This window comes from Oncorhynchus nerka, linkage group LG12 (assembly GCF_034236695.1).
Source record: "Oncorhynchus nerka isolate Pitt River linkage group LG12, Oner_Uvic_2.0, whole genome shotgun sequence".
Lineage (NCBI taxonomy): Eukaryota > Metazoa > Chordata > Actinopteri > Salmoniformes > Salmonidae > Oncorhynchus > Oncorhynchus nerka.
Window position 1 is genome coordinate 60,426,911 of NC_088407.1, and position 515,564 is coordinate 60,942,474.

At 43.5% G+C, this 515,564-nt stretch overlaps 13 protein-coding genes, 1 long non-coding RNA gene and 2 pseudogenes across 24 annotated transcripts; 8 read left to right on the plus strand and 8 right to left on the minus strand.

The window, feature by feature from the left end:
- The first annotated feature begins 10,994 nt into the window (after positions 1-10,994).
- Positions 10,995-43,329, plus strand: LOC115138490 (RAS guanyl-releasing protein 1-like). Of its 4 annotated transcripts, XM_029675372.2 has the most exons (18): positions 10,995-11,213; positions 12,005-12,171; positions 22,691-22,796; positions 24,411-24,473; positions 28,428-28,559; positions 28,700-28,853; positions 29,027-29,200; positions 37,735-37,851; positions 37,964-38,239; positions 38,332-38,412; positions 38,730-38,834; positions 39,091-39,200; positions 39,609-39,753; positions 40,019-40,055; positions 40,573-40,707; positions 41,869-42,224; positions 42,367-42,531; positions 42,616-43,329. In XM_029675372.2, exons 1-17 carry the CDS (start codon positions 11,071-11,073, stop codon positions 42,505-42,507), a joined length of 2,442 nt encoding a protein of 813 aa, XP_029531232.1. In that variant the 5' UTR covers positions 10,995-11,070; the 3' UTR covers positions 42,508-42,531; positions 42,616-43,329. The 4 variants fall into 4 exon arrangements, with proteins under 4 accessions (XP_029531232.1, XP_029531231.1, XP_029531235.1 ...); XM_029675371.2 differs by having other exon boundaries at positions 42,367-43,329; XM_029675375.2 differs by having other exon boundaries at positions 40,573-40,695; positions 42,367-43,329.
- LOC135574394 (uncharacterized) lies at positions 24,814-27,843 on the minus strand (annotated as a pseudogene).
- Positions 43,330-96,365: 53,036 nt separating the features above from the next.
- Positions 96,366-106,088, plus strand: LOC115138967 (synapse differentiation-inducing gene protein 1-like). The gene is made up of 4 exons (XM_029676146.2): positions 96,366-96,935; positions 98,760-99,255; positions 104,249-104,386; positions 105,238-106,088. Exons 2-4 carry the CDS (start codon positions 98,824-98,826, stop codon positions 105,397-105,399), a joined length of 732 nt encoding a protein of 243 aa, XP_029532006.1. The 5' UTR covers positions 96,366-96,935; positions 98,760-98,823; the 3' UTR covers positions 105,400-106,088.
- A 29,874-nt stretch (positions 106,089-135,962) lies between these two features.
- Positions 135,963-143,181, minus strand: LOC115138968 (visual system homeobox 2-like). The gene is made up of 5 exons (XM_029676147.2): positions 142,670-143,181; positions 142,181-142,265; positions 140,925-141,048; positions 138,162-138,342; positions 135,963-137,765 (listed from the first exon to the last, which is right to left on the minus strand). The coding sequence occupies exons 1-5, from the start codon at positions 143,082-143,084 to the stop codon at positions 137,452-137,454; spliced, it is 1,119 nt and encodes a 372-aa protein (XP_029532007.1). The 5' UTR covers positions 143,085-143,181; the 3' UTR covers positions 135,963-137,451.
- A 5,806-nt stretch (positions 143,182-148,987) lies between these two features.
- LOC115138493 (protein lin-52 homolog) lies at positions 148,988-172,928 on the minus strand. The gene is made up of 6 exons (XM_029675384.2): positions 172,836-172,928; positions 170,806-170,880; positions 170,663-170,700; positions 170,497-170,563; positions 170,324-170,407; positions 148,988-149,583 (listed from the first exon to the last, which is right to left on the minus strand). Exons 1-6 carry the CDS (start codon positions 172,852-172,854, stop codon positions 149,528-149,530), a joined length of 339 nt encoding a protein of 112 aa, XP_029531244.1. The 5' UTR covers positions 172,855-172,928; the 3' UTR covers positions 148,988-149,527.
- A 932-nt stretch (positions 172,929-173,860) lies between these two features.
- Positions 173,861-182,169, minus strand: pomt2 (protein-O-mannosyltransferase 2). Its single transcript, XM_029675382.2, is given in 22 exon segments — positions 173,861-174,706; positions 174,924-175,035; positions 177,399-177,539; positions 177,622-177,727; positions 177,806-177,865; positions 177,962-178,033; positions 178,119-178,195; positions 178,320-178,411; positions 178,522-178,673; positions 178,794-178,872; positions 179,008-179,068; positions 179,174-179,350; positions 179,535-179,617; positions 179,741-179,847; positions 179,951-180,110; positions 180,244-180,352; positions 180,574-180,648; positions 180,651-180,681; positions 180,780-180,884; positions 181,035-181,119; positions 181,215-181,473; positions 182,055-182,169. Coding segments are annotated over 21 exon segments (2,241 nt in total). The 5' UTR covers positions 181,466-181,473; positions 182,055-182,169; the 3' UTR covers positions 173,861-174,600.
- A 1,416-nt stretch (positions 182,170-183,585) lies between these two features.
- Positions 183,586-329,994, minus strand: LOC115138494 (latent-transforming growth factor beta-binding protein 2-like). The gene is made up of 41 exons (XM_029675385.2): positions 329,056-329,994; positions 321,645-321,718; positions 297,900-298,176; positions 253,906-254,120; positions 252,770-252,946; positions 246,914-247,117; positions 245,562-245,803; positions 244,001-244,103; positions 230,981-231,055; positions 222,456-222,578; positions 221,778-221,942; positions 219,091-219,540; positions 218,361-218,380; positions 218,119-218,155; positions 217,382-217,480; positions 216,314-216,439; positions 215,671-215,799; positions 215,189-215,308; positions 214,738-214,857; positions 211,002-211,124; positions 210,687-210,809; positions 210,453-210,575; positions 210,189-210,314; positions 209,867-209,992; positions 209,656-209,781; positions 208,906-209,031; positions 205,493-205,618; positions 204,872-204,991; positions 204,587-204,712; positions 201,384-201,506; positions 200,593-200,721; positions 192,487-192,621; positions 192,096-192,230; positions 190,793-190,984; positions 190,518-190,604; positions 189,815-189,943; positions 189,580-189,720; positions 189,224-189,397; positions 188,789-189,106; positions 188,524-188,673; positions 183,586-187,572 (listed from the first exon to the last, which is right to left on the minus strand). Exons 1-41 carry the CDS (start codon positions 329,517-329,519, stop codon positions 187,391-187,393), a joined length of 6,360 nt encoding a protein of 2,119 aa, XP_029531245.2. The 5' UTR covers positions 329,520-329,994; the 3' UTR covers positions 183,586-187,390.
- Positions 329,995-368,820: 38,826 nt separating this feature from the next.
- LOC115138497 (apoptosis-resistant E3 ubiquitin protein ligase 1) lies at positions 368,821-404,499 on the minus strand. Its single transcript, XM_065025698.1, has 22 exons — positions 404,430-404,499; positions 403,003-403,273; positions 402,298-402,466; positions 400,629-400,849; positions 381,664-381,735; positions 381,161-381,387; positions 380,601-380,838; positions 379,767-379,936; positions 379,467-379,647; positions 379,040-379,293; positions 378,846-378,923; positions 378,588-378,729; positions 375,424-375,545; positions 375,217-375,292; positions 375,016-375,125; positions 374,736-374,915; positions 373,313-373,438; positions 372,959-373,088; positions 372,190-372,248; positions 371,985-372,074; positions 371,680-371,855; positions 368,821-371,469 (listed from the first exon to the last, which is right to left on the minus strand). Exons 2-22 carry the CDS (start codon positions 403,148-403,150, stop codon positions 371,367-371,369), a joined length of 3,072 nt encoding a protein of 1,023 aa, XP_064881770.1. The 5' UTR covers positions 403,151-403,273; positions 404,430-404,499; the 3' UTR covers positions 368,821-371,366.
- On the plus strand, positions 404,499-411,796 carry LOC115138496 (rRNA-processing protein FCF1 homolog). The gene is made up of 8 exons (XM_029675387.2): positions 404,499-404,587; positions 404,857-404,921; positions 405,238-405,309; positions 405,444-405,592; positions 405,680-405,752; positions 406,062-406,149; positions 410,765-410,859; positions 411,505-411,796. Exons 1-8 carry the CDS (start codon positions 404,585-404,587, stop codon positions 411,551-411,553), a joined length of 594 nt encoding a protein of 197 aa, XP_029531247.1. The 5' UTR covers positions 404,499-404,584; the 3' UTR covers positions 411,554-411,796.
- Positions 411,797-411,948: 152 nt separating this feature from the next.
- LOC115138495 (tubulinyl-Tyr carboxypeptidase 1) lies at positions 411,949-420,855 on the plus strand. Its single transcript, XM_029675386.2, has 7 exons — positions 411,949-413,281; positions 415,556-415,644; positions 416,548-416,604; positions 417,243-417,317; positions 417,799-418,180; positions 420,002-420,111; positions 420,372-420,855. The coding sequence occupies exons 1-7, from the start codon at positions 413,054-413,056 to the stop codon at positions 420,442-420,444; spliced, it is 1,014 nt and encodes a 337-aa protein (XP_029531246.1). The 5' UTR covers positions 411,949-413,053; the 3' UTR covers positions 420,445-420,855.
- Positions 420,856-425,917: 5,062 nt separating this feature from the next.
- angel1 (angel homolog 1 (Drosophila)) lies at positions 425,918-433,473 on the minus strand. The gene is made up of 10 exons (XM_029675389.2): positions 432,222-433,473; positions 430,785-431,729; positions 430,424-430,659; positions 430,242-430,311; positions 429,660-430,102; positions 429,390-429,540; positions 429,123-429,233; positions 428,955-428,985; positions 426,773-426,939; positions 425,918-426,654 (listed from the first exon to the last, which is right to left on the minus strand). Exons 1-10 carry the CDS (start codon positions 432,316-432,318, stop codon positions 426,494-426,496), a joined length of 2,412 nt encoding a protein of 803 aa, XP_029531249.1. The 5' UTR covers positions 432,319-433,473; the 3' UTR covers positions 425,918-426,493.
- A 2,280-nt stretch (positions 433,474-435,753) lies between these two features.
- On the plus strand, positions 435,754-437,441 carry LOC115138969 (uncharacterized). The gene is made up of 3 exons (XR_003865041.2): positions 435,754-436,808; positions 436,918-436,992; positions 437,208-437,441. It is a non-coding gene; the product is annotated as an uncharacterized LOC115138969 (long non-coding RNA).
- A 1,456-nt stretch (positions 437,442-438,897) lies between these two features.
- Positions 438,898-441,297, plus strand: LOC115138970 (olfactomedin-4-like; annotated as a pseudogene).
- A 1,714-nt stretch (positions 441,298-443,011) lies between these two features.
- Positions 443,012-452,375, plus strand: LOC115138500 (ribosomal protein S6 kinase-like 1). 7 transcript variants are annotated; one of them, XM_029675392.2, is made up of 13 exons: positions 443,012-443,461; positions 443,621-443,784; positions 445,719-445,841; positions 446,365-446,567; positions 446,987-447,111; positions 447,679-447,771; positions 448,052-448,099; positions 449,067-449,199; positions 449,462-450,925; positions 451,036-451,125; positions 451,255-451,337; positions 451,542-451,637; positions 451,793-452,375. In XM_029675392.2, the coding sequence occupies exons 3-13, from the start codon at positions 445,807-445,809 to the stop codon at positions 451,901-451,903; spliced, it is 2,481 nt and encodes an 826-aa protein (XP_029531252.1). In that variant the 5' UTR covers positions 443,012-443,461; positions 443,621-443,784; positions 445,719-445,806; the 3' UTR covers positions 451,904-452,375. The 7 variants fall into 7 exon arrangements, with proteins under 7 accessions (XP_029531252.1, XP_029531251.1, XP_029531255.1 ...); XM_029675391.2 differs by lacking the exon at positions 443,621-443,784; XM_029675395.2 differs by lacking the exon at positions 443,621-443,784 and having other exon boundaries at positions 443,013-443,461; positions 446,394-446,494.
- Positions 447,866-462,604, minus strand: LOC115138501 (dihydrolipoyllysine-residue succinyltransferase component of 2-oxoglutarate dehydrogenase complex, mitochondrial-like). 2 transcript variants are annotated; one of them, XM_029675396.2, is made up of 15 exons: positions 462,522-462,604; positions 461,375-461,408; positions 459,603-459,642; positions 459,426-459,487; positions 459,230-459,304; positions 459,065-459,120; positions 458,802-458,910; positions 458,457-458,624; positions 458,183-458,268; positions 457,892-457,989; positions 456,743-456,873; positions 455,929-456,002; positions 455,262-455,345; positions 455,019-455,186; positions 447,866-453,474 (listed from the first exon to the last, which is right to left on the minus strand). In XM_029675396.2, the coding sequence occupies exons 1-15, from the start codon at positions 462,582-462,584 to the stop codon at positions 453,340-453,342; spliced, it is 1,383 nt and encodes a 460-aa protein (XP_029531256.1). In that variant the 5' UTR covers positions 462,585-462,604; the 3' UTR covers positions 447,866-453,339. The 2 variants fall into 2 exon arrangements, with proteins under 2 accessions (XP_029531256.1, XP_029531257.1); XM_029675397.2 differs by lacking the exon at positions 462,522-462,604 and adding an exon at positions 462,367-462,511.
- A 64-nt stretch (positions 462,605-462,668) lies between these two features.
- Positions 462,669-480,803, plus strand: LOC115138971 (prospero homeobox protein 1-like). Its single transcript, XM_029676148.2, has 5 exons — positions 462,669-462,757; positions 466,953-468,610; positions 470,294-470,401; positions 471,903-472,097; positions 479,903-480,803. The coding sequence occupies exons 2-5, from the start codon at positions 467,048-467,050 to the stop codon at positions 480,068-480,070; spliced, it is 2,034 nt and encodes a 677-aa protein (XP_029532008.1). The 5' UTR covers positions 462,669-462,757; positions 466,953-467,047; the 3' UTR covers positions 480,071-480,803.
- The last annotated feature ends 34,761 nt before the right edge of the window (positions 480,804-515,564 follow it).

Here is a 515,564-nt window from a genome sequence, read left to right on the forward strand (position 1 = left end):
ATTCTGCCGATAAGAATATGGTCATTGACAGAGTCGAAAGCCTTGGCCAGGTCGATGAAGACGGCTGCACAGTACTATCTTTTATCGATGGCGGTTATGATATCGTTTAGTACCTTGAGCGTGGCTGAGGTGCACCCGTGACCGGCTCGGAAACCAGATTGCACAGCGGAGAAGGTACGATGGGATTCGAGATGATCAGTGATCTGTTTGTTGACTTGGCTTTCGAAGACCTTAGATAGGCAGGATGGATATAGGTCTAACAGTTTGGGTCCAGGGTGTCTCCCCCTTTGAAGAGGGGGATGACCGCGGCAGCTTTCCAGTCCTTGGGGATCTCAGACGATATGAAAGAGAGGTTAATCAGGCTGGTAATAGGGGTTGCGACAATGGCGGCGGATAGTTTCAGAAATCGAGGGTCCAGATTGTCAAGCCCAGCTGATTTGTACGGGTCCTACAGGATGAGCTACAGGATGCAAATTTCTGCTTGAAAATGCTGACTGCGTGTATTGGTTCCTGACTTCCCTGAACAGTTGCATATCGCGGGGACTATTCGATGCTATTGCAGTCCGCCACAGGAAGTTTTTGTGCTGGTCGAGAGCAGTCAGGTCTGGAGTGAACCAGGGGCTATATCTGTTCTTAGTTCTGCATTTTTTTAACGGAGCATGCTTATCTAAGATGGTGAGGAAGTTACTTTTAAAGAATGACCAGGCATCCTCAACTGACGCGGGATGAGGTCAATGTCCTTCCAGGATATCCGGGCCAGGTCGATTAGAAAGGCCTGCTCGCAGAAGTGTTTTAGGGAGTGTTTGACAGTGATTAGGGGTGGTCATTTGACTGCGGACCCGTAGCGGATACAGGCAATGAGGCAGCGATCACTGAGATCCTGAATGAAGACACAGAGGTGTATTTGGAGGGCCAGTTGGTCAGGATAACGTCTGAGGGTGCCCTTGTTTACAGATTTAGGGTTGTACCTGGTGGGTTCCTTGATGATTTGTGCGAGATTGAGGACATCTAGCTTAGATTGTAGGACTGCCGGGGTGTTAAGCATATACCAGTTTAGGTTACCTAGCAGAACAAACTCTGAAGCTAGATGCGATCAATTCACAAATGGTGTCCAGGGCACAGCTGGGAGCTGAGGGGGGTCGGTAGCAGGCGGCAACAGTGAGAGACTTATTTCTGGAGAGATTAATTTTTAAAAATAGAAGTTCGAACTGTTTGGGTATGGACCTGGAAAGTATGACATTACTGCTATTACTGCTATCTCTGCAGTAGACTGCAACTCCTCCCCCTTTGGCAGTCCTATCTTGATGGAAAATGTTATAGTTGGGTATGGAAATCTCAGAATTTTTGGTGGCCTTCTTCCATAGGATCACCTATGTGAGAATGCTATTCATTGACTACAGCTCAGCGTTCAACACGATAGTGCCCACAAAGCTCATCAATAAGCTAAGGACCCTGGCACTAAACACCTCCCTCTGCAACTGAATCCTGGACTTCCTGACGGGCCGCCCCCAGGTGGTAAAGGTAGGTAACAACACATCCGCCACACTGATCCTCAACACAGGGGCCCCTCAGGGGTGCGTGCTCAGTCCCTTCCTGTACTCCCTGTTCACTCATGATTGCACGGCCAAGCACGACTCCAACACCATCATGAAGTTTTCCGATGACACAACAGTGGTAGGCCTAATCACCGACAATGACGAGACAGCCTGTAGGGAGGAGGTCAGAGACCTGGCCACGTGGTGCCAGGACAACAACCTCTCCCTAAACTTAATCAAGACAAAGGAGATGATTGTGGACTACAGGAAAAAGAGGACCAGGCACGCCCTCACCCTCATCGACGGGACTGCATTAGAGCAGGTTGAGAGCTTCAAGTTCCTTCAAGTCCACATCACCAACAAACTATCATGGTCCAAGCACACCAAGACTGTCGTGAAGAGGGCATGACAAAACCTATTCCTACTCAGGAGACTGAAAAGATTTGGCATTGGTCGTCAGATCCTCAAAAGGTTCTATAGCTGCACCATTGAGAGCATCCTGACTGGTTGCATCACTGCCTAGTATGGCAACTGCTCGGCCTCCGACCGCAAGGCACTGCAGAGGGTAGTGCGCTCGGCCCAGCACATCACTGGGGCCAAGCTTCCTGCCATCCAGGACCTCTATACCGGGCGGTGTCAGAGGAAGGCCCTAAAAATTGTCTGACTCCAGTCACACTAGTCAATGGCTGTTCTCTCCGCTACCGCATGGCAAGCGGTACCGGAGCACCAAGTCAAGGTCCAAGAGGCTTCTAAACAGCTAATACCCCCAAGCCATAAGACTCCTGAACACCTAATCAAATGGCTACCCAGACTATTTGCGTTGCCCCCCCCCCCTCTTTTACAGCGCTGCTACTCTCTGTTGTTATCATCTATGCATAGTCTCTTTAATAATACATGTACAAAATTCCTCAACTAACCGGTGTAAGGTCTACACCTGTTGTATTTGGCGCATGTGACTAATAAGATTTGATTTGAACCTTATAGTTCCAAGCTCTCGACATATCATAATAACCAAATATAGCCTATTAATAGCTGCATATGGAGAGAAAGCATGCCAACCTATAGGCCCTGCACAATGGCAGATTTGGGTATAGGCGACATGGGCAGCCGCCCAGGGCAGGCACAGGGCGTACACACAAAAAAATATGGAATGGTGACACTTGCACGATCGGTTATCTATCGCTCATTTGCACGTCACGTCAAGGATATCATGTCACCGTGTGGGACTGGGTCAATTAACCTTGTCGGAGTGGGTGCCCTGATTCTAGTTTGTGAGCTAGTCAGGCTACTGCCTGGGAAGGTGTCCCACTCAGAGGTACGGGATGGGGAGGGGGGCGGGGGTAGGTTGACCTCAGGTCTTCCCACTGGAAGCCTGAGGAAGGGTGAGCGGGGGAATCTTTAAAATAGCACACCTTTAACTTTGTACAGTACTAATGCAATTAGTAAAATCAGTCACACTACGAAATGCTACCAAATAAACCACAAGTCATTCATAATACTGTGAATGGTGGCATTTTTTTCAGCTTTGTGCTAAATCATTAAGAATAATATAAAACCAGTCTGCACACTTGGTTTAGTCTTGACTCTTGGTTGACAGTGTTGGAGGATAGGTAATGTATTGTTGCTTGAGTGCCAAATCAACACAAATGGATAACTAAAGGTCTAAGCCATCAAGTGTCCAGTTTAGGAAAAAGCGGAGAAACGCGCAAAATATAGTTTGCAGCTATGTCATCTCTTTATGAGTATAATATTATGCATGTAATGAAATAGGCTAGTATAACACTATATTTGTTAGCCTACAGTACGTTGCTATGTTGCTTGCTATACTATTACGTACATCGAATAGCCCCCGCGATATACAACTTTTCAGGGAAGTGTGAGCGGACCAAGTAATTGGGCTTCACTCTAAAGCGGGAAGGTGGAATAAACGAGTCAGGAGTAGGTTCTCTATTGAGGGCATTTGGTCAACACAAACACTCCAACATAATCAATGAAAATCTTCCAAGGAAAAACATACATCTTCTCCAGATGAAACAGGAACACAATAGGATTATCTTTAAACTACAACAAAAGTCACGGGATTGTCACCGTCTTAGTGGTTCTTCCTGGATAGCTCTTCTCTCTCGGTGGCCATCTTCCAGAGATAGTTTTCCCCTTCCCTCTCTGCTGGTTCCATTCTCTCTCTTATAGGGGAAGGAGAGTATGTCATTAGTACCGTCAGCTGTGCTTAATTGCCTCTGGTTACCTTGTCTCCCATGCCTTGTTGGGCTACTATCCGCCTGCCCTCTGGTGGTCCTTCCACAGAAGTTAAGAACCAATATACATAGGCAGTTAGGAAAGCAAAGGCTGGCTTTTTCAAACAGAAATTTGAATCCTGCAGCACAAACTCCAAAATCCTCTGGGACACTGTAAAGTCCATGGAGAATAAGAGCATCTCCTTCCAGCTGCCCACTGCACTGAGGCTAGGAAACACTGTCACCACTGATAAATCCACGATAATTGAGAATTTCAATAAGCATTCTTCTACGGCTGGCCACGCTTTCCACCTGGCCACCCCTACCCTAGTCAACAGCCTTGCACCCCCCACAGCAACTTGCCCAAGCTGCCCCCATTTCCCCTTCACCCAAATCCAGAGAGCTAATGTTCTGAAAGAGCTGCACAATCTGGACCCTCTCTTTCTAAAATAATCTGCCGAAATTTTTGCAACCCCTATCACTAGCCTGTTCTACCTCTCTTTCGTATCGTCTGAGATCCCTAAAGATTAGAATGCTGCTGCATTCAAGGGGGAGACACTCGAGACCCAAACTGCTACAGACCTATATCTATCCTACCCTGCCTTTCTAAGGTCTTCGAAAGCCAAGTTAACAAACAAATTACCGGCCATTTCGAATCCCACCGTACCTTCTCCACTATGCAATCTGGTTTTCGAGCTGGTCATGGGTGCACCTCAGCCATGCTCAAGGTCCTAAACGATATCATAACCTCCATCGATAAGAGACAATACTGTGCAGCTGTATTCATGGACCTGGCCAAGCCTTTCGACTCTGTCAATCACCACAATCTTAATGGCAGACTCAACAGCCTTGATTTCTCAAATGACAGCCTCGCCTGGTTCAACAACTACTTCTCAGACAGAGTTCAGTGTGTCAAATCGGAGGGCCTGTTGTCCGGACCTCTGGCAGTCTCTATGGGGGTGCCACAGGGTTTAATTATCGGGCTGACTCATTTCTCTCTATACATCAATGATATCGCTCTTGCTGCTGGTGACTCTCTGATCCACCTCTTTGCAGATGATACCATTCTGTATACTTCTGGCCCTTCTTTGGACACTGTGTTAATAACTAACTTCCAGACGAGCTTCAACGCCATACAACTCTCCTTCCGTGGACTCCAACTGCTCGTAAATGCAAGTAAAGCCAAATGCATGCTCTTCAACCGATCGCTAACAGCTCCTGCCCGCCCGTCTAGCATCACTACTCTGGACGGTTCTGACTTAGAATATGTGCACATCTACAAATACCTAGGTGTCTGGTTAGACTGCAAACTCTCCTTCCAGACTCACATTAAGCATCTCCAAAATCGGTTTCCTTCTTCGCAACAAAGCATCCTTCACTCATGCTGCCAAACATATCCTTGTAAAACTAACTATCCTACCGATATCTTGACTTCTGCGATGTCATTTACAAAATAGCCTCCAACACTCTACTCAGCAAATTGAATTCAGTCTATCACAGTGCCATCCGTTTTGTCACCAAAGCCTCATATACTATCCACCACTGCGACCCGTATGCTCTCGTTGGCTGGCCCTCGCTTCATATTTGTCGCCAAACCCACTGGCTCCAGGTCATCTATAAGTCTTTGCTAGGTAAAGCCCTGTCTTATCTCAGCTCACCATAGCAGCACCCACCCGTAGCATGTGCTCCAGCAGGTAAATTTCAACCTCAAAGCCAACACCTAATTTGACCGCCTTTCCTTCCAGTTCTCTGTTGCCAATGACTGGAACGAATTGCAAAAATCACTGAAGCTGGAGACTCATATCTCCCTCACAACTTTAAGCACCAGCTGTCAGAGCAGCTCACAGATCACTGCACCTGTACATAGCCCATCTTTAAATAGCCCATCCAACTACCTCATCCCCGTACTGTTATTTATTTATTTTTTGCTCCTTTGCACCCCAGTATCTCTACTTGCACGTTCATCTTCTGCACATCTCACTCCAGTGTTTCATTGCTGAATTGTAATTATTTTGCCACTGTGGCCTATTTATTGCCTTACCTCCCTTATCTTACCTAATTTGCACACACTGTATATAAACTTTTTTCCTGTTATGTTATTGACTGAATGTTTGTTTATTCCATGCGTAACTCCGTGTTGTTGTTTGTCGCACTGCTTTGCTTTATCTTGGCCAGGTCGCAGTTGTAAATGAGAACTTGTTCTCAACTAGCCTACCTGGTTAAATAAAAGGTGAATAAAAAAATAATTAAATAAAAATTACACAGAGTGACATTCCATGCCGGCAGCCAGAGTCCGAAAATCCATGGCGAACTCCTCGGCGCTCCTCGTCCCCTGCCTCAAATGGAAGAGACGTTCACCCGCCGCTCTACCCTTGGGTGGATGGTCGAAGACTGCCCGGAAGCGGCTGGTAAAATCTTTGAAATGGTCCAGCGCCGCATCTCCTTCTCCCCACACGGCATTGGCCCACTCCAAGTCTTTCCCAGAGAGGCACGAGATGAGGGAGGACACCTTCTCACGACCTGAAGGAGCCGGGTGGACGGTTGCCAGGTAGAGGTCGAGCTGCAACAGGAAACCCTGGCAGCGTGCAGCCGTCCCGTCATACTCCCGGGGAAGGGAGAGACTAATCCCACTGGGACCAGGTGAAGGGGGGGGGGGGGGGTGAGTAGTGGAGACCCTGGTTGTGCTGTTGGAGGCGCTGGAGGAACTCCCTGTCTCTCCAATCGGTCCATAGTTTGGACAACGCGGTCCATGGATACGCCAAGATGATGGAGCATCTTCGTGTGCTCCCGGACGTGCTCCTCCACCGCTATTCCAGGGGCACCTGCTTCTGCTGACTCCATATTCGCGGTGTGGGATTCTGTAGCGGAGTGCGTAATATGCAGCAGAGAAGTCAGGCGCAGGAGAGCAGAACTGGGTAATAACCAGAAATGTATTAAGCAAAACCAACGGCATCCAGAAAGAAACAAGATAAATGGGCTCAAAAATAACCCGCCGTGCGCTCACGGGAAACGTGCACAAGCACTACAATAAACAATCCCACACAAAGACATGGGGGGAACAGAGGATTAAATACACAACACGTAAATGAGGGAATAGAAACCATGTGTGTGGAAAAACAAGGCAAAACAAATGGAAAATGAAAAGTGGATCAACGATGGCTAGAAGACCGGCGATGCCGACCGCCGAGCCCCCCCGAACTAGGAGAGGATCCGACTTCGGCGGATGTCGTGACAAATATAAAATTTTCTGTCCAACTAGCTTACATAACATTGGATATAATTTCACACAGTTTAATCATGATAATGTGTGTAGCCTGCAGCAAAACGATTACAACCTAGCTAGCACATTATGAATTTGGTTAACTTTCATTGAGGTGACATCATAAAGGTTTTCTGTGATTGTATTGACTTGGTCCTGAGCTCGTTAAGGGGAATTACTAATGGGGAATTACTTCTGACTTAGACGTCTATATTATGCTGATATTTGGTATATTTTGTAATATATTGAGTCTTTTGGGGTGTATTATGCCTAGAATTAACTATGGAGGTTGTATGGTTAATTTGGTTCCTATTCTGAAAGTTTGATAAATTGTGCATAATGACATTTAATTGTGCAATAAATGTATTTAGTGTTTCAGACTCATATACTGTATTTTAATACAGATTCAGGGGCACTTCTGAAATATTTTGGAGCATCCTTTGGCACTGGCCAGGATGAGGAGCCATCTCCCTCAGCCACACAGGCCTCTTCAGAAATTATCTCGGAGCCTGGTCTGGCCCTCAAAATTTGAGGAACTTCAGTTATTCTTGGGACAGCAGGTAGCCTAGTGGTTAGAGTGTTGGACTAGTAACCAAAAGGTTGCTGGATCAAATCCCAGAACTGACGAGATAAAAATCTGCCGTCCTTCCCCTGAACAAGACAGTTAACACACTGTTCCCCGGTAGGCTGTCATTATAAATAAGAATTTGTTCTTAACTGACTTGCCTAGTTAAATTAAGATTTTTTTTAAATCTAGTAAGTTATCTGGTAAGCTTCCACAGCCGTATAAAATGAAATTATATTAATGTCAGGTACTCCTCCTATTTTCCTAAATGGATTGAGTCTTGAAAAGTATATTGTGGTTGTTCCATTTCATTTTTTTTTTCAGAGTAATGATTTTGTAAGTTTTAGACAGTGGATAGCTGAAAAAGTGCACTGCGGCATTGTGGTTTGCATAGAGTTGCTTTGGGTTATTCTCATGTGTTTTCTATTTCATAAAGCCTCGCCCACAGAAGGAAGTTACTGTGTTGCAACAGTAGTACAGATTCCCGAACAATGTATCACAAACTAAAAAACATGCGCTGGAACTTTGGCGACTAGTAAGTATTTTTAAACTCCCGCTTTGGGCTGGATGTGACGATGTGTAGTTCATACACACATAATCTATGAGCAGAATTAATGTTCTATCTCAGCCACGAAATCTCTAGTTTGAAAGCGACTGTTCTCTGGAAGCCGTGCGGCGCCATTTTCCCTAAATCTTTTCCCACGTGGGCCAGCCCCCTAGCAATTCGAGCTTCAGCCCCTCGCCGTTTGAGTGACAGCTAGCAAGATGCACACACATAGTAAAACAAAAGAGAGAGAGAGAGAGCAATGATGCGTTGCACATATGTGACGTAAGGGTCCCACGTGGGCACCACATTTGGCTCGTGAGCGCTACTTTCAGAACTACTGGTTAAAAAGTATACGAAAGTACCAGAGAATCGCTTTAAAGCACAGTCAAATCGAATCTACTTCAAACATCACAAAGCATTCTGGGGTGTGGGGTTAGACTGCACAGAGGGAACTATTATAGCTGTAAAGAGTTATTCACTTTCATAACCATGCAATGTGATGACTTCACCTCACATAAAATAGAACAGTTAACTCAGAAGATAAGAAAGTATCACATTCTCATGGGTGTTTTGTGTGTTTATTGAATCTTGATCTAGATAAGATATCAGATGTTGAGAACATGCACTTAGGTGTGATTAAGCTAACTGCTGAGTGCTGATAAGTTAATGATGCATTTTATAGATGGAATATACTCAGTACTATTTAGAATATATGACAAGCATGCTACCTCAAAGTTAAAATAATAGTGGGTTATTGAACTTTCAAACATTTTCCTATGAAGTTTCTGCTATGTAAATGTTTGTCTGTCCTGGTAAATAATTAAGTGAATGTTGACTTCAACCACATGGGGGCAGACTTAAGGCATTTTGGGCCTTAGTTCAATCACTCATTTAGATACCGTAGCCATGTGAGAAAAGTAAACAGTTAATAAAATCCATTGTTAAAAGTCAGAGAGCATATGGTTGAATGATGTTCATTCATGAACAAATAAGTGATTTCACGGAAGTGCAAGCAGCAGTGTTAGCAATTATACTAGATATCAACCCTTAGTCCATCTTGCCTCAGGCAGAAAGGGAAGTACAGTATCTCCATCCATATCAGGTCACTTATCACTCAGTTAAGGGTAGAAGGGGGAAATAAGTATCTGAGTGAGAGGAGTAGGACAGGGGAGTGCAGACAGAAAACAGGAGTTTCAGGAGTTTATTTTATTTTATCAGTCTATAACGACACTATACTATGACTAGTGCTTGTGTCAACATCAGGACCTTCTCCACAACCTACTCATTCAATGTCTCCATGAAGATAGAAATACACTTATTGGATAACTATATATTAAAACAAGCATAGATCCTAATTAACCTCTTAGCAGTTCTTTTTTTTGCTTATCTTTATCAGGGATGCCAATAATTATGAATGGACCTGACTGTATGTATTTAAATGTATAGTTCACCCAAATTACAAAATGACACATTGGTTTCTTTACCCTGTAAGCAGTCTATTGACAGTATTTGACAGCAATCCGTGCTTTGGTTTAGTTTACCTGGCACTGTTTTCAAATCCTGGTACCGATATTGTCAAAATCATTCTTAAACGTTAGCATTTGGAAACAGTACCCGGGAAATAAAACCAAACCACAGATTGCTTTCATCCCACTGGGCAAAAACTAGTTAAATCAACGTTGTTTTCCAATGTCATTTCAACAAAACAAAAAAAGTGATGTTGAATCAATGTGGAAACCTGATTTGGATTTGCAAAAAGTCGTCAACATAAGGGAATTTTGTATTTTTTTAAGCCAACTTTTAACCAAAACCCAATGACATGGTGACATTTTCTATTGATGTCATGTTGAATTCCCATTAGTTGACAACTCAACCAAATGTAAATCAAAACATTGAAATTTTGTCTGTGCCCAGTGGGATACCTTGACCATAGACTGCTTACAGTGTAAGGAAACCAATGCGTAATTTGGGTTAACTACCCCTTTAAGTCGTTCTGCCTCTGAACAGGCAGTTAACCCACTGTTCCTAGGCCGTCATTGAAAATAAGAATTTGTTCTTAACTGACTTGCCTAGTAAAATAAAGGTAATTTTTTTTTTTTTTTTAAGTCAGAAAGTGAGTGACATGTTGTCTACTCCATGGGAACATTTCTAACATACAGTTTATCTAGCTCCCTGTCTGGACATGTGTGATTAGTCCCAACACAGCAGGCTTACAGAAACATCCTCATAGGGGGCCAATGTCTAGTAGAGAGCTATGACTAAAAGGAAGGCCCCACCTTTCCTCTGCTGCAGGCACGGCAATGCAGCAATATATGAAGTTGTGGTGGCAAATTCCAGGGAGCCTGAAACTACTAGTCATGGGATGATGGACATAAAGGTTCGGGATACTGTGAATAAACCTGCCAACTCTGATTAACAAAATGACACACACCTATTGCTGGAATCCATGTAGTTATTGCACACTTAATTAAATCACTTTTATCACAATTAAGTTTTTTTTAATTCAAAATAATCAATGTAAGAACAGATATTGCACACAGCCTATTGCACACTTAACTTAATTGTGATGAAAGTGATATAAGATTTTAAATAATCAATGTAAAAACAGATATCTCATATCTAATTGGACATAGGCTTAATGTAAAAACAATATAATCATGACTCATGCTTTAATGACGACAAATCACTAAACAATGGCAATAGGTTCATAAAGAAATGGGTTAGGCGGCCTACTCATTCTACTAATTTGAGCTCTTGCGCATAAATTACTGAGGAGTGAGTCGCATCACCAAAACAACTTTTGTTCAAGTGCGTTTACGCCCACACAGACACAGCACGATGCATCTTTAATTTGTGCCATCCTCATTGACAAGTCAAAACAATGGTGAGCTTCCCACCGGCGCGCGGCCGCACACTGAACAAGGCACGCAATGAAAATGCTCTCATCAAAACCGACACAGATGGATAGTCTCGTTCAACCACTTGTTGCCCAGTATCTCGCTATGGGATGCCAATCCAAAGAAAATGGGCAAAATGAAAATGTGGGATCAAATGGAAAGGAAAAAGAACATCCGTAAGTTATTTTTTTAACGAACTCCTGTATTTGTGAATGAACTGAATAGGTTTATGAAGCGCATTACGCAGACATTTGAAATAGCCTACAGCAAATATCGTTTTGTCAATTTGAAACATACGCAATTATAAAACCTTTATTGACACCGAATAAACATTATGATCTTGTTGATTTAGAATGTAAATCCAACTTTTGGTGGCTCTTAGTCTTAACAAGAACTTTATGAGTGCAACAATTCCGTACCCTGCGATTTATAAAAGCATCGACCAGGACGTACAACGGATGCACTCTCAAAACATATTCTCTATAGACTGTCTTCTCTCTTTCGAATGTCATTCCATAGTTAGCCTATATATTGGAAAGAGTATAGAACAAATGGCATGCATGGCATCCTCTCCGTTTATCAGCCAACTGTTTATTCAGTGGTTCCTATAATAGAAGTCGGCAATCAACAATGGTTTCCCCAAAAGGAAGGAAATGAGAACAATGAAAAATAGCAAAGCTACCTTTACTCTAAAACACCAGGTATGAAACACTTTGGAGTGTAGTATAATGACCTGAAAAGTGTTGTGTTATATTTGCCTGTGTGATTTCTTTAGGATTAACATGTAGCATTTTCATTGTGTTGTCTACTTCAATATTGTATGCACTGCATGCTATAAATGGCTGCACACACACACACACACACACACACACACACACACACACACACACACACACACACACACACACAGCTGTGCCCTCTACACCTCCCTCCCCCTCATGCCCTCTCTCCTCCTCTGCCCCTCCAGAAGGCCCTCTCTCTCTAAGGTCTGCCCGCCTGTGCCTACTCGGCCCCAGCGGTTCAACAGGCCCAATCTGGCCCAGATGACCCAGGGCAAGGTCATGATGTCTCTGGGACACTATACCAAGGGGGCCAGCTGGGAAGAGCTGATCCAGGCCTGTATCCAGTCCTTCGGTGAGTCACTGTGTTCTGGGCTGCTCTTGTGTTTCTGCCAGTAATACTATTGGTAACTGAATGATAATACTGACTTTATATGATTTCACAATACTGAATATGCGCTGCATATTTTCCTTTTTTGTATGAAAAAAGTCTTGTTTTTTGTTGCATGAGTTTGTTGTTTAGCTGTACAACATGGTTGTGCAGGTCAAGATCATTGTCATTAGTTATGTTGTCAGTTTATAGCATCTGCTTAATTTCCCTTTTTAAGTGACGTTGAACGCTGAGCCTCAGTTGTTTTTAAATCAGTAGGGTGAATGTTTCCTGGAAGCACCTGTTTCTCTCGGCCTCTAGCTGTTTGATGTTAAGAGACCCTGTCTCCATGAAACTGTTACCATTTACAAGGTATCTCTAATTAGCCTATAGGGCTAGGTTGACAAAAACAGACCGCATTTAAAGACTTTTCCCTTCTATGAACTAGCCTCTATTTGTTGTCTAACAATATGGTTGTCAGTCTTTGCATTTGAGATGAGACAGGGATTTATTTATTTATGTTTATTTGACAGGGACAATGCACAACAAAATATACGTCTCAGAGCACTGAGATATGATGCGTTGCACCAGATTTAGTTTTATTCGAATATTACGATCACTTTCACAAAAATGTTAAGTATATATTTTCACCTACACACAGGGGAGGAACCAGAAAGACCAGACTACTAGAATTCTTTGCATTTTGGTTGTTATCAGTACCCCCCCCCCCCCCCCCCCCCCTTAAAAGACCTAGATGCACTATTGTAAAGTGGCTGTTCCACTGGATGTCATAAGGTGAAAGCACCAATTTGTAAGTCGCTCTGGATAAGAGCGTCTGCTAAATGACTTAAATGTAAATGTAAATGTAAAAAACAAATCATCTGCCCAATGGGGCAACCTCAGAGCAGGCTCAACTTGCGCGACTGCTCATGTCACTTGCCCAGGGCAATGGACTATTCAATTTCTCTAAGACTATATTTAAATGATAATGCCCGATAAACTGGTGTTTGGAGGATATATTGGCACTGGTGTTGTTAGGCTCGAGACGAAGTTGATATATCCTCAAAACACCGGCTTCGAAGGGCATTATCACTTTTATACAACGGGTTACCAACATATTCAAATAATGATTGACATATTTTCATTAGACACAACCTAGTCGTTCAGTCTTTGTTCTGTATCTATGGACGCAACCCAGTCCTTCGTTCTAAATGTTCCATTGCCATACTGGCTGGCAACGTTCTTATCCCTTGCTTGCTCGCTAGCCAACTACGGCTAACTTACAGTCACGTCAAAAAGTGCAGACAGAATGAGTAGCTGCCTTTGCATTTGTTTAAGCTGTTTTCTAGTGACATTTATTTGGATACATTCATAACAATGAGCTAATGGTGTAATTTCACCTGGCATAGAAAATGTGCTCACTTGTCAGGACACTTGTTCAGAGGAGCTAGCCAACAACACAGCTACTGTAACACAATCAATTCAAACAGAAGCTGGAAAGACTGAAAATTAGCTGTGTTGTTTGACCTTTTTTCAATTGACCTTTTTTTGTATACAGAGCCTTGACCTTTTCCGCAGTTTGTTACGTTACAGCCTTATTCTAAAATTGATTAATTTTTCCTTCATCAATCTACACACACAATACCCCATAAAACAAAGCAAAAACAGTTTTTTTTGAATTATTTGCAAATGTATAAAAAAACTTTTAAAAAACTGCAATATGATATTTACATAAGTGTTCAGACCCTTTACTCAGTACTTTGGTGAAGCATCTTTGCCAGTGATTACAGCATCAAGTCTTCTTGGGTATGCATCTACAAACTTGCCACACCTGTATTTGGGAAGTTTCTCCCAATCTTCTCTGCAGATCCTTTCAAGCTATGTCAGATTCAATGGGGAGCGTTGCTGTACAGCTATTTTCAGGTCTCTCCAGAGATGTTAGATTGGGTTCAAGTCCGGGCTCTGGCTAGGCCACTGAAGGACATTCAGAAAACACTCCTGAGTTGTCTTGGCTGTCTGCTTAGTGTCGTTGTCCTGTTGGAAGGTGAACATTTACCCCAGTCGGAGGTCCTGAGTGCTCTGGAGCAGGTTTTCATCAAGGATCTCTCTGTGCTCTGTACAGCAGGATATTGAATTTCAATTTTGAAACAATGTTGCAAATGTTGAAGAGAAAGACAGGAAGGTTTTTGCAAATCTCTGCTGTTGAAAACAAAATGTTAGTCTAAAAGGAAAAGTGAGATGTCTAGATGCATTTTATAGTGGAGATCAAGTTTATAAGTTGCCTCGCTGGGCTGATGAGACAGTGGATTGCGCAGTTAGATGGAACAGAGTAAATAGGCATTTTAACGTCATAGATTTAGCCGTTGGTAATTTATGGAATAGACACCGGCTGGATTGCGGTTTTACCCAATCAGCATTCAGGATTAGACCCACCCGTTGTATATTATTGTATGTGGATCTACTGCAACTCTGCCTGCTCTGAATATGATACAGTATAACAAAATCATTCACCAATTGTGAAGTATTGATTCAGTAGACGTGGAATGTGATTTAAGGATATCACATTAGTAATACATTGACTTTGTCTATTTACATGTATTTATATATTCTGTATATTGGCTGCAATATGGAAGCTGTCAAAACCCTATCAAGATACCCTGTTAAATGAGAATAATGTGCCCTACTAAGTTGTCTGGAGTGCTCTCAAAGTTATCGTGATTATCTATTGGAAGAGGCAAGCATTCTGATTGCTGTTGCTTGGAGACACAAATGGAGTGAAGAGTGAGTGATGAGGAGGTGGTACAGTGGACTGAATACAGAGAGTAACATCCTTTACTTACAGTTATCTGTCAAGGAAAAGAATGGCAGAATAATAGCTGGCTGTTCATTTAGGATTTATAAAAAATATATCAGCCATGTTAATCAAGTGTGTGCTCTTCTAAAGCTCCTTTTATGTCTTTTTAGGAGAATTCATCCATATGGTTTACTAACTATATGTGTTGAATGACTGAAATTGTCATTGAATTTCCAAATCAGACTTTACAGGTCATTGAGAGAAATTCCGATCCTTTCCAGGAAATCTAGTCTACAGTAAGGAGATTAACATGCAAGTGTTTTGAATCCAAGTTAATACGAGGGTACAAAATGGACCTACTGTAGTACAGAGAGGTCAAACAGGGCGGAGCGTGCCCCAGCGGCTGCTGTCTCACATCAGAGGCTGACCCCCCAGGTCCTGGGGCTCCTGGGGCTCCGGCACCTTTTCAAATGTGAGAGCACACGTAAGAGTCATTTGAAAGATTGGGCTAGCAGCAGTAAGGCAAAGGTCAGCTACCCAAAAGGCCCTTCTCAGATGCTGACCACTCTTTGAAATGCAGAGCACCAAGGGGTGGGGATCAATAATGTTTGACATCATCATTCACCCCCAAGTCCACGCCCCACAGTTCCACTCACCCACAGGGCCCGAAGTCTCTACACTAGCATAATGTTAATGGACAGCAATAAGCATTGCAGAGATTTGAAAGCTTCAATCATGGAACCCATTTGTAATTAAATTAATTTTCCAAGTAAATCATGTATGATGCAGGCACACAACCTGTGAATCTCACAAAGAGATATCCACTGCAGGCTCGGATGTACTGTAGACGCTAATGTGAAAAACCTTTGTGCCTATGGTGGTCAACATATGTTTAAACACTTATGGAGCATCATGGCTGTTTGTGGATATTAAATCAATTTCCTGTACTCCATTGTTCTACATGTACTGTAGGCCTACAGCATGTTGGGCCAACATTATAAGGTACATGCAGTAGAGAGTGTGCAACTAATAATGACATGGAAATCTCTGGGGCCTCTTAGACTGTTCCTTACCGATTCTTTCATGTGTACAGCAGAGATAAGTATTGGGCTGACTGAGGCGAAACAAAATGATCATCCATCCCATTAGACCACCAAAAATTCTGAAATATTCATCCCTAACTACAACATTTTCAGACAAGATAGAACGGCCAAAGGAGGCGGTGTTGCAATCTACTGCAAAGAGAGCCTGCAGAGTTCTGTCCTACTATCCAGGTCTGTACTTAAACAATTTGAACTTCTACTTTTAAAAATCCACCTCTCTAAAAACAAGTCTTTCACCATTGCCGCCTGCTATAGACCACCCTCTGCCCCCAGCTGTGCTCTGGACACCATATGTGAACTGATTGCCCCCCATGTATCTTCAGAGCTCGTCCTGCTAGGCGAACTAAACTGCAACATGCTTCAAACTCACACAAATTATCAATGAACCTACCAGGTACCACCCCAAAGGCGTAAACATGGGCACGTTCATAGATATCATCCTAACAAACTTGCCCTTTAAATACACCTCTGCTGTTTTCAACCAAGATCTCAGCAATCACTGCCTCATTGCCTGCATCCGTAATGGGTCAGCGGTCAAACGACCTCCGCTCATAACTGTCAAACGCTCCCTGAATCACTTCAGCGAGCAGGCCTTTCTAATCGACCTGGCCGGGGTATCCTGGTTATTTAAAAAAAAATAACCAGGCAAATTCACCATCTTAAATAAGCATGCCCCATTCAAGACATTTAGAACCAATAAACAGATATAGCCCTTGGTTCTCTCCAGACCTGACTGCCCCTAACCAACACAAAAACATCCTATGGCGTTCTGCACTTTTCAGGGACGCTAGAAACCAATATACACAGGCAGTTAGAAAAGCCAAGGCTAGCTGTTTCAAGCAGAAATTTGCTTCCTGCAACACAAACTCAAAAAAGTTCTGGGACATTGTAAAGTCCATGGAGAATAAGAACACCTCCTCCCAGCTGCCCACTGCCCTGAAGATAGGAAACACTGTCACCACCGATAAATCCACTATAATTGAGAATTTCAATAAACATTTTTCTACGGCTGGCCATGCCTTCCACCTGGCTACCCCTACCCCGATCAACAGCACTGCACCCCCCATAGCAATCTGGACACTTTCTAAAATTATCTGCTGAAATTGTTGCCACCCCTATTACTAGCCTGTTCAACCTCTCTTTCGTGTCGTCTGAGATTCCCAAAGATTGGAAAGCAGCTGCGGTCATCCCCCTCTTCAAAGGGGGGGACACTATTGACCCAAACTGCTACAGACCTATATCTATCCTACCCGGCCTTTCTAAGGTCTTCGAAAGCCAAGTCAACAAACAGATTACCCACCATTTCGAATCCCACCATACCTTCTCCGCTATGCAATCTGGTTTCAGAGCTGGTCATGGGTGCATCTCAGCCATGCTCAAGGTCCTAAACGATATCTTAACCACCATCGATAAGAAACAATACTGTGCAGCCGTATTCATTGACCAGGCCAAGGCTTTTGACTCTGTCAATCACCACATCCTCATCGGCAGACTCGACAGCCTTGGTTTCGCAAATGATTGCCTCGCCTGGTTCACCAACTACTTCTCTGATAGAGTTCAGTGTGTTAAATCGGAGGGCCTGTTGTCCGGGCCTCTGGCAGTCTCTATGGGGGTGCCACAGGGTTAAATTCTCTGACCGACTCTCTTCTCTGTATACATCAATGATGTCGCTCTTGCTGCTGGTGAGTCTCTGATCCACCTCTACGCAGATGACACCATTCTGTATACTTCTGGCCCTTCTTTGGACACTGGGTTAACAACCCTCCAGGCGAGCTTCAATGCCATACAACTCTCCTTCCGTGGCCTCCAATTGCTCTTAAATACAAGTAAAACTAAATGCATGCTCTTCAGCTGATCGCTGCCTGCACCTGCCCGCCTGTCCAACATCACTACTCTGGACGGCTCTGACTTAGAATATGTGGACAACTACAAATACTTAGGTGTCTGGTTATCCTGTAAACTCTCCTTCCAAACATCTCCAATCCAAAGTTAAATCTAGAATTGGCTTCCTATTTCGCAACAAAGCATCCTTCCAAACATACCCTTGTAAAACTGACCATCCTACCAATCCTCGACTTCGGCGATGTCATTTACAAAATAGCCTCCAATACCCTACTCAATAAATTGAATGCAGTCTATCACAGTGCCATCCGTTTTGTCACCAAAGCCCCATATACTACCCACCACTACGATCTGTACTCTCTCGTTGGCTGGCCCTCGCTTCATACTCGTCGCCAAACCCACTAGCTCCAGGTCATCTACAAGACCCTGCTTGGTAAAGTCCCCCCTTATCTCAGCTCGCTGGTCACCATTGCAGCACCCACCTGTAGCACGCGCTCCAGCAGGTATATTTCTCTGGTCACCCCCAAAACCAATTATTCCTTTGACCGCCTCTCCTTCCAGGTCTCTGCTGCCAATGACTGGAACGAACTACAAAAATCTCAAACTGGAAACACTTATCTCCTTCACTAGCTTTAAGCACCAGCTGTCAGAGAAACTCACAGATTACTGCACCTGTACATAGCCCATCTATAATTTAGCCCAAACAACTGCCTCTTTCCCTCCTGTATTTATTTATTTATTTTGCTCTTTTGCACCCCATTATTTCTCTCTACTTTGTACATTTTTACACTGCAAATCAACCATTCCAGTGTTTTACTTGCTACATTGTATTTACTTCCCCACCATGGCCTTTTTTTGCCTTTACCTCCCTTATCTCACCTCACTTGCTCACATATTATATGGACTTATTTTTTCTACTGTATTATTGACTGTATGTGTAACGTTCGTCGTCCTCGTCTGAGGAGGAGTAGGAGAGATCGGACCAATATGCAGCGTGGTACGTGTCCATGTTAATTTATTCAACAGAACACTAAACAAAATAACAACGGAGAATGAAAAGAAACAGTTCTGAAAGGTGACATACACTAAACAGAAAACATTCACCCACTAAACACAGGTGGGGAAAAGGCTACCTAAGTATGATTCTCAATCAGAGACAACGAACGACACCTGCCTCTGATTGAGAACCATACCAGGCCAAACACATACAGTGGGGCAAAAAAGTATTTAGTCAGCCACCAATTGTGCAAGTTCTCCCACTTAAAAAGATGAGAGGCCTGTAATTTCCATCATAGGTACACTTCAACTATGACAAAATTAGATTTTTTTTCCCAGAAAATCACATTGTAGGATTTTTAATTCATTAATTTGCAAATTATGGTGGAAAATAAGTATTTGGTCAATAACAAAAGTTTATCTCAATACTTTGTTATATACCCTTTGTTGGCAATAAGAGCTCAAACATTTTCTGTAAGTCTTCACAAGGTTTTCACACACTGTTGCTGGTATTTTGGCCCATTCCTCCATGCAGATCTCCTCTAGAGTAGTGATGTTTTGGGGCTGTTGCTGGGCAACACGGACTTTCAACTCCCTCCAAAGATTTCCTATGGGGTTGAGATCTGGAGACTGGCTAGGCCACTCCAGGACCTTGAAATGCTTCTTACGAAGCCACTCCTTCGTTGCCCTGGCGGTGTGTTTGAGATCATTGTCATGCTGAAAGACCCAGCCACGTTTCATCTTCAATGCCCTTGCTGATGGAAGTAGGTTTTCACTCAAAATCTCACGATACATGGCCCCATTCATTCTTTCCTTTACACGGATCAGTCGTCCTGGTCCCTTTGCAGAAAAACCGCCCCAAAGCATGATGTTTACACCCACATGCTTCACAGTAGGTATGGTGTTCTTTGGATGCAACTTTGCATTCTTTGGCCTCCAAACACGACGAGTTGAGTTTTTACCAAAAAGTTATATTTTAGTTTCATCTGACCATATGACATTCTCCCAGTCTTCTTCTGGATCATCCAAATGCTCTCTAGCAAACTTCAGACGGGCCTGGACATGTACTGGCTTAAGCAGGGGGACACGTCTGGCACTGCAGGATTTGAGTCCCTGGCGGCGTAGTGTGTTACTGATGGTAGGCTTTGTTACTTTGGTCCCAGCTCTCTGCAGGTCATTCACTAGGTCCCCCCGTGTGGTTCTGGGATTTTTGCTCAACGTTCTTGTGATCATTTTGACCCCATAGGGTGAGATCTTGCGTGGAGCCCCAGATCGAGGGAGATTATCAGTGGTCTTGTATGTCTTCCATTTCCTAATAATTGCTCCCACAGTTGATTTCTTCAAACCAAGCTGCTTACCTATTGCAGATTCAGTCTTCCCAGCCTGGTGCAGGTCTACAATTTTGTTTCTGGTGTCCTTTGACAGCTTTTTGGTCTTGGCCATAGTGGAGTTTGGAGTGTGACTGCTTGAGGTTGTGGACAGGTGTCTTTTATACTGATAACAAGTTCAAACAAGTGCCATTAATACAGGTAACGAGTGGAGGACAGAGGAGCCTCTTAAAGAAGAAGTTACAGGTCTGTGAGAGCCAGAAATCTTGCTTTTTTGTAGGTGACCAAATACTTATTTTCCACCATAATTTGCAAATAAATTCATAAAATACAATGAGATTTTCTGGATTTTTTTTCTAATTTTGTCTGTCATAGTTGAAGTGTACCTGTGATGAAAATTACAGGCCTCTCTCATGTTTTTAAGTGGGAGAACTTGCACAATTGGTGGCTGACTAAATACTTTTTTTGCCCCACTGTAAACACAACCTTGAAAAACGAACAGACTGCCCACCCCAACTCACACCCTGACCATACTAACACAAAGACAAAATAAAGGAACTAAGGTCAGAACGTGACAGTATGTTTGTTTTACTCCATGTGTAACACTGTGTTGCTGTATGTGTCAAACTGTTTTGCTTTATCTTGGCCAGGTAGCAATTGTAAATGAGAACTTGTTCTCAACTTGCCTACCTGGTTAAATAAAGGTGAAATAAAAACATTAAAACATTTGCCCAGTTACTTTAACTCTGTCAAAACAAGGAAAGACTCCTTTCACCATGGCTTTGCTGATGAATGCCTATGATAATAAAACACCTCAAAGTAAGGCAACGCTCCCTGAATTTTGCCTTGTTTGTCATCACATCCCTTGTCCTATCCTAGTGCAGCCTGCTGCTGCTTTCCTAACTTTCCAAAGTGAGTAAGACAGAGGGGATTTCCTCAGCAATTAGCCCCGTCTGGGTTGGTAGGGAGGTGTTGTAAAATGATGAAGTAATTGTTTACCTGGTAGTGAATCAAAAGCTCTTCCTTGTTATTTTAGATGATTTTAGAGCAGAACTTGATTGCAGCAATAAAAAAACATTAAGTTTGTATAAGTAGCGGAAGGATAGAGTTGAGTTGTTTTGCATCACAGTCCTTCAACATATAGTGACAGTATAAAGCGTCAAACCTATTACAACAGTTTCCCCTCAGAACAGTCTAATCATGTATATGATTTTCTAGATATTTATTTTCACTCATGACAATTTTTCATACAGTAAGATTATGTCTGTGTCATTGCTGGGAAGGCTACTTTTCATTGACATTGATCATTGGGGCGTTGTAGCCCTTGTTGGGAACGGGAAATGAAACACTGCCGTACCAGTGGTGCAGGATATGAGAGAAGGATTAGCTGCCTGCTGAAGTTGGCCCAGTGAGACAGTCCTTTCTAATGTTTGTTATCTATGTTGCCATCGTGTCTGAGGTATTTCAAGTCGATATGGGATATGTGGAGACCAATGGAAACTGTCATCCTTGTGTGGCATTAAGACAATACCAGCTGCTTAGGTTCAAAAGTTAAACACCATTTTCATGGATTCGTCAAGGTGCTTTCTTAGCTACGATTTCCAGAAAATCACTGGCAGATTGTTTACCTGCAATGGAAGAGATCAGAAGCATAGCAAAGAGGTTGTCATTTGCTATCCAATAGACAAACATGATAGTGAACCACTTGTTTATGAACAACATGTTACAGAGGACCAACAAAATGTCCACTTTTCTCAAGTCAGATCATTTGTAAGAGAGAGGCTAATGTAGTTAGAAATTTAATCTGCAATTGCTACTGTGTGGATACAGCTAACAATGTATTCCTTGAGATATTTTTCCACAACGTCATATCCTTTTATCTCCAGTGCCTCTAGGGACAAAGCTGTTTGAGTAGATGACAGAGATGGTGGCTGAAGGTTCCTGTGATGCCATAAGTGTTGGCAGAGATATAGGGAGGCGGTCACAAAGACAGGAAGTGAGATACGACAGAGAAAAGTAGACCACAGACAATTCACAATACCACCACAGGAAAAGACATTCAGAGATGGTGAATACACTTAGATTTGCAGTTTACACAAAACTGGCATGTTATTGTGTTCATGGTTGCGAAGCACACATTCAAATTAAAATAAATAAGGTATGCTCTTTTGAGGTTGATTTGTATCATAATTTGACTGCAGACTTGTGGCTGAATGGAATCAGGAAGTTTTAATGGTTAAACCAATTGTTTTGTTGACATTCTGTAGCATGACATGACTGCTGGATTTGGTTATCAGAGAGCTACGGTAGCATTGGACATTGATATGCAGAAATTATTTTCTTGTCCATATGAAATCTCAACCATCTACAGTACATTATTGGCATTGTGATAGGCAACAGCATGTCTGTTGACGTGCTCCATGTGTTGTGCTCTCTTTCAGATGCGGAGGGCTGTGTATGTGGGAGCAGCCACCTGATGAACATCACCCTGACCATGCACCGACTCCTCATGTCCTCCAGTGACCTCCTGGAGAAACTCATCTCCCTATATCCTTTACCAAGCAGACCCAATGCTCTACGGCTGTTCCACTACAGCAAAAACTATTATCGAGTTGGCACCAGGACCTGACCAATCTGTTGTGCCAAACATGGGATCTTTACCGCCTGTGCAGCGCTGTTTTGTGATCTGGTTGTCAGTAGCAACGGCCAATTAAGATCCAACTTGGCTGACAAGGTGCCATGCCATCGACTCCTCTCTCCTACCAGCAATGTGACTATCAATATGTGTGCACCCCAATTCTGTATTGCTGTACTATAGAGCCTCTAAATGTCTTTGTTAGCTCCAGTACACATCACCATGTTCTGTTTCCAATCCAGTGTCTTCCAGGTACTTTACAGTCTTTTTCTATTACCATCTTAGCTACACAAAAAGCACGATTCATCCCAATTTAATTCCCCCTCTTCAGGTCTGGTGTAAAAAGGCCACTGTAGTTGCCTATTTTCTGTTCTGAATGAGCAGTCTGTAATCTAGGGCTCCATTCAACAAAGAGCTCTGACGTCACAAAGCCCAGAGGAGCGGCAGTACTGGCACAGTGAGGAGGGTACTAAGGCTAGGGGCTTCAGGTGTTAATTACCTCTTCCCAGACTGAAGCCCTCTTCAGTTCTATTTAAACACAGCCTCTCAGCTGCCCAAGGAGGATCGCTCACCAAAACCCACGTCACACCTCAAGATGCACTGTGCGTCCTGCCCTCTATTTTCAACCCCTAAGCTCGTTCTGAGCTGAAGACCCAGAAGCATCAAATATGGTTAAGAGTGGCTTAGGAACAAGTGAAAGCACTGGAGCCATTAATGCCATTTATCGTAAAAACAATCTGGCTTTGCGATAGTGTGGGTGGCTCTTCATCTCCCATGACGCAATTAGCCTTTTTATGTGCATCACTTCAAGCTGATTTCTGCCAACAGAGTGCAGCAAGGCTCACAGTGTCAGGCAATTTTTTTTTTTTTACCCCGGTTTTATATAATAAGAAGAATGGAGATGTTTTTTGAGTTAGGTACTCTGTACCTACCGAGCATATGGCACAGCAGCTTAGCTAATAAACTCTTCTCACAGCCATTGAAATGTAAAAAGTAACCTTATGTTGGCTGTGTTTTTACCTGGTTGAGAGAACATATTTTTACTTACTAAAAGGGTCCTCTGCTAGCACATCTTCTACAGGAATAGGGATTGTCTGTTGTGCATGTTTTAACAGACACTTTTATCCAAAGCAACCAAGGAATCCAGCCCATAGCCCTGTAAACAACATGCTTCAACCAACTGAGCCATTGGAACCACACAACACCAGAATGATTCACTTGCTGATGCTCCTAACCAGTTCTCTTTTTTGTGGTCGCCTCCTCCCACACCACCAAATGTCACATCTGTTCGCCTTTCAGTTTTCCTATTGATGAGTTTCCTGCGCTAAATACATTAAACACCAGTTAGTAATTGTTTACTTGGATGAATAGACATTTGAATAGACACTTTGTCCTGCACAGTGATCCAGATCATTTATTCCCTGATAAATCCCACATACAGTTCCTGGTCTCTTCCCAGACTCTAAACAATGTGCACATTTTACTATACCAGTGAATCATAATGTATCCTTAACTTGAGGTGTTACATTTAAAAGCGCCCTGGAGAATAAGCAGTCCACAGAGTGTAAGAGGATCTGTTACTTTATTAGGTAAGTGTGTGTTCCCCCTGCAGTCGTCCTAATCATGCCACTACCACTGGGGTCCACTAAGGTCTCCACACAATAACTCACTATTCAATCATTCTTATGAAAGGACATTAAAGGGCTTATCCACATAACACCTAATAATACAATATTCTATAACTGGGTTGATGGTTTAGGCAATGCTATTAGTGCATTTGCAAGAGCCTATAGTGTTGATTTCATGTTAGACAATAAACAACTAGGGTTTAGTGTTTGAAGTATACTCCCAGTTGGTATTAGATAGAATGTCGCGGCTCCACCCGCCTTTGGGGAAAACAACCCGTAGTTACCTAGGTTACCCCATTGGCTCCCTGCAAAAACTGGACTTTTTTTCAAATGCAATTTCCTTGTCTGCTTGTTTTAGTCAATTATAAAACTGCATTTAACATTTACATTTACATTTAAGTCATTTAGCAGACGCTCTTATCCAGAGCGACTTACAAATTGGTGCTTTCACCTTATGACATCCAGTGGAACAGCCACTTTACAATAGTGCATCTAGGTCTTTTAAGGGGGGGGGGGAGAAGGATTACTTTATCCTATCCTAGGTATTCCTTAAAGAGGTGGGGTTTCAGGTGTCTCCGGAAGGTGGTGATTGACTCCGCTGTCCTGGCGTCGTGAGGGAGTTTGTTCCACCATTGGGGGGCCAGAGCAGCGAACAGTTTTGACTGGGCTGAGCGGGAACTGTACTTCCTCAGTGGTAGGGAGGCGAGCAGGCCAGAGGTGGATGAACGCAGTGCCCTTGTTTGGGTGTAGGGCCTGATCAGAGCCTGGAGGTAGTGAGGTGCCGTTCCCCTCACAGCTCCGTAGGCAAGCACCATGGTCTTGTAGCGGATGCGAGCTTCAACTGGAAGCCAGTGGAGAGAGCGGAGGAGCGGGGTGACGTGAGAGAACTTGGGAAGGTTGAACACCAGACGGGCTGCGGCGTTCTGGATGAGTTGTAGGGTTTAATGGCACAGGCAGGGAGCCCAGTCAACAGCGAGTTGCAGTAATCCAGACGGGAGATGACAAGTGCCTGGATTAGGACCTGCGCCGCTTCCTGTGTGAGGCAGGGTCGTACTCTGCGGATGTTGTAGAGCATGAACCTACAGGAACGGGCCACCGCCTTGATGTTATTTGAGAACGACAGGGTGTTGTCCAGGATCACGCCAAGGTTCTTAGCGCTCTGGGACGAGGACACAATGGAGTTGTCAACCGTGATGGCGAGATCATGGAACGGGCAGTCCTTCCCCGGGAGGAAGAGCAGCTCCGTCTTGCCGAGGTTCAGCTTGAGGTGATGATCCGTCATCCACACTGATATGTCTGCCAGACATGCAGAGATGCGATTCGCCACCTGGTCGTCAGAAGGGGGAAAGGAGAAGATTAATTGTGTGTCGTCTGCATAGCAATGATAGGAGAGACCATGTGAGGTTATGACAGAGCCAAGTGACTTGGTGTATAGCGAGAATAGGAGAGGGCCTAGAACAGAGCCCTGGGGGACACCAGTGGTGAGCACGTGGTGAGGAGACGGATTCTCACCACGCCACCTGGTAGGAGCGACCTGTCAGGTAGGACGCAATCCAAGCGTGGGCCGCGCCGGAGATGCCCAACTCGGAGAGGGTGGAGAGGAGGATCTGATGGTTCACAGTATCGAAGGCAGCCGATAGGTCTAGAAGGATGAGAGCAGAGGAGAGAGAGTTAGCTTTAGCAGTGCGGAGCGCCTCCGTGATACAGAGAAGAGCAGTCTCAGTTGAATGACTAGTCTTGAAACCTGACTGATTTGGATCAAGAAGGTCATTCTGAGAGAGATAGCGGGAGAGCTGGCCAAGGACGGCACGTTCAAGAGTTTTGGAGAGAAAAGAAAGAAGGGATACTGGTCTGTAGTTGTTGACATCGGAGGGATCGAGTGTAGGTTTTTTCAGAAGGGGTGCAACTCTCGCTCTCTTGAAGACGGGAGGGACGTAGCCAGCGGTCAGGGATGAGTTGATGAGCGAGGTGAGGTAAGGGAGAAGGTCACCGGAGATGGTCTGGAGAAGAGAGGAGGGGATAGGGTCAAGCGGGCAGGTTGTTGGGCGGCCGGCCGTCACAAGACGCGAGATGTCATCTGGAGAGAGAGGGGAGAAAGAGGTCAGAGCACAGGGTAGGGCAGTGTGAGCAGAACCAGCGGTGTCGTTTGACTTAGCAAACGAGGATCGGATGTCGTCGACCTTCTTTTCAAAATGGTTGACGAAGTCATCTGCAGAGAGGGAGGAGGGGGGAGGGGAGGAGGATTCAAGAGGGAGGAGAAGGTGGCAAAGAGCTTCCTAGGGTTAGAGGCAGATGCTTGGCATTTAGAGTGGTAGAAAGTGGCTTTAGCAGCAGAGACAGAGGAGGAAAATGTAGAGAGGAGGGAGTGAAAGGATGCCAGGTCCGCAGGGAGGCGAGTTTTCCTCCATTTCCGCTCGGCTGCCCGGAGCCCTGTTCTGTGAGCTCGCAATGAGTCGTCGAGCCACGGAGCGGGAGGGGGAGGACCGAGCCGGCCTGGAGGATAGGGGACATAGAGAGTCAAAGGATGCAGAAAGGGAGGAGAGGAGGGTTGAGGAGGCAGAATCAGGAGATAGGTTGGAGAAGGTTTGAGCAGAGGGAAGAGATGATAGGATGGAAGAGGAGAGAGTAGCGGGGGAAAGAGAGCGAAGGTTGGGACGGCGCGATACCATCCGAGTAGGGGCAGTGTGGGAAGTGTTGGATGAGAGCGAGAGGGAAAAGGATACAAGGTAGTGGTCGGAGACTTGGAGGGGAGTTGCAATGAGGTTAGTGGAGGAACAGCATCTAGTAAAGATGAGGTCGAGCGTATTGCCTGCCTTGTGAGTAGGGGGAAGGTGAGAGGGTGAGGTCAAAAGAGGAGAGGAGTGGAAAGAAGGAGGCAGAGAGGAATGAGTCAAAGGTAGACGTGGGGAGGTTAAAGTCGCCCAGAACTGTGAGAGGTGAGCCGTCCTCAGGAAAGGAGCTTATCAAGGCATCAAGCTCATTGATGAACTCTCAGAGGGAACCTGGAGGGCGATAAATGATAAGGATGTTAAGCTTGAAAGGGCTGGTAACTGTGACAGCATGGAATTCAAAGGAGGCGATAGACAGATGGGTAAGGGGAGAAAGAGAGAATGACCACTTGGGAGAGATGAGGATCCCGGTGCCACCACCCCGCTGACCAGAAGCTCTCGGGGTGTGCGAGAGCACGTGGGCGGACGAAGAGAGAGCAGTAGGAGTAGCGGTGTTGTCTGTGGTGATCCATGTTTCCGTCAGAGCCAAGAAGTCGAGGGACTGGAGGGAGGCATAGGCTGAGATGAACTCTGCCTTTTTTAAGAAAAGTACTTTTCAACATTTCCTGCTTCCGTGCATTCTCACTACTTAGAAAAACGCAATATTGTAGAGCTTCCCTCACTCCCCTTTTTATGCGGTGCTGGCAAACATGTGAGTGAGTTGCTACCGACCAGAACGTTAAGCCAGCCAAGACCCAACAACACAAACAAACACACTATGTAGCTACAAGTAGTGAGTGGAGTTACAAACGGACTATACTGAACAAGTGAAATGTCTTACCTGTGATGAAATGTTTTTCACACACATAGCTACATGGACACCAGGTTCCCACACTGTATAGCCTGAAGCTACATGGCTCTTCTCATGGGCTCTATTTCCCTATGTGGGAGCATTCCAAACCGTAGGTCAAGATTTTTGACCTGGTTACATGTACAACACAGCAGCTTTTCAGCATACTTTGTTATTTATGTATGACACAAAATCTACAACAAAGTTGGCTCTTTTACAATGGTGGTCAATGAGAAATAATGTTTGTTTTCCACAATTTGTGGGCGTGGTCAAGGGGAATTCCTTCTTATGTGATTATTGACTCGGGGTATAGTATTTAATTGTGGTAAACACAGTCTTATTGTCCATATATTTTAGGTATTGGATCCAGGAGTTCTGGACGATGTTCCGGTTACACAGCAGCCTGTCAGACTCCATGGAGCAGTTCCAAGATCTGGTCAGGGATCAGGGCCAGGAAAGGCTGTGCCCTCTTTTGCAGACTAAATGGATGTAAGTATTCCCGGTATATTACTGAACAGAGGAAAGCATCTAGAACGACCTGAAAATGGTTTCATGATAATGGTTTCAAATGATGCCTGTGTAACACCTGTGTGTTTCTGGTCTGTGTTGTTCACCATGTTGTGTCCCAGAAATGATAGACACTGGTCTCAGAAGCCCAGTCAGAGGATCAAGGCTAACAGCAGTAAGAAGAGGAAAGTGTCTCTGCTGTTTGATCATCTGGAGCCCATTGAGCTGGCTGAGCACCTCACCTACCTGGAGTTCAAGTCCTTCTGTAGAATATCAGTGAGTAGAGTCCCAATCTGCCTATATGTGATCGCTATAAACACTATGACATTCTGAAGACTGTCATAGCACATGCGTTCTACAGTAGGTATTTCAATGCATTCAAATGTGTTCTGCAAAACTTCTGTCCTTTTAGCAAAATGAGTCAGCATATGCTTTATTCTTTTTTCCAGTTTGCAGACTACCAGAACTATATCCGCAGCTGCTGCATGAAGGACAACCCCATGATGGAACGTTCCATTACATTGTGCAATGGTATCTCCCAGTGGGTGCAGCTCATGGTTCTGAGTCGGCCTACAGCTCAGCTGAGAGCAGAGGTCTTCACCAAGTTCATCCATGTGGCTCAGGTATGGCCCTAACTATTTCTCCTCCTCCTCCAGAACCATTGTAGACTAACTCTACAGTATATGTCTAGACAATAACAAAATGTCCACATACAAGGTGTTTAGCCCCCATGTTTTGTACCCTCATGAATTGTGTTTGTTCAATGTCTATATCTGGTACCTTTTCCTTGTATTAAACTACTGCATGTCTACCATATCGTACAGTGAGACCTTCAGTACCTACTACTGTACTGCAGAAGCACCATCATTTGTTGTTACATAATGCATATTAAAAGAGGGCTACTAATGACTCTCAAGAGCTCCATGATGGGCTTTTAGTGCATCAAAGATGCTGGCTAACAGTGAACGTGTGCTCTGAATATTAACAAAGTACAGGCCTTCAGCACTAATGGATTTATCAGTGCTAATACTGAGGATCTATCAGATGCTATGGGTTCCCTCCAAAAATGGAAAGGTACCGGGATTAGATGCGTTTCCTATAGAATTCTACTGGCTATTATCTGAGCGGTTGATGCCTCTTTTTCTCCCTATGATCAAGTCCTGTCTGGCGAAAACGCTTCCTCATACTTTACGTCTTGCAGCTATTACTTTACTGAAAAAGAAAGATAAAGATCACACGTTGTGCTCCTCCCATAGACCAGTGTCACTTTTAAATGTTAATTGTCAATTGATTGCTAAAATATTAACTCTGCGCCTAGAGTCGGTGCCCAATCTCATCCACACAGACCAAACTGGTTTTGTGCAGGGTCGTCTATCCTGTGATAATTGACGTCTATATTTTGTAACCACATTCCAGTTATTGAAAAAGGTTACTAATGACTTGAAAATAATGGACTTCCTTCCGATTTATCTTACAGCCAAGCCAGCGTTAATGTCATCCAAATGTCAATATTACCAAAATGTCTTTATTTGTTTCAGAATCTTCCAATTTCACCCTCTGCATTTTATCAAAACATGCAAAGCCTATTTTCCTCATTTATTTGGAATAACAAATCACCCAGAATTTGTCTGCAGGTCCTGTATCTTCCATATAAGGCGGGTGGTCTGAATTGACCAAACCTAAAAATGTACTATTGGGCAGCCCAACTCACCCAAGTTAAGCAATGGTTTTCTCCCACATTAAGTTATTGGGCAAGGGTAGAATCCTATGACATTTTACCATATGAGCTGAAATACCTTAACTATTTTGGCCTGCAAAATAAGGTTACAAATAACCCTGTCATTTTTAATAGTATACAATAATACACGTATGGAAAGCAACTCATAAATGGCTGGGTTACATTGCATCCCTCTCCACTTTTGCTCCCATATGGAGACATCCCTGCTTTTAATTATGAGACATTTACAACCTGTCACAACAAGGGTTTAAGGAAAATGTACCACCTCTTCCAGGATGGTACTACTATGAGAGACATTCTGTATTCCATCTGACCATTTGTTTCAATGTTTTCAAGTCTGACATATGGTTCAATTGAGGAATAAGGTTCTCTTGTGAAATCCAAATCATCTAAACGTCTTCCTGAATAATAGTAAAACAAATTGTCAACTGTATTTCCAAAGTTTGTGTTGTTAGATCATATGCTAGTAGACACAGATGTTACTAGATTAGGAACTATGACAACTACTGTCAGAGGAAGGCCCTGCAAATTGTCTAAGACTCCAGCCACCCTAGTCATGGACTGTTCTCTCTGGTACCGCATAGCAGACGATACCGGAGCGCCAAGCCATAAGTCTCCTGAACAGCTAATCAAAGGGCTACCGAGACCCCTCTTTTAACGATGCTGCTACTCTGTTTATAATCAATGCATGGTCACTAACTCTACCTACATGTACATATTACCTCGACTAACCGGTCCCCCCTCACATTGACTCTGTACCGGTACCCCCTGTATTTAGCCTCGCTTGTTATTTTACTGCTGCTCTTTAATTATTTGTAACCTTTATTTTCTATTTCTCACTTATCTATTTTTTTCTTAACTTCTTAAAGCGTTGTTGGTTAAGGGCTTGTAAGTAAGCATTTCACTGTAAGGTCTACACTACTTGTATTCGGCGCATGTGACAAATACGAATTGATTTGAAATGGGAACAAGATTGACAGTTTGAAATAAGCAGAGAGATAATATGTTCTACAGTTTGAAAGCACACACATTTTCCTACAACCTCAGACACAAACTCTCTCAGGTTCACAGAATTAACTATATACCAGAAAAACTTCACGAAATGAATGCTGAAATGTCTTTTCTTTGTTGGAGGCAAAAGGGTACTTTTTATTCACATGTTTTGGACATGCAATCTTATTTCAATGTTTTGGGAATCTGTAAACACAATTTCAGAAAGTTTTAACAGATGTCTATCTCTCTCACGCCTTGTGTCTGTTTGGGTCTAGTGAACTTGATCCATGGAACAATAATCATAAAAAAATATATTGATCTGTCTGTGCGCCAATGTTTTTATAACATTACGCTGGAAATCAGATAGTCCCTATACTTTAACACACTGGCTAAATGAAATATCTGGCTACATCCCTTTGAACAATATCTTCTATAATATCAAAGGCAGACCACATCATTTACAAAACATTTGGCATTCCCAAATCCAATTCATGGCAATAAGAGCCAATAAATAATGAGTGTTTATTATTATAATTTGTTGATGGGGTTTTTTGTGTCTAATTGTATGCATTGCTGTACCTTTTTTGGTACTGTATATGCAAGTACACGTGTGTATTTAATTAATTGTATTATGTGTTGAAATTGTATTTACACATGCTAAAATACACACACACACACACACAGTTGAAGTCGGAAGTTTACATACACCTTAGCAAATACATTTAAACTAAGTTTTTCACAATTCCTGACATTTAATCCTAGTAAAGATTCCCTGTTTTAGGTCAGTTAGGATCACCACTTTATTTTAAGAATATGAAATGTAGGAATAATAGTAGAGAGTGATTCATTTCAGCTTTTATTTCTTTCATCACATCCCCAGTGGGTCAGAAGTTTACATACACTCAATTAGTATTTGGCAGCATTGCCTTCCATAAGCTTCCCACGGTAAGTTGGGTGAATTTTGGCCCATTCCTCCTGACAGAGCTGGTGTAACTGTCAGGTTTGTATGCCTCCTTGCTTGCACACGCTTTATCAGTTCTGCCCACACATTTTCTATAGGATTGAGGACAGGGCTTTGTGATGGCCACTCCAATACCTTTACTTTGTTGTCCTTAAGCCATTTTGCCACAACTTTGGAAGTATGCTTGGGGTCATTGTCCATTTGGAAGACCCATTTGCGACCAAGCTTTAACTTCCTAACTGATGTCTTGAGATGTTGCTTCAATACATCTGTAATGCGTCCGTGTGTAGCTGGTGTAGATGAGTCAGGCGCAGGACAGCAGATAAGAGTAATGTACGCAATTTACTCAACAAATATACAATACGCGTCAATAAATCTAAGGCCACACATAACGGACAGCAATACAAGAAACAATCACTCACAAACAAACATGGGGGAACAGAGGGTTAAATAATGAACAAGTAATTGGAGGATTGAAATCAGGTGTGTAAGACAAAACAAATGGAAAATGAAAAGTGGATTGGTGATGGCTAGAAGGCCGGTGACGTCGACCGCCGAACGCCGCCCAAACAAGGAGAGGGACCGACTTCGGCGGAAGTTGTGACAGTACCCTCCCCCCTTGAGGCGAGGCTCCAGCGGTGCGCCGACAACGACCTCGGGGACGACCCGGAGGATGAGGTGCAGGGCGATCCGGATGGAGACGGTGGAACTCCCGCAGCAACGAAGGGGCCAAGATGTCCTCCACCGGCACCCAGCATCTCTCCTCCGGACCGTACCCCTCCTGCTCCACGAGGTACTGAAGGCCCCTCGCCCGACGCCTCGAGTCCAGGATGGCTCGAACAGGATACGCCGGGGCCCCTCGTTGTCCAGAGGGGGAGGAGGAACCTCCCGCACCTCAGACTCCTGGAGAGGTCCAGCCACCACCGGCCTGAGTAGAGATACATGGAACGAGGGATTAATATGGTAATCTGGGGGAAGCTGTAACCTGTATCATACCTTGTTCAGTCTCCTCAGGATTTTGAATGGCCCCACAAACCGCAGGCCCAGCTTCCCAGCAGGGCAGACAGAAGGGCAGGTTTCGGGTCGAGAGCCAGACCCGGTCCCCCAGTGCAAACACCGGGACCTCACTGCGGTGGCGGACGGCGCTCGCCTTCTGCCGCCTCACGGCCCGTTGCAGGTGCACATGGGCGGCGTCCCAGGTCTCCTCCGAGCGCTTAAACCATTCGTCCACCGCAGGAGCTTCGATCTGGCTCTGATGCCAAGGTGCCAGAGACTATGTCCTCAGGCACCCCGTAGTGCCAGAAGACGTGAGTGAACAGGGCCTCCGCAGTCTGTAGGGAGACTGCGCAAAGGGAGGAGACGGCAGGACTTAGAAAACCGATCCTCAACGACCAGGATCGTGGTGTTGCCCTGTGAGGGAAGAAGATCCATCAGGAAGTCCACCGATAGCTGCGACCACGGCCATTGTGGAAGGGGTAGGGGTTGTAACTTCCCTCTGGACATGTGCCTGGGAGCCTTGCACTGGGCACACACCGAGCAGGAGGAAACATAAACCCTCACGTCTTTGGCCAAGGTGGACCACCAGTACTTCCCACTAAGGCAACGCACTGTCCGACCGATGCCAGGATGACCAGAAGAGGGTGCCGTGTGGGCCCAATAGATCAAACGGTCGCGGACAGCAGACGGAACGTACAGATGCCCAGCTGGACATTGGGGGGGGAGTGGGCTCTGTGCGTAACGCCCGCTCGATGTCCACGTCCAGCTCCCACACTACCGGTGCCACCAGGCAAGAGGCCGGAAGTACCCCTCCTCTGCCCGGATGTACTCCAGATTGTGCTGGTCAGTCCAGGTGAGAAACGGGTGTTTAGCCCCCTCAAGCCAATGTCTCCACGCCTTCAGAACCTTGACAACAGCATGCTCGGCGTGTGTAGCGGAGTATATCAGAATGTCGTCGATATACACCACTACACCCTGCCCATGCAGGTGCCGGAAAATCTCGTCAACAATGGCCTGGAAGACTGATGGAGTATTCATCAACCCGTACGGCATGACGAGGTACTCATAGTGCCCTGAGGTGGTACTAAATTCCGTCTTCCACTCGTCTCCGCCCCCATACGAACCAGGTTGTAAGCGCTCCTGAGATCCAATTTTGTGAAGAGGCACGCCCCGTGCATTGACTCGATCGCACTGGCGATGAGGCAGCGGGTAGCTGTACCTCACAGTGATCTGATTGATACCCCGATAGTCAATACACGGGTGCAGACCTTCTTCACATAAAAGAAACTCGAGGAGGCAGGTGAAGTGGAGTGCCGAATGTATCCCTGCCCCAGGGATTCGGAGACATATGTTTCCATAGCTGCCGTCTCCTCCTGTGACAGAGGATACACGTGACTCCTGGGAAGTGCTGCGTCTACCAGGAGATTTATCCCCCTGTTGATGAGGTGTAATTGAGTCGAGAGCCAAATCGGCATTTTCTGAGGGGATGCGCACGGCGGAGACCTGGTCTGGACTCTCCACCGTAGTCGCACCCTACACACCTTCCTGAGCACATTTGTGACCACCCCTTGAGAGCCCTCTGTTGCCACGAAATAGTGGGGTCATGACAGGCCAACCAGGGTAGGCCCAGCACCACGGGAAATGCAGGAGAATCAATAAGGAAGAGACTGATTCTCTCCTTGTGACCCTCCTGCGTAACGATGTCTAGTGGAGCGGTGGCCTCCCTAATCAGCCCTGACCTAATGGTCGACTATCTAGGGCATGCACAGGGAAGGGCATATCCACAGGAACAAGAGGATCCCTAAATTATGGGCAAATGAATGGTCGATAAAATTCCCAGCTGCGCCTGAATCTACGAGCGCCTTATGCTGGAAATGCTCAGGAAATGTAATAAACGCATACATGTGAGCAACAGAGGGCTCTGGGTGAGCCTGGTGCCGACTCACCTGGGGTGACACGATAGTGCCCTGCCTGCTGCCTCAACTCCCTGAGGACCCCCCCCAGCACCGACCAGCAGTGTGCCCTCTGCGGCCACAGATGGTGTTGGGAATGGCACCTCCTCCAGTCGCCCTAAGAGCAGCACCTCCCAGCTCCATGGGCATCGGAGCGGAGGTGCTGTGGGATGGAACTGACCGGCCCCGATCCGGACGTCCGCGGGTAGCCAGCAGGTTGTCCAGCCGGATGGATAGGTCCACCAGCTGGTCCAACGTGAGGGTGGTGTCTCAGCAGGCCAATTCCCGACGGACGTCCTCGAGCAGACTGCACCGGTAGTGATCTTCTTATTATTATTCGACCATGCTGGTCATTTATGAACATTTGAACATCTTGGCCATGTTCTGTTATAATCTCCACCCGGCACAGCCAGAAGAGGACTGGCCACCCCACATAGCCTGGTTCCTCTCTAGGTTTCTTCCTAGGTTTTGGCCTTTCTATGGAGTTTTTCCTAGCCACCGTGCTTCTACACCTGCATTGCTTGCTGTTTGGGGTTTTAGGCTGGGTTTCTGTACAGCACTTTGAGATATCAGTTGATGTACGAAGGGCTATATAAATACATTTGATTTGATTTGATCGATCAGGGCCCTGTCGTTCCATCCCGCGCTGGGGGCCTAGGATCCGGAAGCCCAAAGCGAAATCCTGCGCGCTCTTCGTCCCCTGCCTCAGGTGGAACAGATGGCGTAATTGGCCCACTCCAGGGCTTTGCCTGGGAGGCAGGAGACGAGGGTGGACACGCTCTCACGTCCCGAAGGAGCCGGGTGGACGGTCTTCAGGTAGAGCTCCAGCTGGAGTAGGAACCCCTGATATCCGGCAGCCGTCCCATCATACTCCCTCGGGAGCACGAGCCGAATCCCGCTGGGACCGGGTGAAGGAGGGGTGGACAGTGGGGCCTGCTGTAGTGGGTCTGGTGGAGGTGCTGGAAGACCTCCTCTCTCCCAACGATCCATCGTCTGCAGCACACGATCCATGGCGGTGCCCAGACGTTGCAACATGGTCGCGTGCTGCTGACTCCATTTCGGGTGAGTGATTCTGTAATGCGTCTGTGTGTAGCTGGTGTAGATGAGTCAGGCGCAGGACAGCAGATAAGAGTAATGTACGCAATTTACTCAACAAATATACAATACACGTCAATAAATCCAAGGCCACACAACGGACCGTAATACAAAAAACAATCACTCAAACAAACAAACATGGGGGAACAGAGGGTTAAATAATGAACAAGTAATTGGGGGATTGAAATCAGGTGTATAAGACAGACAAAACAAATGGAAAATGAAAAGTGGATTGGCGATGGCTAGAAGGTCGGTGATGTCGACCGTCGAACGTCGCCCAAACAAGGAGAGGGACCGACTTCGGTGGGAGTCGTGATAATATCCACATAATTTTCCAACCTCATGATGCTATCTATTTTGTGAAGTGCACCAGTCCCTCCTGCAAGCAAAGAGGCACCGAGTTTGAAGGTAGACCTTGAGATACATCCACAGGTACACCTTCAATTGACTCAAATGATGTCAATTAGCCTATCAGAAGCTACTAAAGACATGACATCATTTTCTGGAATTTTCCAAGCTGTTTAAAAGCACAGTCAACTTAGTGTCTGTAAACTTCTGACCCACTGGAATTGTGATACAGTGAATTATAAGTGAAATAATCTGTCTGTAAACAATTGTTAGAAAAATGACTTGTGTCATGCAAAGTAATGTCCTAACTGACTTGCCAAGTCGGCTAGGACATCTACTTTGCATGGCACAAGTCATTTTTCCAAATTTGTGGAGTGGTTGAAAACACTTTTTAATGACTCAAACCTAATTGTATGTAAACTTCTGACTTCAACTGTATATGTGTATATATATAAAGTATTCCAAAAATAACTAGTGGCTCTACTTGATCAAATGCCTCTTCATCACTTCATTCACATGCAAAGCTGTGTTCTGAAGAGTAATGAGGAGCTGAGAGAGTTGGATGAAGAGGCAGCAGTCTGGAGAATCTCTCTGGGTTACATTAATGCACTAGTCAGCTGCCGCTCCTCTAACTCCTCTCAATGCATTCCACGCCAATGGGTTCCAGTGTCCCACAGCAGGGCCATATGATCAATTAGGGAACTGAGAAAAGTTGGTGAAACATTTACTGGGGCGACAGGTAGCCAAGTGGTTAGAGCATTGGGCCAATAACTGAAAGGTTGCAAGATTGAATCCCTGAGCGGACAACGTAAAGAATCTGTTGTTCTGCATCTGATCAAGGCAGTTAACCCACTGTTCTTAGGCTGTCATTGTAAATAAGAATTTGTTCTTAACTGACTTGCCTAGTTAAATAACGGTTAAAAAAAACAACTAGATTTGTACAACTGTATTATCTAAGATTGTAAGCAACAGTATTATGAATGCCTAATGCAACCAACATTAGAGTGCTGCTTGTGGAGAGTGCTGTGGGTTGACACTGATTTAAGGTTCAATTAGAATGTTTGTGTTTCCCAGAGCCTCCATCTTATGCACAACTTCAACACACTAATGGCTGTGGTGGGGGGCCTGTGCCACAGCTCCATCTCCAGACTTAAAGAGACCAGTTTGCATGTGTCCCACGAGGTCACCAAGGTACATTTATCTATAACATTATCATAACATGATCTATATTGATCAGTATGTCTAAAATACAATACAAGGTAATAATCTACAATATATTTTCCACTATCTCTTCTCTCCACAGGTGCTGAATGAGATGACAGACCTCCTGTCCTCCTGTAGGAACTATGACAACTACCGTCAGGCGTACAGCAGGTGTGCAGGCTTTAAGATCCCCATCCTGGGGGTCCACCTCAAGGACCTGATCTCAGTCAACGAGGCCATGTCAGACTACGTAGAGGACAACAAGGTGAATGTTCAGAAGCTCCAGGCTCTGTACAACCACATCAACGAGCTGATCCAGCTACAGCAGATCACCCCACAGCTCGATGCCAATAAAGACCTGGTCCACCTTCTCACGGTTAGTATACACCTAAGTACACAGTAATTCACACTACTGTGTCTGTTGGTAAATGACCCTGGTCTCTGACCCTGGTGTCCTCTACTGCTCAGCTGTCCCTAGACCTCTACTACACAGATGATGAGATATATGAGCTGTCTTACACCAGGGAGCCCAAGAACAGCAAAGCACCCGTGAGTAAAAAGGGGACATGAAAAACACTGTGGGAAATGAAACTATTTGCATAATGATTGAAATAGAAAATACTCCGAGCCATAGCAAGTTCACTGTGTTATGGCTAGGGGTGTTTTCAATTTCAAACATGTTTAATAATACTGACAAAAACCCAGTTAGCTCCAGTGAATCATGTCTGATGTTGCATATCCCATTAACAAACCTATTTAAAGAGAATGAGCACTGGAGCTCTTTTTTAATTGGCCCATTTAACATCAGCACAGTCTATTCTACATCTGCTGACAATGTTCTGATCATCTGTTTTGTTTTACATCAGCCAGCCACCCCATCTAGACCTCCAGTGGTTGTGGAGTGGGCATCAGGAGTGGCCCCAAAACCTGACCCCAAAACCATCAGCAAACATGTGCAAAGAATGGTGGATGTGAGTTGAAAATACCAAGGGAAGGAATATAGACATAAGCATTGTATTCTGTTTCATAAAAGCAGTAAATCATGTTTTAAATATTGTTTTGTCATGACCGTTATGTTATTTCCATTAATGTATACTACATACATTATTTCTCTGAAAGTTGTAGTTTTAATACTCTACCAGATCAAACTGAACAGAACTCTTTCCAGTTGATCTATTGTGCTTCGTGTATCTCATTACTATGTCTTGTGTCTCTTGTCCTCAACAGTCCGTGTTTAAAAACTATGACCATGATGAGAATGGCTACATCTCTCAAGGAGACTTTGAGAAAATCGCTGCTAGCTTCCCATTCTCCTTCTGTGTTATGGACAAAGAGAAGTATGTATATGGTTGCGTTGTGGCTGCATGGGCTCTCCTTTGGCACATTTGACAGTTCACACTAACAGCATGGGCTCATTTTTAACTGCAGAGAAACTAAAGTGGAATCTGGGCATGTAGCTACAGGAAACAGAAATATCAACATAAGTATCAGCTAGCCATATGTCTCAGCAGTCAACTCTCACTGTGGTCAACTGAGGTTAAATCACAAACTTCTTAACCAGTTAGCTGGTGGAGTGAAACTGTTGAAGTGAAGTAAGGAAGCCTGCTAGTTTTGGTTCCTCTTATTTCAATGTGACATATAGAAGTATGAAATTAGGCCCAATATAGTACATACAGTACATTGCAAACATAACATTTCTTATGAGTTTGTTTACATGAGATATGCTTTGTGTTGTCCTGCTCCAGGGAAGGCCTCATCAGTAGAGAGGAGATCACAGCCTATTTCATGCGCGCTAGTGTCATCTGCTCCAAGCTGGGTCTTGGCTTTGTCCACAACTTTCAGGAGACCACCTACATGAAGCCCACCTTCTGTGACAATTGCTCCGGATTCGTAAGTCAAGACAGTACATTACAGCACTATGTCCTGATCTGTCTTTAGCTTAGCTGTCGGTCTCATTAGTATGGGCAGGAGTTTTTCCTGAAGTTGTCGCCTGATCAGGAAAGACTCTGGGGCTTAGTTATAGCATACTCATCAACAATAGCAATGCTGTTACGGCTTTAAATGAATATTTAAACATGCACATTCCTCATTCTTAAATATGCATTACTTCTGTTATCTCCAAACAACCTTTTCAAATTCCTCTTTTCCATAACAGTTGTGGGGCGTCATAAAACAAGGCTACAGATGCAGAGGTGATTATTTTTATTTTTTAGACTGGAATATTCCATCATGTTTGCATAAATGTTATTCTGCACGTAGTTTACAGTTCAGTACATTGTTGATAGGATACAATGTTAGCAGAGGTTGCTGATAATGGGGAGACTGCAAGGAGCAGGTCATGTGTAGCTATCTTGAGAAGGTGCATTGTGTGGTTTCTATCATGCAGACTGCTAGCTGAACCCTGCAGCACATGAAAGTCACAACCACAAAACAACTTTTTACTCTCTTCCCCTTGAAACAGTCAGAAACACGCTGTTTGCATGGCAACATGCACACAAAGGTCTGAAAACTGTTCTGTTCCACAGGCACCATTAGGCAACCGAGGGGAACGGAAGTTACATTATCTAGTAGGGTGCTATTGACAACAAAACAAAAACATGCATTCTCTGTGCAACCCAACATGACCATACAAGAATCTATTTAAAAAAAACTCCTTTCCACCTCTGCCTGCTCTAACACGTTGTCTGCATTCTCTTGGCCTGTTCACAGATTGTGGGATGAACTGCCACAGGCTGTGTAAGGACCAGGTGGCGTTTGAGTGTAAGAAGAATGCCAAAGGCAGCAGCACCTCTGAAGGTCCACTAACACCCGGCTCCACACCCGGCACTACAGGTGGGCCGGAAGGTGAGGAGGGACATACACACATACACGCATAGTAAATATGCTTGGGCCGTGATCCCACTCTCTGAGGGTGTCTCAGGTGGACAACACATTTCCAATTTACACTGTATTCATGTGTGAAATAGCACAAATATAAGCAAGATATATTTTTTTAATCACACATACTAAATTATTTACCAAAATAGTGATGAACCACATGTAGTGTAACAGTAACCAACCAGAGTTGTGATTGCTAGTTGTGCTAGAAATCTAAGGCAACAGAAGGTCGCCATCTGCTGGTCTAGAAGTAATACATCACTCTAGGTCTAGAAGTAATACATCACTCTAGGTCTAGAAGTAATACATCACCCTAGGTCTAGAAGTAACACATCACCCTAGGTCTAGAAGTAACACATCACCCTAGGTCTAGAAGTAACACATCACTCTAGGTCTAGAAGTAATACATCACTCTAGGTCTAGAAGTAATACATCACTCTAGGTCTAGAAGTAATACATCACTCTAGGTCTAGAAGTAATATTTTACCTTTATTTAACTAGGCAGGTCAGTTAAGAACAAATTTTTATTTTCAATGACGGCCTAGGAACAGTGAGTTAACTGCCTTGTTCAGGGGCAGAACGACAGATTTTTACCTTGTCAGCTCAGGGATTTGATCTTCCAACCTTTTGGTTGCTAGTCCAACACTCTAACCTCTAGGCTACTCTGCCATCCCATATATCCCTCTACTTGTGCTTACTACCTGTATGCAAAGTAAAACCTAATCTTGCATAGTGCTAAACTATACCATTCCATGTGGTAACCATTATTGACAGGAGTCACATATATTGCAAATACACAGGAAATATAAAGTCCCAAATCATTATTTGAAAGGTATGTCTTTGCAGGTGAGAGAGCAGGTTTAATCTAGTTTATGGAAAAGTAGCACAGCATCTGGGTAGTTTCCATATGTGGTGAACTGTCATACTGCTCTCTAAAGTCAAGGACCTGCCTCACTTACTGTAACACTGGATGTGCGTTCTGTGGTCAGACAAACACTCAGTTGACTTTTCCTTAACCTTATGAGATTGACTGTTTGCAAACATATCACTTCAAAACCAGAGAACTGATTGAAATGGGTTGAACAGATCAGAGTTGACTGACTATCTTTATGGTGTTGTTTGTGCTAGGCTCAGAAGAGGGGCCTTTCCCCTACCCATCAGAGGAATGTAGGGACTGGAGCCCTGACTCTGCGCCCCCCTCCCATCTGAGGCTCCCCCCTAAGCTGTCCATGCCTGTGGGGGTCCACTGTAGCACCCAGACAGAGGGCCCTCCCGCCCCTGCCTCCCCGCCAGAGCCCAGTCGGCTACAGCCAGTACAGCCCTCTCTCTTGGCCCCCGTACCCCCCTCCCTCACCCCATGCCCCAGTCCGGTGCCCCAACGCAAACAACGGGCCTATGCCAAGTGGGAGAACAGAACCTCTACAGTGCTAAAGCCCAGGGAGCCGGATGAAGATATAAAACCCAACTATGATGCTCTGGAAACGGTGAGATTCAGACACCACTACCTCTGGGTTACTGATATGTGTTCAATTATGTACATTGAATGTACTATATTCTAATTTCTAGAGTTTTGAACACAAGGTTAAACATTGCAATAAATAAACAATGATGGTGAATGATTCTCAGGAGAACCAGAAGCTTCAGAAGAACAACGAAACGCTGCGTAAGAAGCTGAGGGAGACGCAGCGCGAGGTAGAGATCCTGCAGACACTTCTGAAGAGGCACGCCCTGCACCCTGTGGTGGAGGACTCGTCGTCCTCCTCCTAGCCAGGAACAAACACCCTTCAGCAGGTCAGACATACCCACTTTATGACATCACATGTGATGCTCAGCCCTCTTTCTCCAGAGCCACTGACAGTACTGTTTGTCTTAAAGGACCACAGCGCCACACAATCAAGATACACAGAGGGACCTAAACGTCCCTGTGAGGAGACACTGTTACTCACATTGTTTCATGCCATGGGTACCTCACAGTGCGGTACATACAGCCACTCTAATTACCAGTTGCAGCCAATATGGGGTTATGAGGCATAGCCAATGAAAGTACCGTCCTGAATAGGACACAGCCAGTCAAAGCACTGTACCAGCCATTATGGAACAAAGCCAATCAGTGTGACATTGGGTTGGGGACTCTGACAATTAGAATACCACACAGTATGGCCAGGACACTGGCCAAGTTCATTCAGGTGTACTGTGTAGTTATTATCCTGTCTTAAGTAATAACAAGGTTGCATATTGTAAATCCATGTGATTTCAATGTCACTGTCAATATTTATTGTTAAAACACTACAATACAGGTAGATATAGATATAGATAAATCATTGTTTTAGTCTTTATGTAGATAGGTGCAAGAAGACATTTTCTAAAAAGACTACATTCAACCACAGTGTTCTTATGTATATTTCATCAGCTCAGTGCGGTCCATAGTAGCAAATAACATACTTTTAGATGTTTCACCAATGACGTACCATGTAAATAACCTAAGCATATCATATATTGTGGTGCCATTGTACCAGTAGTTTCTCTCAAGATGTCCTCTCTCAGTATTGCTGTCATAATGAATGTTATAATAAAGACATTTTCTCTATTCATCATGTTCGGTGAGATTTGTAACTCGGTGGGTGTCCATTTTTTCTTCATTTGTATGGAACCTTCACAGTATGGAACTGACAGTAGCTGTGAAATAAGTTCCACTAGGGGTCACTAAACCCACTAGAATATCAGCATAGCCTACCACTCTGCCTGCTTTCATAATGATTTGATGGTTTAGTTTTATTTAGTTTTCGTCAACTTTGCTAAAATAGAAAGCACCACTCATAGTAACTATACTATTTGCTGTATAAATGCCATTCTCTATTCAACCTCATCAGAATAGCTGTGAACCAGTGCCATTACCTCCTCAGTTGGTGGTTAATGGGAAGTTTAACAGGAAAAGAAGAAAGTCCTTCCATAATGTTAGAGAACATGAGCAAGGTAGCCTGGGCAGGGGGTTCTGCTCTTAAAGGGGCAGACCCCCTCGCCTTCAGAGGTTTGGTATGAAAATGTATGCACTCACTACTATAAGTGGCTCTGGATAAGAGTGTCTGCTAAATGACAAAAATGTAAATGGAACAGTAAGGCTCCACCTTTACAGTCAACAGGTGAGATTGTGACCACCTATATGGCATTAATAATAATAATAATAAGTGAAAGAAAGAACTTTCGCAAGAGGATAGAGCAGTGTACATTTGGTGCCTATCTTTTGTGTCCCTTGTAGGTCAATAGCCTGCTGCTCATAATTAGTGCTGTGTTCGCATTTATATTTGACCTGAGGTCTCTGTAGGTAATTAGTCTTCTGTGGTGAAGCGTATAGTGTAGATAATCATTGTACTTGTTTTTCACATAAACTGATATTAGGAGAACTATTAGAATTTTAGCAACCAGGAAATGGCGGAGGGATTTCTGCATAGTGTACCTTTTAAGAATGCTGGTCCATTGGGTGTCAGTTCGAGTAGCCAATAGAGTACCACATTATGAGTCATAATACCCATAAAACCTAGCGGTCAAACAAGGAAATGGTTCCAATTGTTTTTCCATCATTCATTTCCCATGGTGTTTTTTAATTTTTTAGAAACACTTAAAATAAGGGCTGTATTTTGTGTAGGCTTACACTGGTGTGACGTTTGGATAACTGTAAATCTCTCGAAGACAAGGTGACTTATCAATATCTTTGCCTGTATTTACAGCCCAAAAATTAAGTGCTAATTAAGTGCTAATGTGACTATCATAAAGAACTACAAATGCCATGATCTGGACAAGACTGCCAAATCAAGACACAGGTAAGAATCTCTGGATTAATGTTAACAACTGTTTTTATATTTTCAAGGCAACAGATAAGCTGAATAAATTAGCAGCTACCTCTGTGCTTGTGTAGTCCAGTGGTTATAGCTGCTGACCCAATCTCACACATATGCCAGAGTTGTCATGGGTTTGAATCCAGCCCACTGCCCTTTGACTTTTTGCAGGAACTCGTACTTTATAGTTACTCTCAGTGGGCTGTATTTGTACTCTTACTCAAGTCATTTCTGAAGGAAGGAACTTACTTTCTACTGTTTTACATTTGACCAAATCCCTTACAGTTACATAGATATTAGATACATACAGTACCAGTCAAAAGTTTGGACACACCTACTCATTCAAGGTCTTTTATTTATTTTTGCTATTTTCTACATTATACATTTCTACTATAGTGAAGACATCAAAACTATAAAATAACACCTATGTATCATGTATACTATATACTGAGGTATAACATATATTTTGAGATTCTTCAAAGTAGCCATCCTTTGCCTTGATGACAGCTTTGCATACTCTTGGCATTTTCTCAACCAGCTTCATGAGGTAGTCACCTGGAATGCAAAGCAATTAACAGGTGTGCCTTGTTAAAAGTTATTTGTGGAATTTATTTCCTACTTAATGCGTTTGAGCCAATCGGTTGTGTTGTGACAAGGTAGCGTGGTATACAGAAGGTATCCCTATTTGGTAAAACACCAAGTCCATATTATGGCAAGAACAGCTCAAATAAGCAAAGAGAAACAACAGCCCATCATTACTTTAAGACATGACATACCTTCTCTGCTATGTAATCTGGTTTCAGAGCTGGTCATGGGTGCACCTCAGCCACGCTCAAGGTCCTAAACGATATCTTAACCGCCATCGATAAGAAACATTACTGTGCAGCCGTATTCATTGATCTGGCCAAGGCTTTCGACTCTGTCAACCACCACATCCTCATCGGCAGACTCGACAGCCTTGGTTTCTCAAATGATTGCCTCGCCTGGTTCACCAACTACTTCTCTGATAGAGTTCAGTGTGTCAAATCGGAGGGTCTGCTGTCCGGACCTCTGGCAGTCTCTATGGGGGTGCCACAGGGTTCAATTCTTGGACCGACTCTCTTCTCTGTATACATCAATGAGGTCGCTCTTGCTGCTGGTGAGTCTCTGATCCACCTCTACGCAGACGACACCATTCTGTATACTTCCGGCCCTTCTTTGGACACTGTGTTAACAACCCTCCAGGCAAGCTTCAATGCCATACAACTCTCCTTCCGTGGCCTCCAATTGCTCTTAAATACAAGTAAAACTAAATGCATGCTCTTCAACCGATCGCGACCTGCACCTACCCGCCTGTCCAACATCACTACTCTGGACGGCTCTGACTTAGAATACGTGGACAACTACAAATACTTAGGTGTCTGGTTAGACTGTAAACTCTCCTTCCAGACCCATATCAAACATCTCCAATCCAAAGTTAAATCTAGAATTGGCTTCCTATTTCGCAACAAAGCATCCTTCACTCATGCTGCCAAACATACCCTTGTAAAATTGACCATCCTACCAATCCTCGACTTTGGCGATGTCATTTACAAAATAGCCTCCAATACCCTACTCAACAAATTGGATGCAGTCTGTCACAGTGCAATCCGTTTTGTCACCAAAGCCCCATATACTACCCACCATCGCGACCTGTACGCTCTCGTTGGCTGGCCCTCGCTTCATACTCGTCGCCAAACCCACTGGCTCCATGTCATCTACAAGACCCTGCTAGGTAAAGTCCCCCCTTATCTCAGCTCGCTGGTCACCATAGCATCTCCCACCTGTAGCACACGCTCCAGCAGGTATATCTCTCTAGTCACCCCCAAAACCAATTCTTTCTTTGGCCGCCTCTCCTTCCAGTTCTCTGCTGCCAATGACTGGAACGAACTACAAAAATCTCTTAAATTGGAAACACTTATCTCCCTCACTAGCTTTAAGCACCAACTGTCAGAGCATCTTACAGATTACTGCACCTGTACATAGCCCACCTATAATTTAGCCCAAACAACTACCTCTTTCCCAACTGTATTTAATTTATTTATTTATTTAGCTCCTTTGCACCCCATTATTTTTATTTCTACTTTGCACATTCTTCCATTGCAAAACTACCATTCCAGTGTTTTACTTGCTATATTGTATTTACTTTGCCACCATGGCCTTTTTTGCCTTTATCTCCCTTCTCACCTAATTTGCTCACATTGTATATAGACTTGTTTTTTTACTGTATTATTGACTGTATGTTTGTTTTACTCCATGTGTAACTCTGTGTCGTTGTATGTGTCGAACTGCTTTGCTTTATCTTGGCCAGGTCGCAATTGTAAATGAGAACTTGTTCTCAACTTGCCTACCTGGTTAAATAAAGGTAAAATAAAAAAATGAAGGTCAGTCAATGTGGAACATTTCAAGACCTTTGGAAGTTTCTTCAAGTGCAGTCGCAAAAACCATCAAGTGCTGGCTCTCATGAGGACCACCACATGAAAGGAGGACCCAGAGTTAACTCTGCTGCAGAGGATAAATTCACTAGAGTTAGCTGTGCCTCAGATTGCAGCCCAAATAAATGCTTCAGAGTTCAAGTAACAGACATCTCAACATCAACTGCGTGAATTTTATTTAACTAGGTAAGTCAGTTAAGAACAAATGCTTATTTACAATGACTGCCTACTCTGGCCAAACTCGGACGACGCTGGGCCAATTGTGCGCAGCCCTATGGGACTCCCAATCACAGCCAATCGTGAATCAGGCCTCCATGGTCAAATTGCTGCAAAGAAACCACTACTAAAAGACACCAATAATAAGAAGAGACTGGCCAAGAAACACGAGCAATGGATATTAGACCGGTGGAAATCTGTCCTTTGGTCTGATGAGTCCAAATTTGAGATTTTTGATTCCAACTGCCGTGTCTTTGTGAGACGCAGAGTAGATGAACGGATGATCTCTGCATGTGTGGTTCTCACCGTGAAGCAGGTGTGGGGGTGCTTTGCTGGTTACACTAAGTGATTTATTTAGAATTCAAGGCACACTTAACCAGCATGGCTACCACAGCATTCTGCAGCGATACGCCATCCCATCTGGTTTGCACTTGGTGGAACTATAATTTATTTTTCAACAGGACAATGACCCAACACACCTCCAGGCTGTGTATGGGCTATTTGACCAAGAAGGAAAGTGATGGAGTGCTGCATCAGAGAGAATGCCAAGAGTGTGCAAAGCTGTCATCAAGGCAAAGGGTGACTACTTTGAAGAATCTCAAATATATTTTTTAAACACTTTTTTTGGTTACTACATGATTCCATTTGTGTTATTTTATAGTTTAAGTCTTCATTATTATTCTCCAATGTAGAAAATAGTAAAAATAAAGAAACCCTTGAATGAAATGGCGTGTCCAAACTTCTGACAGGTACTGCAGATAGTGGCGTCCGGTGCCGTTTATAAGATGGACATGTTTTGTTGTTGTTCATGAGCATGGCCTTATTTCTATTACAGCATATTGGATGACTGTCATTCATATTCCATTCACCCAGTATAATGTAACAGTGGCAGGATTCGACTACTACATAATACTCACATTTTCCCTAGACCATCATGAGTTTGCTACAACCTAATTGCTACAATCCTGAGGCGACAGAGAGTGACACATTCAATACCGCCTTGCACACTCTTGCCAGCATCTAGCTGATCTAGGGTATCATTAGTCCAACAGTTGGAAACGAGAGTTTCTATTGGATAAATTCAGGTACAGTTGAAGTGGGAAGTTTACATACACCATAGCCAAATACATTTAAACTTAGTTTCACAATTCCTGACATTTAATCAGAGTAAAACATTCCCTGTCTTAGATCAGTTAGGATCACCACTTTACTTTAAGAATGTGAAATGTCAGAATAAGTGATTTTACACCTTTTGTTTCTTTCATCACATTCCCAGTGGGTCAGAAGTTTACATACACTCAATTAGTATGTTGTAGCATTGCCTTTAAATTGTTTAATTTGGGTCAAACGTTTTAGGTAGCCTTACACAAGCTTCCCACAATAAGTTCAGTGAATTTTGGCCTATTCCTCCTTATAGAGCTGGTGTAACTGAGTCAGGTTTGTAGGCCTCCTTTCTCGCACATGCTTTTTCAGTTCTGCCCAAAAATGATCTATTGGATTGAGGTCAGGGTTTGTGATGGCCACTCCAATACCTTGACTTTGTTGTCCTTAAGCCATTTTGCCACAACTTTGGAAGTATGCTTGGGATCATTGTCTATTTGGAAGACCCATTTACGACCAAGCTTTAACTTCCTGACTGATGTCTTGAGATGTTGCTTCAATATATCCACAATTTTCCTACCTCATGATGCCATCTATTTTGTGAAGTGCACCAGTCCCTCCTGCAGCAAAGCACCCCCACAACATGATGCTGCTACCCTGTGCTTCACGGTTGGGATGGTGTTCTTTGGCGTGCAAGCATTCCCCTTTTTCCTCCAAACATAATGTTCGTTACGGCCAAACAGTTCTATTTTTGTTTTTTCAGACCAGACGACATTTCTCCAAAAATTATGATCTTTGTCCCCATGTGTAGTTGAAAGGGTAGTCTGCCTTTTTTTATGGCCGTTTTTGAGCAGTGGCTTCTTCCTTGCTGAACGGCCTGTCAGGTTATGTCGATATAGGACTCGTTTTTACTGTGGATATTGATACTTTTATACCTGTTTCCTCCAGCATCTTCACAAGGTCCTTTGCTGCTGTTCTGGGATTGATTTGCACTTTTCGCACAACAGTACATTCATCTCTAGGAGACAGAACGCGTCTCCATCCTGAGCGGTATGACGGCTTGGTGGTCCCATGGTGTCTATACTTGCCTACTATTGTTTGTACAGATGAACGTGGTACCTTCAGGCATTTGGAAATTGCTCCCAAGGATGAACCAGACTTGTGGAGGTCTACCATTTTTTTTCTGAGGTCTTGGCTGATTTATTTTGATTTTCCCCATGATGTCAAGCAAAGAGGCACAGAGTTTGAAGGTAGGCCTTGAAATACATCCACAGGTATACCTCCAATTGACTCAAATGATGTCAATTAGCCTATCAGAAGCTTCGAAAGCCATGACATCATCTTCTGGAATTTTCCAAGCTGTTTAAAGGCACAGTCAACTTAGTGTATGTCAACTTCTGACCCACTGGAATTGATACCGTGAAATAAATCTGTCTGTAAACAAGTGTTGGAAAAATTACTTGTGTCATGCTCAAAGTAGATGTCCTAACTGACTTGCCAAACTATATTGTTTGTTAACAAGAAATGTGTGGAGTGGTTGAAAAACTAGTTTTAATGACGACAACCTAAGTGTCTGTAAACTTCCGACTTCAACTGTATGTTTATCCCCGTTTTCGTTCCTTTTGCTTCCGTTTTTAAAATGTTAACAGAATCGGCGGAATGAATACACCCCTTATCATGCGTAAACACAGTTCACTTTCATATCAGCCACATTGTATTCATTCTCGCATCTTTGCGCCCTCCTCTCACCTTTCCACTTCACTTGTGGACTTCAATGCACAACACATCTGTCTCGCTCTTTAGGAAGAAAATAATTTGTTCAAAACTGTTCAACTATTGTCTTTCGCTCTTTTCTGCGTCAACTACTCACCACGTTATGCACTGCAGTGATAACTAGCTGTAGCTTATGCTTTCAGTCCTAGATTAATTCGCTGATCCTTTTATTGTGTGGACAACATGTCAGTTCATGCTGCAAGAGCTCTGATAGGTTGGAGGACGTCCTCTGGAAGTTGTAACAATTACTGTGTGTCTGTGGAAGGAGGTGAGAACCATGAGCCTCCTAGGTTTTGAATTGAAGTCAATGTACTCAGAGGACAGAAGCTAGCTGTCCTCCAGCTACACCATGGTGTTACACTACAGTGTTGTTGAGGATATTGTAGAACTTCATTGCAAAAAAATGTTTTCATCAATTATTTGGTTGGAGTGAATATTTAATGTAATTTAAAATGGATGACTTTTAAAAAGTTGATTCTTAAAAATTTAAAAATTCAATGAGGATTGTCCTCCCCTTCATCCTCTGAGGAGCCCCCACTGACAGGTAAAAACAATCCAAATTGTGATTTAAATGATCAAATCATGTAAAATATGTTATTTTATGTCTGTATGAACAATTCACGACCCCTTGACCAATTAAATATATTTTGAAATAGGGCTATTTGACCAAGAAGGAGAGTGAAGGAGTGCTACATCAGATGACCTGGCCTCCACAATCCCGACCTCAACCAAAATTGAGATGGTTTGGGATGAGTTGGACCGCAGTGAAGGAAAAGCAGCCAACAAGTGCTCAGCATATGTGGGAACTCCTTCAGGACTGTTGGAAAAGCATTCCAGATGAAACTGGTTGAGATAAAGCCAAGATTGTGCAAAGCTGTCAAGGCAAAGGGTGGCTATTGAAGAATCTCAAATATAACACATTGTTTGGTTACTACATGATTCCATGTGTACTATTTCATAGTTTTGAGGACTTTACAAGTATTATACAATTAAGAAAATAAAAAATAAAGAAACCCTAGAGTGAGTAGATGTTCTGAATATTTTGACCAGTAGTGTATGATCTCTGCTTGTTGGCTAACTAGCCACCTTGTCATTGGCATAAAGAGGGAACAGATGATGAATCAGATGTGTGTGGCAATAGCTATCGCGTTAGGTTGCCACTAGATAAGCTGGTTAAACTAGCTAGCTTTAGCTGTAGTGGTAACCATGTAGCTACTGTTAGCTAACATTCGCAAGATGATCAACTGGTCAGTCCAGCGCAGCATCCTCCCACTCTGTGTGCGTTTGTCTAAATGTTGCTGTTTTTATGACAAGTCATACAGTGTATCATCTCGGTAAGCTTTTTGTGCCATGTACTAGAAATACAAAATGATGTCTTTTATTTACAGTTTATAGCGCCACAACCGAGGGGGGGGGGGAGAATGGGCCAGCCAAGAAAAGAAAATACCCTTCAAAATGAAAAGGAGAGGTTGGAAGAGGAGGTTGGAGGGTAACTCCTACCTTAGAAGGAAAAAGATGAGTTAGTTGACCATGGCAACTGATATCAAATAAAAATGTATTTGTCACATGTGCCAAATACAACACCTTCCTGTAAAATGCTTACTTACAAGCCCCTAACCAACAATGCAGTTAAGAAAATAAGAGTTACAAAAATGTTTACTAAATAAACTAGAGTTAAAAAAAAGTTATGCAATAAAATAACGAGGCTATATACGGGGTACCGAGTCAATGTGAGCTGGTACAGTCGAGGTAATATGACTATGCCTAGATAATAAACATCCGAGTAGCAGCAGATTTGATGATTTGTAGCTTACATGATTCTTACCTGAATACCTACCTTGACGTCATATTCCATGCTGAAATATGTCTGATATGCACACTTACCTGATCCTCCTAGATATTTCATTATCTTGTGTAAAATTAAACATAACACTTGTTGTCCATCTTTTAAGTATGCATTCACCATCACGTGATGTACTTGGAATTATATTGTGAAATACATTTTCATGAATGCTATTGATATTGTAAAATTATTCCAATGTCCTGAGTACCATTTACCTTTTTATGAACTTGAGCACATGGATAGATATTAAGTCAACTTTGAATAAGACCATAATTGAAACTGTCCAGCCTGCGGACTTCGTTTGACGTCTGTATTTATTACGGAAAACGTTCACTGTTTAAGAACCAATCAGAGCAACAGAGCGAAACAGGGAGGGACCTACCTGAAGTTGTCCAATAGAAACTCTTGTTTGCGTTTTCAGTTTCCGGTTTCAGACGATTTGCAACAGAATCGGCGTAATGATTACACGCCTGTACTGGGTGACTTCTGCAGGATGGTGCTGACAGGCTTAAATAATAAATTAATGTCAAATTATTTGGACTAAGTTCTTTTTGTTTGCTGTCGCAGTTATATACAGATCTTTGACTAAGGTAACACCCACATCATCTTTTAGGGATTGGTTTAATTATGTGACTAATAATGGTTGCAATTAAGATCAGCTGTGCGGGTGAATTTAACGCTAGGCCCCTTGTTATTGGATTCTATTTCAATAGGCTACATGTTGTAAGCTACCCGTTAAGCCTATCCATTGTCACATAGTGAAAGGTGTGAAAACCGATAATAGGCTACTGTTTGTGTACTGTTGATTTGTGCCATCAGTTGATTGACAGATGTAGGCCTACTGTAGAACGAAAAACTTTCCCTCAGTGTGTATGCTCGCCCACTGTTACGAATCCCTTTTGTCCCGAGTCTAGGGGGGATGGTAATGAGACCCGTAACATAACTCATGCAATTTATAATAGTGACAAAGTAAAAGTGAGAACGAAATAACCACGACAACTGAAATCTACCGTCAAACTCAGGGTTTATTTGAAAACACACGGTAATATGGGGGGGGCAGGAAAAGGGGCTGAGCTGGACCCAAGGAAAGAAACAATAAGTATTAAAAAACACCCCTAAGCTAGACTAGCCTACTTTAACAACAGCTAACTAACCAAAAATACAGGGGTTTTAACTAGTGTATTTAACAAAGTCTACCTATGGGTAGTGTATGCCCATGGGCAACTTGTCTTGGTTTCCCCTTTTCCCACCAGTAAACAAACACCATAACCAAAAACAATACTCACAGGTGAAGACAAAGTGATATGGAGGTGCTCAAACAAAAGATAGCTCAATACATAAAGAGCGTGAACCACAGAGACCTACAGACATGGCATTTACAGAGAGATTGAGCTCTAGAGCAAACTACTGACAGGGTTTTTAAACCAAGGGAAAGGAACTGTGATAGGGTAGGAAACAGGAGGAGGTGTGTCTTCTGATTGATGATTGGATTGGTGACTGATTGGGGAGTGATGATTTTTACCTGTGAGGGGAGAAGGAGAGAAAAGAACACAGGATACACACACACACACAGGATACTGGTAACACCCACATTTTATAATTAGGCAATGTATAATTTTCAGAGCTGGGTAGAGTACTGAAAATCTGTATTCAAGTAAAAGAACTGTAATTTACTCAAGTAAATGTTAAAGTAGCCCTCTTTAGAAACTACTCAAGTAAGCATGAAAAAGAGATGCTCATGTCTCCAGCCTAACAATGAGAGTTGTTGTCCCAAAGGCAGGAAGGCAGGCGACAAGCTTAGGTCTGCATATTAAACCCATAGAAACGCATTGGGCTTATTCTGGACAGATTTAGCGGAGAATGAGCCCTCTCACTTTGCCTCTTCCTCTCATCCTTAGTCCTGCTTGTAACCAAAGCCTTTCAAGATATGTTCACCCATGGTTGGTATTGTCATCGGAATAACTTAGTCCTTTTTTAGCAGACTACGGGCAATTTATCTATTTGACAAGCATTCCGTACAATAGAAATACCATGGCAAATCTACTTGACAGTTTGTATGAAAAGAAACTAATGTTGGTGTAGCCTACAGTTATTTTATTTGTTTCCTACTATTGTTATCCAAAAGTGTCTGATATGGTCATTTCTTATCAAGGTAAGGGTAAAATATCCCTGCACTCTCCATATTTAAAATGTTAAACTATATCAAGTAAATCAGGGGGATTATGTTATTTATGCCAGAAGGGCATGGGCTGGAATTGAACCCACACCGACACAGTAGGTCTACATGTGCGCCCTGAAGGTAGCGGCCCTAACCTCTAGACCAACCCAGGCCACGACTGATTTCAATTTTGACAGTTCATTCGTAACCTTAGAATAAACTTCACAATTATATGTCATAGCCTAGTGGACACCACTATTTGTGTTATTAAGCTATATAAAACTATGGTTGTTGATGGGTATGGCTCCATTTCAGATACATTTGAATGTTGCGGTAATAGGACCTAGGCCTAATGTTTGAGCGAGCGAGAGATAATATTATTTTGATAGCAGGCCTGATCCCAATGACTTGACTGCCTCCAGATGGAGAGAAAGAGAACTGTACATGTTCAAGGAATCACAAGGCTCATTTGAATTTCCTGATGCAGCAGGAAAATTCTCCCTGACAAAAGAGTGATCAAGTTAAGTTCCGACATCTGTACCATGTACTCTATACTGTTACTGAACAGGAAAATAAGAACATATCTCCAATCAGTTCATAGCAAATAGGAGGTATATTTCTCGTGAGATGACATTGAACATCTTCACCCCCAGTCTCAGTGTCACTGTGGCCCAGTGGAAGCATAACATAGCCCATGCAAACACATGAAGAGGAGTACCAATCATGACCACAGCTGCTCTGAGCACTCTGAGACTGTGCAGCCTGCAGGCTTAATGTTGCTGACAGTTGATTTACTTCTATTTGGATGTGACACCTAGCTCAGGGAAAGTCACAGCCAGTCTCCCAGCCAGCCTCCTCGCAGGATCATTTCCAATAACATGGCTGAGTTGTAAAAAGAGGGACAGAGTGAACAGACAGTTCATTAAACTCAGGGGACAGCATGTGGGGAATGGGAGGTTTTTAATTAATGCAATCTGGACTCCGGGGTAGATGTAAGATAGTAAATGTAAACCTGGAACACTCCGATTGGTATGACATGTTACATTTCGTATTTGTGAATGTCCATCATCCAATTCATATGATATGTTGCCAATTGCAATTCGTACAATATGTTACAACATGATATAATAAGTCGACATGATATGTTAGGAATTCCAATTTGTTGTGGCTAACGTTAGCTAGGTTAGAGGTTAGGCTTGGGAGTTAGGTTAAAGGGTTACGGAAAGGGTTAGATAACATGCTAAGTATTTGCAAAGTAGTTAAAAAGTAGCAAGTAGTTGCTAATTAGCTAAACACGCAACCTTTGGGTTGCTTGACATTTGCGTTATACGCCTACCCATTCACCCCAACCAACCACCCTACTTTAGTTTTTCCCTTGAGTAACCTTCTAAGGAATCTATAATTACATTGAAATGTTGGAACCCAAAGACAGCCATATCCAGGCTGAATCACATCCGGCTATGATTTGGAGTCCCATATGGCGGCGCACAATTGGCCCAGCGTCGGTTTGGCCGGGGTAGGTCATTGAAAATAATTTGTTCTTAACTGACCTGCCTAGTTAAATATAGGTAAAAAATAACAACAGAATCTGCAAAAAAATAAATAAATGGGTAGTTGATTATTCTGGTGTCATCCACCTCCTTCAGACTGAAAATGAACTATAAATCATAATTCATACACATTAAGATCCATCCATCCATGAGATGGTATAGACAAAAAGCAGAGAAGGATGAGAGTTGAACTATATGTTGAGGCATGGCAGACAGGTCCAGGAATATCCCATTATGGTCCCTATAGAGGGCTTGCAGTTGTATCACAAATCACCAAGCAACCGCACCAAGCGCCATGTTGGAAGATCAAGTCAGTCTGGGGGAAGTCCTTCAATCATCCACATGGCTGGCTGCATTTTGCTATCACGGGAAACTTCGGGAAGATTGCCCATTATTTTGTTTTTCTAATGTCCCAGAAAACTGAGGCAGTGGGAGAACCTATTTTCAATTAAGTAAATATATTTTGAAAACGATAGCCTGCACACAAAGTTCCTATAGCTAACTCAAATGAGCTGCTAACGTAATTTTCGTTTTTTTTTTTTTTTTACAAATTGTATAGCTAGCCAAGTGAATTAAATATCACCAGCTAGCTAACTTAGGTAGCTAACTAGCTAATATTATATTAATGTTTTTATTGTTGTAAATTGAAATACATTTGTTGCTAGGTAGCTAGCTAGCTAACAGCCATGGAAGAGGGTGAAATAGCTAGAAGTTCCAACTGTCAAGAGAAGGGAGAATAGGCTACTGTGGATAGGGCAGGTAGCTTTGTGGGAGGACATAAAAATAAATACAAATCTCTAGTGAGAAAAATGACTGTATGAAGACAGAGATATATAGCAATATAATATTCAGGGCTGTCTAATAATGCAGCCTGTTTCTTTGTGATGTTTTCTTTCCTCGATTACATAGAGCCATGAAACCCTGTCTGCAGATAAGGAGTTCCCAATGAATGTCCCAAGAGAATAAGGGTAAATCCTTGTATACCATGGATGTGTACTGAACCTATGTTAGCAAATCTTCTAAACAAAAATACATTTTAAATGTCACACACAATGTATAAACTTATTACAACTGGAGCAGGCTAACCCTGCTGGGTGTGCAGTCTTCTGTTCCAGCTCAGCACTAACACACATGATTCACATTATCAAACCTAATTAGTTGATAATCAAGTGTACTCTTGTTGGGCTGGAACAGAAGTCTGCTCCCCCAGTAGATCTGTGATCAGTGGAACGAGGATGGTCACCTCTGGTATTGACTTTTTTTTGTTTAGCTGAAATGATGCTTTAGTGATAATAGCCTACTTGTTACTAATATGTCTAACCTCTACATATGAGTTAGCTTACTTGTACATTTTGAAATTATAAAAAATAAAGTGTTGATTCTATGAAGTAAAGTGTTTAAACTTGTTTTAATAACTTAAAAATATTATTCAAGATGAACTAGTGTCATTGTTGATTAATCACAGCTCACAATCCTGCAATAAAGAGGGTAAGGGAATATGTCATTTGTCTGTATTGTATTCTCAAATGAATATTACATTACCTACCTTTTTGTTCAGTTGTAAGCTATCCAATTAGTTTTATTTGATTGTCATGTGAACCCATTTTGCAGCTGATAATTGCACGCAACGCCAATGCGGCCATAGGCCTACAGTACCTACAGTATGATTACATTAGCCTTATGGGCATTCACAATGCACCCCTTGACATTGTGCATCTGAAGCAGAGAATAGCTACACTATGTATACAAAAGAATGTGGACACCCCTTCAAATTAGTGGATTCGGCTATTTCCGCGACACTTGTTAATGACAGGTGTATAAAATTGAGCACACAGCCATGCAATCTCCATAGACAAACAATGGCAGTAGAATGGTCTTACTGAAGAGCTCAGTGACTTTCAACGTGGCACCCTCAAATTAAATCAAATGTATTTATATAGCCCTTCTTACATCAGCTGATATATCAAAGTGCTGTACAGAAACCCTGCCTAAAACCCCAAACAGCAAGCAATGCAGGTGTAGAAGCACGGTGGCTAGGAAAAACTCCCTAGAAAGGCCAAAACCTAGAGAGGAACCAGGCTATGAGGGGTGGCCAGTCCTCTTCTGGCTGTGCTGGGTGGAGATTATAACAGAACATGGCCAAGATGTTCAAATGTTCATAAATGACCAGCATGGTCAAATAATAGTAATCACAATGAACAGGTCAGGGGTCCATAGCCGCAGGCAGAACAGTTGAAACTGGAGCAGCAGCACGACCAGGTGGACTGGGGACAACAAGGAGTAATCATGCCAGGCAGTCCTGAGGCATGGTCCTAGGGCTCAGGTCCTCCGAGAGAGAGAATGAAAGAAAGAAAGAATACTTGAAAGCATACTTAAATTCACACAGGACACCGGATAAGACAGTTATAACAGACTGACCCTAGCCCCCCGACACATAAACTACTGCAGCATAAATACTGGAGGCTGAGACAGGAAGGGTCAGGAGACCCTGTGGCCCTGTCCGATGATACCCCTGGACAGGGCCAAACAGGCAGGATATAACCCCACCCACTTTGCCAAGTGGATGCAAAGGATGCCACCTTTCCAACAAGTCTGTTCCTCAAATTTCCGCCCTTCTGGAGCTGCCCCGGTCAACTGTAAGCGCTGTTATCGTGAACGCGTAGGAACAACAACGGTTCAGCCGCAAAGTGGTAGGCTACAAAAGCTCACAGAACCGGATCGCCGAGTGCTGAAGCACTTAGCATGTAAAAATCATCTGTCCTCGGTTGTATTACATTTACATTTAAGTCATTTAGCAGACGCTCTTATCCAGAGCGACTTACAGATTGGTATCACTCACTATAATGTTCCAAACTGCCTCTGGAAGCAACATCAGAACAAAAACTGTTTGTCAGGAGCTTAATGAAATGGGTTTCCATGGCCAACCAGCCACACACAAGCCTAAGATCACCATGTACAATGCCAAGCGTCGGCTGGAGAGGTGTAAAGTTCACCACCATTGGACTCGGGGCAGTGGAAATGTGTTCTCTGGAATGATGAATCACACTTCATCATCTGGCAGTCCGACAGACTAATCTGGGTTGGAAGATGCTAGGAAAACGCTACTTGTCCCAATGCATAGTGCCAACTGTAAAGGAGAGACACAAATTGTACAATAAGGGGAGACATAAATTGTACAATAGGTTAGGCTCCAGGCTATATGGACCTATTGTACAATTTATCTCTCCCCTTTCCTAGTCATGGCTAGAAGGGATCCATCTTTTGTCAGATTAACATCATTTAACATTTTCGTAGCAGATTAGAAGAATTTACACTGCAGGCAATGAGAATTAACATAGCAGGTCAGGAGAATTAGGTTAAGGTAAGGAAAAGGGATAGGGTTAACTAAAATGCAAAAAAAGTGACTTGAAGTTAATTTGACAAAAACTGGATTATATCTAGCCATGACCCTTTTCATAGGCCTAGATTACATGGTTACATTCAAGACAATGTGATTTTTAATGGTCTGTTGTCAGTGTCAGCAGAGTAGGCCTAGGCTATCCTTGAATTAAAATAGATTTGGATAATGTCTCCAGTCATATAAAGTGTAGTAGAAGTATATACAATGTTTCTCAAATGCCACATTTTTCCCGTGCAATGGAAGTAAACATCTCTCCTACAGGCCGATGCCACTACGCGCTCAGTAATATGCTAAATTATGACTATCCAATCTACTCATCACATTAGGAATAGTAGGCTTACATTAGTCTGCAAATGGGATGATAGATGCATGCAATCCCTTGTTATCAAGGGGAACTTTAAAGGTGAAAAATTGCTTGCAAAAAACTTGAAACTCATGCGACACATGCTATAAACTAGACTACAAGCTATCTAGCTAGCTAATTTTGGCTAACTAAGTGTTGTTGTTAACACCTGGTTAGCATAACAGCTTGACTTAACAGTGATGAAATTATTGTAGCAGACCCTGTACTGACAGCTGTCTGGGTTCAGTTCTTGACGGGCAAAAAGGTTTCTTTGCTTTTCTGACATTTCAGAAGGTTGTCACCAATGGTGTTTCATGATGGATGCCGCAATGTCCTTAGGATATACCGTACTCAAACTGCTCTGATTTAGGGAAGTACATTCCCTAAATTATTCAAATTAGTTCATTAAGTTCTAATGATGGCCAAAGGAACCCTGTGCAGTAGCAGAGAGTTGAAGAAATACATTTTTCTTTTTTCTGGAGTGGTTTGAGAAGTAATCTGAAGCCCCCTAGGACTTTCTAATTAACATTGAAGAAGTTTAAGGGAAGATTGGGATGTGTGGGTGTTCGTGAGCAGAAACCTCATCACTCCCATGTTCTTTCTGACCTTTCCCTCTCATTTCCTAATGTCAGTACCAAGCCATTTTATACAATCTACTTTGATCTAGGGCTGGATTCAATCCGTATCGCTGAAGTATCGAGGAAGATCTGCTTAAAAATGTTAAGGTAATTTCCGATTGATCCGTCATATGCAGTGTTTACTGTGAATGCAGTCTCCGCGACCGCGGGAACATTACCTTTAATTGTCAATAGCTCTATAAAGCAGATCTTCAGCGCTACGGATTGAATAGAGCCCTTATAGACATTTTTTTCCTCAGTTGTTGTTAACCAGGGCAGTAATGCATTGTAAGTTTATCTTAATTGAATAGAAAATGATTGTCAAATGCCCATAATGTCCAGATCTAAAGTCAAGGTGTAAGAAAGTTGATAACATATAAGCACTACCTAAAGACCAACTGGTTCACTAGATTGAAAGTGTGGCTCTGTGGTACTGTATTTGCCTGCATGAAGCCATTGAGATTGGATGCATCCTCCCAGACCAGGGCTCTCCAACCTTGTTCCTGGAGAGCTACCGTCCTGTAGGTTTTCGATCAAACCCCAGTTGTAACCACACTGATTCAGCTTATCAATGAGCTAATTATTTGAATCAGCTGTGCTAAATTAGGGTTGGAGTGAAAATCTGCAGGACGGTAGCTCTTCAGGAACAGGTTTGAGAGCCCTGCCCCAGACCATGCTATAAACATCAGTTTGACATTTTCCTCACTGCTACACACATTCTTTCTGTCAATGTTCTATTTCACACTCTCATTTCTCCACTAGACACATGTCATGTCTATATGTTTGGGTTCGTGCTGCTGTTAGATAGAATATCAACATTTTTGTGTGACTGCGATAACAGCTAGATATTTTACTTGTATAGAAACCAAAGATCAGATGTTTGAGTGGGGTGTCATTGCCGGATTTCTCTGCCTGTCTTTCACACATTCCCTTGCATACAGACAGTCCCTAAGAGTGACTCCATACACCGAGGGCTTTGCTAGGAGCTGGGTGTTCTGACAGCAGAGCTCTACAGCACAGGCCTGTGCTTGAGTCTGTAAACTCAGCTCACGCAGTTCACATGAGGATTGAGGCTCAATAAGTCCATGTGAAATCACTGGATTGTTACACTCTGAGCTCTATCCCCAGAGTGTCAGAGGTTGTAAAGCCACACAATCAGTGTAGCTGTCAGAAGTACAGTAAGTGGCTGAATATACTATGGTCCCAGCAATCGATGGACTGGTTCAGCCAGCAATCACCTCTCCAGGAGCATTGTTATTGGTCTGTGTTAGTCTTGGCTTGGCGGCTTGTGTGTCATATCTGGATCAGTTTATCAAAACAGAGGTACGCCAGGTGTCATCCAATAATTCCATAACATTACATGCTTGAAAATGGGCTTGCTGTTGTGTATAAGTATCCAAACCTCAGTTTTCTCTTATAAAAACTGAGACTGTGGGCTTCAAATGGGTATTCTGCATGGATATATCATATCAGCACATTCACATGGTTTGTTCAGCTGCATAAGACCAATTGTGCTTGAGTAGCTGAACCACATTTACTTAAATAGCATACATCTCAAATATGAATATGGTGTATCTCAGTATGACTGTAATTTGGCCAAATCAATCAGCATGTTTCCCATAGCAAGAGAGCCCCCTCACACTCTTATTGCCTCCTGGTCCTTTGGAAGTGAATAAAAAGGAGAACTCAAAAGACTCATTGAATACCTGACTATGTGTTTATGTGGATATGTTATTTGAATGTACTCTCCACACAAAGTTGCAGTCTTCTTGGGTAAGTGTCATAATTGCTTTGCACACCTGTATTGTGCAATATTTGCCTATTATTATTTTTAAAATGCTAGAATTCTTCTCCCAGTGTCTGGTGTAAAGCAGACTGAAGAAAGTTTTACTTTAGGATTTTGCCTGTGTCTAGCTCCATCCTGTTTCTTTTCATCCTGAAAAACTCCTGTCTTTGCTGATGTCAAGCATACCCATACCATAATGCAGCCACCACCATGCTTGAAAATAAGTAGGCATTTACTCAGAGATGTGTTGTGTTGGATTTGCCCCAAACATAAGGCTTTGCATTTAGGCCAAAAACTGTATTATTTTGCTGTGTTTTTTGCTGTATTACTTTAGTGCCTTGATGCATGAATACGCAGGTTTTGGAATATTTTTTATGCTGTATATTTATATTATTTTTTTCACTTTGTCATTTATGTCATTATCTTGGAGTCACTACAATGTTGATGATACATCCTCAGTTTTCTTCCATCACAGCCATTGAACTCTGTAGCTGTTTTAAAATCACCAATAACCTCATGCTGACATCCCTAAGCAGTTTCTGTCCTGTCCTGCAGCTCAGTTCAGAAGGACAACTGCATATTTGATGTGTCTATGTGGTTTAATACATCATCCACAGCACAATTATTAAATTGACCGTGCTTAAAGATATATGCAATGTCTGATTTGTTATACAAAGGAAGGGATAGTCATTCAAAAATCATGTCAACCCCTATTATTTCATGCAGAGTCCATATAACTTATTTTGTGTTTTTGTAAGCCAAATTTTACTTCTGAGATCATTTGCGCTTGCTAAACAAAAGGGGTGATACTTATGCATTGACAATATTTGAGTTAATTCATTTGTATTAATTAGTAAAAATGTGTAGAATCTTCTTTTCACTTTGACATTTATGGTAGTATCTAGTCTAGATTGTCGTGGAAATTCAACACAGGGACACTCAAAGTCAATATTAAATGAATCACTCTTTATTGTCAGCAAGCTGGAGAGGTCACAGTGAAACTTAAACTTAAAGTATCGGTCTGAAGTGAGCTGTCTTGGGGCAGTCCCGTTTGATCTTTTATATACTGATTAGGCAGACAAGTTACAAAGGGTTGGTTCCTGAATGTGTCTGGCACCATCTCCAATCTTAATTTATAGAACATATTCTGGGCGTTCATGCGTCCCAAAAAAACACTAAACACTGCCGGTTAAATCAAAATAACAAAATTCAAGGAATAGTAAAATAGACTCGAGAAACGGTGTTCCTCATTCAGGGGCAGCTCTCTCTCTCTCTCTCTCTCTCTCTCTCTCTCTCTCTCTCCTTCTTGTGGTCCGAATCACACATAGGACTGTTGATCAATTATAAACTTCTACCTAATTATCAGTGTTTACATATTATATTTAAATCTCACCCAATGTATCTAGTTTTTCTAGTGATGAGGATCAGGCCTCACCAGAAAGTCAGAACAGAGTTCAGAGGTCATTCCACCCCATTAACCTCTCTGGTACAAGCGTCCCACCTCGACAACAGCCAGTGAAATTGCAGGGCGCCAAATTCAAAACAGAAATCCCATAATTAAAATTCCTCAAACATACAAGTATTATTCACCATTTTAAAGATAAACTTCTTGTAAATCCAACCACAGTGTCCGATTTCAAAAAGGCATTACTGCGAATGCACACCATGCGATTATGTTAGGTCAGTACCTAGTCACAGAAAACCATACAGACATTTTTCCAGCCAAAGAGAGGAGTCACAAAAAGCAGAAATAGAGATAAAATTAATCACTAACCTTTGATGATGTTCATCAGATGGCACTCATAGGACTTCATGTTACACAATTGTCATGACGATGACCTGGGGGTAGGTTTATGACAGTCATAAATACCTCTTCCCCTCTTTTTCCTCTCTCTACCCTACTGATGTTACATTTGCAAAACCCTTGGTTAACATAGAGATTCTGGGAACATCAGAAGGTGGGGGGAAATGAACTATACTCTGGTAATCCGACCAATTGAACATATGCGGTGGTACTTAATGAATATGATGTCAGTTCGGTTGTCATCTGAGACATTCTCATCAATGATAAGATGACATAAACTCTACAGTGGAAAGTCTACACATCAGAGTTATCGGATTCACATGGAATTGTTGTTCAATTTAAATGTTTGAATATTAAATTATTTGTGATGGTATGCAATGTGATTTTAGCTTCTAAAATGAGAGATTTGGGTTTTCATAAGGTAGGGCTCTGCTCAATCAGTGGCCCACCCCTGTCAAGGGGCATGGGCTATAAAACTGTTCAAACACACCCTCCTCTTCCTTCCTATAAAAAGCCTTGACGACAAAGTAAACTCCTGTTCCGAGGATGTGAGGACGACGGTCCGATGTCAGAATGGTTCAGATAATAACTACAGAACGAAGCCAACATCAGCGTGAGCTTTGTTTGCGAATGGTTTGAACTTTGAACTCTTATTCACTACAGAAGTGGTACCTCCTAGCCGTTGAGTTAGCAACAGCCACTGCAAATGAGGTTTAGGAAGGAACAGACAGAGTATCCCGTCTATCACACAACGACGTTACTACAACGTATCCGATTGACAACCAGAGACATTCTTCAAAGGACTCGGTTGGGCAACACGGTCTTCCATCTACCACCAACCTACCGAAGCACAGCTCAGAGTAAATATTTATTGCATTTTCCTTTTCCAAATGGGCGGTAATTTAGAATGCATAAGATACTGTATTTACGATAGCACAGCTTCGCCCTTTGTTCCTCAGTCTTCCCGCTCTTTCACTCAAACCCAGCCCCTTTTCTTTTGTGTAACAAGCTGTCATATCTGTTCCGCCCGCTAGGGACGTTTTCCTTTATGACGTAATTTGTAATCAAGTTATGATTTAATTATGTGTATGTGTAATTCTGTGTGATTAGTTAGGTATTTAGTAAATAAATAATTAAACCTAATTTTGTATTGCTGATTTAATTTATTAGCCAGGGTTCGTGCAGATAACCAAGAATTTACAACTTTCAGATGAGACTGAATTAAGATGACGATTAATATTGACTGCTATTGATGTAAAATATTACTAGGTCTTTAAGAGTTTATTCGGAAGATAACAGCTCTATAAATATTCTTTTGTGGTGCCCCGACTCTCTAGTTAATTACATTTACATGATTAGCTCAATCAGAAAATATTTATTACGGAGAAATTATTTTATGGAATAGCATATCATATCACTTAATCCGGCATAGCCAAAGACACGACACAATACATGTATGTTTTGTTCGATAAAGTTCATATTTATATCCAAAAATCTCAGTTTACATGGGCGCGTTATGGTCAGAAATGCGTTGTCTCAAACAAACATCCGGTGAAATTACAGAAATACTCATCATAAACATTGATAAACGATACAAGTGTTAAACATACGAATAAAGATAAACTTCTCCGAAATGCAACCACTGTGTCAGATTTCAAAAAGGCTTTACGGAGAAAGCACACTTTGCGATTATGTTAGGTCTGCACCTAGCCACAGAAGCCCATTTTCCAGCCAAGGAGATGTATTGTGTCACAAAAGTCAGAAATAGCATTACAATTAATCACTTACCTTTGATGATCTTCATCTGGTGGCACTCCCAGGTCTCCATGTTAGACAATAAATGTTTGTTTTGTTCGATAATGTCCCTCTTTATGACCAAATACTTCCTTTTTGTTCGCGCATTTTGTCCAGTAATCTGAATGCTCAGGAAGTCCAGGATCCAGTTGTAGAGGGAGGTGTTTAGTGCCAGGATCTGTATCTTATTGATGAGCTTTGAGGGCAGTATCGTGTTGAATGCTGAGCTGTAGTCAATGAATAGCATTCTCACATAGGTGTTCCTTTTGTCCAGGTGGGAAAGGGCGGTGTGGATCTGTTAGGATCTGTTAGGGCAGCATGCAAATTGGAGTGGGTCTAGGGTTTCTAGGATAATGGTGATGATATGAGCCGTGACCAGCTTTTCAAAGCACTTCATGGCTACAGACGTGAGTACTACGGGTCGGTAGTAATTTAAGCAGGTTACCTTAGTTTTCTTGGGCACAGGGATTATGGTGGTCTGCTTAAAACATGTTGGTATTACAGACTCGAATAGTTAGAGGTTCAAAATGTCAGTGAATACACTTGCCAGTTGGTTGGTGCATGCTCGCAGTACATGTCCTGGTAATCCGTCTGGCACGGCACCCTTGTGAATGTTGACCTGTTTAAAGGTCTTACTCACATCGGCTGCGGAGAGCATGATCACACAGTCTTCTGGATCAGCTGGTGCTCTCATTCATGTTTCAGTGTTATTTGCCTTGAAGTGAGAATATAAGTAGTTTCGCTCGTCTGGTAGGCTCGTGTCACTGGGCAGCTATTGACTGTGCTTCCCTTTGTAGTCTGTAATGGTTTGCCAGCCCTGCCACATCCGACAAGCGTCAGAGCCGGGGTAGTACGATTTGATCTTAATCCTGTATTGACGCTTTGCCTGTTTAATGGTTCGCCGGAGGCCATAGCGGGATTTCTTATATGCTTCCGGGTTAAAGTCCCGCTGCTTGAAAGCAGCAGCTCTAGCCTTTAGCTTAGTGCGGGTGTTGCCTGTAATCCATGGCTTCTGGTTGGGGTATGTACGTACGGTCACCGTGGGGACGATGTCATCGATGCACCTATTGATGAAGCCAATGACTGATGTGGTGTACTCCTCAATGCCATCGGAGGAATCCCGGAACATATTCCAATCTGTGCTAGCAAAACAGTCCTGTAGCTTAGCATCTGCTTCATCTGACCACTTTTTTTTATTGATCGAGTCACCGGTGCTTCCTGCTTTAATTTTTGTTGCAAGCAGGAATCAGGAGGATAGAATTATGGTCAAATTTGCCAAATGGGAGAGGGAGAGCTTCGTATGCATCTCTGTGTGTGGAGTAAATGTGGTCCAGAGTTTTTTCCCTCTGGTTGCACATTTAACATGCTGATAGAAATGTGCTAAGACGGATTTAAGTTTCCCAGCATTAAAGTCCCTGTCTACTAGGAGCGCCACCTATGGGTGAGCATTTTCCTGTTTGCTTATGGCGGAATACAGGTCATTCAGTGCAGTCTTAGTGCCAGCATCAGTCTGTGCTGGTATGTAGACAGCTACGAAAAATACAGATGAAAACTCTCTAGGTAGATAGTGTTGTCTACAGCTTATCATGAGATACTCTACCTCAGGCGAGCAAAACCTTGAGACTTCCTTAGTGCACCCGCTGTTATTTATGTAGTCCGCCCCTTGTCTTACCAGAAGCCGCTGTTCTGTCTTGCCAATACAGCGTATAACCAGCCAGCTGTATGTTTATAATGTTGTCGTTCAGCCACAACTCCGTGAAGCATAAGATATTACAGTTTTGAATGTCCCGTTGGTAGTTTAATCTTCCGCGTAGGTCATCAATTTTATTTTCCAAAGTTTTCATTTTTGCTAGCAGACTGGAAGGAGTGGGGGTTTATTCAATCGCCTACGAATTCTCAGAAGGCAGCCCGCCCTCTGGCCCCTTTTTCTCCGCCTTCTCTTCACGCAAATGGCGGGGATCTGGGCCTGTTTCCGGGGAAGCAGTATATCATTCACATCGGGCTCGTTAAAGGAAAAATATATAAAATAAATAAATACCATTTTAAAAAGTGACCAATTATACATTCATATATAGTCACTTTATCAAATCTAGTAACCAATTCTACTATTAATGTATCTTAATAGTCTATGTGTTGGTGTGTAAGTTGTATATTATTATTATTATTTTTATGTATCTTCAACGATTCCTAAATGCCTACAATAACACCTCATGCTATTATCAGTGGTTCTCAGACCACGTAAACTATCATTACATCCTATGCACCATATATATCTTCAATGGTTCTTGGCGCTACTTCCTATACAAATAAAACACCCCGTGCTCAATAACACCTCGTGCTAGTAGTCCCCGACTATGATGGGCGGTGGTGGACGCAACCCCTAGATAACGTTAAAGATCAGCTCACAGAACTGGTTTGGTTATTCATTCAGACACGCACCTCTTTTACACTCACACAACTCTCACATCCACATTCACTTAGTACTATTCCCCAAAACTCTCAGTAACTTCCCTTATTACTCTCGCTGTGCATCTTCAACAATTTTGTTGTCGTTACTTCCTATTCATATATAATAACACCACGTACTATTAGTAGTGACTGCAGACCACGTAGATACTTCTTTCAATAAATGCCTACAAACAGCTGTCAGCGGGGATTTCCATGGTACCGTTTACTCGCCCTCGCTCTAGTCTTCTCACATAAGACTAGTGAATAGCCTTCTCATAAGACTATGGGTACCTTTTTATTGTTCAGTTTTATTGGTTTTATGATTTATTTTTATACAGATGCATTTAAATTGACTTTCTGAAATTCGGTTTGTCGGGCAGCTCACATTAATAGTCTGGGCAGGTCCTCATCATCTTTTGGTCAGATGGCAATTTCCCTCACTCACACTTCATAAAATGTGCCACAGGTTTTCCTCGTAGTCCAACAGTGGAAAGCTCCGCAGGCAGAATAAATCATCCTGTTCGTTGACGTCAAATGGTAGTGGAAATTCAACACAGGGACACTCTAAGTCAATAAGTCAATATTAAATTAATCATTAAATTAATCACTCTTTATTGTCAGTAAGCTTGAGAGGTCACTGTCAAACTTAGATGCATAAAGTACCGGTCTGAAGTGAGCTCTCTCGGAGCAGTCCCGTTAGATCTCTTATTTATTGATTACACAGACAAGTTAAATAAGGTTGGTCCCTGTATGTGTCTGGCACCATCTCCTATCTAGAATAAAAAGAAACGCACACCTATTTAGGCGAGGTGCTGGCTAGCGGAGTAGAAAACTTGAAAATTAAAGAGAGCCGCACACTCTAGGAGCTCATATGCAAAAATGTAATTACCAACATTTCGACAGCCAAGCTGTCTTCATCAGGGTATAATCACAAACAGTGCGGGATGACTCGTTTATGTAGTGTCAAAAGACACAGGTGTCTGTCTCCTATCTTAACTGTCTCCTATCTTAACTTATAGAAGAAATTCTGGGCATTCTGCCAGATGGTCCTAAGGAGGGGGTCATGTCAGGCTATAAGGTACGGTGATTGTACACACCGTACACAGTAATAAGGTAAAGCACTCATATTCAGCATTGCTGCCCAGAGTTGTAGAATCAAGGATATGATATCTGGTCCTACAGAGGAGTGTTAATGGGCTTATGTGTTGTACTCTACCTTCACTTTCATTCCCCTCAGCATGTGTAATCCAGTGCTCTGTAGAGGCTCAAGCCCACAGTATCTTCTCTAGCAAACTGTATTTTGGGCTTATTTCCACTGAGGATATACCCTGGTGTTTTACACAAAAAGCTCAAACTTTTCTGTTATCTTCTACGCGGGTGGGCACCCATGTCTCACTGGGCCATGGCTCCGGCAGACCTCCGCTGAGCCAAGACAAGGCCCTGGGTACTTTTCAGCTGGAATTTACAGTACATAACAATGTCTAACTGGGAACTTTAACACCTTCTCACAATGCAACAGTCTTGGATGATGCAGAGGTTGTTCATTATGCTTCTCACAAGTCTTTAGTCCTGATGGAAAGACAATAACACTAGAGTGTATATTAACATAAAACACTGGCGTCACGCTGGTGTGGATGTAAGTCTAAGTGAAGCCTAGACTTATCAAATACAATTTTAAAAAATTGTCACATGCACCGAATACAACAGGTGTAGTAGACCTTACAGTGAAATGCTTACTTACAAGCCCTTAACAGTGCAGTTTAAAGAAAAATAAGTGTTAAGTAAAATATAGATAAATAAAATGACAAATAATTAAAGAGCAGCAGTAAAATAACAGTAGCAAGGCTAGATAAAGTGGGTACCGGTACAGAGTCAATGTGTAGGTAGAGTTAAAGTGACTATGCATAGGCTATTAAACAAGCTAAGCGTCAGTACAGAGACAAAGTGGAATCTCAATTCAATGGCTCAGACACAAGAGGCATGTGGCAGGGTCTACAGTCAATCACGGACTACAAGAAGAAACCCAGCCCAGTCACGGACCAGGATGTCTTGCTCCCAGGCAGACTAAATCACTTTTTTGCCCGCTTTGAGGACAATACAGTGCCACTGACACTGCCTGCAACGAAAACATGCAGTCTCTCCTTCACTGCAGCCGAGGTGAGTAAGACATTTAAACGTGTTAACCCTCGCAAGGCTGCAGGCCCAGACGGCATCCCCAGCCGCGCCCTCAGAGCATGCGCAGACCAGCTGGCCGGTGTGTTTACGGACATATTCAATCAATCCCTATACCAGTCTGCTGTTCCCACATGCTTCAAGAGGGCCACCATTGTTCCTGTTCCCAAGAAAGCTAAGGTAACTGAGCTAAACGACTACCGCCCCGTAGCACTCACTTCCGTCATCATGAAGTGCTTTGAGAGACTAGTCAAGGACCATATCACCTCCACCCTACCTGACACCCTAGACCCACTCCAATTTGCTTACCGCCCAAATAGGTCCACAGACGATGCAATCTCAACCACACTGCACACTGCCCTAACCCACCTGGACAAGAGGAATACCTATGTGAGAATGCTGTTCATCGACTACAGCTCGGCATTCAATACCATAGTACCCTCCAAGCTCGTCATCAAGCTCGAGACCCTGGGTCTCGACCCCGCCCTGTGCAACTGGGTACTGGACTTCCTGACGGGCCGCCCACAGGTGGTGAGGGTAGGCAACAACATCTCCTCCCCGCTGATCCTCAACACGGGGCCCCACAAGGTGCGTTCTGAGCCCTCTCCTGTACTCCCTGTTCACCCACGACTGCGTGGCCATGCACGCCTCCAACTCAATCATCAAGTTTGCGGACGACACAACAGTGGTAGGCTTGATTACCAACAACGACGAGACGGCCTACAGGGAGGAGGTGAGGGCCCTCGGAGTGTGGTGTCAGGAAAATAACCTCACACTCAACGTCAACAAAACTAAGGAGATGATTGTGGACTTCAGGAAACAGCAGAGGGAACACCCCCTATCCACATCGATGGATCAGTAGTGGAGAGGGTAGCAAGTTTTAAGTTCCTCGGCATACACATCACAGACAAACTGAATTGGTCCACTCACACTGACAGCGTCGTGAAGAAGGCGCAGCAGCGCCTCTTCAACCTCAGGAGGCTGAAGAAATTCGGCTTGTCACCAAAAGCACTCACAAACTTCTACAGATGCACAATCGAGAGCATCCTGGCGGGCTGTATCACCGCCTGGTACGGCAACTGCTCCGCCCTCAACCGTAAGGCTCTCCAGAGGGTAGTGAGGTCTGCACAACGCATCACCGGGGCAAACTACCTGCCCTCCAGGACACCTACACCACCCGATGTTACAGGAAGGCCATAAAGATCATCAAGGACATCAACCACCCAAACCACTGCCTGTTCACCCCGCTATCATCCAGAAGGCGAGGTCAGTACAGGTGCATCAAAGCTGGGACCGAGAGACTGAAAAACAGCTTCTATCTCAAGGCCATCAGACTGTTAAACAGCAATCACTAACATTGAGTGGCTGCTGCCAACACACTGTCATTGACACTGACCCAACTCCAGCCACTTTAATAATGGGAATTGATGGGAAATGATGTAAATATATCACTAGCCACTTTAAACAATGCTACCTTATATAATGTTACTTACCCTACACTATTCATCTCATATGCATATGTATATACTGTACTCTAGATCATCGACTGCATTCTTATGTCACTAGCCAGTTTAACTATGCCACTTTGTTTACTTTGTCTACATACTCATCTCATATGTATATACTGTACTCGATACCATCTACTGTATGCTGCTCTGTACCATCACTCATTCATATATCCTTATGTACATATTCCTTATCCCCTTACACTGTGTATAAGACAGTAGTTTTGGAATTGTTAGTTAGATTACTTGTTGGTTATCACTGCATTGTCGGAACTAGAAGCACAAGCATTTCGCTACACTCGCATTAACATCTGCTAACCATGTGTATGTGACAAATAAAATTTGATTTGATTTGATTTGATTTAATAAACAGAGAGTAACAGCAGCATAAAAGAGGGGGGGACAATGCAAATAGTCTGGGTAGCCATTTGACTAGCTGTTCAGGAGTCTTATGGCTTGGGTGTAGAAGTAAATAGACAGCTACTCTCTTGGTAAATAGTGTGGTCTACAGCTTATCATGAGATACTCCACCTCAGACTTACACCCAAAGCACCAAAATAGTATTTGAATATGGCCTTCTAGTCTCAGACAAATCCCAGCCAAATAAAGACCCCATTTTCTCCTTCAGTCCAACACAATTACTCATGGGGGATTTCAAAGGGCTGGATTTATAGGGAAGGCGATACACAGTGACAGCAGTAATACTGCAGCCCACAGTGGAACATAAGCCAAGCATTCCTCTGGGTTACTGTTAAACTGGGACTGGGCCATCACTGCTCAGGAGAGGACATTACCACACATTTGTACAGGCACAGGGAAAGCATGTCTTCGTCATTGAGGAATGTGGGGTTGAAGTTACATGAGTAGATGGACCCACCTAAAACATGGTATATCTGTTGGCATATCTTGAAAGGAGGGTGCTCTAGCCAACAAACAGCAGAGACCTGAGGACACCATTCCAACCTGGAACTGAGCCAGGTTGGGGCGGCAGGGTAGCCTAGTGGTTAGAGCGTTGGACTAGTAACTGGAAGGTTTATTTATTATTATTATTTTTTTTTAAAATTTTTATCACCTTTATTTAACCAGGTAGGCAAGTTGAGAACAAGTTCTCATTTACAATTGCGACCTGGCCAAGATAAAGCAAAGCAGTTCGACAGATACAACGACACAGAGTTACACATGGAGTAAAACAAACATACAGTCAATAATACAGTATAAACAAGTCTATATACAATGTGAGCAAATGAGGTGAGAAGGGAGGTAAAGACAAAAAAGGCCATGGTGGCAAAGTAAATACAATATAGCAAGTAAAACACTGGAATGGTAGTTTTGCAATGGAAGAATGTGCAAAGTAGAAATAAAAATAATGGGGTGCAAAGGAGCAAAATAAATTAATTAATTAAATACAGTTGGGAAAGAGGTAGTTGTTTGGGCTAAATTATAGGTGGGCTATGTACAGGTGCAGTAATCTGTAAGATGCTCTGACAGTTGGTGCTTAAAGCTAGTGAGGGAGATAAGGTTGCAAGTTCAAATCCCCGAGCTGACAAGGTACAAATCTGTCGTTCTGCCCCTGGACAGGCAGTTAACTCACTGTTCCTAGGCCGTCATTGAAAATAAGAATTTGTTCTTAACTGACTTGCCTCGTTAAATAAAGGTACAATAAAATAAAACAATTAGCACTAAGGTGTGAAGTAAAAGGCCTTTGGGCCCAACAAGTGTCAGGAGTCTTTGATGGTCCTCTGAAGCCCCCTCCTGCTGTTCAGACCATTCACTGGTGTTTTCTACAAGAAATCTAACTCCAGAAATAAAAGCTTCTCCTAAGTGGGTGTGGGTGTGACACCTACTCCCATTGCCTGCTGCACTGCTGCTTGGATTCTACCTGGCGATCTGTTCACCGTCTGCCCTGGCCTGTCTCCCCCTGTCTGCTTTCGCTCGCCTCCAGCACACACTGTTGGGGCTGAGTGACTCTGACCTTACAATGGCTAGCCCCACATCGTTATATATTTTATTTTTTCTTGTGCATTTTGCAATTTTGCCTCATGACGAGTGTGTTTGTTCCCACACTCGGGACTCTGACTCTCTATTGGTTATACAGACTTTTGGCCTAACATCCTATTCTAACCCCCTCTCGCCGGCTTAGTATTCATGTTACCTGATGAAATTGCTGTACAATATTATCTTGTTGCCATCTGATGCACATTCAGATGTCATAAATCAGCACTGCAGAGCTCTCCCTGTACCTTGATTGTATTACTGTTGATGATATCTGGAAATGTGCATGTACACCCTGGACCATCTACAGTTGCTAGCCCCAATTCTGACTTGTGCTTTGATATCTGCTTCACTGATTTCTGCTCTCATAAAAGCCTGGGTTTTCTGGACATTAACACTAGAAGCTTATTACCTAAAATGGATCAATTGAAAGTGTGAGTTCACAGCTCCAATCCACATGTGTTGGTCATTACTGAGACATGGTTAAGAAAGAGTGTTTTGAACACTGATATTAACCTTTGTGGTTATTACCTTTTTTGGCAAGACAGATCTTCCAATGGTGGGGGAGTGGCAATCTCTACCAAGGATCACCTTCAGTGCTCGGTTGTCTCCACCAAGTCGGTCCCCAAACAATTTGATTTGCAAGTGTTAAGAATTCAACTTTAAAATAACTCTTTAATGACTGTTGCTGGGTGCTATCATCCCCCATCAGCACCGGCCTGTAACCTAACTGCCCTAAGCTCTCTCCTGGCCCCTTACACACTTCTATCCATTTACATTTACATTACATTTAAGTCATTTAGCAGACGCTCTTATCCAGAGCGACTTACAAATTGGTGCGTTCACCTTAAGACATCCAGTGGAACAGCCACTTTACAATAGTGCATCTAAATCTTTTAAGGGGGGAGGGGGTGAGAAGGATTACTTTATCCTATCCTAGGTATTCCTGAAAGAGGTGGGGTTTCAGGTGTCTCCGGAAGGTGGTGATTGACTCCGCTGTCCTGGCGTTGTGAGGGAGTTTGTTCCACCATTGGGGGGCCAGAGCAGCGAACAGTTTTGACTGGGCTGCGCGGGAACTGTACTTCCTCAGTGGTAGGGAGGCGAGCAGGCCAGAGGTGGATGAACGCAGTGCCCTTGTTTGGGTGTAGGGCCTGATCAGAGCCTGGAGGTACTGAGGTGCCGTTCCCCTCACAGCTCCGTAGGCAAGCACCATGGTCTTGTAGCGGATGCGAGCTTCAACTGGAAGCCAGTGGAGAGAGCGGAGGAGCGGGGTGACGTGAGAGAACTTGGGAAGGTTGAACACCAGACGGGCTGCGGCGTTCTGGATGAGTTGTAGGGGTTTAATGGCACAGGCAGGGAGCCCAGCCAACAGCGAGTTGCAGTAATCCAGACGGGAGATGACAAGTGCCTGGATTAGGACCTGCGCTGCTTCCTGTGTGAGGCAGGGTCGTACTCTGCGGATGTTGTAGAGCATGAACCTACAAGAACGGGCCACCGCCTTGATGTTAGTTGAGAACGACAGGGTGTTGTCCAGGATCACGCCAAGGTTCTTAGCGCTCTGGGAGGAGGACACAATGGAGTTGTCAACCGTGATGGCGAGATCATGGAACGGGCAGTCCTTCCCGGGAGGAAGAGCAGCTCCGTCTTGCCGAGGTTCAGCTTGAGGTGGTGATCCGTCATCCACACTGATATGTCTGCCAGACATGCAGAGATGCGATTCGCCACCTGGTCATCAGAAGGGGGAAAGGAGAAGATTAATTGTGTGTCGTCTGCATAGCAATGATAGGAGAGACCATGTGAGGTTATGACAGAGCCAAGTGACTTGGTGTATAGCGAGAATAGGAGAGGGCCTAGAACAGAGCCCTGGGGACACCAGTGGTGAGAGCGTGTGGTGAGGAGACAGATTCTCGCCACGCCACCTGGTAGGAGCGACCTGTCAGGTAGGACGCAATCCAAGCGTGGGCCGCGCCGGAGATGCCCAACTCGGAGAGGGTGGAGAGGAGGATCTGATGGTTCACAGTATCGAAGGCAGCCGATAGGTCTAGAAGGATGAGAGCAGAGGAGAGAGAGTTAGCTTTAGCAGTGCGGAGGGCCTCCGTGATACAGAGAAGAGCAGTCTCAGTTGAATGACTAGTCTTGAAACCTGACTGATTTGGATCAAGAAGGTCATTCTGAGAGAGATAGCGGGAGAGCTGGCCAAGGACGGCACGTTCAAGAGTTTTGGAGAGAAAAGAAAGAAGGGATACTGGTCTGTAGTTGTTGACATCGGAGGGATCGAGTGTAGTTTTTTTTTATCCAAGATGGCGTAGCAGTCAGACGTCTTTGTCTTTGTCTTGTCTCGTCCCATGTGTATATATTTTTTTCTTCGCGTTCTTTTTAATATTTTTCCTAAACTTCAACTTCAAAATACCCTCCTGCAACCCGCCTCACCCAATGTGGTGTGGATCTCTTTTTTTTCCTAAAGTATTTCTATTTACCTCCGAACTGGAATACCTCAACTGAAGCTAGCTAGCTAACTAGCTACCAGCTACCAGTCAGCTAACCACTGCCTGCGGTCATCAGCTATCCTTTAGTGGGGGCTTTGGCGGATTTTCAGTTGACCGGGGTAGGGGTAGCCAGGTGCATGGTATTCAACCGATCACTGCCCGCACCTGCTCGCCCGTCCAGCATCACTACTCTGGACGGCTCTGACTTAGAATATGTGGACAACTACAAATAACTAGGTGTCTGGTTAGACTGTAAACTCTCCTTCCAGACTCACATTAAGCATCTCCAATCCAAAATTAAATCTTGAATCGGCTTCCTGTATCGCAACAAAGCATCCTTCACTCATGCTGCCAAATATACCCTTGTAAAACTGACTATCCTACCGATCCTCGACTTCGGTGATGTCATCTATAAAATAGCATCCAACACTCTACTCAACAAACTGGATGCAGTCTATCACAGTGCCATCCATTTTGTCACCAAAGCCCCATACACTACCCACCATTGCGACCTGTACGCTCTCGTTGGTTGGCCCTCGCTTCATACTCGTTGCCAAACCCACTGGCTACAGGTTATCTACAAGTCTCTGCTAGGTAAATCCCCGCCTTATCTCAGCTCACTGGTCACCATAGCATCACCCACTCGTAGCACGCGCTCCAGCAGGTATATCTCACTGGTCACCCCCAAAGCCTATTCCTCCTTTGGTCATCTTTCCTTCCAGTTCTCTGCTGCCAATGACTGGAACGAACTGCAAAAACCTCTGAAGCTGGAGACACATATCTCCCTCACTAGCTTTAAGCGCCAGCTGTCAGAGCAGGTCACAGATCACTGCACCTGTACATAGCCCATCTGTAAACAGCCCATCTATCTACCTACCTCATCCCCATACTGTATTTATTTATTTATTTTACTCCTTTGCACCCCAGTATCTCTACTTTCACATTCATCTTCTGCACATCTACCATTCCAGTGTTTAATTGCTATATTGTAATTACTTTGCCACTATGGCCTATTTATTGCCTTAACTCCCTTATCTTACCTCATTTGCACTCACTGTCTATAAACTTTTGTTTTCTTTTGTTCTACTGTATTATTGACTATGTTTTGTTTATTCCATCTGTGTTGTTGTATGTGTCGAATTACTATGCTTTATCTTGGCCAGGTCGCAGTTGCAAATGAGAACTTGTTCTCAACTAGCCTACCTGGTTAAATAAAGGTGAGAAAAAATCAAAACTCTTCTTCTTTTTTTAAAGTCTGAATTTGTCCTGCTAGGTGACCTAAACTGGGACATGCTTAAACAACCTGACCAAGTCCTAAAGCAATGGCACTCCCTAAATCTTTCTCAGATGATCACCAATCCCACAAGGTATGACTCCAAACACCCAGAAAAGGCTACTCTCCTCGATGTTATTCTCACAAATAATCCTGATAGGTATCAGTCTGGTGTTTTCTGTAATGACCTTAGTGATCACTGTTTTACAGCCTGTGTTTGTAATGGCTGCTCAGTGAAACAACCTGTCTTGATTTGTCATAGACTCTTGCTAAAAAACTTTAATGAACAAGCCTTCCTTAATGAACTGGTATAGAATCAGCTTGATCCCCTCTGTCGAAGACACTTGGACCTTCTTTTTGGGTATTTTCAGAAAATTTAAATTAAAAACGGGTTCAGCCCCTGGTTTGACCGTGATCCTGTAGAGTTACTCCATGTCAGGAATTGCATTTGGCGAAAGTTCACTCTCTGTGGGTCTAACCCCAAGAAGTTATGGAAAATGGTTAAAGACCTGGAGAATAAACCCTCCTTCTCACAGCTTCCTATGTCCCTTAATGTTGATGATGTGGTTGTTACTGAGAAGAAGCACATGGCTGACCTCATACAAGTACTTGGGAGTATGGCTAGATGGTGCACTATCTTTCTCTCAGCACATATCAAAGCTGCAGGCTAAAGTTAAATCTAGACTTGGTTTCCTCTATTGTAATCGCTCCTCTTTCACCCCAGCTGCCAAACTAACCCTGATCCAGATGACTATCCTACCCATGCTAGATTACGGAGACATAATATATAGATCGGCAGGTAAGGGTGCTCTCGATCGGCTAGATGTTCTTTACCATTCGGCCATTAGACTTATAGGACACATCACTGCACTCTATACTCCTCTGTAAACTGGTCATCTCTGTATACCTGTCGCAAGACCCACTGGTTGATTTATATTGATTTATAAAACCCTCACTCCCCCTCTCTGAGATATATACTGCAGCCCTCATCCTCCACATACAACACCCGTTCTGGCAGTCACATTCTGTTAAAGGTCCCCAAAGGACACACATCCCTGGGTCGCTCCTCTTTTCAGTTCACTGCAGCTAGCGACTGGAATGAGCTGCAACAAACACTCAAACTGGACAGTTTTATCTCAATCTCTTCATTCAAAGATTCAATCATGGACACTCTTACTGAGAGTCGTGGCTGCTTTGTGTAATGTATTGTTGTCTCTACCTTCTTGACCTTTGCGCTGTTGACTGTGTCCAATAATGTTTGTACCATGTTTTGTGCTGCTACCATGTTGTGTTGCTACCATGCTGTGTTGTCATGTGTTGCTGTCTTGCTATGTTGTTGTCTTAGGTCTCTCTTTATGTAGTGTTGTCTCTCTTGTTGTGATGTGTGTTTTGTCCTATATTTATATTGCGTTTATAATTATTTTTTAAATCCCAGCCCCAGTCCCCGCAGGAGGCCTTTTGCCTGTTGGTAGGCCATTATTGTAAATAAGAATTTGTTCTTAATTGACTTGCCTAGTTAAATAAAGGTTAAATATATATATATTTTTTAAATAACTCAGCGGGACATGCTGACATAAAAACAATCTTCCAGCTCTCACTTCTTTACCTTTATCTTTGAGGAATGTCAAAAATATCTCTGGAGTTACCAACTTGCTCGACTGAAGTTAATTTGGGGCAAGTAGTAAGGAGTTAAAACACAACACACAACTCTGCACCATATGTGAGCCACTAACCCATAGGGAGATGCCAACTGTTCTCCTTAATTTGGCATGATGCCTCCCTCTGCATAGATCTCATGATACCGGCAGCAGTAACATCATAGAGACATGGGGTAAGAGGCTGAATTTTCATGCTAATAAACCATTCCCATCATGCCCTTACTACACCATTTTCCCACTTTGAACAGTGGCAGTGGGTACATAAAACATGGAATCATTATTGGAAGAGTCTGAGTCACAGTCATAAATGTTACAATATGTTTATTAAGGTTGTCAGTTAAATGAATGCCTGAGCCAATCATGACCTTCCCCCTGCAAACTGAAGTGCTAAGAGCGTTTGAGGAGAAGGATAACTACAGGTGATGTGAGTTGACAGCTCTGGGTACATGTGACAATTAAAGACTGAATCTGAATCTCTGAGCAGTCACAGCTCTTCATTTATAGAGCACACTGCTGGAAACCTCTCACCTAGCATGTCACAAACTCTCCAATGCCCAAAATAGTCAGCATGAGGGGTATACAAAACACACAGAATGTGGCTCAACATTTTTTGGAAACAGAAAACTTATGCCATATTTGGATTAGTTGGTTTGTCTGGTTTATTGATAAAACTTGTGAGAATATTTTAACATCATGTATTAGTCTTAGCAGACAGAAACCTGGTCAACACAGCCAGAATAATTATGTCTCCTGCATTGTAGTTATGTCATAATAATTCAGATGGCCAGTCTCTACTGGTGAGGCTTGGTCTACTGTTGCTTCAGTTGCCTCTCCCACAGACTGGGTAACCATGGAAACCACAGGTGCCACTGTCATACTATTTTAAGAAACTATTTCATCCCATAAATGAGTGCACAGTTCACCACACAAATTTAGCTGCAGGAGGAAATGTGTTTTGGTGCTGCTCTATTACAGTGACTATGTAACTGATACTAACACCAGGAAAAGTGACCAGTCATTTAGTTTATTGCAAATGATTGGTTTGTACAATTTGTGCAGTAGGTCTATAATCCCAAATCAGATTTACATTAGATGAACAGAATGACTGAGAGGATCAAAACTGTTGACCTCAGTGCCCTGTAGCGATGTGTCTTTTTAATGTCATATGTTGACATTAAACACACTTGGGACTCCCGAGTGACACAGCCGTCTAAGGGCACTGCATCTCAGTGCTAGAGGCGTCACTACAGACACCCTGGTTTGAATCCAGGCTGTATCTTATAGTTTTTACCAAAAAGTTATATTTTGGTTTCATCTGACCATATGACATTCTCCCAAAGAAGAAGTTACAGGTCTGTGAGAGCCAGAAATCTTGCATGTTTGTAGGTGACCAAATACTTATTTTCCACCATAATTTGCAAATAAATTCATTAAAAATCCTACAATGTGATTTTCTGGATTTTCTTTTCTCATTTTGTCTGTCATAGTTGAAGTGTACCTATGATGAAAATTACAGGCCTCTCTCATCTTTTTAAGTGGGAGAACTTGCACAATTGGTGGCTGACTAAATACTTTTTTGCCACACTGTACATATGAGATCAGTAATGCAAGATATTTAAGAATTATTAAGTGAATAAGATACCGTAGAATAGTATAGAAAACAGTATATACATATGAGTAATGCAAGATATGTAAACATTATCAAGTGACTAAGATACAGGAGAATAGGATAGAATACAGTGTATATATATGACTAATGCGAGATATGTAAACATTATTAAAGTGACTAGTGATTCCTAGTCTATGACTATAGGCAGCAGCCTCTAATGTGGTAGTGACGGCTGTTTAACAGTCTGATGGCCTTGAGATAGAAGCTGTTTTTCAGTCTCTCGGTCCAAACTTTGATGCACCTGTACTGACCTCGTCTTCTGTATGATAGCGGGGTGAACAGACAGCGGATTGGGTGGTTAATGTCCTTGATGATCTTTTTGGCCTTCCTGTGACATCGGGTGCTGTAGGTGTCTGGAGGGCAGGTAGTTTGCCCCCGCTAATGCACTGGGCAGACCGCACCACCCTCTGGAGAGTATTGCGGTTGCGGGCGGTACAGTTGCTATACCATGTGGTGATACAGCCCAACAGGATGCTTTCAATTGTGCATCTGTAAAAAAAAATGTGAGGGTTTTAGGTGACAAGCCACATTTCTTTAGCCTCCTGAGATTGTAGAGACTGTTGTGCCTTCTTTCTCACACTGTCTGTGTGGGTGGTCCATTTCTGTTTGTCAGTGATGTGTACGCCAAGGAACTTGAAGCTATTGAAGAGATCGAGACATGGTCTAACATGTTGCGGGTAAAGCTGAACCCACAAAAGACTCAATGTGTCCTCTTACAAGAAGCACCATCAAAAAAACAAAGAAACCCATAGAACTCAAGCTTTACGGTGAAATAATAAAAGTAGAAAAATAAGCAAAATTCCTTGGAATCACCTTTCAGAAGAACATGCACTGGACTACACATATAGCGAACATAGAGAGAGGGGGATGAGAAGGAATCAAACACTTAAAAACACTGTGCAGAAGAAAATACGGAGCCTCACCCTCAGACAGTGTTGAAAGTCTATATCAGCTCTATATCATCCAATCTCTGTTTGAATACGCCCTACCAGCCTGGATAACAGCTTCACTACAGCAGATGAATCGGCTACAGATAATCCAAAACACAGCAATAAAAATGGCCTACAAACTACCAAGATATATCAGTAATCATTACAGCCACAGCATATCTGGACTCACATCAATCAACAATATACAGTCAAACATTGGTCAGAAGTTCATCGATAGGGCCATCCATAATCTATCATTGAAGGAAGCTCTGGGAGAGGCCAAATGGACCACAAACACATGTCCATAATGTTGAAACTGACCTAACATATCCCCCTATCCACAACATAAACATGCAAGACTGTCTTTAATCACACATCATTGATTATTTTTTATAAAAGTAACAAAAAAATAATACAACTGAAAGAACAAACAAAAATACAAATATAAAAAGAGAGGATGAGTTTGTGTGCGCGCATGTATGTGTGTATGTGTGTGTATATATATGTGGATACATCCCCCCCCCTCCCAGCAGGCTGACCACAGGCCCTGGACCTTTGCCTTTAAAAAAAATGTATTTAACCTTAATTTAACTAGGCAAGTCAGTTAAGAACAAATTCTCATTTACAATGACGGCCTACACCGGCCAAACCCTAACCCAGACGACGCTGGGCCAATAGTGCTCCGCCCTATGGGACTCCCAATCACGGCCGGATGTGATACAGCCTGGAATCGATCCAGGTTCTGTAGTGAAGCCTCTAGCACTGAGATGCAGTGCCTTAGACCGCTGTGCCACTCTGGAGCCTTTTAATGGCCAGAACTGGTCTTTGATAAATTAGTGGAAATTTACCTTTTAGGGAATAGTACCTGTAATTCACTACAGAAATTGGGACAGAAATGCCCATGTACTAAACAGGCTAAGAAGAAGACCTACTCTCAGAAGAAGGCATCAGACTTCAAAGAGCTAGTGTACCCTGAACGGTACACTTAAACTCACCTTCTTCAAGGAATGAAAGAGAAGACATATAGAGCACAGCCTCAAGCAACTCAAGCAAGGAGCCAACAGAGATGAGCAACAAGCATAAGGACACCAACTCAGGACCAAAGGAGCAACCTGAAGGAGGAACCACCCAAACCGACCAGAAAGGACACAGCCTTTGTTCTCCTCCATGTGGCCTAACAGACTTTGATCACAGACTGAGTATAAAGTCATTCAATGTTCAGGATCGCCAGGTCTGCACTTCTTGTCTTTCATTCTATTTCCTATTTAATTTCCATTTTCATTATGTTTGTTAATATTTTGATGAGCAATTAAATGTTGATTATATAAATGTTTGTCTTGTTATTCTGGTAAAGAATGCCATTTGATTCTCAAAATAATTCATACCTTCAGATAAGTTAATAATTACTATTGGTTTAATCTTATTACAAAAAGATCCCTCATAAGTCAGGTCTTCTTAGAGATAATTTTGTCCAATAACTGTTCTGGTGCCCCGTTAATAACTTCATAGTAATAAGTGTACACACTACCCTACAGTCCTATGGTGAGAGGTCTTGCCATAATGATACATAAATGTACTCTGGTACTACAGCAGTTTTTATTACCGGTGACAGGGTGCAAACTGCAGGGTCAATAGGGAGATTTTTTTTGAACTGTTCTTACATTTGTGAGGCCACAGTATAATAGGATTTCAATCTGCAGAAGTCAATGTCAAGGGGGAAATAGGGCGCCATTATGCAGTAAGTGAGAGATTTAAAAAAGAGCTGATTAAATCTGTAGCCGAGCCATCACTCAAGTTAATGAGCACTAAAATGAACACTTAAAATAAATATGTATTCGGCGAATAAAATATGCATACTTTCACCAGTTCATGTGTTACTGGACTGGACTTGACTGAAATGTCTTATATCTTTACAGATTAGCTGGGACTCCAAAGTTATTTACATTTTTAAACCCCGATCAGCCTAATGAAATTATTCCCTAGTGCAGGATTTCTCAAAATCAGTCCGCGGGACCCCAAGGGGTGCACGTTTCAAATAATAAACTAATGATCATGCGTTGATCATTTGAATGAGCTGTGTAGTGTTAGGAAAAAACAAAAGGTGCACCTCTTAGGGTCCCGAGGACAGAGTTTGGTAAACGCTGCCCTAGTGTTTCTGGTTACAGGTATTCATTTCACTTCTCTCTACTGAAATGAAAATCCATTCCATTTGTGATTGGGCAGTGATGTATTGCCTCTACCTTATGGCACCCTTTTCCCTTTATGGTGACCTACTTTTGACCAGGGACCTTGACCAGTGCCATATAGAACCTAAGGGTTCTTTGGCTCTCCCCATAGGAGAACCCTTTTTGGTTCCAGGTAGAACCTTTTTGGATTCCATGTAGAACCCCTTCCACAGAGGGTTCTAGATGGAACCCAAAATAGTTCTACCTGGATCCAAAAAGGGTCAACTTTTTTCTGAGTGTACATAAGGAATAGGGTGCCATTTGGGCTGCACAACAATGAAATTAAGTGGTGAGCTCATTAAAACACTCGCACAGGCAGACAACAGACAGTAGCTCTGCTCGTGTGGAAGATAAACAATCAATAGTGATGCTTTGCCAACTCAACCGTTAAACTCCAGAAAACAGAATGCCAAATGACCAGTCTCTTCTATAGAAGTGGTGTAAATTGGGGCTTGCAAAAACAATCACATTTGTATCTTATTTCTACCAAACTTTCAGCACACGTCTTCCAACATATGATAGGTAGACATTATGTATTTGGTATTTTATTAGGATCCCAGTAGCTGCTACAAAAACAGCAGAGAGGCGTTGTGCCGTGAGGTGTTGCTTTATCTATTTTTTTAAACCAGGTCTGCTGTTCTTTTGAGCAATATGAGATGAAACGGAGTTCCATGCAATAATGTCCCTATATAATACTATACGCTTCCTTAAATTTGTTCTGGATTTGGGGACTGTGAAAAAAACCTATGGTGGCATGTCTGGTGGGTTAAGTGTGTGTGTCAGAGCTGTGTGTAAGTTGACTATGCAAACAATTTGGGATTTTAAAAACATGAATGTTTCTTATAAAAAGAAGAAGTGATGCAGTCAGTCTCTCCTCAATCTTAGCCAAGAGAGACTGACATTTATATCAGCCCTCTGACTACAATGAAGATCAAGACATGCCACTCTGTTCTGGAACAGCTGCAGCTAAACTAGGTCTTTCCTTGCAGCACTCGACTGAACAATAATCAAGATAAGACAAAACTACAGCCTGCAGGACTTGCTTTTTGGAGTGTGGTGTCAACAAATCAGAGCATCTCTTTATGGACAGACCTTTCCCCATCTTTACAACCATTGAACCTATATCTATATGACAGTTTACAATCTAAGGTAACACCAAGTAATTTAGTCTCCTCAACTTGTTCAACAGCCACAACATTCATTACCAGATTCAGCAGAGGTTCTAGAACTTAGAGAATGATTTGTAGCCCAGGGTCCAAAAATGTGAAGCCAGACATCCTTTCCCACCTGTACAGTTCCGCTGCCACACCCTCTGAATCTGATACCATCCTGCCTGCCTAGAAGGCCAGCATCCTGGTGTCGCCTCTTCAATGTTAACGTTGAGACTGGTGTTTTGCGGGTAATATTTAATGAAGCTTCCAGTTGAGGACTTGTGAGGCGCCTGTTTCTCAAACTAGACACTCTAATGTACTTGTCCTCTTGCTCAGTTGTGCATCGGGGCCTCCCACTCCTCTTTCTATTCTGACTAGAGACAGTTTGCGCTGTTCTATGAAGGGAGTAGTACACAGCATTGTACAAGATCTTCAGTTTCTTGGCAATTTCCAACATGAAATAGCCTTCATTTCTCAGAAGAAGAATAGACTGACAAGTTTCAGAAGAAAGTTATTTGTTTCTGGCCATTTTGAGCCTGTAATCGAACCCACAAATGCTGATGCTCCAGATACTCAACTAGTCTAAATAAGGCCAGTTTTATTGCTTCTTTAATCAGAACAACATTTTTCAGCTGTGCTAACATAATTGCAAAAGGGTTTTCTAATAATCATAGTAGTCTTTTAAAATGATGCACTTGGATTAGCTAACACAACGTGCCATTGGAACACAGGAGTGATGGTTGCTGATAATGGGCCTCTGTACGCCTATGTAGATATTCCATAAATAAATCAGCCTTTTCCAGTTACAATAGTCATTTACAACATTAACAATGTCTACACTGTCTTTCTGATCAATTTGATGTTATTTTAATGGGCAAAAAAATGTGCTTATCTTTCAAAAACAAGGACATTTCTAAGTGACCCCAAACTTATGAACGGTAGTGTATTTATACAATTTTGTCGACAGACACTAAAATTATTTAGAGAAAGGGTTCATAATATAGGGATCAATGAAAGAAAGCCAACTAAATACTGTACATGCATATTCATCTCAGTTTCAGCACCAGGTAGTAGATGTAAAAATACTCTGATCTTGTAGACTGTTTGGGCACATTCTTGGGTTAGGAAAGTATGTATGATTCATAAAAAACACTAAATATATTGATGAATAAAAAATACAGTGGTTTGATTCATTCTAAAAGTTGTCATATTCAAGTTCAATCCATGAAATATTGGAATGTGAAGAGGAACCGGGATTCATCAGACCAGGCAATGTTTTTCCACTCCTCAATTGTCTAGTGTTGGTGATCGCGTGTCCACTGGAGCTGCTTCTTCTTGTATTTAATTGATAGAAGTAGAACCTGGTGTGGTTGTCTGCTGCATTATTCCATCCGTGGCAAGGACCGACGGGTTGTGCATTCCGAGATGCAGTTCTGCACATCGTGCACCACTGTTGTAATGCGCCGTTATTTGCCTGTTTGTGGCCCGCCTGTTAGCTTGCACGATTCTTGCCCTTCTGTTTTCGCACACAGAACTGCTGCTGACTGGATGTTTTTTGCTTGTCTAGAGCATGAATAGCCCAGTAGGTCGGCCCTTTCTGAGATCCTGGAACCGGCATGTCTAGCACCGACGATCATTTTCGTGAACAGGGTGGTGTACCTTATAAACTGGCAGATGAGTGTATAGCCATAAAACATTCATTTATAGGCAAACATTCCTTGGCTAATGAATTATGCATAGAAATAATGTATTATTCAGTCTGCCAGAAGGAATACAGCGCTAACATGTTGTCAAGCATCATCCCTGTTCAGACCATGTAGACGCTTCCAGTAATCAGTCTCTTGAGAACTGATACATGCACTGATACCTAACATTTTGCCAAATTACATTGATGTTTTCCCCTATTATGTTGGTCTTAGAGAGTCTCTGAAGCATTCAGCTGGCTATCTCCATTAAAGATTCTCCATCCAAGACTGTATATATACGTATTTTACACCCAGAAGACGGTAACCCTTGTATTATACCGACCGTAGTGTGAATGTCATTCTATTCTGAGTGTTTGCTGTCTGGAGACAGATGAGCATCTGACATGAGTTGTAATTTACAGGACCAGCCTGTTCAATTGGATGAGCAGTTAAGAATGTCATTCCTCTGTCTCCAGCTTTAACCAGGAACCCCAGGTAGCCTAGTAAAAAATCTGTCATTCTGCCCCTGAGCAAGGCAGTTAACCCACTGCTCCCCGGGCGTTGAAGACGTGGATGTTCATTATGGCAGCCACATGGACACATTTCAGTTGAATGCATTCAGTTGTACAACTGATTAGGTATCCCCCTTTCTCTGTGATTAGATCTCTCTCTGGGGGTCAATTTGATGCATATGAGGCCATCGATTTTCAAAAAAGCCTCAGGAAATAAACACAGGTCCTGTTTAGTGGTTGGCTGGGAGACGGAGCTGGTATTGACCCAGTTGATGGTCATGTGACAGGAAGCATGTTTTTTGCTGTGAACAATTATGGAGGGAATGGAGCATCTCCATGGAAACTGGGTAAACCTTCGATGGCCCGTTTTAGGTTTCTGGGACTAGTGGATCGTATCATGGGGCATGGAGAATGAGCAATATTGAGTAGTTGGTGAACCTTAATTGGTGAACCCCTCTTTATTAGTCACAGCACAATCTACAGTGGCAGTCTTGATCTAAAACAGCTGGTCAAGTAATGGCACTCTCTGCATGTCCTCCTGCAGGAGAGAGAGCAATATTCTCCAGTATAAGGCAACAGAGTAGAAGACACGGTGGAGGAACAGGAGGCAGCTAAGCATATTGATCAATAAAGGAGAGAAAAACAGACAAATGAAATGTTTCCACAATTGACTTTGCATTAGCTTCATAAATGTAAAGTTATTTGAAACTGTTTTCAAGTCAAAGCTGCTGATAAGAGTAAAGAATCTCAGGGCCAGGCCTGGAGCCACATCTGCAGAATTCACAAATGCATTAGACTGCCAAAAATAAACTGCAATCACTTTAAAGGCTCTTTATTAAGTGCTAAAACTGCAAGAGACTGGGGTACTATCTAACTAAACCTACAGCAAAGACTGAGCACTTTCCCTTTCAGCTGAAAAGGCTGTTTTCTCGTGGTTTACAACTTCACAGAAACCTATGGTGACTAAATTAAATTTCAGCAACTGTTGTGTGTGAAAAACCCAGCGGCGTTTCAGTTCTTTCTCTTGCCCATTCACCCTCTGAATGGCACACATACACAATACAAGGCTTAAAAATCCTTCTTTAACCTGCCTCCTCCCCTTCATATACACTGATTGAAGTGAATTTAACAAGTGACATCAATAAGGGATCATAGCTGGATTTACCTGGCCAGTCTATGTCATGGAAAGAGCAGGTGTTCTTTATGTTTTGTATACTCAGTGTATAGTATAGTAGGAAGATGGCACCAGGTCATGAATTCTGCTCCCGTCACATTAACACACAGTTTTACCAATCTCTACTCCCAGAGTCGAAAAATATTATCTTGAACATTTAGGAACTTGATCACCAAAAAGCCCTCTCTTTAATTTGTTTTTACTAGTAGCATAGCTTAACTACCAGCAGTGCTTATACTCTGAAAAACATGATGTGTCTTGGACTCAGTTCCCAGGAGAGTGAGTGGGTTAGAGGGTGTCTGAACAATATGCCCTAGACCCAGCACCAAGGTGGACAGGGACTGATGCAGACCCCACAGGCAGAGAGAGAGGGATGTGGTGGGCAGGTAGGCAGGTGAACACAGTGACAGCAGAGAACCAGATAGTTGACATGATTCAAACAGACAGGGTGATGAGTCACCCTTGCAGAGAGTTTCTCTATGTGCCTGATCCAGAGCGCCCCCCCCCCCCCCCCAAACGCTTACTTATTTATGACCCATCCCAGCTATTCTACGGCCACCAGTAATCCTTTCTGACGACAAGCCAGCCTTTTCAATGTACCTGGGCTCTTGTGCACCAATCTGATTAGAGAAAGCCATAACCCATTGGACCTCAAATAATACTCCACACTAAATTCAGCTTTCCCTAATCTTAAATGAATTCTATACAAGCTAACTGTGACCCTCTTTCAAAAGGTCAACCTTTTATACTAAAAATGTTTTCCAGTGCAATAAGTTTAGTCCATTGTCCAGTGTGTGACAAATATATTTTGAGAGCCATCTCACACAGAATTACGCATGACAATATGTTGCATCCATAAGTAATGTCTGCAAGCTTTTATATATGCAAGCTGGACCCATGACATATCAGGAAGAGCAGCTCTGACAAGGCTAAGCACCTTCAATTCCCCATTTTATTGAGGCTGATGAGTATGTGTGTGAATAAAACCAAGATCCAGTTGGCAGCGAAGGGGACATAGTTGGTCCCGTCTGTCTGTCTGACTCACCAGACCCAGTCAGGAGAATACACACTGTGGAAATATTCTATCAGGATTTAGTTTGGAGCACCCAGATGTTAAACCTGGACTGAGAGAGTGCACAGCCCTGTCAAACACCTGGCTTTAGTTGCTTTCATTAACATATTCACATACTCCAATAAGTGTTTTATTAGATGGAATAAAATGCTATAGTTACAAGTCAGATAGATAGATAGATTAATGATAATTAGTTTATGATTAATGATGAAGTGACAACATTTTACCTGAATTGGTGTTATTGTTATTCATATTTCCCAAGAGGTTTCCAGTGCATTGCTGGCAAGACATTAGCTACTGCAGTTGGAGGAATTTATCATGCTGATGATCCATAGGCCCTACAATTTTCATGCCGTAAAGCTCTGCCGTCTAAATAAATTCTCACTGGCACACCTTTAATTAAACTATTCAACTCTCACTACAGAGGATATAATTAATATCTGGCCATCCTATTCTCCAGGGCAGGACTTATACTGTACAACGGCATTATTACATTTACTGGACTAATAATTCCGCAAAGTCCATAAAAACCTAAATGAAGAGTGTTTCCTCGATGAACTCAGATTAGTTTCAGGCTGAGGATTTATTCCTTGATGCATACTTAGCGGTTTTTAGTCTGGACTCATCTTTCAATATGGATGTGCTTCAGGTACTGTATGAGAGGAGCTAGTGAACAGTCCTCCTCTCTGAAATCCAGGATAACAAACTTCAACATTCCTCCTCACATCTGAGTGCTTTCAACTTGCAGGACACTTAATAGATTTGTGTGGGGGATAATTATATTGCCAAAGGCCTCTGCTTCTCTGCACCCCATACATTATATCCCGTTTATACAACAGGTTGGTCTAATCCTGGATGCTGATTTGTTAAAACCGCATTTCAACCGGTGTCTATTCCATAAGTTACTTCCGGCTAAATCTATGCCGTTAAAATGCCTATTTACTCTGTTCCATCTCACTGCGCAATCCACTGTCTCATCAGCCCAGCCTGGCAATTTATAAATTTTGAACTCCACTAAAAAAAGCATCTATACATTATCTTCCATTTCTTTTAGACTAGCATTTGGTTTCAACAGTTGACATTTGTATAAACCTTGCTGTCTGTCTCTCCTACATTTGCAACATTGTTTCAATATTTAAATTCAATCTCCAGCTGTCTCATAGTATTGAACGTGTTGGGAGTCAGGATGAGACAGACAGGCATAAAGCTTTTCTCAGCCAGTCGAAATCATGAATCAGCTGCCATAATTTTTATGGATATATACATAGAAATATCAACAGAAAACAGGTCAAACTAAACAAAATGCAGCTAGTTTACGGTCTTTCCAGCTTCAGTTTGAAGTGATTGGGTTAGCTGTGAACAACAGTGTCCTGAGAGAGCACATTTTCTATGCCAGGTGAAATTACACCATTAGCTCATTGTTATGAATGTATCCAAATAAATGTCACTAGATAACAGCTTAAACAAATGCAAATGCAGCTACTTTTCTGTTATTCTGGCAGCACTGTTTGACGTGACTGTAAGTTAGCCGTAGTTGGCTAGCTAGCAAGCAAGGGATAAGAACATTGCCAGCCAGTATGGCAGTGGAACATTCAGAAAGAACGACTATCCATAGATACAGAACAAAAAGACTTAACAACCTGGTCGCATCTCTGGCAACTGAACCGATAGAACAAATGACCAACTGGCTTGGGTAGTGACCTCAGAATTGTGTCGAGACTATAACTCGTGCAAGGATGGAATAGTATGAATAAATTAATAATAAAAATATGAAAATATGTCAATCATTATTTGAATATGTTGGTAACCCGTTGCATAAAAGTGAAGCCGGTGTTTGGAGGATATATTGGATATATTAACCTCCAAACAACGGCTTCTCGAGCATTATCACTTAAAAGTGCTTTTCAAGTGCTTGCCTGGGCCCACATCCAAAGCTACCTTAAATGCTTCATTTAATTTTCAGAGAAGACCTTGAAGAGTGTGCAACTTTCAGACGCTAAATGAAATTGCTTCTCATAAATGTGGGCATTCTTTTTACTTGTACATTCATATTATGACAGCTGGAGAGTCACACTCATTTCCCTGCAATGGTCATAAGGCCCATAATCCATATATATAAATGCTTCATATAGCAGCTCCATCACAGACAGGTTGGCTTTACTATCACACCATAACAATTTACAAAAGGTTTATCCTTCATTTATAAATGCATCCAAATAAGAAACAGGGAGGAGTTTATTTTGATGATAAACAAACCAATTGTTTGTTAGTGAGGAGTTTGTCAGCTCCGACGGCCAAACAAGATTTCTTGCTCAATTACAAAAATTGCCACTGTCTGCGAGAGGAAGATTAAGTCTTTGGCCATAAAACAGCTAGATGTGTTATTTATTGGACAACCCATGATCCTTACTGATTCATCACCTCCTCTAATAACCATCTGCCCACTACCTCCACTGCTCATGTCTGGACAGAAAACAAAGAACACTTCCTGGTCCTCTATCTGAGGATGCACTTGGCCATGACATAGTCTACACCAGAAAGTGTTTTTTTAGGGGGCATGATTATATTTGTGCCTCCAGTTCTGGAAGGAGAGATCTAATTTGTTCCTGCCAAAAACGCCTTCTCATTTGTCAAACGTCTGCGGACTTGCAGCAGGGGCAGCTGGGGCATGAGTGTGATCACCACCTCCTCTCATGGCTGACTGACCTCTACTCCTGTGGATGAAATTCTCAGACGTTCTGATGTTCACAGTGCGCAGCAGAAGAAAAATATTTGAAGATGAGTTGAGGGTGTTTCTAGACTAGATCATGCAGTAGCAGATGTATTGTACCACTAATAAGCTATAAGCTAATATTGAGTATTTAGCAGAGGAATCAGCCCTCCCAATTGACGCTTCGCTAAGCCCCCCTTGGTTACTGTTCAAACCTTGGACAACATTTTCCTGGGAAGCCAAATTCCCTCTTCTAACCATTGGTGAAATCCTCTCACTATGATCTAAAACTGTGTTTTTAATACTCAATTAATTTAAACACAGACTAGCCCTTGCTAATCAGGAAACTTCATGGGAACCTGTTAAAATAATGTTTGTAATGTGGCTAGCCACTGAAAGGCTCTGATCATTGTCAGCATGCAGTCAAAGCTACAACCAGTTTTGGAGCAAACTAGTGCCCTCAAATCATATCCTGATGTCGACAGCAGATAGAAGTTACATTAATAACATGGCTAACTTAGCTACCTAACAGAAATTTTGAGAAAACAAGTTAAATTAAATGGCTAGCTATCTTGCATTAGCAACATTTGGTGGTCAATGAGACTGAGAGCTGGCTAACCAGCTGAGCTAGCAAAATGTAGCAAAAGTATCATTTCGGATTCTAAAAATACCGTCTCTGCATTCTGTGAATCACATTCACAAGTACCCCTGATGCACTGTTCAATTATTTAGCTATTTAAACAATTACTTTTTTGAAGAAAAGTATTTTCCCACTGTGCTCACTGCTTTCATGTGTTTCAAAGTTACAAATGGAATGCTACGATTGGTTGCCCAAAATTCTGGGGCGGGACTTAAAACCCAAATCTTGATTCCTGCCTTTAAACAGAACCTAGCAGCAGCTTTTCACTATTGTGGATTGTTTTATCCATCCCTGGGGTGGGTTCAGTGGTCAGAGGTGGTGTTGGTGTGCTTTGTCAGAGTGCTTAATCAGAGGAAATAATGCCTAGAATGATCCTTGGGGAAAGCAGCTTAAACTCCTTCTTTCTTGACAAAAGCAAGAACAGATCAAATTAAGTGGTTTCATACTTCCTCTGCAAAGAGGATTAAGCCGACTAATACCCAAAAGTGTTTAAATGATTAAAGCTGGTTAATGGGCATTAGGGAGGCCTTCCAGCCCAGGGTTTCAGTGTTGGCTGGTAAATCAAAGAGAGGTGGTCAAAAGCCTCAGTGAGAGAGGTGTAACACTATTAAACAAACACTACTTACTGTAGGTCCTAAGCCTCCCAACTTCAATGAAATATTCTTTACTTTTCTATGAAAGAAATGTGTAAAGCATGTAGGGCCTACACTAAAAGACTGTTCCACTGAAACTCCCTTTTTCTACCTTGAAGACTATGAAATAGAATAGGACCATAAACCTATGGTTGACAAATATTGTATCAGCCATTTGGTGACAGAGGACCTAAATATAGACTAGGCAATAGAACGGAGGCCATGGTAAACACTATACATATTCACAAATAAGACAGTGTCCAGCTATACCCAGATGGCAAAGATTGGACTAGTCAACAGTACATTATGGATAAGTGGATGAATGGACCAATATTGCCATGTGTGTTAAGTGTGTTTCAAAGTGTTACTGCAATGGGCTTTCTATTGTGAACTGATTAAATCGATCGAGAGAGAGGGAGAGCCTGTTCCCTCTGCCTCTGAGCTATAATATACTTTTTTCCAAAAGCATTTGTGTCCATCGTAGGTAGACATGTCCGGTTCTACCCCATCGCCTCGCTCATCTAAACACAAGGTGACTCTGTGACAGACGCAGCTCATCAGACAGCTCATGAGGCCACATGCTTCTAAACACAGCCTCATGTTTCCCTCATAAAGTCCCCTTCAGCAGGTTAATGCTTCCCCAATGCATCTGACAGAGGAGAGGCAGACATAGAGACACTGCACACAACAAAAAATGTGTCCGTTTTTCTATGGAAAATAAACTACTAAAGAGAGACTAAAGCCTTGACCTGGAAACAACCACGAGCTCCTACCTCCCCAGCCAATTTATGAGGTGGCTGGGGAGGTCTCTTTTATTGGCAGACTCAACAGCCTTGGTTTCTCAAATGATTGCCTCGCTTGTTTCACCAACTACTTCTCAGACAAAGTTCAGTGTGTCAAATCGGAGGGTCTGTTGTCCGGACCTCCGGCAGTCTCTATGGGGGTGCCACAGGGTTCAGTTCTCGGGCCGACTCTTTTCTCTGTATACAGAGCTCTTGCTGCTGGTGATTCTCTGATCCACCTCTACGCAGACGACACCATTCTGTATACTTCTGGCCCTTCTTTGGACACTGTGTTAACTAACCTCCAGATGAGCTTCAATGCCATACAACTCTCCTTCCATGGCCTCAAACTGCTCTTAAATGCAAGTAAAACTAAATGCCTGCTCTTCAACCGATTGCTGCCCGCACCTGCCTGCCCGTCCAGCATCACTACTCTGGATGCTTCTGACTTAGAATATGTGGACAATTACAAATACCTAGGTGTCTGGTTAGACTGTAAACTCTCCTTACAGACTCACATTAAGCATCTTCAATCCAAAATTAAATCTAGAATCGGCTTCCTATTTCGCAACAAAGCATCCTTCACTCATGCTGCCAAACATACCCTCGTAAAACTGACTATCCTACCGATCCTTGACTTTGGCGATGTCATTTATAAAATAGCCTCCAACACTCTACTCAGAAAATTGGATGCAGTCTATCACAGTGCCATCTGTTTTGTCACCAAAGCCCCATATACTACCCACCACATCGACCTGTATGCTCTCGTTGGCTGGCCCTCGCTTCATATTCGTCGCCTAACCCACTGGCCCCAGGTCATCTATAAATCTTTGCTAGGTAAAGCCCCGCCTTATCTCAGCTCACTGGTCACCATAGCAGCACCCACCCATTGCACGCACTCCAGCATGGAATATTTCACTGGTCACCCCCAAAGCCTATTCCTCCTTTGGCCACATTTCCTTCCAGTTCTCTGCTGCCAATGACTGGAACGAATTGCAAAAATCACTAAAGCTGGAGACTCATATCTCCCTCACCAACTTTAAGCATCAGCTGTCAGAGCAGCTCACAGATCACTGCACCTGTACATAGCCCATCTGTAAATAGCCCATCCAACTACCTCATCCCCATATTGTTATTTAATTTTGCTCCTTTGCACCCCGGTATCTCCACTTGCACATTCATCTTCTGCATATCTATCACTCCAGTGTTTAATTACTAAATTGTAATTACTTCGCCACTACGGCCTATTTATTGCCTTACCTCCCTAATCTTACCTCATTTGTACACACTGTATATAGATTTTTTCCTATTGTGTTATTGACTGTACGTTTGTTTATTCCATGTGTAACTCTGTGTTGTTGTTTGTGTCGCACTGCTTTGCTTTATCTCGGCCAGGTCGCAGTTGTAAATGAGAACTTGTTCTCAAATGGCCAACCTGGTTAAATGAAAGAGAAATAAAAAATTAAAAAATGAAGGTCTAAAAGAAACCCGTCAATATGTTGATAGCTCCACCTTGGCTTCTGTGTGGGGCCAATTATTACATGTCTGTGTCTAGTAACTTGAATGTTGTGTGATGACATTCAGAATTGTATTTACTGGCACTAAACAACTGTTGGTGCTGATGTGATTAGATTTAGCTATTTGCATCCTATAAATGGTTAAGTCAATGCCTAATAGATTCTCCTGGTGACATGTCAAAAGTATCAAAGCTTAATTCCAGTGTGTGGAATTTGTCACGGTCACTATTTTGCTGTGCTTGCATTAAAATCGCATCTATATTAATGTTATGTAAACACTATTTACAATGATAAATTGAAGGCATGAAATCTTAAGCAGCTTAGGAGGGCATTAAGGTCAACCAAACTGGCAGACTTATAATAAATTCATGAGCTTCATCTGAAATATTAACCAAATGTAAATGCAAGGATATTAACAATGTTAATTCGTTTCTGATGTGATGCGGCACCTGAATAGTAGGGTTGATTTATTCTAGGTTTGATCATGTCCTCGAGCTCAGACTCAGACATAGACCATTTTGAATAGTAGCTCATGAAAGTCACAGTAATAAAAACAGAGACAATTGAAAAGACTCCACAAATTCTATAATGAAAATGGTAAATAATAATGTCACGTCATTGTTAAGAACTAAAAAGGATATAGGGACGTTATACACAGAAGTAAAATGAGTACCCATCCTACAAACGTCATGCTCACCAGACCAGGGATAGGAACATGGAAGGCTGTGTCAGTCTGTAGGACATCAAGATCTATCTTCTTCAAGAGGAGTGTATGTCCATACGATGACGCTGGACCCCGACCGCATAGTCATCCGCACCTCGCCGTGTAACATAGATGAGCGGTGGTGATTCTACCATCAAGCACGCTCTGTAGACTAGGCTACAACCGACTTTGTGTCGCAAAGTGGATGGAAGACATATCTTCGATGTACTTTATATGAGCTATAGCTATTACTGATTGTCATTTAGAGAGTGATTGAGGAAGTGAACCCAAGCGGTGAGTGTGCGTAAAATCTACACCTTCTCTCCAGACTGGGTTCAATACGCAGCTGTCTGTCTTCTCAGCTAGCGGCACACAACATAGAGCGGGCCGTCAGTTCATGTTTCAACAGAGAGCGAAAGTGACCTGCAAATTGGTCCTCGTTTTGTTTTATCAATTTTTCAAATTTTATGATGTGAACTTATATGAGGTACAGGGGTATGATTGTGAGCCCAATTCGCTTTCCATCGACTCTTGGACAACTGTAAAGGGAATGCTATTGAGGCAGTCTGTGGCAGGATCTTATACAAAGGTAAGATCGATGGACTCAATTGATTACCTTGAATTGTTTTGATTTGCATTGCATACTGTCATGTATTTTCACTTTGTATGTCATTGATTGTTCATCTAAGTTTCCCTATAATTCATGATTTGTAAATGTAATATCTTGAGATTCTGATTAAACATTAAGTGTAAATGCCAATTAGATATAAATAATGAATGTAAAATGTATAGAGACAGACTGCCATTGATATATATGTGGAATAAGAATGTGACATTTCCGAATTGGCCATTCAATTAGCCATAGTTTTATTCCAAAATGGACTAAGCACTGTAAAATATTGTTAGAAGTGATTTATCATTTCAGATAGTTGTCACCTCTCAAAAATGTATTATATCATATTAATCAGAGAGAGAGCAAGAGAGAGACAGAGACAGAGAGAGAACAGCTCATGAGCCCTCCTCATACACACACCAAACTGTGCTCTCTAGCCACAGACTCATACAAACATAAGTGCATGTCACTGTCTGTCTGATAAATTATTAGTGGAGATGAAATGTGCTTTTTGTTGTGTAATGTACTGTGAAATGGAATTTCCTCTATTCTGAAAAGCAGCAAAGATGCATCCTCAAAGGCATATGAGAATCACTTTGTAATTCCATTTAAATATCCTCTGGAGATACTGTGGGAATCTTCCCAAATGGACATGATTTTTCATAGAGTTAAAGGTCCACGCTGAATTAACAAGTATTGCTACAGCCCTTAGATAAGCTTCTTACTGTACATATTCTGTGATATTGCTCCTGGGTGAATCCCCAAAAACATATTCCTAGAAGGAAGGATAAACTATTACTCAGAATTCCGTCCCACTATGCCTTCTTCCACACATAAACCTCTACATGACGACTAATCTGACATAGCCACCTTAATGCCATCATTTCATAGTAGACCTATAGAATGCTATGACTATGCTATAGGAATGCAGGATATAGGCAACTCACTGGGTTTTTCCATTGCATGCCATGCGAGACAGAAAATATCCCATCACGTACCAGGATTAAGCTGATAGGTTCTCCTTTCATCAGAACCTCAGTGAGTAGGCTTGGGTGGAAAGATTAAGAAGGTCTTTTCATAAACTTCCTCTGGGACTGACCTGGTCCGCTTCCATTGGCTACGAGTTTTATTTATGCTAATTTCCCTGTCTGATAGTGATAGAGGGAATTGTGGTGAGTTTTGCCAGCTCTTCAGAGCATGTGAATCATACTGCTTAAAACCACAAACTAGCTCACAGGAAAACATGTTACCCTTGTGACACGCTCCCCTGATGGTGTTATTGTCATTATTGAAATAGCCTCTTGAGAATACACTTACCGTAGCATGAAAATACCTTTGCTATTTGCTTTTGGTGCTTTGTTTTGCTTGATTTCATAGAGCTAAAGTGACTACAGTCAACATCACTGTATGCTTATTCATGACCTATGAGAGGCTTTCCCCCTCTTCTAGAGCAAGGTACTCCAACGATGCAGTGATGAGGGTAGCTCAGCACTCTGATCAGTATGCATTGCAAAATCCTTAAACATTTGTCTTCATCTTACTTGGTTGGAGGGAGCTTGGAAAATGATGAACGACTTTCTACCACTGTTTTTATATGAATTTAGGGGCATGAAATGTGCAACAGTGACAGATGGTGATTTGGTGGTTTAGGTGTCGGTGAATGCCATTAGTTTAATACCGTGTGAAGAATATAGCAGATTCTATTGTCATTGCATTGGCAAGAGTTTCATACAAATTAATGTCATTACATATCATACCTCATCCCACTTTCCGTAACTCTACCTGTCTTTTCCCTTCCAGCTCGTTATCAGTGTTTGCGGTCTATCCACTCTGATCTCCCTGAAGTCCCTCTCTGTCTCCCACCATGGAGAGTCTGAGTGAGCTGCAGAACCCTCTTCTAGATAAGACCAGCAGTAGACACGTGGTCCACAACGACTACCAGGCGTACCAGAGTGACTACCCCAACCACCAGTACCAGGAGAACATCATTGGTTACTTTGTCACAGGCAGCAACGGCAAGACTCAGGCCCAGCAGTTCCTGGATGCTACCTCTCTGCACTTAGCAGTGGAGGCCTTCTATAGGCCCAACTTTATCCTGTATAAGGACAATGTCAGCCTCCAGAGCAAGGACTCTAAGAGTGAGAGCTCCGAGACCACGTTCACAGAGAACAAGGACAGTGTGTTGGGAGTGGAGGGAGCCCCCATAGAGGACCCTCAGGACAAACTAATGGGAGAGAAGGATGTGACGATCCAAACGGTGTCCTATGAGGTGGAGGAGGAAGGACACGAGTATGAGGTGAGAGATCACACAGAGGGCAACTATAAATGACCAACTACAACTTTGGATTTGGGATGTGTTGATGCTCATACAGGCGAAACAATGAGCATTGTTCAAATCAAAAGGTTATTTTTTATTAGTAGAGAGCAGTTGGACATAAATGAATAGGACGATTAAAATAAAAAGGTTACATGTACCTCAAATTGTGTGGATTGTAATAGTGAGTTGCAGAAATCAATCCCAGAATAATGGGTCAGGGCACTCAATGCTTTTCATGATAACTATTTCATTTCCAACAAATCTCCCTACCTCTTTCTAATAGGATGCTAAAGCAGCCAGCATGATTCATGTCTATTTATTCCACCTAACTGTCTGTTCACTAAATGACCAATTTGGTGTATTTTATAGCAATCTTACAAATCAAATACAGGGGTAATTGTACTGTTTTTCTCTTCCATAATTGTTGGCAAATCTCCCTGTTCATCTTTGATCATATCACTCCAGTCCTTTTGTTATGTTAGGACAAAACTGTGACTAAGCACCTCAAACTAAAACGGTGACAGTGGGAGAGCAACTTCTTTTGAAAAGTGGAACAATCTCATTTCGTGCAGCGAGGGTTGTAAAATACCCATTGTCGTGAGTTGGCAGCGGGGGGAGTGCATAGATCCTAACTGGACTTACGATCAGTCCAGCTCCTGTCACTAGGAGCTCAGCAGATGGATAGATTCACAGCAGAGACGGCCATTAATGCCACAGCTAATGCAGTGCTTTGAGAGTATTAGAGACTGGGCTGAAGCATGGCCCGACACAAAATGGCCAGCAGATCAATTATTCCAGGTAGATTCAAATAACAAATTAATCTGATTAACACCCAGGAGATGAAAGTTGGGCTTCCAGTTGGAACTTGAGAGCTGGTTCTCTTGGTTAACCCTCTGTCTAGCATTTGTGTGCGTGTGTGAGTGCGCGTGTGTGTGTCGGTAGATCATTTCATCCTTGGATGTAGTTCCAAGAATTGGAGATGAAGTGAGTGTGCCAGCCAGGTGTGTGTTGATGTGATACAGCTCTCTACAGCTGGAGATCAAAGCTCTGTAGAAGGCTTTTAAAGTGAACATGCTCTCAACACACTTAGACAAGAGGGAAAACGCTGGACGATAATTCTTACACGTCAAAGTCAGTATCTGCTGTTAGTTCTTCTAAACATGTTGTGTTTATCCTAAGTTATGGAATTTCTCTTGGACAGATCTACAAGAAAACGAGCAGCTGTAGTTCAGGTGTTTGTGTTTTTCCTCACTGGCTTTTGGGACAAATCACGATTTCGCAGGTGTTAGCATCTTTCGAATTTCAGAAGGGGACGGGACATTCAGTCCGTAACTGCACAGAGAGAGGGTGGAGCTCCTCGTTCCAGTTCCGCTCCTTGCTCTAGCATCTCTTCTCTTAACACGTATGGACCCGAAACTTAATCGCTCAGCTGACCAATTACTTGAGACATTAGTTCTGTGTTAACCAAGATAAAATATTATGTTGAAAACCCTGCATCTGTATGCTGACAACATGGTTCTCAGTAGGCATATGATGGCATTAACTGTTCCACACAATAACACATGACTGGACCATGTCCTCAATGACACCCATCTAAATGCTTTACTCAGTAATTCTTTTTGTTTTGGTGAGCTCTGTGCAATGTTTAATATCCATAATTGTAGATGAAAAGCAAGTTTTTCCAAAATGCCAACAGTTTAGTCCCTTTGCCAGCGTTTCCCACCAGATGTGATGGGGAATCAGGATACTGCTGGTGTGTAAGGGGTAAAACAAGACTCAGGCCTGGGTGTGGGTGAATATGCCATTCCCTAGTGACTGGAGCCATGGCTGTCTGTGTGACCTGTGGGTGCGCCCAGTGTCCCCTGCCGTCATTAACGAGCCCTCTGGGAGTGCAGTCTGAGGATAATTAACAGACCAGTGCAGTGGAGGAGTCTCATCAATTACACTGGCCTCAAAATGCCTGCCGCTACTGGCTGACTGGCTAACTCTCAGATTGGCTTTAGTGTAATGCACCACTGTCTGTCCATATTCCCATACCAAGTCTAGCAATCTATCCACAGCGACATGGGCATTCATTAGAAATGTGGTTGGATGTAGAGAATCTCACCTGGTGCTACAGGTCTCCACCAGGAATTATTTCACAAGTCCATTGTGGGCCAAAATCTCTTGGCCATTGGTCATGCATGTGGGTCTCCGTGTGCAACTTCATACAAAATTGACATAGCTTCTGTAGCTATATAATCGTATGGATGTAAAGTATTATGTAATACATTTTAGATCCTCTGTCACTTTGTTCTCTCTACAAGCACAGTACTTGTGGCGTTTAATGCACAATGCAAGGGCACATCAATATGTTTATCACTCTCTCTAACATGTTTGCCAATGGGTGAGAAGGTGATATGAGGGTTTTGCCGCTATGTCCACTTTGTCTACATGCTGTATTATAATTGGCTGGAGAGCTTTGACAGACACTCCCTCTGCCCGCCTCTCCGCCTCTCCTCTCGTCCTCTTTAAATTGGCTCATTTATTTTCGGCCCTGAACATCCATTTCCATTTCCTCTCTTCCCTCAGTCGCCCAGGTTTGTTTGATCCCTGCGAGTAACAAGACTAACAAATGAATCCTGTCCTGATGGAGGGCCATTCATTTAATCAAACAGCAGCTCCCTCTCTGGGAGAACTGCAAAGGTGAGGCTTTCTCTTCTTAAAGGTCATCCCAGAGATGTGGCTCCTTGTGTTTGGCTCTCAACTTTTGTCCCCGTACCAGAGTGCCCACAGCAGCGTCAGACTTTTCCATTCATTAGTCCCTCAGCTACCCAGGGGCCTCTGAGGAGGATCAAGGCACAGCACCACACAAGCCCTCAGAACATTCACAGCCTCTCAAGCAAACAGATGAGAGTTGATGGCACCTTAATTGTGGAGGACAGGCTTTTATTTTATTATTATAATTTTTTTATTTTACCTTTATTTTACTAGGCAAGAAGTTAAGAACAAATTCTTATTTTCAATGACGGCTTAGGAACAGTGGGTTAACTGCCTGTTCAGGGGCAGAACGACAGATTTGTACCTTGTCAGCTCAGGGATTTAAACTTGCAACCTTTCGGGTACTAATCCAACGCTCTAACCACTAGGCTACCCTGCCGCCCCAGGCTTGTGGTAATGGTTGGAGCAGAATAGTATCAAATACATGGTTTCTATGTGTTTGATGCCATTCCATTTGCTCCATTCCAGCCATTATATATATTTTTTATTTTATTTATTTAACTAGGCAAGTGAGTTAATAACAAATTCTTATTTATAATGACAGCCTACTGGGGAATAGTAGGTTGTTCAGGGGCAGGACAACAGATTTGTACCTTGTCAGCTCAGGGATTCGATCCAGCAACATTTCGGTTACTGGCCCAATGCTCTAACCATTAGGCTACTTGCCGCCCCATGATGAGCCATCCTCCCCTCAGCAGCTTCCTGTGGTGGAGGTGCACATGAAGGATGGGGGAGGGGTCTTTCTCGTTCTGTAGAGGCAATTTAGCACATAAATTACACTGTCTTCTTCCCGTTTCCGCTGTCACCTGGTGATGATGAAACAGTCCGTTAATCCAGCGGTATCTGTCAGGTCGCTTATGGGTGTTGACAGAAATACAAATCCTCTCTGCCTGGCTGAGCCCATCATGTCCTACATGTAAGCAGAACAAGGGCAGATATGCCTGGGGGTGTTTGTCATCAACTATCACACTGTTCACAGTATGTCACAGTGTGTCACATTATGTCTGCAGTGCAGAGTGACTTGCCTGACAAGTTCAGGTCCATGGAACAATGTTGTAGAATCTGACCCTATAATCTTGCAGATTTTTGTGTTAGAAACAGCTTTGAGGTACACATATTGATTTAAAAATGCATTAAAATGTGTAACTAGATAATCTAGCATGAGTAGGTCATCGACAATTAACTATTGGCGGGAGGATGGGGAGGGCCCTGCCGATGGTGAGGCCCCTAGTGGAGCCAGGAAAATAACCTCTCCCTCAACGTCAACAAAATTAAGGACCTGATCATGGACTTCATGAAACAGCAGAGGGAGCACACCCCTATCTACATCGACGGTCCACCCACACAGACAGTGTGGTGAGAAGGCGCAACAGTGCCTCTTCAACCTCAGGAGGCTAAAGAAATTTGGCTTGGCACCTAAAACCCTCACACACTTTTACAGATGCACAATTGAGAGCATCCTGTCGGGCTGTATCACTGCCCAGTACAGCAACTGCACCACCCACAACCGCAGGGCTCTCCGGAGGGTGGTGCAGTCTGCCCAACGCATCACCAAAAGCACACTGCCTGCCCTCCTGGACACCTACAGCACCCGATGTCACAGGAAGGCAAAAAGTTCATTAAGGACATCAACCATACGAGCCATGGCCTGTTCATTCCACTATCATCCAGAAGGTGAGGTCAGTGTGGGTACATCAAAGCTGGGACCAAGAGACTGAAAAACAGCTTCTATCTCAAGGCCATCAGACTGTTAAATAACCATCATTAGCCGGCTACCACCCCGTTACTCAACCCTGCACCTAGAGGCTGCTGTTGTATGTACATAGACATGGAATCACTGGTCACTTTAATAATGGAACACAAGTCACTATAATAATGTGTACATACTGCTTTACTCATCTCATATGTATATACAGTATTCTATTATACTGTATTTTAGTCCGAGCTCATCCTAATATGTATATATTTCTTAATTCCATTCATTTACTTTTAGATCTGTGTGTATTGTTGTGAATTGTTAGATACTACTGCACTGTTGGAGCTAGGAACACAAGCATTACGCTACACCCGCAATAACATCTGCTAAATACATGTATGTGACCAATCAAATTTGATTTGATTTGGCGTCACCATAATGTAGTTGTTCAGACGTACACCAAAAGTGACTATCCCAACTGACTGGCTCTTTCCTGTGCCCTTCCCTCCCTCCCAGAGTGACAGTTCCAGTGACAGTGAGAGTGAGGACAACTTCATCATGCTACCCCCCAGGGACCACCTGGGCCTGGCCATCTTCTCCATGCTCTGCTGCTTTTGGCCCCTAGGGATCGCAGCCTTCTACTTTTCCCAGAGGGTGAGTCCAGGACCAGTACACTTTTACACCTACTACCCTGTTATTAATGCTAATTACCCCCAGAACACTCTGCAAGTTCAGTAGGCACAAGTGCTCTCTCACAAGTGTAACGCAGCTCATTTTCTACATCCATCGGCCCATACCAATTATTACAGACCATTTACTGCGTAAACTGTATAGGTACCCGCGCCTATTTACTCTTGTGATCACAAGCAACCATACAGCAGAGAGCAAAGGAAACTGAGTACAGCTCAAACTAAAGGATGATTGTGCCGCTACACATACAGTATATTTTATTTTCAATTATGGTCACATTTAGTCAATCAAATACCTCAACAATAAATGTTATTTTATGTTAGCAATACATTTCCCAAGGGAGTATCTAGGTGATACTATTTACATGTATTTTTCAGTAGATAATGAATAGACAGGATAGCTGCTGCCCCGGGACTGTCTCACCATTATTGTGATTATACTGAACCCCAGGTCTATCTATAAATAGCAGCACTTTAGTGAGCAGGTTCTGAATGCAGCAGGTCCCCTCCCTGCCCCCTAATCCAACTATAATTTATCTCATTGGTTCACAACATCTCTCAAACTAATTGCAAAGACAATTACATTGTAAAATGACCCAAATAAATGTGTCAAAAGGACAAATGGGTTATGTGAGGGTCCTTTCGGAGGGATACAAAAACATCCAAACAGCACATTAGTCACTTTCAAAATGGTAGTGACATAATTGCCATAGCAACTAATGTCTTGTTTTCTCGCTCTACAGTAAATGTACACCTACTCACATTTTTCTCAGTCATATTTAATCATGACTCATTTCTCTATCTTTTGTCTCTCAGACTAGCAAGGCCATTGCTAAGGGAGACTTCTCCAGGGCAAGCAGTAGCTCCAGAAGAGCCCTGTTCCTTGCTGTTCTCTCCATCACCATCGGGGCAGGGATGTACGTGGGGGTGGTGGTGGCCCTCGTAGCCTACCTGTCCACGTCTGGAGGACATGTATAGCAGCAGAACCACGGCCACAGGGGAGTGCTTAGGAAGCTGTCTCTTCTATGGCAACCCTGAAGCACCATCCCCTATAGATGTGGCTCTGTCTGGATGTTTGGGTTGAGGAGCAGCAGAGAGGATAGAGGAGGAGAGGAAGGAACAGAGTCAGTGTTTTGAAATGTTTACCCTGACCAAACAATGTAAACCACAGACGTATCCATCTGGATTACACCCTTGTGTCTATTTCCCAGCCTCTTCTCTCTAGGTTTATCAGCCTGATAATGATGTTCGAGGTTCACAAAGTAATGAGGAAAACATCAATGGAAAGATGACTGTTCTGCTCCTAGTAAAATTAAAGTGATGATACTAATTCCAGAGCTAACCTCCTCCACCGATCTTCATCATTATCATGGAGGCCCCCATCCATCATTTTTGCAGTTCTCTGTAAATACTTCATGTGCAAATGATGTTTTTGTTCTTATTGATTTCCATGCCACAGGGAGTCATAATGAGCCAGTCATTGTGTCTGAAATGCTACATCAAGAAGGCTTACTTTACTGATTATTCATCAAACTGCTTGCCAGTCCAGGTTCTGGGAAATTAATCTGCCATCATCAGTCAATCGACTCTCAACACAGAAACCTATCGGAGAATGTAGATAAAACTGGTGAGCAGTGATCAAGAAGAAAATGTGTTTATTGTGCACTGTATCTCCTGTCAGAATAAATACATTTGGCATGAATAATTTTCCTGTTGCCTGTCTTTCTCACTTATTCATTGTTTCCTTGAGGAGTGTGGAGAGGGGCATTTCTGACCGTATAATAGAGGGATGTCAGAATGCATTGTTGGCCACTGTGAGTTATATTGACAATTTGCTCGCCTCCTGGCTTCTCCCCTCACTGGCACTACTTCTCTGTTCTCTGTGTTTGGCATCACTCATGGTCTCGTCTTGAGGTGACTTTAACTGCCAGCAAGCTGAAATCTCAGGAACAAAACATACATTTTGGAGTCAGGATGGCAGAACGAAACGAGTGCAGTCTTTTATTCACCTCGAGACTGTAGAGCCATCAAGCCCATCTCTCGCTCTCTCCCTCCCTCCCCCTTCTTTGTCTGGCATCTCATCAGCACCACTCAAAGCCAGCAGATTGACTCAAATACACAGGGAGACGTTTGTCGTGACTTGACTTTTAACATTAATCTGAAGACTGTTATTTATTTATTTACTAACTATGTTTAATTGTTACCCGATTAAATGAATCATGTAACAATTAACTCATTAGGATCTGGGGCACCACGAGAGCGGTTCTTTAAAGAGTTACCATTTCCTGAATGAAACTCTAAAGTTCTTTACCTATTACATCTATTAATCATAACCTTGTATCATATCATCATTCTGAACAGTCGTAACGTCCTGCATCTGCAAAAAAACTCAGCCTTACTTATGATTCAGTACTACACAAATTGGTTTAATAATTTATTTACTAGATAATTAAATGGTAACACAAGATAAACATACAGACTTAATACATTAGAAACAGATCCCTAGCGGACCGACAACAATATGGCTGTTTGTTACAGAAGACATGGAGAGGGCGAAAGAGAGAGGGGGACAGAGACAGTTAACATTGTTACATTTAAAAACTACTCTCAATTACACTACTCCTATACTTGGAGTAAGAAATATGGATGTATTTATGTAGAAATGCCTTGGTTTGCCGCGGTTTATGCCTTTTCATGGTGAGCTTGTTAAGCTCTTGATTTACAACAGGGTGTGAGGTGTTAACGGATGAGCGGATGAGAGGGGGTCTGGTTGAAGTTATGTTGCAAAGCTGATCAGACCTATTTGAATCCTCACAGGACAGTCATGTCACGTTCTTAACTCTTAACACCAATGTCCTTGACTTCCCTCTGTGTTTTTGAATAACAACATGAACCATAGGAAATTACATAATCTTTGAACTCAAGGATGAATAGAAATGACGTGTGCATACAGTATACCTTTTATTCAAGGTTGGAAGTACATACAGATCTGGTATATGGTTAATGGGAGGGAAGGTTGCCGGTATTACAGTGACCTCATCTTTTCCCTTTTCAGCTCCCCTCCCTTTTCAGTATTTTAGGCCTCTAATGGATGGAATGGTCCAGTGGGGAGGATGGGGGCGAAAGAGCTCATCAATGAAAGCTGTATAGGGTAGTGAAGTGTGTGAGAATGAGTGAGTGCAGCATGTGTTCCCTGTGTCTGTTCAATAGGGAGGAAAGTTCACCCACGCTCTCAGCATCCACAGCTGAGCTCAGACCACCCGAAGCAAACTGGAGTCATATTAGTCATCCACCACCCTGGGAATAAAACTTTGTAAATTACTGCAGGATCTATCTGGGCTGTGGGAAATAATGTATGTATTTTGTCAATTCCTTTGTTTTGAGGAGAATAAATATGTCGAATATAACTAATATTTATTCAAAAATCATAGATTTGTCTGTATTTGTATTCACTTTGTTTTGCATATTTAGTCTAAAACATGTCAAGCCAAGGCATTGTGAAGTTGTTTGATTCAGACAGAATCCTATCACTGCTGCTTAACTGTTTGATTGCATGAAAATGAGTGTGTAACATCCAAAGACCTTTCGTTTCCCTCTAGAAAATGACAGGGAGGAAATTGAATGGGGCATATCCACATGTGACTGAGGGAAGAAAAACAGAGTGATAAATGGAAGAGAACAAAATGGATAAGCAACTGTATAGGAGTGGAATGACAAAAGGTCATTAGAAAGCACCTATGTACATTAATAGTTGACCGTTCATACATCCAGGACCCATTTTCACTGTGTATCATGACTGTGATTGAATACCTGTCATAATTGCCTGCATGTGGACAACATTGGCCTGCAAATGCCATCCTCTGTTGCTAGCATGTTCCTGATATCAGTTACTCTCACATTAGTTAGCTGTGTTCATGAATTTCACTATGTATTTACATGATTGACCATGTATTACTCTTCACAGTGCTAAAAGCCTTAAAATATCACCTGCAGTGAAGTTAATTGGTTTTGAGTTTAAAGAAGAGTCTAATTTTTTTCATCTAAATTATATAATTGCCATGTATAACTCTGAATTCTGCAGTTTTGACCTTCGCAATGTTGTCTGAGAAAGTCAATGTTCTCAAGTCTGTTTTATCAGCTATTACGGAAGCATAGTTCATTCTGTGGAATTCTTTCTTCAGACACACTGTTTTATTGCCTGAGGCATATTACATTACCAAGGATGGTTTCAGCAACATTGGGAAAACCTAATGAGCCTCATCATTAACAAACAGTAGCAGCTAACTCTTCATCTCTGTGGCAACAGTGAGGAGGCGACTCCGGGATGCTGGCCTTCTAGGCAGAGTTCCTCTGTCCAGTGTCTGTGTTCTTTTACCCATCTTAATCTTTTATTGGCCAGTCTGAGATATGGCTTTTTCTTTGCAACTCTGCCTAGATGGCCAGAATCCCGGAGTCGCCTCTTCAATGTTGACGTTGAGACTGGTGTTTTGTGGGTACTGTTTAATGAAGCTTCCAGTTGAGGACTTGTGAGGCATCTGCTCCTCAAACTAGACACTCTAATGTACTTGTCATCTTGCTCAGAAGTGCACCAGGGCCTCCCACTCCTCTTTCTATTCTGGTTAGTGTGAGCGGACCAAGTAATTGGGCGTCACTCTAAAGCGGGAAGGTGGAATAAACGAGTCAGGAGTAGGTTTTCTTGATTGAACACAGTTCTCTATTGAGGGCATTTGGTCAACACAAACACTCCAACATAATCAATGAAAATCTTCCAAGAAAAAACATACATCTTCTTCTCCAGAGGAAACAGGAACACAATAGGATTATCTTTAAACTATAACAAAAAGTCACGGGATTGTCACCGTCTTAGTGGTTCTTCCTGGATAGCTCCTCTCTCTCGGTGGCCATCTTCCAGAGATAGTTTTCCCCCCTCTCTCTGCTGGTTCCATTCTCTCTCTTATAGGGGAAGGAGAGTATGTCATTACTACCGTCAGCTGTGCTTAATTGCCTCTGGTTCCCTTGTCTCCCATGCCTTGTTGGGCTACTATCCATGAGCCCAGGCTGCCCTCTGGTGGTCCTTCCACATACCTTCCCCCCCAGGACCGAACCGGAGGGTCGGGCGCCAGACGCATCGTCTTGGTCGCGTCGGGACAGCGCGTCTGCATTCCCGTTCCTCGATCCGGCCCTGTGGATGACATGGAAAGAGAACGGTTGTAAAGACAAAAACCATCTGGCTATTATGTTGTTATTGTTTCTCTTACCAGCCATCCACGTGAGGGGCGCATGGTCAGTAACTAATGCAAACCTCCGACCCAGTAGGTAGTACCGGAGATAATCGAGGGCCCACTTGATGGCTAAGGCCTCTTTCTCTACGGTCGCATACCTCTGTTCCCGATCGCTGAGCTTCCTACTAATGAAGAGAATCGGCTTCTCTGCTTCACCTTTACCCTGAGCTAGTACGGCCCCGAGCCCTGTATCCGAGGCGTCGACCTGCACAATGAACTCTTGTGAGAAGTCCGGAGCCTGTAGAACGGGATCAGAACACAGGCCATCTTTTAGCAATTGAAAGGCCTCTTCCGTCTCGTCTTTCCACTCTACCTGGTTTGGCAGGTTTTTCCTGATGAGGTTTGTGAGGGGTTGGCAATGGTTGCATATCCCGGGATAAAACGGCGATAATATCCTGTTATCCCTAAGAAGGCCCGAACGTCTCGCTTGGTCCGGGGTCGAGGCCAGTCACGAATTGCCCTGGTCTTCTCTGCCTGTGGGCGTATTTTCTCATTCCCCACGGTGTACCCCAGGTATTCCGCTTCGGACAGGCCCAGGCAGCATTTATTTGGATTGGCTGTCAACCCTGTGGCTTCCAAACTCACGAGCACCGCCCGTAATCGCAGGAGGTGACTATCCCAGTCCTCGCTGTGGATGACCACATCGTCTATGTACGCCGCTGCATACTCTTGATGGGGCCGTAGAATGGCATCCATGAGGCGTTGGAAAGTTGCAGCGGCACCGTGCAGTCCGAAGGGCATCCTCACATACTGGAAAAGCCCCTCTGGGGTGGCGAAGGCAGTCTTTGGGCGATCCTCCGGAGCCACCGGCACTTGCCAATATCCCTTCGTCAAATCCAGGGTAGTGATGAACTTGGCCTTTCCTAAGCGCTCCAAGAGTTCATCCACGCGGGGCATGGGATACGCATCGAATGTAAAGATGGCATTCACGCCCCTAACGTCGTTGCAGAGTCTCATACTACCATCGGATTTGGGGACCAGGACTATGGGACTGGACCACTCACTCGTCGAGGGCTCGATCACGCCCATCCTCAACATCTCCCTCACCTCTTTCTTAGCGATGACTCTGCGAGCCTCAGGAATCCTGTAAGAGCGGATATGCACCTTCTTGCCAGGTTGAGTGTGGATATGGTGGAACAGGACATCTGTTTGTCCTGGGAATGGAGAGAATATTCGACCGAAGTTCATAATCAGCTTGTCTAGCTGTCTTGACTGTTCCGGTAGGAGAGTTTGGCCACGGCGCACCTGTGGTAGAGCCTCCTCTTTTCCTTTGCCCTCCAGGGCCATCAAAGCCACCTCCTCCTCTCGTCCATGGTACGTCTTCAACAGGTTTATGTGATAGAGTTGGACCTTCTTCCTCCTGTCAGGTTGCTTGATGATGTAATTGACCGGTGAGACCCTTTTCATTACCTCGTAGGGCCCCCTCCACTGCGCCAGCAAGCGATGTTCGGCCGTGGGCACAAGCACCATCACTTTCTCTCCCACGGTGAACTCACGGGGGGTCGCGGACTTATCATAGGCCCGGCCTTGGGTCCTTTGGGCCTTCTCCATATGCTCCTTGACTATGGGCCACACTGCTGACAGGCGGTCTCTCATCAGGGTAACGTGTTCTATTGTGGATCGAAAGGGGCATGGTTGGGTCTCCCAGGTCTCCTTGGCTAAGTCGAGGATTCCTCGACAGGGTCTGCCATAGAGCAATTCAAACGGAGAGAATCCAGTGGATGCCTGGGGTACTTCTCGCAGGGCAAACATTAAGTGTGGGAGAAGCATGTCCCAGTTTTTCCCGTCTCGGGACACCACTCTTCTCAACATGCTTTTAATCGTTTTGTTCAAGCGTTCACACAACCCGTCTGTTTGAGGGTGGAATATGCTTGTACGTATCTGTTGAACCTGATATAACCGACACAAGTCCTTCATCAACCGGGACATGAACGGGGTTCCTTGATCAGTTAAGATAGTCTTGGGGAGGCCCACACGAGAGAACATCAGGAATAACTCCTTGGCAATTCCCTTTGACGACATGTTACGCAGGGGTATGGCCTCCGGGAACTTGGTAGCGTAATCTATAACCACTAGGATGTACTCGTGTCCTCTGGCGGATTTTGGGAGGGGTCCTACGAGGTCCATAGCTATGCGTTCAAAGGGAGTCTCTATGATGGGGAGAGGAATCAAAGGGTTACGTAGGTGTGGCCGTGGGGATGTACGTTGACATTGATCACACGTCCTACAATACCTGGCCACATCCCGGGTGACCCGGGGCCAATATAATCTCTGCATGATTCTGTCAATAGTCTTGTCTCGTGCCAGGTGTCCTCCTAGGACGTGGGAATGGGCTAACTGTAGAACTGTATCCCTGTATGGCCTAGGCACCATTAGTAATTCCTGGTTTTCCCCCCTTCGTCGTACGACCCAGTATAAGAGACCCCGCCTGATTGCATAGTAAGGAAGAGGGGGCTCACCTGATCCGTCGACGTTCCTCCCGTCGATCACCTTCACCTTCCTCATGGCCTCCCTTAGGTCTGGGTCTCTATGCTGCGAGGTGCCGAACTGTCCCTTTAATTCCTGGGGCAGGTCGACCTCGGTAGAGGGATGTGGAGGTTGTTCCACATCCCCATCAGGGGTGACCGAGGAGAATCCCTTCCAGGTTCCCTCCTCGGATGGAGCTTCAAATATATGCCTTAGCGCCTGGTTGCTCCTTCCTTCCTGCGTTGTGTATAACCCTTCACATGTGTCTTCATCGGTGGTTTCCTGGAATATCTGTCGTAAACGTTGGGTCGCTATTTCTTCCTCTGCTGCCGAGGACGAGGACGCGGCTACGTCTCCTTGTAGGACTACTACCTCGGGCTTGGATTTTCTCTTCTTTCCTGTCCCCCTTCTTCCCGTGCATAACGTCATCTGCCGAAGCTCCTTATATAAGGGACAGTCTCTCCCGATCAATAATGGCACCTTCAGCTGGGGCACTTTCCCTGCCCTGACTGTACACCTTCCTTTAGGAGTGAGAATAGGCAGATTCACAGTGGGGTAATAGTGGGTGTCTCCATGGATACAGGATACGGCTACTTTGTCTGGTAGCAGTGTTGCGGAGGTCACCATCCGCTCCTCTACTAACGTAACCATACTTCCCGAGTCGAGAATAGCTACCACATCTTGTCCTTCGACTCGCACCGGAATCTCTGAGGCTGGGGCTATTTCTGCTAACCAACAGTGTTGATCCTGCCCCCTCAAAACGGGATATGTGGGGGTAGGCAGTGATGACTCCGTGACCATGGGCTCATCCTTGTTAGGACATTGTGGGGCATAATGGTTAGGAGACTGACATTTATAACACCGACCCTGCTGTGTGGTGGCTGACTTCTCCCACCTCTGGGGGGGGCTTGGACGTTTCGGTGGCGGGCGAGCCGGGGTGAGTCGTGGTACGGGATTGGTAGACTCCTTCCGTTCCTCCTTGTCACTTTTTAACAATTCCCCTGTAGACCGATATGTTTCCACCGCCTGGGCTATGTCGTCGGCTGACAACGGGTTGGCTTGCCCCACAACCTTTTTTAAGTCACTGGGTAATTCTCTCAATATGTTGTCCACTACGAGAGTCTCTATCACATGTCCTACTCCCTTTCCAGGTTCTAGCCACTGTTTCGTCAGTCGTATTAATGCGAAGATCTGGGCACGGACGGGTTGATCAGCTGTATAGGTCCATTGATGGAACTTTACAGCCCTATCTCTGGCAGTCAGCTGGTACCGGGACAGGATCTCGGTTTTTAGTCGCCCATAGTCCGCAGCTTCACGGGAATCCAGGTCAAAATAGGCTTCCTGAGCCACCCCGGTCAAAAGAGGGGCTAATGCGCTCGCCCATTCTGTGGGCGGCCACTCTTCCAAGGTGGCCGTCCTTTCGAAGGTCATGAGGAAGGCCTCAATATGGAGAGATGAGGTAAGATGGCGTGAGCAGCCGCTCTTGGCTTAACTCTAGGTTCTTCTCGTCGGCTCAGCTGTTGTTGCAGGAGTTCTATGGTTGTCTGCTGTGCCGTGATCAATTGTTGTAGTAGGGCGTTATCCATTGTTCTTGAATGGTTCCTCCGGGTCTACTGGAAGAATTTTGATTTACTCACTTATCCTTGTGTCACTCGTCCACCTAATACCTGCATCCTCCACCAATGTGAGCGGACCAAGTAATTGGGCGTCACTCTAAAGCGGGAAGGTGGAATAAACGAGTCAGGAGTAGGTTTTCTTGATTGAACACAGTTCTCTATTGAGGGCATTTGGTCAACACAAACACTCCAACATAATCAATGAAAATCTTCAAAGGAAAAACATACATCTTCTTCTCCAGATGAAACAGGAACACAATAGGATTATCTTTAAACTATAACAAAAAGTCACGGGATTGTCACCGTCTTAGTGGTTCTTCCTGGATAGCTCCTCTCTCTCGGTGGCCATCTTCCAGAGATAGTTTCCCCCCCTCTCTCTGCTGGTTACATTCTCTCTCTTATAGGGGAAGGAGAGTATGTCATTAGTACCGTCAGCTGTGCTTAATTGCCTCTGGTTACCTTGTCTCCCATGCCTTGTTGGGCTACTATCTATGAGCCCAGCCTGCCCTCTGGTGGTCCTTCCACATTAGAGACAGTTTGCGCTGTTCTGTGAAGGGAGTAGTACACAGCGTTGTTCGAGATCTTCAGTTTCTTGGCAATTTCTCACATGAAATAGCCTTCATTTCTCAGAACAAGAATAGACTGACGAGTTTCAGAAGAAAGTTCTTTGTTTCTGTTATTTTGAGCCTGTAATCGAACCCACAAATGCTGAAGCTCCAGATATTCAACTAGTCTAATGAAGGCCAGTTTTATTTCTTCTTTAAATCAGCACAACAGTTTTCACCTGTTTCACCTGATCAATTAGCCTTTTAAAATGATAAACTTGGATTAGCTAACACAATGTGCCATTGGAGCACAGGAGTGATGGTTGCTGATAATGGGCCTCTGTACGTCTATATAGATATTCCATAAAAAATCATCAGTGTCCAGCTACAATAGTCATTTACAACAATAACAATGTCTACACTGTATTTTTGATAAATTTGATGTTATTTTAATGGACAACAAATGTGCTTTTCTTTAAAAAGCAAGGAAATGTCTAAGTGACCCCAAACTTTTGAACAGTAGTGTATATAGTATATATATATATATAGTATATATTTTTGGGGGGGCCTTGCCTGTTTTGCATGTTATTTTGACATTAATACGTGTCACATATCAGTTTGTAAACAATGTCAACAACCGGGGGAGGGGGCTAGAGAGTGTGCTATGGAGTAGACGTGCTTTGCTAGAGCTCCGCTCCATTTTGAAACAAATTAGTATTTATCTTAACCTCTCACGACCTATAACTTCAAACAAATATGACAAAGGGAAAGGCACCAGAAAAGGGAACGCTAAACAAGATAATTTGAATGAGATAGACAACGAACCAATTTCAACGTCGCCAACCCACGAGGAGTTAGCTGAAGAGGCTAGCTTCCAAGAGTTCCCCACAGAGCCTACGCAAAGTGACATACTGGCTGCCATAAACTCACTAAGCAAGAAGGTGGACACAAGGTTGGCTGATATCTCAAAGAGTTTTGGGACTTTGGCCGAAACTGTGAAGGCAACTCAGAGAAGGGTGCATGAGGTTGAGCAGACGACAGTCAATCACGAGGCTAGGCTACAGGACATAGAGAAACAGTGCGCAACGTTCAAAAATGACAACAAAACCCTGAAAGCCCGACTGGAAATGCTCGAGTCGCATTCAAGACGCCAGAACATCCGAATATGTGGGATCCAGGAGGACACTGAGAAAGGGAAACCCACTGAATTTGTCTCGGAGCTGATACCGGCCCTGCTGGGGAGTGAACACTTCAAAACGGCCATCCTGATCGACCGCGCACACAGATCTCAGGCAACGAAGCCGGCCAAGGGCGGGCCACCAAGGCCATTCATTGTACGGCTGCACTATCCCCAGACCAGGGATCTCATCCTCAAGCTGGCTAGTCAAAAGTTCCCCCTTAACTTCAACGGAGTCAGGCTGTCTTTCTACCTAGATCTTACCTTGGAGGTGAGGAACCAACGGAAAGAGTATGATGAGGTACGCAACAAATGCAGGGCGGCCAACATCCGATATGGATTCCTCTTCCCAGCTCGGTTTAAGGTGACAGTCGAAGGATCAACACGTAAGTTTGACAACCCAAAAGAGGCCGATCTGTTCTTGACAAGCTCCCTGGCTGAGGATACAGAACGGCTGTGTCAGCCAGCTAAATGACCAAATACAGGCCAGGAATGTGTTTGGATTTCCGGCCTATGTCTTTTCGATTAGAAGATCAGAATTTGGGACTTATGATTGGTGAGATGTTGTGGCTAATATAGCATTGTTTGGCACATCATGTTTTAGCGCCACTCACCCCCTAACGTGAGAGTTAAGTGTTATTTAATATTGGCGTATATGCGGAGCACCTATAGACGACGAGTTAGTTCAAGCTGTATGTCTAGACACCCTAAGGTTTGTGTGTTAGCCAAGGAGTGCTTCGTTTGGGGAAGTCACTCAGTAAAGGGACGGGAGGGGGGATGGGGTATGTGTTTTATGTTCACGTTTATTATTAGTACAGGTGGCATGACAAGCTCCCGCACGGCGGGACGTTTTTCTTCTGAGTTTTGTATGACAGCAACAATTTGCTCTAAAATAAGAAATGCCACATAGTGACAGAGCACAGAGTAGACCAGGTGGAATAAAGATAGTCAGCTGGAACTGTAATGGCTTAGGGCATGTGGTGAAACGAGCTAAGGTTTTTTCTCATCTTAAATCACTGGGTGCTGACATAGTGTTTCTTCAAGAAACTCATAGTAAACGCTCCGCTCAGGCCAAGCTACGAGTCGGCTGGATCGGTCAGATATACCAGTCTAACTTTGATGCAAAAGCCAGAGGGGTAGCAATCCTGATAAGGAAAAACATTCCGTTTGTTTACTCATCCTCAATTTCAGAACCTAATGGTCGGTATATTATTGTGGCTGGTACACTGAATTCGAAACCAGTAACCTTGGTCAATTTATATGGACCCAACTTCGATGATCCATTATTTTTTCAAAGGGTATTTAAGGACATACCAAATATCTCGGATACAAGTGTTATTGTTGGAGGTGACTTTAACTGTACGTTAGATCCTCTTTTAGATAAACAGCTATCAAGGTCACTTCAACAATCAAATGCCAGTGTCTGTCTAAATACATTGATGACAAACCTTAACATTGTCGATATTTGGAGACTGACGCACCCAACAGACAGGGATTACTATTTATTTTCATCAGTTCATAAATCATATTCCAGAATTGACTCTTTTTTGTTGGACTCCAAACTAATTTCAGCAGCTGAGTCGGTTACCTATCACCCTATTCTAATTACGGACCACTCTCCTGTGTCCATGGTGCTGAAACTCGACAATATGTCGACAGGTCGGCGACCGTGGCGCTTAGACGCATACCTGCTGAAAGATGAGGCTTTTTGTCAGTATTTGAAGGAGCAGATTGCCCTTTTCCTCGGAACTAACGACACGGGGGATGTTGACGACTCCACCCTTTGGGAATCTCTAAAGGCTGTGATTAGAGGTTACATTATTTCTTATACATAAGAGAGTAAGAAATGTGCCAATACTAGGCTGAGAGAAATTGAAAGAGAGTTAGGGGAACAGGAGAATGTTTTTAGGACGAATTCCTCATATACAGTCCTTGAGAAGATCACAAAGTTAAAATATGAATACAATACCATCCTTCGAAACGGGTGGGCTCTTTATTTGCTAGAACGCAACAAAGTTATTTTGAACTGGGTGACAAACCACATAAATTATTAGCAAGCCAGCTAAGGCATGTACAGGCATCTAGAGCTATTCACAAAATAAAAGACAAGAAGGGTAAAATAGTAAAAGATCCGCAGGATATTAATAAATGCTTTGCGCAGTTTTACTCAAAGCTATACCAATCAAAATGCGATGCTACTGATCCACAAACTATGGAACGCTTTCTCGCTGAATGTGAACTTCCTAAACTAGACAGGGGGGCAGCTTCTGCACTCGATGCAGGGATAACTTTAGAGGAAATGAACACAGCGATAGCACAATTTCCAAACAGCAAGGCCCCTGGGCCCGATGGATATGTAATAGAATTCTATAAGAAGTACCGCGCCAGTCTATCTCCACTTATGTTGCGAATGTTTAAACAATCCAAAGAAAATGCCAAACTCCCGCAAACACTGTATGAGGCTACAATAGCACTGATCTTGAAAAAAATAGAGATTCCATGGAGATGTCGTCTTATCGCCCCGTGTCGTTACTCCCCATAGAAAACAAGGTGTTGACAAAGATATTGGCAAACCGATTGAAAACATACATTTCCGACATCATACACCCTGACCAGACAGGTTTTATCCCGGGCCGACATATATACTACACTTTGAGACGCCTTTTCAACGTAATGTATCACGATCACAAGGTTGAGGCAGTGGTAATAGCTCTTGATGCAGAGAAGGTTGAGGCAGTGGTAATAGCTGATGCAGAGAAGGTTGAGGCAGTGGTAATAGCTCTTGATGCAGAGAAGGTTGAGGCAGTGGTAATAGCTCTTGATGCAGAGAAGGTTGAGGCAGTGGTAATAGCTGATGCAGAGAAGGTTGAGGCAGTGGTAATAGCTCTTGGTGCAGAGAAGGTTGAGACAGTGGTAATAGCTCTTGATGCAGAGAAGGTTGAGGCAGTGGTAATATCTCTTGATGCAGAGAAGGTTGAGACAGTGGTAATAGCTCTTGATGCAGAGAAGTTTGAGACAGTGGTAATATCTCTTGATGCAGAGAAGGTTGAGGCAGTGGTAATAGCTCTTGATGCAGAGAAGGTTGAGACAGTGGTAATAGCTCTTGATGCAGAGAAGGTTGAGGCAGTGGTAATAGCTCTTGATGCAGAGAAGGTTGAGGCAGTGGTAATAGCTCTTGATGCAGAGAAGGTTGAGACAGTGGTAATAGCTCTTGATGCAGAGAAGGCGTTTGATCGGATTGAGTGGAAGTATATGATGTCGGTTCTGGAACACTTCGGGTTCGGAAAGGAATTTATTAATTGGATAAGAATTATTTATGCACACCCAATGGCGTCCGTGGTAACCAATCAAGAAATGTCGCAGTCATTCCGCTTGTTCAAGGGGTGCCGACAGGGGTGCCCTATTTCGCCTGCTCTCTTCGCTATAGCCATGGAACCCCTTGCTACTCGCATTCGGGCATGTGCCGATATAGCTTGTTAAAATAAAGGACACAGCACAAAATTTCCCTATATGAAGACAATGTTCTTTTGTTTTTGTCCAAGCCTAAAACTTCTATTCCACCCTTACTTAACTTGATAAACACATTTGGCTCCTTCTCTGGCTACAAGATAGACTGGCAAAAAAGTGAGTTGATGCCAATATCATGGCCTGTGGATATGCAATTTCTGCAATCTACCCCGTTTAGAACAGTGATGGACAAGTTCACAAGCCTTGGCATTGTAGTGACAAGAGACCTTGATCAGCTATTGAAAGCGAATTGGGACATGAAAATATATCAGCTTAAACAAAATATAGATTTTTGGAAAACTCTGTCTATCTCCTTGGTTGGTCGTATAAACGCTATTAAAATGGTTGTCCTACCCAGGTTTCTTTACCTCTTCCAATGTCTACCCAATTTCATACCACAAAGCTATTTTAAGAAACTGGATTCAATAGTAACTCCATTTTTATGGGATAACAAGGCAGCCAGAATTTCAAAGAAGCATTTATGCAAGTACAAAATAGAGGGGGGCTTTGGCCTTCCTCACTTTAAACTGTATTATTGGGCAGCTAATCTGAACAAATGTCTTTCCCTCCAGTTCTGTCACTCATGGGAACAGTAATTCAGGAATATAAACCACAGTTCAGTGAATGCCAGACACAACCTTGTACAGTTTAAGGTGATACACAGGTTACATTACTCAAAAGTAAAACTGCATAAAATATTCCCGGACACCTCACCACTGTGTGAGTGGTGCAAGCAGGATGAGGGGACGTTGACCCACTTATTCTGGACACGTCCTAAGTTACATGTTTACTGGGCTCTCATTTTTGATTACTTATCTAGAGCCTTTGATAGAGCTCTAGCCCCAGACCCATTGACCGCTCTGTTTGGTACAGTTGATGGGAATAACCACGAAGGGAAAGCTGTCTCTCTTTGTACTCTATTAGCCAAAAGGCTCATATTGCAATTTTGGAAACTGGAGACTGTACCTACCTTTGAAATGTGGTTACGGGATTTAGGGAATGTAATACATATGGAAAAGATTCGATACAATACCTCCAATAGAAGTCCAATGTTTTACCAAATATGTCAGCCGATACTGGATAAATGGTCTAGTCCCGCTTCATAACTGGGTTGATGATCTGCTGCTACTCTGTGCTGTACTCCACTCAATATTTATTTTTGGCTTAACTACACTGCTTGTAATGACTATATGCTGTCTTCTTATACATGTACCACCTAATAGGATTTTGTCTTATTTTGCGTATGTGTGAGTTAAGTTTTGTTTTGTCCTCTAAATTGGCCATCCCATTCAACAGTACAATGAATGTCATTGTTAGTATTGCTGTCTTTTTTATCTGATTTTTTTTTATTGTAAAATAATAAAAAATAAAAAAATTTAATTAAAAACAATGTCAACAACAAAAAATGTATAATTCAGTTAATAAAGCTGCTTACACACATGGTCTTATGACACAAGGTGAGACCCAGATGCAGACACAGGAGGCAGATGGTTTGATCAATTTGATTAGCATTACGTCGTATTCAATGTTTATTAATCCAAAGGGGTAGACAAGAGAATGGTCGTGGACAGGAAAAAGGTCTAAACCAGATCAGAGTCCAGGAGGTACAGAGTGGCAGACAGGCTCATGGTCAAGGCAGGCAGAAAGGTCAGGCACGCAGGTACAGAGTCCAGAAACAGGCAAGGGTCAAAACCGGGAGGACTAGAAAAAGGAGAATAGCAAAAAGCAGGAGAATGGGAAAAACGCTGGTTGCCTTGGAAAAACATACAAGAAGAACAGTGAAAACTGGAGGGGGTGGAGACAATCACAAGGACAGGTGAAACAGATTGACACTCTTTTTTTGTTTGCTTGAGTAAGGCAGCTCCAAAATGCAGGTTTTTCTACCTAGCTCAGTGCTTTCTGTGGTGGTGGGTCGATCCAGCAGGAAAAAGGAGCATTACGCAGCTCAGTGTTCTGTCACTCATGGGAACAGTACTTCGTCGCCAAGTTTAGGTGCTTAGTAAGGGTAGACATCAAACATTTCAGCCCTTTGGGTCCTGCCATAGAGTTATATTACAAGTGCCCTTCCAAGGAGGCTCAAGGTCATTGGCCACAAATAAAATTACATCAAATCACGTTACATGTAGAGTAGCTTTGATTGGACTGATCATGTCAACATCTTACTTTCAAAGTCTTAGCTAGCATTCATCATCATGAATCAAGTCAACAATCTACTGGCAAATCCTTTTTAATCCTTGTCGTATGAAGAGAAATAATGAAGAGAAATTATAGATAAAACATATCGGTGCTCCATTGGACATAAAGATTACACAACAAGTTGGAAATGGCAAATTCAACAATGAGTCTTTTGGAAAGAATCCGTGGCTAACTAAAAGCATTGCAACACAACCACTAACATTAGCCTGCTACTCCAATGTCGAAATTCAAGTAATAATAAGGAATTCCCCCCGACCACGCCCACAAATTGGAGAAAACAAACAATCTTTCCCATTGACCCCCATTGAGCCAACTTCGCCGTCAATTCTGAGTTACACAGAAATACAGAAAAGCTGCTGTGTTGTTCAATGCACATGTAACCAGGCCAAAAATCCCAACCTAGAGTTTGCATTGCTCCCACATAAGGAAATAGAGCCCATGAGAAGAGCCCTGTGGCTTCAGGCTACACACTGAGTATACCAAACATTAGGAACACCTTCATAGTATTGAGTGGCACCCACCCCTTTTGCCCTTTGACTCCAATGCGTCCCACAGTTGTGTCAAGTTGGCTGGATGTTCTTTGGGTGGTGGCCCATTCTTGATACACCCGGGAAACTGTTGAGCGTGAGAAACTCAGTAGCTTTGCAGTTCTTGACACAAATCGGTGCACCTGGCACATACTCCCATACCCTGTTCAAAGGCACTTAAATATTTTGTCTTGCTCATTCACCATCTGAATGGCACACACACAATCCATGTCTCAATTGTCTCAAGGCTTAAAAATCCTTCTTTAACCTCCAATTCATCTACACCAGTGGTTCCCAAACTTTTATAGTCCCGTACCCCTTCAAACATTCAACCTCCAGCTGCGTACCCCCTCTAGCACCAGGGTCAGCTCACTCTCAAATGTGGTTTTTTGCCATCATTGTCAGCCTGCCACACACACACTATGCAATACATTTATTAAACATAAGAATACATTTGTGGGAAGTGACAAAGAGCTCGTATAGGACCAGGGCACAAATAATAATATAATAATAATCAATAATTTTGCTCTTTATTTAACAAATAAAACCATATTTGTTCATCAAAAATTATGAATAACTCGCTACAGGTTAATGAGAAGAGTGTGCTTGAAAGGATCCACATACCTCTGCAATGTTGGGTTGTATTGGAGAGAGTCTCAGTCTTAAATCATTTTCCACACACAGTCTGTGCCTGTATTTAGTTTTCATGCTAGTGAGGGCTGAGAATCCACTCTCACATAGGTGCGTGGTTGCAAAGGGCATCAGTGTCTTAACAGCGCGATTTGCCAAGGCAGGATACTCTGAGCGCAGCCCAATTCAGAAATCTGGCAGTGGCTTCTGATTAAATTCAATTTTCACAGAACTGCTTGTTGCAACTTCGATGAGGCTCTCTTGTCCAGATATCAGTAAGTGGACTGGAGGCAGGGCATGAAAGGGATAATGAATCCAGTTGTTTGTGTCATCTGTGTCGGGGGAAGTACCTGTGTAATTGCCCACCCAACTCACTCAGGTGCTTCGCTATATCACATTTGACATTGTCCATAAGTTTGAGTTAATTTGCACACAAAAAATCATACAATGATGGAAAGACCTGTGTGTTGTCCTTGTTAAATGCAGACAGAGAAGAGCTCCAACTTCTTAATCATAGCCCCCATTTTGTCCCGCACATTGAATATGGTTTCGGAGAGTCCCTGTAATCCTAGATTCAGATCATTCAGGCGATGAAAAAACATCACCCAGATCGGCCAGTCATGTGAGAAACTCGTCATCATGCAAGCGGTCAGACAAGTGAAAATTATGTTCAGTAAAGAAAAATTAAGCTCGTCTCTCAATTTTAAAAAATGTGTCAATACTTTGCCCCTTGATAACCAGCGCACTTCTGTATGTTGTAAAAGTGTTACATGGTCGCTCCCCATATCATTGCATAGTGCAGATAATACACAAGAGTTCAGGGCCCTTGCTTTAACAAAGTTAACCATTTTCACTGTAGTGTCAAAAATGTCTTTCAAGCTGTCAGGCATTCCCTTGGCAGCAAGAGCCTCTCGGTGGATGCTGCAGTGTACCCAAGTGGTGTAGGGAGCAACTGCTTGCATGCGCTTTACCACTCCACTATGTCTCCCTGCACCATCAGTACAGATACCAACACATCTTGACCACCAAAGTCCATTTGATGTCACAAAGCTGTCCAGTACTTAAAAAATATCCTCTCGTGTTGTCTTGGTTTCCAGTGGTTTGCAGAAGAGGATGTCTTCCATAATTGACCCCCCATAAACATAACGGACATATACCAGGAGCTGTGCCAGGCCCGCCACGTCTGTTGACTCGTCCAGCTGTAACGCATATAATTCACTGGCTTGTATGAGAATCAGTAATTGTTTCAAAACATCTCCTGCCATGTCACTGATGCGTCATGAAACAGTGATGTTTGAGGCATAGTCTGTATAGTTTTTTTGGCCTTTTCCCCCAGTATTGTCCCAGCCATATCCGTAGCAGCAGGAAGAATGAAGTCCTCCACAATAGTATGGGGCTTGCCTGTCCTAGCCACTCTGTAGCTCACCATATAAAACACTTTTAGACCCTTCTTATTAATGGTATCTGTGGCTTTTATACATGTCTTACTACTCGAATGTTGTCTTTATTATTGCTCAAAAAACTCCCTTGGCTTATTTTTCAAATTGTCATGTTTTGTTTGTAAATGTCTGCGCAAGAGTGAATATTTCATTGAGTTGTGAGATAGTACTTTTGCACATATAACACACTGTGGCTGAGGAAAGGCACTACTCCCAATATAAGTGAACCCCAAATCAATGTAGTTCTCATCATATTTCCGCCTCTTCTATGGTCCAACGTCCTTGTCTGTTTGGTGCTTTCCCGGGTTAGGGGACAGTAGCTCTTTGGCTGCATCAGATTCACAACTGTCAGTGTACATGCTAGTTGGGCTAACAACAAATGTAGAATTACTGATGCTAGCATTGGATGTGTTCGTGGAAACAGAACAGCTTGTGTCGTCGACAGGTGCAGGTGTAGTACTGTTGGTAGTAGCAGTATTACCAGTAGAGCTGGTATGTGTCTCTATGACCGCGGGCCTTACTTTTTTAACCCTTTATACATTTTCGAGCAAACGGAATGAGCAGCAGCTACGTTTGGCTACATACGGACCTTTAGTGAAATTCCCGCTGAGAGAGTAATGGTAAATGTGATTGGATGTTATTTATTTGACTAGGCTACAGTGCCTTGCGAAAGCATTCGGCCCCCTTGAACTTTGCGACCTTTTGCCACATTTCAGGCTTCAAACATAAAGATATAAAACTGTATTTTTTGTGAAGAATCAACAACAAGTGGGACACAATCATGAAGTGGAACGACATTTATTGGATATTTCAAACTTTTTTAACAAATCAAAAACTGAAAAATTGGGCGTGCAAAATTATTCAGCCCCCTTAAGTTAATACTTTGTAGCGCCACCTTTTGCTGCGATTACAGCTGTAAGTCGCTTGGGGTATGTCTCTATCAGTTTTGCACATCGAGAGACTGAATTTTTTTCCCATTCCTCCTTGCAAAACAGCTCGAGCTCAGTGAGGTTGGATGGAGAGCATTTGTGAACAGCAATTTTCAGTTCTTTCCACAGATTCTCGATTGGATTAAGGTCTGGACTTTGACTTGGCCATTCTAACACCTGGATATGTTTTTTTTTTGAACCATTCCATTGTAGATTTTGCTTTATGTTTTGGATCATTGTCTTGTTGGAAGACAAATCTCCGTCCCAGTCTCAGGTCTTTTGCAGACTCCATCAGGTTTTCTTCCAGAATGGTCCTGTATTTGGCTCCATCCATCTTCCCATCAATTTTAACCATCTTCCCTGTCCCTGCTGAAAAAAAGCAGGCCCAAACCATGATGCTGCCACCACCATGTTTGACAGTGGGGATGGTGTGTTCAGGGTGATGAGCTGTGTTGCTTTTACGACAAACATAACGTTTTGCATTGTTGCCAAAAAGTTCAATTTTGGTTTCATCTGACCAGAGCACCTTCTTCCACATGTTTGGTGTGTCTCCCAGGTGGCTTGTGGCAAACTTTAAACAACACTTTTCATGGATATCTTTAAGAAATGGCTTTCTTCTTGCCACTCTTCCATAAAGGCCAGATTTGTGCAATATACGACTGATTGTTGTCCTATGGACAGAGTCTCCCACCTCAGCTGTAGATCTCTGCAGTTCATCCAGAGTGATCATGGGCCTCTTGGCTGCATCTCTGATCAGTCTTCTCCTTGTAATAGCTGAAAGTTTAGAGGGACGGCCAGGTCTTGGTAGATTTGCAGTGGTCTGATACTCCTTCCATTTCAATATTATCGCTTGCACAGTGCTCCTTGGGATGTTTAAAGCTTGGGAAATCTTTTTGTATCAAAATCCGGCTTTAAACTTCTTCACAACAGTATCTCGGACCTGCCTGGTGTGTTCCTTGTTCTTCATGATGCTCTCTGCGCTTTTAACGGACCTCTGAGACTATCACAGTGCAGGTGCATTTATACGGAGACTTGATTACACACAGGTGGATTGTATTTATCATCATTAGTCATTTAGGTCAACATTGGATCATTCAGAGATCCTCACTGAACTTCTGGAGAGAGTTTGCTGCACTGAAAGTAAAGGGGCTGAATAATTTTGCACGCCCAATTTTTCAGTTTTTGATTTGTTAAACAAGTTTGAAATATCCAATAAATGTCGTTCCACTTCATGATTGTGTCCCACTTGTTGTTGATTCTTCACAAAAAAATACAGTTTTATATCCTTATGTTTGAAGCCTGAAATGTGGCAAAAGGTCGCAAAGTTCAAGGGGGCCGAATACTTTCGCAAGGCACTGTACCTGTATTTGACATTGTGTTGTTATTTCGCTGAACACTAGATTGTTTCATTTTTATTTTTGGCAGTGAAATGAGGCTACTCAGGTGAGAAAAAAACCTCATCCAAATGTATAGCCCCGTTGGAGAATATAAATGGACTGTTTGAAAATGTGAGAAAAAATAAATTTGTGAAATTATAATTTTATTTGGCATACCCCCGATGGCAGTGCAGGGGTACACCATACCCCAGTTTGGGAATACCTGATCTACACTGATTGAAGTGGATTTAACAAGTGACATCAATAAGGGATCATAGCTTTCACCTGGATTCACCTGGTCGGTCTATGTCATGGAAAGAGCACACTCAGTGACTATCAATTGTTTAACTGGAATGGAATGTTCGTATCCTATATATTTTAATGTGATATGGGGTTGTCTCGCGTAGCTATTTTAGGATAAATGCACTGACTGTAAATCGCTTTGGATTAAGGCATTCTGCAAAATGCCAAACATTTAAAATGTTAATATATTACATAAAGATCTCATATTGCTCTTTATCTCATGTTGATAAATAAAATGTAAAACAAATTAATAATTTGTACCGTTCTTTATTAAACATGTAGTTATTTGTCACATTTGACTATGTAAAACTTAGCAGTACTACTTATATCTCTGAGAGTGAGGTGAATATATAGCCTTCTGCAACAAAACATGATTATTTGTGTCTCTGAAAAGAAACCATCAAGTGATAGATTTGAACCAAATACATAAACAACCCCATGTCATGATTAGATTGTGAAAAAACACACCAATCTCTTTCATAAGTTCTTTAAACTGTAAAAGCTAATTGACCACAATTTCTGAAAATGTATGTTTAGCGTTTTGGAATTAAAATGTTCAATTATATGATGTTTTCTTCACACATTCAACATTATTATTGAACTGTTTTATGATATTATTTCCACAGATAAACTGGGCTGAGCAGACCAAATACAATGTTAAAGCATTGTATGCAATGTTAAAGCATGCATCCATGTTCATGGTTTGGAGAGCAGTCATATTATATTTAAATAATGTTATCATTGAGGATACAATTAATGTTCTATTGTCAAATGGGTGGATAGACAGCATATTGAAAATAGAAACTACTGCAGCCCTATTCTCTACACATCAATCTAATTATGACTTAAATCCAGCAACATGACACCCTTACCACCCCAATGCGTTTAGTTGTCAACAAACTATTTTCTACCAGCCAGACTCAAAAAAAGTAACCCTCTTTCTTACATTATGATTTAAAATTCATAAAATGTCACATTTGGATTTATTCAATTAGTTTTTTCTTGGAAACTCCTTGGCAGCTCCTATTGCTGGCCTCCTAATGACAGAAATCTAAATCAAATGGAAATTCGCATGGCACTGTACTGTGGCCCCAGTATTTGCTTTATCTTTGTGAGACACACAACTCAAGAATTCTCTTTGGTTTTGAAGCCAATCAGTACTCCCCAAACACTCCATCCTCTTTAGAAAGAAGGAAACAAAGACATGCAGATTCAGCAGCCCAGCTATCAGCATCAGTCTCTAATAAAGCCCGCTTCCTGTGAGAGCCACAGCTTCACTTCAGAGTCCAGTGCGTCTTTGAACATGTTCACGTGCATGCTTATCTGCCCTCACACCTTTGTCGCACAGCAACATGTTCCTCTCCATGGCGACAGCGTTAGCCGGGACACTCTCTGGGCAGATAACAGGCTAGCAGCACATCTTGGGCTTTACTTATCTCTCCCAGGCAACAAGGAAACTCTGTCATTCTCTTTTAGCTTTTTATCCTTTCCATGATAAGCAGAGACGGGACACTTTTGTGCTCTGAGCGTCCCCCCAAACTGCTGTCTTGTGCCAGCTGTGGAGTGATGCGAGTCTAACGCAGTCGAGAGATAAGAGGGACAGAGGGATGGGAAGGTTTCTGATTATCTGCTACTATTACTATGTTTGAGTTAGCAGCACACATCATGTCAAAATGAGGCTGGCTTGGTGGATCAGGTTTTGGGTGATTCATTCTTATAAGGTATTATTGAAGTGAACTGGAACTAACACTCTTTTAGTCTGGCAGATGACGCAAACTGGCTCTCAGAACTGCCCACAGATGGCCCGCTGAAAATACCCAGCTCAGAGGGTTTTTGCTGGGGGAGGGAAAGGAGGGCTGCTGGTGTCTTGCCACACATCATAAATCTTTCTAGGCCATGCTGTCAATGCTAACTGTACAATATATTTTCATGATTCAAGTAGTGGCCAGCCCAGGCAAAAATTATAAAGACTTGTGTCCAGCTGAGCTGTGTAGTGGAGGTGGAAGTTATCCAGGGACAAAGGCCCTACTTTCAATTCAAACTTGATTAGATTACTGTCATCTTATCCATTCACCATATTCTCACATCCATAGTGTGACAATTAGAAGGTAACATCAAGTACCACTGCCTGGGAAGCTTATGGCTACATAAGTAGACTAAAGTGAACCTTCGCTCTGTCTCTTGACACTAGTTAGGGTTACTCACTTGTTTGATTACTGTATGTCCCTGTTCCTTCCCCTTTTATAAACAGTCACCTCTGTCATAGACTCTAATCGAAAGTACAGAAAGGCTAAATGGATATGGATATGAAATTCAGTGTATGGAAAATGTGGATTGTAATACGAAAAGTGTCCTTATTCAGATATCATTGTCTGATCCTGTCTCCATGTCTTGGTAAAATAACCCCTGGAAATTAAGACAGCCCTGATCTCAGACAACTCAATAGTTATCCACATGATCTCAGACAACTCATTAGTTATCCCCCTGATCTCGAACCTCTACGGACTACTATGACATGAGGAACACTAACCCTAGCTTCATGTCCACACCCCAGCTCAAACCTAACCCTAGCTTCATGTCCACACCCCAGCTCAAACCTAACCCTAGCTTCATGTCTAAACCCCAGTTCAAACCTAACCCTAGCTTCATGTCTAAACCCCAGCTCAAACCTAACCCTAGCTTCATGTCTAAACCCCAGCTCAGCCCTAACCCTGGCTTCTTGTGCACACCCCAGCTCAAACCTAACTCTAGCTTCATGTCCACACCCCAGCTCAGCCCTAATCCTAACCCTAGCTTCATGTCCAATCCCCAGCTCAGCCCTAACCCTAACCCTAGCTTCATGTCCAATCCCCAGCTCAGCCCTAACCCTAACCCTAGCTTCATGTCCACACCCCAGCTCAACCCTAATCCTAACCCTAGCTTCATGTCCACACCCCAGCTCAGCCCTAACCCTAACCCTAGCTTCATGTCCACACCCCAGCTCAACCCTAACCCTAACCCTAGCTTCATGTCCAATCCCCAGCTCAGCCCTAACCCTAACCCTAGCTTCATGTCCACACCCCAGCTCAGCCCTAACCCTAACCCTAGCTTCATGTCCACACCCCAGCTCAACCCTAACCCTAACCCTAGCTTCATGTCCAATCCCCAGCTCAGCCCTAACCCTAACCCTAGCTTCATGTCCACACCCCAGCTCAGCCCTAATCCTAACCCTAGCTTCATGTCCAATCCCCAGCTCAGCCCTAACCCTAACCCTAGCTTCATGTCCAATCCCCAGCTCAGCCCTAACCCTAACCCTAGCTTCATGTCCACACCCCAGCTCAACCCTAACCCTAACCCTAGCTTCATGTCCAATCCCCAGCTCAGCCCTAACCCTAACCCTAGCTTCATGTCCACACCCCAGCTCAGCCCTAATCCTAACCCTAGCTTCATGTCCAATCCCCAGCTCAGCCCTAACCCTAACCCTAGCTTCATGTCCAATCCCCAGCTCAGCCCTAACCCTAACCCTAGCTTCATGTCCACACCCCAGCTCAACCCTAACCCTAACCCTAGCTTCATGTCCAATCCCCAGCTCAGCCCGAACCCTAACCCTAGCTTCATGTCCAATCCCCAGCTCAGCCCTAACCCTAACCCTAGCTTCATGTCCAATCCCCAGCTCAGCCCTAACCCTAACCCTAGCTTCATGTCCAATCCCCAGCTCAGCCCTAACCCTAACCCTAGCTTCATGTCCACACCCCAGCTCAACCCTAATCCTAACCCTAGCTTCATGTCTAAACCCCAGCTCAGCCCTAACCCTAACCCTAGCTTCATGTCCACAACCCAGCTCAGCCCTAACCCTAGCTTCATGTCCACACCCCAGCTCAAACCTAACCCTAGCTTCATGTCTAAACCCCAGCTCAGCTCAGCCCTAACCCTAACCCTAGCTTCATGTCCACACCCCAGCTCAGCCCTAACCCTAGCATCATGTCCAAACCTCCCCTCAGCCCTAACCCTAACCCTAGCATAACCCTAACCCTAGCCTTATGTCCACACCCATGCTCAACCCTCATTTTAGCCATAACTCTAAACCTAATCCTAACCTTAACTCTAGCTTCATGGAGTACCTGGTTCATTAATTCATTAGAACATGAGTATCAATGTATGGCTCAACCCTTACCCTACAGTGTGGCAAAGTAAATACACAGAACAAACATATAAACACAACATGTAAAGTGTTGGTCCCATGTTTCATGAGCTGAAATAAAAGATCCCAGAAATGTTCCAAACACACAAAAAGCTTAGTTCTCTAAAATGTTGTGCACAAATTTGTTTATATCCCTGTTAGTGAACTTCTTTCCTTTGCCAATACAATCCATCCACCTGACATGTGTGGCATATCAAGAAGCTGATTCAACAGGATGATCATTACACAGGTGCACTTTGTGCTGGGGACAATAAAAAGACACTCTAAAATGTGCAGTTTTGTCACACAACACAATGCCACAGATGTCTCAAGTTTTGAGGGAGCATGCAATTGGCATGCTGACTATAGGAATGTCCAGCAGAGCTGTTGTAAGATAATTTAATGTTAAATTCTCTACCATAAGCCACATCTAGCACGGTTTTAGAGAATTTGGCAGTAAGTCCAACCAGCCTCACAACTGCAGACCGGTTTGCTGATGCCAAACGTTGTGAACAGAGTGCCCCATGGTGACCGGTGGGGTTATGGAATGGTTAGGCATGAGCTACAGACAACAAACACAATTATTTTTTTTTATCAATGGCCATTTTAATTTTATCAATGGCAATTTGAATGCACAGAGGTACCGTGACGAGATCGTAAGGCCCATTGTCGTGCCATTCATCCGCCACCATCGCCTCATGTTTCAGCATGACAATGCACAGCCCCATGTTGCAAGGATCTGCACACAATTCCTGGAAGCTGAAAATGTCCCAGTTCTTCCATGCCAGCATACTCACCAGACATTGAGCATGTTTGGAATGTTTGACTCAAAGTGTACGACAGCGTGTTCCAGTTCCTGCCAATATCCAGCAACTTGAAAAGGAGTGGGACAACATTCCACAGGCCACAGTCAACAGCCTGATCAACATCAACTCTATGCAAAGGAAATGTGTTGCGCTGCATGAAGCAAATGAGGGTCACACCAGATACTGACTGGTTTTCTGATCCATGCCCCTACCTTTTATTTCGGGTATCTTTTTCCAACAGATGCGTATCTGTATTCACAGTCATGTGAAATCAATAGATTAGGGCCTAATGCATTTATTTAAATTGACTGATTTACATAAATGAACTACAACTCAGTAAAATTGGTGAAATTGTTGCATGTTGCGTTTTTGTTCAGTATAAAATACTTTTTATGTATTATGCAATTTACATAAATAATTTCCAAAGACAGGCTCTCAAATGTTTACTGTTTTATGTAATTAATTCCATTTTCCTTTTTAATGTCATATTTAGCTCAAGATGACCACCTTGTGGTCAATGCCACATATTTAACCCTTCCTTTCTAGGATGCATTTTCTCAAGCTTCTCTTTCCACCTGATGGACAGCATTTTTTAAAACTAGGCAAGTCAGTTAAGAACAAATTCTTATTTCAATGATTTCCTAGGAACAGTGGGTTATAACTGCCTTTTTCAGGGGCAGAAGGACAGATTATTACCTTGTCAGCTCAGGGATTCCATTTTGCAACCTTTCGGTTACAAGTCCAGTGCTCTAACTACTAGGCTACCTGCCGTCCCGCATTGTAACATATGAGGAAAACAATCATACATTAAAAAGTGTGATTAATCTCAAAAGTGTTGAAAACAACAAGCAAACAAAGAACAGCAAGCTTAGGTAGAATTCATACCTAGCCGGACATATGCATGAGGTTGAATGTTTAGCTGGACTTTATTATTTTGCTCCCTCTGGAGCATATTGACCACAAACAGACATATATTATAAGAGTATAAGAACTGTAGTCCTCCAAACCCTTCATCTCACCATCAGTGAAACACTGTTTAGATGCATGACTTCCCCAAAGTACCCAACAGAGGGCAGAATAACATTACATTTCATTCCATTGGCAAATAGGGCTGCGGTCACATTATGTCAACTCACAAGAAACTGCATATAATATAATATAATATAAATATAATTCACAGATATAGCAATGATTTTATGAAGTTTACATTAGTTTATGAAGTCAATTCACTTCACAGTTCCAGCTGCTGACTATAAGGCCAGTGATAGACAGATAGTGAAGTCTGAATTGCTCTTGTGATGAACAGGGGTCCAGAATGTTTAGCCCTCTCTTTGCAGTGCAGTTTATCTCCTAAATGAACAAACTGATGGAATGAGATGGTGGACTGGAAATGGGTTATTGACATATATAATGATTTTGTAATGGTCACTTTCATATGCTGCTGTTCTGAGCTGCTATGTGCAGAGCTGTTGCCATAGGAAATTATGTTGGTTTCATCTCCATTCAACCCTAATGTGCCTTTTGTAACATGGTTTATGAGCTTTTTCTCATTGATTAACTCAACTTTTTTTCTTGTACTTCACATATTATTTGACAAAGACAATCACTCAGAAGAAATTGTGTTTTTAATGTTGTGTTAAGAAGACTCTTTTTTACATAAAACCTCTTATCTTACAGTTTGAAGAACTGGAGTTTCATCTGTCCATCAGGAGAAATATGATAAATGACATATCTACTATAAACAGCTTTCTCGTCAACAAACATGATCCCTCATAAGCATCCATTGCACTTTCAAAGGATTAAATAGCTTTGCACTTAAATGAATCATCTTCAGTCTGCGTATCTCTTAGCCCAAGTCATTTCATTTGTGAGTTTATATATCCTGGCTAAGGGTCCAGTTCACTATTTGCTATACGGCTCTTCCAACAGTATTATAGGATTCTGAGGATCCACAACGTGTCATTGCACTATTTTGTAAACTGTCTTTACAGTTTAGAGGGACAAAATAGTGCAATGACACGTTGTGGATCCTCAGAATCCTGTAATACTGTTGGAAGAGCCGTATAGCAAATAGTGAACTGGACCCTCAACAACAAGCTGTTCACATAACGTTTCTGACAGACAAATATCCTCTCAAATAGCTAATGGTAAATCTCAGCTCCACAGCAGATGTACAAACAAAGTGATGAAACTTTTATCCATTCACTTTTTTGCCTAGTTTTAAAATGCAGGATGCCAATTTCATTTTGTTTATCCCTCTGAGTGTTTTCATTTAGATCCATCAAACAGAAACCAGAGTGGATATTAAGATTCCAAATATTCCAAAGGTTTAGATGTGTATAAAATACCATTTGTTGGATGTGATCTGAAGTTTCTGGCATTTCTAATAAACTGATCCACTGAATCAAGAGTGACAAATATGAATGAAAGGGATGTTTCCTAAAACATAATTTTGTTAACACAATCCAGGCATTATCACACCAGATGTCATTGAAATGATTACACTGATGCTAAGTAAATTGAAGTAAATTAGGGTTGAATTTACAGTGTACATTTAATGACCGTGTCACTATATACGGTACACCGTCTTTTCCCTCTCATGTGACATGATGACTGCGTTTAGGCAGCCAATTCTGATATTTTTCAACTAGTTGGTCTTGACCAATCAGATCAGCTATTTTGTTAATAATTGGGGGGGGGGGATCTGAATAGGACTGCCTGTGTAAATGCAACCAAATATGATTCTAATCTGGGAAGCATCCAGTGTGCATACGTCATGATGCCTACTGACAGCCTACTCATCTGCCTGTTGCTCAATGGAAATGTTCTATATTTGCTATGAATGGCTTGGAATGGTTCATTTAATAAAGGAAATAATAAAAGATCCGCCCAAGAGATTCAAAAAGGCTTGAATTATTCAAACCTCTGGTTTAGAATAGTATACAGTAATAGATCATTTAATAGATCATTCAGAGTGAATCTTATTCAACATGCAATCTGATGGATTATGTCTTGCATCCAAATCTATTCTAAACTGAAATCATGTTGACCTAATATGAACCAATGAATGTAAGACAGCTCAGCATTTCAGCTAACAGTATGTGCATACTTAAAAAAGCTGGATGGATAAGTGATCTAAACATCTAGAATAACAGGATAAAACAGCATTAATGGAGACAGATATGGTTCTGGCTAAGTAACAGAGCAGGTGCCTTTAATACAGGCTGAGAGCACCTCATCTGAGCTGCTCTCACTGGCTCCCCTCTCCGATATGACCCTTATGCACTGGCCCCATACTTTAATCTGAGAGATTGAAGCCTCTCTACTGCAATGGATTACAGGCAGCAGAACAAAATACTGCACTTGGCTTCCCTGGGAACAGGCAGAGCATGCAGGTATAGGACCAGCTAGCCACCTTCTAATCAGCATGACCAACGGAGCATCTTACACAGGGAATGACAAGGACAAAACGGCAAATGGTACCAACAGGCTCCGAGACAGATTCTACCCCCAAGCCATTAGACTGCTAAACAGCCATAAGACTGCTAAATAGCTAATTAAATGGTTACCCAAACTATTTGCATTGACCCTATCTTGCACTGAGTCTATGCACACTTACAATACTATATATACACCATATGTATACACTCTCACACACTACACTGACACTCACACAAACCCACACACATTCACATACACTACACACGCACACACACACATGTAGGCATGCATGCACAGACACACACATCATAAGCTGCTCCTACTCTGTTCTTTATTTTACTATTTCTTATTATTTATCCTGATGCCTAGTCACTATACCCTGCCTTTATGTACATATCTACCTCATATTCTGTACCTCGTACCCATACACAGTGACATGGTACTCCCAGCTAGCACATTTGGTTCCTTGGAAGTTGTGGGAATGTAGGTTTTTGGTTTCCCATTGGTTCTGGGAATAAAGCCATATGTTTTCTGACCGATAAAATATAATGTTTTTTAAAGGTTCTGAGAATGGAAGTGAACATTTTGCCTGTTATGGGAATGTACATTTTTAGTTGAAGGCAGGTCCTGAGAACGTTTTACTACAAAAGTTTTCCTGGGAGGTTTTATCAACGGAAATTATAGGTTATTTTGAGTTTTTGAATAACTTCCTTAAAACATTGACTGAATATTTGAATAAGACTTTTAATAACACTACTTAGTTTAGCTCCAAGCACAGATAGGACACATGGAAATGAATTTGCTTAGGCATTAATCATGCAAACATTGCAGCATAGCATCAGTGAGATTCAAACCTATGATCTTCTGTTCTATATCTATGGAATAAGACCACTGAGCCACCTGGATGGACCTAGTATACTATGTTTTTTTTTACTCATGCGAAACTGTTCATTTTGGTCTATTCAAACGGACCCCATTTCAAAGGCAATTGTTATACTGAAGTACTGAAAATCCCACAAAATAATGTTTCTTTTAACGTTCTCTGAACCTACTGAGAACATGTCTTTAAATAAAACCATGAGAAAAAAACTGTAGGAAATGTTATGCTTAAAAGATGCACTATGCAGAAATCGCTCTGCCATTTCCTGATTGCTAAAATTCTAATAGTTCGCATAATTTCAGTTTATGTGACAAAACATGCATGTATAGTGGAGAGAATCATTGTACCATCTAAACTGCTGTGAAATATCTTACATTCCCAATGTCAAACCAGTTGGAAAACGTTCCTAGAACATTACCAAAAATGTAATTAAATGGAACCATGTTTGAAATTTTAGAAAACTTTATTTTAAAGTAATGAAATACCAAGGAAATAACATTATTTTGTCAAGCTCTCGCCAAGTTCTAAGAAATGTATGGTTCTGTATATAACTTAATCTTTGTGTATTTTATTCCCCTTTTGTTACTATTTTTGTATTACATTTTTTGCATTAACTCTGCACCTTTGGGAAGGGCTCGTAATCAAGCATTTCATGGTAAAGTTTACACCCATTGTAGGCACGTGTGACAAATAAAATTTGATTTGATTTGAACTCTGGTAGTTTTTAGAGCATCCATTGTCTGGTACAGCAGTCCAGGACTTACTACTACTTACTGAAGACAGAAATAGCATAAGTATGCCCAGGTAGTGGACAGGAGAAAAGACAAATATAGTGAAGAATATACTGTAGATAATTATTTGAGCTACAGCTTCTCTCTTGCAGGTCCACCTGGCCACTTGGCTTTGTGTTTAGGCAAAACACTAACTAAAGCAACAGCAGACCTCATCAACAAAACTAATTATACTCTGTATTGCATATTATTCAGACTATGAAACAAAAACGCAAACATTTAAAGACCACATAAAAGTATGTTTTAACAGTGCCTTTGTGAGCTATCTTTCTTTATCTTTATTATATACAGCATAATAACAAGGTAAGATAACTTTTTAATTGTTGTGTTCCTCTTAATTAAGAGAAAATTGTTTTCCCTTTCATACATCATCATCCCAAAGAAGAATCTTGAATATGAGTCTTCAGGGAGCGACTATACAAGAAACATAGTCAGCATCAATATTATGGATGCTGTGAATTCAATATACAGTATACTTTCAAAGATTGGCTACTTATATGTCAACAAATGTCCTAATTGGCTCATTCTAACAAACACAAGTATGCACTTTGCATACTGAATGAGTAGTTTAAGAATATTCAATGAGAGACATTTGTAAAGTGGGTATCTTCTAGTTATAGGGGTTGTCAGCAATATACATATGTATGTAGTGTTAACCCCCATATTAAACAGGTTTTAACAATATATAAGCAACAATATATGTATGAATGTCGGGGAGTAAGAAAGACAGAAAGTGCATTGGTGTTTTTCTTAGTCAATAAGAGACAAATTCAGTTATCTTATCTCTCCAATAGGAAGACCGGTTTAAATAAGGTCATTTTAAAACAGCATAATAGAGATCTAGGATGAGTTGAACATGTAAAAACCTCAGGGAACACGGAATAAAACTGATCTAGTTGAGTCCATACAGATATTTAGAGAACAGTCAAGAGAACTGCAAAGTCTTTACAAAGTGAGGGTCTATGGACTCTTGGGCTCTTCCACTGGACTCAAAGGGCCACTAGATTTTTCCTCTGCTGCCTGTCTCTCCACTTTGCTCTCTGGTCTCTCACATGTAACAGTCCCTAGCACCTTGGCACTGTGCTCCTGTGCTTTTGCCCTGAGTGCTGCGATGCTGTTCTCCCTCAGTTCCTCTTTGGAGATGGGTGACTTGCCCTCCGGCCTCTTCTCCTCCACGTCACATTCTTCACCTCTCTGAATGGCTGGCTGCTGGGGAATGTCGAACTTCCCTGTTGGCTGGACGACCGTGGTCTCCATGGACTTTTTGTGCATCCCTGTAAAGAATTGGGGGTATTCGGATTTAGAAAAGCGTCTGCTGATTGGAAAGCCATCTTCAACTGAAAATATTAAACAAAGAAATAGTTCTGATTTAGCTATAGGAATATGATCTTCAAATTGAGGATGCATAATAAATGTAGACCAATAGTCAATACTTGCTGTATATTTTTTCCCCCACTACGCAAGAAGTAAGCCTCCCAAATATAAATGATGATATCTTGATCCTTTCAGAGCCATTTGATGAAAGGATGAAACCAAGAATAAAGTATTTGCCCTCTGCCCTGAATGACGAGGAAAAGTAGAAAAGTAGAATGTGGAGAATATATGAGAGCAAGAATGAATTCAAAGCATGGAGGATGAAACCTGCTGTAGATTGAACATTAGTCTCATACCAAGCAGCCATGGGGCACAAGAGTCCATGATGCCATCCTTGGCAGACTTGAGGATGGAATCCGGTAGGGGGATGGAGTGACGGACCATGGCTCCATACAGCCCATACTCTGCCATCACACTGCTGCGTCCCCAGCACTTCTCCCTCTTCCTCCATTTGGCCCTGCGGTTCTGGAACCAGACCTTTGACCCAGGAGGAGTCATTAAGTACCACCTATCAACACTGAATCTAGCAATATTCAGACACACTGACACTAGCAGCATTAATGAGTCTTCTGACAGACACCACCACCTTAAAAGGCTTTAGCACTACCATCACATTGCGCCACAGTGTTCCAACTCTTGAAAAATTGTTTGTATCATTTTTGTTGTTTTATTGGTTGTATATCGTTGTATTCTACATTTGTGTGACTGTCCTTGTCTATCAATGTATCAGTGTTTGTTACTTGTTTTGTGTTTTTTTTGTGGACGCCAGCTGCTGCTTTTGGAAACGCTAATGAGATTCCAAATAAAGACCCAATGGCCCTTCATGCCAATTCTGTTCTATAATTTGTGAAAACAACATAACTAAATCTGGTTTTATTTCAGTCACTCTAGTGTTGTGTTGTTTTGAGATCTCTGTAAGACCCCTTATGCAATGTTTGGCTTCTCCACCCAGTCTGAGGTAGTGTGGATGGATATTCAGTTGAAACATCAACTTCCCCAATGTGGAACTCCATGACCACTGGTTGAGGCCCCATGCTATCTGTCAGCTCAGTGAGAGCCAAATTGATTTCATAGCACAACACAGAGCTGTTAAACAGCCTACTTGGCCACATCTGATGGCTGTGTGTAAAGTGCAAAAAAAAAAAAGAGGAGGGGTAAGCACGGATATGTCTCGACTGTGGAGGGGAACCAGACATTAAATTGAAAATTAACAAAACCATTTCAAACCTTTTTCTGTTCATTCTGATGATAGCCCTTATTTCATACAATATACTTTTTTTATAAGAAATTGCTTCTCTGGCCCTCAAAGGAAGCTGAGGGGAAAGCTGCGAGCAGAAGCGACCCCTAGGGCACGCCAAGGCTGATTGAAAACTAAGTTAATTTCAAGCTCAATCGATGGTGGACAGGCGGGCAAATATCACGGGAAATTAAACGAGCGGGACTCCGGGGAGCGGCACTATTGACCCGTGCTAATAAATTCAATGTAGTTATATCATTTGAACTCCCCGCGTCTCGAGCCAGCTTCCCCCTGGAACAAGGCATGCTCATCTGATTCAACTAATTAGACTGTATGAGAAAATTGGATGTTAATTTTATTTAGGATTGGAATACAGTTTTTTTTCCCCTTGTTATTTATTCGCGGCGAAGAGCCATAATGAGAACGAAATTAAACGCCGCTCGGGCAGATGGATGGTCCAGGTCACACCGCAATCTTCTTCTGCCTTGATAGCTTGATTAGGTCGTTAGTGCTCCTGTCCGAGAACAAATTGTTTCACATCCAACTACACCTAATGAGAGATTATCTGGCGAGGATGCTACTAGAGGTGTCTTTGTTCAGACAGGTAGAGGGTATTATTGTTCGATTTATGTGGGCTCACTTGCCTCCTCCGTAAAACATTAAGGAGCTAACTATTTCGTCAAGTGCAGAGTAAGCCTATATCACTTTACTTTTCATTTTCCACGCCATTCATTGGTTATTAGACGCCTGCTTTATAACCTAGGCCCAGGCTATTTAAATGTCAAGGTTAAAGCAGCAAAAGTAGACCTGCCTATAGGTCTACACTGCATAAACCTATTCAGGTACCAATGTCCTTTATTCTGGCCGGGGACGCAAAAACCACCTGATACCATAGGCCTTCTTTATGAATGACTGAAATTGTTTGTAAGAGACCTTATCTGAATTATTATAATTACATATCAAACGCAGATTATCGTCCCAATGTACAGAGGCAGGTGTCAGTGGTGGTTTAAAGGGCTACTTCGGGATTATGTCAATGAATGTTGTACCTTTATCTACTTCCCCAGAGTCATGTGAACTCATGGATAACATTTTGATGTCTCACCATCCAGTATGAAGGAAGTTAGAGGTAGTTTCGCAAGCCATTGCTAACTAGCGTTAGTGCAATGACAATTGATAACTAGCGTTAGCGCAATGACTGAAAGTATTTGGTATCCACTAGCATTCGCTAACACTAGTTATCAATTGTCATTGCACAAACGCTAGTTATCAATTGTCATTGCACTAACGCTAGTTATCAATTGTCATTACACTAACGCTAGTTAGCAATTGCACTAATGCTGGTTAGCAATTTACCTTCAAACTACATGCAGAGACAAAAAAATGGTATCCACCAGTTCATCTGACTCAGGGGAAGTAGATAAAGGGCTTAATTGACAAAATCCTGAAGTATCCCTTTAGTAGTGCTTGCTCCAAAATAAATGCAGAAAATGTGTTTAAAAAAACTAATGTGTCACTGATAATCACATCTCATTGGAGAAATACATTTTACAATTAGGACAGGTTCTCCCGTAGGAAATATTTTGGAGAGTAACATAATAAGTACATTTGAGTTTCTTCCAAGGGACAATGCAAATTATATAAAAAACTATATTTGACATGATATTCCAATCAAATAAAAAATATTATTAACATGAAGAATGCTGTTTTGAGACATTTAAATGCTATTTAGGGGAGGAAGAACTGCAGTTACAAAATACATTTCCCCTGACATGATACAATAACAACAGTGCCAACAATAGGCTATAACCTGTAGTCATACCTGTATTCTGTCCTCAGGAAGCTCTGTTTTCATAGCCAGCATCTCCCGTGCATACACATCAGGGTAGTGGGCTTCGTTAAAGGCCTTCTCCAACTCCTCGAGCTGGTAAGATGTGAATATGGTTCTGTAGAAATATGAAATATGTGTAAATTGTGGACATTGAAAAATGTTCGAAAGGCGACTCAGTTGGCTATTATTTATTTCAAACAGATCAGATGTACACATGCACACCTTCATTTGTATGGTGGCAATGCATTCCATTACATCTGATCTATCCAAGGTGTCTGTATGCATTTCATCTTAGGTACATTAACAACAATGGTGCATTTTAGAAATAGACCTACAGTAGACTAACTCACTTGGCCTCCAAAAGCAGCTGCTAGATTTGATTATTTATTATCTTATTATTTGTTTACAATCATTTTAAAAATGCCTATTCAGTAGCCTATTTGAGGCAGTGGATGTATCCCAGAAGCCAATGTGTAGGACTATAAACATGCATTCAGTGAGTAGGCTACAAAAATAAGGGGATTCATTAAAAAGGTTAGCAAAAAACATTTTTTTGCAGGGTCTATTCCTTTATAGGGAAATATGCTGGTATAAAGGAAATCATATTTTACCATTTCAATGTCTGTTCACCCTTATTGAATAAGAGTATTCACAGACTAAGCCTATCGCTATGAAAGGTTTTGACATAGCCTACTTGTAGGCCTACACTCGATGGTTAAAATAGGCCAATGCTTTCACATTCCAAAACAAATATACATAAGAATATATGAAAAAAGACGGACATGTTAGAGTAGGCTAGCCTGTAAATACACACTGGAAATAAAATACGAGGTGTAAATATGATATATTTGCTATGAAACATGTCAAACATTTGAAACCAAGGGCTATTGGGAAATAAGGCAATGCGTTGCCTAATTGCGTTTAATTAACTTGAATTTCAAACATATAGGCCTAGACCCTATTCGATTTAATTCCATGTTTGTTAGGTATATACGTTTATTGATAGCCTAATGGCCACTGACAACCTGTAAATCATCTCAGTAATTAGCACAGGCTACTATTTCAAATGATATCCTAGTCTAATCTTGTTGTTGAATTAAGACCGTTCAAAATGCCTAAACAATGTAATATTAAAAAGGAGTGTTAGGCCACACCAAAAATTATGAAACATGCGAACTTCAGAAATTCAACAAGTTATTAGCATTCTTATAAAACAATAATATCATGTGTTGGAATGCAACGCTTACCGGTGCCGTCTTTTCTTCCGTTTCTTGCTCTGGCTTAATGAGGTCTTTGAGAGTTTGCGTTCGTTTGTCGAAAAATCTTCCGAGTCTGTGAATATTAGAAAACGTGACAACGTGAATGACTCGTTTGAGACATTAGATCATTTCCAATGTGTTATCACAATTGTTAGTGATGACATTGAGTACAATTTCTCCAACACAAATGTTATCGTTGTATTTTGTTACTGTTATATATTTTTAAACTATGTTTTATTTATGTAACCTTTATTTAACTAGGCAAGTCAGTTAAGAACAAATTCTTATTTACAATGACGGCCTACTTACTGACATAAGTAGCCTATTGCTATTATTTTATATTATTATTAGTCAGTGGTTATCCATGGTCCCTTTATAGTTCAGCCTAATAATAATATTACAATTATTATTCGAATAAATACAAGCATATATTTTAAGTCCTTATTTCAGGCTAATGACAACGTCTGAAATTCCTACCCGAACTGGCGGACTGGCTTTGGTCCAGAGGTCCCACAGTTCTATTGTGGGGCTGCAAGTGAACGTTCTGCGCGTCCTGCAGGACCTCCAAAAACGCTGGTTGGCTGTAGAACGACGGAATCCCTCCAGGCCCGATTAATCCCATCCCAACTCCGACACCAGCTGTACCAAGCATTGACCTGGCGGCAAGCAGGTGCGCCCCAGATGGCAGAGACTGCAGGGTGCTCCTCGGGACCGCCGAAGAGTCTTTATTCAGCCCTAAAATCTCCTGGATCCCGAATCCCGTGCATCTGGGAGGGTGCGTGGCGCTGTTCTTTGATTGTTGGTGCAGGCTGTTACCTCCGTTAGCACCGAGAGAGGACGTTTTGGATATATTCAGCGTTTCAGATAGCACAGCTCCTTGTTTACCTGTCATGGTGTCTACGATAGTATTCCCTATTTTTAGCGGCTCACAGGTCGGTCCCCAGTGCACGAACCACTATGTATCACTCCAGACTCTTGAAAATGGTTCTTTTATCAAACAGGTCCACCCCAACAAGAGTCAGAGCCCAGCAGCCAATCAACTACTAGGGATTTTTCGGGATTCCTGCGCATCAAGCATTACGCGCCTTTGGAAATGGTTTATTCGCTAAGAACTGATATATTAAGGCTATGGGCACAAAACCGAGAGTGTGAGGATACCCAAAACGCCTGCGGATAAAGAGAATGAAACAGGTGCACGTAGTTAAAGCCATGCTATTCATCCAATTTATTGAAAAAAATTGCATCAATGCAGCCACAGACCTTTTGAAATGTTTTTCGTTTGTAGGCTAGCGTGTGTACTCGTTTATACTGTATATTGACTATAAAAATGATTCTTCTATTTAAACGTGATCTCGATATTATAATGCCATGCAGAATTAAAACTATATGAGGTGGATTGAATGAATCCGGGCCTGGATTTAGTTACCATAAAAATTGTTTAGTTTCATAAAAATAAAACGCATGTTTCAGTCCATCTTTTTTTAAACACATATTTAACTAGGCAAGTCAGTTAAGAATGAATTATTATTTACAATGACGGCCTAGGACCAGTGGGTTAACTGCCTTGTTCAGGGGCAGAACGACAGAGTCTTACCTTGTCAGCTCGGGGATTCGATCTAGCAACCTTTCGGTTACCCAATGCTCTAACCATTAGGCTAACTGCCGCCTCTTCTAGTGCTATTTCCATCTTCTATGATCGCTATGTTCATCCCTTGCCTCACACATGAACGGATAATTGATCCGAGGCAAGGAAACCATCACATGGATATCAAAGCCTCTCCATAACGACAGCTGGACGCGAAAACACATCTCTGCCTCGCTAGAGACTGATCTCACAGCAGTATACAAGACAGATTCATGGAGATGGACATTTCGCAAAATAAATGGAAAATTAGGAAAGAATCTGGGCTACCAACGTGTAGGCATTAGAAGCTATTTACTAAACAACGTTTACAAATGAATTAATGCGAACAAAAACAGCATTAGGCCTAGCCTATATCACTCTTAATCGTTTAGAAAAGGATAGTTATTGATGCATGGGATCATTTGGGGAGCATGCCAAGCATGTTCATAAAGTGCAATTACATTAATAAAGATGATTACCATTATCAAACATTGCACCATTTTATCGGATGTTTAATGTGTTACATACTTTTCTTTAGGCCCTATTTGTCTTGCTAATGGGTTTTATCCAATCCACATTTTAATCCCCGTTGCAATCCTAAACAATTGAACTCTGTGTGGAGGCTTTGCAGCTGATCTTTCTACATGCACAAGTCGCTTAGTTTAGATAGTCAGTTTATGTTTCATATTTTAATGGAGAGAACATATAGCCTATTGTATTTTAATGGGGAGAACATATAGCCTATTGTATTTGAATGGGGAGAACATACAGCCTATTGTATTTGAATGGGGAGAACATATAGCCTATTGTATTTTAATGGGGAGAACATATAGCCTATTGTATTTTAATGGGGAGAACATATAGCCTATTGTATTTTAATGGGAAGAACATATAGCCTATTGTATTTTAATGGGGAGAACATATAGCCTATTGTATTTTAATGGGGAGAACTTATAGCCTATTGTATTTTAATGGGGAGAACTTATAGCCTATTGTATTTTAATGGGGAGAACATATAGCCTATTGTATTTTAATGGGGAGAACATATAACCTATTGTATTTTAATGGGGAGAACATATAGCCTATTGTATTTTAATGTAAAAATGATCTATTTCGACATTTTCTTCCTGTATCTTATCGAATTTGCCTATTTGAAAAACATTGATTTGGTATAAATTAAATTGACGTTTTTCTTATAATTTAAAATGTTTATCAAGGAATTAGATATAGCCACCCTTTTATACTTCCAATATATTTCTTCATCCTAAATATCAGGAGTCTTTTCCGCTAAATAAAAGAACAATAAGGCCTAAATTTGGTGCAATTTACAAAGTAGCCTATACTTGGTTAGTTTTTAATATAATGAATAAATAATTAAATAGTTTGACACGTTTAATCACATTCTATTGGGCAGTTGCAGAGTACCAGAATAATGTTCAAATGTAAACTAATGGAACAAATGGAACAAATGGAAAATATTTAGATATGGCAGCCTTCTTTTGTCAATACTGCCTTGGACACAAATAAATGCCCTTATGAGGAGCATATTTACGATTAGGCCTACTTGTGAACAGCTCCACGAGTCAAGAAATTAATACGACCATTTTACGCATAGAGACTGGATGAGTTTTGAGATGTGTGTGGCACAATTTGGACATCTGCACAGATAATTACACCAAGATCATTTATGGAAATGGACTGAAACTATTTGAGGGGGACAAAGCAAACTCAGATCTTATCTAAGTGCCATGTGGTAACATATGAATACATGTTCTGGTTTAAAGGGGACGGGCAGAGAGTCAGGCGGGCCAGAGGAAGGAAGGAACGTTGGCGCGTGGCAAAAACAGTTGATAAAAATCTAAAATCACGTGACTGACAAGGTTTTAGCCAATGAAACACAATGGACAATTAGTATGCCTACAACAAGAAATTACATGCTGATTCTATGGGAACTTGTTATTGTGGATGTGAAATTTACGTATGATGTCCAGCCATGACTATTGACAGAGAGATAACCCACACCAGGCATCAACGGGATTATCAGATTTATAAGCAAGACATTACAGACTGTATCTGTTTTGTGTCATGCTAATAACGACATATCAATGGCTACATTGAGGTTCATATAAGATATTAGCCTATATAGGACTACATCTTACACATTTGAAGAAAACATCCTTTCGATGTAGATAAATAGGCCTAGCAATTAGGGTATTGCAATTTGTGCGCCAGAATGCATACTTCTGGTGAAATGGCAATTCTGACATCCTATTTTGTAGTTGAGTTAATCTACAGACCATTTAGATTTCGTTCATATCTGATCTAGTCGATAGGGTGAGAGACACAGAGGTTAAAACTAAATAAATATTGTAAACTATAGCCCAGACCTAAAACAAATCATATTTTACATCAAACAGTCAAAATTGAGCCACAGATTAAGAGGGAGAAAAATATTACCGCCACAATTACTCGATGACCAGTTGAAACTAATTAGGAGGCTATTAAGTCAAAATTTCATTACGGGTAATGAAGAAATCAATGTTATCGGGAATATGCTAAGGACGCATCAGCCAGTAGAGATAAACCCATCTATTCACATGGAACCGTGAGTCAGGATGACCTGTCAATTACACCGCGGGTTCCTGCCCTCACTCCACCACCACTTCTGTTGCAATCTATCACGGCTTTGTTGTTTATTGTTGCTGGAGACCCTCTCTCTCTCACTAGGCTTTTAATAACCCATCTCCATATCAAAATGACTCCACCCTGATTTACATGCAGATGAGCGAACGGTCTAATAGGGTTCTAGATTAAAGGCAGTTTTAGTTCACTCATTCGTGTATATTGGGTTTCCCATCAAAGACCACAACATCCAAAGGCTGCAGATTAAATGGCAAACAAACAGCTGTTGCAAAAATGTGTTTATCTGTTGTTTCCCCCTGTTTCCATCTTGCTGTGGGCGAGTTGTCATGTTATGTAAACCAGATTGCCCTCAAACAATGGTATGAGAAACACTTCTATAGTTCAAGATCCCAACTCAAGTGGATGGCCTGAGGATGATATAAGGCTGAAAAGTGGAATAAATAAACAAATGTGGGCTTTAGCTTTAAAACACATTACATATCCATTCCAAACATGATTATCTAGTGTGTTCGACAAACTGATGTCCTGCGGTCAAAAAAAAGAAGTACTGACCTCTATAGGCTAGAGGTCAAAGCAGAGGGTGTTTAACTGCATCTTCCCATTTCACCAGGCATCTAAATGTTGCAAATTAAAACCTCCCCCTTTGAATAAATACCAGTTGAGTCTTCAGTCTGCAGTCATTTTGATTGGAAAGGCTTGAAGTCTATTTGTAATAATGAATAAGTAAATAACTTTCAATCCACAGGAAGGTCACTAGATAATGGGCTATGTGATGGGCTGTATCAGGAACATAACTATGCATTAGCCCAACCCCTGCAGATTGCTTGAGCTTGATATTTCATACTATGCAATCAAAATGAAGGATCACCGAGGCTCCACAAGCACACATCTGCAGTCGCGCTATACTGTGCAGCAGATATGAATGAAAGCAGCATTTGTCTACTCTAAGACTGCCAGCAGGTAAATCCAACACATTTTGTGATTCAGCCTGTTATAGTGCTGAATCAAGCCCGGGCCCCTAACTCTATAGCTGTGTTGAAACAGTGAGCCAGTACTGATGACAGCACACATCTTGTGCCGAGTCAGGGGAAAACTAAAACACTGCAAGAGGGTCTGCTTTTTTTCTTTCTCCAAAGCGCTGCCGAGGGCTTGATGACCCCCTGATGCAAAGTGAGTTTGCTAGTTCCAGTTCTCATGGCTCCTCTACAATGGCGTGTTTGGGAGCTGCCTGCCGGCATTGCTTAACTAGGCGAGGAGTTGATTAATTTGCACTAATTGACAGCTAATTAAAGGCCTGAGGGAACATCGAATTGACGTTTGTCGGGGCAGTGAGGCTCGGTGAGGTCAGGGCGATGTATTGTTGACGGATGGAGGAGTTTGTTCTCTCCGAATAGACGACCCCTCCATGGGGAATGACCCGTTTCTCGAGGAGCATCCAACGGACCGGAAGCCTCGCATGAGATACAGCCACCAGTGATTGTACCATATTGTGAACGCCAGGTCACTTACTGTGTCAACACTCAGTAGACTGATCAATGTACATCAGTCAATATCAACAAGTGTTAACCAGCCAACACAGCAATAGGCCATGTCAACCAGTCAGCTCTACACTATCTGAGCTACATACTCACTTTTCACCCCTAAAACGATGTAAAACTTGTGTTATAAGGTACAGTAGTGGTTAAATTTGACAGAAAAGAAACACTGTACACTAGACTAGAGCAGATAAATTAAACAGACTACAGGAGACTATAATAAACCCTGATGCAGTGGGGGTAAAATAAGTAGCTTGCCCTCCTCTGCCAACTTACATTCCTGCCCATCAGGCCATGCTGTACTTCCACTCCCCCCACCCAACCCGTCACAGGAATCTCCAGCACACACAGGAAAACACACACGCTGTCTGGGAACGGGGAAATTATATAAATAATCAGTATTTTGCAAGAGGTGAAGCTGGGTACGTGCGAGAGGCAGGGGGTGCAGCCACTTGGGCAGTGGCTGCCTCTGTCCGTGTGACTCGGAAAGACAATTAGGGGCTTATTAGCGGCCTGTGGAGATGTGTAACTTGTGGAGAGTGAGCGCTCCCCAGCGCGGCCAGAGCCCCTGCGACATCTCCAGCCGGGAACAGTCTGAGGCATTGTCTCACCTAATTATGTTGGACGGACTTCTTTTTGTTTCCCATTCAGCATGCCTGTCTGATTTCCTTTTTGCCTGGCTGCTAGCTCCGACGTCGCTGGAAGTGTGCTAATTAGAAAAGAAATGGTCCTAGTAATTATGTCAACTCTCATTAAAAGGGATGACAATGAGAAATATTATTTTTACGCAACGTTTTGTGTAGGGCCTACTTCCAATCCTCATTAAATGAAAAAATGCCCTTGTAGCGGGGAAGCACTCTCATGTCACAGCTCCTTACATGTCCAAAGCCAGAGAGGTGCTCTAACAGAAAGCGTCTATGGAGTGGCACAGGCATGAAGTTATTGCCCTAATTAAAAGTTCAAATCCCCCCAAAAAACTGTTGCATCATGGAACCAGTTTCTGAAATGAATTTAATTGTATCCTAAACCATTGAAAGATGAAATTGTATCCATAGATGCTCACTGAGGGTAATTACCACTTACAAGGACAATTAATAAACATGTTATAGCCTAAAAGAGGGAGCAATTTATTCCATTTTTTTAAAGAATTACACAATTTTCTTTGACAAATTGCACTTTTGTTTTTTAGAATGCTCCAAATAGAAAAATAATAAATACAGAATATACACATTTCAAAACAGTCCTGCAAGCTAAGTAATTCACCATTTCAAATCATTATAAAAGTAAATGGAACTGCCTTTGAGGACAAAAGAAATGTACAGGTCAGGGGGTGAAAAGTGTTGCAGCCCTTTGACTCGAGGGGAACTCCGCAGTGAATGAATTTAGCCCCAGTGTCAATATTCAAATCCAGGGACTTGATGGTGGTAGTAGTAGTATGAGTGTATACATAAAGGCATAGGTCTGACTCCTCTTCTGTCTCAAGTCAGTCGTCTGGGTGTTGTATTACTCTCTGTGCAGACACATCCTGGGTCTTCACTTTTTGGGTCTCTCCAGGATGTTCAGGAACTTTCCCCTGGTCATCTCCCTGGCTGGAGAATGAACAAATGATACGATGTAAATATCAACTGTACATTTCAGAAATCAAACCTTTTTGAGCACCTCTTACTCAAGGATGCTTGAGGTAACCTACCTAAAAACAATTGATTCATTGAAAGTATTTCCACTGACTTCTGTATAGTAAACTTCTGGGTACACTACAACCTACAGTGGCAAGAAAAAGTATGCCAACATTTTGGAAATAAACTCAGCAAAAAAAGAAATGCCCTCTCACTGTCAACTGTGTTTATTTTCAGCAAACTTAACATGTGTAAATATTTGTATGAACATAGCAAGATTCAACAACTGAGACGTAAACTGAACAAGTTCCACAGACATGTGACTAACAGAAATGGAATAATGTGTCCCTGAACAAAGGGGGGGGTCAAAAGTAACAGTCAGTATCTGGTGTGGCCACCAGCTGCATTAAGTACGGCAGTGTATCTCCTCATGGACTGCACCAGATTTGCCAGTTTTTACTGTGAGATGTTTACCCCACTCTTCCACCAAGGCACCTGCGAGTTCCCGGACATTTCTGGGGGAGGGGGTGGCCCTAGCCCTCACCCTCCGATCCATCAGGTCCCAGATTGAGATCCGGGCTCTTCGCTGGCCATGTCAGAACACTGACATTCCTGTCTTGCAGGAAATCACGCACAGAACGAGCAGTATGGCTGGTGGCATTGTCATGCTGGATGGTCATGTCAGGATGAGCCTGCAGGAAGGGTACCACATGAGGCAGGAGGATGTCTTCCCTGTAATGCACAGCGTTGAGATTGCCTGCAAAGACAACAAGCTCAGTCCGATGATGCTGTGACACACCGCCCCAGACCATGACGGACCCTCCACCTCCAAATCGGTCCTGCTCCAGAGTACAGGCCTCGGTGTAATGCTCATTCCATCGAAAATAAACGCGAATCCGACCATCACCCCTGGTGAGACAAAACCACGACTCGTCAATGAAGTGTACTTTTTGCCCGTCCTGTCTGGTCCAGCGACGGTGGGTTTGTGCCCATAGGCAACGTTGTTCCCGGTGATGTCTGGTGAGGATCTGCCATACAACAGACCAGACCTACAAGCCCTCAGTCCAGCCTCTCTCAGCCTATTGCGGACAGTCTGAGCAGGAGGGATTGTGTGTTTCTGGTGTAACTCGGGCAGTTGTTGCTGCCATCCTGTACCTATCCCGCAGGTGTTATGTTCGGATGTACCAATCCTATGCAGGTGTTGCTACACGTGGTCTGCCACTGCGAGGACGATCAGCTGTCCATCCTGTTTCCCTGTATAGCGCTGTCCTAGGCGTCTCTTAGTACGGACATTGCAGTTAATTGCCCTGGCCACATCTGCAGTCCTCATGCCTCCTTGCAGCATGCTTAATCCACTTTCATGCAGATGAGCAGGGATCCTGGGCATTTCCCCCCCCAGAGTCAGTAGAAAGGTCTCTTTAGTGTCTTAAGTTTTCATAACTTTGACCTTAATTGCCTTCCGTCTGTAAGCTGTTAGTGTCTTAACGACTGTTCCAGAGGTGCATGTACATGAATTGTTTATGGTTCATTGAACAAGCATGGGAAACAGTGTTTAAATCCTTTACAATGAAGATCTGTGAAGTTATTTGGATTTTTACGAATTATCTTTAAAAACAGGGTCCTGAAAAAGGGACGTTTCTTTTTTTGCTGAGTTTACCTGGATTTCTGCATAAATTGGTCATAAAATTTAATCTGATCTTCATCTAGGTCACAACAATAGACAAACACAGTCTGCTTAAACTAATAACACACAAACAATTATACGTTTTGATGTCTCTATTGAATAAGCAGCCCCAAACCATGATGCTACCGCCACCATACTTTACAGTTGAGATGAGGTTTTGATGTTGGTGTGCTGTGCCTTTTTTTTCTCCACACATAGTGTTGTGTGTTCCTTCCAAACAACTCAACTGTAGTTTCATCTGTCCACAGAATATTTTGCCAGTAGCGCTGTGGAACATCCAGGTGCACTTTTTTAAACTTGCAGAAATGTTTTTTTTTGGACAGCAGTGGTTTCTTCTGTGGTGTCCTCCCATGAACACCATTCTTGTTTAGTGTTTTACGTATCGAAGACTTGTTAACAGAGATGTTAGCATGTTCCAGAGATTTCTGTAAGTCTTTAGCTGACACTCTAGGATTCTTCTTAACCTCATTGAGTATTCTGCACTGTGCTCTTGCAGTCATCTTTGCAGGACGGCCACTCCTAGGGAGAGTAGCAACAGTGCTGAACTTTCTCCATTTATAGACAATTTGTCATACTGTGGACTGATGCACATCAAGGCATTTAGAGATACTTTTATAACCTTTTCCAGCTTTATACAAGTCATCAATTCTTAAGCTTAGGTCTTCTGAGATCTCTTTTGTTCGAGGCATGGTTCACATCAGGCAATGCTTCTTGTGTATAGCAAACTCATATTTTGTGAGTGTTTTTTATAGGGCAAGGCACCTCTAACCAACATCTCCAATCTCATCTCATTGACTGGACTCCAGGTTAGCTGACTCCTGACTCCAATTAGCTTTTGGAGAAGTCATTAGCCTAGGGGTTTACATACTTTTCCCAACCTACACTGTGAATGTTTAAATAATGTATTCACTATAGACAAGAATAATACAATAATTTGTGCGTTATTAGTTTAAGCACACTATGTTTGTCTATTATTGTGACTTAGATTAAGATTTGATGACCAATTTATGCAGATATCCAGGTAATTCCAAAGGGTTCACATCATTTTTATTGCCACTGTATGCTGTGCTTCAACCATGGATGTAGACTCAAACAAGCTACAGCACTCCATCACCCAGTCCCTCACTTCAGAGCAGAATCACTTATCAATGCAAAGCATGCATTTCATTTGTGAAACATCTAACGGGGAGGTAATTTATACAAACATCTGTTCATTCTGGACACGGAAAACAACATAAGACGCAAACTAGCTACTAAAGAGACACACCCTTTGTGATTGCCTTATCAAGGCAGCCAGATACATGTATTCAAGCATCTCAGTATGTGCATGTATAACTGTGTTAAAGAAAAAGATGGGGGGAGTGAAAGGGGGATGTTGTCTGAGAGATACCGTTCTCTGGAACGCAAACTAATCAATCCACAACTTTCCATGGTGCCTTATGTCTAAGAGACTATGGCCATAACCACATTTCTTCTCACTGAATACACTTAGCTACCACTGAATGACCGTCGTAAGAACCGAAGACACTGATCAGATAGCACTCACAACATAAACCATGAAGGTTAGCTAGGAAAGCCCATGAAAATGGGAGATGTAATGTATGGAGACATAATGAAGAGCACTTGGTGGGGGTCTACAAAACAAGCTCTGCACAATAGTTCTGGATCTGTGCCAACCCCATTGCGTCGAAAACAGATTGGCCCCAACTGAACGCCTTGTCACCTTGCTTCTATCTGGTAAGGAGCGTATTCCAGGAGGTTTTCAGTCAACAACAGCCAGGTTGTGTCACAAGGGAAGCTACAGGGATGTTCCTCCAGTATCAGAGCCACCCTGGAGAGGCCTCATCCAGGTCCAGTAATTACACTTTGTTCCTGATAATAGGAGGAGCAGGCTCTTAGCATCAGTACAGAATCAAAGCTCAGGGCCAAGAGGGGAGCTGGGACCACCTCTTCAAACGTACATAAAAACACCAGCTTCATACAGTTGATAAACATACCCACCAGGACACGAAGAGCATTACAGGCCACACTGACAATCACAGAAAGTAAATTCCTTCCTTCTTGTAGATTTTTGGAAAAACATGCATACACATGAGTGTGAGTGTGTCTGACTGTCCCAAGCCTTCCCACCCACACAGAAGGTTTACAGTTGTACAACTGTCTCTCTCTGCTTGTTGAACCAGACACTAGAGCTGATGAGCTGCCTAGGTGTTTGTTGGGCTGTGCAAAGCGGTGAAGAGGTTAGCGGCGTCACGGTGGCTAATGAAAAAGCAGGGTGAATTGTAATTTAGATGAGCCGCCCTCCCTGGAATGATAATGCCCCGGCTGGGCACGGGCCGCTTCACCTTGAGGCGTCCATCATCAGGTTCAACATGATGCTAATTGGATTGGGATTGATTAATTTTGCGCGGTGCTGTGGTCTCTTCGAATAACACTAAACAAAATCATTAGTGCCCCCGGACAGACCGACATACAGGGTCTTAGATGGAATAAAACCATCAGAATCATGTGGGATGTAATGAATTAAGATGACACAAAACTACTGGTGCACAAATATCATTTCCCTATTAGGAGGAGTTGGGTTTAGTGAGCCAAAGGCTATCACAACAGTGCTCTATATATCTAGTTAGACCTATACTCAATCTTGGGGCATGGAGAAAGAGAGATCTACATGTTAAATAGAGAAGGTAGTTACAAGAGCATAATTAAATGTCTGCTTTGACCTTGCATTTGATACTAAATAAAAAGACAAGACTGTAGATAAAACTATAACATAAAATGATGGAATTATCGCTGTATCGCGTTCACAAATACAAATGGCATTCTCTCCAAACTTTATGCTGATGGAGACAGGACCTTTAGAGAATCCTATTGAGTCATTGGTCTCCTAATCCCAGGTTTGTCTTTCTGATCTCTCTGCTAAGAGCTCGTTAAATGGACCACTGGTTTCTGGAGAGGCCTACTAAATGGGACAGACTGGTGTCTCTCCCTCTGTATCTCTCCATCCCCCAACAATAAAGTAGAGCAGCCTGGTCTGTGGCTGTGCCCCTCACCTCCCCCAGAGACTCCCTCCATCAGGACTCACCCCTCTGAGCCACTCATTAATTAGAGTTCCGTTGAGCCTCCCCCTCTGTCTGACAGATAGAAACTCACACGATTTGCATTGTAAGAGAAAGATTAAAAGTGGGAAGAGAAAGGACCAGCAAGCCAGCCCCCCTCAGGCAACTAGACTCACACACACGGACTGAAAGACACCCACACAGATCTCTGTCAATGAGGTCTGCCTCGTGCACACAACAATCCAGCCCCCCCCACATGCCCACACATACATGTTGTTACTGGCCAGGAGTGATCAATACTGATTAGAGGGAGTGAGAGATGTGTTTAGTTGATTAGAAAGGTCAATCCCTAATTCTGTACTTTGTTAATCAGCGACTTGTTACAGCTGCCATTATACTAAATGACACATTTGGCTTATGGATTGTGAGGGCCTTGTCTTAACCCTGTTGATTAGTTGCTCTCTAATTATCATTGAGCCCTGGCTGGTCTGGGGATGATAGCACAACCTGATGTACACAGGAAAATACAATTACACAATGTCCCCCTCAAACCACATGAATATCCAAAACTGAATACAATGTTCGTTCACCGGCACTTCTCAAAATGATACTCTCAAAATGTAAATATATAGCCTAAATGTGTGACATCACCTTCCTACCGTTTGGAGTGAGTGATCTGGGTGTCAGTCACATCATCTCGTCTCCCCCTGCGCCCCCTCCCGTGTGTGGAATGGTAGTAATCATGGTGAGGCCGCTTCACCACTCCAGGCACACGCCAGAGGAGCCAGCCAGACCCCTGTTAGCCCCAGAGACAGATGACCACCTGGGTTAACTGGTGTCCCAGCCTCCAGCCCCAATTCACTTTCATTAAGACTCAAGCATACTAATCTGACCCCCACTGCCCATCTTCAAGTGCCACTCAGCTATTACTGTCTGTAAGCTTTATTTAATGGATTTAACATCCATTCTCACTGCCCACTTCCCCAGGGACTGGAGAGGCACAGAGGAGATGACACCCCTCCCCCCCACACACACCCCACCTCCTTCTGCCATCAACACATTCACCCCCCCATATAACCCCCCGCCTCGCAACACATACACCTGACGCTCATGTTTGTGTTCAAAATTCAATTACCCACTTATTGATACTTCACAGGGATATTTAAGATGCAGACACGACCAGTGATTTCCCAGGGGAGCCACTGGTTCCTCTTTATGTCCCAACTGAGAGAGCGCTCCTCTCCTCCCCCCTCTTCTCTCCCTCCAATGTCTTCCTGCCTGCTGCCTGTGTGCACTGACACACACACACAAGCTTGCGCGCACAAACAAACATCTACACCGCCTCACCCCTGCCACAGCCTATCCCTGCTCAAGAGGTGTCCTTATTAATAGGCAATCAGTCAAAATTCATTCATTAAAAAGCCTAAAAGGTTTTACACCGCCAAAATGATTAGCTGGGAAAGAAAAAAATCCAATGAATTCTTAATGCATTTATGGAAATGAGGTGTCATTTCCGATCTGATCAGGGAGGCGGAAGGCAGGCAGGGTTGAGGAACAGGCGGTGTGTGCAGCTCTCCCTCCCTCTACCATGATACACACATAATACTGATACAGAAGACACAGCTCCACTGCTACCGGGTGATCAGTTGACTTGTTTAGACAATCTTTGATGAAACTCAATTATGATTGTTCGTACGATTGCGATTCAGCAACAACTGTTGCTTCATGCTGCAACAGCTACACTAAACCAACAGTCAGGAACCTATTCTGCGATAACCACGCAACACTGGTTTGAGGCTTCTGAAATAACTTGATACATATTTGGCTGAACAAGCAAGCTTTTCGGGGACAATTTTCTCATACCAGCGATTTCATCTCTTCAAGCCACACAATATTTCCCCCAAAACATGCATCTCAAATCACACACAAAAAAACAAGTTCCAACACACAATAATAATTTGATACAGAAAACTGATCAACACATACACAGCATCGTTTATGTCCTATTTCAGTTTCCCTTCATGCCAATCCTAACAACTCTCTGGCGAAGGGGAGCTGCCATTCGTCTCCACTATGAGCCCATAAAGCAGGCCGGTGCAGAGAGAAGAGGAGGACAGAGGAGGAGGGTCCCCTGTTCCTCATTCAGAGGCTGTCAGGGAGCAGCACTTCATAACGGCCCACCCCGCGGTCACTCAGGTCGCCCTGGATGGATTGATGGAAGCACATTAGCACCGTGGGCCAGTGTGAATGCAATCATATTCAGCAGCACAGGCCTGTTTATAGGCAGGAGATTGATGCTGAGGAGGAGAGGAGGCTGTGAATGCTGGGCCATTAAGAGCTGTCTGCGCTGACCTTCAGCCTCACCTCCACATAGGCAAGGATGTGGGTGTCATCCTGGTTCTACTCTGGTGGTGGCGGCACAGTGGAGTACATGCCAGCTCTGTTCCACTGCCAGCCAATACTGAGCAGGACTGGTCTTGACTGGCATTCCTTTGTATCAAACCAAACCTGGATGATCATGACAGCCTCATTCTATTTCCAACAATAAATCCATTGCAGTGAATAAATCAGGAGGCTCAGTCGGTACAGTTCTTTTCATAATCTAACTGAAGAATTATTTAAAAAATACTATCACTACACTTAATGGTCTCTGCATAGGGCTGCTTTTGCAGTGATACAAAGGTATCACTGCATTACCAACGAGCCAAGGCCCAATCAGTCAGTCAGTCAGTGGTGGTGGTGATCAGTGAAACCTACAAGTGTGTTAGAGCAGCAGCCTGAGACATGTCCCTCAGGACCACTCTCCTTTCAATTACCTCCAATAACATCACTTATCACAGTAGTCAGTGCTCCCCTAGGACCCAGGGCCTGATGCCGGGCTCAGCGGCCCACGACAGGGGCATTCATCACAGGGTGGGGAAGCAGCTGGGGTCTGGGGAGGAGGCACGCGCCAGGCCCCCGCTGGGACCCACCCGGGCAGCGTCACACAGCCATGGGGAGGTGGAGCCCCCTCTCCAGGGGCCAGCCTGCTACACACTTATACTAACACATAGGCATATATAAATACACATCTACACAAAGTGCTGTCCCACATGCCTTCTAGTCTTGGGGTCTATGATCTACAGGCATAATCTGCCTCAATCTCCAAACGTTACGTTGTCATTTCACATTACATGTGGCCCGTCTTCATATTTATATGTTTTAGTCATTTTTTGGGGTAATTTATTCTGAATGGCATCTATAATATTGCCATGGTAGTGTTCCAAGTCCTCCTGAAGGGCTAGGTGAAATCAGTGTCCTCTAGGTGAGAGGTGTCTACCTCTGGCCAGTCCCCTCCCTCCTCGGGCCGCAGGGCGGTGTGTTTTCACTGGCTGATTGTGCTCTTCCCATTAAACAGCCCACAGTTCAATGGGCCACATGTTTAAGGGGGATAGTAAATCCTGTCCCCTGCCTTCATGCTCTCTCGCTCTCTCTCCGCTTCTCTCTCAGGTGGCTTGTTTACGGGGCACTGAAGAGCGCACAAACATGATGAAAAAGTAGCTGAGATTTACAAGGCGTCCCCTGACAGCGGGAAAAGGAGAAAATTAAACCAGAGCACATTAAAGAGGCTCCAGTACAAGCTGCTCTGAGACCTATAATAACCATCATTGTGTTGCGTCATCCCGAGGTACATGACATGGTTGCAAAAACAACGTCCCTTCCTTTATGGCAGATAACAGCTTTATAAGAACCAGCTACAACACGTTCTTGACTAATAAATACGTGGTATGGTAGACAACATGAAGCATTGAATTAAAGCTCATTAACAGACCAGTGCATGCTCAGGCCATGAGTCGAGCTGATCTGAAAAATGTGAGGGACATCAGATAGCTTCATTTGGCCATAAATGCCTGTAAATGAAGATTATCACGTTTGGGTGAGATTGGTCCCACAGACCCTGGATCAGACTGTATGATCAGCCTGTTTCATTTTGTATTTAGCAGCAATAATATGCTAAAATGTGTGTGGTAGACAGAGGATCCTGACCTGTAAATATGAGCCTGAAATAAGCAGATAACACATTTCATCTATGCTGAAGTCAATTACACTAATCTGAGCTTTCATAATGCCTGCGACATAATATGTGGGACATTCGATAGAGCAGTGTCATCCCCACCAAGTCTACACACATTTTGAGGCAATTCATTGTCATTCAAGCTGTCAAGTCATGCTCTATATCTTGGTGGCAATATTCTGACGTGGCATGCCTCCTTGATCTACTCAAAAGTTGCCATTAAATAAAAATATATTTCTCATTTTTCTGAGTGAGCGGGGCAAAGCCCAGACAAATCATGTTTGGCATAATCCTCTACAGAATGAGCCTACTTTAATCATCCTGTCTTTATGGAATTTGACAAATCAGTGTGGCGCTCGCTGTGGAGCGGGACGTATCAGCCCTGTACCAACTCTGCATAGCAACCTGCTCTACATCTCTCAGGATCGCAAAGAGGGGCAGAGGGTTCTTGGTCCCCATCGTACAATATTACAGTTTCTGTTTTAAGCATTGTATGGAGACTAAATCCACTCCAGATTTAAGGGAGAACTCCCACCACAAAGCATATATATATATATATATATATATATCTGATTGTCAGGGAGTGCGTTACTCTACAACAAGAGCGCAAAACAATTGAAAATGGAAAGTGCAGTCAACATTAAAAGCATGCAGTGTGTCAGAATTTTACAATACTGTTATTTTGGAAGCAACCATATAATTTTGAGAGGAAACATTTCAGTCTGTATCAAATAGCTCTTTCTGGGTTTGTGCATGGTGTGCTTTGTCCACAGTAAGCCAAGTACCCATCTTCCTCTTAGGAAAAATAGGAGCACTTAGCTATATCTCTCTAATCCACATGTTAAGGATTAGGACAACAGATGCAGAAAATATGTCAGACCACATTTTGCATCCATCACATGCTGCAATCGTTGATGTGTTACGCTTATGTGAGACCTTCCCCCACTTCACAAGGCTTCTAAAATGAACTCTCGAAATGCTGTTGTTTTACGCTGAATTACCAAACCATAATCAACACAATGAAAATAATAAATTCATACGTGCAGTGCTCCAACTGTTTAATACACCCGATTAGACAACAAGATAGCCTTATACAGTACCAGTCAAAATTTGACACCTTCTCATTAAAGGGGTTTTCTTTATTTTTACTATTTTCTACATTGTAGAATAATAGTGAAGACATCATAACTATGAAATCATGTAAATCACATTTTATTTGTCACATACTCATGGTTAGCAAATGTTAATGCAAGTGTAGCGAAATGCTTGTGCTTCTAGTTCCGACCATGCAGTAATATGTAACAAGTAATCTAACAATTTCACAACAACTACCTTATACACACAAGTGGAAAGGAATGAATAAGAATATGTACATAAAAATATATGGTTGAGCAATGGCTGAACGACATAGGCAAGATGCAGTAGATGGTATAGAGAACAGTATATACATATGAGATGAGTAATGTAGGGTGTGTAAACATATAAAGTGGCATTGTTTAAAGTGTCTAGTGATACATTTATTAGATCCAATTTTTAATTATTAAAGTGGCTAGAGATGAGTCAGTATGTTGGCAGCAGCCACTCAATGTTAGTGATGGCTGTTTAACAGTCTCATGGCCTTGAGATAGAAGCTGTTTTTTAGTCTTGGTCCCAGCTTTAATGCACCTGTACTGACCTCGCCTTCAGGAGGTTAGCGGGGTGAACAGGCAGTGGCTCGGGTGGTTGTTGTCCTTGATGATCTTTTTGGCCTTCCTGTGACATCAGCTGGTGTAGGTGTCCTGGAGGGCAGGTAGTTTGCCCCCAGTGATGCGTTGTGCAGACCTCACTACCCTCTGGAGAGCCTTATGGTTGTGGGCGGAGCAGTTGCCGTTACAGGCAGTGATACAGGCAGTGATACAGCCGGACAGGATGCTCTCGATTGTACATCTGTAAAAGTTTGTGAGTGTTTTTGGTGACAAGCCAAATTTCTTCAGCCTCCTGAGGTTGAAGAGGCGCTGCTGCGCCTTCTTCACCACTCTCTGTGGGTGGACCATTTCAGTTTGTCTGTGATGTGTATGCAGAGGAACTTAAAACTTTGCATCTTCTCCACTACTGTACCATCGATGTGGAGAGGGGGCTGCTCCCTCTGCTGTTTCCTGAAGTCCACGATCATCTCCTTTGTTTTGTTGACATTGAGTGTGAGGTTATTTTCCTGACACAACACTCCGAGGGCCCTCACCTCCTCCCTGCAGGCCGTCTCGTCATTGTTGGTAATCAAGACTACCACTGCAGTGTCGTCTGAAAACTTGATGATTGAGTTGGTGTGCATGGCCACGCAGTCATGGGTGAATAGGGAGTACAGGAGAGGGCTGAGAACGCACCCTTGTGAGGCCCCAGTGTTGCGGATCAGCGGGGTGGAGATGTTTCCTACCCTCACCACCTAGGGGCGGCCCGTCAGGAAGTCCAGGGTCTCGAGCTTGGAGGGTACGATGGTGTTAAATGCTGAGCTGTAGTCGATGAACAGCATTCTTACATAGGCATTCCTCTTGTCCAGATGGGTTAGGGCAGTGTGCAGTGTGATTGCGTCGTCTGTGGACCTATTGGGGCGGTAAGCAAATTGGAGTGGGTCTAGGGTGTCAGGTTGGGTGGAGGTGACATAGTCTTTGACTAGTCTCTCAAAGTACGATGACGGAAGTGAGTGCTACAGGGCGATAGCTAAGGTAACTGAGCTAAATTACTTTCTTGGGAACAGGAACAATGGTGGCCCTCTTGAAGCATGTGGGAACAGCAGACTGGGATAAGGATTGATTGAATATGTCTGTAAACACACCAATTAGCTGGTCTGCGCATGCTCTGAGGACGCGGCTAGGGCAGCCCTGCGAGGGTTTGTCTGGGAGCAAGACATCGTGGTGCGCGACGGGGCTGGTTTTCTTTTTGTAGTCCGTGATTGACTGTAGACCCTGCCACATACAGTGGGGCAAAAAAGTATTTAGTCAGCCACCAATTGTGCAAGAACTCCCCACTTAAAAAGATGAGGCCTGTAATTTTCATCATAGGTACACTTCAACTATGACAGACAAAATGGAAGAAAAAAAAACAACAGAAAATCACATTGTAGGATTTTTAATTTATTTATTTGCAAATTATGGTGGAAAATAAGTATTTGGTCACCTACAAACAAGCAAGATTTCTGGCTCTCACAGACCTGTAACTTCTTTAAGAGGCTCCTCTGTCCTCCACTCATTACCTGTATTAATGGCACATGTTTGAACTTGTTATCAGTACAAAAGACACCTGTCCACAACCTCAAACAGTCCAAACTCCACTATGGCCAAGACCAAAGAGCTGTCAAAGGACACCAGAAACAAAATTGTAGACCTGCACCAGGCTGGGAAGACTGAATCTGCAATAGGTAAGCAGCTTGGTTTGAAGAAATCAACTGTGGGAGCAATTATTAGGAAATGGAAGACATACAAGACCACTGATAATCTCCCTCGATCTGTGGCTCCACGCAAGATCTCACCCCGTGGGGTCAAAATGATCACAAGAACCCCAGAACCACACGGGGGGACCTAGTGAATGACCTGCAGAGAGCTGGGACCAAAGTAACAAAGCCTACCATCAGTACACACTACGCCGCCAGGGACTCAAATCCTGCAGTGCCAGACGTGTCCCCCTGCTTAAACCAGTACATGTCCAGGCCCGTCTGAAGTTTGCTAGAGAGCATTTGGATGATCCAGAAGAAGATTGGGAGAATGTCATATGGTCAGATGAAACCAAAATATAACTTTTTGGTAAAAACTCAACTCGTTGTGTTTGGAGGACAAAGAATGCAGAGTTGCATCCAAAGAACACCATACCTACTGTGAAGCATGGGCGTGGAAACATCATGCTTTGGGGCTGTTTTTCTGCAAAGGGACCAGGACAACTGATCCGTGTAAAGGAAAGAATGAATGGGGCCATGTATCGTGAGATTTTGAGTGAAAACCTCCTTCCATCAGCAAGGGCATTGAATATGAAACGTGGCTGGGTCTTTCAGCATGACAATGATCCCAAACACACCGCCCGGGCAGCGAAGGAGTGGCTTCGTAAGAAGCATTTCAAGGTCCTGGAGTGGCCTAGCCAGTCTCCAGATCTCAACCCCATAGAAAATCTTTGGAGGGAGTTGAAAGTCTGTGTTGCCCAGCAACAGCCCCAAAACGTCACTGCTCTAGAGGAGATCTGCATGGAGGAATCGGCCAAAATACCAGCAACGGTGTGTGAAAACCTTGTGAAGACTTAGAGAAAACGTTTGACCTCTGTCATTGCCAACAAAGGGTATATAACAAAGTATTGAGTTAAACTTTAGTTATTGCCCAAATACTTATTTTCCACCCTAATTTGCAAATAAATTCATAAAAAATCCTACAATGTGATTTTCTGAATTTTTTTCTCATTTTGTTTGTCATAGTTGAAGTGTGCCTATGATGAAAGTTACAGGCCTCTCTCATCTTTTTAAGTGGGAGAACTTGCACAATTGGTGTCAGACTAAATACTTTTTTGCCCCACTGTACCTCTCGTATCTGAGCCGTTGAATTGCAACTCTACTTTGTCTCTATACTGACGCTTAGCTTGTTTGATTGCCTTGCGGAGGGAATAGCTACACTGTTTGTATTCGGTCATGTTTCTGGTCGCCTTGCCATGATTAAAAGCCGTGGTTCGACCTTTCAGTTTTGCGCGAATGCTGCCATCAATCCAGGTTTTCTGGTTGGGGAAGGTTTTAACAGTCGCTGTGGGTACATCACCGATGCACTTGCTAATAAACTCGCACACCGAATCAGCGTATTCATCAATGTTATTGTCAGACACTATGCGGAACATATCCCAGTCCACGTGATCGAAGCAATCTTGAAGCGTAGAATCCGATTGGTCGGACCAGCATTTAACAGACCTGAGCACGGGCAAAACATGTTTTAGTTTCTGTCTATACGCTGGGAGCAACAAAATTGAGTCCTGGTCAGATTTTCCAAAAGGAGGGCGGGGGAGGGCTTGTATGCATCGTGGAAGTTAGAATAACAATGATCCAGTGTTTTGCCAGCCCGGGTCAGGCATTAGATGTGCTGATAGAATTTAGGTAGCCTTGTTTTCAGATTAGCCTTGTTAAAATCCCCAGCTACAATAAATGCAGCCTCGGGATATGTGGTTTCCAGTTTACATAAAGTCCAATGAAGTTCTTTCAGGGCCGTCGATGTGTCTGCTTGGGGGGGAAAAACATGATGGTGATTAGATTCGAAGAGAATTCTCTTGGTAGATAATGCGGTCGGCATTTGATTGTAAGGAATTCTAGGTCAGGTGAACAAAAGGACTTGAGCTCCTGTATGTTGTTATGATCACACACGGCTCGTTAATCATAAGGCATACACCTCCGCCCTTCTTCTTACAAGAGAGATGTTTGTTTCTATCGGCGCGATGTCTGAAGAAACCAGGTGGCTGTACCGAATCTGATAACATATCCCGAGTGAGCCATGTTTCCGTGAAACAAAGAACGTCACAATCTCTGATGTCTCTCTGAAAGGCAACCCTTGCTCGGATTTAGTCTACCTTGTTGTCAAGAGACTGGACATTGGCGAGTAGTATATTCGGGAGTGGTGCGCGATGTGCCAGTCTACGGAGCCTGTCCAGAAGACCACTCCATCTACGGCGCCGTTGTTTTGGGTCGCCAGCTGGGATCTGATCCATTGTCCTGGGTGGTGGACCAAACAGAGGTTCCGCTTTGGGAAAGTCGTATTCCTGGTCGTAATTTTGGGGAGTTGACGTTGCTCTTATATCCAATAGTTCTTCCTGGCTGTATGTAATAAAACTTAAGATTTCCTGGGGTAACAATGTAATAAATAATACATAAAAAAAACAAAATACTGCATAGTTTCCTAGGAATGTGAAGCAAGGCGGCCATCTCTGTCGGCGCTGGAAGCTAACCAAAAAAAGTGTTAAACATATCTAAATATATGTTATATTTGCCTTGAAGACAGATTTGCACACTCTTGGCATTCTCTCAACCAGCTTTATGAGGTAGTCGCCTGGAATGCACTTCAATTAAAAGGTGTACCTTTTTAATTTGTGGAATTATTTTCCATCTTAATACATTTGAGCCAATCAGTTGTGTTGTGACAAGGTAGCCCTATTTGGTAAAAGACCAAGTCCACATTACGGCAAGAACAGCTCAAATAAGCAGAGAGAAATTACAGTCCATTATTACTTTAGAGACACGAAGGTCAGTCAATCCGGAACAGTTCAAGAACTTTGAAAGTTTCTTAAAGTGCAGTTGCAAATTCCATCAAGCGGTATGATTAAACTGCCTCTCATGAGGACCGTGACAGGAAAGGAAGATCCAGAGTTATCTCTGCTGCAGAGGATAAGTTCATTAGAGTTAACTGCACCTCAGATTGCATCCCAAATAAATGCTTCACAGAGTTCAAGTAACAGACACATCTCAACATCAACTGTTCAGAAGAGACTGCGTGAATCAGGCCTTCGTGGTCGAATTGCTTCAAAGAAACCATTACCAAAGGTCACCGACAAGAAGAAGAAACTTGCTTGGGCCAAGAAACACAAGCAATAGACATTAGACCGGTGGAAAGCTGTCCTTTGGTCTGACGAGTCCAGATTTGAGAGACGCAGAGTAGGTGAACGGATGATCTCTGCACGTGTGGTTCCCAACTTGAAGCCTGGAGGTGGTGTGATGGTGCTTTGCTGGTGACACTGTCTGGGATTTATTTTAAATTCAGGGCACACTTAACCAACATGGCTACCACAGCATTCTGCAGCGATACGCCGTCCAATCTGGTTTGCGCTTAGTGGGACTATCATTTGTATTTCAACAGGATAATGACCCAACACACCTCCAGGTTGTGTAAGAGTTATTTGACCAAGAAGGAGAGTGATGGAGTGCTGCATCGGATGACCTGGCCTCCACAATCACCCGCCTCAACCCAATTGAGATGGTTTGGGATGAGTTGACCGCAGAGTGAAGGAAAAGCAGCCAACAAGTGTTCAGCAAATGTGGGAACTCCTTCAAGACTGTTGGAAAATTATTCCAGGTGAAGCTGGTTGAGAGAATGCCAAGAGTGTGCAAAGCTGTCATCAAGGCAAAGGGTGGCTACTTTGAAGAATCTAAAATATATCGTAATTTGTTTGACACTTTTTTGGTTAATACATGATTCCATGTGTGTTATTTCATAGTGTTGATCTCTTCACTATTATTCCCACAATGTAGGAAAAAAAACTTTAATGAGGAGGTGTCCAAACTTTTGACTGGTACTGTATATAAATTCAGCAAAACAAGAAACAGCCTCTCACTGTCAACTGTGTTGATTTTCAACAAACTTAACATGTGTAAATATTTGTACGAACATAACAAGATTCAACAACTGAGACAGACATGTAACTAACAGAAATTGAATAATGTGTCCCTGAACAAAGGGGGGGTCAAATTCAAAAGTAACAGTCCTTATCTGGTCCCAGACGTGCTCAATGGAATTGAGATCCGGGCTCTTAGCTGGCCATGGCAGAACACTGACATCCCTGCCTTGCAGGAAATCAAGCACAGAACGAGCAGTATGGCTGGTGGCATTGTCTTGCTGGAGGGTCATGTCAGGATGAGCCTGCAGGAAGGGTACCACATGAGGGAGGAAGATGTCTTCCCTGTAACGCACAGCATTGAGATTGCCTGCAATGACAACAAGCTCAGTTCGATGATGCTGTGACACACCGCCCCAGACCATGACGGACCCTCATCCTCCAAATCGATCCTGCTCCAGAATACAGGCCTCGGTGTAACGCTATTTCCTTTGACGATAAACGAAAATCCGACCATCAACCCTTTTTTATTTTATTTTTTATTTAATCAGGTAGGCTAGTTGAGAACAAGTTCTCATTTGCAACTGCGACCTGGCCAAGATAAAGCATAGCAGTGTGAACAGACAACACAGAGTTACACATGGAGTAAACAATTAACAAGTCAATAACACAGTAGAAAAAAAGAGAGTCTATATACATTGTGTGCAAAAGGCATGAGGTGGTAAGGGAATAATTGCAATTTTGCAGATTAACACTGGAGTGATAAATGATCAGATAGTCATGTACAGGTAGAGATATTGGTGTGCAAAAGAGCAGAAAAGTAAATAAATAAAAACAGTATGGGGATGAGGTAGGGAAAATTGGGTGGGCTATTTACCGATAGACTATGTACAGCTGCAGTGATCGGTTAGCTGCTCAGCAGATGTTTGAAATTGGTGAGGGAGATAAAAGTCTCCAACTTCAGCGATTTTTGCAATTCGTTCCAGTCACAGACAGCAGAGAACTGGAACGAAAGGCGGCCAAATGAGGTGTTGGCTTTAGGGATGATCAGTGAGATACACCTGCTGGAGCGCGTGCTACGGGTGGGTGTTGCCATCGTGACCAGTGAACTGAGATAAGGCGGAGCTTTACCTAGCATGGACTTATAGATGACCTGGAGCCAGTGGGTCTGGCAACGAATATGTAGCGAGGGCCAGCCGACTAGAGCATACAGGTCGCAGTGGTGGGTGGTATAAGGTGCTTTAGTAACAAATCGGATGGCACTGTGATAAACTGCATCCAGTTTGCTGAGTAGAGTGTTGGAAGCTATTTTGTAGATGACATCGCCGAAGTCGAGGATCGGTAGGATAGTCAGTTTTACTAGGGTAAGTTTAGCGGCATGAGTGAAGGAGGCTTTGTTGCGGAATAGAAAGCCGACTTTAGATTGGAGATGTTTGATATGAGTCTGGAAGGAGAGTTTACAGTCTAGCCAGACACCTAGGTACTTATAGATGTCCACATATTCTAGGTCAGAACCATCCAGGGTGGTGATGCTAGTCAGGTGTGCGGGTGCAGGCAGCGAACGGTTGAAAAGCATGCATTTGGTTTTACTAGCGTTTAAGAGGAGTCGGAGGCCACAGAAGGACTGTTGTATTTGTAAGTCGCTCTGGATAAGAGCGTCTGCTAAATGACTTAAATGTAATGTAAATGTATGGCATTGAAGCTCGTTTGGAGGTTAGATAGCAGTGTCCAAGGATGGGCCGGAAGTATACAGAATGGTGTCGTCTGTGTAGAGGTGGATCAGGGAATCGCCCGCAGCAAGAGCAACATCATTGATATATACAGAGAAAAGAGTCGGCCCGAGAATTGAACCCTGTGGCACACCCATAGAGACTGCCAGAGGACCGGACAGCATGCCCTCCAATTTGACACACTGAACTCTGTCTGCAAAGTAGTTGGTGAACCAGGCAAGGCAGTCATCAGAAAAACCAAGGCTACTGAGTCTGCCGATAAGAATATGGTGATTGACAGAGTCGAAAGCCTTGGCAAGGTCGATGAAGACGGCTGCACAGTACTGTCTTTTATCGATGGCGGTTATGATATCGTTTAGTACCTTGAGCGTGGCTGAGGTGCACCCGTGACCGGCTTGGAAACCAGATTGCACAGCGGAGAAGGTACGGTGGGATTCGAGATGGTCAGTGACCTGTTTGTTGACTTGGCTTTCGAAGACCTTAGATAGGCAGGGAAGGACAGTTTGGGTCCAGGGTGTCTCCCCCTTTGAAGAGGGGGATGACTGCGGCAGCTTTCCAATCCTTGGGGATCTCAGACGATATGAAAGAGAGGTTGAACAGGCTGGTAATAGGGGTTGCGACAATGGCGGCGGATAGTTTCAGAAATAGAGGGTCCAGATTGTCAAGCCCAGCTGATTTGTACGGGTCCAGGTTTTGCAGCTCTTTCAGAACATCTGCTATCTGGATTTGGGTAAAGGAGAACCTGGAGAGGCTTGGCCGAGGTTGGAGTAGCCAGGAGGAAGGCATGGCCAGCCGTTGAGAAATGCTTGTTGAAGTTTTTGACCGTGGTGACCGTGTTACCTAGCCTCAGTGCAGTGGGCAGCTGGGAGGAGGTGCTCTTGTTCTCCATGGACTTCACAGTGTCCCAGAACTTTTTGGAGTTGGAGCTACAGGATGCAAATTTCTGCCTGAAGAAGCTGGCCTTTGCTTTCCTGACTGACTGCGTGTATTGGTTCCTGACTTCCCTGAACAGTTGCATATCGCGGGGACTATTCGATGCTACTGCAGTCCGCCACAGGATGTTTTTGTGCTGGTCGAGGGCAGTCAGGTCTGGAGTGAACCAAAAGCTATATCTGTTCTTAGTTCTGCATTTTCTGAACGGAGCATGCTTATCTAAAATGGTGAGGAAGTTACTTTTAAAGAATGACCAGGCATCCTCAACTGACGGGATGAGGTCAATTTTCTTCCAGGATACCCGGGCCAGGTCGATTAGAAAGGCCTGCTCACAGAAGTGTTTTAGGGAGCGTTTGACAATGATGAGGGGTGGTTGTTTGACTGCGGATCCGTAGCGGATACAGGCAATGAGGCAGTGATCGCTGAGATCCTGGTTGAAGACAGCGGAGGTGTATTTGGAGGGCCAGTTGGTCAGGATGACGTCTATGAGGGTGCCCTTGTTTACAGATTTAGGGTTGTACCTGGTGGGTTCCTTGATGATTTGTGTGAGATTGAGGGCATCTAGCTTAGATTGTAGGACTTAATGGAAATCCCAGTTTAGGTCACCTAACAGAACAAACTCTGAAGCTAGATGGGGGGCGATCAATTCACAAATGGAGTCCAGGGCACAGCTGGGAGCTGAGGGGGGTCGGTAGCAGGCGGCAACAGTGAGAGACTTATTTCTGGAGAGAGTAATTTTTAAAATTAGTAGTTCGAACTGTTTGGGTATGGACCTGGAAAGTATGACATTACTTTGCAGGCTATCTCTGCAGTAGACTGCAACTCCTCCCCCTTTGGCAGTTCTATCTTGAAGGAAAATGTTATAGTTGGGTATGGAAATCTCAGAATTTTTGGTGGCCTTCCTGAGCCAGAACCCTGGTGAGACAAAACAGCAACTTGTCAGTGAAAGAGCACTTTTTGACAGTCCTGCCTGGTCCAGCGACGGTGGGTTTGTACACATAGGTGACGTTGTTGCCGGTGATGTCTGGTGAGGATCTGCCATACAAGCCCTCAGTCCAGCCTCTCTCAGCCTACTGCGGACAGTCTGAGCACTGATGGAGGGATTGTGTGTTTCTGGTTTAACTCGGGCAGTTGTTGCTGCCATCCTGTACCTACCCCGCAGGTGTGATGTTCGGATGTACCAATCCTGTGCAGGAGTTGCTACACATGGTCTGCCACTGCGAGGACGATCAGCTGTCCATCCTGTCTCACTGTAGCGCTGTCGTAGGCATCTCACAGTACGGACATTGCAATTTATTGCCCTGGCCACATCTGCAGTCCTCATGCCTCCCTGCAGCATGCCTAAGGCACGTTCACGCAGATGAGCAGGGACCCTGGGCATATTTCTGATGGTGTTTTTCAGAGTCAGTAGAAAGGCCTCTTTAGTGTTCTAAGTTTTCATAAGTATGACCTTAATTGCCTACCGTCTGTAAGCCGTTAGTGTCTTAACGACCGTTCCACAAGTGCATGTTCAGTAATTGTTCATTGAACAAGCATGGGAAACAATAAAGATTTGTGAAGTTATTTGTATTTCTACGAATTATCTTTGAAAGACAGGGTCCTGAAAAAGGGATGTTTTTTTTGTTGCTGAGTTTATATACTCCATTTACAATCTATTGATGTCTTATTCATAACAAAAATATTCTGAAAAATGGAATTAGAAATACATAGAATCTTACTAAGAGGTGTCTGTTGCGTGAAATATAAATGAGTAGAATTACTATCACCAAATACTTGAGATGTTCCTTGACTGTTCAGACATAAATTAGCCATAAGGCTAGCAGCACCATCTAGAGGTAGTGTACGGAATGACAACCTAGACCAAATAAGTGGTGTTGTTCTTGTGTGTGTTGTTCTTGTGTGTGTTGTTCATGTGCGTGTTTCTCAGGTAAATACTTACACTCCTCAAGGCCCAGCTGGTAGGCCAAGTTCTGTAGCCCTTTGACCTTCTCCATCAGGTTGGCTGTGGTCAGGCTCCCCAGCTCTGTTGGAGGAATACAGTTAGTCAAAACATTGCCTATCTGTGAAAAGACTATGCTCAGCAGTGTACCATATGATGCTACTGTAATTTACCTTTTAACATTTCAATGTCCTCACTCTCCAGTTCAGCCATCCATTTGGGTGGAGAATTGGTAATTGGCTGCAATGCAAAACAAGTAAATAAGATTGTGCATTCTCTCTGCCATGTAGGTCAATTCATCTATCAATGCTATAGATCTTTTTTTTTTTTTTTACTTACATTTTTGCATGATGCAGCAAAATCTGCGACTCCTGGCACTGTGTGAGGGATGACAGCATGAAACAGGCAAACCAATCAAAACCAGGAATGAGTCAATTGCAATGATAGTCTTTATGAGGCTAACACGGAGAAGACACACTTACATTGCTCTGGCCATAGGTCAGGAGATGCTCTATCCAGCTTCTCAAAACTTAGCAGAGATGATTCAAAATCATCACCTTACAAAGTTGAAATGGAGATTTTAGTCATCATCAACAGATTGAACACTATTAAATATGAAAGTGTGCTGTACAAACTAAGTCAGAGCTTGCTAGCTACATCAACAGGGCTCATCTACAATACCTTGCTAGTGGTAATTGGATTTGAATTGAAAATAATGTTATGAAAGGGGTCATGATCCTTTCTTCTCAATATACAGTGAGATTGCATGTAGACTATTGCTTAAGGAACTAACGTTAGCTAGTAGCTACCTAGTACCATAGTTAGACAGCTAGCTAGAAATATAGTTATTGTCAGATGTTTGACAGTATGGAAGTTATTTTTACTGTATTTCTAACATTAAATAGCTAGCTATCAGTTATTTTTCACCCATCCCTTGTTATGTCACAACGCATTAGCTAGTTGGCTACGTTAACATTAGCTCACATGAATTAGTTAGAGCTACTGTTCCTTTGCTGGCCACCTAGCTAGGTCAGTGTCCATTAAATGCACTTCAATTTATTGTTAAATTGGATAGGCCTAGCTAGCTAATGGTTGACAACCGGCATAGCTACGCTACATGGCCAAAATGTTTGTATACACTTGCTTGTCGAACATCTCATTCCAAAATCATGGGCATTAATATGGAGTTGGTCCCCACTTTGATGCTATAACAGCCTCTTGTGTTCTGGGAAGGCTTTCCACTAGATGTTGGAACATCGCTGCGGGGACTTGCTTCCATTCAGCCACAAGAGCATTACTGATGTTTGGCGATTAGGCCTAGCTCACAGTCGGGATTCCAATTCATTCCAAACGTGCTAAATGGGGTTGAGGTCAGGGCTCTGTGGAGGCCAGTCAAGTTCTTCCACACCGATCTCATCAAACCACTTCTGTATGGACCTCGCTTTGTGCACAGGGGCATTGTCATGCTAAAACAGGATAGGGGCATTCCCCAAACTGTTGCCACAAAGTTGGAAGCATATAATCATCTAGAATGTCATTGTATGCTGTAGCGTTAAGATTTCCCTTCACTGGAACTAAGGAGCTGAGCCAGAACCATGAAAAACAGCCCCAGACCATTATTCCTCCTTCACCAAACTATACAGTTGGCACTATGCATTCGGGAAGGTAGCGTTCTCCTGGCATCCTTCAAACCCAGATTAGTCTGTTGGACTGTCAGATGGTGAAGCGTGATTCATCACTCCAGATAGTCCTATGGCAGCGAGCTTTACACCACTCCAGCCAATGCTTGGCATTGGGCATTGGGATCTTAGGCTTGTGTGCGGCTGCTCAGCCATGGAAACCCATTTCATGGAGCTCCCGATTCTTTTTTTTACGCTCTACGCACTTCAGCAGTCCCGTTCTGTGAACTTGTGTGGCCTACCACTTTGTGGCTGAGCCTTTGTTGCGCCTAGTTTCCACTTTACATTAACAGCACTTACAGTTGACTGGGGCAGCTATAGCAGTGCAGGGCAGAAACTTGAAAAAAAGGACTTGTTGGAAAGGTGGCATCCTATGACGGTGCCACATTGCAAGTCACTGAGCTCTTCAGAGACGCCATTGTGACAATGTTTGTCTATGGGGATCGCAGGCTGTGTGGTCGATTTTATACACCTGTCAGCAACGGGTGTGGCTGAAATAGCCGAATCCAGTAATTTGAAGGTCCACATAATTTTGTATATATAGTGTACCTTACCAAGTAGCTAGCTAACTAGCTCGTTAACTGTTAGTTAGCTACTGTAGCTAACGTTAGCTAATGTAAGCTGTCTTGTTATTTTGGTTTGGCAGACAAAAACACTTGTATGAGCAAAGCCTGGTAAAAACAAAACGTGATGCATTATTTGTACAAAATATAAACTTTTATCAACTCAGAATGTTTCAGCAAATAGATAGGAAACATACACGTTGAATTAGCACCTCGCTCTCAAAATGTACATTTATACACCCAACAACAGAGTAAAGAATTAGAATTTACCTCCATTTGGAGACGCCATCTTTCGATCCACACACGTGATATAATGCAACCAATGGGTTGACGTGTTGACCAAGCTGCACTGCAAACTTCTGTCAACAGGTGGCACATGTATCACAGTGCCACACAAATTGCATCAAATATTCTTATCGATAAATCCGTCTCTAAGAAAAAAAGCTTTCCTACCTCCATCTGTGACTGTATGCCCAATTTCTTGAAAAAAAATCTAGATGAACCTCTGGGTGATTACATAGCAGTAATATTGATTCTACAAATATTGTCAGCCTGTTTCTATCTAGCCCTTGATAACGACTCTCAGTTCCATTACATTACACAAAGGCAATTTCTGTACGGGGGATTTTGTTAAAACCCCCGACTCTCAAATCTTTAAATTAACACGCGACGCTTCCAGAACCGTTTTTGAATCATTAGGACCTTAAACATACCATGAAGAAAAATGTTTGTGTTCCCACACGGCCATGTGTTACAGCACTTGTTTAAGGAAAATAGACAAGACCAGAGGCGACCACCTGTGCTAATTAGCTATCTAAATTAGTGTCCCCCGAACAACTCGTAAGTGTAGTTTCGTCAGATGGAGGTACCCATAGCTGTATCTATCTGTGCAAAACTGCTACAGTATGTGTATCTTTTTTATTTGAAGGATTCTTTCTCGCTGATGAAAAGACAAGGTCCATATGTTTCGAAAGCGATGATAATTAGATAAACACAGTATTGTAGTTCACATGAGCCAGTCGTGGGCAAAGCTAACGGCTGAAAACTGTAGGGAGAAGGCAACATTTCTCAAGAGTTTGAGAGATTGTTTCTACCTAGGAAAAAAAATATGCATGCATGACATTGTGGTGCTTTTCTGTATTTGAGAAGTATGACGATCGTGTCTGTAAACAAATGCACACAAAAAAAATATTAAAATCATACCCACACATGAAATAAGATCACACATTGCAAAAAATATATATAGGACACCGCAGGAGAAACAAAAGGCAATGAATGCGCACTATATACAAAGGTTGTTTTGGAGAGTTGTATTGAAAAGTAACAGATTCCTTTCTTTGGGAAAGCAAAATGCAGAACAGACAGTCATATTGAAAGCACTGTATCTTGCCAAAGATGTATACAATACTGTGCACACTAAGACCGAGAAAACATTACAAGATCATTTGATATAATGTAACGGAAACAGGTTAACTCATTCCCATCATAAAACGTTTAATTAGAATATTAGATTCTCATAAGTATTTAAAATTGATTTAGTCCCTAGGCACTTAGCTCATTATTGCAACTCAGTCAAGACAAAACTAAAACATGTTAAGGCAGTACAATAGACATCATTAGACGTCACTAACGGTCTCAATTAAATAAAACACATCATTCACACATTTCAACATCCACCTAATGCACATGAATGTATTTATCACGTGTTTATCTCCCATCACAAAAATAGTAGGCTATGATTGTTAACAGTATATTCTGTTCTTAGTATTGTTTCACAATGCACTGCTGCGCAATTCAAGTGTAGAAAGTCACTAAAATATTCAGTTTTCAATGTTGAATTAAAACACTTAGAAATATTTGGACGTAACTGACTATAAAATACTTTAATGTTAAATATTTAACAATCCATAGCTATGCACATTATGAAAAATACTGAAGTTCACATAGTCTATAAGAAACAGACACTTGCATGTCTGCTAAAATACCACTGATACATCACTATGTCAGTCAGAACTCTTCCTGACTGTTCACCTGCCTAAAACTCCCAGGAGTCCATCCACTTCAGGCCAGCCATGGTACTATCAGGGTCATGGGCCAGCGGCCCTCTCATACCATAGGACAGAGGGTGAAACATGTAAAAGCTGCATGGTTTAGAAAGGCAGAGAGAAACAGATGTAAACTGAAGATGAGAAGAGAGAAAAACCCATTTCAAAATTCATTTTTGGGTGTAGATGAACTATTGTGCCAATGACATACAGTGAATGTGATATATATAGCCAATAAAGCCAACAGAAAACTTCCATGTTTACAATTTAAATCAGGTTCAAAGGCACAGAAGAGGTCTCATGTTTATCTCACCTATCAAGGATGGCCAGGAATAGCATTGCCTGTCCTCCTCTGAGCAGCCAGTGAGAATAGGGTGGGCGGAGCCATAGGTCAGCACTCTGCAGCAGGGTGTCCAAAGTAATCCCTGAGACAGAGATGACAATTCAAGATCTTTATAAATATAACTGGATTTTTATTTATTTCACCTTTATTTAACCAGGTAGGCTAGTTGAGAACAAGTTCTCATTTGCAACTGCGACCTGGCCAAGATAAAGCAAAGCAGTGTGACAAGACAACAACACAGAGTTACAAATGAAGTAAACAATAAACAAGCCAATAACACAAACAAGTCAATGACACAGTAGAGAAAATAAAGTCTATATACAGTGTGTGCAAAAGGCATGAGGAGGTAGGCAATAAATAGGCCATATGAGCGAATAATTACAATTTAGCAGATTAACACTGGAGTGATAAATGAGCAGATGATGATGTGCAAGTAGAGATACTGGTGTGCAAAAGAGCAGAAAAGTAAATAAAATAAAAACAGTATGGGGATGTGGTAGGTAGATTGGGTGGGCTATTTACAGATGGACTAAGTACAGCTGCAGTGATCGGTTAGCTGCTCAGATAGTTGATGTTTAAAGTTGGTGGGGAAATAAGTCTCCAACTTCAGCAATTTTTGCAATTTGTTCCAGTCACTGGCAGCAGAGAACTGGAAGGAAAGGCGGCCAAATTAGGTGTTGGCTTTGGGGATGATCAATGAGATATACCTGCTGGAACGTGTGCTACGGGTAGGTGTTGTTATCGTGACCAGTGAACTGAGATTATGCTAGGTAAAGCTCCGCCTTGACTTATAGATGACCTGGTACCTGTGGGTCTGGCGACGAATATGTAGCGAGGGCCAGCTGACTAGAGCATACAGGTCGCAGTGGTGGGTGGTAGAAGGTGATTTGGTAACAAAACAGATGGCACTGTGATAGACTGCATCCGGTTTGCTGAGTAGAGTGTTGGAAGCTATTTTGTAGATGACATCGCCGAAGTCGAGGATCGGTAGGATAGTCAGTTTTACTAGGGTAAGTTTGGCGGCGTGAGTGAAGGAGGCTTTGTTGCGAAATAGAAAGCCGATTCTAGATTTGATTTTGGATTGGAGATGTTTAATATGAGTCTGGCAGGAGAGTTTACCTAGGTATGTATAGTTGTCCACATAGGTCGGAACCGTCCAGGGTAGCGAACGGTTGAAAAGCATGTATTTGGTTTTACTAGCGTTTAGGAGCAGTCGGAGGCCATGGAAGGAGTGTTGTATGGCATTGAAGCTCGTTTGGAGGTTAGTTAGCACAGTGTCCAAGGAAGGGCCAGAAGTATACAGAATGGTGTCGTCTGCGTAGAGGTGGATTAGGGAATCGCCCGCAGAAAGACCGACATCATTGATATATACAGAGAAAAGAGTCGGTCCGAGAATTGAACCCTGTGGTACCCCCAGAGACTGCCAGAGGTCCGGACAACATGCCCTCCGATTTGACACACTGAACTCTGTCTGCAAAGTAGTTGGTGAACCAGGCGAGGCAGTCGTCAGAAAAACCAAGGCTATTGAGTCTGCCGATAAGAATACGGTGATTGACAGAGTCAAAAGCCTTGGCCAGGTCAATGAAGACGGCTGCACAGTACTGTCTTTTATCGATGGCGGTTATGATATCGTTTAGTACCTTGAGCGTGGCTGAGGTGCACCCGTGACCGGCTCGGAAGCCGGATTGCACAGCGGAGAAGGTACGGTGGGACTTGAAATGGTCAGTGATCTGTTTATTAAGTTGGCTTTCGAAGACTTTAAATAGGCAGGACAGGATGGATATAAGTCTGTAACAGTTTGGGTCTAGGGTGTCACCACCTTTGAAGAGGGGGATGACCGCGGCAGCTTTATAATTTTTAGGGATCCCGGACGATACGAAGAAAAGAGGTTGAACAGGCTGGTAATAGGGGTTGCAACAATGGGGGCGGATAGTTTTAGAAAGAGAGGGTCCAGATTGTCTAGCCCATCTGATTTGTACTGGTCCAGGTTTTGCAGCTCTTTCAGAACATCTGCTGTCTGGATATGGGTGAAGGAGAAGCTGGGGATGCTTGGGCGGAGCTGTTGGCCGAGGTTGGAGTAGCCAGGAGGAAGGCATGGCCAGCCATTAAGAAATGCTTATTGAAATTTTCGATTATCATGAATTTATCAGTGGTGACCGTGTTACCTAGCCTCAGTGCAGTGGGCAGCTGGGAGGAGGTGCTCTTGTTCTCCATCGACTTTACAGTGTCCCAAAACTTTTTGGAGTTAGAGCTAAAGGATGCGAATTTCTGCTTGAAAAAGCTAGCCTTTGCTTTCCTGACTGACTGCGTGTATTGGTTCCTGACTTCCATGATCTGAACTACTCCAACATTATTTCATGTATGACTCCTGGATGAGTCTGTAATGTGCGATCAATATGAAGGGGGCATTATGGGGAGCATGTGTTTGGGGTAGACCCACTTTACCTGTTAGCATGCTGCTGAAGAGCATGGCAGGGAAGTAGTGGTGGTAGTAGAGGATGCGGCCCATGGTGTAGAAGGGTACGTAGTGCAGCAACCAGCCCAGGAGCAGCAGCCCTCCACCTTCCATCAGCACGCGACAATGCTCTGCACACACACATCCGTGTTAGAATCAAGTACTCAAACGAGTTACTCATGAAACTGACAGGGAAGTTCTAAAAGCTCCTACCAATTCTTCTCTTGTCCAGCTGGACTCCTCTGCGGAGGGCCAGAGAGGCCACTGCCACCATAACCACATACAGGCCCAGACTGACCAGGTTCAGCCACCAGATCACCTGCAGAAGAGGTAGATTTAACTATATTGTAGCAGTGTTATGTGTTAGCATACTCAGTGAGTGGAGAGAGGTACTTACAGGGTTCCCTAACAGGTAGACACGGTATTCAGTCTCATTCACTCCAGAGAACCTCAATCCCTTTGCAAAAACAGAACAAAGGCACAGTAATAAGAGACTATTTCATTTTGGGACTGTCCAACCACATTGAAGTCATGGGGTATTCAACATGCAAACCTGGTAGTTGATTGGCCAATGCCAGGGTTTAGAGTTCATTTCATTGTCTTTGGGCTTCAACCCACTGTTACCCTGTAAAAAGAGACACATTTAGTTGTAATCAATACAATAAGTGTGTGGGAGAATTTGGCACACTTGTGTTGTCTTGTTCTCTCACCCTGATCATAACGATGTGGGACTCCAGCAATATCTCCAGGAAGTGGGGCTTCAGCACTGAAAGGCTAATGTTGGGCACTATCAATGCACACACAAACAAAAACACACACCTTTAGGTATTAAGTAAACACACAACACCATCACATATCAAGCAGTGGGCCACGGGAACACAATTTTTTTAAATGCAGGAATGGAGGCGTACATTTGGTATTGATATGATCCTCAATATTCCATTGAGAGTTTGGGGTCTCCTTCAGATATGGGCTACATGTAATCTCCACCTGTTCCCAGCCCCTGAACAGAGAAGACACAATTTGACACTGTCATCATCTGTAATGTTAACGTTTGTAAATAAAGATATTAGAGAACTTTAGAAGAGTCTAGATCATTCCTCCATTTCTTACCATTTGGGGAGAGTCTTGCCAGAGGAGTAGAGCACACAGCCAGTTGCTCGGTGCAGGAAGCGTACTTTGCTGCGTAACACCTTGACCAGGTCGCCCTTCTGACCCCCACACACCTCCACCTGCCACAGGTCATTAGGGTCACCTGTTCCATTCTGAAAGCACCAGAAAGGAATGATACTGATCAACATTTAGGCTGAAGAATGAAACCTCTCTCACACACAACCTATCAATAACCTCTGAGAACTGTGCAAGCATTGTATATGCTTACTCACGATGCCATAGCCTGTGACCTGGAAGTGTTTTTTAGTGAGAGGTGCCTCGTGGAGGTGACTGTGAAGGTTACGGGTAGTCCTGGTGGATGGACACAGGAGAATCAACCATTATTGCACCGAAGAATTTGTTGTAATGTCAAAACAGGTACAGTATGGGTGCAGTACAATGATAAGCTTTCAAACAGATAAGGGGTGTCACTGTCAAACCACTTACTCTTTGTGCTCCAATTGAATAATGTCACCATGACGAACAAGGTCAGGTTCTCCTGATTGTGCTGGACAAAAAAAAAAAAGAAGAACAAAATACATCATAATACGTATGTTGCAATGAACCTTTATGAGTGACATATTCTGACTGCACAACAAGGCTGTCCTCTCACCATCACTGTCATTGGATCTATGCACCAGCCACATGTTGTTATAGTCCTTATGGAGGTATGCTGTGACCTGCTGCTGCTTTGCTCCGACACCCTCTGGGTACAGATGCCAGTGAGAGTGAAGGTATCCTCCAGCGATACGCAGGTTCTTCACAGTGATGATAGAGCCATATGCCAGGTCTGTAGGAGAGCACAGGCCACCATCATAGTAGAACAAGGAGGACAGATCAGCATTATTAGAAGCAAGGGGTTACTTAGGACATTATTTGAATACCCGTCATTCAAACTGACAAGTGGAAATATACTGTAAGGCACCACTATGGTAAAGACAAAAACGTAGAAGATGCTATTTAAATCAACTCACACTCAGGCATGGATGCATTGTGTAGGTTGTTTCCAATCAGACGGGACTGAAAAGCAGAGCTGAAGAAGCCATCTCCTGGACCGCTGGAGACAGGGGACAATGGAAACACATTGTGTAAATGTGATTAGACATTATTTAGGGGCGAATCAATTTAAAGCCTTCCAATAACCCCACTATAACAAAAGCATAGCCAATAATCACCTTACCTTTTGTTCAGGACAACAAAGTGGACTGCAAATATTGTAACATACAGGAACAGGGGAAGCAGGATAAGCCCAAACACCCTGGACAACACGTGCTTCCCAAAATCAATCTGGTAGAACGAAGAAAAGGGAGAAGGAGTCAGTGTTGGCCTCCAATGTAAGTCAGTTTGGTACATCAATATCATAGGTGATTCATAATCAGTTGATGAGTACCAGAGAGAGGTGAAGATCCCCCAGCAAACTCCACAGGTCCCAGGCTGTGTTCATTCCCACCAGCAGGATGACAAACAGCCCCACAAACTTAACCCCCAGAGCCCCAGACAGGTTCACCCCTGTCAGTACCAGCCAGAACCACCAGGGTGCGCTAAAGGGCCTGAACACCATAGGAGAGAGCATAGCAGCATCACTATGTACAAAGTTGGTCAATAACAAGTCCCTTTAATTTGATTCTAATGACTTAACTGACAATTCAGATGTAGGTTTGCTCTGCTCTGGAGGTTCCTTACCTATATCTCTGTCGATTAAACTTGACCATGCTGAGCACTGCTCCCATTATAAAGAACATGAGAATGGGGTCGAGAAGGATGTACTGAGAGATGGTTATGCAGCCAGTGTCTGAATGGGGGGGGGGGGGGGGGGACAGCCCAAGGTACAAGTTATTTAGATTAAGGTGATCTAACACAATACACATCTTAAACTTCACCACAGTTATAACATAAGAATGGTTGACCAGTCCATAATCAAGTCTGTTTGGCAAGGTAATTGGCTAAAGTAGATCCAGACTCTCCCCCAGGCTGTCTCTGGTTACTTTGTTAGTGCTGGTGGTACATACTCACCAAAGGCCAGCACTGCAGCAGTGATGAGGGCAGCTGTCGGGGACTGGGACAACTCCAGCACTGTGAGGTAGGCAAAGGGGGCAGACAGGAGCCCAGGGATGCACAGAACTGCACAGAGGCAGAGCACGTTGACAGGTCAAACTAGTACTGTGGAGCATGACGTTATTCACACAACATAAAAACCATTCAGTCTTTGTAGGCCTTACCCCTCTCATCCCCCAGTAGTTGTGGTGCTCATATTTGTCCCCAGGTTTAAGGAAAGGGTAGGTGCCATCGTAGCCAGTCATGTACCCAGCTAGCCCGATCAGCATCTGGCATAGAGGGAATGGTTACTTAAAAACACATACACATTATGTAAATCAATAATCAAGATACTTATCAAGTTTTGGAAGTAATGATGACTGTAGAAAGAGATATTCTAAGAATGTTTAGAATGCTAAAAGACAATGACATTGTCTTACTTTGCCAAGTGGTGGGTGGACATCAAAGAAGAAGGTCCTGTTAATGTAGTAACTCCCCATTTTCCCAAAGTGGGTTTCATCCCAGCTAAAACAGATAGGATCACACAATCAGATGATACATAAACACACAGTGACTTCATGAGGGAGCCTTAAAACGTCTCTTGGGGCACCATCACTCACCATACATGAGGGGGTTCCATGATTTTGTAAAGGCGTGTGGAAAAAGAGAGCAACACCACCAACAGAAAGAAAGCTGTGCTTTGTGCCACATTATTTGGAGAGTAAATGCCCTGGTCATGTTGTGCTGATGTCCCATTTAAGGATTGGCCGTCACCTTCAGACAGTCTATCATCCTCCTGGGTCGACTCATGATGGGTTGAAACAGGGCTCTGCTCCCCTGTATTCATCTGGCCTCTCCGATTTCGTAGCATTGAGCATTCTTCGTTGTATTGTGCAACACATTTTTTCTTTGCCATTAGTTAAAACTTAAACAAAGTTTGTCAATTTAATTGGTATTCTTTGAACCGCCCACAATGTCCAAAGAAAGCTTAAGAAATAGGAATATTTTGTCAGTGGAATGTTTGTGACAGACTGCTACAACAAAGTAGCTAACAAGCAGCAGCAAAACAAGTCCCGTTACATTGTAGATTGGTCTATGCAGGGAATAGTTAGCTAGTAACAATGTCGCATAACAACGTTGCAATTAATATAAATATATATTGTAATGTTATCCGTACACTAGCTAGCATTGTAGCTAGCTCGCAGTAGCAGCTGTCAGACAGCTTTGTGCATTTTCAACCAAAATTACTATCAATCTAATCATTCCTGTTTTCACCTGATATTCCGTAGGTAACGTAATGCATTAGAAGCAGGACTTTGCTGGTTACATTTTACGCATTTGGAAAACAAGCATTTCTAAAAATTAAACTACTACTCTGGCATACACTCCTGACGGAATTTACGGTGCACAGATTTCAAAGCATCTACCGGTATTATTGTAAAATAAAACAAAACATTTACCCGATGTGCTTCATGAAATATCTGCAAAAAGGGCGCAGCACGCGCACAATGTAGTCGAATCTCAACACTCCATTTTTAGCCACGCACGTTGCGTGGTTTCTGGGATCTGTATGCTTTTCCATCCTTCATTAAATCCATGACACGGGAATATGGACACAATTTCCCAGTATACAACTGAAATTCAGGACAAGGCTGGGGATCAGTGGGAAACGCCTTCCACAATGTGGTTGTGCTGTACGCATAGACATTACGGCCACTGGGTGGCGAGAGAGCACAATAAATCACAGGCTCGCACACCACACATGCTCACAACACGTAAAATCCTCTCTGGTATGGAGGGTGATAAGTGCCAGTTCAAAAATTCAATGCTTAAATGCTAAATAAGAATGTAAAAATGATCAATGTATTTTTATTTTCATATCAGTGTGCATGATTCATTCCACGATAAATTGCAAAGTTAAAATGAAAATTGAAAAATGTGAAATTATATCAATTTGAAATAAAAATGGTAATGATCAATGAAAAAAGCCAAATGGTAAACAGAAAATCGCAAAATGTCATTTGAAATTGAAAGTGGCTGTTTTCATTTTCCATCTACCCAATTAAGTGTTTTCTATTTCAATTTGCATTAGAATTTTCAAAGTGTATGCAAATAGATTTTTGGAAGCGTGGACCAGGAGAGCAACACAACACCCCCATGTAGTGGTACATCTCTCTGTACATTGATTTTAGACTAGTGTAACCAACCCAGGTCTCCTGCACACCAGAAAAGCATAGGCCTGCTTTTAGCTGAAGCCAAGGCTCTGGGAGCCAATGCAACTCTTCAGGTATCAGACAAGGTTACTCATTATGTGAACAGCTAACCAAGGAGAAGTGGTTTGGTGACCACGCACATATGAGGAATAACTTTGCCTAGTGTTGAGTAACTTTGCTAAGACCAGAAAAATTGCATTGGCTCCCCAAGCTACATTTCCTAGGCTTTGGCTAAGCTGTTCTTCTGGTGTACAGGACACCAGGTTCAAACCCTGTCAGTTACACTAGTCTAAAATGAATGCACAGAAAACACAGCATGGCTAGGATGTATCACTGCATGGTGGTATTGTGTTGCTCTCCTGGTTCATGCCTCCGGGAAGCAATTTGCATACACTTTGAAAATGAAAAGAGTAAGTACTAAATTGGGCAGTTGGAAAATGTAGACATCCACTTTGCACATAGCATTTACCATTATCTGTAAACCATTTGTCATGTTGTGTTTACCATTTTCATTTATAATTTCTATTTACCATTTCCAATTTTCAATTAGCCATTTTCGATTTTCATTTTAACATAGCATTTTCACTAGGTCATGAATCATGCGCGCTGATATATTATATTTCTCAAACTGGCATTGATCGCCCTCCATACTCATGCAAGTGTCTCCATTTGAGCTGAAAGTATATTTGCATTATAAACATTTGGTTTCGAAATGAGGATATTATTGTATCTGTGTAATGTGTGTAGAATATTCCACAGATAAAGGGAGACAAATAAATATAGATATTTTCAAAGTTTATTTTGATGACAGATAGTGACTACAGTCAAGAGGTAAACAAAAGGAATGAACATGATATTTTCATTGACCACAGCATACATCACATCCTACACCACAACTTGTGGTTTACAAAGCTTTAAATAATATAAAATACATGTTCACAATTTGTTTAACCTCAATGTAAGACTTGTGGAGGGATGAATCATACAGTATAGATAGACTGATAAAGAGTACAGTGAGCATCTCTTTGAATGCAGGTCAAGGGCATCAGTCATTGAAAGAAGGCATCCTCCAAATATGTGTAAGATAGGTGATGGCAAGATACGCATTTCTCTTCATGGAAAATTTGAAAACATGACTAATCAGCAATCATATGTTTCTAGAGTTGAATGTGAAAGGACAACAATGTTAAATGACGAATAGTGTTCACTATATTGATTTTAAAAAAGGTCACCAGAATGACATACTGTTCCCAGTAACATTATTTGAAAGGCAAACAAGTTGTGTTTTAATGGCACAAAGAATAATGCTTGCATTTCAGAAGGCATTCTTCTTTGTATTGTACTTGTAGGATCAATGGCACCACATTGTGTTTAAAAAAGTACTGCCATTCCCCAACATTACATTTCAATGTCTGCTCCACAGGGCAGGATACATACACTTTCTCTGGTACAGTGTAAACCACTTTTCCTCATACATAAAGATATGTTTTTTTAAAGTTTTTTTTTTACAGAAATATATAAATCTAAATGGCTAAACTGTAATGCTGGATTTTTTAGATTTTTTTTTGTCAAACAAAAATATTGGCTGCACTATATGCATTATTAGAATGTAACAAAAACATTAATACATAGTACTAGATCTGTACAAAATATCCTAAACCTCGTCAACAAAGCCTTTACTCACAATCAGAGATGCATTAATGGGAATGATCTTACATGGGATCTGAAGTCAATTGTGAATGGGAATGTGATTGAATGTAAACATAAAACATTTGCTATGGGACAATATGTTTGCTTAACTACTCTCTTGACTAGTGGGAGAAGGCTAGTGGAGCCTATACAAACATATTACATATTTAATCATATACAGTACCAGTCAAACGTTTGGACACACCTACTCCTTTAAAGGTTTTTCTTTATTTTTACTATTTTCTACATTGTAGAATAATAGTGAAGACATCAACACTATGAAATAACACACATGGCATTATGCAGTAACAAAAAAAGTGTTAAACAAATCTAAATATATCTCATATTTTTGATTCTTCAAAGTAGCCACCCTTTGCCTTGATGACAGGTTTGCACACTCTTGGCATTCCCTCAACCATCTTAAACCTGGAATGCTTTTCCAACCATCTTGAAGGAGTTCCCATATATGCTGAACACTTGTTGGCTGCTTTTCCTTCACTCTGCGGTCCAAATCATCCCAAACCATCTCAATTGGGTTGAGATCGGGTGATTGTGGGGGCCAGGTCATCTGATGCAGCAATCCATCACTCTCCTTCTTGTTCAAATGGCCCTTACACATCCTGGAGGTGTGTTGGGTATTGGTCCTGTTGAAAAACAAATGATAGTCCCACTAAGCGCAAACCAGATGGGATGGCGTATTGCTGCAGAATGCTGTGGTGGCCATGCTGGTTAAGTGTGCTTTGAATTCTAAATAAATCACCGACAGTTTCACCAGCAAAGCACCCCAACACCATCACACCTCCTTCATGCTTCACGGTGGGAACTAAATCAAATCAAATTTTATTGGTCGCATACACATATTTAGCAGATGTTGTTGCGGGTGTAGTGAAATGCTTGTGTTCCGAGCTCCAACAGTGCAGTAGTATCTAACAATTCACAACAATACACACAAATCTAAAAGTAAAATAATGGAATTAAGAAATCTATAAGTACAGTAATGTATTTCTACTGTATTTTTTTTTACACATGTGGCGATCATCCGTTCACCTACTCAGCACCTCACAAAGACTCGGCGGTTGGAACCAAAAATCTCAACTTTGGACTTATTGGGCCAAAGGACAGATTTCCACTGGTCTAATGTCCATTGCTTGTGTTTCTTGGCCCAAGCAAGTCTCTTCTTGTTATTGGTGTCCTTTAGTAGCAATTTGACCATGAAGGCCTGATTCACGCAGTGTCCTCTTTTTATTTATTTTACTGTTATTTTACCAGGTAAGTTGACTGAGAACACATTCTCATTTACAGCAACGACCTGGGGAATAGTTACAGGGGAGAAGAGGGGGATGAATGAGCCAACTGTAAGCTGGGGATGATTAGGTGGCCATGATGGTTTGAGGGCCAGATTGGGAATTTAGCCAGGACACCGGGGTTAACACCCCTACCCTTACGATAAGTGCCATGGGATCTTTAATGACTTCAGAGAGTCTGAACAGTTGATGTTGAGATGTGTCCACCCCTACCTTGTAACAACACAACTGACTGGCTCAAAACGCATTAAGAAGGAAATAAATTGCACAATTTAACATTTAACAAGGCATACCTGTTAATTGAAATGCATTCCAGGTGACTACCTCATGAAGCAGGTTGAGAGAATGCCAAGAGTGTGCAAAGCTGTCATCAAGGCAAAGGGTGGCAACTTTGAAGAATCTATTAACACTTTTTTTGGTTACTACATGATTCCATGTGTTATTTCATAGGTTTGATGTATTCACTATTATTCTACAATGTAGAAAATAGTAAAAATAAAGGAAAACCCTGGAATGAGTAGGTAGGTCCAAACTTTTGACTGGTACTGCACATTTATAGCCTTTCCAAGCCCATATTCAATTATATATATCTCTCTCTCTCTCTCTCTCTCTCTCTCTCTCTCTCTCTCCCTCTCTCTCTCTCTCTCGCTCTCTCGCTCTCTCTCTCTCTCTCTCTCTCTCTCTCTCTCTCTCTCTCTCTCTCTCTCTCTCTCTTTGTACTGGCAGCAGGTCAAAGCAACATTGTGATAGCATATGAATCTGGTCTGGACCTTGTTTGATCGTAGTTATTGCTCTTGAGACAACCTTGCCAACAGAGGAGCCTCTTTGTCTCGAGGATGAGGACTGTAGGATTGCACTGTTATAAGAAACACAGAAGACCAGTGGAAGGGGTGGTTGGTCCTTTTAAAGGCCTTGCTGACAACAGAAGCATCCCAAATACTAGTAAAAAGTGGTTTGAAAGTAACTTTCCCTGTATAGCAATGTGATTATTATGTTATAATATGAATATAACATGTGGCATGCTTACGACAATAAGCTTCCTCCAGGCTTAGTTACCAAACTTAAAAAACTATTCACACTGTTTCCCCTCATCGTTAGTAAAGTATATTGGTCTGACAAATAAGACAATATACATCCTATGCCCTCTTACTTTACAGAGCCTTGTCATGTACATGAAATAAATAATCAACCAAAAAGACACATAGAGAAAAACAATGCAGAAAAAATGTATGTATGCATACCAAACTGCCTGGGATCACTGAATAAAAGGTCACTCCTCAGAAAATCCCTTTAGGCAAAATATAAATGTTAAGAAATAGGATATCCCATGGAATACATTCACTGGATAGCTCCTGGTCCCCTGTGGAAATGTGAATGAGTATTTGTGTGGTAGAGAGAGAGAAAATATGAAAGAGTCAATAAGAGTATGTGTGTATGTGTGTTGGTGTGTGTGTGTTTAGGGGACAAGCGTGGACGTTTCAGTGTTTTTTGATGGAGGTTTAGTGCCAGGCCCTGTGAGAGGGCGGGGGGGTGAGGGTAAGGGTGTGGGCTGGTGGAGGGAGGAGAGAAAAAGCTCCAACATGCACACCCTCATTTCCCTGCCACTCTCTCTCTAAAGCCAGCTACTGGGACCTCTGGGATGCATTCATGGGGCTTGGCAGAGGCCTGGAAGCCAGGCAGGCAGGTGCACTTGTACGACCCCTCGGTGTTGGTACAGGCCCCGTTCTTACACAGCGCCACGTTGTCACTGATATCCTCACACTCGTTTATGTCTGCAGGAAAAGGAGACACGCAGAGTTAACTGAGGAGACCGATTTCACAGCAAATGCAGCTGTTCATGCCACACGTCCTGTGTCAGAAGTCCCACATAGTGGCCTGGTCAGTATGGGTGGTAGGATGGCTCCACAGTCAGGTGCGGTAGATGTCTGGCGACAGTGGGGGCTAGAGGGATGCCTAACTTTCAGTACTTGTAAAAACTGCTTTCATCGCTCGCTCTCTCTCTCTCTCTCTCTCTCTCTCTCTCTCTCTCAATACTATCTGGAAGGCAGCAGACAAATGTCCTTTCATTGTTTGCCTTCAAGTGGTTTCTATTTTCTATTATAAACTGGGTGTTTCGAGCCCTGAATGCTGGTGTTTCAAGCCCTGCACAGCTGTGGTATATCAGACCGTATACCACAGGTATGACAAAACATGTATTTTTACTGCTCTAATTACATTGGTAACCAGTTTATAATAGCAATAAGGTACCTTCAGGGGTTTGTGGTATATGGCCAATATACCACAGCTAAGGGCAGTATCCAGGAACTCCGCGTTGCGTTGTGACTAAGAACAGCCCTTAGCAGTGGCATATTGGCCATATACCACACCCCCTTGGGCCTTATTGCTTAAATCTGACATGGGAGGTTTGATTGTAATTTCTCTGCAGCCAAACTCTGCGTGATATTGCATGGCGAGTTACCTCACTAAAGAGAACCCCAAGACCTGTCTCCAAAAGGCACAAACCTAGGGAATGCTTCCTCATTCTGAAGTAGGGTTTGATCTTAGCCCCAAACCATATATCATTTTTAAATGTGGGAAAATGGAACAGATCAAAAGGTTATCTGAATTGACTAATTTATTTCTAGGAATTCCAAAAGGAAATTATATATCTGGTAAGAACACAGAGAGGAGAATCTGACTCTGACTGCAGGTGGACATTATGAGACACTGGGAGAGGAACCTACCGATGCAGGCCATTTTGGTGAGGTCAAGCTCGTATCCATCAAAGCAGTCACAGGTGTAACCTTCCCTCACGCGGACACACCGGCCATTCTCACAGCCGTTCAGGATGCCACACTCCTCTGCTCGCAGGCCCTCGAAGCCATCAAAGCGGTCTTATTGGAAACAGAATATGAATGAAGAAGGAGTCCCTACAGAGGTAGCATTTCCCCATGCATTAGCAATAATATTAATTGATGTGTATTTTTTGAATGATTCTTATGAGCTTACCATTATATGAGTCTACAGGGCGAGGCTGGAACTCTCTTGGCCGGTGGACAGGGACACGTAGTGGCGTCTCTATGTCTCCCTCTCGGGAGCCATAGTCGTTGGTGTTGTCTGTGAACAGGGGGATGCCCTGGGTGTCCTCTGGGTTGTAGTAGGTACCCCCAGGCCCAGTGATGGGCCCTCCTCCATAGTTGTCCCAGTAGGGGGGGACATAGGGCCCATCAGGACCTTCAACCCCAGGACCGTACTCATAGCCTGGCCTCTCTCGTAGACTGTCAGACCCCCCTCTCCTTGGCAGGTTACACACTGCTGCGTAGTCATCTGATCGAACACAAACAAACACACAGGTCAGTGTTTTAGTGAGATATGTATCACATGTCACTTCTACATTTCAACTGAATAATAACAGCATGAATGTCGACTAGCTGTGTCCCTTACCAGAGTCCCTCATGGGGCAAAAGGCACACTGTTCGCTCCAGGCCACTCCATAGAGACAGCAGCACTCTGTGTAGGTGGTCCTCCTGCCGATGAGGGGCTGGGCACACATACGCTCATCTACCAGGCCCTGCCAGCAGATGTCCAGGTGGATGTCCTCCTCAGGCTCATGAGTCTCTGTGGTTCAGGGAAGGGAGAAGATAGGGAAGGAAGGAGAAGGGAAGAGTGATTCACAAAAGAGGAAAGGAGGGAGTTTCTACTAATTCTATGTTGTTAATGTTGGACAGCTGAATCAATAATCTGGCTGGTAACTGTTTCATCTGGATAAACCTTGAGATGTAGGAGTGTGTGAGTCTCACCCTCGGTGTTGTTGACGCTGACGCAGCGACGGCGGGTGGTGTCCAGGACCAGAGGGGGACTGCAGAAACAGTCGAAAGAGCCGGCAGTGTTCACACACACCCCATCCACACACTCCTTCTCTGTCAGGCACTCGTCATAATCTGGAACACACACACACGCATACGTCAACGACTGAGTCCCATAGTTGAGTGTTTGGTGGAACTGAGAAAAGCAGAGACAGTGGGCGGCCCTTACCCACACACTCCAGCCGGATGTTGTCGTAGTAGAAGCCTGTACGGCAGAAGCAGGAGTACGAGGAGAAGTTGTTAGAGCAACGGCCATTCTTACAGATATCTGGCCCAAACATCTTACACTCGTCCACATCTGGTGAGAGAGAAAGAGAGAGAGAGAGAGAGAGAGAGAGAGAGAGAAAGAAAGAAAGAAAGATAGATAGAAAGAAAGGTGACATCGGTTGATAAATTCACATACCATTCATCCAAATCACCTTGTCTTTAATATATTACCTCTAGAATCAGCCTAAACTTTGTGTAGGCTTACTGTGTCTGTAGAATCTCAATATAACCCCTCCATGTGCTGTAGCTAGCTAGACCCTTCAAATCCTGGCCCCTACTGTAAAATGAGCACAGCACCTTGCTTGAGACAGCCTTCTCTATTAGGTCAAGCTGGTTAGTGCACAACACTTGTGCTTAATTAGCTAGGTATGCAGGTATCCCGTCACGGTGTAAAGAGCTAGCTTTAAAGAGAACCATAAATTTGGTAGGAAATTACGCAGGACTTTTTTAACGGCTGTCATGGGTGTAAATACAAGGGGAGCTGAAACAGCCATTTTCTTTGTGTTGGTACAAAGTTATGGGAGAAGGAAAAACTGTGAAACCTCAGGTATACCGACTGTAAACAGAAGCCAGTGGGTTGAGGAGACAACATGGGAGTAAAGTACCTTTGAAACTCTGCTGTTCCAGGCTGTGGGAGAAAACAGCTTGGGGCAGAAGACCACTACCATGTGGACACAACTGGTCATACTCCTCTGGAGAAACAAACAAGAATGAATGGACAAACATACTTCCTCCTTACTGTAGTAATGTATTATACATTGTGAAGCAAAAAGGAGTGAGTATATGTGAACAGTCGTATCTGAATATCTGTCTCCTAAAGGTTGATCATTCGATCCCTCTTGGGAATCTCCCTCAGTCTCAAATCCTACTGTAAGCTTACCTCTCCCTGGGACTGGGCAGGGGTGGATCTCACAGTCGTCCCCCCAGCCGGCCCCCACCGTGCAGCAGCATTCCTGCTTGGTGGTGTTGCGAGACAGCACGTTGTCACAGAAGTTAGCATCGTTCAGGTTGTAGTAACACTCCTTCCTCTGTTCCTCAGTGGGTGAGGCTGGCTTAGGAGGAGCATCTTCACCTGTAGAACACGTAGGGAAATCACACCTCTCATGAGGAGAAAGAGATGCAGAGGGGAATAAATGGAGGGGATTTTCAGAATAAATTGTGATACTAGTTGCTACTTTCAGGGTTGAATTACTACAATAAAGACTATAGCATTACCACTACAAATAATATTTATTGCCATCATGATATCAGTAAGAATCAGTCAGTCTACTGGCTCCATGTCTAACAGCATAGTGAGTGCCACTGTGTTTCCCTGGGGCAGGAGCTCCACAACATACAGTAGGGCAGGCAGTAGGCCTGAGTACCTTCAGCTGACACTGCTGAGGCTGCTCTTTTATCCACAGACATGGTCTCAGGCATTCACAGTTAAGCAGCGGGCTTAGCCAAATGGAAACACTGGCATGTGAGTCAACACACCATTCATTCTCACATGATTGATTACCACACGTCAAAAGCAAACAGCGGAATGGGGTCAAAGTACACAAGGCATACTTGGGGTTTAATACAGAACGAGAACAAAAACATCCCCGTCGAGAGCATGCTGCTTATTAATGTAAATATGGCTCGCTTGTGTGTACATGCCCATGTCAAGCTAAAGACAAGCCAATGCCACAGACTCAAGGTAAGTTTGACATTGTATTTCAGTAATCTGTTTACAGTGAACACTGTTAGTGTTTCTGAGAGAGATCTTTCCATGGCAGTTTTGCCAATAGCTATACCTTATCCTTGTTTGTCTTTGGGGGGAATTTGACTTGGGGAGATTTGACTGGGGAGATTTGACCATGAGCGAGAGAGCTTGGAGTTGTGTTCTGAGCACAGCCAATCAATTCTGTAAGGGATGGCTGGAATAGTTTTCCTGCAATTCGATTTTTGCAGACTGCAATGCATTTATCCTTGTAGGGATAAAACATAACTCTCCATTCATCCAATAGTATGGAGTCAAACTCAGAAGAAAGGTTGTCCAATAGAAACATCTACTACAAGGAACATGCAACCACTCGTGCCCTGCTAGTTCCCCAGATGTCATGATAATATGAGATGCCTCATTAAGACAGTGAAAACTCAATCCCGCATAGACAGAATGAACCCTTAAGTCCCATAAGTCCCTGTGTGTGGTGTGTTACCCTGCGGGCGGCACTGGCTGGTGATGGGATCAAATTCCTCATTGTCGCTGGGGCAGATGCACAGGAAGCTGCCATCCACATTCTCACACAGGGCCTCTCCACACAGCGCCGTGCTCATCTCACACTCGTTCACGTCTGCACGGGACGGGACGGGAATGGGGGGATAAATTTACACACACCGATGCACAGCACGTACATATGCACACTGACAGGCACGAGTGTGCTTACACACACACACACACACACACACACACACACACACACACACACACACACACACACACACACACACACACACACACACACACACGCAATACAGTACATACTGCACATTGGTATACAGTCACTGACCATGCTAACCAGTGAAGTTTATAATTTAACAGTTACTTACCCACACAGCTATGGGCCCCAGCATCACCAGGGGGGTTGCTGTAGCCCTGGTCACACTGACAACGGTAGGAGCCATCTGTGTTCTCACAGAAGCCATGGTCCCCACAGATGGTCTCATTCACACACTCATCAATATCTAAACAAGAGAGCACCCAAAGGTGAGCATAACATAATGCATTCCAATGTTTATCTTCTACACATGTATACAGTAACTGTACTATTTCAAGACTGGCTTGCTAATGACCGTGTGTTGTAATACTAAAATAAACACTACTACCGCTACGACTTACAATAACAATACCCATCATCATAACATGTCAAACATAGAAAATGAATACAGGAAAAGAATGGGATAGTTTACAGCTTCGTGGGGACCCAGATCATTTGATGGAACCCATTCTGCTGACCCCGATGGCTATCAATTAACCCAGTGAGAGGACTGTAAGGGCTGCCTCTCAGCATGTCTACTCTAAGGGTTCCTCTGTTCTAAGGGTTCCTCTGCTCTAAGGGTTTCTCTGATGCACGCACGCACGCACACACACACACACACACACACACACACACACACACACACACACACATATCACAATTGCTGCTACCAGATTCTTATTTACTATTGTTAATACTGTACAATTTAAACACTTGCACCCCGTTCCCTGATACATGTGTACATATTGGACTATAACTTGTGCCTTCCTGTATTTTACTTATGCTAAAATGCCTATTCTATTCTACTGAGCCATTTACTTCATGTTCGTATTCTTATCTTTTATTATTTATTTTTGTTGTTTCATTGTTGAGAAGGAATTTGCAAGTAAGCATTTTGTTAGAAAGTGTATACCATGTGTATCAGTGGAGGCTGCTGGGGAGGACGGCTCTGAAATAATGTCTGGAATTGAGCTGTGGAATGGCATCCAACACATTGAAACCATTTGTTTGATGTATTTGATACCATTCCACCTATTCCGCTCCAGTCATTACCATACGCCCGTCCTCCCCAATTAAGGTGCCACCAACCTCCTGTGATGTGTATCCTGTACATACAGTACGACTAATAAAACTTGAAACTTGCTGGGGTCTATGGAGTGAGAAGTTCTTGTCACCCCACTTACTGGTCCAGTGAGGTCTGAGATGATGTAACAACATGGGACTGACTGGCTTCCACATCCACATAAGCCACTTGAGAGATATTTGGTCCAAATGGCTGGGATAGGATTTCCATTTGGCTTGAATGTACAATTTGTTCAACAACTCTGACTGGTCCACATTGTTTCCTATTTTAATCAGTTAACCTATTTTGACTTATTTCACATCTTACTTTTGTAATTCCAAAAATGTTGTCGCATGCAACAAATCTAAGCAGGAGGGCTGATCTGGACTCATTCAGAAGATGTTTTGGTTTAAAAGGATGGAGAGGCCGATGCCTGGCAACCATGTGCAGCCGCTCGCATGCACAGCCATATATCATAAAGCCTGTTTAATGAAGTCAGGGGAAAGCCTTGTTATGTGTACATTTGGATGCGTGAGGAGAGGGAAAGCACAGAACTTAGAGATGGTTAACACTGAACCATATAACACTAGTGCTGATTCCCAACCACCCTCTGTTTAAAGGTAACATTTGGTAGCAATTTCTTGCATACATAATTTAGTATGGAGTATGGTGCATGGTGCAGAGGTCAACGACAGACAATGTTAGAGAGGCCAGGCTGATTATAATTGTTTAAAAAAACATATGGTTTGATCACACTTCTGTCATCTACGGTTGTTCCCTGGTCAATCACATAAACCGCTGGTCAACTTTAACCTGCTTGTGCACTGACCACCTTCCAATTCACCAGGTTCTGTGACACACAAACAACCATTATTATGTTCCTGCATCGCTTATTTTACCACAGAAAGGTAAAATGCACACAAAAGCCACATTCAGCAGTGTTCTCTTTTTTTTTGGAAGGGCACCTTTGTTGCGGAATTTGAGGGAAGTTTGCCAAGTTCTCCTTTGTTAGAGACTCCATGCTGTGTGTGTTCTTTTCTAATTAGAATGAAAATGGCTGAATCAGCGAAAGATAATCTTTTACAGGACATTTGCAGTCGTGGGGAAATGTAGGAGTATTTGGACTGTAATATTTTCTCTATATGTTACAAAGTTATGGGCATGACATAATGACAGAAATAGTAGACAGTAAAGTAGAAATCAACCTCATGGCATCTAATAGCCCTGGATGTCTTATCAAACATGCTAACACATCAATTGGAATCAAATGGAAATACGGTTGTGCCAAGGATTCATAACGTTAGTCGATTTGTTAAGGAAAAAAATAACTGACATTCACATATTGTCGAGCAGCAATTTATTCTGTCTCCTAGCTCTCGTAAATGCTGCATCATTCGGGGAAGGAAAAGAGGCAGCCAGAATGACTGGATTAAGCAACCCATTCAGCAGGGATGGAGAGAGCTTGGCTTGGGCCCTTGCTGTACAGTTACATTACAGACAAGTGCATTCTGGGAGACCTGACTGTCCAGCCACCCCGAAGATGGTCCAAAATAGTGCTTCTAGTGATGTCAGCCAAATGGCTCTGACACGATGAAGACAAAAGTTGACGAGGGGACATAAGAGCCACCAAAATACAAACGTTGTGTTTACAAACTTAGTAGAAGGGGCCGTTATCAAAAACATGTAGTTGTTTCCCCATTAAAATGTTCACTTATTTAAATGTTTTAAGTAGCTATAGTCCCTCTGCACCGTCTGGATTTTGAGGACTTGCTACAGACTAATAGTAATGGGAGGTGTATACTGTAACACTGAAGAACATTTCAGCATGTGTGAAAAGCTGAAGTGGGGTTTTGGATTGTCAGTGTGAGCAAAGCAGACAGCTGGGAGGTCTCTCAGGAAGGTCATCGAAACTCTCAGCTGCTACATGAAATAATCTGCGTCTGCCCCGCGATTTTCATCCATCTGAAACATGGAAGCAATGTTCCTATTTCCACATGTGTAGCGACATATATGACGCTATCAAACCATCATCCCAGAAAGGAAGGGGACATTGTTTTAATGGTCTTTCCATGGATGTTCTGAAGCACTGGGACTGACAGCCTTACTAAACTCCTCAATGAATCTGTCCAGCCAGACCGTGAGCATGTTAATCACATGCTAAATGGCCTGTGGGAAATGCATAATGTATGCTCTAACTCTAATAATACAGGCACTGTCAGTAACATACAGCAACATGAACACTGACACAGTACAGCAGGAAGCTGAAACCCCTCTCCTACACTTTCCAAGTCATGATCACTGTAGTAACAACAGAAAGCATGTGAGACGGAATCGCTCGAGGGGGTGGGTTTGAGGTGGGGTGAGAAGTTAACTTTAGATGGGAGTTTCTGAGCTGATGGGCCATCTCCTCCATTACCCCCACCCCCACCCCCCTCTCTCATAATGGTCTGACCCAGGAGCCCCTTCCTGAGTGTAAATCAGCCTGGCCCGGTAATGGTTCAGGCCAGATCAGGTGAGCATGTTAAGTGAAGGTCTCGGTGCCGTGTTGTAATGTGGAGCACATGGTGGACCTGTGTGGCTAGCTGACTGTTGGCACACCCTCCACACTTCTCCCCTGTGTTCCCTGGTTCCCTGGGCAACCCATGGCCTGATTGGAGCCATATGCAGGCCAGGGTTATTTGACATATAGGATTAGCCAGGGATGAGGAGGGATATTTATTTTACAGGAGCGTTTTCTCTGTTTCATCTGTTGTTTCATTCCCCAGCCGAGCCCGGCCACCTCCAAGATGAAGCCGTGTTTTATAACCTGTGTGTACTATGCCCATTCCCCAACATAACCCTACATCTGGACAAGAGTGTGCTAAATGTCTTTTCAAACACATCACATTTCCATACATTCGTGTAGGAGCTTGAAGAGAGTGACCACCAACGATTTCCAGCTCTGTATGCCTTAATAAAGACAAGTCGTAGCCACACAAAATGTATAGCCACAACGCCGATCTGCAGCTGGATCAAAATGAGATACGTGTTTCTTTTCCAACACAAACACATTGACAAGCACACACTGTTTTTCCTCATACAGTACCCACAGTTTGTCTCTATAGGCTGTCGTAGCAGGGATGAGTGAACAACTGAAATGGACGGAGGTAGAGCGCAATTGCAGCTTAAGACTGTTTCCCCCTTTTGTATTATGACCACAAAATGAGTTTGGCGAGCAGAGCCAAAGACAACCGCCACCCCATCGGAGTAAAAATAAAACAACGCCCCTCGAAGAAATTGCAAATTACAGTGTCTGGCCTCATATTTGATGATTTTTACAAGCAGACATAAACGCCTCAGAGTAATTGAGCTCCCTCCCTAGACACTTTATTGGGGTGACGGCAGCATCTCTCATAACCACCCATAATGCCCTGGAACAAGTGGCCATTGTGCTGAGATGCTGAGCTGTGGAGGGAAAGAGAGAGGCGAGAGGGCTTGGTCCTCAGATCAGCGGGGGATGGAGGGGAGAAGTTCTGAGTCAACATCTGTGCTGCTTTGTGTGGATGTACCGAATATATGTCCCAGGAAGATGCTGGGGAGCCTGGAAGAGAGGAGAGGCACCAGAAAAGAAGTGAGGAGAGAGCGGGTCAGAGATGGCCATGGCTGGCTGCACCACTGAACTGGACCAGAGAGGCTGGAGCTGTTTCGATGCCCTAGGCAATTTTGACTTGGACTTGGGCTGTTGCCTTTGAACAGGTTCAGCCTAAAGCGTGTGTGGGTCATGGCCCACAAGGTGTGACCTCTATGGTGAAACTGTTGTGGAAAAAAAACCTTGTTGGTGGTTAGATAAGTGAGAGGAGACAGTTACACAACAACATGGCTATTGTGGGCGCCTAATGCAATAACCAGCAGCACCTATTTACACCACACAACTTATTCAGACTATATTGAACTGAGCCTATGCGAGCAGGAGACAGGCCAAGTTGATGGTAAATGGTAAAACAGGGGAGGCTGTGAGCAGCTGTTATGGATCTGGCCAGCTCTCACAACAGGCCCCTCCACACTGGGATCCAGCCACACAACATCATGGTCTTCAGAAGAGAGAGGGACACACCAAGCCAGGCTCTGTCATCGGCCAGGGTGCTGACGCTCAGCTAGGCTCTGCTCTCCACTGTGAGTCAAATAAAGAGGCATGGCGATGAGAATATAACAGGCTGCTCGACGTTCACCGCATCTCAACACCCTCTCTCTCTCTTTCAGGCCGCCCCATCTGGGGCTCTTTCCACTAGATCATGCTATCACAACTCTCTCCCCTTCAGGCCTGGCCCTGCCGGTTTGGAAGCCATTTTGATATGAGCAAATACTTGGCCTGTATGTTTGTTGAATGTCAGATATGCCTCTTATAAAACCAACTTAATCATGTAAGCGGTAAGCGAGAAGTTTACGGTAAGCGAGAAGGTATGGTAAGCGAGAAGATCACCGGCAAAGGCGAACAACAGCGCCAGCCATGGCCTATTCAACCTGCTTGGAAAACGGGTGTGCACCAGCATTAATCAAACACTCTTCTGTATATAGTAAAATGATGTTCATCTCTCATGGACACACATACACAAACTGATGGTCTGTCCTTGCCAGTAAACACATAGACGCTCTTGTTTTCAATTGTCATGGAGACGGTGCTGTTCTGTTGTTTTTGGACTGATGTTATAAACTGTCAAAATAAAAAACTTGCATACTCCATGTATAATCTCCCAGCAATTGAATGGGTATTTACCAATGTTTGGGCATCACTGTGTCTTCCTCAGGGTAATGTCATGAATACTTGTACCAGGTTATGTAGACACACAGTGCAATTAGTGTAACCAATGACATTAGTGAGGGGTGTGTCATAATGATTAAGGTAATTAAAATTAATTAGTGAAACTGTTAAAAAATTGTATATGGCATATTAAATATACAGTCGTGGCCAAAAGTTTTAAAAATGACACAAATATTAATTTTCACAAAGTCTGCCTCCTCAGTTTGTATGATGGCAATTTGCATATACTCCAGAATGTTATGAAGAGTGATCAGATGAATTGCAATTCATTGTAAAGTCCATCTTTGCCATGCAAATGAACTGAATCCCCCAAAAAACATTTCCACTGCATTTCAGCCCTGCCACAAAAGGACCAGCTGACATCATGTCAGTGATTTCTCGTTAACACAGGTGTGAGTGTTGACGAGGACAAGGCTGGAGATCACTCTGTCATGCTGATTGAGTTTGAATAACAGACTGGAAGCTTCAAAAGGAGGATGGTGCTTGGAATCATTGTTCTTCCTCTGTCAACCATTGTTATCTTCAAGGAAACATGTGCCGTCATCATTGCTTTGCAGGCAAGGATATTGCTGCCAGTAAGATTGCACCTAAATCAACCATTTATGGGATCATCAAGAACTTAAAGGAGAGCGGTTCAATTGTTGTGAAGAAGGCTTCAGGGCACCCAAGAAAGTCCAGCAAGCGCCAGGACCGTCTCCTAAAGTTGATTCAGCTGCGGAATTGGGGCACCACCAGTACAGAGCGTGCTCAGGAATGGCAGCAGGCAGGTGTGAGTGCATCTGCACGCACAGTGAGGCAAAGACCTTTGGAGGATGACCTGGTGTCAAGATTGTTTGGGGCATCCAGAAAAAAAGCTTGTCCGGAGAAGACAAGGTGAGCGCTACCATCAGTCCTGTGTCATGCCAACAGTAAAGCATCCTGTGACCATTCATGCATGGGGTTGCTTCTCAGGCAAGGGAGTGGGCTCACTCACAATTTTGCCTAAGAACACAGCCATGAATAAAGAATGGTACCAACACATCCTCCGAGAGCAACTTCTTGCAACCATCCAGGAACAGTTTGGTGATGAACAATGATGGAGCACCTTGCCATAAGGCAAAAGTGATAACTAAGTGGCTCGGGGAACAAAACATCAATATTTTGGGTCCATGGCCAGGAAACTCCCCAGACCTTAATCCCATTGAGAACTTGTGGTCAATCCTCAAGAGGAGGGTGGACAAACAAAAACCCACAAATTCTGACAAACTCCAAGCATTGATTATGCAAGAATGGGCTGCCATCAGTCAGGATGTGGCCTAGAAGTTAATTGACAGCATGCCAGGGCAGATTGCATATGTCTTGAAAAAGAAGGGTCAACACTGCAAATATTGACTCTTTGCATCAACTTCATGTAATTGTCAATAAAAGCCTTTGACACTTATGAAATGCTTGTAATTATACTTCAGTATTCCATAGTAACATCTGGCAAAAAATATCTAGACACTGAAGCAGCAAACTTTGTGGAAATTAATATTTGTGTCATTCTCAAAACTTTTGGCCATGACTGTATTATGCTATTGTTATCATATAGAAATATAATGGAATATTGTACATCGTATTAGCATCAACGTACATTATTGTTTCATTCAATTTCACGTAATAATTTTGTATTTCATTACATGTAATCTTTTGGTTCAACCTTACAGATGTTAGACACAGATTTATCGGTCGTCTACACCCATCCCGGGCCAGGTGACCACCAGAACGGGTGTCTCAAGTTGCAGAGACCTGAGGAGGTTGAGGCCCGGAGCGGGTGGCTGGACGGGAGGGGTAGGGTGCACCGTACGTCCCATCAGACGACAGCCTTGCCCCACTTAGAGAGGGGAACAGCTGGGATCAGGTTACACCCCTGGCCCCTGCCAATAGGGCTCCATTAGCCCCATTGTCTGGAGGATGAGACCTGGCCCTATTATCAGACGGGCCTCAAACACTGCCTCGGATGACACCGCTGTTCCCTTTCTAAATGGCCCAATTTCAGGGCCCATTTCCCCTTTCTATGCTCCCCTGGCCGGGAAGGCCCAGTGCACTTGATAGCGTTTGATTCACACGAGCCTCTTTGTGTATGCGTGCCAGAGTGATATCAGTATCTCTGTATGGTGGGGGTGAGCTGGGAGGCTATCGAGACAATGCAGAGTGCTTCTTTCAGACCACTGCCCTGTCCTCTCCCGCCCCAAGGTAAATGAGCAGTGAGGATGATACTCGGGTGCCTTCAGCTATCCATTAAGTAAGTACATTACCTGTTGACTAAGCACAGTGCCTGTGTGTCCACTCTGACTTACCACAGTCTGGGTTGTCCTGTCCATACAGGCCAGGCTGGCAGCCCATGAAGCATCGGTATGAGCCAATGGTGTTCTCACAGCGCCAGGTGCCACATACTGAGCTACCAAACTCCTTACACTCATTCTGATCTGTGGAGAGACAGAAGATGTTCTAATGTCATACACATATCAATCCTATCCTCCACCTCTCACAGCAGCATGGATCTCCAGCATGAGTAGGGCCGGCCAGGAGCCCTGAGATAAACATGTGCTTATGTCATACATGCATGCACACGCACACATGCACTGACACACAGCAACCACACTCCTCACAGGCAGCACAATAGCTCCCCCAGCATGAGTAGGAGGCCTGTGGTGCTGCTCAGCAGCAGCATGGCCAAGAGCAATATTTTGGAGCAACTGAAAAACGTGTGAAGGAGCAAAGGGAGACGTTCCAGAGGGAGAATCACCTCCATCCCACAATGGGTTAATTCACCCCTCAAAGGGGAGATGGGAAGGAGAGCTCCAGTCACTTGGAGCTCTCTTATGCAAGGCTACAGCCAGAGGAAAGCCTCTGAGCCAGGATTGGACTCTCTCACTGAGGGAACGTCACCACTGAAACCAAACTGATTACAGCTACATAATCGATCATAGGCAACGTGTCACACCGTGGTGCGAACTCTGGTCTAAATGGACCAGAACATTCTATTAACTCTGCTGAAATGTTGTGAGAATGTAGTGTTTCAGCTGGGGCAGAAGCAGTGGCTTGTGGAAAGAGTGAGGCAGGCATGAGGTTGGTAGAGTGTTCTTACCCTCACAGTCGGCTGTGTCTACAGAGTACTTGAAGCCAGTCTCACAAAGGCAGATGTAGGAGCCACCCATGTTTAGACACTGGCCATGGGAGCACACCCCATCCTTGCTGCACTCATCAACATCTGGAGGAGAAAGGAGGATGAGAGGGGGAGAGAGAGAGTGAAAGAGAGAGACGAGGGAAGAGTGCGACGGAGAGAAAAAGAGACAATGGGAGAGGAACGTGTGAAAGGCAATGATTGTTAAGTTTTCTATGTTGATTACATTCTTGAAGTATTATCTCCTTTGGTACAATATGAATCAGTCCACCCATTGAAAATCTCGTTCTCTTTTAGCATGAAGAAAAATAATGTGTGCAGTCAAGGGTTTGTCTGAGAGTAAGATACACTGGCCATTTGGAACACTTTACTGTACTGGCAAACAGGAAATATGAAAAAAAAAACGATGTACCTTCCCAGCAAACCAGAATTTGTTCTAGGCAAGTTCCCAGAACATTAGTTAGGTTTTGGCAAATTTTCTCATAACACAAAAACTGTCCAGTCGTGCTGATGATTATACAACGAGGGTTGATGATTATAAAACGAGGGTTGGTCATTATACAACGAGGGTTGATGATTATACAACGAGGGTTGGTGATTATACAACGAGGGTTGGTGATTACACAACGAGGGTTGATGATTATACAACGAGGGTTGGTGATTACACAACGAGAGTTGATGATTATACAACGAGGGTTGGTGATTACACAACGAGGGTTGATGATTATACAACGAGGGTTGATGATTATACAACGAGGGTTGGTGATTATACCACGAGGGTTGGTGATTATACAACGAGGGTTGGTGATTATACAACGAGGGTTGGTGATTATACAACGAGGGTTGATGATTATACAACAAGGGTTGTAGATCTGAAGATTGCAGGTTCAAGCCCACATATTCTTTAACCATGTTCTTTTGAAGGGGAAAAAACAGTGATATTGAAGCTCAGATATAATCTACTAGAAGAGAGGATGTCTTTATTTCATTTAGATATAGAAATCCAGGCAGAATTTAGATTTAACTGTAGAAAATAAAACATTCTGTAAAAATGTACTGTTTAGCTTTTTCTTTTAACACACCCGATTTAATTCCTCATTTGAGAAGCTTGATATGGTCCCAGCTATCTTATTTTTCATTAGCTAAAAAAACAAAGTGATCCTAGATCAGCCCTCATAGTCTTGGATACCTTGTAATTATGGCCCATATAAAGAGTCTGGGCGAAGTGATGGTGAATAACCCAGTTAACAGTATATCCCTGGGTTAGTTATGTCTAAGAAGGCTAACGACTGACCATACTGCCATGGTTATATACTGAAAAAATACGATTTGGTTATCAACTATTTTCTTTGAATGTCTTTCGGATGTTATAATCCTAATGTTAGATCAAATCCTTACTAAAACTTAATGGGAATCTTAGATAATGTCCTGGGATTGTTCCTGGTTTGCTGGGTTAGCTATTGGTCTGGGAACATTCACTCCGACTAGTAAAACATTTATAATGATGGCTTTATGCTTGATTAAATGTAGATTGGTGGATAATTGCCACATTACAACATAACTTACCAGGTATTTGGACTGAATAATAAGTGGGGGCAAGGCAGAAAAGCAACAAAAATAGAACACAAATGAAAAGCCCCTCTTCTTCTGCCAAGGGCTGATAATGAGACAAATCTCTCAAGGTAGATAGTAAACACATGTATGGAGGTACAGGGTACAAAACAGTCTGAGAAGTGCCTAGGTAAACACCCCAATGTATGTTCCAGTTTAATGTGATTCAATAACAAAGCATTTATAGCAATGATTTATCTCAAACAGAGCTGAATGGCAGGTTATACTAGATTGACAAGTGATTAGTTCATCTCTGTGATTTATATTAGTCCTATGTCCACTGTTGAGTCCCAGACAGTGAAAGTGCCCATAGCCCTGTAAGCAACCATCTATCCAGCCAGTCCAACTGTGTTCCAACCAGAAGACCAAACACTTTGGGCTCCCCCTCCTTCCCTTGTACCCCTTCTCCACTCCCTGCAGGGCCCATGGCAGAGAGGCCTGGCTTTCATTGTGTCAGCGCTGCACACACAACAGCAGACGGCATGAAAATATACCCAGCATCTGATTTATAGGACAATTAAAGGGAAATATTTGCTGTGGCAGAGGGCCAGGGGAGTGTGCAGGTTGGGTCTGCCTTGCTCACTGGTGTGGTGCTGTAGTACATGGCCAGGGAACATCAGGGAGAGCCCAGCCATCAGCACTGGTTACTGAGGAGGGGCTGCCTAGCCTGCTGAGTACGTTTGGGGCGGTAGGTAGCCTAGCGGTTACGAGCGTGGGTCCAGTAAACGAAAGGTCGTTGGTTCGAATCCCCAAGCTGACTAGGTGAAAAATCTGTTGATGTGCCCTTGGATAAGAGTGTCTGCTAAATTACTAAAATGTAAATGAATGGCTGGAAGAGGTCTCGGCCCTCATAACCCCCTCCAGGATCCTCTACCCCCAGAGAATGGCTCTGCTCTATGCTTACCTGCTTCACATCACTCTAGAGGGATAACATGCTCAGTGTAATGCCCAATGTTTTTTCATCCAGGCTATGCTAACTTTAGGTACCCTTCAGCATTAAACTATACCAGAATCAATAATACGCAGGTCAGACATTTAGCCTGAGTTATGTTCCCTTCATATTGATTCTCCCAGAGGGTTCCATTCCTCTGTATTTTGACAGCTAATGCTCCAGAAGGTTTCAGTGAAAGGCTAGCTAGTTCTCTTGCCAACAATTAGGAGCAGCATTTTCCCCCCTCTGTTGTGACCAGGGCAATGGGTGCGGCTGGAATGACATCAAACCTGGTCCAGTGGAGCTGAGAGAGGGGGAGCAGTGAGACGGTTGATGTCTGGCCATGGCCTGTTAGAAACAATGGCTGTGTTTTATGACTGCTGCCTAACTGGTCTGGGGAACAAGTGGACACCCAGGCACCCCAGAGCAGGAGCAGGGGGGGGGGGGGTCAAGGGGAGAGGGGTCAGCCCTGAGAGAGACAGGGTCAGGGAGTACAAGCTGCCCTCTACATGCACTGTATGCCCTCACCCAGACAGGAGCGGGGCTTGTGGCTTGTCCTAATTGTGGTAATACATTCAAACAAGTTGGTAGTTAGTTATAAACAGTATATTTTGTTCTCTCTCACCTTGGCAGCCAATTCCATCTGTGATGCCTGTGGTGTATCCATCAGGGCAGATGCAGAGGTAGGAACCCTCTGTGTTTAGACAGTCCCCATCTCCACAGATCCCCCCAGACTGACACTCATCCACATCTGTAATACATACACACACACAGAGGCAAACATGACAACATGACAGGCTAATCGGATAGTTAATCAAGGACAGTTCATCAATACACACACAGCTGAACAGGAGAGGACGTCACCCCCCCCCCCCCCCAATCCTAAGAGAGAGGGTGTGAGTGTGTGTACCTCTGCAAGATGTCCCGTCCACCATCTCCAGGCCCGATGGACAGGAGCAGCTGTATGAACCAGGGTTGTTGGTACACTGTCCTGCCAGACACAGACCGTGGTCCTCACACTCGTTGATGTCTGCCGGGGGACACGTAGGGAAAACAGACACACACAGTGTGTAATGTAGCGCGACACATTCCCACCACAGCTGGGAGGTCATTAGGCCTTAATCCAAGTGGGTCCTCAGTTTGTCCTCCAAATAAAGCGGCCAAAACTTCAAGGAAAGTGTCACAACCTGCCACATGAATATACATCATTTTCATTGTTTACATCAGGGAATTATGACGACTCAAATCGCATCTACTGCACAGGAGGTTGGTGGCACCTTAACTGGGGAGGATGGGCTCGTGGTAATGACTGGAGCGGCATCAGTGGAATGGTATCAAATACATCAAACACACTGTTTCCAGATGTTTGATGCCATTCCATTTGCTCCGTTCCAGCCTCCACTGATCTGCAGGTACTCATCTACAACGCAGAGCTGTGACTGACGACAAATAAAATCATCAGCATAAGAGGTGAACTTCCCGCAGAATTGAAGGGTCATTAGAGTTTAGTCCCAAGTAAAAAAAGTAGTACCTTCACAGGTGAGCCCATTGGGCGCCAGCGTGAAGCCAAGGTCACAGGTCATACAGGAGTAGGAGCCCTCTGTGTTGCTGCAAACGCCCATGGGACAGACCCCTGGGGACAGGCACTCATTTATGTCTGAAGGAGAGAGAGGGGGGGAGGAGAGAGACAAGGAGAAGAGAGATGGAGACAGAGAGAGAGAGAGAGAGAGAGATAGAGAGAGGAGAGGAGAGGAGAGGAGAGGAGAGAGAGGAGAGGAGAGGAGAGAGGAGAGGAGAGGAGAGGAGAGGAGAGGATGAAAGAAAGAGAGGAGAGAGAGAGAGGAGAGAGAGAGAGAGAGAGAGAGAGAGAGAGAGAGAGAGAGAGAGAGAGAGAGAGAGAGATGGAGACAGAGGAGAGAGAGAGAGGGAGAGAGAGAAGAGAGAAAGATGGAGACAGAGAGGGGGAAGAGAGAAAAGAGGGAGAGCATCATAACATGAGTGAGGTCAGATCTAGCCTAGGAGCCAGTCTCTCAGTCTGCCTCTGGCCTGACAACATGACTCATGACTGAATACAAGGAGCCAGTCTCTCAGTCTGCCTCTGGCCTGACAACATGACTAATGGCTGAATGCAAGGAGCCAGTCTCTCAGTCTGCCTCTGGCCTGACAACATGACTAATGGCTGAATGCAAGGAGCCAGTCTCTCAGTCTGCCTCTGGCCTGACAACATGACTAATGGCTGAATGAAAGGAGCCAGTCTCTCAGTCTGCCTCTGGCCTGACAACATGACTAATGGCTGAATGCAAGGAGCCAGTCTCTCAGTCTGCCTCTGGCCTGACAACATGACTAATGGCTGAATGCAAGGAGTCAGTCTCTCAGTCTGCCTCTGGCATGACAACATGACTCATGACTGAATACAAGGAGCCAGTCTCTCAGTCTGCCCCTGGCCTGTCAACATGACTAATGGCTGAATGCAAGGAGCCATTCTCTCAGTAAGCCTCTGGCCTGATAACATGACTAATGGCTGAACGCAAGGAGCCAGTCTCTCAGTCTGCCTCTGGCCTGATAACATGACTCATGACTGAATACAAGGAGCCAGTCTCTCAGTCTGCCTCTGGCCTGACAACATGACTCATGACTGAATACAAGGAGACAGTCTCTCAGTCTGCCTCTGGCCTGTCAACATGACTAATGGCTGAATGCAAGGAGTCAGTCTCTCAGTCTGCCTCTGGCCTGACAACATGACTAATGGCTGAATGCAAGGAGCCAGTCTCTCAGTCTGCCTCTGGCCTGACAACATGACTAATGGCTGAACGCAAGGAGCCAGTCTCTCAGTCTGCCTCTGGCCTGATAACATGACTAATGGCTGAATGCAAGGAGTCAGTCTCTCAGTCTGCCTCTGGCCTGACAACATGACTAATGGCTGAACGCAAGGAGCCAGTCTCTCAGTCTGCCTCTGGCCTGATAACATGACTCATGGCTGAACGCAAGGAGCCAGTCTCTCAGTCTGCCTCTGGCCTGATAACATGACTCATGGCTGAATACAAGGAGCCAGTCTCTCAGTCTCTCTCTGGCCTGTCAACATGACTAATGGCTGAATGCAAGGAGTCAGTCTCTCAGTCTGCCTCTGGCCTGACAACATGACTCATGACTGAATACAAGGAGCCAGTCTCTCAGTCTGCCTCTGGCCTGATAACATGACTAATGTCTGAATGCAAGGAGCCAGTCTCTCAGTCTGCCTCTGGCCTGACAACATGACTAATTGCTGAATGCAAGGAGTCAGTCTCTCAGTCTGCCTCTGGCCTGATAACATGACTAATGGCTGAACGCAAGGAGCCAGTCTCTCAGTCTGCCTCTGGCCTGATAACATGATTAATGTCTGAATGCAAGGAGCCAGTCTCTCAGTCTGCCTCTGGCCTGACAACATGACTAATGGCTGAACGCAAGGAGCCAGTCTCTCAGTCTGCCTCTGGCCTGATAACATGATTAATGGCTGAATGCAAGGAGCCAGTCTCTCAGTCTGCCTCTGGCCTGATAACATGACTAATGGCTGAACGCAAGGAGCCAGTCTCTCAGTCTGCCTCTGGCCTGATAACATGACTCATGACTGAATACAAGGAGCCAGTCTCTCAGTCTGCCTCTGGCCTGATAACATGATTAATGTCTGAATGCAAGGAGCCAGTCTCTCAGTCTGCCTCTGGCCTGACAACATGACTAATTGCTGAATGCAAGGAGTCAGTCTCTCAGTCTGCCTCTGGCCTGATAACATGACTAATGGCTGAACGCAAGGAGCCAGTCTCTCAGTCTGCCTCTGGCCTGATAACATGATTAATGGCTGAATGCAAGGAGCCAGTCTCTCAGTCTGCCTCTGGCCTGATAACATGACTAATGGCTGAACGCAAGGAGCCAGTCTCTCAGTCTGCCTCTAGCCTGACAACATGACTAATGGCTGAATGCAAGGAGCCAGTCTCTCAGTCTGCCTCTGGCCTGATAACATGACTAATGGCTGAACGCAAGGAGTCAGTCTCTCAGTTTGCCTCTGGCCTGATAACATGATTAATGTCTGAATGCAAGGAGCCAGTCTCTCAGTCTGCCTCTGGCCTGACAACATGACTAATTGCTGAATGCAAGGAGTCAGTCTCTCAGTCTGCCTCTGGCCTGATAACATGACTAATGGCTGAACGCAAGGAGCCAGTCTCTCAGTCTGCCTCTGTCCTGATAACATGATTAATGGCTGAATGCAAGGAGCCAGTCTCTCAGTCTGCCTCTGGCCTGATAACATGACTAATGGCTGAACGCAAGGAGCCAGTCTCTCAGTCTGCCTCTGGCCTGATAACATGACTAATGGCTGAACGCAAGGAGTCAGTCTGCACGTACAGTAAGCAAAGCCTCCTTTATTAGCTTGCACTGACAGTGCTTTATTAAAAAGGGTGGAGAGAAGTATGCGGGACAGGCATCTATTCCAAAACAGCAAGCTATTACAGGTGGTGTATAATTACTGTATCAACAAACACTCATGGCTCTCTGTTATGTGATCATTGGAAATTCCTTGCTCTGGTACAGATTGTATTTCTTACAGGGGAAATAGTGAAGGCCATTGTTAAGTGAATGGAATGGCTTTTGGTTTGCCTGTGGGTCAACAGAGGAGTTCCACAGTTTGTGCTGGCTGCGTAGGAGCTGGGGAGTGGTTGGTTTCATTTCAAATTAAGCCGTTAATCTTTCCCTGGCATGAAGACATCCATTAAAATCCAATCAAAGTCTGACTTGGACTTGTTTTCAGGATTTTCCCAGGGCAAAAAACATTTAGAAAAAGGAGATCTTCTTCCTAGTCTCGATCCACCCTTCCATTAAATGACATTAGAGTATGAACTGGATCTGCGCTGTTCATCTTGGGGAGAAGAATAGGAGGGCGGGGGTGAGTGTGTTCCAGAGGTTAGACAGTCTTACCCTGGCAGTGGGAGCCATCCTCAGACAGGGTAAAGCCAGTCCCACAGCTGCTGCAGGAGAAGGATCCAGGACTGTTCCGACACAGCTGGCCTGGGCACACGTTAGCCACCAAGCACTCGTCCACATCTGAACAACAGGACAGAGAAACAGAGAGAGAAGGCCAGTTAACTACATACCTGAACTGTAGCAGAGGATAGAATGCCTGGTGGAAAACATGACCACATGCCACACGTAATCATTTCGATCCGTTTCTAATTGATATGGCATAGAGTTCCACTGTCAACACATCTATCTCTCCAGCTGATCTATCAGTGGGACAGGCTGACTTCACTGTGTTTTATTTGAAGCCCATGTCTCTTTCTTTTGAACGCGGATCAAATGGATGGTGCCAGAGGGAGAGGGATGCAGGATCCAGTTATGATGTGATGTCTGGGAGGAGTATTTTGGGATCTTTAGCTAAGGAGAGGGGCTTTGCGTCCAAGCCGTCACACCTGACATCATTTACAGACAACCTGAGCCTGCTGTTAACAAAAGGCGATGTGGGAGAGAGGCCTGACTGGACTCACGCGGGGCCCAATGGGGGGCGTTACCTGGCACACTCACTCACATCTGTCACAGGCAGGGCAGAGGTCAGAGCCTAACATGCTCATAGAGCACTCGGTAACAGACGGCCTGCTAACGCACACAAATGCACAAACTCAGGCACACACACCAACTCACATGTACACAGGAAATGAGTCCAAGACTCACCATCACACTCCAGCCCATCCTCAGTCACTCTATAGCCTGACCCACAGGTGGTGCAGGTGAAGGAACCCTCAGTGTTGGTGCATGTTCCCCTGGGGCACGTAGTGGGCAGCTCACACTCATCAATATCTGTAATACACCAATACGGTCTTTTAAGTAAAACACCACTCCTTTGATGGACCATTAGATGTGGTTTCAGAGAGAATGGACCGACCTTCACACAGCTCTCCGTCTAGGGAGACGCTGTAGCCTGAGGGACAGGTGATGCAGGAGAAGGAGCCCTCAGAGTTCAGACAGATCCCATTAGCACACACAGACCCAGACAGGCACTCATCAATATCTGGAGGAGACACCAGACCAGCACAGACATTAATTACTATTGGCAAACAAACTATATACAAGTATTGTGTTACAGTTCTAAGACACACCTAGATCACAGTAACAGAGACAGATATACAGTTGATGCACGCAAAGGGCATCCTTTACAGAAGGCGTGGGTGAATGTTCCAGCTGGGGAAGGCTTTGGCTGGACTCACCCTCACACCTCTGCCTGTCCTGGGACACCCTGTAGCCGTCTTTACAGTGGGTGCAGGTGAAGGAGCCCTCTGTGTTGGCACACACCCCTCCCAGACACACGTCTGCCTTGGAGCACTCATCCACATCTGGAATAAAATGACAGATTGACATGAAGAATGAACAGTAGGAGGCTGCACACTGTCTGACATGCTTTATCTGTCTATGGTGGATGATGATCCTTCAGTGTGTTGCCTGAAATGCCAAAGGTTGTACGGGTTCCATACCTTCACATCTCTGTCCATCCGCTGATCGCTGGAATCCAGGTCGGCAGTTCTTGCATGAGTAGGAACCTTCGGAATTGGTGCAAATTCCCGCGGGGCACACAGGTGTAGCACATTCGTCAACATCTAATAAAAACAACAATGAGGCATTAAAAGAGCCATAGAGAGCTCAGAGCTCGAGGAGAACAGCAGCATGCCGTGAAGGGTCGTATTCCACACATCTAATCTTTTACAGACCTTCACAGGCCCTGCCGTCAGGAGCGCTTTGGTAACCAGGGTTACAGCTGCACCTGTGGGAGCCATCCAGATTGACACACCTGCCATGGAGGCAGGCTCCAGGGAGCAGACACTCATCCACATCTGGAGAAAAGACCGTATGTTGGAGGACCTTGTTAAACCACCACTCCTCCTCACTGTTAACAACATTTATTAAAACCCCCTGGACCTCAAAGGCTTCTACAGTAGCACCATTTCCGCTTCAGAGAACTGTTTATTTTAATATCGAAACTGGAGAATGAATGATGTGGGACTTATGTTTTCACAAACAAGTACCTTGGCAACTGCTGTTGTCCAGAGAAGCCTGGTATCCTTGGGAACAGCTGCAGCTGTAGGAGCCCTCGGAGTTGACACACCTACCGTGGGCGCACGCTGATTGGTCCAAACACTCGTTGACATCTGAGGGTCAAGACCGGTCACCAACATTCAGGTCACCACGCACAAAGACACATGAGTTTCACTGTGACAGATTTCAGACAGTAAAACACCCAGAACCCACGACATGATTAGTTGGAATATACTGTACCCTGTGAATGTTTGTTATTATCTATTGCCCTGCCTTAATCTTTCCCAATTCATGCTCTAAGTCAATACACATGACAATGTCAAAAGCAAGTTATTTTTGTGGAAGAAATCATACAGAAATGTTGTTTTAGTTGACTCCAAAAGGCATAAAACAAAGACTATATTTCATGGCTCTCTAAGAATTTGCCAGGCAGCTCCTTCCTCTGTGCGTGTGATAGAGAGCATCTGTGTGTCTGTGAGTGTGTGAGTGGGCAGAGTACAACTCTCTCAACACAGTTGTGTGGGCAGGTTCAGTGTGAGGTGAATGACACAGTAGAAACAGAGGGCTACTGCACTGAAAACATTCAGTGGAATACAGGCAGGGCTTTGTGTGTCTCGTCTCACGATGGCTCTAGCCAGACGTCTGTCAGTACGGCCCAAAACTTTGTTTCTGCAATCTCCTGGCATCTCTCAGTCCTCTACGATAAGCCCGACATGAGGCTGGAGCTGTTCTCTCTATCGCACAACCAATTAGGCTTATCCACAACGCAGCCAATTGGGCTCCAACTACTGTGCTACAGGCAATTGACTGAGGCAAACACTGGAAACAAACATAGAGAACACACACGCTGCTTGCATACATGATCCTCCGTTTTAGTTGAGTTCCATCACCCATGTGGATATTAGCCTGTTAGCTCCTCTGTTCCACCTCATTTCCAGAGGAAGTGCAAGTCAGCAGCTAGTCATACTCCACATCACAATATAGAACGCTATGAGTGCATTGATTGTATTTGTTTAAAGACCTACGAGCAGAAAATAATGGAGCCCATGTAGTGTTTTCTTTGAAGGGAAAGTAATAAGCCTGGAGTAATCAAAGAGCCCGTAAGGTTGAGCCTTCTTCCGTCATAGGAGTCATTGGGAAGAAGTTGTAGAACGGGCCAAAAAACCTGCCTGGATAAGTTCACCTTTCACAGGCCAGCTCAGTCAGGGAGGACTTGACCTTTACACAATAATCACCTCAGACGCTAAAATATACAATATTCTTCTGGAGGAGGCGAGAAGGAGAAGATGTCACAATACCAGCCTGGAGCGTCTTACAAGAACACCTCAGGGTTGGGTGGGGGTTGCTACACTGGGACGTTGGCTCGTTCAGCATGCTACAGACCTTGTATAGTGTGTCATGCATTGTGTATTGAAGCCCTATTAAACCCTCGTAGTGGTTTTATAGTGTAACAGAGGCAGTTATATGGTTGACTAACCACAGCCCTTTTTGTCTGACAGGGCCTTTTAACAGTTGGGTAATATTGACCCCTTGACCCCTTCATACATCTCAGTCATCACTCCAGTCCTCTCCCCTTGACCCAGTAATAAAGACATAGCCCCGCTGGGCTCCACTGCAGAGGCCGGAGCCATCCAAAAATAATAGGCTGTTTGTTTAAGGCTGAGGCCAAGGGAAAATATTTTGACTCTCACAAATTGAAGTATTACAAACAATCTTTTACAGCAGCAGATGATATGAAAAGATCAGCAATAACAAGGGTGATATGTTTAACCCATAACAGTCTAAGCACTGTCTAAGCCAGAGGGGGGGTTCTACTAAGCTATATGGAATTGTTTTAAGAAGGTCATACCAAGGATCATTTAGCTATTTCATTTAGAATTGAAGTACGTTTATTTTATTTTATTTGTCCTTACTGCTATTAACCCATACAAACGCATTGAATAACAGACAGTCCTTACTGCTATTAGCCCATACAAACGCATTGAATAACAGACAGTCCTTACTGCTATTAGCCCATACAAACGCATTGAATAACAGACAGTCCCACTTACTGCTATTAGCCCATACAAACGCATTGAATAACAGACAGTCCTTACTGCTATTAGCCCATACAAACGCATTGAATAACAGACAGTCCTTACTGCTATTAGCCCATACAAACGCATTGAATAACAGACAGTCCTTACTGCTATTAGCCCATACAAACGCATTGAATAACAGACAGTCCTTACTGCTATTAACCCATACAAAAGCATTGAATAACAGACAGTCCTTACTGCATTGAATAACAGACAGTCCTTACTGCTATTAGCCCATACAAACGCATTGAATAACAGACAGTCCTTAGTCCTTGAATAACAGACAGTCCTTATTATTAGCCCATACAAACGCATTGAATAACAGACAGTCCTTACTGCTATTAGCCCATACAAACGCATTGAATAACAGACAGTCCTTACTGCTATTAGCCCATACAAACGCATTGAATAACAGACAGTCCTTACTGCTATTAGCCCATACAAACGCATTGAATAACAGACAGTCCTTACTGCTATTAGCCCATACAAACGCATTGAATAACAGACAGTCCTTACTGCTATTAGCCCATACAAACGCATTGAATAACAGACAGTCCTTACTGCTATTAGCCCATACAAACGCATTGAATAACAGACAGTCCTTACTGCTATTAGCCCATACAAACGCATTGAATAACAGATTCACTACACGGAACAACAGATAGTCCCCCCAAAAATAAAAAATAAGTTTGTTCTGAGGTGTCTGCCCTATATCTGAGAGATATAAGAAAAATCCGGAAACATTTGTTATTTTTTCCCACGATTTTAACCCCATCATTCTTGGCATTAAACAGTTTCCATATTTACAGTCCTTCCATAAATGTTTTCAACTGGAACCGGGGGACCTTCAGACGAATCTTGTTCAGCCTGTGAGCGTCCTAGAGCAAAACATGTACGTGTTCATGAGAGTCTCACCTTTCCACAGAGGGGTCATATTAGTGTGTGGCCCAAATCGTTCGGACGTTACAGACGATACTATGAGAAGACCGGCTTGGTCTGACAAACACCTGTCACCTTTTCACTGTAGATGCGGAAGTGAGACTTTGGCATGTTAAGACGCATCCAATGTAAAAAGATTTTTGTGGAGATTTTTTCAATTTCAGCGGGGGCGTGGACATCGACTCTAGGGGGTTGAACAGTATGGGTCTGGCCCTGGGGGCCAGGGATTGGCAGATATTACAAAAATAATAGAGCGAGGGGGAGTGAGGGAGGGAAGGACCTAGCCTATGAGTCACTAAATCACTGCCCACGCTATGAGAGAGCCATCACTCAAGCCCCGCCAAGGCCTCTCCTGCGAGCGCTGTGGTTGGGGTGCTGTGGTAGTCCCCTGCACATAAAACATCCAATATTAACCCCTTTGAAAAGAGTATAACAGCATGAAATACGTTTTCCACTATCCTTAATGACTCCAGCCCTAAGAGCAAAGCCATAAGTGAAAAATCTAATTCAGACAGTCCAATTTGGTTGCAAACTGTAGAGTATCGGTTGCACTGATGACATCTTATTGGTCATTTCTGGTGTTGCCAACTGCAAGCTTTGCTTACGTAAAGTGTGCCAGGCAGGCTGGGGTAATATTATCAAATCATAAAGAAGTTTAAGAGGGAAACCCAGCTCATTTCCAGGCATGGCCCGTGGAGGCCCATCTTACCCAGACATCTCCCGCTGGCAGCCCTGAACCCGGGGCCACAGGCCTGGCACTGGAAGGAGCCTGGGGTGTTGACACACCTTCCACTGGGGCACGGACTGGGGCCCTGGCACTCATCTACGTCTGGCAGTGGAACAGGGGAGGGAGAGGAGAGAGTGGAGTTGAGGAAATACCATTAAGATAAGCCTGGATCTAGTCTCTACATTTACAAGGGCACTCGCACGCTCACACACACACCAATAATCATGCCCATATCCTCCCTCTGGTATTGCCTCCTATTTAAAGTCTCCACTTTGTTTTTCCCCTGGCTCAGAGCTGAGGAAAATACAACAATGTCTGTTCTGTGGCTGGATTAGATATGAACCCTAGTGCAGCCAATAAACACCCATGGCCAGCATTGTGATGTTCTGAAAGTACAGAGTATCAAGGTTGTCTGTCTCTGTGCTGGATTCACCTTCACACGGCCCTTTCCAGGACTTGGCGTAGCCACTCTTGCATTCACAGGTGTAAGATCCCTCCGTGTTGACACAGTCACCATCCTGGCATTTGTTGGCCATGTCACACTCATTTATATCTGCACAGAATCCCCGGGAACAAGTCAGAGAGGGAAGTAACATAGAGTGAATATGGCTCATTAGAGAAACATTGCTAGTCTGAAATTGGCCTTAAATTGCCTTGAAACATAAAAGACTGTTTGAAAATGATGACACATTACACTTATATAGCACGTTTAAAAAGCTCAAATGTGTCTTCTTAGAGCATCATTCATATTTAAATCTGTCTCTCAGTTCCCCTGGTCGCTCTGGGGAGGGCTTTAGCTAGTATTCTCGTGTGAGAGCACCAGCTAGTACAGTATTTATGTGAGCAGTGAGAACATCACTGGGTGAACATCCCTTCCTAAAACTACAGCACCCAGCATGCTTTTCCCCATCTCACCCTGGCAGAACTTCCTGTTCTGGGTGATGACCTGGCTGTAGCCGCTGTAGCATTGGCAGGTGTAGGAGCCAAAGGTGTTCACACAACGGCCCTTTCCTCCACAAGGGTCCCCCTCACACTCATTCACATCTGGACAGAGAGAGGGAAGGAGGGAGATAGACAGAGAGGGAGAGAGAGAGAGGAGGGGAGAGAGACAGAAAGACACAAATAAAGAGAGAGATAGATATCGAGAGAAAGAAAGAGGGGGGAGAAAGGCAAGAGTGTTCCATTTCAGTTCCATTTCACCACTGGAGACCTTGTCCTTTCCAACCCTTCATTCTGGAGCCCCTCCGCAGTGCAGAGTGGAGTGCAAGCATTCCTCAGTGATGGGCCAGAGCAGGGTTTGGACGGCGACTGCAGAGTGAGGTAACGGATCACAGCTCCGTGGCAGCTCTCTGGATTGCTCCGACCTTGTTGTCAGGCGTCGCATAAAGGGTCAACATAAACACAGGGATCGCTTTCACTTGGCTCTTGAGTTCTCAAGGCCTCTGTTCTTGTATCGTATGTGGTGTGAACGGCGAGGCTCGTGTTAAGACAATGATATGGAGAGCTGACAGAACTCCCGGAGAAGCACCCTTTGCCCACCCAGCTATTCCCGTCTTACCGATGCAGTTGGTCTGGAGCGCGCTCAGCTTGTAGCCGGGGTCACAGTAGCAGGTGTAGCCTGTCTGCACTGGCACGCACAGCCCATGGCCACATATGGTTGGAGTGATGGAGCACTTGTCAATATCTGTGAGGAGATACTGACACTGACTTACCTGTGTGAACATTCAATACAATACAATACAATAAAATACAATACCAACAGACATGCCGTGTTCGTCCTATCCTATTAAGTTGTCTTTTCCACACAACTCTTCTTAAACACTGTCTACTCCAAAGAAAGTTTACTCGTTCACCACGTGTTTTTCTCCATGGAAACGCGCAGGCTGTTTTATGGCAGGCTGCATGGAGGGGACACGTTTTACTGTGGTGTAGTGTTCAAACATGTGGCAGGGGGCGCTCACTAAGAGTCAGGATGACAGGGAGGGGCCATGCACTGTTAAGCCTGTCATTGGACTTGTCAGTTGTTTGTTTCAGTCCAAAGTGGTTCTTGTAAACATGAGCTGAGGGTGGGCTGCTGTGTTTGACTCAGAGCTCTGACCCTCTCCATAGGATGACCGCGAGTCACAAACACACAGTCTTCTCTCTCTTCTTTTCATGCAGGCCTGGCGTCTGTCCAGTCCAGACAGTTTCCTCTTCCAAAAGGCACACTCTCTCTGGTTTCTCGCCCTCTGTGCTGCTCGGAAGCCTGAAGCCAAGTTGGCTTGGGGGAGAAGGTCCACGAAGAGGACAACACATCCTCTGCTTCCCCTTGCTAAACTACGGGTCAGCCCTAAGAAATGTCTATCAAACAGGCCTGTTGGACATTCATAAGTCACAAATGAATTGAGAAATCCCATTTGTATCTAGAAAGCATAACGTTTCATTGCAATTCTACATTTAAATAGTTATTGGGGAGCATTATGAGTAGACTGTTCCAATTCATTCAATTACCAAAGCTTGTCACCCCATTAAATCAAACTAAATCTGCGTCTGCTAATGTACTGTACTCATCTAGCATCAGTGGATGTCGAGGCACAGTGGCCAGTGCAGTGGAGACCGTGAAGTGTATTGTGACCATGCCTCTCACCTGTGACCTGAGTGGCCACATTGATGGAGGCTGTGTCCTTGCCCTCAGATTCAGGCCCCAGGTTGATGGGAGAGTCAGGAGTCACTTTCTCTACCACATCTACTGGAGACAGAGTTGGAGGACAAGAGAGAGGGAGAGAGACAGAGAGGGAAACATAGAGAGAAAGAGAGAAGAAAGACAGAGAGCGAAAGATAGAAAGATGAGGTGTCAACGTGTCAATGGGCCAATGGGGAGAGCACACTGGATATCCAACAGCCTTGGCTGCTGCTACTTTCCCCTGAGTGACCCAGTATCTGCTTTTCCAACTGGCAAAGGCATGACAATCACTCACAAGGTCCTCCTACGGTAGCATGGCAGTGATATAAAGATGAAATATGCCCTTTCTGCTTGCTAATAACAGATAACAGACATCAATCAGCTGGACCCATAGATGGACTCAACCTACAGACTGTCAATGTTTTCATTGGCAGGGGAATCCCGGGGCAGGCTGCCTCTGCTGTGTGCTTTGTGTGAGCAATTTATAGAAAATGGATCAGGACTCCATGTGCCTGACTACTGGATGAATCTCTGTTTTCTCTGGCACTCTCATTGGTTTTATCAATGCACCATGAGGTGTAGGATTACTGTGTAAAAACACCACAGTAAATTACAGGCTGAAACTGTGATTATGAGTTATGAATATGAACAGACACCATTGTGACGAGGTTCTTTGATGGTTTGGGATTTAGATACATTACCTGGGTACTTCAGTGGGGAGTCAGTCGCAGTAGGACGCTGTGGAATAAGCAAGAATAGGTTCGAATTTGGTTATAACAAAATGTGTTTCTCTCTCTTCTGACAGTTTTTACCATCAATGTATTTTTCATATCGATTGCAATGACTTAATACCATAGGAGTCTTAAAGCTAAGACGCTGTGGTTTTCTTCTAAAATAAACATTTCAAAAGCATGTGTTTTTTTCTGAGAGAAGAGGAACTCACCGGGTTCAACATTTCCACATCTGTTTGGAGAGAGAGAATCAGTAGAGTGTTATCAGTAGAGAAAAGTGACATTCGGTTAGCATTACCATGCATTGTCATTGAGATATCAATCCATGTTCTCATCGGGCGTTTTACTGTTTAGACGCCATCTTAAGGTCTTTGTTTCCAATAAAACTCCTCTTACAGCACATTTATCCCTAAAGCCAGGGAGAAGACCTTGACTCTGATCATGTACTATAGAGCCTATGGAAACATTTGAAACAGATATCTCAGATAGTGAAGACACAATCCCTAAATATTTATGGTCTCCTTATATAAATAATTTTGCTCGGGCCATGCCGATAATTTATCTCATAACTGTAAATCAGAAGAATGTTTCACAGAAGATCCAGAGGTCGCAGATGTTTGACCTGTGTGGATTAAGTACTCTGCTCAAATGCTTATGGGAGGTGTATTCTGACAGATAGGGGAAGCGAATACGGTTTGATATTTAGTAGATGAGGATAAACCTGTTATTTGTGGAGATAAAAACATCCTGTTGATGTTTTCGTCTGTGTAAATAGCTACTTTATCCTCGTCTACTAAAAGGTTTTCCATTGTGTAACCTCGTAACTTCAGACCCATTTTAATACAGTATGTTGTAGAAATAATATTATCAATGGTCGACTTGCTACCTTATTTGGACACAAATACCTCAATAAAATATGCCTAACAATATAATTGTTCTCACCTTGAGGCTGGCTGGGGGTCTCCCAAACTGGATTCTGGGTGTCTGGGTCTGGATGGAGAGGGTGTTGTGGTTGTTGGGGGGTGTGAGGATACTGGGGGATCTGGGGGAGCTCTTGGGGGTGCTGTGGATGGTGGGGTTTGTGTGATTGATGAGGGTACTGTGGGGTCTGGGGGTGGTGGGGTATCTCCTGTGGGTGTTGTGGTTGGTGGGGGTGTTGTGTATGCTGTGGTTGGCGGTGGTAGGGGTACTGTGGGATCTGTGGGACGTGGGGCAGCTGCTGCGGGGGCTGAGCTGGCTGCTGGGGCAGTTGGGGGTGGCTAGGGTTTTGGGCCTCCCAGGAAATGCCAGTCCTCCTCAGCTCCTCTTCCTCCAGCTGTCTCAGGGAGATCTGCACGTCGGAGCGCGAGTATGTGTAGCCGTGGCCAGCGGGACAGATCTCCTTGAAATGGTCTGCAGGCGTACAGGGGCAAACAAAGAACCATAGAAAACATCATAAGGCCATATTCCCCCCTTGGGCTCCTGAGCTAACATGAAACGCTGCCAGACAGTAATTATGGGTCATATTTCTGTCTGGTGTTCGCAGCAATACCAAAAGCCATCCATGTAATACCATTATTTACAGCATGCCATACTGTAGTCTCTCCTCTGTGAAGGGGATTAGGTTTCATCCATGGCCAGGGAGGGAGCTGCCAGGGCAGTGACAGCCGTCAGAGAGGCTATCACAGAGGGGATGTGTATGTGTCAGATGGGTGTGAACGTTTAAATTCAATTGGGATCGTTAGCGTTTAGAAGAAATTTGTGTAATTGAAATAAAACCAAAGAGGAAGACGTGAACTTTAGGCTACTTTAGTAAATATGCGCGATACATATTACCAAGACACATGCGATTCTTTCTGCCTGCCCACTCCTCTCTGTTGCGGTGGCTCGCTTGCTCTTTCTCTTTCATGATGTGAATGTGTGTTCAGTCAATAATTGATGATTAGGGCCCTGCTTTACTGAAGTTGCGAGACACATGCAAGCCAAGAAATTGCGAGATACAGCATTCCGTTTGGAGTCGACTCTCCACCACTACGTCACTATCGTTAACAGTTGGGAAAATGTATATATTTTTTTCCGTAGCATTTAAACTAAGAATATTTTTTTTGTTTAAAGATATATATTTGTTTTTCATTTGTCACATCCCTAGTTTCAGACACAGGCAGTGCCAGGGGGGCAGTGTCAGGGGGGAAGTAGAGGATCATGTAATACTAACTGACCTTTGAACTCTGGGCAGGAGAAGAGTGAGTAAGCGAGCCAGTGCCAGAGTGTGGAGGACTGACTGAAGAAATAAAAGGAGGGTGATTGCATCTCTTTGTGTTGGAGCCCAACACATTTCAACAGGGGTGAATCTATTACAGTTAAATAGTATTGTACCCTGCCTGACCTGGAACACAGGCCTCTATGACAATTTTATAATGGACAAATAATCTCTAGAATATAGATACCAATACTGACAGCACTGTGGTTAGGTGCAACTGTACATGCAAGAAGCATGGATACGATGAAGTCTCCTAACTGATCTGTCTAATGCGGATGGAGATGGGGATTTGTGGCTAATTCCACATCAGAGCTCTAAGTCTGACAGGAAGGCAAGTCAATGTGCTCCTATTACGACTAATAATGAGTCTGGATGCTCTGTGTTCAACATGGCTCTAACAGCTTGTCACGCCATACAGATGTAGGATCTTAATTAGATTCCCCGTTTACAGGAGAACTTCCTGCAATGCAGGAAATGTAAAACATGTAGCGTATTTGAGGTTTAAAAAGGCTTCTGAAGTTTGTAATTTCCACTTGGAAATTTCAGACTTGATTTTCCCTTAAGAAAAATGTATCAACCCCTACAAAAATATCCATGAATCTCCTGTAGCTGCAGTATTATTTTCCTGCTGTAACAAACTGTTTCACATGAAGATCCTTCATCTGTACAAAAGTCAGTGTCTGGCGATGACAGGGTAATCAGGCTGTATGTGGACTGCATCTACACATAGAGCAGAGCACTAGTCTGGCATAGCACCATGGAGGTCTGGCTCTCTGATATCTGATCTATGACAACCTCCATGAATCACTTGCCAAACCGGTCACTGCTCTAAATAATGGCCTTTTCTTTGACTTTGAAGATAAAATCGTCAAGAAAAAAAAGAGGATGACAACCACAGCCCATGTTTGATTTGGCTTGACTCGTTTTTCTTTCTTTGGGAGACAACGCTGGACTATAACTGGCGTTTCTCTCCAAGGGCCTGTGTGATAACACACCATTCACTCCCACTATTATAATATTATACAGTCTCAACATATAAAGGTTCTGTTGTTTTGATCTAATTCCACATCAAACACATTGGGTTTTCTTTGAACTGCAATACATGACTGGCTATCCAGGCCAGTGTAATATAGTGAGTGAAGCCTGAATGACTGTTGTGTTGAGTAGCATGTACTGTATGCTTTCATTAACATCACAATACGCAGCCTAAGATCCCGCATTTCGCCCCGCTGTTAAAATCCAACCCAGCCAATGAATGTTCACCAAGTGTAATCAAACTAGAGATATTTAACGGGTTCATCGAGGTTGTAGTGTTGAGAGAGAAATAAGAGAGAGAAACGAGAGAGAGAAATGTAAGAGAGAGACATAGAGAGAGAGGGTGTGTGGGTACCTGTGTCTGGCAGGGGGCACCTCTCGCAGGCCGTGCCCCAGGCCTTGCCCACACGGCTGCAGCAGCAGATCTGTTTGGTGATGTGCTGAGCGAGAGGCAGAGAGCAGATCCCCGCTGACGCTGAGCGGTAACACATCCCCCTCTGGTCTGACACAGCCTTGTCCGCTGTCCGAAAAAACATATACAAGCCTCCATGAGACAGACCTCACAGACCAAGGAAACACCATAAGACAGACAGACCATCAGACGTAACAGGAAGGCAGTAGGAGTACTCACAGACCAAGGAAACACCATAAGACAGACAGACCATCAGACGTAACAGGAAGGCAGTAGGAGTACTCACAGACCAAGGAAACACCATAAGACAGACAGACCATCAGACGTAACAGGAAGGCAGTAGGAGTACTCACAGACCAAGGAAACACCATAAGACAGACATACCATCAGACGTAACAGGAAGGCAGTAGGAGTACTCACAGACCAAGGAAACACCATAAGACAGACAGACCATCAGAGGTAACAGGAAGGCAGTAGGAGTACTCACAGACCAAGGAAACACCATAAGACAGACAGACCATCAGACGTAACAGGAAGGCAGTAGGAGTACTCACAGACCAAGGAAACACCATAAGACAGACAGACCATCAGACGTAACAGGAAGGCAGTAGGAGTACTCACAGACACAGTGGCTCCTGGCAGGGTCCAGCATGTAGCCTGGTTTACAGGTGCATCTGTAGCTTCCTCTGGTATTCAGACACTCAGCGTTCTTACAGATCCCGTTCATCAGACACTCGTTGATGTCTAGGAGAAGAAAACACTCCATGGTAGTACAGTATCGGATTGTTGGGTTGTCATCGTGAAACAGGAAAGGGTCTTCCCCAAACTGTTGCCACAAAGTTGGAATCACAGAATCGTCTCGAATGTAATGTAAAGGTGTCTCTTCACTGGAACTACGGGACCGAGCCCGAACCATGAAAAACAGCCCCAGACCATTATTTCTTCTCCACCAAACATTACAATTGGCACCATGCATTTTGGTAAGTAGAGTTCTCCTGGCATCCGTCAAACCCAGATGGTGAAGCGTGATTCATCACTCCAGAGAACGCGTTTCCACTGCTCCAGAGTCCAATGGCAGTGAGCTTTACACCCCTACAGCCGACGCTGGCATTGTGCATGGTGATCTTGGCTGGTGTGCGGCTGGTTGGCCATGGAAACCCATTTCATGAAGCTCCCGACGAACAGTTATTGTGCTGACGTTGCTTCCGGAGGCAGTTTGGAACTCGGTAGTGAGTGTTGCAACCGAGGACAGACGCTACATGCTTCAGCACTCGGCGGTCCCATTCTGTGAGTTTGTGCGGCCTACACTTTGCCGCTGAGACGTTGTTGCTCCTAGACGTTTCCACTTCACAATAACAGCACTTAGAATTGACCGGGGCAGCTCTAGCAGGGCAGAAATTTGAGAAACTGACTTGTTGGAAAGGTGACATCGTACGACGGTGCCACGTTGAAAGTCACTGAGCTCTTCAGTAGGGCCATTCTACCGCCAATGTTTGTCTATGGAGATTGCATGGCGGTGTGCTCGACTTTATACTGTACAACTGTCAGCAACGGGTGTGGCTGAAATGGCCAAATCCACTCATTTGAAGGGGTGTCCACATACTTATAGATGCCATAGATGCCCTAGATGACATATGATAGATGACATATGATAGATGCTATAGATGACATATGATAGATGCCCTAGATGACATATGATAGATGCTATAGATGACATATGATAGATGCTATAGATGACATATGATAGATGCCATAGATGACATATGATAGATGCTATGAATGACATATGATAGATACCATAGATTACATATGATAGATGACATAGATGACATATGATAGATGCTATGAATGACATATGATAGATGGCTTTTTTTAACAATATAATACATCAGAGCATACATCAGAGTGGCATCACTAGATAGAGTGAAATGCACGTGAACTGTGTACACACACACACACACACACACACACACACACACACACACACACACACACACACACACACACACACACACACACACACACACACACACACACACACTCTATTGTATTTGTTCTTGGTATCTTATCAAATCTTTTTTTTACAAAACAGAGAGAGAGATATAGAGATGGTTATTTTCCTGAAAGACCAGGGTAGTTGGAAACAGAGCAGAGATGGGTATGTCTTAGATTAGCATCCCTGTTCCTACAGTTTATTTCCCACACTGTGACCAAGGTCAATGCATCCTATAAGCTCACGTTAGGAAATATACTGGAGGCAGAGAGTGTTTTTCCCCCCCAACCATGTGCGGAAAGGAGGAAAGATAGTGTGATGGTGAGTGGCGTTTGTTTATGTGTCCATTCAACAGCAGAGAGCTGTGCTCCTGAGTCACCCAGACAGCCAGAGGAGGTAGCTAGTGGCCCAGGCAGGAGGCAGGAGAAGAGCACCACATGCCTCAGCCTCTTAGTCATGCCACCACATTGGGACCATGCAGGGTTTGTTTTTTCACAGAGTTAAACAAAGAGTAAATCATTAGGCCTTTTCCCATTGCCGTGACGACTGGAACCTGACAAGCTGCCATGGCAAATTTTCCCAATAATAATGTATCTGCTCTTGTTTTGCTGGTGTGCTAGCTGGTGGAAATAGTGAGCTTATAAGGGAACAGGCAGGGTCTGGGGAGTGATGGGAGGCAAAACAAACTATCATGTGAGTACAGGCCTCTCTCTCTATATATACTGTATATACAGTCAGCTCCAAAATAATTGAGACAGAGACACATTTTTTGTTGTTTTGGTGCTGTACTCCAGCACTTTAGATTTGAAATTGTGCAGTAACTATGAGGTTAATGTGCAGGCTGTCAACTTTAATTTTAGGGTATTCTAATCCATTTAGAAATTACAGCACTTTTTGTACATTTTAGGGGAGCAAAATTATTGGGACAAATTCCCTTATAAGTGTATTAAAGTAGTCAAAAGTTTAGTACTTGGCCTCATATTTCTAGCACGCAATGATTACATCAAGCTCGTAACTCTACAAACTTGTTGGATGCATTTGTTGTTTGTTTTGGTTGTGTTTCAGATTATTTTGTGACCAATAGAAATTAATGGTAAATAATGTATTGTGTTTTTTTGTTGTCACTTTTATAGTAAATTGAGCATTGAGACAATTGAGACATGGATTGTGTATGTGTGCCATTCAGGTGGTGAATGGGCAAGAACAAATATTAAAGTGCCTTTGAATTAGTCAAGAACTGCAAACGTTGCAGTTTTTTTCATGCCCAACAGTTTCCTGTCTTTCTCAAGAACGGGTCCAACACCCAAAGTAAAACTTGACACAACTGTGGGAAGCATTGGAGTCAACATGGACCAGTATCCCTGTAGAACGCTTTCGACACCTTGTAGAATCCAAGCCCCAACTAATTGAGGCTGTTCTGAGGGCAAAAGGGGGTGCAACTCAATATTAGGAAGATGCTCCTAATGTATTATAAACTCAGCGTACTGTATATATACAGTGCATTTGGAAAGTATTCAGAACCCTTGACCTTTTCCGCATTTTGTTACGTTACAGCCTTATTCTAAAATGTATTAAATAAATCATCTACATACAATACCCCATAATGACAAATTGAAAACAGGGTTTTAAAAATGTATTAAAAATAAAGAAACAGAAAAAACATATTTACATAAGTATTCAGACCCTTTGATATGAGACTCGAAATTGAGGTCAGGTGCATCCTGTTTCCATTGATCATCCTTGAGATGTTTCTACAACTTGATTGGAGTCCACTTGTGGTGAATTCAATTGATTGGACATGATTTGGAAAGGCACACACCTGTCTATATAATGTCTCACAGTTGACAGTGCATGTCAGAGCAAAAGCAAAGCCATGAGGTCGAAGGAATTGTCCGTAGAGCTCCTAGACAGGATTGTGTTGGGACACAGATCTGGGGAAGGGTACGAAACAATTTCTGCAGCATTGAAGGTCCCCAAGAACTCAGTAGCCTCCATCCTTCTTAAATGGAAGAAGTTTTGAACCACCAAGACTCTTCCTAGAGCTGGCCACCCGGCCAAACTGAGCAATCGAGGGAGAAGGGCTTTGGTCGGGGAGATGACCAAGAACCCGATGGTTACTCTGACATGGCTCCAGAGCTCCTCTGTGGAGATGGGATAATCTTCCAGAAGGACAATCATCTCTGCAGCACTCCACCAATCAGGGCTTTATGGTAGAACGGAAGCCACTTCTCAGTAAAAGGCACATGACAGCCCGCTTGGAGTTTGCCAAAAAACACCTAAAGACTCTCAGACCATGAGAAACAAGATTTTCTTGTCTGATGAAACCAAGATTGAACTCTTTGGCCTGAATGCCAAGGTTCGCCTTCCACCAGGACAACGACGCTAAGCACACAGCCAAGACAACGCAGGAGTGGCTCCAGGACAAGTCTCTGAATGTCCTTGAGCGGCCCAGCCAGAGCCCGGACTTGAACCCGATCGAACATCTCTGGAGAGACCTGAAAATAGCTGTGCATCGACGCTACCCATCCAACTTGACAGCGCTTAAGAGGATCTGCAGAGAATAATGGGAGAAAATCCCCAAATACAGGTGTGCCAAGCTTGTTGCGTCATACCCAAGAAGACTCGAGACTGTAATCGCTGCCAAAGGTCCTTCAACAAAGTACTGAGTAAAGGGTCTGAATACTTATGTACATGTGATATTTTAGTTTTAAATTCTTTACAAATTAGCAAAAATGTATAAAAACCTGGTTTTGCTTAGTCATTATGGGGTATTTGTCTGTAGGTTGACGAGGAAAAAAAACATTTAATCAATTTTAGAATACAGCTGTAACATAACAAACTGGAAAAAGACAAGGGGTCTGAATACTTTCTGAATGCACTGTGTGTGTGTGTGTGTGTGTGTATATTTATATATGTGTCTGTGTGTGCGTGTGTGTGTGTGTGTGTGTGTGTGTGTGTGTGTGTGTGTGTGTGTGTGTGTGTATGTGTGTGTGTGTGTGTGTATTTATATATGTGTCTGTGTGTGCGTGTGCCTGTGTGCGTGCATGTGTGTTGGTGGTATGGGGGATTAAAAGGGGAACAAGTTTAAGGTCATAAATAGCTGACTCCCCCATGACTTATCCCCAAGCCCCTCTGTTAGTAATGATGTAAACAGGCCGACTCAAGTGTAAGCAAATGGGCGGACATTGTTTCCTGTTTGGGTGAGCCATGGGGCACATAAAGAAGACGCAATGGACAACTCATGTCATGGGGTTATACACTATGAGCTCTGACCAAACCATATCTCTTGGGGAAACGGAACTCTGATAGCTCCCACTCAGAGAGACAACAACACTGCATGTGGAGGCGACAGGGACTATAGGGATGTAGAGCTGAAGGCTGAAGTTTAACGTTAGGCTCAGCCTTCCTTCATCACATGGGGTCTGTAATCCAGGGTCAGGTTGACTCCAGATTAGTGTTAGTGGTACAGTCTGGTCAGGGGTAAGAGATTGGAACTGACAGACTGTCATGACCTGCACTAATCTCAACACCTATCTGACTTCATGGTTGGTCGCTCACTCATTCTCCAAGAGACATTCTCTGTTATTATATACGCACAGATGGAACACACATAGACTTCCATCAGAGCCCTCCGACAGGTTTCTCATGACGCCATTGTTATTGTAGTAATGACGCGGAATGATGACTCCACCCAAAGAGTCCCCTGACTGCGCTTAAACTGACAACCTGCCGGCCCTGAACTCACCCGACTCGTCATTCCTCACTTTATGACGGCAGGGCCAAAATAAGCTTGTAGAGGATTCACATAAACAACCAGGATAATGATTTACTGTCATTGTAAAGGAAATATCTAGTACTATTGGAGTGGGGACTGGTGGGTCCTCTGTGACGACTGAGGTGTTTAAATGTTTTGAGTCAGACACTAGACATAAGTCAAGAAGCGAAAAACTCATCCATTTGAGGATTTGGGAAGAATAAGTGTTCCTTTTCCAAATCTTCTCAGATACATGTAAGAACTTGACCGGTCCTTGGATGGAACATCTGTCAAATCTCAATCCATAATGTGAGAGTTCAGTGACCAGCCGGAGGAAGACGACACGACAGCACCATCCTCAGGGGACAGGTACTCAGTGTAAAGCCAATTAGTACACAGCTGGGCCCACTAATTGCTTTGTGTCTTCCTCTATATCCGTGTGCCAGGAGAGGAGCTGGGGGACGATTGGGAGTAGAGACGGGGACCTGCGAGGACATGGGTTTTTCCTACCTCAGAGAAAGCGTCTATGTACGGGGCACCTTGTCTCTCTGTTAACCAAGGCAGGCTATAGGTAGAGAGGAGTGTTCCTCTTGTAACTAGTCTAAAGACAGGAGTAGCCGTTTGTTGTTTTTGTTTTGCTTTTTTGGCCATGGCCTTTTGGTCAATGGCTTAGTTTATGTTTATTTCTTTTGTTACGCAGTTGTTTCAGAGTTGGACGTTCCCTGCACGGGAGTTATTTTTGTCAGGTGAAAGAAGACCCGTTTAGTAAACAATACAAGAGGAACCACAACCACTGCCTCTGGTCTGTTCATTTTATACTTCCCGCCTGTGTTCGGGTGCTTCGACAAGCTGATCCGTTTCACAATAACATCTCGATATAGGCTAACTAAAAATATGACCTGCTGTCTATAGAGACTTAAGCCCCCCACTCACAACAGAAACAGCACATACTAAGTTTATGGCAGTGAGGCCATAGATGTTCCACCACATTAAGCAGCCCTATATATATTCATGGTGACTCCAGCTGACCCAGTTTCTCTGGAGTGTTTGAAAGATAAGGGCCTGTCCGGAGGTCACAAAACAGCTTGTGTTTCCGAGGGGACATCTTATCTGTGACGCGATGCCCACTGTAGGCCACCGAGCCCAGCAGCAGGGGTAGAAAGAAAGAGCAGGGTGAATCACATCTGTGCTCAGACACAGGGTAAGACACAATACCTTTTCTCCTACTCTGAAATACAGAGCAAGAAGCTCAAGGCGAGGAGTCACGCTTTGGCAAGGAGGACACCCGTTTGATAATAATGACAGAATCACTGAAAAATCAGCTTTTTGCCTCCTTGGCAGTTGTTCTGAGGGGTAAAATAAAATAATTTTGTGGAATGGAGCTCCAGCTGAATTGGAACAAGACTTTGAAGCTGGCCAGTAAATATTGTGAATATCTGTCAGTTTGGTTTTTCAGCCTCCAAAAATGAGGGACTGTGAGGGGAGAACATCTTGAAGTGATCAGAAAAAGCCAGCTGAATTAAAGTCAGATAAATGACTTTACTGGCAACTCTTGACACCCTTTTGGACAGCATAAAAAGTGCCTTTGTCCACCGCTTTTTTATATAAATACGAGGAATGCAAAATAATTTAGCATATTAATAACTCCATCACCACAGAGAAGAAACACCCACAGTATCCACAATACACTCTACTACAGTAGTTGCCATGCAACTCAGAAAACTTGTTGAAATTTACTGTTGATTATGACCAATCTAATAAAATAAAACGAATCTTCTTGTTTTACATTGTGTGTATTTTTTTTTGTGTCTGCGATGTGCATTTCAAACCATTATAACATCTAAAATGATCTGTTGATGATGGTACACTCCATAAGATTAAGTGTGCAATGTCATCCAGATTAAAAAAACATAAATCAAGTCTTTGGAAGTTGGGAGTGGAAGAGCTGGTCATAAATCTAACTGATAGTCCTTAGCACTGACAGAAACTATATTTGGAGAATAGCACGAGAAACATCCAGAAATCACTGATGTATGAGGTAATGCATATATCTTCAGGCCAAAATAGACCTATTGATCTTTGAATTCCAATATGATTTAACCATCTTATATGTGATTCTCTCCCTCTTTGTGGTTGTCGACAGCAGTGTTTCCCAACTCTGGTCCTCCAGTTCCCCCAATAGTACAATTTGTTTGCTGTAGCCCCGGACAAAAACACCTGATTCAACTTGTCAAGGGCTTGATGATTAGTTGACAAGTAAAATCAGGTGTGGTTGTCCGGGGCCACAACAAAATATGTACTGTTGGGGGTACATTTACATTTACATTTAAGTCATTTAGCAGACGCTCTTATCCAAAGCGACTTACAAATTGGTGCGTTGTGGGTACTGGAGGAAAGGAGTTGGGAAACACTGGTCTACAGTGTCTACAGCATCCAGTGGATGTACGTTGTGGGAGGATATCTCTTCTATAGCCGTCAGCAGGCTGACAGGGCCCACTAAAAGGCAGTGAGGAGGGAGGCATCCAACACATTCAGGGACGGACGGACAGTTTGTTTTCACACACAGATGGATGGGTGAGCTGGAAGTCACGCCGTCTATCCCCGCTGACAGATTGAGTGGGAGTGTTGAGAACAAACTGTAACAGAAGTTTAACAAAAGGCTTTGGCTATATAGCTCCATACAGACCTCCACAGAGCAATTAAAAACGCCACTCCCTCCTGGGGCATATTAGGGCAGCTGAACTCTGACCCAGGCCACAGCTTGTTGTACCCATGACCCTGTTCCCAGTGGGCTAGACATATAGACAGGAATACTTCTATACAGGCCCTGGGGGTTTGTTAAGCATGGTCATGTATGGGCAGTCACTGTACAACTGTTCTTGTCACAATACAGACATAACGTTTTGAGAATAGGGTGTGGTGGATTGTGGCTGCAACACAATGCATGTATGTGGGTTGGCTTGGGTCATTTGAATTCAATGCAGACATGTTGTTAGAATACAATCTGCTCTCTGCTCTCTGTTCATCGCTTCTGCTACTCTCTGTTCATCATATATGCATAGTCACTTTAACAATACCTTCATGTACATACTACCTCAATAAGCCTGACTAACAGGTGTCTGTATATAGCCTTGCTACTCTTTTTTCACGTGTCTTTTTACTGTTGTTTTATTTCTTTACTTATCTACACACACTTATACCTTTTTTCCCCCAGCACCATTGGTTAGAGCCTGTAAGTAAGCATTTCACTGTAAGGTCTACACCTGTTGTATTCGGCGCACGTGACAAATAAACTTTGATTTGATTTGATCTATGAGAAAAAATGTAATGACAGTTCTTCAGGCACTATTGGTATTACTAAACACAACCAAACAACAAGACATCTTTCATTCCCCTTACCTTGACAATGAGTCATGTTCATCCTTTTGTAACCCTTAGGGCATTCCACTTGTCCGTTCGCAATCACTGCATACGCTACGGGAAAAGGAAAAGAAAGAAGGTGATGAGTGAGAGCACTGATTAGAGAAAGAGAAATTATCACACTGCTTGTCTACTTTAAAAAACATTGCATCCATATGACACAGAGGGAGGGAGGGAGGGAGGGAGGGAGGGAGGGAGGGAGGGAGGGAGGGAGGGAGATGGTTCATGTGTAGCATGGGAGCATATAAGTTACAGATGTGCTGAGCTTGGCAGGGGGAGAAATGAGACGGGGACCCACAGCTGGGCCCTGCGGGACACCACAATGCTGCCATGTAAATGAATCCCCATTAACTACAGTTATACGACAGCACTGCCATCACGCACAATCATCAACACCGCACGTCATTTTTAATCATATTACCCAGAGGTCCACAGCCCTGGGGACACATACACAGTGAAAGAGAGCCTGTATATCATAAATTGTTTCGAGAAAACACATGCCACAGCCATGACCTGTGTCACCAACCACGGTGAAAATCCACTTAAACACCAGACTAATGCTTCATGTGTACACGCCAGGAATGATGAGGAATGTAGGTTTACTGGGGTTCTTACGAGGATGCTGCGCATATTTTTTCTTGCTATTTCTACTATAACAATAACAATCTCCTCATGTAGCATGTCTTTCAGCGAGGTACTTTAGAGGTTCACAGAAGCGGTGTTGTAAATAACGCTCTGTGTTCGTTCATGCCCCCGGCGTGGCCATACACTTGCTGGCAGAGGCCTGAAAACATGATGTCATTATTCATTCGGCACCCAGTCAGGGTGCAGGGCATGCTCAATTAGTTGTTGGGACTGGGGAAGGAGGCTATTCTCAATATCAGATGGCCAGGACTGAGGCTTCACTTGTGGGGAAGGTAGGTGGTAATCAGAGCCGATTGCTGGACAGAATCAAAGTGATTAGTCACAGATTTCACAGTTATGGAAAGGTGAAAGAGGAGACGCAGGAGAAGAGTCTCCTAGAATATCATCAGACACATGTTGAAAGGTGAACGGTCCTCTTCATGATTTAGTAGTGTCTGGCTAGGGTGGATTTTTCAGCGGAAGAGCAGAGAATGTTTTTCATGTGACTTCCAGACCATTCTTAGCTTTTCTAGTTCATCAGATTGTGAGCGGAACCACACAATTGACAAGCCTTCAGAAGAATGTTGATATCTCATACGTACATTTGATCTAATTTTTCAAAAGTTTTAGAACACCTACTCATTGAAGGGTTTTTCTTTATTTTTACTATTTTCTACATTGTACAATAATAGTGTAGACATCAAAACTATAAAATAACACATATGGAATCATGTCGTAACCAAAAAAGTGTTAACTTTTTTGGGATAGGGGGCAGCATTTGCCCTTTTGGATGAATAGCGTGCCCACAGTGAACTGCCTCCTACTCTGTCCCAGATGCTAATATATGCATATTATTATTAGTATTGGATAGAAAACACTCTGAAGTTTTTAAAACTTTTTGAATGATGTCTGTGAGTATAACAGAACTCATATGGCAGGCGAAAACCTGAGAAAAATCCAACCAGGAAGTGGGACATCTGAGGTTTGTAGTTTTTTAAAGCTTTGCCTACCGAGTACACATTGAGATATGGATGAGGTTGCACTTCCTAGTGCTTCCACTAGATGTCAACTGTCTTTTGAAAGTTGAATGAGGATTCTACTATAAAGGAGAGGCTCATGAGACCTGTTTGAGTCAGTGGTCTGGCAGAGAGCCTCGGTCTCATGACGCGCGCTCCCAACAGAGTTACCTCGCGTTCCAGTGCTTTTTCTGAAGACAGGAATTCTCCGGTTGGAACATTATTGATGTTTTATGTTAAAAACATCCTAACGATTGATTCCATACATAGTTTGACATGTTTCTAAAGGACTGTAACAGAACTTTTTGAGTTTATTGTCTGGATGAAATGCTCGCACCTCATGAAGATGGATTACTGGGCTGAACACGCTAACAACAAGTGGCTATTTGGACATAAATCATGGGGTAGTCACCTGGAATCCATTTCAATTAACAGTGTGCCTTCTTAAAAGTTAATTTGTGGATTTTTTTTCCTTCTTAATGCATTTGAGCCAATCAGTTGTGTTGTGACAAGGTGGGGGGTATACAGAAGATAGTCCTATTTGGTCAAATGCCAAGTCCATGTTATGGCAAGATCAGCTCAAATAAGCAAAGAAAAACGACAGTCCATCATTACTTTAAGACATGAAGGTCAGTCAATACGGAACATTTCCAGAACTTTCTTCAAGTGCAGTCGCAAAAACCATCAAGCGCCTTGATGCAACTGGCTCTCATGAGGACCGCCACAGGAATGGAAGACCCAGAGTTACCTCTGCTGCTGAGGATAAGTTAATTGACGTTACCAGCCTCAGAGATTTCATCCCAAATAAATGCTTCACAGAGTTCAAGTAACAGACACATCTCAACATCAACTGTTCAGAGGAGACTGTGTAAATCAGGCCTTCATGGTCGAATTGCTGCAAAGAAACCACTACTAAAAGGCACCAATAATAAGAAGAGACTTGCTTGGGCCAAGAAACACGAGCAATGGACATTAGACTGGTGGAAATTTGTATATTGGTCTGGAGTCCAAATTGGAGATTTTTGGTTCCAACCGCTGTGTCTTTGTGAGACGCGGTGTGGGCGAACGGATGATCTCCGCATGTCTGTGATTTATTTAGAATTCAATGCACACTTAACCAGTATGGCTACCACAGCATTCCACAGCGATAACGATACGCCATCACATCTGGTTTGGGCTTAGTGGGACTATCATTTGTTTTTCAACAGGACAATGACCCATAACACCTCTAGGCTGTGTAAGGGCTACTTTACCAAGAAGGACTGATGGAGTGCTGCATCAGATGACCTGGCCTCCACAATCTCCTGACCTCAACCAAATTGAGATGGTTGGGATGAGTTGGACCACAGAGTGAAGGACAGCAGCCAACAAGTGCTCAGCATATGTGGGAAACTCCTTCAAGACTGTTGGAAAAGCATTCCAGGTGAAGCTGGTTGAGAGAATGCCAAGAGTGTTTAAAGCTGTCATCAAGGCAAAGGGTGGCTATTTGAAGAATCTCAAATGTAAAATATATTTTGATTTGTTTAACTCTTTTTTGGTTACTGCATGATTCCATATGTGTTTTTTCAAAGTTTTGATGTCCTCACTATTATTCTACATTGTAAAAATAAAGAAAAACCCTTGAATCAGTAGGTGTTGTAAAACTTTGACCGGTAGTGTATGCACACACACACTCATTAATAGCTTGCAATATGCACACAGTATGGCACACTACATGTGAGCTCCATAAGTACCTTCAATATCTTTGCTCTTACACAGTATCTATAACGTCATTTGGAGCCCAGCAGGAATTTCGACACCAGTACCAATGAAAACATGTTCTCTTCCCTCCAGGCTCTTCTCCGGCTGAGTGGGCCCTGAGGGGAAGTTTATCTTCAGGCAACGCTGCAGCAGATTGCAGGGTGTTGATCTGGAGGCCTGGGAGCGACAGACAGTGGTGTCGCAGGCCACCTGGCAGACAGTGGTGTCGCAGGCCGCCTGGCAGACAGTGGTGTCGCAGGCCGCCTGGCAGACAGTGGTGTCGCAGGCCGCCTGGCTGAAAGTGGTGTCGCAGGCCGCCTGGCAGACAGTGGTGTCGCAGGCCGCCTGGCAGACAGTGGTGTCGCAGGCCGCTTGGCAGACAGTGGTGTCGCAGGCCGCTTGGCAGACAGTGATGTCGCAGGCCGTCTGGCAGACAGTGGTGTCGCAGGCCGCCTGGCAGACAGTGGTGTCGCAGGCCGCCTGGCTGAAAGTGGTGTCGCAGGCCGCCTGGCAGACAGTGGTGTCGCAGGCCGTCTGGCAGACAGTGGTGTCGCAGGCCGCTTGGCAGACAGTGGTGTCGCAGGCCGCCTGGCAGGTAAGCAGATGGTGGGTCAACAGGACCTGATAAGAGCCCCTCTCATACAACCCATCAATCTAGACGCCAGGGCAGTGCAAATAGGTCCAGCATCCCCTCAGCCACAGCAGCACATCTGTCCTTTACTCAGTGTAGCACTGATGTAAAGCTGACCCTGCAGTCAGCCTTCCTTCTCCTCTGTTTGTTTGGGAACCCCCAGTCATTTATTTTCATTTTCCTTCCTACACAGGCGACAAGCTGTTATTTGGAGAAAAAAAATGGTGGAATTCTGATTCCAGATCCAGCTGCCAAAGTTGTCTCCGTTTGTGCTACTGGTGAACCTCAGTTCATCAACAGGCTATCAATATCGCAGGGAGGAGAAAGAATAGGGATAGATCTTGTAGTCTACCTGGAATGTGCCATCAATCTGTCTTATTTATGGTGTTTTCCCATCTGTGTTCTGAGTGGTTGTGAGAGTCTAACAGTATGAATTCATACTGTTGGTCATGACGTGACTCAGTGATCACTGAAGGAGGCAGTAAGGCTGCAGGTTGACACAGCAGATCAGAAGTGGATCAGACCAGACGGGAGCTCCCCTGCAGGGTCAGGGTCGGGGATAATCGTGTCAAAGCGAAGCGGCTGTTCCGGTCCCGCCCTGCAGCCCTGGAATCCCCAGAGAGGCCTCTGGGTAATGAGCTGTTGTGACAGGGCGGTGGGCGAGGCGGGTGTGAACCCCCATGAGAACAGGATCAGTCTGCCCTGATTGACTGCAGGGGCACATGCCAAGAGATGCCTGGCAGGGCGCAGGCCTCCTTACAAGGGAAAACGAGTTATAGGCCAGTGCAATGGACAGCAAACCCAAAGAGTGAAATGTACTGGAAGCTATGTATCTAGGATATATGCTAGTTCAGGATGTTTTGTAACCTACTGTGGGTAGAATGCCACTGTGGAATGGATGTGCCATGCCGTCATGCTGACCCAGACAATGTTCATTGTCACAGATCCCAATGCAGTGAAACGCAAGAGTGACCTCGCTGCATCATTAGTGTTCCCCTTGGTTACATGGATGCTGGGACAGAGAGACCAGACTGGCCCATCTTCATTGTGCTTTACAAAGAGGACGTACAGGGACACAGACTGTTGGCCTCACTTGTTCCCCTCCATTCATTCATTGCACTTTACCAAAAGACTTTGTCACCCTTGACTGATTTGTTGTACTTCACCAGTCATCTCTAAATTGTGTCAGGCATTTTATTTGCAACCATCCAGCAATATTTGCTTGTAAACAGTTGAAGCCTCATATAACAGTTCTTAATAGGTGGCATCACTTTCTTTTGAGAGCCTACTCTAAAACAGGAGTCAAAGCTAACTCAGCACGGTCTTCGAAATAGGCCTTTTGAGATGTGGGTGTTTACAGAGGGAATGAGAGAGGAGGATAGGCAAAAGGGGAGTGAAGGTAAGAAAAGAGCGAGAGGGAAGGAGTCTGAAGGGAAAGGAGCGCATCTAGTCAAATGGGTTCTGCTTGACAGAAATCTTTAATTGGTAATTTAGTGCAATCATTATGTGGACCACCTAGCCTGAGGGAGGCTTCTATTCGCCTGCTTAGACGTACGAGTGCCAGGCACATCCATCACAGGCTGAGAGCACGTTACTGAACCCACAATGTACTGTACTGCCTCAACCCCAATATACTGCTCCTCCACGGGGCCTGTCCTGAGTCACCCCCTACTCCCAGGCTTAGTCAGGAGCCTAGCTGGAGAACCTGAGAAGAAGTAGTAGACCAGGGAGGGGGAATGGATGTGAGTCACAGGAGGAGGGGAGACAGTCATCTCTATCCATTCCAAAGTTAGCCATTCTGTAGGAACACAGCAGACATGAGTGCCAAGAACCTTTAAAACCCTTTAAGCGACTTGCTTACTGAGAACAGACGGCCTTGGGACAAACTGGTGCCATGGAGGGGTAAACCCAACACAATCCTTTAATCAGTTGTTTCATTCCCTTTAAGATGAAGATGAGAAAGAACCCATGTCCCTCTGGCCTCCAGGCCAACGACTGATTACAGAAAACAGCTAAGGGGAAGTCATTTGCTTTCAAAGCAGAACGTCTCATTGACACAAGCCAAGTTTGCCATTCTGGCACGGCCCATATCACGAGCCCTGTAAATAAGCCCCAGCTGCCAGCCAGTCAAGCGCTGGGGCATCAGATGAGACGAGACAGCCACATGGACCTAACATCAACATCCCCATGATGAGATCAGCCTCAGACACCACACACTCATGCAAAGCTAACATTATCTTTCTTAAAAAGCTCCAGTATACCAGCTTGGAGTTTGATATTGGGTAAATGACATTCCCAGCTGCATGTTCATAGGCACAGACAATTACCATGTTTTGACAGACATTGTATAAAGACAATGCAGCTGGTCCGATCAAGGCCTTTATTTCATCAAATGAAATCAACTGTATTTATAAAGGTCTTTTCACATCATGAGATGTCACAAAGTGCTTCTCCCTTATGTTCGGCTTGGCTTAATCCTTCTTCAAAAACATTATATTTATCTCAGTTTTTAACATAATTTGATGCTTTTTGCATCTGTTTGTAGTTTGACAGTTTTTTTTATTTAGTTCTGTCCTCCCTTCTTTACGACACCCACAGCGGTGTGGCTGTGACCTCCCATTTAAACAGACACACATGTGACCTCCCATTTAAACAGACACACATGTGACCTCCCATTTAAACAGACACACATGTGACCTCCCATTTAAACAGACACACATGTGACCTCCCATTTAAACAGACACACATGTGACCTCCCATTTAAATAGACACACATGTGACCTCCCATTTAAACAGACACACATGTGACCTCCCATTTAAACAGACACACATGTGACCTCCCATTTAAACAGACACACATGTGACCTCCCATTTAAACAGACACACATGTGACCTCCCATTTAAACAGACACACATGTGACCTCCCATTTAAACAGACACACATGTGACCTCCCATTTAAACAGACACACATGTGACCTCCCATTTAAATAGACACACATGTGACCTCCCATTTAAACAGACACACATGTGACCTCCCATTTAAATAGACACACATGTGATCTCCCATTTAAATAGACACACATGTGACCTCCCATTTAAACAGACACACATGTGACCTCCCATTTAAACAGACACACATGTGACCTCCCATTTAAACAGACACACATGTGACCTCCCATTTAAATAGACACACATGTGACCTCCCATTTAAACAGACACACATGTGACCTCCCATTTAAACAGACACACATTCTCCCATAATCTCCCACTGCCGCCACTTGACATGAAATATTTAGCACTGGGGGCGAGGCCAAGAGATGAAATGGTACAGTCCATACCCCATGAAGAACAGGCGAAACATGTATCATATCCAGCCGTGCAACAGAGATTTCATTTCCATGTGCCTCCAACTCACTGGCACGGTGCCTTGGACTTAGCAGTCCTCTCCGGGCCAGATAGATAGATACTGTATGTCTGTATTGGGATGTATTCCTGCTCGCAGTCAGGCCCAGTCAGCCCCCATTAGCCACACTGCTGTCTAGCTAATAGATTCCATCACACTGTTTGTACCCGGCATTAAGCTAAATCAACACAGAGCGAATCAGAACCTGTCAAAGGAAGGTAACGTCTCTGTCTAATCACCATGAGAGAGAGGCTGCAGTGGCAGAGAGAGAGAGAGCAGCCTGGAACCTTGGCACGGACTACAGCACATGTTCAGCTCTGTCTGTGTTGTTCTGAACAAGTCGCCCCATCACTAGGTTTGGATGTTGGTCATTAACAAGTGTTCAATGTTTGATCACTGCTAATAAAATACTCGATACTGTGAACCATCAGATCCTCCTCTCCACCCTCTCCGAGTTGGGCATCTCCGGCGCGGCCCACGCTTGGATTGCGTCCTACCTGACAGGTCGCTCCTACCAGGTGGCGTGGCGAGAATCCGTCTCCTCACCACGTGCTCTCACCACTGGTGTCCCCCAGGGCTCTGTTCTAGGCCCTCTCCTATTCTCGCTATACACCAAGTCACTTGGCTCTGTCATAACCTCACATGGTCTCTCCTATCATTGCTATGCAGACGACACACAATTAATCTTCTCCTTTCCCCCTTCTGACGACCAGGTGGCGAATCGCATCTCTGCATGTCTGGCAGACATATCAGTGTGGATGACGGATCATCACCTCAAGCTGAACCTCGGCAAGACGGAGCTGCTCTTCCTCCCGGGAAGGACTGCCCGTTCCATGATCTCGCCATCACGGTTGACAACTCCATTGTATCCTCGTCCCAGAGCGCTAAGAACCTTGGCGTGATCCTGGACAACACCCTGTCGTTCTCAAATAACATCAAGGCGGTGGCCCGTTCCTGTAGGTTCATGCTCTACAACATCCGCAGAGTACGACCCTGCCTCACACAGGAAGCGGCGCAGGTCCTAATCCAGGCACTTGTCATCTCCCGTCTGGATTACTGCAACTCGCTGTTGGCTGGGCTCCCTGCCTGTGCCATTAAACCCCTACAACTCATCCAGAACGCCGCAGCCCGTCTGGTGTTCAACCTTCCCAAGTTCTCTCACGTCACCCCGCTCCTCCGCTCTCTCCACTGGCTTCCAGTTGAAGCTCGCATCCGCTACAAGACCATGGTGCTTGCCTACGGAGCTGTGAGGGGAACGGCACCTCACTACCTCCAGGCTCTGATCAGGCCCTACACCCAAACAAGGGCACTGCGTTCATCCACCTCTGGCCTGCTCGCCTCCCTACCACTGAGGAAGTACAGTTCCCGCTCAGCCCAGTCAAAACTGTTCGCTGCTCTGGCCCCCAATGGTGGAACAAACTCCCTCACGACGCCAGGACAGCGGAGTCAATCACCACCTTCCGGAGACACCTGAAACCCCACCTCTTTAAGGAATACCTAGGATAGGATAAAGTAATCCTTCTCCCCCCTTAAAAGACCTAGATGCACTATTGTAAAGTGGCTGTTCCACTGGATGTCATAAGGTGAAAGCACCAATTTGTAAGTCGCTCTGGATAAGAGCGTCTGCTAAATGACTTAAATGTAAATGTAATGTAAAAAGTACTAGGCACATGCTTTGGTCTTAAATGGGCAGATTCAATAGTTATCCATGGGACTGGAAGGGATGATCTCATGTAGGGTGATTTGGAACAGGGCCTTCTTCTCCTCCTTCTCATCTTATTTGATTAATCTGATGCTCAGGAATAACATTCCTATGAGAGAGAGATAGTAGAGTCAGAAGGAGGTTGCTCCCTCAGTATGGGGCGGGCCTGCTGGTGTGGTCGGGGTTGAGGAAGGAGGGGCAGAGGGCTGACATCATCATGCTGTGACATCATGCTGTGACCTCGGTGGCCTGGGGAGGTAGTGGCTCCAGGGCCAGAGCCAGGGCTCCTGTGGGTGTGTCTGTGATTTATGTTGGCCCCGGGGAACTCTGTTCCTGCTCCCTGGGAAGCAACCCGGAGTGGGAGAGTCACTTGGAGGGAAGACTTCCTGGAATGACAGATAGGGAGACGACCGGAGCCATGCTTTATGGAATTGAATAAGCCATGGAACACACTGGTACAGATGGCCACTATGGGTGGCCAGCTACTCCATTTAAAGTCAGAAACAGCCATGCCACTCTCGCACCAGGTCATAGGGTCACACTCAGGGCAGAGGCAGTCACACTTTTTCTTCTAAAGTACCTCAGATCAGTTTTCACATGAACCTTTCACTTAACGTGATCCTCAATGCAGAAAACCCTAACAAACAGTGTTAATGACACTGATCTACCTATCATTGTTCTGATCTACTGTATCTACAAATAGCTGGATTCACTTTATTGGGTACGTTTCCCAATATACTGTACTTTGAAAGCAAATTAGCTGTCAATCAACTCCATACCCCACATTGGCCTTGCCTCATCCAATCAGGTGTCATCTTGCAGTCTAGGGGGACACACAGCTCTAATTGCTTACATCTCCTCTCCTGTCAGAGGACACACTTCAACATTTCAGCCATAAGCCTGAAATTTAAATAAGGTCTGGCACTGTTTTCTCTCAATTCAATTCAATTCAAGGGGCTTTATTGGCATGGGAAACATATGTTAACATTGCCAAAGAAAGTGAAGTAGATGATATACAAAAGTGAAATAAACAATACAAATTAACAGTAAACATTACACTCATAGAAGTTCAAAAAGAATAAAGACATTACAAATGTCATATCATGCATATATACAGTGTTGTAACAATGTACAAATGGTTAAAGTACAAAAGGGATGGACACATGAACCAGAGAGAGAGAGGAGAGATGGACATATGAACCAGAGAGAGAGAGGAGAGATGGACATATGAACCAGAGAGAGAGAGGAGAGATGGACACATGAACCAGAGAGAGAGAGGAGAGATGGACATATGAACCAGAGAGAGAGAGGAGAGATGGACATATGAACCAGAGAGAGAGAGGAGAGATGGACATATGAACCAGAGAGAGAGAGGAGAGATGGACATATGAACCAGAGAGAGAGAGGAGAGATGGACATATGAACCAGAGAGAGAGAGGAGAGATGGACATATGAACCAGAGAGAGAGAGGAGAGATGGACGTGGGAATGGTTCATATGTCCATCTCTCCTCTCTCTCTCTGGTTCATATGTCCATCTCTCCTCTCTCTCTCTGGTTCATATGTCCATCTCTCCTCTCTCTCTCTGGTTCATGTGTCCATCTGTCCATCTGTCCATCTGTGTCCACCAGAGAGAGAGAGGAGAGATGGACACATGAACCAGAGAGAGAGGAGAGATGGACATATGAACCAGAGAGAGAGAGGAGAGATGGACATATGAACCAGAGAGAGAGAGGAGAGATGGACCAGGGTCTTATTTTATCTGGAGTTCATTACTCACTGAAATGTGCAGCATGTGGGTTTATAGTGCATTCGATCCTAAAGGGCTGAACAGGGCTGGTGCTGGGGCTTCCACAGTGTCACTGTCATTACCTCCATTACGTCAACTTCCCTCCCTCCCAAAAACACACACCCGTTGGTTTCCCCACCGCACTGCGGCTTCCTCCACTCCATATAACAATAATAATACTGTATCTGCCTAAAACAACAGAGTAGTCTGGCAGTGTCTTGGATTGATGTCTTTCACTGAATCAGTCAGAGAGTTCAGTGATTCCCTCCCATTGGATAGAGGGAGAACTATAGGAGAATAACGTGGGAATGGTGTGGAGATCACAGTCAGGACTGAAGCCAAGATAGGAAACAGAGAACGAGACATCCTGGCACTTGGATCTGACCAGAGGAGACGTTAAAAACAGTAGGTCTGGATTTAGCATTCCTTAATGGAACCACATTCGACACTAGTTCTTAAACAGCTAAGCGACATAGTTCTCAGTGTCTACAAAATATGTTGTTAAGTGGCTCCTGTTGCTGTGACACTTGTTTTCAATGGCCTGTATGTTTTACAAACAATAATAAACTGACGGGTGTTGCGTGAGTCACACCCAAAAACAAGCTGGGCATTATGACCTCAGCATCACAAGCTCGGAGAGGAGAGACACAAGCCTCTCTCATTGAGGTAAATGACTAGTTTCCAGATACTTGTCATCAAGCCATCAACTGACCTGGCTGGGAGCAGTCCAAGACAGATGTACGGGATGACAAAATGATTACTCTTCATTAGCGCGTGTCCACTTGTTTAAGTTACTACATAGTACACAAAGTATAATGAAGCCAGCTAAAGCGGGTTCTGGCCATATTTGTATACAGGAAACCATAAGACTGGAAAGGAATGCCAATTATTCCCTATAAAGTCCTTCAAAGTATGCACCAATCAGCATGGGACATACAGTATGTGGCTTCATCTTTTCCTCTTTTGTCTTTCATTCTCTCATCTCCAGCGACTCTGCGTGTGACCCGGGACCAAGGCCCAAGCTGCCCCGAAACAACTACACAATGAGAGAATGGAGGGATAGTTCTGTTTCTCCCCACTTCAAAGGACGGAGGAGAGGAAAACATCTGTGAGTCAAACGAGATGCTGGTGTGGGAGAGAGAAAGAAAGAGATAGAGAGAGACAGAGAGAGTGAGAGAGAGAGAATAAGATAGAGAAAGAAAGAAAGAGATAGTGAGAGAGATTCTGGCACAGAGAGAAGAGAAAAATATATGTTCGTCTATGATGAATGGACCTTAGATGAGATGATGTCTGCTTGTGATTAGAGCTCCGGCAGACAGACACTTCACAGGGAAGGGGCTATGACAGCACCCTGTGACAGGCTATTGACATCTACCGCAGCCAGGCCTCTTCCTGATAGGATTAACAGGGAAGAGCAGGGTGGGGACCGTCCCTCCTAACCACCAAACAACCCTCGTGGGGAGCTTCAGTAGGGCCTGGAGGCCCTTGGGTGGGGGTCATCAGGGGCCCGGAGCGCTCCTCTATTTAAAACATAATGAAGAAACGCTGCCAACAACTTGACTGAGAGTCTGCTGCCTCCACACACAGAAAGAGGGGAAGAACCACCCAACAGGCACACGGCTGCTTCTCAAAACCATCACAGCAGCACAGGCAGCTCTGGTCAGGAACCATGGCTGTCCATTTCTCTTCTGTTAGCTATAGTAGAGGCAGAGCTGGCCTCTCTCTCTGCCTGACGGCAGGCTGGGTGGCACTCCTGCCAGTCTCTGTTAGTCATGCTAAATGGGTTTTCATTTGGTGCATTGTTTTGTTTTTAGAAGCGAAAACAACTACATTTTACAATGAGACGACAAGTGATGCCAAAAGTTGAGGCACGATCCTTCTAATCTAGGATACAAAACTCAGTAATCATCCAGAATTATCACCCCACTGTTAAAGGGATTGACGGTTCATTTCAGAGATAGATTGGCTTCACGATTGACATAAAATAAATTGTTTAGCCAAATTAACACATCATAACATAACAGAAGGAATAGCCCGGGAGGATCTAGGTTCACTGGTTTAGTGTGTTCAGGATGTGAGGGTAAAGGGGACTCACCTGGTTTGGTTGGACACTCTGTGCACTTGTTCAGGCCCCATGAGGCACCCACACTTCCACAGCAGTCATCCTGTTTGGTCAGGCCCGGAAGAGGCTTCCCACACTGCAATGACAACACACACACACATCTCAACACACTCACACAACACAGGACACATCACCGACACCTTCCCTTTTTCCACTCTGACAGCATGTTGTTTAACCTGACTTTATATACTGTATGTGTGTGTGTGTGTGTGTGTGTGTGTGTGTGTGTGTGTGTGTGTGTGTGTGTGTGTGTGTGTGCGTGCGTGCGTGCGTGTTTTAATTGGACTGTGTGTGTGTGTGTGTGTGTGTGTGTGTGTGTGTGTGTGTTTATGTGTGGGTGTTTAGCAGTTTCTGAGTCTTCTCATCTGAATGAGGACAGAGTGAGCTGAACTGAACACATCTGAGATTGGTTAGGCCACAGCAGAGGACATAAACAGGCTGAACCAGGAATAGCTCTACTGCTGCTCTTGGCTTGGCTCGTTAAGGAACTTGGCTAATTGTGGAGAGATTATTATCAAACATCACTGAATTCTGCCTGACAAATGGTGCCTCATGGAGCTTTGGGAAAAGAGTTAAGGACACATTGCTATGGAACACCTAATTGGTAAAGTCAGTCAAGACCAAACAGAGATCTTCTTTTTTGGGGGGAGGACCAATGAGCGGCATGAATCTGACTGTAGGTTATTTTCAAAATGGCATGGACAATGAAAGATCCCTTCCAGCACGAACATACACTTTCTCTGCTCTGCGTGTCAAGTAGCTGATAACACATAGTCTAACACTGGGCTGGCAGCAGCTCTACAGAGGACACTACTGTTAGAGTTGGAAACAGAGGCAGGGGGAATAACAGCATCTCTCACAGCCAAGCCAACAGATGCTGCCTGTACAGAACCTACGATGAGGAGCTCTCGTTACCAGTGGAGGTAGAAATCTGAGGAACGGCTCATTGGAACGGCTGGAATGGAACGGTATCGTAAACACATGGTTTCCATGGTTTCCATGTGTTTGATACCTTTCCACATATTCCATTCCAGCCGTTCCAATGAGCCATTCCTCAGATTTCTACCTCCATGGGTTCCTCCAACCACCACCACTGCTCTTTACTCTCTATGTGTGAGAGATGAGATAGAGAGTGTGTGAGAGATGAGATATAGAGTGTGTGTGTGTGTGTGTGTGAGAGAGAGATGAGATAGAGAGTGTGTGTGTGTGTGTGAGAGAGATGAGTGTGGTATGTATGTGTGTGTGTGTGTGTGTGTGTGTGTGTGTGTGTGTGTGTGTGTGTGTGAAGGAGATCGCTCTGTGTTTGAGACGTGGGTTGGATTTCAGCCTCTCACTTGGATTTCACCCTCTCAAGCCTAACTCATAACACGTCTGTGGGTGTTGGGAGGGGAACACGAGATGATCAATGTGTTGAGAGCTTATAAATCCTGGCTGCAGTATAATTCAAAGCCACAGACAGACTTCCTGTCCCAGACACCTACTATCAGACAGAGTGTGCCACTCAAAACATCCTACTCAGCGGACCGTACTATACCTGTCCATCAACGGTCTCTTGGAAGCACCTCCCCACGTATCCGTTCTGCCGGTTGTGTGGTCTGGTGTGCCCATGCCCATTACCGATGCCATTGCCAGGTTGGGAGCGCTGCTGTACAGAGTGAGCCCCCTCAGCCGCGGGGGGTCTCTGGCCAGGCTTGACCCGGGCAACTTGGTGGATCTGCACCTCAGCCTCGTGGGGGTGCTGGATGTGGACATTCACCATGGATGGGTGTAGAGAGGCTGGACAGGACACAGAGTGCACAGCACAGTCTGTCAGGCAACACTCTACTACCACATTCAGCAGAAACACATTGAGCCCAATCTGTCTGGACACGGGAAAGAGCATGATGAACAGTCCTGGACCTGACCTTACAGTGATGCTTCTCAAAGGGTGTTCCCAAACGGCAGGTCTTAACAGAGATACAGCACAAACGAAAAGACACTTAAAACACACAAAAGTTGAATTCCATTATTATATGTTTATGACCTGAGACAGGTTGAAGGAATTGCAGAACTGTTGTAATATTGAGGACATTCTCCTTTGTCCATGTGACACCAGAGCACATCCATATTCAGGATGTGCCGAGGAATTTCCCAGGAATTCTGACATACTCTCCCCTTTCATAAATCACAGCTCCACAAACAGGCCGTGTGTTTGATATACCTCAGAGAGTGAGAGAGAGCACATGACTTTACCATGGCCTTGTAGTGACTTTTTCGACACAGTCAGACAGACAGGCAGATGCCTGCCCTGTGATGTAACAACCCACACATGTGGTCTGTCATTAGATTAGCATTATAAAGTCAGGAAGGGCTGGGGAAAAAATGGAGAATGGAATTCAAAGGAGCTAAGTGAGAATCTGAAGAGAGAGCTTCTGCTTCTACTTACAGCAGGCCAAAGAGAAGCTAGGACAAAAGGGGAATGTTGCTTTAATGTTGCTTATTTTAGCGGCTCTTCATGGTTAGGGCATGCTCTGTTTCTAATTCACTATAGGGTCTTCTGTTGATAAGAGGGAGCACTGTGTGAACAATATGGGGAACTCCAAAAAAACACCCCATTACATATTCTACTGAGAACCCATTCTGACTTTCACTGCTGGTTCACAAAGGTAGAATTCAGCAGAGTTTCTAACTGGGCCGTTGCACGTCAACAAATAAACCTGAGTTAATTCAAACAAAACCAGCACAGTTGAGAGGGCATGATGAATCAGATGAATAAAAGACAGCAGTAAAATCAGCAGAACTGGAGGACACAGTGTGACTACAGGAGGCCTAGCTGGGGGAGGTCCTGGAGACCTGGCCAGAGACTGTGTTCCTGTGTCCCATCCAGCCAGACGGCTAGGTGATCACCTTGTTGATTGGACAGCGGCAGGGTGTACATGGAGTGGGAGGACGAGTTGTGTCCGGCCAGGCTGCCGTCCTTCCTGCTGAGGGTGGGTCGGGCAGGAGGGGGGGCTGGGAGGTGGCAGAACTTCCCCGTGGAGTTTGTTGGGCACCAGCACTGGTCCCTGCCAATGCAGCGCCCGCCGTTCAGACAGGGGATCTGACAGAAGACTGCAGGGGAGAGAGGAAGGGGGGAGGTTTGTTAGTGTAAGGAACCGCCAGATTGAATTAAGTTGATTTATGCGTCCTCATATGCTGGGGCCCATACACATAATGAGAAGCAGGAGAGAAAATTCCAATAGGTAGTGTAGACTGAGACTTCATATGGACAACTACTTTCCTGTTGCTCACATAACCGTCACCACATTCACTAGCAGAAACCTCATTTGACATGGGTTTATGAAGCTCCAACTTCACCCTGAGGTAAAACACACTTCAAATATAACCTCTCCCTATTAAAGAGAAGATTCACCCATTTTGAATGTTATATTGTTTTTGTACAGCTCTGAGCGATGTCATTTCATGTTTTCAGGAGTATCTGAGCTATTCGGTGTTCAAGCAGGCAGAAATACAGTTGGTATGAATTTTGCATGACATATCACTAATAAGGGTGGTTGGGGGGTCACGACTTTAAACTGATTCATACATGATTTGAAATTGATTCAGACACAATACTTAAGATACTATTAGCATGGATGGTCAAACTGTTTCAATCTCTAATGTAGGACACTATCACAGAAACAAATGTGTAAAAAGTATTTATTTAATCATTTGAATCGGGCCTTATTGCCATTATCTCAATGAAAGATATAGCACAAAGATAAGTCAAATCAGGTAATGTCAAATTTCAGTTTTGACGGAAGTATATGCTTTTTGAAGGAAGTATGCTTTAATCAATTCATTTCCCCAGTCATACAGATTCACTATCCTCCCTTGTAACGAGTCCTGCACAGTTTGTGTACGTCGTACATGGACGCGTTCCTGAAAGTATTGGCATTCAGGAATGTGGTTCAATTCGCTAAATAGCTTCAACTGTTCAAAAGCTATAGCCAAATTCACATGAATATTACCACTCCATTTGTCCCAGCAGCTAATAGTGGATATTGTAGGTTACTTACGTAACCACAGTTCTATAAACTAATTAAGCGGTGCATTCAGCTGACTGAGGAAGTCAACTTGCACAACACATTCATTCAGGTTATTGCAGCGAGCCACCAATTAAGTTGCAGAGAGACACATGCGTCTTGCGAGACGTGAAATGACTATGGATGACAAATTATTTGAAAAATACCCCATAATGACAAAGGGAAAACACGTTTTTAGACATGTTTGCACATATATTGAAAATTAAATACAGAAATACCTCATTTACATAAGTATTCACACCCCTGAGTAAATAGTTTGTTGAAGCACATTTGGCAGCAATTATAGTTGTGAGTCTTTCTGGGTAAGTCTCTAAGAGCTTTCCACAACTGGATTGGGCAACATTTGCCAATTTGCTCATTGCTAGACAAACAGTTTCAGGCCTTGACATAGATTTTCAAGGAGATATCAGTCAGAACTGTAACTCGGCCACTCCATGTCTTCATGGTAAGCAACTCCAGTGTAGATTTGGCCTTGTGTTTTATGTTATTGTCTTGCTGAAAGGTGAATTCATCTCCCAGTGTCTTGTCTGAACCAGGTTTTCCTCAATGATTTTGCCTGTCCTTGGCGCCATTTTTTATCCTGAAAAACTCCCCAGTTCTGAATGATTACAAACATACCCACGCAGCCACCACTATGCTTAAAAATATGGAGCGTGGTACTTATTTAGGCTTGCCATAACAAAGGGGTTCATTACTTATTCACTCAAGACATTTCAGCTTTTAATTTTGTACATTTTCAAAAAACATAATTCCACTTTGACATTATGGGGTATTGTGTGTAGATCAGTGACATTTAGTTTTTTATCCATTTAAAATTCAGGCCACAGCAAAATGCGGAAAAAGTCAAGGGGTGTGTATGCTTTCTGAAGGCATCGTATATATATATATTAAATTGCAGTGATGGCGGTGCATCGCTGCTAAATGCAAATAGGGGAAACACTGGAATGCAAGAGAAAAGAAATATCACATACCAAAATAACAGCTTGGATAGAATTTCAATGGAGTTCAGCAATTGGTTCTTAAGCATTTAAGACTATTGAATCCCTAGCTGACATTGTCTTTGCATATAGTTTGATTTACGCCCTGCAATCTTCCCGTAGTGATGACGGGCTCCTCTAGAAGGAAAAGCAGCTGGTGTTTGACAGGTTGCTTTCACAGCCTTTCATTCTGCTTATCTCTTGGCAGAGGTGCCAGTGTCCTACATACCTGCTCTATATCAGGATCTACAGAGACGTTCAAACCTTAACCTCAACTGACTCAAACTTCAAAGCCTGGAAAATGAAAAATCGATAACAGCCTGGCACAATAAAAGGCAAAAAAGAAAAAATATCTGTGCCTTTTTTTATAATGCATATTTGGATGCCGTTATCCTGACCCCTGTGATGAGGCAGGTTTCTAAAACAGCAGATGAAAGAGAGTTGTATCTGTGGCATTAAAGGCTTCGGAACCAATCATGTTGTGGCGCTATAACCCTTGTCACAGACAGACAGACAGACAGACAGACAGACAGACAGACAGACAGACAGACAGACAGACAGACAGACAGACAGACAGACAGACTCCGGGTGTGAGCAAATCTTGGAGGGCTGTGGCATGATAGTCTGGCTGGAAAAAAAGTGGTGGAGAGAGAGAGAGAGAGAGAGAGAGAGAGAGAGAGAGAGAGAGAGAGAGAAGGAAAGAGAGTGGTGGAGAAAGAGGGGGACATGGAGCCAGTGTTCAGGCCCACAGGAAGCCCCCCTGTGATTACACATGCTGGCTAAATTATCAGCTACAAAGGGCCATTAATTCTTAACAATCTGGGGAGCAGCCCTGCACAGGCCTGAACAGCCTCAGCCTCAGCCTCGGCCTCAGAGTGTTGTCTTAGCCTCGGTCTCAGTCTCAGACTCAGCCTCGCCTCAGAGTGTTGTCTCAGCCTCGGCCTCAGTCTCAGCCTCAGAGTGTTGTCTCAGGCTCATACTCAGCCTCGACTCAGAGTGTTGTCTCAGCCTCGGCCTCAGTCTCAGCCTCAGAGTGTTGTCTCAGGCTCATACTCAGCCTCGACTCAGAGTGTTGTCTCAGTCTTGGCCTCAGTCCCAGACTCGCCTCAGAGTGTTGTCTCAGTCATGGCCTCAATCCAAGACTCGCCTCAGAGTGTTGTCTCAGTCTTGGCCTCAGTCTCAGACTCAGACTCGCCTCAGAGTGTTGTCTCAGCCTCGGTCTCAGACTCAGTCTCGTCTCAGAGTGTTGTCTCATCCTCGGCCTCAATCCGAGACTCGCCTCAGAGTGTTGTCTCAGTCTCGGCCTCAGAGTGTTGTCTCAGCCTCGGCCTCATACTCATTCTCGCCTCAGAGTGTTGTCTCAGCCTTGGCCTCAGTCTCAGGCTCAGACTCAGTCTCACCTCAGAGTGTTGTCTCAGCCTCGCCTCAGAGTGTTGTCTCAGTCTCTGCCTCAGTCTCGTCTCAGAGTGTTGTCTCGGCATTGGCCTCAGTCTCAGGCTCAGACTCAGTCTCACCTCAGAGTGTTGTCTCAGCCTTGCCTCAGAGTGTTGTCTCAGCCTCGCCTCAGAGTGTTGTCTCAGTCTCTGCCTCAGTCTCAGACTCGCCTGAGAGTGTTGTCTCAGTCTCTGCCTCAGACTCAGTCTGCTCTCAGAGTGTTGTCTCGGCATTGGCCTCAGTCTCAGACTCGCCTCAGAGTGTTGTCTCAGCCTCAGCCTCATACTCAGCCTCGGCCTCAGGCTCAGCCTCACCTAACTCACCTCAGCATGGGGCAGGAATTATTCCTAGACATCAACCTGACCTTTTTTCTCATCCACCCTCTACCTCCCATCACACATCTATTCAGACACCAGACAGACAGGAAGATACTACTCATGCCCGTGCCACACACTCACACATCCCCAGCACCAGCCCCATCTGCCTTTAACATGCCTTGTTGAAGGGTTTCTCTAAGTCACTTGTCTGAGTAATGTCAGGGTTTAGAATAACTGTTCAATGTTGTGAATCAAGGGAGCCCAAAAGTGGAATGATGCAATCCACCCAGTTTTTACTGCCCCACGTTGGGAACATAACAACAACATGACATAACTGTTTGCTGTCTACATGCACTTCCGCAACAACAAAATGCCAGCCTGAATGTTGAGTCATTTCCTTTAATGGAGTATTTTTTACAGATGTTTTAATGATCAGAGATTTCTTTGAAATAAAATCGGGCATAAAAACAAACTGCTTCTCAGGATCACCCAGAAGTGCCAGAAATGCATTGTTGTGCAACAACACTGCCAAGTCATTGTGTTTGGAGTAGCTTTACATTTTCCAAAAACCTATTAATGGGAGCATAAATCTACAAAACAACCTGTTTATCTATTCATAACTCAGCCAGTTCCTCCCATGAGGAGTTTAGTGTGTTAAGTGTGGGGCGGCGGCAGCCTGTGTTCATGTGTGTGTGTGGTATGGGCACCCTTCACTTTTAATCAGTTTGAGTGATTACTGTAAGCCTTAGCTGTATGGTAAGGGCTGAGGGGAACACTAGGGAAACAGGGCCCCCAGTATTGGTTATTGTTCTCCCCCACATGGAGAGGCAGAGAGGGAGACTACTCTCCTGTGTGAGTTTGTAGCAAAGCCCACGGATAAATAGCAGCTTTAATGTAATCCCTATAAAATCCTATTCACTCTGCAACTCCCTCTCTCTCCCTTTCTCTTTGTCTCTCTCCCCCTATCCCAGTGAGCACATTAAATGGTTAACCGTGGAGGTGTAAACCACAAAGAGACCGGGCTAACTGTTGGGAGCGTGAGAGCGGTGCTTCCACGTGTGTGGTTAGCCTCCACTGAGTCCTGCGACACGAAGGGAGGGAGACCTGCTCTTAATCTGCTCTCCCCTTTCTCTCTCTCCCTCCATCTACCCCTCTCTCTCTCTCCCTCCCTCTACCCCTCTCTCTTTCACACTGCTCCCAGGCATATAATCTCCCCCACTCTGTCACCTCTCTCTCCCTCCCTCTACCCCTCTCTCTCTCTCCCTCCCTCTATCCCTCTCTCTCTTTCACACTGCTCCCAGGCATATAATCTCCCCCACTCTGTCACCTCTCTCTCCCTCCCTCTACCCCTCTCTCTCTCTCCCTCCCTCTATCCCTCTCTCTTTCACACTGCTCCCAGGCATATAATCTCCCCACTCTGTCACCTCTCTCTCCCTCCCTCTACCCCTCTCTCTCTCTCCCTCCCTCTATCCCTCTCTCTCTTTCACACTGCTCCCAGGCATATAATTCCCCCACTCTGTCACCTCTCTCTCCCTCCCTCTACCCCTCTCTCTCTCTCCCTCCCTCTATCCCTCTCTCTCTTTCACACTGCTCCCAGGCATATAATCTCCCCCACTCTGTCACCTCTCTCTCCCTCCCTCTATCCCTCTCTCTCTCTCCCTCCCTCTACCCCTCTCTCTCTCTCCCTCCCTCTACCCCTCTCTCTCTCTCCCTCCCTCTATCCCTCTCTCTCTCTCACACTGCTCCCAGGCATATAATCTCCCCCACTCTGTCACCTCTCTCTCCCCACTGCCTGGCATTTAGTGTTGACAGCTCCACAGTGGGAATGGGTTTATCTATCAGGAGCCCCTCTTTCCCCCTCTCACCTCTGGACTACATTCAGACAGCGTAGGAAGAGAAATGGGTGGAGTGAGAGAAGGAGAAGGAGAATTAAAAAGGGGGAACACTCACAGAGTCTGAAGCCCTGGGTCTTTGCCGGCTGATGCTGCTGCTGGTTCTCACTGTAGACGGTGGTGGTGTCACCCTTCTCACAGCTGTTGTAGCAGCGGCCGCCGCTGCACACCCTCCGACACACCATGGGGGTGAAGACAATCTTGATGCGGTCAAGGCTGGAAGTGAGGTTGGCCCCTGGAGCACAAAGACACACAGAGACCTGGGTGAACAGGAGCAGCGCTGCTCTGGAGAAGAGCTGCATCTTTAATGGACGACAGACAGACACAATCCCCGGACCTGCTGCCTCGTCAGCCCAGCAGAAGGGGAGGTTTATATGAGTTTGAGTGTGTTTGGACGTGTGTGTGTGTTTATGCGTGAGTGTGTGTGCCAGTGTCTGGGCAATGGCACGGTGCAACTGAAAGGAGGATGTGTCACTGGGCATGCCTGTGGAGGGGTGGGTGGGGGGGGGAATCTAGTTAAGCATGGGGGCTGGCCTCGAAGCCTTTGTCATTGGGATAAGGTGTTCTAGATGTGTGAGTAAACCTTGTAATGGTGGGAAGCTGTTCAACACCCGTTGCCCTGGTAGGATGGAAAAACAAGAGAAACTTGGACAGCAGACAGCTTTACAGAGGGCACTGTTCTGTTCTGAGAGGGTTGGAGGGGAGAGGAGTAGGTCATTAAAAGGTTTTGTTTTTGGAGGTTTCTGGTGGTGAGGGGGGTTCTGTCGGGTGTGACCTGTCATGGATCCAAGGTGACAGTGAGGACCGTGGTGCCCTCCCCCTCCTCCCACCTCCCTCTCTGGGTCTACAGAGAGGGAGCAGGGCTGTCCTGTGTCTGCACACTGGAGACGCTCCAGAGCATAAAGTGGAGACGGCTAACCCCCCCAGGCACACGGCTGGGATATCAAACGTCTGTCGCTCGTGTGATGAAAACCACAGGGAGGGGAGGGAGGGAGAAGAGAGGAGCCTGGGACAGAGCCAACAACACTTTTCCCCCCAAATCTAATGTTACATTTAGTGAAGACAGAAACTCACTGTGTGTGTCATACATGTCATTTTTCTTCTTTTTTCCCCTTCTTTTTTGTCAAAGCAGGGCAATAAAGCAATAAAGAACAGTTGTATCATCTCGGGTGAAACATTTATTCTGGTCATTACCTGCTGGCGCCACTGCATTGTTGGCGTGGCCATTGGTGGTGGGTCTGTGGCCGTTACTTGAGTGTCCATTGGCGTTCCCAATGTCATGTCCGTTCCCATTAGGCAGAGCGTTGGATGTGATGGGGCCAGTGGACGATGGGTATCGCTTGACGGTGCGAGACGTCCCAGTCTGCTGAGGAGACGATGAGTCGGCTGGTCCTCGCCTCACCTGGGTCCTGGTAACGAGACAGATGACACCAGACCCTTCAAACCTCTCCCTCAACAACAGTCACTAAACATAACCGACCAACATACAGAAAACCAGCGTATAATCCACTTACACATGGTCAACATGTTAAACCTAACACCGCATGTCTGAGAGAGTGTGAAAGACAAACAGCATTATGTCTGTCTTAGGTCATAGCATTACTTCGTTTATTTTATAGATGAGATTCCATGTTTTTTTTATATAATTGAATCAAGAATATCATATCGTACTTAGGCCCTATAGTGATCCACTTACTCACATCTGTTGCAAGTCAGGGCAGCATGTGTGTAGCAGAGTTGGTTATGTTTCCACTTGCCACTGCAGAAATATGTATTCAATGTTTATGTATTTCTATTAGTTGGTGTTATGTCATTGGCTACACGCTTGCAGATAGGGGGAGATCGCGAAACGTCACTTCTTCCCAGTCTGACTTTGACATGCAAGCAGTAGGTCATTTTCTGAAATATTAGACTAGTAAATATCTATTTACGTATTTACAATGTATACGAGTTCACTATGTACATTTACGGACAAATACAGTGCCTCCAGAAAGTATTCACACCCCGTGACTTTTTCCAAATGTTGTTGTGTAACTAGCCTAAATGTTTACAAATGAATCACAAATGAAAAGCTGACATGTCTTGAGTAAATAAGTATTCAACCCCTTTGTTATGGCAAGCCTAAATAAGTTCAGGACTAATAATGTGCTTAACAAGTCACATAATAAGTTGCATGGACTCCCTGTGAGCAATAAAAGTGTTTAACATGATTGTTGAATGACTACCTCATCTTTGTATCCCACAAATCTATCACAACACATCACTTAGAACTACTCTTTATATTTTCTAGCATCGGTATGCTTGTCATCGGCAAGGACTAAAAATAAACGGAATAGAGCTAAGCACAGGCAAAATCCTAGATGAAAACCTGGTTCAGTCTGAACCTGGTTCAGACAAATTCACCTTTCAACAGGACAATAACCTAAAATACAAGGCCAAAATATACACTGAAGTTGCTTACCAAGACGGCATCGAATGTTACCGAGTGGCCTAGTTACAGTTTTGATATAAGTCAGCTTCAAAATCTATGGCAAGACTTGAAAACGGCTGTCTAGCAATTATCAACAACGAAATTGACAAGAACTTGAAGAATAATAAAAAAGAAAATTGAGACTCTCAGCTGTAATCGCTGGCAAAGGTGATTCTAACAGGGGTGTGAATACTCGTGTAAATGAGATATCTCTGTATTTCATTTTCAATACATTTGTAAAACATTATAAAAAACGGTTTTCACATTGTCATTATGGGGTATTGTGTGTAGATGAGTGAGATGTTTTGTTGTTGAATTGAATCAATTTTGAATTCAGGCTGTAACACAACAAAACATGGAATAAGTCAAGGGGCATGAATACTTTCTGAGTGCACTGTATATATGTGTACAGTACATGTTAGATATTAGGGGCCTCCTGTGATGTGCTTTTGTATGTTTTTGATGTAAAAGGGAGGTAGCTTGCATGCTCGAGATGTCATTTTCTAGGCCTTGCTAATGAATTGATATTCACATTATTAGATTCTAAAATATTTCAGAATAATGTGGACAATGCCTAATTTGATTGGATGCATGAATGGCGATTGTTCTGTAACCTATGTGGCCCACACACATAATAAAGTAGTGAATAGCGCGGTAGCATTAATCTCAACATTTGAATCTCACCGTTGCTGTTTTTATAATGAGAAAGTGACCAAAAACCAGGTTCCCTTTTTATTGGAAGGATTTGTATGGAAAGTCCAGTTGAAGCCAACATTAGATGTTGTCGTCCTAATAATAACCACGCGTGGTTTTACCGCAACAGATCATAGATCATCACCCTTCCATTGAAGTGACGGTAAACAAACAAAAGGGGTCACATCTCTCACAAAAACGGATCAAAAATGAAATCACGGATAATTATAAAGGAGCAGGAGAACTTATAAATTGGCTACAATAATTACAAGGACTTTTCAAGCACCAAATTTAGGAGATGTCTGATTTTCAAGGTAGGCCTATTCTAATAATTACATTTCTGAGCTCCAAATTCAAGTTCAAGTTGGCGGCCCCTTGTATTGTTTTAAAATTGCAGGTCTAACATGGAAAACAAAATGCATTTGTCATGTTTTTTCATTAACAGATCATATTGTGAATAAGCACACTAGGCTGTGTAATTTGTTCTCCTTATATCCAGAACAATGTATAGGAATAGTGTTGGGTGTTGCACAATAGTCGATCCTACACAACTGCGCACAGTAGACTCGATGTCCAATCCCAGGCACAAAAACATCTGAAAACATGAACACAATACCTTGATGCTTTCTCTGTTAAATCTAACGAGACCCTGCTGTAAATCAAGCAGACAAGAAGAAATGATCAACATCAACCCGTTAGGGATATTAGATCCAACATGGATCCAGGCACAAATGAGACACCAAAATATTCTGGACACCTTCTTTAAAGCACTGTTGTTGCATCGCATGCACTATCACAACCATAGCCACGCTAAGTAGTGATGCTGAGAATGATTGGTCCCGCACCCTCTCTCCTGTACCCATGGAGTTGGGAGGGATGGTGCGCAGGGAGACCTGGGGGGGTTCCCGCTCGAGCACCATATGTGGTCGCAGAGGTCACATTGCTGGTCGGTGCCGGGTTGGTTCCTCTGGGAATCAAGGCAGCAGGCAGGGCACTCTGGCGTCACCCCAGATGAGTAGGCACCATTCTCATCCAGAACCCTCTGTTGCACATATGTTTGTCTCTGTAACTTTCCTGAATTTTCCCCACGTTCCCAGTATTTCCCCGCGCTAGTAGATTCAGGCGCAGCTGGGAATTTCATGAATAAAAGTTTAGCTCATAGTTTAGGGATCCCCATTGTTCTTGTGGATATGCCTTTCCCCGTTCATGTCTTAGATAGTTGACCATTAGGCTCAGGGTTTATCAGGGAGGCCACCGCTCCTTTGTGTATGGTAACGCAGGGGGGTCGCAAGGAAAATATTAGTCTTTTCCTTATTGATTCTCCAGCGTATTCTGTGGTGCTAGGCCTACCCTGGTTAGCTTGTCATAGCCCCACTGTTTCTTGGCCACGGAGGGCTCTCATGGGGTGGTCGCGAGAGCACTCAGGTAGGTGTTTAGGGGTTTCCGTTGGTGCTACTACGGTGGAAAGTCCAGACCAGGTCTCCACCGGGCGCATTCCCCCAGAATATGCCGATTTGACTCTCGCCTTCTGTAAAAAGAAGGCGACTCAATTACCACCTCATCGACGGGGGGATTGTGCGATAGATCTCCTGGTAGATGCTGCATTTCCCAGGAGTCACGTGTATCCCCTGTCGCAAGCGGAGACGGTGGCTATGGAGACATATGTCTCCGTATCCCTGCGTCAGGGGTACATTCAGCCCTCCATTTCACCCGTCTCCTCAAGTTAACTTTTTGTGAAGAAGAAGGATGCCGGTTTGGCGTTTGGTGGCGCCGGTAGTGTGGGAGCTGGACACGGACATTGAGCGGGCGTCACGTGCAGAGCCCTCTCCCCCTCAGTGTCCAGCTGAGCATCTGTACGTTCCATCTGCTGTCCGCGACCGACTGATCTATTGGGCCCACACGTCACCCTCCTCTGTTCATCCTGGGATAGGTCGGACGGTGCGCTGTCTTGATGGGAGGTACTGGTGGCCCACTTTAGCTAAGGACGTGAGGATTTATGTTTCCTCCTGCTCAGTGTGCGCCCAGTGCAAGGCTCCTAGACACCTGCCCAGAGGTAAGTTACAACCCTTACCCGTTCCACAACGGCCGTGGTCGCACCTGTCGGTGGATTTTTTAACTGATTTTCCACCTTCACAGGGTAACACCACGATCCTGGTCGGTGTGGATCGTTTTCTAAGTCCTGTCATCCCTTTGCCCGGTCTCCCTACGGCCTTACACTCAGTTTGATGCGCCTGACTTCCCTGCCACCTAATACACAAGACTCTTACAAGATAGCCCTGCGTGTTTGTTATTAGCAGTACTATAGATAGCCCTGCATATTTATTATTAGTACTGTAGATAGCCCTGCATATTTGTTATTAGTACTGTAGATAGCCCTGCATATTTGTTATTATTAGTAGTACTGTAGATAACCCTGCATATTTATTATTAGTTGTACTGTAGATAGCTCTGTGTATTGATTATTATTAGTACTGTAGCCCATCCTGTATTTTAATATATTATATTTCATAACATTTTCTCTGGTCATAGGAACAACATTAATTTTTGCATGAGGCTTTCGCCATCAGGTGAAAGACGGTGTCCCCTCTCTCTGGTCAGTCTCACCGGGGGAAAGGAAGGAGAGAGCAGGGAATGTGAGAGGCAGACCCTCTGCTGCTCTCTCCCTCTGCTTGCTGAGCCTAATGTTGTGTTCAAGACAACTATGAACTCAGGGGGAAAAAACGAGATCTGACCAGGAAAAATCGTTTTGTCGAGTTTTGAAATAAAGCTTGAGTTTTGAAATACTATATGGTCTGATAATATTGGCAGGCGAGTCATTTAGCCAATATGCTGTGGTAATGTATTAAGCCTACTGCACAAACCTAATCCTAGATCAAAGTGATTGACAGTTGTTCATAAAAGTATTCCTTATTTACTTTGAAGAACTAAAAAGCAGAAATTTTGTCAGACAGCAGCTCTATAACGATGAGATGATGACTTGGAATGAAATAGTAAAGTCATGAAGTAAAACAATTGCAATATACACAACAACTGACAGTAAAGTAATGTGAATGGTTAATAAGTGATAAGCAGTAATGGACAGTCACTACCATCGTGGGACTTTTATTCATTGTTTATTCTGTGTTACAGCATTCAACCCACATAATGCATTGTTCATTTAATAAAAAAATTGATAATTTTAACTGAAATAAAAAAGTGATAATTTTTTTAGCATCCAGCAATTACGTGAAAAACACTCATGATTTCCCTTTGGATCCATCTGCACCTGTCTGACTTACAGGAGGGCATCAGCCCGAATGTAAAACAGAGCTATAAGAAGTATGAAAAACCGTGTGGAATAACAAAACAACCACACTGCCTTTGTGTGGGAAGCCTGTGCTGTCAGCATTTGAGTTGGGCTAATTACAAACCTTGAATAAGCTAAGTAGCCAATATTATTTTATTTAACTAGGTAAGTCAGTTAAGAACAAATTCTTATTTGCAATTATGGCCTACCAAAAGGCAAAAAGGGAAAAGGCCTGCTGTGGGGATGGGGGATAATCAATTATTAAAATATATATATATATAGAACAAAACACACATCACAACAAGAGAGACAACACAACACTACATAAAGAGAGACCTAAGACAACAACATAGCAAGGCAGCAACACATGACAACACAGCATGGTAGTAACACAACATGGCAGCAGAAGAACATGGTAGCAGCACAAAACATGGTACAAACATTATTGGGCACAGTCAACAACACAAAGGGTAAGAAGGTAGAGACAACAATATATCACTCAAAGCAGCCACAACTGTTAGTAAGAGTGTCCATTATTGAGTCTTTGAATGAAGAGATTGAGATAAAACTTTCCAGTTTGAGTATTTGTTGCAGCTTGTTCAAGTTGCTAGCTGCAGCGATCTTAAAAGACGAGTGACCCAGTGATGTGTGTGATTTGGGGACCTTTAACAGAGCGTGAGTGGCAAAGAGAGCAATCATTTGTCTGATTCTCCGTCATAATAGTCTGATGAGACATAAGTATTCACACCCCTTTGCTGTGACATTCCAAATTGAGCTCAGGTGCATCCAATTTCCTTTGATCATCCTTGAGATGTCGCTACAACTTGATTGGAGTCCTCCTGTGGCCAATTCAATGGTTTGGACATGATTTAGAATGAAACACCTGTCTATATAAGGTACCACAGTTGACAGTGCATGTCAGAGTAGAAACTATATCATGAAGTCCAAGGAACTGGCTGTAGATTGTGATGAAGCATATATCTGGGGAAGTGTATAAAACAATTTCTAGAGTGTTGAAAGTTTCCAAGAACACAGTGGTCTCCATCATTGGGAAATTGAAAAAATGAAATGAATGAAACTACCCAGATTCTGCCTAGAGCTGGCCGTCCAACCAAACTGAACAACAGGGCAAGAAGGACCTTGGTCAGAGAGGTGGCCAAGAACCCAGTGATTACTTTGACAGAACTACAGAGTTCCTTGGCTGAGAGAAGAGAACCTGCAAGAAGGCCAACAGTTTCTACAGCACTACACCATTCTGAACTTCATGGGAGAGTAGCATGACGGAAGCCACTCCTGAGATGAAGTCACATGAGAGCACGCCTGGAGTTTGCAAAAAGGCACGTGAAAGACTCAGAGCACGAGGCAAAAGATTCTGTGGTCTGATGAGACAAACATTTGACTCTTTGGCCTGAATGCAAAGCACTATGTCTGGAGAAAACCAGGCACAGCTCATCACCTGTTTAACACCATCACTACTGGGAAGCATGGTGGTGGATAGTGATGCTTATCAGTGGCAAGGACAGGGAGACTGGTAATGATAGAGGGAACAATGAATGGAGCCAAATACAGGCAAATCCTTGATGAGACCCTACCCCAGAGTGCCAATGACCTTAGACTGAAAATGTACGTTCCAACAAAACAATGATCCCAAGCATACAGCCAAAGCAAAGCTGCAATGGCTCCAGAACAAGAATTTGAAAGTCCTTGAATGATATAGAACAAGGCCTGTACACTGTTAAACCTCCCAATTCACAGATTTATTGACACTGATTCAATCTGAAACGGATCTTCGTCATGTCAAACAAACAAAGTGCTCACAGACCAAAATATCCACATTTCACTTCACATGACCATTGCAGACATGACGCATGGTGGGTGCCAAAACAAATTGTTTATCTAATCATTTAATAACAATGAGATTGGTACATGTAGTAGTTCCAGAAAATAATATATATTTACAAAATGACCAAGTGGGTAAACTGGAAGGCAAGACAAATCAAAGTGCCATATGCATATAAGAAATGGTCTGATATCAAACCTCTAGGAGACATTGTACGAAACCGGTGAATCCAATACAATTCTCTTCTCAACAATAGATGATCAGTATCTCCTCCCTGCTAGGAGTCTTAACATGTTCGATGCCAATGTGTCTCAAAGAGCTAATGTTGTGACGAGCCTCCATGAAATGCACAGCCACAGGGTTTCTCTAGTCAAGGGTCCTGATATTACTCCTGTGTTCTGCTGTCCTTGTTTTCAGAGCTCGTTTTGTTTTTCCTACATAGCATAGACCACAAATACACTTGATCAGGTATCTGACTTTTTTTTAATAGAATAATGATGCCCTTAATCTTAATGGTCTTTACGAACATTGTGCATTTGTTCATAGAGTTACACTGGGTACATCCGACACATCTATAGTTACTGTCCAGCACTTGTCGAGAAAGGTACTATGTGGCTCTGGTGGAAGATAAGACCTCCCCACCATTTGACTGATGTTGGGGGCGAGTCTGAAGATAACCCGCGGGGGTTCTTTAAACGTCTTGTCACGCCCTGGTCTAAGTATTTTGTGTTTTTCTTCATGTATTGGGTCAGGCCAGGGTGTGGCATGGAGTTTTTGTATTGTGGTGTGTTTTGTCTGGGGGTTTTGGTGTGTATGTTAGTGGGATTGTAGCTTAGTAGGGTGTTCTAGGAAAGTCTATGGCTGTCTGAAGTGGTTCTCAATCAGAGGCAGGTGTTTATCGTTGTCTCTGATTGGGAACCATATTTAGGCAGCCATATTCTTTGGTTGTATTGTGGGTGATTGTCCTGAGTGTCTTGATGTCCTTGTTAGAGGTTAGTAGACACATGTATAGGCTGTTTTCGGTTTTCGTTTATTGTTTTGTTAGTGTTTTGTCGTGTTTTACGTTTGTTTAATAAAGATGAATCGCAATCGACACGCTGCAGTTTGGTCCGACTCTCCTTCACCATATGAAAACCGTGACACGTCTCTTCCAGTTGTAGATCAGTGCGCAAGATGTGCCTGTGTTTTTTAATGATGTGGTTGAACTGTTTACCAAGTGAAGGAAGCATTGAACGTGGTTGGTCAGGAAGGTGGGGAGGTTTGTGCGTGAGGCTGTCATCCTGGGTCATATTTTTATAACGTTCCCTTGCGTCCTGCAGCCATTCCTCTGGGTAACCCCGCTGTCTGAAACGCTCATCCAGATAGTCTGCTTGTTTGTCATTGTCACTCTGTGTGTTACAAATCCTGCGTATGCGACTGTATTGAGAATTCCTGTCCGTCGGCTTCCTGTATAGATCCATGCTATACCCCGCCCCCCTCCCTCTTAATCAAAATGTCCAGAAAACTTGCTTCATGTGCATTAAAGGTGAATGGCATTTCAAATGTTCACTGCTTGTATTGATGAAGGAGTGGAATAGATAAAGTTCCTCTACTGTGCCCTGGAATAGAAGGAATACATCATAAATGAAGCGTTTCCAGAGTCTGTTATGGAGCAAGAATGGATAGTTAGGGCTGAAAATCACATTCTTCTCAAACAACCCCACATACAGATCGGCATACTTCGGTGCCATTTTACTACTCATAGCAGTTCCCTTCTGTTGAATGAACATGTCATTTTCAAACATAAAAAAGTTCTTAGTCAGAACAATCTCAGCAAGTCTAACAATACAGTTAGTGCTAGGGAGTGTGCCAGTGGGTGATTGACTAAGACAGTGTGCCAGTGGGTTGTTGACTAAGACAGTGTGCCAGTGGGTTGTTGACTAAGACAGTGTGGCAGTGGGTTGTTGACTAAGACAGTGTGGCAGTGGGCTGTTGACTAAGACAGTGTGCCAGTGGGTGATTGACTAAGACAGTGTGGCAGTGGGTTGTTGACTAAGACAGTGTGCCAGTGGGTGATTGACTAAGACCGTGTGCCAGTGGGTTGTTGACTAAGACAGTGTGTCAGTGGGTTGTTGACTAAGACAGTGTGCCAGTGGGTGATTGACTAAGACAGTGTGCCAGTGGGTGATTGACTAAGACAGTGTACCAGTGGGTTGTTGACTAAGACAGTGTGCCAGTGGGTTGTTGACTAAGACAGTGTGCCAGTGGGTGATTGACTAAGACAGTGTGCCAGTGGGTTGTTGACTAAGACAGTGTGCCAGTGGGTTGTTGACTAAGACAGTGTGCCAGTGGGTTGTCGACTAAGACAGTGTACCAGTGGGTTGTTGACTAAGACAGTGTGTCAGTGGGTTGTTGACTAAGACAGTGTGCCAGTGGGTGATTGACTAAGACAGTGTGCCAGTGGGTTGTTGACTAAGACAGTGTGCCAGTGGGTTGTTGACTAAGACAGTGTGCCAGTGGGTTGTCGACTAAGACAGTGTGCCAGTGGGTTGTCGACTAAGACAGTGTACCAGTGGGTTGTCGACTAAGACGGTGTGCCAGTGGGTTGTCGACTAAGACAGTGTGCCAGTGGGTTGTCGACTAAGACAGTGTGCCAGTGGGTTGTTGACTAAGACAGTGTGCCAGTGGGTTGTTGACTAAGACAGTGTGCCAGTGGGTTGTTGACTAAGACAGTGTGTCAGTGGGTGGTTGACTAAGACAGTGTGCCAGTGGGTCGTTGACTAAGACAGTGTGCCAGTGGGTCGTTGACTAAGACAGTGTGCCAGTGGGTCGTTGACTAAGACAGTGTGCCAGTGGGTCGTTGACTAAGACAGTGTGCCAGTGGGTCGTTGACTAAGACAGTGTGCCAGTGGGTCGTTGACTAAGAAAGTGTGCCAGTGGGTCGTTGACTAACACAGTGTGCCAGTGGGTTGTTGACTAAGACAGTGTGCCAGTGGGTTATTGACTAAGACAGTGTACCAGCGGGTCGTTGACTAAGACAGTGTGCCATGGCTTCTAGGCCTCCCTGGTGGGGGATATTAGTATACAGTGATTCAACATCAAAGCAAGCCATAAGCATCTCCCCATGGATATTGTGCAATGTCTTGAGGGTGTTAATCATGTCCGTAGAAGCGCGTACATATGCTGGGAGTGACACCACATTGGGTTTTAGAACGAAATCTACAAAAGCAGAGATATTTTCAGTCAATGAGGCTGAAGGCCACAATAGGTCTCCTTGGTGGCTTATCCAGTCGTCTGTGGATTTTTGGTAAAGCATAAATAATGTTCCTGATTGGAACGTCTCCACTTTCCACAAGAGACTTCAGCTTGCAGTGATCTCATCTTTGAACAGTGGTGTGGGGTCACATGACAATTTGTGATAGAAAGTGATGTTGTTCAATTGTCCCCAGATCTCATTCACATAGTCATCACGGTTTAACAACACCACAACTCCGCCCAACATTACGCACTATCAAAGTGGAATAATTTCTTAAACATCCAACGCTTGTCTCTGTTCTTAAGGGAGATACTTGTAGACTCTGTATTCTCATTTCTTATTCAAAATCTGAGACACATCTTTTTCCACCAATCTGCAGTTTGTTTCTAGGGAGGGATTTCTGTATCTGGGCAGACAAAATCATATCTAATCAAATCAAATTGTATTAGTCACATGCGCCGTATACAACAGGTGTAGACCTTACAGTGAAATGCTTACTTACGAGTCCCTAACCAACAATGCAGTTTAACAAAAAATATGGATAAGAATAAGAAATAAAAGTAACAAGTAATTAAAGAGCAGCAGTAAAATAACAATAGTGAAACTATATACAGGGGGGTACCAGTACAGAGTCAATGTTCCTGGGGCACCAGTTAGTTGAGGTAATATGTACATTTAGGTATAGTTATTAACTATACCTAAATCGTGCCCGAGATGGCATAGCAGTTCAGACGTCTTTTGTCCTCGTCTTGTCGTGTCGTGTATATATATATATTTACAACTTTTTTTCACATACATTTTATTTTTATTTTCCATCAACTCATCTTCAATACACTCTCCTGCAACCTGCCTCACCAATTGATATGTATAAATACGTATTATTTACCTCAAATCTGCAATCAAATCTGCAATCCTCCAAGAAGCTAGCCAGAAGCTAGCCAGAAACTCCAAGAAGCTAGCCAGAAGCTAGCCAGGAGCTAGCCAGAAGCTAATCAGAAGCTAGTTAGCTTCTTTACTGGCAACTCGTTCGTATTCAGCTAACCACGGTTTGTGGTCATCAGCTATCCTTTAACTCGAAAATCTATCGCCAGTTTTGTACGGCGCAGCGCGGCTCGGAAGGGAACATACCGGACCGATTTTTTTCTCTCCATGTCCCTGGATTTCAACTGCTCTCTGGACATTCACTCCCGGATCTCACAGCTAGCTGGCTGCTATCCGTGTGTCTATCTGCTTTCGTCGATTCCGGAGCAAACATCAATTACTCCGGAGCTAGCCAGCTCCGTCAACCACTCCTGAGCTCCGTCAATCACTCCTGGGCTGCAGTCACCTATCCGGACCCGTTTTACTGCCTACACGGAGCCCCTCCGGGCCTTCACAACTGGACTGCCGACGTTATCTACCCGAAGGAGATCCGGCTGGCTCCTCCGTCGCGACGTTACCTGAATGCCCATCTGCGGCCTGCTAACCGTTAGCTGTCTTACCGGATGCTCTCAGAATAGACAATCGGACAATTTATTTATTTTTATTATTACTATGTTTCTTCTTGGGCCTCTATAACTATATCTATTGTTTTTATTTTTTTGTTGTTGTGTGATTTGGACTAATCCCCTCTACAACACGGAACTCCACTAATCTACTGACGGAACGCAAGAGGTGGCTAACAACAGACCTCCATCCTATGCTAGCTTGCTACCGATGTCCTGGCTAGCTGTCTAAATCGCCGTGACCCCAAACCAACCTCTCCACTCCCTGGACCCTTTTGATCACTCGACTAAGGATGCCTCTCCTTAATGTCAATATGTCTTGTCCATTGCTGTTCTGGTTAGTGTTTATTGGCTTATTTCACTGTAGAGCCTCTAGTCCTGCTCACTATACCTTATCCAACTTATTAGTTCCACCACCCACACATGCAATGACATCTCCTGGTTTCAATGATGTTTCTAGAGACAATATCTCTCTCTTCATCACTCAATACCTAGGTTTACCTCCACTGTACTCACATCCTACCATACCTTTGTCTGTACATTATACCTTGATGCTATTTTATCGCCCCCAGAAACCTCCTTTTACTCTCTGTTCCAGACGTTCTAGACGACCAATTCTTATTGCTTTTAGCCGTACCCTTATTCTTCTCCTCCTATGTTCCTCTGGCGATGTAGAGGTGAATCCAGGCCCTGCAGTGCCTAGCTCCACTCCTATTCCCCAGGCGCTCTCTTTTGATGACTTCTGTAACCGTAATAGCCTTGGTTTCATGCATGTTAACATTAGAAGCCTCCTCCCTAAGTTTGTTCTTTTCACTGCTTTAGCACACTCTGCCAACCCGGATGTTCTAGCTGTGTCTGAATCCTGGCTTAGGAAGACCACCAAAAATTCAGAAATTTTAATTCCAAACTACAACATTTTCAGACAAGATAGAACTGCCAAAGGGGCGGTGTTGCAATCTACTGCAAAGATAGCCTGCAGAGTTCTGTCCTACTATCCAGGTCTGTACCCAAACAATTTGAACTTCTACTTTTAAAAATCCACCTCTCTAAAAACAAGTCTCTCACCGTTGCCGCCTGCTATAGACCACCCTCTGCTCCCAGCTGTGCTCTGGACACCATATGTGAACTGATTGCCCCCATCTATCTTCAGAGCTCGTGCTGCTAGGCGACCTAAACTGGAACATGCTTAACACCCCAGCCATCCTACAATCTAAACTTGATGCCCTCAATCTCACACAAATTATCAATGAACCTACCAGGTACCCCCAAAGCCTTAAACACAGGCACCCTCATAGATATCATCCTAACCAACTTCCCCTCTAAATACACCTCTGCTGTCTTCAACCAAGATCTCAGCGATCACTGCCTCATTGCCTGCATCCGTAATGGGTCAGCGGTCAAACGACCTCCACTCATCACTGTAAAACGCTCCCTGAAACACTTCAGCGAGCAGGCCTTTCTAATCGACCTGGCCGGGTGTCCTGGAAGGATATTGATCTCATCCCGTCAGTAGAGGATGCCTGGATATTTTTTTAAATGCCTTCCTAACAATCTTAAATAAACATGCCCCATTCAAGAAAATTAGAACCAGGAACAGATATAGCCCTTGGTTCTCCCCAGACCTGACTGCCCTTAACCAACACAAAAACATCCTATGGCATTCTGCATTAGCACCGAACAGCCCCCGTGATATGCAGCTGTTCAGGAAGCTAGAAACCGTTATACACAGGCAGTTAGAAAAGCCAAGGCTAGCTTTTTCAAGCAGAAATTTGCTTCCTGCAACACTAACTCTAAAAAGTTCTGGGACACTGTAAAGTCCATGGAGAATAAGAACACCTCCTCCCAGCTGCCCACTGCACTGAAGATAGGAAACACTGTCACCACTGATAAATCCACCATAATTGAGAATTTCAATAAGCATTTTTCTACGGCTGGCCATGCTTTCCACCTGGCAACTCCTACCCCGGTCAACAGCACTGCACCCCCAACAGCAACTCGCCCAAGCCTTCCCCATTTCTCCTTCTCCCAAATCCATTCAGCTGAAGTTCTGAAAGAGCTGAAAAATCTGGACCCCTACAAATCAGCCGGGCTAGACAATCTGGACCCTTTCTTTCTAAAATTATCTGCCGAAATTGTTGCCACCCCTATTATTAGCCTGTTCAACCTCTCTTTCGTGTCATCTGAGATTCCCAAAGATTGGAAAGCAGCTGCGGTCATCCCCCTCTTCAAAGGGGGGGACACTCTTGACCCAAACTGCTACAGACCTATATCTATCCTACCATGCCTTTCTAAGGTCTTCGAAAGCCAAGTCAACAAACATATTACCGACCATTTCGAATCTCACCATACCTTCTCTGATATGCAATCTGGTTTCAGAGCTGGTCATGGGTGCACCTCAGCCACGCTCAAGGTCCTAAACGATATCTTAACCGCCATCGATAAGAAACATTACTGTGCAGCCGTATTCATTGATCTGGCCAAGGCTTTCGACTCTGTCAACCACCACATCCTCATCGGCAGACTCGACAGCCTTGGTTTCTCAAATGATTGCCTCGCCTGGTTCACCAACTACTTCTCTGATAGAGTTCAGTGTGTCAAATCGGAGGGTCTGCTGTCCGGACCTCTGGCAGTCTCTATGGGGGTGCCACAGGGTTCAATTCTTGGACCGACTCTCTTCTCTGTATACATCAATGAGGTTGCTCTTGCTGCTGGTGAGTCTCTGATCCACCTCTACGCAGACGACACCATTCTGTATACTTCCGGCCCTTCTTTGGACACTGTGTTAACAACCCTCCAGGCAAGCTTCAATGCCATACAACTCTCCTTCCGTGGGCTCCAATTGCTCTTAAATACAAGTAAAACTAAATGCATGCTCTTCAACCGATCGCTACCTGCACCTACCCGCCTGTCCAACATCACTACTCTGGACGGCTCTAACTTAGAATACGTGGACAACTACAAATACTTAGGTGTCTGGTTAGACTGTAAACTCTCCTTCCAGACCCATATCAAACATCTCCAATCCAAAGTTAAATCTAGAATTGGCTTCCTATTTCGCAACAAAGCATCCTTCACTCATGCTGCCAAACATACCCTTGTAAATTGACCATCCTACCAATCCTCGACTTTGGCGATGTCATTTACAAAATAGCCTCCAATACCCTACTCAACAAATTGGATGCAGTCTATCACAGTGCTATCCGTTTTGTCACCAAAGCCCCATATACTACCCACCATTGCGACCTGTACGCTCTCGTTGGCTGGCCCTCGCTTCATACTCGTCGCCAAACCCACTGGCTCAATGTCATCTACAAGACCCTGCTAGGTAAAGTCCCCCCTTATCTCAGCTCGCTGGTCACCATAGCATCTCCCACCTGTAGCACACGCTCCAGCAGGTATATCTCTCTAGTCACCCCCAAAACAAATTCTTTCTTTGGCCGCCTCTCCTTCCAGTTCTCTGCTGCCAATGACTGGAACGAACTACAAAAATCTCTTAAATTGGAAACACTTATCTCCCTCACTAGCTTTAAGCACCAACTGTCAGAGCATCTTACAGATTACTGCACCTGTACATAGCCCACCTATAATTTAGCCCAAACAACTACCTCTTTCCCAACTGTATTTAATTAATTAATTTATTTTGCTCCTTTGCACCCCATTATTTTTATTTCTACTTTGCACATTCTTCCATTGCAAAACTACCATTCCAGTGTTTTACTTGCTATATTGTATTTACTTTGCCACCATGGCCTTTTTTTGCCTTTACCTCCCTTCTCACCTAATTTGCTCACATTGTATATAGACTTGTTTTTTTTTTTTTTTTTTTTTTTTACTGTATTATTGACTGTATGTTTGTTTTACTCCATGTGTAACTCTGTGTCGTTGTATGTGTCGAACTGCTTTGCTTTATCTTGGCCAGGTCGCAATTGTAAATGAGAACTTGTTCTCAACTTGCTTACCTGGTTAAATAAAGGTGAAATAAAAATAAAAATAAACTATGCATAGATGATAACAACAGAGTGTATCAGCATGGTAAAAGAGGGGGGAGGCAATGCAAATAGTCTGGGTAGCCATTTGATTAGATGTTCAGGAGTCTTATGTCCAAGCCTCTTGGACCTAGACTTGGCACTCCGGTACCGCTTGCCGTGCGGTAGCAGAGAGAACAGTCTCTGACTAGGGTGGCTGGAATCTTTGACAATTTTTATGGCCTTCCTCTGACACCGCCTGGTATAGAGGTACTGGATGGCAGGAAGCTTGGTCTCAGTAATGTACTGGGTCATTCGCACTACCCTCTGTAGTGCCTTGCGGTCGGAGGCAGAGCATTTGCCATACCAGGCAGTGATTGCAACCAGTCAAGATGCTCTCGATGGTGCATCTGTAAAACTTTTTGAGCATCTGAGGACCCATGCAAAATCTTTAAAGTCTCCTGGGGGGGAATAGGTTTTGTAGTGCCCTCTTCACGACTGCCTTGGTGTGCTTGGACAATGTTAGTTTGTCGGTGATGTGGCCACCAAGGAACTTGAAGCTCTCAACCTGCTCCATTGCAGCCCCGTCGATGAGAATGGGGGAATGCTTGGTCCTCTTTTTCCTATAGTCCATAATCATCTCTTTGTCATGATCATGTTGAGGGAGATGTTGTTGTCCTGGCACCACACGGCCAGGTCTCTAACCTCCTCCCTATAGGCTGTCTCGTCGTTGTCTGTGATCATTATGTTTGCCGATGACACAACAGCGGCAAACATAATGATGGTGTTGGAGTCGTGCCTAGCCGTGCAGTCATGAGTGAACAGGGAGTACAGGAGGGGACTGAGCAGGCACCCTTGTGGGGCCCCTGTGTATCAAACAATATAATATAAATCATAAGACAGTTACGTATATTCTTCAGTATATCAAATTATATAAGTCCAGGATCCAGTTGCAGAGGGAGGTGTTCTGTCCCAGGGTCCTGAACTTATTGATGAGCTTTGAGGGCACTATGGTGTTGAGCTGTAGTCAATGAATAGCATTCTCACATTGATGTTCCTTTTGTCCAGATGGGAAGGGGCAGTGTGGAGTGCAATAGAGATTGCATCATCTGTGGATCTGTTAGGGCAGTATGCAAATTGGAGTGGGTCTAGGGTTTCTGGGATAATGGTGTTGATGTGAGCCGTGACCAGCCTTTCAAAGCACTTCATGGCTACAGACGTGAGTACTACGGATCGGTAGTCATTTAGGCAGGTTACCTTAGTATTCTTGGGCACAGGGACTATGGTGGTCTGCTTAAAACATGTTGGTATTACAGACTCGGACAGAGAGAGGTTGAAAATGTCAGTGAAAACACTTGCCAGTTGGTCAGCGCATGCTCGCAGTACATGTCCTAGTAATCCGTCTGGCCCTGTGGCCTTGTGAATGTTGATCTGTTTAAAGGTCTTACTCACATCGGTTGCGGAGAGCGTGATCACACAGTCTTCCGGAACAGCTGGTGCTCTCATGCATGTTTCAGTGTTATTTGCTTCGAAGCGTGCATAGAAGTTGTTTAGCTCGTCTGGTAGGCTCGTGTCACTGGGCAGCTCTTGGCTGGGCTTCCCATTATAGTCTGTAATGGTTTGCAAGCCCTGTCACATCCGACGAGAGTCAGAGCCGGTGTATTACGATTTGATCTTAGTCCTGTATTGATGCTTTGCCTGTTTGATGGTTTGTCGGAGAGCATAGCAGGATTTCTTATAAGCTTCCGGGTTAGAGTCCCGCTCCTTGAAAGTGGCAGCTCTAGCCTTTAGCTCAGTGCGGATGTTGCCTGTAATCCATGGCTGGGGTATGTACGTACGGTCACTGTGGGGATGACGTCATCGATCGAGTTATCAATGAAGCCAATGACTGATGTGGTGTACTCCTCAATGCCATCGGAGGAATCACGGAACATCTGACCACTTTTTTATTGATCTAGTCACTGGTGCTTCCTGATAAAAATTTTGCTTGTAAGCAAAAGTCAGAAGGATAGAATTATGGTCAGATTTGCCAAATGGAGGGCAAGGGCCAGCTTTCTATGTGTCTCTGTGTGTGGAGTAAAGGTGGTCCAGAGTTTTTTTCCCTCTGGTTGCAAATTTAACATGCTGATAGAAATTTGGTAAACGGATTTGTCCCTGCATTAAAGCCCCGGCTACTAGGAGCACTGCCTCTGGGTGAGCGTTTTCTTGTTTGCTTATGGCGGAATACAGCTCATTCAATGCTGTCTTAGCGCCAGCCTCAGTCTGTGGTGGTAAGTAAACATCTACAAAAAATACAGATGAAAACTCTCTAGGTAGATAGTGCGGTCTACAGCTTATCATGAGATACTCTACCTCAGGCGAGCAATAGCTCAAGACTTCCTTAGATATCGTGCACCAGCTGTTATTTACAAAAATACATAGTCCGCCGCCCCTTGTCTTACCAGCCGCCACTGTTCTATCCTGCCGGTACAGCGCATAACCAGCCAGCTGTATGTTGATACGACTCCGTATCAGTCACGACTCCGTGAAGCATAAGATATTACAGCTTTGAATGTCCCGTTGGTAGTTTAATCTCTGCGTAGGTCATCGATTTTATTCTCCAAAGATTGCAAGTTTGCTAGCAGAAATGAAGGAAGTGGGGGTTTATTCGATCGCCTACGAATTCTTAGAAGGCAGCCCGCCCTCTGGCCCCTTTTTCTCCGCCTCCTCTTCATGCGAATCACGGGAATCTGAGCCTGTTCCGGAGAAAGCAGTATATCATTCGCGTCGGGCTCGTCAGACTCGTTAAAGGAAAGAAAGGATTCTGCCAGTCCGTGGTGAGGTATCGCAGTCCTGATGTCCAGAAGTTCATAAGTAGGGGCAACATTATGTACAAAATAAGTAAAAAAAATAAGTTACAAACAACTCAAATAAACAAACAAAATAACTAAATCAGTTGGGGACATGTAACACATCAGCCTTCTTCTCTGGCGCCATTGTTACATGGTGGTTTTGACTCGAAAATGGGTATTCGTTCTGTGGGGAATGTCATTCTCCATTGTGTCACCCATAGTCTGAACAGTCGTCTCACCCATACTTGACACATTCACATTTGGAATCTTATCATTTATGAGACAAAATAACTCCCAAAGTCTCAGTGCAGTTGTAATCTCACTGCTTGTATCTTCTCACGTATTCCACCCAGTTGCTCAGCTATTTCCTGGATAATGAGAGCCATGAGATCAAATTAGAATTTTTTCATAATTTGGCACCACTGGTCACAGAAATTATCAATCTCTCTGCCAATTGTGGGTGCCTTCTGGATACTAAGGCCTTATGTAATCAATTTCTTGTGCAAATAGTTGCTCAAAGTTACAGCGTTGAGATGCATATGTGTCTCTCTGTCATATACTGTAGGTGTTTCAGTCTCTTTTGTAGTGATTCCGTTGTTTCAACTGGATCACCATGATTGTCCTTGAGTGGCCAGGCCAAAACCCAGACTTGAATCCCATTGAAAATCAGTGGAAAGACTTGAAGATTGCTGTTCACCGCCGCTCCACATCTAACTTAACAGAGCTTGAGAAATTCTGCAAGGAAGAATTGAAAAAAATTCCCGAACCCAGATATGCAAAGTTGACAAAGACGTCTCAAAGCTGTAATCGCCACCAAAGGTATTTTTACTCAGTATTGACTCGGGGGTTTGAATACCTATGTAAATGAGATATTTCTGTATTTAATTTTCAATAAATTTGCAAATAATTCAGAAAACATGTTTTCACTTTGTTTTCATAGGGTATTGTGTGTATATGGGTGAGAGAAAACATACAGTTGAAGTCGGAAGTTTACATACACCTTAGCCAAATACATTTAAACTCAGTTTCTCACAATTCCTGACATTTAATCCTAGTAAGAATTCCCTGTCTTACGTCAGTTAGGTTCACCGCTTTATTTTAAGAATGTGAAATGTCAGAATAATAGTAGAAAGAATGATTTATTTCAGCTTTAATTTCTTTCATCACATTCCCAGTGGGTCAGAAGTTTACATACACTCAATTAGTATTTGGTAACATTGCCTTTAAATTGTTTAACTTGGGTCAAATGTTTTGAGTAGCCTTCCACAAGCTTCCCACAATAAGTTGGGTGAATTTTGGCCCATTCCTTCTGACAGAGCTGGTGTAACTGAGTCAGGTTTGTAGGCCTCCTTGCTCGCACACACTTCTTCATTTCTGCCCACACATTTTCTATAGGATTGAGGTCAGGGATTTGTTATGGCCACTCCAAAAAATTGATTTTGTTGTCCTTAAGCCATTTTGCCACAACTTTGGAAGTATGTTTGGGGTCATTGTCCATTTGGAAGACCCATTTGCAACCAAGCTTTAACTTCCTGACCGATGTCTTGAGATGTTGCTTCAATATATCCACGTAATTTTCCTACCTCATGATGCCATCTGTTTTGTGAAGTCACCAGTCCCTCCTGCAGCAAAGCACCCCCACAACATGATGCTGCCACCCCCATGCTTCATGGTTGGGATGGTGTTCTTCGGCTTGCAAGCCTCCAACCTTTTTCCTCCAAACATAATGACGGTTATTATGGCCAAACAGTTCTATTTTTGTTTCGTCAGACCAGACGACATTTCTTCAAAAAGTACGATCTTTGTCCCCATGTGCAGTTGCAAACCGTAGTCTGGCTTTTTTATGGCGGTTTCTGAGCAGTGGCTTCTTCCTTGCTGAGCGGCCTTTCAGGTTATGTCAATTTAGGACTCGTTTTACTGTGGATATAGATCCTTTTGTACCTGTTTTGTTTCCTCCAGCATCTTCACAAGGTCCTTGCTGTTGTTCTGGGATTGATTTGCACTTTTTGCACCAAAGTACTTTCATCTCTAGGAGACAGAACACGTCTCGTTCCTGAGCGGTATGACAGCTGCGTGGTCCCATGGTGTTTATACTTGCGTACTATTGTTTGTACAGATGAACGTGGTATCTTCAGGCATTTGCTCGCAATAATGAACCAGACTTGTGGAGGTCTACAATTTTATTTCTGAGTTCTTGGCTGATTTATTTTGATTTTACCCATGATATCAACCAAAGAGGCACTGAGTTTGAAGGTAGGCCTTGAAATACATCCACAGGTACACCCCAATTGACTCAAATTATGTCAATTAGCCTATCAGAAGCTTCTAAAGCCATGACATCATCTTCTGGAATTTTCCAAGCTGTTTAAAGGGACAGTCAACTTAGTGTATGTAAACTTCTGACCCACTGGAATTGTGATACAGTAAATTATAAGTGAAATAATCCGTCTGTAAACAATTGTTGGAAAAGTTACTTGTGTCATGCACAAAGTAGATGTCCTGACCGACTTGCTAAAACTATAGTTTGTTAACAAGACATTTGTGGAGTGGTTGAAAAACAAGTTTTAATGACTCCAACCTAAGTGTATGTAAACTTCAGACTTCAACTGTATGTTTAATCAATTTTAAATGCAGGCTGTAACATTTTTAAATAAGTCAAGGGGTATGAATACTTTCTGAAGGGACTGTATGTGGTTATCAGACACACACACCTTCAGTCGGGCACAGACGAACACAAAGACACAGTGAATATGCGTCATGTGACGTCCATTTCTCCCCAAACAAAGGGACTGATTGTTTGGTACAAACATTGCTCGTGAAATTAACTAGGAATATGCTATCGTTAGTCCCATCAAACATTGTGCTTGATATATTGACTGAACAAACACCAGAGAGTCAAATTACCTTTACCATTTATTTAGAAATGCTTAGCATTGTATTTATTTTGTTTGGGTTAGCCAACTTGCTACTTACCATCGCTGTGTGAACTGTCTTGAGTAGCTTCCTATGTGAGTGCACACCAGCCTGCCAAGGTTAGCTTTAGCTACAGGATGCACACCTACCAATAATCTGTTTCTCCCTTTTCGGGGTGTTTTCATTATTTATCATTAATGCTCATGTTTATGCTAATACAACTTCATTGTATCGTGGAATTGAGAATTCTCAGCAATTTAAAGTGTGAATGGTTTATGTCAGGTGAGGGTAGGTCCTTTTAGGATACCTATGCTCCTCATTCTTGGAGAGCCAGAGAGGATGGAAAACCCTCTTTGAGCTGCTTGTCTAGGTAACATGCTGTTACTTTCTGCCATACTCAGATGAGGTTATCAGCGATTAGCCCTGTGTTTGAGGGTCATCGAGTCGAGATAATTTAACTATTGGCCAAGTAAGTTTCATTTCAGTAACATTTCAAGTTCATTATTGTTGTCAACCATGTTTCATAACTTTTCTGTATTTGTATATTTTGTACATAAATCATTAGATCCACTCTGAATAACACCTATTTTTTACACCTGATCCTCTGACTCCATCGGAACTATCTTAAAACACACACAGCGCCTCAGGTGTTCTGAACAGATCAAGACTCAGCATGCAAACCACATTCCTGCTGCCAGCGTAACAAGACACTTAGTGAAAAGGAGAAATAGAAACAAACTACATTTGAAATTGGTCCTTCAGAAAGACCACATGCACCTAGCTGACAGCTGTTGACCCAGTAGTTCCTGACACTACTAGAGACCCTCTCTGTAGGAAATGACATTGGGGAAACAAGATGTGCTTGTATCAGTCATCAATCAGAGGAGAGGTGCATGTGGGCTGTGGCCAGCCCAGTCCATTATGTTTTTTCCCCCCGTTCCTGAGTGTGTTACACCTGGCCAGCACCCATCCTGCCTCACTTCACTTCCTGGGCCAGGCCAGATGTTTCGCTCCCAATCGCAAACTATTTCCTCACAGCATTTGGATCAGGGGGTGGAGGGGGCAGCTCATTCTGTACGTTTGATGTCATCATTACTACTTCAAGGAGTTGGGAGGATTCCCGGCCCGCCATGTTATGGGTGAATGAAAAGCTATTTGAGGAGCCCTCTGCCAAGATTACGTGAAACATGCTTCAATGGAAGACGTAAAAAATCAGTATCGAATAATATACTATGACATTTTAATTAAATCAGTATCTGCCACGAAAGGGAGGGAGGGCCACATTATCATCATGATGGTGAGGAACAAAGACAGCAATGAGAAATGATTGAATTAGTGGAAACACATTTATTGAATTTGCACTTGCCTTCCACAGTCCAATATAGAAACACAGGCTTGTGTCTGATGTCGCCACTCACACACAGACAAGTGTTCCTGAAATCTATGGATCAGGCTCCTAATATGAGCCTGGCTGGTGGCTCTTAGAGAGCTGTAAATAGGGCTCCACGACTAACACCCGACTGAACAACTAACAACGAATTACCAACTGAACTGTCCCCAACCCTCATTAGACCCTAAACACTTGAGTACTTGATGATGGGAGTTATCATGTGAAACCAAATAATTACACTTATCACTCAGCAAATGAAATGACAAAAATCTCAGCGCCATACTAAAGGAACGTGTGTTTGCATGCGTGTGATATGTGATGTAAGGTTGTATAGTAACATACGTCGTTGTCATAACAAATAAAAATACACTCCAATTCTGGCTTTACCTAAGTTTACCCTATGCTTTCACCCTTCAGTTACAGTACACTGCAGGTTGTGAGATCCGGAGGGCGACAAGGCCTGGTCCGAACTGTCTTAACCCATTCCCAGCAAGGCCTGCTTCTACATTACAGCATTATCAGTGTAAATCAAAACTCTGGCGGATCTCAGAGGACCTTAAACACACAGGACAATCTATGCTCAAACACCTGATGAAAGCCCTGGGATGATTAGCAGGGAATCGTTCCGAGCCAGAAGCACGGCTTGGCAGTGACTGCTTTCGTTCATCATTCCACTTATGTGGGAGAGAATTAGAAGTTATCACGTCTGGGAAATCACTAATCACTGTAACATTCTAGTCCTGCTTGATAGAAACACACATATTGTACCCCTTCCAAAGCATTACACTGAATGCCTACAATTATTTTGGCAAGGGGTTGTTATGTGCTGTATCTTCAAACCCATTTCAGCATTACGACACAGGTATAACACGTCTAATAAAAAGTGACAGACAATGTGATTGGCTGCTCCTGACGTGTCCTTTGACAATAATAAGAGAGGGCTTAGGGGCCAATTAGGGGTCATCCCTGCTGATAGTACTGCCCAATCAAAACAGAGGACAGAACCAAGAACAGTCTAAAGGGGTAAAAAAAAAACATCTCAGATGTCACAGCCGTTTGCTGACGCAGAATCTCGTAAATCGTGTTGTTGATAGCTCTCAATGACATAATCTTTCCAAGCAAAATGGTAGGCATTCTTTGAAGAGGGGGGTATAGTAACCGATGCTTTCGTTGTGACATTCTGCAAGGTGGCTTTGATATGCTGCCAGGAACAGCCAGATACTAGGGGGTCTCTAAAAACAGATCACTTCCTATCAGCCTAATATTTCTCAATCTGTTGTTTCTGCTAGTGGTGCCCTCTCGAAACTGCAGCCAGCTAGACAGCACCTGATCCTCTGATGCTCCCAGACCCACTCGACCACCACCCACCTCCACTCACCTCCACCCACCACCACCCACCACCACCTTCCACCCTGACCCAGCTCCCCATCTCAAACTAACCCCTTAATCATCACAGGCCTACTGCACACTGTCAACCTGGAAAACATGCTAAATGTATCCATAGTTCAGTATGATACAGGGAGTACTGTAGCATCTTCCACAATTCTGTTTCATCACTGCTAATCCACACTAAATATATCAGAAGTTAGTCAGTTAGAGACTAATGCATTTCAATAGCAGAATATTGTTTCGTTGGACTTGGAGTGCCAGGTGGCCTGGAAAGAAGCACAGGGTGTATATATAAAAAAGATTTATACAGCTCTCTCAGCGCTTTGAGAGACTCAGTTCCACACAACTGTTTTGCCCTGGCAATAATAATTTTTCATCTAGATTTGTTTGAAAATACCATACTCAGAACCCACATCTAATGGCCTGGCTCTGGCTTGTGGCAGGCAGCTTAACGCAGAAAATATACTGATATGAAGACTGTCTGGATTTTGGAAAAAGCCATTTGGCTTTGCATCGACTGTCTAAACAAGCTTGTCTGACAGCAGGCAGAAAGAAGTGTCTGGCATGGCCGCCCCAGTCTGGGTCTGGGTCTCACCACCACAGCACACAGCTCAGCACACAGAGGCCAACACTCAGCCACACTGCCTCCTGTGTACAGCCCTTATATTTAGCCTCGCATGGAACATGACCCCTAGAAAGAAGAGTGACATGCCCCCAGGGCCAATCTATTATGCTACAACACATCACCAGAACAATAGCTCACACTATTAAGGGGAAAATAACCCAGTGATTATTTTTCTCTTTATTTACACAGAATGCTTAATGGCTAACTTTGAACCTCTTTCCAAAAGTGACCCTAGTCAAAAATGCTCTTGTTGCATAATGGTCGCTCGCAATTAGCAGCAATTTGAAGTCTAGTTGGCAAATAGGAAAGTAAATGATAGTCATTAAAGATCAAGTGGAAATCCAAGTTTGTTCATCTCATTAGGAGAAAATAGAAGAGAGAGAACTTCACTTCACTGCTGAAGATTGAATATGTAGATCATCAGACTCATTTGGAGGAACAACAGAAACCTGGCAAATTGGTCAATTGTTATTGAATTGCACATATTGTGGCTTCAACAGCGAGAACACTGTAGTACTCAGTCATTGAAAACACCCTTTTTTTTGGCAATCGAAGTAGAGACGATTTATGAGTGTATTGTGAGAACGTGGAGGCCAAAGGAACGCACACCTTGTTAGGCGAGGTGCCGGCTAGCGGAGTAGAACACACGAAGAAGAAAAGGAGAGCTGCACACTCTAGGAGCTCAGATGCAATAGTTGAATACCATAATTGAATGTATTGTGAGAATGCACTTGAACAGTGAACTAAGAAGGTCTTTACTGTAATCTTTTTAAACACATAGTAGATACTGTGTTGCAACAAGAAATGTTTCAGACACAGTCAAACTACATAAACATTATGCTTTTACACGTATCTCCACACATTCCAAAGCAGCAATAAAGGGAAAGGCATTTGGACAGAGAAAGCATGTGATATAATTGTAGAGCATCTGGCCAACAGAGTTTTTCAACAACAGAATATCTCTGAAACAATGGAGCACTTTAGAATGGGCATTACAGAGCCTGTCTACATTGTTAAAAGGTTCTCAAGTTTCAACAGATGGTACTTCAGGTGAAGTGTAGAGAGCATTCACAGACTGTAACATGGACAGCATAGCGTGTCCTCATAGAGTGCAGTGTATAACTTGAAACAGGGCCCTGGCGTTGTCATTCAAGTACCTAACATGATGCTCGACTAAGTCAATGTTTTAGTATTTGAAACACTGTTGTGTAATGAATGACCATAATGTTCCTGGAACGAACCAACCAAACTATAACACAGAGGAACCTTTCCAGACTGTCCGTCAAGATGCTATCATCTTTCTGCAGAATGCAATCCTCTGAACCTCTCCGTCAAAATAGGATTTCATATCAGATAATCTTTCACATTTACAAGGTTTGATCAGCACACAGGAATTCAAACTTGGCATTTTCAGAAACAATGTTATTTTTTCATGATGGAAGTTTACCTTAGATTTGATTCGATCAGGTTTGGTCTAATTCTATCCCATCTCCATCGATCCACGTGTTCTAAGAAAACTGATACATGCCTCTTATTTGTCTGGAAATTCAATGTAGATTCAGTTGGGTGGATTGAGAAGCAGTGAGAAGAGAGGTGGCTGGGACTTGTGAAAGCATGAATCCTTTATTACTCACACAGAATAGCAGCACTGCTGCCACCACAGTGGTCAAATGCAGCTCCAGAGGGCAGATCCCATTTCCCTGGCTTTCTTTCTAGAGCCCATATGCAGCGGGTGCATTGAAGTCTCTCTGTGCTCCTTTCAATAAGACCTCAAAGCTTGACACTGAACAGGCTATAATAAATATGATACCCTGACAGCACTAGGCTTATTTCATATTGTTGTTGCTTATTCCTCATGGCAACGTGAACAATTCAGTGAGCGGCGGAAGCGTTGGTGTTCATTGGAAAACTTAAAATAACTCAGAAGTCTCTGTCACATCAAAGCCTGACCTATAATTATAGCCTCTGTGAAAGTTTAATCTGTGGTGGTCAGTCGTGTAAGCCGGGCCCTACAGAATGGCTGGGTTGTGATGTGAACTGAAGGCTTGGAGAGAAAAAGCAATTGGCCTGTTTTCAGAACTGGCACTGAGTTGTTGCTCCTCCACCGCAGCTTCTCTGTATGTCAACCAAACATTACATCTTCTTCCAAAAATGACATAAAACCTTATCAGTTGTTCCTTTGAAGACAGGCGTTAGCAATTCATCTTTATTGACATCTGCCTCGCTCTTACATAACGGGATGTAAGGAGACAATGTCCTCATTATCAATTTACCATGTACTAATATTTTACCAGATACATGTGGATTCAATCAGGAGCGAGGACACGGGGGACGCGGGAGCGTTCTCAAGTGAGCTCTCATTACGACATTATCCAAAACACTTTTTTATGGGACCAGCAATAGAGCAGTTGAGGAAGCTAACTGAGAGTTTTATTGGAGTTTCTCCCTCTCCTGGCTGGAGATCGGCACCACATTAAAAAGCACCAACAAACTGTTGAAATAAATGACACATAGCTATGTAGATAGAAGTTGTACCACTGACCTCCATGTTGGAAACAGCCTGAACAGTGCTGCTGAACATCCACCATGGCTGCACATCAGAGCAAAAACCTCCCTCTACCCCCTGTAATTCACACGCATGCTCAAACCTAGGATGACTACAATTCAAATACCAAATCTTACAACACGTCTTTGTAAGTTTTTCCTATGTTTTTGATGAAACCCTAACTAACCCTGTCTCCTGAAACTAGATGCAACTCTGAGGAATGTTCTCTGGAGTACATGCATGCAGTATTAGTGCTGTTGTTTGTCCCATCTCATAGGAGAAAAACACCTGGTTAGCGGATATACAGTGTAACAGGGCAGAGTTCAGGGTCTTCTCGTTACACAGTTGCACAGGGCCAAACATCAGTGAACAATTAAAACCCAGATTGGCCTATTGTGTTTGATAGCATCTCTAGTCATTATGGCTTGGCTAATTGTGGCTCTTGGCAGATTATTTTCCCCTCGTGAAAATCTGGGTGCGTCACAGAGTGAATCGCACCAGCCGTAGAGGCTGGATTAAATCACGTTCCTCCTGTCTAGCCTTCCAGGAATCCAGTTGGTAGCAGCCATGGCCTGGACACAATGAATTAGAAAAGAGTTAGATTAGATCCCTGAGCTGCATTGAAGTAGCTCCATGCCAACTCCTACCTCAGCCTTTATGTGCCCCAGGGGACAAGGCTTATATCAGAGGACAAACTGTGCCTTCCAGAGGAGAGCGAGCACAGTCCATTTTCCTCTCCACAAGGTACTCTAATGGGTTTGATTTAGGTGCTAACCACATAGAACTGAAACCAGTTTCTTCATTTTCCCCCTCATGATTTGCATCAGAATATACTTTTTCTAAACTTGATTCCAACGAGGTCCACAGATGCTCTATGTGCAAGTGAATCACTATATTTCTGTCTACTATATTTCCGGCCAAAAAGTTGTGAAATAAACTGTTGTTTTGTCCCCCCTGGGGGGCCATATTATGTGAGACCCTTGCCAGCCCGTCAATTTCCACCTCGGTTCTTGGAGAGAGTAAGGAGTGTTAGGCTGTGAGAGGCAGGCTAGTGAGCTGGGTCTGGACGCAAGGGTAGGAGATGCCTGTGGTTTGTGTGGTCCAGGGAAGATGCCCAAAAGGCCTGCAGACATTCGAAACTGAGAGGCCATTCAAACCTCTCCAGCATATTACAGTCGCTCTGATCATTCATTTCCCAAATTATAGCGAGACAGCTAAGCAGGAAGAGGTGTTCTGTGAAGCCAAGTCCTAATAACATAAAAACATAGTTTAGCTCTGAAATAGGTTTTCATACTTAAAAGGGGGATTTTGATAGAGCACAGGGAAGTTAATTGAAAAGCAATACGAAACATTTATTTACTTTGAACGACCTAAAACAGCAAAAGAAAAGCCAGCAAAGGTCGTTTTCCGATGTCTGGAAACAAGAAACTGTGATAAATTCAATTTTTTTGTGGGGGGCCCAGTCATGTCAAATATCTATGTAATCACCTATTGCGTAGGATAAGTTAGCTAGTGCTCACCAAGGACCAGAGGCTGACATTGTTGGATGTTTTGAGCTGTAAGTTGAACTCCGCTGCCTCAACCCCCAGCGATCAAGCTCTCTGACCTCTGCCTGCTTTAACTGGGCCAGCAGCATACCACCCTAAATCCCACTGCTGGTTTGTTTCTGAAGCTAAGCAGGGTTGGTCCTGGTCAGTCCCTGGATGGGAGAACAGATGCTGCTGGAAGTGGTGTTGCATGGCCATTAGGAGGCACCCTGTCCTATGGTCTAAACAAATATCCCAATTACCCAGGGCAATGATTGGGGACATTGCCCTGGGTAAGATGCTGTCTTTTGGATGGGATGTTAAATGGGTGTCTTGACTCTGTGGTCACTAAAAGATCCCATGACACGTATTGTAAGAGTAGGGTTGTTAACCCTGGTGTCCTGGCTAAATTCCCAATCTGGCTTTTATACTATACCATCATGATCACCTAATCATCCCCTGCTTCCAATTGGCTCATTCATCCCTGTAACTATTCCCCAAGTCTTTGCTGTAAATGAGAATGTGTTCTCAGTGAACTTACCTGGTTAAATAAAACTGGTCCCATGCACAGCCATACTGGTAATTCATGTTTTCAACCCCCATCACGGGAACACAGCCTGACCAGTGTGGAAGGGACACTTTGTTCCCCAGAAATGTTGTTGTCTCTGCGAATGACAGCTGCATCACAAAGGCCTGCTGGTTGATGTGATGGATTTGGCTTGGAACCTGCAGTCCGCCAGGCTGGGAACTGTGGCATTAAGTATGTGTCTGACAAGGCCCTGGAGAGCTCGACGGACAGAGAGAGAAAGATCTTTCCTGCACTGCCAAGCTTTCTAAGACCCTGTGGCCTGAGAAGAAAGTCAACCACTCATGGGACTTTGTTGTCCTTATCTTTGCAACAGGGGAACAAACTCTGATCCCTAGTCTTACTCTGCCAATATCACTGTCTTGTCAAAATGCTACTTTCTTTAAAAAATGATCTATAATGAATTACAATATGAGTGAAATAGTTCAACTATGTTAAAGGCAGCTTTTCTGTGTTGGAAAGGTGTGGGTGTACCCAAACAACAGAATGGTGTGGGAGTACACTGGTCATTAAAAATATTAAAGAGAGTAGAATGCTGAATGGCCAGCTCAACTTCCTCAGGAAGATGACATCAAACGGTCTGTTTGAGATAAGCGTTTTCTTCTCCAATTTAAGCTTTTCCCACAAATATGAGTATGGGATGAGTCAACAACATTATTTGGGCATAAGTACAAATAATATAAACTTTTAAAAGTGAGTTTCTCCCTGGACAGTTACTTTAAACATGGCAGCTGTTTTTTTACCCAATGCCACCAACCATCCCGCCCCTTCCCATCCCATCCCAAGCCCCACGAGGGTTCACATGAGTCCAAGGTAGCCTCCAGAGCTGAGTCTGCACTCTTTGCCATGTTGATGTTCTATAATCCAGCGTTAGCAGAGAAACACAGTTGCCTGGACACTCCTAAACCATTGAAGAGGATGTCACCAGTGCTCCGGAAAGCCCTTACCCATTCACATCACAAGTGAAAGTGATCATCAGGGACCAGGGTCGAGCCAGAGGTCAAGTTTGTAGCATCAGCACAAAGACAAACCTGTCGCTCCAGTACACTGAACACTGAGCCTGCTCAGAACTCATTCATGTTCATTCACACCCACACTAGTGACATAGATCAGGGATCCCCATGCTACAGTCCCTATCCTAGTTCCTATCCTTGCAGAGATTAGAAAGAACAGAAACGGGGTGAAGGTAAAACTGTTATGACATATGGGAATTAACACTCCGAGTCCGAGCCCCCCTCCATAGCCCTCTATTCCCCCAACTCAAGGCATACTCTTTTAGCTGTAGAATCTGAGGACAAGGGGATGACTCTTGGTACTTCCTCTCTGATTATGATAGCAGACTACCAGGTGGCAGGATAACTTTCCCAGTCAGAACGTCTTACCATAACCACTTAGCATAAAGAGCATGCAGGCTTGAAAGTGTCAAGAGTATTAGGGATCTAAAGTTAATAGGATATTTGCTATTTTGAATTTTTCCCCTTCTGTGTAGTTATGAGAAACTGTGAGGAAAGATGTCTTCTCTTGCTTTCAACATTAAAGTTACCATTCCACCACAATTGCTACTATTACCATAACTAGGCCTCCCAACACAGCTACTGCTATTACTATGTCTCACACTGCTCCTAATTCTATAACAACTACTACAGTATATTACAGAACAACAATAATACTTCTGGCAGCTTCCGTGAACACCTACTAGGGTATGGTGACAGTAGCTTCCAGCAGTAAGAGTCGTGTGGTCTATCTGGGGTTAGGCTAAAAGGGATGACTGTTCAATGATTAACACGAAGAACTCCCTCACTGACCACAGTTTCCTCTGAGAAGTTACTGTGTGGTTCAATGTAAAGCTTAGAGTCAATAAGACCCGTAACCACTAGGCCTATTAGTCACCAGACAACAAGTGTGTTCCGATATGAGGAAACCAGTCACTGCCTACTGTAAGATAAATATATCACCATCATTCACTTAAGGGTCATTTTACTCCATGCACATGGCTGGTTGCCTTGCCCTCAACATCGGTCCAATACCTTACATGATATGGCTGAGTAAATTGAGCTGTCTTAAAGGAAAACTCCACCTCAAACATTTTATTTGGTATTTGTTTCATTAGTCCATTGTTGACATAGTCCCAAAAATGTTTTACTTGGTTCTTCAATGATAGGCAGAAGAGATAAGGTTAACTTTGATTCTTTACAAGTAAAGATGAACAAAATCCAACTTATCACATGGAATGTGTACAGGCTCCATGATGAGGAAAAAAACATATGGTTCTCAGCATATGGTTGTCAGCAGATTCTTGTAAGAGTTACATAAAAAAAGAGAAATTGAACATTTAAAGAGTAGCTGGATTGGAGAGGCCTATGCTCCCACCTACTGTCATAACAGCAGAGGTGTAAGCATCCTAATAAATAAGAATATACAATTTTCTCTTATCTCCCAGCACAAGGACCAAGAAGGCCATTTTATGATGGTGGACATTCCTGCAGTCAGCATGTCAGTTGTAAGCTCCCTCAAAATTTAAGACATCTGTGACAAAACTGCACATTTTAGAGTGGCCTTTTATTATCCCCGACACAAGGTGCACCTGTGTAATGTTCATGCTGTTTAATCAGCTTTTTGATGTGCCACAACTGTCATGTGGATGGATTATCTTGGCAAAGGAGAAACGCTCACTAACAGGGATGTAAACAAACATTTGAGAAAAATTATATTTTTGTGCATATGGAACATTTCTGGGATCTTTTATTTCAGCTCACGGAACATGAGACCAACACTTTACAAGTCACGTTTATATTTTTGTTCAGTATAATAACAAACTTATAAGCAGACTTGATACGTATGAAACAAATAAACCGGGTTTATTAACAATAGACACTCACAAACAAATACATGGACATGTTTCAATTTAACACAATACGCAAGAAAACAAGATATAGATTTATTAATAATGACTGTTGTATTTTAAGCCGTCTTGAATGGCCTTTTCTATTCAAAACGTTGGAAGTTTTTTACTAACTTTCCAACTGAAATAATACATTTAATAAAACATATTCTTTACATGTCCTAAAGCAAAAACATACAAAAAAAACATTATCTGATGAAATTGCTTTAGAAAAGGGCACAAGACAGGGATGTCTCCTCTCTCCCATCCTGTTTGCACTGGCACTAGAACCGCTTGCAGAAAGAATTAGACAGGACCCAAACGTAACAGGTACTGGTAAACATTAATATAAACTAAATTTCTTTGCAGATGGTCTCCAGATATACCTGATCAATATTGAAAATTCAATTTCCCCTTTCCTAAAAATATTTTCAGAATACTCAAACATTTCAGGATATAACATTTTACATTAAAAAAAAACTTGATAATTGCAAAAAGGAATAACAATCAATCTACAGCAATCATTTAAGTGGACCACAAAAAACAACAAATATATAAAGATAACTTTAATCCATTAATCAACAATATAAAAGCAGGTCTAATTCAATTGAATTATCTTCCCATAAATCCTACAGAGAGAATAAACCTCTTTGGAATGGCAAGTCTCCCAATTTTTTTGTATTCATTTTCGGCAATAACAATTACCCCACCGAAGACATTTGGTATACTCGGTCATAACAGACTTTATATGGGCTAATAAAATGAATTGAATAAATAGGAATGCTGTCACGCCCTGGTCGAAGTATTTTGTGTTTATCTTCATGTATTGGGTCAGGCCAGGGTGTGGCATGGGTTTTTGTATGTGGTGTGTATATATTGGGATTGTAGCTAGTGGGGTGATCTAGCAAAGTCTATGGCTGTCTGGAGTGGTTCTCAATCAGAGGCAGGAGTTTATCGTTGTCTCTGATTGGGAACCATATTTAGGCAGCCATATTCTTTGAGTTTGTCGTGGGTGATTGTCCTTAGTGTCCTTGTTCCTGTCTATGTGTTAGGTTACACAAGTATAGGCTGTTTCGGTTTTCGTTGCGGTTTTTGTAGTGTTTGTATTTAGATTCGTGTTACGTTTGTTTATTAAATTATGGATCGCAATCTACACGCTGCATTTTGGTCCGACTCTCCTTCACACCTAGAAAACCGCTACAAATGCTTTAAATCTTTCTAAGGCTAAGCGTGGTTTTAACCTTTAGACTTGGAATTGTATCAACTCACCACCCAAGGCTTTTACTACAGACATATAGTTAAATGCACTAAAGAGGAACAATGGGTACATATTGAAGATTCACATGCTCATCCCCAGACTATTTTTGCATGTCTATTTTCAAAAGGTAAAGCTAACAACATTAACAACTTCTTGGTTAACAACACTATAACAATACAGTGCATTCAGGAAGTATTCAGACCCATACATTTTCCCACATTTTGTTACTTTACAACCTTACTCTAAAATGTATTACATTTAAAAATAAAAATCAAGCTACACAATACCCCATAATGAAAACAGGTTTTTAGAAATGTTTGCAAATACCTGTTTCCATTTATCATCCTTGAGCTGTTTCTACAACTTGAATGGGGTCCACCTGTGGTCAATTTAATTGATTGGACATGATTTGGAAAGGTACACACCTGTCTATATAGGTCCCACAGTTAGCAGTGCATGCCAGAGAAAAAAACAAGCCATAAGGTCGAAGGAATTGTCCGTAGGGATCCGAGACAAGATTGTGTCAAGCCACAAAACTGGGGAATGGTTCTAAAAAATTACATTGAAGGTCCCCAAAAACACAGCGGCCTCCATCAATCTTAAATGGAAGAAGTTTGGAACCAGCAACACTCTTCCTAGAGCTGGCCACCCGGCCAAACTGAGCAATCAGGAGAGAAGGGCCATGGTCAGGGAGGTGACCAAGAACCCAATGGTCACTCTGACAGAGCTCTAAAGTTCCTTTGTGGAGATGGGAGAGCCTTCCAGAAGGACAACCATCTCTACAGCACTCCACCAATCAGGCCTTTATGGTAGAGTGACCAGACAGAAACCACTCCTCAGTAAAAGGCACATGATAGCCTGCTTGGAGTTTGCCAAAAGTCACCTAAAAGACTCTCAGACCATGATGAAACCAATATTGAACTCTTTGGCCTGAATGCCAAGCGTCACGTCTGGAGGAAACTAGGCGCCAGTCATCACCTAGCCAATATCATCCCTACAGTGAAGCATGGGGGTGGCAGCATCATGCTGTGGGGATGTTTTTCAGCGGCAGGAACTGGGAGCAAGGGAAATATGAACGGAGCACAGTACAGAGAGATCTTTGATGAGAACCTTCTCCAGAGTGCTCAGGACCTCAGACTGGGGTGAAGGTTCACCTTCCAACAGGACACCAACCCTGATCACACAGCCAAGACAATGGCTTAGGGACAAGTCTCTGAATGTCCTTGAGTGGCCCAGCCAGAGCCTGATCTAACACCCCTGGTGAGACCTGAAAATAGCTGTGCAGCGACGCTCCCCATCCAACCTGACAGAGCTTGAGAGGATCAGCAGAAATGAATGGGAATTTGAGATTCTTCAAAGTAGCCACCCTTTAACTTGATGACAGCTTTGCACACTCTTAGCATTCTCTCAATCCGCTTCATGAGGTAGTTACCTGGAATGCATTTTAATTAACAAGTTTCCCTTGTTAAAAGCAAATTTGTGGAATTTCTTTCCATCTTAATGTGCTTGAGCCAATCAGTTGTGTTGTGACAAGGTAGGGTTGGTATACAGAAGATAATCCTATTTGGTAAAAGACCAAGTCAAGAACAGCTCAAATAAGCAAAGAGAAACGACAGTCCATCATTACTTTAAGACATGAAGGTCACGTAAAATGTCAAGAACTTTGAAAGTTTCTACAAGTGCAGTCGCAAAAACCATCAAGCGCCTTGATGAAACTTGGGGACCGCCACAGGAATGGAAGACCCAGAGTTACCTCTGCTGCAGAGGATAAGTTCATTAGCGTTAACTGCACCTCAGATTGCAGCCCAAATAAATGCTTCACAGAGTTCAAGTAACAGACACATCTCAACATCAACTGTTCAGAGGAGACTGCGTGAATCAGGCCTTCATGGTAAAATGAACACCTCTTCACTGTTGACATTGAGACTGGTGTTTTGCGGTTACTTTAATGAAGATGCCAGTTGCCAGGACTTGTGAGGCTGTTTCTCAAAATAGGCACTCTAATGTCCTTGTCCTCTTGCTCAGTTGTGCACCGGGGCCTCCCACTCCTCTTTCTATTCTGGTTAGAGACAGTTTGCACTGTTCTGTGAAGGGAGTAGTACACAGCGATGTATGAGATTAGAGGTCGACCGATTAATCGTAATGGCTGATTAATTAGGGCCGATTTCAAGTTTTCATAACAATCGGTAATCAGCATTTTTGGACACCGATTATGGCCGATTACATTGCACTCCACGAGGAGACTGCGTGGCAGGCTGACTACCTGTTATGCGAGTGCAGCAAGGAGCCAAGGTAAGGTGCTAGCTAGAATTAAACTTATGTAATAAAAAACAATCAATCTTAACAGGGAAATTGTGTCACTTCTCTTGTGTTCTGTGCAAGCAGAGTCAGGGTATATGCAGCAGTTTGGGCCGCCTGACTCGTTGCGAACTGTGTGAAGACCATTTCTTACTAACAAAGACCGTAATTAATTTGCCTACATTTTACATAATTATGACATAACATTAAAGGTTGTGCAATGTAACAGCAATATTTAGACTTGGATGCCACCCATTAGATAAAATATGGAACGGTTCCGTATTTCACTGAAAGAATAAACGTTTTGTTTTTGAAATGATAGTTTCTGGATTTGACCATATTAATGACCTAAGGCTCGTATTTCTCTGTGTTATTATATTATAATTAAGTCTATGATTTGATAGAGCAGTCTGACTGAGCGGTGGTAGGCAGCAGGCTCGTAAGCATTAATTCCAACAGTGGGAATATTGAAGACTCATGTTAAAAGGAACCACCAGCTTTCATATGTTCTCATGTTCTGAGCAAGGAACTTAAACATTAGCTTTTTTACATGGCACATATTGCACTTTTACTTTCTTCTCCAACACTTTGTTTTTGCATTATTTAAACCATATTCAACATGTTTCATTATTTATTTGGGACTAAATTGGAAGTTCATGTTTGTTATTTTGTTTGAGTGTTTTTTGAATATTAAAATCATGAACACTTTCCACGCTGTGTCTTGGTCCACTCTTCATTCAACAAACGAGAGCCGTTACAGAAGATCCCACCACCAAAGGACCAAGCAGCGTGGCCAGGAGGAGCAGGGATCCTGGGCCTGGGAGAAAAGGGAGTGGAGGACATCCTGGACCTGGGAGGAGGTAATGGCAGGGGACAAGACACTTCCATGGAAGCAGGCGGAGGCAGCGAGTGAGGAACGGCGACGATACGAGGAGTTAAGACAACGACGGAAGCCCGAGAGACAGTTCCAACAAAAATGGGGGGAGGGCGCACGGGGAGATGCGGGGATGCGCACGGTGTCTGCGGGGATGCGCACGGTGTCTCCAGTGCGCATTCACAGCCCAGTGTGCTCTGTTCCAGTTCCCGGCAGTTGCCGTGCTAGAGTGGGCATTCAGCTAGGACGGATTGTGCTGGCTCAGCACTCCTGGTCTCCGGTGCGTCTCTTCGGCCCAGGATATCCTGCGCCAGTTCTACGCACGGTATCCCCAGTTCGCCAGCACAACCCAGTGTGGCCTGTTCCAGCTCCCCGCACTTGCCGTGCTACAGGGGGTATTCAGCCAGGACGCGTTGTGCCAGCTCTTCGCTCCAGACCTCCACTGCAACTCCACGGCCCAGTATATCCGGCTCTACGCACTATCCCTCCAGTGAGCCTTCATAGCCCAGTGCGTCCTGTGCCAGCTCTCCACACTCACCGAGCTAAAGTGGTTATCCAGCCAGGACGTGTAGTGGCAGTTCCACGTACCAGGCTTCCAGTACGTCTCCTCAGTCCGGTGAGACCAGTTCCGGCTCCACGTACGAAGCCTCCAGTGATGATCCATGGCCCAAAGCCTCCAGTGATGATCAATGGTACAAAGCCTTCAGCGATGATCCGTGGCACGAAGCCTCCAGCGAAGATCCCCGGGCCGGAGCCTCCAGCGACGGTCCCCGGTCTGGAGCCTGCAGCGACGGTTCCCGGTCCGGAGCCTGCAGCGACGGTTCCCGGTCCGGGGTCTGCAGCAACGATCTACGGTCCGGAGGCCCAGGTGACGATCCCAGCACCAGAGGCGCCACCGAAGTGGGGGGAGCCTCAAGCGGAGCGGGGTCTGCGTCCCGCACCGGAGCCCCGACCGTGAGTAGATGCCCACCTGGACCCTCCCCTATAGGTTCATGTTTGCGGCCGGAGTCCACACCTTTGGGGGGGGACATGGCATATGTGAGTGTAGTGAGACCTGTTGGGCTGGATTGTCAGGCCCTGACCTTAGAGATCATTTTTATTCTCTATGTTTGGTTAGGTCAGGGTGTGACTCAGGTGGGAAAGTCTATGTTTTCTATTTCTTTGTTTTTGGCCGTGTGTGATTTCCAATCAGAGGCAGCTGTCTATCGTTGTCTCTGATTGGGGATCACATATAAGTTGTCATTTTCCTTTTGGGTTTTGTGGGATCTTGTTTTCTGTTTAGTGTCTGTGCCTGAGAGAACTTTGAGCTTTCGTTTTCACGTTTGTTATTTTGTTTGAGTGTTTTTTGAATATTAAAATCATGAACACTTTCCACGCTGCGTCTTGGTCCACTCTTCATTCAACAGACGAGAGCAGTTACATGGATGATTATCTTCTCATCACTCATCTTGAAAAAAAAAATTATATTAAAAACTTGGAAATCAATTCATCCGCCATCATTAACACAATGGGAAAATCAAATGATTTATTATTGAAATATTGAAATAGCATGGGCGACCGAGAAAATCAAATTGGTACAATTTAAGGACATGTGGCAAACAATGCAAGCACTAGGGATGGAGGTGTGAGAATTTTGGTCTGGGCAGAGGAGATGTAGTTGATGTTTGTAAGTTGTTGTTCGTATGTGTATGTTTGTATTTTTTTTTAAATAGGAACTTTTTTTTAAAATCCAGCACAAGCTAGCTAGCTGGTTCATCTTGGAGAATTTCAGTTGAAACTTTACAGGGTGAGGTCTGGGTACATTTCAATAAATATATATATTGAATGCCAGACAATGTCCATATATCATGACTGTCAATGATGTGAAGAAGTTTGCATGAACCTCCCGTTTGGCATGTGTCTTGATGTAATGGCCAACCCTTTTGATCCATGCTGAAGACCTAGCTAGCCAGTTACTAGCTAACGCCAGACACAGATGAAAGCTGAAACCTAGAAGTATCTTTGCCTTAGATGAATAGGGGAAACCTCTTATTATATTTGCTGCCGTGCTGCAGTCAAAATGAGAGGCATTTTGTGCTGTCACAAAAAGACCTGAATAATCCTGCGTTAATCCCGACCTCCTGAATCCAAGTGTATTGTCATGGAGGAGGGGACAAGTATAATCAATTGTACTTGGATCTGGTTTCATACAAATATCATCCAAGTTCATGAAAAACATGATTTTGACTGTTCGGGAGCTTTAAGTGAAACAGCTTTGCATGGACTCACAGCAAGGTCACCATTGTGTTTGTGGAGTAAATGATCATGAAGCTTTGGCTGAGAAAGCAATACAGTACCTGCTACAACAATGCAACCTGCAGTTAGCATATCAATTTCTATTAGTCCAGATAAGCTAGCACAAGTGTAGAGACCATTAGATGGGAAGTTGTTGCTGTGCAGAGTCCTACAGTACAATCCAGGTTCCTCCTCTCTCCTCTTCTCTCACAGAGAGAAATCACCTTTGGAAAGATGACTGCACATCCTGCTCTGCCCTGCCCCTGGCCTGGCCCCGTTTCCTGTGGAGACCTGATGTCAGAGAAGGAGAGAGGGACGGGAGAGAGGAAGAACCCAGGGGAGGCAGTGACTGTGTCCTCCATGCCATACTGTATCACTGATCCAGCTGTATCACCGATCCACCCATTCGGACTGGAGTGGTTCAAGGCTGGCCTTGACCCTCATAAAACGGGCTGACAGACTGGCTGTGACCACCAGGATATCATGCTGGCAGGGAAGGACGTTTCACTACTTAAGCTGAGCAAAGCCCCCCACAGGAAAGCCTGTGTTACGCTGAACCTCTGTCGAATCCCACTGCAGGGGTGACGAACAGGGCGGACGAGGGACGGCATGGGGGGAGAATGGATTATTTATTTGGCAGCCACGTAAGGATGTACTCATTCTGAAGTGTGGCCCAGAGACCTGGCAATCTCTAGCCTGCCGTTAGACCTGGCCAGACCCTGGGAGGTCCACACAGTTCACTATAGGTGACGGGTCGGAATAAAGGGGAGTAGGTGGGAGTGTAGGGGAGTAGGGTGGGGGGGACAGAGGGAGTGTAGGGTAGGACAGTGGAAGTGTAGGGGAGGACAGTGGGAGTGTAATGTAGGACAGTGGAAGTGTAGGGGAGGACCGTGGGAGTGTAGGAGAGGGCAGTGGCATTGTAGGGGAGGACAGTGGGAGTGTAGGGGAGGACAGTGGGAGTGTAGGGGAGGATAGTGGGAGTGTAGGGGAGGACAGAGGGAGTGTAGGGTAGGACAGTGGAAGTGTAGGGGAGGACAGTGGGAGAGTAGGGGACTAGAGTGGGAGTATGGTCAAAGTGGACACAGTAAGTTTGCATGATCCCGATTTATGATTTTAGCTACAAACATTATGAACACACTTTCTTTACTGTGAATAATCTAAACGGTCTGTGTTTGGCCTCAGAGTACTCTGCACAGGCCTACTGTAAACTGAGTTAAACACAGCAAAAGTCTACACCTGTTTTACTGGAATGTCTTACAGACCGTCCATGTCTTACAGACTGTCCTTGTCTTAGAGACCGTCCATGTCTTACAGACCGTCCATGCCTTACAGACCGTCCATGTCTTACAGACCGTCCATGTCTTACAGACCGTCTATGTCTTACAGACGTCCATGTCTTACAGACCGTCCATGTCTTACAGACCGTCCCGATATTCCCAAGTGTTGACAAACCACTTCACAAAATACGGCAGACAGTATTCATTTCCCATCTGCTGCGGACACAGTGCACACAGGGTGATTTCATTACCGAGGGAGGTTAACTGGCGGGTCGGGAGAGCAGGCTGTCTGGACTCCCAGACCGCTCCACGTTGGCCGGCCAGACGACCCCTCATGCGCTTATCACTGCCGGCCAACTTGGCCCATCTTAAGCCCAGCTCTGCTTGGAGCTGCTGCATAATGCCTGTTTTCTTGGCGCGACCCAACAGGCAATAGAGGTAAAGTCAGTAACAAGGTGCTACTGGCGTAACGACCCAAACCTGTTTCCCAGACGGAGACATACCTCACACCTTCCCTCTTAGGGAGAACAGGAAAGGCCTGGACAGGCTGGAGGCAGGAGAGTAGAGGCAGCGGAGGCAGAGGCAGGGGTCTGCGGCGGTTGTTGTTGAGAGTGGCCCTTTCTCCCCGGCCGGAGAAGAGGACAGGGGTAAAAACAGCAGGATGTTCTAATCTGTGCCGAGGCAGCTCTCCTCACCCGTTAATTTGGGCTTGGCACCGCTCTGCACTCTCTCACTGACCTCACATTGCTCCCGCGCCTCTGGCCACAGCACAACCAAAACCTGATATCTGAGACAAAGACCTGGGTCCACTACTGCTCCAGGGGTGAACTTTTTCCACCTCTGGGTTACAACAGGGCCTGAATTGAGAATGGTGCTCACTAGAACAGGACCCACACATACAGTACATTACACAAACATCTTCTGAGAAGAAGTACTCTAGTAGCCTGAAAATACAGACACGTGAGCCTGCCACTCCCTGACTGGGTTATGTGAATAATCTTTTCCAAATGTCCACACACTCACTGTTTTCTATACTTCTCATAGTTTGGGCCTGTTTCTGGCTTCACAACCCCATTTTATCTAAACGTCTGTGTTTGCCAACTCATCCACAAGCGTTCATTTGAATGGTTGGACAGGCTCTGGCCAGGCTTGTGTTGTGGAGTAGGAAATGGCTCATCTTCAGATGAACAACACCTGCTGCGATGTGTTAGTCAGCTCCATTAGAGACACGCGAGATCAAGCTGCTCATCGCCAGGTTGTGTGTGACTCAGTAATGGTGTCTGCCTCTTGTAATGTCAAATATGCAGCTTTGCTCTCTTATTTGTCCCAGATCTGTGACTCAGGTTGCAAATATGTCCCCTAAGTCAATATCAAAGCAACCATATGCATAGCAACTGTGCACTTCTGACACATGCCTTGTATTGATTACAAACTAAAGATTTATCGTGACTAAGAAACAATGCAAGGGAAAAGAATTTAAAAACTGTTTTCGGGAAAACATCTGCCAACACATTGACTTGGGTTACTTCAAGCTACTACATGCATCAGAGTGGTTTTGCCAGTGTAATTCCATAACACCAACAGAAATACAATGTGACATAACTGTAAAAGGCACTCTCAGTTCTCGCAATTAGATCGTACTGGACCATAAATGTCAACTGTAATCGAATACACTGCAGAGATTTCAGAGAACGATATTACCCAGATGACACTTTGGCTGAAAACGAAGGGTGACCTCAGTGCTCAAACAAATTATGGCACTTAATACAACTGCAGGAGGATTAGAAAACCATTGGGCTCTCATCCAAGGCAGAGAAGCATTTGACAAGATAAACTTTTCCCATGCATAACAAAAAAATCGGCCTGCACAGTCATAGACACAAACAAGCATCACCTTTCAACACCCTCAGTCGGAAATACGGTTCAAACCATAACACGACCATAATCAGAAGATTTGGCAGTGACCTCCAAGCTTAACAACGTACTTAAGCAAACAGTGGAGAAAAAAATACAATCATTTTTTTAGCAGAAATGCACAAGTATCATTTCCAGAATGATTGCGAGACAAATAGAATGCTGTCGAAGCCAAAAGTCTGATGCCATTCTCTGGTCTGATTAATGGTCTTTGGAGAATAGCTGAATGTTTAGTGAGATGACCTAGTCGGACCAGTTGTCACGCTATGTGCATCGGTAGTCATTGTTAGTCTAGTCCAATTAACAAATTGACATTTTTATAATGTTACACAACCCCAAAGAAAATACATTATTCTTTCAAATCTGGTTTCTATCTTCACAGCAAATGGCAAGCGTTACTGTGGCAATCCTATGTGGCAAATCAGACATTGTTTTCCTTCACACTTGTTGAACTTCACGTGAAGTTCATGTTGAACTTCATGTTCTTCAACCATGGCTTCTTAACCCCCTGTGGAGTTAATATGGAGCAGCTCTTTTAATGGCGTAGAAGGAAAGTCCTGCTAGGTTGTTTAGCTCTGGCTCTACAGAGAATTAAGAATGAAGCATGAAACATTTAACATATGGACCAGCTCATCTGCTATGATTCGACCCAATGACAAACACACATCATAGTGCATACCAGGATAAAGCACTTCTGTTTTGCACACGCCGTATGTCGTACATACACAACATAAAGCATACCATTGCACTTGCTTCTCACACTGTCCAGGTGACTGTTGTAGTAGTTCAACTCACGGTGGTGTGTAACAGTACAGTGCTTTTCTCCTTCCTCTGCCTGCTCCTGTAAGACTAAGGCTGATTTTCAATAGATGCGAAATTATAATTTTCTCTTCTTATTGTAGAAATGAGGAGCTTAGAGGGATAACTCCTTTTTACATGAGCTTAAACCGCCCCCCCCCCCCCCCGAATAAACAGCAGAATCTACACTTGAGTCCAAGTTTGACTGTGAAACGAATTCCATGTTCAAATGAAGATGTATATCAGTGTGCCATGACACTGGGCCAAAAGCATTTCATAAAGCCGCAGGGCTGCCATGCCCACATGTCAGACTGCCATCATAGATCAAAAGAAATGGCATCGGAGGTTTAAATCCTCTTCTGAACTCAGCGATTATATTACAAAAATCTCAGATGTCAGTGGTCTAGCGCCAGAAAATCAGTTTTGATTACACTTCAAAGGCCTACTGTACTCTTGGATTGGAAACCAAGAATATTTTACTGTCACCCCACTATTTAGTGTGTTACAGATCCAGAATGTATGCATCTGATCAAATACTGAAACTTCTGTAAGTCCAGTATTCCATATTCAGTGTCTACTGAGCTCCTATATTTAAGTTGAAGGCATTCCGCTGTACAACGGACTAGGTATCCCCCTTTCCTTCCCTCTTAAAGTATGTTTAAAGCATAAAGCATGTTGAACACAAGCAATCAAAAGATCATTTACATTTCTTTCCTTGCTTCTGTTGGGAAAACACATAGTTCCTATAGCTAAACAGAGCTAAATTAGGTCAGTGTGTAAAGGTCAGTGAGTAAATACTCCAGCAGGAAGTGGGTACAGTGCAGCGGTGGACTTACACAGGTTGAAGAGGCTGTCTGGTGGTATCAGGTCTGATTGTCTGGGCCCTGGGGCTGGGGTTGTCTATGGCCTGCCTCTCTGTAGGTCTCCTCCTGGGCTGCTCTCTCTGGAAGGGGTTAGTGCCTGGCTGGATGCGCCTCAGGGACCCTCCGGTGTGGATGTACACCTGCTCTGGTGCTGCCTCCTCGCAGCGGGCCCCCTGGAACCCCGAGCGGCACACACATGTGTGGGGCCTACTGCAGGAGCCGCGGTTATGGCAGGGGGGCTGGCAGTCGGCTGCGGGGGGAGATCATTAGCGGTGTCATGTTAGAACATGTGGTCTTTCACATAAAGGAGCAGATCCAGACATGGCCTACATTATCTCAGCATTGGCCCAGATTGACTTTAAGTGATTCAATCAAGGGGGCGATTAGTTGTGTGTGTCTGCCCTTGCTTTTCCTTATAGTACAGAGCCTGGAGGGAATGTCATGTTCAATTTCACCTGAGCCCATAACAGCCTTGTTTAGTCTAAATGTATGTGATCGCTTACATTTAACCCTTGTCCGATTTCTCCAATTTTTTACTTCAGCTCCTTGGTGGTGCTTAATGCTACTGGCGTTCCAATGCTCAGCAGTTTCATTACTGATTCCAAATCGAATGTGTGTCATTGCCATTATAAAGACAAACAGCTTAAAAGGGTCATAAATGAAGCACATAAAAAAATGAGCGAATGGGAAACTAGATTCCACAGGCCGACTTGGAGCCTAACTTGAGTCTGACTGTAAATGCCTCACCTTTCATATATGGCATGGCTCGTGCTCGCAGATATTCCTAGATTTGAAAAACAAACCAATCTGTTTTCCTTGTCTGGTCAAAGATTGATGTATAAACAATATTTATCAATTGTCTGAAAATACAGTGAGTGTTGAGGTAATTTTATGGTCATGGCAAAACATTCCGCACACGGCCAACCCTGGCCCCTCCCTGCACCTCACTCCAGCTACGTGAACACTATTCAAAGGCCTGTGGCATGCGATTCAAAGCAAACAACCACTCCATCTTGTGACACAAATGTATGTACTGGATGGCACTGCAGAATTTATGACATTGTCCTCAAACACTAAATCAGGTCGCTACTCTCTGGTGGCTAAAGCAAACAGCAGTGCTCCGTCAACAGTGGTGGAATGCTATTGACACAGATGCCGTGGACACTGACAGATCGCAGGCAGGAAGGCTTCCACTGTTTCTGGCACTGTGAAGAGAGCTGGTAGCTAAGGGCTGCATGGTCTACCTGCTGTAGGCTTCCTGTTATTGTTCAGACACAGGGACCAGTTTGTCTGATGTGAGAGGAGAATGGACCTCCTACGTGTCCTCTATGGCATGAGGAAGACTGAGTCCTTGGCTGCCACACCGAGGAACATAATTATTCTACTGTGTAGCTAACAGCTTGGCTTCAGTCTCTTGTTCTCTCGCTCTCTCTAATTGTATCCTAACAGTAGACATAAAATTGCCATGAAAAGGCAGCAAACTAGCACCACATGGTTTTGAATTCAGCACCACAACTTTCTTACAATATGATGTACATGTGTTAATTGAGAGAGTATGCATTACAGTCAATCATTGCAACTTAATGGCAAAGGGGAACAAACGCTAAATTAAATAATAGTCCTTTGACCAAATTCCTGTGGTTTATTGTTAAGTCTATTCTATTTAAACCCAACAAATTCGCTAGAGCATTTAGTTTTAACTGCTTAGGGGGGAATACACCCCTGTCTGATGAAGTGTACACAGTCAGGGAAATGTGCTTGTGGAGTGTGGACTCATATAACTTGGTATGTGATCCGAGTTTTCCAGTTTCCACCATAGGATAACATAAGAATTGCCTGGTCTCTACTTGGCAGGGAGTTAAATATATCATCCACTAACTAGACTTGAGGCTGGCCTGGTGCCACAGCCTTGTTCAACCTCAAAGATTACAAGGGTTTGGGGAAGACTTTGAGGATCAAAGAGTCTGTTGACATTATGAGGGAGAGTTCAGTAAATGAGTGGCTCCCACTCCCCACCCCACCCCTCCCAATTATTGACACCGTACCATCTAAATTGAAACAATTACATATACTCACTTATCAATTTGTGCAACTGGCCTAGAAAATGGCCTAATCATCAGGCTGTATGGTTGGTACATGTCAGTCTGTGTATGTGACCCTGAATATGTGACCCTCTTCAGCTCTGTCGCCCAATAGCAGTCATTAAAGTGACGCAATGTGGCACCAAACATGCGTTCCATTGACAATGGACTTGGCTGGGCAGTGGACACTGACCCTGGTCCTTTTGACTCTGACTAGAGCTCCACACAAGCCTGACTGCTGCAGTGTCACTGTCTGTCTCTCTTCCCTGGGTCTGGCCTGGTGCAGTGTCACTATCTTTCTCTCTTCTCTGGGTCCGGCCTGCTGCATGGGGCTGGCCTGCCTGTCTGGCTGCCTGGCTGGTGAACACTTTGTCGCAGTAATTGCTGTCGTGCAGATTTGTCTTGCACATCATTAAAACTAATTGCCTCACATTCCGTCCATTTCACAAATATGTGGTTTAATTATTGCATTGGGGAATAATAAAATACGAATTTTCTTTGAAACACTAATAGAAATGGGAAACATTCCTGGCAGGGTCATTGTTGTGCTTAATTATGACTGAGGCTGAGGACCAATCTTAAGAGAATCCAGAGCCAGTCATCTGAGAAGTGCATAAACGTGGGCATTATTGGAACTTGTCATGCGATGGAAGCATACACTCCGAGTCTCCATGCAAGACTCTGTGCATTAATCACGTTCATGAGCTTTACTTTGTGAACTCAGTTCAAACATCTCATATGGGCAATTCCACAGTAACAGAATGATGCTTAGACTCGGACTCTTTTACTTTAAAAATGTATGTCAATCGAAACACAATGATTGCAAAGTTAAACAAACTATGCAACTCCATGCACAAGGACGACATTAAACAATTTCCACAGAAAATGTGTCCAAAAACATATACGTGAAGAACAGTTCAGATGCATAACAGAATGATGGATTGTGCTGTTTGTGCCGTCGTCCTGTCACCAAACGTTCCATCTGCAATGTTCAAGTAATTGTGTTTGTGCAAAATGTTCTGTGTTAATTATTTGTCAGCATCATTCTGTTACCATGTCCTTGTTTTTGAAAGAAAAGCACATTTATTTTTTGTCCATTAAAATAACATCAATTTGATCAGAAATATAGTGTAGACATTGTTAATGTTGTAAATGACTACTGTAGCTGGAAACGGCTGATTTTGAATGGATTATCTACATAGGCGTACAGAGGCCCATTATCAGCAACCATCACTCCTGTTTTCAAATGGCATGTTGTGTTAGCTAATCCAAGTGCATCATTTTAAAAGGCTAATTGATAATTAGAAAGCCATTTTGCTATGATGTTAGCACAGCTGAAAACTGTTGTTCTGATTAAAGAAGCAATAAAACTGTCTTTCTTTAGACTAGTTGAGTATCTGGAGCATCAGCATTTGTGGGTTCGATTACAGGCTCAAAATGGCCAGAAACAAATAACTTTCTTCTGAAACTCGTCAGTTTATTCTTGTTCTGAGAAATGAAGGCTAAGAAATTACCAAAAACTGAAGATCTCGTACAACGCTGTGTACTACTCCCTTCACAGAACAGCACATACTGGCTCTAGCCAAAATAGAAAGAGGAGTGGGAGGCCCCGGTGCACAACTGAGCAAGAGGACAAGTACATTAGAGAAACAGATGCCTCACAAGTCCTCAACTGGAAGCTTCATTAAATAGTATCCGCAAAACACCAGGCTCAACATCAACAGTGAAGAGGCGACTCCGGGATGCTGGCCTTCTAGGCAGAGTTCCTCTGTCCAGTGTCTGTGTTGTTTTGCCCATCTTAATCTTTTATTGGCCAGTTTGAGATATGGCTTTTTCTTTGCAACTCTGCATAGAAGGCAGAACATCAATTTGAAGTTGTTTTAATGGACAAAAGAATGTTGCTTTTCTTTCAAAAACAAGGACATTTCTAAGTGAACCAAAAACTTTTGAACAGTAGTGTCAGGATAGTATTCAGACCCCTTCTAAAATGGATTAAAACAAATGGTTCCTTATCAATCTAACGACAAAGCAAAAATTGTTTTTTAAATATTTTTGCAAATTTCTTAAAAATAAATAAACTGAAATATCACATTCACATAAGAGTTCAGACCCTTTACTCAGTACTTTGTTTAAGCACCTATGGCATTGATTACAGCCTCGAGTCTTCTTGGGTATGACGCTACAAGCTTGGCACAACTGTATTTGGTGAGTTTCTCCCATTCTTCTCAAGGGGGCTGTCATGTGTTTTTCATGGTCTGAGAGTCCTTTAGGTGCCTTTTGGAAAACTCCAAGCTGGCTGTCATGTGCCTTTTACTGAGGCGTGGCTTCCGTCTGGCCACTCTACCATAAAGGCATGATTGGTGGAGTGCTGCAGAGATGATTGTCCTTCTGGAAGTTTCTCCCATCTCCACAGAGGAGCTCTGGAGGTCTGTCAGAGTGACCATTGGGTTCTTGGTCACCTTCCTGACCAAGGCCCTTCTCTCCCGATTGCTCAGTTTGGCTGGGTGTCCAGCTCTAGGAAGAGTCTTGGTGGTTCCAAACTTCTTCCATTTAAGAATGATGGAGGCCACTGTGTTCTTGGGGACCTTCAATGCTGCAGACATTTTTTGGTACCCTTCCCCAGATCTGTGCCTTGACACAATCCTGTATCGGACAATTGTCTCTACGGACAATTCCTTCAACCTCATGGCTTGGTTTTTTCTCTGACATGCACTGTCAACTGTGGGACCTTATATAGATAGGTGTGTGCCTTACCAAATCATGTCCAATCAATTGAATTTACCACAGGTGGACCCCAATCAAGTTGTAGAAACATCTCAAAAATGATCAGTGGAAACAGGATGCACCTGAGCTCAATTTCGAGTCTCAAAGCAAAGGGTCTAAATACCTAAGTACATAATTATTTATTCATAATTTATTTTAATTATAATAATTGTAATAATAATAATTAATAATTGTAATAATAATTATTAATAATTTTAATTATAATATTTAATTATTTTAATACATTTGCATAAATGTTTTTTTTTAAATGTTTTTCTGTCACGCCCTGACCTTAAAGATCCTTTTTATTCTCTATTTTGGTTAGGTCAGGGTGTGACTAGGGTGTGTAGTCTAGTTTTTTTTATTTCTATGTTGGCCTGGTATGGTTCCCAATCATGTTGGGAACCATACCATACCCAATCGTTGTCTCTGATTGGGGATCATATTTAGGCAGCCTTTTCCCACTGGGTTTTTGTGGGATCTTGTCTATGTCTAGTTGCCTGCGAGCACTACATTAGTTTCATGTTTCGTTTTGCGCTTTATTGTTTTCGGTGAGTTTCATCCAGTAAACATGTGGAACTCTATGCACGCTGCGCCTTGGTCCATTAATTCAACCAACGATCGTGACATTTTGCTTTGTGGGGTATTGTGTGTAGATTGATGAGGACAAAATGTGATTTAATAAATTTTAGAAACGTAACAAAATGTGGAAAAAGTCAAGAGGTCTGAATACTTCCCGAATGCACTGTATCTAGGAGTAAAAACAGTATGCATGTGAAATTCAGCCCAAGTTTTGTCCTTAAAACCAATCTCCAGTTGAAGTTATCTAAGGACAGTCTTCAGGAAGGGAGAATGGGGGAATGTCAGAGGGATAACAGTCCTGAACAAATCCATGACAGCTGAGGTCTACCCCATCATCCCTGCTTTCCAAACAACATTCACTCTGTGGCCAAACTACACTATCAGTCATCCTTCAAAACAGACCATAAAACCTATTCTGAAAAAGCAGAGAACATTTGAATATATTGTACTGTATGAGTTTTTGATTGTATTAGTGGTGAGCATACTAAATTATGAATATTAAAATAAGCCAGGGCCTTAATTTGGGTAAATAGCATTCTTAGCTCCCACAGCACAGCAGGCCTGAGGGAAGCCTTTACTTCAGTGGAAGGCAGCAGGCAGCAGCCCACATCCACTGTATGGAGCCTGGCTCTCGCTGTCTCCAGTCCATTACTATTCACTAGATATTTGCCCCCTCTCTCCACCTCAAAGTAATACAACCTATCAAACTTTTACAATCCTCTCATTCAGGACAAGAAATTTGAAACCAAATATTTGACATAACTCAAACACATACAAAATTGTCTCCATTTTCTTTCACAGGTCAATAATACTACTTCTGCTAACTTGATATTGGTGCTTTTGAAAATGATATCAATAATGAGAACGGAATCGGGATAATCTTGGGTACCCCTCTCTCTACGGTTGGAGGAGATGATGTGCCATTAAGAGATTTATGGCCAGTGAGCCGTTATACAGATTAGGATTCAGGCACTCTTTGAACAAGAGAACACAAATAACTAAAGATCTCACCACCAAGGGCCCTTTCAAACAAAACTAGAACACTGGAAGAGGGGGTGGGGGATAATCATTTTTGTGTTTTGAGTTGGATTTTCAAAATATATGGAAATGTATGGAAGAATGTCTGTTCAAAGTTAAGAATGGAAACATGCTAAACTCTGGAACACTAAGCCATGTGTGTGATATCAGAGAGAAACCATAACACGTGGCCCTAACTTTACCACACTCTCTCACCTTCTCCATTACAACAAAAAACCTGCTCCCAGGAGGTTTTATTAAACCCCATTTTCAGCACTATCCAACATTGGACAAACTTAGGAAAATACTATTGTCTTCTGCTAGTCAACGGATGTCTTTAAAGCTAGTTAAACGGTAGGCCAAGCTTTGGAGGGTGAAATAATGTCTAAAATGTTTTCTACCAAATAAGTAACATTGCAGAATTGTGGTACACTGGTATTTCAGCCTGATCTTGATCAGAGTATTTATGTTATTCAATGGCACAGGTTACATTGTTTTCAAAAGTGAGCATTTGCACATTTCAGTACAATCAATCAACCTCCCTAAGAGATTGTCACTGTCCATTGCCCAATATGTAATTCCCTGTCACCCTCCCTGTCACCCTCCCTGTCACCATCTACCATCTAGAAGCCTATTCATTACCAGCAGTAGAAGTGAGGGATCTCAGCTCAGGACTGACTGATGACTGGTCCTTTGTGGTAGTTCTGTGGTACTTTCTAGTAAAGCCTTATGGGGTAACATTTCAGAAAATGGAGGTGCCCCTTTCATATCTTTTCACTTTTTCTGTCACAGTGCGGTTTTTCAACCTAATACAGTAGTCTGGGCTTTCACTCCCTCTCCACTCAAATTGGCATGGGGATTTAGGTAACCTGAGGCTGACCCATGACATTGTGTACATTACTTTTAGCCATGCTATACTGTACCTCTCCACCTACACCTCCTTCAGCCTTTAATGAGCAATCCTCTGGGGGGATATCTGGGGGTATGTGCCCTCTACTGTACGTGTAATTTCGACTCCATTCTCAAGGGGATAACATCACAACAGTTTCCATATGGCCATAAGGCTATCGGGTACAGAGAGGTGGGGAGTGTTTACCGTTTGGTGTTGTACTGTATGTGACCCGGTCAATCAAGCAAAGTCTTGCAAAGTTCTCTACAGTCTCTCTGTTAAGATATCTCTGACAGACCCACTCTCTCCTTACATCGCGCTTAAAGAAACAGAAACAGTCAAATGTCATTGAACAATGTATTAGACCCGTCAGACAACCCATTGCTAGAGCAGAGTAACAGCGTTCTACTTCCGTCTCTAGTGGCCCTATATCAACAGGGGCTCGCCAACCAAAACCAACGCGTAAACAGAAAAACAAACCTTTCCCCTCCTCATCCACAGCCAATGCAGTAACTCATTCTAGCTATGCTGTGGTCCATGGTAGCAATTAGAAAAACATGTGGCCAGAGGAGGCCCAAACAGAACCTGATTGCCACCTCCAGACAGACAACAGCTGGTGAGGAGAAGGGAGGCCTCCTGGTTTGGGGAGTGTCCATCCCAGTGTGTGGGTAATGATAGGGCTCTGTGAACATGGTGTGTGTATTGATTACAGGATCTGTCTAATAGCCCATAAAACCATCCAGACTGCCAGGGAGAGTTATGCCCCTGAACGGTGAACTGTGTAACCCCCTGCTAATCCGCAGTGCGCCTGTAAAGCAGGGACGGCCTGTCTGTGTAGCAATTACTTCACCCCTGACTGAACAACGTCACCAGAGAGGCCAGTGGTTTAAATACCTTCCAGTGGTCCTGTAAAGAAACAAGCCACGTTTCTAGGCAGATTTGATCCTTATCAGCATGCCCTATATACATGAACTGTTTATGCCTAATTCACTTTTCTTTCAAAGAGATTTCAGGCTAAACTCTATGTGTGTGTCATGCTAGATGACAATACATGGCAAAGACATTTTCAACAGTACTGTATATTGGCTCATAATGTCCTTCAAGCCTGATATTTAACTCTTCCATACAGCTAATGCATTTAGCAGTGTATGCTCTTCAAACAATTGAATGGAACATAAACATATTTTCTCCCAATGAAAATGACAGGTGACTTGGCTCACAAGCAGATTTGGTTTTGATAAGGATGAGCAACTGGCCCACAGCCATGGAAGCAATGGAACACTGTCAGATTCAATGATAGGCAAGAATATACAGTGGTTGAATGCAAAGACAGTCTTCACACTAAATCATGAACAGTGTTTGGACTGTAGCAATGCATGTCCAATGCATCTGGAACAAAATAGATATTCAAAAAAGCACCAATACCAGAAGCCAAAATAATTTCCCAAAATGCTCACACATGTATGTCCTTGATGCTTTACTTTAGCAGCTGGTGGACACGTGTTTATGTGAGAGGAAAGCATATTACAGGTGGACTCTGTTTTACAACAAGGTATAGTCAACCTGAACTCACTCCCCCTGAGTTGACAGGGCCCCAAATGAGAGCTTCAGTAGGATGGTACATAGCCCCATGTTATCAGAGGCGTCATACTGTATGCCCTGAAAAATCTGAGGGGGCAAAAAGTATGTGAGGATGGCTGGGGGTTGGAAATCTACAGCCATAATCATTATGCTTAATTCTATGTCTATTTTTCTTCATATATAAGCATACCTCTTGAGCTGTCTGTACCCTCCTGACTGGTGTTTCTTTTTGCCCCTGGTGTTTCTTTATTTAAAGAAACAAAATATGCTTCTCCGCATCTGGATAAAATATTGAAAGGAATATGAGTCTTATTCAGTATATTTAGTTATTGCTTGCTTTTCTAAAGTCTCCCAACCTTACCAGCAGGCATGGTTAGACAAGCTAGCTACTCCAACTTGAATGATAACCTGCAATGGCTTCTTAGCTAGGTAGCTAGATACGAGGTTTGGTGATTGGGAACCTATCTGGGCTAGCTAAAGCCAACTTCATAAAAATGCTAACTGGCTAGTCATGTTCATTTAAAAAATACAAGAAATACCAGAATCTGAGGGGGCATGTGCCCCTGTGCCCCCTATGGGCATGACACCTCTGTAGGTTATGTAGGATGAGGTAACTACAAAGTACGTCATTCTGATTTTGGGCAGCAGAGCTTGAATCAAAACATACATCATTCCTAACGGTGTCTCCAAATCTGTCCACACTGGAAGGCTTTAATCTATCCCTAACAGCCGTGAGGATATGATGGAATTAAAGAAACATTCTACATGCAGGACATTTTTGTTTGGAAAAGGAGAGAAATAGCGAGGAAGGGGGGAATGAAAGAGAGAGAGGCAGACTTTCTGCTTGAAGAGTTATTTTAGGGTTGGATGGGGCCCTGAGCAGCACAGCAGGCCAAAGAAAGCTGGAAGGAAATCAAAAAGAAACTCCTTTCTACCGCATTTCACTCTGTCAATCACTGGCTGCTTAAAAGGTTGAAAACAACTTCATTTCTCTTCAAGAATGATGCACCTTTCATCTGCCCTCTCAAAGACAGCTACGGATTTAAACCAAGGGCCATTATTTCATGGCTGATTATACTTATTGCATGTTCAAATACATTCCATGTACCATTTGGTCTTCACTACAGTATGTGCAGCAAGTATGAATTCAACTGCAGAAGACATCGATAAGTCTTTGTGCCATGGCACTGGGTAAACTCACTGTGTTGGGGTGAGATGGTCAGCGAGACACAGTATGCACTGTGGGGAGTCTCCCTCCTGTGAGAGGCATTCTGCATTCAGTCCTAAATTCAAGTTTGTGTTCAGCAGACCATGTCATTAATCCAATTAACAAAGAGACCATGTCAGGAGGAGAATCCATCGCAACCCTAATGACACTGATGCATAGTGACCCGGGCGGTATGAATGCAAAGGGCTAGCCCTCTCTCTATGGCCGGTGAAGTCCGTCTTATGATCATGACGAGCCAAACTCAGTGTGTAAACACCTGTTGGTCAGGATTTAAATGGTAACTTTGATATGTGAGGATTAAACCTTCTAACCAACCAAAAATAAACACTACTAATAGGAGATCTGAATAGTCAGTTGACTCAGATCAACTTTGTGTGATACTGTAGCCCAGATAATGTTCACTGCGAGATGCCTGCTGTGAATCTTACTTTGAATATCACATAGATTAGAGTGAGATACCAGTAGAACAAGAGAGACTATTTTCATCTATAAAATACTGGAGTCCAATTCTGGTACAGTAGTGACAGTCAATAAGTAAAGTAAAAGTGTTTCCACCTAATAAGGTGACCTTTTACTTCCTCGTCATTTGATTCAGTTTGGCCTGCCGGAGGTTTTGCTATTTTGGAAACATGTTTCTGTGGCTATTTACGATACAAATCAGAGGAATTCCAGTAATTCGATGTTCAGTTTCCCTTTTTTTGGCAATAATTGGTCATCAAGGTGGACTGCATTCCCACTACTTATCATTCCTGGCTCATTTAATGAATGACTGGTTTGCTGGTGAAGTGTTCATTCATTCTGTGGTTTAAAACGGTGTATTGCGATTGTGAATGAATATTGGAAATATTCAGAAAGTATTCATATCCCTTGACTTATTCCACATTTTGTTGTGTTACTGAATTCAAAATTGATTAAAAAAAATACATTCTCACCCATCTACACACAATACCCCAGAATAACAAAGTGAAAACATGTTAAGAATCTTTTGTAAATTTATTGAAAATGAAATACAGAAATATAATTTACATAAGTATTCACACCCCTGAGTAAATACTTTGTAGAAGCACTTTTTGCGGTGATTACAGCTTTGAGTCGTCTTTGGTATATCTGTATCAGCTTTGCACATCTGGATTTTGAGATTTTCTCCAATTCTTAGTTTAGATGAAAAGCGGAGGGAAACAACAATCTTCAAGTCTTTCCACAGATTTTGAATGGGATTCAAGTCTGGGCTTTAACTGGGCCACTCAAGGACTTTCACATTCTTGTTCTGAAGCCATTCCAGAATTTCTTTAGCTGTATGCTTGGGGTTATTGTACTGTTGGAACGTAAAGTCTTTGCCCCAGTCTAAGGGCATTTGCGCCAGGTTCTCATCAAGCATTTGCCTGTATTTGGCTCCATTCATTGTTGCCTGTATTCTTACCAGTCACCCAGTCCATGCCACTGAAAAGCATCCCCATAGTATGATGCTGCCACCACCATGCTTCATGGTAGGGATGATGTTAGACGGGTAAAGAGCTGTGCCTGGTATCCTCCAGACATATTTGTTCAATGTACCAATGATGGAGAACACTGTGCTTTGGAAACTTTCAACACTCTAAAAAATGTTTTATACACTTCCCCAGATATATGCTTCATCACAATCTACAGCCAGTTCCTTGGACTTCATGATATAGTTTCTACTCTGACATCTACTGTCAACTGTGGGACCTTATATAGACATGTGTTTCATTTTAAATCATGTCCAAACAATTGAATTGGCCACAGCTTGACTCCAATCTAATTTATTAAACGTAACCTTTATTTAACTAGGCAAGTCAGTTTAGAACAAATTCTTATTTATAATGACGGCCTACTCCGGCCAAACCCGGACAAAGCTGGACCAATTATGCGCCACCCTATGGGACTCCCAATCACAGCCAGATGTGATACAGCCTGGATCCGAACCAGGGACTGTAGTGGTGCCTCTTGCACTGAGATGCAGTGACTTAGACCACTGCGCCAATTCAGTTGTAGTGACAGCTCAAGGATGATTGAAGTAAATTGGAAGCACCTGAGCTCAATTTGGAGTGTCATAGCAAATGGATGTGAATACTTACAGAATCAGTCAAAAGTTTGGACAAACCTAGGTTTTTTCTTTATTTTTGTACTATTTTCTACAATGTAGAATAATAGTGAAGACATCAAAAATATTAAATAACACATATGGAATCATGTAGTAACCAAAAAAGTGGAAACAAATAAAAAATATAGTTTATATTTGAGATTCTTCAAAGTAGCCACCCTTGGCCTTGATGCCAGCTTTGCACACTCTTGGCATTCTCTCAACCAGCTTCATGAGGAATGCTTTTCCAACCGTCTTGAAGAAGTTCCCACATATGCTGAGCACTTGTTGGCTGCTTTTCCTTCACTCTGCGGTCCAACTCATCCCAAGCCATCTCAATTGGGTTGAGGTCAGGTGATTGTGGAGGCCAGATCATCTGATGCAGCACTCCATCACTCTCCTTGGTCAAATAGCCCTTACACAGCCTGGAGGTGTGTTTGGGGTCATTGTCCTGTTGAAAAACAAATGATAGTTCCACTAATCGCAAACCAGATGGGATGGCGTATCGCTGCAGAATGCTGTGGTAACCATGCTGGTTAAGTGACAGTGTTACCAGCAAAAGCACCCCCCACACCATCACACCTCCTCCTCCATGCTTCACAGTGAGAACCACACATGCGGAGATGATCCATTCACCTGCTTCGCATCTCACAAAGACATGGTGGTCGGAACCCAAAATCTCAAATTTGGACTCATCAGACCAAAGGACAGATTTCCACACTGGTCTAATGTCCATTGCTCGTGTTTCTTGTCCCAAGCAAGTCTCTTCTTATTATTTGTGTCCTTCAGTAGAGGTTTCTTTGCACTAATTCGACCATGAAGGCCTGATTCATACAGTCTCCTCTGAACAGTTGATGTTGAGATGTGTCTGTTACTTGCACTCTGTGAAACATTTATTTGGGCTGCAATCTGAGGTGCAGTTAACTCTAATGAACTTATCCTCTGCAGCAGAGGTCCTCATGAGAGCCAGTTTCATCATAGCGCTTGATGGTTTTTGCGACTGCACTTGTTCTTCAAATGATGGACTGTCATTTCTCTTTGCTTATTTGAGCTGTTCTTGTCATAATATGGACTTGGTCTTTTAACAAATAGGGATATCTTCTGTATACCACCCCTAACTTGTCACAACACAACTGATTGGCACAAACGCATTAAGAAGGAACAAATTACACAAATTAACAAGGCACACATGTTATTTGAAATGCATTCCAGGTTACTGAAACTGGTTGAGAGAATGCCAAAAGTGTACAAAGCTGTCATCAAGGCAAAGGGTGGCTACTTTGAAGAATCTCAAATATAAAATCTATTTTGATTTGTTTAACACTTTTTTGGTTACTGCATGATTCCATATGTGTTATTTCATAGTTTTGATAGTCTTCACTATTATTCTACAACCTGACATGAGTAGGTGTGTCCAACATTTGACTGGTACTGTATGTAAATTAGATTTCTGTATTTCATTTTCAAAACATGTTTTCACTTTGACATTATGGGATATTGTGAGAAAAATATATTTAATCAATGTTGAATTCAGGCTGTAACACAACAACATGTGGAATAAGTAAAGGGGTATGAATACTTTTGAAGACACCGTCTACATGTATAAGTTCATTTAATTATAATTCTTAAACCTGGTTCTGGCAAAAGGAGGAATCTGCAGGTCTTTTTTTTATCATGGAATAAATGTGTGGAGGAGTTTGGGGGGGCTTTACAGTAAAACACATTGGAAGATGAAAAGTGCAATTAGAAGTGTGTGTGTGTGTGTCTTGACAGCAGCAGGTTGTGCAGACATGTCCACATGCAGCCTGTCTGTCTGTCTGTCTGTCTGTCTGTCTGTCTGTCTGTGGTACATCTGGCCTTCCGTTGCTCTTAATCTCTGGGACTGAGGGTTTTTTGGTCAACAGATGTGAATCTGGCAAATTTACTAAAGAGATGACCCCCAAACCAGATGCACCCTTTTGGATCCGTGGGGCATAGTTATGCTAAATGCTGCTTGTAAATAAATATGAAGGTAAACTGGGAATCTTCTATAGCCATTGGCCACAGTTACACCTGGCATCACTTTATGGCTTTGGCCAACCTAAGCAGAAATAACCACAGAACTATGTGCCTTATGACAACCATTAATAAAACTAGTGGTTGGATCAGACAACACTGACAAACACAGACTTAAAAGCCTGATCAGAATTTATATACATAACAATAACATAAGACATTTTCTCAACAATGTATTCTTTTTAATGATGATACTTCAAAGAACATTTACTAAGGTGACTTTCAAGCAAAAATAATGACAAATTATTGCTCAGTATTCTATTACATAACAGCAAACTCTTTTAGACGGATGTTACTTACTAAACAACACAAAACAGAAAAAGCCAAGAGCAAACCTTGGGCCAAACCCACAACAGGACACCCAGATAGCACATAACATTCTGAGAACCTAATGTTTCTCAGAGCTTGGTGAGACCATAGTTGTCCTATGGTTATTTTGTATACAACCTTTCCACAACTTTATGTGAATGGTGCAGGATAGTTACTTGGCCATGGAACATTCTCAGCACATTTAAGAAACTTTGAAACATCCTCATTTAAGGAACTTAGTAAAACAAACTCAATTTTCTTAGTTTTCAACAATTTAACAGAACATTTCCTAAATGCTCAAACATGGTTACATTTCATTTCAATTTTGGTCATGTTCTAGGAATGTTCTCCAACAGGTTTGACATTGGGAATGTTTTCAAATATTTCAGAGAATGTTAAGAAACAACGTTCTTCTGTGGGAATTTCAGCACTTCAGCATAATGTTTCCAACTGGTTTCTTCATGGTTATATTTAACGTCATGTTCTCAAATTGTTCTGGGAACGTAATGTTCAGAAAACGTTCTAAGACTGTTATTTAAAAACATACATTTCGTTCTCAGAACGTGAAGAAAACTTTCCATAAAAACCACAATAAAACTTTAGAAATGTTCAGAGAAGCTAAGAATGTTATTTAAAAACATATACAGTACAATCGGAAAGTAGTCAAGCCCCTTGAATTTTTCCACATTTTGTTACGTTACAGCCTTGGATTACTTTTTTTTCCCATTATCAATCTACACACAATACCTCATGACGACAAAGTGAAAACAGGTTTTTTGAAATGTTGGCAAATGTATTAAAAATTAAAAACTGAAATACCTTATTTACATAAGTATTTAGACCCTTTGCTATGAGACTCGAAATTGAGCTCAGGTGCATCCTGTTTCCATTGATCATCCTTGAGATGTTTCTACAACTTGATTGGAGTCCACCTGTGGTAAATTCAATTGATTGGACATGATTTGGAAAGGCACACACCTGTCTATATAAGGTCCCACAGTTGACAGTTTATGTCAGAGAAAAAACCAAGCCATGAGGTTGAAGGAATTGTCCCTAGAGCTCCAAGACAGGATTGTGTCAAGGCACAGATCTGGGGAAGGGTACGAAACTATTTCTGCAGCATTGAAGGTCCCCAAGAACTCAGTAGCCTCCATCATTCTTAAATGGAAGAAGTTTGGAACCACCAAGACTATTCCTAGAGCTGGGCACTTGGCCAAACTGAGCAATCTGGGGAGAAGGGCCTTGGTCAGGGAGGTGACCAAAAACCCAATGGTCACTCTGATAGAGCTCCAGAGTTCCTCTGTGGAGATGGGATAACCTTCCAGAAGGACAACCATCTCTGCAGCACTCCACCAATCAGGCTTTTATGTTAAAGTGGCCAGATGGAAGTCACTCCTCAGTAAAAGGTACATGACAGCCCGCACAAGATTCTCTGGTCTGGTGAAACCAAGATTGAACCCTTTGCCCTGAATGCCAAGCGTCACGTCTGGAAGACGCCATCCCTACTATGAAGCATGGTGGTGGCAGCATCATGCTGTGGGCATGTTTTCAGCGGCAGGGACTGGGAGACTAGTCAGGATCAAGGGAAAGATGAACGGAACAAAGTACAGAGTGATCCTTGATGAAAACCTGCACCAGAGTGCTGGTTCACCTTCCAACAGGATAACAACCCTAAGCACACAGCCAAGACAACACAGGAGTGGCTTCGCAGGAGTGGCTTCGGAACAAGCCTCTGAATGTCCTAGAGTAGCCTAGCCAGAGCCCGGGCTTGAACCCAATCTAACATCTCTGGAGAGACCTGAAAAAGCTGTGGAGTGACGCTCCCCATCCAACCTGACAGCACTTGAGAGGATCTGCAGAGAAGAATGGGGGAAACTCCCCAAATATAGGTGATACAAGCTTGTAGCGTCATACCCAAGAAGATTTGAGGCTGTAATCGCTACCAAAGGTGCCAAAGTACTGATTAAAGGGTCTGAATACCTATGTACATGTGATATTTCATTTATTTTTTACTTAGCAAAACCTATTTTTGCTTTGTCATTATGGAGTATTGTGTGCAGTTTGATGAGGGGAAAAAAAACAATTTAATCAATTTTAGAATAAGACTGTAACGTAACAAAATGTGGAAAAAGTCAAGGGGTCTGAATACTTTCCGAGTGCACTGTACATTGCATTCTCAGCATCAACAAAACAAGATAAAGGATAGAGAAAGTTAATTGTTTTCAGGTGTGTTGGCCGCGCCCATTATTAATTGGCCACACGTGATCTTAATGAGTGCTTGTTTCCTTTGAAATGGGGTCTGTTTGAATAGACTAAAATGAACAGCTTTGTATGCGTAAAAAACATTGCATGCTAGCTCCATCCAATTCCATGTGTAGAGAAAAGAAGATTATGTGTTTAAATCTCACAGATGCCATGTCACAATAAAAAAGAAATGTGTTTGCATGATTAATGCCAAAGGAAATTAATTTACATGTGTCCTGTCTGTGCTTGGAGTTCATAAAAGTTTACCCAAAATGAGATTGCAGTGTTATTACAAGTCTTATTGTAACATTTAGTGAAAGTTTTAAGTAAGTTATTATAAAACGTTCTCAAAACCTTCCTGCAAAATAAAAATGAATGTTCCCAATACAGGCTAAATTTGCACTTCGTTCTCAGAACATTTGAAAAAGTTTCACTTATGGCTTCGTTCCCAGAACCAATGGGAAACCAAAAATATACTTTCCCACAACTTCCAAGGAACCAAATGTACTAACTGGGCAAGAACTCTGAAAACCTCTTAAAACCATATCTTGATTCCATACCAGACCAGACACACAAAGACCCAGACATTTCTATAAACATAGCATTTACAAATCCTTGTAGGCATTCTCACTGGACAACTGTCAAACCAATTCCTGCCATATATTTGCTGTGACATCAACCTGATTCAACAAGGACGTGTTGTTGAGAAACCATAACTCAAGACACCAAATCCGCTCTCCCGGTTGAAGCTTACGACCGACAGTTTTAATATTAGACATTACTTCAATCCCGTCATATATAATTTCCAAGACGTGGCTCAGTGAGGATATGTTTTTACATATTGTTCCTTTTCTTTCCCCCACTGTGAACATGTTTTCTCATGTGGCCCCCCACTAGTTATACCCTGTTAGGGTCTGCAGTAACACACTCAGAGAATGTGATAGTCTGAGTTAGTGGGGGGGTTTCCACCACCACGGTGGAGGTCTCCATAAGGGAGCTCCCAGGGCAGGCTGGCTGGGGGGCTTGTTTTGGCTCCAGGCCAGGGCCCGGCCTGGGGTCGTGATGTGGAGTTCACTACACAGCTGATGGTTCCAAACCCTCCAGCCACACCTGGGTGAGGGCCAAACTCCTAACAGAGACCAGATGGTGGTGGGATGGAGACCTTGCCTTCTTAGATGGTCTACTGTGTTTAACATGACTGGTTTAGAAGGGACATGTTACTTTCTGGCAGGTGAAAAATGTTTACCCATCTGATCTGGGTAACTCCTGCTTCATCCTAAGTCATTTACACCTCTGTAAGTGTGCCTTTAGCTGGGACCAGCGGTAGTAATTAGGAGGCTGGCGAATGAGGAGGTGACTTTATTTACTGATGGGCAAACAACTACAGCTTTTGTATCGTGTGACACTGTGAGTGTGTGTTTGTGTGCTGCTGTCTAGTTGCTGTGGGAACTGTTCTAGCCCCGAAATGCAGGTTGTGAGTGTGGGTTTCACATTCTGTGCTTGTAAAACGTAAAGATAACTCTTTCTAGAACAGCTTCTCCTATAACCTGTTATTTCAGTCAGCAACATGATGACAGACAAAAATAAAAGGAGAAACATTGTCAAAATGTTTTGATAGGCTATAGAAAAGCTTTGATAATATTTGTAACCAGGAGCTGCCGAGCTAACACTTAAAGTCATGTTCTCAAATTGTTCCAAGAACGTTAAGAAGTAAAGTTCTTCTGTGTGAATTTCAGTACTTCAGGATAACGTTTCCTACAGTTTTATTTAAAGTAAGTGTCTCAAATTGTTCTGAGAACGTTATAAAAACTTTCCATAAAAACCACAAAAAGAAGTTTAGTAACATTCAGAGAACATTTTAAGAATTTACTTAAAAATATACATTATGATCTCAGAATATTAAGAAAACTTTCCATAAAAAGCACAAGAAAACTTTAGTAACGTTCAGAGAATGTTCTAAGAATGTTATTAAAACATATTTTGTTCTCAGCATCAACAAAACTCTCTCTATCCTCTATCTTGTAAGTGTGTTCAGGGTCATGTTCAGTTGCCAAACATTCCTGAACGTTGCAGATAGAAATGCCATGAATAGAGCCGGATTCCTTATTCTACATATCAGAGAGGTATTTTTGATGTACATACACTATTTCTATCTGAATGTTCCAAAACGTTCAATCCTGCTGAATGCGCCCAAGGTGTGTTGGCCGCGCCCACTAATTGGCCACACCTGATCTTAACCCTTTACAGTCTAAGCCCTGTCTAAACCGGGGGAGGGAGGGTTCTACTAAGCTATGACTGCGTTTTTTTAAGAAGGTCATACCAAGGATCATTTAGCTATTTGATTTGTAATTTTAATACCACTTGAAGTATAAAAAATATATACATAAAAAGTATGACCATTTTCATTTGTCCTTACTGCTATTAGTCCATACAAACGCATTGAATAACAGATTCACTACATGGAACAACAGATAGTCCCCCTCAAAAAATCTAAAGGAAGTTTGTTCTGAGGTGTCTGTCCTATATCTGAGAGAGAAAAAAAGTTCAATTTATAAACTCAGCAAAAAAACTGCATTTATTTTCAGCAAACTTAGCATGTGTAAATATTTGTATGAACATGAGGTTCAACAACTGAGACATAAACTGAACAAGTTCCACAGACATGTGACTAACAGAAATAGAATAATGTGTCCCTGAACAAGAGGGGGGGGGGATCAAAATTAGAGGCTGACCGGTTAATCGGAATGGACGATTAATTAGGGCCGATTTCAAGTTTTCAATAACAACCGGTATTTTTGGACACCGATTTGCCGATTATTATTATTTATTTATTTTTTACACCTTTATTTAACTGGGCAAGTCAGTTATTAAGAACACATTCTTATTTTCAATGACGGCCTAGGAACAATGGGTTAACTGCCTTGTTCAGGGGCAGAATGACAGATTTTTACCTTGTCAGCTCGGGGATTCGTTTTTGCAACCTTCCGGTTACTAGTCCAACGCTTGAACAACCTGCCTTAAATTGCACTCCACAAGGAGCCTACGTGGCAGGCTGACTACCGGTTACACGAGGGCAGCAAGAAGCCAAGGGAAGTTGCTAGCTAGCATTAAACTTATCTTAGTTAACTACACATGGTTGATGATATTACTAGTTTATCTAGCGTGTCCTGCGTTGCATATAATCGATGCAACGCAGGACGTTTCTTTTCTTGCTCAGTTTATAAATATATGTAAAACAATATATATGTATTTAACGCCTTATTTTTTACAGTCTCCATACATACATACAGTGCCTTGCGAAAGTATTCGGCCCCCTTGAACTTTGCGACCTTTTGCCACATTTCAGGCTTCAAACATAAAGATATAAAACTGTATTTTTTTGTGAAGAATCAACAACAAGTGGGACACAATCATGAAGTGGAACGACATTTATTGGATATTTCAAACTTTTTAACAAATCAAAAACGGAAAAATTGGGCGTGCAAAATTATTCAGCCCCCTTAAGTTAATACTTTGTAGCGCCACCTTTTGCTGCGATTACAGCTGTAAGTCGCTTGGGGTATGTCTCTATCAGTTTTGCACATCGAGAGACTGACATTTTTTCCCATTCCTCCTTGCAAAACAGCTCGAGCTCAGTGAGGTTGGATGGAGAGCATTTGTGAACAGCAGTTTTCAGTTCTTGCCACAGATTCTCGATTGGATTCAGGTCTGGACTTTGACTTGGCCATTCTAACACCTGGATATGTTTATTTTTGAACCATTCCATTGTAGATTTTGCTTTATGTTTTGGATCATTGTCTTGTTGGAAGACAAATCTCCGTCCCAGTCTCAGGTCTTTTGCAGACTCCATCAGGTTTTCTTCCAGAATGGTCCTGTATTTGGCTCCATCCATCTTCCCATCAATTTTAACCATCTTCCCTGTCCCTGCTGAAGAAAAGCAGGCCCAAACCATGATGCTGCCACCACCATGTTTGACAGTGGGGATGGTGTGTTCAGGGTGATGAGCTGTGTTGCTTTTACGACAAACATAACGTTTTGCATTGTTGCCAAAAAGTTCAATTTTGGTTTCATCTGACCAGAGCACCTTCTTCCACATATTTGGTGTGTCTCCCAGGTGGCTTGTGGCAAACTTTAAACAACACTTTTTATGGATATCTTTAACAAATGGCTTTCTTCTTGCCACTCTTCCATAAAGGCCAGATTTGTGCAATGTACGACTGATTGTTGTCCTATTGACAGAGTCTCCCACCTCAGCTGTAGATCTCTGCAGTTCATCCAGAGTGATCATGGGCCTCTTGGCTGCATCTCTGATCAGTCTTCTCCTTGTATGAGCTGAAAGTTTAGAGGGATGGCCAGGTCTTGGTAGATTTGCAGTGGTCTGATACTCCTTCCATTTCAATATTATCGCTTGCACAGTCCTCCTTGGGATGTTTAAAGCTTGGGAAATCTTTTTGTATCCAAATCCGGCTTTAAACTTCTTCACAACAGTATCTCGGACCTGCCTGGTGTGTTCCTTGTTCTTCATGATGCTCTCTGCGCTTTTAACGGACCTCTGAGACTATCACAGTGCAGGTGCATTTATACGGAGACTTGATTACACACAGGTGGATTGTATTTATCATCATTAGTCATTTAGGTCAACATTGGATCATTCAGAGATCCTCACTGAACTTCTGGAGAGAGTTTGCTGCACTGAAAGTAAAGGGGCTGAATAATTTTGCACGCCCAATTTTTCAGTTTTTGATTTGTTAAAAAAGTTTGAAATATCCAATAAATGTCGTTTCACTTCATGATTGTGTCCCACTTGTTGTTGATTCTTCACAAAAAAATACAGTTTTATATCTTTATGTTTGAAGCCTGAAATGTGGCAAAAGGTCGCAAAGTTCAAGGGGGCCGAATACTTTCGCAAGGCACTGTACATACATACATACATACATACATACATACATACATACATACATCATTTTTAAAAAACTGGGACCTGGGGACCTTCAGACGAGTCTTGTGAGGCCTGTGGGCATCCTAGAGCAAAACAACTGACATGTATGTGTTTGTGAGAGTCTCATTTTTTAGTGTGTAGCCCAAACTGTTCGGACGCTACAGACAGAAGTTGGCAAATCGGCTGTGCCGTCTTCCGACGAGTCCCAAGACGCTCGTAGAGCAAAACGGAGAACACCATCGTGTTCGTGAGAGTTTCATATTTTTATAGAGGGTCATAATAGTTTGTAAGCTAAACTGTTCGGATGCTACAGACGATTTTGTGAGAAGACCGATTTTCGGGACAAACACCGCTCTAGCTCTGTCCCCTTTCACCGCAGACACGAAATGCGATATCGGCGGATGTGGTGGATTGAGATGTATCTAATGAAAAAAAAACATATCTCTGGCTTAAATTGACAGATTTAAGCCAGAGGTAATTATGCAAATTACATTTCCACGGTGCCACGGAAATCGACTAGTTTTTGAGCGCTTGAAATAAGGTCTGTTTGAATAGATTTAAAAGAACAGCTTTGTATGTGTATAAAAACATGGCATGCTAGCACCATCCTGGTGGCGCAGTGGACTAATTCCATAGCTAGACAACAGAAGATTATAGATACGAATCACACTGACGCCGTGTCACAAAAAGTAAATGTGTTCACGTGATTAATTCCTAATGAATTACCATGTGTCCTATCTGTGCTTGGAGTGTTTTTTTATGTAAACAAAATAAGCTAGTAGTGTTATTAAAAGTCTTATTGAAACGTTCAATGAAAGTTTTAAGGAAGTTATCAAAAACCTCAAAATAACTTGTAATTTCCATTCTCAGTGCATTAATAAAACCTCCCAGGAAAACGTTCAAAGAACCAGAGTAAAACATTATCAGAACCTCCCTTCAACCGATAAATAAACATTCCCAGACAGGCATAATTTTCACTTCTGTTCTCAGCACGATTAAAAAGCTTTCAGTTTAACCGGTCAGGAAACGTATGGCTTCGTTCCCAGAACCAATGGGAAACCAAAAACGTATGTTCCCAAAACATTGAAGGAACAAAATGTGCTAGCTGGGTGGTTACTAGGTCACAATTATCTCTTAAAAGGAGAGATTGTTTAAGGCGCCTGCCCCCCACTAGAAAACATACAGAACACTTCACAACCCACAGAACAGTAAAAAGGCAAAAAAATCTTTCCAAATGTCAAGAATGTTACAATGGTAACACTTGTAAGCTGTTAAGATTCTGCAAAAATTGTGCTTTAAAAAGTGCCCAATTATTCACTCACCCCCAGTATCTGCCATTGAGTTTTTAATTATATGGTAGTTAAGATATCCAATATTGCTGTGGTCAAATAAAGAAAAGTGCAGTTACACCCATTATTAAGGGCTTGTGTCAAACAGAGCGAGCCAAGTGCTAAGCACTGGTCATTTCCATGTTAGGATTTTACATGAAAGAGCATGCTAATCTACATTAATAACATGACCATGGAGGTAATAATGACACACCGGAACACTTCCTTCAGGGCAGGGTTAGGCAACAAGATTCAGCCGCGGGACGGTTTTTGTAGGAGCGAATGGTCAAATTGACCCACACCTAAGCCCAAAAAGAGATTGTTTAAATTTTGAAAGCAATCATTTCATAATTTCATTGAGACACGATCATATCTATTTTTTTTAATTTGTGGGAATATTTGGGAAAAGATTTCCTAAATTTTACAGTCATTTTCTTGCGTTTTCAAACTTTGGGGGGCCAAAGTTGCCGACCCCTGCTATTGGCTAAGACAATATGCTTAAACTATTGAGAAGGACAGTTAAGAGACAGTCAAGCCAAAGGATAGAGATTATCATTGATCATTGTTTACCTAAGGCATATGGTCAAAGATGAATACTTACGCTTTATGCAGCGGTTGGTGCCAGAAGCCACAGCCCATCCAGAGCAGCACTGGTGACCTCCACATACATTAGGCCTGCAGAGAAAGAGAGGGAGAGAAATGGAATATGTAATACTGTATGGGGATATGTAATACTCAGCCTCCAGTATCTATGCTACAATAGTATATGTGCCAGGGGGCTAGGGTCTGTCCTATCTGGTGAAATTATTCTGTCTTATTTGGTGGCCTAAGTATGCTCGCTCTAATTCTCCCATCGCTCTCTCTCTCGGAGGACCTGAACCCTAGGACCATCTGGCCTGATGACTCCTGGCTGTCTCCAGCCCACCCTGTTGTGCTGTTGCTCCAGTTTAAACTGTTCTGCCTGCGGCGATGGAACCCTGACCTGTTCACCAGACGGACGTGCTACCTTGTCCTGCTGTTTTCAACTCTCTCTCTCTCTCTCTCTCTCTCTCTCTCTCTCTCTCTCTCTCTCTCTCTCGACCTCTCTCTCGACCTCTCTCTCTCTCGACCTCTCTCTCTCGACCTCTCTCTCTCGACCTCTCTCTCTCGACCTCTCTCTCTCGACCTCTCTTTCTCGACCTCTCGACCTCTCGACCTCTGAATGCTCGGCTATGAAAAGCCAACTGAAATGTACTCCTGAGGTGCTGACCTTTTGCACCCTCAACAACCACTGTGAATATTATCTGACCCTGTTGGTCATTTATGAACGTTTCAATATGTTGAAGAACGATATGGCCTTAATGGTCATGTACTCTCATAATCTTCACCCGGCACAGCCAGAAGAGGACTGGACACCCCTCAGAGTCTGGTTCCTCTCTAGGTTCCTGCCTTTCTAGGGAGTTTTTCCTAGCCACAGTGCTTCTACATCTGCATTGCTTGCTGTTTGGGGTTTTAGGCTGGGTTTCTGTATAAGCACTTTGTGACATCTGCTGATGTAAAAAAGGCTTTATAAATACATTTGATTTGATTCGTACGTAATAAATGGACTGGCATGTACAAAGTACAGTACCCCACAATTCATAAGGGGAATAATGTTTTGAGTGTTCATGGTCTCAAACCTTAACATTTCTATCTGAGATTTAATTCTGACCCCATTATAGTCTCATATCCCTTAATGTGGTTGGCCTATTGAAGGAGCACCTTAGAGATTCAGAAATAATTGCATTTTATTCAATAACATTTGCAGGCAAAGCATGAAACTCTATCTGTGAGTGTAGAGCCACACACCCCTCTCTCTCTGTGCTGCATGGAGTCCAGAGGGGAAAACAAATAGGCTAGTGGTTATCTGAGCCTGGGAGGGAACAGGAGAAACACATGAAAAGCACCCTTTGCTCACATAAATCTCCAGGAAAATGAAAGATGACAAGTTTCAAAGTATAATAACTAGATTCTTTACATATTTTACTCTGCAAGAACAGCGCTGGCCAATTTTAACAGCGAGATGCATGAAAAGGCACCACGCCACAAGAGCAACTCCAGGGCAAATTCAAACCACAAACAAGAGGCCATAAATTGACTTCCCATCTTCTTTCCACAAGATATTAATGGCAATGAGTTGAGTGAATGTATGTATGGCTTATGCAGATACAGTACGATATCTGTTCTGGGTCAGGAGATGACTAGTAAACTGTTAAAGGGTAAACACAGGGTGACAGTAGTACTGTCTGCCTTCTGTCACCACCACCTGGTCAGTCAACTGGGGTGTATTCACTAGGAACCAGATCCAAACGGAAGTAAACGGAATGAAATGGGGAGGGACCTACCAGAATTTGTCTAATAGAAACTCTTGTTTCCGTTGCAAAACGGTTAAGACTAACGATTACATCCGTTTGAGAGTTCTTTAGATGGATAGATTACTCTCTATGTAGAAAAACACTGGATGGAGACCAATGACTCTTTTGCAGATTTAGGACGTGTTCCTATTGTTAGACATTGCTGATGCCTGACAGATCTTACAATGCCTGGATAGGTATTTTAAGAATCAGTTAACCACATCTGCTATAGCAATTTGTCAGTCGATGACACAGTCGATGACGTGCCACGCAACCATTGGTTGTTGCGTCGCTTTGCCTTAGCTGTGAAATGCTAAGGCAAACTGACCATATTCACAACCATGCATCAACTCCTGAACTCTTCTGACAACTAACAAACATCTGACCAATCAGACTAGAGCAAAGTAGTTGGTAGGTAGTTAATCAATTACATTTACAATTGCAAACAGCTGATTCACCATATTTTAACTATACAACAGTGACTTAGAAAACAATAATATCTCCCAGAAATTATGAATATGAACCATACAAAATAGACCAGCAGGTCTGTGGGGAAGTTGATGCCTATAGGGATCATTCCTGCTAGCATCATGAAGAGTACAGTAGCATGGTAAAAGTTCTACATAACAAAACCTTTTATAAAAGCTCTATAAATACCAATGATGTCATATTTGCACTCATAATGACCCATTTTATGCAGCCAGGTTGAGCAATTTTCCGAGCAAGTTGGAGCAGTCCTGGGTCTTCCTGACAGACTGAGCTCGAGAGGGCATGACAGGTACGCCGTGTGGAACTCCCTATCCCAGAGGGCTAACCAGAAATCAGGGAGTGAGTAAGGAGACAGTGGGAATTCCGAGAGGAAATGTGTCATGCAAGCACACGCTCTCTAACGACAAGCAGATAATTCATTTCAAGCTAATGAAAGAGAAAGAGGTGAAAAATCGTGAATTACACAAGGTTAATTAATGCCTCTGAAGATTTATGGCACCTTTACTGTTACGGTCCCTTAAAGGGGCAGGTATTTCCACTCAATAAGGTTTAAATAATACTGTGAAATTGTGAAAATTATGATAATGCCCTTTTAGTGTTTGAGCGATTTGAAAAGATGGTGGGATGGAGTTTTGGCCTGCCTGGCAACATCACTGGGCAGTATAAGTTAATAGACCAATGACAACGTTTCAAACCTATCTGCCAATAACAACTCGTTTTCAGGTTACATATCCCTTCCATTAGGCTCCTCCAATTAGGTCCCTCACTCAGACCACTCCCAGACAGTCCCATCAAAATTCTTGTTTGAGAAAATGCTTTTTGCTAATAAACTATTTTGCTTATTTTTGACCATTTTAATTGAAACAATCACAGTAAGGTACTTAATTGTTACACAGAAATGATTTGATATTGAGATAAAAACAGCTGCACTGGACCTTTAACCTCTACAAGTCTAAGCCTTTGGAGAGGAGGGTTCTACTAAGCTAACATATTGAATTGTTTTAAAATGGTCATACCATGGATCATTTAGCCATTTGCTTTTGAATTGTAGGACTCCTGTAGGTATATAAAAAAACGTTTAACAAATGATTTGATCAAATATTGTATTGTTTGGCCTTTACTGCTATAGGCCATAGAAAAGCAATGAATAACACATTCATAAATGGAAAAACAGACAGTCAAAAAAATGTATAATAAGGAATAAGGTTTTGAAGTGTCTTTTCTATATCTAGGAGATATTAGAAAGCTTAGGAAATATATATATATATACACTGCTCAAAAAAATAAAGGGAACACTTAAACAACACAATGTAACTCCAAGTCAATCACACTTCTGTGAAATCAAAATGTCCACTTTGGAAGCAACACTCATTGACAATAAATTTCACATGCTGTTGTGCAAATGGAATAGACAACAGGTGGAAATTATAGGCAATTAGCAAGACACCCCCAATAAAGGAGTGGTTCTGCAGGTGGTGACCACAGACCACTTCTCAGTTCCTATGCTTCCTGGTTGATGTTTTGGTCACTTTTGAATGCTGGCGGTGCTTTCACTCTAGTGGTAGCATGAGACGGAGTCTACAACCCACACAAGTGGCTCAGGTAGTGCAGCTCATCCAGGATGGCACATCAATGCGAGCTGTGGCAAGAAGGTTTGCTGTGTCTGTCAGCGTAGTGTCCAGAGCATGAAGGCGCTACCAGGAGACAGGCCAGTACATCAGGAGACGTGGAGGAGGCCGTAGGAGGGCAACAACCCAGCAGCAGGACCGCTACCTCCGCCTTTGTGCAAGGAGGAGCAGGAGGAGCACTGCCAGAGCCCTGCAAAATTACCTCCAGCAGGCCACAAATGTGCATGTGTCTGCTCAAACAGTCAGAAACAGACTCTATGAGGGTGGTATGAGGGCCCGACGTCCACAGGTGGGGGTTGTGCTTACAGCCCAACACCGTGCAGGACGTTTGGCATTTCCCAGAGAACACCAAGATTGGCAAATTCGCCACTGGCGCCCTGTGCTCTTCACAGATGAAAGCAAGTTCACACTGAGCACATGTGACAGACGTGACAGAGTCTGGAAACGCTGTGTAGAACGTTCTGCTGCCTGCAACATCCTCCAGCAGGACCGGTTTGCCGGTGGGTCAGTCATGGTGTGGGGTGGCATTTCTTTGCGGGGCCGCACAGCCCTCCATGTGCTCGCCAGAGGTAGCCTGACTGCCATTAGGTACCGAGATGAGATCCTCAGACCCCTTGTGAGACCATATACTGGTGCGGTTGGCCCTGGGTTCCTCCTAATGCAAGACAATGCTAGACCTCATGTGGCTAGAGTGTGTCAGCAGTTCCTGCAAGAGGAAGGCATTGATGCTATGGACTGGCCCGCCCGTTCCCCAGACCTGAATCCAATTGAGCACATCTGGGACATCATGTCTCGCTCCATCCACCAACGCCACAGACTGTCCAGGAGTTGGTGGATGCTTTAGTCCAGGTCTGGGAGGAGATCCCTCAGGAAACCATTCGCCACCTCATCAGGAGCATGCCCAGGCGTTGTAGGGAGGTCATACAGGCACGTGGAGGCCACACACACTACTGAGCCTCATTTTTACTTGTTTTAAGGACATTACATCAAAGTTGGATCAGCCTGTAGTGTGGTTTTCCACTTTAATTTTGAGTGTGACTCCAAATCCAGACCTCCGTCGGTTGATAAATTTGATTTCCATTGATCATTTTTGTGTGTTTTTGTTGTCAGCACATTCAACTATGTAAAGAAAAAAGTATTTAATAAGAATATTTCATTCATTCAGATCTAGGATGTGTTATTTTAGTGTTCCATTTATTTTTTTGAGCAGTGTATATAGAACAAAATGTACACATATTTAACTCCTTTTTTTAGTTGGCACAAAACTACTTTCATTCATTTTTTAAAACGATACCGGGTTACCTTCAGACGAGTCCCATGACTTTGGGGTCGCAGAACAAAACGGAAAACACCATTTTGTTTGTGAGATTCTCATCTTTCCACAGACGAATTTCGTGTAAAGACCGATTTTCTGACAAACAGTGCTGTAGCTCTGACACTTTTCCCCACAGATGGGGCGGCAGGTAGCCAAGTGGTTAGAGCGTTTGGCCAGTAACCAAAAGGTTGCTGGATCAAATCTCCGAGCTGACAAGGTAAAACTCTGTCGTTCAGGGGCAGAATAAGGCTGAACCCACTGTTCCACGGTAGACCGTCATTGTAAGTAAGAATTTGTTCTTAACTGACTTGCCTAGTTTAAAAAAAAAAAAAACATTTAAAAAAAAGATGCGGAAGGTGACATAGGCGGATGCCGTGGATTGAGACGCAGCCCATACAAAAAACAGATGTCATTCATAAACAGACTGATTTTAATGGTGATTTGTTATTATGTTAATTAGATTGACGCACATGCCCTATTCAATCAAACCAGTAACTAGGTTCCTTTTTTAAAATAATACTGGTTCTGTGCAGTGAGAAAGCATGTTAAAATCCACATGGGTTGGATTATATTTTTATTCACATTGTTTTGTAACATAGGCTTGTTGAGTCCATGAATCCAAATGTGCATTCTTAATGCACAAGAAGTAAGATGTTTCTGGTTACCGTACAAGTTTGATGGAATCTAGCCCATGGTGTTGTGTGGATGTGGGGGCGCCACATGAACTGCTTTCTACAGCAACTCAGCAACAGTAATAAAGACATTGGTGCTGAACACACCGATACACTAGTATCTCTAAATCTCCCTGTGAAAGGCTATGGGAACCATTATATTAGGTTTACTTTTCTGGAACCAAGTGACAAAGCCTACCAGTGCAAGATATTAAAAGGAGAACGGTGGTTGAAATCCGGGCACTCAGACTATCATCTCAGATCTTTCCCTACTCACCTCCTCCTAACCATAACTGTCAGACATTACACAGAGTCTGCTAGGCATTCCTCACCTTATTCAGCAGAGTAAGGTTTGCGAGTACACCTTTCATCCCCCAACATGTGTTTCTCCAATTAGAAGGGATCCTCATACTGTTCATAAAGTGTCCCTCAGAAACTGACCATATAAATAACCTGATTCCCATAGGGTCATGTGCCATGCATGTGTACCATGCGTTGTCCTATGGAACAAACAGGGTTGGCTGCATGAGGGTTCATTTACTAAAAATAATCCGCTTTTAATGGAAACAACTGATGGTTCTGTTTTGAGTCAAAAGAAAGAGAAAGAACTCCAGGTATTTGCAGCACTGAGAAAAAGCCTCCAGGAAAACAGGTGTTTCTAATCACTAAGTGAATTTGCAAATGTGGGCAAAGGGCTTTTGTAGAACCACTACATGGCCACGGGCAGCATGTGTATTCACACAACACACACATACCTAGGAGTAGTCTGAGGACATGGTAACTGTACTGTTTCAAAGTTTTCTTAAGATGAAATGATAGCTCTGGCAGTGCTCTTTCAATAAACTGCTCTGCATAAACTGGTGACAAAAATGTGGTTTAACACTTGTAGTTAATGAACAACTTCCTAGTCCAGAGAAACATGTTGTGTTCACTGTTCTGATATGAATAAAGGCTTTAACCTCTACCAATATAGTTCAAGTCCTGCCATGACCCCACATGACAAATTATCATTCCATTCAGAGAAATGTCACTGAGGAATTCAGTGTCAGACTGAATAGAGGAGAGGTCCGACTTTCACTTCAGACACACTGGAGCCATGGGATGGAATTATTTCATTCATTCATTAGACATTATAGCTATATAGCCAATGTTTACCATCCTGTGTGAGATATAGGGGAAAATAAGAGCAACAAAACATCTGTAGCAGATAGAGGGCACGCAACTGCATAGGCTACTGTTGAAAGTCATTCACCCTATAATACAATCATTATTGTGTAGCAGACAAATAGCAAGTGTATCAACTAAGCAAATGTTTCACTGTAGTAGGCTAGTGTTCATTCATGACACGACACAATAGCAACAACACAAATCACAAACATCAAAGATGATAATAAATCATGTAACCTCACAACCCCGGGAGGAGAAACAGCAAGATTTATGTTAAAAAAAAACATGTTTAATTTGTAGACAAACTCAAAAGTACTCCTGCGGGCAGTACATATTTTTTCAACTAAAAAAAACAAGCGCTGTGTCTTACCCTGCAAGGCGCCTGGTATGCGTTGAGCTGGGTTTGTTGCTCTGTCTGGAACTGATTCGGGGTCTTTGCTGTGATGAGTGATGGGTGCCGAGCTGTGTCGCGGTCCTACGCGCAGCATCTCGTGGGACCGTGGCATCATCCGCCCGGAGGGAAGCTTCCGTACTGGGAGCTGGAAGTGGTTTAATTGCCGTCGCGTACCTGTTATCTCGTTGAGATGATGAGCTCACCGGAGCCCGGCGACCGGAGTGCGAGACATTATGAGAGAAGTTGAGCAAGCTTTCTCTGGATGGTGTGTCGGGGACAGCGTCCTTAGCTCCCACTGCGGAGTGACGTTGGCTCCTCGCTAGCTCCCGGAGCTGCTCCCACATCTCCTGTCTACCACCTGTTGAGTCCTTCTGGCAGTCACACATTCGTACTAGTGCAATGGTTAGAACCACTAAAACTGCAATCCATAAACGGTCCATATTTGTGTCAAAAATGGAATTGCTGCTACGTGTAGGCTGGTCACTCAAGATTCAGTTGTGTCGATAGCCACAAGCAATATCGAGTGGTTGAATGGAGGCGAACAGAAAGTTTCAGCAATACTGTATCTTTTCCCAAGCATGCAAAATGCTTTGATGTCTCTTCATAATGTCCAGGTAAGCATTACGCAGGATGTATTCAAAATCTTAAACCAATTCACAGCTTTCGCATATTCTCCTAAAATTGAAAATGTAAAGCTTACCTATAGGTTACTTACAGAAACAGGTTTATGTCATACGTTTTAATCCATTTGAGTTCATGTTAAGAGCGCGCGCAGGCAGCAATGGGATTTTGTCTGAAGCCGCAGTCCTACTAGAAGTGAAAGTTCTAGAGTATGAATGGTGCTCCGATGGATATGACCACCTCCTTGAATCTGAAGTCACCGGGAATTTGGGGAGGCTTTTCATGCGTTTTACAAGTAGAAAACTCCCCCTTAGTGGTCTTATTGATGCCTACGCTCAGCCCCCCCAGTCCAAGCCGCCAAGCTACAGTACGAGATCATACACAAACTAACCCTGCGCTCCTCTTTGCTGCGGTTGCATAAACGCACATGTAGCGCACAATGTGGATACTGCAGGATAGTATTAAAAATGCAAATCAAGTAAATGTTAGATTGAATATGCTAGGTAAGGTCAACTTGTCATATAATATAGCACATTGACAAACGTGATTGAGTAATTAGTAGGCTCATAATTGAACATTGACATAACAATATGATATTTATGTCACGCAACATGGGGGATATGGGAAGTGCACACACGGTTAAAGCTACATTTGAGTTCTTGGAAAACTATAGAAGTTATATAACAAATCCCATTCATCTTCCCCTCTCTTCCATGCTGCATCATCAGTTTCCCTGGACTGCCTGGAAACAACACATTTCTTTTCTCCCATAAGATCTTAAACAACCCAAAGAGAGTTGGCTGCCTTATCCCATTCAACCCACAATGATACACTTCAGCTTGGTTCACATTGGCAGTTTGAAGTTACTCAAAACCAATGTTTTTGCATATACAATTTAAATCTGTTCTGCAGTCTGAAAAGCCAAAAAGAACATGGAATCTGATATTTCAAGCCACACTTCAAACCCGCTTGATTTGAAGTCAGATACAAATCTGATTCCTGGCCATGCGACTTGTGTCGGAATGGTAAAGTCTTGTTTATTCACCCCCAAGTGGTTTTTAGACTGTTATTTGGCATATTTTGTTGCTTGCTAGCTACTCTGTTGACAGTTTGACATGAACATAACATGGTAGCTAACTAGCTTGCTGATTGGCGAATTAGTGAATGTGCTAGAAAGCTGAACAGCTACCTTGCTAGCTAGTTGACTGCGGTTGCTAGATAAAAATGAACTCATTGTGAAAGTTGGATCATCTTATCCTCTGAGGATTTAAAAAGGTTCTTACACTATGATTTTGAACATTCAAAGCAACTGGGAAACATCCATGGCAGGCATTGTTGTCACCTTTAGCCTTTGATGGGAAGCAGGAGCACCACCACCAATCAGCCTACACCACTGTGCCCTCACCCATCATTACTATGACAACTAGCGTCTGATTGTCAGTAATTGTCAGCAATTGACTGTCTGAACACACAAATCCGATTTGGTCACTTGTAACTTAACTTAACTAACTGTTATGACAGTCAGTACTCCAAAACGGATTTGAAAAACAAAACTGATTTGAGCATTAAGGCCTGCAGTGTGAACAAGCATTAAGAGCTTTATTCAATCTGCATTGCAGAAGTTTAGCTTTACAGCATGATTTAAATTTAAAGGCAATGCTATTGCTTTAGCGACAAAGCTGCCAACTGTAAATGCTGTATGTCGGCTCAATCGGAAATTACCTTAAAATTTCTATCGCAGAATCTGTAACGGTTCAGCACCTGCCCACAATTGTTAAAGAACCCATCTGCAACCACCCAAATAAAATAAAATAGTATTTGTCACATGCAAATACAACAGGTTCACCTTACCGTGAAATACTTACTTACAGGCTCTTAACCAACAGTGCAGTTCAAGAAATAGATTTGGGAAAATATTTACTAAATAAAATAAAGTCGAAGTAAAAAGTAACACAGTAGAACAATAATGAGGCTATATACAGGGGGCACCGGTACCGAGTGAATGTGCGGGGGTACAGGTTAGTCGAGGGTGGCCATTTTATTAATTGTTCAGCATTCTTATAGCTTGGGGGTAGAAGCTGTTAAGGGGCCTTTTGGACCTAGACTTGGTGCTCCGGTACCACTTGCCATGCGGTAGCAGAGAACAGTGTATGACTTGGGTGACTGGAGTCTTTGACAAATTTTTGGGCCTTCCTCTGACACCGCCTGGTATATAAATTTGAAGTCGGAAGTTTACATACACTTAGGATGGAGTCATTAAAACTCGTTTTTCAACCACTCCACACATTTCTTGTTAACAAACTATAGTTTTTGCAAGTCGGTTAGGACATCTACTTTGTGCATGACACAAGTAATTCTTCCAACAATTGTTTACAGACAGATTATTTCACTTATAATTTACTGTATCACAATTCCAGTGGGTCAGAAGTTCATATACACTAAGTTGGCTGTGTCTTTAAACAGCTTGGAAAATTCCAGAAAATTATGTTATGGATTTAGAAACTTCTGATAGGCTAATTGGCATAATTTGAATCAATTGGATGTCTACCTGTGGATGTATTTCAAGGCCTACCTTCAAACTCAGTGCCTCTTTGCTTGACATCATGAGAAAATCAAAAGAATTCAGCCAATACATCAGAAAAACAATTGGAGACCTCCACAAATCTGGTTCATCCTTGGGAGCAATTTCCAAACGCCTGAAGGTACCACGTTCATCTGTAAAAACAATAGTACGCAAGTATAAACAGCATGGGACCACGCAGCTGCCATACCGCTCAGGAAGGAGACACGTTCTGTCTCCTAGAGATGAACGTACGTTGGCGCAAAAAGTGCAAATCAATCCCAGAACAACAGCAAAGGACCTTGTGAAGATGCTGGAGGAAACAGGTACAAAAGTATCTATATCTACAGTAAAACAAGTCCTATATCGACATAACCTGAAAGGAAGAAGCCACTGCTCAAAAACCTCCGTAAAAAAAGACAGACTATGGTTTGCCACTGCACATGGGGACAAATATCGTACAAATGTCCTCTGGTCTGATGAAACAAAAATAGAACTGTTTGGCCATAATGACCGTTTGAAGGAAAAAGGGGGAGGCTTGCAAGCCAAAGAACACCATCCCAACCGTGAAGCAAGGGGGTGGCAGCATCATGTTGTGGGGGTGCTTTGCTGCAGGGGGGACTGGTGCACTTCACAAAATAGATGGCATCATGAGGTAGGAAAATTATGTGGATATAGTGAAGCAACATCTCAAGACATGAGTCAGGAAGTTAAAGCTTGGTTGCAAATCGGTCTTCCAAATGGACAATGACCCCAAGCCCTGACCTCAATCCTATAGAAGATTTGTGGGCAGAACTGAAAAAGCATGTGCGAGCAAGGGGGCCTACAAACCTGACTCAGTTACACCAGCTCTGTCAGGAGGAATGGGCCAAAATTCACCCTCTTGTTGTGGGAAGCTTGTGGAAGGCTACCCAAAAAGTTTGACCCAAGTTCAACAATTTAAAGGCAACGCTACCAAATACTAATTGAGTGTATGTGTAATGCGATGCTACTGGCGGCAGAGAAGTCAGCCGCAGTAGAGCGGAAACTGATTTACAACGGTTGTGTTTAATAACCATAAACCACCGTCAACAGAATAATAAAATAAATGGGTCAAACAAAACCCGGTAAATACCAGCATACCGTGCACAAGCACCACAACAAACAATTACAGACAAGGACATGGGGGGGAACAGAGGGTTAAATAAACAACATGTAATTGATGGAATTGGAACCAGGTGTGATGGAAAATGAAAAGTGGATCGGCGATGGCTAGAAGGTCGGTGACGTCGACCGCTGAACGCCGCCCGAACAAGGAGAGGGACTAACTTCGGCGGAGGTCGTGACAGTATCTAAACTTCTGACCCACTGGGATGAAATAAATACAAGCTTAAATAAATTATTATCTTTACTATTATTCTGACATTTCACATTCTTAAAATAAAGTGGGGATCCTAACTGACCTAAGACAGGGAATTTTTACTAGGATTAAATGTCAGGAATTGTGAAAAACTGAGTTGAAATGTATTTGGCTAAGGTGTATGTAAACTTCTGACTTCAACTGTAGCTACCCTGTCCTGGCGATGCACAGAAAAAACAGCCAGCTCTATATTATCTGTGTATCAGGTATGAAGGTAAGACCCAGATGCAGACAACATCGAATTAACAATGGTTTAATAATCCAACAGGGGCAGGCAAAAGACAGGTCAAGCCAGGCAGGGGTCAGTAAACCAGAGGTGTGGCAACGGTACCGGACGGCAGGCAGGCTCAGGGTCAGGGTAGGCAGAGGTCAGTAAACCAGAGGTGGGGCAACAGTACCGGACGGCAGGCAGGCTCAGGGTCAGGGTAGGCAGAGGTCAGTAAACCAGAGGTGGGGCAACAGTACCGGACGGCAGGCAGGCTCAGGGTCAGGGTAGGCAGAGGTCAGTAAACCAGAGGTGGGGCAACAGTACCGGACAGCAGGCAGGCTCAGGGTAGGCAGAGGTCAGTAAACCAGAGGTGGGGCAACAGTACCGGACAGCAGGCAGGCTCAGGGTCAGGGTAGGCAGAGGTAAGTAATCCAGAGGTGGGGCAAAGATACAGGTCGGCAGGCAGGGTGGTCAGGCAGGTGGGCTCTGAGTCAGGACAGGCAAGGCTCAAAACCAGGAGGGCGAGAAAAAGAGAGACAGGGAAAAGCAGGAGCTGAGATACAAAAACGCTGGTTGACTTGACAAACAAGACGAACTGGCAACAGACCAACAGAGAACACAGGTATAAATACACAGTGGTTAATGGGGAAGATGGGCGACACTTGGAGGGGGGTGGAGACAATCACAAAGACAGGTGAAACAGATCAGTGTGTGACACCGTGACGCCGTTCAGCCACGACTCAGCGAAAGATAAGATATTACAGTTTTTAATGTCCTGTTGGTAGGATAGTCTCGACTGTAGATCATCAAGTTTGTTTTCCAGTGTTTGTTTTCCAGTGATGGCAGGTTGGCCAATAGAACCGATGGTAATGGCGATTTACTCACTCGCCTACAAATCCTAACAAGGCATCCCAACCTTCTCCCTCGGTATCTCCGCCTTTTCTTCAAACGAATGACGGGGATTTGGACCTGTTCTCCGGAAAGGAGTATATCCTTCGCGTCGGAATCATTAAAGAAAAAAGTATTCGTCCAGTTCGAGGTGTGTAATCGCTGTTCTGATGTCCAGAAGCTCTTTTCAGTCATAAGAGACGGTAGCAGCAACTTCATGTACATAATAAGTTACAAACAACGTGAAAAAACAGTTGGTTAGGAGCCCGTAAAACTGCGCCATAGTGAAAATCTGAGGCCCGCATCCGATGTCCTAACCTGCAAATATAGAAAAGGTGCTGTACAGTCAGAGATGGTGGAGTAATTTCTTTAGGCCTTTTTAGATACAGTGGGGCAAAAAAAGTATTTAGTCAGCCACCAATTGTGCAAGCTCCCACTTAAAAAGATGAGAGAGGCCTGTAATTCTCATCATAGGTACACTTCAACTAATGCAGACAAAATTAGAAAAAAAATCCAGAAAATCACATTGTAGGATTTTTAATGAATTTATTTGCAAAATATGGTGGAAAATAAGTATTTGGTCACCTACAAACAAGCAAGATTTCTGGCTCTCACAGACCTGTAACTTCTTCTTTAAGAGGCTCCTCTGTCCTCCACTCGTTACCTGTATTAATGGCACCTGTTTGAACTTGTTATCAGTATAAGGACACCAGAAACAAAATTGTAGACCTGCACCAGGCTGGGAAGACTGAATCTGCAATAGGTAAGCAGATTGGTTTGCAGATTGGTTTGAAGAAATCAACTGTGGGAGCAAATGGAAGACATACAAGACCACTGATAATCTCCCTGATAATCTCTCTCGATCCGGGGCTCCACGCAAGATCTCACCCCGTGGGGTCAAAATGATCACAAGAACGGGGAGCAAAAATCCCTGAACCACACGGGGGGACCTAGTAAATGACCTGCAGAGAGCTGGGACCAAAGTAACAAAGCCTACCATCAGTAACACACTACGCCGCCAGGGACTCAAATCCTGCAGTGCCAGACGTGTCCCCCTGCTTAAGCCAGTACATGTCCAGGCCCGTCTGAAGTTTGCTAGAGAGCATTTGGATGATCCAGAAGAAGATTGGAGAATGTCATATGGTCAGATGAAACCAAAATATTACTTTTTGGTAAAAACTCAACTCGTCGTGTTTGGAGGACAAAGAATGCTGAGTTGCATCCAAAGAACACCATACCTACTGTGGAGCATGGGGGTGGAAACATCATGCTTTGGGGCTGTTTTTCTGCAAAGGGACCAGGACAACTGATCCGTGTAAAGGAAAGAATGAATGGGGCCATGTATCGTGAGATTTTGAGTGAAAACCTCCTTCCATCAGCAAGGGCATTGAAGATGAAACGTGGCTGGGTCTTTCAGCATGACAATGATCCCAAACACACCGCCCGGGCAGCGAAGGAGTGGCTTCGTAAGAAGCATTTCAAGGTCCTGGAGTGGCCTAGCCAGTCTCCAGATCTCAACCCCATAGAAAATCTTTGGAGGGAGTTGAAAGTCCGTGTTGCCCAGCAACAGCCCCAAAACATCACTGCTCTAGAGGAGATCTGCACGGAGGAATGGGCCAAAATACCAGCAACAGTGTGTGAAAACCTTGTGAAGACTTACAGAAAACGTTTGACCTCTGTCATTGCCAACAAAGGGTATATAACAAAGTATTGAGATAAACTTTAGTTATTGACCAAATACTTATTTTCCACCATAATTTGCAAAAAAATTCATTAGAAATCCTACAATGTGATTTTCTGGATTTTTCTTCTCATTTTGTCTGTCATAGTTGAAGTGTACCTATGATGAAAATTACAGGCCTCTCTCATCTTTTTAAGTGGGAGAAACTTGCACAATTGGTGGCTGACTAAATACTTTTTTGCCCCACTGTAGGCCTATGTTTCTGCTTATAATTTCAACAATTTTGGAAGGCTATTTGTTAGTCAACTTGTCAATAAATAAGCCTACATGCAGCTTCTATTCTGTCACTACTTGTTGCCCTAGAATACTAAACAAACACTTGCTCACCAAAATAATGTAATAAATCGATAGAATCAATGCTTCAATCTAGTTGGCATCGGTAAAGCTTCTCTTTCATCTCTGCTTCTGTTCCGCCATATTTAAATGTAACATTTAAGTCATTTAGCAGACTCTCTTATCCAGAGCAACTTACAGGAACAATTAGGGTTAAATTCCTTGCTCAAGGGCACATCAACAGATTATTCACCTAGTCAACTCTGGGATTCGAACCCAGTTACTGGCCCAATGCTCTTAACCGCCGTTCCAAAGCAAAAACATCTAGGAACCGGGTAGAAAATGCAACTGGAAAGATTTTTCGTGCTAACTTTCCGAATGACATCAGTTGGACCGGTTATAAGGAAATTAAAATATTTGAAAACTACCCAACATGCTTCTGATAAGATTTCAGTTCGGCTTGGATGCGTATTTTATTTATTTGAAATACTAATCAGCTTTTATAATGCTGATAAATATAGCACCTTTATAGACATTATGAATTGCACAAGAAGTATACTTTTATGGACTTTTTTATGCATTGTTTTGTCTTCATTCAACCTGCCTGCCACCCTACCGCAGTAACCGCGGGGCCTGCGGGTTAGCAACCTGCACATCACTAACACTTAAACAGGCCTACAGTATGTCTCCAATCTCCTGTCTCCACCACGCCAACACCATTACCGTTACACACACCTTCCAAAAATGTCAACAGGAGTTGGCTAATGTGGTCAGCATGCATGGTTTGTCCATTCATTTTCTATCCCACCCATAAGGGAAGTAAGCTTCTCTTTCTTTGGCCAAGTTTCATGGGAATTAATGAACAGAGGTTATCACATGCAGGGAAATCATCATAACTTCAGTGTGGAGTTTAAGTGTGTTGGGAGTAGCAAGCCAGCTGTCCTTCCTCTCATGGGCAGACTGGGACCAGAAATCCTTCCTGGCATTTCTAAAACACTGGACGATTTTTTCCCTTGAGGCCCCCACACCGGCCCATTTCTTTCCTCGAGGCCCCCACACAGGCAAAATGTTTCCCGAGGCCCCCACACCGGCCCATTTCTTTCCTCGAGGCCCCCACACAGGCAAAATGTTTCCAGAGGCCCCCATTATTAGACAGATAATGATCATTTTGCGCAAATGCCAGATGGGCTTGTTCATGTTTAGCCCAGTGGGTCTAACTTGTTGTTTTTTCTGCGCAAAATGATCATTATCTGTCTAATAATGGGCCCTCAAGAGAGAAAAAATGTGCCGGTGTGTTAGAAATGCCAGGGACGATTTTGGTCCCGTTCCGCCCCTGCTTCCGATGAATAACAGCTGAGAGAGAAGAGCATCGGACCCACCACACTCGCCCTGGCTCTGCTTAGCCGCTCCCCTCCAGAATCCAGCCTGTGTGATGATTTCCAACCCATACATGTCCGGTGTGTCAGGAGTAGAGAGCAGGGCTGACCAAGGTTGTGTAGTGGAGATGTACTGGAGTTGATTAGCGCTCCTCGTCCTCCTCTTGCCAATGGGAAATCTAATTAGAAGGGAAGCTGCAGTTGTCTTATGACTCTGGGGTCGACTCGATGGTGCTCATTCCGATCCCCTGGTGTGTTGCCCTGGGCATCAGGGGGGTTGACCTGCCTCTGGCCTCTATTGTCTGGGAGGCCCCCGAAGGTTGCTTCTGAAATCAAAGATATAGAACATGTTATATTGTCTATGCCTGAAACACTCCTGGTTAATTGATCACCATCATCTGATAAAGCACTGGTGATACGTGTATTTCTAGGTCTGTAACATAGCCTGAGATTGGTGGTAGAGTGTTGTGTATTGGAGAGTTGATATGAGTTCAGAGGGGCAGTTAGTAAGGTGTTTCTCTGCTACTTTCTGCTGCTCTGTAGGAACGTGTTGTTCTAGAAGGGATTCTCTCAATTTCTCCACGCTATTTACAGCCCACATGTTGCGTGTGTTTAGGGGATCTTTGGAGTAGCTATCAACGTTATGAAAGCTTGCCTTAGTCTGGCCCAATTTGGCACAATTTACAGCATCTGGAGTGACTCAGGAATGAATACCAGGAGGATCTCTCTGGCTGCGACCAAGGTTTTTACACAAAGAGACCTCAGAAAACTCCAGCGTGACAACCAAGCCACTCCTATCAATTTTCAAATAGAAAACAAATTATAGCTGTTCTGTGAACAAACAGTACAGTTACTAAGAACATAAATTACAATTACAAACAGTGCACTATTTAGTGTTTTGTAATGGTGGTTAGAGCCATGAATGCTGATTGGCTGACAGCCGTGGTATATCAGACCGTATACCACGTATACCTGTTAACTTAAAAAAAAAAAATGTTACCCCCTTTTTTCTCCCCAATTTCATGGTATCCAATTGTTTAGTAGCTACTATCTTATCTCATCGCTACAACTCCCGTACGGGCTCGGGAGAGACGAAGGTCGAAAGTCATGCGTCCTCCGATACACAACCCAACCAAGCCGCACTGCTTCTTAACACAGCGCCATCCAACCCGCAAGCCAGCCGCACCAATGTGTCGGAGGAAACACCGTGCACCTGGCAACCTTGGTTGGCACGCACTGCGCCCAACCCGCCACAGGAGTCGCTGGTGCACGATGAGACAAGGATAACCCTACCGGCCAAACCCTCCCTAACCCGGACGACGCTAGGCCAATTGTGCATTGCCCCACAGACCTCCCAGTCACGGCCGGTTACGACAGAGCCTGGGCGCAAACCCAGAGTTTCTGGTGGCACAGCTGGCGCTGCAGTACAGCGCCCTTAACCACTGCGCCATCCGGGAGGCCCTCCTGTTAACTTTTTATAGAAATATTCATACAAATTGATATACATATATTACATAACCTGTGCATGTTTACTTTGTGTGCATGCGTGTGTGTGCGAGCGAGCGAAAGAGAGAGAGTGCATGTCTGTCTCTGTGCCTTTGCTTTGGGCCTCACTAATCCCTTCATTGAATGATCACTCTGTGCTGTGAATTGAGAGGCCATTGAGGCTGTGTGTCACCATGAGACAGCATTGTGGGGCCATTGAGTTGTCATATTCTATGGGTTTGACACCTCCTAATCAATTCTATCCGGGGAACAAAAAACAGAGGATTTGCCTGTCAGTGGAACTGTCCCAGGAGACACACATTTGCGTTAGTTTGGTCGAAGGCACAATGATTGAATGGCCCGTCACCATTAGAGTGCTGCCTTGGGGTCAGAGTTCAAGTGTACCCATTAGAAACCCAAACAGTATCATTACGCTCAGAATGTAGGGCCCTCATTCTAACCAAGTATCAACAGTACATTCTAAGCCATGGCTCCGGAATTTTAAGTGTTCCATTTGAATCGTCCTCTGTGAGTGCCCTTGATGGAGGCGACCATGAAGAATGTCAATCTCTTAGCTACTTTTTGCCATTTGTACCAATGTCCTCAGCTCCCTTTTCTCTGTCCAACTGCGAACATAATACACATATTGTTCAGGCTGGGCAGCAGTCAAGACCTGGGAAAAAAAGGAGGGAATACAAATCTTATAAGCTAAAGAGAAATGGGACTCGTTTTGGCAGAATAACATTTTGTCACAGCCTAAATTGCATATGTGTTCTATTAATGTAGTTTCTTTCATTGAACATGGCAGCTTCTCCTTGGAGCGGATATCATTTAAACCTCCATCGTGTTTCACTACAGATCTTTTATTTATTTTTAACATAAAACAGGCATCTCCTGACCAAGAGGAAACAGTGGAAGATAGAGCAGAATAACTGTAATGTGCTTAGACTAAGGAGTCCTCCCAGCTTGTACTGAATGAATGAGGCGCTGTCAGCTTAGGGTAATGGAACTAGGTCACATGGGTCTTAAGACAGCCACGTCCACTTCTTTCATGATACTCATACTTTGCCTTTTCATTTTTTTTTTATGTGGAATTAGGAGTACTGGCTTGAGAGAGCACTACACAGAAAATAGACGTAATAATATTCATTTGGTAGGTGCTTATATTTGTCCTAGTTCACACATGTACAAGTGTGTATTATACGCAGGTGTGAATTGGAAATGTTTGTTTATTTCATATCCCAACTCCCCCTGATACACCCTCGGAGAGTGGGGTCACGGCCAGGGTCAGCCATTATCAACGGCGACCCTGGAGCAATTAGGCTTAAGTGCCTTGCTCAAGGGCACATTGACAGATTTTTCACCTTGTCGGCTTTGGAATTCAAACTAGCGACCTTTCGCATACTGGCTCAATGCTCTAACCGCTGTGTGTGTAACAAAAGTGCACGTGTGCGTGTGTCTAAAAGCCTCCTAAAGACTCACCACAGATTCATTGTTCACTTCCTGGATTGCTGGAGAAGTAGTGGAAAAATATCTCAACTTTGTTCAAATGAGAGTGGGAGTCCAGTAACACTTCAAAGTTATACAGACCTCAGAACCCTTGGCAATGTGTTTCAAATATGTCATCCATTACTGGCATGACATCCACACTGCATTATTTACAGCTGAGTGATCGTTTCATTCATTAGCGGGTGTGAGTAGTTTAAGATTTACAAAGACTTCATGCACTAGCCACACAGGGATGATGTAATTCATGAACCATTTTAAAATCAGGAAATAGTTATTAGGATCAGATTAAGAACTTCAGAGTGGAGCTCCCTCAAATCTACAACCTCTTAAGACAAATCACCCTTTTGACTCACCCAAAGCTTTTACTTACTTTACTGGACAAGTGCTTGCTCTTAACATCTTCTTGGCAAAGGCACCGCCAGCACATAATGCACATGCTACTCCCACAGCAAAGTGTGTGATGTGGATGACTCCTGGTAGTGTAATAGGGATCCAGCGGCCAACTGCAGAAAATGACATATGGCCTGAAGTCACAAGCCTTTCTGCAGATAAACAAAATTACTAAATTCCTCCCAAACATACATTTTCCATGTTTTATGAGTCGTGTTTGTTAGGTATACGTGCGTATGCATCAGTGACCCTGCTGACCGTCCATTGTCCAGGCTGATCAGTAAGGTTTCTGCCTGACTTGAGGGAGGCTATGTGTTTTAAGCGTAGAGCTCAGAGGCTTCCTTGTCTTGTTCCTGATGTTTGGGGTCACCCGGCAGGGGCTAAACGACGCTGTTTGTGTGTCTTCGGCCCATGTAATAAACTGTGTCTATAGTGGACAGGGGCCCTTCCTCTGAAGTCAGACCCTGACACAGAGACACCCATGGTGCCAGTGTTTCAACAAGCCAGGCTTCCCTGATAGACTCATCTCTCACTCTCCCTCCTGAGAGGTCTGCCTGGGGAGCCCAAGGGAAGGTCGGGCCCGCCTGCTGCCTGCCCTGCAGAGATTGAACTCATCTGTGAGCTGGAATGCAGAGGGCTGAACGTAAACAGGGTCTCCCGCCGGTCCCATCCAGCTCCGTCGGCCCAACTCTCCGAGACGCTCGTTTACCAAACATAACGACTTCTGCAATTTGGAATGTGATCAGGGCAGCTGCCTCTCATTAGCATAAATCACAATGATAAGGTGCTTGAGATTTAATTGCCTTGCTCCATACCCTCATTCGTCTGGTTTTGGTTCAGATGCTGAGGTGAAGTGTATTTTGGACCAGGGGACTTGGATCAAGGGTAGTAGAACTGAGTTTACAACCTCGGACATAGATCACCATGAGTTTCATAGTTTTATAAGCCTGGTTGTGGCTAGATGGTATACAGCTTTGATTGGAAGTGACACACAAATAGTCAAAATCGTCATTTTGAGTTGTTTCGGTGAGAATTTGAGCATTTTAACTGACCCTAATTTTCCTAAACATAACCTAATTCTCCTAACCTGCTACGTTAATGATCCTAACCTGCTGAAAAGTTCTCCTAACCTGCTACGAAAAGTCAATTCTGTTCGTAGAAGTATACCATCTAGTCCTTACTATTTTATTATGACCTATGTCTTAGATTTAGCACATCAGAGTTATTTTGTCCGTGGCAAACCAGGTGGGCCCTTAAAACATCTGTTTATTTCCTGTCTGGCTAGAATGGAAACATTGATCCAAACTCCTCTCACACATTGTGAATGGTTTCTTAAGTCACCACCTCAGCTTGTCCCTGTTGCATATGGTGGGGAGGCAGGCAGTCGTCACGTCTCTAGACATTTGATTTAGAAGCGTCCCTTATGAACAATGCTCTGCATGATGTCATGGCCCTTCATCATAAATGCCACTGGACCCAATTCAAAGGGCGGATCACGCTGGCGGCCAATTAAGCCAAGAAAGACCCTGCTGCCATAACTTTCCAGCAAGTATACATTTTCCAAATTTGAGAGGCCTTCCATTCATTAGTCTGACTTAGCCTGAGACTCTCTCATACTCACATAAAATCAGTCACAGCATAAATCTATAGAGAAACTATTTAACTAGTAAATAAGGAGGGGGGGGTGAACTCCAAATACTTAGTGACAGTCATGTTTTGATGTGCTTTTACCAGAGCCCATTGGATGTGGTGGATGGGCCTGTGAACCCCTTTCCCCTATGGGACCCCTCTCCCCCTCCCTTCACCCTCTGCACAGTACTCTTACATACCCTGTGGCACAGCCCCATGGGAGTCCTCTACACGGCCTCTCCTGTGACCTGGTCAACTGTGCAATTTGGATTGGGTCCACTGCTTGGCCTCCACTGGGCCCCTGCTTCCACGTAGGACTGTCCTTTTGCTCTCTGAAGCTGCCATTTGCTCTGAGGGGGTGAAAGACGGCCTTTTCGATTCACAGCCTTGCTCCCCATTCACGTTGTTCCATGGCGTCTACACCAGCAGAGCATGGAAAATCAGGGTCAAGCATTTTCCACATTAGCAGCTTTACTACCCGGGAGGATAGAAATTAGTATCTGCCGCATTGTAATAACTCCCCCCAAAAAGGGATACTTTGGGATTTTGGCAATGAGGAACTCTATCTACCCCAGAGTCAGATGAACTTGTGGATAACATTTTTATGTCTCTGTTGTAATGAAGGAAGTATGAAGGAAGTCCAGCATGAAGGAAGTTAGGGGTAGTTTCTCGACCCATTGCTAACTAGCGTCAGCACAATGACTGGAAGTCATTGTGTCTATGAGTGTCTACTAGCATGCTTCAACAAACTCTGGGGAAGTAGATGAAGAGCCTCATTGCCAAGATCCCGAAGTATCCATTTAACTCAGTGCTAAACACAACACACTTATCCGTCCCAACAATAAGCCACGACTAATGGCAACCGATGTCTCTATTCAACACAATTTCATAAACCCTTACTGTAACTTCATAACCAACGGCATGAATAACGCATATCTGGGAGTCCATTAGAAGGGGGATGTCTTACTGTAAAATAAGGGGAAAGGTGAAGTCAGAAGTTGCAGCACTGATGCCAGCACATACTGTAATTCTCATGTATTTCCTTTGATCCATCCAGGTTTATTTCACAGAAGGTGTAAACAATCACCTAATGTTTTAAAAAGACACAAAGCTTAGATGAAATTGTAATTCACTGCCTTGCAGTTTGTTGTAAAATAACATGACCTAAAGCTTCCACTGCAGTTGGAGAACCATTGACTACTTCCCTTTCATTTAGTTCAGATTTTATACCTGAATCAGGAGCAGTAAAATGCCTTTTAATACCATTTATTGATCATCTCCAGAAGGTTACTCACATTTCAGCACGTTGCTGAAGGAGTAAATGTAGAGGTCAACTTTTTTTTAAAACATTCCCTTAAAATCTCCACATATTTACAACCCTGTGTCAGCCTACATCATGTTTATGGAAGGATGCAAGCCTCTAGACTATTTACATGACCCGCAGAAATAATTTAGCCCCTAAAAACAAACACACGTGCTGCTGTAGTAGTAATAACGCACAAACACAAATTACAGTTTACAGTTCTGCCCTGACAGTAATTGTGATCTACTGAGGCTGAAACATGTGTATTGTAATCAATCATAGTCTGTTGGTTCTTCACAGCAATTGTCTCTGAGTGCTGGGTAAGACAGGGGAAATGCAGCAAATGCGGGGAAGGATTTACCAAACAAATCAAAATGTCAATTGTTTTGATATGACTAGGCATTGAGTCAGTTGAGTAATGAACGTAAAAGTGTTTTGCTTCTGGAAAATAGATGAGGCATTCACTGTGTTTGGTGGTTGACTCATTGATGACAAGTACCTCTCTTACAAGCAGAGGCAGGAAATCAACTTAGTATTTTAGGATACACTTACTGGAAGCCATGTTTTCAAGACATAATTCATTTAAAAAATACTATGGTTGATATTTATATTTTGTAACTTATCAATACCAATTTGATATAAGTTTTGTTCTAAATGGGTTTATTAACCATTTCCACAATGTTATTTTATTATTTGTCCTGGAAAGGACTTGTGCTTCATCATGTGCTCTCTTCAGTGCCCATTGGTGATTCTCAACCAAGTATAAGCCTCTTCATTTAACCCAATTAACAATGAGGTTTACGCGCCAGAAGGTTATCAGTTTTACCCCCCCACGAGGTCAATTTGACCTTAATAGGTTCCCATTAAGCATGATAAATGTGTTATTTTTCAGACCATTACACCTTTACATAGACTACTTAGGCCTACTCAGCACAAGCTGCTGACTAGGTATACTTGAGCTCTGTTCACAGGGTGAATCCAAACTTAAGACACATTTTCACTTAGTCTTCCATTGACATCAATGCTTGATGAAGTGAATTGACTTAAGTGAAAGTTAGGATTCGCCCTCTGAGAGCTTGCTTACGGTAAAAATGGATAACACCACAAATAAGAGATCAACAGTACGATAGCTGTGATAGAAACATGAGGTTTGGTACAATTCTATAAATGCAGACAGATCATTTGTTCATTTGACATGGTGGAATTTTTGTGTCGATAAAATTAATTATGCAAGAAATTATGCGCAAATATTGATATAATAACCATCATATCTAAGTAAACTTGGAGCCACACGATGATATGGTGTATGGTCCTCCCACTACGACTCGGGAAAGCATGCAGTTTATTAAGCCAGGGGTTCCCAAACCTTATCACTCGGAGCCCCTTTCCAGCATTGGTGAACCCCCCTTGCGTGAGTGCACATGCGACACATCTATTTCTATGGGCACAAACTGTTCACACCTCTCGTTGGTAGAGAGAATTTTGCAGGTTTAAAGCTTATTTCCTGGTATTCTACACATTTTGATATTTGAAAACTAAAACGTAACAATATCTATGGGCTAAAAAAAACTACATTAGCTGACATGGGCTAGTTGATCTGGACATTTCTTACATGTTATAAATATCTCTCTAAGATATGCAATGACTAACATGACAAGAAGAACTGATGATGCACTACCCAATTTCAAAATTGCACCTTGTGCGTTCTACTATTACAACTTTCAAGAGTATATATATATTTTTTTTTTACATTAAACCTTTATTTAACTAGGCAAGTCAGATAAGAACAGATTTGTATTTACAATGACGGCCTACCCAGGCCAAACCCGGACGTCGCTGGGCCAATTGTGCACCACCCTACGGGACTCCCAATCACTGCCGGATGTGATACAGCCTGGAATCAAACCAGGGTATGTAGTAATGCCTCTTGCATTAAGATGCAGTGCCTTAGACCACTGCACCACTCGGGAGCCCCAAGTAAGTTTAAAGCCGGACTGGGTTCCTTAAAAAATAATTGTATTTATTTTTTGTGTGCACTATGGCATCACTCACTGATTTTTTATCTTGCAACAAGTCTGTTTGGTGGAAACACCACTTGTGGGAAAATGAGCATATTTTCTTTATGCATATTTTTGAATATTCGCATGAAAATCTGTCGCCAATTGGATGGAAACATAGCTACTAACCATAACTAATCATTAGACTCCAGGAAGGTAATGCCACAGATAGGACAATGAGACAGATATTTCACCGGATGTATAAATGTGAAGCATCCGGTTGGCGTTTCCACTCACTACTAAATATGGTGGTGAGAGGAAGCCAAGTGGCCGGCAGCGGGAGAAGATTGAGCGAGATGGAATTTGGTCGACATTCTGATATTTTTCTCATCTGTGAAACATTTGATATCAACACAGTTTTCTGTTTCCAGAACTAGATCGGTTACAAACAGAGTGGACTAAGTTTTGTAGACTTTACCCTTTGCCAAAGTTAAGAAAATTATAATGTTTAGGAGGAAAATTGAATTGTTTAGGAGTGCAAGGGCGAATTGAGTTATTGCACACATGCACTTGACAGAGTAGGCATTCCCTAACGGAAATATGCAAATACTTGCTAGAACGCGTCAATAGGCTCTCGCTAGCTCTTGGTTGGCTCTCCCTTCCTCCTGGCTTGTACTGCCCACTGATTAATTTGCTCCCTAACCCCTTGACTTTTCCCCCATATTGTTACGTTACAGCCTTATTCTAAAACCGATTAAATAAAACAATTTCCTCAGCAATCTACACACAATACCCCATAATGACAAAGTGAAAACAGGTTTTTGGACATTTATTAAAAACAAAATACAGAAATACCTTATTTGCATAAGTATTCAGACCCCTTGCTATGAGATACAAAATTGAGCTCAGGTGCATCCTGTTTCCATTGACCATCCGTGAGATGTTTCTACAACTTGATTGGAGTCCACCTCTGGTAAATTCAATTGATTGGACATGATTTGGAAAGAGCCCCGAAACAGGATTGTGTCGGGGCACAGATCTGGGGAAGGGTACCAAAAAAATGACTGGAGCATTGAAGGTCCCCAAGAACACAGTGGCCTCCATCATTCTTAAATGGAAGAAGTTTGGAACCACCAAGACTTCCTAGAGCTGGCCGCCTGGCCAAACTGAGCAATCTGGAGAGAAAGGCATTGGTCAGGGAGGTCACCAAGAACCCGATGGTCACTCTGACAGAGCTCCAGAGTTCCTCTGTGGAGATGGGAGAACCTTCCAGAAGGACAACCATCTCTGCATCACTCCACCAATTAGGCCTTTATGGTAGAGTGGCCAGTCAGAAGCCACTCCTTAGTAAAAAGGCACAATATAGTAGCTACTAAAACAATTGGATACCACGAAATTGGGGAGAAAAAGGGGTCAAATTAAAAATTAAATAAAAATCCCCAAAGCATGATGCTGCCACCACCATGCTTCACCGTAGGGATGTGCCAGGTTTCCTCCTGACGTGACGCTTGGTATTCAGGAGTTCAATCTTGGTTTCATCAGGCCAGAGAATCTTGTTTCTCATGGTCTGAGAGTTTTTAGGTGCACGCTTGGAATTTGCCAAAATGCACCTAAAAACTCTCACGGGCTCGGGAGAGACGAAGGTTGAAAGTCATGCGTCCTCCGATACACAACCCAACCCAACCAATGCTTCTTAACACAGTGCGCATCCAACCTGGAAGCCAGCCGCACCAATGTGTCGGAGGAAACACCGTGCACCTGGCAACCTTGGTTAGCGCGCACTGCGCCAGGCCCGCCACAGGAGTCGCTGGTGCTAGATGAGACAAGGACATCCCTACCGGCCAAGCCCTCCCTAACCCGGCGACGCTAGGCCAATTGTGCGTCGCCCCATGGACCTCCCGGTCGCGGCCGGTTACGACAGAGCCTGGGCGCGAACCCAGAGTCTCTGATGGCACAGCTGGCGCTGCAGTACAGCGCCCTTAACCACTGCGCCACCCGGGAGGCCTTTGAGGATGTTTTTCAGTGACAGGGAGACTAGTCAGGATCGATGCAAAGATTAACGGAGCAAAGTACAGAGAGATCCTTGATGAAAACCTGCTCCAGAGCACTCAGGACCTCAGACTGGGGCGGCAGGATAGCCTAGTGGTTAGAGTGTTGGACTAGAAACCGGAAGATCAAAACTCCCGAGCTGGCAAGTCTGTCGTTAACCCACTGTTCCTAGGCCGTCATTGAATATAAGAATTTGTTCTTAACTGATTTGCCTAGTAAAATAAAGGAAAAAAATTAAATTAAATAAAAAAGACTGGGGTGAAGGTTCACTTTCCAACAGGACAACAACCCTAAGCACACAGCCAAGACAACTCAGAAGTATCTTCAGGACAAGTCTCTGAATGTCCTTGAGTGGCCCAGCCAGAGCCCAGACTTCAACCCGATCAATCAGTGAGAGACCTGGAAATAGCTGTGCAGCAATGCTCCCCATCCAACCTGACAGAGCTTGAGAGGATCTGCAGAGAATAATGGGAGAAACTCCCCAAATACAGGTGTGCCAATCTTGTAGCGTCATACCCAAGAAAACTCAAGGCTGTAATTGCTGCCAATGGTGCTTCAACAAAGTTGAGTTAAAGGGTCTGAATACTTAGGTAAATCTGATATCAGTTTTTCATATTTTATACATTTGCAAAAATGTTTTTAAAAGTTTTTGCTTTGTCTTTCTGGGGTATTGTGTGTAGATTGATGAGGGGAAAACAACTATTTAATCCATTTTAGCATAATTCTGTAACCTAACAAAATGTGTAAAAAGTGAAGGGGTCTGAATACTTCCCTGAAGGCACCGTTTACCAGAGGTGGGACCAAGTCATTGTTTTTCAAGTCACGAGTAAGTCTCAAGTCAAGACAGGCAAGTCTCAAGTCAAGATCGTCAAGTTCCGAGTCAAGTTCCGAGTCCTAAACAAGTCGTGCTCTTCACCAAATGTAGTACCAAGAGTAATAGTATATTACATATACGCAAATCATGAATGCTTTTAAAAATATCTATATATTTATTACTTTCCAAATAAACTTTATATTTCCATGGAAATAAATGGGTAGCCATGAGAAAGACACAGCCCCCAATCGACTATCGCAATCGGGCGATGTAGGCTTGTACACACTCTCTGTGTGGTTACAGTAGGCTAATGTATGTCAATGGTTTTAGGAACAGCAGTAACATCAGGGAGGATTTAGGTTACCAACTGCCTAGCCAGTTGTAGCTCAATCTTGGGTGCAATGATCACGTTCCCGCACTCACTGACTGTGTGGAGGCTCATTGATTTAACATTGTTAGCCTACATGATAAACCAGTAAATATATAGCAGTCGGCTATATTAGTCATGACTTGCCTTTCTTTGTGCAGCTTCAAATGTCGAACAAAGTTGGAAATTGTTGCGCCTCCGTCTGTCATTTTCTTCTCGCATGTTTTGCAAGTTGCAATCCGTTTTTTGTTGATACAGCGTTGTCTTTATATCCGAAAATAATAATTTTGGGTATCATCTTTCCAATGGCTCCATCTGAATTCACCCGCCGATGTTCCTCTGCACTGCCACACGCAACTTTTTCTCCACTGGCTCAATTTGATTGGCTGCTGTCTGATTCAAACTTTAATCCGTTAAATGAAGAGTTGATGCGCTGCACACTTCTTTTAATAGCATCATTTATCATATTTGGGCTTGGGGAGGGTATCAAGTCAGGTCGAGTCATAAGGCTCAAGTCCAAGTCAAGTCACGAGTCATTGGTGTTAAAGTCAAAGTCGAGTTGCAAGTCATCATATTTGTAACTCCAAGTCATGTGACTCGAGTCCACATCTCTGCTGTTTACCATGCAAAGAAAAGGAAACATAGGAAACATACATCCCCTCCTATCAATAACTATGCCTTCTCAACAAGCACATATAACATGAAGAAGAAACAACCACCGTGTGTTTACTGTACTGCACTGTGTTTATATTAGGAGAACTTGATATCAAGATATTTGTATCATAATTCCCCCATGCAGCCTATGGGAGCTACAGAGTTGAGCAGTCAGGAGAGAGCAGGAAGAGAGGCCTTGTGCTGCATGGTCTCGGCTCCTGAGCGCTGCTGAGCACCCAGCGGGCTTCAAGGGCGAACGGTCATTAAGGAGCCAAGTTTTAATAAGCCCGCAGACAGACATGCTGCTACACAGCCCAAGTGCCAGGAAAGGTGATTTTCTTTTGTGCACTCAGTCACTACATTCTCCCTCATGACTCCAGATATCTTGAATGACCTGCAGCCAAACATCTCTCTGTCTCAAACAGTCACCCTTAACAAATAATGATCTGTAGCTTTTCCGGATACTTTGTCAATGTCCATTGTCTTACATGTATGGGTTCACCCAGTAGTCATGAGATGGTAAGGGCCTTCCTTATGAATAGAGGAAGGCAGGGGTGAGGGGGTGGTGGGATCATGGACACATCATGACATGGGTTATCAGTCTGCCCCGTTACCAGTGGCGTACCAGTTTCACAGGGGCCGCCAGCAAGGTCCGAGCAAGGCCCCAAAACTGCTAACTTTCTACAATTCTACACATTTTGCCATCAGGCTGAGATAATTGTTTCATTTTTAAAGCTAATTTCCAGGAATTCTACAATTGCCATGGGGCACAGAGAAAAATTTGCAGTTTTATAGCTAATCTCATGATATTCTACATGAATAGCATGAGATTACGTGGACTGGGATATGTTCTGGGTAGCCTCAGACAATAGCATCAACGTATACGCTGACTCAGTGAGTGAGTTTATTAGGAAGTGCATTGGAGAGGTTGTACCCACTGTGACTATTAAAATCTTCCCTAACCAGAAACCGTGGATTGATGGCAGCATTTGGGCAAAAAAGAAAGTGCAAACCACCGCATTTAATCATGGCAAGGCAACTGGAAACATGTCCGAATACAAATAGTGTAGTTATTCCCTCCGCAAGGCAATCAAACAAGCTAAGCGTCAGTATAGAGACAAAGTGGCGTCACAATTCAACGGCTCAAACACAAGACATATGTGGTAGGGTCTACAGTCAATCACGGATTACAAAAGACCAGCCCCGTTGTGGACATCGACGTCTGGCACCCAGAAAAATTAAATTACTTCTTTGCGCGCTTTGAGGACAATACAGTGCCACCAAAACGGCCCGCTACCAAAGCCTGTGGGCTCTCCTTCTCCATGGCCAACGTGAGTAAAACCCTCGCAAGGCTGCAGGCCCAGACGGCATCCCTAGCCTTGTCCTCAGAGCATGCGCAGACCAGCTGGCTGGTGTGTTTACGGACATTTTCAAATCAATCCCTATCCCAGTCTGCTGTCCCCACATGCTTCAAGATGGCCACCATAGTTTCTTGGGAACAGGAACAATCGCCCCGTAGCACTTTCTTCTGTCATCCTGAAGTGCTTTGAGACTAGTCAAGGATCATATCTCCACTCTACCTGATACCCTAGACCAGCTCCAATTTGCTTACCGCCCCAGTACGTCCACAGACGATGCAATCGCCATCACACTGCCCTATTCCATCTGGACAAGAGGAATACCTATGTAAGAATGCTGTTCATTGACTACAGCTCAGCATTCAACACCATACCCTCCAAACTCATCATTAAGCTCGAGACCCTGGGTCTTGACCCCGCCCTGTGCAACTGGGTCCTGGACGTTCTGACGGGCCGCCCCCAAGTGTTGAAGGTAGGAAACAACATCTCCACCCCGCTGATCCTGAACACTGGGGCCCCACAAGGGTGCGTTCTCAGCCCTCTCTTGTACTCCCTGCTTACCCATGACTGTGTGGCCATGCACGGCTCCAACTCAATCATCAAGTTGCAGACAACACTACAGTGTTAGGCTTGATTCCCAACAATGACGAGACAGCCTACATTTAATCATGTTTACATATCCTACATTACTCATCTCATATGTATATACTGTATTTTATACCATCTATTGCATCTTGCCTATGCTGCACTGCCATCACGCATCCAAATATTTATATATAAATATTCTTATTCCATCCCCTTACATTGTGTGTATAAGGTAGTCGTTGTGAATCTGTTAGATTACCTGTCAGATATTACTGCACTGTCGGAACTAGAAGCACGACACAGCATTTCGCCAACACTCGCATTAACATCTGCTAACCATGTGCATGTGACCAATAATATTTGATTTGCTCACTCACACATTTACACCAGATGTGCACCATAATCTTCATTCCTCAGGAATACTTTGCATATCTCTCCATTTAGATTCAACTTGAAAATACACACACTCTAAAACCCATGGTAAGGGGGGAAACGCAGAGGGAAACAGGAGTGTCATAGAACTGTCCTAGAGGAGTAGCTAGGATCATAAGAGCCATGCGTTATACTGTTTGCAATGACGGCAGACGGATAGTAAGAGAGGAAGACAATGGGGGAAAGATAAGAGAGAGGTTGAGTCAAAGGGTAGTAGGCCAGATTTGTATTTCTGCTGACACTGTAGACGTGTGCAGGAGGCTGCGGCATTACCTCTAGACCAGCCAGGTCATGTAGGAATCTTTCTGATATTAATCATGTTTCCTTCATATCGTGGTGATCTCAAAACCCTCTCCTGTAAAAGTGAGTCACCCAGTTTCAGTCCTTTCACAGTCCTTTTCAGACTTGGCCCATGCAGGACATTGTTCTATTGAGACTGTTGGGAAAAGTTGAATTATAAAGGGCAGGGTGACAGCTGAGGAGAAAGGCACCTGACGACAGACATCACAAATATCAGGACCTGTGAACGAACAAGATAATATTTAATGATTATCTTTCAGCATTTGGTACTTAACTGTGCTGGCTCCTGGAATGTGTGCAGAAAGCAGGTAAACTCTGAGTAATTAAACAAGCATTTTATAATGTTCCATCGTTTTGCATACATTTTTCTCACATATTTTATATAGATCCTCAGATAATGTACCTTCCTTTTGCAAATGAGAAGAGTTACATAAACAGGGTGACGTACTATAGAAATATAGGTTACAACTTGTCATTTACTGTCTGGAAGGTGTAGAGTTAATGCTCATTAGCTGCCCTGTGGCTGTTGGGAATCATACTTTTCATTCAGAAAAGTGTGTGTCTTTGGAAGTAGACCATAAGGCAGTCAATTGTTTCTCAAAATATAGTGTTTTGAGTGAGCTGATGAAAGACAGTCAGTATTCACAAATTAGCACAAGGACTGGCCTGTGGCACTAATATACAGCCCTGTTGACCATGGATGTATCCAGAGCATTCTCAGGCTCCCTTTGAAAATAAACACAGACTCTGTGGCGTTTGGCACCATGACTATGCACATTCTAACAAGACAGAATTTCCTCACTCATGAAACAGACAGCAGAGGAGAGTTGGCAGAGAATCCAGAGCTTTCCATAAGGGTTGGATTACACTAAGGGCTGTAGTAGTGGCCATGTTTGTGTTCATCCTGCTGTTTCCTTCAGCCACATTTGTGTTTTCATTCCTCTTATGGATAGTCTGTGACGAGAAGCTGAATCATTTCTGGCTGTGATCCCTTGATAAGGGGTCCAACCATCTGCGCAGCAGTCTACTGAGGAGAGGAGAAGAATGACTCCATGGTTGCTGCTTGGAGACTGATGGGCTTATCAGGTCGCTGCATCATGTTTAATGATGATGGATGTTGTCAGATAAAATGTATCTTTTAACTTGGAAATCTTTACAAAGTATTATTCATTATTCAGAAAGGCATACAGGACCACATCTGGAAACAACCTGTTGTGTGGACTGTCCAAGGCCTATCTAAATATAGAACACTCAAATAGCCTTGGCAAAGGTGCAAAATATCAAAAGTACTGCATTAGGTCACTTGTTAAAGTACATTGTTATGACATCTTTGTTCGTGAGCGAAGGGATGAAAGAAGTATGGAGTATACTGTAGAAGCTCATTCTGAAAATGAGAACTGCAATAAGTGCTGTACAGGTAAGTCATTTGGAATGCACAGTATGCTTTTCATATCATAAGATCATATTATATCCAAATATGTAGACCAAATGTATAATATGCAACACACAGAAGCCAGTTACATTGAAATAAGGACATGAATCACCACGGTCACTTCCAAAACTCTGTCACATGAGTGTTGCAGTCTAGAAATAACTAACTGGTCATGCTCATATCCTAACCGTAGCCTATACAATACAACTATAAACTTGGATTAAAGTTATGGCTAGACGAATGGCATTATGTCATAAATGTATTCGTTCAAGTTCATTTCCATGCCAAACCTCATTGAAGAAGCCTTTATGGTCAACGGCTGTTCTGATATGTTTACTCTGTCGCAGAAAGATTAGTCTTGCCAGAGTTCTCTTAAGACTCAACACACAGATCAAAGATTGATTAATCAGATGGAAAATAAAATGTCCAAACCATGGTGTGCATGCACAGTGTAGCATATCTGACATTTTGAATCTCCCTCCAGGCTGGGCTGTCTGGCTGGGCTGACCTGATGCTGAGAGCCAGGCTGAGGTTGACATACCCTCTGTGACGGCAGCAGTCTGGAATGGGATTCTTCAAAAGGTAATGGGGCTTCCATGACGTTAATGAATTATCGCTGCTAATTGGCCATGTGAAGAGTGACACTGGGAAAAAATCAGAGACCGAGAGAGAAAGGGGTCAAGTCTGTGATGTCAGCGACGTCAGAATGGCTCCATCCTGCATGAATCAGATTTCAGATCTGATTCATATAGCGTATGGGGAGGCTGGACTGGATTACATAAACACTGTGTGTGTGTGTGAGTGTGTGAGAGAGAGAGAGAGAGAGAAAAAAAGAGAGGGAGAGAAAGAATTTACAGTAAACTCAATCCATCCCTGCTACAAATCATGAATCATAACTCACCTACTGTCCTCTCAGTTAGGGCCTCCAGCAGCTGTTACTAGTTCCTTTCCACCTGCCACCCCACAATGCCTTGCAAATCAACACTCATCTGATCAGGTTCTGGGTCTCTGCATCCTGGAGAAGAAACACCAACGGGCCTTCCTGAACTACAGCCCTGTCCAAAGGAAGCAAACAAATCAGGAGCCTGTCAGACTCTCCTCTTGTCCATCAAGAATATATGTAGATATTTTTTTTGTTGTATTTTACCCTCTTTTTTTCTCCCAAATTTCGTGATATTCAAGTACGATCTTCTCTCATCACTGCAACTCCCCAACGGGCTCGGGAGAGGCGAAGGTTGAGTCATGCGTCCTCCGAAACAACACCTGCCCGCTTAACCTGGAAATCAGTCATACCAATGTGTGTCGGAGGAAACAAACCAAAGTCAGCCTGCAGGCGTCAGGCCCGCCACAAGGAGTCGCTACAGCGCGTTGAGCCAAGTAACACCCCCCCCCGGCCAAACCCTATGGGACTCCCGGTCACGTCTGGTTGTGACACAGCCTGGGATCGAACCCGGGTCTGTAGATCATCTCTCAAGCACTGTGATGTAGTGCCTTAGACCACTGTGCTCAGGAGGCCCTAAATATATGTATTTTCTATTCATGAACTCACATGAAGTGCATACTGACATTTCTTCCTCTTTTGGACATCAAGATGATGCCATTTCATTCTATTCATCTGACGTTGATGTTTTCACTGGTAATTATTAGAGTAATAATACATTTGAATGTTAAGTCATCTCCAGATGTTTCTCATCTTTGATGTCTGATTCATGGATATTCTAACGCTCAAATCAGTCAAAATGTCTGAGGCATGTTTGAAATTACAACTGCTTTAATACATAAGCTAATAACAATGCCGTCTCTCAACCGTGCCACGTTTTTACCATGGCTTACTAAAATGTCTGAAATCTGTCCAAGAAATGTTTCTTGGTAGAGAAGAAGGAAGCTGTGAAAGTCCCAGATCATCTAACTGAAAGCGTAAAGGTAGTGGTTAAAAAGGCATATGTTTACAAAATTCTCCCTGATATTCCTGTTCGAACAGTGTTACGACTTTCAGAGGACATCCGTTACTGAGGCTTCTCGTCCAATCCATAAAAAAAAAATATACAGCCAGCTCTTCTCATGGCTCCCACCCCGAACAAAGTCAACACTGTCTGCCATGGCTGTGGCCCTTCTCATGTATCTGGCCTTTAATGTCCTCCCCAGAGTGCACTGGATGTTATCCTCATTATCCTATTGGGTGGCTGACACTTTCAAACAGGAAGAGGCTCCTGTACTGACCCACAGCACTAACACAGAAAGCAGAGAGGATGGTGGGAGTATTACATCACATCCTGATGGCACTTGGTAATAACTAAGGGGCCAACAGTGTCATAATGTGTTGAGAGATGGAGAGAAGCATGGAAATGATCGACCTTTGCCCTCATACAATAATCAGGTATTAGCTCAACACAGAGGACAGTGGGGATCAAGGACATTCATGAACAGGTTCATTTTCTAGTGAAATAAATACCCCCCCCCCTTTTTATACACTCCAAAAAACAAACTGATACATAAGAACAACAACGACATAAACAATGACTACATCTCATCTGTCCAGACCATTGTGAGATTATACACATGCTACCTTACCTTGCATGCACCCTCAAAATACATTAAACTGTCAAGCTGAAACATTTCTGAACTACCCTATACGTGCAGACAGCCTTACCACACAGCCCAGCCTCATCTAGATTGAGTGGTGGTGGACATGGAGGCAGTAGTACCTAATAGCATTCCGTCAATCTTCCAGTCGTGTTGAACAGAGACTCGCCCTGTTCTCTGTTACCCCACGACCAGGGTGGTCCCATGGATCTGCAGGCTGTTGAGAAGGCTTGGCAGAGGATGCTACCCACACCAGGGCCAGACAGACAGGAACACACTTCACTCACTCAGCAGTTTTCAGCAGGTGTATTCCCCCTGGTTCCTCTGGGAACCCCTCCATCTCACCCCACCCATCCTCCAACCAGCCCTTCGGTCTCCCAGCAAGGCAGGTCCGTCAGTTTCGCCTGCGTAGCTTCAGGCCCGCTCAGTGTGGCACCATGCCAGCCCAGTTACATGCACCACTGTCCTGGCCAATCTAGATGCCAGCCTGAGCAGCTACCTTATTTGGCAAATTTCTACGTCCTGTCGTTGATGCTCCTTTTAAACCCCTGTCCTTTTTTTCTTAGTCCATTCCCCCCCTGTCTACACTGTGTGTGATTGAACTAGCAACAAAACATTACCATTACTGACTGACCCACACAAAGAGGTCTGATAGTGGGCTTATGAGACATGGTGATACATGTGGTTGCCAGACATTGCTATTGAAGTGGTTGTTCAGTTGTTGTCATACGTGTCCCTCAATTTTCCACAGACTAGATAAACTGTGTGATACCAATTCTCACAGAGACACTGTTCACTCCGCTCTCTGAAAGAGGCTCCCACCACCACACCACATCTCCTTGACATGGAGAGCCTCATACACAGACTACAGCACAACCACTGTGGTCTGTCTGTGTCAACAGTGGAGAACCAGGCTCAGCCTCTCCATGAGGAACGGGTGAAATAATCCAGGCAGAGTAGGCTCAGTGACAAGAGCCAGAGAATGTATATCTCACTCATTTATGACTGCAGATTGCACTAAATCTAACTTAAACCAACACTATTTTGAATTTCCATAAAACAAGGTTCCTGGTAAGGACAATGTTCATTGTCATCTACTGTTACAGCAGTACCCCATTCCAGGGGATTTACTGAGGCTAGTAAAACAAATGATAAATTAACCCCAGTGTGAGTGTCACCACGGGAACTGCAACAGAAGCAGGAAATTTACAACAGCACCATATATATATATATATATATAAATAAATATATATATATATATATATATATATATATATATATATATATAAATACACTGTAGCCTACTCTCTCCATGCAGATCCATGACTGGAGACATCCACTCTCTCATACAGTATTTGTGTTTAGTCTGAACAAAGCTCTTTGAAGAGTAGCAGTGCTCTCTTCAACCTAGCTGGGTTCAGGTCTGGCTGAGTGGCCTGGATCATTCTGTAAGCCTGTAGTCAGTCACAGCGGTTGGAAAGGGGGCTGGTGCCAAACCCATTCCTGGGCACTGCCAGCCAGACCTTGGCGTGTGTCAAGGCCCTGAGAGATGTGAACATACCCTCAACAGACCCCTCTGAAGAGCCCTTCAGAGGGATCTGGTGAGGGTATGTTCACATCTCTGAGGGCCTTGACATACGCCAAGGTCTGGCTGGCAGAAAGGCTCTCATTGTTCAGACTGAATTCATGACACTGACTTTGACCTTCAGCAAGAGCCCTCCCCCTCCAATGGTTTCGCAGCAATGTCCCTGCCATTCACACACACCAGGAGGAGACGGCCTAAACAGTACCATGTCCTCCTGCATGAGTGAAGATGTATAGAAAGTGTTTTAACATGCGTTTGCAGTAAATAGGACAATTTGACATGGCCATGTTTATGGGACCAGGAGAAAACACTGTGCCGTTCCGCGTTGTTTGTTTTCCATACTTTTACATGAGTTCTGTTCCCAAAGACGGCGTGGACTCCACTTTACAACCGATTCATACCTGATATGGCGGTGGCAGGGGACCCTGGAGAGAGAGATGGGGACGGGGGGGACGGGGGGTCATCAAACAATTGAGGACTGGGCTTCAGAGAGCCAGGCAGTGCAGAGGAAATATGAGGACTGTAAATGTTTCCCGACAAACTGAAAATAATATGGCTGCACATCCCAGCAGGACCACTAACCCCCATGAATCAAGGTGGCTTACTGTAACACCATATATAACACAGACAGCAGCAGACTGGGGAGCACTCCATCTACCTCCAAACATCTTTCCAAGTCCATTCCTAGTTTTTTATATTTTGAATGAAAGAGGATGAACGATTCTGTACATGTCTGACCTCAGCCTACAATATGTAAACTATAGGGTTTATGTACATTTTCAAAACAGGTCTCGCATAACACGTTGGCTGTTTTGTTTTTTAAGGAAGACGAAGGTTATATTTCAGTGAGAACATTAACATTCAAACACCCTAAATATCTCACATTCTGTAGACACTAGTGACTTCACCTCCCATGGATTGATATCAGATATCTCTGTATTTTCAATCATTCACAGCCACTTGCATCACCCATAGTCTATCCTATGTAGGCAAGTTGTGGTGGTGAAGCTGCGGGTATGGAGATCTCTCATCCTTGTACAGTGGGAAGCTGCACGAATGGTCTCTGCTCTGGGCCTCGTTCAGATTGGAGTCATTCAGAGCGTCCCAACATGGGTAATGAGTTCTAGGGGGATGAGTTCCAGGTCTCAGTGCAAACCAGAGATAGACAGTCATATGTAACAGAGATATAGAGAGAGTGTAGAAAGAGAGAAAAGGAGAAAAAAAAGAAAGGGAGACAAATCCTTTAATCAGCAGCATCCCATGCATACATTCCACCCCCAGTGATCTGCCAGAGTGCTGTCATCACCCGGCCGCCCATCTCCCCCAGGGTCACCGTCATTTCCCCTTCAATCCCCCACAACGCCACACTGTCACAATGTCATAAAACCACACACTGCTGGCCCTGGCAGTGGTGCAGCGGGAAGACCTGAAGGGGACAGAACCGGCGGTGATAAATATCCACTAAAGTAACTTAGTCAATCCATCACCTTGTCAGAGCTGTTGTGACTGGCCAGCCGCTGTGCTCTGTTACATGCTGAGGGAGAGCGCTTTTGTTCTCGTTTTGAGGAGGATGCTCCGTGCGGCTGACGTTTGCCAGGGTTTTGGACCCAGGCCTAAGGGACCGATCGCACGTAACATGAAGTCAGTCTTCCATGGGGCCTTCAAGGATAGGAGGATGGAAGCCCATGAAGAAGTCTAGCCAAGACTGCTCCTGGAGAGAGAGAGCATGTCTGTCCTTCAACACTGATTGAAACTGGCCCCTCAATCAGCCCAATCAGCACGGATGATAAATACCTACAGCCAATCGAGTTGCCAGTTAATCAGCGCCATCCAATCAGGTAATCAGGAGCCAATGTTGGAATGGGGAGCAGAGGGCCCTGAGGCTGTCCAGCAGGAGGAAACATCAGTCATGTTCTACAGACATTAAGAACTGCCAGGCCACACTTCTGTTCTCTGTCCCACACGGCACAGTACTGTCTGTGCACAATTATTGTGAAATGGGCTAGCAGAATAACAGATAACCATTCTATTCCTGAGGGGAAGTCTAAGTCAGGAGAGGAAATGGAGCTCAACACATTCAAGGCAATCCAATGGTTTGAGCTAACCACCCACAAGTGCTCGTTTAGGCCATTGCCTGAGAATGGGAACATTGTCGGAAAGTGATGATGTCCCACAGGATTTCTACTGATAAAGATGATTCTGTGACTTCATCATGTACATAAATTATCTCCATATTAAATTTCTCATGGGAGGGGACTAATAAAAAACAAACAAACAAATATGGTACAATATATCTGTGGAGGGCCAGAGGCATCCAACTTGATTTGTGGTCCTTGTTTATCGAGCATTCCTGCAGGGAATTTGAGAGGGACCATTATGCAAATACCCAGGTGCATGCCAAGACTGAGGGACTGAACTCTTGTTTCCAAGTGCTTCAAGATGCCTTGGCCTTGATAGGGTTTACACAACAATGGTGGGAGGCAGCTTGTGAGCATGTGGATGTAGTGTGGAGGGCCAGGAGTTCTGCATGTCTGGAGTGCTCCCCATTCCAACAACAAAACCATTAGATACTAGGCTTGGCTCTGCACTGGGTATCTGCAAAGTGACGGTCATTGTAACCGGCCATATTAAAGCCACAAGTTTACATTCAACCCTTCTTTGGTCACCAGTTATCACTTCTGTATGTTTTGACTGAGGGAAGCTAGGTTGTCTTCTTTCCCCTCTCTCATTCTCCACTTTCTCCACTCAAGTATCACATTCCAGTGCACAGTAGAACACTCAAATGGTTGACTTCATTAAGTCTTTAACTGACGGGAAACCAGCGCTATTGAATGAGGCGTATTTATTTTTAAGTGTAATGAGGTGTGAGCAGGGTCGTTCGCCAAACCATTTGAACTCACTAGGTAAATAAACAAGACATCTGGATACATTATCATTGGACTGTCTTTGACTCTCCCCCACACTGCATAAGTGGAGATATCAGGACAGGTGTGGTGGTCAGTTTAGGAGAGGAAAGCCCCATCATCATCAGTTACTGTGGGATCTGTCTCTACTCTAGGGTTAGGGATGGATCGACATTTATAGAATGGTTAGCCTATCTGGAGGAAAATGGGGGTCATGCTTGTTCAATTTCAGTCAAGGGGAGGGTTTAGTATTTTTTTAATCTAGTCCAAGGGAGGTTCATGTAATTTGTAATTTATGAAATGTTAATACTTCTCAGTGTTTTAGAAATAGTTGCTTATTAGGCTATAAATCGATGTGTGCCGCCCCTCATCTCTGATTCTCCTCAGCGTGCGCAATATCAAGTGGCCATGTAAGCTATTTAGTGTGGTCTCAAGCAAATGATCCATAGCTTATAGGCTACAAAGTGCATGCCCGGAGAAGCACAGTCACAGAGCAAAGTTATATTGCTACGATAGCTGCTAGGATGGTGTAAATACAACTAGTCTGCATTACACACTGCAATGGATATTCCATCCCTGAGCCCCAGCCTGCTCTGCTCTTGCTGATCAAAAACGTGTTTGTGTGCTGCCTAACCAATGCTGTGCTGTGTAGGCCTATGGTGCCAGTTCAGGAGAGTCAAAGGCTACTTCCGAAACATATTTTTTTATTAGACCTAGTCCAAAAAATGCGGGTGTACTAGCCGATTGACCTCCAGAACATAGGCTATGTTAACACTTTGCTACGACTACAATTGATTTGATAGAAAATAGAGTTATTGACCTCACAATAAGTCAGATTCTAGTCATATACATTGTGGTGGTGAAACTTGAAGCTGCAGCCACGGCACAATCAACTGGAAGGGGACAGCTCATGGTTCTGAAGATAGGCAAATTCGAGGAGACATAATTCATTTAAACCGTCTTCATTTTAATTAGACTTTACTAACAACAATAGGGTTTCGTGTAGGCCTATTTCTTCCTATGTAATAAATAATTAGTAGGCCTACCTGTTTGACAGACAAAATGTATGCTTTAAGTTGCTATATCCATAGATGTGTCTGTCAATTCCACCACCAACCATGCACTCTTTAAATAGACTACCTGTGTGTCAGTGAAGTGATGTTAAGTTAAAACCAAGACTCAAATTGAGGGGGTATGAGAGGGTATTCCATAGGCCTAACTTGTATTAAAGAAAACGAAGAGAAAAAAACACCCCTTGTTAGCTTAAGATTTTGAAGAAAATAAAACTGATTTGATTATATGAAGAGATCTATAAAAGGCGCTTTGGTCGACAATGCTTTATGCTAGAAACAAGCTGTAAAATAAAATACACGACTCCGAAGCTTATGGGAATATCATGGTTTAGTTTATTTGATATTCAGCGGCTGAGCTACAACCTATAGCCTTTGCTTTGCTTGGGAAGCAATCTAATTCGGTCACTATAGAAGATGTTTAAACCCAGACAGGATTTAGGGAAACACTTGTGACCTTCCCTCGTTGGGTTAAGCCACAGAAGAAGAGTAGCCAGCAGTTAAATCTTAACATTTTCTGCATCTACACGGAACCCAAACTGGTTGCGCGCGTGCATACATTTATTTTTCCCCCCCCTACACCAAACACGATCACGACACCCAGGTTAAAATATCGAAATGAACTCTGAACCAATTACATTAATTTGGGGACTGGTCAAACCGCATTAAACATTTATGGGAATTTAGCTAGTTAGCTTGCACTTGCTAGCTAATTTGTCCTATTTCGCTATCTTGCTGTTGCTAGCTAATTTGTCCTGGGATATAAACATGGAGTTGTTATTTTACCTGAAATGCACAAGGTCCTCTACTCCGACAATTAATCCACACATAAAACGGTCAACCGAATTGTTTCTAATCATCTCTCCTCCTTCCAGGCTTTTCATCTTTGAATCTACACTGCTAAAAAAAATAAAGGGAACACTAAATAACACATCCTAGATCTGAATGAATGAAATATTTTTATTAAATACTTTTTTCTTTACATAGTTGAATGTGCTGACAACAAAATCACACAAAAATGATCAATGGAAATCAAATGTATCAACCCATGGAGGTCTGGATTTGGAGTCACACTCAAAATTAAAGTGGAAAACCACACTACAGGCTGATCCAACTTTGATGTAATGTCCTTAAAACAAGTCAAAATGAGGCTCAGTAGTGTGTGTGGCCTCCATGTGCCTCTATGACCTCCCTACAACGCCTGGGCATGCTCCTGATGAGGTGGCGGATGGTCTCCTGAGGGATCTCCTCCCAGACCTGGACTAAAGCATCCGCCAACTCCTGGACAGTCTGTGGCGTTGGTGGATGGAGCGAGACATGATGTCCCAGATGTGCTTAATTGGATTCAGGTCTGGGGAACGGGCGGGCCAGTCCATAGCATCAATGCCTTCCTCTTGCAGGAACTGCTGACACACTCCAGCCACATGAGGTCTAGCATGGTCTTGCATTAGGAGGAACCCAGGGCTAACCTCACCAGCATATGGTCACACAAGGGGTCTGAGGATCTCATCTCGGTACCTAATGGCAGTCAGGCTACCTCTGGCGAGCACATGGAGGACTGTGCGGCCCCCCAAAGAAATGCCACCCCACACCATGACTGACCCACCGCCAAACCGGTCATGCTGGAGGATGTTGCAGGCAGCAGAACGTTCTCCACGGCGTCTCCAGACTGTCACGTCTGTCACATGTGCTCAGTGTGAACCTGCTTTAATCTGTGAAGAGCACAGGGTGCCAGTGGCGAATTTGCCAATCTTGGTGTTCTCTGGCAAATGCCAAACGTCCTGCATGGTGTTGGGCTGTAAAGCACAACCCCCACCTGTGGACGTCAGGCCCTCATACCACCCTCATGGAGTCTGTTTCTGACTGTTTGAGCAGACACATGCACATTTGTGGCCTGCTGGAGGTCATTTTGCAGGGCTCTGGCAGTTCTCCTCCTGCTCCTCCTTGCACAAAGGCGGAGGTAGCGGTCCTGCTGCTGGGTTGTTGCCCTCCTACGGCCTCCTCCACGTCTCCTGATGTACTGGCCTGTCTCCTGGTAGCGCCTCCATGCTCTGGACACTACGCTGACAGACACAGCAAACCTTCTTGCCACAGCTCCATCCTGGAGGAGCTGCACTACCTGAGCCACTTGTGTGGGTTGTAGACTCCGTCTCATGCTACCACTAGAGTGAAAGCACCGCCAGCATTCAAAAGTGACCAAAACATCAGCCAGGAAGCATAGGAACTGAGAAGTGGTCTGTGGTCACCACCTGCAGAACCACTCCTTTATTGGGGGTGTCTTGCTAATTGCCTATAATTTCCACCTGTTGTATATTCCATTTGCACAACAGCATTTGAAATGTATTGCCAATCAACCTCATACTGAACCTCGGCAAGACGGAGCTGCTCTTCCTCCCGGGGAAGGACTGCCCGTTCCATGATCTCGCCATCACGGTTGACAACTCCATTGTGTCCTCGTCCCAGAGCGCTAAGAACCTTGGCGTGATCCTGGACAACACCCTGTCGTTCTCAAATAACATCAAGGCGGTGGCCCGTTCCTGTAGGTTCATGCTCTACAACATCCGCAGAGTACGACCCTGCCTCACACAGGAAGCGGCGCAGGTCCTAATCCAGGCACTTGTCATCTCCCGTCTGGATTACTGCAACTCGCTGTTGGCTGGGCTCCCTGCCTGTGCCATTAAACCCCTACAACTCATCCAGAACGCCGCAGCCCGTCTGGTGTTCAACCTTCCCAAGTTCTCTCACGTCACCCCGCTCCTCCGCTCTCTCCACTGGCTTCCAGTTGAAGCTCGCATCCGCTACAAGACCATGGTGCTTGCCTACGGAGCTGTGAGGGGAACGGCACCTCAGTACCTCCAGGCTCTGATCAGGCCCTACACCCAAACAAGGGCACTGCGTTCATCCACCTCTGGCCTGCTCGCCTCCCTACCACTGAGGAAGTACAGTTCCCGCTCAGCCCAGTCAAAACTGTTCGCTGCTCTGGCCCCCCAATGGTGGAACAAACTCCCTCACGACGCCAGGACAGCGGAGTCAATCACCACCTTCCGGAGACACCTGAAACCCCACCTCTTTAAGGAATACCTAGGATAGGATAAAGTAATCCTTCTCCCCCCGCTTAAAAGAACTAGATGCACTATTGTAAAGTGGCTGTTCCACTGGATGTCATAAGGTGAAAGCACCAATTTGTAAGTCGCTCTGGATAAGAGCGTCTGCTAAATGACTTAAATGTAAATGTAAATGTAAATGCAGTGTTGCTTCCTAAGTGGACAGTTTGATTTCACAGAAGTGTGATTGACTTGGAGTTACATTGTGTTGTTTAAGTGTTCCCTTTATTTTTTTGAGCAGTGTATATGGTGATTGGCATCTAAACATTCATAGTATTACCACAACGACCAGCAAAACAGTTCGTCTTTCAATTACCTACATGAGTATAACCAATGAGTAGATGCCACGTGGGTACCTGCTTCTATAAACCAATGAGGAGATGGGAGAGGCAGGACTTGCAGAGCAATAATTAAAAAACAAGAATTTCTAAATGTGTTTTGCAACACTCGCGCACGCGACGCGAGCGGTGTAGTTAGACCTACTCTGTCTGGGGTGGAAAGGCAGGCCTAACTTTTGAAAGTACTATGCTCAGATTCCTAATGACGTCTCAGATTTAATTATTTGCAGGGACAGTTTCGTTGCAAACAAGACACTGATTTGACATTGGAGAAATATTATAAGATGAACACATAGGTCAATCCTCTGTCCATTCTTAGCCTGTAATGTCGGTAACTTGTGTGGTATTAAAAAATATTCTGCTAATATGTAAAAGGACGTAGAATGGCATGAAATGTTTATTAAAAAGCATTTTTTTTTCTCAGACCTGCAAATACGATGATAGATTAATGTAATGATTAAACTATAAAGGAGATCTTTCCACCCCTACTCTTGTCCACGGTGGTCTGCGAACCCAAAACCTTCTGGCCTGCAGCCCTGTGCGCTATCAAAATTCATGCTTAATGAGTAGAACAGGACAGTTACTAAAACTGCTTATCTAAGGTTCTAGTCTGTCCAAGAAGTGAGGGTATCCATGTTCTCTGCTATCCATTTTGATTTAATAATTATTTTGGCTATAGGGGAGGGTCACTTGTTTTTTTAAGTGTTTAGGGAGGGTTTAGGTCAAATATATTTGCTGAAGGGAGGGCCATCCACTTTCATTTCGGAGCAGTCCGATTTTCTCCATGTAACCCTTATTATAAATAACATTTACTCTCTTACTGGTAACCTGTGAAGTCTGCTGACTGGAGGGAGTGTTTCCATACTGTTGCTGCTTTGCTCTACATGTAGAAATACTGCCCACTTGTGTCTGAAAGAACATTACAGTCATCTGAAATCCTGAGAGTTGTAGCCTATCACAGCAGGGCAATGGTGCACTATTAAACAAAACATGCAAGTCCCACAAATGATAGACCATCCTAAAATCATAGTAGGACGGAAGTGAAAGGAGTCTGGTAGCCTACTGAAGGCTTCAGTCCAGGTGAAGAGCAGGCCTCCAGATATTCCCAGCATGTGCTAATCATGCACCATCTGGTTGCGCTCTTCATGTAATCTCAATGAAATGCTAATGCAACATGAGGCCTTCCCATTTTAGCATCTGTAGACAAGACCTTGTCTGTCTATGGGATTCACCTTTAGTTTTGTGCTGTGGCAAGAAAGGCTGGTGCGTCTGTGTTGCAGTGAAAGGGCACATACTATAGTCACTAGCCAGGCTGCTGCAATTATCACTGTCATGTACACAGAGTGTACAAAACGTAGCTTTTTCCATAACATAGACCAGGGATGGGCAACTTTGATGGGGGCCACAAAAAACTGAACTAAAAAGAGGGCCGCCGAGGCTCGTGGGTCTGCATAACCACATCCATAGCCTGGTCGGTAATTCAACCATACTTATTACAAGTTTAGATAGCTGGCCGCTAGACTCATTCATCAATCTAAAAAAAAAAGGGCTGACATGGGCTAATTGAGTGACTGCTGATGCACAACCAAATTTAAAAATTGCACAATATGTATTCTATTATTCTGGCTCTCAACAGGAAGTTCCAACTGTGTTCCTAAAATAAATACAAATATATCTATATATTTTTGGGGTGAAATTGGTCCGCAGGCCTACAAAAGGAGAGCCAGTTGCCCATTCCTGACATAGACTGACCAGGTAAATCCAGGTGAGACATGGACTGTGTGCCATTGAGGGTGAATGGGCAAGACAAAACATTTAAGTGTCTTTGAGCGGGGTATGGTAGTAGGTGTCAGGCGCACCAGTTTGAGTGTGTCAAGAACTGTAACGCTGCTTGCTGGGTTTTTCACACTCAACTGTTTACTATGTGTATCACGACTGGTCCACCACCCAAAGGACATCCATTCAACTTGACGCAGCTGTGGGAAGCATTGGAGTCAACATGGGCCAGCATCCCTGTGGAACACTCTCAACACCTTGTAGAGTCCATGCCCTGACGAATTGAGGCAGTTCTGAGGGCAAAAGGGACTCAATATTAGGAAGGTGTTCCTAAAGTTTTGTCCACTTAGTGTAGTTCCCCCACACTCAGCAGTCAGAGACCTGGGGTCTGGACTTAGCCTGGTTCTACATGATCATTCTGACAGAATTGGTCCCACTCCCCATCAGAGAGAGGGTCAGGCCCAGGGTTCTCCTATAAGTCTGGAGTCAGTAGTCGGGTGGCCATGTTGGACTGGTCAGAAACATCCAGGTCCCGACTTCATTTACAACGTTAACAATGTTTTTGATCACTGAATTACATCGGAATATTGTTCAAATCTGATTTTCCTGTTTCAGCATCATTTGCCCCCTCATTTTTTTATCTATGGTATTTGCAATGAAGGTGAATATTATTTGAATTGGAGCATACTTGATTGATATGTAGCTGTACAATAATGGAGTAAACGCTTGCTTATGGCGGCACAATGTGCAGGATGATGTCATGCCATAGCTCGCCGTTATTCATGACAGCTGGAAGGTCCCCTGTTCTGAGACCAGTGTCTCTGCATATGTTGTCCGCGCAGGCTTAATGTGGTCTTCCAGGAGGCCTGCGCCCATGAGAGGACACCCACAGTATGAGACTGCTAGTGGCTAGCTCGAGATGCCTGGAACAGTGACCAGCAAATCTCAGCCTCCTTAAAACATTGACAAATTGACACACAATGTAATAATACTTTTAGCAGGAACTCTGACATTCATCAGTGATGACCAACAGTTTGGCCATTTTATTTTACACAAAACAATCTCCCCTCCAAGCCATAAGCAACTAAATAACAATATTTACATAGATAAAAATCCAATACCAAACCCCAATAACCACTGAGCTTCCCAAATCAATCGAACTGGAACCTTGAACACTGAAAGCTGGACCTGCTTATGAATGTGAAAGACTATATAAACTAACTTTAAATAACAACTTCCGTTTCTTTACACATCTTCATATCATGTCCTTATCTGAACTGTATTCAACTATTTACACTTTTGTAAATGCACATGGTTTGTATAAGAATAGTTCAGATCTTGATTCCTATAGTACAATGCATTTCTACTTCTGTCAACGCAGTTTGACTTGTGCCTCCATAAGGATAGCACCAATAACACAAACAGCCCCCTAAAGAAGATCACAATCATGTTGAATTATTCTGTTAGAAGTGTGTATCCTGTTCAACAAGAATGATGTGACGTTTAAGTGGTAAATCTCTTAGTGGTTGATTCACATTGATAAATGTGAGGAGGGTTGAACAACAACATAACCTGCCGTGGGTTTGCATTTGTGGTGCGTTGTGAGGCTAATGATTCAAATCATCTTTTAACACTTCAAAGAATACAATAGTATTGCTTAAAATGTGTGCGTGTGTGTGTGTGTCTGTCTGCTTTAGGCTTTTGTGCTATATGCTGCATTCTACATTATGCTTTCCTAAATAGCCTGTACGTGTGGTTAGCTGCCCACTGTAATACACTGAATATTGTCAAATGTACAAATGTTCGCTGCAGAGATTAAATGACCATAGAAGAAGAATACATGCAGTTCAGAACATAAACCAATATTTCACACCATCCCGTAGGCTCATGGTTTGACTTAACAGTATTATACGTACATGAGCATTGGAAAACTGTGTAAATATGTAGAAATAAGTCAATAATACAATGAAAACACAGGCAAGAAATATTCACCTTGTGTATCCTGTCTCAGTATCCTTGCTCAGGTCAAATACAGCAGCCTATGGGTAGTACAGTCAGAAGGGAGGCAGCACTCGGATGGACACAGACACACATACAGCGAGGTCCAATTTGTAAGTCGCTCTGGATAAGAGCGTCTGCTAAATGACTTAAATGTAAATGTAAATGGATGCATAGATGGAATTGGAGATCCAGAGGTAAACCCAGTCAAGAGCACAAGACATGACCGATATCAAGATAACAGTTGAAGAGGCTGGAACTCAAGGATAAAATCCAATTGATATTCACATCTCAAATCTCCCCGGCAGTCAACAGAAAGTCATGTTATAGTAATATCTCTGTTGTTATACTTTTACAGGTCTAGGCTTCGTTTAACTATAAACTTCTCCAGATAAAGTCAGAGGCAAAGGGTTTGAATAAGGCAGGTTTAAAAAAACAAAAAAAACAGTTACGGATCGATCAAGACGAATAACATCGTCTGCAACAAAAAGCCATCACCAGTATGGGTGAAAACAACACAAATCCCTAAGTCAGTCCATAAAACAGACAGTGACATGGGCAAGTACTTTGTTTGTTCCTTTGAAACCCCATGTCTTTCTACAGTGAAGTCAATTGGTGATGTGAAATGTTAAAGGGATACTTTGGGATTTTGGCAATGAGGCCCTAACCCTTTATTTACTTGAAGGAAGTTAGAGGTAGTTTCACGAGCCACACCTATAGACTTCCAGTCATTGCGCTTAACGCGAAACTACCTCTAACTTCCTTCATACTGGACACAGAGACATAAAAATGTTATCCACAAGTTCATCTGACTCTAGGGATGCCACAACCCATTGCCACAACCCTGAAGTATCACTTCAATAACAAAACATAAATGAATCAGCTGGGCTTCAACTGTAACATATGAAACTCCCACCAACAAAAAAGTGTGACCTCAAATATATAAATATCAAGTACCACTTGTCCCTTCTCTTTGAAAATGAAACAAAAAGATCTGAACTGTTGCCATAACATGAAAACCTATTTACATGTATGTACACATATTGAAGTAAAAGAGTCATATATATATATATATACTGTATATCCTTCCCTGATCAGTTAAGGCCAAAGTGCTATGGGTGCGCAGCTACTCCAAACGTTGTATAGGCTGCATTTGCATTTAAATGTTCCTCATTTTTTTTCTCCAAAACAAAATTACAAAAAGCAAAATGACATCAAGCTCACGGGGCTCTTAAACTAGTGCTACGTTCTGTCTCAAACATGTAAAACTAAGTAACTCTTGCATCTAGAAGAAAACTATCAAGCATTTTTTACACCAGTTCATCTTTCTTCATTAGAAAAGCGAGTGTTGTACAGCATATACATAGTGCCAGCAGACATATGAGGACTTCCCAGAGCTTTCTGGGGCATCCTGTGGGTTTCCTGTAATGCCCTCTACCACTGAAAGAGGATCATGGGTAGTCTGTGTGAGTCGAGGAGAGTTGTCCATTGTCCAAAGCTGATGGAGAGGATAACAGGGGTATACCAGAGTCTGGGGGTCAGCTCCAGGGATAAGGCCAATCAGAGCATGCCGAAGCCCTCACTGCCCTCACTGATGGCGAGCTTCAGCATCTTGTGCAGCTCCTCATAGGAGTCATAGGTAGGGAGGCACAGCTGGTTAAAACTAGAGAGAAAATAATCCACAGAGTCAATTGACAGTTGTGTATGTGTTTATTCTACAAGATGTATAGTGTGTCTGTGCATTATTCAAGTAAAGAACTGAAACCAACTACATAGTACATACATGTATATGAGCCAAGTACGAATGTGAGTGTGAGTGTGCATATACTGTAAATGTCCGTCTGTGTGTGTGTGTGTCTGCCCGTCCACTCACCAGGTGTGTGCGGTGGGCAGGGTGCTGTGTGTGGGCGCAGCGATGATCTGGAAGGAGGGGCAGAGGGTGCTGAAGCCCCCGGGGGGCAGCTGGGAGGAGCCGGTGGTGAACTGCAGCAGGCGAGCCAACTCCTCCTGGGTGAAGCTGGACACCACGGCCCAGAACCACTTCATCACCTAGGACAACACCAGAACACAGTCAGCATGGTGCTCAACACGAGCACATTTAACACATCTCCATCAATGCTGTAGCAAAGCAGTATCTTTCACCGTGTACTATGGGTCAGACCTGGTGATGTCACCCACCTTCTCTCTGAAGTGCCAAGACCCTCCTACGACCACAGCATGGGCCTTGAAGTCCTGGACATCGATATCCCCCGTACCACACAACAACAGCTAGGGACAAACAGACATTTAGACATCACAGGGCCATAAGAGTGACATTTAGAATGTATGACAAGGGATGTACGCTTGGAATGTATAACAGTGAATGTGATTTTATGCAGCATACCTCCAGCTCATTCTCATCAAATATGGCCAACAGGTTCTCTGGAACAAGTTCATTCAAACCTGCAATTCACAAAACAGTTTGTTGCCTATCCCCTTACAGAGATTCCAGATTAGACACACAGGTGAATGTGAAGAGCCCTGTCTGGCCCTGTCCGGGGGTGTCCTCAGATGGGGCCACAGTGTCTCCTGACCCCTCCGGTCTCAGCCTCCAGTATTTATGCTGCAGTAGTTTATGTGTCGGGGGGCTAGGGTCAGTTTGTTATATCTGGAGTACTTCTCCTGTCCTATTCGGTGTCCTGTCTGAATTTAAGTGTGCTCTCTCTAATTCTCTCTTTCTCTCTCTCGGAGGACCTGAGCCCTAGGACCATGCCCCAGGACTACCTGACATGATGACTCCTTGCTGTCCCCAGTCCACCTGGCCATGCTGCTGCTCCAGTTTCAACTGTTCTGCTTTATTATTATTGGACCATGCTGGTCATTTATGAACATTTGAACATCTTGGCCGTGTTCTGTTATAATCTCCACCCGGCACAGCCAGAAGAGGACTGGCCCCCCCACATAGCCTGGTTCCTCTCTAGGTTTCTTCCTAGGTTTTGGCCTTTCTATGGAGTTTTTCCTAGCCACCATGCTTCTACACCTGCATTGCTTGCTGTTTGGGGTTTTAGGCTGGGTTTCTGTACAGCACTTTGAGATATCAGCTGATGTACGAAGGGCTATATAAATACATTTGATTTGAAGAGGCCATACAATATCTACGTTTGTATCCTTACCTTTGAGAAAGTGTTCCACCTCGTCTCGCACCTGACTGGCGAGCCTGTACTGGGCCAGCAGGTTCAGATAATGCATCTTGTTCTCATTGTTGACAGCAATCTGAGCTCCTCCAGATATCAACTCCACCACCTGCAGTGACAGAGTAACAGAGCTCAGGACATGACTGACAACACATACCGAACCTGACACACTACCTCTACTTTTACACACTCCACTTCTATTTAGGAGTCCTAAGCAGTCTACCAAGGAAATCATATGGGTTTCTTCTGTTTAGTTATTGCTTTCTTTTTTTCCCTGTGAGATGACTTGGTGGATAAGGGAAGTCATATCAAATAGAATGATTGCCTCATCACCTTCTCCAGCTGTCCTGACTTGCTGTACTTCTCCTCGGCAAACACCAGGTCCATTTCACTGACATCATTGTTTAGGATGACACAGACTTTCATTTTGTAGAACTCCTGATCATCCGTCTCAAAGTACTGCCGTGGAAAATGAAATAAAAACACAGGAAAATGGAATTGAAATAGAATGACGTGTTTATCTCGGCGAAACAATAAGGATGACTTATCCACTTAGAGCGGCAGGTTCAGATCTTAATATGTTCTAGAAACACCACAACATACAACTGAACAATGCAACACTTACAATTTGATAACAATTAGGGCTGGGCGATATGGCCAAAATCTCATATCCCGATATAGATCATTTTCTGTAAATTCAATTTATAAATAGTTTATATAAAATTACCACATGTAAAGGCCTATTTCTTATTACATTTAGAATTATACTCAACAAATAAAAAGGTACTTACTCATATTTGATTATTTATTTTATTTAGAACCTGTGCAAATTTTCAATTAAGCATGAAACTAAATATAAAATATGAATGTATAAAATCTAAAACGGTCAATAGAAAACACTTCAACTATAGTTGCAAACAAAATAAATATAGGCCTAAAATATATATATTTTGGGGGGCTTGCCTGTTTTGCATGTTATTTTGTCATTAATACGTGTCACATACCAATTTGGTACCTTGGGCCAATTTGGTACCTTGGGTCAACTCACGAAACCCTCGTTTCTCGACCGTGTAAACTGGGACCATGTCTTTGCAGATGTAAGTTGTAATGGCAGCTGTTACCTCCTTCCATCTTCGTGATTCATTGCCATATAGTGTGCTGTGGGCAAAAGCCTCTTGCAACGAGTCGGGGGTTTGTTTTGAGCACTCGACTGTACTTTGTTGGGTCTCATCCGTAGACTCTCTCTGTATTGTTTGACATGATTCTTGCGTAGGTGGTAAAAGAGGTTAGTGGTGTTTGAGCCTGTTGTTGGGACCGGTCTGCGGTATATTTTTGCAGTGGACGGTTTTCTGGTCCATGTCAGACTTTTCATACCCAAACCACGTCCATGTGACCGAAGTAGCCCCTCTTTTAGGTCCGAGCTCCGTGTCTCCGAGCTCTGTGTCACCGTGCTCTGTGTCACGTTCACTCTCCTCCATGTTTGTTTGTGTTGCAAACTTCCTTTCTCACGGCACATGTGGAAGAACACAAAGCTTCGTCCAATTGGCGAAAAATATTGCCGTAAAGAGTGTGATTTGCAACAACGAAATAAACAATAGAGCACAATATGAAACGACAGACGCTTTTCTATCGTCACACGATATATATCGTCATATCGCCCAGCCCTAATACTAGCCGAAGCATAGAGGTAAACATTGGGAGTGAGGTCTAACTCCAGTTCCTCTGAGCGGCTGTGGGACTGGGGTGGAGGGCGTACCTTGTAGTTCATCCTGAGTCCGATGATCTGGGCTAGGAAGGAGCGGGTGAAGCGAGCACGGACCATCTGCTTGTAGGCCCCGCCCAGGGCTGACTCGTACAGGCACTTCCCCACCACGCGGCCGGCAAACTCATACATCTTCAGACGCAGGTGGGCCGGCCGCTCTGCGTTGGGGTGGACCTGGGAAGACAGGCAGACACATTACCTCACTATCATATTGGCAAAGTCAGTGAATATTGACCCTAGCCGTATAGTGTTAGTTGTGCTGGTGAGGTCTTACCAGTCCCTGGTTGTCGTCACTGAAGCGAGTGAACAGCTGATTGGTGGTGTCAAACAGGGTTTTACAGACGAGCTCAAACCACTCCCTTCGAGGCCCTCCCCAGTCCAGAGCTAGGGGCCAACACAACACACATACTTAGTCATTCAACAGCCCTTACCACAAACAACACCAGCTGACTGGCCTGTCATCTGCTGATCTTACCTTCCTCATCCTGGAACACCACCTCAAAGTTCTTACTCCAGTCCGACACGGAAAAGTTCCGGGTGGATTTCAGAGACTGGGGAGAGAGAGAGAGATTTTAAAACATTGTAATTTTCAATTTCCAATCATTGTCATCATATGAGTCTGCTGTAGCAGTTCTAAATCTCACTGCAGCTCGGAGAGTAGTTGCGCGGTGGATTCACTCACCGAGTCCAGGATGCAGTGGCGTGTGATCTTCAGGCAGGTCTTGGTGCGAGGTCTCTTGGAGTGGATGTGTCTGAGCTCCCTCTGGAAGAAGCTCACCTTGTCCTGGAACGTCTCCGAGCCTCCTGACAACGGCATAAAAAACATACAGATCTTAACCGTGTACTCCCCATGGACACTGAATTGGAAGAGGAAGGAAACTAGGGCTGACCCCATTTAGTCGAATGGTCGATTGTCTGGTTGATAGGCTGTTGGTTGACCGAGATTTATTTAGTTGAGCAGTAGCAAAAAATAAATACAAACGTTAATGGTGTAGACACCTGTCTGATTGGCACCTGTCTGAGCGGACTAATCCATTATGGAGGCTGTAGGGATGGCATAGTCCATCACTATAAAACATGTGCTTTTGAAATTGTATATGGTTATATTATGTAAGAACAATGGTGCAACACTACTAACAATTATATTATTTATAACAAATACACTTTCTGCCATGTTGGATAGCGGTCGCAGTTCTGAAACATCAGTGCGCTCTTGAATTGGCACCTTTTCCTAGACCAGCAAAGATAACCAGCATATTGGTGTTGAGAACAATGCGGTTGAGGCAGCAGCGGAGTTACGAGACGAGAAAACAGCCCTTTCCTTAATTGCCTAAGAAAGGTGAGGAGAGGGGAAACAAACTTAATTAGGTCTATAATCAATAGCCTAACTGTTAAATGTGCCTGGCTATATAAATCATCCATATGTATGTAGAGAAATAAGACAGATCCTGCTTCTGTTGCCAGTTTGAGTGTTTGTTTAATAGCCTGCTAATTCTGTGCGCACCAAGCCTCATGCAACCACAACATGTTGGATAAACAATTTCACAAATACGTCTGTTTTTAATCTTTGTTATGCTGTAATAAAGGCAATGGACTTTTTTCCCCATTAGAACAGCCTCTCTGGTATTATTTATAATTTATTAGTGTTGTTTACACTGTTCCAACTTGTCAGAAAAATAATATTTATAATTACTATTATTATTATTGATTGTCAATATAATAATAAGTAATGCCATTATAATTAGTAGGCTTAGTATAGCAGCCTTGTATAACCATCAAATTTATTCCACACATCTGACTTCCCCTTTACCTCCTGAGCAACCAGAAAACATTCCCCCGTTTTGAGTTTATTTGTCACGTCCTCTGCATCCCTTTTTCTGTCACGTGTTACGATGTTCAGAGTTCATCACCAATTTATTGCTGTGATTATGATACGGTGCGTTTGAAAGTATTCAGAACCCCCGACTTTTTCCACATTTTGTTACGTTACAGCTTTATTCTACAATGGATAAAAATACATAAAATCATCAATCTACACACAATAACCTCATAATAACAAAGCAAAAACAGCCTTTTAGACAGTTTTGCAAATTTATAAAAAATAAAAAACAGAAATACCTTATTTACATAAGAATTCAGACCCTTTGCTATGAGACTCGAAATTGAGTTCAGGTGCATCCTGTTTCCATTGATCATCCTTGAGATGTTTCTACAACTTGATTGTAGTCCACCTATGGTAAATTCAATTGATTGGACATGATTTGGAAAGAGCCCCGAAACAGGATTGTGTCGAGGCACAGATCATAGGTACCATAGGTACCAAAAAAATGACTGGAACATTGAAGGTCCCCAAGAACACAGTGGCCTCCATCATTCTTAAATGGAAGAACTTTAGAACCACCAAGACTATTCCTAGAGCTGGCCACCCGGCCAAAATGAGCAATCGGGGGAGATGGGCGTTGGTCAGGGAGGTGACCAAGGACCTGATGGTCAGTCTGACAGAGCTCCAGAATTTTTCTGTGGCGATGGGATAACTTTCCAGAAGGACAACCATCTCTGCAGCACTCCACCAATCAGGCCTTTATGGTAGAGTGGCCAGACGGAAGCCACTCCTCCATAAAAAGGCACATGACATTCCGCTTAGTTTGCCAAAAGGCACCTAAAGGACTCTCAGACCATGACAAACAAGATTAAACTCCTTGGCCTGAATGCCAAGCGTCAAGTCTGGAGGAAACCTGGCACCATCCCTGCGGTGAAGCATGGTGGTGGCAGCATCATGCTGTGGAGATGTTTGTCAGTGGCAAGGACTGGGAGACTAGTCAGGATCGAGGGAAAGATGAACGGAGCAAAGTACAGAGAGATCTTTGATGAAAACCTGATCCAGAGAGCTCAGGACCTCAGACTGGGGTGAAGGTTCACCTTCCAACAGGACAACGATCCTAAGCACACAGCCAAGACAATGCAGAAGTGGTTTCGGGACAAGTCTCTGAATGTCCTTGAGTAACCCAGCCAAAGCTCGGATTTGAATCCGATCAAACATCTCTGGAGACCTGAAAATAGCTGTGTAGCAACGCTCCCCATCCAACCTGACAGAGCTTGAGAGGATCTGCAGAGAAGAATGGGAGAAACTCCCCAAATAAAGGTGTACCAAGCTTGTAGCGTCATAACCAAGAAGACACGAGGCTGTAATCGCTGCCGAAAGTGCTTCAACAAAGGGTCTGAATACTTATGTAAATGTAATATTTCAGTCTTTTTTATTTCTAAAAACCTGTTTTTGATTTGTCATTATGGGGTATTGTGTGTAGATTGATTTAATACATTTTAGAATAAGGCTGTAACGTAACAAAATGTGGAAAAAGTCAAGGGGTCTGAATACTTTCCGAATGTACTGTACTATAAGTCAGGCCCTATTGGTCACGTTCATGCGATGCATACATGTGTCATGTAAAGAGAGCAAGGGTTGAGGGAATAGAGAACGTAAATGGCTCTAATTATGTTGCAGCTTTAACAACATGGACAGCGGCATTAACACTGTTGATATTCTGTAGTGGGGAGGAGAGAGAGAACGGGTGCTAGTCACACAGTGTTATTTTCTTAAACACAATCAAATCAAGTGCGGTACTCCCTCTAGTCATTAGGGTGTCTTAATAATTTCATCAAACAGTGAGCTTAAAGCATCGGACTAGCTCATTGAATATAGTTGATTTGATTCAAATACATAGCATGTGTCTATATCTGGAAAATGCAAGTTTTAAAATGTTGACCAATCAATTGGTCGAAAGAACAGACGACTCTCGGTCGACCAAGATTTTTTGGGGGTCGGGGATAGTCCTAAAGGAAACCAACCGATATTCTTGTGCAGGAAACGGATGAAGGTGGCAGCCATGATGTTTCTGTCTTTACAGCTCAGCTCCACTGGCGGCTGGATTCCATCATCCACCACTAGAGTCAGGTACTTGTGAACGGGGTCAGGGCCGTAGTATGTGAACTGGGAGGGACAGAAGAGGAGGGTGAACACACCAGCTCATTAAATCTACTGATAAAAGGTCAGAAAGCATTATGTGGACATCGTACAGTGTTTCAGAGCAGTTCTGCTTGTCCTACCTTTGTCCCTGGACACACTCGAAAGGTAAAAAGGCGCCATGGAATAATTTTCAGGTAAAACTCCTTCACGGACAGTTGCTGTGTAGCAGAAAAGTACATTTTCCAGTCAATGACAAGTCTGCAACACACCCAACTGAAGAGCATGTACTATTTCTATAAAAATAGCTTTCCCTTTCTATCCCCTCTTCACCCACCTTTGGGGATATGTAGCAGTAGACCTTTTTAGGTTTCTTGACCTTCTCTGGCTGGTCTTCTACAGGGGAGTCATGCTCGTCCTCCTCGTACCCCATGGAGGGTCGACTCTGAGGGACCATCAGAGCCGAGGCTGGGAGCTGCCACGAGGAGTTACTGTAGTTACTGTAGTTCCCTGTGCCGTAGAGGTACGCCTCAAAGTAGATGCTGATCCCTGGAGTTGACACGTTCTTCTCCACACAGTTCTTCTCATTCTCTGTGGGGGAGGTGGAAGAGTAGCAGTTGAAACACAGGAGCGATGTAAGAGATTTTACTACACAAAGAACAAAAGTCTTCATATACACTGTACATTATGATAGGCTGACTTTCTGAAATACTTCCTTCACCTCGGCCTGTGTAATCGTACCCTAAAATAGGACCCTTACTCACCACTGAGAACGATGATGTCAAACTCCCCGTTGCTGATGGGCAGGTCGTTATAGGAGATGCGTGCCCGGAAACAGCCCTTCTTCCTAAGGGTGATCTTCAGCAGTACCTGGCACAGCTGCTTGTTGGACGTCACTGACTTACTGTAGTACTCCTCCAGGCTGTCGTCATCCACTGTGCCCAACTGATAGGAGGCAGATACAAAATGGATTCCCATTTTCCACTTTCACAGTCTAAATTCCAGAAACAATCGACTTCAGGCTGTTATATGAGGATTGTTATATTGGGTCTCAAGGTTCTTACCGAGTGGACGTGGACACTGTAGTTGACCTCGTCTATGAGTGAGGTGGAGTTACTGGTGGGGTTGCCATACTCGTCCCGGGGCTCAATCTGCAGGGTATGCTGCTGGCCATATACTAAGACCAGCGTGGAGAAGTGGTAGGCTATCTTAGTTTTAGATGGGACCACTGTCCCTGAAATTAACACAGAAAATAATGGAAACAGATGAGCATTGAAGGAACGTTTCAAATTAAAGTATGTAGTGTTTACCAGTACAATTACATGCAATGGCAACAGAGAAAAACAACTATTTTTCATTTACACAAAGGTTCAAGTTGCTTCCATGTTAAGGGAGCATTTCAACACGTATCAAGCCTGAATGATCAAAGCTGTAGAGCATGATGACAAATGAAATCATTCCAAACATTGTAATAAACAACCAGATGAAAATACAATGTTCCGAAAAATATTGATTTTGTCTTAAATAAACTTGATGTCATGATCAGCATCACATCATGCTATATTTAGTAAACAAATCCAAACTATAAAACAGATTGTGATGAAGAATACTATTAACAGCCTTATTATCGTGCTATGAGGACAAGCAATGGAAAGAACATTGGAAGTAACATTGGCATTATAATAAGGGGTATCAACATTTCTGGTCTGGGTGGCCATTCATTCATTCCTACTAGGCAACTTCAAAGTTATGTTCTTTATGAGCAAAAGCACATGATTATCAATATCAATTACTTAAATGTCATCATGTCATCCATGCTTTGTATTAAATCTTACAAATATAGCACAGTCCTGTCCTGAAATGGGTTACTTACACAGCCCAAAAGATCATGACCTTACCTGCCTGGAATATCTTGTAGTAGGGGCTGTAGGCCACGTTGAGTCCTCCCAGTTTGACGGCCACCTCATAGCGCCCGGCCTTTCGGACAGTGAAGGTCACTTTGACCACGTTGGACTCTGGCTCCTGCAGAACCTCCTGGGTGACAGGGATGTCTAGGGCCAGCTCTATGTGGGTGATGTTGACCCTTAACCCCACGGGCCGGTGGGCAGGGAAGGGCTGGCCGTTCTTATAGAAGAGCTGGGGTAGAGAGTCAGAGAAAACCATGAGAAACCATGGCAGGAAGTCTTGCACTACAACTTGTGCCAGAACACCATCCTGCCAACAGTCTATTCATTGTGTGCTTTATGATCCCAATAGAAACCCAACAAACAAGCCAAATAACAGAATCACTGATTTCAATCTGCAGAAACAAAAAAATCCTTCCTCCACAATCTTTAATACTTGATGTAGGTTGTTGTCCTTTAATCATACAGTTTCAAACATAAACTAAACTCTTAAAATCCAGAAATTACTGAAGCAGACTTCAGATTTCAAGCCATTAGGTAGGTAAGGATCTTACCTGAACACGGAAGCTCATAGTTTGGCCCACTTCCTGTGGGTCCTTCCAATCCCATGACACATTGCAGGAGCGCGGGTCCAGGTAGTTCCCCCGTACATAGTCGTAAATGCTGCGGTCGCCCCTCCTCCCAGGGTCATCATTCTGCAGGAAGCTAACCACCCGCGCAGCGAGCTCACATAGGAACTTGATGGTAAAGACAAACGCTATGATGGAAACAGTAATTCCACCTGACAGGGGGAGACATTGTCACAGAGAGCTAAATGTGATTAAATGCACAGCACACATTAGTAGAGAGACCATTTGCAATGCAATATTACTTCAAAGAATGCCCTCCAGGTCTATTTGATGTAATGAGCTGCAGATAGGCAGTAATTGTATGGGTAAAGCCTGAAAGTCTTGGGACACAAACAGTAACACAAGTTCAAATATGTACTAGTATTTCAACAAGTTCAAAGTTCTTCCTGATAATTCTAAACTACAAGTTAGTTTAGACTCTCACTCACCAATCACGTAAAACATGAGGTCCCTTATCAGAAAGCACAGTGCCACAGTACAGCCAAATATAAGAGCTCCCGCTGAAAGAGAAACAAAGAGATGGCATACTTCACTTGACTTTCACAGCACAGAAGGAGCTTTTAACAGACATTTCATATAAAGCTGGCGTGCTCTAGTGTACACCATTCATTCTGAGAGGGCATACTTACAGATCAACTTGGAGGATTGACTTGTATTTCACTTTTGTTTTCTGATTCATCTGTAGACAATAAACCTTTAAATGTAGCACACGCCCAGGTTGGACTCTGCATCCAGGACATTCATCAGGAAACCTATTAGGTCCATGTTGTCCTGCACTACCCAAGTACTGCAGTATATGGACTAGGGCTGACCCCATTTAGTCCACTGGACCATTGTTTGGCCGATAGGCTGTTGGTCGACAGAGATTTTTTTAGTCGAGCAGTGGCTTAAGAATGTATGACACGAGACACCTGTCTGATACACGCCTGCCTGATACACGCTTGTCTGATACATTTACATTTACATTTAAGTCATTTAGCAGACGCTCTTATCCAGAGCGACTTACACGCCTGCCTGATACACGCCTGTCTGATACACGCCTGTCTGAGTGGACTAATCCATTGCAGAGGCGGCGTGGGTGGTACACCAATATCACCAGTACTACTAATTACAATGTTGGTTTGGTTATGGTCATTTCTGTTAATGCATTCAATATAGTACTATTACAGTCTAACCATCATTGTAGGAGTGGACACGTTGTTTGCAGAGCGCACAACCTATGCTACACTTGTGAGAGAAAAAAAAGTTGTGGTTTATTTAATTATATTTACGAGTTGTCCTGTCAATCTTGAGTACGCACTTTATTTCGCATAGAAGTAGGCCTAGGCTACCTGGCCTGGGCGCAAATGTAGGCCTAGAAATATTCCCGTTTGGGCATTTGATACCATTTTGAATTGTCTTAACTCACTACCACTGTGGAGCTTCTCAAAGTAGTTTTGTCTTCGCCTTTAAGTAAATTAAGTCTGTTTTTACATCCACTGAGAATGACAAAGTTGTGTGTCTGTCTAAGCTCACCAGCGTGGGAAACTCGAGGGCCCAGAAAATGGTATACAGTGTTGCAAGTTTGCTAGCATGAGCTTCAGGCCAGACCAAGTTAATGGTTGATACAATGTTTCAAGTTCATTACAGAAAGGCCATGCATAGCAAATATGATTAATAGGATATTTATTTTTTAAATCAGGATATTTTCTACCTGCAGTCTGCAATGTTTTTAATTTGTTGGCTTTATTTAGGCTATTTTTAAATATTGTCAATGGCAATAGAAGTTACTTTTAGATTTGTATCAGGAAAAGATTTTCTTCTGGTTAGGCTATATTGATCTCTGGCTCCCTCTTTAATAATTTGTGCATCTTCATTTTTAATCGCAGTGCTTAAAGCATCAGACAAGCTCAGTAGCTTACATATAGTTGATTTTATTCAAATATAGGGTGTGTCTATATATATATATATATATATATTGTACTTTTTATCTCCTCAATTTCGTGTGGGGCGGCAGGTAGGCTAGTGGTTAGAGCGTTGGACTAGTAACCGAAGGTTTGCAAGATTGAATCCCCGAGCTGACAAGGTAAAAATCTGTCGTTCTGCCCCTGAACAAGGCAGTTAACCCACTGGTCCTAGGCTGTCATTGAAAATAAGAATTTGTTCTTTTAACTGACTCGCCTAGTTGAATAAAGGTAAAAAATAAAATATCCAATTGGTAGTTACAATCTTGTCCCATCGCTGCAACTCCCGTACAGACTCAGGAGAGGCAAAGGTCGAGAGCCATATGTCCTCTGAAACAAGACCTTGCCAAGCTGCACTGCATTTTGACACACTGCTCGCTTAACCCGGAAGCCAGCTGCACCAATGTGTCAGAGGAAACACCGTCCAACAGGTGACCGAATTCAGCATACATGTGCCTGGCCCGCCACAAGGAGTCACTAGAATGCAATAAGACGAGGACATCCCGACCGGCTAAACCCTCCCCTAACCCAGACGACGCTGGACTAATTGTGTGTCTCCCGGTCACGGCCAACTGTGCCACAGCCTGGGATCGTGACCCGGTTCTGTTAGAGCGCTGCCCCACTCGGGAGGCCCACATTTAAACATTTCAATTGATTGGTCAAAAGCACAGACGACTCTCGGTTGACCAAGTTTTAAAAAAAGTTGGGAACAGCCCTAATGTGGACACGTTATTCACTGATGCACCACATAACAAAGGCAGATCAAGATTTTCCAGGAATAGGAGTTAGGCTATTCTTGGTGTCAGAGAAGATACCTATCACAGAAGCATAGCTATTTGCTAATTGAGAGTGTATAGGCCAATAAGAATCGGTGTGTGGACTACAGTACGTAAATTAGGATAGGAAATGGTACATTGGAGAATTGTAATGTAACAGCATAGGCCTAGGCCTTAACATTATGTGGTTGCACTTTTTTGGGGGGGTGAAAGATTTTATTTTATGATTACGATTTTTAAAATCCAAAACATCCATGTACAAACAACAACAAGAAGACGCACACAAACATCCACAACATCATCCCCGCCCAGACCCACCTGCTCACACCCCCATCTTCAGCACTCGTATTACTCTCCGCCACATGACTTCAAACCGCACCATTTTTTATCTCTCCATCGCCAACGCACATTTAGATAATAAAGCATTTGACCTTTCCATTGTGTTAACGATTTATTTCCAGTCAAGCATATGTTTTCTCAAGATGATTGATGAGAAAAGTATCGTCCAACACATCGGGTATCACACTGCACCCTCAAGCTTGATGCCCTCAATCTCACACAACTTATCAATGAACCTACCAGATATAACCCCAAATCCGTAAACACGGGCACCCTCATAGATATCATCCTAACTAACTCACCCTCCAAAAACACCTCTGCTGTTTTCAACCAAGATCTCAGCGATCACTGCCTCATTGCCTGCATCCGTAATGGGTCTGCGAGCAAACGACCACCCCTCATCACTGTCAAATGCTCCCTAAAACACTTCTGCGAGCAGGCCTTTGTAATCAACCTGGCCGGGATATCCTGGAACGACATGGACCTCATCCCGACAATAGAGGATGCCTGGTTATTCTTTAAAAGTACCTTCCTCACCATCTTAAATAGGTATGCCCCATTCAAAAAATGTAGAACCAGGAATAGATATAGCCCTTGGTTCACTCCAGACCTGTCTGCCCTTGACCAGCACAAAAACATCCTGTGGAGTTCTGCATTAGCATCGACTAGCCCCCATGATATGCAACTTTTCAGGGAAGTTAGGAACCAACATACACAGGCAGTTAGGAAAGCTAAGGCTAGCTTTTTCAAACAGAAATTTGCATCCTGCAGTACAAACTCAAAAAATTCTGGGACACTGTAAAGTCCATGGAGAATAAGAGCACCTCCTCCCAGCTATCCACTGCTCTGAAGCTAGGAGACACTGTTACAACCGACAAATCCACTAGAATTGAGAATTTCAATAAGCATTTCTCTACAGCTGGCCATGCTTTCCACCTGGCTACCCCTACCCCGGTCAACTGCCCGGCACCCTCCACAGCAACCCGCCCAAGCCCCCACCATTTCTCCTTCACCCATATCCAGATAGCTGATGTTCTGAAAGAGCTGCGAAATCTGGACCCCTACAAATCAGCTGGGCTAGACAATTTGGACCCTCTCTTTCTAAAATGATCTGCCGAAATTGTTGCAACCCCTATTACTAGCCTGTTCAACCTCTCTTTCGTATCGTCTGAGATTCCCAAAGATTGGAAAGCTGCCGCGGTCATCCCCCTCTTCAAAGAGGGAGACACTCTAGACACAAACTGCTACATACCTATATCTATCCTACCCTGAATCTCTAAGGTCTTCGAGAGCCAAGTTAACAAACAGATTAATGACCATTTTGAATCACATCGTACCGTCTCCGCTATGCAATCTGGTTTCCGAGCTGGTCATGGGTGCACCTCAGCCACGCTCAAGGTCCTTAATGATATCATAACCGCCATCGACAAGAGACATTATTTTGCAGCTGTATTCATCGACCTGGCCAAGGCTTTCGACTCTGTCAATCACCACATTCTTATTGGCAGACTCAACAGCCTTGGTTTCTCAAATGATTGCCTCGCCTGATTCACCAACTACTTCTCTGATCGGAGGGCCTATTGTCCGGACCTCTGGCAGTCGCTATGGGGGTGCCACAGGGTTCAATTCTCGGGCCGACTCTCTTCTCTGTATACATCAATGATGTCGCTCTTGCTGCTGGTGATTCTCTGATCCACCTCTACGCAGACAACACCATTCTGTATACTCCTGGCCCTTCTTTGGACACTGTGTTAACTAACCTCCAGATGAGCTTCAATGCCATACAACTCTCCTTCCGTGGCCTCCAACTGCTCTTAAACGCAAATAAAACTAAATGCATGCTACTCAACCGATCATTGCCAGCACCTGCCCGCCCATCCAGCATCACTACTCTGGACGGCTCTGACTTAGAATACGTGGATAACTACAAATACCTAGGTGTCTGGCTAGACTGTAAACTCTCCTTCCAGTCGCACATTAAGCATCTGCAAAATCAAATCTAGAATCGGCTTCCTATTTCGCAACAAAGCATCCTTCACTCATGCTGCCAAACATACCCTCGTAAAACTGACTATCATACCGATCCTTGACTTGGGCGATGTCATCTATAAAATAGCCTCCAACACTCTACTCAGCAAACTGGATGTAGTCTATCACAGTGCCATCCGTTTTGCCACCAAAGCCCCATACACTACTCACCACTGCGACCTATACGCTCTTGTTGGCTGGCCCTCGCTTCATACTCGTTGCCAAACCCACTGGTCGCCTTTCCTTCCAGTTCTCTGCTGCCACTGACTGGAACGAACTACAAAAATCACTGACACTGGAGATTCCAATCTCCCTCACTAGCTTTAAGAACCAGCTGTCAGAGCAGCTCACAGATCACTGTACCTGTGTATACAACCCATCTATCTACCTCATCCCCAAACTGTATTTATTTATTTTGCACCACAGTATCTCTACTTGCACATCAATCTTTTGCACATCTACCATTCCAGTGTTTAATTGCCATATTGTAATTACTTCGCCACCATGGCCTATTTATTGCCTTAACTCCCTTATTTGACCTAATTTGCACTCACTGTATATAGACTTTGTTTTCTTTTTTTCTACTGTATTATTGACTGTATGTTTTGTTCATTCCATGTTTAACTCTGTGTTGTTGTATGTGTCGAACTGCTATGCTTTATCTTTGCCAGGTCGCAGTTGCAAATGAGAACTTGTTCTCAACTAGCTTACCTGGTTAAATAAAGGTGAAATAAATAATAAATATGCCATGTCTTGACATATGCAGACAGACGGATTAAAAGTACATTTACATTGTAATATTCTGACAGCCAATTTTCTAACTCCTCCAATAACTTTTGGGCTTTATAGCATTCCCAGAAGGCATGGATTATTGAGTCATTGTTCGTTTTACACTTAAGACATAACCTGTTGTGCTGTAGAATGTAGCATGCGCATCTTCAATATGTACCCATTGTTCCGCTTTAATCCATTTAACTATATATCACAAGTAAAATCCCTGAGTGGCGAGTTGATACAATTCCAGGTCTGGAAGGTTAAAACTAGAGGTCAACCAATTATGATTTTCAACGCCGATACCGATTATTGGAGGACCAAAAACAGCTGATACCGATTAATCGGCTGATTTTAAAAGAAAATGTATTTATAATAATGACAACTACAACAATACTGAATGAACAATTATAATACATCAATAAAAATGTATTTAGCCTCAAATAAACAATGAAACATGTTCAATTTGGTTTAAATAATGCAAAAACAAAGTGTTGGAGAAGAAAGTAAAAGTGCAATATGTGCCATGTAAAAAAGCTAACGTTTAAGTTCCTTGCTCAGAACATATGAAAGCTGGTGGTTCCTTTTAACATGAGACTTAAATATTCCAAGGTAAGAAGCTTTAGGTTGTAGTTAATATAGTATTTAAAGGACTATTTATCTCTATACTATTTGTATTTCATATACCTTTGACTATTGGATGTTCTTATAGGCACTTTAGTATTGCCAGTGTAACAGTATAGCTTCCGTCCCTCTCCTCGCCCCTACCTGTGCACAAACCAGGAACACATTGACAACAGCCACCCTCGAAGCATCGTTACCCATCGCTCCACAAAATCCGCGGCCCTTGCAGAGCAAGGGGAACAACTACCCCAAGTCTCAGAGCGTAGTGACGTTTGAAACGTTATTAGCGCGCACCCCGCTAACTAGCTAGCCATTTCACATCGGTTACACCAGCCTAATCTCAGGAGTTGATAGGCTTGAAGTCATAAACAGCTCAATGCTTGAAGCACAGTGAAGAGCTGCTGGCAAAACGCAAGAAAGTACTTTTTGAATGAATGCTTACGAGCCTGCTGCTGCCTACCATCGCTCAGTCAGACTGCTCTATCAAATCATAGACTTAATTATAACATAATAACACACAGAAATACGAGCCTTTGGTCATTAATATGGTAGAATCCGGAAACTATCATTTTGAAAACAAAACGTTTATTATTTCAGTGAAATACGGAACCGTTCCTTATTTTATCTAACGGGTGGCATCCCTAAGTCTAAATATTCCTGTTACATTGTACAACCTTCAATGTTATGTCATAATTACGTAATATTCTGGCAAATTAGTTCGCAACGAGCCAGGTGGCCCAAACTGTTGCATATACCCTGACTCTATGTGCAATGAACGCAAGAGAAGTGACAATTTCACCTGGTTAATATTGCCTACTAACCTGGTTTTCTTTTAGCTAAATATGCCAGTTTAAAAATATATACTTCGGTGTATTGATTTTAATAAAGACATTGGTGTTTATGGTTAGGTACACGTTGGAGCAACGACAGTCCTTTTTCACGAATGCGCACCGCATCGATTATATGCAACGCAGGACACGCTAGATAAACTAGTAATATCATCAACCATGTGTAGTTAACTAGTGATTATGATTGATTGATTATTTTCTATAAGATAAGTTTAATGCTAGCTAGCAACTTACCTTGGCTTCTTACTGCATTCGCGTAACAGGCAGGCTCCTCGTGGAGTGCAATGAGAGGCAGGTGGTTAGAGCGTTGGACTAGTTAACTGTAAGGTTGCAAGATTGAATCCCAGAGCTAACAAGGTAAAAATCTGTCATTCTGCCCCTGAATAAGGCAGTTAACCCACCGTTCCTAGGCAGTCATTGAAAATAATGCAAGTCTTAACTGACTTGCCTAGTTAAATAAAGGTGTAAAAAAATATTTTTTATTTACTTATTTTTTATTCTTTTTTTAAATCGGCCAAATCGGTGTCCAAAAATACCGATTTCCGATTGTTATGAAAACTTGAAATCGGCCCCAATTAAATCGGCCATTCCGATTAATCGGTTGATCTCTAGTTAAAACCACCCTCCGACTTAGGAAGATGTCAAACTTTCCCTTTTATTCTATGAGTTCTATTTTCCCATATAAAGTATGTTATGACTGAGTATACTTGTGTAAAAAGAATCTATTCTAATCTATTACTTTTATTATTTCCATAATTATCCCCCTCCCCATGCAAATCTTCTATCCTGAGATTTTAGAGTATTCTGAAACTATCTTTAGCAAAGGGGGACATTGTCAGGTACAGTGTATTCAGAAAGTATTCAGAACCCTTTCTCTGTTTCCACATTTGGATAAATTACAGCGATATTCTACAATGGATTAAATAAATAAAAATCCTCAATCTACACATAATACACCATGATGACAAAACTAAAAAAAAATGAAATAAAAAAAATGCCTTATTTACATAAGAATTCAGACCCTTGCTATTAGACTATTAGTTTCCATTGATCATCCTTGAGATGTTTCTACAACTTGGGAGTCCACCTGTGGTAAATTCAATTGATTGGACATGATTTGGAAAGGCACACACCGGTCTATATAAAGTCCCACAGTTGACAGTGCATGTCAGAGCAAAAACTAAGCCATGAGGTCAAAGGAATTGTCCGTAGAGCTCTGAGACAGGATTGTGTCGAGGCACAGATCTGGGGAAGGCTACCAAAACATTTCTGAAGCATTGAAGGTCCCCAAGAATACAGTGGCCTCCATCATTCTTAAATGGAAAAAGTTTGGAACCATCAAGAATCTTCCTAGAGCTGGCTGCCCGACCAAACTGAGCAATAGGGAGAGAAGGGCCTTGGTCAGGGAAGTGACCAAAAACCCAATGGTCATTCTGACAGAGCTCCATGGTTCCTCTGTGGAGATGGGATAACCTTCCAGAAGGACAACCGGCACTTCACCAATGAGGCCTTTATGGTAGATTGGCCAGAATGAAGCCACTCCTCAGTAAAAGGCAGATGGCAACCCACTTAAAGTTTACCAAAAGGAACCTAAGGGACTTTGACCATGAGAAACAAGATTCTCTGATCTGATGAAACCAAGATTGAACTATTTGACATGAATGCCAAGCGTCTAGTCTGGAGGAAACCTGGCATCGGCAGGGACTGGGAGACTAGTTAGGATCGAGGGAAAGATGAACGGAGCAAAGTGCAGAGAGATCCTTGATGAAAACCTGCTCCAGAGCGCTCAGGACCTCAGACTGGGGTGAAGGTTCACCTTCCACCAGGACAACGACCCTTAGCACACAGCCAAGACAATGCAGGAGTGGCTTCGGGACAAGTCTCTGAATGTCCTTGAGTGACCCAGCCAAAGCCCGAACTTGAACCCGATCGAGCATCTCTGGAGAGACCCGAAAATAGCTGTGCAGTGACGCTCCTCATCCAACCTGAAAAAGCTTAAGAGGATCTGCAGAGAATGGGAGAAACTTCCAAAATACAGGTCTGGCAAGCTTGTAGCGTCATAACCAAGAAGACTTGAGGCTGTAATCGCTGTTAAAAGTGCTTCAACAAAGTACTGAATGCACTGTTTGAGCATTGTTAAACTTATGGGTATGTAATCAGCAGGGGACTGTCACATATTTTCTTGGTTTTAATATAACTGTTTGATACATGGAACTAGAAAGCACTGAACTGAGTGACATGTGTTGTCCTTTGTGTAAATAGGGGTGGTACTTTGTCCCATAATGATAAATTTAATTCTATGGGAAATCCATACATTCCTGGTGCTTTTCTCCGTCTGAATGTTTTAACAGTGTATCATATTTATATTTGGGTGATATCTTTTTTTAGTGATCATTTTTTGTCTGCTGATAATTCAGGGATGCAAACTGGTGAGGGCCCAAAAATGTGACACTTTTGGGGGGGGGGGGTTGAAACATACAAAAAAAATGCAGGTTAACTAATTAAACAACAAAGAATATGATCTACATGATCAGTCTCTGTGTGTAAAATAAGAAGTGGTAAATGTGAACCTAACTCACAGCTAAAAAATGTAAAGAAAGCAATCCAATGTTATTTGTTGCCTAAAGTTTACTGCAAATGACACTCAAGTCTTGAGAAAAAAACAATACACTAATATTGCAGTTAGCCAAGACAGCCTTTATAATAGAACGCTCATGACCACACACACATAAATATTGCACTTGAGAAACAAACATATTAAAAGTAGAAATAGAATGAAACAAACAGGCATTCTATTCTTGCTCTATTATAGTGGCCACTATAGCAGACATCGGTCAAGTGCACAAAGCTACATGTGCGCAAAAATAATGTTCACCGAATAAAAAAACTATAATCCCCCTCACACACGTGTTACTGTCAAATTCAACAGAACAAAAACAATATCTGTGGGCTACACTGCACATTATTACATTGTACACTTTCTGCCTGTGAACATCTGTTCTACAATGTGCCTGCAGAGCATGATACCCTTTGTTGGCATAATTGATCTCTTTCAGGCAGAGAGGACACCTGGCATAACCCCTTTTATCCACTGTATTGAAAAAGTGAGAAAGAGGGAAAGTGTTGTGTTCCTTTCACCTCTATAGTGGCATCCAGCTTAAGCCAGGCCCAGCTCCAGCTACACTTGATACCTGAGTCCACTTGTTTAACAAGCAACGCCTCATTTTCACCTCATTTTCTCATTATGAAAATTAACCACATTCTGTAGAGGGAAAACATTAGTTAACAGATAGTGGTTAGTTCTTTTTTTTCAACTAGGCAAGTCAGTTAAGAAAAAATCTTATTTTCAATGACGGCCTAGGACCAGTGGGCTAACTGCATTGTTCAGGGGAAAAACGACAGATTCTTACCTTGTCAGCTCAGGGATTCGATCTAGCAACCTTTCGGTTACCCAATGCTCTAACCACTAGGCTACCTGCCGCCCCAGATAACGTTAAAATTTCACACAGATTGCCAGGGTTCAGTAAGCAACTAACGCGTTATAACTTGAGGAACGGCAAGGAATCGTATACCAGTTAATACTATAGCGAATGGTTAGGTTACTAATGTTTGCTCATCTGATGTGTTCTGTAAATTATTTGTAGAGATGACATTTTTTTCTCAGTCTCTTTGAAGGTTCCTTGAATTTGCCTTTTTTATTGCTATGTCTGTCAAATTTATCAACTGTATTATTTAGGTCTCATGCTAAGATAATAGTTCCTGTCTGGATTTGACCTAATATATATTACATTTCATCTAAAAACACCAGATTTGCCTATTAAATCAATGTGTAATCTTTTACCATGTAAGGTACAATTCAACATTAGAAAATGTCCTTTTTGGTCTGTGTGCTAGGATAACAGAAAAGGGTGTATTTATCAAGCATGCCTACACCACTGCTGTTACTACAGTAGGTGGCAGTAGGGCTGGGCGATATGGCCTAAAACTCATATCTCCATTTTAGTTTAACTTATAAGTGATTCAAGATATATATATATATATATATATATATATAGATTTTTTTTTAAAGTTCTCTCTAAATAAGCTTTGTTGTACAATTAAAAGGTCAAATACACTGCTTTTTAAACAGTCACCAAAATTCGAATGAATTGAGCGCTTGTGAAAATATATATGCCTTCCACAACCACTAATAATGTAATTATTTTATCAAAAATAGTTGTACCTTTTTTTTCCTTCAATAATCACTGATTTTGCTTTCAGGTCTGTCTATAAAAAATTTTTTTTTTTTTATATAACAAATGTAACCAAAACCATGCATAATGCACATTCAGTAATAATGCGGGCATTATATAAAATGAACACCGGTCTCATAAACAATCTGTCAAACACAAGCCCATGTTAATGAGTAGCCAGCTAATATTTAGATTTCATGTTCAGCCAACTTGGATCTAGGTCAAATTTCAGAAGCTCTGAATTCCGCTAACAAGGTAAAACATTGTAATTGTTATGAACACAACATTCTGTTCATCTCCAACTGTTTGAACAGCGTGCTAGTCTGTCCACTTTGTTCAGATGTTCAAATAAGTGGCCTACCTTATTTCTCAGAATGAGAACGAGTTGCCAATTCCTTATAATTCTTTTATGCTTATTGCACATTTATAAAAGACATACTAAACAGCGAGTATAACAATCTTTATTTGACTAAAATGCTGCTAGTGATACGTGGTACCGTAACCCGTGGGCACGCAACGAACTAAGCATTTTCCAGAATAATTGTTCATTGTTACATCCGTTTTATTAGTGTCTGCTCTGCTTGAAATGTAAGGAGTTGAAACATAAACAGGGTATGGTTCGAGAGGTTCATGTTTCCTCTATTACAGTAAAATAATGTCTCAATGTGTTTCGGTGTCCATATGAACGATTCCGTTGGACCAAACCTCAAATAGCAAGTTGAAACCGTTTGTCAGAGAAGAAGTGATCTCCCATCTTAGTTGTTGTGAGTGGTAGGGGGAGGGGCTTTGGAGAAAGAGGCAAAGCGAGAAGTTTCATCTCGTCATTATATACAGATCTCTGGTGTAAATGGGAAGGTGCACAGCACAGAAAGAGCGAACGAGACCAAAAAGACAACATGAAAACAAGCAGACAAACGCTCATAAAAACAACAAAAAAACTAAAAAAATCATTCTGCGATACAGGCATTTGGAATATCAGGCAAAAACATTCATTTTAATTAATTAGATATAACGCTCAGCCCTAGGTGGCAGCATAGTCCTCTCCAACCCAGCTCCTCTTTAAATATTCCATTTCTCCTTTTTTGAAATGTAACACTTGCAGGAAAACCACATCTGCTGACAGTCTCTAAGTGTTCAAGAACCATATGCTTTTCCCCGATCATGAAGCCTGTGCACATTCCATGTAATCAATCAAATGTATTTATAAAGCTCTTCTTACATCAGCTGATGTCACAAAGTGCTGTACAAAAACCCAGCCTAAAACCTCAAACAGCAAGCAATGCAGGTGTAGAAGCACGGTGACCAGGGAAAACTCCCTAGAAAGGTCAGAACCTAGGAAGAAACCAGGCTATGAGGGGTGGCCAGTCCTCTTCTGGCTGTGCCGGGTGGAGATTATAACAGAACATGGCCAAGATGTTCAAATGTTCACAGATGACCAGCAGGGTCAAATAATAATAATCACAGTGGTTGTAGAGGGTGCAACAGGTCAGCACCTCAGGAGTAAATGTAATAAGTTGGATTTTGTTAACCACTCAAAATTAACCAGATAAAACATTTTAGCAGTTGTATAAGGGCAGTGGGCCAGTCATTGAATGAATACATCGTTATTGTATACATTACATCTATAGAGCATGTGAGCATGCAAGCTGAACAGACATTTAACAGAAAACATACAAAAAACTAAGTAAAGTACTTTTGTACTTTGAGGTGCTATGCCTTTTTAGAGCTTTTAAGCTCCAACTCCTCTCCTAGTGTACCAAGAGTCTAAGGATTATGTCATTGTACATAGATGAGTGGAGGCCTGACACACACCTAAGAAGTGTCTAATGCCTTCCCATTCACCCTGTCCCAATCCCCCAGAAAGAGCCCCCCTCCACTCTCACGAATAACCACCATTGAATCTTAGCTGTAATGACAAATTCAACATCCTCTCCTAATCGATCCAGAACTCTTACTCATTTTACAGCAGGTTTGCAAGTCACAAAAGTAAATTAAATGACATTGTAGTATAGTTAAATACTTCTCTCTCTCTCTCCCAAGCCAAACCCATACCTCTTTACCTCCCTGCTTTCAACCCCCTTTACCCAAGCAAAGCTTGTCCCAACCTCCCATCCTTGTCCACCCAAGCCAAGCTTGTCCCAACCTCCCATCCAAGCAAAGCTTGTCCCAACCTCCCATCCTTGTCCACCCAAGCCAAGCTTGTCCCAACCTCCCATCCCTGCCCACCCAAGCAAAGCTTTTCCCAACCTCCCATCCTTGCCCCATCCAAGCTAAGCTTGTCCCAATCTCCCATCCCTGCCCACCCAAGCTAAGCTTGTCCCTACCTACCATCCTGTCCCACACTCCCTCCCTACCTCTCTGACACACTTACACCCATCAACTTACTCATCCATTCCCGCCCAACATATACCCTATGCATCAACACACCCATTCTCTCCCACCTTCCTACACATATTCACCATCCATCACCAGTTTTAACCAGTAGGTAGCCTAGCGGTTAAGAGCGTTGGGCCAGTAACCGAAAGGTCACTGGTTCGAATCTCTGATCCCTTGACCGAGGCACTGAACCCTAATTGCTCCTGTAAGTCGCTCTGGATAAGAGTGCCTGCTAAATGACCAAAACATATATATACAGTGCCAGTTAAACGTTCATTCAAGGCTTTTATTTAATTTTTTACATTGTAGAATAATAGTGAAGACATCAAAACTATGAAATAACACATATGGAATCATGTAGTAAGGGAGATGGAGCTAGCATGTTGGAGTGAACGGCTGTGTGAGAGAGGCTCCTGCAACTGTTTTGCGAAACAATCTAACTTAACCTACTTTACAGCACTTTTTACAACATAAGTCTCTTTCTAATACAATATTGTAACTTTGTATGTGAACATGCCGAGTAATAGGCGACTAAAGGACAATAAATCCTCATCGGAGCCATTCTCCCCACCAAACAACAAGACAGACATGGCGGAATGCACAGGTAACAACGTGACACTTACAGAACTTACCCGGGCTCTGGGAGAACTACGTGTTGCTATAGCTGAGGATTTTAAGGCTACTATTTCTGAACTGGACACCAAAATCGAGAGCACCATTTGAATGGTTGCTTCGCAGGGCCAGAGTATTGCGGACCTTGAGAAGGCTTCTGAATTCAGCGCTGATCGGATCGACAAGTTAGAGGAGCTATGCACGTCCTTGCAGGACAGTGTGCAGAAGCTTTCTGTGAAAGTGGTTGACCTAGAGGGCCGATCCAGACGTCATAACATTCACGTTGTTGGTCTGTCAGAGGGGGTGGAGGCTGGCTCTCGTCCCACCGACTTCTTTGCTTGTTGTCCCCGTGCCTGGACCGGGCCAACGTCCTCACCCAGTAATCACCTGTTGTCACAGTTTCAAGACCAAGGATCTTATCCTGCGTGAGGCTCGAATGAGGGGTAACCTGTTACATAAAGGACATCCCTTCCGTGTCTATGATGATTACGCGCCCGATGTGGCAAAGCATCAGGCCGGCTTCAGAGATGTCACGACCAAACTCTACAAACTCCATCTTGGCCCAGCCTTGCTCTTCCCTGCCAGACTCAGAATTACCCCTCCTTCTGGTGAGAAGATCTCTCCTCAGTTTTTGACGCAGAGAATTTTAACCGGGAATATGCACCAATCCCCTGTACGGGTTAGATTGCCTTGTCATTGTGTGTTAGGGTGTGGTGTGCTCATGGACTCAAATCCATACTATGTCATAGCGGATAAAACCTTATTAAACTGTGTCAGCAAGGGCTGCCGACTGAAGTTTTATTGACGCTCCCGGACATGTAAGATGCTGAGCCGGCCAATGGAGGGCGGTTAGAGCTTTCATTCAGGCTGGAAGACTGACCTGTCCTTGAAGTTTAGAGGATGCCTGTTTGAGTGGCTTGTTAGGTTTGATCATTGACACTTTAGGATGGATATACTTATATCACCCATTTTTGTTTTGTTTCATTATTTCTCAATTCTTAGATTATTCCTACATTATTCTTATTATCATACCATTTATTGGTGGTGATGGTTGGGTTGGGGCAGATGGGGTGGCATTAGACACCTGGATATCATGTTGGCTCCTGTCATTACGGCGGGCCGCTCTGCTTCTGTCATTACGGCGGGCCGCTCTGCCGTTCTGCTTCTGTCATTACGGCGGGCCGCTCTGCTTCTGTCATTACGGCGGGCCGCTCTGCCGTTCTGCTTCTGTCATTACAGCGGACCGCTCTGCTTCTGTCATTACAGCGGACCGCTCTGCTTCTGTCATTACGGCGGTCCGCTCTGCCGTTCTGCTTCTGTCATTACAGCGGACCGCTCTGCTTCTGTCATTACGGCGGTCCGCTCTGCCGTTCTGCTTCTGTCATTACGGCGGGCCGCTCTGCTTCTGTCATTACGGCGGGCCGCTCTGCCGTTCTGCTTCTGTCATTACAGCGGACCGCTCTGCTTCCGTCATTACAGCGGACCGCTCTGCTTCCGTCATTACAGCGGACCGCTCTGCTTCCGTCATTACAGCGGACCGCTCTGCTTCCGTCATTACAGCGGACCGCTCTGCTTCTGTCATTACAGCGGACCGCTCTGCTTCTGTCATTACAGCGGACCGCTCTGCTTCCGTCATTACAGCGGACCGCTCTGCTTCCGTCATTACAGCGGACCGTTCTGCTTCCGTCATTACAGCGGACCGCTCTGCTTCCGTCATTACAGCGGACCGCTCTGCTTCTGTCATTACAGCGGACCGCTCTGCTTCTGTCATTACAGCGGACCGCTCTGCTTCTGTCATTACAGCGGACCGCTCTGCTTCTGTCATTACAGCGGACCGCTCTGCTTCTGTCATTACAGCGGACCGCTCTGCTTCTGTCATTACAGCGGACCGCTCTGCTTCTGTCATTACAGCGGACCTCTCTGCTTCCGTCATTACAGCGGACCGCTCTGCTTCCGTCATTACAGCGGACCGCTCTGCTTCCGTCATTACAGCGGGCCGCTCTGCTTCCGTCATTACAGCGCACCGCTCTGCTTCTGTCATTACAGCGGACCGCTCTGCTTCTGTCATTACAGCGGACCGCTCTGCTTCCGTCATTACAGCGGACCGCTCTGCTTCCGTCATTACAGCGGACCTCTCTGCTTCCGTCATTACAGCAGCCCGCTCTGCTTCTGTCATTACAGCGGACCGCTCTGCTTCTGTCATTACAGCGGGCCGCTCTGCTTCTGTCATTACAGCGGACGGCTCTGCTTCTGTCATTACAGCGGACCGCTCTGCTTCTGTCTTTACAGTGATGATTCACAAAGTTAAATTAAATTATTGCTACTGGGGAATTACTCTCTTCCCCCAAGTACATCAATGACAGATTTCGTCAGTTTTACGAGACTCTATATGCATCTAAAGCAGATCCTAACCCCTTAATTATGAAAACGTTTTGGAGGGCTGTTATCTCCCTGCCCTGAACCAGGAAGATTCCAAATTCCTGAATAAGGAAATATCTCTAGGAGAAATTCAAGAAACAATTACATCTTTAAAGAGTGAATTCTATAAAACATTCAGCAACATGCTCTCCCCCTACCCGCACAAAATGTTGGTTCAGGCCAATGAGGATGGAGCTCTCCCACCTACTTTGGATGAGGCGTTTATTACAGTTATTCATAAAAAGGGTAATGATCCGGAAGAGGTAGGGTCATACAGACCAATATCTCTCCTTAATACAGAACAAAAGATTTTAGCAAAAACTTTTGCTAATAGGGTTAGCACTTTAGTGGGCAAATTGGTCCATTCGGACCAGACCGGCTTTTATCCCTAACAGAAACTCATTCTTCAATCTCAGGCGCCTTTGACCACAGTTGAGTGGTCGAATATATTCAAGGTCCTACAGAAATGTAATATTGGAGATGGGTTCACAAAGTGGATCCAGATTTTATATAGGAACCCCTGTTCGAGAATACTCACTAACCAATCACCACGATTTAACCTTTGTAGAGTGACAAGGCAAGGTTGTGCGCTGTCGCCTCTGCTTTTTGCTCTAATCATTGAACCTCTCGTCACAGGCAATCAGATCTCATGCAGCAATACACGGCTTTAATACTAAAGATACTCTAAATAAGATTTCACTATACGCAGATGACATACTCCTCTATGTAACAGAACCCCAATCTAGTATTCCAGCTATTCTTGATTTGATTAATTTGTTTGGTACCTTCTCGGGATACAGAATAAATTGGAACAAGAGTGAATTAATGCCCATAAGGTTGCAAAACATCTCTTGGTTAGAACTGATTCCATTTACCTATCAAGGAATTGTAGTTACCAAACAATACCCCTCACTATTTAAAGAGAATTTCCCCCCTCTGATGCAAAAACTCAAGGCAAACATATGAACTCTCCCAACTTCATTGCTCGGAAGAATTAATGCCATTAAAATGGTCTTCGTCCCACAACTGCTTTACCTATTCCAAAAAATCCCAGTATTCATACCTAAATCCTTTCATAAACATCTGGACTCAATTATCAATCCTTTCATCTGGGATTATAAAACACACAGGATAGGTAAAAAACACCTCTGTAAATCCAAGATGGAAGGAGGATTCTCTCTCCAAAATGTTATATTTTACTATTGGGCCGCTAACCTCCGTGCTGTTACGTTTCTGCTGGATGACGCACTTCTGTCATCCGGTTGGCTTAGAATGGAGCGTGAGGATTGCCACCCCTTCTCTATTGGAGCTGTGATTTTGTCACCTGTCAAGTTGGAGATGTCACTTTATAGTAACAATCCTATTATACATAGCACAGTCTGAATCTGGAAGCAAATTAAAGTCTACTTTGACCTTAGTCCAAAATCATTCCTACTCCCTGTTGCCAGGAATCAATCCTTTTCCCCCTCTAACCTTGATAACACCTTTGAGCGATGGGGAGAACTAGGGAGCAATACCATAGGGGATCTACATATAGAAGGGACCTTTGCCTCTGAGTTGCTGAGGGAAATGTATAATCTTCCCAGAAGTAACTTTTTCAGATACCTACAGATTAGAGACTAATCCCAACCAATACACAATTTTTTTTTTTTTTTGCAATACAGGGATTTGGAATATCAGGTAAAAACATTCATTTTAATTAATTAGATATATCACTCAGCCCTAGGTAGCAGCATAGACCTCTCCAACCCTGGCTCCTCTTTAAATATTACATTTATCATTTTTTGAAATGTAACGCTTGCAGGAAAACCACATCTGCTGACAATCTCTAAGTGTTCAATCACTAAGTGTTCAAGTTCAAGTGTTTAATCATGAATTTAAATGCATTCCAGGTGACTACCTCATGAAGCTGGTTGAGAGAATGCCAAGCGTGTGCAAAGGTGTCACTTTGAAGAATCTGAAATATTTTTTGATTTGTTTAACATTTTTTTGGTTACTACATGATTCCATGTGTGTTATTTCATAGTTTTGATATCTTCACTATTATTCTACAATGTAGAAAATAGTAAAAATAAAGAAAAACCCTTGAATGAGTAGGTGTGTCCAAACTTTGACTGGTACTGTATATGTAAGTCACCTTTCCATTCATATACACTCACATACTCCCACACACACACACATCCATGAAACAGTTATTGCACTTATTGTTTCAGCATGACTATGTAATAACAGTCAACTTCTCCTTCACAACATATTACCTAGTTCTGCTCATCTGTGTGGCTATTGCTTAATAAAACAGTGAAACGCTAGGGCTTGCAATACATCAGTATTTCTACAGACAGCTGTTGAAGTCACTCTGTCTCAATACAAGGCAGAAGCTTTTCAACACCTGTCAAACAATGTCTACAAAGTGATCAGGCACTCACCGATAGACCACTTCTCATTCAGCCGCCTCTCAGCAAGGTTGTGCACCAGTTGGATCTCGTAGTCTTGGTCGCGGCGCCCCCTTGAGGCCTGGAGAACCTTGACGCCCGTGGACAACTTGATGTAGTCTTCGTAGTAGTATCCCCACGCAGCCAGAGAGAGCTGCAACTGGCTGTCAAACTGGGCTAGATCATCCAGATTCATACAACCCAAGGTCTTCAGTCTTCATTTGGACCACAGTGCAATATGGTTAAACAGAGAGAAAAAAACTGTCAATTGTATTCATTTCACCTCTAGCATGGCCACAGTCTCACACAGGACAACACACAGAGCGACTGAACAAGAAGAACCTGGCTTTAAACAGGGCTGTGGTCTGTTAGCGAGTGCCTTAAATAGGCTTCTGTGTACTCTAAGTTACATTTATATGAAGCATTAAAAAGGAGCAATCTGCAGTTCAAACAACAACAAATCAGTCAAACCACCCCTGATTTGGTAAATAGCTGCAGGAATGCTGGAGAAATGTAACCACTCTCAAATTCATAGACAAAGCTATGGATGCAAGGAAATCAAATGAGATCAAAATTACAGTTAACCATATTGAGGCAATACAGTGTTTGTTTACAATTACTTTATTTAGAAACAAAGGAGTAGAGCAAGTTTATATTTTGGGTTCTGATTGGGTAAGAACATTTTACTACGCTCATGAGGGATTTATAAGTTATATTCTTCAAGAATCTATGCAAATTAATCATGAATTTAAATGTCCAGAAATGGATGTAGCAATCGCAGATTGCCTCTTCAAGAGTTATATAAACATTAGAAAGCCAGATAGTCATAGTGTGGTATGGAGTGAGTCATGATGAAAGTGGATTAGTATTCCTATGACACATGTATTAAATGGTACAGTGTAATCTACTCAAGGAGCAAAAGCTTTCCAGGGTTGACAGCTGCTGTAGCCACAATAAACACAGTGTAATAAACCACTATAACCCAGCTGCTCATGTTCACAATACATTACTCTAGGTAAAGAGCCAGTGCTCAGACAGACCTGAGCTCATACTGTACTGAACAATCTGCAAAGAGGAAGTCAAGTTTACATTCCCCTCTGTATGACTAACCTATGTATCACAATAAAACATATGAATGTGATACAACTGAAAATAGAAAACATTTGTCTTTATTTATTAATTAATACATGAAACAAGGTAAAAAAAAAAAAATGTTTTAATTATACAGAAAGGCATATAGGCTCAGTCTGACTGCAGTTCAACTCAGTCCACAGAGAGCTACCCCCACATTTGTAGGATTGCAGAACATCGACTACTATATCGTATGTGTAACAGCCCCTTAAGAGCACTCATTACTGCAGTGACCCTCTGAAACACTGCAGCCTCCTGAGCTCAATGTCACCAAGCGCAGCCAGCCATGAATGGGGAGTCTGCTCCCAAGTGGACAAAAAAGCAGACAAAGCAGTATCTGTTCTATGGTTGTTATTCTCAGCCATGTAGCCTCTCTCAGTGAAAGAGAGAAAGAGAGAGACCTCTCACTGTTTCGCAAAATGAATGAATTCTGTAAGATGTAAGTGCAGAATTGTGTAGTAATGTTGAATCTGCCCATGACAGGTGAGAGGTAGGTAGTACTGTGCTAATAACATGGTGGTCTTATGCTTACGTATGATAGTAGTGCTCAAGGCTTTGAGAGCAAAGCCACTCCTGGAAGGCAAAGTCTCGCAGCAGCTGTATGTGAGCCTCTGCGATGTCCCTCCAGCGCCGCTTCTCTCTCACCACGTCCTCCAGACGAGTCAGAACACTCAGGCTCAGCTCCTCCAGAGTCTCCACATCTACACACACAGACAGACAAAGACGCAGACAAATCAGCCAGAGCAGACATGCCAGTATGAGGATCTATTCTAGTCTATAGCCTTGTCACAAAGACATACACCTCAACATTGCCAGAATGAGGGGAACACAAGAATATACTCTTACCTGCAAACAAGAAGGCCCTAAATCACTGAAACAACAACCTCAGGCACTACAACGAGTTACACTAATGGCTGAAGATAAGCTGTCAAGAAGGAATTTCACCCATTGGCCTAACCTTCATTAAAACGCCCTTTGAACTGTGATAGGCTTTTGTGCAAACTCCAATGGATGAGATAATTCAAAGAGAATAAATTCCTCTTGTTGTAAAAGAACTGGGATGCTGTGCATTAACTACAGAGCAAATCAATTAAGATTTACTGTGTTTGGTTGCAATTACATTAGCCTCCTTCCCATCAGCAATAGTTCAGATATGCCAAACTGCCACTGAAGATGTTCCATGTCATTCACAAACACTGGATCATCGCAAAGAGTGGCATATATTTTCTCAACTGACCTTCAAGTAAGTGTTTGTATTCGGAGAGACTGTGGCCTTGAATCCATTCTTCAATCTGACTTTCTTTGCCTTTCTTCCAGCACACTTCCCAGAAGAAAATCCACGAGACTGAGCAGAAGAGGAAGGTCAGCAAAAAGCGGCGGTCCATCAGACCATCTTCAGCCTGGACTCAGACTCCTCTGCTCCTCACAAAGGCTGGGCCAGGTCCAAAATATTGCACGATAAAGTCTCAAATGATCTTAAATTCTCCAGCTTCTTCACTTGGAAAGACCTTGAGCAACAACAAAACATGGCAGGTATAAGTACGGCAGTTCAAAAATAATTAATCTAAACAATGACTGAGACAATGAAAAACGTGTGACCATGCTCATTTAGCTACTCAGACACTGTCACTAATCAGTACCAGCATAGCCAAGAAGACATGTATGAATATTAATGTGTCACACTGGAGGAGTGTTGGGTGATGGGATACGACATGTAATCCAGATGACTTAAATATGCATGAACTGGCAAGGGTCCTAAAAGGTCTCATTACTTGAATCTCATAATCTGAACTAAAGACCACCAAAGACCATAGTAATAAAAACATAGAATAAATGCATTGTGGCAATACCCATAGACAGACTATCTACAAAAACAACATACCCACAAGATACCCATTTGTTATCAGCGCCGCTTTGGAAGCCTTCATCAAGGTTGAAATGATACGGCATTGATATACATATGACCCCTATGAATGACAACTAGGTGCATCAATAAGGAGGTTTTTTGACAGCATATCACAGAGTGCTGTTTGCTAAAGATCTGACGAGAAATGACACATCTGGAATGGTGAAAGGTTTAGCAATACGGTTTAGCAATACTGCATAGCTTCAGTAATCAATATGCCTTGATACTGGCTCTTGGGGTTAACTTGTCCTGCTAACGTTACCTGGCTGGTTGGCAAAGTAAGGAGATCAATTAACGGAACAAGCAGTTAGTTATGTCGTTATCTCGCTACTCCATGCATGTGTAGAATGGAGAACCGTAGCTAATAACGACCATCATTAGAAACGTGATTAACATGTCTTAGGCTATGCAAAACTAACAAAACTGGCAGGGATGAATATATAGCTAGCTACAACATGATTTTAGTTAACGTTAGTTAGATACACAAAAAACATGTCGCATCATCAATTCCTTCAAAACAAGTGCATGACAAGTGCATGATAGCTAGCTAACCTTAGTTGCTGATAGCTAGACTGTGCTTACTAGCGACGTTAACCGTCAATGTCAACGCAAAATAGAAATGTGGTATTCCAAAGCCAAATTCAGTGTTTCAAAACAAATGTGATAATCCACCCCTCACGCATAGCTGCGCCAACTATTAATTGAAATACATTACATAGCTAATACAACGTTCATTTCAACAATAACACTTATCATACCTTGCTTGTATTTATCACATTTAGCTAGCCAGCAGCAATCGGAAGTCAAAATGTGCAAAGGCAGCAAACGTCTATTGTTGATGACGTACAAACACAGTTACACGAGGGCTATACTACTAGCGAGATGCAAGAAGTCCGCTGTTGGATAACACATCATGGTAACGTCGTCCTTTAACTTATCATATTATAATGACATGATACAATGTATATAGTGGTTGTTGATATAGCTGTTTTAATGATTGAACATGTGCTTCAGTAGTTGTTGATGGGAGTTCGTATGCTTTGTGTTGCTCTGCTACTAACTAACGAACGTTAACTTGCTAACCATGAGCTAACGTAACGTGCATTTCTCGATTAACCGTAGCTAGCTAGTAGTTTTTGTTCTTTTTTTTGTTCTGACTGTATTATTCCAATATGTGTAATTCAGGGGAAACGGAAGACTAAAAAGTTTGCTTCAATGAAGAGAATGATAAGTTTGAAAGATCAGAGAATGTGAGTTGCTAGCTAGCAAGCTAAGTTACTACCGCCGGTAAACACGAATATGAATGTATATTGTACTTTCTGCACAGGATCATCACACACACACCATTTAGCGAGCTAACGTTAGTTGACTAACAAACCATGCCAACTTTGTATATACTAATTGTCAAGTTAACAAATTGGCATGGATTGTCAGAAATAACTAGCTTGCCAGTTTGCTTACTAATTGTTCACATATTCCTTTATTTACTTTGAATAAGACATAGCTAACTTATCTATCACGATCTCTCCAGTTTGAATTTCTATGGTAATGACTGTGTTTCTTTAGAAAAGAGAAAGACCGTACCAAAGTACAGGCGAAAAAAAAGAAAGATCCTTCAGAAATAAAGGAAAAAGAAGTGTAAGTACATCTGAGTAAACAAATATAAATGTACCAATAGTTCTTAACTGATACTCAATATATTGTGAACACATGATTGATTATACGTTGATACCTTCTTACTGTGTGTTCACACATTCCGTTCCTACCTGCAGGCCAAAATATCCATCATGTCTGTTCTTCCAGTACAACACTCAGCTTGGTCCCCCTTATCACATCCTCGTCGACACCAATTTCATCAACTTCTCCATCAAGGCTAAACTCGACATAGTTCAGTCAATGATGGACTGCCTGTACGCCAAATGTGAGTATCTGGAAATGTTTATTCCGCTGAAACTCAATTAATGTAACCCTATTAGGCAATGACTGTATATTTTTAATTATCATCAAGGTATCCCATGCATCACAGACTGTGTAATGGCTGAGATAGAGAAACTGGGGATGAAGTATCGAGTTGCTCTAAGGTAACTAGCCTGTTGTGAAGACCAACACCCAGGTACATCTAGACATAAACACATGGTCAGAGCACAGGAGGTTGGTGGCACCTTAATTGGGGAGGATGTGCACGTGGTAATGGCTGGAGCGGAATAGGTGGAACAGTATCAACAACATTAAACACATGGTTTCCATATGTTTGCTGCCATTCCATTTGCTCTGTTCCAGCCATTATTATGAGCCGTCCTCCCCTCAGCATCCTCCACTGGTTTAGAGGGTTATTATCGATGTTCCATAGGGGAAGTATTTGACAGATAAATATTTGTCTGTTTCTGTAGGATAGCCAAGGATCCTCGGTTCGAACGACTGCCATGCACCCACAAAGGAACTTACGCTGATGACTGTTTAGTTCAAAGGGTAACACAGGTAATGTAGTTTAATGTACTAAATTGACAATATATTATACTGATCAAAAATATAAACACAACGTGTAAAGTGTTGGTCCCATGTTTCATAAGCTGAAATAAAAGTTCCATATTGAGAAACCTTATTTATCTCAAATTGTGTGCACAAATTTGTTTACATCCTTGTTAGTGAGCCTTTATGTTTTTCCAAGGTAATCCATTCACCTCACAGGTGTGGCTTATTAAAAAGATGATTAAACAGCATGATCATTACACAGATCCACCTTGTGCTGGGGACAATAAAAGGCCACTTTAAAATGTGCAGTTTTGTCACACAACACAATGCCACAGATGTATCATGTTTTGAGGGAGAATACAATTGGCGTGCTGACTGCATGAATGTCCACAGGGTTTGCACAAGGTGCTTAAAGTACTTGAATTTGCCACACAAATTCAAGTACTGCAATACCTTAAATCTGACATTTTTGAAGTTGGTCCTTGAATTAAAATGAGAGGAGAACAGAAAAGGATCAAATATGAAAAATATTAGAAAAATGTATTTGTCTTGCTAATTAATTCCCAGGCAGACTACTGCATTTTGTTTCTTGTTTCGCTCTCTGGTTTCCAGGCAAGCTCACTCATTTCACCCACACTGCCACTCAGCTAGGCAGGTACAGAACTGACTGAATAGGCACCTCCAAAGGTACATTGATAGCTAAAATGACAGGCAAATGTAGATTCAAACCTGCATGGCAAAATATTTATGTTTTGCCAGACCTAACCAGGGAGCAATGATTCATATATGCTCGTTATGTTCCCCTGGTCCCCCGGATTTACCTTGTTGGCAGCGCATTCATTCACCACTCTGCCCAACATTAAGCAGTTGACCTCAGCAGGAGCAGTTGACTGAAATTAAACTAGCTGTAATCAAAAGATGGGCTGCTATAAGTTCTTATAACAAAATGCATTCTTTATAGAGATTAGTGAGACAGACAGTGGTGAGTCAGGCTGAAATGAGAGGCAAAGGAGATACAGAGAGAGGAAGCATTGAAGCAAGCAGGGAGAGCGGTTATTAGTACAGTGGTAACCAAACTTGGTGTCCGAAACCCATGTGGGATCCCCTAAAATGTAAATTTAGTCCCCTGAGATAAGATTAAAAAGATTATCAAACACAGTAATAACTTGTTTCTCTTCAAATGGGTATAGAATACAAAAATGTAGAGTCAACTAAGAGCCTTTTACACTTTCAGTATTCACTTTCATGGCATGTGTTGGGACAGACTGGGACCTCACATTTAGGGAAATATAAAGACAAGTTTAATATTATTGCCATGTAAACTAAAATATAAATGCAACAATTTCAAAGATTTTACTGAGTTACAGTTTATATAATTCAACATCATCAGTACTGACTTACCACTCGTGTATGTAGTGACAAGTTCTGTTTAAGGTTGTGATGTATAGTAAGTTATGGAGATATTCTGCCATCCGGTGGTGACTAGAAACAATTGCATAATATGAACGATTACAAATGGATTTAATTTTTTATTTCGCCTGTATTTTACCAGGTAGGCCAGTTGAGAACAAGTTCTCATTTACAACTGTGACCTGGCCAAGATAAAGCAAAGCAGCGTGACAAAAACAACAGAGTTACACATGGGATAAACCAACCTACAGTCAATAACACAATACAAATGTACAGTGTGTGCAAATTTAGTAAAATTGGGGAGGTAAGGCAATAAATAGGCCATAGTGGCGAAATAATTACAATTTAGCATTAACACAAGTGATCTATGTGCAAATACTGGGGTGCAAAAGCGCAACACCAACAAAAATAACAATATGGGGATGAGGTAGTTGGGTGGGCTATTTACAGATGGGCTGTGTACAGGTGCAGTGTTCCGTAAACTGCTCTGACAGCTGATGCTTAAAGTTATTGAGGGAGATGTGTCTCCAGCTTCAGTGATTTTTGCAATTCATTCCGGTCATTGGCGGCAGTGAACTGGAAGGAAAGGCGGTCAAAGGGGGTGTTGGCTTTGGGGATGACCAGTGACATATACCTGCTGGAGTGTGTGCTACAGGTGGGTGTTGCTATGGTGACCTAAGATAAGCTGAGATAAGGCAGTGCTTTACCTAGCAAAGACTTATAGATGACCTGGAGCCAGTGGGTTTGGCGATGAATATGTAGCGAGGGTCAGCAAACGAGAGCATACAGGTCGCAGTGGTGGGTAGTATATTGGGCTTTGGTGACAAAACAGATGGCACTGTGATAGACTAAATCCAATTTGTTGAGTAGAGTGTTAGAGGCTATTTTGTAATTGGCATCGCCAATGATCGTTAGGATAGTCAGTTTTACGAGGGTATGTTTGTGTAACAGTATAACTTTAGACCGTTCCCTCGCCCATACCCGGGCTCGAACCAGGGACCCTCTGCACACATCAACAACAGTCACCCACGAAGCATCGTTACCCATCGCTCCACAAAAGCCGCGGCCCTTGCAGAGCACGGGGAACCACTACTTCAAGGTCTCAGAGCAAGTGACGTCACCGATTGAAACGCTATTTAGCGCGCACCACTGCTAACTAAGCTAGCCGTTTCACATCCATTACATTTGGCAGCATGAGTGAAGGGTACTTTGTTGCGAAATAGCCCATTTAATTTTGGATTGGAGATGCTTATTGTGAGTCTGGAACGAGAGTTGACAGTCTAACCAGACACCTAGGTATTTTGTAGTTCTCCACATTTTCTAAGTCAGAACTATCCAGAGTAGTGATGCTAGTCGGGCGGGTGGGTGCGGTCAGCGATCGGTTGAAGATGCATGCATTTAGTTTTATTAGCATTGAAGAGCAGTTGGAGGCCACGGAAGGAGTGATGTATGGCTATAAAGCTCGTTTGGAGGTTTGTTAACACAGTGTCCAAGAAAGGCCAGATGTATACAGAATGGTGTCGTCTGCGTAGACGTGGATCAGAGAATCACCCGCAGAAGGAGCGACATCATTGAAAAGAGTCGGCCAGAGAATTTAACCCTGTGAAACCCCTGCCAGAGGTCCGGACAACAGGCCCTCCAATTTGACACACTGAACTCTATCTGAGAAGTAGTTGGTGAACCAGGCGAGGCAGTCATTTGAGAAACCAAGGCTATTGAGTCTGCCGATAAGAATGCGGTAATTTCCAGAGTCATAAGCCTTGGCCAGGTCGATGAATACGGCTGCACAGTACTGTCTTTTATCGATGGCGGTTATGATAACATTTAGAACCTTGAGCGTGGCTGAGGTGCACCCATGACCAGCTCGGAAACCAGATTGCATAGTGGAGAAGGTACGGTGGGATTAGAAATGGTCGGTGATCTGTTTGTTAACTTGGCGTTCGAAGACTTGATAAAGGCAGGGCAGGATGGATATAGGACTGTAACAGTTTGGGTCTAGAGTGTCTCCCCCTTTGAAGAGGGGGACGGTCCTTGAAAATAAATATTAGTGCTTGAAAAGGTACTTAAGTCCTTGAATTTGACTTGCCACTGTCTCTTTGAATCCTGTGTCCACCAGAGCTGTTACCAGATAATATAATGTTAATTTCTCTACCATAAACTGCCTCCAATGTCAGTTTAGATAATTTGGCAGTACGTCCAACCGGCCACACAACCACAGACCACGCGTAACCACGCTAGCCCAGGACCTCCATATCCAGCTTCTTCACCTGCAGGATCGTCAGTGACCAGCTATCCGGACAGCTGATGAAACCAAAGAATTTCTGCACTAACTGTCAGAAAACATCTCATGGAAGCTCATCTGCTTGCTCGTCATTCTCACCAGTGTCTTGACCTGACTGCAGTTCGGCGTTGTAACCCACCTCAGTGGTTAAATTCTCACTTTCGATGGCTACTGGCATGCTGGAGAAGTGTGCCTTCACGGCTTAATCCCGGTTTCAACTGTACTGGGCAGATGGCAGACAGCGTGTATGGTGTCATGTGGGTGAGCGGTTTGCTGATGTCAATGTTGTGAACAGAGTGCCCCATAAAATTGCATTTTATCAATGGCAATTTTAATGCACAGCAATACTGTGACGAGATCCTGAGGCCCATTGTCGTGCCATTCATCCGCTGCTATCACCACATGTTTCAGCATGATAATGCACAGCCCCATGTCGTGAGGATCTGTACACAGTTCCTGGAAGCTGTCCTGCATACTCACCAGACATGTCACCCATTGAGCATGTTTGGGATGCTTGGATCGACGTGTACAACAGAGTGTTCCAGTTCTCGCCAATATCCAGCAACTTCGCACAGCCATTGAAGAGGAGTGGGACAACATCCCACAGGCCACAATCAACAGCCTGATTTCCATGAGGCAAATTGTGGTTATACCAGATACTATATGTATGTTTTTTCTCCGCGCCCCTACCTTTTTAAAGGTATCTGTGACCAACAGATGCATATCTGTATTCCCTGTCATGTGAATTCCATAGATTAGGGCCTTGTTTATTTCAATGGGCTGATTTCCTTATATGAACTTTAACTCAGTAAAATCTATGAATTTGGTCCATTTTACATTTTAGTTCTGTGTATATTAGGTGAACCCTGTAGTTATTAGAACACTGGTTTTCTACCAAAGAGCATCAATGAAATTGTGTGTCTTTCACAGCACAAGTGCTACATCCTGGCAACTGTGGACAGAGACCTGAAGAGAAGAATCAGAAAGATCCCAGGAGTACCCATCATGTACATCTCCAACCATAGGTCAGAATTAACATAAATTACTACTGTTCAATGATTCATTGAACACTAGTAATGGATCATTAGGAACACCTTTCTAATATTGAGCACCGATACCCCCCACCTTTTGCCCTCAGAACAGCCTCAATTTGTTGGCGCATGGACTCCACAAGGTGTCGAAAGCGTTCCACAGGGATGCTGGCCCATGTTGACTCCAACGCTTCCCACAGTTGTCAAGTTGGCCTTTGGGTGGTGAAGCATTCTTGATACACACAGGAAACTGTTGTGTGAAAAACCCAGCAGCGTTGCAGTTTTTGACACAAACCAGTGCGCCTGGCATCTAATACCATACCCCGTTCCAAGGCACTTAAATATTTTGTCTTGCCCGTTCACCCTCTGAATGACACACATACACAATCCATATCTAAAGGCTTAAAAATCCTTCTTTAACCTGTCTCCTCTCCTTCATCCACACTGATTTGAAGTGGATTTATCAAGAGACCAATAAGGGATCATAGCGTTCACCTGGATTCACCTGGTTAGTCTGTCATGGAAAGAGCAGGTGTTCTTAATGTTTTGTACACTCAGTGTATGGCAGTAAAATGTATAGCAAGGTAAAATAACTTATACCATGATCTTTAAACCATGTCTAACAATATTTATTCACAGGTTCAACATTGAAAGAATGCCTGATGACTATGGTGCTCCTAGATTTTAACATTCAATGGATGGACATAGGATTGAAATTCCAGTTGGACTGTGGCTTCTGTCGAGGAGGATTTGATTTGTTTACCTGCTTATTGTATATTATCAAAGGACTTGAGTTCATGCTGGGTTTTTTTTGTGAAAAAAGTAATGACAGAATATTTTTTGCAAGCTTATTCTGGCTGTGTTTTTTCTTACCAATCCAAACCTAATTTCTGTCCCATAAAAGTGCAATAAATTAATGGAAGAAGTAAAATGTCTCCAGTTTTTCTATTATAGTACTCCTAGAGCTTTGATAACTTGGAGAATGCATTTATTATGCAGTAAACCCTTGAGCTTTGCTGCATGTAAAGTATCCAAGAATGATGCCAATACAATATATTTGCTGTTAAATGTTAATATAATAGCTGCCCACTGTGCTGGCATTATATCAAGTACCTGCAAGCCATTGCCGTTCACAGTATATTTATCAATAGACTAATGCATTTTCCGCTCATCATTTGTCTGTAATAGAGGAGTAATTTTGTTTGGCTGACGCCACCCACAGTAGACGAAATGTGCATGTCGTGGAAGATGTAATCCGTCAGATAGAGCATGCGCAGCTGCTGGGTTCTGGGAGTGTCTGAGCGGCGCAATATTGTAGCAGGCATGAGATCAGCACTCGCTACTGTGAAGCCATGGGCGTTCAAACTGGACAATGACTTGGACTGACAAGAAGAATATGATGTCAAATGGACTAGACTGAAATGCGCCACCGGCTAAGCAGAGTGTCGAAGAAATGTCCAATCGAATCTTTCCCGGCGTTTTGGATATAGACGGAATCCCCGCTCTGGGATAACGGTGCCGGGTATTAGTGATTTGTAATAAGGTAGTTTGTTGTGGCCTACCCTGTTGGAAGACTGCTGTTTTTTCCCCGTTATGTTGTAGGCATTGTGTGTATTCATTATTTCCAAGGTGCTGAATTTATCATCAATGTTGCAGGCCTAGTATAGTGTGTTTAATGTTGGCTGCCAATTCACACCTTTTCTAGTTTTGATAATTTTTGTGTAGTTTCATGTTTTTCAGTGATATACTTGACTTAATTTGCATCTTATAGATCATTGTGATTTTTATAAAGTGCCAATAACCATGTTGATCAGATAGTGATTATGACTATTGAGGTAGTAAAAATTCCCTTTAATCTCTGATTTTGGAAGCATTTGTTAATGTTTTTGAAGTTGAACTCATCTGACAATTTAAGTGGACAATTGTAACAACATATGGAACATATTTTCAAGTCAGTGTGCCATTTTGTTCATGAGAGGCACAGTATTTGAATTTGCAGGCTAATAGGCTACAGCCTGCAGTTTTGCAAAGTCCTACATATCCAGTGGGTCATGAATTGCTCATGTTTCTCACCTGCTGTGGGAGTGTTACTTGCTGAGAAACTGCAATCAGATTGACAGTTATAGGGCGAGGCTGTAAGCCATTTGTGCCAGCCAGGCTCCAGGACTGGGGTCCGTTGTGTGGCGGGATGCTGAGGACCACAGTGGGGTGTGTGGGGGTGGAGGAGAGAGATGAGGAGCAGGAGGATGAAGGTGAAGAGGACTTGCGGGATGGAGGTGTGCCCTTCTTTGTGAACAGGGGAGGTCTACCGGTGGATGAGGAGACTTGGGAGCAGATGTGGAGGCATGTGGCCCGGATTCACCCTAATGGTGAGGCCATAGGGAAACGCATCCGGGGAGCCAGTGATCTGCCCAAGGTAGGATGAAGGTGAAGTCCTGACCTAGCTAGACACCCTGCCTGACTGTTGAGAACTCTACAGGCTGCACTCGTACGCCAGACTTTGTCAATAGCCCCCCGAAATATAGGCCTAGACACTGTTTCAGTAATATGCACACCAGTCACATTTATTTAAAGTAAACCATCATTCAAGATTGAGATAAACATACAGTAAACGGTTCAGGAGGATATATTTTCCAATAGCATGGGCTTAGTATATTATGCTACATGAACTTCATCAAATTCACACTTACTGACAATAGAGTGAATAGCTGATTATGCAGAATGATTGTAACTGAGAGATTCAGTTACGGCCCGTCTAATTGTACAACGGTCATTTAAACGCTACATATTTCTGTCATGCAACATACAAGCATGCAGAATCCAGTTGAGCTGTCCATGCCTTCTCCTCACCTGGATATAATACATTCAGTAAATCAACCATATGAATGCAAAGTTATTTGACTATATAGTACATTTGGAAAGTATTCAGACACCTTCCCTTTTTCCACATTTTGTTACGTTTCAGCATTATTTTAAAATGGATTAAATAAAAACATTTCCTCATCAAGCGACACACAATATCCCATAATGACAAAGCAAAAACAGGTTTTTAGACATTTTAGCAAATATATTAAAAATAAAACTGAAATACCTTATTTACATAAGTATTCAGACCCTTTGCTATGAGACACAAAATTGAGCTCAGGTGCATCCTCTTTCCACTGATCATCCTTGAGATGTTTCTACAACTTGATTGGAGTCCACCTGTGGTAAATTCAATTGATTGGACATGATTTGGAAAGGCACAGACCTGTCTATATAAGGTCTCACAGTTGAAAGTGCATGTCAGAGCAAAAACCAAGCCATGAGGTCAAAGGAATTGTCTGTCGAGCTCTGAGACAGGATTGTGTCAAGGAGGTGATCAAGAACCCGATGGTCGCTCTGACAGAGTTCCACTGTGGAGATGGGAGAAACTTCCAGAAGGACAACCATCTCTGCAGCACGCCACCAATCAGGTCGTTATGGTAGAGTGGCCAGACGGATGCCACTCCTCAGTAAAATACACAACAGCCTGCTTGGACTTTGCCAAAAGACACCTAAAGGAATCTCAGACCATGAGAAACAAGATTGAACTCCTTGGCCTGAATGCCTAGCATCACGTCTGGAGGAAATCTGGCACCATCCCTACGGTGAAGCATGGTGGTGGCAGCATCATGCTGTGGGTATGTTTTTCAGCGGCAGGGACTGGGAGACTAGTCAGGATCGAGGGAAAGATGAATGGAGCAAAGTACAAAGAGATCCTTGATGAAAACCTGCTCCATAGTGCTGAGGACCTCAGACTGGGCGAAGGTTCACCTTCCAAAAGGTCAACGACCCTAAGCACACAGCCAGGACAATGCTGGAATGGCCTTGGGACAAGTCTCTGAATATCCTTGACTGGCCCAGTCAGAGCCTGGTCTTGAACCCGATCGAACATCTCCGGAGAGACCTTAAAATAGATGTGCAGCAATGCTCCCCATCCAACCTGACAGAGCTTGAGAGGATCTGCAAAGAAGAATGGGAGAAACTCCCCAAATACAGGTGTGCCAAACTTGTAGCGTCATACCCAAGAAGATGTGAGGCTGTAATCGCTTTAACAAAGTACTAAGTAAAGGGTCTGTATACTTATGTAATATTTCAGTTTTTTATTCTAAAAACCTGTCTTTGCTTTGTCATTATGGGGTATTGTGTGTAGATTGACAATGAAAAAAAATAATTTAATCCATTTTAGATTAAGCCTGTAATGTAACAAAATGTGGAAAAAGTCAAGGGGTCTGAATACTTTCCGAAGGCACTGTATGCTTGAAGACATCCACGGACTATTGTCAATGATGGGTTGTTTGTTTTCGTTAAGTATACTAAGTGTGTCTCCGACTGCACATTCCAGTTAGGAATTTCATTATACAAAATTACATTATTTTCGGACCAAAACCAAGTGGATAAAGCTGTCAAATATATACATGACAGACCACGCAGATAAAAATGTCACTAGATTGTCACAGCAACCTTTCAGTTAAACCCCATCACACTTAACCGTTAGGCTACCTGCCACCCATAGACTCGCCATAGGGAACCATTAAGATAATGATCATGGGTTAAAAGTTTTAAAAACATGGTTGTTAGGTTAAACAAGTGGACATTCTCCAACTCTGTAAATATAGGGATTGTGTGATATTAATGCCTCTGGTTGTGCTCTGCCTCTCCCCCATAGATTCCAACACTGAGTGTGCCTACATACCAGCCGACCACCAGTATCCCACAGCGCCTAGAAGCCATACAGAAATATATCAGGGATTTGCAGTATCCTTTGCCTGGAATGGTAGAACTGCTTGTCACTATTGCCAAGCTCTGAACCAATGATAGCCCAGGTAGCCTAGATAAAGCTATGACTCTTCATTGGACCTCAAGGTGCAGTTGTTTGTCATGGTCAGTTTTTATGATTGACAGGGTGGGCTGAACAGTTTAGGACATATCCAGATATACATTAGGTTGAGCAAACAAACTAAATTGCATGCATGATGCATGCACACTAGGCTCTGGGTTTGAATTCAAGATGGCTCTTCTGAAATATGTGTTAGCCATGCACTGTATTATGTATTGCTTTAAGCTTCATACATAATTCATAGATATAGGCACAAGCTGATTCCATGCTATTGGAAACTGGCCCACACACAGTAGATGTACTGAATAAGTATTATGGTGGTGACTGACCAAATCAAATCAAATCAAACTTTATTTGTCACATACACATGGTTAGCAGATGTTAATGTGAGTGTAGCGAAATGCTTGTGCTTCTAGTTCCGACAATGCAGTGATAACCAACAAGTAATCTAACTAACAATTCCAAAACTACTGTTTTATACACAGTGTAAGGGGATAAAGAATATGTACATAAGGATATATAATAGTTCAAATATACTTTATACTTGTTTGACTCGTGTCTTTTTAAGACAATATGTATGTCCTAAATATGTCACAACATCTCAGAATGTAGGCCATGTTTAGGCTATAATCTATTTTAAGCATAAACATTAGCACCTCTCAGCTCAAGAAGCTCATCCATAATTCACAAATGAGGAAGTATGAATATCAGAAATCACTTAACATGGTTTTATTCCCCATGAGAATATGTTTAGTTGTGTTTGAACAGTTTCATGTTGTTTCACTCCCTCTGCATTCTTTGTACTTAACAATATCCTACAGGTACAATCACACAGGAACACAGTTTTTTGAAATCAAGAAGAGCAGGCCTCTTACTGCGTAAGCGCAGTTTCTTCTATCCAATTAATGTTTCCTAACGTTTCGTTTTAGCTTAGCTCTTTGATGATCCTAAGTGTTTGTAAATGTCAGACAGTGTAAATGACATGACTGTTGTCTGCCAGAGAGAATCTCAGGGTTTGACGAAATAGCTTTTCCTGGAGCTGCAGAGAGGCCACAGAGGCAGCAAACAGAAGAAGCAAGCTGAGGATGTTTACCAATTGCTTCCTAGTTGCGCTGATCATGACAGAAGCTGAAGGAACTGGATATCGGGATCAGCTGTATGTCTGTTGCACCCCAGGACTGAGGGAACAGGAACTGTTATCATAGCCTAATAGGATCTGTTTCCCGGGCAGGAGCTTCTAGTACATTTTGCTTGCTCATCCACTCAGTTTGTGACCAGACGATTTTATTTCTATGTTCCTCAAAGTGCCAGTTTTCTAAGCTTTGAGATATTTTTAGTAATCAATAGTTTTGCCTAAAGGATGTAATCATTTTCTCTTTGCATGCATGCACATGTCCTGCAATGTGTGCAAATGTCCTTCAGGCCATTTAGAATCCATGTTTAGAATTATTACCTTAGTGTAGACTATTTTGTTGCTTTTCCTTCAGGTGTATTCTAACCCTCATATTCTGTGTAGGTTGATGGACATCGCCAAGGAGATGATCCGTGAGTCACTACCAATCAAGTGTCTGGAGGCAGTGATCCTTGGAATGTATCCTTTCCTTTAAATAGCTTAGGTATTCCATGGGTCACACTGACAGCACGTGGAAATTGTAATGAGTTTCTTATGCCCGTGTTTTTACCTGCACATACTTTTTTGGTCAAATTTTGGAGATTTGGGAATGGGGTGAGAATAAATGATGATCTGGAAATGTTGTTTTCCAACTGTGTTTATGGGAAACTAAAAATAACCCAGAGTGATTCCCCAAACAGTGTGGTAACAGGGATTTAGCTGAGACAAAGCTTTATGGGCACAACCAGGGCATCCAAGTATTATGTGATTAGAACAGACTCGTGTGCTTACTGTCTGAGACTACTGTATGTGACTAATGTATTCTTGTTTAAAAACCAGATCATTGGAGCTTGAAAACTGTTGTTGTCTATGTTACCCTGTAAAGGAGCAGTCCAATGTGAGCATACAACCAGGTAAGTTATAATAGGGGTTTCCATTTCCTTGACCTTGCCTGTCCCAGTTACCTCAGCAACAGCATGCCAGGTGTGGAGCGCTTCCCCCTCAGCTTTAAGACGCAGTTCTCAGGGAACCACTTTTGCCACATCGTGCTGGGGATGCACAGCGGTGGCCGCTTCGGAGCACTGGGCATCAGCCGGCGGGAGGACCTCATGTTCAAACCCCTGGAGTTCCGCACGCTGGCTGACCTGGTGCAGGAGTTTGAGGGGGCCTACAGGGGCTACTGGCACACCTTGAGGAAGGTGAAGATTGGTCAGTATGTGTCCCATGACCCCCACAGTGTGGAACAGATAGACTGGAAACACTCCATAATAGACGTGGACAAACTGACCAAGGAGGAGCTGCGGAGAGAGCTGGAGAGACACACCCGGGACATGAGGCTGAAGGTACGGTACCAGGGATACAGAGATCATCTGTTAAAGAGTGTTGGGGTGTGATGGGATGTACAGCACTAAAGCAGGACATGTTCACACATCCAGGAAGGATCCTGGGGACTGAGATGGAAAATGTCCATGAACCAAACCAGTCAGCTTCCTTATTAGAGAATTCTAGTGATTGCATTAGCTCCAACCAGTGGTGGAAAAAGTACCTAACTGTCATACTTGAGTAAAAGTAAAGATACCGTGATAGAAAATGACTCAAGTAAAAGTCACCCAGTAAAATACTACTAGAGTAAAAGTCTAAAAGTATTTGTTTTTAAATATACTTAAGTATCAAAAGTCAAGTATATTTTAGCTGTTACATTGACTTTTGATACTTAAGTATATTTTAGCTGTTACATTAAGTATCAGAAGTAAAAGTATAAATAATTTCAAATATCTTATATTATGCAAACCAGAAGGCGCCATTTTCTTGTTTTTAAAATTTACGGATAGCCAGGGGCACGCTCCAAAACTCAGACATAATTTACAAACAAAGCATGTGTTTAGTCCACCAGATCAGAGGCAGTAGGGATGACCAGGGATGTTTTCTTGATAAGTGTGTGAATTAGACACATTTCCTGTCCTGCTAAATTAATACAAATGTAACAAGTACTTTTGGGTGTCAGGGAAAACGTATGGAGTAAAAAGTACATCATTTTCTTTAGGAATGCAGGGTAGCTTAGTGGTTAGAGCGTTGGACTAGTAACTGGTTGAAAGTTCAAACCCCCGAGCTGACAAGGTACAAATCTGTCGTTCTGCCCCTGAACAGGCAGTTAACCCACTGTTCCTAGGCCGTCATTGAAAATAAGAATTTGTTCTTAACTGACTTGCCTAGTTAAATAAAGGTAAAATAAAGAAATATATTTAAAAAATGTAGTGAAGTAAAAGTTGTCAAATAAATACAAATAGTAAAGTCCAGATATATACTGTAAATAAAATAAAAAAACTTAAGTAGTACTTTAAAGTATTTTTACTTAAGTAAATTACACCACTGGATCCAACTGAGACTGAATTAGTCTGCAGCATATCACTGTACCAGCACTGAATTTAGATTAGTGTCAAATTAAATTGGGATGCATGTGAGCTACATTAGATCTGAATCTATGTGAGAGGGAAGCACAAGGGGATCGTTGAATGTGAATCCATCCTGAGCAGATGGAAAGCCCTTAATCACAGAGTTGCTGACCTCCTTTTGACCCGTCATGCATGATGATATGGAGTTGACCTGCCAATTCAGGAGCTATCATCCTCAAATGATGACCTCTCATGGGATATCATCCCAAACAGTAATGAAAGGAGCCTTACGCAGGGCCCTGTGAATAATAACTAATGTGATGACATTTCTCTGCTCCATTGTGAGTCACGCATGGCTGCCTCAATCAATCAATGGCTGATCCTTTATAGCATGGCTCTCACCCAATGGCCGCACTCACAATCACATTAAAGATGGGGGCGGTTTTACCGTCATCACCGTCAAAACTGTGCCTCCTTTAGCACATTAGGGCCTCTCACTGAGGTGCTCGCTCACCTTAGCACTACTCTAAGTAATTGAAAGCTGATGATCTGTGTGTATCTATCTATACGCATGTGTCCTTCCTCCTCCCTACTCTGCATAAATGGTGTGCTGAATTTTAAAATAAACGTTCAGTAATTGGAGAATTGCACTACTCCTTAGTCTACACGGTGGATATGACCAGAACTCAACTTGTAAGCATTTGTACCTCTACCTTTGTTTGCCCCTTGTTGTTACTGTGAGGTAAACAGAACTATGTGATTGTCTTTCAGATTGGAAAGGCTGCGCCGCCTTCACCCACCAAAGACAGGAAGAGTAGCATGGGCTCGCCCCTCCGTAACCCAGGCAGCCCCATGCGCAGGAACAGCCGCATCGAGAGACGGTAATACTGATTGTGCAATGTAGTCAGATATCAGGAGCTGCTTAGTCTCACTATAGTCTCTCTGACAGCACAGTAAATACTCGTTAAGTCAATGAACAAGATGCTAGCTGTAGTGGAGATGGCCCTGCACTGATCTGAACAAGCACTAGAGGCTATAAGTCCTATGATGGTGTAGTTCAAGAGGAATCTCTGAACAGTAATCTCTCAGTTTTAATCTGTGTCATGAGAAATCATATATATCTTTTTTGGGGGTTTTACAGTCCATCTGGAGAGAAGAAAGTTCTTGATCCGAAGCCGCCACCAGACATGAATGGATATCAGATTCGAGTGTGAGGAGGATTTCACTTCATAAAATCATCCTGCAAAACAAGATCTTAGAATGGTGGGGTTCTGTCTGACAAAAGGTTTGTTCTGGGGAATGGGGCTTTTGTGTTCTGTTTTCCAAATAGGTTTGTACCGTGCAAGCAATTTATTTAGGGTATTTTGCATTCAACAAACGTGAGGTATACTGTACAGAGCATGGCCATGTAAATAACTGATTATTGACTAAATGTACAGTACTAGTCAAAAGTTTGGACACCTACTCATTCTAGGGGTTTTCTTTATTTTTATTATTTTCTACATTGTAGAATAATAGTGAAGACATCAAAACTATGAAATACCACATATGGAATAATGTAGTAACCCAAAAATATATTTTATATTCTTCAAAGTAGCCACCCGTTGCCTTGATGACAGCTTTGCACACTCGGCATTAGGCATTCTCTCAACCAGCTTCATGAGGAATGCTCTTCCAACAGTCTTGAAGGAGTTCCATCAGTTCCACCAAAATCATCTCAACTGGGTTGAGGTTGGGTGATTGTGGAGGACAGGTTATCTGATGCAGCACTCCATCACTCTCCTTGGTCATTGTCTTGTTGAAAAACAAATGATAGTGCCACTCAGTGGAAACCAGATGGGATGGTGTATCGCTGCAGAATGCTGTGGTAGCCATGCTAGTTAAGCATGCCTTGAATTCTAAATAAATCACTGACCGTGTCTCTAGCAAAGCAACATCACACCTCCTCCATGCTTCACGGTGGGAACCACACATGCGGAGATCATCCGTTCACCTACTCTGCATCTCACAACAACACGGTGGTTGGAACCAAAAATCTCAGATTTGGAATCATTAGACCAAAGGACAGATTTCCACCGGTCAAATGTCCATTGCTCGTGTTTCTTGGCCCAAGCAAGTCTCTTCTTCTTATTCATGTCCTTTAGTAGTGGTTTCTTTGCGACAATTCGACCACGAAGGCCTGATTTACGCAGTCTCCTCTGAACAGTTTAGGTTGACATGTCTGTTACTTAAACTCTGGGAAGCAATTATTTTGGCTGAAATCTGAGGTGCAGTGAACTCTAATGAACTTGACTCTGGTTCTTCCTTTCCTGTGGCGGTCCTCATGCGAGCCAGTTTCATCATAGCGGTTGATGGCTTTTGACATTTTCCGTATTGACTGACCTTCATGTCTTAAAGTAATGATAGACTGTCATTTCTCTTTGCTTATTTGAGCTGTTATTGCCATAATATGGACTTGGTCTTTTACCGAATAGGGCTATCTTCTGTATATCACCCATACCTTGTCACAACACAACTGATTGGCTCAACTCATTAAGAAGGAAAGGATTTCCACAACTTAACTTTTAACAAGGCACACCTGTTAATTGAAATGCATTCCAGGTGACTTCCTGATGAAGCTGGTTGAGAGAATGCCAAGAGTGTGCAAAGCTGTCATCAAGGCAAAGGGTGGCTACTTTGAAGAATCTCAAACATAAAATACATTTTGATTTGATAAACACTTTTTTTTTGGTTACTACATGATTCCATATGTGTTATTTCATAGTATTATTTAACAATGTAGAAAATAGCAAAAATAAAGAAATTAGTAGGTGTGCCCAAACTTTTGACTGGTACTGTATGTTCAAAGCCTATAATTCTAAGGTCTCGCAATGCTCAACTTTGGGGGATATTGAACACTCGTTTTACACCAGGGGATATCAAACCCTTGTGTAGGATCAATTCCACAGGCCTACTTATTATTATTATGTTCTCAGTGGGATCTCAACTTACGTTTGAGAGGTAGAATACACATGGTGCAATTTCAAGATGTGGTTGTGCATCAGCAGTTTTTCTCTTGCGTCAGTCACTGGAAGTCACTAAATGAACCCATGTCAGCTAAATATTTTTAGATTGGTAAATTAGTCTAGCGGGCAGCTATCTAAACTTCTAGTAATCCTGATCGAATTACCAACTGGGGGCCCCCCATTGATTTTGTTAGTCACTCTGACATATTAAAAACTGCAAACATTTCTCTCCACCCTATGGCAAAATGTGTAGAATTGCAGGACATTAGCTGTAAACTGCACACAAAAAAAAAACCTGACAAAATTTGTAGAATTGTATGAAATTAGTTATAAAATTATTTCCAAAAACGTGGCATGGGCCATTCAGCAGCTCTGTGTTTCTAGGTTGCTACCAGGCTTTTTATAAAGCCGGAGGCTTGGTAGTGACACCGTTCTTTTATAGTTCATTCTACAATAAGATTGGTTCAGGCAGCATTTAAGGAATTCCCAAAGGCTAAACAGGAATGGCTCATGTTTTTAAAGATGGGTTAATATGCAATGTTACATTTAGCTTAAGCTGTGTAAGGTGTAAAAATGAGTAATTAGACATATCACAGAAGAGATCCATGTTGTCAGTTATTAAGAATTGCAATCTGTCTCCATGTTGTACTTTAAGTGTGTAAATATTTATTTTAGCTCTGCTGGATAGTAACCGCTTTTGTAGTGTAGTTTGCAATCCACTTACCTTGTGCCTTTTAATGAACATTTGAATAGACAGTGATAAAGAAAACAAGTGTTACTGGATGAATAGTTTATCTTCCATTTCACTAGCAAAACATACTGTACCATCTGCTCTATCCCAAATAGCCAGCAAACTGAGTGATCTACACCTTACTCTCGTATTTGTATGTTCTGCTATTGATTACACATGATTGAATATGGGGTAATTCAGCGTGCAGTAGTCTATATAAACCTTCCAAAGCATGAGAAGTGTGGATTCCTTTTAGGATAGTAAGAGAAAGTGGTCACTGTGGTCGACAGAAGTTTAGAATTTTGTGGTCACTCATGAGACAACCTCACATGCACAAAATGTTTTTGTCCAATTGTGAACGATTACATTGCAGGTGATTTATATTTTTTTTGCTGTCATTATTCTTGATGAAATAGGCATTTTGAAGGCAGCAGTTGCTCTTTTTTATATTGACATGGACTGATATATTTTAGTTTTTGTTCAGTATAAATAATCTTGTTCTTATTTTAACACACAGCCTTAGTGTGGTTGTCTAGCTACTTTAAATATTAAACAGTTGTATTCAAGGTGCAAAGAGATTTGTTTACAGTATTCTCATCTGCATTTTTATATGGCATTTAGGCCAGAGTTTCTGTAATTTTATACTAGCCTCAATTTTTATTATTACCGAGCATTTGAGAAATTGAAGTCCGCACCACGTTTCTAAATATTGCCACAGAGCACATTGAAATTTGTTGGTTGGGATCCCTTTAGTCACCTTTAATTTCAATACCATAAACACAGGTTGTTGTCTTGTGCCAAAAGATTGTAATTGTCCTTTTATCATGTTGTAAGGCTTTCTATTGATTTTAAAGTCAACTCCTCTCACTTTCCTCCCAGTGTGTCTGTTGTTGCTAGGATTTATCTAACTCATTGACATGGGTCAGATGGCTGACAGTTTATTAGCAAGCTTCAGCTATATTTAGAGATCGACAAAATACAACAGTGGACAAAATGTAGTTAAAAATCAATGACCGATACGGTATAAATAAACTGGGTGCTAAGGACATGGAGGACAAACTGATAGCCTACATGCCAACCAAGAGTCCAAACTGGGCAGTGTAGCCTGGACTAAAGAGAGTGACTAACATTTCCTCCTTTAATTGTCTTCAAAGAAAGCTTAATACAAATCCCATACTGAGGATATGTGTACTGGGGGACCATACAGTAAGACAATGAACAACATTTGGTTGCAGCTATACTCATTTGAATTTTCTGTATATTCTGTTGCCCGCTGGTACACTGTGAGACATTCCACCTAGCCCATTTTGGGCTCCAAGACATGAAATCAGAGGTTTTGATATTTCCTCCTTTCATTGCAATGTGGTCTGTTTTTGTTCCTTAGTGCAAAGATGTGGTGATGACACTGTATTAATACATGTCATCTGAAATATTGTAACCGTAAATCACCCGTATGGCTTTGTGACACTTGAAACTGAAATAAACAAGGAACTGGTATTTGACCAGATTTGTTGGAAACAAATGGTGTAACATTTGAGTGATTAACATACCTCTTTTCCCATTCATCACATGCTTTTGGAGAGATGCCAGTGCTAGCAACCAGATGCCAGTGCTAGCAACCAGCATGGGTTGTACAAGTCAATTGTACTGTGCTGACTGTGTCTACAGTGTACTGACGCCCAAGGATTCTGCTGCACAAATCAATTAAGTCTAATGGAAGCCTGGCTGAATGGAGTCTACCTGACAGCACTGCAATCGGCTAACAAGGCTTAACTAACTAAACCCTGCTAACCTGACATATTTCATCATACGAGTACAGAGGACTGCCATGGTTGTTGCTCTCATGAACAAACAGCCTCTGTTACTGTTTCATGTTCAGACCAGGGAGATTTTGATAGCTCTTATATACAGTAGCACAAGAGTAGCTGGGGACTGTTCTCTTATGAAATGGCTCCTGTTAGTATATGCTATAGCTGAATGTACATAATGTAGGTGTGGTATGTGAAATACAAGTGTTTAAAGGAACACAGCTGCAGTTGAAATAGGTTTGTTAAGTTGGGGGTAGGGTTGGTAATGTTCAGCGGCAAGAATGATTTCAAATGTATGAAGGCACAGAGGGAGACAACAGAAGCCCAGAGGTAACAAACACTAGGTACTACCTCCCCCACCACTGTTTATGAAATGAAGACAGGAATAGTGGCCTACTTTGAAAAACCTACTGACCCATTTCTCCTCAGTGCATGTGTTTTGTGCCATGGGAAATATATTTTCGTGCAGCGCAGTTAAACTCATTTATAGGTTTCAAGGTAAATCCTGGAATTCTTACACACTCAACCCACTGCCTGCTAACTTATGTTTAAAAACTTTCAGTGATTCATTATGAGATACAGAAAATAATTCCCTGAAAGACCTGAGAGAGAACACCTGATTTATTGTAGTTAGACTAAAGGAAGTGTCAGACCTTGACATTTGTGTCATTCCAATGAGCTATAACTAGAGGTCTTAGTGTTGACAGGAGTCTGTTGGCTGTTCCTCTAGACCAGGCTTTCCCAAACTCAGTCCTGGGAACCCCCCTGCCCGGTGTACCTTTTGGTTTTGCCCAAGCACTACACAGCTGATTCAAATAACCAACTCAAATTTTGATGATTTGAATCGGCTATGTATTGCTAGGGCAAAAACAAAAACGTGCACCCAGGGGGAGTCGTAGGACTGAGTTGGGAAAACCCTGGTCTAGACTGCAGTGCACAGACAGAAGCCCCGACAGTGCCCTAGCATGCATGAACGCTCCCTCCCTGCAACCTGAATGAATAATTGATTCATGCCTCAGCCAGCCACACTCATCTTCTCCTTGACAGAGTGCCTCAATAGAGCGAGAGAGCTTCCATCTCAGTGTGGCACTGCCAACATTCAGGTCACAATTTTAACACCCAAAGATGATGTAGATCACCCTAATTAGACTGCCAAGCTATTGTTAGATTTATTTAAGATTTCTACCACTTGAACAAATAATACTGACTGGACCAAAGCCAGAGGATAGGGGGGAAAACAGCTAAATAAATAGAAAACATTGACATTCAATTATTTCACAGTTTGTAAATGTTTTAAGACAAATGTTCCAATTTACTAGTGTAGCAGATTGTGAACAAACTGAGTAAACAAAATCCCCATAAACTTCTAAATCTAAAAGCTTCTTGTATTCATATCTTAACAGTTAGAGCATTTGTCAAATAAACTCCAACTAACTGAATCTAACCTTGGTTATTTTTTTCTCTCTATACATGTTAACAAATATAATTCAGAGGACATCCCATCTCTTCTGGAAATTGGGCTGAGTAGTTTTTCTTCAGGTAGGAAACAAGCAGAGTATTAGATGGGACTCAAAACTCTCTGTGAGCCCCAGGGACCAAGTAAGTATTCACTTTTAAACATGGAATTGTGCCATGGGCAAATCATGTAAGGTTTGAACAAAAATGTTTAAATGCTTGACCTCTGTCCTCCTGATTCTTAATTGACCATAGACAGCCCAAATCACACAGGATTCAGGTCCAGCTGGAACTTGGCCAGGAGACTGAGGTGGTCCGAGGGGAACATTTCATTGGGTAAACCGTTCATTGACCAGAGGTCCTCCTCTGGTAGGAGGGAGAGACGACCAAGCAGCTTCAGACCTTGGCTCTGCCGTTGACCTCCACCTGAAACAACGTTTTTGGTACACCATCTCTCAATTCTTCTTTCTCTATACACTTACTAGACTGGAGGACAATATCAATGGCTATTTATATATATTTCCTTTGGATACATGCCCCTTACCTTTCTGATCAGCACCAGAAATGCCACGCCTTGGAGAGTAGAAGATGTAGTCGACTGTAGCTCCAACCTCGGAGTGCAGCGTGGTCACCTCAGCACGGTCTGTTCCAGGGATGAAGTGGCCGTAGGCTGACCGCAGGTTCAGGTAATGGGAGATAGTCTGTCTGAACCTGAGGAAGGACATGGACAATGTTATTACATTTAACATGTATTCAGCACTGTCAGAGTGCCTTCAGGAAGTATTCAAACCCTTGACGTTATCCCCATTTTGTTGCGTTACAGCCTGCTGCTACTGGACTCCTATTTACAGTTGAGGTCTGAAGTTTACATACACTTAGGTTGGAGTCATTAAAAATCATTTTTCAACCACTCCACAAATTTCTTGTTAACAAACTATAGTTTTGGCAAGTCGGTTAGGACATCGACTTTGTACATGACAAGTAATTTTTCCAATTGTTTACAGACAGATTATTTCACTTATAATGCACTGTATCACAATTCCAGTGGGTCAGAAGTTTACAACCTCTATATTGACTGCCTTTAAACAGCTTGGAAAATTCCAGAAAATTATGTCATGGCTTTAGAAGCTTCTGGGCTAATTGACATCAATTGGAGGTGTACCTGTGGATGTATTTCAAGGCCTGGGAAAATCTAAATAAATCAGCCAAGACATCAGCAAAAGAATTGTTGAGATCCACAAGTCTGGTTCATCATTGGGAGCAATTTCCAAATGCCTGAAGGTACCACGTTCATCTGTACAAACAAAAGTACATAAGTATAAACCCCATGGGACCACGCAGCCGTCATACCGCTCAGAATGGAGACATGTTCTGTCTCCTAGAGATGAACGTACTTTGGAGCAAAAAGTGCAAATCAATCCCAGAACAACAGCAAAGGACCTTGTGAAGATGCTGGAGGAAACAGGTACAAAGGATCTATATCCCCAGTAAAATGATTCCTATATCGACCTAACCTGAAACGCCGCTCAGCAAGGAAGCCACTGCTCCAAAACCACCATAAAAGACAGACTACGAGTTGCAACTGCACATGGGGCAAATATCATACTTTTTGGAGAAATGTCCTCTGGTCTGATGAAACAAAAATAGAACTGTTTGGCCATTATGACCATCGTTATGTTTGGAGGAAAAAGGGGGAGGCTTGCAAGCCGAAGAACACCATCCCAACGTGAAACGCAGGAGTCGCAGCATCATGTTGTGGGGGTGCTTTGCTGCAGGAGGGCCTGGTGCACGTCACAACATAGATGTCTACATGAGGAAGGAAAATTACGTGGATAAATTGAAGCAACATCTCAAGACATCATTCAGGAAGGTAAAGCTTGGTCGCAAATGGATCTTCCAAATGGACAATGACCCCAAGCATACTTCCAAAGTTGTGGCAAAATGGCTTAAGGACAACAAAGTCAAGGTATTGGAGTGGCCATCACAAAGCCCTAACCTCAATCCCATAGAAAATTTGTGGGCAGAACTGAAAAAGCGTGTGCGAGCAAGGCGGCCTACAAACCTGACTCAGTTACATCAGCTCTGTCAGGAGGAATGGGCCAAAATTCACCCAACTTATTGTGGGAAGCTTGTGGAAGGCTACCCAAAACGTTTGACCCAAGTTAAACTATTTAAAGGCAATGCTACCAAATACTAATTGAGTGTGTTAACTTCTGACCCACTGGGAATGTGATGAAAGAAATAAAAGCTGAAATAACTAATTCTCTCTACTACTATTCTGACATTTCACATTCTTAAAATAAAGTGGTGATCCTAACTGACCTAAGACAGGGAAGTTTTACTAGGATTAAATGTCAGGAATTGTGAAAAACTAAGTTTAAATGTATTTGGCTAAGGTGTATGCAAACTTCCAACTTCAACTGTATATTAGTGCACAATTTCTGATCACACAATCCATTGCACAATTCCTCAGCAAGTGTAAATATCCTACTTCAATTCGTTGAGTGCATTCTAATTGCATTTAAAAATATATATATAAATATATATTTTTTTTTTAAATGAATTGAGCTTTTAGTATGGTTTTATTCACTTAATTACTTTCCCCATTGTGGAGAGGTGAACCTGCAGGTCAGCATTTTATTGCACTGTGTACATCAGGTGTATATGACGTATAAACAAAATTGAACATGAAATGTGGCCCTTTGAAAAGGAACATAAAATCTGACCTTGTTGTATAAGGATGCTTGTCCTCAGGATCTATTGGAAATAAGTGAAAGAGTAACATACAGGAGTCATTCACTGTTCTCTACACAACTGTGCTCTGGGGTCTCACCTGCCGTGGGTATAGTTGAGATTAAATGTTTTGGGGTTTAGTTTTAGTGTGTGTGTGTTACCAGGTGTGTTGTCAGTGACCCCTGGGATGAGCTCCAGGTCCTGTGGCCGGACACAGGCAGCCTCACAGAAACGCAGCCGCCGCAGGAAGCCATGGTTGTACTGCAGGTTCCCTACAAAGGAAGAACAAATATAGAGTGGCCAGTCAGACCATCACACAAGACTTAAATGGCGATACTGAGTGAGAAGATGAATCGACCAATTGTCATAATGGGAGCTTGACCAACAATCCACCCTGACATGGTCCAAACAGAAAGACTGACACATACGTTCTGGACTCTGGGTTGACGTGATTTGACTCTTTGGCTCATTTACAGTTGTGTACTGGCAGTTGTCATCGATGCCCACGGTGTTTGGCCAAAGGGGAGCGAATACCCTCCTATGATGGACATTGAAGGACAGATCCTCTTGACCTGATATCTGTCACACATAGGAAGCAAAACACAGAACCCATTGGCCAAGGTGAGATACTGAACACCAACTCACCATTAAGTAGCTTAAAATTGACAAGTCATTTTCCATAGGAGTAGTGTGCTCACCATCCAGGCAGGTAGACCATGATAGTAAAGCTGTCTTGTCGTGATCAGTTGGTAGAGAGGCATGTTGGGCAGAGCATTGAAGTCTCCACATAGAACAACATTGCAGTGCTCTCCCTTCACCTTGCAGTTCCTCACGATGTAGTCGATCTCTGCCAGCAGCATTGCAAGCTGGGTCAGCTTCACGTCACCCCTCCTGGTGTTGAACAGGAGGTGGGTGGTTGCCACACAGAGGGGTGGGCCCTTGGCAGTGACTTCTGACCCCTGTGTGATAATTGGCTGGAGCAGCAGGACAATGCCCACGTTGTCTCGGTCCAGCAGCTCACACTCTGGCCTGTAGAACTCCAGCAGACTCTCTGACACCTGGGAGAAACGGTCGCCGCGGTAACAAATCACACAGCCGTCAGTCTTGGTGCCGGTGCGCCGCTTGTAAACACAGGTGTAGCCTTGAGGATTGAACCACAAAATTACAAATATTGATATACAAACAGCTATTACACGTCTGTTACTAAGTGTAGCTGACTTGCATTATTCTGCAATGGTCTTGATTGTGCCATTAACAGATGCTGAGGAACTTGGACCTACCCATGTCACAAAGGACAGGATGGAGTTGCTCTGTAAAGTGGTTCTCCTGGACCTCTTGCAGACACAGGATCTACACATGGGAATAACATACAGCTCAATTCACAAGGAGACTCCGATGACAATTGTTCAGCAACACAGTGTCAATAGATGTTACTGTATTAATTTGGTAAGGTCAGACTGACATCTGGTTCCCATTTCTTGAACTCCTGTGTGAGGTTTGGGAAGCGGTAGTCCCAGCTCAACACCCCTAGAGGGCAGTGTGTGTACAGCTCCTGGTTGGCCTCCAGCAGGTCCTGGGCCAGGATGTTGTAAGACATCACTGTGAAGTCAAACAGGGGCCGGGGTTCTGAGGGGGGCCTTTGGAGAGGCTCTGGCGCTGTGTGGGTCTCACTGAGTTCCTCCCACACCCTCCACACCACTGAGGGGGAAGCAGAGAGATGTCTAAGCAAACGGTAACACTGATATTCTGATGGTGATGTGGGTTCACAAACAATCAATCAAAAACCTGTACTTAATGTAACAGATATCATGCAAAATGCTCACCTTCGAAGGTCTCTCTCTCCAGTGAATGTGGGTAGTAGCTCATGCTTGGGAACGCTGTGGAAGGGCAGAACAACACCTCTTTCAAGCCAGGGCCGATGGGGAAATGCCAGCCCTTGGGTGGGGGCTGAGCCCTACTCTCCCATGGCTGTGTCTGGGCCTCTGCCTCACAGAGAAGGGAGACCAGGTCCAGCCCAGGATCCCATATCTCAGCAGGCACTTCACTAGTGCTTGCATGTGGGTCTACAAAAGAGCTCAAGTCTAGTCCTGCTGCAGTTTGGCTCTCCCACTCCGGTTTTTGCACCTGTGCCTTGGTTACTGACTCTCCCATGCTCATCTTTTCCACTATCTGTTCTAACAGGACATGGACAATCGCTTTATCGTCTGTTGTCCTGCTGTCCTTGACTGATGGATTCTGTACTTCAGATGTCTCTGGTGTTAGCCCCAGTGCTGGGTTACTGTTCTCAGACTCCTCTGTGGGGGAACAGGGAGCCTCCGGCACGCCATCATCCCTCATGAGCTTCTCTGAGTAGAGGATAGTCTGCTCCTGGTCCTGCTGCTTTGGACCTTCCTCTCTGACCCCGTCCTCCTCCATGCCGTCTCTCACCTCTGGCTCCTCTTCCTTCACTCCATCAAGCAGCCGACCCTCCAGAGTTACAAATACAGGCTCTTTCCTGTCTTTATCTGGTTCAGACACCATCACCTCTTTCACAGTGCTTTTCTTCATCTCTGCCTCTTTACTCTTCTCCTTTTCTAGTGCGCCGTTCTCCTTCATCCATTCCCCAGTCACTTTCCCGGGATCCTTCTTGGCCTTTGGGGGCCCGCTGCATGTACTAAGCCACGGATCCAGCAGGCCTGCCTGCGTTTTAGTAAATCTTTTGGAAGGGACTTCACCATCCCACACCTTCTTGTCATTAATGGACACAGAGGAACCCTTTTTCAAGGGTTCTGTATAAAGAAATGGTGCGATAACTTACATATGTGTTCAAACACTAGCTTATTATTACTGCATGCATCTATAATAAAACAAATATTTTAAGCAATTATATCATTACTCCTCATAAAATCAAACAAAAAGCTGTCAGTCACTGCACACACCACAACATATGCACGTGGTACTCATGTGACGTCACGCAGTACATTTAGAATCCATTGCGCCTAGCTAAAATGTCAATGCCATGTGTTTGCTATTTAGATTATGTTCAAACTCAAATAGCATGCGGTTGCTAAAGCAGACCAGATTAGCCTTTAGTTAAATCATCGATTAAAAATTGGACTCCAACTAAATATGTGCTACGAGACGTGTAGTTAGTTAGCTAGAGCTAGCTATTAGGCCATTCGACTTTATGCACCCAAACGAGCCATCATGTTCGGCGAAAATGTACAGGCAATAAAACAAACATCTATGTGTCAAATGTTTTTTGTTTGTATGTGGTTTACCTGTGACGCAGTTTATAAGCCGTGTTAACGGGTAAAGCCCGTAAAATATCAGGCTCCCAATCATGCTCCGTCCCAATGATTGGGCGGACCCGATCATGCCGAGCCGCGGGGCACCGGGCTATGGCCCGTGATATGAACGGGATGAGTGCCCTTCTCAAATCGAACAATAATCTGCGCCACGAGGTCATGTTCTCAACAAAACATCAATTTCCATAAAATATGTTTTAATTGTCTAACTAGTTTTCAGTTGGAAGGCAGATTACGCGTTTTATCAAAAACAATCACCTTTGAAAAAACTAAGAATCCTGTTCATTACTCCATGTGCTTAATTGCATGTCACTTTTGTTTTGACACGATTTAGCGTGGGCATTTTCCCTATTCAAAACAACTAGGAACTCGGAAATCTCCGACTTCTGATTTAAATGCGTTTTGTATTTAACATTTAACTAGGCAAATCAGACAACTGGGTACTCGGCGAAAGAAAATAGTTCCGACTGGGAACATCGTTTTGAATGGTCATTCAACTCGGAATTCCATGTCGGAAATTCTTTCCAGAACTCCGATGTTTACTTTTTTCACGGAGTTCCCAGTTCCTCATGCCCAAGGGCAGCTAGCCCGGTTCTAAAACGAACGCAATCAACTTTCATCCGGGCCAGATTAATCGAATCCCCTCACTGGTATGCTCACATTAATTATGTATAATTGTCTTTAAAAAAAAAAGTGAACCCAATACACTACAACCATCTCAGTGGCAGACTTCATTATAGTGATAACAAGAAAGCTGCACGTTGGAATATAGACTCCTTTTATGTGTTTGTAAACAGTGCTGCACGAGATGGTGGCAAAACATGCAAATTCTTATGGAATGCCAGCTAATTAGTGCAGTTCACACTACTTTTGGATTATAATTGGACTTTAAGGCTCGTATGAATGACCTGCTTAATATAATATTTGTGTCATCATCGCAAATCAACTGCATTATGCTTACAAAAACACGTAAACTTCAACCAGTAAAACATTGACTAGTCTTTGCTACACCCAATGTCAATGAGCGTTAGCATTCTAGCTACCTGCTGCATTAAAAATAGTTATTTTGCAAAGATCACAACCAACTATAATCTTAGCGACTGTTCAAGTAAGAATCGAAACATTATTGTAAGCGCATGACAACCCCAAAAAGTTATTTGGTTTAGAAGTAATAACAACGTACGGGCGTTGCAGCCAAGAGTCGCGTAACGTCAGTGTGTCGTGCACTGGAAAAGGGCCTATTTGTAAAACATTATGGTCTGGAACTGTGAATGCAGAAATGTTATGGATTGACAGTGAAAATCCTCCCAAATCTATAATACTCAATGGTGTACTACCCAGGAATATTTTATATATTTTTTTCATGATAAACACTATATATACAAAAGTATGTGGACATGCCTTCAAATGAGTGGATTCGGCTATTGCAACCACACCCGTTGCTGACAGTGGAATAAAATCGAGAAGACAGCCATGCAATCTCAAATCAAATGTTATTTGTCACATGCGCCGAATACAACAGGTAGACCTTACAGTGAAATGCTTACTTACAAGCTCTTAACCAATAATGCAGTTTTAAGAAAATACCAACAAAAAAGAAGTAAATAACAATAGTGGGGCTATATACAGGGGGTACCGGCACAGAGTCAATGTGTCAATGTGCTGGAGGCACCGGTGTTGAGATAATTATGTACATGCAGGTAGGGTTATTAAAGTGGCAATGCATAGATAATAACAGAGAGTGGGGGGTGCAAATAGTTTGGGTAGCCATTTTATTAGCTGTTCAGGAGTCTTATGGCTTGGGGGTAGAAGCTGTTTAGATGCTGGGGTAGAAGCTGTTTAGATGCTGGGGTAGAAGCTGTTTAGATGCGGGGGTAGAAGCTGTTTAGACTTGGCGCTCCGGTACCGCTTGCCGTGTGGTAGCAGAAAGAACAGTCTATGACTAGGGTGGCTGGAGTCTTTGACAATTTTTAGGGCCTTCCTCTCCAAAGACAAACAGTGGCAGTAGAATGGCCTAACTGAAGAGCTCAGTGACTTTCAACGTGGCACCGTCATAGGATGCCACCTATCCAACAAGTCAGTTCGACAAATTTCTACCCTGCTAGAGCCCAGGATTTTGGAATTAGATGTTCGACAAGCAGGTGTCCACATACTTTTGTTCATGTAGAGAACCATATGGTGGGAAGCACTGTATCAATGAAAGACATACTGAAATGCAAAATAATATTTCAACATGTATATGTGGTGGACCTGGATCTCGTGAGAGTTGAACACAGGAGATGTCTATCCTATCTCTCGAGTCTGCCAAGCAGATAATGTCAGTCCATCCCTTGCAGAAGACCTAGACCTGCATGATGAGTGGGATACAGACCTGGAGGTTGATGAGTGTGCTATTTTATTGACATTTTATGGATAAAAACCCCCATCAGATCACAGTAGTTATTACAATATATTATTGTTTGTATTGTAAGTTGATTTGTTTTATGCATATCTCACCCTGATGGTTGTCTGATAGTGACACCACTTCTTATCATCGTTAGAGGTGAAAAAGACCACCGCTGAGATGTACCTGCAGGCCTGCAACCTGGTCCGAGTGGTTCCTGTCTCTTACTTCCTCTGGAATCTGGGCACCACGGTGTAGGACCCCTGGGGGGAGGCGCTGGTCATTGCCCTGGTGATAAGTCTGCTGGATGTCTATTGACACATTATCAACTTCAAGGAATGCTCATCAACAGGACATGGACTATCACTCTATCATCTGTTGTCCTTGACTGATGGATTCTGTACTTCAGATGTCTCTGTTGTTAGTTCCAGTGCTGGGTTACTGTTCTCAGACTTCTCTGAGGGGGAACAGGGACCATGCACATCACCAACCTGGAGCTGGCAGGAAACTACCTGCTGGCTGAGGGAGCCAAATACCCTGTGGTGATGTTGAAGGCAAATTTCATCATTCACCATCTGGTAAGTTTGTATGAGTTCTTTGTAAGAAGGTAATGTAAATGTATCTGGTAGCATTAACATCTCTTAAACATGTTCATTCAGAAGTGGGACAAGTATGATGTGCTATATGTCCCACAATCTGCCACAAGAGGGCATTGGAGTCGTGCAGGCCATGCAGTCCTTGACATTAAGAGATGTATTACAAAATGCCCACTGTTTGTCTAGTAGAATTTGTCCAACAATCGCTTACTGTCTGAAGGCGCTGAGTGCAGAGCAAAAATGTTGCTTGACAACATTTCCATCAAATCCGTCAAACTTTCAGGTAGTACACACAGATTTGAAAATGAAAACAAAAAACTCTGTTCATTAGATACACTGAAAAAAATATAAACGCAACATGTAAAGTGTTAGTCCCATGTTTCATGAGCTGAAATAAACGATCCCAGAAATATTCCATACTCACAAAAAGCCTATTTCTCTCAAATGATGTGCACAAATTTGTTTACAGCCTTGTTAGTGAGCATTTCTCCTTTGCCATTTCAGTTGAATGCATTCAGTTGTACAACTGTCTAGGTATCCCCTTTTCCCTTATGATGCTTTTATATTTTTGTTAAGTATATATTATATTTCTCTACTTTATTTGTGAATCTTTTTTTCAAAAATGTCAACAAAAGGGAATGGATACATAGAGGACGATGCTAAAGGTTTTGCAGATGCCCTGGCAGTAAGTGAATAGAAATTACATTTACAAAATGCAGGCATATTGATGATATTACTGTCATTGGAGTCTATAGCTAGCTACTTGCAATATCTCTCCCTTTTGAACAACTACAGAGTGAAGGAGCTGGACTTGAGCCACAATCAGTTCTGTGGGAGAAGTGGGGAGCATCTGGGGCAGATGTTAGGTAGAGACCATTTCACTTTATGTCTGCATCTCACATCATTACGGTTGAGCAGTCTCATGGAGTCATTTGGGTTACAATCATTCACAATGTGAGTGTTTAGCGTTTTGCATCTGCTGTCACTGACCTTGTAATCCTATAGCAAATTATGAAGGTCTGGCGGTACTAGACTTAAGCTGGAACATCTGCAAATGAAAGGAGCTGTGGCTTTCTGTGCCGGTCACAAGGTGTGGATAAACATACTCATCCCAATTCCCACATCCAAAGTGTAATTGTTCCTTTAAAAAAAAATAGTTACCGGTAAACAGTATGTGATGAAGATATTTCCTCTTCACAAAGGTGAATGTGACCCTGAAACACCTAGACCTGTCCTGGAATGTCTTTGGGAATAAGGGGCCTTGACTTTAAGAGAGGCACTGAAATTCAGCAACACTCTGGTATTGAAATATCTAGACCTCAACTACAACCGCATCACCAATGAGGGGGTGGGCATGCAGTGCAAGGGCTGGAGGCCAACGACACTCTTGGAGTGCTGACAGTAGGTGCTTGATTGACAGGGCTCACATCCACTGACCTGTGTGGTGTGGAACTAGGGTGACTTTAGATGTTTTGTGTCCCTGCAGCTGACTTATAACTCTCTGACAGTGGAGGGGTGCTGGCTCTTGTCACTGTGGTCAAGAACACGCCCAGAACTGCTCTGGAGGAGTTCAACATATCTGTGAGCATTGTTGTTCTCTACTTGATGTACACGAAAAGTGTTTTGGTTCCTCTGTTAACACTCCAAACCATGGTAAAGTTATAACTGAGTCCTTTGTGTTTGTGAGTAGAATCCAGTCTAGAGGTGCTGTATGGAGGTGTCAGAGGCTTTATCGCTAAGAAAACATCCAAATGCCTTGACCCAGGTACACTGACATAATTTTTGTCAAATGTGTATTCACATGCAGTAGTTACAAGTGATTGTAAATCATAACTGAATACAGAGTATTTAAACACATTTTAAAATCAACTTCAAATTCGACTCGCTGGTACCTAGTAATCAATGTTTTTCAAACCAGTGCAAGATGTGAAATAGGGAGGATTATGTCAAGGAAAAACATCTCTGCTCTTTTCTTTGAAGGATTATCTGGATCAACAAAAGCTGCACCTTTGGGACTGTCCCAAAAAGATGGGACAATGCAAGTGCCTGTAGCAGACTTCAGGAAGGCTGTGCAGCTCTCAAACTAATTGCTCATCCCATAGTCTCTGACATTTGCAGGGTCTGTTGAGCTAATGCATTTCCACTGCTCGAAGATACCCCGGAATACCCTCACTTGCATGTACTCGTATGAGTGGTTTCTGTAATGTTATTCTCATACACCTTCCTAATATTGAGTTGCACCCACCATTCCCTTTGCCCTCAGAACAGCCTCAATTTATTGGGGCATGGACTCTACAAGGTGTCGAAAGCATTCTACAGGGATGCTGGCCCATGTTGACTCCAATGCTTCCCACAGTTGTGTCAAGATGGCTGGATGTCCTTTCGGTGGTGGACCATTCTTAATGCACACATGGGAAACTGTTGAGCGTGAAAAACACAGCAGTGTTGCAGTTCTTGACACACTCAAACTGGTGCATCTGGCACCTACTACCATACCCTGTTCAAATGTACTTAAATCTTTTGTCTTGCCTATTCACCCTCTGAATGGCACACATACACAAAACATGTCTCAATTGTCTCAAGGTTTAAAAATCCTTCTTTAACCTGTCCCCTCGCCTTAATCTACACTGATTGAAATGGATTTAACAGGTGACATCAATAAGGTATCATAGCTTTCACTTGGATTCACCTGGTCAATCTGTCATGGAACGTTCCAGAGACTGGATCGTGAAAGGACAGGGATGGTTGATTTACAGGTGGGCTTTTCTCATACAGTACACACTGTCAGGGTGGGGTGAACTAGCAACATTATTTGAAGACCGCTATGAGTGTGTAAAGAAAACACCAAACATCAGCAATAACCTGAGAACTGAACCGAAACTTGTCAACTGTCCACACATCTGTTTGCCCTAAAAAAAACTCATCATGAGCAGACGTTTATGGTCAAAGTGTCGAAGTAGGGCAAACATCTATTTATTATTGCTTGTAGTGTTGTGCCAATGTTCTTCCTTTTCAAACGCTAAGAAAGTCCTTTTAGTGAAACATCACATTAAATATGTTCTTCGGAGTCTCTCCTCAGGGGTCTGGCCGACACCAGGAAGCAGAGAATGCCAGCTGCATAAGATAGAGTCCCGTCAGAAGAAGGAGAAGCAGAACAGCGAGCGCATCCTGAAGACCTTCCAACATCCCCCGCAGCTCATGGTCATGTACCCGGTGGGCACCAAGGAGGACTCCAGTGGCCCCCAGCACTTCTCTGCCACCCCACTAAACTCCTGGCACCACATCATCATGTCCAACAGCAGCCGCTACTCCGTCACCAACCTGAGCAGGGAGCGCATCCACCTTCCCATGCCCGAAAGCAGGACCCACCACAGGCCCACCATGTGCTCCTACTCCCAGCCCAAGCTGACGGAAGACTCCACGCTAGCCCCAATCTAAACCCTGTTATGCAATTTTACAGAGAAATCACTGGCTTCTACATACAGTCCATGCATTACACATATAACCATAAAATATACATTCCTCCAGTATACATAACCACGTTTCAGGCCAACTTTATGAATCAACTGGGGAAATTATAATACCAAACCATTATGACATCCCTGCACTAAAAATATCCTAGCAGTTAGAACCAACAAGACTGAATCATAACCACCTCGACTACTCCAGAATGACTTCCACTCTGTTTGTCTTAGCTCTCCTGAGAACCACCTTGGCCTTTGGGGTACGTGTGATGTGATTCTGGTGCATCTCTCTCATACTAACTGATGCCTATAGAAGTGACTTGTTTATTTGCCTTCTCAGCCTGTAGGCCCGTGGAGCGAGAGGAACGGGACAGAGGATGGAGGTGGGAAGTGCTCCTGTGAGGCCTTCCTGCCCGGCTCCACCTTCCCAGTGGGAGAGCTGGTCCTGGCTATGCAGATCAACCACAAGCTGGAGATGGAAATGAGCAAGGTACACCAGTATGGAGTCACATAGATGGTTATAATGGTGGTTATAATGGCCTATCACTCTCTGACACACTATACACCATACATCCTATCATCAAATCACATTTTATTTGTCACGTGCGCGGAGTACAACAGCTAGACGTTACCGTGAAATGCTTACTTAAGAGCCCTTTCCCAACAATGCAGAGTTTAAAAAAGTAAGAACAATTTGCAAAAAAGGAAATGGTAACACAATAAAAGAACAATAAGGAGATTATATACAAGGAGTACCATCGTAGACCTATAGCTAAGCTATAAAGATTGAGCAATAAGCACGGGTTCTGATGACCTACTCTTTCCTTAACTGTAGCTCAGTTTGCCTATTATAATATGACTTATACGGTCATTTGTATTTAAAATATCCCTCCCCTCCAGTTCGAGACATATGAGAGCAAGCTGACAGTGTATGCAGAGAGGATAGTGAACCTGACAGTACTGGTGGAGCTGATGGAGGAGAACCCTGACGCGTACAGTGACGCCTACAGGAGGTGAAGGTGCAGATCAAACAGTTGGAGGCTCTGGTACAGGAGCTCCTGGGCTCCATACAAACCTCCACTATCGCCTTTGAGTCTCTGCACCAGCAGGTAACTACCCGAAGACTGTCCCCAACAACTCATCTGGCCACGATGCAGCTATAAACAATGAACATGTCTACTTTTCACTTCAGACATGTATCTTTTGAAGGACTTAAACTTCTGGTCTTATGGTTGTTTATCTGTGTTCTCACAGATCTCCTCCACGGTGGTGGTCGTGACCAAGCTGGAGAGATGCAATAAGAACCTGGTGTTGGTGACCCGTCGTGAGTACATCAACATACAGCTCAAACTGGAGGAGTGTGAGAAGCGCCACAATGAGATCTTCAACCCCAACATCGGTAAGTCTAAGACTACTTTTATGGTCTCCTTTATGGTCTATCTATGCACAATCACTTCACCCCTACCTACATGTACAAATTACCTCAACTAACCTGTACCCCCGCACACTGACTCGGTACCGGTACCCCTTGTATATAGCCTCGTTATTGTTATGTTATTGTGTTACTTTCTATTATTTGCATTTCACGGTAAGGTCTACACTTGTTGTATTCGGCGCATGTGACAAATAAAGTTTGATTTGATTTTGAATTGATGGTGATACACACCCGCCTCATGCCAAAACATTTGTAGACCATTGCATCTTTGATGTCACTGACTTTACCCTCTTTTCTCAGGGTCCTGAGAGCACGGAGGTATAACCAGAGTCAGCAAGCCCATTGTCAGTCAACTGAATGCCCACTTGAATGCTGGCTTCAAATGGGGAGGCTGGGGGAAAGATTCTAAGCCTGTGCATGGTTCTGAATCTCAATACTGCTACTCTGGGTATAGTGGTGCCTCAATTGCCTCAATTGTGGGAAACCAGTGTGTACAAACCATCTGTGAGCAATGCCTTCATGGTGTGTGGAGTCTTCTATGCTGTCTGAACAGTTGACATTCACTATGAGGAATTATTTTATACTTATGACACCAAGATAAAACAAGAGAGCTACATGAGTATTCCATTTGAGCGGTTCCAGGACAAGTATGTCAACCTGGACTACAACCCCACTGATCAGAAACTCTACATGTACAACGATGGCTACTATGTCAACTATCATCTCTGGTTTGACAACCAGGCCACTGTAAACACAACACACCCCTTGGTCAGATAAAAGGTCCTATTGTGGCATCTCTCATATTGAAACTCGTTATACTCAAGTCAGATTTAATCTCTTTTGTAGTTGCTCTGATTATATAGAATATCCGGGCTCATGCTCCTCGTGTTGATTTGAAATAAATGGCTTAAGCATTCTCGTTGTGTTCAAGGGTTTACCTTTGATATTCCATCTGAAATAGTACTGTCTTCATTGTATTAAAGTATTGTGATTCCGTCAGTCTACATCAGCATCTGTATAATGAGGTGTATACTAGACCCCAGAGTCAGCCAAATGAAGGTCAGTTGTGGCTAATAAGCATGATACTGTGTATCTCATATAAAATACTTTAAATGAGTCCCTTATGCTGATAATAAATTCGGTGTCAAACATAAAGTCAGATGCCAATACATTTTCTGTCTCTAGACTGTCTTGTTAATCTTCATGTAGGCCTACTGTAGGTACTAAACAGTCTCACTCACCAACATCACAGAGGGGGTTTGTGATACTGTCTTAGAGGAGAATCTCAATATGCAGCACATTGTTAGGAATTAATGAACAGTAACACACTTCATTCCTGAGAATACTTAGTCTGCTCATTATTGATATCTAAACATATAGAAAATAAAACTTGTACAATATAATGTGACATTTTGCAAGGATTGGCTACTGCATAGTCTTGAAAGAACAACATTAGTATGTTCCTTGTCTATAAAATACTATGGTAAAACCATGTTGAACACAGACCCAATCCTCTTTGGCCTCTGGCCATTTATTTTGTTAGCAAAAAACTGTCCATGAATATATAAACCTGCACTAAACCCTATTGACCAGAAACACTACATGTACAACAAGGGCTACTATGTGTCTTATAGTGGCACGTTTAGCAAAAACTAGAGCCTCCCTCTGGTCTATCGTATTGTGACTGAAATGACTCTCTGACAGCATGGGGCTTTGACTGAATAAATACTCATTACTTTGTCTGATGCACTGACTTGCATTCAAAACTCATGTCCCTTGAATTTCTGAAATAAAATCTAACTGAAGCATTGAATCTGTTTGTGTTGAATTGAAAATTAAAATGTTCATTATTACCATAATGATTAAAATACCCAGCCAACTGTGTCAGATTCCCTCCCATTACCTAAGGCAGTCCAATGAGAAAGAGTATAGGGGTGCAGTATCCCACCCCTTATTTTTTAGTAGAATATGAGTCACTCCGTATAACTAGTACCACAATCTGACTCATCCCCAGTATTTATTTTATTTGACCTTTATTTAACTAGGCAAGTCAGTTAAGAACAAATTCTTATTTTCAATGACAGCCTAGGAACAGTGGGTTAACTGCCTGTTCAGGGGCAGAACAACAGATTTGTACCTTGTCAGCTCGGGGGTTTGAACTTGCAACCTTCTGTTTACTTGCCCAACGCTCTAACCACTAGGCTACCCTGCCACCCCAGTATGATATCAGACCCCTCCCTCCCTAGCTTTGGGCTGAGCTGTGGTTTACTCTCTCACACCCTCTCCTCTCATTTCCCCTTCCCAGCTCTCCTCCTTGGGCTCAGGCTGGGGCTTCCGCCTTGCTCCTCTGTAAGCAAGCCCTCCCCTGGGGTGGCCCTCCTCTTTGTGCTCCAGCGAGAGTCTGGGTCCAACTGTTACTGAGGACCAAATCAGAGCAGATTAGACTAAGCAGGCAGGGTGAGGCCACATAGCATCCATTCACTGCATGTACAACAATGAACCATGCACATTGTTTTATTCTTACGGTTTCAGGTCATTGTTATACAAATCCATTGACTAAATAAAATGTGGATACAACATTATACTGTAATAAATTGCCAAATCTATCTGAAATAGAAAAAAGGTCTGAGAACAACAGCAAGACAAAAACAGAACAGAACCGAATATTTTTTATAACTAAACCAAGATAGACAACAGTCTGTCGTTTTCAAGGGGAACAAATGAGCCATAGTGGGCAGAACACACAAGGAGGGGGCAGAGCCAAGCACGAGTTAGCGAGATCCCATTGGTGTGTTTTAGCATAATCTGCATATTTCCGTTAAGAAACGCCTACTCTCTGAAGTGCGCGTGTGCAATAACTCGATTCGCTTTTGGTTTTGCACTCCTTCTAAACAACGCGATTTTTAAAAACTTTTGCAAAGGCCAAAGTGTACAAACCGTAGTCCACTCTGTTCATAACATATTGTAGTTTTGCTAAAAGAAAACAGTATTGAATGTCGGCCAAAATCCATCTCGTTCCATTTCTCCCACTGCGCGCCAGTGTGTTTCCCCTCAGCGGAAACGCCAAGCGGATGCTTCACGTTTATACATCCAGTAAAATATCTGTCTCGTTGTTCTATCTGACAGCTCCGTCTCTTTAAATATAGCATCTGTCAGGATGAGACGGGGGAAGTTAAGGCCTCGTGGCTAATGGTACCACCTTACATAATTTCAAGCCAATAGGCAGCCTCGCTAAACTCTCCTCCTCTTCCTGATATCTGTGCAGAGGGAGGCTGCTGAGGACGAAGGCTGCTGCTGGGGCAGTGGGTCTAGGGGGCATGCTCTGATCACATCAGGTAGGAAGTATATATGTGTATGTGTTGTCTGTCGTGTGGCGATCAAGATGAATGTATGATGCAAGCATGTCTATCCGTTGCAGACAAACAAATGGGATTATTGTATTGTTAATATTGTGTATTCTGGTTTGTCTCTAAGCTGACAATGCTTGTCGTTAGTATCAAGGATATTGGTGCATGTAACATGGAAATACTGCAGGAGGCGGACTGATTCTCAACAACAGACACACTATGACTTCTCCTCATTAGACTGTATGAGGAATGATAAAGAGTGTATGTGAGTGGGATTCAAAACTAACCCCATGTCACAATGATAGACAATGGTAAGGCATCAGCACATTTTCATAGTGCACTTGTGTGGAATGCTAAGAGCTACTATGATTGCAATACATTAGCATTAATAAATCCTCTGACAGGGATCTGCCCACAGCGTTCGTACAGTAATATGTACCCACAGGGCAAAGACGTCGATATTTCAACGTCTAGTTTTGATTTACATTTGGTTCAGTAGTCAACTAACGTAAATTCAATGATAAATAAACAACAACAAACATCACTGTCATTGGATTTAAGTTAAAAGTTTGGTGGGAAAAAAAGAAGACAAAATGCCCTTAGGGTGATTATTTTTTCCAAATCTATTCAGTTTTCCACGTTAATTCAACATAAACACAGATTTGTTTTTAGATTAAATTTTAAAAATATATATTTTTTGCAAATGTATTAAAAATTAAAAACAGAAATACCTTGTTTACATAAGTATTCAGACCCTTTACTATGAGACTCAAAATTGAGCTCAGGTGCATCCTGTTTCCATTGATCATCCTTGAGGTGTTTTGACAACTTGATTTGAGTCCACCTGTGGTAAATTCAATTGATTGGGCATGATTTGGAAAGGCACACACCTGTCTATATAAGGTCCCAAAGTTGGCAGTGCATGTCAGAGCAAAAACCAAGCCACGAGGTTGAAATAATTATCTGTAGAGTTCTGAGACAGGATTGTCTTGAGGCACAGATCTGGGTAAGGGTACCAAAACATTTCTGCAGCATTGAAGTTCCCCAATAACACAGTGGCCTCCATCATTTTAAATAGAAAAAGTTTGGAACCACCAAGACTCTTGCTAGGGCTGGCCACCTGGCCAAACTGAGCAATCAAGGGATAAGGGCTTTGGTCAGGGAGGTGACCAAGAACCCAATGGTTACTCTGACAGAGCTTCAGAGTTCCTCTGTGGAGATGGGAGAACCTTCCAGAAGGACAACTATTTCTGCAGCACTCTACCAGTCAGGCCTTATGGTAGAGTGGCCAGACGGAAGCCACCTCTCAGTAAAAGGCACATGACAGCCCGCTTGGAGTTTGCCAAAAGGTGCGTAAAGACTCTCAGACCATGTTAAACAAGATCGGCCTGAATGCCAAGCGTCACGTCTGGAGGAAACCTGGCACATCCCTACAATGAAGCATGGTGGTGGCAGCATCATGCTGTGTGCATGTTTTTCAGTGCCAGGGAGACTAGTCAGGATCGAGGCAAAGATGAACGGAGCAAAGTACAGAGATCCTTGATGAAAACCTGCTCCAGAGAGCTCAGGACCTCACTCTGGGGGCGAAGGTTCACCTTCCAACAGGACAACAACCCTAAGCACACAGTCAAGACAACGCAGGAGTGGCTTTGGGACAAGTCTTTGAATGTCCTTGAGTGGCCCAGCCAGAGCCTGGACTTGAACCCGATCGAATGTCTCTGGAGAGTCCTGAAAAAAGCAATGCTCCCCATCCAACCTGACAGAGCTTAAGAGGATCTGCAGAGAAAAATGGGAGAAACTCCCCAAATACAGGTGTGCCAAGCTGGTAGCATCATACCCAAAAAGACTGAATGCTGTAATCGCTGCCAAAGGTGCTTCAACACAGTGCTCATTAAAGGGTCTGAATACTTATGTAAATGTTATTTTGTTTATTTTTTATTATTTTTTATAAATAAGCAAACATTTCTTAAATCCTGTTTTTGCTTTTGTCACTATAGGGTGTGTGTAGATTGATGAGAAGGAAAAAAACTATTTAATCAATTTTAGAATAAGGCTGCAAAGTAACAAAATGTGGAAAAAGTCAAGGGGTCTGAATACTTTCTGTAAGTCCTTTGAGTCATCCTTCCTCCTCACCACCCCTGCAGCACTGACAGTGTTTATTCATCAGCAATAGTACCAGAGCTGCACACTCATACTCACTTCCTGTGCTCTACTGAAGTAAAAACTGAACTCTCTGATGACCCAGGTTCGTATCATCATGCTTGAAAACAAAGACTTTAACCTTCAAGTGGAGGAGGATAACCCCCCAGTGAGCCGACTAACTGCTGCCAGAGATGAGTCCCACTGCTGATAGGACCAGGGAGAAAAGGTGAGGCACTCCACATGCTTATGATCTGACGAGGTGGCTGGTGAGGGGAGAATGGCTCATAATAATGGCTGGAATGGGGCGACTGGAATGGTATCAAACAGATGGTTTCCAATGTTTGACACCATTCCATGTATTCCTTTCCAGCCATTATTATGAGCCCGTCATACAACTGACTAGGTATCCCCCTTTCCCTTCCTCCCTCCCCAATTACAGTGCCACCAGCTGCCTGTAAGGGGAGAGGAACAGAAACAGTCTATTATTGGTCACATTACTTTCACTTGACTCTCAGTTTCATGCTTTGCCGTCATGTTTTTCTCAGACAAGTGACTAGTTAAGGGATTTACTGTAGCTCTGGGGAAATCTTGGCTTTTGGTAGTTAACCATCTCTGGAAGATTTGATCAATTATTCTCTGCCATCGTAAGGATTATTCTTAGGAACTTCCCTTAAAGAGAGGAACGTCTTAGCGGTGGCTGGTCGTGTTGTCTCCTCCTAGGACATACAGGTCTGTGTGATTCCATATAGCTCGGTACACTCTGTTGTGTGGCTGCTAGGCCCGTCTGGACCTCCACAGTGCCGAGCCAGGACAGCCATGGCCAAGAGAGACTACCTGGTGGAGGCAGCCAAGCAGATCCGAATGGCTCTGGACAGGGAGGTCAGTGAAGACTATGAAGCTGCCTTCAGCTACTACAAGAATGGGGTTGACCTGCTGCTCAATGGAGTTCAAGGTACAGTGGTAATCTACTGTACTCTAGAGTATTCTGTCAACATGCAGGGTTCTGGTTAGGGTGATATTGAATAGAGCAGGTTAAGGCGCTACAGACTTTAGCTACTCAACACAGTGAGAATAAGTCATGTGACATGAAACAGGAACATGTGGATTTATCTGCTCATGATTCATCCATTGTAAAGCAGAATTAAATAATTCCTATGAAAAACAGGAAGTCAAGAAGCCAAGGTCAGAGAACGATATCCATACTGGTAAAGCATGCCGGATATTCTCTCTCTACTGTGCTAGTGAAGTATGTCAGCTATATTCAAACAGAAGCGTTTGAATGATGAGGTTATTTCAGTTTAGTGGAGTGAGGTTTCTCCATTGTGTGACAGGGAGAGAACTGAGGTCTGATGTAGTTGGTCTGTCTTCCAGTGGACCCTAACAAGGAGCGCCGGGAGGCAGTGAAGAGGAAGACTACTCAGTATCTGAAGAGGGCAGAGGAAATCTTTATCTCCCACCTGCAGGACAACCTGGGGAAGGGGAACGCTCACTTAGGGGTAAGAAGATGACCTTTGAACCCTCATTAGGACAAGATGAACATTCCATAATACTGTGCAAGTCTTATTGATGGAAATCAACCCACTCTGATCATCCATGTTACTCAGGGAACTGGACACTCATTTTCCAGCTTTTTACTCCTGTGTTGATTTATGTCTCGTCTGTTTATTGAAGAGGTGGTTAAGTGCTAATCTTCCAGTTAGCACCTCTCTGAATCATTTCCTTCTGGGAAAGCCTGAGTCACATCCTCAAAGCAACCAGTATGTGCTGCTTATAGCCTCTCTCTAGAGATGGGCTACAGAACAGAACAGCACAACAACTCCATCTCCCTCTGTTACACTACACCCGACCCGGGCGAGAAGATCACATCTGCCAGGATGCCTCGCACTGGCCGGCTGGGCGCTCTCTCTCCCCCTCTCTCTTATGCAACATGCTAATATCTGTTGGAAGATTGTAACTAATCCTTGAGTAGAAGCAACATTTCAGATCTGAATTAAACACAAAGACACGTGTCCACATCGCTGTTATCTGTCCTATACTGATTTGTAATCTCTTTTTATCACCAGGGTTACAGTAGTCTGAGATTCCGGCCAATCAGACACCTGAGCTGCCCAGTGGAGGATCTGGACATGTGTAAAGTGGTGGGGATCATCGATAAGGTAAGGACGTTTTTACACTCATTGCTCTCAACCAGACATGGGTACTATAACGTTTTGTTAGACTGATGATACTTTCTTGAACAGACATCCTGGCTGTAGTTAACCCTTTATTAACCAAATCACATTTTATTGGTCACATACACATACCATGTCTTATAGATTCAGTGACAACCATGATGCTTACCTAAGCAAATAGTACCTTGTCCTAAAATGTCACAACCATCTAATAACATACTATGTTCTATTTAAACTAAAATAAAATGTACGTCTTCTCCCCAAGGTCCTGATTGTCCAAAGCCTGATTACAAAGGAGAAATGTGTTGTTAAAGTAAGTACTTACGTCTGATCTTAACACTACCAATACAGAGTGGCAGACGTGTAGTAGAAACAGTGTAGTAGAAACATTGCAGCTGTCTATCTGTGTAGATGCATATCCAGTGCACAGATGGCTGTTGTACTGTCTGGACCCCTGCCAGCCATCCTGTGGCAGCCCAGTCAATGGGAATACTCTGTCTTGAGTATCCTTCACCATTGATTTGGCTAAAAGCCCTCCACTCTGACCCTCTTAGTGGAAATGCACCTCTGATTTCCGTAACCAGAGAGTTGTTATTGGAAAATACTGTAGCAGGGTCTCTAAGGCGCAGGTCTCAGTAGTCTCGTTTACACCTGGCACTATCATGCATCATCTTGTCCACATTCTGATTGTGCCCAGATCTTGAGAAATGTGTCTACATATATTAAAATGTATATTTTTATACGACCACTGTTTCCACATTGTGACCAGATTTCCCTGTATATAAATTATTTTATGGATATTTTTTCAAAATAATATTTATTTATTATTTTAAGACACATATTGATGCCATAAGTCAGTAGTGCCACCTGTCAATGATTTTACAGGGTGGGATAATGAGGATTTAAATGGTTTCACTATCCAGATCTGTTTACACTAACGATATCCAGACACAATGCATGCCTTGACTACCTCCGTAAGTGGTCAGGAAGATCTGATCACAATGTGTCTTTTAATCGTCTACACCTGTCTTAACAATCAGAATGTGGACAAGATCAGGACAAAGGACGCGTGTTAGAACCAGGTATAAACAGTGCTAGAGAAGAGCCCGCTTTTGTAGAGATGAGTTTTTAGATTTCTGTTTTTATCAATTAACTATAGACACAGACTAAGACTAGACAAGAGAACAATGTGTATTACAGTAGAGAAGTTGTATTTTGACCAAGGTAATAGTAACAGCATAGTAATACATGTATTGTTCTATTGCGCCGTGTCCTCTCAGAGCCTGCCCAAGTCGAGCTGGGAGAGCCGGGACCAGCCCACTATCATCCCCCAGGGCGTCCCCTATATGGTGAAGCTGCTGAGGTACTATGTCAGTGAGGATGCTGTGTACCTGCATCTGGAGCATGTTCAAGGTGAGCTGAACACAGCCTCTGCCTGCCAGCCCTGCAGTATGTGAGATGTAGCAGATGCTCTTTCCTAGCCTATCGCCATGCAAAGGGAGATTTATGTCCAAGGCATAGCAGTGGACCTACAGGTTACATTTGTTTTGTTGATTGTTGCACTCTTCAGCCATTTTGGGTCAAGGATGCCAAGGAGATTAGAAAAAATAGCTGAATTAAAATAAAGAAAAACTACTATTGTCTTATGATGTATTGACTTTTCTATGCTCTGTAGGTGGGAAGCTTTTCTCCAAACTGTCCAAGGTGAGGAACGACCGAGCCAAGGAGCACCCAGAATGCTACATTCCCAGCCAGCACAGGATCAAACTGAAGAACAGCTACACCTCCCCTACCATCAGCTCAGACTACCAGCAGAATGACAGAGGGGACACAGGGACAACCCCTCTCCTGGAGAGGGAGAACGAGGAGAGCCCAGACACAGACTCCCCTGCATCTTGGCATGAGGCTCAGCATCGTCTGGAAGGCTGTAGGACCCACTCTTACTGCGAGGAGACAGGCTGCCTGCAGAACAACTCAAGGTCTACAGCGCTACAGCCCTCTTTATTTGGGCCAATGAGGACAGACATCAGTCCCCATATCCATCCAGCAGGCCACAGTCAGTGTTTGCTCTCCGAAACTCAGGACAAGCCTGCTCTTCCTAGTCATCTGTGCATCGATCAGGTTCCTGATGTCACCTCTGAGCCTTCTGGGAAGGCCACTGGAACAGAAAAAATTGAATCCAGTTTGGATTTTGACGTGGTGTGGAAGGCTGCTGATCTGACACAGAATTGTGAGAGTGACTCCGATATAGCTGCAGGTAAACCTGTACCTCAAACAACTCAGACCTCTTCTGGTGGGACAGGGTCAACAGTGAACCTGAAGAATCATTCTATCAGTTTGTATTCACAGAAAAGTTATGTTCCCCTCCATAATCAAAGCCAGGCTAGTGAGATGGCAACTTTGACCTCCTATGGCTCTCACCAAGGCAGTGTTTCAGGTGGAGACCTTGAGAACACTGTGGGTGTAGAGATATCCACACACCAGGAGAGAGGGCAGGAAGAACAGGTAAACCGTCACACTACTGAAAAGAGCATTGTGAACTTAGTAAGCAGGGACACAGAGACTTCCCAGCCTGGCAGAGCTGTGTGCCCCTCTACAGTAGACGAGCTGAAGGTCATGAGGACATCCTCAGGGATCTCTCACCCCCCTTCCCTGCCTCACTGTCTCAGTGCTGGGACACAGCAGGGGAACCAGGCAGGCATCTTCCTGGCCCTCACAGGGGCAAAGTATCATGTGGAGCCTCCTTGCAGGGAGGAGGTGGAGGAGGGCTGGGAGCTGAGCCCTTTGAGTAAGGACATCCCCCAAGGGAAAGGATCACTGTGTGACCCCACCACCACTGGCCCCACAGGGGCCTCCCCACAGTGTCGGAAGGAGGACATGAATGCTTTCCTGAAGTCAAATGGATCAGATGGACAGGGTCAGGATCAGATCATTGAGGTAGAGGGCTGGTGCCACCAGCCCAAGTTCCCAGCCAAGGCCTCCAGAGGGAGAGATGGGGTCAGGCAGGGCTGTTGGGGGCTGCCTGAGGCAGAGGTGCGTCTGTTGGGAGCTCAGATCCTCCTGGCCCTGGAGAGTCTTCACCAGCAAGGTGTCATGTGCCGTGACCTCAACCCAAAGAACATCCTGCTTACCAGCATCGGTTAGTCACCTAAATCACTTTAACTCCGTACGGTCTCAGTTTTTGGCATGAGTTGAGTCTTGAAAACTCAACCAACTTTGATTGTGACATATTGTCATGTTTCTCAACAGGAAAGGTCTGCCTGACATTCTTTGGCCAGTGGAGTGAAGTTCAGTCAGAAACCAACTCTGAAGCTATGGACCGGATGTACTGTGCCCCAGGTGGAAACACAACAGTTCCACATATGGCTGCTACCCTAAAGTGCCTTCTAGTGTTATTATATATCAGACATTTAGTTTGATCCAACAAGAAACCTGTTAATAACAGTTCTGTTTGTTGTTTGCCAATAGAGATTGGAGGTGTGTCCAAAATAACAGAGGCTTGTGATTGGTGGAGTCTGGGGGCATTGCTATTTGAACTTCTTACAGGAATGGTAAATAACATTTGTATTGAATAATCCTTTGAAGAAAAAAAGAGGCCAGAATCTTGCCCTCCGTCATAGTAAAGTTTTTTTCCAATCCAAACGTGTGTATGTATATTGATTAGAGTGCTGCCAACTGGTCTGTTGATAGTGCATCTGTGTTGGTATCATTATCAAGTCCTTGTTGAAACGGTATGCCTGTTCCTGTGCCTCCAGCCCCTGTGGCAGTTCCACCCAGCCGGGGTACATTCTCACACCCAGCTTCTGATCCCAGACCAGCTGAGTACTGCAGCTGCCTCCCTGCTCACTGAGGTAAGGCCTGAGTCCCATTACACACATGACTGGTAGTGTAAATACCGTAGACATATACACACATGCTTCTAGCCTGCACCCACAGATACACACAGCCACACACATTGTACAAACTCAAATTGGCTTTCTGAATGAGTGACTTGTGTGTTCCACAGCTTCTGCAGTTTGACGCTGGTTATCGTTTGGGCTCTGGAGGCGGTGGAGTGAGTGACATCAAGTGTCACCCCTTCTTCAATGGTGTCTCCTGGAAGGCACTGAGCAGTTAGAAGGTCAACAGACTGTCTGTAGCCTGAACAGTTATCTGCAGCCAAGTGAAGTTGGGCAGCCACTGCCCCCTTGTGGCTAAAATAATTGAAACCCCAGCTCTGGAGCTACTTCCTGAGCATCTTGTTATTCCCAAAGAATGATAGATTAGAAGGGTAATTCAGAGCACACAGCCAACATGTCAGCCCTGCAACAACCAAACTCTGCCTGCAGTGTTGTCTTTGTAACCTCCATGTTTGAATAATAGAGGCTAGTGTAAACATAGTAGGGCAAAATGTACTCCTGGGTGACTTTTGGGGTATTTCTGTTGTACAAATGATATGCAATGCTACTGTTAACATCCATGCATAGCATCACCAAGTATGGAAACGGATGTTTTTCATTGTCAAACACTTACTACACAAATACTTTTTGGTCAGCCAATGGCTGTGATAAACAACGTTGACAATAACGTTAGTAAAATGAAGCAATGCATCTGTGCTGTGTTAGTCTTTAATATACTCATGGTCAGCCTTTTTTTCTGTACATAGCCTATATCAGGGTTTCTCAAGCTCAGTCCTGGGGCCCTACCTGGGTGCACGTTTTGGTTTCTGGCCTAGCACTACAACTGATTCAAATAATCAAAGCTTGATCAGTTGGTTATTTGAATCAGCTGTGTAGTGCTAGGGCAGAAACCAAAACGTGCACCCAGGTAGGGCCCCAGGACCAAGTTTGTTTAACCCTGGCCTATGACTATTTCTACCACAGCTCAGACAGTCACTTCCTGACTTGTAAGTGATGTGGTGTGTTCTCAGTCTCTTTAATGTTTCCATTTCTTTTAAAGCTTCCAAGGCCTGGCAATATCTATTTTACACTACACACCAGCCACTTGTTTTCTGAATTGTTCTTATCGTCAGTCATTGAGAGCATTCTGTAAAAAGGCAAGTGTCTGTGTAAACAGAAAACAAAAAGCATCGTTTTTAAACCTTGAAATCTGGTCTTTAAATAGTTTTGTTTTTTTACACAGCATAAACAGAATTTAAGAGTGTGCGTGAATGAGATGACTGGGTCCTGACATTTCAGTGTAACAAAGCATCAACCTGTACCATGAGCATGAACAGTCCATCTTCTGATAGGCTACAATTGTTATTCTACATGAAAAATACTTAATGCAACTTTTTGCCATTTATATTACAATTATTGTAGGTAGAAAATAGCAAATGGTGCTTTGAGATGTACAACACCCACTCCCTGCCCCAGACACACAACATTTAGCATAAATGATTTCACAATTTCAGCCCATGCAATAAGTCCAATGCACCTTTTGGTCTATTCAAGTATCCCCTTTCCTAGTTAACCAACACAAAACGTCTGCAGTTTAGGTTAATCAGGCAGGTATAGCTGCTGCGTGTGAAGGTCGGTTGATTGGTTTGTTTAGCCATTGACTGGGGAGGCTGGCTCACATGTCCAGTAGCAGCACTCTGGGATCTTCTACCACAGTCTTGATCTTACGCAGGAAGGTGACCGCCTCTCTGCCGTCGATGAGGCGATGGTCGTACGTCAGAGCCACGTACATCATGGGGCGGATCTCCACCTGCAGCAGAGGAAGAGGAGCTTCAGAGACACTGCTTCCTGTCTCTATTCCACATAAACTAAAGTCCTCTCACGGTCAACTGCATTTATTTTCAGCAAACTTAACATGTTTAAATATTTTTATTAACATAACAAGATTCAACAACAGACATAAACGGAACAAGTTCCACAGACATGTGACTAACAGAAATGGAATGTGTCCCTGAACAAAGGGGGGGGAGGGTCAAAAGTAACAGTCAGTATCTGGTGTGGCCACCAGCTGCATTAAATACGGCAGTGCATCTCCTCCTCATGGACTGCACCAGATTTGCCAGTTCTTGCTGTGAGATGTTACCCCACTCTTCCACTAAGGCACCTGCAAGTTCCCGGACATCTCTGGGGGGGGTCCCAGACGTGCTCACTGGGATTGAGATCCGGGCTCTTCCTGGCTATGGCAGAACACTGACATTCCTGTCTTGCAGGAAATCACATACAGAACAAGCAGTATGGTGTGGCATTGTCATGCTGGAGGGTCATGTCAGGATGAGCCCGCAGGAAAGGTACCACGTGAGGGAGGATGTCTTCCCTGTAACGCACAGTGTTGAGATTATCTGCAATGACAACAAGCTCAGTCCGATGATACTGTGACACACCGCCCCCAGACCATGACGGACCCTCCACCTCCAAATCAATCCCGCTCCAGAGTACAGGCCTCGGTGTAACGCTCATTCCTTCGATGATAAACGCGAATCCGACCATCACCCCTGGTGAGACAAAACCGCGACTCGTCACTGAAGAGCACTTTTTGCCAGTCCTGTCTGGTCCAGCGACGTTGTTGCCGGTAATGTCTGGTGACGACCTGCCTTACAACAGGCCTACACGCCCTCAGTCCAGCCTCTCTCAGCCTATTGCGGACAGTCTGAGCACTGATGGAGATTGTGCGTGTTCCTGGTGTAACTCGGGCAGTTGTTGTTGTCATCCTGTACCTGTCCCGCAGGTGTGATGTTCAGATGTACCAATCCTGTGCAGGTGTTGTTACACGTGGTCTGTCACTGTGAGGATGATCAGCTGTCCATCCTGTCTCCCTGTAGCGCTGTCTTAGGCGTCTCACAGTACAGACATTGCAATGTATTGCCCTGGCCACATCTGCAGTCCTCATGCCTCCTTGCAGCATGCCTAAGGCACGTTCACGCAGATGAGCAGGGACCCTAGGCATCTTTCTTTTGGCATTTTTCAGAGTCAGTAGAAAGGCCTCTGTAGTGTCCTAAGTTTTCATAACTGTGACCTTAATTGCCTACCGTCTGTAAGCTGTTATTAACGACCGTTCCACAGGTGCATGTTCATTAATTGTTTATGGTTCATTGAACAAGCATGGGAAACAGTGTTAAACCCCTTTACAATGAAGATCTGTGAAGTTATCTGGATTTCTACGAATTATCATCTTTGAAAGACAGGGTCCTGAAAAAGGGACGTTTCTTTGTTTGCTGAGTTTATGATAAGGAGTTCCCCTGAGATATGAATCTACAATATATGGAGTAAAATCAAAATCTACAGAACAGAGCCAACCTTGCCCTCGATGGCCACTGGCCTCTCGAAGATACCATGCATTCCCAGGATGGCAGACTGTGGAGGGTTGATGATGGGCGTGCCAAACATGGATCCAAACACGCCACCGTTGCTGATGGTGAAGGTTCCTCCATCCATGTCCTCCACGGCCAGCTCATTCTTACGAGCCTGCAATCAACATCATCAACTTAGAGAATGCACAAAGTCCAAACATAAAGTACAGCGAAATCCATGTTATCCTACCTTCTCCCCCAGCTCGTTGATGGTCTTCTCAATGTCAGCGAAGTTCATTCCCTCCACTCCACGGATGACAGGCACCACCAAGCCCTGGGAGACAGGACACATTAGATATTCTGAGTTTTGGTTCATGTACAGTACCAGTCAAGTTTGGACACACCTACTCATTCAAGGGTTTTTCATGTAGTAAACAAAAATAAGTGTTAAATTATAATATATTTTATACTTGAGATTCTTCAATGTAGCCACCTTTAGCTTTGATGACAGCTTTGCACACTCTTGGCATTCTCTCAACCACCTTCATGAGGAATGCTTTTCAACAGTATTGAAGGAGGTCCCACATATGCTGAGCACACGTTGGCTGCTTTTCCTTCACTCTGCGGTCCAACTCATCCCAAACCATCTCATTTGGGTTGAGGTCGGGGGATTGTGGAGGTCAGGTCATCTGATGCAGCATTCCATATTTTGATTTGTTTAACACTTATGGTTACTACATGATTCCAAATGTGTTATTTCATAGTTTTGATGTCTTCACTATAATTCCACAATATAGAAAATAGTACAAATAAAGAAAAACCATTGAATGAGTAGGTGTGTCCAAACTTTTGACTGGTACTGTATATTAGCCCTGTTGTAAAAGTGTTCAATGTGAGTAGCCAACCATCGGCATTACCTTTGGTGTTGCTACAGCCACACTGATGTCCACGTAGTCCCTGTACACAATCTCTTTGGTGGTGTCGTCAATGACTAAAAATATAAACGGTATGAAAGTGATTTGAACATTTTAAATAGTAATAAACTTTAAATCAAATCTAATTTTATTTGTCACATGCTTCGAATACAACAGGTGAAATGCTTATTTACTACAAGCCCTTAACCAACAATGAGGTTCAAGAAATAGAGTTAAGAAAATATTTACTAAATAAACTAGTCATTTTTAAAAATAAAAAGTAACACAATAAAACTACAGGGGCTACTGGTACTGAGTCAATGTGTGGGGGTACAGGTTAGTCGAGGTAAAGTGACTATGCATAGATAATAAAACAGTGAGTAGGAGCAGTGTAAAAACAAGGGGGGGGGCATTTGATTAATTGTTCAGCAGTCTTTTGGCTTGGGGTCGAAGCTGTTAAGGAGGCTATTGGACCTAGACCTGGCGCTCCGGTATCACTTGCCGGGTGGCCATTTGAGAGTACAGTCTGCTTTGGCTTCTATGATTCACTTCCTTGAAGCATACAGCGTTTTTGTGTCTGTGGGGAGGTGGCCCACAGACAATTTTACGAGTGAGAATGAACCACTTCTTGACTGTGGCTAGTTTAAATAGGCCAGAGAGCATTGGTGGAGTACACACTAAGCACGGTTGTCTATGTAAATCTCGTTCCTGTTCTTAACCAACTTAACCACATACACCTGATACCAGTGGATACAAAATGTGTGTTGCCTTAGACTGATATGACAAGTAAAGCAACTTCTCAGAAAGAAGAGCCCACCTCCGTTGACGGCAGGCTGTTCCATCAGAGCATATGCTGAAGCCTTGACAAATGCAGACATGAAGCCCAGCTTGATGTTGTGTTTCTTCAGGAAAGCGTCTTTGTAGGCCTTCCTCATCTCACTGATGTTGCTGTGGAGAGAATTAGGCTCTCATATCGATCGCAAACATGCATTACACTCAATCTTTTCAACCAAACTTTAAAAAACTATACTAATTTTTTCAGTAAAAGTTCAGCTTCTCCAGGTCAGGGTGATCGAGTGCTATTGACACTGGGCTAATGTTTCACCATCGCTCATTTCTCCCCTGTATGATGAAAAAGGCCTCTTGTATCTCTTTTTATTTGTTTGTTTTCCCGTCTCTAACCTGGTTTAAAGTCTAAAGTTTCTTCGCTAACGGCATTAGCCTCTCCCAAGGCACTGAGAAAGGAGAGAAGAAGCGATAAAAATCTTCACTTTCCAAAACCCTCTAAATCTAACTGGCCTGTCATAAAAACCCATATCGGTTGGGGCAGCTCGTCCACTCAGAGCGCAGGTCTCTGTGGGCCCCAGTAGAAGCTCTGGTCTCCTGGTCTGACAGCTCCTTCGGCTATAGATGAGCCCAGGCCTGGAAGTCTTCTTCCAGACCATCAATGCCAATTCAAATAGAATGCAGAGAAACCCCTGAACCCCTGAAAGCTGACACCCCACATTTGCAAAGGAAAATAAATCCTCAAAGTGTAATCTTTAGTACAGGAGTCATTTCCTTGCAAATTAATAAAGCCCCTGTTTTAAGAAATCTTATCTTTGTTTTCACCAATATTAGGACCAAATATTTACATTCCATCGTTTAAGAGGAGATCTGGCTTCAAAAAGCGTATCCCATTGAGCAGATTCCAATCTCTAATCATTATCTGTATGGCCTCAGCTTGAATAGCATTTCTTTACTTCTGACTTTACTTTATCTAGACACCTTTATTTTAGACAGGACATATAATCCCTAATATAAATGTATACATTTATATAAGTGAATCTGTTGTACTGAAAGTGTAGTGGTAATGTTTAATATGTTCTGGATGAGTAATCAGCTCCTTTAAGACCCATTTCCTATCTAATTATGTTACTAGAGATAGGGCTTGATTATGTAGGACAGCTATTCTGTTATTGCCTACCTCATGTCGACCTCATTAAATGTTGTCAACATAGCGCAGGTGTTCTGGGCTTCCTTCAGTCTCTGGGCGATTCTCAGACGCATACGGTTCATCTTCACCTGAGACAGAAAAAAAAGAAAAAGAAAATATTTAAAGAATTTTCACAGAAATATTTTACCTTAAGAGAAAACATCACAACAGCTATGCATTCTATCAGACACTGTTTTTGGATACCAACACTATGGTCTGAGCCATAGTGAATATTAAGAATAATGTTCCTTTACTGCAGTATTCCTGATTATGATGCCTCACCCTGTGCTCTGTCCTGACTGGTTTACCCCCTCCATCTGTGACAGCGGCTGGGGCAGCAGGAGCAGCAGTGGGTTTGATGGCTGAAACTGTACCGAACAGACAGGTGAACAGGAGTTGTTAGTGCCACGCCACATCTTCTTAGCCATTACCAAGTGTCACTGTCAACAGGCAAGGGCCAAGTGATTTATCCTATTTCCATAATCAACAGTAAACACTGGACAGGTTAAATACTTCTCACTTGACATTGAGTTCATTGAGTGGCTGACAGACTAACCTGGTGTGGCAAAGATGGCAGCTCCTGGGACAGGTGGCACTGGGGGCATAGTGGTAGGGATGGGGCCCACTGCAGAGGGAGCAGGAGAGGGCGTTGTGGCTGCATCATGGGGGGGTGGAGGAGCGGCTACTACTGCTGCTGCGGCCTCTGCAGCTTGGGCAGCAACAACTGAGGAGAGAAAGGTATAAGAATGCATTAGGCAATAGCAATGGGTTTACTTTCTAGGTAAGTATAATTTGTAAGTATAATCTAATAGCTGTAAACACAACATCTCCCATGCGTCTTGAATTTAGAAGATTTTTTATGTGGTCCTACCATAGACATGGTAAACTCGGTGGTACTGACCTCCTTTCCGGAGTTTGAAGAGAACCTGCCCTCCCTCGACCTTCTCCCCATCAGGGACCAGGAGCTCCTCAATCACCCCAGCAGCAGGAGACGGCACCTGCACTGATGTCTGTGGAGCGAGACAAAACATCAAGGACCATGCATGATACATCAAACTTTCCGTGGGTCTGTTATTCTAACCATCTACAGTTAACTGTTAGTTTACTATAAAAGGCTGTTGTGAAAATGGCAGTTCAAAGGGTGATTCAGCGACCATTAAATACCTTGTCCGTCTCAATTTCGCAAACCACCTCATCCTCTTTGACAGAATCACCAACCGCTGTAAAGAGAGAGTTGCATTAAGCGTGGCAAACAGAAATATCTACCTGGCTGCAACCAGGTAGATCTGAATGAGCACAAGAATCAGAGACAAACATACGTTACTGTACCTTTCTCCCACCTCACATCCCCCTCTGTGACAGACTCTGCAAATGCAGGTGTCTTTACTGTGATGACTTCATTCCCTAAAAGAAGGAGACAACACAATACTGACTTAATACAACTCTTGTAGTGTTACACAGAATCACATTACTGCTTAGATCACAAGGGTCAAATAAACAGATGGGAGTCCAGGCTAATACATACTGCAAGCTACAGATGTCTTGAAGTATCTGATTTGGAAGATGCTGGACCTGGCTTCACATTTCCTACAAATAAAATACAGTCAATACAGAAAGTATAACTGCATAATACAAGGCTAAAACACAGCTAAAGCAATGTTTCAATGACAAGACAGGTCAATGGTGTAGCTATAATACTTACGTAGGGTTATTGACAGTGACACTACAGCTAGCTGACAATCCTGCAGGACAGATGACAGCAGTACTCAGTTCTAGCGCAGAATCTCAAAAGTCACTGAACAAAAATATAAATAGGCAACATGCAACAATTTCAAATATTTTACTGAGCTACAGTTCATATAGGGCTCCCGAGTGGTGCGGCAGTCTAAGGCACTGCATCTCAGTGCTAGAGGTGTCACTAGACACCCTGGTTCGAAATCAGGCTGTATCACAACTGGTCCTGATTGGGAGTCCCATAGGGCGGTGCACAATTTGCCCAGCATCGTCCAGGTTTGGCCGGTGTAGGCCATCATTGTAAATAAGAATTTGTTCTTAACTGGACTTGCCTAGTTAAATAAAGTTTACATTAAAAAACACAAATTAATTTAAATAAAGAAATTAGTCAAATTCATTAGGCTATGGATTTCACATGACTGATGATACAGATATGCATCAGTTGGTCACAGATACCTTAAAAAAAAAGTAGGGCGGTGGATCAGAAAACAAGCCTCACGCACTGTGACACATCTTCATTGCATAGAGTTGATCAAGCTGTTGATTGTGGCCTGTGGAATGTTGTCCCACTCCTCTTCAATGGCCGTGCAAAGTTGCTGGATATTGGCGGAAACTGGAACACGCTGTTGTACATATCGACCCAGAGCATCCCAAACATGCTCAATGGGTGACATGTTTGGTGAGTATGCAGGCCATGGAACTGGGAAATGTTCAGCTTCCAGGAATTTTTGTACAGATCCTTGTGACGGGGCCGTGCAGGTGAGGTGATGACAGCGGATGAATGGCACAACAATGGGCCTCTAAACCTTGTCACGTATCTCTGTACATCCAAATTGACATTGATAAAATACAATTGTGTTCGTTGTCCGTAGGTTATGCCTGCCCATACCGTAACCTCACCGCCACCATGGCACAACTTTGAAATCAGCAAACCACTCGCCCACACGACGTCATACGTCTGCCCTGTACGGTTGAAACTGGTATTCATCCGTGAAGAGCACACTTCTCCAGCGGCCATCGAAGGTGAGTATTTTCCCACTGAAGTAGTTTACAACGCCGAACTGCAGTCTGGTCAATACCTTGGTGAAGATGACAAGCATGCAGTTGAGCTTCCCTGTGCCGGTTTCTGACAGATCTTTTATTGTGCAAACCCACAGTTTAATCAGCTGTCCGGGTGGCTGGTCTCAGATGATCCAGCAGGTGAAAAAGCCAGATGTGGAGGTCCTGGGCTGGCGTGGTTACATGTGGTCTGCTGTTGTGAGGCTGACTGGACACACTGCCAAATTCGCTAAAACGACGTATAGTAAAGAAATTAACATTACATTATCTAACAACAGCTCTGTTGGACATTCCTGTAGTCAGCATGCCAATTGCACTCTCCCTCAAAATGTGAGACATCTGTGGCATTGTGTTGTGACAAAACTACACATTTTAGAGTGGCCTTTTATTGTCCCCAGCACAAGGTGCACCTGTGTAATGACCATGCTGTTTATTCAGCTTCTTGATATGCTACACCTTTAAGGTGGATCTTGGAAAAGGAGAAATGCTAACTGACAGGGATGTAAACAAATTTGTGCACAAAATTCTAAAGAAATAAGCTTTTTGTGCATATGGAACATTTCTGGTATATTTTATTTCAGCTCATGGAACCAACACTTTACAAGTTGCATTTATATTTTTGTTCAGTATAAAGAGTTGGGTTCAACTACTGTAATTAACATGCAGTTTCAAAACACTCACCTGGCACAGCCCGCCGTGCAGACACATTGATTCCCTGTCAAAGAGAACAGTAACCTGTTACCTAGCAATATAAAGTCATCATTAAAACAACTCAAAATATATATCATATGCATATGTTATATCCCCCCCTTCTAAAACGAGGGAGTGAAAATGCATAAAATCAACAACAGGTGTTTGTTACCAAGGACCATGTGTACAATGTTCACACGAACAGTCTGACAGACAGACTTTGACATACTGTATCTCTCCAGTCAAAGGTCAGTAGTGGGGGAGGGCTACTGCTACGTTGAAAAAAAACTGGGGAACTCGGAACTCTCCGACTTCCTAGCATTCAAGTCAACTGGGAACTAGGAGAAAAACTACCTCCGACTTGGAAAAATAGTTGATCGTTCATCCAAGTCGGAAACTTGGGCATCTTTCGAGAACTAAAACCTGCGACCTGAACATCACCGACGTGATGATTTGACCTCGTTTTCTTTTTTTTCACCGAGTTCACAGTTGTCTTGAAAGCGCCATTAATGCATGCGTGTTGTACCAATCCGTGACTTCAAACCATGGAAACAATGTAGGCATACACTATTATACAAACAGACTGCTAGGGAATAACTAAATATATAACCAAGTGAAAATAGATTGATAGAGGGCTGTCATCTGTGTATTTGAGAGTTCGACTGGTTTGTTTAATCCAGTTATGCAAAGATTGGACAGTCAATATGATGTCAAATCTGAATAAAAAAAGAACATAGCTTGTTCAAAATATAGCTAGCTAACTAGGCAAAATACAACAGTCTATCATCACAAAAAAAATTGCTGTGTGCTAGCCAAACCTCTCAAATGACCTAAAACATATCGTAGCTTGGTAACGTTAGATAAATAAACCACTGGTTGGCTAACTAGCCAACTTCGTGAAACCAAATAAAATGTTAGCTATAATCAAATGATATGGGAGATATTGCTTTAGAATTCAAAACCGGGTTGAACCAATGTCTTGCCGGGGAATCGGGTGTCATGTTGTCCTTGGCTTGCAATGTGAAGGCCTTACTGCCCAACCGGCGGCGCTTCTACACCTCTCGCTAACCTCGACCTCAACGTTGGCAGCAGCATGATGAAGCTCCGCGTGAAAGTTGTCCATGTATCTAATGCCTACCTGACGAAAGACCGAGAGCGAACGACCGAAGTTCCGGGTGAGACACCGGGAGTAGGATAACATGGTGTCTGTAATGACAGCAACCTGTCGGCGGGAGGGAATCTCCTCCCCTGTAGTACGCCAAAACCTGCTAAAGGCGGAAGCAGTGTGGGAGGAACCAAGAGCCACAACTAAAGAGGGAATTGATCAAAGGGATGTCCCAAAAAAGGATCCACTGTGGAAAAGCTAGTGGCTCAGTGAGTGAAAATAACTTACAATACATTTGCATAATGCATGTTTGATTTTTCCTCATCTATTCCTAAATAGGATTGGATAATTACATAATAAGATTATTCATTTGTATTTTATGTCAGTTTATTAATGTGTAATATAGCTTTAAAAAATGGTAGGGCCATTAAATCACTGATAATGTGATATCTAGTCTACACTCAATAAAGTGAGTGCCTATCAGTTCAACACAAATTGTAGCATACAGTTTCTTTTCATTTCATAATCAGTTTTCTTGCAAATTGTCCTCAAACTCACCACTCTGAAATATTGCCACATTATGCCAATACATGGATTTGTTGAAAATGGCAAAATAATATCTATTAAACAACTAATATGAGCTCAACTAATTAATTATATTGAGGATTTGCTTTGAATGATGGGGAAGGCCGTCATTGTAAATAATAATTTGTTCTTAACTGACTTGCCTAGTTAAATAACGTGGAAATGAAATAAAAAAAGCATCCTTGGCCTCAGAGTTGAGTCAACTCCGAGGCCACGCCTCTGTTTCTTTTTGATGCATTGACAGAAGCTCCAGCTCTCATCACATTCATTTTCAGTGTATCAACCAGTGTATCAACTCGACCCTACTCCACGCAACAGGTAAGGTGCGCGTTCTGTGTGCTCGTTTACTTTGGGACATTCTCAGGATGACAACTAAGCCTACATTTCGCAGCTACATCCTTAGTTTCACAACTAAAGGCTATGATTGTTGACCTTATTGTTAGTTGATGTCAGCATTGTCCACATGCAAATTAATTGGTTGCTTATGATTTCAGCTATGTTGAATTCTTTACGTTTTTTTTGTGTATATCATTAACTCAGTAAATAAAGGCACGTTTGTTTTGTGTTTTTAAGCTAATCTTAGGCACACTTTGGGCTTATTGATTAAACATTTGACATACAAAAACTCTTAATGAGCACTTATAGACTACTTTTCACAACAGATTACAAGCTGCACTGTAACATTTTGTTATGTTTGTCTTGTTTAAAAATATATAAATAACTCTATAATTGATTAACTATAGTTTTATGGATAGTTCTGTCATTTCCATGCAGATGGACGTAGGCTATAGGCTACATTTACTATTATGTTAGAATATCATGCCACGTTTGTGATTGATCCAAATAAATGTACTTGATAATCATTAATTGCCTAAAGAAAAAGACTCTCCTATTAGATAACCTTACTCAAAAAGTTGTAAGGATGATTCAACAAACGACAGAAAGCGTTTCCATCCAATAAAGAGAAAATAATCCATCCTCAAATTGTAAATCAAGTATAGAGACTACCAGTTCTTCAGTCACTGCCATACACCAGGTAGCCTACACAATGTGCAATGTGTTGTAAATTATACATTAAAGTCGTGCTGTAAGTGGAATATGAATGACTTCACTGTATTTATTGAGGATGTCTATTTTTCCAACTTTCTGTAGTCATAGTGGTCATAAGATTATTTGTATTTGTATTTTGTTGTGTTTCTCCCTCCAAAAAAAGTTATTGCAAAGAAAATGTCCATACTGGCTATAAGGCTATTTACTCACTTATGTAAAACAAAAGATTTATCACATGAGGGCTTGGTGAAATATACATTCATTGTGTGTTGTTTTTATAGAATGCAAGTATGTCATTGTTAATGTGTAATTAATAGTGATTGTGGTAAATTTGATCGATGCATGTTTTTACCAGGATACATTTTTACTAGCTATCTTAACATGCTGTTATTACAGAGATTAAATAAATATGCAATAACATGAACCACACATTGGAATAAATCAATTTACAAAGAAACTACAATTGAAAGCAAATGAGAGATAAAAACATGAATTAATTTATTTTCCCCTTAATAATATACAGTATCGGTCAAAAGTTTGGAGACACCTACTCATTCAAGGGTTTCTTTATTTTTTACTATTTTCTACATTGTAGAATAATAGTGAAGACATCAAAACTATGGAATAACACATATGGAATCATGTAGTAACCAAAAAAGTGTTAAACAAATCAAAATATATGTTATAGTTTAAATTCTTCAAAGTAACCACCCTTTGCCTTGATGACAGCTTTGCACACTCTCGGCATTCTCTCCATCAGCTTCATGAGGAATGCTTTTCTAACATTCTTGAAGGAGTTTCCACATATGCTGAGCACTTGTTGGCTGCGTTTCCTTCACTCTGTGGTCCAATTCATCCCAAACCATCTCAATTGGGTTGAGGTTGGGTGATTGTGGAGGCCAGGTCATCTGATGCAGCACTCCATCACTCTCCTTTAAGATCTAATAGCCCTTAGACAGCCTGGAGGTGTGTTTTGGGTCATTGTCCTGTTGAAAAACAAACAATAGCCCCACTAAGCGCAAACCAGATGGGATGGCGTATCGCTGCAGAATGCTGTGGTAGCCATGCTGGTTAAGTGTGCCTTGAATTCTAAATAAATCACAGACAGTGTCACCAGCAAAGCATCCCCACACCATCACACGTCCTCCTCCATGCTTCACGGTGGGAACCACACATGCAGAGATCATCTGTTCACCTACTCTGCGTCTCACAAAGACACGGCGGTTGGAACCAAAAAACTCACAATCTTTGTCCTAAGGACAAATTTCCACCAGTCTAATGTCCATTGCTCATGTTTTTTGGCCCAAGCAAGTCTCTTCTTCTTATTGGTGTCCTTTAGTAATGGTTTCTTTGCAGCAATTTGACCATGAAGGCCTGATTCCCGCAGTCTCCTCTGAACAGTTGATGTTGAGATGTCTGTTACTTGAACTCTGTGAAACATTTATTTGGGCTGCAATCTGAGGTGCAGTTAACTCCAATGAACGTATCCTCTGCAGCAGAGGTAACTCTGGGTCTTCCTTTCCTGTGGCGGTCCTCATGAGAGCCAGTTTCATCATAGCGCTTGATGGTTTTTGCGACTGCACTTGAAGAAACTTTCAAAGTTCTTGAATTTACTGACATTTTCCGGATTGACTGACCTTCATGTCTTGAAGTAATGATGGACTGTTGTTTCTCTTTGCTTATTTGAGCTGTTCTTGCCATAATATGGACTTGGTCTTTTACCAAATAATGCTATCTTCTGTATACCACCCCTACCTTGTTACAACACAACTGATTGGCTCAAACACGTTCAGAAGGAAAGAAATTCCACAAATGAACTTTTAACAAGGCTCTCCTGTTAATTGAAATGCATTCCAGGTGATTACCTCATGAAGCTGGTTGAGAGAATGCCAAGAGTGTGCAATGCTGTCATCAAGGCAATGGGTGGCTACAAATAGATTTGTTTAATACTTTTTTGGTTACTTCATGATTCCATATGAGTTATTTCATAGTGTTGATGTCTTCACGATTATTCGACAATGTAGAAAATAGTACAAATTATGAAAAACCCTCGAATGAGTAGGTGTGTCAACTTTTGACTGGTACTGTAGATTGATCCTTTGTGTGTTTTTTCAGAATCTTTTCTTGCCTTTCATATTCTGATTAAATAATACCTTTCATGAGTAAAACTGTTATTCTTTTTATCATTCATATTGACTATGTCCAACCCAAGATGAAAGGGAGACACAACTGTGCACTCCCCTGTGCCTTGAGTTCTTAGAGATTTCTCTTATACATCTGAGGATCTCCAAATAATGATCTAATAACGAGTGGCCTTTGACATTCCATGCTATGAATATGTAGTAACAAGTTTGTTAACCGAGGTAGTGAGTACAAGATCACAGATGAAATGTCAACTTCTAAATATGAAATGGCAGGATCACATGTGGGGCTATTACGTTATATTTTCAATTCTTTTGAGTAGCAGTTTATTTCTGTGCATCACCACTTTAAGATGTCATAAGCATAATGGAAGAAGCAGATTATTGTTTCCCACCATGATTATATACATTCAATCAACTCTGTTGAATATAATTGAAGTGGCATGTACTAGAGAAATGAGTGAGCACTGTCGACTAACATTTAGTAACCGAAGTGTTCTGGTGCAAGCCCTCTGCTCTATGTTCTGTTTAACTTGTACTCGTGCGTTCTACTTTCCCCAAAACATAATAATTTGAACCCCAAATATTGTTAAGTGTTGCATATTGTTCACAGATATACCCCGTGCTATAGATGCTGTACTGAATAAGAGATTTATGGTGTATTCAGGTTTTATCCTTTGCTTTTCAGATACCTGCATTTCCAGAGCAGTCTGTGGTCCATTCATCTCATTGTGACTCACTCTAAGGTGTCCCGACACAGCAATAAAAAGGTTCACAGTGGGCATGAACCTAAGCCTTCCTGACCAGAACATGCACAACCCCAGTGACGGCGGTGTGGAGGATGACAAGGCTGAGCTCATGATCCCCTGCTTCCGCAGAAACATGTACGATGAGCCTCTAACCTCATACTCCAATGGATCCATCATTTCCCACCTCCTGCGCAAAACCGTCCAAAACAAAAGGGCTCTGGACGAAAGCCCCTTCTACCTACCGACCTCTGCTGTGTCCAGCTCCACCATGGCTGACTCCAGTCAGGAGGACCAGAGCAGTGTCTCCTCCAAGGACAGCACGGCGGAATTTGCATCCCCAGGCAGTCACCTCTCAAACGGAGCCAGCCCTGAGGGGGACAGGCCGCTGAGTGATCACCTCCAGGCCAAGCGTGCCCGTGTGGAGAACATAATCCGAGGCATGGCGGGGTCTCCCAACAGCAGGCTCCATGGGGACAGTGAGAGGGCCGTTTCAGACACCAGGGAGGCTAGAGAGGCCTACAGGGAGAACAAACGTAAACAGAGGCTCCCCCAGCATCAGGAGCACAGTCTCAATGCTGCTGCTCTGGCTAACAGAGGCAGCAGTAGCAGCAGTGGCAGCAGCAGTAAGGATGAAGAGTGCAACAAGCTCAAGGAGCAGCTCCAGAGCATGCAGAGGCTCCTGAGACAGCTCCAGGAGAAGTTCTTGCAGGTTTATAACCAGGAAGACACTGAGCGTGAGGACAGAGATGGCACAGGCACAGCCAGCACCGCAAAACATGATGACACCACACCAAGCAAAGAGTCTGGGTTCCGTAAAAACTTGGATGAAGAGTTAGAGAGGAAGCATGACGGAGCCAAAGGGGACTGTAAGGACAGAGTGAAGAAAGACGGAAGTTATCTGACACATCAAAAGGAAGGCAAGAACCTACAGGAGACTCTGAAGCATGAGCTCTCCAAAGCGGTGAGTGAGAGTGTAGATATGGTGTTCAAGAAACTCTCCTCCACGGGGCTCAACCAGTCATCCTATCAGCGCATGTGTCACACCCCGGAGAACATCGACTTGGGAGTTGAGAGGAAGGGCCAGGTAGCCTGTAACCAGGAGCAATCACACACTGAGGAGCCAGTCAAACCCCAGGCTCTAGAGTACTACGAGAGCACTGAGCCTTGCAGCCCTGAGGATCAGACTGAGGCTCTGTCTCTTGTGGTCCGTAAGCCGCTCCTAAGCCAACTTAGCTCAGTTACCCCGACGGTGAAGAGGCCTTACCCCTTACACCATTCTCCATTCCAGTTTAACTACAGCACACCTCTCCATGACAGTCAAATCCTGGAACACCTCCTCAAATACGGGCCCCACACTAATTTTGGAGGTCTCCCATGCGTGACCCCATCCATGGACAGAACCTCCCCAGACTCTGTGGAGCTGCCCTGGGATGCCATCGCCATGAGGTCCAAAGTGACATCCAGCCACCTGACCCATCACCCTCGCACATCAGGCCTAGGACCAGTGACCGTGGACAGTCTGTGTCTCCCTCACGTCAAGATGGAGTGTGGGGACATGCAGAGCATGGCAGAGAGAAACTCCTACATGTCTCTGAATATATCCTTTTACTGGCCTAAAAAATCTCATAGTGTGGTAGTGTTCCAGCTAACATTTGTCAGCATATAGATTTAGTAATGTAGAATTGCACTTACAAGTATATAGTCTATGGATGTATGCATTAAATGTTTCATCAAATATTTTTTTTTAAACATAATGACATAGAGCATTATGTACACTGTATTAATAATCCTAGATGTGTTTACTAATATTGAGTTATCTGATATTATGTATCTACATTCATTATAAAATCCACTATACAAACTCCCTCTGTTTTGCCTTCCCAGTTGAACAATGATTTGTTGAGGTTCAATGCAGCAGTTCCATTAACACAGACTTCAAGGATCATTCTTTCTTTCATCTCGCTAACCCAAAATACAATTATAGCATCTTCTTTAATCTGAGCAGAGTAATGACTTTAAGTCTAGAAAAAGACAAATAAAAAGGAATACAAGGCTTTGATAAGAATTGTCAGGAACAAAAGCCAATTTTCAAAGGCAGAGAAAGCTTCTGTTTCTGTCCAGGAAACAGTGTTTTTTCAGACTTGAAAAGGTGCAGAATATATTTCTCTATCATCAGTGTGATAGGAGTGCATCTGAAAGGTCAGAGCTGAGTGCCTGTGGAAAGCAGAAGTGCCTCCCTACCAGAACACTTGTCTTCTTGAGTATATATTGGATACATACACAGCCATCAAAAGATGTGTTTATACACACAAAAAAACATTCCAACAATAAATATAATCCAGTGAGAGTATATTCAATGACACCACTCTGCATTTTATCATGATTATTGATCACTTTAATCATAAATTAATATAATCACATTGTCAAACGAAACATTAATCATTATTTCCATAATCATTATGATAGAAACAGGCTAATAGTCCCTTGCTGCTGTTGTTAAGCATTGTTTGATCACTGGATATGTTAACGGCACATCACAGGTAAACTGTTGTAAGCCAACTCCTGTGCCATATTTCTTTTTCACCTCTACTGAACAACTCTAAGTGATGTGAAGATTGTGCCCGTGGTCAGAAGTGGTCATTGTCCTTAGTTGTAAGGATTTGGAGAAGAATTGTATTAGGCTCTCTGAGGATATGCTTTATCTTTACTGTACAAAGAGCTGTGGTTCTCTTTGAACAATTTCTCATCAATCTTTCATTCCAACTTCCTTATTTCAAAGGTTGTATTCCCTAATAAATGTATAGTGACCTGCTGATAAGGAAGTATTACCTAAGGCGTGGCCGTGGGCTACAGAAAGAAAGACCTCTGAAGATCTAGTTGAATAGAAACTTTGCTTGAGGTATGATTTTATTTGGAACATGATGAAGCAGATTAATACAAAAAAAATCATACTTCAATCATCGTTTCTAGCTGGAAGATGTCTTCAAATGACCAAGTAACTAGTTACTATTCAAAGCATTTTCCAAACAATCCCCATCACCACCGCTAGGCATTAGGTGTAAGAGCCGCAGTGACTAATTGAAATCCCAAATCTAGTTTATAATGTTGTAGAGTCATTATTGACTTCCTGGTTACCACAGAGCTGTTATTTAGTGTCATTCATTTTAATTGGAGACAGAGGCAATTCAGTATTCTAATCTATTAACACTTTGTACAGTGTATGTGAACTGTATTTAATTGTGATCGACTGACAGAACGTGTGGCCTTAACACATTGACACATTCAGGAAGGCCTAACCCCCAACCATCTGAAGAAAGCTAAGCTGATGTTCTTCTACACCCGTTATCCCAGCTCCAATGTGCTGAAAACCTTCTTTCCAGATGTCAAGGTAGGCTAACACAATATTAATTAACATTAAGTTATTTAATGTTAATGGGTTTGTTCTATGTTCACCATATTTGCCTGCAGAATACTTGTTGATGTATTTTTGGGACAGAATGGTCGGAGGAAGGAAACAAAAGAACACATGGCTTAGAACAACAAAGCTGTTAAGCCAGTAGCATGTCCTGGGGCATAGACCAGGGAGATAGAGGGGCATTCTTTCTTTAAAAAGCCACTCTAGTCAGCAAATGGACTGACAAAAGACTGTAATAAAGCCACTGTCGTTCTGCGTCAATACAGGGCAGGTTTTAGACATGCATGCAGGCAGGCTGTGAGGCGAGCACTGGGCCTAACCACAGCATCCTGTATTTCTGTGTGCCCTGTGTGTTTCCTATCCTGTCCCCTCTCCTTCCACCGTGGCCGGGACATGTCCTGCTAGGGCCAGTCTGTGTCTGGGGCCCAGGCCTGCCCTCCACACTACTCTATCTGACCCTAGGGTCAGAAGGGAGGCCTGCAGCCAGCAGCCTACTGCGTCTCCTCCTTGCCCACGACCCTGTGGTGGGAAGTGGCACTGAACAAAAGACAGTTCTAATCCTGGTGTCCGATTCCATCCTATCAGGCAGAGTCACTGAGAGGGAAGCTTCCTTCTGTCCTTGCGCTGCACTGTGGCTTTCTCACCGTCCGATAGCAGCAGAGAAAATAAACGTCTTTGATGCCTGCCCAGCCCTTGGGCATTTTTTTCTTTCTTTCTGGATGAAGAGATAGAATAACCAGGCTAATGTCAAGACTGAGTTTAGAAACACACGGCTTTGACAGATGTTTTTTTATTCAGTAAGTTGGTGGGAAAAGATCAGAGCAATTAACGTTGAATAAAATGACAGACCAACACAATCCATATTGCTTACATACAGTACCAGTCAGAACTGTGGACACACCTACTCATTCAAGGGTTTTACTTTATTTGTACTATTCTCTACGTTGTAGAGTGAAGACAGTGAAGACATCAAAACAATGAAATAACACATGAAATCACGTAGTAACCCAAAAATATATTTTAGATTTTAGATTCTCAAAGTAGCCACCCTTTGACTTGATGACAGCTTTGCACAATCTTGGCATTCTCTCAACCAGCTTCATGAGGAATGCTTTTCCAACAGTCTTGAAGGAGTTCCCACATATGCTGAGCACTTGTTGGCTGCGTTTCCTTCACTCTGCGGTCCAACTCATCCCAAACCATCTCCATTGGGTTGAGGTTGGGTGATTGTCGACTATGTACATACTGAATATAGATCTTTATTCACTTGTGGAAGGTTTTACCCAAAACAACACATTTATATTCCAGCTCAGATTTGTAAATTGATATGAAAAAGAGAAAATACACGGTTTTGACACAGAGTAGGTTCTCGATCATCTTGCATCAACTTGATTATTTGGTCGATAAAGACACGTAATCTGAGTAAACGTTGTCAGTCAATTTTTCTCAACTTGTTGTCCCCTTGTGTCTCTAGTTCAATCGCTGCATCACCTCTCAGCTCATCAAGTGGTTCAGTAACTTCCGGGAGTTTTACTACATCCAGATGGAGAAGTTTGCCCGCCAGGCCATAGTGGACGGGGTCACGGATGTGAAAGACATGTCCATCAGCAGAGACTCTGAGCTGTTCAGAGCCCTCAACATGCACTACAACAAAGCCAATGATTTCCAGGTAAGTCAAAATGTGTTTATCTTACCATATGTATGGTCAGTTCCTCCCCTGGTATCCAATGTAACTATATACTGTATGTAAGCTCGTCAATGTTTTTCCATGATTTTAGATTATTACATATTAGATTAACATCCTCTCTTTCCAAAGTAAATTGCAGCACGTATTCAAAGAAAATATGGTCAATGCTGACTGAATTATCTTTATGTATGGGAACAGTGTGTTCATTCTGCTTTCATCAGCACTCCTCAGTTGATGCAGCCAATGCTGTGCTTTTTGCCCTGAAACTAAAATGAGTCATAAAGTGAGGAAAACAATGAAGTTGTTTAGGCATGAATGTGATAAATTACACATTTATGTAGTATTAGGGTAATACTCCTTCATTAGCATATCAGAGAATTCTCCTCCTAGTAACCTGTTCCTGATCTGGTCTGGTCAGGAATCTCCTACCTCTGTGGTTCTGGTCTGGTCAGCTACCTCCTAGTTGTGGTCACGTATGACTGTGTCCTTGCCCTGACCCATGTGTCACTGCACCTGTGGCTGCACAGCCTTTGCAGCCATTATCTAAACTCTAGAGCAATGCTTTATCAAACTGTGGGAAGAGGAAGCTGCAGAATCCCACTAAAACAACTCTGGATTAGAGGACCAGTACGCCTGAGCGAGGCTCAGATTGCTACTGATGCGGAATGCTGAGAAAGATGCTGTGAATTCCGAGGGAGAAGGCTGATTGGTGGGAAAGAACCAAGACCGTTTTCTTTACCTTGGGACTAAGACATTCCTTTCCCAGGGATGCTTTGTGTCGGGAGATGAGAAAAAAAAGAAGTTATGCCAACAACTGGACTGTTAGCGGGTCTATGGGAAATGATGGCACAGAATAGATTCTTGTCCCAGCATCCAAGCCTGATCTGTGTTGATCTGTGTTGAGAACAGGGTGAAATTCCTGGGAAGGCTTGGTGCTTTCTCTCTTTCCGAACAGCTAAATTCAAGGCAACAAGGCTACAAAGTCAAAGGAGAATCCCACTACAGACAGCTAATGATTCTGACATTGTATTTGTTTTATGAGCATAGAGAACAAAGTGTGAAGGAGCTGTCTGTTTTGAAGTGAGTAAGGGTGTTAAAAATGTCCTTGTAGGCAGGGCCGGATTAAGAAATCATAGGCCCCGGGGCTTTGTTTTTTTATAGGCACCCCAAACTTTTCTTTCCAAACTGCACGTTTTACCTGCGATTATATTTTGAAATCTGCAAGGCAAACCGAAAGCCGCAACCAACCATAGAACAATAATCCATAGATGGCAGTTCCCATTCAAGTCAGGACTGGTATCCATTGCTACTGTACCCATGAGTTTAACAGTCAAATTGCCAGGGTAAGAAGTTACTAAACCCTTCTATGGATTATATGTCTATGGCCACAATGCAACAAGCTGTATATTTAGCGCATGCTGCCCAAACTGCAGTCTTCCAACTGTAGACATACTGGTAACTGCCAAAATAAAGGAAACACTTAAGTCAATGAGGCATATAAAGTATACAGTGCATTCTGAAATTAGTCAGACCCCTTGATTTTTTTCCCACATTTGTTACATTACAGCTTTATTACATTTACATTTACATTTAAGTCATTTAGCAGACGCTCTTATCCAGAGCGACTTACAAATTGGTGCATTCACCTTATGACCTCCAGTGGAACAGTAGTGCAAAATGTATTCAATTGTTTATTTCCCTCATCAATCTACACACTATACCCCATAATGACAAAGCAAAAACAGTTATTAAAAAACTAAAATATCACATTTACATAAGTATACAGGCCCTTTATTCAGTACTTTGTTGAAGCACCTTTGGCAGCGATGACAGCCTCGAGTCTTCTTGGGTATGACGCTACCAGCTTGACACAACTGTATTTGGGGAGTTTCTCCCATTCTTCTCTGCCGATCCTCTCAAGCCCTGTCATGTTGGATGGGGAGTGTCGCTGCACAGCTATTTTCAGGTCTCTCCAGAGATGTTCGATCTGGTTCAAGTCCGAGTTCTGGTTGGGAGACTCAAGGACATTCAGGAACTTGTCCCGAAGCCACCTGCATTGTCTTGGATGGGTGCTTAGGGCCGTTGTCCTGTTGGAAGGTGAACCTTCGCCCCAACCCGCTCTGGGGCAGGTTCTCATCAGGGTCTCTCTGTACTTTGCTCAGTTCATTGTTCCCACAATCCTGACTAGTCTCCCAGTCCCTGCAGCTGAAAAACATCCCCACAGCATGATGCTGCCATCACCATGCTTCACTGTAGGGATGGTGCCAAGTTTCCTCCAGACGTGACGCTTGGCATTCAGGCCAAAGAGTTCAATCTTGGTTTCATCAGACCAGATATTCTTGTTTCTCATGGTCTAAGAGTCCTTTAGGTGCCTTTTGGCAAACTCCAAGCGGGCTGTCATGTGCCATTTACTGAGTAGTGGTTTCCGTCTGGCCACTCTACCATAAAGGCCTGACTGGTGGAGTGCTGCGGAGATGGTTGTCGTTCTGGAAGGTTCTCCCATCTCCACAGACGATCTCTGGAGCTCTGTCAGAGTGACCATCAGGTTCTTGGTCACCTCCCTGACCAAGGCCTTTCTCCCCCGATTGCTCAGTTTGGCCAGGCGGACAGCTCTAGGAAGAGTCTTGGTGGTTCCAAGCTTCTTCCATTTAAGAATGATGGAGGCCACTGTGTTCTTGGGGACTTTCATTGTATCAGAAATGACGCAATCCTGTCTGGGAGCTCTATGGACAATTCCTTCAATCTCATGGCTTGATTTTTGCTCAGACATGCACTGTCAACTGTGGGACCTAATATAGACAGGTGTGTGCCTTTCCAAATCATGTCCAGTGAATTTAATTTACCACAGGTGGACTCCAATCAAGTTGTAGAAACATTTCAAGGATGATCAATGGAAAAAGGATGCACCTGAGCTCAATTTTTGATTCTCATAGCAACGGGTCTGAAAACTTATGTAAATAAGGTATTTCTGTTTTTTTATATTTAATAAATTCGCAAAAATGTCTACAAAACTATTTTCACTTTGACATTATGGGGTATTGTGTGTATATTTTTATTTATTTAATCCACTTTAGAATAAGGCTGTAACTTAACAAAATGTGGAAAAAGGGTAGGGGTCTGAATACTTTCCTGGCATGGTTTAGGTCCACTTGTGAAGTCTATGCCAAGGTGCACTGAAGCTGTTCTGGCAGCTCGTGGTGGCCCAACATCCTTTTCAGACACTCTATGTTGGTGTTTCCTTTATATTGGCAGATACCTGTATGTTCCTGTGATAAGGCTGTCTACACTCATTGAGAACAGGTTATTCCTGTGGTTGATGGTTGCAGTAAAAAAATAACTATATATATATACCACATATATAATATATACAGTATATACAGTACCAGTCAAAAGTTTGGACAAACCTACAATTGAAGTCGGAAGTTTACATACACTTAGGTTGGAGTCATTAAAACTCGTTTTTCAACCACTCCACAAATTTCTTGTTAACAAACTATACTTTTGGCAAGTCAGTTAGGACATCTACTTTGTGCATGACACAAGTAATTTTTCCAACAATTGTTTACAGACACATTATTTCACTTATAGTTCACTGTATCACAATTCCAGTGGGTCAGAAGTAGAGGTCGACCAATTATGATTTTTCAACGCTGATACCGATACCGATTATTGGAGGACCAAAAAAGCCGATATCAATTAATCGACCGATTTAATAAAAAAAAAACATATTTGTAATAATGACAATTAAAACAATATTGAATTGAACACTTATTTTAACTTAATATAATACATCAATAAAATCAATTTAGCCTCAAGTAAATAATGAAACATGTACAATTTGGTTTAAATAATGCAAAAACAAAGTGTTGGAGAAGAAAGTAAAAGTGCAATATGTGCTATGTAAGAAAGCTAACGTTTAAGTTCCTTGCTCAGAACATGAGAACATATGAAAGCTGGTGGTTCCTTTTAACATGAGTCTTCAATATTCCCAGGTAAGAAGTTTTAGGTTGTAGTTATTATAGGAATTATAGGACTATTTCCCTCTATACCATTTGTATTTCATTAACCTTTGACTATTGGATGTTCTTATAGGCACTTTAGTATTGCCAGGGTAACAGTATAGCTTCCGTCCCTCTCCTCGCTCCTCCCTGGGCTCGAACCAGCAACACAACGACAACAGCCACCATCGAAGCAACGTTACCCATGCAGAGCAAGGGGAACAACTACTAGAAGGCTCAGAGCGAGTGACATTTGAAACGCTATTAGTGCACGCTAACTAGCCAGCCATTTCACTTCGGTTACACCAGCCTCATCTCGGGAGTTGATAGGCTTGAAGTCATAAACAGCACAATGCTTGACGCACAACAAAGAGCTGCTGGCAAAACGCACAAAAGTGCTGTTTGAATGAATGTTTACACGCCTGCTTCTGCCTTCCACCGCTCAGTCAGATAGTTAGATATTTGTATGCTCAGTCAGATTATATGCAACGCAGGACACGCTAGATAATATCTAGTAATATCATCAACCATGTGTAGTTAACTAGTGATTATGATTGATTGTTTTTTATAAGATAAGTTTAATGCTAGCTAGCAACTTACCTTGGCTTACTGCATTCGCGTAACAGGCAGTCTCCTTGTGGAGTACAATGAGAGAGAGGCAGGTCGTTATTTACATTTACATTTAAGTCATTTAGCAGACGCTCTTATCCAGAGCGACTTACAAATTGGTGCATTCACCTTAAGACATCCAGTGGAACAGCCACTTTACAATAGTGATTATTACTTTATTAGTGATTATTGATGTTATTGCGCTGGACTAGTTAACTGTAAGGTTGCAAGATTGGATCCCCCGAGCTGACAAGGTGAAAATCTGTCGTCCACCGTTCCTAGGCCGTCATTGAAAGTAAGAATGTGTTCTTAACTGACTTGCCTAGTTAAATAAAGGTATAAAAAAATACAAATTCAAATAAAAAATCGGCAAATCGGCTCCCAAAAATACCGATTTCCAATTGTTATGAAACCTTGAAATCGGCCCTAATTAATCGGCCATTCCAATTATTTGGTCGACCTCTAGTCAGAAGTTTACATACATAGTTGGCTGTGCCTTTAAACTGCTTGGAAAATTCCAGAAAATGATGTTATGGCTTTAGAAGCTTCTGATAGGCTAATTGACATAATTTGAGTCAATTGGAGGTGTACCTGTTGATGTATTTCAAGGCCTACCTTCAAACGCACTGCCTCTTTGCTTGACATCATGTGAAAATCAAAATAAATCAGCCAAGACCTCCACAAGTCTGATTCATCCTTGGGAGCAATTTCCAAACGCCTGAAAGTACCTCGTTCATCTGTACAAACAATAGTACGCAAGTATTAACACCATGGGACCACACAGCTGTCATATTGCTCAGGAAGGAGATGTGTTCTGTCTCCTGGAGATGAATGTACTTTGGTGCGAAAGTGCAAAACAATCCCAGAACAACAGCAAGGACCTTGTGAAGATGCTGGAGGAAACAGGTACAAAAGTATCTATATCCACAGTAAAACGAGTCCTATATCAACATAACCTGAAAGGCCGCTCAGCAAGGAAGAAGCCACTGCTCCGAAACCGCCATAAAAATGCCAGACTACGGTTTGCAACTACACATGGGGACAAAGATCGTACTTTTTGGAGAAATGTCCTCTGGTCTGATGAAACAAAAATATAACTGTTTTGCCATAATGACCATCGTTATATTTGGAGGAAAAGGGGGGAGGCTTTCAAGCCGAAGAACAGCATCCCAACCGTGAAGCATGGGGGTGGCAGCATCATGTTGTGGGGGTGCTTTGCTGCAGGAGGAACTGGTGCACTTCACAAAATAGATGGCTTCATGAGGAAGGATAATTATGTGGATATATTGAAGCAACATCTCAAGACATCAGACAGGAAGTTAAAGCTTGGTCGTAAATGGGTCTTCCAAATGGACAATGACCCCAAACATACTTCCAAAGTTGTGGCAAAATGGCTTAAGGACAACAAAGTCAAGGTATTGCGAGCAAGTTGGCCTACACACCTGACTCAGTTACACCAGCTCTGTCAGGAGGAATGGGCCAAAATTCACCCAACTTATTGTGTAAAGCTTGTAAAAGGCTACCCAAAAGATTTGACCCAAGTTAAACATTTTAAAGGCAATGCTACCAAATACGAATTGAGTGTATGTAAACTTCTGACCCACTGGGAATGTGATGAATGAAATAAAAGCTGAAATAAATCATTCTCTCTAATATTATTCTGACATTTCACATTCTTAAAATAAAGTGGTGATCCTAACTGATCTAAAACAGGGAATTTTTATTAGGATTAAATGCCAGGAATTGTGAAATACTGAGTTTAAATGTGTATGGCTAAGCTGTATGTGAACTTCCGACTTCAACTGTACACATTCAAGGGTATTTCTTTATTTTTAAAACTATTTTCTACATTGCATTGTAACTAAGAAATAACACATATGGAATCATGTAATAACCAAAAAACAAATCAAAATATATGTTACATTTTAGATTCTTCAAAGTAGCTACCCTTTGCCTTGATGACAGCTTTGCACACTCTTGGCATTTTCTCAACCAGCTTCATGAGGAATGCTTTTACAACGATCTTGGCTTCTTTTCCTTCACTCTGCGGTCCAACTCATCCCAAACCATCTCTATTGGGTTGAGGTCGAGTGATTGTGAAGGCCAGATCATTTGATGCAGCACTCCATTTTTTGTATTTGTATTTATTACGGATCCCCATAATAAATACAAAATGGCGGAGTGTGGACCTTCTTCCTGGAGTCCAGCAAAATTAAGGCAATTAATACAATTTTAAAAACATTACATTACATTCAGACTGTGTGCCCTCAGGCCCCTACTCCACCACTACCACATATATACAGTACAAAATACATGTGTACGTGTGTGTATAGTGTGCATGTTATCGTGTCTGTGTGTGTGTATGCGCCTATGTTTGTGTTGTTCCATAAGGTGTTTTTTATTTATTTTTACTGCTTGCATGAGTTACTTGATGTGGAATAGAGTTCCATGTAGTCACAGCCTGGAAGTGTGTTTGAGTCATTGTCCTGTTGAAAAACAAATGATAGTCCCACTAAGTGCAAACCAGGTGGGATGGTATATCACTGCAGAATGCTGTGGTAGCCTTGCTGGTTAGATGTTCCTTGAATTCTAAATAAATCACAGACAGTATCACCAGCAAAGCACCCCCACACCATCACACCTCCTAAAAGTTAAAAGTAACTTTTAACAAGGCACACCTGTTAATTTAAATTTATTCCAGGTGACTACCTCATGAAGCTGGTTGAGAGAATGCCAAGAGTGTGCAAAGGTACCATCAAGGCAAAGGGAAGCTACTTTGAAGAATCTGAAATATAAAATGTATTTTGATTTGTTTCATACTTTTTTGGTTACTACATGGTTCCATATGTGTTATTTCATAGTTTTGATGTCTTTACTATTATTCTACAATTGAGAAAATAGTAAAAATAAAGACAAATCCTGGGATGAGTAGGTGTGTCCAAACTTTTGACTGGTACTGTATATATACACAGTATTATTGTTATTATTATTATTATTATTGATTAGCCTGGGCCCAGGGGCTTCATGTAAACAATGAGACAACACACTTCCCATCCACTCTGGTGGTTTGTCACTCACATCAAAGAAGCTGTTGGTTTAGATTTTGCTTGGTTTCAGTGCAGGTACTTCATTGAGACGTGGCTTTAAGCACAACATCGTGTTTGATCCCTCTACCAACAGGTTCCTGAGAGATTCCTTGAGGTTGCTGAAATTACTCTTCAGGAGTTTTTCAACGCCATTTCAACTGCCAAAGATTCTGACCCCTCTTGGAAGAAGGCAATCTACAAGGTCATCTGTAAACTGGACAGTGATGTACCAGATGAGTTCAAGTCATCCACCTGCCTATAGACAGAGCAAACAATAGCCATGCTCGAGGAAGGAAGGACATTTTGCAGTCATACAATGACAATAAGTGCTAATTTTAACACATATTGCCAATAAATTGGATTTTAGTGAGAGAATCAAGGAACAAATGGATTATGTTGTAAATGACATATTATACACTGCAGTATAGGAGCCTACTTACTGCACTTACAGCTTTTTACAGTCTCAGTGAGCTTTATAGCACTGCTCCAGCTCTCTCCTAGGAGTTTAAAAAAAACTTAGCTGACAGCAGATCGTAGTGTTTCTGTGCATCTCCATACAGATTCAATTAAGACAAGATGTAGTTGCATGTTTGTAGATGTAGTGATATTTAAGGGCAGTGGTTTAGTACTGTAGTGTACTTGCTAGGTCTGATAGACTTACAAATGTGAACAAAATGGTACTTTCTATACATATTTGACTTCTGGTTCCTAATGGACATGCGGTTTTGGATGATTTTGTAGCAAGTGTTATATGTAAATGTGAATACGCTAAATGTATTAACCTAATAGCATGTAAATATTGCAAGTGACCACAAAGAACCAATTGTTTGAGGAAAAAATGGTATGTACAAAAAAGTACAAAGTTATGTTTAGATGTTTTGTGCCTATTTCTATAGTCTACTGCCTATTGTCAACTCAATTCCAGAGACACCATTTTCTGAGTGGTTATTTGATAGTTCTGCTGCTAGAATAAAGATGCACTTCCTTCATCTTGAGACGTCTTTTATATCACTGATTGTAAGTCACTCTGGATGAGGTTGTCTGAAATTACTTAAATATAAATAGATGGAAATAATCACTATTTTATTTTATTGAATTATTTCACAATTCATTTCAGACATCACCAAACATTTAGTAAATGTTGTTAATATTTTTACTACTACTGTTTGTAACACCACATTGAAAGTATTCTGACTCAATTCCAAGCCGCTAAGGTGCCATTAATCCATGTCATAAAGACATCTGTTTAAAGTCCTACAGACTACTTTGCTCACATTGCATTAATTGTGTGGGCAGCGTGGATGCCAACAACTGCCTTGTCTTAAAAACAGACACAATGCATTCCCTCCTAATGAGTAATGCCCAATGTGACCTCATATCAGAGTTGTGCCACCAAAGCAAAATTCCACAAAACCGTTGACTTTTTCTTCCAGGCACCGGCTTGCTCAAAGCGTGTTAATCACTTCACAAAGACACACACACGCTGACCCACAGATATACACACACGGTGACACCACAACTATGAATGGCGTGATTCCTCTCCCTGCTATCTGATAGAGGGCCTCCTGTGGTTAGCTCGATGGAAACCTGTCAACTTCAAACCTGACTTGATATTCAGCCATCATTTATTATAAATCTATCAAAAGACTATCAATACGATACCCTTAAATGTATGAAAAAGCATGCTGTAAAAATACAGTAAGGCTTTGACTTCTTATAAACACAATTGAATAGAAAGAAAAACAAAGGAGTCTGCATACACTGTGAAAGTAGAAGCTCTTCATTAAAGTAGACTGTTTCATGTTAATGTATTAAATCATTTCGGCACTTCACAAAACAAACATTTAATTGGAAAACCTGTTAGGCACCCAAGCACCAATTACATCTGAAATGATAACATTTAAGAAATTAAAACATTTGTTTGATTAGCTTTATGAGAAGGAGTGGAGTATACCAACCTAGGTAATCATTTAATAGACATTTATTTTCAATTAGATCAATCTTCTTCTGTAAATTGATTTAACATTTCAACTCAATTAAAAAGCCACCGGTTGAACTAAAGTACTTTGTTCAAATTAATTTGTTATGACATTTTCAGTATAAGACTTGGTGCCTGATACGATGAAAGAAAACAAAGAGAATTGTCTCAAATGTCCAACTGCCTCCAGGGCTTACTGTGCTGAAGCTCCCAGTGTGACCGCAAAGGAATAGAAAATATATAGGGGAGGGGAAAAGCAAGAAAATTCTAAATGAGAAAAGAAAACGAGTTGAATTTTAGTATAATTCTAAGGTTTATATAATGTAAATATCCCTACTTATTTGAACACTGTTACCCCAAATTTTAGAAAGAGATTTTTAGAGAGGAGGAACCATGTGGGTAGAGCTAGCTGTGCTTGTTTGTTAATTAAGAAACACCCTCTAATCAATCAAGAAGCAATAACGAAAAGCAATTTAATAAAAAAATGCCCCTACATTTACATATTGTAAAATTGTCATGGTAGTATCTTCATGGAGATTTGTGAAGATATGTGTATATATCTTTAAAAACAGAGAACGTGAATATAGAGGGAATCTCACAGAGGGACATAGTAAAGGATAATTCAATAGAGAAACAGTGCCATCTAGTGGATCACTGAAGTAACATTGAGAGGTCTCGGCTCAATTAGGGTATTGACCAAGATCTCCCTTCTATTATTTGATGCATGGCCTTTGATGTGCTAGTTCATAGCATGCACACCGTGTTATTCTCCCAACATGATTTGTTTTCTTTTATCATTTAGCAATCAAACAAAACGTTATACAGTGACACAGTCATGTTGTAAAAGTCTCCACAAAGGTTTGCCCTGGTTACTGTAACAATACTGTTGCAACACTGGACCTGAGCCGATCCTCCAAACTTTTTGATTTTCACAGATACAAATATGAATGTGACTTAAACAGTCGTCCATGTGGATGTTTCTTCACCTTGAAATGATCATAGTAGCAACCATTATTATGGATTCCATAATTCAACACTGACTTACTGTCGGTAATTTTGTGCCAGGTTCCATAAATGTAAGAAAAGAACCCCCCCCGAAAGATGTTCAGGTACCGTGAGGAAGTAACACCAGTTTTATATAAATGTTCAGGTACCGTGATGAAGTAACACCAGTTGTATATAAATGTTCAGGTACCGTGATGAAGTAACAACAGTTGTATATAAATGTTCAGGTACCGTGATGAAGTAACAACAGTTTTATATAAATGTTCAGGTACCGTGATGAAGTAACACCAGTTGTATATAAATGTTCAGGTACCGTGATGAAGTAACAACAGTTTTATATAAATGTTCAGGTACCGTGATGAAGTAACAACAGTTTTATATAAATGTTCAGGTACCGTGATGAAGTAACAACAGTTTTATATAAATGTTCAGGTACCGTGATGAAGTAACACCAGTTGTATATAAATGTTCAGGTACCGTGATGAAGTAACACCAGTTGTATATAAATGTTCAGGTACCGTGATGAAGTAACAACAGTTTTATATAAATGTTCAGGTACCGTGAGGAAGTAACACCAGTTGTATATAAATGTTCAGGTACCGTGATGAAGTAACAACAGTTTTATATAAATGTTCAGGTACCGTGATGAAGTAACAACAGTTTTATATAAATGTTCAGGTACCGTGATGAAGTAACAACAGTTTTATATAAATGTTCAGGTACCGTGATGAAGTAACACCAGTTGTATATAAATGTTCAGGTACCGTGATGAAGTAACACCAGTTGTATATAAATGTTCAGGTACCGTGATGAAGTAACAACAGTTTTATATAAATGTTCAGGTACCGTGAGGAAGTAACACCAGTTGTATATAAATGTTCAGGTACCGTGATGAAGTAACAACAGTTTTATATAAATGTTCAGGTACCGTGATGAAGTAACAACAGTTTTATATAAATGTTCAGGTACCGTGATGAAGTAACAACAGTTGTATATAAATGTTCAGGTACCGTGATGAAGTAACAACAGTTGTATATAAATGTTCAGGTACCGTGATGAAGTAACAACAGTTCTATATAAATGTTCAGGTACCGTGATGAAGTAACACCAGTTTTATATAAATGTTCAGGTACCGTGATGAAGTAACAACAGTTGTATATAAATGTTCAGGTACCGTGATGAAGTAACAACAGTTTTATATAAATGTTCAGGTACCGTGATGAAGTAACACCAGTTTTATATAAATGTTCAGGTACCGTGATGAAGTAACAACAGTTTTATATAAATGTTCAGGTACCGTGATGAAGTAACACCAGTTTTATATAAATGTTCAGGTACCGTGATGAAGTAACAACAGTTGTATATAAATGTTCAGGTACCGTGATGAAGTAACAACAGTTTTATATAAATGTTCAGGTACCGTGATGAAGTAACAACAGTTTTATATAAATGTTCAGGTACCGTGATGAAGTAACAACAGTTTTATATAAATGTTCAGGTACCGTGATGAAGTAACAACAGTTTTATATAAATGTCCAGGTACCGTGATGAAGTAACAACAGTTGTATATAAATGTTCAGGTACCGTGATGAAGTAACACCAGTTTTATATAAATGTTCAGGTACCGTGATGAAGTAACAACAGTTTTATATAAATGTTCAGGTACCGTGATGAAGTAACAACAGTTTTATATAAATGTTCAGGTACCGTGATGAAGTAACACCAGTTGTATATAAATGTTCAGGTACCGTGATGAAGTAACAACAGTTTTATATAAATGTTCAGGTACCGTGAGGAAGTAACACCAGTTGTATATAAATGTTCAGGTACCGTGATGAAGTAACAACAGTTTTATATAAATGTTCAGGTACCGTGATGAAGTAACAACAGTTTTATATAAATGTTCAGGTACCGTGATGAAGTAACAACAGTTGTATATAAATGTTCAGGTACCGTGATGAAGTAACAACAGTTGTATATAAATGTTCAGGTACCGTGATGAAGTAACAACAGTTCTATATAAATGTTCAGGTACCGTGATGAAGTAACACCAGTTTTATATAAATGTTCAGGTACCGTGATGAAGTAACAACAGTTGTATATAAATGTTCAGGTACCGTGATGAAGTAACAACAGTTTTATATAAATGTTCAGGTACCGTGATGAAGTAACACCAGTTTTATATAAATGTTCAGGTACCGTGATGAAGTAACAACAGTTTTATATAAATGTTCAGGTACCGTGATGAAGTAACACCAGTTTTATATAAATGTTCAGGTACCGTGATGAAGTAACAACAGTTGTATATAAATGTTCAGGTACCGTGATGAAGTAACAACAGTTTTATATAAATGTTCAGGTACCGTGATGAAGTAACAACAGTTTTATATAAATGTTCAGGTACCGTGATGAAGTAACAACAGTTTTATATAAATGTTCAGGTACCGTGAGGAAGTAACACCAGTTGTATATAAATGCATTGATGTATGTGTGGTGCAACGTCCTTTTGATATTACAGTAAACACTGCAAGCACATCTAGCCCCAGCTGGGTCTGGTAGACAAAGCCGGGAGCAAACACCAGAGAGCTGAACACAATAGGAGCAAAGCGGTGTCACTGGGATGGTTATTATGCTTCATCTTCCATTTCTTACTTCAAGATATGGGCTCTTTGGCACGCTCACACTGGGAGGGTCGTAGGGAGCACAGGAAGGCAAACTTGAGAATGGAAGAGGCTGACTTTAGGCTGCCCTTCAGACAGCCACTCCTTGGCATAGTTTTGTGTGATCACCGGTAAATCTTTATTAATTTTAATTGGAGCCCCCATTTAAAAGAGCAATTAACGCGGATTAATCGAGCCCATCCCGTATAATGTCTTCTGTTAATTAGTTTGTCAGCACTGTTTTAATATCGTCTAATGACTTCATATTTCAGGGATGACATTAAAGAGATGCTGAAGGAAAAGAAATGGCCTTATCAGAATGCCGAGCTTTAATGGTTGATGTACCCCGCCGCCAGGCAAGGTCAGGGCTCTGTGGCCACTGGGGAGGGAGGGCAGCCTGCAGAGTGGCACCAGGGACAATGCTCTGCCTCACTCACTCTCTCCCCCACTCTCTCCCTCACAAAGTTATACAGCCCTGAGAGAACTGGACTCCACTTGGATTTGCATGACAGCTGGATTAGTTACTGAGGGAAAGGACAAAATAATAGCAAACTGCTCTCTGGTTTGGTGTTCTGAAATGTTGACAATTGTTGTAGTAACTTCTGGTATGGAAGAACATTACCCCCTACATGGTGTGATGGTGTCCTACTTGACCTCCCACCTCTCATCCTGTGAGAAAGCCTAGCAGACAATAGGGGTTGGAGGTCATGTCCTCTGCCCCACCTGTTTTAGGGTAAACAAACCAAGGCTCAGGATCAGAGAGGGAGGGAGATACTGTAGCCCTATCTCTCTCTTCATCTGTTTATCCATCTGAGAAAACACCATATGTCAGTGTTCTCTGTTCCTCACCCCCTCTACAGCCGAGAGCCACTGCTTGTGAGTTGTGAATAATATCTTCACGGATAACTCAATGGATTCGTTATGAGTGGAATAAGTATTGGGCTCTTCTCTCTTTGTCACTATGGCCAGGATGATCACCATACATCAGTGTTAGATAACAAAGGCCTGCAGTGGGACATGGTAATAACAGAGGTTTCAAATGGTTATATGACAATCCACCTCAAGAAGGAAGGATGTAAGTTCATCGTAGACACTTTCCATTTGAAGTGGTTTGTCATATAACCATGGTTATTTTATGTTAATTAACACATTTAACTTGGTCCCACCAGCATGAGGTTTCACAAAATAGACACAGAGAGATTGACAGACCGAGTGAAGTTGATAAAAAAAAAAAACACTGAAAAAGCTCACCCAGTTTATTGCGGCTCTGGCGTGCATCCCTGCTAATTTGAGTGTGCCCTCGCACCTCCACTCTCCTCGGCAGATTCATAAATCTCATTCCCATTATCCCGCTAATTAGCCGGGATTACAGGAGCATGTAATGCCCCCGCTTCCCAATAGATGGATTGGAGGACGGTCTCTTTGTTTTGAAATCACTTCCTGATTGATGTACAGAGTCCTAGTTTGCAATTGTAATGGCCCAGATGTTAACAATCAAATGCGTTTACGCTCCAGGAAGTAACAGTCTGTCATGGAAGAGGAGCCAGCCAGGCGTGTAACGACACATCACAGGAGTGTGGGGAAGAAGGGACTGGGAAGAGAGGGGGAGGGCGGTGGGGCTAGCGCATGCCCCTGCCCGTCATTGAGTGCTCTGTTCTTCCCACCATAATACCACGCAGGTCCTGGTGTTGATTGGGCCATCAGGCTACACTGATGTGGCCAACTGGGAGGATTCCTCAGTCAAATATTGATCTCTGAAGCGCTTGTGAGAAACGCAGAGAGACTGTTTTTCATTATGATTTTGCATAACCACTCATGTCTCTTTCTCAAATCTGTCTGTAGCCTATATCCAAGATGATGGTTGTTCAGTGAGAGGGAATGAGAGTCCCCTCTGAGAAGTTACTCTTTTGGGCTGGTTCCTTTCAGTAAATTAACATTATGGGGTGAGAACAGCTTGTATTTATACAGAAATAAGAGGTTTAAATTATTTTTTACAGACACAAATTGAGATACGATCATTTCCAACTGCTGTGTATCCCCATGTAAGAAGTGATGTTAACATTACTAACCAGTAGAGGGCACTATTGTCTTTCTGAATCCACTGTTTTGCTCCCTCTTCTCCATCTATTTTTTCTTCCCCTTCGCCAATAAATCACTTCCCAGGATAGTTAATGGTTCTAGAAGCAGATCATGAGTGAGCTATCTACAGGCCGATAATTCAAGTGAAGATCCCCACACTGATTGTACTGAAAGGTTATTTATTTCAACAATAATGCAGGACACAAAGGAAAAATCTGGGGAAGATTCCTGGTGGGGGAATAGTGAAGCGTTCATCTCAAATGGAGCAGCGTGTAAATTGGGTTCACTTTCCCCCAATGAAAATATGGACTGCAGTTTATTTCTACTCTATGCACATGGGAGACTTTTGCTGTCCTCTCGGGGGTGGGTGAGAGAGGTGACTGTGTGTGGGGCAAGGGTGGGTTTAGTCCCTGAAAAATGCCCTATTCATCCCCGGGTTGGTTGTCTGTAGAGTGGGGAACACCCCAGGGCACAGTGGTTGGCTCGGCACAGATACTCCAGCTCTCTCATCATGCAGAAAAATGCATGATTAGGACCCAGCTGACATGTCTGAACAGGGCTGGGGAGAGTGGAGGAGATAGCTCCATATGGCTTCCCATGTGGCCGCAGCATCCCCTGAGTATGGCGCTGTTGACTGGCTATGCATTACTTATAGTGGACTGTTGACCTAAGAGTTTCAAAATACACTACATGACCAAAAGTGTGTGGACACCTGCTCGTCGAACATCTCATTCCAAAATCATGGACATTAACATAGAGTTGGTCCCCCTTTGCTGCTATAACAGCCTCCACTCTCCTGGGAAGGCTTTCCACTAGATGTTGGAACATTGCTGAGGGGACTTACTTCCATTCAGCCACAAGAGCATTAGTGAGGTCGGGCACTGATGTTGGGTGATTAGACCTGGCTCACAGTTTGCATTCCAATTCATCCCAAAGGTGTTTGATGGGGTTGAGGTCAGGGCAGGCCAGTCAAGGGCTGAAAAACAGCCCAGACCATTATTAAACTTTATAGTTGGCACCATGCATTCGGGCAGGTAGCATTCTCCTGGCATCTGCCAAACCCAGATTCATCCGTCGGACTGCCAGATGGTGAAGCGTGATTCATGACTCCAGAGAACAGGTTTCCACTGCTCCAGAGTTCAATAGCGACAAGCTTTACACCACTACAGCGGGCGCTTGAAATTTCGCATGGTGATCTTAGGCTTGTGTGCGGCTGCTCGGTCATGGAAACCCATTTTGTGAAGCTCCCGACTAACAGTTCTTGTGCTGACGTTGCTTCCAGAGGCAGTTTGGAACTCGGTAGTGAGTGTTGCAATCAAGGACAGACGATTTTTACATGCTACGCGCTTCATCCCTCAGCGGTCCCGTTCTGTGAGCTTGTGTGGCCTTGAGCCGTTGTTGCGCCGAGACGTTTCCACTTCACAATAACAGCATTTACAAACTGACTTGATGGATAGGTGGCATCCGATGACACTGCCACGTTGAAAGTCACTGAGCTCCTTAGTAAGGCCATTATACTGCCAATGTTTGGCTATGGAGATTGCATGGCTCGGTTTTATACACCTGTCAGCAACGGGTGTGGCTGAAATAGCCGAATCCACTCATTTGAAAGGGATGTCCACATACTTTTGTATATATAGTGTATTATTGAAGCTGTGAATAATGGAGTGAAGAACAATGGAAAGACATACAGTACCTGAACACATATGGGACATGACATGTATACTTGAACATGTGTTGTGTAGCATGTTGCAGACCTTCAACAGGCCTGTCAACTTAAACATTAAATACAGAAGATAAGTATAAGACATGAATCGGCTGTGAGATATGTCTAATGGGTATTCTACAGTATGAGAGCCAGTATGTTGTGTGATAAGCAGTGTGATTTAGAGATATTATGCATGTATCTATGCTAAAGCAATGCTAAATGACCATACTGATTCTACAGGGGCTGGGAGTTGTATTCCCTGCAGTGGAAATCACCACCTCGCCAAGAAGGACCAGATTATGAGCCCAGGTACCATGGGAGTTCTCTTTGTGAACATCCTAGGGTGAGGAGGTGTAAGCTTGAGGAGCACAGTGGAACATCCTTCCTGGGGAACTCTGTCCAGGGACTCTTGGGACCCCCAGATGGGCCTGCTGATCAGCCCCCTTCCCTGGGGTGGGAGAGACCTTTTTTGCCCTTCTCTCCAGATGGGTGGAACACAGGTCAGTCCATCCCAGACGCCTCACAGGGTACATCCTGGTCGCTGGTCCCAGGAGACAAGGGACCCGGTTGGGACTGGCAGCTGTACCCCTGCATCAGCTCCCTGGCCCACACACCCCAGGGTATACCTGCTGCTCGGCTTCTGCCCCAGTGGCATGTGACAAATGGTGACATGTTTCTGCTCTCCTGCTTGGTTAGATCAGAGGTCTTGATGGATATTGAAACAGCAGGCGACATTCAGATCCTTGTGTCTCAGATAGAAAGGAAGAGGAAGAGGGAGAGAGATAGAGGCAGAGGGAGAGAGAGAGATAGATAGATAGATAGATAGAGAGAGAGAGAGAGAGAGGAAGAGGAAGAGGGAGGGAGGCAGAGGGAGAGAGATAGATAGATAGATAGATAGATAGATATATAGAGAGAGAGAGAGAGAGAGAGAGGGGGAGAGGAAGAGGAAGAGGGAGAGAGATAGAGGCAGATGGAGAGAGATAGATAGATAGAGAGAGAGAGAGAGAGGGGGGGAGAGGAAGAGGAAGACGGAGAGAGATAGAGGCAGATGGAGAGAGATAGATAGATAGATAGATAGAGAGAGAGAGAGAGAGAGAGAGAGAGAGAGAGAGAGAGAGAGATAGAGGCAGAGGGAGAGAGATAGATAGATAGATAGATAGATAGAGAGAGAGAGAGAGAGAGAGAGAGAGAGAGAGAGAGGGAAAGGAAGAGGAAGAGGGAGAGAGATAGAGGCAGAGGGAGAGAGATAGATAGATAGATAGAGAGAGAGAGAGAGAGGGAGAGGGAGAGAGAAAGAGGAAGAGGAAGAGGAAGTGGAGAGAAGAGGGGGAAAGTGCTGCCTAGAGCTGTGGTGAATATTGCTTTATTTATAAGAAAATATCTCTATTGTTGTAAAACCAAGTTTCAACTAATTAATATGAGATGGCGAAGATGAGCATACACAGTAGTTATGTTTGCCAAAGTCTTAAAAAAAAAATATGCACACTGCTGTTTTAATATTACAATATGCAGGTTATATCTTTTTACCTTGCAAGAAAGACCATATTTCTTAGCAGAATGTAGATTCTTAGAATTTTGATAAAAACTTAAACAAGAAAGAAAGCAACAAAGAGCAGCCTCTCCTTTGAAGTTTCACCAGCCGTTATTAAAAGTGTGACGTGATTGATAACATGTCAGTCACAGGAATAATCAGGACCAATCCCGTCCCAGACAGCCGTCTCTGCCTCCCGCCCTAATCCTTTATACCCCTATCACATTCAACACATCCACTTTCCATTGAAAACCTGTAATTGAATGAGTTTTTGTCATTATTTTGATTAATCATATTAATTTGTACTAATTAAGCGATGGTTTGAAGTGATGACAATTAGATTAATGAAATTAGTTTTAACTTTCTTTATACCCACCTTAATAACACCCCCCCAAAAAAGGATCCTGACCAGGACTGTTCTGAAACAGTCGGCAATCTGGATTTCGGGACTAATTGAATATCTGATTTTATTAATGATGAAATTTATAAAAGTCCATGGGAGGGGGTTAATGCAGATTCAGCTGCTAAGAGTGAAAAATTAATTAAAATTCCCGGAGATATTCTTCAAGTTAAAGGCACAGGCCCCTCGTTAACCCTGGGCATGAGAATGGCTGTACTGTACCACCAGGCATTAGCTGCTGTGTTGAGAAATATGGGGTTTTAAGTGGTGACAAATAAAGGCTGTTGAGGTTCCCTAGATTAATGGTGCTATCGCAAAAGGTTGAATAACAGTGATGATTGGCTGACCACTACACCAATCAGCAAGGAGCAAATTATCCCCCATTCTCTAAACTCATCCCTGGTGAACAGCTGTCCCAGACACTAGGAGGACTGATGTCCCAGACACTAGAAGGACTGCTGTCCCAGACACTAGAAGGACTACTGTCCCAGACACTAGGATGACTGCTGTCCTAGACACTAGGAGGACTGATATCCCAGACACTAGGAGGATTGCTGTCCCAGACACTAGAAGGACTACTGTCCCAGACACTAGGATGACTGCTGTCCTAGACACTAGGAGGACTGATGTCCCAGACACTAGAAGGACTGCTGTCCCAGACACTAGAAGGACTACTGTCCCAGACACTAGAAGGACTACTGTCCCAGACACTAGGATGACTGCTGTCCTAGACACTAGGAGGACTGATATCCCAGACACTAGGAGGATTGCTGTCCCAGACACTAGAAGGAGTACTGTCCCAGACACTAGGATGACTGCTGTCCTAGACACTAGGAGGACTGCTGTCCTAGACACTAGGAGGACTGATGTCCTAGACACTAGCAGGACTGATGTCCCAGACACTAGGAGGACTGATGTCCCAGACACTAGGAGGAATGCTGTCCCAGACACTAGGAGGACTGATGTCCCAGACACTAGCAGGACTGATGTCCCAGACACTAGCAGGACTGATGTCCCAGACACTAGGAGGACTGCGGTCCTAGACACTAGGAGAACTGATGTCCCAGACACTAGGAGGATTGCTGACCCAGACACTAGGAGGACTGATGTCCCAGACACTAGGAGAACTGATGTCCCAGACACTAGGAGGACTGATGTCCCAGACACTAGGAGGACTGCTGTCCCAGACGCTAGGAGAACTGATGTCCCAGACACTAGGAGGACTGCTGTCCCAGACACTAGGAGGATTGCTGTCCCAGACACTAGCAGGACTGCTGTCCCAGACGCTAGGAGAACTGATGTCCCAGACACTAGGAGGATTGCTGTCCCAGACACTAGGAGGACTGCTGTCCCAGACACTAGGAGGACCAATGTCCGACACTAGGAGAACTGATGTCCCAGACACTAGGAGGACCAATGTCCGACACTAGGAGGACTGCTGTCCTAGACACTAGGAGGACTGATGTCCCAGACACTAGGAGGATTGCTGTCCCAGACACTAGGAGGACCAATGTCCGACACTAGGAGGACCAATGTCCGACACTAGGAGGACTGATGTGCCAGATACTAGGAGGACCAATGTCCGACACTGGGAGGACTGCTGTCCTAGACACTAGGAGGATTGATGTCCCAGACGCTAGGAGAACTGATGTCCCAGACACTAGGAGAACTGATGTCCCAGACACTAGGAGGATTGCTGTCCCAGACACTAGGAGGACCAATGTCCGACACTAGGAGAACTGATGTCCCAGACACTAGGAGGACCAATGTCCGACACTAGGAGGACTGCTGTCCTAGACACTAGGAGGACTGCTGTCCCAGATACTAGGATGACTGCTGTCCCAGACACTAGGAGGACTGCTGTCCCAGATACTAGGAGGACCAATGTCCGACACTAGGAGAACTGATGTCCCAGACACTAGGAGGACTGCTGTCCCAGACACTAGGAGAACTGATGTCCCAGACACTAGGAGGACTGCTGTCCCAGACACTAGGAGGACCAATGTAAGACACTAGGAGGACTGTTGTCCCAGACACTAGGAGGACCAATGTCCGACACTAGGAGGACTGATGTCCCAGATACTAGGAGGACCAATGTCCGACACTAGGAGGACTGCTGTCCCAGACACTAGGAGGACCAATGTCCGACACTAGGAGGACTGCTGTCCTAGACACTAGGAGGACTGATGTCCCAGACGCTAGGAGAACTGATGTCCCAGACACTAGGAGAACTGATGTCCCAGACACTAGGAGGACTGCTGTCCCAGACACTAGGAGGACTGCTGTCCCAGACACTAGGAGGACTGATGTCCCAGACACTAGGAGGATTGCTGTCCCATACACTAGGAGGGCTGATGTGCCAGATACTAGGATGACCAATGTCCGACACTAGGAGGACTGCTGTCCTAGACACTAGGAGGACTGCTGTCCCAGACACTAGGAGGACTGATGTCCAAGACACTAGGAGGACTGCTGTCCCAGACACTAGGAGGACTGATGTCCCAGACACTAGGAGGACTGCTGTCCCAGACACTAGGAGGATTGCTGTCCCAGACACTAGGAGAACTGATGTCCCAGACACTAGGAGGACTGCTGTCCCAGACACTAGGAGGACTGCTGTCCCAGACACTAGGAGGACTGATGTCCCAGACACTAGGAGGATTGCTGTCCCATACACTAGGAGGGCTGATGTGCCAGATACTAGGAGGACCAATGTCCGACACTAGGAGGACTGCTGTCCCAGACACTAGGAGGACTGCTATCCGAGACACTAGGAGGACTACTGTCCCAGACACTAGGATGACTGCTGTCCTAGACACTAGGAGGACTGATGTCCCATACACTAGGAGGACTGCTGTCCCAGACACTAGGAGGATTGATGTCCCATACACTAGGAGGACTGCTGTCCCAGACACTAGGAGGATTGATGTCCCAGACACTAGGAGGACTGATGTCCTAGACACTAGGAAGACTGATGTCCCAGACACTAGGAGGACTGCGGTCCTAGACACTAGGAGGACTGATGTCCCAGACACTAGGAGGACTGATCTCCTAGACACTAGGAGGACTGCGGTCCTAGACACTAGGAGGACTGATGTCTCAGACACTAGGAGGACTGCGGTCCCAGACACTAGGAGAACTGATCTCCTAGACACTAGCAGGCCTGATGTCCCAGACACTAGGAGGATTGCTGTCCCAGACACTAGGAGGACTACTGTCCCAGACACTAGGAGTACTGCTGTCCGAGACACTAGGAGGACTGATGTCCCAGAAACTAGGAGGACTGATGTCCCAGACACTAGGAAGACTGATGTCCCAGAAACTAGGAGGACTGCTGTCCCAGACACTAGGAGGACTGCGGTCCTAGACACTAGGAGGACTGATGTCCCAGACACTAGCAGGACTGATGTCCCAGACACTAGGAGGACTGCGGTCCTAGACACTAGGAGAACTGATGTCCCAGACACTAGGAGGATTGCTGTCCCAGACACTAGGAGGACTGATGTCCCAGACACTAGGAGAACTGATGTCCCAGACACTAGGAGGACTGATGTTCCAGACACTAGGAGGACTGCTGTCCCAGACGCTAGGAGAACTGATGTCCCAGACACTAGGAGGACTGCTGTCCCAGACACTAGGAGGATTGCTGTCCCAGACACTAGCAAGACTGCTGTCCCAGACGCTTGGAGAACTGATGTCCCAGACACTCGGAGGACTGCTGTCCCAGACACTAGGACGACCAAATGTCGACACTAGGAGAACTGATGTCCCAGACACTAGGAGGACCAATGTCCGACACTAGGAGGACTGATGTCCCAGACACTAGGAGAACTGATGTCCCAGACACTAGGAGGATTGCTGTCCCAGACACTAGGAGGACCAATGTCCGACACTAGGAGGACCAATGTCCGACACTAGGAGGACTGATGTGCCAGATACTAGGAGGACCAATGTCCGACACTAGGAGGACTGCTGTCCTAGACACTAGGAGGACTGATGTCCCAGACGCTAGGAGAACTGATGTCCCAGACACTAGGAGAACTGATGTCCCAGACACTAGGAGGACTGATGTCCCAGACACTAGGAGGATTGCTGTCCCAGACACTAGGAGGACCAATGTCCGACACTAGGAGAACTGATGTCCCAGACACTAGGAGGACCAATGTCCGACACTAGGAGGACTGCTGTCCTAGACACTAGGAGGACTGCTGTCCCAGATACTAGGAGGACTGCTGTTCCAGACACTAGGAGGACTGCTGTCCCAGATACTAGGAGGACCAATGTCCGACACTAGGAGAACTGATGTCCCAGACACTAGGAGGACTGCTGTCCCAGACACTAGGAGAACTGATGTCCCAGACACTAGGAGGACTGCTGTCCCAGACACTAGGAGGACCAATGTCCGACACTAGGAGGACTGCTGTCCCAGACACTAGGAGGACCAATGTCCGACACTAGGAGGACTGATGTCCCAGATACTAGGAGGACCAATGTCCGACACTAGGAGGACTGCTGTCCCAGACACTAGGAGGACCAATGTCCGACACTAGGAGGACTGCTGTCCTAGACACTAGGAGGACTGATGTCCCAGACGCTAGGAGAACTGATGTCCCAGACACTAGGAGAACTGATGTCCCAGACACTAGGAGGACTGCTGTCCCAGACACTAGGAGGACTGCTGTCCCAGACACTAGGAGGACTGATGTCCCAGACACTAGGAGGATTGCTGTCCCATACACTAGGAGGGCTGATGTGCCAGATACTAGGAGGACCAATGTCCGACACTAGGAGGACTGCTGTCCTAGACACTAGGAGGACTGCTGTCCCAGACACTAGGAGGACTGATGTCCCAGACACTAGGAGGACTGATGTCCCAGACACTAGGAGGACTGCTGTCCCAGACACTAGGAGGATTGCTGTCCCAGACACTAGGAGAACTGATGTCCCAGACATTAGGAGGACTGCTGTCCCAGACACTAGGAGGACTGCTGTCCCAGACACTAGGAGGACTGATGTCCCAGACACTAGGAGGATTGCTATCCCAGACACTAGGAGGACTGCTATCCGAGACACTAGGAGGACTACTGTCCCAGACACTAGGATGACTGCTGTCCTAGACACTAGGAGGACTGATGTCCCAGACACTAGGAGGACTGCTGTCCCAGACACTAGGAGGACTGATGTCTCAGACACTAGGAGGACTGCGGTCCCAGACACTAGGAGAACTGATCTCCTAGACACTAGCAGGCCTGATGTCCCAGACACTAGGAGGATTGCTGTCCCAGACACTAGGAGGACTACTGTCCCAGACACTAGGAGTACTGCTGTCCGAGACACTAGGAGGACTGATGTCCCAGAAACTAGGAGGACTGCTATCCGAGACACTAGGAGGACTACTGTCCCAGACACTAGGATGACTGCTGTCCTAGACACTAGGAGGACTGATGTCCCAGACTCTAGGAGGACTGCTGTCCCAGACACTAGGAGGATTGATGTCCCATACACTAGGAGGACTGCTGTCCCAGACACTAGGAGGATTGATGTCCCAGACACTAGCAGGACTGATGTCCCAGACACTAGGAGGACTGATGTCCTAGACACTAGGAAGACTGATGTCCCAGACACTAGGAGGACTGCGGTCCTAGACACTAGGAGGACTGATGTCCCAGACACTAGGAGGACTGATCTCCTAGACTCTACGAGGACTGCGGTCCTAGACACTAGGAGGACTGATGTCTCAGACACTAGGAGGACTGCGGTCCCAGACACTAGGAGAACTGATCTCCTAGACACTAGCAGGCCTGATGTCCCAGACACTAGGAGGATTGCTGTCCCAGACACTAGGAGGACTACTGTCCCAGAAACTAGGAGGACTGATGTCCCAGACACTAGGAAGACTGATGTCCCAGAAACTAGGAGGACTGCTGTCCCAGACACTAGGAGGACTGCGGTCCTAGACACTAGGAGGACTGATGTCCCAGACACTAGCAGGACTGATGTCCCAGACACTAGGAGGACTGCGGTCCTAGACACTAGGAGAACTGATGTCCCAGACACTAGGAGGATTGCTGTCCCAGACACTAGGAGGACTGATGTCCCAGACACTAGGAGAACTGATGTCCCAGACACTAGGAGGACTGATGTTCCAGACACTAGGAGGACTGCTGTCCCAGACGCTAGGAGAACTGATGTCCCAGACACTAGGAGGACTGCTGTCCCAGACACTAGGAGGATTGCTGTCCCAGACACTAGCAAGACTGCTGTCCCAGACGCTAGGAGAACTGATGTCCCAGACACTAGGAGGACTGCTGTCCCAGACACTAGGAGGACCAATGTCCGACACTAGGAGAACTGATGTCCCAGACACTAGGAGGACCAATGTCCGACACTAGGAGGACTGATGTCCCAGACACTAGGAGGACTGATGTCCCAGACACTAGGAGGATTGCTGTCCCAGACACTAGGAGGACCAATGTCCGACACTAGGAGGACCAATGTCCGACACTAGGAGGACTGATGTGCCAGATACTAGGAGGACCAATGTCCGACACTAGGAGGACTGCTGTCCTAGACACTAGGAGGACTGATGTCCCAGACGCTAGGAGAACTGATGTCCCAGACACTAGGAGAACTGATGTCCCAGACACTAGGAGGACTGATGTCCCAGACACTAGGAGGATTGCTGTCCCAGACACTAGGAGGACCAATGTCCGACACTAGGAGAACTGATGTCCCAGACACTAGGAGGACCAATGTCCGACACTAGGAGGACTGCTGTCCTAGACACTAGGAGGACTGCTGTCCCAGATACTAGGAGGACTGCTGTTCCAGACACTAGGAGGACTGCTGTCCCAGATACTAGGAGGACCAATGTCCGACACTAGGAGAACTGATGTCCCAGACACTAGGAGGACTGCTGTCCCAGACACTAGGAGAACTGATGTCCCAGACACTAGGAGGACTGCTGTCCCAGACACTAGGAGGACCAATGTCCGACACTAGGAGGACTGCTGTCCCAGACACTAGGAGGACCAATGTCCGACACTAGGAGGACTGATGTCCCAGATACTAGGAGGACCAATGTCCGACACTAGGAGGACTGCTGTCCCAGACACTAGGAGGACCAATGTCCGACACTAGGAGGACTGCTGTCCTAGACACTAGGAGGACTGATGTCCCAGACGCTAGGAGAACTGATGTCCCAGACACTAGGAGAACTGATGTCCCAGACACTAGGAGGACTGCTGTCCCAGACACTAGGAGGACTGCTGTCCCAGACACTAGGAGGACTGATGTCCCAGACACTAGGAGGATTGCTGTCCCATACACTAGGAGGGCTGATGTGCCAGATACTAGGAGGACCAATGTCCGACACTAGGAGGACTGCTGTCCTAGACACTAGGAGGACTGCTGTCCCAGACACTAGGAGGACTGATGTCCCAGACACTAGGAGGACTGATGTCCCAGACACTAGGAGGACTGCTGTCCCAGACACTAGGAGGATTGCTGTCCCAGACACTAGGAGAACTGATGTCCCAGACACTAGGAGGACTGCTGTCCCAGACACTAGGAGGACTGCTGTCCCAGACACTAGGAGGACTGATGTCCCAGACACTAGGAGGATTGCTATCCCAGACACTAGGAGGACTGCTATCCGAGACACTAGGAGGACTACTGTCCCAGACACTAGGATGACTGCTGTCCTAGACACTAGGAGGACTGATGTCCCAGACACTAGGAGGACTGCTGTCCCAGACACTAGGAGGACTGATGTCTCAGACACTAGGAGGACTGCGGTCCCAGACACTAGGAGAACTGATCTCCTAGACACTAGCAGGCCTGATGTCCCAGACACTAGGAGGATTGCTGTCCCAGACACTAGGAGGACTACTGTCCCAGACACTAGGAGTACTGCTGTCCGAGACACTAGGAGGACTGATGTCCCAGAAACTAGGAGGACTGCTATCCGAGACACTAGGAGGACTACTGTCCCAGACACTAGGATGACTGCTGTCCTAGACACTAGGAGGACTGATGTCCCAGACTCTAGGAGGACTGCTGTCCCAGACACTAGGAGGATTGATGTCCCATACACTAGGAGGACTGCTGTCCCAGACACTAGGAGGATTGATGTCCCAGACACTAGCAGGACTGATGTCCCAGACACTAGGAGGACTGATGTCCTAGACACTAGGAAGACTGATGTCCCAGACACTTGGAGGACTGCGGTCCTAGACACTAGGAGGACTGATGTCCCAGACACTAGGAGGACTGATCTCCTAGACTCTAGGAGGACTGCGGTCCTAGACACTAGGAGGACTGATGTCTCAGACACTAGGAGGACTGCGGTCCCAGACACTAGGAGAACTGATCTCCTAGACACTAGCAGGCCTGATGTCCCAGACACTAGGAGGATTGCTGTCCCAGACACTAGGAGGATTGCTGTCCCAGACACTAGGAGGACTACTGTCCCAGACACTAGGAGTACTGCTGTCCGAGACACTAGGAGGACTGATGTCCCAGAAACTAGGAGGACTGCTGTCCCAGACACTAGGATGACTGATGTCCCAGAAACTAGGAGGACTGCTGTCCCAGACACTAGGAAGACTGATGTCCCAGAAACTAGGAGGACTGCTGTCCCAGACACTAGGTGGACTGCGGTCCTAGACACTAGGAGGACTGATGACCCAGACACTAGGAGGACTGCTGTCCCAGACACTAGGAGGACTGCGGTCCCAGACACTAGGATGACTGATGTCCCAGAAACTAGGAGGACTGCTGTCCCAGACACTAGGAGGACTGCTATCCGAGACACTAGGAGGACTACTGTCCCAGACACTCGGATGACTGCTGTCCTAGACACTAGGAGGACTGATGTCCCAGACTCTAGGAGGACTGCTGTCCCAGACACTAGGAGGATTGATGTCCCATACACTAGGAGGACTGCTGTCCCAGACACTAGGAGGATTGATGTCCCAGACACTAGCAGGACTGATGTCCCAGACACTAGGAGGACTGATGTCCTAGACACTAGGAAGACTGATGTCCCAGACACTAGGAGGACTGCGGTCCTAGACACTAGGAGGACTGATGTCCCAGACACTAGGAGGACTGATCTCCTAGACTCTAGGAGGACTGCGGTCCTAGACACTAGGAGGACTGATGTCTCAGACACTAGGAGGACTGCGGTCCCAGACACTAGGAGAACTGATCTCCTAGACACTAGCAGGCCTGATGTCCCAGACACTAGGAGGATTGCTGTCCCAGACACTAGGAGGATTGCTGTCCCAGACACTAGGAGGACTACTGTCCCAGACACTAGGAGTACTGCTGTCCGAGACACTAGGAGGACTGATGTCCCAGAAACTAGGAGGACTGCTGTCCCAGACACTAGGATGACTGATGTCCCAGAAACTAGGAGGACTGCTGTCCCAGACACTAGGAGGACTGCGGTCCTAGACACTAGGAGGACTGATGACCCAGACACTAGGAGGACTGCTGTCTGTCTTCAGCATATCATCTAGGTCTGTCCTAAGGACTCCGCACTTCAACATTTGCCAGATAGAAGTCAAAGGTTGCCAGATAAAAATACCATTGTCTGTTTAGATATACTTTTCCCATAAATATGGACCAAGAGGAAATTAGAAAAGGTAGTTTAAATGTTACCATGAGTGTATTTTTCTGGGTCCAGTCCAAGCTGTCCCTGGTGGCTGGGTCAGGTCCGATGATTGACACACAGGGCAGCCCCTGCCACTCCGGGTGCAGTGGGGGTCTGACACTTGTGTACTGTGGGTTCTGCCCGCTCCTTCAGCTCTGCATATTCACCAGCCTGTCTCCCTCTCCACAGGCCAATTCATAATTAACAGCTGTTGGCTTGTCAAGAGTGGCCCTGGCCGTGGCACACACACATACATTTAGATTCACTGAGAACACCCCAGTGCCATGGACGGATTTCAGAGGCCATGAACCCATCCTCTCTCACTGAATGATGGACGCTCACCTGAAAGCTGAAACACAGACACTCTCAGCCCAGTCAAACTCCCCCTTCCTCCCTCCTTTCCTCTTCCTCCCACTCTCCCTGGTCAGCTCCTTCTGCCACTGGCCCTGGAACTTTATGCATAAACTCTACTTTCTGTCTGGCCTACAGAGCTGTAATGAAAACGAAGTCTTGCCGAGACCGGCCTCTGCTATGTGTGTTTGTCATGCCTGTTTAGCTGAAGTTGAAATGTAAATATAGACCGCGGGAGATCAGTGCTGCGATATGCTGCTTGAAATTCTAATAAACAAGGAGCTGTCCACTTGTAATAAATGATACCCATAAAAAGGGACGATTCCTTTAACTGATAAAGATGAAAAGTAATTGTTTGTGCTCACACTAAATTAATCAGATCAAAACACGGGCAATCATTTTAAACAGACACCGGACCCATAAAAAAAGAACAAATGTGATAAAGTATTGGCTATGAGGCATGAAGTCTGGAGGTTAGCATTACAATAATATGGAGGCCTGGTATTCAAGAGACTAGAGATAGTATTATTGCATATATTCAAAGAGGAGGAAATGTTTATGGTATATGTGCACGAGGAGGCCGTCAAAGGCTCCTCAGATCTACAAGGTCATGAACAATGCCGTCTCATTTTACGGAGACATGATTATCAGGGCCGAGTCTGTATGTTCAAAAGTTAGAACTACACCAAATCTCAACACATTGAACTGTATTTAACTGTCCATCCCAAATATGGATCCCAAGTCCTTGCATGAACATTAAAGCATGAGATGGCTAAACTAAATACATTTTTTAAGAGTCTGAATAAAAAAACACTATCGGTTGAAGAGGGATTATGTCTTAATTGTTTATTTTTCTGGACTGTCATCAGTTGTGTCAGTAGCCCACACACAGTCATGTTGCCAGGGGTGCTTCCTGCTCTCAGATGCCATAGTGATCAACACAAACAGAGTGTATACCTTCCAGCATCAGGCTCCAAATATGATAGAACACCTGGACAGACTGGATGCACAACAAACACGTTTATTTTCACAGCTTTCAAATGCTAAACCAACACACTCTGAAAGTAGGGCCAATTTACACTGCTAGCCCAGTACAGGGCCAGGCAATCTAAACAGCCCAGGGTCCCTAGCACTCATACACGGGCCTGCCTGGCCATGGTCCTAGCCAGCCTGTTTACCAGAGCATATGACAGACAACCTGATCCGGACAAACAAGGCATGGAGCTCACTGGCCAGTGACACACCTTGGAGGCCATCCATACTCCAGTAATGTTTCACAGTCTCATTTCAGAGACTTGTGAAATGATCATGTACTTGCAATGTGGTGGAGAGTGGTACTGAATGGACAGCTCCTTTCCTCCTTCTCCAGCCTGGGCAAACAGAGGCTGATGAGTTGCGGATAGGTAGAAATCTCTCCTGTGGCTATTCCTCGCTGTTATCTCTTTGGCTTGGCTCTCTCAATTAACTTACCCAAAGGTCCTATGGATATTTTCCTTCAAGCCATAATACCATAAGACATTTTATTGTATCATATTAATCTTAGTTAATATAATACTTTATTGTATTGTAAGATGATATACATGTATTTGTTCTACTTTACTTTACAGAATGAAACACCTTGAAAATGCATTTCGAACAAACCTGAACTAAAGTCCAATGAACTCTAAAAGTGTCAGGTGAAACAATCAACAAGTCAGTTCCATTTAGCAGCTGTCTTAATTGACTGGATGATGGGCTGGGTCTTCTCTGGAGAGGACTGTGTTCTTTGGCAAGTGTCTCATCTGGTTAAAAGGAAAAGATTGCATTTGAAAGGGAGGGAGAGCCACCAGCCAAAGGCACCACTTCTGTGAAACTCTCAAGGCAGACCAAATTCCCTGCTCTCTTTATTCTTGTCTGCCAGGTTGTAATGGAGTTAATTGTACAATAAAAGCTATTCTCTAAATCATTTCCTCTCTGTCCATACAAGATTGATCACGGAAACAATCCTTTCTACTGCTGTAATTTTCATATTTAATGAGCGTGACTCCAAAACTATTACACTAATTAGTCAAATCTCACATATCGTTAATGATGCTCGCAGTAATTAATATTGTATTTAATTAAAAAATGACCCATTTTAGTGGCTTGCAGGCAGGCGTCGCTGGCTGCTTTGCCTGGGGGTAGGAGGGAATGTTTGAGAGGAGGGGGATAAGGAGAGAGGATGGGGTTTGGGTAGTTGGACAACATGGTTGAGATGGATAGAAAGGGGGAGGATGTGGACAGAGGGGTGGGTAGGGTGTGTGTGAGACAGGTGTAGGTGCTGTGAGTGGCCCTTCTCTCACTGTGCCTGTGCAGATTCTGCTTTGCTACAGCATATGTTTGTGTGGCTAGCATGTGCTCAGAACCCCCTCCCAGTGGAGGCAGCACACGACAGAGCGGCGGAGCTGGGTGATTTATGGAGTAGCCCCTGTTCCACAGTGCATATACTGGAAAATCTCCAGTTTACACAAGAATTGCCTGAAAAATGAGATCTGTGACTACATTCTTTTCATTAGCAGTTTATGCTAGTGTGGAGGCAGGGATGGAGGCGCTGAGCTCCTAATGACGCGAGCAGAGCGGAACGCGGGCCCACAGCCTCGGCAGGCAGCTGCTCTCCTCTTAGACTCCCTCATTACCACCAATATTCATGTCACAAACACTCATTTAATTTCGACAATAATAAAGGCGGAAAGCAAAGTTGGTTAACTTGTCCTGCTTGATGGGGGTTGGGTTTTGTGTAACACACAGTGGGTATGTAGGCCTACACACACATGCATGTGCACCCCACAAATAAAATTATTGAAATAAAATCACATTACTAGGTGAATCCTTTCATTTGGTCTACATTTCTAATTAATAAATACAATGATAGATATGCTTTGCATGTGATCGGAATAGCTCCCTCTCTCTCTCTCTCTCTCTCTCTCTCTCACACACACACACACACACACACACACACACACACACACACACACACACACACACACACACACACACACACACACACACACACAGGTAATTCAATCACATATGTTAAATAAAGCAAATGAACTCCAGTCACTGCCCCCAGAACCGCCCTGCCATCTGTAACAAACACTGATGCTTGAGTCCCGGCTGGGCAGCAGTTCAGTTTTCTTATCTAAATAAGATTTAGACTTAATTTAAACCGGGCCTCCATCAGTTTGGAGAGATGGCAGAGGAATAGTCAGCAGGATGAGTCTTAGGGCACCTCATTTTATCTTTATTTATGTCTCTCCCTCACTCTTCCCAGCAGCAGGACTGGGTGTGCACGTGCTGCTGCCGAGACGCACTCAACAATGTAATTGGGGTGATGAAAAATTATCGTGATTGGGGCATTGATTCTCTCCCCTCCGCCCCCAGTCACACTCCTCCCACCCCCCCAGACCTGTAATAACATCTCCAGGCCCATCTGTCACCATCTAATGTGACAAAGTTTTTATCGCATGTATTAAGGCGGCCAGATTAAAAAGTAAATACAGCAATCTCACCAGGCCCCCGCGCTGGCAGGTTATGGCGCATTTCACGGTGGCCTGAGCACCTCATCAGTGTTCCGCCGCCTGTGCCCCTGGCAGGGAAACAAACAGGCCCCCGGGGAGAAGCGCCTAGGCGGGTGGGGTGGATGGCAGCAGGGTGGAGAGGGGTAGGGCTACGGGCTAGGGGGATTGGGGTTAAGCAGATGTTAAAGGATACCATTAATGTCTTCTTTCCCCAGAGGTAGACGGCCTGCAGCCGAACCTGTTTCTCTCCCTCCCTATCACCCCTTTGTTCTCTCCCTTTCCTCCCCCTGGTTAGTGAGGGTGGGATAGAGCTAGGAGATAACAGTGGTAGCGGGAGAGAAGAGCATGAGAGGGGCCAGGAGGTTTACTGGTGTATCTCTGTGGTGGACGTGTTACCACCATCTGCTTACAATACCAACAATAGAGGTTGGGCAGCCAAATGAATCAATTCAATAATGTTAGGGTTAGTGTTGGGCGACTCTGTTAAAAGCTTGACCTTACCTGACCTTTCTCCAGTTGGTGTTGGCTGCTCTCTTCTTGTATCATCTCACTGCCTCTCCACAGTCCTCTTCCCTCTCCATTCAATCTATCTATGGTCAGTGGATGAGTCCCTGTAGGGCAGTGCTGTGTTCAGGAGAAACCTAGCAAGCGCCACCTAGAGACAGGGCTGGCAGATGGGGTGCTGAATGGATTGTGCCTCTCAGATTCTGGCTCATTTGGACTCTTATGAGGAGATATTAGCACGTGTTCCGTACGTCTCTGTTCAGGTCTATTACAATACCAGGAGAATCCTTCATATACATACAGTCTGTAGGGTCTTCATTTGATCACCCATGCAGGGACATTATCAATTTGTAGCATATTTGAGGCTTAAAAAAGGCTTCTGAAATTTTAACACTGACATTTTGACTTGATTTCCCATGAAAGAAAAATGTATCAAACCCTACAAAAATATCCATGAATTATAATCCACATAATAATTCACATTTCCTGTTTCTGCAGGATTATTTTCCTGCTGTAGCAAACTGCCTTAAATTAAGATCCTACATCTGTACTCCACTGAGGTGCAAGAATACTGAATAGGTCACACATCATTGAGCCCATGTGCTTTCAGTTCACAATGATTATTTATCATCTGTAACCCACAAGGTTCCATGGTTCCTTAATATGTGTATCGGCTGTGGGCTCCTCCGACCCAGCTTACTCAGTAGCCACACAATAGTCACTTCCTGGTTTGAGTGAAATAGGTAGTGGGTGTGTCAGGAAGTGCAGAAGCCATCTTTATGTTGTGGTCAGAAGTGTTTGGTAACTAGGAAACTGCTTTAAAAGCATAGCTTTCTCACTCCAAACAGGTAAGAACTTTTTCAAAGGGATATTGTGTTGATCACCAACAGAAGTTACCATTGTGTGGACTATTGACTTCCAAGAACCAAAGTGTGAAAGGCTATTTCTAAGGCCTATAATACATGTGGAAGTTGTTTCTGTGGACTATTCAACTTTGGAGTAGTATACAGACTAACAACTGAACTGGTCAAATCAATCCTTAGTTCATGTCTTGTGGCTGGGGGGGATTGCTGGATTTCCTGAATCTATACATGTGAGTTGATTTTGGCGGAATTTTGGTATGATTCTTGATTAGACTCTACCAGCTGATTCAATTGTGAATACACATTATTCTTTACATGAAAGTTCATGCCCTCCCTTATTTTCCTATTTTACAACTAGGGTTTAGTTTTAACAATGACAGTCATGAAGTATGTAGCCTATGTTGTTTATCTGTGTCCCATGTCTCTTTGGTGTGTTGATAATGAACTGGCCACAGTGAGGCATTACAATGAAGTGTTAACGAATCCTTGCAGAAGGCTTGGCAGAGCAGGAGACAGAGCAAAGCAGGGTGGAGGTAATGGGAGGGAGAGAGGGATTGACACTGGTGCACCTGGGATAGGGCCCACTTGCTGGGCCTGGGCTGTGTTGTTGCCTGACAGGCTGTCTGCTGACAGGTTTGTCACAGTGTCTGCCTGGCCTGCTATCTGTGGCCTCATCCAGAGGGAGAGGGGAGAACATGTGTAGCTGTCTCTCTGCCTGTCATTAGGGGCTGCTTACCGAGAGGGGCTTGGCCAGCGCAGTCTAATTCGAAATGAACTGTGCAGGATGCTGGGTGTGACAGACAGTTGAGAGTGCAGGGTGGTGTTGGACCAATGGTGAAGACAGGGCCACTGCTGAGCTGCTCCCGGCTGCAGCAGATGCCAGTTCAGATGCCCAAGACCCGGGTGGCACTGACCAGCCCTCTCTCTCAACATGCTCCAGAAATGAGATCATTTTAAAAAGATAGAAAGTAAATTACATTTAATTCCACAGAGTCAATCATTTTACAAATCACTGTGACAAATTGTCACAGGAATATACATTATTTGTACGGACTTTATACACATGGTATAAGATCTTAAACATATTACAGTCAAAAGCAATATTTCATGCAGTGTTTCTGTGAATTTCTGTATCTCCGTGTTGTGAGAAGCCTCTCTATGGTAAAGCTACAGTGTATGTACTGTATCGTGTGGATCTCTAGTCCAGCAGTGAGATGTGCTGACAGGCTGCTGATGTCTGCCAGGCAGGCCACACTGCAGATGGAGGACAGCATGGTGCTGAAAAGGCCAGGGCCAAACACTTAGGAGTCAATTCCACAGAAAGGATCCCGCAAAGAAAGGTCAAGTGGACACATTACGGCATTCAGGGAAGAAGACATCGGCTTTACAGGGCGGAAGAAATCAATTCATAAATTCCTAACTGAAGGTTTTTCTTTTCGTGTGTACTGGTGTGTGTATGCTGTGCCTCTCTATCGACTGTGTGTGTGTGTGTGTGTGTGTGTGTGTGTGTGTGTGTGTGTGTGTGTGTGTGTGTGTGTGTGTGTGTGTGTGATGAAAGTATTACTGAATGACCTATCACGTGTTTATAGAATTTACGTTACACACACAGGCACACTATCTCAGTCATTGGGTTCACCTTACCTCTCCAACTCAGTCAGCCCTGACTGCTAAGTATTGTACATGGAATCCAAATGGTATAGATTCGCACTCATGCTATGTTCATATAAAATATAACTTTCTGCACACTATTATACAGTAAGCAGACGATATCAATCCAGTTTTTTTTAGCACCCCCGTAGTATTTCTGCTAATTGTTCATCCATTATTGATTAATGTAACCACTGTGACCAGGTATGTAAATTACCTCTCATTAAGTCAAATGCAGAAGACGAATCAAGACCAAGGGGGTTCTTCAGGAGCAGAGTGCGAGAGGTAGAGACATAAATACTGTAGAATGACTTGAGATGAGGAGGAGAGGGATGGAAGGGCTTCTCTTCCTGAGGTAGTGGAGAATATGTATGATTTCAACCATACCAGATGAGGACACAAACCTATTGACATGGGGAGAAAACAACATCAGTTATTACCCTGGCCTATGTGAGAAAATCTCTTTGAACGAAGACTGACCCATCTTAATCATCCACAATTTTCCTCTTCCTGTTCCTTGTATTCTGCATCCTGCCTATCCTGTCTGTATTATCCTGTCTGCTCCTGTCTGGACTACTGCTGTCTGGGCTCCCTGCTTGTGCCATCAAACCCCTGCAACTCATCCAGAACGCTGCAGCCCGCCTGGTGTTCAACCTTCCCAGGTTCTCCCACTAAATGGCAACTGGAAAATGTACATTTAGAACCATTCTGTCTGACTGCTGACTGGTCCATATTTTTCTCCTTCCTGTATCCTGTATTCCTCTGGTTTTGTGTAGACCGTCACCTGAGATCCCTCTCATTCAGCACTGCGGGGCTATTAACGAGTGAGACAAGGTCAAGAGCCACTGGCCCTCCCACCTCTCCTGCCTCTCCTGCATGGCAATTAACGCCGAAGCAGTGGGAGGGAGAGAGCTGATTCCAGTAGCCAGTCAAAGGGCCAATCAGCTGTGATTTGTGGTTTGAGTCCCCCTGGTCTGGATGGTAGGGTGGAGGCTAGGTGAAGGGTAGCTGGTCTGTACACTGTGATGAGGTTAAAGGGAGACGAGGGTGACTGGGCGAGTGGTTCTTATGCACACACAACTCCTTGCACTGGTGTTGTTCACATTTTTGTTTAGCAAAATAGTATTTCTGATTGAATTAACATGTCAATGAACCATTATCTGCTAATAAGTGAAGAAAGCCAGTTATAAAGCAGCCAAACATTTGAAGGAGTTTTTCTCATTATGGCAATGATAGCAATCTTGTTACACAAATGATAATTAAGGTGTCATTAGCAGCACACACACACTGGGTTAATTAGAGAGCAGACACACAAACACTTTAGGAGGACTGATCAAAGTTCAGGTCTACCATCATTAAGGGTAATCCAATCTAACACAAACACATTGCTGTAATCAGTTCAATCAGCTACTGTACAGTAAATGTTACCAAAACATAATCTATTTATGAATACACAGAGAATCATCCATTATGGAATGTGTTTTATCAGGCTATCAGGTTTCTTCTTATCGTCTCAGATATTTCCCCCTGGCCCTCTTTATAAATGAAATATTCCTGTGGTAATCTGTAGCTGCTCAGAGCATCCCTGGCTGCTCCATCAAGACGGCAGACTCACACCTGAACTTTGATACTTTTTAGAATAATTGCATATCAGCACACAGCATCACCGCGGCTCGCACCAAACAAGCTCTTATGCACATGGCAAAACCCTCATTGTTTGCATAAGCCTATTTATTATGAGTGATAGCGCTGCCTTCCCTGACATTTCATAAACTGGAAGCGCCTAATCTTGTTTAGGCTTGATACTTATTAAAATACGAGAATAGTGAGGGAACAGATGCCCAAAGCAGCACTGCCCACATCCTGATAGGCGTTGTGTTTTTGGTTTAAAGTAAATATATTTGTCTTGTGGCTGGCAGCGTTGCCGTCCGCCCGCCATTGTGTCTGAGATGAGATGGGCTCAGTGGCTGCATGCCTGCCTCAGTCACATGATTTATGATCCCAGTTGTACTGACTCTGGCTCTGAGACGTGGCTGGATATGAAAGAGTTCCTGAGGCAGGGCAGGATGCTATTGTCTGGCTACCCAAACTCCTTGCACTGGCCAAACTCTACACCACGCCCTCAGACCTTTCTTCTCCGCAATGAGTCTGGATCTGAGTAACTCCCTGACAAGTTCTAGAATGGAAATTCTAGACTGTCTGATTGGTGCCAGAAACTGATGGGCTGGGGCAAAGCCATAACACACGTGGGTATAGCAGCGGTTGGAACATTTGTCATTGGCTTTGATACTCTAATTAGTTAGAGAAGATCCAATCGCTGGTGACTTTGTTTTGTACAACACCCCTCATTTTGACATCACCACACAAACGACTCCAACGATGACAGTCTGACTGAGGTATGTAGCGAACGTGGAGCAGCAGGAAGAATTCTGTTTCAGTCGTCAGGCAAAAGGTGCTGGGCAGAGAGCAGAGAGAAGGCTGTCCACTGTCCACACAACCACAGCAGTCTGAGTGTTCTGGACCTGAGATGCTGTCAATATCACGTGAGAATGATTACATGTGGGAGGCAGAGGATAAAGACCAGTGGAGATGTGGAGGGGGGCTGGAGACAGGTGGGGGTAGTGTTGGCAAAATAATTGAATTCTACAATGGCTGGCAGATATCTGAATGTGACTTTGTGAGCTCCAATCCTTTATCCCTTCCTGGTCCGAGTATTGACAGCTAAAAACAACAGCCATTATCTGTTAATTACATTAACATTTTATCAGTGCTGGGTTGCTGGGGTGCGTGTCCCGCAGCTGGAAGATAACTGTCAGTCAGCAGCAGTGAGGTAGGGAGAGGGGTGGGAGGAGCAGACCCCGGAGGCCCAGCGCTCCAGGACCAAGGGTCTTCTCAGTGAGCCGGCCCTGCCTCGCAGGCCTGGCCCCTGCCCCCTCAGGGGCTAACAGGGACAGGGGACAGGCCTGACAGGAGGGTGCATTCCTCCACTTCAGCTGTTCTGTTCAAAGAGTAAAGGCTAAGATAAGTAATGACACCTGCCAAACTCTAGCACCCTGGGGTCAAGAACCACACTGAATCACAAAGCCGCGACTGGACAACGGACTTGAGGACCCTGCACCTGTCTGTGGCTGTCCTTGCAGCTCTCTGGCTGTGTTGGCCCTGCAGTGGACCCTGCACCTGTCTGTGGCTGTCCCTGCAGCTCTCTGGCTGTGTTGGCCCTGCAGTGGACCCTGCACCTGTCTGTGGCTGTCCCTGCAGCTCTCTGGCTGTGTTGGCCCTGCAGTGGACCCTGCACCTGTCTGTGGCTGTCCCTGCAGCTCTCTGGCTGTGTTGGCCCTGCAGTGGACCCTGCACCTGTCTGTGGCTGTCCTTGCAGCTCTCTGGCTGTGTTGGCCCTGCAGTGGACCCTGCACCTGTCTGTGGCTGTCCTTGCAGCTCTCTGGCTGTGTTGGCCCTGCAGTGGACCCTGCACCTGTCTGTGGCTGTCCCTGCAGCTCTCTGACTGTGTTGGCCCTGCAGTGGACCCTGCACCTGTCTGTGGCTGTCCCTGCAGCTCTCTGGCTGTGTTGGCCCTGCAGTGGACCCTGCACCTGTCTGTGGCTGTCCCTGCAGCTCTCTGGCTGTGTTGGCCCTGCAGTGGACCCTGCACCTGTCTGTGGCTGTCCCTGCAGCTCTCTGGCTGTGTTGGCCCTGCAGTGGACCCTGCACCTGTCTGTGGCTGTCCCTGCAGCTCTCTGGCTGTGTTGGCCCTGCAGTGGACCCTGCACCTGTCTGTGGCTGTCCCTGCAGCTCTCTGGCTGTGTTGGCCCTGCAGTGGACCCTGCACCTGTCTGTGGCTGTCCCTGCAGCTCTCTGGCTGTGTTGGCCTGGCAGCTTTGTCCTCATTACGGCTCTCATATGTTTTATTTATGCTGTCTGTAGAGTATCCAGCTCTGCCAGCAATAGGCTGGGCCTGGGCATGGCTGGCAATGCCAGGGAGAGGACAATAGGAGCAGGTGCCAGGATACTACAGAGAATTGGCCATGGACAGAGCGTTATGGTTCCAGTCAGTGAAGGGGGGCTCTGCCTGCAGGTCTTTGGGGTGATCCACAGTCCTCAATCGCATTACACCAGACCACTGGAGCTGTTGCTGTGGGACCTGGCCTTGCCGCTCCCGGTCCATGCCCTGTTTATTGATTGGAAGCTGCCTTATAACTTAATATTTCACCTGCTTATTTCCCCTGCCGAAGCTGCTTCCTGTCAGAGGGCCGATGGGGGGATCAATGGGAACCTTGTCTGAGCAGGGAAAGGTCCTGACAGGGGTCGCCCAGTGACTGACAGGACCCCAGCCGCCAGCTGGCAGCAGGACAGGACAGCCCACGGTCAATGAGGGAGGCCATGTTGCTTAATTCTCATGTTGGACCGCTTCACAATTAACAGAATTACTGCTTTTAAAAATGGCATGCGGGGAAAAGCTAATTAAACACACAGCAGCTCCCAGACAGAGAAGGGTTGAGAACCAGCCCTGAGCTGCGCACAGAGCTACTGAAACACGTTGCCTCAATACACAAAAAATGCAAAGGACCACTGCTGACAAAGAAAGAGTAAGAAAGAAAGAGATATCAAGTGTAGTAATCAAAATGAAAAATGGGTCTCTGGCTGCTTTAAACAAGAGCTAATTTATCACCAGAAAGTACGGATAAGTAGCCGAGTTGTTGCCGTTCAGTAAGTATCCGTTCTGCACCAAATTATTCCACCCCTGCCTGCGTACAACCATAAATCATACACTTCCACACATCTTTTCCTATTAGCTGCTGTGCTAGGCATGGGAGCGTGCTCAGCTACCAAACACAGACTAATAGGCTACAACTTTTAATTTTGAGAATGTCCCCCTCCCCCAATCCTTAATTTTCTACCCTCAACACAATATTCACATATCACATAGGAGCATTACTCAATTATGTTTATCACAAACCAGCATCCATTCAGGTCTGTGAAGAAGTGTTATTCCTACCCTGTTGTTCTCTGCTATGGTATGACTAGGGGGCTACACCCCACAGAGGGGATCTCACCCTCTATACTGATAGAGCTGATCTCTTACCTTGGGACATTGAGGGGTCAGTCAGCTATCACAAAGCTCCCCCAGATGGATTGTCCACAAGTCAATTAAAATCATTGGATGCACTGTACGTGACACATGTTCTTACAGATCTTACTAAAATAAAAAATGCAATAAAATAACATTATTGTATTTGGAAACATTTTGTGTAATAAAACAATTGATTCAAGATAGTTATCCTATTTTTTTGTCCCCACAATGAAATCGGGGAGGGGACTGTGGATTTGTCTCCATCAGTTAGTACATTAGTCACATGATATCTCAGACATCCCTGGCCCGATTTTGACTAAACTTGGGTGAATGATGAGTCTTGCCAAAAATATCTGGCATTTACAGAATGACACTGATTGGCCCAAGGCGGTAGCTATATTAATTAACTGAAAGTTGTTCGTCACATGAGATATATCTATTGGCCCAAGGGGGACGACGTTTACTGTTGCCTTGTTTGTTTGAGAACTTCTGGATGAATGAGGAATAGATTGGCCAGAGCTAGTCTGAATATGAGGCAGGCAAAGCAGCCGTGTTCTGCATGATTTGTCTGAATTAGAGAAACAGATATGATCTCAGTACTGGAAGAGGGACTCTGATGAGAGCAGCTTAAACCATCAAAACTAATCTATCCAGATGTGTTTTGTTTCAGACCACAGCCAGCTATACACATACAGTACATTACACCCAGCACTCCTCTCCCCCCTGCCTGCCTTCAACCTCAATGGAATAACAACAACTGCGAAACAATGGCCACACAAATGAATTAATCACAGAGGCTCTGGAGCTCTGGGAAATCCCAGGAAAGCCAGACAGACAGTGTGGTGAGGAGTGGAGAGGCGAGTCCAAGAAGTCAGATGTTGAGGACATGCAGTGTGATGGATGGAGTCTTTGACTTCCAGTAGAAGTGGCATGATGGCCTGGCATCTTTCTGAAGTGCTCCGCTCGCATTGTGACCAAATCCTGTTATGTTCCTGTTTCATTGTGGTGACAGCATGAGGAATGCTTGGTTTTGTTCTCCCCACTGTTGCTATCCATCATCAGAGGAGAGCACAGTCGCGCTCTCTTCACTCCCCTCCTCCCTCCCTCCCCCTCTCTCCCCTCTCCCTCCCATTCCACTCTCTCTCCCTCTCTCTCCCTTTCTCTCTCTCTCTCTCGCTCTCTCTCTCTCTCTCTTTCTCTCTCTCTCTCTCTCTCTCTCTCTCTCTCTCTCTCTCTCTCTATCTACCCCCCTCTCTCTCTCTCTATCTATCTACCCCCCTCTCTCTCTCCCTCTCTCTCTCAGCACTAAACCTTGTGTTTGCCACTGTAGGCCCTCCTGCTCGTCTGTAGCACGTGTGCTGTTAAATGAGCTGCACTGTTTTTCACATACCCCACACTCCATTCCAGAGGATCTGTCTTTATGGGGCATGTGAGAGGACAGAGGGGAGCAATGTGTGGTGCTTTATTCAGAAACACTTAGGTCATAAAGACAGGCTTTTCTTTCAGATCAATCTTGTACTTAGAAGCGGATGTAATTTGATCCCAGTCAATGTCCTCAACATTGAAAGCATCCTGTCTGGGTTTTCCTAACCGGGAAGAAAAATAACGAATATGTCCAGTCATCTCATTAATGTCCAAGTCTCACTTGATCATATTCTGGGCGGTCAATGAGTGGGGATTAATAGTTTAATTATCACCCCTAAAGTGGTCAAAGCTAATATTTAATTAGAGAATAAACAAAAAACGGAGGCCCTCGTATCCAATCATGATCAATGAAGCAGAAAGAGGGGCTACAGCATTATGAGGGGGGAAACTCACAGCATATAATATCGCCACGTAAAAGAATTATAATTAGTCAAACGTAATTAGCGGAACATTACAGAATTACTGGGCTGTTTTGGAATGCCTTTCATGCTTCTATAAGGAGAAAGCAATTCATCAATCTCAAGAGGCACATTCATTCTATAATGCTTATAGTGTAGTGTTTAAAATTGATGCATTCACATTTGCCAGGCAAGATTTCTACATATAGTATTTATGTCGTTTCAGACAATAAAATAAAAAAGAAGAAGAAGAAAATGTATCTTGAAAATGGCATTGGTACGATAAAAAAAAAGTATTTGTACGTCATCATTCAATTCCTCCTCCTTAGCGGAGGATATAGACTCTGCCACTCTATTGCCTAATAAGCATCTCAGCGCCTTTCAGCTGTTGCTGGGGTGGTGAGTGTCACTGTGTATGACGTTAGCTCAAGCATCGCGGTCTTATCTCATGAAGAGGCTTATAAATGTACAACTATCTCATGTCACATAAAGACGCGGGCTGATTTCTTCATATTGATCAGCTGCCGGGGGCCGTGACAGCCTTGTAGCGAGAATCAACACCCAGCCTCTCACAGTCACACAGGAGATGGAGTCTGAATGCATTGAGACTTATGAACAGGTGACGTCTGGAGAATTATACAGATTAAATAGAGCATGATGCATGACGCTTCGCTTGTAGGCAGCTCAGTGTTGAATGGGACTGCTATAGACTGCTATAGACTGCTATAGACTGCTATAGACTGCAATAGGAGTTCAGCACACATAGACCTAACTAAAGAATCTCTCTACCTGAAAAGACCCAGCGTCTCTTACTTTGTTCAGTCTTCACAACAATCATTTGAAAGTTTATTCAAGGTTTTTTTTGTTGACATCATAGATGTCCAGCTCTGGACAGTCAGTGACCCTCAACCTGTTTCAGTATGGTGCCCCAGTGGTGTCATAAAA

Coding starts and splice junctions, on each gene's coding strand:
- LOC115138490 (XM_029675371.2), top strand. CDS start 11,071: ATGAAAATGCTCTCATCAAAACCGACACAGATGGATAGTCTCGTTCAA. Junction 40,056..40,572: donor ACAAGGCTACAGATGCAGAG/GTGATTATTTTT, acceptor GCCTGTTCACAG/ATTGTGGGATGAACTGCCAC. Junction 40,708..41,868: donor CACTACAGGTGGGCCGGAAG/GTGAGGAGGGAC, acceptor TGTTTGTGCTAG/GCTCAGAAGAGGGGCCTTTC.
- LOC115138967 (XM_029676146.2), top strand. CDS start 98,824: ATGGAGAGTCTGAGTGAGCTGCAGAACCCTCTTCTAGATAAGACCAGC. Junction 99,256..104,248: donor AGGAAGGACACGAGTATGAG/GTGAGAGATCAC, acceptor CCTCCCTCCCAG/AGTGACAGTTCCAGTGACAG. Junction 104,387..105,237: donor CCTTCTACTTTTCCCAGAGG/GTGAGTCCAGGA, acceptor TTTGTCTCTCAG/ACTAGCAAGGCCATTGCTAA.
- LOC115138968 (XM_029676147.2), bottom strand. CDS start 143,084: ATGACAGGTAAACAAGGAGCTGTGCTATCTGAAACGCTGAATATATCC. Junction 141,049..142,180: donor CGGAAGAAAAGACGGCACCG/GTAAGCGTTGCA, acceptor ATATTTCTACAG/AACCATATTCACATCTTACC. Junction 137,766..138,161: donor TTGTGCCCCATGGCTGCTTG/GTATGAGACTAA, acceptor AATTCTTTACAG/GGATGCACAAAAAGTCCATG.
- LOC115138493 (XM_029675384.2), bottom strand. Junction 170,701..170,805: donor TGACCTATGGCCAGAGCAAT/GTAAGTGTGTCT, acceptor TCCCTCACACAG/TGCCAGGAGTCGCAGATTTT. Junction 149,584..170,323: donor CCAGCTGGGCCTTGAGGAGT/GTAAGTATTTAC, acceptor TTCATTCTCCAG/CCAGGGAGATGACCAGGGGA.
- LOC115138494 (XM_029675385.2), bottom strand. CDS start 329,519: ATGGACCGTTTATGGATTGCAGTTTTAGTGGTTCTAACCATTGCACTA. Junction 222,579..230,980: donor GAACATGACTCATTGTCAAG/GTAAGGGGAATG, acceptor TTCTTCTCCTAG/ACATCAACGAGTGTCTGATG. Junction 187,573..188,523: donor CACCAAAATGGCCTGCATCG/GTAGGTTCCTCT, acceptor CTTTTCCTGCAG/ACATAAACGAGTGTGAGGAT.
- LOC115138497 (XM_065025698.1), bottom strand. CDS start 403,150: ATGGACCGCCGCTTTTTGCTGACCTTCCTCTTCTGCTCAGTCTCGTGG. Junction 381,736..400,628: donor GAATGAGAAGTGGTCTATCG/GTGAGTGCCTGA, acceptor TTTCTCTTTCAG/CGGGAGCTCTTATATTTGGC. Junction 379,294..379,466: donor TGACATCATCGTTCTCAGTG/GTGAGTAAGGGT, acceptor CCTCCCCCACAG/AGAATGAGAAGAACTGTGTG.
- LOC115138496 (XM_029675387.2), top strand. Junction 405,310..405,443: donor GAAATAAAGGAAAAAGAAGT/GTAAGTACATCT, acceptor TCCTACCTGCAG/GCCAAAATATCCATCATGTC. Junction 405,593..405,679: donor GGACTGCCTGTACGCCAAAT/GTGAGTATCTGG, acceptor ATTATCATCAAG/GTATCCCATGCATCACAGAC.
- LOC115138495 (XM_029675386.2), top strand. CDS start 413,054: ATGCTGAGGACCACAGTGGGGTGTGTGGGGGTGGAGGAGAGAGATGAG. Junction 413,282..415,555: donor GAGCCAGTGATCTGCCCAAG/GTAGGATGAAGG, acceptor TCTCCCCCATAG/ATTCCAACACTGAGTGTGCC. Junction 416,605..417,242: donor AAGAGCAGGCCTCTTACTGC/GTAAGCGCAGTT, acceptor TATTCTGTGTAG/GTTGATGGACATCGCCAAGG.
- angel1 (XM_029675389.2), bottom strand. CDS start 432,318: ATGATCGGGTCCGCCCAATCATTGGGACGGAGCATGATTGGGAGCCTG. Junction 430,660..430,784: donor GGAGAGAGAGACCTTCGAAG/GTGAGCATTTTG, acceptor CTTCCCCCTCAG/TGGTGTGGAGGGTGTGGGAG. Junction 430,312..430,423: donor TCAAGAAATGGGAACCAGAT/GTCAGTCTGACC, acceptor TCCCATGTGTAG/ATCCTGTGTCTGCAAGAGGT.
- LOC115138500 (XM_029675392.2), top strand. CDS start 445,807: ATGAGTCCCACTGCTGATAGGACCAGGGAGAAAAG. Junction 447,112..447,678: donor AGGGGAACGCTCACTTAGGG/GTAAGAAGATGA, acceptor TTTTATCACCAG/GGTTACAGTAGTCTGAGATT. Junction 450,926..451,035: donor CATCCTGCTTACCAGCATCG/GTTAGTCACCTA, acceptor GTTTCTCAACAG/GAAAGGTCTGCCTGACATTC.
- LOC115138501 (XM_029675396.2), bottom strand. CDS start 462,584: ATGTTATCCTACTCCCGGTGTCTCACCCGGAACTTCGGTCGTTCGCTC. Junction 458,625..458,801: donor CTTCAAACTCCGGAAAGGAG/GTCAGTACCACC, acceptor TTCTCTCCTCAG/TTGTTGCTGCCCAAGCTGCA. Junction 455,187..455,261: donor TCAACGAGCTGGGGGAGAAG/GTAGGATAACAT, acceptor TGTTGATTGCAG/GCTCGTAAGAATGAGCTGGC.
- LOC115138971 (XM_029676148.2), top strand. CDS start 467,048: ATGAACCTAAGCCTTCCTGACCAGAACATGCACAACCCCAGTGACGGC. Junction 468,611..470,293: donor ACTCCTACATGTCTCTGAAT/ATATCCTTTTAC, acceptor ACACATTGACAC/ATTCAGGAAGGCCTAACCCC. Junction 470,402..471,902: donor CCTTCTTTCCAGATGTCAAG/GTAGGCTAACAC, acceptor TTGTGTCTCTAG/TTCAATCGCTGCATCACCTC.